The 463,380-nt window shown below is 39.4% G+C and overlaps 2 protein-coding genes and 5 long non-coding RNA genes across 9 annotated transcripts; 2 read left to right on the top strand and 5 right to left on the bottom strand.

Moving 5' to 3' along the window:
* Nucleotides 1-4,987: 4,987 nt before the first annotated feature.
* Nucleotides 4,988-22,383, bottom strand: LOC101169720 (sodium channel regulatory subunit beta-4). 2 transcript variants are annotated; one of them, XM_023961411.2, is made up of 6 exons: nucleotides 21,527-22,383; nucleotides 14,400-14,563; nucleotides 12,925-13,144; nucleotides 12,633-12,762; nucleotides 12,504-12,531; nucleotides 4,988-12,314 (listed from the first exon to the last, which is right to left on the bottom strand). In XM_023961411.2, the coding sequence occupies exons 1-6, from the start codon at nucleotides 21,615-21,617 to the stop codon at nucleotides 12,312-12,314; spliced, it is 636 nt and encodes a 211-aa protein (XP_023817179.1). In that variant the 5' UTR covers nucleotides 21,618-22,383; the 3' UTR covers nucleotides 4,988-12,311. The 2 variants fall into 2 exon arrangements, with proteins under 2 accessions (XP_023817179.1, XP_004075874.1); XM_004075826.5 differs by lacking the exon at nucleotides 12,504-12,531 and having other exon boundaries at nucleotides 21,527-22,365.
* Nucleotides 22,384-24,843: 2,460 nt separating this feature from the next.
* Nucleotides 24,844-310,504, top strand: LOC110016248 (uncharacterized). 2 transcript variants are annotated; one of them, XR_013647140.1, is made up of 5 exons: nucleotides 24,844-25,278; nucleotides 25,417-25,529; nucleotides 44,972-45,048; nucleotides 307,632-307,708; nucleotides 310,266-310,504. It is a non-coding gene; the product is annotated as an uncharacterized LOC110016248 (long non-coding RNA). The 2 variants fall into 2 exon arrangements; XR_002291563.3 differs by having other exon boundaries at nucleotides 24,844-25,529.
* Nucleotides 27,138-46,730, bottom strand: scn2b (sodium channel, voltage-gated, type II, beta). Its single transcript, XM_004075776.5, has 6 exons — nucleotides 46,422-46,730; nucleotides 32,287-32,453; nucleotides 31,992-32,208; nucleotides 30,316-30,508; nucleotides 29,783-29,844; nucleotides 27,138-28,774 (listed from the first exon to the last, which is right to left on the bottom strand). The coding sequence occupies exons 1-5, from the start codon at nucleotides 46,501-46,503 to the stop codon at nucleotides 29,841-29,843; spliced, it is 663 nt and encodes a 220-aa protein (XP_004075824.1). The 5' UTR covers nucleotides 46,504-46,730; the 3' UTR covers nucleotides 27,138-28,774; nucleotides 29,783-29,840.
* LOC144981523 (uncharacterized) lies at nucleotides 189,915-202,841 on the bottom strand. Its single transcript, XR_013647141.1, has 3 exons — nucleotides 202,659-202,841; nucleotides 198,986-199,107; nucleotides 189,915-198,160 (listed from the first exon to the last, which is right to left on the bottom strand). It is a non-coding gene; the product is annotated as an uncharacterized LOC144981523 (long non-coding RNA).
* On the bottom strand, nucleotides 207,715-223,736 carry LOC144981522 (uncharacterized). Its single transcript, XR_013647139.1, has 2 exons — nucleotides 222,240-223,736; nucleotides 207,715-221,212 (listed from the first exon to the last, which is right to left on the bottom strand). It is a non-coding gene; the product is annotated as an uncharacterized LOC144981522 (long non-coding RNA).
* On the bottom strand, nucleotides 226,605-242,626 carry LOC144996774 (uncharacterized). The gene is made up of 2 exons (XR_013659597.1): nucleotides 241,130-242,626; nucleotides 226,605-240,102 (listed from the first exon to the last, which is right to left on the bottom strand). It is a non-coding gene; the product is annotated as an uncharacterized LOC144996774 (long non-coding RNA).
* A 74,207-nt stretch (nucleotides 310,505-384,711) lies between the features above and the next one.
* LOC144981716 (uncharacterized) lies at nucleotides 384,712-385,811 on the top strand. Its single transcript, XR_013647255.1, has 2 exons — nucleotides 384,712-385,358; nucleotides 385,458-385,811. It is a non-coding gene; the product is annotated as an uncharacterized LOC144981716 (long non-coding RNA).
* Nucleotides 385,812-463,380: the final 77,569 nt, after the last annotated feature.

Genomic DNA, 463,380 nt, shown 5'->3' with positions numbered 1-463,380 from the left:
GAATAGCAGACAGGAGAATCTTGTTGGATTCCCGGTTTTTGGCGCAATTAAAGACCTGGATAATTGGAAGAGAGAGTTTGGGAAACCCAAGTAATATCATAGTCCCATAGAGTGCCTGTACATGACTTTTGACAGGTGAAAATGTGTTAAATGTCATTAAAAAAATAGTATTTTTGTAAGAAACAGATCTTCCTTTTTCCATTCATCCATGTTTCAAACCTGCTTAATTAGGGGGCAAGTATTAGCAAGAGTCTGTTCATATGATACATATCGCGATGCATCCCAAGACTGTACAATTTTCAATATGCATTTTTAAAGAGTAGAAATTAGAAAAAACTGTACCTGAATATTAATATGTCTTTCATTGTAATAAAATGGTGAAATTAATGTCTTAATTGTCTTTTAACAACAAAAAACAACAAAAACTGCAAAGCTGACTGAATATTTAACACAAGCTGGTGCTCGCGTGAACTTGTAGTTGTTTGGAGGGGTGTAGAGCTGCTTAAAGAGGCTCAGTGTGCAGTGCTGCCAACTAGAGGTCAGGGTTTAAGTAGAAAACAAGTGTCAGACGCTGAAGGACACTCATAAAGAGTTCAATAAATATTGTCTTGACAGCAATTTAAGTCGATACAAGTATCACCGAATGAAGTATCGCGATATATCGCCAATTTTTCCCTACACCCCTACGCTTGATCTCTTTCAGAGTCACAGAATTGCTGGAGCCCATCCCAGATATTGTTTGTTGAGGGTGGATTACACCTGGGGCAGTTCACCAATCTGTTGCAGGCCGAAACAAATAGTTTTGAAATTTATTCAAAACCATTGTAAATTACTTTTTAGTATTTTGTTTAGTTCTATTAAAAACACATTCTTTTAAAATGGTTTATAATTTATTTAAAATAAACCAACTTTTTTCTGAAACTCGTGAATCAAAAAAGCTTGGTGCTATGCTGACACTAATCCACATTATTTACGGGTGAATCTAGTCACCCTGGGTAAATCAGAAAGAAAAGGATCCTAATCAAACGTCATCCTCAAAATGACTGTCAAAATCTGTAATTAGGGCAAAACAAACTTCTAATCGGTTAAATCGGACAAGTACAAGACTGGACCGAAAGCCACATTCCTGCTTGTGTATCAGCATACTGTACTCTGATATGTTCTAATTTCCTGGACCCGCCTGATTCTGATAATCAGCTAGTATAGTGTTAAGAAAAATGCGAAAACCTTTTCTTTTGGTTATTTTTATTATTTGAGTGTTAGTTTGAGCAAATATTTTCATATCAAATCCTGAGTGACAATGCACGGAACATCACATTCTCTTTGAAGCAGGTCTCTGTGTCATGCTCTGGTTAATTTCCTTCCTTTGCTTCAAAAACATTACATGCGAACCTCCAATCTCACCCAGCAAGGAGCAGCAGGCCCACAAGATAACTGCAGAACTGGGTCAGTTACACCCTTGGACATGTCTCAACTGACCCAGTGGAAGAAAGCTGAAGCCTTTCATCAGCTTTCTGCGTCATCCTCTTTCCTTATGTAAGCAAATTGTGCAAAATATGTTGATGTCAGAACTGCACTTTGGTGTAGTTAATTTAGCCATTTCTTTTTAGAAGTTTCTGACTCTGAGTCTTTTTGTACATTAGAAACATTTTGATATGAGCAAACAGAAAAAATTACAGTCCAATTTAAGAAAAGTTTCCTGACTTACAGATATTTGGAAAATATACAGACATCTTGTGTTCACCCATCCATTGCCTAGTATAAGTCAAGTGGGCTTTTTTCTGTTATAATTAGCAGCTAAAATAAAGTTGACAAATACCGGTAGTGATTAATCTAGGATGTTATACTGTACATCTTATGGTTGCTCTCAGAACAGCTCTTCTGTTGTTTTGACTCTCCTATTTGCGTTTAGATCAAGTGTTTTTTGTGACACATGGATCCCAAAGTCCCTTAGCCCAGCATTGATACTTTTGACAGTGAAGACATGTGCCAAGTCTCTAAAGCTACCGCAACAAACCACAACTGATATAAGACAAGAAATGCATCAGTTGAAGTTCACGTTAGAAATGCATCTGATTATGACAGCTTCTGAAGGTCTGACTCCAGCAGTGTCCAAATCTTTCTGAAATCCTGCAAACTCTTAAACAGAATTTCTTTCAAAAATACTCTTCAGGCTGAAACTTTACAAAATTTAGATGCAGCCCTCTGTGTACAATGGTTTTCTCTTTTTTGGTGCAGGGTGTCAACTATCTTTGAACAGTCAAATTCAAAGTTTAACCAACCTCTGTGTGGCTGACCTACCCTGACAAATCAATAAAAGAATTAATAAACTTTGCAATAACATTTCCATTTTATATTTCTACATTGACAAAAACTGACAGGAATCACAGACTTTAACCCTTGTGCTATCTTAGATCTTGCATTGACCTGTTATCCCTATCATGACAAAGGTGGATAAAGGTGGAGAGATTTCATGTAATTCATGGACACCAGTGAAGATCACAAATCATTGAAGAAAAAAGGTTCAGAGCACTGTCTAGTGGGTCTAGATGACCCAACTCCCATTGTTAAAGTGCCTAGGATAGCACAAGGGTTAAGCACCTCAGGGAACACCTCAAGGGACTGTGCTGTCCCCTCTCCTGTTCACCCTGTAGACATCGGACTTCACCTACAACTCCCACAACGGTCACCTGCAGAAGTTCTCAGATGATAGTGCCATTGTGGGCTGTTTGTCGGGGGGGGGAGCCTGAGCACAGGGGGGTTATCTCTGACTTTGTGAGCTGGTGAGAAAAGAAGCACCTGCTGCTTAACACCAGCAAGACAAAGGAGCTGGTCCTGGACTTCAGGAGGTCCTCACCATCACACTCACCGGTGAACATCCAGGGTTCAGACATTGAGATTGTGAACACATTTAAATACCTGTGTGTTCACCTTAACAACAGACTGGACAAACTATGCTCTTTACAGGAAAGGGCCAAAGTCGCCTTCACCTGCTGAGGAAACTGAGGTCCTTTGGCGTGTGCAAACAGCTGCTAAGGACTTTCTACGACCTTGTGGTGGCCTCAGCAGTCCTTTATGGAGTTGTGTGCTGGGCGGGGGCAGTACAGGCAGAGACTTGAAGAGAAACTGGTTGAGAAGGCCGGCTCTGTCCTGGGCTGCACACTGGAGTCCATCGAGGAGGTGGCGGACAGGAGGATGTTGGCTAAGCTAACATCCATCAAGGATAACCCCTCCCACCCCCTGCACCAAACTGTAGAGGCGCTGACCAGCTCCTTCAGCACAAGACTGTTGCACCCACAGTGAAAGAAGGAGCGCTACCGCAGGTCATTCCTCCCCACAGCCATCAGACTGTACAACACGGGGCTGAAGTGACACACTATGGACCAACAAATGTTTTTCATACAATCATTTATTTACTTATTGTTGCATTTGCTGTTTTCAGTTTTATTTTGTTTTGTTCTTACAACAAATGTTTTTGTGTGTACTTTTACATATCTATTTATTTTGTCTAACTTTAGTTTTACCTTGTCGTGTAGGTTGCAGATGTTACTCGGTTCGTTTCTAATGTTTGTACCTTTAAACCTGAAAAATAATGGTCACTTTACTTTACTGGTTACTTTACTTTTTTGAATGTCACTTTTGCTGTTTTTGGATGTCTGTTTTTTGCTGCCACAGACAAAACAAATTTCCCCATCGTCCCCACCTTCCTGTTTGAAGAAACAGCGAATTATGAATTCCACTTTGACATCACATAAATCTTTAACTTCCTTCAAATTTTTTGTCTAATTTACGTGCCTTCTCAGTACATCTCAAGATGTTGCATTGCTTATGTTAAGTTACGTTGAGAGAGGATCCACTTGAATTGCTTAAACAAAAAAAGGACACTGTTGTGAATGTTAACTGTTTTTTTTCCATTTTTGGTGTATTGGTTGCTTATTCCACCTTTATTAAAGTCCCTCTCCAATGAAAATATTGGTTTTAACATGTTCTTGTTCCATTTTCGACTAACTCCCTGCTCTGCTTCATTCTGATACATCCACTTGCAGACAACTAGATCCCTTTAGATCTTTGTTTTCGTCTTCTGAGATGACATCTGGCTCAAAACGGTACGGCTGGATACTCCAACAGGAGCAGAGCATATAAACAGAGAGCTTTCAGCAACGGGGAGGGGAAAAGGGACGGGGTTGCTCTGCACCAACAGTCCTGGCCTCAACTTAGATGTGAATATTTAAAGAAGTACTGCTGCTCTGCAGAAAAGAAATCACAATTTAAAGACCACTGGGAACGCGTTTACAATAGATCCAAAGATGATCAAAGTTGGACTTTAAATGCTTTGACACATTTTACTGTAAGTCTTTCTTTTCCCCCTTAAGCTTAAAAGGATGAAGGTAAAGATTTCTGATGACTATTTGTGCTTTTTTGTGTGCTGATGTGGACTAAAATCTTACAGCAACTAGCCTAGTTACCATATTTTTCTTTTATCAAAAGGTTTTACAACTTAAAAGCGTATATAAAGGCACAAGACAGTGACATTTTGACAAAGTTTCGAATTTTTAGAAATGCGATGCAAAGCCCAATTCTTAAATGCAAAAAGACATTGTTACATGTGTCTTAAGGAAAAAAACCTTGAGAGATTGTAATGCTTCAATCATATTAATAAATCGTATAAATCATTTAAATCAAATGAATCTGCAAGAAAAAAAAATCCTTAACCCTTGTGCAATCTTAGATGACCCCACCCTAACATTGATGTGTTATCCCTACCATGACAAAGGTGGATAAAGGTGGAGAGATTTCATGTAATCCATGGACACCAGTGAAGATCACAAATCATTGAAGAAAAAAGGTTCAGCGCACTGTCTAGTGGGTCTAGATGACCCAACTCCCAATGTTACAGTGCCTAGGATAGCACAAGGGTTAATGTACACTAACAGAAACAGACACACCTGTTTACTTCAATGTGAATAAAGACACAAAGAGACAGCTGCAAATTTAATTTGCATTTTTATTGTTATAATGCAATTATAATGGGTTAAACGTTCGAGGTGCATAGTCATGACAGGAGCATGAGCAACATGGTCACAGACAGCCTAATATTTACAGTAAAAGGCCGATCCTGGGAAACAGGGGTTGCAGGTCTGCATTATATGTGGTTTTCTGACTACACTGGTTAAAGCAATACATATAAGAAACTGCTGCAAAGTTTCCATCTACTCTTAGATCGTCTAGTTTATGCGTGGCGTTTCCATTAGTAAAGTCTATGTAGCTACAAGAATATGCTGCCTTTATGTGCAGTTGTTTAAAATTTTGCTGAGACAGCCTGATGGAGTGAGAATATGTAGAGATTAGTGTGAACCTGTGCTTAGAAATTTACTTAACGTACATTGGTCTTTCATGAAGAGAAGCCGAAGGCAGTGTCATAAATATCTGACTTCTGTTACTTTATAAATACATAATAACCCACATTATGCGCCAGACGTTGTCGGTAAATAGAACTGCCACAAGAGTTTGTGCCAAGATAAGAGCATATATCTACCTGTACATTTTTTTAAAGAACTAATGAATATTTTAAAATCAGTTGCAACTCTACTTTTTTCAGATCTAGATTAGTCAAGTAGTGTTTGTTTTTTTAATAATAACAAAAAATGTTAAAAATGTCCACTGCAATACTTTTGATTTTTATAGAAACATGTAGGAGAAAAACACATTACATTTTTAGACTCTGAACTAACTAAAAACATATCTTTTAAATGTTTAAGCCTAATTCAATACTTATCAAAACAGCTGGCAGTTTTCCATTCTTTTTGTGATTGGCCAATCAAACAAGGGACAAATTGTTGCAGTTCTTTAGTGGAATGTACAAGATGGAGAGCAGACATCATACTCTTGGCTTGGCAGTATGAGTTGTTCACCTGCTGGAAGTGCATGTGTGGTCCAGATAAAGATCAGGCAAAATGTTCTACCGAACTGGAATTACTGAAGTGGTTCACGCTAACAGAACATGTTTTAGAGTCTTGTAATCGATGCGACGACAGCAGACATGAGACTCTTAGAGTGGCAGTATGAGTTTCAGCTGCACTGGCAGTAAGAAGAACACAAACTCTGAAGAATTAGTGTTCGGTCACAGCCATTGACTGGATATGAGTACTGGGTTGCAATACGGATGGCACCATGTTGGAGCTAGACATCTTCAGTAAGCAGTGATTCGTCTAAGATGATCTGTATCATCGTTTCTGTAGCAACCGCTCTTGCCAATCAGAAGTGAGCTTGTTGGAAGTCCACACCCCTACCACTAAAAAACAGGCCACACAAAATCTTTCAAACATATCAAATGTTCAATGTGGCGGCCAGGAGCCACCACCTACCTACTTTTATTGAGGCATCTGATTAGCCATTAAATAACTTGAATTACTTGCACTACAGAAAAAAATAGTTATTCTGACCAATATATTGACTGAGAAAATAGCTGTTTATTTGTCAGTACAGGTCTATGGGATTTTGGAACCAGCAGGTACTTCCTGTTTGGAATGCCAGGGGGGAGGGGGTCACTCAGTCCAGTTCTCATATACAGTCAATGGTCAGAACACTTGGTTCTTAGTCATCAGAGTGAGCAATGCTACAGTAATACTGAAACTGTCTACACATTTATTAAATTTTCATAAAAATCATTAAATGTATTTTCTGGCTGGGTTTTCTGTAAACATTATGCAAACCTTTTATCAGTGTTGAAGATTTCGATTTTAACTACATATTCTAATTTGTAAAAATAAAGCAAAGAGCTTTCCATTGTTAATATTTTAGGTGGAAAGAGGCTTAAAATTGACTTTTATCAAAAGCACTTTTACTTAATCTGAAACTCTCACTGTCGTGATCTAAACACAGTAGATGCAAATGTTTGTAGCATGACATAAGGGGAAACCGCTCAGCATGTCAGGCATTTAACTACCACTAGGTGGCCATCATCCTGTTTTTGAGTGTGCTGCATTTCAGCATTGCAGAGGACTCTGAACATTACACTGTTCTGTACTGCAGCAATGTCTGCAAGCAGCTGGCTGACCCAACCTTTTTTCTGTTAGATAAGGAAAGAAGATGGATCAAAAGAAACAAAACAATAAAAATATTGCTATAAAAGCTCACAGTTAACACTGCTTTTAGTGCTTTTAACCATCCCATATCTTCAGACAGCTTTGATACATTGGTATTTTCTTTCTGTTTATCACTAAAATGAAATATTTACTCCAATCAGCTTGTTTCATTCCACAGGAGTCATGTTCTGAGCAGATCTGAGTGCCAGTGTTTAATTCTTTCCTGGAAAAACAAGCTTTTATGAACAAGTGCGCATTTCCTGATTTACTTGTACAAAAATTAAAAAACTCAATGTGGGCATAAAACTTAGTTTAAATTGGTGCAAGCTATTCATCAAAATCCTTGCATTAGTCCATCAACTGCATTTGGTATGCTAATGGCACAGCTGAAAGGTGAGGAAAATGCTTAATCAGATCTTCACTCTGTCTGTTAGTCTACGTTCACACTGCAGGGCTTAATGCTCAATTCCGATTTTTTAAAAAATCCGATTTTTTTGCAAGGCCGTTCACATTTCCAATCAAATGTGAACTTTTGTGATCTCCTGTGTGACCGTAAAATGACCCAGAAGTGATCCGCATGCACAGAAGAGTACTCAACGGTGAACGACGTCACTTGTTGTTTGCAGAAGTAGCCAACCTTAACAATGGATGTCAACAACAGTGTTGTCAACAGTGGAGCTCTTTTTGCATTATTACATTTATTTTCACGAAGGAGTCAGCACAATTACAATCTTCTCATTTTAAGAAGGCATTGGAGCCAGGATCCTTTGTACCCACTGTTGTGGAATGGGGTTGTGTATGTGCTGGAGCCGCTCACTGCCCCTCCTCTCTAAGGGCCACGCATTCATGTTGCGTGTTACGGAGGAAGGAGAACGATAATAAAAGAAGGCTCCCCCCAGCAGAACTGCTATGGACTCTTTATTAACCCGCTCTGGAGAATCTGAGGGTCCAAACGGGGAAGTGAACCCCGAAGGAGGATCCGCCTTTGGTACCCCGTGCTTCTGACCACGGTCGGAAAGGGGAAAAAAAAGTAATCACGGGAAAGGTTCAACACCACGCTCGGCCATTTCACTGGAAATTTTTTCAAAAACCGCCCGGTTGCGATAAGAGCCCTGGAGTTTGGCCTGTCACCCCAAATATGAATCAAATCGGTGACCTGCTTCCCTTCCACTGACTGGTCTCAGCAGCATCGTCCGCCATGGTTGATGTTTATGATCTCGTTCCCGCCTACTTGCGTTTCAATGGCTCACGGGTCGGATACATGTGGCCTGGCCGTTCAGACGGAGGTCGCATTTCAAAGGTCGGATACGTATGGGATTCAGGACCACATACCCAAGTGGCCTGGGTCACATTTGAAAAGATCGGATGTGTGTCGTTCAGACTGTTATGAAAAGATCAGATACAGGTCGCATACGGGCAAAGAAATCGGAATTGGGTTGTTTCAGCCTGCAGTGGGAACGTAGCCTTATAAACTGTTCAGAGATACTAAGGTGAAGCTCCAACTTTCACTTTTTGCAGTATATCAAGTAAATTCTATTAGTAAATGTTAGATTTATTGATCATAAGAATAATAAAACTGCAAGAAAGTCTATTTCTAAACAATGACACTACAAACTTCTTTTTGTTGTGGCCTGATTTTTACAGTTTGTTGTTTCTTCAGTATTTTAATAGTGTCTGCTCATTGAAATAAAATTGTTTAATTGTTTGGAAATTAGGTATGCCATAATTGTTACAACAAATAGTAAGATAAGTGAATCATTGCATCCCTATCGTATACATCTGCACATTTACATTGAAAATGTTGAACATGTACTGTATGTTGTGCTAAATGTAATGTATTTGATATTGTTTTATTACATTACACCAGACTTAGTATGAGTCAACTGAAAGTGATTTCTTCATTGTTATTTGCTCATAAGCAAATTTAAAAAAGAAATTTTCTGAATTTTTAGCTTTCCGTTGTCGTTTTGTCAAACACACCAAAAATCGAGGTTTTAACCAAATTGTGGGGAAAGTGAATCGTTTTATTTCTAGCAGAAACTCTCTTAAATTAGTTATCATTAAATCTCTAACGTTCCATGACAGCCATAATGCACGATGCTGATGTAGTAAGGAGATAAGCAAAATACAAAGCATTTTCATTTTTGTCAGATGGAGCACAGGAAAGTATTTTTTTTCTGTGTTTGACCATGTCAGCAATTAAAGGTTGCAAAGTCAGTAACTTTGGAACCTGTTAATAATGTATGAGCACTGTTGAGCCATTAAATAAATATAGCCTGGAAGCAATTTCATAAAAAGTAATCACTCAAAAAAGTCTTGAAGGCTAAAAGGCTAGAAGCTAATACTTTTGAAGAAAACTTATGTATTCCAGGAGAATTTGTGCAAAGTTTTAATGGAATAAGAATGCTGTCAAATGGTCCTGGGTGTACCCCTCTTTTTTCAGACAGTAGCTGAGTCGATCTCTTTCAACCCTGTGAGCTGAACTCCCGTTCGGGACTAAGCGCTCTTTGAAGATGAATGCTTTAATGGAATATATAGTATCCAATGCAAGTCTGAATGATATGGATACATTATCCAGCTGTCAATACAGTGGTCTGCTATGCATTTGTATTTCTGTACAAGCAACTTCCTCCAGCGAGAGTCAGAGCCTGTCAGTGCAGACTTAAAGTATAGTACACACAAAGACAGACCATTGCACAATCTGACATCTGCATTATTGCTCCTTTTGAAAACAGAAAGGGCACTGTAATCTTGTTTCAGAGAGACATAAGCTGGTAAAAACTAAATATAAAAAAGGAAACTCAACTAATATAGTCCTTCTGAATTCAATTTAGATTTGACGAAGTGCTTTATTGTTTCTAGAATTGCAACTACCTCTGGCATTAAAGTGTCTGTTTTGTGTGTGCACTATTGTTTCTTTTTGTTTATGCTGTAAAACCCTTTGAGGGATCTATATTCATTGAAGTTTGAGGGTTCTTTTCCTCATTTGCATCTTTATGCAGGGTATTCTTTGTAAACATTTCCTGTTTTACATAACTCATTGTGCATTTTTGCACATATTTTTACAGTCAACAACCTTTGTACAGAACAACTAGCCTTAGACTCTGATAAAGTGCTTTACTGTTTCTATTGAAAGGCCAGTTTGTCTGGTAACTGGTGTCTTCGTTGTCATATTCCAAGTGGAGTAACATTACCTCGTGAGGGTTTTGTACAACACTTCAAACATGAAAGACTCGTCTCATCTTTTTTGAAAACAAACACACCCGGCAGACTGCAATGTCAACTTGTTCTTCTTTCTCTTTCGGCTTTTCCCATCAGGGGTCGCCACAGCAAAACAACCTCTCTTTCGAGAATGAGTTGCATGGTTAACTTGGCAATGTTTTACGCCGGATGCCCTTCCTGACGCAACCCTCTCAATTTATCTGGGCTTGGGACTGACACAAAAGTAGAGAAGGGAATATGGAACAGCCCGGATTCAAACCCTGGTTTCACGGACGGAAGGCGCCGAAAACCAGCACGAGCTAAACTGGCTCCACGCAACGTCAACTTGTTGGTTAATGAAAAAAAAGTTATATGATGTATAATCCCTGACTGTTTTACATTCTTCAGTGGTTTTCTGCACTTCTCTAGAGTTTTCGATGAGGGACAAACAACTATTGATTCAAATTTTCTAAATAAATAGGAAACTTTTTGATTAGGCTTACACTTAGTTATGGAGTGTGGAATTGGAAGAATTTCTGTAAAAATTTATGCCAGTTTTGTAAGTGCAATAAATGTATGAATCTTTCAGGTTTATAGACATCCTTGATGGTAAAAGAAGTTTTTAAAAAGTTGATGCAATATTTCCACAGTTTTAGCAGGCGAAAAGTCAAAAATAGAACCATCAAGACATGGCGTGTTATGGTTTAACATATGCTCCTATGAAGTTATGCAAAAAGCACACATGCTAAGACTGAATTGGTTATTAAACAGAAGCAGCATTAGGGTCATTCCTCTTTGTATGGAGTGGGGTATACTGGGGATTGTCTTTGATGAAGGTTAAGGTTATCTTTTTATAATATTGTTTTTTCTGTGTTTTTATCCTCCCACCAACTGGGGGAGCAAAAGCAGAGCAGGCACCAGTGTTCATCTAAAGCAAACATATTAAAACAAGTGCAGAACTCGATCCATCTGTCAAACAAGAAAAGCCCAGTTGTAAACCTTGACATGCCAGTCATTCGACTGTTTAAACTCAGTGACAGGAGCAGCACAGAACATTTATAATCATGAAGTCTCAGTTTTTTTAGATAGTAAGCTCATTAATAATTAGCTAAAACCACAATACGGTTACATTGGGGGAAAAAATGTGCCTCAAAGAAATGTTAACCACTAAGCTCTCACATAATAAATCAAGAATATAGTTTACAATGAGGATTTTGACTTGTTTAGCCCAATTTCAATTTTCATTTCAAATTTTGTAAAATAAAGTGGATAAAAGTTATCATTTACTGCATGACAAGCAATAATATTCCGTGTCTATTTTTTTGTTTTATACAAAGTATTTGTACAACTTTTTGATATGTCATCAGTGTTAGAAAATGCAAGGAAAAAAATTTCAGCCATAAAGTGCTCCAGCAGATTTCCTTTGGTTAAAGTTTGGCAAATATTTGTTGAATAATTAGAAGATACTAGGGAATTAACTATATTTTAATTGTCAGCTTAAGCCGCAAATTAAACTTTAGCTTGGAATTAAAAATATTTATTATCTTTATATGTATGAAGCTATGTGATACTCCATCTAATCTGTAACTGAAATGCAAAAGAAAGTCACTACAGATTGTATGAAATAAAGTGAATGTTCTGGTTTCCGTAAGATGTGGCCAATATATCAAAAAGACGTTCCAACTGTAAACAAATGGGCTTTCTTCTTGGTGAAAGATTGATCCAGATCCTGTTACATTTCACATTTCCCAAATTTCAAGCATGATTTCAAACTGAGACGTAAAAGTTGCATCAGTTAGCCACTAGTAAAATAAAACAGTCCTCTGATAAGCACGTTTTCTCTGAGCATGTATGTTTGTCTAACATATATGTACATATATATGTTTTTTTATATATGTACAAACATACATACAGCAGATATAGTTTGCATTTGCTTATGCCTTTGGTGTCCCCTTGTTGTCGGCTTTGGCTCCTGAAAGTCCATTTTCTGTGTTGTCGTTCCCTGAGGAGGTCACCAGGCACTCTTTACTGCAGAGGAAAGCATTATCAGAGTCAAATGTGTTAGTTACTAAGTATTTAGATTTCACTGGGTGAAATTAAAGAATGATGCAAAATCATTGGCAGGGTCAGACAAAAAGCTATAAATTAATGGCACATTAATAAAAAATTCCCAAAAACTAAGCTTTACAATGCTCTAATAGTGTAAGGTGTTCATACATGTTTTGATTGCTGTCCTTTTTCGTGCCTTTAATTAAAAAAAAACAAAAAATAAACAAACAAACAAAATAAAAACTTTTTTCTTATAAAACATGTTTTATTCAAGAACACTGATACTGACATACTCACTTTTTCTCATCATCCTTCAGCAGGAAGTGAACCACCAAGGCTTTTATAACCATGATGATAACAACTAAGCCGATGACTCCACCCAGCACCGAGACGATAAGGACTGTCAAAGTATTGTCCACCTCTTTCACTGAAAGAAGAGACAAAGGGAGAGATGCTGTGATTTAGGAAGACATGATAACAATGTACAGGAGAAGTACAACTGATAATGACCAGATCATTTAGCTGTCTTGTACAAACGTAAAAGCACAGTAGTAAAGTTGACATAAATAATAGTAAATTTGTTGCGTACTTTGGTCAACGACTCTAAGGGTTAAGACAGCACTGTGGTTGCGATTTTTCTCTTTTGGGTTCCTGGCAAAGCAGATGTACTGTCCTTCATCCTCAAAGGTGATGTTCCACAACAAGATGGAGATGTTGCTTGTCGTTGAGGAACCAACAAACGTCACACGATCATGTGAAATTGAATAGGTGGGCTCTATTTTTTCTGCAGGAATGTTTCCCTCACATAACTGCAGACAAGTAGCCATTGAGACACAAAAGAAGAATTATCCAACATATTTCCAGGTAAACTACAAGTTTTTTCGGAGTATACATCACAGCAGCCAAAAGACTGCATATTAAAGAAGAAGAAAAATTATATATATGTTGCACTTTTGGGAGAATTATATTAAACAAAATACAGAAACAAGAAAAGACGAATCATTCGAATTATTTAGATAACCATGTCAAATACAATGTGTAAATAACATGCTAATAAGTCAACTAAACAGTTAATTTGACCTAAAATCACTAAATCCATTGAATTCTTTATCCTCAGTAGCTGTGTTTCTATTGATTGTGAAATTCTGCAAATTGGATTTACGACAATAAATTTGCCTGATTTACAATTTCGAAACAAACTCACATTTATTGAAAAAAGATTTACGCTTGGAGGAAATGGTTTTTGAGGCGCATATATATTGACATATTTTGCAAAACTGCAATTGAAACACTTTTTTTAATTAAATGAGTCACGTGACCAACAATCAGATGGCAATGTGCTTCTTGGTAGGAACTGGCTACCTTAGGCACTGCAAAGCGGGCGCTAAAAGAGGGCCCATAGCACAGCTCATCAAACATTGAGTGTGTCATGTGGAATTGTTGGATCCATAGCTCAACTGTAAAATCATCAACCGCGATTTCCCAAAATGGCTTCATCCGTAGCTGCTCTCACATGTAAGGAGCTTGCCGCTCCAGGGCCTGAATAAGACGCAGATGTCTCCTTTGATAGATGATGATGAGCATGAGTGCCGTCGCAGAAATTTTAATGTATCTGCTATAAATCAAAGTATTGTTCACATCTGTCGCCATGTCTTGGTTTGTGTTTATTAGCAGTTATGATTTAATGTAAACAGTGTAATTGCGAATTTCTGACATTTCTGGAATTTTAATAAAATGTTGCGCATGAGCGTAAGGGAAACGCAGCTTGTATTTCCTTTGAACAACTCTGTCAAGCCTGGTATAAGCAGTGGTGTCAGTAAATACTGGTACACACACTTGCAGTGTCCTCTAGCGGTTGTTGCCATTTAAAAAAAAAAAAATTGAAACCGCATATAAGTCACACTCCTGGCCAAATTATGCAATAAAACGTATACTCCGAAAAATACGGTACTTGTACATTTCCATTAACATTTGACAACATTACATTACAAGGATGACCAATAAAGGAAATACATGTCAATATAAAGTTGGGCTGCTGATGTGTTGATGCATGGTTGTTCATACCGCCTGCTCACTTCCGTTGTTACGAAACGTCCACTTGAAGAAAAGGTTTTTGATGCCAATGCAAGAGTGATAATTACAGGGCAGCAGAACTGTAGAGCCATTGACTGCTTCAATTAAAGACACTTTGCCTGTTGTAACCTCCAGTCCACCAACACTCCACACACCTGATGGAGGGAGAAAGAAAAAGGTCATAAAAAATAGGCAATAAGCAAATACTGTTTTGCACCGCAATGCATAAGACGGTTGTATTCAACTGATCCATGAATACATTTTAAGATGTACTGGATGTTTAATCAAAAGGCAGTTGGTAAAAAAACAAAAAGAATCTTTTAGTTGCGGGTGAAGTGTTCTCAATGATAATGTCATCAAGAAATGTTGCATTAGAGCTTGTAGAAAGAAGCAACAATTTTCTCAACACTCCATCTTTACAAAACATTATTCAAACACCTAGTCTGTTTGTCTCTAATATTTTTCAAGCCTTAAACATGTTTTCTCAGTGGTTTTGACACATTTATTAAGCAGTGACACACATGGATCTGTGCTGGTTTCTTCTTTGCAATGCATAAATACAGTATAAACAACCATAAAGGTTAATTTAAGAATTCAGGAAATGTAGTAACATTTTGTGGCCTAATTAAAAATAAAAACAAGCCAACTAGGGTTTTTTTTTGTGTTTTTGATCCGCAGGGATCCTGTGATAATGAGCAGGTATTCAAAGCGGAGTTGCTTTTGCTCAATGGGACCAATCTTTGAAAGATTTTGAAGCTTCATTCAAATTTGCCATCTGTTTTTAAATTAAAATTAAGTTAAAAACCTATATTTTGAAAATTTGAAAATTCCGTTTTAAAACGTATCCATGCAGAAAACAATGAAAAAAAAAATTCTTTAAAGAAAACTTGAACTTTAGGGGAAATATAGCTCAGGAGTGTTTTCATTTTTTGTCCCTGGGCCACACAGATGCTGAGTAAAGTTTTAACTTAATCTTCTCAGGGGTGCTATCTTCCTGAATTCTTGGGAGAAAAGAAAACAGTGGTCGCATTGCAGTGATTACACAAACCATATCAGATATTATAAAGTTCAGTCTCCTTAGAGTCTCCTTAGAGGCACTTATATGCAGAGAGTGAAATTGCTGAGTCACATCCTGAGTCAGGTCAAAATGTATCAAGTAGCAAATACCAGTGAGTTCTTGACTGTTAAGCAGTAGAAGAAACTAAGAGTCCCTATTAAAAAAAGATATGCAACAAAGATATTTGCCAACATTTGTGATAGCGACCAGACATTTAGGCAACATGTTCTTTATCAACACTGTACAAAACCACTCATATGTACAGCTGTACCATCAGTGGACATTTTATAGTGGTCTAACCTAGATTCATTTAAACATCAGTGAAATTATTATAGTTAACAATTTTCCAGACAGAAATTTGTTTAGTTGAACATTTTCTGCATTTGTCGTTTCACTCACAAACGCTGTGGCTGAGTGGCAGAGCACCTACTAAGACAATAGCCACTAAGAGAGACATTAACAATCACTGAGACCAACCATTACTGTAAAGTGCTGACTGTTCTGAACTTTTTTATTTATTTATCTTGGTGATATTAGAACTTTTTCAACATTTTAAAGAGCTGTGCAGTCTGCACTTCTAAAACTGGTTTGGTTCAAGGATTTATCAATAGTTATTTTTAAGAAAACAACTAGGGGCCTTATCACAGGACGCCGGTTAAGCCTTAGTCACATGCATCCCCGTACGGGTGCTGCAGGTTTTTGGGTTTGAAGGATTGCAGGTTTTCCTGTGGAAGAGTGTAAAAGAGGAGTGGCTTCATCTTAAGGGGACCACAGGTGTGTCTCGCAGTTCTCTTGAGTCTCGTATGGCCACCTCCAGGACGTCATTGTTGCGCTTGTGGTAAGAGTATTGTTAAGTATTTGGAAGGATAATGAAATAAGTTTAATAAGTTACACAGACTTATGATGTATGGGTGATGCTGTCGCACTCTAGTTGTTAGTAAGGTAAGTATTGGCCCCTCATGGACTGCGCGTGAAAGCCGCACACACAGGGTGTGCATTTGATATGTAAGTGGCCATACACATGCCCGTAGGATGCCCACGCAAACTATACTATGATTGTCTGATTTCTAAAAGTCAGGCTGCACGTTAGCAGGGCACACTTAACATTTTAACAGCACTAATGGGTTCCTTGGGCACTTGGCAGGATTTGGTGGGTTGAAACACTTTGCTTTAATGCATTGTTGTCTATATATACACACCAATCTAGTTGTCACAAGAACAGGGAGTTAGATCCAAATGCTGTAGGTTTATTAGCTCAGCTAAAAGTACAAAAAGCTGGAGTCAATAGCAGAAATAAATTCATCAGAGGAGAGACAGGGTGGTCAAAATCCAGGAGAAAGTCGGGGCAGGCAGCAGGCAAACAGACAAGTGCAGGATCAGGTACAGGGCCAGGTACAGGGCCAGGTACAGGGCCAGGTACAGGGCCAGGGTCATGGTCAGGAGATAGAAGATTGGGTCCAAATATAACACTCAGTAAAGAAGCCAGAGTAGCACAAACAATACTTCACATTGAGTTTGGCTTAGTGCAGTGCTTAAGTACACTGTGGATGATTGAGTGAATGAGAGTCAGGTGTGTGGCATCCAGGAAGTGCACGCTGGGGTTGCTGGGAGGTGTACTGCATTTAGTACTCTGGAGAAGGTTCCTGCTGATGCCCAGAGGGGGAGACAGAGTTCTGACTTCAGACACTTGTGAGAATCGATGCACACTAGTTTTTTGCAGATTCAGACACACCGACAAAACAGAAAATGCACATAGAGGGCACTAAGTAGTGACTGGAGAGGGAATTTGGACACAATCATAGGTCCCAATTGATTTAGTCTTCCCTTAGTCAATACTTGTTAAAAATGGTATGTTGCAAATTGTGGGTGACCTAATATTCTTGATTTTGGTAATCAACACTGTGTAAAATATGGCTGAATGAAAAAAGGAAGAAAAACAATGAAGTATATTGAAGATCTATGTTGTAGGACTTCCTGTCTTATTCTTTTATCTGCTTTTGTTTACACACGTGCCCACTGATTTCCAAAACTGAAGTAGTCACTTCTGGATTATTTCAGACAAGTGGGACTTCGTAGGATATCTGATTTTTACAAGAGTAGCCATGATTAGCAACTGCCACACAATTATTGTAGTGAGATAACATCTGGTGGGGGAAAGTAAGTTGGACTTAGAAGATCTTGTAAGCTCCTTTCTCGTGGGCAGCTGTCACTACACACTTTTTTTCAGGCTCAACAACTCATAGAACACTTATCCAACAGAAACTGCAGCTGTGACCAGTCTAGTGGGGGAAAATGCGCTTTTAATTCTCCTTTTTTCCAATTCCACACTAATCACAGAGTAGAAAAGACTCATTTTAGCTCACAGAAGTAGGACATTTATATTGTGAGTCTTTTGTTGTGACAGACTGGATGAACAGAGATTTACTAGCTTGATTTAATAAACACAAAAAAGCAATGCATGCTTTTATGAAAGTGCTAGTAAAAGAATGCCAAGCTTGTAGTCCACCTTGATCTCGTGACAGCCATTTCTAACCCTACCACAGAGGATGATGATGTGCATGAAAGAAAACATTTGTTTTGGATTAAAAAAAAAATCTGTCCATCTGACTCCTAAGTGTAAGTTACCCCCAAATGATTCAGATTTACAATGCTTGGAAGCTGAAATTATTATTTTTTTAAAGTTGTGATGGTTTTTGCCAAAAGGAGTGAGTGAGTTTCATCAGCAATTACGCATTTGAGGACAAAATAAAAATAAGAATGCGACAAAATCAAGTTATTCAATCCACTTTTAGCTCATGGTGTTCACACTAGACAAGCAGGGACGGACTTCTTCTTCATTTGCTACTTTTTAATTTGCTACACCTACAGTTACCTACAGTTAGAAGAGGTTTGGAGCAAAATGTTGAAGCAGCGCAAATCTCGTGAATCTGTCCTCAAGCAATTTCTTTCATAGCTCTATTCTAATATATGAAACACTTGTCAGAGAGTTCCAGCCAGGCAAAAACCGCAATTATTAATTTCTCCGCATGATCAATTTTCAAATGGTTGGTGCTTCCGTGAATTAAAAGGGATGCCATCCATATGTCTCTACCAAATCTGAGTCCCTGATTTGTCAATGTTCGACCTGGTTTAACTTTCAACGCACTTTCAATGGCTGCGTGTTTTGAACGTAGAGCCCACCAACAATCTTAAAATGTACATGGCTACGCATGAACATGAGAATTTTGAATGCGGAAGCCCAAAACAGTCATTTACATGCGTTTGCCTAGAATTTTCATTGTAAGTGGTTACTCGAGGGTGGTGTGAACGTACATACTGCATCACTGCATCACTTTCTTGTGGTGTCGTCTGCACATGGAGACTTCAAAGAATATACTTCAGACGGAAGCTGCATGTGTGAGTAACATTTGAGATACATTCAAAGTTTTCACTTATCCATCAAAATGATGAGATTCAGGTCTTACAATTATGTCAATGGCCATGGGTGCATGAAATTATGCTTCTAATAATGCACACTGCAAACATCTATGAAAGTATGAATTGTTAGAACCTCACTTAAATCCAGCCTGGTGATGTGATAGGATCCCCACCCCAAACAAATCCAATGGTATAATTTCCACTCAACTAAGTTGTAGTATTTTTCTTCTTTGGTATATCTTACCTCTCTGGTATGTGCTACTTCTGGGCAACACTGCCCTCTAGTGAACAGCTGTTGTAACTGTATGGTGTTTCCTGACAGTTTGGTAAGGGTTAAGGTTGAATAAAATAATTCATTTTGCGCCAATTTCAAAGCAAGACTGCAGAACTATCCTATAGTGTAACAGCAATTTTGTAACCTTTTAGCAACAAGCACTTTTTTCCCCTTACTGGTTTCTTTTTCTGCCACAGATCCTGTATTTGCACATCAAAAATAATGAAGACTTGGGCTTTAAAAAAGACTTTATTCAATATTCAACTAAATAGGATGCTGCATGATCAATTTAATCTATTATTTTTTGACTACTTAGAAAAGTAATTGGTCTAAAAAGAGGACACTTATGAATGGTTAACTCTGCATCTCAGTCATTTAGTGTTAATCTCATTGTTTACATATGCCAGTCCCTCTTAATTTCTATTAATAGATTTCATAATCATCTCACTTTACTCCTCTGCTCACTAGTATCACTTTTCATTGTACCGCCTCTGTCTGCACACCCCTTCATGCTTTACATTTTGTCTTGACAACTGTATGGTACACGGTGGTCTTCGTATGTGTGTGGTGATCCATTGAGTGCGAACTCTTGTCTGTGCACACAGCACACATGTGCTCTCTTGTGAAAGTGTGTACACGACTAATAGGTCGGCATGTACGATATTTTTAGCTTCACTATCAAGTGTCTCCTCGTCCCAGTTGGGAAGCATCAATATCTGAATTACTCATGGTGGGAAAAGCAAGTATCTGTGTGTGCTTGTGTGTGCGTGTGGGTGTGTGTCCTTGGTTAAATCTGAAGGTTAGTTTTTATTTATTTTATTATAAGTAGGCCAGAGAATGGAGGGTTAATGTGAACCCATAGAGAACTAACTGAGGACACTGTTACCTCTACAAGAGACAGTGATAAAGAGAGGAAGTATAAGAAGGATTGGTGGTCAAAATTAGGTAGAATAAAGAAAAGGAACCGGGAAGTAAGACGAGAATATGGTTTAGTGTGTGGAAAAAGATTACCCAGGCAGTAAAAATAAAAGCTTAAGAGAAAGGAAGGGACTACAAAATGATTTAACCAGCTGCTAAGCCTTTCAATAAGCAGAATTATTGGTGTTGGATGATGAGACTAATTCAAATTTACACTTCACAAAAACATAATTGAATGTATCATCCTGTAAACATGATTTTTAGTTAAATTGAGCTGCTACTTAGAATTTAGTTTTTTTAAGTGAAATAATTTTTGAAACTTTATTTTTTGACAAATTAGGGACTTTTTTTGTACAGTAAGTGCAAGCTTTTAGCATATACAAATACAAAATTATGCTAGTAATTTATTTATATATGGCATTCTTGTTCCTTTTTTTCTTAAACTCTTTAGAATTGTTTATATCTTATTTTTTGCTGACTAAAATCCTCTTAAATGAAAACTATTAATTACTTTTGCCTCCAATAACATGATATTTGGATTTAAGTGTTAACTTCATAACAATCACTCAACAAATAAAAGAAAACCTGTCCCATAAATTAAAATAATCAAAATAAAGATGTCAGAAACAAGCATGTTAGCATGCATTTTCTTGGTTCTTTTCTTACTTATATGAAGGTGCACAAAAAATAATCACCAATTATTTGTCACATTGATCCTTAAATAACATCAGAGCTGAAGCATCTCCTGCAAAACTGAGGATTAACTGAAAAGTTTTAATGCTAATCCTGCTCATGTCAAAAAGCTTTAAGTATTCAATTGTAAATATTCTATTTGGACAATTTTAAGATATTTGTTCAAAATCACTTTTTTTTCCGTTTTTTGTCTTTTTTTGTTACCTCTTTTGCATAAACTCACTGATGTTGAATTTCCATCCAAATACTTAGAGGTTTTAAAACTGGCAATAACTTGTAGGACACTTTTGTTCATTGAAGCCAAATCCTTCTTTGCTTTTACGTTTTCTAAAATAACAAAGATACATTTCCTTTGGTTTATTTGTTTGTTAGTTTTTCTGGAGGAAAAAAAAACACCTTTATAAAATCTGCAGGGTGCACTAGCAGAAAGCAGGTGGCCAGCATGTCAAAAAAAATCAGATTAGTCAAAAGTTGTGTGTTTCATATCTTCAGGAGAGCAACAAGTACACAAATCACCTCTGAAAGCCACATAAATTGGAGTCTAAGGTGATAGAAAAGTGGAAGCAGAAGAATAAAAAAGAAAGAAATCTGCAGAGGATCTAAATTCAAACAGATACATGGAATTCATACACATACATAGAAGTTTAGAACGGACGTTATTTCTATGAAGTTACATGGCTTCCCTGAGTACCAGAAACACCATGTTCCAGAAAAGACCGGAGTGGCATGACAGTCAAAGATCTAGAGGGGATAACTCACCCAGGAGAAGTGCAACTGCCAGTCCTGCGTGGAACAGATCCCCTGATCTGTGGGGCGCAGAGACACTTGAACCGCTGTCCGTGGACGCCATGACACCACCTGTCAGTCAGTCAGTCAGTCAGTCTTTGCGGTCTGTCTGTCCCTCTGTCGGCACAGTGTGAAGTCCTTGAGCCGGTCCTGTCAGTGACAGCTTGTGCGTGTGGAAGAAGGTGGGACAGTGCGCGCAGCGGCGGCGCAGCAGCAGCAGCAGGCGGTCAGGTGCCGTTCTCAGTCCCTCCCTCCTCTCATGCGCTCTGTCCCAGCAATGAGCGGAAAGCAGAGATGCGCTTTCCTCTGTCCGGCTGTTTCCCAGCAGCCTAAAGACAGACAGGACAATGCAGCAGCTGATCAGGAGCCTGTCTCGTTGCCTCTCCTGCCCTCTGTCGCTGCTCTGGCAATCACCGATGATTGGAAAAAAACGGAAAGAAAGAATAAAACAGAGGAACAGAGAAAAGCGCCAAAGTGGTGTCAAAACAGCTCCAACCGGCGGAAAAAAGGCTGCCCAACAAACCCCTTAGAGGGGAGACACGGAGAGGAGGGAGGAGAACACACAGGAGGGATGCTGGAGCAGAGCCAGCTGCAGGCAGCAAAGCAAAGCAGAGAGCGTGCGTCTCCTCCGCCGGCACATGGGGAGGAATGAGCAAGGCACTGCAGAGGTGGAGGTGAGGAGAGGCAGGGGATGGGATGATGGAGAGCGAGGGCTGATACCAGTTCATGGTCTGACTTCCTCAGTCAGCCACAGAGCAGCATATTTATTCAAGCCTGGACACATTTGGTTACAATCAGACATCCCCTGTCTCATTGAGAAGGGTCTGTTCCCCATCTGATCCTGTTCTCCTTCTTTATAGTTGCACATTTTGACTTTGAAAACACACTATACATTAAATATATTATGTTTTATTGTCTCCACAAGCTCAAACACTGTCTTAGACATTTCCCTTTTAATTGTTACTCATTGATTGATTGATTCATTCATTCATTCATTCATTCTGAATGAATGAATGAATAATTGTTACTTTTTTTAAATGTTTTGATTGAATGTAGAGCTGGGGGATTAATTTCATACAAATACAAATAAACTGCTGCCATGTTGGCAAAAATGTGAAACAAAAATCAAATGTATTTATTTTCTTCAATGTAAAAAAAAGGCAGGCATGAAATAAATTATATTCTGGGGTTTGCTTCTGAAGATGTGCAATTCTTATTTTTAAAAAGTTACATGTAATGTTTCTATCTTTGAAATGTATTTACTTTTTTTAGTAGGTATTCGTTTTTTGTCTGTTATGACATTAACAAACAATTTTAGACATTAAAACAGGATTTTTTTTACATGTACTTACGTTCAAATATAAAAAAACATTACATAAAATAAATAACAAACATCAGTTTTTATAGAGTTAGTATAGTTAGTTATAGTAAAAGTGGATCCTGTAAATTTGCAAACAAAAATATGCTATATCAAATAATGCTAAAAAAAAACCTTAATGCATTTCGCAGCTTTAACTGAGAGCATTTACTTTCCCAGTAAACTACTTTCTAAAATGCTCAGATTCAATAATGTAAGTTCTGATTTGGATGTGAAAAACTAAAATGTATTACTTTATTTTGAAAGGAAAGCCTTTTTGTAGTTATTCCCTGTTTTTTCTTTCTTAGTAGATAAACAAACGAGTACGTTGTCCTCATGCACTAAAGCATTCAAACAGTGTCTCCACGATGCTAAAATGGAATGACTAGTTTGTGTACCTCCTTGTTCACTTGTAAACAACAGACACTAGTCTGGCCTTCACACTTTCTTACCTCACATCATTCTCAGCTCAGCCTTCAGCACTGAAAGATCATGAGCTCAATGTGCAGCCTGGCTTCCTTGCAGCATTCATGACTTCCTCACTGGTCCGTTAATGTTAGCAGTGTCCTTGTCAACATGGAGGTCACAGCTGAGGTCCACTCCTGAGCTCTGACTGCAGTGCGAATGAAGCACCAACTTTTTCCTCTGCCTCGTGCTACTTACGGTATATGCCTCTTTTCTCATTAATGGAGGATCGTTTTGCATCTCACAAAACACTTCACATCACTTTTTGGTTTTCCATTTTATTTAGCCACATGTTTTAAAGACCCATCTGAGGAAAATTGTGTTTTTAACATTTTACTTTTTTGAGTATTTCTTTATTCAAATCGTTGTGAATCAGGAGCTGATGAAAAATTGCTGTTAGAGAAAGAGCCTATTTGTTACATAGAAATAGACTTTGTGGGCCACAGCTCCCTGCTCCGCTCCATCCACTCCATCCACATGCAGACGACTAGATCCATTTACGTCTTTGTTTTCCTCGTCTGAGCTGACATGTGGCTAAAAACGGTGTGGCTGGATAGCTCCAATGTTGCTCGCCATTTTGTTGCAACGGGTATATTAGCTTGGGGGTGTGATGTGCCGCAAACACGCAGGAGAGAGTAGAAACAAAGATCTCTCAGTTATGGGTGAAGGGAGGATGGATAGGGTTACTCTATGCCAACGGTCCCACCAACAACTCAGAGATGCATTTCTAATGAACGTCTGTTGCTCTGCAGAAACTATGGCCTGGAAAACAACACAGGTTTTTAGATTTAGGCTAAAAATGACGTAATGATAGATAAAAGACCAGTGGGAAAGCTTTTACAACAGATCAAAAGATGATTGGAGTGAGACGTTCACACTGCAACAGGAGGTTAAACATACAACAGTTTTTGTGATCCATCAATACTGGACAGGTTACAAAACTGGTTTCCAAAATGTCTGAAGAAAGCTGCCAGAACTCTTCAAATTTTAATTTTTTAAAAGAAAAATGTTTTAAACTTTAAACTTCTTCTTTTTTTGAGTACATTCCAGCGCATTCATACCAAGGCCACTTTGTCCAAAAGCAAATATTGAAGAACTACAAGCAGAACAAGAATCGCTTCTAAAGGATCTTTTATAAAAACAAAGGATTATTCTATTTTATTCTGTTCTATTCTATTCTATTCTGCTAAGTCCTTTTCAAATTTGTATGTGTTTCTGGTGATGTTCCTTAAGGCAGCTGGCTGCACAAATGTACTAGATGGAGGTCAAATAAAGCCTATTGTGCTGACGCTCAGCATGTAGACAGAAAAAAGGCAACACATGCACACAGGGATACGAGCACACGTGCTTGCACACCTGTCTCTGGACAGGGTGACCTTGGATTCTTTTTATAGAGGGCAGGGAGGAGGACAATGTTGCATTGATAGGAGGGTGGGGGTTAAAAAGATCAGGAGAAAAGATGAGGGTTAGGGGGTAGGGGCATTCAGGTAAACAGAATACAAGGTGGGTTTAGTGACAAAAGGTGGACTGGGGTACACAGAGAGATGGCGGAGGGGGAGTATCATAAGAGCGAGGCAAGATGACAGGAGGCAAGAAGAGGGAGGTGAGAGGAGGCACAGAGAGGGAGGGAGCGGAGGATCTGTTTCTGGGACGGCCAAGGCAGGGAAATGCTGCAATGAAGCCATACAGTTGAGCTGGGCTGACTCCAGTTACTTTCCTCAAAGATCACCAGATCCTGGATTCCCTTTGCATGCCTCCTTCTTCCATTTACCACTGATTAGCCTCCATATCACCCCACTCCTCGACCTGGTCTCTTCCCTCCCTCTTCTTCTCTGACTATTTCTCTTTGCAGCGGTGAGTTAGCGGATTTCAAAACGTACCCGGTTGGACGAGGACAAGCGGGGTGGGCCAGCTTTTACTTCTCTGTTTCATCTGCCATTCAATTCTTCAAAGCCTCTCCGACTGGCTGTCTCTGTTTTCTCCATGCACTTTTTTCCTCCTCGTTTTCTTTTGACATCACATTCAACTTTGTTGTTTTCAGGTCTTTCCATCTTTTCCTCTCCTTTCCTGCTGTTGTCGCTGGTTGTGGACATTCTGTGTTGGTGTCTGTCCATCAATCTTTCCATTCTGGTGGAGGACAGTGCTCATCTAAAGGTGAGTCTCATCTAAAGTTACGGGCGGGCCTGCAGAACTCATAGACACATAGATCAGTCCCTAAATATTGCCGTTTCTTGTCAATAGAGTGTCATAACAGTAGAAATTCATGTTGATAGTCTATTAAACTTTTTGATCTACTTGCATTTTACTCAAGTAATTGTGGACAACCTTTGTAGTAATTCCTTCCATTTGCAGACTAATGTTTGTAAAAATAGGGTGCAAAAAGGGTTAAATGACAAAAACTACTAAGGAAAAAGGACAAGTGTCATAGTGCCTTGTCTGTGCGCTTGTGTGTGTTTGGATCCGAGCAGCTCTATAACTAGGACATGTAAAAACACCTATTCTATGTGATGTCTTTCTTACTGTTTTTGATTTACCGTTTTTGTTTTCGCTGACTATCACATCTTATGTTTCTTATCAAGTCTCTTAATTTTCAGAGTCTATGGCATGAAATACATTTTTTTAAATATTGGTCACTAATACTTGCAGTTTTTCTGTCAATTTTAGTTTTTTTTTTTTTAAACTACAAAGTCATTGACTTACCTTTACCTTTTTCACAGAATTGCCATTGTTTTGTAAGTGTACTGAATCTATTGGTTTTCTTATCACTTTTTTCTAAAATTCATGCATCAATGGTTTTATTTTTCAATGTAAGACATCAGATTTTTGTGCAACAGTACAAAATAACGCTTGGTATCTTAAAATTATATCTTTTTTTTTTCAGAAGTCATATTAAAATAGTTTTACAAACATATACATTGAATGGTGTGTGTAGCCCAGTAATATTACAGCACCGTCATGTTCAACTGTTGCATGTTTCAACCCTCTGCCTGTCATGCATCTGTGAATAGGACATCAGCACTTTCTAATGCCAGTACATTGCATTTCTGAGTAGTTTACTCAATTTTTTTTTTTTTATTGGATTTGTAATTTTATAAGCACCAAATTATTAAGCTTCAAGACGAAATAAGCAGCTTTAATGCGGAAAGTTTACAATTGCACCGATTTTTCCACATTGCATCCACATGCCCCTGAGCAGAATTTTTTGTGTTATGCTCGAGAGGCAAGAAAAATGTAAGAAACTCCATTCATTACACAGATCGGATTTTGCTGCCTTTCAGCTGCCATCACGCACACACTCTTTTAAATATATTTTGACATTTTGTAACAGAAAATTCGCAAACATTTACATTTTTGATCTGCACTTATTTTTATTTTTTTGCTGATTTAGTGTCTTCTTTTGCCCATTACACAAAAGTGAACTGAGTCAGCTTCAACAATTTTCACTGGTGATTTTTATTCGCTGACTGTTTGAAATCCTTCTAATGTGCTACCGCTTAACAGTGCCTATTTAAGATTAATATTTAACATTATTCCAGTGAGGAATAATCTACTGTTTTGTAAAATTTGGAAAAGTTATGTTAATAAAAGAATAGACGTGGCATTTTTAGGATGACCTGTTATATGACTTTCATTAGGAAAGGTAAAACATAAATCAAATGCTAAAAGCTGTTTCAATATTAAGTATTTTATTCGTATTTTAAAACATTTATTAGTCTTTAAAAGAAAAATAACGTTAAAGAAATAACGAATAGGCACCAACAATTTTTTTACACATTTATCTTACAGATCTTTATTTAAAATGCATAAAGTGACAATAACTGGTTGATCAGAGGAAGCACAGTGTGAGCACTAGTTGGTGCTAGCTAACATTCAGAGTGATGCAACAGCAACTATTCAAAGCACATTGTTGGCCTGTGGCACAGTCATATATCTCCTTAACATTTTAGCTATCATTCCGTCAACAAAAAACAAGCCTTCCTTTAAATAAAAAAAAAAAAAAAACAGCATTCTAAATAAGCTGCCCTCATCATGCTGCAAGGTTCTGCAATTTTGCAACACAAACATGCATGATACGGAAGAAAAAGCAGTGTCTTAACAGTGTAGAAACAGATTTTTCCAATAAACCAGGGTTGATATTTATTGTTCCATTCAACATGCTTGAAAATTAAAGCCATGTTTGTAATTATTCACAAGCTGATTGTTTTTTTGTTTTGTTTTTTACCACAGTGGAGTTTTATTGATCCAAAGAGGGCACTGTGCAATAATAAACATTGAAAAGAGATTATGAAAGGGTACTTTGAGTATTTCAGGGAAATACACATTACTTGTAAAGTTAGAAAACAAAAGTATAAATTTATTAGTAATACAAAACATAATAACTCAACAAAGTCACATACAAACTTTTGTACATAGTTTTATGACTATGAAGGTTGCTTCTTAGAGCATTTTTTTCATAAAGACATACAATTAACAAGTCAGCAGGTTGGAACCAGCTTGCAATGTGTCTGCACATTTTGGGTTAGTTACAGAAACTGAACATTTAGATACATTTTTTGAGGATCATGTTAAGTAAATGTTTGTCATAAAAAAATAAGTCTCCAATAAAATTGGTCTTTTCCTCTGTTTTACAGCCTAAATAGTCAAAGTGAGTGAGATTAGCTGCACAAGTGCTTTTACCACGTAATCAAACTGAATCTGGCTTTCACGGTGGGTTGTGTACGGCAGTTGTTCTGATAAATGTTTAAGAAATGTTTGAGAATCTTGTCCAGCAAAGCAGACAATATTGGCTTTTGTAAACGTTATTTAGCTTATTTGGTGAATTTGACTAATTATGACAATGGAATCCACTTAAAAAGACAAAAGGACAAGGCTCAAAGGCAGTGTGCACTGATTTCACAATGGGTACATCTTCATCCGAGTAAACTCCACTTAATTTTTTTTTTCTACTGAAATAAATAATAATAATATCTAGTTGTTGATATAGATTTGTTTTATCAAGTACCAAACTAATTGTAAAATGGTTATAGCAAAAATAACAATTATATTCCACATTTTTTTTAAATTTACTGTGAATGAAGTGTTCAGGTCATACCACACAACCGTAACCAGTCATAAAATATGCTATGGATATACCTATATCTTTTATTAGCCATATATAATATTGCTGATACTACTGTGTAGTTCCAAACAAAGAAACACCTGTTAATCCCTTACATTTTGTAGGGAAAAAACACCCCTAACACAGACAAAAAAATGTATATAGATGATTCAGCATTCAGACCGATAATTCCTGCAAGGATTCCATAGACACACTTGCATGCAAAGTGTTTAAATATATCTGTGGACACTGATCTGAGAGCAGTGGTTACTACATGTCATTGAAGATGTGGTATTGGTTTCTGAAAGAGAAAACAGAATGCAAGACAGTAAGTATCAAATAAATTTCTGCAGGGCTTTAAACAAACAAACAAACAAACAAACAAACCCTGCTCCTTAAGCCTTAGTCACAACTGCTCTTACGGGTGGATACAGGCTGTCGGTGGATGAAAAATCGACAAACCTGTACGGGGCACACAGGTGGCCTGCATGAAGTATCAAGGTTGTAAAGCGCTCTTTGAGTTCGTAGAGCAAGAATTTTTATTGATATTTTTTTCTACGGGGATGGTGCAGGTGAAAGGTCATATATAACACGCAAGGTAAAGTAAGGGTGAAGTAGGTGAGACGCAGGCGAGTCGTCTGGATCTTTTAATTTTTTTCAACCCCCTCAAATCCTGTGCACTGTGCAAGGAATCAGTTATTGCTGTTTACGTAATAGGTGCATGCTCCTTGCGTGCATCCTGACTGTTAGAAATTAGACAATTAGAGTGCGGTTTGAGTGGATATCCTACGGGCACTTGCGTATCGTTCACATCCTGTGGATGCGAGTACTCGTGCGCATCTTACTAATGACTAGTATGGCGTTAGGGGGACCGTATGGCAGCATCATCTGTATATCATAAGTGCGTTTAATTTAAATTATCCTTATGAATATTTCACAATACATTTACCGCACGCACGACAATCATATCTTCCATTTTCATGACGTCCCTTGGGGTAGTCGTATGAGCCTCAAGGGAACTGCAAAATACACCTGTATGATGCTGCCGGTCCTCTCTATGACCCTCTATGACTATGATCTCTACGTGCCCAGAAAACTTAAAAACCTAATCTAGTTACAAACTTGCATTTAAATCTATTCAACTAATCAGCTATTTCAAGTTATATTAGCCAAACATAAATGGTACTAAGAAAAATACAAAATTCACTGTTACCAACATAAAAACAGTAAAAACACTAAAGATTAGTCTTATTTTCAAGTATGCAACTGCATCAAAACTTAAAAGAGATTGTACAAAAATGTTATATACCACAAGAGTTGTTGAAAGTGTGAGTGACCGAGACACCAGCCAGTCAGTGGTGCTGTGGTTATCTTTGGAAAAAAAAAGAATTAAGAATCAATAAAATGAAATAATTATTATGCTAAAATATTCAGTTCATGGTAAGAACAAGAAATATTATATATACAATGGGTTTTGAGCCATAAGTTCTCTTCCCCCACCACTAGATAAACACAGCTAAAGAGACAACAATGCAGTTTTCTAAAGCTTGCAGCTCCTTTTTTAACTGTAGCTACAACTACTGCCTGTAGATATATAGATTGACAAAATGTGAGTGTTGTCAATCTATGAGAGTGGTTCTGTAAAGCTGAATTAAATGGTGTATTTAACCCCTTTTGTCATCTTAATCATTGCAGGATTTGACATTAACAATCATAGAAGTTCCCAAAATCTATTTAAATCTATTTGGAAATTAAATGTAAGGACTTGATTAAGGGTATTGATCAATTTTCACAATTGCTGCTTGTGCCTTCCATGTTTCTTACACTAGTCAGATTTCTTACTTGGTTCCCTCCTCCGCCACGGCTTCAGCTTCCAGCTTTCCCTCCTCCTCCATTTTTTCTTCTGAAGTTAGTTCTTGTTTGCGGTGTCGGCGAAGACATTTGATCACCACCATGGAAAGAATCAGCAGAGCCAACGCTCCACCCACCGATGCCCCAATGGCAACTGCGATAGTTGAATCTCGTGGAGGAGGAACTAAGAGAAGGAAAGGGTTAACTATTTTGTAGACAAAGAATGGAGACAAGTGCAATGCTGGCTAAAAGCTCAGCTGGCCAGATTAAACAGAGTGGAAATAAGTAAAGTGTTGCTGACTGGGCTTGTGCTACGTGTGTGTGCATGTGTATGTGTGTGTGTGCGTGTGTGCGAGTAAGAGAGGTCGGACGAAAGCAAGAGACATTAAAAGAAACCAAGTTCAACTTCATGCTTATCATGAATAAGTGAAAAGCTAAGTCATCACAAGTAAATCATATATTTAGCAAGAACACATCAACATCGCTAACAAAGATGTATATGTAGTTCAACTTCATGCATATATTTGAAACAATTCTGTGATTAGATATGATTTTGCTTAAGTGTGCAATCATCTTTTGATTTATTTTCTAAGTGTTCACAGTGGTTTTATTCAATAGGGGTGTAACGATTAATCAATTAATCTATTTCTGTTCCCATGATCTAATCAAATGATCTGTCTGAGGCAGAATCAAATTGACTTGACTAATACCATTAAAAATTTTAAATATGAGATAAATCGATAATTGACTCAAAATTGGAAAACACCATTTGGATTGAGACATGAAAGGTTTATTTTACTATAACTTAAAAACGATCAAGTGCATCACAATGGACAACACACACATGTAATAGCAGACAAAGCCATAATTACAGTACAATGGAAACACTTTGGATTTTGGATCCAGTGTGGTAGAATGTTCTAATAAAGTTCTGTTTGGATTATTTCTATGTAAAAAAACAACAGTGGGCTGAACTTTAGGAAACTAAAATGTGACTGAATTTGTCATTAATTCTTGTTTACTTCTTTGTTTGTACACATATTTAATTTACACTTGATTATCTTGCAAGAAATGATTGGTTGATCAGTAAACCTAGACTCCCTTGTTGTTAATTTTGTTGCTTTTATAGTTGAAACCATTTACAAAGCACAGCTGAATCAATTTAATCAATTAGTCAAGACAAAATTGGCTTTAATATGAACATTAAAAAAATGAGTATACTCAATATTTACTCTGATCGTTAACCAAATTGAATCCTAAATGTTTAAATCTAAAAATATTTTAAGACATTTTCAACTTAGAAGTTTTCCTCTCCAATGTCACCGTTTATTTAAGGGGATTACGCAGGAAACCCATTGATGTAATCTGATACCTAAAGTGTTGGCTCTGGCTCTTTTGGAATTAGAATAATAACTGTGATTACAAAGCTTAATATTAGTGCTTTTATCTTTTTGGGTAGCACTTTAAGACAACATAGAGAACTGACACTTTGTAAATTAACTGATTAAATATCAATTCAGTATATTTGACAGTTATACCCAGTCCTAGTTACCGTTTTCTTGGATTCTTTATGCATAATCGCAAAACTCTAAAAAATCATAGAAACTTTTCTTGTAAATTAAAGCGTTTTGTCAAATCCCATTCTGTGAAAAAATGTAGTGACTTACGTTCATTGACCACATTGACATGAATTGTCCCCTTTCCGTGGATGCGATCTGGAGGGTTTAACACGTGGCAGAAGTAAAACCCTGTATCCTCTGGTTGAATGTTTGATAGGGTGATTGACAAATCATTCTTGTCCAAGTTCCCAGTAAACTCAACTCTGTCGTCAAACTGGTCCGTTGTCAACGGAATCATTCCTTTCTTTCTATCGTAGGTCATGAACTATAGAAACACAGAAAGTGTTTAGAACCGACTTTAAAGACTTTGTAGATGAGATTTTAGAGTTGGAAAACACATTACCATCACTTCAGTCTCACTCTCATTGTCGGCTACTTTGTAGGTCCAGTTCATGTGAAACTTGTTGAGGTCCATCTTATAGCAGGACGTGAATGTGCATGGGATCCGGACATTTGTTCCATTGCGTGCAGTGATGTAGCTTGGTACAAGAACATCCATGCTTGAACAACCTGTAAAAGAAAAGCAATACCTTTGTTAATGCTATATATGTAAAAAGTAAGCTTGTTAATAGGAACCAGAACATAGAAAAAGTAGAGTATTTTTACATGTTTTGAAGAATTAGGTACCCCGATCAGGAAAAGCTACCACTGAGTAACAAGAAAATGGTCATAGAGGAAGACATTTCATTAAAGTTTTTATTCTTTTGTAATACAATTGTCCCTCACTACAATGGGTTCACTTTTTCGTGGCCTCACAGTTTTGTGGGTTTGCATGTGTGTTTTTCAGTTTATTTCGTGTCCTGATTGATTGTAGATCATTGTCACTCAATATCCTCCATGCTGGGTCCCCTGTAGAGTGCAGAATACATTCAACTTGAGAAGAAGAGACATTATTTGGTTTTATTCAATAGTACTAGACTTATTTTTCCACAAAGGTTTGAACTTGGAGAGTTTAAACGAGAGAAAAGTGTAAAAATGTTAATGTTTGTCTCAGAAAAGAGCATTATGTGTGTAGATTTCAGCCTTGAAACATCTATAATAATTGTGAAAGTATAAAGATGACTACTTTGTGGATTTAGCCTATTGCAGGTTTTTTTTTAATTTACATTTTTTATGTAACTTCCACCATTAATGAGGAACAACTATGCACTAATGAATTCTTGTTACATCAAAATCTCTAGAAGGTTCCTTTTCATTGCTTTATAGCTCAGGGTTAACATTGGTCAACTGTCATGGAAACCGGGGTATACACATGCAAACCAAAATGAGTCCAGTCTTTGCTTTAATAAGAGCCCCTTATTGATCACCATCTAATTAAACTTACATTTATAATTTGTATAATTGTAAGTAAAAAGTAAAGTAAATATCTGCTCAGTGTGTATGTGTATATGTCAAGGTTTGTAGCCAGTAGCACTGGAAGGAGTTTCCACCGGGACAACTTGGTTACAGATTTTAAGCTTTATATAATTAGGAAATCAGATAAAAAACAAATAGAGAAATATTTAGTTTACGTAAGACTCAATGCAATAGGTAAACAAAAGGTGTCAAATAATTGCATAGGCTTCTGCACAGGGTACATGATAATACAGTGATGCTACAATAACCCATAAATGCAAGACGTACAATAGGAGGTACAGATACCAAGGTTCTGTATGTCCATGCTTTGTAAATAGTTATTATTATATTGTTATAGCTGAAGCATCTGATAGTTTAGGGGCATTATTAATTTAGTGGTATTAGGTATGGTAGGGTCAATAAGGTATGCCAGAAACCTCCTGTTTAACTCATTCTATGTATACTTACCTTCCTGTCAAGTTTTCGTCAGGGGACATGAAGTAGTCAGACAAAGTTTAGCACGAAAGTGATGTATGCAAAAGTTCATGTGTTTTACCAGTTTAAGATGTAAGATGAGTTTTATATGACAGTGTTCTTGAAAACATTTGCTTTGATTTTCTGGAAGTGTAAAGAAACAAACATTTTTTTATTGTTATTCATTACACAATACGCAAAACAAGTAATTAGCTTAAAAATTACAATCAAATCCAGAGTTTTAATATTTATACCTATACAAATATTTATTTAAAGTTTACAAAAGAGGCAAACAAATGTACCTGTTTTGTGCAGGTTTCACTGACAGAAAACTTACTCCCCCTTCAACATCTCAATCGTACAATATATCAACACTGTCACATTTTGGAGCCTGGCACAAGCAGGAGATATTTGATCAAGAATGTTCTTTACACATATTGTATATCCTTTACCGTTTTGTATGGCCTAAATTGATCAAACCACAAAAAAACTCAAACAATCTGTTAACACACAATTTAATCTAAAGAAACTGTGGAATGTTCTTGTCGCTCTAAATATAGAATGCACCAGTATGACACCCTTGTTCTCATACCCTTGAATATGTCTTACTCCATCTGGGATACCATGAAAAACTGATATAAAAAAGCAAAAGCACAATGTATCTTTGCCCTTCAAACTATACCACCTAGAGGTTTATATGATGATTAGAACATCAGCAGTTTTCTATGAGATTGAGTAATGCATCTTTAATGCATCCAATAAAGAGTTACCAAATGCTGCAGTCCTTCAAATGACCACTGGAGGCTGGTTTCAAAAGAGAACATTTTAATTGACTCCTAATTTAATAAGTTCAATGTTATGCAAGTAATAAATATACCGTATATGCAGGAGACTTACAAACATTTTTAATAGGATTATTTTAATTTAAAACAAACCAATTTCATATAGGCAAATTCAGTAAATATGGGTATTATTCATTTCCCCATTCAGAACCTAACAAGATGCGTCTGGGATGATTGGCATAGTGGCAGAGTATGGTTGTCTATGCTTCAACCTAAATTAATATTTACAATTCCACTGCAGTTTACCAGCCACAATCAGTCAACCCCAAATTTATTAAAACCCAAGACAAATTCTGGACTTATTACTTTTTTGTTCAAATGCACACACAAGCTGACTTTTATTACCTTTCGGAGACACCTGTGCAATTTTAAATCAAAAAGAAACTTGCTGCTTATATCCAATTAAGTTTAAGCCAAAATATGCCAGGAGTATACAAAACAGAGTTGACTATAAATACTATTTCCTCATTGATTTACGTTATTTAATATTCTTGTAGACAATCTTGTGATGTGGCCCAAAGCGGTTACAGCAGCCCTTATCCTCTACTTTTTCTCATTAACTTCAAGTCAACGTTCCTTTTTTGGGGTTTTCAACAACACCATGGGGAACCTGTGAGATCATTTTCAATAACCTCATCCATCAATCTTCGGAATCAGTTGATTTATCTTTGTATTAAATGGAGAAAACAGCTATCGGACAATATTTCCATGTCAATATTTTTTCCCCCGTGCAAAAGTTAGCACTCCATGGCGTTGGCTTTCTCAGACAGAATCTGTGCGTTTTTTCTCGGCATGTGCAAGTTTGTGTGTGCACTGGGACTCTGCACCAATCTTTTCTCTGCAGTCGAGCGTTTCTGGCTACGTTCCCACTGCTGCTGCGCCACTCCACAGGCCTACCTCTCTGCACTGCATACACACATTCACACACGTCACAGAACTTACTAATCTCCACCCACTCTGTATAATTTACACACATGCATACATTCACAATACAGTGATTCCAGAGTGCAGCTGGGGTGTGTGGACGCAGCTCTCACATACACGAGCACCTTCCCACAAGGTGAGCAGTGTCAGCAGTGAGTTCACCCTGCTAACTGTGATATGTCAATGTCATTCCAGCAAATGCACCGATCTGCACAGCAATACATGCAGACCAAGATGTCCACCCCATACTGACACACGGATGCAGCAGACATATTGCCTCTATTACCCCTGGTCAAGCACACACAGATGTGCAGCATGACTGTTTGTCACAGACTCGTGCTGCTGCTGACTCAGCAGTCCTGTGGCTAGTGAAAAAGTGAGGCAGATGCAGAGACTTGCTAACAGATGAAATACTGCAGTGAAGCACCCCTTATGCGACACCTCCCTCTCTTTGCCCCTCCCTCATTCCCTTCCCCATCTCTGTCCACCTCCTTTGCCTCCAATCATGCCTCTATCCTGGCACTTCTTGTCTCCAAGCCACTACCACCTCATCCATTACTAGTTTGGCTTTGGAGTGTCCTTCTTTGTGCTGTGAATCTTGTTTTGTATTTAGCCCTACAAGTTCATTTGTGGATGCAGTAAAAGCAGGTATGCTACAGTCTTTACTTTGTGCAACAATGGAAATAACTTTATATTCTTGTTAAAAGGGAAAAAAAGCTTTTGCCTGACTTCAGCACATAGTGTGTTATCGTACCAGTTCTACAAATGTGCTGCTCTGTCTGCACATGGGAGACACAGAAGGTGTCCTTTGGTGTCATTGCAAGGCTGCATCTGCCTGTTTCACTTTAGGTAGTTGCCAGTCTAAAGTATACATGGTTCCCATACAGCTAAGCATTACATATAACTAACCATTACAATATAAAAAAAGCAAAATATTTTTGCATTGTTATATATTTGAAGAGGTACAAACAGAGACAGAGCAGTTTTTAAGTATGAAGCAAAAGAAAAATAAATAGGAAGCCTTGTCATCTAAAGGGAGTTAAACTACAAATCAGCAAGTTTCAAGCAACTGCTTTCAATGAAAAGTCTATGTAAACGCACGAATATGCGCATTTCGGGCTTTCATGTTCACGCGTCGCCATGCAAGTTTTTAACTCCATGTTTGAGCTCTACAGTATGTACAAAATGTGGGTCAATTGAGCGTGCATTATAAGTTAAACCAGTTGAACTTTGACCAATCAGGGACTCAGATTTGGTAATGGCTTATGGTTAGCGTCTTTTTCAAAACACGGATGTGCCAAACCTTTGAAAATTGATCATGAAAGAGACATTAATAATTGCGGTTTTTGCCCCGGCTGTAATTACATGACACCAAGTCTTTCCTATATCGGAATAGAGCTGTGAAAGAAAAGAAGCTGTAGCAAGATTCACGAGATTTGCAACACTTCAACACTTTCCACCAAGCCTCTTCCAGCTGTGAGTACAAGCGGTAGTATCGGGTAGGCGGCAGTCCATTGTGAACACTATATGCCAAAAGTGCATTCAGGAATGCCCGTTTAGCGTGTTCTTGAACGTGCCACACATGCCTAATGTGTACATAGCATATGACACAAGCTAATGTCCCTCCTTCACTAAAAGGAAATGGGGCTCCCTGTGTGTGTCACCTGTTTCGCTTAAACAGTTTTTTTTGTTTTTTTGCCCAGGACAGAACTATCTTCCATCAGAAGCTGTGAGATAGTAATATATATATAAACTCTACAATCGTTGTTAAAGCGTCTATGAGGTTTGATCCAGTAGGCTTCACTGATGGAGAAGTTATTTCTTTTTGTGTTTTTTTGACAAAAATATAAAATAAATGGCAGACTTGTTAGCAATAGCAGTAAAATTGTCAATGGAATTCATGTACCTTTATTTTTTACATGCATATATATGTTTTTTTTAATAGTTAATAATAATCAATTCTATACAGAATCTTGGCTTTTTAAGGGTGTCAGTAAAGCCTTGGTCACAACTGCTCTCACAAATGGATATGGGCTGTTTGTGGATGAACAATGGGCAAACCTTGGCCTAAACTTTAAAACTTTATTGATTGAACAAGACAAATTACCTATTGAGACTGTAGTCTACTAGGTACCCATTAGGGGTGTGCCAAATTTTCGATATGTTGATATATCCCGATATTTAGTCCTGCGATTGATTCTCGATGCGTCTTCATCGAGTATGGACCTTTTATTTACGTTTGAAGACCCTGTAAAACGTTACATTAATCATTCTTTGGTAAGACGATTTTTCGGAGGGTAAGTAGGGGCTGTCGCGGATGGACGAAGAATACATATTCAAAAAAAATGGCAGAGGGGAAAAACAAGGAGAATAGTGAGAGCAGCAAGTTAAAAGACGCGCCGGCAGCTTTGAAGCTGCATCGCCCGGAGTTGTGTGAAAAAGCCGTGGTTGTTGCTGGCCTGAAGCCGACACAGCCCGCCGTGGATACCTTTTTCCAGGCGAAGCTACCACAGTCTTCTGCGAGAGCAGAGGCAGTAACAAATGGGATTGCTGTTTAAATGTACAAGGGGCTCCGTCCCTGCAGCAAGGTGGAGAACGAGGCATTTCTGGTTTCATTGAATGCATTAGAGCCACGCTTTGACATTCCCTCTCGGAAATACTGAAGAAATTATCCCTGCACTGTACGCCCAGACCAGAGCTATAGTTGAGATGGAAACGGCAGAAAGAGTGGCATCCCTTCCCCTTAGACCCCCCTTCTCCTCAAAGCAGCGGTAGATGAGTGGCATCTTGACGCTAAAAAGCCTGTGGTTCTCAAGAAAATCATGAACATATAAACATACATCACATGCAGCTTTTCCCCAAACGTTTTGTTCACAAAGATTTTTATTTTTAGATGCACTTTAAGTTCAAGTATTTTATCCCTGGTAATTTATTTTGAAAGCAGTTTATGTCTTAAATAACTTAAAAGAAAGTTCCTAGCTACCAGATTTTTGTTTTTCTGGGAGATTTTTATTTTTGTTTACACCACATTTGCACTAAATGGTGTCACTTTTTTTTTTTTAACAAAAACACTATTATTTGTTCACAGGATTAATATCTGATTTACAGCTATTTTCTTAAATAATGCAATAACAATGGCTTTGTTTTTCAAAAGTTATTATCAATGTGCCTGGCAGCTACTTGACTTATTTATTTTTTGTCCTGTTTACAGCAATTTTGTACCAAATAAGGGCACTGCTGTTAATTTTCACTATTGTTTAAACCGAATTTTTACAGATATTTCCAAATGAAAATTCTCATCATTTGTCAAAGACAGAGTATTACTGATTTCAGCTATGTTACACAAGAGTCTGTCATTCATTACACCAAATAGGACACAAGTTGTTTATTATTGTTGTGTTTAAAAACTTAAAAATAAATGGGGAAATATCTTCCAAAAAGCAGTTTTTCAAGATCTTCTTTCTTAAAGTTTGATATATCGTGAATTGTTAGAGACGATATATATCGATTATCACATTATAGCCATATCGTGATAATATCGTTATCGTGAGCATTGTATCGCAAAACGTATCGTATCGTATTGTGAGGTACCCAGTGATTCCCAGCCCTAGAGCCCATAGTACAAAAATTGTCCTGCACAGTTTTTCTACGGACATGCTGCAGGTTGCAGGTCGCTGCAAAAGCTTGAACAACACGTAAGGATAAGTAAGAGTGAAGTGGGTAAGACACTGGCATGTCGTACAATTTTTTTAATTTTTCAATCCCCCAAACCCTACGCACAAAACAAATAGCCTGTTAGTGCTGTTTACATGATAAGTGTACAGTCTTTGTGTGTAGCCTGACTGTTCAAAACTAGGAAATTAGGCAATCATAGTGTAATTTAGGCAGGCACTTCGTGTGCTCGGTATTTTCACGCTGTTAGTAAGGAGCTAGTGAGCGCACCTCACCAAAAACTACAGTGATGTCTAAAGGGTACCGTACGCCAGCATCACCCATATGTCAAAGTGCATGCAACTTCCATTAACCTTACGAATACGTCACCATGCACTTAACGCGCACAAGAAATCATAAGTTTTTTTTTTAAGGTGGCTGCACAATCCTCAAGGCATACTGCAAGACACACCTACACTCTCTTTAACCCTTGTGCTATCTTAGATGTCCCCACCCTTACTTTGACGTGTTATTCCTAACATGACAAAGGTGGATAAAGGTGGAAAGATTTCATGTAATCCATGGACACCAGTGAAGATCACAAATCATTGAAGAAAAAAGGTTCAGAGCACTGTCTAGTGGGTCTAGATGACCCAACTCCCAATGTTAAAGTGCCTAGGATAGCACAAGGGTTAAGATGCAGTCATACCTGTCTACGACCCTCTACATACCCGGACAACCCAAAAACATGCAGCACCCGTAAGGCAAACCCTTGTACGAGTGCATGTGACTAGGTCATAAGTCAAGTTTTGATCTTACAACTTCTTTCTTTGGGTAGTTTTATGCCCATTTTTGTGGGTCATGTTTAACTCTTGCTTTTAACATTTGTCTTGCTCTAAAAATCATGCTGCATCCTACAAACTGCAGCAGCTGCAGGCCAATATGCTAACTGGTAAAATATGACTGCTGGGGGGATCCCTGGGGAGCTGTAGAAAACCTGTGGTACAGAAAAACTCTCCTCTGATTATGATATGAGAAAAACGGAACAGGATTCACATCAGAGCCTTGTTAAAAATGTAGTGTGAGCGTAGAGCATTTGTCATATACTGCGGCGTTAGAGCTACAGCTAGAGACTGCTAAAGAAAACTGCAGACAGGGACAAACTGTTCAGTGAGCTGACCTTATTTCACTACAACTGCTAAGAATAACAGTAGTAATGTTTTGTCCTTTTACTAACTCTACTGTTCTGCATTTAGAAAGAAAATTGCTTCCTCTTAGGTCATACAGTCTGATTGAAGAGTTTCATGTTTAAAAATGTAATTGAAAATTTTCCCTCTAGTTCATGTTGCTTTGCAGCAAATGTAAGGCAAGATCATTGCAGAAAAAAGATTCCACAAAAAGTTACTTTTATACTGGACTTGTCTTTTCACTGACACCGTCCTAATATATGATTTTAAAGTTTTGGCAGAGAATTTTGGTCATTTTTCCAGATATTTTTACTCGTGTTTAACCAACGTGTTGTTAGGACTTTCTCTTCTTTATGTTTAAAATTGAAAATGTGCAGCTTGACCTCTTTAAAAAATAGAACATCATTAAACCACTACAAATTTGATGCTGTTGTCAGAAGTCAGAGCTGTCTTCCCCTCTTGTCACTGGTGGGAGCCGAGTTCTAGACACACTACATCCCCAGCAACCCCAGCGTGCAATTTCTGAGTGCTGCACACCTGTCTCTTATTCAGTAACAGCATACTTAGGCACTGCACTGAACCTCACTCAGTGCAAAGTATTGTCTGTGCCACTCTGCCTGCATTACTGGGTGTTATATCCTGACCTGACTTGACCCCATTTTGTCTCTGCTTTGTCTCTGTTTGCCTGCCCTGAATCTCACCTGGATCTTGACTACGGTATTTTCATAACCATAGGGCATACTGGATTAAAGGGTGCAGTTTCAGTTATGGGTGCTTTTTTCTGTTTTTAACACATACAAAAGGCGCACCGGGTTTTAAGGCGCGGGCACGTTGAAACATACCCGTAAAACGTGCATGCTAGTTTGTGTTTAAAAAAAAGGCAGCGGGAGGAAAACTGAGTTGGTTGTGATCTATTTTGTATTTTTTCAGTCATCAATCAGCATCGAAAAAAATCCATCAAAGGCCTCATCTTCTGTATCTTCTAATGAACAGCTGAGCTAATTTTTTTATCAAACACGCCAGGTCCCCTTTCTTCTTTGTCAGAGTCTGTCTCGTTGCTGTGCGACTCCTCATGAATGATGCTGGCTATTGCGAAAGCTAGAAGAACTGTGCAACTAATCCATTCACAAATTGTGGCGTAACTCGCCCGGCGATGCCTCCCAGTCTTAGTAAAGGAGCGGAAGATTGACAGCCTTTCATTGTAATCCACTGGAAGATTCTGCGCCACCATACTCCTTGCCCGGATGGAAAGATGGCACTGTTTCATAAAACGAAAGCACCAAGACCCTAAAATTGTTCAATTTTCATTTCCTCTGCAAGCGCCACTGCCTTCAGTCGAATGGTGACTTTAGAGACGCTTCTCCCAGCTGTTCACTGATCGTTAGTCCATCGCTCGAGTCGGTCTCTACAACTCGGGCCACCTCGCCTCGTTTCCGCGGACACTCAGCTGCTTCTTCTTAACTCCGATTCCTATGTTCCCTCGCATAGCTGATAGCTTAAACTGTGCTTCATAAGCATGTCTCTTTGCAGAAGGAATTTTCAGGGTTGCCAAAACGATGTTGTTCTGCATAATGAACATACCTGCACCTTTGTACTATTCAGGGGTGTGTCTTCTTTCACGCCCACACTTCCGTCCTTACCGTTCTCATGCTGTTTTGTCCTATGTCCTCTTTACTGAAGTCACACAACAACATATTAGGCGCACCACATCATAGGGTGCATTGTACATTTTGGAGAAAATTTAAGACTTTAAGTGCAACCTGTGGTCGTGAAAATACGGTACTCCTGTGTCTTCTCTGATGTTCTCATGCTTATTATTGACCTCTGCCTGCCTGACCCGGATTTAGCTTTGTGGACTTTTAGCTGTGCTAGTAAAATCTGCTGTGATTTGAACCAGCCATCTGCCCGTTTTGTGACAGCTGTGATGGTATTTGGTTGGTCTGTTGAGACATTCATTGAGACTAATGAGCAAACGGGGGTGTTATAATATATTGTACACTTTTGTAATATTACTTTAAGTAAAGTCCCAGAGTCTCAAAATGCTAGATCCACTTGTAATGATGATAGCAGTTCACAGCAGCACTTTAGGGAGGAGTCATGCTCTGAGAGGCTTCAGTGAGGACATGATGTACCAAAGACGGAAGTGTTTGACTAGCGTTAAAAAAAAATCCAACAAAAGAGAAATGCAAAGCTTGTTTGGATAGGCTTTTCGGATAGAAATTTAAAACAAATTCAATTTAGTTGAATGCACATGGAGATCAGCAGAGGTCTTTTGGTCTTTGGTGATACGTGCATGATATACGTAGTTCATAAATGTTTCTTGCGTTTGTTATTCGTAGATATGCGCAGATGTCTGTTGAGGGATTCGGCTGATGGGTCTTCATATTAAATGTAGTTTATTTGCAATTATTAAGTATATCTTATGCAATTCTGCATAATTTTTGCAAGATGCATTTGCAAATTTTTAGCTTTCCACAGCTGTTCATGTCTAACAGACTTTTCATGCAAGTACCGCAGATGTTTACCTTTAATAGCGTATATTCGGTGCACATATTTTGCTTAAATTACGTAACTGATCCTCGAATCACTAATAAATTTCATATAAATTGCGCAATAATCACATGCGGATTTATGTGTTCTTTGCATGGTTTATTCATACGTGTTTTGTGGTTTCAACGTGGGTCATTCTTAATACATCTGAAAATTTATAATAAGGACAACTTCTCTCACTTTTTCTCACGTATTTTCACGTATGACTAATTTTCATCCCTGAAATATGGGCAAAACATACGTAGTGGCTGTGTGAGATGACCTTTAGACACAGGGTTTTGCTAAAGGTAGGAGATTGCAGGTTTGATTCATGTCTTGCCCGCCCATATGTCAAAGTGTAAATGGGCAAGACACTGAACCTTAGCTCTGGTGGAAGGTTGACGCCAGTGTTCGGAAGCGGAGTCGCCATCAGTGTGTGAATGTGTGTGTAAATGGGAGAATGGGACTGTGACTGTAAAGAGCTTTGGGCCTTTGAGGAAGGTTGAAAAGCACCATACAAGTATACACCATTTACCATTACTGAGACTAAAGGCTATTACCAAGACTACAGGAATACTAGTATTAGTGGTACATGATCGCCTGCCTAGTTTGCTCAGCTTGGATTAAAAATGTTGGTGGTTACTCTGGGTTCCACTTCAGTGTGAATAGGCACACGGGGAGAATTTTTTACCCTTTAGGGCGAAATCACAATGAACCACTCTGAAAGCAGCAAAGCTGGATTTCAAATACACATTCATCTTGGAGGTCCACCTAAAAGAAACCCATTAGCGGAGCAGGGTTTTGCACTCCTTGACCAACTCCGGATATCTTGTGATGGTCACTGATCTTCATTTGTCCTAAAAAAACAAAATCATTCAGAATGACTCCAACAGCAAATGCTGGAATGGCCAAATATCACAGTGGCCAGAGGATACACTGTCCACTCAAAGACTAGGCTACTGGGTTCAAATCCACAGTTAAGTAGCACCAAATGGTGGGGTTTAAACTGTAGTAGTGTAGTGTAGTGATTTGTTTGAAATACTGTACACACATTGATTTATTGTGATTTATGACAATATTTATTTTCCCATTCTGAATAATAAAGCTTTTATGTGTTTACTGTTAACATGACTTTAAAACCCATTCAGAATATAAATGGTTTATGTTTTAGACTGAACCTAAACATAGTTAAAGACCCACTCCAATGAAAATCGTCTTTTTGGTGTTTTTAACATGTTCTTGTGGCGTTTTATTCATGTTGAAGGACATGTATAAAGAAAATTAAGCTTAAGTTGCATTTCTGAGTATTTCTTTATTCAAATCGTTGTGAATCAGGAGCAGATAAAAAAAAAGTGATGTAGGTGTTACAATGGCGACACTCCACTCTGCTCTATTCTGATGCATCCACTTGTAGACGACTCATGTGCATCTTTAGTTTCCTAATCTGAGCTGGTACAGCTGGATAGCTCCAATATTTCTTACAACATTTCTTATTTGTTACACTGGTAATGTTATGATGGGGTTTTGAGGGTCTGTAAGCAAGCGGGAGAGCATGTAAACAGATGTTTTGATTTTGGTAAAGAAAGGGCATAATTAAAAGACCACTGGGAACTATTTTACAATAGATCAAAGTGATTGAAACATTTTTTTTACTTTATTTAATAGCTTATTTTAAATTGAGGTTCCTAATTTACATTTCTAAATTGTGTTTAAAAACTGCCCGGCTAAATCACTGAATCTCATGCATTTTCACCTCAACCTAACTTGCACTCCTTGCATAAAGTTTAAACATCCCTGCACTTATACTGGGGGAAAGCTCCCGTGTCATGAGTAAGCAAATTCCCAGTTTTGGTCTGCATTTCTTTTGCAGAAAAGCTCGACAACCAGCAAAGCCTTTGTTCACACCATGGACCCGGAGCATTGAAAATTTTTAAATTATAATTTGCGGATGTGTATTTATCAAGCTAAGGACTACAGCCAAAATAGAACAAAAACTATGCAACAAAAGGAATCAATTATGATCAAAATTTTAGTTTAACTAATCCCATTAACTGTTTCCTCCTTATTTTTTATTTTTTTGTAACAGATCGGTGTTTTAACTGGCTGCAGCTGTGAAGGATGGAGGGAGGCTGACGGCATCATCACCAGAGGCATCAACCTCTGGTAAAACATAAATAAATAAATAATTAAATCACAGTACTACACTGTCTTTTCTAAACTATGCAATATCCAGGACACAGTTTTATACTATTTTCAAATATAAGTATTTCTTCCTTTTTTCATTTGATGTTTTATACACTACAAGCCCTGTTTCACTTAACAAGATTTAACGTCTGCACCCAAGAATACTTCAGTCTCTGTTATTCCCTATTAAATACCCATGATGCCACTGCATCACTGGCTCTTTATCTAATTGTGCTGCTGCCCTCTAGTGGTGCTTTGTAAAAACTGAAACTCTGCAGAGTTCTGCACAAATGGAAAGTAAAAAAAAAAAAAAGCTTTCAAAGGTAGAGCCCACAGGATCACTGCAGAAGCAGGTGTGAATTTAAACCGAGTACTTTGTTCTGCAATTCATTTCCATTACTTAGATTCTTTTTTCTGTTCAAGATTTTTTTCAGGTTTTGCTCATTTGCCTTACTGTCCACCAGGCTTTTGTTCAAATCTTCCACAGCTGTTTCTCTCTCAGGTAGTTTACATTTACCGTCTTCAGTCAATCTTCTGTTCTAATACTCTTTTGAGTCCCTCAGTTTTTTTTTTTTTTTTCATCTAGCAACAATATCTTGCCATGCGAGTTAAAGCCCATTTGATCATCATAACCAATAAAAAAACACAAACAAAACAACAACAATAATGCATATAATTCCTTAGTACAGATAGAATAAGAGCACACTAATAGTTCTTTTCACAGTGTCTCATCTGAGGAAACAAGAAGCTCCAAACACTGAAGGGACTGTTAGCATCTCAGAGCAGACAGGAAGTCCAGTCGACAGTAATGCCCTCAGTCCAGACACACACTTTTGGGATGCAGATGCTGCAACTCACTTACAGGCTTTAAGTAGCAGGAAGCTGGCTTATTTATATGTCTGGCTAACAACTAACCCATAATTCTCATTGAGGGATTGCTGATTCAAATGTTAGTGTAGGGGACTTTATGTTATTATTTCAGCTCGGGAAATCGTTGCCTGTCTAATAATTTTATTTTGTGCGTCATGATCCACTTTGTGGATTGTGTACAACAGGATCCTGTAAATTTAGGGCTTAAACCAGAAGGTGGGATTTATTCCTTTTGTGATTTTCAGAATAGAAAAGCGCTATTTGATTGATTAGCGGTGATAATTGGCATTAAAATGAACCGGAAATAAGCCTTGACGGACCATCAGAGAGAGAGGGGGGAGGGGGGGGTGACCCGCTTGTGGTGGTTAGGTTTGGACCCCCCCCAAACACACACACACACACATGAATGCGACACAAACACTCGGATGAAGCAGAAAATGAGACATGATCCCCGCATCCGCTGAGCCTGGACTGTGTCTTACCAGAGAGCAGCATCAGCATCAGCAGCAGCAGCGCGCTCAGCAGCTGAACGCCAGTCCGCCCCTCCCGCCCGACTGAAGACATCTCTCTGCCTACAAATGAACAACAACAACTGCTGTCTCTCTCTGGAAGAGGTGTGGGGTAATGAATGTAAAAAAGAGCAGCAAGTCTGCTCTTTGACGCTAAAAAAAAAAATACTATTGTTTCAGAGGAAGGACATGGCTGGCAGTGTCTGTAGCCGTGTGACGGTTGGTTTTATGGTTTCCGGCTCCTTGGCGATTGGAAGAATAAGATGGAGGGTGGCTCCCCTTCTGGAAGATACAAAAAAAAAAAAAAAGAATTGTAATAATGATGGTACAAAACTGATTTTTTACAGATGAATTACCTAAAAAAACAACACATTTTTAACGCAGACAGAAGCAAAAACTGACAGGGACACCTTATGTTTGATCATTTGTAATTTTTTAAAACATTTTTCATACATTATTCTTCCAGTATATCATTAAATATCAAATTATCTTAGATAATCATGTGTTTATTGCGGTGTATGTTTCTCATTTCAATGAGAATACTGTTCTTAGAAAAAAACAGGTTGTCGTGCAGACAAACAAGAAATTAAACAGAACCTTTTGCCTCTGATAATTTTTTTCCCCAAACTTTATTGAAACCAACAATCCAATACACCACAGTGTACAGACAGCGACAGGAAAGGAACAAACCAGGGGGTCATTATTACATTTTACACAAAGACATTGAAACTGACCCACAGATTGAATGTTTTAATGGCTTACTTATTGTCTGTTTCTTTTTGTGTTCATGTATTGTTTGAACTCATTGATAAAGATAGAAAATGAGGGGTAACTTTGGATTTATGAATGTGCCATTTGCATGAAAACAATAAGAGATTAATGATGTATAATTGTTCTTTTTTATGAGATGGACAGTGGGTGAGGCCAAACATGACATGTTCTAAGTACAGGCGGAAGTCTGAGTCTATGTGGGCGTAAATGAAATGACAAACTTTACAACAGAGCTTTTGCCTCTCATAATCCAGTACTGATGGCTAGAAGACAGTAGACGGAAATAAATACAAGCCAAACATTTGAGCTAACCCCGTCGTCTTATCCAGAGAGAAGTCCATCAACTAAATCAAAATGATTTCTAATGAACTTTGCAGAAACTGTCGTAGAAATCAACACTTTCACAACAGATCAAAAGATGATTGGAGAGGCACTTTGAGAAATTCTGCAACCAGACTTTCAAGAAACCTGTGGAAATAGCAATAAATTTTGACTGAAGTTGAATAAAGTGAACAACTGTTGTTTTTTCCTCCAGTTCCAGTCCAGCCTCTCCTCCTCTGGGCTGCACTTTGCTGTCATGACGACACTCTGAAATAATCTGTGCAGACATTATTGATTTTTGGAAGACTGTCTCATAAACTTCAGATAAAGTTTTTGCTGGCATCAACAGAAATGAGCTGGAAGTTATTTTGATTTTGCAGCCCTGACTCTGGCTTCTACACAGTTGATTGTGTGTTTGTGGGCAAACCTAAAACAAGATTTTATTTTATTTAAAAAAAAAAAAAAAAAAACTACTACCTTTATTTTGCTAATAACAAAAGTAAACTAACTCTTAAAGCTGTTTAATCAGATATGTTTTATCTAATCAGGATCAGATCTGTGTAGTGTTTTCATAATCCACCTAATGAAATTTCTTGGAGTCTGGACAAAAACATGGTTTAATTTCAATTTTTTGATTTTTATTTGGTAGATATACATTAAACTGAACATTTAATTTGTTTTTATTTCAAAACTGTGAGTTTTTTTATCATTTAACCACCAATTGCACCAATGGGTTTGATGTCCTTCAGGTAAAAAAGCAATCATAGAGAAATGCTTCATTCGTGTGCTGTTCGAATGATCGGAAAAATGACTGTCCGACTTGAAAAACACACATGAACATCAGCAAAACACCACCACATGAATGCAGAATGCCTTTCTGCACCCAAATATGTATTTGTAGTCAGTTTGTAGAGCACCATCTATGGGGGGACACCATCATTACAGAGAAAATAAACATTAATAAGCATAATGAACGTGATTTATATTAGATAAACCCAATTTATTGGGCCGCATATCAGCCCCAGGCCATAGTTTGCCCACCCCTGCCTAAATCCAAGATCCAGAATCCTTCATGGAAGGAGTTTCCATGGTGGACCTGCTGTACCAAAGCTAAACATCATTAAGTAAAGGGTTGGATGCAGTGCTGGAAACAATGGTGTCTCTGGACTCCTAGCAGCAGAGACACACTTTGGAGAGGCTAATTCCACTTTTTAATTTGGTAATCTGACAGATGATTCTGTGTTAGCCAAGATACCTTTAGTTGAGTAAGGAGTTTAGTGGAAGGTGTGGGCTTTTCTTAGTAGCGGGGTTTGAATTGAAAAATAAAAAGACAACAACAACAAAAAACACCTGGAAGGGGTTTCTAAATCATTTAGAATTCAAGAGAACCACAGTAAGTACACACACAAGTAAACGTTTGAGCATTGGCAAACGTTTAGAAGCAGACAGTCAACCAAACAGAACACAACAAACAATACATGGTATTGAAGTTACCATATTAAAGTACGGTACCCTAAATGGCATCTCCAGGCAAGTCATCTTTTTGTCTTTCCATTCAACAATGACAAAAAGAAAAAGTCATTCATGATCCAGCATGAATGGGAGGAAGAATTCCAGTGGGAAATATATTGCTGACAAAAAACGTGACTTAATTATATTTGGCAAAGAATATGTTGACCATCTTCAAATGTTTTCCTGACTAATAAGGTAGAACTTTTGTAACATCTGTTTGAAAAGTAACACTAAAATCAGTCAAACATTCAGAATCTTAAACGTACGATTTGTGTTTATCTGTGTCCTTTGTTTTTTTTAGATAGACAATGTGTGGATAATCACTTTTTTTATTGTGTGGTAACTGTTAGTGCAAGATCACCAATAAAGAGCCTAAAAACAAAGGCCAACTTAAAGTATGTTGTAAAACCTCGACTGTTCCTGTTGGAAAGCTTTATAAAATGGCGGATTTGAAAAAGTTTGGCAAAAACAAAAAGAACTGAATTTTTGAGGCTGCTTTTTTATAGATCCCTTTCAACACTGTGACTTTTATAGCTGACAAAAAGGTAAGTGATGATTGCTGATCTTTAGGTCTTTTTCCATTTTTTTCATTTACATTTGATTTTTTCAGTGAATTGAACAGATAATTCTAGTGTATTTACAATGCACAAAGAGCTTGTTTGGCTCAGCGATTCATTGCCAATTCCAAATAAAAACTATAAATTTAATTTTTTTTCTGCACTCTGACCTCTCAATACTTTAAGTCGTGCCTCGTTCTTTCAAATGAAGAGTTATTGTGGGGCTTATACAGTAGTTTAAACTCAGAAGATTTGACAAGCGGCCAGGCTTGTGGGTATCTTGTCGGCTGCAGTGGATGTTGGGCGTGCGGCGCTGGGGTGGTTGATCGGCCGTAACGGATTACTGCATGGCGACGGTGGTGGGGGCATCCAGAAGATTGTGAGCATGTGTGCGTGAGTGCATGGGTGGGGCAGACCTTGGGGCTGGCTCACCGGGTTCCTCTGGGGCTCTCCATCCCCATCGCAGAGTGGGTAGGGCATTGGGGGGGTATGGCAGGAGGGGTTGGATAATATGGTGGGTGAGGAGGTTTGTAGAGGGTAGAGTAGTGGGGGGGGGGGTTGGAGCTGTGGTTGCGCGGTGATCTCTGGGTTGCTGGGGTCGGGTGTCGGGGCTGGCTTTTGGAGACGGGGCTTCGGCTGGGTGGTGGGCGGCTCAGGGGTTCTCGGGGCCCTGGCTTCGTCTTTGGCCTGCGTCTCGTTGTCCGGCGCCCGGTGGCCCCCATGGCTGCCGCCTGGTATGGCCAAACACGCCTGTCCTGTGGCCTGGGGGCCCAGACGCCGGGTTCGCCTATGCCTCTCAGCCCCGGGGAGGCTCCTGTAGGGGGGTCCCCTCTACGCCTGGCTGGGTGGGTGGGCAGGTGGGTGGGCTGCTTGGGTCCCGTCGCCTGGGGCGTTCCTGGCCTGGGGGTCCTGGTTCCCCTTATTAACACACAGTTCAGTTCGGCAGCATGCATGTATCTCCACCCCCACGTGCACGTTCACACTGCCACACTGCTCCCTGTCTGCTTCATACCTCCTCCTAACCCAAAGTGTATTGATGGACAGATATCTTCCGCTCATCTTCCTGTCAGAATTTCACCTTTGATGTAATATTTGTCTTTCCAGCAGATCTGGTTTATTGTTACAGCTTAAAATAATAACTTATTAAAATCAGCGCTTGTATCCCCCACATTTTCCCCCTCTCTTCCTTTTATTCTCTTCCACACCCCCTCCTCACATTTTTCCCCTCTCCCTCCCCACACAAACTAAATGTAACAAATAAATAAAACGGGATTTATCCAAATGTACACTCTGGTTTCTCGAAGTTCCATAACCTCTTTTTGTGATAGTAAAACCTGTCCAACACAAAAGGCCTTCAGCTCTAATCTGTTTGCTCAGTTGATGGACAGAACAATTTAAAAAAAAAGAAAATTTGACAGTAAAAGCTTTTGTATGTTCATCCAAAACTCATGACGTTTAGGGCCAAAAATCATCAGAAGAGGCCATAATTTTTTAGATTTTGTATAGATATAAGATCTTAAGGACCCGAAGAAAACTAAAGCAACAAAGATGCAATAAAAATCTACATATGGATGTTGTGACTCAGGAAAAACGGGGTCATTACGCTGTTTGTGAGCCTTTTTGGTGTGAAAATACAACAGTTTGCTACTTTTTGTTTGTTTGAGACAGATCTTAGAGAAATATACCACTAGAAAAAATGTACATACAAAAGTATTTTGACTGCTTTTAGGCAGAGAAAGCCACACATATCTGCTCTTAAACTGATGCTTCAATGAAAAGTCAGCAATGTCAGAAAACCTGCTGTTTTTAGGTTTTATTTCAAATAAAAAAATGAAACTGTTAAACTTTTGCAGACAATTTAATATGTCCAGCGTTTTTATTCAAAGCTTATAAGGTAAAATGGCTTGACTTTTATAAGGATGTGACTGTGCAGGGCTACATGCGTGGAGAACAACTATTGCTTTTTCACGTGTGTCCAGAAGAGGGCGCTGTGACCACATGGTCTAGGCAGCAGTTCAGTGCAAAACGACTTCAGGATTCTTCAGCTTTTCTCAGACAATTGTCATTACTAAAGGCAAAGATAAAACGCTTTTAAGGTGGAAAGAAAGCAGTGACTGAGTTGATTAATTTCATGAAGAAGCTAAAAAGACACCTTATTCTATTAAAATAATATTACAGGAGAAATGGCTCCCACTTTTTGTTTCTAAGTTTGTTTTCACCAAATAGTCTCTGATATGTATGAAATGTTTTTTGCATGTTTGGGGGTACTGGGATTTTTATACAAATTTTGTGAGCTCATTGTGTGTTTAACTATATTTCTGTGTGCAACTGCACACATATGTTGGCCTGTTAAGCTACGTTCACACCGCCTTCAGAAATGCGCATTTAAACAGCCAAATCCAATGAAAAGTAAATGCGTGTTTCAGGCTTCCGCATTCAAAATTCTCTCTTTCACGCATAGCTTAGCAGGATTTTACGTCAGTTTTCGAGCTCTACATACAATACGTGTGGCCGTTAAATGTGCACTGCCAGCCAAGCCAGGTGGAACTCTGACCAATCAGGGTCTCTGATTTGTGATGATAGTATGTATGGATGGCATCACTTTTAATTCAATGAAGTTTAAACCATTTGAAATTTGATCATGGAAGAGTAATTAATGATTGCAGTTTGTTCTCAACCGGATTTATATAACACCAAGTCTTTCATTTATCGGAATAGAGCAGAGAAAGAAAAAGCCTGGAGCAAAATTCAGGAGATTTCCACCACTTTGACATTTTACACCAAGCCTTTTCTACGTGTAGATGGCAGATATGCGCTATAGTAAACAGTAGAAAAAAAAGAAAAAAGAAGAACCCCTCTCCCTGCTTGTCCATAATGTGCTACATGCACTTTCAAGAACCCGTGCTTAGCGCATTCTTGAACATATTTCAAATGCCTGGTGTGAAGGTAACTTAAGAAGCACAATGACCATACTATTGTCCTTCTTTTTTCAGTAGTCAGAGACTTAATGTTGTACCGTGTCTTTACACAATTTAAGGCATTCAGGAGAAAAGCTTATAGAAAAAAAAACATTGAAAGGAAAAGAAGGACGTACCGTTGGGAGTCAGAAAAAAATATAAAACACAAAAGAAAGAAGCCATTACAGCATTCAAAAATCTACAGCAAAAAGGAGAAATGAAGACAAATAAGATCTGAGGTTTGGGGGTATAAGAAAGGACACAGAAATGATAAAAAATAAAGATGTTCAATAGGATAACAAGAAAACGTGTCACTCATCTGTCAAGGTGACAAGAAGTGCAGCTGCCAGTTTCTTTCCCTGAATCCGGCATCACTGATTTATTGACTTTGTGTCCTCCTGAGTTCAAATTAAGGTTAACTCCAGTCTGTGATGTGTTTCCAGGGGATTTTTAAGGAGAGTAACACATCTCTCAAAAGATGTTTGTCTTTAGTGGTGTAGGCTGACCCGTTTATTGTTCCTCTTTCTGAAGGTGACCAGCAACAACGCCAGTAAATAAAGGAAAAAAAAGATGAACTATAGAATAAATGTTGGGTGTAAATACTATGGTCTATTTATATCTGTTAAACTGTAAGCTGTAGAAGACAGAAATAGTGAAAAGGAACGTGAGAAGGATGTAGGAGGAAGATGATCTCCTGGTCCACGTGGGTGTGATGGTGGTAAATCGAGGAGTCTATAGATACAGCCTACATGATATTGCACCATAACCATTGCAGTTAGCCACATTTGCATTGAAGTGCCAAAATATTTGAAAAAAATGTGTCACGTCCTGCTACCATAATATCTGTTCTGACCTGAACAGCTTGCAGAGCAAAGGAATGAGCTCAGTGTTATTTACTGAGTGGAGCTCGGTGTTTTATGGATGCATCAACCCAAAGGTCAGCCAACGTCCTTCTACATTTCAGGCAGTGTGGATGCATGCGAGAAAAAGGTGTCCCACATAAAGCAGCTGGCCTTCCAAAGTGGCTGCGTCTGTGAAGATGGTACTGCCATACACAACTGTCATGTGGTCTTAACAAGCACCTCAAGCAGCATCTGCTGCCGGGAGGATGTTGAAAGTACATCCAGTTAATCAGACTTTAGCTTTAGCTTTAGCCTTTCACATCAAGAGCCAGAAAAGAATCGAAGCTTGGAGCCAAAAAAAACAAAAAAAAGACAAAGCACCGGAAAATAACTTTACAGTGCCATCAGGACGATATTTAATAAGCAAAGTATTTGCTTAACTTTTTCTAGGGATGATGCGGGAAATATTTGAGAGCGTGACTGTAGAAAAGATGTATTAAAGTCCCACTCCAATCATCCTTAGATCCCTTTTTAAAGTGTTCCCAGTGGTCCTTTAACCATGATTATGTAGTTTTTAGCCAAAATAATAACAATTTTTTTTTTAAATTGTCGTTTTCTAAGATATAGTTTCTGCAGAGCAGCAGAAGTTCATTTCAATATGGAGACATCTTGACTTATGATTGAAAGATTTAAAAGTGAAACAGAAGTTTGTGCTGTAGTCTTTGGCGGTTAGATTCTGGGCGGGAGACATCTTGCATGCCTGGTATGACCTCGGGCCGTGTGAGAAGAGACTCCAGAGCCTGGACGCTGATGGTGGTTAAGCCCTAGGCCGCTCCCTATCAAAGAGCCAGGAGGAGAACGGGGCGGAGGTGGGCCGGTGAAGTGTCTGGAATGCAGATAAACCAACTTCTATGAATTCAAAGGCAGGAATTTGATTGTGACTGGCTGTGAAGAAAGTAAGCACTTTAGCTATTGGCTAAGAGTGAAGACTAACTGATGAGTGGCATGTGGAGTGAAGAATCAGCAACCCAGCATACCCAAAGGTAGGATGAACCTTTCTTATTGAAATTACATACAACTCTAAGTTGTCTGTGAAACTATTTGCACAGAGTAAGCCTGCTCCCGTTTCCCATCATCCTTCTGTTTGCATGGTCTCCCGCTTACAGACCCTCACAACCCCAACATGACGCTACCGGTGCAACAAAAATGGCTAGCAATATCAGAGCTATCCATCAGTTTTGATCCAGATGCCAGCTCAGATGAGGAAGACAAAGACCTACATGGATCTATTATTCTGCTAGTGGATGTATCCGAAGCTTCTACGTCACATCTACGATCTTTTTTTTCAACAACATTTTATTTTGCCTGCTCCTGATTCACAAGGTTTTGAAAAATAAATACTTAAATGCAATTTTAATAATCATGAGAAAACTGCCACAAGAACACGTTAAAAACCCCATAAACACAATTTTTTGTGGACTGGGTCTTTAATATGTTGGTAATGGTAAAAAAGGCACTTAGAGAATACAAAATGAAAATGTATCAAAAACGTAAAAAGAGCTTAACCTTTACAATAGAAGAATATTTTTCCTGATTTTTCTTGATTATGCCCATCTCCACTTTACCACATAGAGAGTTCTGACTATAGCTGTGTTTACATTCACGAAAGTAATTGGAAAGAACGCCTTATTGGAAGAAAAATGTGTCACGTAAACATGCCTTTCGGAATACTCTGCTCCGATCAGACTCGTTCGGATCAAAATTTCTTTCCAAGCAAGATAGGTGGGTTCTGCTGATTGTTGATCCGATTGTTGTGCATGTTAACAGTTCATTCTGATTGTGTGTCACTTCTGCTCTGGTTTAAAGTCATGCATAGACGGTGTTTCACTCCAGAGGAGGTTTTGGAGCTCAAACAGGACCGACTGGCTCCTCTGCGGACGCCCTCACCTCGCTGGCTCTTCCCCTCTCCCTTCTCTTACACCCCTCGCAAGGGGGGTGCCGGGGAGGAGCGCTGCGTGCCCCGTGACGTCTGGACCCTGTGGTCCGGGCACGGGTGCCGGTGGATTGTGTTTCTGAGCAGAGCAGCCGGACTTATAACCTTGTGTTTGAGGGGAGGGGAGGATGCTTTGTTACATGTGCGTTTTGTTGTTTTGTTATGTGTGGGAGACTTTGGACTGCGATCCTTCCCGGCGCTCTGGGTTAGCAAGCTGCTAGAACAGAGCTCGGACTTCCAGCTCACACAGCGGCTTTGGGGCGGTGTGTGAGCTTTTCAAAGCAGAAATGCCGCTCAGTCCTTAGGAAACAAATCCAGGTGATTGATCGGTTTCTAAAGGCTGTTTTGAAAAAGCTCACACACATAACAAATATGCATTATTCCCACATATTAACGTGCAACAAAGATGCAGATTGCCGCATTTCCTGCATGGATTTTTTGTTCATCCAAGGCTAATGTTGTTAGCGCGTGTTAGCGTTCTCGTAACCCTTCTTCCAACTCTGCTCCGCAACAAAAAAAGCACTGACCCCACAGAATAAAAATGAAATTATGAACAAACAGACGCTTCATAATAACTATAACAATAAGAAAAGCATGTTTAGAAGATCATCTCGTATATTATGGAGCAGCCACATATCTATGTATGTGGCAGCTCAACTTGTGTACAGCGGGACTCATTTCCTCTTCCGGTATTTTAAAGAGAAGTGCGCATGTGCAAGTGATTTATTCTGACCCAAAGTTTGGCCCATGTAGACGTTTGTTATAATCAGAAAAGGTTTTTCTGGGCCCATGTACACGGTTGAATTCTAATCCGATCTTTGACCCGATCAAGATATTTTGCACATATAACTGCGGCTTATGTCTCAAATTCATAGATTGACTCAACTTAAAGCTCTGCAGCTTATTCAGTTCAGAAGAAAACTGTACATTTGTCGCTCTGTTCAAAAGCAGAAATGTAGCCTTAATCCTTACCACTTAGGGAATTTAGAAAGCCTAATTAAACACCAAGGTAGTCTAATGCCTATTTAAAGATACAAGACAAATATGCAATAAGAACATCAAACAAGACATTGATGACTATGTAAAAAAAGGGGGCAGATGGGTTTTGTTTTATTTTGAAAAGTTGATATATGACACAATCAACACAAAGCTATAATGTACACTCTCATAAATGCATCTACATTAATAGAAGCACTGAACACACAAGTCCGATGAAAATGTCTGACTTTGAGAAGAAGACTACAAATGAACTCTCTGACAAACTATTATCAAACAGACCTCAACAGGAGTTGAACAGCAGGAGTCTTTTTATCTCCTCACTCGCCATTGTCGTCCTTTTTTTTTTTTTTTTTTTAACACTTCTCCGGGGTATTTTCCCAAAAACCTTCAGAGAGAACAGATTTCAGAGGCTAACATCCATGGCTTTGTTTGGAGATTAGTCAAGTAGAATAAATGAGGCGGGTTTATGAAGGAGTGTGAGTTTTCTGTAGCTCTTTGTTAACAGCTGATGCAGAGCTAATGTGGTAGCGTCAAGCAGAGATGCAATTTGGTTCCTGAGCTGTAGTTCAGCTATGCTTTAGGGTGAAACAGTCCAGAGCAAATCACGATAATGAAGCTGCATCATCAGCATTTTCATCTTCCAAACCAAAATAGCTAACTTCAATACAAACAATGCCTCTTAATGCTGCTTTGAAGGTCAGTCCCTCTGTTATTCAACTTTGACATGGCTCTTGACTCTGACTTACCTCAACAACTTCACCTAATGGAGTGCAAATTCTTTCCTGGAAGGGCTTATTGATGACCCAAGACATAAATGTGCTTGCTAGAGTCTCTGTTGAAGTCTTCCTGGATTTAAAAACAGACAAAAGACATTTAAGGTGCAATTTTAAAAGTGAATAACTATTTTTCTTCTGAAAGACCACAAACAAGTAGAACGTCTAAAACAATTGTCTTGTAAAACACCTGAATGCCTTTTTTTTTCTTTTGTGAAACTCTAAAACCCCAATTCAAATCCATCCTTGGCTCTGTTCCTCATGCATAGACCTTCATTCCACCCAGTACCACCTATAGGTTATTTTTGCATCTTATGAACTTTATTATTTTTATTTTCCTTTTCACCAAGCTTTACAAAATCATTATTAGATAAATTGTTTTTTCACCTTTACAAGGTGAAACATTTAAAGCAGGTTTAAATGTTCTTCTTATATCTAGCGTTAAAAAATATTGAACATTTTATTGAAAAATCTTTTACCCAACCTGTCAAAGTTTGTTGCTATGTGAACAATGAGCTCAAACAGTTTTTTCCCCTAAACCAGTGTGAAGATCCTCGTGATCTTTCATGAGACCTCTAAAACATCTTTCTCAGGAGAAGAACAACAGGCCTTTTGCTGCCTGTTAACATATCATAAGCATCAGGGATCATTCTTTTTGCTATTAACCCCTTTGATGTGCTGATGCACATTTGCGTCTAACCACTTTAAAAAGAATTAGCTTAATTAAGGATCTACTTGAAAACATAGACATGTGAGACATTTTTTTATTTTTATTTTTCAGAGCTGGAAGTAAATTCAGTCGTTAAACTTAGTTGTTAATCTTGTTCATTATATGTGATATGACCTTCAGCGTCTGTTTTTTCTGGAAATTGTATGAAATTGATATTTAATATATTTTATTTTGTTTGTTTTTTCTACTTGATTCAAAGAGTTTGCAGGGTTTGAAGGTTTGTCTAGCTTATTACAAGGTTGTCTACCAATTCTTTTGCTTTGTTGTGGTGAAGTGGTAGGGTGGACGACCTCTGATCCGAAGATTGCAGGTTCGGATTCCTGTTTTCCCGCCATTTGTCGAAGTGTCTTTGGCCTCTGGTGGAAGGATGGCGCCAGTGTTCAGCAGCAGAGCTGCCATCAGTGTGTGAATGTGTTTGGGGATGGGGGAATGGGACTGTGATTGTAAAGTTTTTTTGGCCTTTGAGGAAGGTTGAAAAATGCTATACAAGTCTATGCCATTTTACTTTGGTGCTTGAAGAGATGAAACATAAGAAAATGTGAACTTTTTGAATAATTAAAACATGATATGACTGTGATGGACAGGCACTCAAAGGCCAAAAGCAGGGATATTTGGTCAAAATAATTGAAGATGCTGGCAGGGAAAGCATACATGGAGCGCCACACTAAAATGGATGGAATAAATGTGCAGAATATGACTAGACTAGACTAGAAACCCCAAGGTCAAAATGGGAAACACCTCCGAAGGTGGTAGAATGAGAGAGCAAAGATCCTGTGGGACTTTCAGATCCAGACTGATAGGATGGTAATGGCGAACCACCCAGACATTGTAGTGGTGGATGAAGAACAGAGGAAAGCCGTTGTGGTGGATGAAACATCAGGAAAAAGGAACATGAGAAACTGGAGAAATACCAGGGACTCAGAGAAGAACTGGAGAAAACATGGAAAGTGAAGGTGACAGTGGTGCCTGTGGTAATTGGAGCACTCGGGGCAGTAACCCTAAGTAACAGTAACAGCTAAGATACTGTCCCGTGAGACCCGAGCTTGGGTGAGAAACTGCCTGTGGACGGTGAGGGGGCGTTAGATGTAAACACTGGCACACGGTAAGAAACATGGCTTTTTTACTAAAAAGATGATTTTAACTGTTTTAATAACAGTAAAACTTTTGAAATACTTTTTCACAAGTGATTGAGATTGTCTTTAATCCAAAATTATGTTGTTTTCCTAGTAAAGGATTTAATATGGCATTTCTCATTGTTTTGTGTTAAATTCTAACTCCGACCGACCTCTGCATGTAACCCTTGTGCTATCCTAGGCACTTTACCATTGGGAGTTGGGTCATCTAGACCCACTAGACAGTTCTCTGAACCTTTTTTCTTCATTGATTTGTGATCTTCTAGTGTCCACGGATTACATGAAATCTTTCCACCTTTATCCACCTTTGTCATGAGAGGGAGAACACATCAATGCAAGGGTGGGGTTATCTAAGACAGCACAAAGGTTAAGAAGCTGAAACATCCTGGAAAAACGATTAAGTTGGCTCAACTTAAAATAATTTGTAACTTGGCTGCCTTAAAATTTTGATTTAAGTTAGCAAAATATTTGTAATAATTTAAGCTCAATGATAGTTTTTTCCAACTTAAAAGTACAAGTTCACATAACTTTTTGATTTGTTGTGGGTACCTAATTTTGTAGTAAAAAAACCCCAAAACATATACATCGCAAATTAAGTAATCACAACTCAATTTTAAATCTGGCTAACACATTTTTTTTAAAGTAGTTTGAATTTAGTTTAAATTGACATTACTTAACAAATTAGTTAGACTTAATCAGAAAGTAAGTTGAGAATACTTGACTTCCTTTTGTTCAGTTAACTTAAAAAAAACCTTTCCCAAAACAAAGCAATGAGTGATATAAACTTGATCTTTTAAGTTTGGGAAACAAATTGATAGGTTGAAGTTACTTGAAATAATTTGTTAGCTTTAATCAAAATTTTAAGGCAGCCAGTTTACAAATGATTTTGAGTTGAGTCAACCTGAAATGTTTTACAGTGTATATTTGCCATCATCATTTTGGCCACATTAAGAAAGTACAGTTCCAGAAGAAAAACTAAAATAAATAAATATAAACCAGTTACTACAACTAATGTAAATATAGAATTCAAGTGAATCTGTCCATACACCTTATGAATCCTGCTGTCATTACGATTACACTGTTCCAAAGGAAATGTTTAAAACCAGTTGGAGGGAAAACAATGTGTCACTTTCATTGAAACCTTCACACACACAAAAACACCAAAACAATAAACAATGTAAATTATTTGACCAAGAAATAATTTTCAACTGACTTTTTATGCTACAATTGCAGTTTTATTCCTTTTTTAAATATTTATTTTGTTGCAAGTACTGCTCCACACAGTCCGGTCACTTCTTGTGACATAGTTTCCTATTCATGACTTCTCTTTTCTCTTTGCTGCAAGACAGGAACATACGATTTGTGAATCTCTGGCGTATGATCTGTTAAACAGAGCTCCGCAGGCTTGTTAGCGTTCCTATTTTGTTTCATAACAACACCGATAACAGAGGGTTGATGGCAAGTGAGAAGGGACATGCTGCAACTCTCCAAGGAATGATGCTAGGCGAGTGTGCTCTACTTAGTGTTCTGCCAGAGCAACTCTGACAGCATGTTAATGCTAGTCAGGCAACGGGTGCCAATACTTTACCCCAAATTAAGGTTTTCTACTGGAGCAGATGCCATATGTTCTTCCCTGCAACAGCCACATGTCTTCTTTCCTTTTTAGGTTTGCCTTCAAATCTCAAGAGTAAATGAAGGAAAAAAAAAAGAAACTCAATTGATTTTCCCCATCCTCCTGCTGCTAACGCATTTCTGTGGTCAGCAGCCAGCACAGTCCTGAAAACAACAATCTCAACAAAAAGAGATAAATAATAAAATCGCTCTCGGTGAAACTCACAGCTTTTACATCACAGCTTTTCCTGACTTTTTTTCAATAAATGGATTTTTAAATGAAGAATGATTATTGGCTGGAGATTTAAATACATATAAACTGTTTTTAAATCTCCAGAAAATCTCCCAAAAAAACAGAACTTACCTTAGAACCACTCACTGATTTTGCATAATAATGCGCTCATAAAAAACAAAACAATATATATAGATATATACACAGATACTGACCGACTAGCTCACACAAGCAAATATTGAGCCAAAAAAATTCTTTGACCTGCAGCAGTCTAAAACGTTACAGTTTTTGTGGTACAACTGGGTCTGGTTCTTTATTTGGAGACTTTTTAATTTTGCATGTCATGTGCAATTATGGGGATTAAACTAGGGATGTCCCGATCACAATTTTTCTTAAACATTTAGAGAGAAAAAATACAGATCCAGGTTGGTCCCTATTTTTATTTTATTCAGCTTCCTTTATCATTTAACACTTAAACAGTACACTTTTTTGAAGTAATCAAATAAAAATAGGGCAACAATCAACTAGAAAAAATTGGTCAACTATTGACTAGGAAAAAAAAGTGAACTATGTAAGGGCAGCGACCTCGACTGCAGCGGCAAAGGAAAGTGATATATGCTGATCGTCATAACGGGTTGAATCAAGCATCAGTTCAGAGAGAAAGTTCACCTCTTACCGTTTGTTTTTGTCCAGACGACGAAGCTAAAGGGTGTTTTGAAGAAGCCAGCACAGTGATGTAGAACATTTAATCTATTTGACCGGAACTTCTTTTTTAGGCGTACATCATCACTATGAATTATCACTGTAAACCACACCCAGCAGCCAATCAGAATGAAGTATTCACCCGGACCATGGTATAACATTTGAGAAAGTTCAGTGAGTGTAGCTTTAGGAACTTCTGAGCTACTGAACAATTTTTATTAATTATGATCCATGTTTATATAAAACCTACTTAAAAAATAGAAGTCATTTTCTCCAAAAATCTAAGTTAAAGGGGCAACAGTAAGGTCATAATTAGTGGAGAACGTTTTTAGTATCTTCAGAACTACTGGTTAATATATACATATATATAATTGACTTTTCACAGACTATACTATGAACAAAGAATACACTACACAATGAAACCAGGATATTCAAAGATACTTTACTGACATGTCCATATTTTCCTGTCACCACAGCAGATCAGCTTTCTCCATCTAACCTGTCTGTTTTCTGCACACTCTTCTCTAACACCAGCTTCCTTTATGTCTTCGTTCACTCCTTAGTCTTACTCCATTAGACCGTTTGCCTGATTTTCGTTTTAATAAATATTAACATTACAGTAAGCACAAACAGAGGCCTGTGTGACCTACTTCATGGTCTTTAGGGGCCAATATCCTAAACAAATACTTGCAAAACTTTATGACATGTGAAGCTCTTTGGGTCAGAGCAAAGAAATTATTATTTTTTCTGTCAGCAAACTCAAATAGAGGGCAAATATTTTTCTCAATATGAGTTTGAGATGGGCATCGACCACAGGGAATTGAAGAAATATAAAAGCAATAGAATGTTATCCTATTTTTGAGCAGAATGTAAAATGCAGCAACGCTGAGTTTTCTGAGCATTAAAGATGGATACGTTTTGTGCTTTTGTTCGTATTGTGTCTTTAAGTCCATCTACCCATCCCTCTATCTTGAGTCATGACAAAGCTTTGCTGCTATTATATCGGAAAGTCTGTCAAATTGAGTTATATGATGGGAAGATCTTTTATTATAAATGTATGTTTCCAGCACCCTTTTATTGTGGACCTCGTATGTATCTGACACAATCCTCGTCTGAGTCAAACAGAATTTGCATTTTTGTTCTGCATGACAAAATGTTTACTGGCACCTCATAATACATGGAAAGATGAGCCTATTTACTTAATTTGTCCATCAGACTCAGATCGGATTAATCTCTGCCCCTCTGATAGACTTGCTTCCTCTGTCAGTCTTGCTCCCTTTGTGTCACATTCAGAAAGCCTCAAACCCTTTTTGTACATTTTCCTCTTTGTTATTTTTTATTGTTGGTGCTTTGCATTTTGTAGTAAGTTATCAAAGAATTTAGCCAGAGAAAGACGGTAAATGCAAGTTTGAAATGTCATCCCTTAATCTCCTTCCTGATATTTGCATCATGACTCAAAGAGAGGGGAACAGGAACGTTGCGTGTCTCTTCAGCTTGTAGTCTGTCTGGTTATGTGCTGGCACATAGGTGGCAGATCATTTCAGGCACACATGCCGAGAAATGCAGAGAAATGACACCATAAGTATAATCTGAACAGAAATCCGTGGCTCCAATAGCACAAACTTTTTAGGACACAATGAAAAAACACAATACCACCAGTTTCAACAAATGACTTTTATTTCCATAATAAGACCATTAACTTGCTGCACACTGAGCTTTCCAACCAACTTGTTCCTGGGAGGCTTAATAATGTCCCTCTAACTGCTGAAGTGTCTTAACCCTAATGTCAGGCTTTTCTTTTTTTTTTTTTTTTTTTTGCAAATGCATTATTGTTACTTTCTGTTTTTCCTACTTAACTTAGAAATGTATTTCACACTCATGTACATTCGTAGAGATGGACAAAAAAAAAAAATAAACACCTGTGATAAATATTGTCTATATATATCTGCATAAATCCGCAGGATAAATCCATCATAGGTTACCTCAAATTTAGTTTTAACCTTACATATGCAAGTCAAGCTCTTAGACCCCTTTACAAGCTTTCATATATATAGTTCAATTGAATGGTCCCAAAAACATTTTAAGTCCCACTTAAATCATCTTTGGATCTTTTTAAAATTTTTTCCCAGTGATCTTTTAATTCTGATTGTGCTGTTTTTAGCTAAAATGGAAAAATGTGTGTATGCAGAGTAGCAGGAGTTCATCAAAAATGCACCTCTGAGTTGTGGAAAGGACTGTTGGCCCAGAGTGAGCCTGCTTTATTTCCCGTCATCCCTTTGTTTACACCCTAGCTGACAGCCCTTCACAACCCCAAGCTAACATTAGCAGTGCAGCAAAAATAGTGAGCAATATTGTTGTCCAGCCGTACAGTTTTGAGCCAGATTCCAGCTCAGACAAGGAAAATGAAGACACACATGGATCCATTTGTCTACAAGTGGATGCATTGGAATGGAGCGGAGCAGGGAGCTTATGGCCTGCCAACTGTAGCTTTAACGTCACAGCTATTTCTTTTGAATAATGAAATTCTCAGTAATGCAATTTTAAGCTTAATTTTCTTTATGACCTCTATATTCCAGAAAATGACACAATAACATGTTAAACACATAAATTTCACTGGAGTGATAAGCAGCTGTTTTGGAGGAGGTTAGCCATATTTTAAAAGAACAATTGGAAATTAAAGCTACAAGTAGCATTTAGCGGGCCCGAGCACGTGCCACCGCCTGGCACGAGCGACCGCCCCGTGAGCAACGCCCTGCTCGAGCCATTCTCGTTGTTTTTTCTTGTCCATTCTGGAGCTCCAAGATAATGTTAACATGACAGCAGCCTGTGGGGGGGGGGGGGGGGGGGGGGGGGGAGACTGTAATCTGTTTCCTTAAAGGACAAAGACTTATGCATAAAGCATGAAAAAAATTCTTAAATCTAAGCCTCGTTTAGACCTGCTCAATTTCTCATCAAGTAGAAGAAGGTTTTTATCAGATTAAGAAACAAGCAATGATGATAATTGCTATCACTGTTCCTAAGAATGAGAACAATAGAACTCATTCAATTTCCACTACAATGTCTAGATGAGTGTCAGCTATGTCTGATAACTTGGCCAATTAGCTGGACCGGGATCTTGCAAAGTGCAGAGGGTTTACGTCCAGTGTGATGAGTCTGTGGACGGCAACAGTACAGCATAGCCTTTGGTTTCCACAAGAGAAGAACTCCTGACACATCTGCCCTAACAGACAACTACAAGAGGAGTTGAAATGTATAATACGGTGAAGGAGTTTTTGTGCAGAAAAAGGTACCATTAGAAAAGCCAGTAGCAGTGACTGCAGACAGGTTTCATCACTCACTGTAAGCTGTAAAGCTGACCCAGACTTTCCAAAATGTCTGCATTACTGCTGCGTCATTCACCAGTAGGCGTTATGTGCAGAAGTGATTGGCTCTGGACATATAATGACTCCTATTGTGAAAATCATAAAAAAAACCTCAGCTGCAAAGCAAAACAGAACAGGATTTTTAAGGTGCTATTGGTGGAGATATCTGCTGAATATGGTGAATATGAATATGGTGAATCTGAACTTGTATTCTTGACTGACATTACTGGAAAACTAAACCACTTGATCTGCGAGCTGCAAGACATTGGCAAAACTATATTTTTTTATTGACCAGCCTGCCTGAGCCAGTGTTTTTCTTGTGGGGATCTTTTCTGCCAGGGCTTGCCGGCTTGGTCAGTGGATGTTGCTGCAGTTGTCTCCCTTGCTGGGACAGCTGGAGTTAAACACAGCAGCCTCACGGCTGTGAAGTGGACCCCGTTGCTGTCCCAGTCTGGATGGGCACTGTGGTGATGTTCCAATGTTCAGGCTGGCTCCTGGTATGAAGAGATTCCCAATTACCATTTCCTAACTGCAGAGCCAAGGATGTGTTTACATGTTTAGGTCAAAAATGTGATGAACAGCTTCATGTTGTCTATTGATGTAAGTTTAAACCTAAACATGTTTCCCTGTTACTAATCCAGTTGATGTGGTTCTCCACCTGTGTCTAGGTGATAGAAAAGCATTTCTTTATATTTAGAGCTCTAAGCAAACAAACAGTTGTCTATATAAAAGAGCTTTTACAATTGTGCACTTTTAGCAGGTCTCTGAATACATGTGACCAATGTATAATGGATTTTCACAGACTTTGTTTAAAACTGAAGGTGACAGAGACTTTGGAGAAGTGGCTACATTATTCTGGACTTCTTTGTTTCATCCACAGAAGAGTAAAATATGTGATTGATTTTGAAAAGCTGCTGAAAAATGTATCTTTTTAAAATTGCAATTTCTAATTTGGGTTTTACATTTTGTGTTCCATTTTTTGTGATTTTATTAGAAAGATTTGTTATTTATTTGGTGTTTAAAGGTGGTACATATTGTATATACACAATCTTCTTAGAGACATTTGCTATATGTTGTGTTTGTTGTCATTGTAGTTTAATTTCTTTGGATGTATAGAAAGGAAATGTAGTTGCAGCATTGATTAAAAAAGCATAAAAGAGACATTTACTGTCTGATGTTACATCTGTAGGAGTGTACTGAGGCTGGGTTTTGTTTTGGAGCACATTCATATGTTTTGTTTGTAAAAAAAAAAAAAAAGATAAAATATAAAGTTAATTGTATTTTGGATGAATAAAAAAGCAATGATTAGTGCTAAGTATGTATAAAAGACAAACAAAACAAAGGAAATTGCTGTATTTTAGTGTTGAACTAGGCTTTCTAACTGTTCTACTTTCTGTCTGCCACTCCTGGCTAATTTACATGTGAGCACACAGCCGGGGGTTGGGGGGGGGGGGGGGGGGGGGGCTAACTCCACTCCTGCAGCAGGGGAGACTGAAGAGAGGCTTGAGGATGTAAGATTGAATAAATAAAATCCTAGAGTTGACCAGTTCATTTTATAAATGTAAATATTTTTTATTTTGGTGCTGATAAACTAAACAGAAGTTATGATAAAAATATTTGCTTGAGTCAAAATGTCCAAAAATTTGCTTTCAGCACAATAGGGTGATTAAGGTGGTTAAATGTTTCTCGTACGTATAGTGCTGCTTTTCAAACATGGAGCTTTGTAGGACGCATCTAATTCTGAAATCTCAGCTTCCTGAGACAAACGGCTGATTTCCTATGAAGCTTGATTATATGATCATGCTTCATGATCATTTATGAACATATATAGCTCGTCCAAAATTGTCATATCCATGGGTTCAGAATGTCAGTTTCATCAAATCTATTTAATTTCAGTGAGATCAGACAAGGAATGTGAACGTGAGAGCAACATTTGTGCATGGCGAGATACCCAACTTCGCCGCTCTGTCACGACCACACCCCCGCGTTGAAAGATTTGTTTTTCATCAGAGTAAACTTCAATGGTTTTTCAACAGGTGGACGTCATTTTGAGGTGTGTTTGCTCATCCTACTTGGAGCAGTGATGCTCCAAGTAAAACATGTCATTTCCTGTTGCCAACAGGTGGCGCTACACCTGTTTCGGATTTTTCCACTGCAGATGTGTTCAAAGTCAGACTACAATCATGCACAACAAATTTGGATCAGATTAGATTATTTATGGCTGAGTAATGGCCATTTTTCTTTTCATGGCGTGATTTCGAAACGACCTCAAATTTTGACGCGCCGCCACGGTCACAAACAACCGTAAAAACTTAAAAGCTTCGCAATTTAAGATCGGACATGTGTTTAGTTTACAAAACCAAAGTTTGGAGTCATTGTTCAAAAATCTCTAGGAGGAGTTCGTTCTAGAACGAGGCCTGCAAATGACCAAAATACAGCAAAAATGACATATTGACACCAATATAGCAGACTTCCTGTGCGACTGACAGCTTGGTACCAAGAGACTTTTTTGTAGGTTTCCATCTGATGAACATGTCCTGTAAAAATCAAGCTTGTATGTTAAAGAACATGGCGGGGCTCTCAAAAACAAACATGGTAGGTGGCGCTATTGAGCCGTTTTTTGTTCACCCATGCAAGTGCTGTGTATCTAAGTTGGAGATATGTAAGAGGCCTCTCATTCTGAAATCTCAGCCTCGTGATACAAACGGCTGATTTTTTATGAATTTTTAATTATCTGACTGCAACGCAATCAACCACTTCCTGTTTGGCACTGGCTTGCGCAGGCACCGTCAGGTGTACACCCATGAAACTTTAGACGATGAGAGAAGACCCTTATGAGTATCTCCTGTTGTAATTTTATGAATGTCGGACAAAGCACAGAGAAAAGATAGGTCAGAATGTGACATAAAATGTATTTGTCAATATCTAGGTGGCGCTATGGAGCTCGTCCAAGATTGTCATATCCATTGGTTCAGAATGGAAGCCTCATCACCTCTATTGAATTTCAGTGAGATTGGACAAGGAATGTGCACGTGAGAGCAACTTTTGTGTGCATGGCGAGACGCCCAACTTCGCCGCTCTGTCACGACCACACCCCCGCATTGAAAGTTATGGCTTTTTATCAGAGTAAACATCAATGGCTTTTCAACAGGTGGACATCATTTTGAGGTGTGTCGGCTCATCCTACTTGGAGCAGTGATGCTCCAAGTAAAACATGTCATTTCCTTTTACCAGCAGGTGGCGCTACACCTGTTCTGGATTTTTCCACTTCTGATGTGGTCAGGGTCAGACTACAATCATGCATATCAATTTTGGATCAGATTGGATTATGCATGGCTGAGTAATGGCCATTTTTCTTTTCATGGCGTGTTTTCAAAATGACCTCCATTTTCGACGCGCCGCCACGGTCACAAACATCCGTAAAAACTTAAAAGCTTCGCAATTTAACATCGGACATGTGTTTAGTTTACAAAACCAAAGTTTGGAGTCATTATTCACAAATCTCTAGGAGGAGTTCGTTCTAGAGCGAGGCCTGCAAATGTCCAAAATGGAGCAAAAATGACATATTGACCTCAATATATCAGACTTCCTGTGCGACTGACAGGTGGGTCCTTTCAGACTTTTTTGTAGGTCTCCATCTGAAGAACATGCCCTGTAAAAATCAAGCTTGTACGTTAAAGCGTATGCGGGGCGTCGGGACAAAAGTCACTGTAGGTGGCGCTATCAAGCCGTTTTTCTGCGCCCATGCCAATCTCCTATAAAATACGAAATTTTTCGCGACTCCTGATGTGTGTGCCAAATTTGGTGAGTTTTGGGGTATGTTAAAGGCCTCAAAAAGGCGACTCTTCCGGTAGAATAATAATAATAATAATAATTAAAGCTACAAGTAGCATTTAGCGGGCCCGAGCACGTGCGACCGCCTGGCACGAGTGACCGCCCCGTGAGCAACGCCCTGCTCGAGCCATTCTCGTCGTTCTTTCTTGTCCATTCTGGAGCTCCAAGCTAATGTTAATATGAAAGCAGCCTGTGGGGGGTGTGGGAGGGGGGGACTGTAATCTGTTGCCTTAAGGGACAAAGACTTTTGCATATAGCATGAACGAGTGAGTGAATGAACAACGTCCTGCTCGAGCCGTTTTGTGTCGTTCTTCCTTCTGCATTCTGGTGCTGCAAGCTACATTTAACATGACAGCAGCCTGTCGGCGGAAGGTGGGGGTGGGGGGGGGCTGTAATCTGTTTCCTTGAAGGACTGATATTTTTGCATATATTGTGAAAAAAAATTCAAACAAAGCTTTCTTTAGTCCTGCTCATTTTCTCATCCAGAAGGCCTTTTCAGATTAAAAAGTTGTCAATCAAGCAATGATGATAATCACTAACACTGTACCTAAAGATGTGAAAAATAGAAGTGATCTAATTTCCACTACAATGTCTCAACATGTGTCAGCTATGTTTGATAACTTGGCCGATCAGGTGGACCGGGATCTTGCAAAGCGCATGTTGTTTTGCATCCAGTTTGAAGATTCTCTAGACAGCAGCAGTGCAGCGCAGCTGTGTGTTTGTTTTTTTTTTTTGTTTTTCTTTACATCAAGAGAAGAACTCTTGACAGAACTGCCCTTACAAACAAATATAGGAGGAGTTGAAATGTATAACACGGTAAAGGAGTTTTTGTGCAGAAAAAGGTACCATTAGAAAAGCTGGTAGCAGTGACTGCAGACGGGGCTCCTGCTATGATCAATAGACAAACAGGTTTCATCACTCACTGTAAAGCTGACCCAGACTTTCCAAAATGTCTGCATTACTGCTGCTTCATTCACCAGTAGGCCTCAAGTGTAAAAGTGATTGGCTCTGGACACTAAGTTGGAGATATGTAGGAGGCATCTCATTCTGAAATCTCGTGATACAAATGGCTGATTTTTTACGAATTTTTAATTATCTGACTGTAACGCAATGAACCACTTCCTGTTTGGCGGTGGCTTGCGCAGGCACCGTCAAATTTACACCCATGAAACTTTAAACGATGAGAGAAGACCCTTGTGAGTATCTCCTGTTTTAATTTTATGAACATCTGACAAAGCACAGATAAAAGACAGGGCAGAATGTGCCCTATGCAATAACTAGGTGGCGCTATAGAGTTCGTCCAAAGTTGTCATATCCATGGGTACAAAATGGAAGCTTCATCATATCCATTTAATTTCAGTGAGATTGGACAAGGAATGTGCACGTGAGAGCAACATTTATGCATGGCGAGACGCCCAACTTTGCCGCTCTGTCACGACCACAGCCCCGCTTTGAAAGATATGGCTTTTTATCAGAGTAAACTTCAATGGCTTTTCAACAGGTGGATGTCATTTTGAGGTGTGTTTGCTCATCCTACTTGGAGCAGTGATGCTCCAAGTAAAACATGTCATTTCCTGTTGCCAGCAGGTGGGGCTACACTTTTTCCGGATTCTTTCACTGCCAATGTGTTCAGAGCCAGACTACAATCATGCACATCAATTTTGGATCAGATTAGATTATGCATGGTTGAGTAATGGCTATTTGTCTTTTCATGGCGTGTTTTCGAAACAACCTCCAATTTTGACGCGCAGCCACGGTCACAAACAACCGTAAAAACTTAAAAGCTTCGCAATTTAAAATCGGACATGTGTTTAGTTTACAAAACCAAAGTTTGGAGTCATTATTCACAAATCTCTAGGAGGAGTTCGTTCTAAAAGGAGGCCTGCAAATGACCAAAATACAGAAAAAATGACATATTGACACCAATATAGCAGACTTCCTGTGCAACTGACAGCTTGGTACCAAGAGACTTTTTTGTAGGTTTTCATCTGATAAAAATGTCCTGTAAATATACAAGCTTGTATGTTAAAGAACATGGCGGGGCTCGCGAAAACAAACACTGTAGGTGGCGCTATTGAGCCGTTTTTATGCACCCATGCGAGTGCTGTATATCTAAAATGGAGATATGTAAGAGGCATCTTATTCTGAAATCTCAGCCTCGTGATACAAACGGCTGATTTTTTTTGAATTTTTAATTATCTGACTGCAACACAATCAACCACTTCCTGTTTGGCGGTGGCTTGCGCAATCATTGTCAGGTGTAAACCCATGTAACTTTAAAAGATGAGAGAAAACCCTTGTGAGTATCTCCTGTTGTAATTTTATGAACATCGGACAAAGCACAGAGAAAAGACAGGGCAGAATGTGCCCCATGCAATAACTAGGTGGCGCTATAGAGCTCGTCCAAACTTGTCATATCCATGGGTTCAGAATGGAAGCCTCATCATATCCTTTGATTTTCAGTGAGATCGGATAAGGAATGTGCACGTGAGAGCAACTTTTGTGCATGGCGAGACGCCCAACTTTGCCGCTCTGTCACGACCACACCCCCGCTTTGAAAGTTATGGTTTTTTATCAGAGTAAACTTCAATGGTTTTTCAACAGGTGGATGTCATTTTGAGGTGTGTTTGCTCATCCTACTTGGAGCAGTGATGCTCCAAGTAAAACATGTCATTTCCTTTTGCCAACAGGTGGCGCTACACTTATTCCATATTTTTCCACTGCAGATTTGTTCAGAGTCAGACTACAATCATGCACATAAATTTTGGATCAGATTAGATTTTGCATGGCTGAGTAATGGCCATTTTTCTTTTCATGGCGTGTTTTAGAAACGACCTCCAATTTTGACGCGCAGCCACGGTCACAAACAACCGTAAAAACTTAAAAGCTTCACAATTTAACATCGGACATGTGTTTAGTTTACAAAACCAAAGTTTGGAGTCATTATTCACAAATCTCTAGGAGGAGTTCGTTCTAGAAGGAGGCCTGCAAATGACCAAAATACAGCAAAAATGACATATTGACATCAATATAGCAGACTTCCTGTGCAACTGACAGCTTGGTACCAAGAGACTTTTTTGTAGGTTTTCATCTGATGAACATGTCCTGTAAATATCAAGCTTGTATCTTAAAGAACATGGCGGGGCTCGCGAAAACAAACATTGTAGGTGGCGCTATTGAGCCGTTTTTGTGCACCCGTGCGAGTGCTGTATATTTAAGTTGGAGATATGTATGGGGGAATCTCATTCTGAAATCTCAGCCTCGTCAGAAAAACGGCTGATTTTTTATGAATTTTTAATTATCTGACTGCAACGCAATCAACCACTTCCTGTTTGGCGGTGGCTTGCGCAGGCACCGTCAGGTGTACACCCATGAAACTTTACATAATGAGAGAAAACCCTTGTGAGTATCTCCTGTTGTAATTTTATGAACATCGGACAAAGCACAGAGAAAAGACAGGTCAGAATGTGACATAAAATGTATTTGTAGAAATCTAGGTGGCGCTATAGAGCTCGTCCAAGATTGTCATATCCATTGGTTCAGAATGGAAGCTTCATCACCTCCATCGAATTTCAGTGAGATTGGACAAGGAATGTGCACGTGAGAGCAACTTTTGTGTACACGGCGAGACGCCCAACTTCGCCGCTCTGTCACGACCACACCCCCGCGTTGAAAGTTATGGCTTTTTATCAGAGTAAACTTCAATGGCTTTTCAACAGATGGACATCATTTTGAGGTGTGTCGGCTCATCCTACTTGGAGCAGTGATGCTCCAAGTAAAACATGTCATTTCATGTTGCCAGCAGGTGGCGCTACACCTGTTCTGGATTTTTCCACCTCTGATGTGTTCAGAGTCGAACTACAATCATGCATATCAATTTTGGATCAGATTGGATTTTGCATGGCTGAGTAATGGCCATTTTTCTTTTCATGGCGTGTTTTCAAAATGACCTCCATTTTCGACGCGCCGCCACGGTCACAAACATCCGTAAAAACTTAAAAGCTTCGCAATTTAACATCGGACATGTGTCTAGTTTACAAAACCAAAGTTTGGAGTCATTACTCCAAAATCTCTAGGAGGAGTTCGTTCTAGAGCGAGGCCTGCAAATGTCCAAAATGAAGCAAAAATGACATATTGACCTCAATATATCAGACTTCCTGTGCGAGTGACAGGTGGGTCCTTTCAGACTTTTTTGTAGATCTCCATCTGAAGAACATGCCCTGTAAAAATCAAGCTTGTACGTTAAAGCGTATGCGGGGCGTCGGGACAAAAGTCACTGTAGGTGGCGCTATCGAGCCGTTTTTGTGCGCCCATGCCAATCTCCTATAAAATACGAAATTTTTCGCGACTCCTGATGTGTGTGCCAAATTTGGTGAGTTTTGGGGTATGTTAAAGGCCTCAAAAAGGCGACTCTTCCGGTAGAATAATAATAATAATAATAATTAAAGCTACAAGTAGCATTTAGCGGGCCCGAGCACGTGCGACCGCCTGGCACGAGCGACCGCCCCGTGAGCAACGCCCTGCTCGAGCCATTCTCGTCGTTTTTTCTTGTCCATTCTGGAGCTCCAAGCTATTGTTAATACGACAGCAGCCTGGGGGGGGGGGGGGGGGGGGGGCTGTAATCTGTTGCCTTAAGGGACAAAGACTTTTGCATATAGCATGAAAAAAATTCAAGCAATGATGATAATTGCTATCACTGTCCCTAAGGATGAGAACAATAGAAATCATTCAATTTCCACTACAATGTCTAGATGAGTGTCAGCTATGTCTGATAACTTGGCCAATTAGCTGGACCGGGATCTTGCAAAGTGCAGGTGGTTAACGTCCAGTGTGATGAGTCTGTGGACGGCAACAGTACAGCATAGCTTTTGGTTTCCACAAGAGAAGAACTCCTGACACATCTGCCCTAACAGACAACTACAAGAGGAGTTGAAATGTATAACACGGTGAAGGAGTTTTTGTGCAGAAAAAGGTACAATTAGAAAAGCTGGTAGCAGTGACTGCAGATGGGACTCCTGCTATGATCAATAGACAAACAGGTTTCATCACTCACTGTAAAGCTGACCCAGACTTTCCAAAATGTCTGCATTACTGCTGCGTCATTCACCAGCAGGCCTTATGTGCAGAAGTGATTGGCTCTGGACATATAATGACTCTTATTCTGAAAATCGTAAACAACCTCAGCTGCAAAGCAAAACAGCACAGGATTTTTAAGGTGCTATTGGAGGAGATGTCTGTTGAATATGGTGAATATGAACATTGTGAATCTGAACTTGCATTCTTGACTGACATTACTGGAAAACTAAACCACTTGATCTGCGAGCTGCAAGACAATGGCAAAACTATTTTTTTTTGACCAGCCTGCCTGAGCCAGTGTTTTTCTTGTGGGGATCTTTTCTGCCAGGGCTTGTCAGCTTGGTCAGTGGATGTTGCTGCAGTTGTCTACCTTGCTGGGACAGCTGGAGTTAAACACAGCAGCTCACGGCTCTGAAGTGGACCCCGTTGCTGTCCCAGTCTGGATGGGCACTGTGGCGATGTTCCAATGGCCAGGCTGGCTCCTGGTATAAAGAGATTCCCAAATACCATTTCCTAACCGCAGAGCCAAGGATGTGTTTACATGTTTAGGTCAAAAATGTGATGGACAGCTTCATGTTGTCTAAACATGCCACCCTGTTATTAATCCAGTTGATATGGTTCTCCATCTGTGTCTAGGTGATAGAAAAGCATTTTTTTTTATATTTAGAGCTCTAAGCAAACAAACAGTTGTCTATATAAAAGAGCTTTTACAATTGTGCACTTTTAGCAGGTCTCTGAGTTCATGTGACCAATGTATGGTGGATTTTCACAGACCTTGTTTAAAACTGAAGGTGAGAGAGACTTAGAGAAATGGCTTCATTGTTCTGGAGTTCTTTGTTTCATCCACAGAAGAGTAGAATTGGTGATTGATTTTGAAAAGCTGCTGAAAAAAGTATCTTTTTCAAATTGCAATTTCTAACTTGGGTTTTACATTTTGTGTTCCATTTTTTGTGCTTTAATTGGGAAGCATTTGTTATTTGTTTGGTGTTTTTAAGGTTCTGCAAATATACACATCATTTTTTAGAGACATTTGTTATCAGTTGTGTTTGTTGATTTGTAGTTTAATTTCATTGGATGTATAGATGTCGTGTGGGGGGGAGGCTCGAGAGCAGGTAGGACCCAGGCGCAGAGACGGGAGGCAAACGGGTTCAGGGCAAGTGGGTTTATTTAACTAACAAAAAGCGCTGCAGAGCAGGATGACAAAACTAAAAACAAAAACTTACTGTGGCATGGCAAGGGACATGGACGCCAGACAAGAAGACGTGATCAACATGAGCAGAAGTTAATGGACCAGCACAGGAGGAAGGCAGAGACAAGACTTATATACAGACAGGGCAGACAAGACACAGGTGAACACGATTAGGGCAGATGGGGACCAAAGGAAGTAAAACTCAAGAAACATGACAAGACAGGAAACCTTTCAAAATAAAACAGGAAACAGAACCAAACAAGACAGAACAAGAACTAAAGCGAAAAAAAAGACAACAAACTGAAACCATGACAATAGAAAGGAAAAGAAGTTCAAACATTGATTATAAAAAAGGATATAAGAGATAAAAAAAAAAGAAAAAGGAAAAGAAAAAAGATAAAATATTGATTTAATTGCATTTTGAATGAATAAAAAACAATGATTAATAGAATCAGAATCAGAATCAGGAATCAGAAAAAGTTTTATTGCCAGGTTCAGTAGAGCGCACTTTACAAAACGAGGAATTTGACTTGGTGTATAGTGCAATTAAGAATAAGTTAAAAATTAAGTTAACAACAACAACACACTATATACAGTAGAGTAAGGTGAATTAAAGTGGGAGCACAGATGGGCTGGGATGGTGGGGCCTGTAAGTGGCACCGACAGTCCTTTGGTGGGCGGGGGGTGGAGGGGGGGTCACCTGGGGGAGTTGGGGTTCTGTTCAGCAGGCTGGCTGCAGTGGGGAAGAAGCTGTTCTTGTGGCGCGAGGTCCTGGTCCTGATGGACCGGAGCCTCTTGCCAGAAGGGAGGGGCCGAAAGAGATTATGTCCTGGATGAGAGGGGTTGGCTACAATCCTGGCTGCCCGCCTCCAGGTCCTGGAGATGTGCAGCTCCTGGAGAGACGGGAGGTGGCAGCCGATCACCTTCTCTGCTGAGTGGATGACGCGTTGCAGCTTGGCCTTGTCTCTGGCCGTGGCCGCAGCGAACCAGACTGTGATGGAGGACGTGAGGGTGGATTCGATGATGGCGGTGTAAAAGTCTACCAGCATCTTTTCAGGGAGGTGAAACTTCTTCAGCTGCCTCAGGAAGTACATCCTCTGCTGGACCTTCTTAGTGATGGAGCTGATGTTCTGCTCCCACTTGAGGTCCTGGCTGATGATGGTTCCCAGGAAGCAGAAGGACTCCACAGAGGTCACCGGGGAGTCACAGAGGATGACAGGGGGGAGGGGGGCTGGGGCCTTCCTCAAGTCCACTGTCATCTCCACTGTCTTCAGAGCATTAAGCTCCAGGTTGTTAGCGCTGCACTATGACACCAGCCTGGCTATTTAACTCCTGTAGGCCGACTCATCTCCGTCAGAGATGAGGCCGATGAGTGTGGTGTCGTCAGCAAACTTCAGGAGTTTGACAGACAGGTGACCAGCTGTGCAGCTGTTTGTGTACAGGGAGAGTAACAGGGGTGAAAGGACACAGCCCTGGGGGGATCCGGTGCTTGTGGTCCGAGTATCTGAGACGAGCTTCCCCAGCCTCACATACTGCTGTCTGTCCGTCAGGAAGTCTGTGATCCACCTGCAGGTGGAGTCAGGCACATTCATCTTGGAGAGTTTTTAATACTAAAGATTTATGAAAGACATACCGAAAAAATATGTCTTTCAGTGTTTAACTGGCTGTCTTTGGATTATGCATGCCTGAGTAATGGCCATTCTTACTTCTCATCTCTCTGTTCACTGCTTGCTAATTTACATAGCAGGGGTCCCAGCAGGAGGGGGCGGGGTTGTAACACGACTCCTTCAGCAGAGCCAGGCTGAGAGAGGCTTTGACATGTAAGATGTTAGATGTTAGAATGCCAGATGTTAGAATGACCAGTTCATTTTATATCTATGAAAATATTCAGGTAGCTATGGGACATGTTTAGCTATAGGTCTGTGAAAATTGGTGTCGATTGTTGAAACATAAGTTACCATAAAAAAATGTTTGTTTGGAGTCTAGACAGATTTAACACAGGTTTTTGGATGAAAAAGGATTTTTTATAAATCATCTGTTACACTTTTAAGTCTGAAAAAAATATGGAAGGCAGCAAACACAGATCCCTACCGTTTTTAATTTTTTTGTGCTGATATTTGAAAGATAAGTTTTGCAAAAAAATAGGTGTTTGCAGTTTTGCCTAAAAAGACGTTTTCGGACCTTTTTGGATGAAATGTTGAATAAAAGTTCACCTGTAACTTCAATAATTCTGAATTTTTTTAGGAAGCAGTAGCACATAAATGCCTATGAAAGTTAAATTCTTGGTGCTGATAACCTAAACATAATTTATGCTAAAAATCTTTGTTCAGTCCAAAATTTCATTAAAAAAATCAAGTGATGAAGTTTCTCGTAGACCCTATAGTGTTACATATCAAAGCTGGAGGTTATTAAAGGCATCTAATTCTGAAATCTCAGCTTCCTGAGACAAACGGCTGATTTATAATAAATTTCTATTATTTGGGTGCACATAATCGACCACTTCCTGTTACGCAGGCACCGTCAGGTGTACACCCATGAAACTTTACATGATGAGAGAAGACCCTTCTGAGTATCTCCAGTTTTAATTTCATGCACATCGGACAAAGCAAAGAGAAAATACAGGGCAGAATGTGCCCCATGCAATAACTAGGTGGCGCTATAGAGCTCGTCCAAGATTTTCATATCCATGGGTTCAGAATAGAAGCTTCATCATATCCATTGAATTTCAGTGAGATTGGACAAGGAATGTGCACGTGAGAGCAACTTTTGTGTGCATAGCGAGATGCCCAACTTTGCCGCTCTGTCACGACCACACCCCCGCATTGAAAGTTATGGTTTTTTGTCAGAGTAAACTTCAATGGCTTTTCAACAGGTGGACGTCATTTTCAGGTGTGTCGGCTCATCCTACTCGGAGTAGTGATGCTCCAAGTAAAACATGTCATTTCCTCTTGCCAGCAGGTGGCGCTACACTTTTTCCAGATTTTTTCACTGCAGATGTGTTCAGAGTCAGACTACAATCATGCATATCAATTTTGGATCAGATTGGATTTTGCATGGCTGAGTAATGGCCATTTTTCTTTTCATGGCGTGTTTTCGAAACGACCTCCAATTTTGACGCGCCGCCATGGTCACAAACATCCATAAAAACTTAAAAGCTTCGCAATTTAACATCGGACATGTGTCTAGTTTACACAACCAAAGTTTGAAGTCATTACTCCAAAATCTCTAGGAGGAGTTCGTTCTAGAGCGAGGCCTGCAAATGTCCAAAATGAAGCAAAAATGACATATTGACCTCAATATATCAGACTTCCTGTGCGAGTGACAGGTGGGTCCTTTCAGACTTTTTTGTAAGTCTCCATCTGAAGAACATGCCCTGTAAAAATCAAGCTTGTACGTTAAAGCGTATGCGGGGCGTCGGGACAAAAGTCACTGTAGGTGGCGCTATCGAGCCGTTTTTGTGCGCCCATGCCAATCTCCTATAAAATACGAAATTTTTCGCGACTCCTGATGTGTGTGCCAAATTTGGTGAGTTTTGGGGTATGTTAAAGGCCTCAAAAAGGCGACTCTTCCGGTAGAATAATAATAATAATAATAATTAAAGCCGCAAGCGGCGTTGTATGGCCCGCAGACGCAACCCGCCTTCCACGCCCAACTCTACGCACCACCGCCTCCATGCCCAAATCTACGCACCACCGCCTCCCTCACCGCCCTCACTGCCCACTTTTGATAAAGGCTAATCAAAACGGCATTTGCTAATTATGCTAACTATGCTAGCTATGCTGATTTGGCTAAAAGTGCTAGCATAGCGATCAGCATCATTAACTGACTCAGAAAAACACATTACCAAAAATGCTAATTATGCTAACTATGCTAGTTATGCTAACACAGCTAAAAGTGCTAGCATAGCGATCAGCATCATCAACTGACTCAGAAAAACACATAACCTAAAATGCTAATTATGCTAACTATGCTAGCTATGCTAATGTGGCTAAAAGTGCTAGCATAGCGATCAGCATCATCAACTGACTCAGAAAAACACATTCCTCCATTGGTGAGAGCTATATGCCATAAGTTGATAAAATAAAACCAGTTTTCCAAAATGGCGGCTTTTCTGTTGATTTTATCTCCATAGCAACCATTTTATGTTTTGGTCCCCTCGGGAGGACGAACAGATTGACGTCCGTTTCGGACAAATCGGTAAAAGTAAACTTTTTGTCGTCCTTAGCAACAGTGGTTTTATGCTAACCACGCCCACATTCCTTATATGTCCATATCCAGTGTTTTTCAATGTATTCAGTTTCAGGCATTAATCCATGCATTAAATTTTCACTGTATTGTATTGAAATGCATGGGAGTTATAACAGTGCGCCACTTTGCTAGCTTGCCACGCGCACGCCGTTCAAAATCTACAACTTCTAATTCCAACATTTTTTCCACAGTAGCTTGCCATTGATGCCCAAAAAGTTTTGAGACGATCGAAGAAAATTCCAACGACAAGTTTACGTTTGAATCTGGTGGTTAAGGTGTTTTTTATAGAAAATTCAAGATGGCCGCCTTTTCCCGAGGTCAAAGGTCGACGAAACTCCAAAGGTGATTGTAGACTTACGCTAGGGACATGCGAGTCAAATTTCGTGAAAATCGCTCGAAAAAAAACTCAATTTTCCATATCGTGTAAAAACGCGAAAAACTCAAAATGGCAGATTTTGGCACAAAATGGCCGCCAAACCGTAGGTCGTGTGGCCATCACGTAATGATTTCAAAACTTTCTTTGGATATACCCGACAAAGTTTTCTGGGTTTCGTTAGCCGATTCTTAAAAATAAAATCCGAAAAAAATTTTTTTTGCCGAGTCAGCACTTTTTTTTGCGACGGTTTTTTGTTTACCACGGCCACATTCCTTTATCGATTTTGTCGTATGTGACATCGTTTTGTTCAGTGTGGGCCAGGGTATCGCATATTTCAGTTTCCGGCTATTCCGATAAAATATGTGCGAGCTAGCTAAAATGGCGACGGTTGCGAATTCGCCACGCGCACGCGTTTCAAATTCTACAACTTCTAATTCCAACATTTTGTCCACAGTAGCTTGCCATTGATGCCTGAGAAGTTTCAAAAAGATCGATAAAAATCCCTAGGACGAGTTTTCGTTTGTATACGTTACTAAAGGTGCTTTTTTATGAAAATTCAAGATGGCCGCCCCTTCCCAAGGTCAAAGGTCAACGAAACTTCTTTGGTTATTGTAGAATCAGGGTCTTGGCATGTGTGTGCAATTTCGTGACAATCGCATAAACAAAAGTGTCGTTTTCCCATATTGTCAAAAAACACGAAAATCGCCATTTCTCTGAGTTCGCCACAAAATGGCCGCCAAGCTGTAGGTCGTGTGGCCATCCCATAATGATTTCAAATCTTCTTTGGGATATCTCCAACACGCGTGTTTTGGTTTCGTAACTGTGTTCCAAAATATTTTTTTTTGGCCCCATAAGCGATTTTCGGCCCATTCATTTTTTTTACGGGAACGCTCGCCGTGATGTCATCGTCGTGGGGGGGTTGACGTTTTCTTTGCCGAAAATTCATTTTCAATTTATCCCAGATGTGTGCCAATTTTGGTGAGTTTTCGGGTATGTGGCGGGGGTCAAATTTTGCCTCAAAGTGGAAGAAAGAAAGAAGAAGAATAATTAAAGCCGCAAGCGGCGTTGTATGGCCCGCAGACGCATCCCGCCTTCCACGCCCAATTCTACGCAACACCGCGGCCCTCACCGCCCTCACCGCCCACAAATTAAAAGCTAGTCAAGGCTGGATTTGCTAATAATGCTAACTATGCTAACTATGCTAATGTGACTAAAAGTCCTAGCATAGCGATTAGCATAATCAACTCTCTCAGAAAAACACATTACCTAAAATGCTAATTTATGCTAACTATGCTAGCTATCCTAACATTGCTAAAATTACTAACATTGCGATCAGCATCATCAACTGACTCAGAAAAACACATTTCCTAAAATGCTAGTTATGCTAACTATGCTAGCTATGCTAATGTGGCTAAAAGTGCTAGCATTACAATCAGCATCATCAACTGACTCAGAAAAACACATTACCTAAAATGCTAATTATGCTAACTATGCTAGTTATGCTAACATAGCTAAAAGTGCTAGCATAGCGATCAGCATCATCAACTGACTCAGAAAAACACATTACCTAAAATGCTAATTTATGCTAACTATGCTAGCTATCCTAACATTGCTAAAATTACTAACATTGCGATCAGCATCATCAACTGACTCAGAAAAACACATTTCCTAAAATGCTAGTTATGCTAACTATGCTATCTATGCTAATGTGGCTAAAAGTGCTAGCATAGCGATCAGCATCATCAACTGACTCAGAAAAACATTACCTAAAATGCTAATTATGCTAACTATGCTAGTTATGCTAACATAGCTAAAAGTGCTAGCATAGCGATCAGCATCATCAACTGACTCAGAAAAACACATTCCTCCATTGGTGAGAGTTATATGTCATAAGTTGCTAAAAAACCCACTTTTTCCAAAATGGCGGCTTTTCTGTTGATTTTATCTCCATAGCAACCATTTTATGTTTTGGTCCCCTCGGGAGGACGAACAGATTGACGTCAGTTTCGGACAAATCGGTAAAAGTAAACTTTTTGTCGTCCTTAGCAACAGTGGTTTTATGCTAACCACGCCCACATTCCTTATATGTCCATATCCAGTGTTTTTCAATGTAATCTGTTTCAGGTATGAATGCATGCATTCAATTTTCACTCTATTGTATTGAAATGCATGGGAGTTATAACACTGCGCCACTTTGCTGGCTTGCCACACGCATGCCGTTCAAAATCTACAACTTCTAATTCCAACATTTTTTCCACAGTAGCTTGCCATTGATGCCCAAAAGGTTTCGAGACAATCGATGAAAATTCCAACGACAAGTTTACGTTTGAATCCAGTGGTAAAGGTGTTTTTTATAGAAAATTCAAGATGGCCGCCTTTTCCCGAGGTCAAAGGTCGACGAAACTCCAGAGGTGATTGTAGACTAACGCTAGGGACATGCGCGTCAAATTTCGTGAAAATGGCTCGAAAAAAAGTTCATTTTTCCATATTGTGTAAAAACGCGAAAAACTCAAAATGGCAGATTTTGGCACAAAATGGCCGCCAAACCGTAGGTCGTGTCGCCATCACGTAATGATTTCAAAACTTTCTTTGGATATACCCGACAAAGTTATCTGGGTTTCGTTAGCCGATTCTTAAAAATAAAATCCGAAAAAAGTTTTTTTTGCCGAGTCAGCACTTTTTTTTGCGATCGTTTTTTGTTTACCACGGCCACATTCCTTTCTCGATTTTGTTGTATGTGACATCGTTTTGTTCAGTGTGGGCCAGGGTATCGCATATTTCAGTTTCAGGCTATTCCGATAAAATATGTGCGAGCTAGCTAAAATGGCGACGGTTGCGAATTCGCCACGCGCACGCCTTTCAAACTCTACAACTTCTAATTCCAACATTTTGTCCACAGTAGCTTGCCATTGATGCCCGAGAAGTTTCAAAAAGATCGCTAAAAATCCCTAGGACGAGTTTTCGTTTATATACGTTACTAAAGGTGCTTTTTTAAGAAAATTCAAGATGGCCGCCCCTTCCCAAGGTCAAAGGTCAACGAAACTTCTTTGGTTATAGTAGAATCAGGGTCTTGGAATATGTGTGCAATTTCGTGAAAATCGCTTAAATAAAAGTGTCGTTTTCCCATATTGTCAAAAAACACGAAAATCGCCATTTCTCTGAGTTCGCCACAAAATGGCCGCCAAGCCGTAGGTCGTGTGGCCATCCCATAATGATTTAAAAACTTCTTTGGGATATTTCCAACACGCGTGTTTTGGTTTCATAGCTCTATTTCGAAATATTTTTTTTTGGCCCCATAAAGAGATTTCGGCCCATTCATTTTTTTTACGGGAACGCTCGCTGTGATGTCATCGATTTCGGGGGGGTGACGTTCTCTTTGCCGAAAATTCATTTTCAATTTATCCCAGGTGTGTGCCAATTTTGGTGAGTTTTCGGGTATGTGGCGGGGGTCAAATTTGAGCTCAACGGATCCGTTAGAAACGGGAATAATAATAATAATTAAAGCCGCAAGCGGCGTTGTATGGCCCGCAGACGCAACCCGCCTTCCACGCCCAACTCTACGCACCACCGCCCTCACCGCCCTCACTGCCCACTTTTGATAATGGCTAGTCAAAACGGCATATGCTAATTATGCTAACTATGCTAGCTATGCTAATTTGGCTAAAAGTTTTAGCATTGCGATCAGCATCATCAACTGACTCAGAAAAACACATTACTTAAAATGCTAATTATGCTAACTATGCTAGCTATGCTAATGTGGCTAAAAGTGCTAGCATTGTGATCAGCACCATCAACTGACTCAGAAAAACACATTACCTAAAATGCTAATTATGCTAACTATGCTAGCTATGCTAATGTGGCTAAAAGTGCTAGCATAGCGATCAGCATCATTAACTGACTCAGAAAAACACATTACCTGAAATGCTAATTATGCTAACTATGCTAGCTATGCTAACATAGCTAAAAGTGCTAGCATAGCGATCAGCATCATCAACTGACTCAGAAAAACACATTCCTCCATTGATGAGAGCTATATGTCATATGTTGGTAAAAAAAAAAAACCTTTTCCAAAATGGCGGCTTTTTTGTTAATTTTATCTCCATAGCAACCATTTTATGTTTTGGTCCCCTCGAGAGGACGAACAGATTGACGTCAGTTTTGGACAAATCCGTAAAAGTAAATTTTTTTTTGTCCTTAGCAACAGTGGTTTTATGCTAACCACGCCCACATTCCTTATATGTCCATATCCAGTGTTTTTCAATGTATTCTGTTTCAGGCATTAATGCATGCATTAAATTTTCACTGTTTAGTATTGAAATGCATGGGAGTTATAACAGTGCGCCACTTTGCTAGCTTGCTACGCGTACGCCGTTCAAAATCTACAACTTCTAATTCCAACATTTTTTCCACAGTAGCTTGCCATTGATGCCCAAAAAGTTTCGAGACGATCGCTGAAAATTCCAACGACAAGTTTACGTTTGAATCTGGTGGTAAAGGTGTTTTTTATAGATAATTCAAGATGGCCGCCTTTTCCCGAGGTCAAAGGTCGACGAAACTCCAGAGGTGATTGTAGAGTTACGCTAGGGACATGCGCGTCAAATTTCGTGAAAATCGCTCGAAAAAAAGTTCATTTTTCCATATTGTGTAAAAACGCGAAAAACTCAAAATGGCATATTTTGGCACAAAATGGCCGCCAAACCGTAGGTCGTGACGCCATCACGTAATGATTTCAAAACTTTCTTTGGATATACCCGACAAAGTTATCTGGGTTTCGTTAGCCGATTCTTAAAAATAAAATCCGAAAAAAAAACTTTTTGCCGAGTCAGCACTTTTTTTTGCGATCGTTTTTTGTTTACCACGGCCGCATTCCTTTATGGATTTTGTCGTATGTGACATCATTTTGTTCAGTGTGGGCCAGGGTATCGCATATTTCAGTTTCAGGCTATTCCGATTAAATATGTGCGAGCTAGCTAAAATGGCGACGGTTGCGAATTCGCCACCCGCACGTGTTTCAAATTCTACAACTTCTTATTCCAACATTTTGTCCACAGTAGCTTGCCATTGATGCCCGAGAAGTTTCAAAAAGATTGATAAAAATCCCTAGGACGAGTTTTCGTTTGTATCCGTTACTAAAGGTGCTTTTTTATGAAAATTCAAGATGGCCGCCCCTTGCCAAGGTCAAAGGTCAACAAAACTTCTTTGGTAGTTGTAGAATCGTGTTTGTGGCATGTGTGTGCAATTTCGTGAAAATCGCTTGAACAAAAGTGTCGTTTTCCCATATTGTCAAAAAACACGAAAATCGCCATTTCTCTGAGTTCGCCACAAAATGGCCGCCAAGCCGTAGGTCGTTTGGCCATCCCATAATGATTTCAGAACTTCTTTGGGATATCTCCAACACGCGTGTTTTGGTTTCGTTGCTCTAATTTGAAATATTTTTTTTTGGCCCCATAAGCGATTTTCGGCCCATTCATTTTTTTTACGGGAACGCTCGCTGTGATGTCATCGACTTCGGGGGGGTGACGTTCTCTTTGCCGAAAATTCATTTTCAATTTATCCCAGATGTGTGCCAATTTTGGTGAGTTTTCGGGTATGTGGCGGGGGTCAAAATTAAGCTCAAAGACGCCGTTAGTGTGCAAGAAGAATAATAATAATAATAATAATAATAATGAAACGAAGCAGAAACAATATAGAAGTTTTTGCAGTCAGGTGGCCTATGTATTTCAATGCGGCCTGTCTTTTACTATAGGCTGGGCATGTCTTTTTGGCTTTAAACCCGTTCTTTGAGGGCTTTTTGGGGCTTTTTTGGTTTTTTGTCGTCATTTTTGCGACTACAATTTTGACGTTTGTGCGTTGGTGTTGTGCGTGTGTGTGTGTATTTTTGTTGTGTTACACAATTGTCGTGTCGTTTTGTGCTTTGGGCGACTTTTGACCCCATTTTTTGGCGTTTTGACGCGTTTTTTTGACGTTTTGGACTTTTTGAGTGTTCGACCCTCGTACCAGTTACAATATGGTCCTTGCACTCTGTGAGTGCTGCGGGCCATAATAATGAAACGAAGCAGAAACAATATAGAAGTTTTTGCAGTCAGGTGGCCTATGTATTTCAATGCGGCCTGTCTTTTACTATAGGCTGGGCATGTCTTTTTGGCTTTAAACCCGTCTTTTGAGGGCTTTTTGGGGCTTTTTTGTGTTTTTGTCGTCATTTTTGCGACTACAATTTTGTCGTTTGTGCGGGGGTGTTGTGCGTGTGTGTGTTTATTTTTGTTCCGTTACACAATTGTCGTGTCGTTGTGTGCTTTGGGCGACTTTTGACCCCATTTTTTGGCGTTTTGACGCGTTTTTTCGACGTTTTGGACTTTTTGGGTGTTCGACCCTCGTACCAGTTACAATATGGTCCTTGCAGTCTATGACTGCTGCGGGCCATAATTAAAGCCGCAAGCGGCGTTGTATGGCCCGCAGACGCAACCCGCCTTCCACGCCCAACTCTACGCACCACCGCCCTCACCGCCCTCACCGCACACTTTTGATGAAGGCTAGTCAAAACTGCATATGCTAATTATGCTAACTATGCTAGCTATGCTAGCTATGCTAATGTGGCTAAAAGTGCTAGCATAGCGATCAGCATCATCAACTGACTCAGAAAAACACATTACCTAAAATGCTAATTATGCTAACTATGCTAGCTATGCTAATGTGGCTAAAAGTGCTAGCATTGCGATCAGCATCTTTAACTGACTCAGAAAAACACATTATCTAAAATGCTAATAATGCTAACTATGCTAGCTATGCTAATGTGGCTAAAAGTGCTAGCATAGCGATCAGCATCATCAACTGACTCAGAAAAACACATTACCTAAAATGCTAATTATGCTAACTATGCTAGCTATGCTAATGTGGCTAAAAGTGCTAGCATAGCGATCAGCAACATTAACTGACTCAAAAAAACACATCACCTAAAATGCTAATTATGCTATCTATGCTAGCTATGCTAATGTGGCTAAAAGTGCTAGCATAGCGATCAGCATCATTAACTGACTCAGAAAAACACATTATCTAAAATGCTAATTATGCTAACTATGCTAATGTGGCTGAAAGTGCTAGCATTGTGAACAGCATCATCAATTGACTCAGAAAATACATTACCTAAAATGCTAATTATGCTAACTATGCTAGCTATGCTAATGTGGCTAAAAGTGCTAGCATAGCAATCATTATCATCAATTGACTCAGAAAAACACATTAGCTAAAATGCTAATTATGCTAACTATGCTAGTTATGCTAACATAGCTAAAAGTGCTAGCATAGCGATCTGCATCATCAACTGACTCAGAAAAACACATTCCTCCATTGGTGAGAGCTATGTGTCATAAGTTGATAAAAAAACCACTTTTTCCAAAATGGCGGCTTTTCTGTTGATTTTATCTCCATAGCAACCATTTTATGTTTTGGTCCCCTCGGAGGAATGAACAGATTGACGTCAGTTTCGGACAAATCGGTAAAAGTAAACTTTTTGTTGTCCTTAGCAACAGTGGTTTTATGCTAACCACGCCCACATTCCTTATATGTCCATATCCAGTGTTTTTCAATGTATTCAGTTTCAGGCATTAATGCATGCATTCAATTTTCACTGTATTGTATTGAAATGCATGGGAGTTATAACAGTGCGCCACTTTGCTAGCTTGCCATGCGCACGCCGTTCAAAATCTACAACTTCTAATTCCAACATTTTTTACACAGTAGCTTGCCATTGATGCCCAAAAAGTTTTGAGACGATCGAAGAAAATTCCAACGACAAGTTTACGTTTGAATCTGGTGGTTAAGGTGTTTTTTATAGAAAATTCAAGATGGCCGCCTTTTCCCGAGGTCAAAGGTCGACGAAACTCCAGAGGTGATTGTAGACTTACGCTAAGGACATGTGCGTCAAATTTCGTGAAAATCGCTCGAAAAAAAGTTCATTTTTCCATATCGTGTAAAAACGCGAAAAACGCAAAATGGCATATTTTGGCACAAAATGGCCGCCAAACCGTAGGTCGTGTCGCCATCACGTAATGATTCCAAAACTTTCTTTGGATATACCCGACAAAGTTATCTGGGTTTCGTTAGCCGATTCTTAAAAATAAAATCCGAAAAAAATTTTTTTTGCCGAGTCAGCACTTTTTTTTGCGACGGTTTTTTGTTTACCACGGCCACATTCCTTTATCGATTTTGTCGTATGTGACATCGTTTTGTTCAGTGTGGGCCAGGGTATCGCATATTTCAGTTTCAGGCTATTCCGATAAAATATGTGCGAGCTAGCTAAAATGGCGACGGTTGCGAATTCGCCACGCGCACGCGTTTCAAATTCTACAACTTCTAATTCCAACATTTTGTCCACAGTAGCTTGCCATTGATGCCCGAGAAGTTTCAAAAAGATCGATAAAAATCCCTAGGACGAGTTTTCGTTTGTATACGTTACTAAAGGTGCTTTTTTAAGAAAATTCAACATGGCCGCCCCTTCCCAAGGTCAAAGGTCAACGAAACTTCTTTGGTTATTGTAGAATCAGGGTCTTGGCATGTGTGTGCAATTTCGTGACAATCGCTTAAACAAAAGTGTCATTTTCCCATATTGTCAAAAAACACGAAAATCGCCATTTCTCTGAGTTCGCCACAAAATGGCCGCCAAGCCGCAGGTCGTGTGGCCATCCCATAATAATTTCATAACTTCTTTGGGATATCTCCAACACGCCTGTTTTGGTTTCGTAACTGTATTTTGAAATATTTTTTTTTGGCCCCATAAGCGATTTTCGGCCCATTCATTTTTTTGACGGGATTGCTCGCCGTGATGTCATCATCGTGGGGGGGGTGACGTTTTCTTTGCCGAAAATTCATTTTCAATTTATCCTAGGTGTGTGCCAATTTTGGTGAGTTTTCGGGTATGTGGTGGGGGTCAAATTTTGGCTCAAAGTGGAAGAAAGAAAGAAGAAGAATAATTAAAGCCGCAAGCGGCGTTGTATGGCCCGCAGACGCAACCCGCCTTCCACGCCCAACTCTACGCACCACCGCCCTCACCGCCCTCACCGCACACTTTTGATGAAGGCTAGTCAAAACTGCATATGCTAATTATGCTAACTATGCTAGCTATGCTAGCTATGCTAATGTGGCTAAAAGTGCTAGCATAGCGATCAGCATCATCAACTGACTCAGAAAAACACATTACCTAAAATGCTAATTATGCTAACTATGCTAGCTATGCTAATGTGGCTAAAAGTGCTAGCATAGCGATCAGCATCATTAACTGACTCAAAAAAACACATCACCTAAAATGCTAATTATGCTATCTATGCTAGCTATGCTAATGTGGCTAAAAGTGCTAGCATAGCGATCAGCATCATTAACTGACTCAGAAAAACACATTATCTAAAATGCTAATTATGCTAACTATGCTAGCTATGCTAATGTGGCTGAAAGTGCTAGCATTGTGATCAGCATCATCAATTGACTCAGAAAATACATTACCTAAAATGCTAATTATGCTAACTATGCTAGCTATGCTAATGTGGCTAAAAGTGCTAGTATAGCAATCATTATCATCAATTGACTCAGAAAAACACATTAGCTAAAATGCTAATTATGCTAACTATGCTAGTTATGCTAACATAGCTAAAAGTGCTAGCATAGCGATCTGCATCATCAACTGACTCAGAAAAACACATTCCTCCATTGGTGAGAGCTATATGTCATAAGTTGATAAAAAACCCACTTTTTCCAAAATGGCGGCTTTTCTGTTGATTTTATCTCCATAGCAACCATTTTATGTTTTGGTCCCCTCGGGATGATGAACAGATTGACGTCAGTTTCGGACAAATCGGTAAAAGTAAACTTTTTGCTGTCCTTAGCAACAGTGGTTTTATGCTAACCACGCCCACATTCCTTATATGTCCATATCCAGTGTTTTTCAATGTATTCAGTTTCAGGCATTAATGCATGCATTCAATTTTCACTGTATTGTATTGAAATGCATGGGAGTTATAACAGTGCGCCACTTTGCTAGCTTGCCACGCGCACGCCGTTCAAAATCTACAACTTCTAATTCCAACATTTTTTACACAGTAGCTTGCCATTGATGCCCAAAAAGTTTTGAGACGATCGAAGAAAATTCCAACGACAAGTTTACGTTTGAATCTGGTGGTTAAGGTGTTTTTTATAGAAAATTCAAGATGGCCGCCTTTTCCCGAGGTCAAAGGTCGACGAAACTCCAGAGGTGATTGTAGACTTACGCTAAGGACATGTGCGTCAAATTTCGTGAAAATCGCTCGAAAAAAAGTTCATTTTTCCATATCGTGTAAAAACGCGAAAAACGCAAAATGGCATATTTTGGCACAAAATGGCCGCCAAACCGTAGGTCGTGTCGCCATCACGTAATGATTCCAAAACTTTCTTTGGATATACCCGACAAAGTTATCTGGGTTTCGTTAGCCGATTCTTAAAAATAAAATCCGAAAAAAAATTTTTTTGCCGAGTCAGCACTTTTTTTTGCGACGGTTTTTTGTTTACCACGGCCACATTCCTTTATCGATTTTGTCGTATGTGACATCGTTTTGTTCAGTGTGGGCCAGGGTATCGCATATTTCAGTTTCAGGCTATTCCGATAAAATATGTGCGAGCTAGCTAAAATGGCGACGGTTGCGAATTCGCCACGCGCACGCGTTTCAAATTCTACAACTTCTAATTCCAACATTTTGTCCACAGTAGCTTGCCATTGATGCCCGAGAAGTTTCAAAAAGATCGATAAAAATCCCTAGGACGAGTTTTCGTTTGTATACGTTACTAAAGGTGCTTTTTTAAGAAAATTCAACATGGCCGCCCCTTCCCAAGGTCAAAGGTCAACGAAACTTCTTTGGTTATTGTAGAATCAGGGTCTTGGCATGTGTGTGCAATTTCGTGACAATCGCTTAAACAAAAGTGTCATTTTCCCATATTGTCAAAAAACACGAAAATCGCCATTTCTCTGAGTTCGCCACAAAATGGCCGCCAAGCCGCAGGTCGTGTGGCCATCCCATAATAATTTCATAACTTCTTTGGGATATCTCCAACACGCCTGTTTTGGTTTCGTAACTGTATTTTGAAATATTTTTTTTTGGCCCCATAAGCGATTTTCGGCCCATTCATTTTTTTGACGGGATTGCTCGCCGTGATGTCATCATCGTGGGGGGGGTGACGTTTTCTTTGCCGAAAATTCATTTTCAATTTATCCTAGGTGTGTGCCAATTTTGGTGAGTTTTCGGGTATGTGGTGGGGGTCAAATTTTGGCTCAAAGTGGAAGAAAGAAAGAAGAAGAATAATTAAAGCCGCAAGCGGCGTTGTATGGCCCGCAGACGCAACCCGCCTTCCACGCCCAACTCTACGCACTACCGCGGCCCTCTCCGCCCTCACCGCCCACAAATTAAAAGCTAATCAAGGCTGGATTTGCTCATAATGCTAACTATGCTAACTATGCTAATGTGACTAAAAGTCCTAGCATAGCGATCAGCATAATCAACTCTCTCAGAAAACACATTTCCTAAAATGCTAATTATGATAACTATGCTAGCTATGCTAATGTGCCTAAATGAGCTAGCATTGCGATTAGCATCATCAACTGACTCAAAAAAACACATTTCCTAAAATGCTAATTATGCTAACTATGCTAGCTATGCTAATGTGGCTAAAAGTGCTAGCATAGCGATCAGCATCATCAACTGACTCAGAAAAACACATTACCTAAAATGCTAATTATGCTAACTATGCTAGCTATGCTAACATAGCTAAAAATGCTAGCATAGCGATCAGCATCATCAACTGACTCAAAAAAACACATTTCCTAAAATGCTAATTATGCTAACTATGCTAGCTATGCTAATGTGGCTAAAATTGCTAGCATAGCGATCAGCATCATCAACTGACTGAGAAAAACACATTCCTCCATTGGTGAGAGTTATATGTCATAAGTTGATAAAAAACCCACTTTTTCCAAAATGGCGGCTTTTCTGTTGATTTTATCTCCATAGCAACCATTTTATGTTTTGGTCCCCTCGGGAGGACGAACAGATTGACGTCAGTTTCGGACAAATCGGTAAAAGTAAACTTTTTGTCGTCCTTAGCAACAGTGGTTTTATGCTAACCACGCCCACATTCCTTATATGTCCATATCCAGTGTTTTTCAATGTATTCAGTTTCAGGCATGAATTCATGCATTCAATTTTCCCTGTTTTGTATTGAAATGCATGGGAGTTATAACAGTGCGCCACTTTGCTAGCTTGCCACGCGCACGCCGTTCAAAATCTACAACTTCTAATTCCAACATTTTTTACACAGTAGCTTGCCATTGATGCCCAAAAAGTTTTGAGACGATCGATGAAAATTCCAACGACAAGTTTAAGTTTGAATCTGGTGGTTAAGGTGTTTTTTATATAAAATTCAAGATGGCCGCCTTTTCCCGAGGTCAAAGGTCGACGAAACTCCAAAGGTGATTGTAGACTTACGCTAGGGACATGCGCGTCAAATTTCGTGAAAATCGCTCGAAAAAAAGTTCATTTTTCCATATCGTGTAAAAACGCGAAAAACTCAAAATGGCAGATTTTGGCACAAAATGGCCGCCAAACCGTAGGTCGTGTGGCCATCACGTAATGATTTCAAAACTTTCTTTGGATATACCCGACAAAGTTATCTGGGTTTCGTTAGCCGATTCTTAAAAATAAAATCCGAAAAAAATTTTTTTTGCCGAGTCAGCACTTTTTTTTGCGACGGTTTTTTGTTTACCACGGCCACATTCCTTTATTGATTTTGTCGTATGTGACATCGTTTTGTTCAGTGTGGGCCAGGGTATCGCATATTTCAGTTTCAGGCTATTCCGATAAAATATGTGCGAGCTAGCTAAAATGGCGACGGTTGCGAATTCGCCACGCGCACGCGTTTCAAATTCTACAACTTCTAATTCCAACATTTTGTCCACAGTAGCTTGCCATTGATGCCTGAGAAGTTTCAAAAAGATCGATAAAAATCCCTAGGACGAGTTTTCGTTTGTATACGTTACTAAAGGTGCTTTTTTATGAAAATTCAAGATGGCCGCCCCTTGCCAAGGTCAAAGGTCAACGAAACTTCTTTGGTAGTTGTAGAATCGTGCTAGTGGCATGTGTGTGCAATTTCGTGAAAATCGCTCAAACAAAAGTATCGTTTTCCCATATTGTCAAAAAACACGAAAATCGCCATTTCTCTGTGTTTGCCACAAAATGGCCGCCAAGCCGTAGGTCGTGTGGCCATCCCATAATGATTTCATAACTTCTTTGGGATATCTCCAACACACGTGTTTTGGTTTCGTAACTGTATTTCGAAATATTTTTTTTTGGCCCCATAAGCGATTTTAGGCCCATTCATTTTTTTGACGGGAACGCTCGCCGTGATGTCATCATCGTGGGGGGGGTGATGTTCTCTTTGCCGAAAATTCATTTTCAATTTATCCTAGGTGTGTGCCAATTTTGGTGAGTTTTCGGGTATGTGGCGGGGGTCAAATTTGCGATCTACGGATCCGTTAGAAACGGGAAGAATAATTAAAGCCGCAAGCGGCGTTGTATGGCCCGCAGACGCAACCCGCCTTCCACGCCCAATTCTACGCACCACCGCCCTCACCGCCCACTTTTGATAATGGCTAGTCAAAACTGCATATGCTAATTATGCTAACTATGCTAGCAATGCTAATGTGGCTAAAAGTGCTAGCATAGCGATCAGCATCATCAACTGACTCAGAAAAACACATTACCTAAAATGCTAATTATGCTAACTATGCTAGTAATGCTAACATAGCTAAAATTGCTAGCATAGCGATCTGCATCATCAACTGACTCAGAAAAACACATTCCTCCATTGGTGAGAGCTACATGTCATAAGTTGATAAAAAAACCACTTTTTCCAAAATGGCGGCTTTTCTGTTGATTTTATCTCCATAGCAACCATTTTATGTTTTGGTACCCTCGGGAGGACGAACAGATTGACGTCAGTTTCGGACAAATCGGTAAAAGTAAACTTTTTGTTGTCCTTAGCAACAGTGGTTTTATGCTAACCACGCCCACATTCCTTATATGTCCATATCCAGTGTTTTTCAATGTATTCAGTTTCAGGCATTAATGCATGCATTCAATTTTCATTGTATTGTATTGAAATACATGGGAGTTATAATACTGCGCCACTTTGCTAGCTCGCCACACGCACGCCGTTCAAAATCTACAACTTCTAATTCCAACATTTTTTCCACAGTAGCTTGCCATTGATGTCAAAAAAGTTTCGAGACAATCGATGAAATTTCCAACGACAAGTTTACGTTTGAATCTGGTGGTAAAGGTGTTTTTTATAGAAAATTCAAGATGGCCGGCTTTTCCCGAGGTCAAAGGTCAACGAAACTCCAGAGGTGATTGTAGACTTACGCTAGGGACATGCGCGTCAAATTTCGTGAAAATCGCTCGAAAAAAAGTTCCTTTTTCCATATTGTGTAATAACTCGAAAAACTCAAAATGGCAGATTTTGGCACAAAATGGCCGCCAAACCGTAGGTCGTGTCGCCATCACGTAATGATTTCAAAACTTTCTTTGGATATACCCGACAAAGTTATCTGGGTTTCGCTAGCCAATTCAGAAAAAAAAAATCCGAATTTTTTTTTTTTAGCCGAGTCAGCACTTTTTTTTGCGATCGTTTTTTGTTTACCACGGCCGCATTCCTTTATCGATTTTGTCGTATTTTACATCGTTTTGTTCAGTGTGGGCCAGGGAATCGCATATTTCAGTTTCAGGCTATTCCGATAAAATATGTGCGAGCTAGCTAAAATGGCGACGGTTGCGACTTTGCCACGCGCACGCGTTTCAAATTCTACAACTTCTAATTCCAACATTTTGTCCACAGTAGCTTGCCATTGATGCCCGAGAAGTTTCAAAAAGATCAATAAAAATCCCTAGGACGAGTTTTCGTTTGTATCCGTTACTAAAGGTGCTTTTTTTGAAAATTCAAGATGGCCGCCCCTTCCCAAGGTCAAAGGTCAACAAAACTTCTTTGGCAGTTGTAGAATCGTGTTAGTGGCACGTGTATGCAATTTCGTGAAAATCGCTTGAACAAAAGTGTCGTTTTCCCATATTGTGAAAAAACACGAAAATCGCCATTTCTCTGAGTTCGCCACAAAATGGCCGCCAAGCCGTAGGTCGTGTGGCCATCCCATAATGATTTCAAAACTTCTTTAGGATATCTCAAACACCCGTGTTTTAGTTTCGTAACTGTATCTTGAAAAAAAAAAAATCGGCTCCATTTGAGATTTCGGCCCCATTCATTTTTTTTACGGTTTTGCCGACTGTGAGGTCATCGGGTTTGGGGGGGGGGCGTTCACTTCGCCGAAAATTCATTTTGAATTTATCCTAGGTGTGTGCCAATTTTGGTGAGTTTTCGAGTATGTGGCGGGGGTCAAATTTGAGCTCAAAGACGCAGTAAGAAAGAAGAAACGTAATTAAAGCCGCAAGCGGCGTTGTATGGCCCGCAGACGCAACCCGCCTTCCACGCCCAACTCTACGCACTACCGCGGCCCTCTCCGCCCTCACCGCCCACAAATTAAAAGCTAATCAAGGCTGGATTTGCTCATAATGCTAACTATGCTAACTATGCTAATGTGACTAAAAGTCCTAGCATAGCGATCAGCATAATCAACTCTCGCAGAAAAACACATTTCCTAAAATGCTAATTATGCTAACCATGCTAGCTATGCTAATGTGCCTAAATGAGCTAGCATTGCGATTAGCATCATAAACTGACTCAAAAAAACACATTTCCTAAAATGCTAATTATGCTAACTATGCTAGCTATGCTAATGTGGCTAAAAGTGCTAGCATAGCGATCAGCATCATCAACTGCCTCAGAAAAACACATTACCTAAAATGCTAATAATGCTAACTATGCTAACTATGCTAATGTGGCTAAAAGTGCTAGCATAGCAATCAGCATCTTCAACTGACTCAGAAAAACACATTACCTAAAATGCTAATTATGCTAACTATGCTAGCTATGCTAACATAGCTAAAAGTGCTAGCATAGCGATCAGCATCATCAACTGACTCAAAAAAACACATTTCCTAAAATGCTAATTATGCTAACTATGCTAGCTATGCTAATGTGGCTAAAATTGCTAGCATAGCGATCAGCATCATCAACTGACTCAGAAAAACACATTCCTCCATTGCTGAGAGTTATATGTCATAAGTTGATAAAAAACCTACTTTTTCCAAAATGGCGGCTTTTCTGTTGATTTTATCTCCATAGCAACCATTTTATGTTTTGGTCCCCTCGGGAGGACGAACAGATTGACGTCAGTTTCGGACAAATCGGTAAAAGTAAAATTTTTGTTGTCCTTAGCAACAGGGGTTTTATGCTAACCACGCCCACATTCCTTATATGTCTATATCCAGTGTTTTTCAATGTATTCAGTTTCAGGCATTAATGCATGCATTCAATTTTCACTGTATTGTATTGAAATGCATGGGAGTTATAACAGTGCGCCACTTTGCTAGCTCGCCACGCGCACGCCGTTCAAAATCTACAACTTCTAATTCCAACATTTTTTCCACAGTAGCTTGCCATTGATGCCCAAAAAGTTTCGAGACAATCGATGAAAATTCCAACGACAAGTTTACGTTTGAATCTGGTGGTAAAGGTGTTTTTTATAGAAAATTCAAGATGGCCGCCTTTTCCCGAGGTCAAAGGTCAATGAAACTCCAGAGGTGATTGTAGACTTACGCTACGGACATGCGCGTCAAATTTCGTGAAAATCGCTCGAAAAAAAGTTCATTTTTCCATATTGTGTAAAAACGCGAAAAACTCAAAACGGCAGATTTTGGCACAAAATGGCCGCCAAACCGTAGGTCGGGTCGCCATCACGTAATGATTTCAAAACTTTATTTGGATGTACCCGACAGAGTTATCTGGGTTTCGTTAGCCGATTCTTAAAAATAAAATCCGAAAAAATTTTTTTTTGCCGAGTCAGCACTTTTTTTTGCGACCGTTTTTTGTTTAACACGGCCACATTCCTTTATCGATTTTGTCGTATGTGACGTCGTTTTGTTCAGTGTGGGCCAGGGTATCGCATATTTCAGTGTCAGGCTATTCCGATATAATATGAGCGAGCTAGCTAAAATGGCGACGGTTGCGAATTCGCCACACGCACGCGTTTCAAATTCTACAACTTCTAATTCCAACATTTTGTCCACAGTAGCTTGCCATTGATGCCCGAGAAGTTTCAAAAAGATCGATAAAAATCCCTAGGACGAGTTTTCGTTTGTATACGTTACTAAAGGTGCTTTTTTAAGAAAATTCAAGATGGCCGCCCCTTCCCAAGGTCAAAGGTCAACGAAACTTCTTTGGTTATTGTAGAATCAGGGTCTTGGCATATGTGCGCAATTTCGTGAAAATCGCTTAAACAAAAGTGTCGTTTTCCCATATTGTGAAAAAACACGAAAATCGCCATTTCTCTGAGTTCGCCACAAAATGGCCGCCAAGCCGTAGGTCGTGTGGCCATCCCATAATGATTTCAAAACTTCTTTGGGATATCTCCAACACGCGTGTTTTGGTTTCATAGCTCTAATTCGAAATATTTTTTTTTGGCCCCATAAAGAGATTTCGGCCCATTCATTTTTTTTACGGGAACGCTCGCTGTGATGTCATCGATTTCGGGGGGGTGACGTTCTCTTTGCCGAAAATTCATTTTCAATTTATCCCAGGTGTGTGCCAATTTTGGTGAGTTTTCGGGTATGTGGCGGGGGTCAAAATTAAGCTCAAAGACGCCGTTAGAGGACAAGAAGAATAATAATAATAATAATAATAATAATGAAACGAAGCAGAAACAATATAGAAGTTTTTGCAGTCAGGTGGCCTATGTATTTCAATGCGGCCTGTCTTTTACTATAGGCTGGGCATGTGTTTTTGGCTTTAAACCCGTCTTTTGAGGGCTTTTTGGGGCTTTTTTGGGTTTTTGTCGTCATTTTTGCGACTACAATTTTGACGTTTGTGCGTTGGTGTTGTGCGTGTGTGTGTGTATTTTTGTTGCGTTACACAATTGTCGTGTCGTTGTGTGCTTTGGGCGACTTTTGACCCCATTTTTTGGCGTTTTGACGCGTTTTTTTGACGTTTTGGACTTTTTGAGTGTTCGACCCTCGTACCAGTTACAATATGGTCCTTGCAGTCTATGACTGCTGCGGGCCATAATTAAAGCCGCAAGCGGCGTTGTATGGCCCGCAGACGCAACCCGCCTTCCACGCCCCAGTATACGCACCATCGCCTCTCTCACCGCCCTCACTGCCTACTTTTGATAAAGGCTAGTAAAATCGGCATTTGCTAATTATGCTAACTATGCTAGCTATGCTGATTTGGCTAAAAGTGCTAGCATTGCGATCAGCATAATCAACTGATTCAGGAAAACACATTACCTAAAATGCTAATCATGCTAACTATGTTAGCTACGCTAATGTGGCTAGAAGTGCTAGCATAGTGATCAGCATCATTAACTGACTCAGAAAAACACATTACCTAAAATGCTAATTATGCTAACTATTCTAGCTATGCTAATGTAGCTAAAAGTGCTAGCATAGCGATCAGCATCATCAACTGACTCAGAAAAACACATTCCTCCATTGGTGAGAGCTATATGCCATAAGTTGATAAAAAAAAACCACTTTTCTAAAATGGCGGCTTTTTTGTTTATTTTATCTCCATAGCAACCATTTTATGTTTTGGTCCCCTTGAGAAGACGAACAGATTGACGTCCGTTTCGGACAAATCGGTAAAAGTAAAGTTTTTGTCGTCCTTAGCAACAGTGGTTTATGCTAACCACGCCCACTTTCCTTATATGTCCATATCCAGTGTTTTTCAATGTATTCAGTTTCAGGCATGAATGCATGCATTCAATTTTCACTGTATTGTATTGGAAGACATGGGAGTTATAACAGTGCGCCACTTTGCTAGCTTGCCACACGCACGCCGTTCAAAATCTACAACTTCTAATTCCAACATTTTTTCCACAGTAGCTTGCCATTGATGCCCAAAAAGTTTCGAGACGATCGATAAAAATTCCAACGACAAGTTTACGTTTGAATCCAATCGCAAAGGTGTTTTTTATAGAAAATTCAAGATGGCCGCCTTTTCCCGAGGTCAAAGGTCGACGAAACTCCAGAGGTAATTGTAGACTTATGCTACGGACATGCGAGTCAAATTTCATGAAAATCGCTCAAAAAAAAGTTCCTTTTTCCATATTGTGTAAAAACGCCAAAAACTCAAAATGGCCGATTTTGGCACAAAATGGCCGCCAAACCGTAGGTCGTGTCGCCATCACGTAATGATTTCAAAACTTTGTTTGGATATACCCGACAAAGTTATCTGGGTTTCGCTAGCCGATTCATAAAAAAAAAATCCGAATTTTTTTTTTTTAGCCGAGTCAGCACTTTTTTTTGCGATCGTTTTTTGTTTACCACGGCCACATTTCTTTATCGATTTTGTCGTATCTGACATCGTTTTGTTCAGTGTGGGCCAGGGAATCGTATATTTCATTTTCACGACATTCCGATAAAATATGTGCAAGCTAGCTAAAATGGCGACGGTTGCGAATTCGCCACGCGCACGCGTTTCAAAATCTACAACTTCTAATTCCAACATTTTGTCCACAATTGATTGCCATTGATGCCCAAGAAGTTTCAAAAAGATCGATGAAAATTCCTAGGACGAGTTTTCGTTTGAATACCTTACTAAAGGTGCTTTTTTTTGAAAATTCAAGATGGCCGCCCCTTCCCAAGGTCAAAGGTCAACGAAACTTCTTTGGTTATTGTAGAATCGTGCTAGTGGCATGTGTGTCCGATTTCGTGAAAATCGCTTGAACAAAAGTGTTGTTTTCCCATATTGTCAAAAAACACAAAAATCGCCATTTCTCTGAGTTCGCCACAAAATGGCCGCCAAGCCGTAGGTCGTGTGGCCATCCCATAATGATTTCATAACTTCTTTGGGATATCTCCAACACGCATGTTTTGGTTTCGTAACTGTATTTCAAAATATTTTTTTTTGGCCCCATAAACAGATTTTGGCCCATTCATTTTTTTTACGGGATCGCTCGCTGTGATGTCATCGATTTCGGGGGGGTGACGTTCTCTTTGCCGAAAATTCATTTTCAATTTATCCTAGGTGTGTGCCAATTTTGGTGAGTTTTCGGGTATGTGGCGGGGGTCAAATTTGAGCTCAACGGATCCGTTAGAAAGAAGAAAAATAATTAAAGCCGCAAGCGGCGTTGTATGGCCCGCAGACGCAACCCGCCTTCCACGCCCAACTCTACGCACCACCGCCCTCACCGCCCTCACCGCACACTTTTGATGAAGGCTAGTCAAAACTGCATATGCTAATTATGCTAACTATGCTAGCTATGCTAGCTATGCTAATGTGGCTAAAAGTGCTAGCATAGCGATCAGCATCATCAACTGACTCAGAAAAACACATTACCTAAAATGCTAATTATGCTAACTATGCTAGCTATGCTAATGTGGCTAAAAGTGCTAGCATAGCGATCAGCATCATTAACTGACTCAAAAAAACACATCACCTAAAATGCTAATTATGCTATCTATGCTAGCTATGCTAATGTGGCTAAAAGTGCTAGCATAGCGATCAGCATCATTAACTGACTCAGAAAAACACATTATCTAAAATGCTAATTATGCTAACTATGCTAGCTATGCTAATGTGGCTGAAAGTGCTAGCATTGTGATCAGCATCATCAATTGACTCAGAAAATACATTACCTAAAATGCTAATTATGCTAACTATGCTAGCTATGCTAATGTGGCTAAAAGTGCTAGTATAGCAATCATTATCATCAATTGACTCAGAAAAACACATTAGCTAAAATGCTAATTATGCTAACTATGCTAGTTATGCTAACATAGCTAAAAGTGCTAGCATAGCGATCTGCATCATCAACTGACTCAGAAAAACACATTCCTCCATTGGTGAGAGCTATATGTCATAAGTTGATAAAAAACCCACTTTTTCCAAAATGGCGGCTTTTCTGTTGATTTTATCTCCATAGCAACCATTTTATGTTTTGGTCCCCTCGGGATGATGAACAGATTGACGTCAGTTTCGGACAAATCGGTAAAAGTAAACTTTTTGCTGTCCTTAGCAACAGTGGTTTTATGCTAACCACGCCCACATTCCTTATATGTCCATATCCAGTGTTTTTCAATGTATTCAGTTTCAGGCATTAATGCATGCATTCAATTTTCACTGTATTGTATTGAAATGCATGGGAGTTATAACAGTGCGCCACTTTGCTAGCTTGCCACGCGCACGCCGTTCAAAATCTACAACTTCTAATTCCAACATTTTTTACACAGTAGCTTGCCATTGATGCCCAAAAAGTTTTGAGACGATCGAAGAAAATTCCAACGACAAGTTTACGTTTGAATCTGGTGGTTAAGGTGTTTTTTATAGAAAATTCAAGATGGCCGCCTTTTCCCGAGGTCAAAGGTCGACGAAACTCCAGAGGTGATTGTAGACTTACGCTAAGGACATGTGCGTCAAATTTCGTGAAAATCGCTCGAAAAAAAGTTCATTTTTCCATATCGTGTAAAAACGCGAAAAACGCAAAATGGCATATTTTGGCACAAAATGGCCGCCAAACCGTAGGTCGTGTCGCCATCACGTAATGATTCCAAAACTTTCTTTGGATATACCCGACAAAGTTATCTGGGTTTCGTTAGCCGATTCTTAAAAATAAAATCCGAAAAAAAATTTTTTTGCCGAGTCAGCACTTTTTTTTGCGACGGTTTTTTGTTTACCACGGCCACATTCCTTTATCGATTTTGTCGTATGTGACATCGTTTTGTTCAGTGTGGGCCAGGGTATCGCATATTTCAGTTTCAGGCTATTCCGATAAAATATGTGCGAGCTAGCTAAAATGGCGACGGTTGCGAATTCGCCACGCGCACGCGTTTCAAATTCTACAACTTCTAATTCCAACATTTTGTCCACAGTAGCTTGCCATTGATGCCCGAGAAGTTTCAAAAAGATCGATAAAAATCCCTAGGACGAGTTTTCGTTTGTATACGTTACTAAAGGTGCTTTTTTAAGAAAATTCAACATGGCCGCCCCTTCCCAAGGTCAAAGGTCAACGAAACTTCTTTGGTTATTGTAGAATCAGGGTCTTGGCATGTGTGTGCAATTTCGTGACAATCGCTTAAACAAAAGTGTCATTTTCCCATATTGTCAAAAAACACGAAAATCGCCATTTCTCTGAGTTCGCCACAAAATGGCCGCCAAGCCGCAGGTCGTGTGGCCATCCCATAATAATTTCATAACTTCTTTGGGATATCTCCAACACGCCTGTTTTGGTTTCGTAACTGTATTTTGAAATATTTTTTTTTGGCCCCATAAGCGATTTTCGGCCCATTCATTTTTTTGACGGGATTGCTCGCCGTGATGTCATCATCGTGGGGGGGGTGACGTTTTCTTTGCCGAAAATTCATTTTCAATTTATCCTAGGTGTGTGCCAATTTTGGTGAGTTTTCGGGTATGTGGTGGGGGTCAAATTTTGGCTCAAAGTGGAAGAAAGAAAGAAGAAGAATAATTAAAGCCGCAAGCGGCGTTGTATGGCCCGCAGACGCAACCCGCCTTCCACGCCCAACTCTACGCACCACCGCCCTCACCGCCCTCACCGCACACTTTTGATGAAGGCTAGTCAAAACTGCATATGCTAATTATGCTAACTATGCTAGCTATGCTAGCTATGCTAATGTGGCTAAAAGTGCTAGCATAGCGATCAGCATCATCAACTGACTCAGAAAAACACATTACCTAAAATGCTAATTATGCTAACTATGCTAGCTATGCTAATGTGGCTAAAAGTGCTAGCATTGCGATCAGCATCTTTAACTGACTCAGAAAAAAACATTATATAAAATGCTAATAATGCTAACTATGCTAGCTATGCTAATGTGGCTAAAAGTGCTAGCATAGCGATCAGCATCATCAACTGACTCAGAAAAACACATTACCTAAAATGCTAATTATGCTAACTATGCTAGCTATGCTAATGTGGCTAAAAGTGCTAGCATAGCGATCAGCATCTTTAACTGACTCAGAAAAAAACATTATATAAAATGCTAATAATGCTAACTATGCTAGCTATGCTAATGTGGCTAAAAGTGCTAGCATAGCGATCAGCATCATCAACTGACTCAGAAAAACACATTACCTAAAATGCTAATTATGCTAACTATGCTAGCTATGCTAATGTGGCTAAAAGTGCTAGCATAGCGATCAGCAACATTAACTGACTCAAAAAAACACATCACCTAAAATGCTAATTATGCTATCTATGCTAGCTATGCTAATGTGGCTAAAAGTGCTAGCATAGCGATCAGCATCATTAACTGACTCAGAAAAACACATTATCTAAAATGCTAATTATGCTAACTATGCTAGCTATGCTAATGTGGCTGAAAGTGCTAACATTGTGATCAGCATCATCAATTGACTCAGAAAATACATTACCTAAAATGCTTATTATGCTAACTATGCTAGCTATGCTAATGTGGCTAAAAGTGCTAGCATAGCAATCATTATCATCAATTGACTCAGAAAAACACATTAGCTAAAATGCTAATTATGCTAACTATGTTAGTTATGCTAACATAGCTAAAAGTGCTAGCATAGCGATCTGCATCATCAACTGACTCAGAAAAACACATTCCTCCATTGGTGAGAGCTATGTGTCATAAGTTGATAAAAAACCCACTTTTTCCAAAATGGCGGCTTTTCTGTTGATTTTATCTCCATAGCAACCATTTTATGTTTTGGTCCCCTCGGGATGATGAACAGATTGACGTCAGTTTCGGACAAATCGGTAAAAGTAAACTTTTTGTCGTCCTTAGCAACAGTGGTTTTATGCTAACCACGCCCACATTCCTTATATGTCCATATCCAGTGTTTTTCAATGTATTCAGTTTCAGGCATTAATGCATGCATTCAATTTTCACTGTATTGTATTGAAATGCATGGGAGTTATAACAGTGCGCCACTTTGCTAGCTTGCCACGCGCACGCCGTTCAAAATCTACAACTTCTAATTCCAACATTTTTTACACAGTAGCTTGCCATTGATGCCCAAAAAGTTTTGAGACGATCGAAGAAAATTCCAACGACAAGTTTACGTTTGAATCTGGTGGTTAAGGTGTTTTTTATAGAAAATTCAAGATGGCCGCCTTTTCCCGAGGTCAAAGGTCGACGAAACTCCAGAGGTGATTGTAGACTTACGCTAGGGACATGTGCGTCAAATTTCGTGAAAATCGCTCGAAAAAAAGTTCATTTTTCCATATCGTGTAAAAACGCGAAAAACGCAAAATGGCATATTTTGGCACAAAATGGCCGCCAAACCGTAGGTCGTGTCGCCATCACGTAATGATTCCAAAACTTTCTTTGGATATACCCGACAAAGTTATCTGGGTTTCGTTAGCCGATTCTTAAAAATAAAATCCGAAAAAAATTTTTTTTGCCGAGTCAGCACTTTTTTTTGCGACGGTTTTTTGTTTACCACGGCCACATTCCTTTATCGATTTTGTCGTATGTGACATCGTTTTGTTCAGTGTGGGCCAGGGTATCGCATATTTCAGTTTCAGGCTATTCCGATAAAATATGTGCGAGCTAGCTAAAATGGCGACGGTTGCGAATTCGCCACGCGCACGCGTTTCAAATTCTACAACTTCTAATTCCAACATTTTGTCCACAGTAGCTTGCCATTGATGCCCGAGAAGTTTCAAAAAGATCGATAAAAATCCCTAGGACGAGTTTTCGTTTGTATACGTTACTAAAGGTGCTTTTTTAAGAAAATTCAACATGGCCGCCCCTTCCCAAGGTCAAAGGTCAACGAAACTTCTTTGGTTATTGTAGAATCAGGGTCTTGGCATGTGTATGCAATTTCGTGACAATCGCTTAAACAAAAGTGTCATTTTCCCATATTGTCAAAAAACACGAAAATCGCCATTTCTCTGAGTTCGCCACATAATGGCCGCCAAGCCGCAGGTCGTGTGGCCATCCCATAATAATTTCATAACTTCTTTGGGATATCTCCAACACGCCTGTTTTGGTTTCGTAACTGTATTTTGAAATATTTTTTTTTGGCCCCATAAGCGATTTTCGGCCCATTCATTTTTTTGACGGGATTGCTCGCCGTGATGTCATCATCGTGGGGGGGGTGACGTTTTCTTTGCCGAAAATTCATTTTCAATTTATCCTAGGTGTGTGCCAATTTTGGTGAGTTTTCGGGTATGTGGTGGGGGTCAAATTTTGGCTCAAAGTGGAAGAAAGAAAGAAGAAGAATAATAATGAAACGAAGCAGAAACAATATAGAAGTTTTTGCAGTCAGGTGGCCTATGTATTTCAATGCGGCCTGTCTTTTACTATAGGCTGGGCATGTCTTTTTGGCTTTAAACCCGTCTTTTGAGGGCTTTTTGGGGCTTTTTTGTGTTTTTGTCGTCATTTTTGCGACTACAATTTTGTCGTTTGTGCGGGGGTGTTGTGCGTGTGTGTGTTTATTTTTGTTCCGTTACACAATTGTCGTGTCGTTGTGTGCTTTGGGCGACTTTTGACTCCATTTTTTGGCGTTTTGACGCGTTTTTTTGACGTTTTGGACTTTTTGAGTGTTCGACCCTCGTACCAGTTACAATATGGTCCTTGCAGTCTATGACTGCTGCGGGCCATAATTAAAGCCGCAAGCGGCGTTGTATGGCCCGCAGACGCAACCCGCCTTCCACGCCCAACTCTACGCACCACCGCCCTCACCGCCCTCACCGCACACTTTTGATGAAGGCTAGTCAAAACTGCATATGCTAATTATGCTAACTATGCTAGCTATGCTAGCTATGCTAATGTGGCTAAAAGTGCTAGCATAGCGATCAGCATCATCAACTGACTCAGAAAAACACATTACCTAAAATGCTAATTATGCTAACTATGCTAGCTATGCTAATGTGGCTAAAAGTGCTAGCATTGCGATCAGCATCTTTAACTGACTCAGAAAAAAACATTATATAAAATGCTAATAATGCTAACTATGCTAGCTATGCTAATGTGGCTAAAAGTGCTAGCATAGCGATCAGCATCATCAACTGACTCAGAAAAACACATTACCTAAAATGCTAATTATGCTAACTATGCTAGCTATGCTAATGTGGCTAAAAGTGCTAGCATAGCGATCAGCATCTTTAACTGACTCAGAAAAAAACATTATATAAAATGCTAATAATGCTAACTATGCTAGCTATGCTAATGTGGCTAAAAGTGCTAGCATAGCGATCAGCATCATCAACTGACTCAGAAAAACACATTACCTAAAATGCTAATTATGCTAACTATGCTAGCTATGCTAATGTGGCTAAAAGTGCTAGCATAGCGATCAGCAACATTAACTGACTCAAAAAAACACATCACCTAAAATGCTAATTATGCTATCTATGCTAGCTATGCTAATGTGGCTAAAAGTGCTAGCATAGCGATCAGCATCATTAACTGACTCAGAAAAACACATTATCTAAAATGCTAATTATGCTAACTATGCTAGCTATGCTAATGTGGCTGAAAGTGCTAACATTGTGATCAGCATCATCAATTGACTCAGAAAATACATTACCTAAAATGCTTATTATGCTAACTATGCTAGCTATGCTAATGTGGCTAAAAGTGCTAGCATAGCAATCATTATCATCAATTGACTCAGAAAAACACATTAGCTAAAATGCTAATTATGCTAACTATGTTAGTTATGCTAACATAGCTAAAAGTGCTAGCATAGCGATCTGCATCATCAACTGACTCAGAAAAACACATTCCTCCATTGGTGAGAGCTATGTGTCATAAGTTGATAAAAAACCCACTTTTTCCAAAATGGCGGCTTTTCTGTTGATTTTATCTCCATAGCAACCATTTTATGTTTTGGTCCCCTCGGGATGATGAACAGATTGACGTCAGTTTCGGACAAATCGGTAAAAGTAAACTTTTTGTCGTCCTTAGCAACAGTGGTTTTATGCTAACCACGCCCACATTCCTTATATGTCCATATCCAGTGTTTTTCAATGTATTCAGTTTCAGGCATTAATGCATGCATTCAATTTTCACTGTATTGTATTGAAATGCATGGGAGTTATAACAGTGCGCCACTTTGCTAGCTTGCCACGCGCACGCCGTTCAAAATCTACAACTTCTAATTCCAACATTTTTTACACAGTAGCTTGCCATTGATGCCCAAAAAGTTTTGAGACGATCGAAGAAAATTCCAACGACAAGTTTACGTTTGAATCTGGTGGTTAAGGTGTTTTTTATAGAAAATTCAAGATGGCCGCCTTTTCCCGAGGTCAAAGGTCGACGAAACTCCAGAGGTGATTGTAGACTTACGCTAGGGACATGTGCGTCAAATTTCGTGAAAATCGCTCGAAAAAAAGTTCATTTTTCCATATCGTGTAAAAACGCGAAAAACGCAAAATGGCATATTTTGGCACAAAATGGCCGCCAAACCGTAGGTCGTGTCGCCATCACGTAATGATTCCAAAACTTTCTTTGGATATACCCGACAAAGTTATCTGGGTTTCGTTAGCCGATTCTTAAAAATAAAATCCGAAAAAAAATTTTTTTGCCGAGTCAGCACTTTTTTTTGCGACGGTTTTTTGTTTACCACGGCCACATTCCTTTATCGATTTTGTCGTATGTGACATCGTTTTGTTCAGTGTGGGCCAGGGTATCGCATATTTCAGTTTCAGGCTATTCCGATAAAATATGTGCGAGCTAGCTAAAATGGCGACGGTTGCGAATTCGCCACGCGCACGCGTTTCAAATTCTACAACTTCTAATTCCAACATTTTGTCCACAGTAGCTTGCCATTGATGCCCGAGAAGTTTCAAAAAGATCGATAAAAATCCCTAGGACGAGTTTTCGTTTGTATACGTTACTAAAGGTGCTTTTTTAAGAAAATTCAACATGGCCGCCCCTTCCCAAGGTCAAAGGTCAACGAAACTTCTTTGGTTATTGTAGAATCAGGGTCTTGGCATGTGTATGCAATTTCGTGACAATCGCTTAAACAAAAGTGTCATTTTCCCATATTGTCAAAAAACACGAAAATCGCCATTTCTCTGAGTTCGCCACATAATGGCCGCCAAGCCGCAGGTCGTGTGGCCATCCCATAATAATTTCATAACTTCTTTGGGATATCTCCAACACGCCTGTTTTGGTTTCGTAACTGTATTTTGAAATATTTTTTTTTGGCCCCATAAGCGATTTTCGGCCCATTCATTTTTTTGACGGGATTGCTCGCCGTGATGTCATCATCGTGGGGGGGGTGACGTTTTCTTTGCCGAAAATTCATTTTCAATTTATCCTAGGTGTGTGCCAATTTTGGTGAGTTTTCGGGTATGTGGTGGGGGTCAAATTTTGGCTCAAAGTGGAAGAAAGAAAGAAGAAGAATAATTAAAGCCGCAAGCGGCGTTGTATGGCCCGCAGACGCAACCCGCCTTCCACGCCCAACTCTACGCACCACCGCCCTCACCGCCCTCACCGCACACTTTTGATGAAGGCTAGTCAAAACTGCATATGCTAATTATGCTAACTATGCTAGCTATGCTAGCTATGCTAATGTGGCTAAAAGTGCTAGCATAGCGATCAGCATCATCAACTGACTCAGAAAAACACATTACCTAAAATGCTAATTATGCTAACTATGCTAGCTATGCTAATGTGGCTAAAAGTGCTAGCATTGCGATCAGCATCTTTAACTGACTCAGAAAAACACATTATCTAAAATGCTAATAATGCTAACTATGCTAGCTATGCTAATGTGGCTAAAAGTGCTAGCATAGCGATCAGCATCATCAACTGACTCAGAAAAACACATTACCTAAAATGCTAATTATGCTAACTATGCTAGCTATGCTAATGTGGCTAAAAGTGCTAGCATAGCGATCAGCAACATTAACTGACTCAAAAAAACACATCACCTAAAATGCTAATTATGCTATCTATGCTAGCTATGCTAATGTGGCTAAAAGTGCTAGCATAGCGATCAGCATCATTAACTGACTCAGAAAAACACATTATCTAATATGCTAATTATGCTAACTATGCTAGCTATGCTAATGTGGCTGAAAGTGCTAGCATTGTGAACAGCATCATCAATTGACTCAGAAAATACATTACCTAAAATGCTAATTATGCTAACTATGCTAGCTATGCTAATGTGGCTAAAAGTGCTAGCATAGCAATCATTATCATCAATTGACTCAGAAAAACACATTAGCTAAAATGCTAATTATGCTAACTATGCTAGTTATGCTAACATAGCTAAAAGTGCTAGCATAGCGATCTGCATCATCAACTGACTCAGAAAAACACATTCCTCCATTGGTGAGAGCTATGTGTCATAAGTTGATAAAAAAACCACTTTTTCCAAAATGGCGGCTTTTCTGTTGATTTTATCTCCATAGCAACCATTTTATGTTTTGGTCCCCTCGGAGGAATGAACAGATTGACGTCAGTTTCGGACAAATCGGTAAAAGTAAACTTTTTGTTGTCCTTAGCAACAGTGGTTTTATGCTAACCACGCCCACATTCCTTATATGTCCATATCCAGTGTTTTTCAATGTATTCAGTTTCAGGCATTAATGCATGCATTCAATTTTCACTGTATTGTATTGAAATGCATGGGAGTTATAACAGTGCGCCACTTTGCTAGCTTGCCATGCGCACGCCGTTCAAAATCTACAACTTCTAATTCCAACATTTTTTACACAGTAGCTTGCCATTGATGCCCAAAAAGTTTTGAGACGATCGAAGAAAATTCCAACGACAAGTTTACGTTTGAATCTGGTGGTTAAGGTGTTTTTTATAGAAAATTCAAGATGGCCGCCTTTTCCCGAGGTCAAAGGTCGACGAAACTCCAGAGGTGATTGTAGACTTACGCTAAGGACATGTGCGTCAAATTTCGTGAAAATCGCTCGAAAAAAAGTTCATTTTTCCATATCGTGTAAAAACGCGAAAAACGCAAAATGGCATATTTTGGCACAAAATGGCCGCCAAACCGTAGGTCGTGTCGCCATCACGTAATGATTCCAAAACTTTCTTTGGATATACCCGACAAAGTTATCTGGGTTTCGTTAGCCGATTCTTAAAAATAAAATCCGAAAAAATTTTTTTTTGCCGAGTCAGCACTTTTTTTTGCGACGGTTTTTTGTTTACCACGGCCACATTCCTTTATCGATTTTGTCGTATGTGACATCGTTTTGTTCAGTGTGGGCCAGGGTATCGCATATTTCAGTTTCAGGCTATTCCGATAAAATATGTGCGAGCTAGCTAAAATGGCGACGGTTGCGAATTCGCCACGCGCACGCGTTTCAAATTCTACAACTTCTAATTCCAACATTTTGTCCACAGTAGCTTGCCATTGATGCCCGAGAAGTTTCAAAAAGATCGATAAAAATCCCTAGGACGAGTTTTCGTTTGTATACGTTACTAAAGGTGCTTTTTTAAGAAAATTCAACATGGCCGCCCCTTCCCAAGGTCAAAGGTCAACGAAACTTCTTTGGTTATTGTAGAATCAGGGTCTTGGCATGTGTGTGCAATTTCGTGACAATCGCTTAAACAAAAGTGTCATTTTCCCATATTGTCAAAAAACACGAAAATCGCCATTTCTCTGAGTTCGCCACAAAATGGCCGCCAAGCCGCAGGTCGTGTGGCCATCCCATAATAATTTCATAACTTCTTTGGGATATCTCCAACACGCCTGTTTTGGTTTCGTAACTGTATTTTGAAATATTTTTTTTTGGCCCCATAAGCGATTTTCGGCCCATTCATTTTTTTGACGGGATTGCTCGCCGTGATGTCATCATCGTGGGGGGGGTGACGTTTTCTTTGCCGAAAATTCATTTTCAATTTATCCTAGGTGTGTGCCAATTTTGGTGAGTTTTCGGGTATGTGGTGGGGGTCAAATTTTGGCTCAAAGTGGAAGAAAGAAAGAAGAAGAATAATAATGAAACGAAGCAGAAACAATATAGAAGTTTTTGCAGTCAGGTGGCCTATGTATTTCAATGCGGCCTGTCTTTTACTATAGGCTGGGCATGTCTTTTTGGCTTTAAACCCGTCTTTTGAGGGCTTTTTGGGGCTTTTTTGTGTTTTTGTCGTCATTTTTGCGACTACAATTTTGTCGTTTGTGCGGGGGTGTTGTGCGTGTGTGTGTTTATTTTTGTTCCGTTACACAATTGTCGTGTCGTTGTGTGCTTTGGGCGACTTTTGACTCCATTTTTTGGCGTTTTGACGCGTTTTTTCGACGTTTTGGACTTTTTGAGTGTTCGACCCTCGTACCAGTTACAATATGGTCCTTGCAGTCTATGACTGCTGCGGGCCATAATTAAAGCTACAAGTAGCATTTAGCGGGCCCGAGCACGTGCGACCGCATGGCACGAGCGACCGCCCCGTGAGCAACGCCCTGCTCGAGCCATTCTCGTCGTTTTTTCTTGTCCATTCTGGAGCTCCAAGCTAATGTTAATACGACAGCAGCCTGGGGGGGGGGGGGGGGGGGGGGGCTGTAATCTGTTGCCTTAAGGGACAAAGACTTTTGCATATAGCATGAAAAAAATTCAAGCAATGATGATAATTGCTATCACTGTCCCTAAGGATGAGAACAATAGAACTCATTCAATTTCCACTACAATGTCTAGATGAGTGTCAGCTATGTCTGATAACTTGGCCAATTAGCTGGACCGGGATCTTGCAAAGTGCAGGTGGTTAACGTCCAGTGTGTTGAGTCTGTGGACGGCAACAGTACAGCATAGCTTTTGGTTTCCACAAGAGAAGAACTCCTGACACATCTGCCCTAACAGACAACTACAAGAGGAGTTGAAATGTATAACACGGTGAAGGAGTTTTTGTGCAGAAAAAGGTACAATTAGAAAAGCTGGTAGCAGTGACTGCAGATGGGACTCCTGCTATGATCAATAGACAAACAGGTTTCATCACTCACTGTAAAGCTGACCCAGACTTTCCAAAATGTCTGCATTACTGCTGCGTCATTCACCAGCAGGCCTTATGTGCAGAAGTGATTGGCTCTGGACATATAATGACTCTTATTCTGAAAATCGTAAACAACCTCAGCTGCAAAGCAAAACAGCACAGGATTTTTAAGGTGCTATTGGAGGAGATGTCTGTTGAATATGGTGAATATGAACATTGTGAATCTGAACTTGCATTCTTGACTGACATTACTGGAAAACTAAACCACTTGATCTGCGAGCTGCAAGACAATGGCAAAACTATTTTTTTTTGACCAGCCTGCCTGAGCCAGTGTTTTTCTTGTGGGGATCTTTTCTGCCAGGGCTTGTCAGCTTGGTCAGTGGATGTTGCTGCAGTTGTTTCCCTTGCTGGGACAGCTGGAGTTAAACACAGCAGCTCACGGCTCTGAAGTGGACCCCGTTGCTGTCCCAGTCTGGATGGGCACTGTGGCGATGTTCCAATGGCCAGGCTGGCTCCTGGTATAAAGAGATTCCCAAATACCATTTCCTAACCGCAGAGCCAAGGATGTGTTTACATGTTTAGGTCAAAAATGTGATGGACAGCTTCATGTTGTCTTTTGATGTAAGTTTAAACCTAAACATGCCACCCTGTTATTAATCCAGTTGATATGGTTCTCCATCTGTGTCTAGGTGATAGAAAAGCATTTTTTTTTATATTTAGAGCTCTAAGCAAACAAACAGTTGTCTATATAAAAGAGCTTTTACAATTGTGCACTTTTAGCAGGTCTCTGAGTTCATGTGACCAATGTATGGTGGATTTTCACAGACCTTGTTTAAAACTGAAGGTGAGAGAGACTTAGAGAAATGGCTTCATTGTTCTGGAGTTCTTTGTTTCATCCACAGAAGAGTAGAATTGGTGATTGATTTTGAAAAGCTGCTGAAAAAAGTATCTTTTTAAAATTGCAATTTCTAACTTGGGTTTTACATTTTGTGTTCCATTTTTTGTGCTTTAATTGGGAAGCATTTGTTATTTGTTTGGTGTTTTTAAGGTTCTGCAAATATACACATCATTTTTTAGAGACATTTGTTATCAGTTGTGTTTGTTGATTTGTAGTTTAATTTCATTGGATGTATAGATGTCGTGTGGGGGGGAGGCTCGAGAGCAGGTAGGACCCAGGCGCAGAGACGGGAGGCAAACGGGTTCAGGGCAAGTGGGTTTATTTAACTAACAAAAAGCGCTGCAGAGCAGGATGACAAAACTAAAAACAAAAACTTACTGTGGCATGGCAAGGGACATGGACGCCAGACAAGAAGACGTGATCAACATGAGCAGAAGTTAATGGACCAGCACAGGAGGAAGGGAGAGACAAGACTTATATACAGACAGGGCAGACAAGACACAGGTGAACACGATTAGGACAGATGGGGACCAAAGGAAGTAAAACTCAAGAAACATGACAAGACAGGAAACCTTTCAAAATAAAACAGGAAACAGAACCAAACAAGACAGAACAAGAACTAAAGCGAAAAACAAGACAACAAACTGAAACCATGACAATAGAAAGGAAAAGAAGTTCAAACATTGATTATAAAAAAGGATATAAGAGATAAAAAAAAAGAAAAAGGAAAAGAAAAAAGATAAAATATTGATTTAATTGCATTTTGAATGAATAAAAAACAATGATTAATAGAATCAGAATCAGAATCAGAAATCAGAAAAAGTTTTATTGCCAGGTTCAGTAGAGCGCACTTTACAAAACGAGGAATTTGACTTGGTGTATAGTGCAATTAAGAATAAGTTAAAAATTAAGTTAACAACAACACACTATATACAGTAGAGTAAGGTGAATTAAAGTGGGAGCACAGATGGGCTGGGATGGTGGGGCCTGTAAGTGGCACCGACAGTCCTTTGGTGGGCGGGGGGGGGAGGGGGGGGTCACCTGGGGGAGTTGGGGTATTGTTCAGCAGGCTGACTGCAGTGGGGAAGAAGCTGTTCTTGTGGCGCGAGGTCCTGGTCCTGATGGACCGGAGCCTCTTGCCAGAAGGGAGGGGCCGAAAGAGATTATGTCCTGGATGAGAGGGGTTGGCTACAATCCTGGCTGCCCGCCTCCAGGTCCTGGAGATGTGCAGCTCCTGGAGAGACGGGAGGTGGCAGCCGATCACCTTCTCTGCTGAGTGGATGACGCGTTGCAGCTTGGCCTTGTCTCTGGCCGTGGCCGCAGCGAACCAGACTGTGATGGAGGACGTGAGGGTGGATTCGATGATGGCATCGTAGAAGTCTACCAGCATCTTTTCAGGGAGGTGAAACTTCTTCAGCTGCCTCAGGAAGTACATCCTCTGCTGGACCTTCTTAGTGATGGAGCTGATGTTCTGCTCCCACTTGAGGTCCTGGCTGATGATGGTTCCCAGGAAGCAGAAGGACTCCACAGAGGTCACCGGGGAGTCACAGAGGATGACAGGGGGGAGGGGGGCTGGGGCCTTCCTGAAGTCCACTGTCATCTCCACTGTCTTCAGAGCATTAAGCTCCAGGTTGTTAGCGCTGCACTATGACACCAGCCTGGCTATTTCACTCCTGTAGGCCAACTCATCTCCGTCAGAGATGAGGCCGATGAGTGTGGTGTCGTCAGCAAACTTCAGGAGTTTGACAGACAGGTGACCAGCTGTGCAGCTGTTTGTGTACAGGGAGAGTAACAGGGGTGAAAGGACACAGCCCTGGGGGGATCCGGTGCTTGTGGTCCGAGTATCTGAGACGAGCTTCCCCAGCCTCACATACTGCTGTCTGTCCGTCAGGAAGTCTGTGATCCACCTGCAGGTGGAGTCAGGCACATTCATCTTGGAGAGTTTTTAATACTAAAGATGTATGAAAGACATACCGAAAAATATGTCTTTCAGTGTTTAACTGGCTGTCTTTGGATTATGCATGCCTGAGTAATGGCCATTCTTACTCCTCATCTCTCTGTTCACTGCTTGCTAATTTACATAGCAGGGGTCCCAGCAGGAGGGGGCGGGGTTGTAACACGACTCCTTCAGCAGAGCCAGGCTGAGAGAGGCTTTGACATGTAAGATGTTAGATGTTAGAATGCTAGATGTTAGAATGACCAGTTCATTTTATATCTATGAAAATATTCAGGGAGCTATGGGACATGTTCAGCTATAGGTGTGTGAAAATTGGTGTCGATTGTTGAAACATAAGTTACCATAAAAAAATGTTTGTTTGGAGTCTAGACAGATTTAACACAGGTTTTTGGATGAAAAAGGATTTTTTATAAATCATCTGTTACACTTTTAAGTCTGAAAAAAATATGGAAGGCAGCAAACACAGATCTCTACCGTTTTTAATTTTTTTGTGCTGATATTTGAAAGATAAGTTATGCAAAAAAATAGGTGTTTGCAGTTTTGCCTAAAAAGACGTTTTCGGACCTTTTTGGATCAAATGTTGTCTAAAAGTTCACCTGTAACTTCAATCATTCTGAATTTTTTTAGGAAAACTAAACCACTTCAACTGTGATCTGCAAGGCAATGGTAAAACTATATTTTTTATGGAACAGCCTGCAGTGTTTCTTGTGGGGATCTTTTCTGCCAGGGCTTGCCGGCTTGGTCGGTGGTTGTTGCTGTTACCAATCCAGTTGATATGGTTCTCCATCTGTGTCTAAGTGATATAATCAGAATCAGAATCGTTTATTGTCATTGTACATGGGGATACAATGAAATTGCAGCAGCCTTGGAGTGAAGGAGTTACATAAAATAAAAATAAAAATAGAATAGAAAAAGAAATACTGTATTTACAACTCTTAACAAAAAATGAACAATATGGACAGAAACTGTTAAATATTAAATATTTGTGAATAAAATAGAAAGGAATTACATGAGTTGCTGTGAGCACAGCTTAATAAATATCAAGTTATTGCACAGTGACCCGGTTAGACAGTCAGGATATTGCACGCATTGTAGTAAAATTAGAGTGAGGTGTGGTTGGTGGACGTATGTGCATTCCGTATGATAATTGCCTATGGAAAAAAGCTGTTTCTTAGTCTGTTTGTCCTGGTTCTGATGGACCTGTACCTCCTTCCAGAGGGCAGCAGTTCAAACAGAGGGAAAGCAGAATGGGTGGAGTTAGTGGTGATGCTAGTCACTCTGCTGATGCAGCGAGACTGGTAAATGTCCTTCAGTGAGGGGAGGGGGCAGCCGATGATCCTCTGCGCTGTCTTTACCACTCTCTGGAGACTCTGCCGTTCTGCTTCAGTGCAGTGGGAAAACCACACTGTGATGCCATAGGACAGAATGCTCTCAATGGTTGAGCGGTAGAACGTTACCAGCAGCTCCTGGCTGACGTCGTTCCTCCTAAGTTTTCTCAGGAAGTGCAGGCGTTGCTGGGCCTTCCTGATGACAGTCATGGTGTTGTTAGACCATGTGAGGTCAGCAGAGATGGTGGTGCCCAGGAGGGTGAAGCTGTGGACCCTCTCCACACAGTTTCCATCGATGTAGAGTGGGGGTGGATCTGTTCTGTTCTGCAAACTGGTGGGGGACGAAGATTGGAGGGAGGGAGTCTTTGATGTGTCCCAGGAGCAGCCGCTCCAGACACTTTGTGATTACAGCAGTGAGTGCAACTGGGCGGAAGTCCGTGAGGAAGGCTGTGGATGAGGACTTTTTGGGTATCGGGATGATAGTGGATGACTTCAGGCAAGCAGGGATGAAAGCCTGAGCTAGCGACAGGTTGAAGATTTTTGTGAAGACCTGGGAGAGTTGATCGGCGCAGGCCCGCAGAACCTTTCCGGGAACTCCATCAGGTCCCGCCGCTTTCCTGGGGTTTACCCTGCTGAACATCCGTGCCATCCGTGCCACGTCCATAAAGGCATTGTTTTTATATTTAGAGCTCTAAGCAACCAAACAGTTGTCTATATAAAAGAGCTTTTACAATTGTGCACTTTTAGCAGGCTGAAAAAATTATCTTTTTAAAATTGCCATTTCAAATTTGGGTTTTAAATTTTGTGTTCCATTTTTCTGTGCTTGTATTGGAAGGATTTGTTATTATTTTGTTTAAAAGTGCTACATATTGTATATACACATAATTTATTTAGAGAAATTTGCTATAGGTTGTGTTTTTTGGTTTTGTAGTTTAATTTCATTGGATTTATATTAAGGAAAAGAAGTTGCAGCATTGATTAAAAAAGGATAAAAGAGACATTTACTGTCTAAGTCTTATGTTACATCTGTAGAACTGTACTGAGAGTTGGGTTTTGTTTTGGAGCACATTCATATGTTTTGTTTGTAAAAAAAAAAAGATAAAATATTAAGTTAATTGCATTTTACATGACTAGAAAAGCAATGATTATTCATAAAAATCTATGAAAGACATACAAAACAAATGAAAAAGCAGTCTGCCCTCCCTCTTGTGTCTAAACTATTGTCACCTCACTTCTGGGTTAGTTAGCATATAAACAGGCAGCTGGTGTGTGTGTGTGGGGGGGGGGGGGGGGGTGAAATTTGACTCCAGCAACAGGAAAGATTGAGGAGCAGGCTGCAGCATGAGGAAAAGACTGAACCATGTAAGAGGAAATGACATCCTACAGTTGACCAGTTCATTTTATATCTGTAAAGAATATTCAAGAAGCATTTAGACATGTTCAGCTATATGCGTGTTAAACTTGGTGTGGATATTTGAAGCATAAGTAATTTTAAAACACACTTGTTTGGAGTCCAGACGGAAAAAGCACAGGTTTTGGGATGAATCAGGATTTTTTTAAAATCATCTGTTTCACCTGGACTTCTGAAAAAAATATGGAAGGCAGCAAACACAGATCCCTACATTTAAAAAAATAAATGGTGTTGATATATGATGATTAAGTTATGAAAAAAAATAGGTGTTTGTAGTTTTGCCTAAAAAGACGTTTTCGGACCTTTTTGGATGAAATGTTCTCTAAAAGTTCACCTGTAACTTCAATCATTCTGAATTTTTTTAGGAAGCAGTAGCACATAAATGGCTATGAAAGTTGAATTCTTGGTGCTGATAACCTAAACAGAATTTATGCTAAAAATCTTTGTTCAGTCCAAAATTTCATTAAAAAAATCAAGTGATGAAGTTTCTCGTAGACCCTATAGTGTTACATATCAAAGCTGGAGGTTATTAAAGGCATCTAATTCTGAAATCTCAGCTTCCTGAGACAAACGGCTGATTTATAATAAATTTCTATTATTTGGGTGCACATAATCGACCACTTCCTGTTACGCAGGCACCGTCAGGTGTACACCCATGAAACTTTACATGATGAGAGAGGACCCTTCTGAGTATCTCCAGTTTTAATTTCATGCACATCGGACAAAGCAAAGAGAAAATACAGGGCAGAATGTGCCCAATGCAATAACTAGGTGGCGCTATAGAGCTCGTCCAAGATTGTCATATCCATGGGTTCAGAATAGAAGCTTCATCATATCCATTGAATTTCAGTGAGATTGGACAAGGAATGTGCACGTGAGAGCAACTTTTGTGTGCATAGCGAGATGCCCAACTTTGCCGCTCTGTCACGACCACACCCCCGCATTGAAAGTTATGGTTTTTTGTCAGAGTAAACTTCAATGGCTTTTCAACAGGTGGACGTCATTTTCAGGTGTGTCGGCTCATCCTACTCGGAGTAGTGATGCTCCAAGTAAAACATGTCATTTCCTCTTGCCAGCAGGTGGCGCTACACTTTTTCCAGGTTTTTTCACTGCAGATGTGTTCAGAGTCAGACTACAATCATGCACATCAATTTTGGATCAGATTGGATTATGCATGGCTGAGTAATGGCCATTTTTCTTTTCATGGCGTGTTTTCGAAACGACCTCCAATTTTGACGCGCCGCCATGGTCACAAACATCCATAAAAACTTAAAAGCTTTGCAATTTAACATCGGACATGTGTATAGTTTACAAAACCAAAGTTTGGAGTCATTACTCTCAAATCTCTAGGAGGAGTTCGTTCTAGAGCGAGGCCTGCGAATGACCAAAATACAGCAAAAATGACATATTGTCATCAAAATATCAGACTTCCTGTGCGACTGACAGCTTGGTCCCAAGAGACTTTTTTGTAGGTTTCTATCCGATGAACATGCCCTGTTAAAATCAGGTTTGTACTATAAAGCATATGGAGGTGCTCGCGAAAACAAATTTTGCAGGTGGCGCTATCGAGCCATTTTTGTTTACCTATGCCGTTCTCCTATAAAATATGAAATTTTTCGCGACTCCTGATGTGTATACAAAATTTGGTGAGTTTTGGGGTATGTTAAAGGCCTCAAAAAGGCGACGGAAAAGTCGGAAGAATAATAATAATAATAATTAAAGCTACAAGTAGCATTTAGCGGGCCCGAGCACGTGCCACCGCCTGGCACGAGCGACCGCCCCGTGAGCAACGCCCTGCTCGAGCCATTCTCGTCGTTTTTTCTTGTCCATTCTGGAGCTCCAAGCTAATGTTAATATGACAGCAGCCTGTGTGTGTGTGGGGGGGGGGGGGACTGTAATCTGTTTCCTTAAAGGACAAAGACTTTTGCATATAGCATGAAAAAAATTCTTAAATCTAAGCCTCGTTTAGACCTGCTCATTTTCTCATCAAGTAGAAGAAGGTTTTTATCAGATTAAGAAACAAGCAATGATGATAATTGCTATCACTGTCCCTAAGGATGAGAACAATAGAACTCATTCAATTTTCACTACAATGTCTAGATGAGTGTCAGCTATGTCTGATAACTTGGCCAATTAGCTGGACCGGGATCTTACAAAGTGCAGGTGGTTTAACGTCCAGTGTGATGAGTCTGTGGACGGCAACAGTTCAGCATAGCTTTTGGTTTCCACAAGAGAAGAATTCCTGACACATCTGCCCTAACAGACAACTACAAGAGGAGTTGAAATGTATAACACGGTGAAGGAGTTTTTGTGCAGAAAAAGGTACCATTAGAAAAGCTGGTAGCCATACCTGCAGACGGGGCTCCTGCTATGATTGACCGACAAACAGGTTTCATCACTCACTGTAAAGCTGACCAAGACTTTCCAAAATGTCTGCATTACTGCTGCTTCTTTCACCAGTAGGCCTTATGTGCAGAAGTGATTGGCTCTGGACATATAATGACTCCTATTGTGAAAATCATAAAAAACCTCAGCTGCAAAGCAAAACAGAACAGGATTTTTAAGGTGCTATTGGTGGAGATATCTGCTGAATATGGTGAATCTGAACTTGTATTCTTGACTGACATTACTGGAAAACTAAACCACTTGATCTGCGAGCTGCAAGACATTGGTAAAACTATATTTTTTTATTGACCAGCCTGCCTGAGCCAGTGTTTTTCTTGTGGGGATCTTTTCTGCCAGGGCTTGCCAGCTTGGTCAGTGGATGTTGCTGCAGTTGTCTCCCTTGCTGGGACAGCTGGAGTTAAACACAGCAGCCTCACGGCTGTGAAGTGGACCCCGTTGCTGTCCCAGTCTGGATGGGCACTGTGGTGATGTTCCAATGTTCAGGCTGGCTCCTGGTATGAAGAGATTCCCAAGTACCATTTCCTAACCGCAGAGCCAAGGATGTGTTTACATGTTTAGGTCAAAAATGTGATGAACAGCTTCATGTTGTCTATTGATGTAAGTTTAAACCTAAACATGTTTCCCTGTTACTAATCCAGTTGATATGGTTCTCCATCTGTGTCTAGGTGATAGAAAAGCATTTTTTTATATTTAGAGCTCCAAGCAAACAAACAGTTGTCTATATAAAAGAGCTTTTACAATTGTGGACTTTTAGCAGGTCTCTGAATACATGTGACCAATGTATGGTGGATTTTCACAGACTTTGTGTAAAACTGAAGGTGACAGAGACTTTGGAGAAGTGGCTACATTGCTCTGGACTTCTTTGTTTCATCCACAGAAGAGTAAAATATGTGATTGATTTTGAAAAGCTGCTGAAAAATGTATCTTTTTAAAATTGCAATTTCTAATTTGGGTTTTACATTTTGTGTTCCATTTTTTGTGATTGTATTAGAAAGATTTGTTATTTATTTGGTGTTTAAAGGTGGTACATAATGTATATACACAATCTTCTTAGAGACATTTGCTATATGTTGTGTTTGTTGTCGTTGTAGTTTAATTTCTTTGGATGTATTGAAAGGAAATGAAAAGAAGTTGCAGCATTGATTAAAAAAGCATAAAAGAGACATTTACTGTCTGATGTTACATCTGTAGGAGTGTACTGAGGCTGGGTTTTGTTTTGGAGCACATTCATATATTTTGTTTTTTAAAAAAAAAAAAAAGATAAAATATAAAGTTAATTGTATTTTGGATGAATAAAAAAGCAATGATTAGTGCTAAGGATGTATAAAAGACAAACAAAACAAAGGAAATTGCTGTATTTTAGTGTTGAACTAGGCTTTCTAACTGTTCTACTTTCTGTCTGCCACTCCTGGCTAATTTACATGTGAGCACACAGCCGGGGGGGGGGGGGGGGGGGCTAACTCCACTCCTGCAGCAGGGGAGTCTGATGAAAAGCTTGAGGATGTAAGATTGAATAAATAAAATCCTAGAGTTGACCAGTTCATTTTATAAATGTAAATATTTTTTATTTTGGTGCTGATAAACTAAACAGATGTTATGATAAAAATATTTGCTTGAGTCAAAATGTCCAAAAATTTGCTTTCAGCACAATAGGGTGATTAAGGTGGTTAAATGTTTCTCGTACGTATAGTGCTGCTTTTCAAACGTGGAGCTTTGTAAGACGCATCTAATTCTGAAATCTCAGCTTCCTGAGACAAACGGCTGATTTCCTATGAAGCTTGATTATATGATCATGCTTCATGATCATTTATGAACATATATAGCTCGTCCAAAATTGTCATATCCATGGGTTCAGAATGGAAGTTTCATCAAATCTATTTAATTTCAGTGAGATCAGACAAAGAATGTGAACGTGAGAGCAACATTTGTGCATGGCGAGATACCCAACTTCGCCGCTCTGTCACGACCACACCCCCGCGTTGAAAGATTTGTTTTTCATCAGAGTAAACTTCAATGGTTTTTCAACAGGTGGACGTCATTTTGAGGTGTGTTTGCTCATCCTACTTGGAGCAGTGATGCTCCAAGTAAAACATGTCATTTCCTGTTGCCAACAGGTGGCGCTACACCTGTTTCGGATTTTTCCACTGCAGATGTGTTCAAAGTCAGACTACAATCATGCACAACAAATTTGGATCAGATTAGATTATTTATGGCTGAGTAATGGCCATTTTTCTTTTCATGGCGTGATTTCGAAACGACCTCAAATTTTGACGCGCCGCCACGGTCACAAACAACCGTAAAAACTTAAAAGCTTCGCAATTTAAGATCGGACATGTGTTTAGTTTACAAAACCAAAGTTTGGAGTCATTGTTCAAAAATCTCTAGGAGGAGTTCGTTCTAGAACGAGGCCTGCAAAGGACCAAAATAGAGCAAAACTGACATATTGACATCAATATAGCAGACTTCCTGTGCGACTGACAGCTTGGTCCCAAGAGACTTTTTTGTAGGTTTCCATCTGATGAACATGTCCTGTAAATATCAAGCTTGTATGTTAAAGAACATGGCGGGGCTCTCAAAAACAAACATGGTAGGTGGCGCTATTGAGCCGTTTTTTGTTCACCCATGCAAGTGCTGTGTATCTAAGTTGGAGATATGTAAGAGGCCTCTCATTCTGAAATCTCAGCCTCGTGATACAAACGGCTGATTTTTTATGAATTTTTAATTATCTGACTGCAACGCAATCAACCACTTCCTGTTTGGTGGTGGCTTGCGCAGGCACCGTCAGGTGTACACCCATGAAACTTTAGACGATGAGAGAAGACCCTTATGAGTATCTCCTGTTGTAATTTTATGAATGTCGGACAAAGCACAGAGAAAAGATAGGTCAGAATGTGACATAAAATGTATTTGTCAATATCTAGGTGGCGCTATGGAGCTCGTCCAAGATTGTCATATACATGGGTTCAGAATGGAAGCCTCATCACCTCTATTGAATTTCAGTGAGATTGGACAAGGAATGTGCACGTGAGAGCAACTTTTGTGTGCATGGCGAGACGCCCAACTTCGCCGCTCTGTCACGACCACACCCCCGCATTGAAAGTTATGGCTTTTTATCAGAGTAAACATCAATGGCTTTTCAACAGGTGGACATCATTTTGAGGTGTGTCGGCTCATCCTACTTGGAGCAGTGATGCTCCAAGTAAAACATGTCATTTCCTTTTACCAGCAGGTGGCGCTACACCTATTCCAGATTCTTCCACTGCAGATGTGTTCAAAGTCAGACTACAATCATGCATATCAACTTTGGATAATATTGGATTTTGCATGGCTGAGTAATGGCCATTTTTCTTTTCATGGCGTGTTTTCAAAATGACCTCCATTTTCGACGCGCCGCCACGGTCACAAACAACCGTAAAAACGTAAAAGCTTCGCAATTTAACATCGGACATGTGGTTAGTTTACAAAACCAAAGTTTGGAGTCATTATTCACAAATCTCTAGGAGGAGTTCGCTCTAGAGTGAGGCCTGCAAATGTCCAAAATGAAGCAAAAATGACATATTGACCTCAATATATCAGACTTCCTGTGCGAGTGACAGGTGGGTCCTATCAGACTTTTTTGTAGGTCTCCATCTGAAGAACATGCCCTGTAAAAATCAAGCTTGTACGTTAAAGCGTATGCGGGGCGTCGGGACAAAAGTCACTGTAGGTGGCGCTATCAAGCCATTTTTCTGCGCCCATGCCAATCTCCTATAAAATACGAAATTTTTCGCGACTCCTGATGTGTGTGCCAAATTTGGTGAGTTTTGGGGTATGTTAAAGGCCTCAAAAAGGCGACTCTTCCGGTAGAATAATAATAATAATAATAATTAAAGCTACAAGTAGCATTTAGCGGGCCCGAGCACGTGCGACCGCATGGCACGAGCGACCGCCCCGTGAGCAACGCCCTGCTCGAGCCATTCTCGTCGTTTTTTCTTGTCCATTCTGGAGCTCCAAGCTAATGTTAATACGACAGCAGCCTGGGGGGGGGGGGGGGGGGGGGGGGGCTGTAATCTGTTGCCTTAAGGGACAAAGACTTTTGCATATAGCATGAAAAAAATTCAAGCAATGATGATAATTGCTATCACTGTCCCTAAGGATGAGAACAATAGAACTCATTCAATTTCCACTACAATGTCTAGATGAGTGTCAGCTATGTCTGATAACTTGGCCAATTAGCTGGACCGGGATCTTGCAAAGTGCAGGTGGTTAACGTCCAGTGTGATGAGTCTGTGGACGGCAACAGTACAGCATAGCTTTTGGTTTCCACAAGAGAAGAACTCCTGACACATCTGCCCTAACAGACAACTACAAGAGGAGTTGAAATGTATAACACGGTGAAGGAGTTTTTGTGCAGAAAAAGGTACAATTAGAAAAGCTGGTAGCAGTGACTGCAGATGGGACTCCTGCTATGATCAATAGACAAACAGGTTTCATCACTCACTGTAAAGCTGACCCAGACTTTCCAAAATGTCTGCATTACTGCTGCGTCATTCACCAGCAGGCCTTATGTGCAGAAGTGATTGGCTCTGGACATATAATGACTCTTATTCTGAAAATCGTAAACAACCTCAGCTGCAAAGCAAAACAGCACAGGATTTTTAAGGTGCTATTGGAGGAGATGTCTGTTGAATATGGTGAATATGAACATTGTGAATCTGAACTTGCATTCTTGACTGACATTACTGGAAAACTAAACCACTTGATCTGCGAGCTGCAAGACAATGGCAAAACTATTTTTTTTTGACCAGCCTGCCTGAGCCAGTGTTTTTCTTGTGGGGATCTTTTCTGCCAGGGCTTGTCAGCTTGGTCAGTGGATGTTGCTGCAGTTGTTTCCCTTGCTGGGACAGCTGGAGTTAAACACAGCAGCTCACGGCTCTGAAGTGGACCCCGTTGCTGTCCCAGTCTGGATGGGCACTGTGGCGATGTTCCAATGGCCAGGCTGGCTCCTGGTATAAAGAGATTCCCAAATACCATTTCCTAACCGCAGAGCCAAGGATGTGTTTACATGTTTAGGTCAAAAATGTGATGGACAGCTTCATGTTGTCTTTTGATGTAAGTTTAAACCTAAACATGCCACCCTGTTATTAATCCAGTTGATATGGTTCTCCATCTGTGTCTAGGTGATAGAAAAGCATTTTTTTTTATATTTAGAGCTCTAAGCAAACAAACAGTTGTCTATATAAAAGAGCTTTTACAATTGTGCACTTTTAGCAGGTCTCTGAGTTCATGTGACCAATGTATGGTGGATTTTCACAGACCTTGTTTAAAACTGAAGGTGAGAGAGACTTAGAGAAATGGCTTCATTGTTCTGGAGTTCTTTGTTTCATCCACAGAAGAGTAGAATTGGTGATTGATTTTGAAAAGCTGCTGAAAAAAGTATCTTTTTCAAATTGCAATTTCTAACTTGGGTTTTACATTTTGTGTTCCATTTTTTGTGCTTTAATTGGGAAGCATTTGTTATTTGTTTGGTGTTTTTAAGGTTCTGCAAATATACACATCATTTTTTAGAGACATTTGTTATCAGTTGTGTTTGTTGATTTGTAGTTTAATTTCATTGGATGTATAGATGTCGTGTGGGGGGGAGGCTCGAGATCAGGTAGGACCCAGGCGCAGAGACGGGAGGCAAACGGGTTCAGGGCAAGTGGGTTTATTTAACTAACAAAAAGCGCTGCAGAGCAGGATGACAAAACTAAAAACAAAAACTTACTGTGGCATGGCAAGGGACATGGACGCCAGACAAGAAGACGTGATCAACATGAGCAGAAGTTAATGGACCAGCACAGGAGGAAGGGAGAGACAAGACTTATATACAGACAGGGCAGACAAGACACAGGTGAACACGATTAGGGCAGATGGGGACCAAAGGAAGTAAAACTCAAGAAACATGACAAGACAGGAAACCTTTCAAAATAAAACAGGAAACAGAACCAAACAAGACAAAACAAGAACTAAAGCGAAAAACAAGACAACAAACTGAAACCATGACAATAGAAAGGAAAAGAAGTTCAAACATTGATTATAAAAAAGGATATAAGAGATAAAAAAAAAGAAAAAGGAAAAGAAAAAAGATAAAATATTGATTTAATTGCATTTTGAATGAATAAAAAACAATGATTAATAGAATCAGAATCAGAAATCAGAAAAAGTTTTATTGCCAGGTTCAGTAGAGCGCACTTTACCAAACGAGGAATTTGACTTGGTGTATAGTGCAATTAAGAATAAGTTAAAAATTAAGTTAACAACAACAACACACTATATACAGTAGAGTAAGGTGACTTAAAGTGGGAGCACAGATGGGCTGGGATGGTGGGGCCTGTAAGTGGCACCGACAGTCCTTTGGTGGGCGGGGGGGGAGGGGGGGTCACCTGGGGGAGTTGGGGTACTGTTCAGCAGGCTGACTGCAGTGGGGAAGAAGCTGTTCTTGTGGCGCGAGGTCCTGGTCCTGATGGACCGGAGCCTCTTGCCAGAAGGGAGGGGCCGAAAGAGATTATGTCCTGGATGAGAGGGGTTGGCTACAATCCTGGCTGCCCGCCTCCAGGTCCTGGAGATGTGCAGCTCCTGGAGAGACGGGAGGTGGCAGCCGATCACCTTCTCTGCTGAGTGGATGACGCGTTGCAGCTTGGCCTTGTCTCTGGCCGTGGCCGCAGCGAACCAGACTGTGATGGAGGACGTGAGGGTGGATTCGATGATGGCATCGTAGAAGTCTACCAGCATCTTTTCAGGGAGGTGAAACTTCTTCAGCTGCCTCAGGAAGTACATCCTCTGCTGGACCTTCTTAGTGATGGAGCTGATGTTCTGCTCCCACTTGAGGTCCTGGCTGATGATGGTTCCCAGGAAGCAGAAGGACTCCACAGAGGTCACCGGGGAGTCACAGAGGATGACAGGGGGGAGGGGGGCTGGGGCCTTCCTGAAGTCCACTGTCATCTCCACTGTCTTCAGAGCATTAAGCTCCAGGTTGTTAGCGCTGCACTATGACACCAGCCTGGCTATTTCACTCCTGTAGGCCAACTCATCTCCGTCAGAGATGAGGCCGATGAGTGTGGTGTCGTCAGCAAACTTCAGGAGTTTGACAGACAGGTGACCAGCTGTGCAGCTGTTTGTGTACAGGGAGAGTAACAGGGGTGAAAGGACACAGCCCTGGGGGGATCCGGTGCTTGTGGTCCGAGTATCTGAGACGAGCTTCCCCAGCCTCACATACTGCTGTCTGTCCGTCAGGAAGTCTGTGATCCACCTGCAGGTGGAGTCAGGCACATTCATCTTGGAGAGTTTTTAATACTAAAGATGTATGAAAGACATACCGAAAAATATGTCTTTCAGTGTTTAACTGGCTGTCTTTGGATTATGCATGCCTGAGTAATGGCCATTCTTACTCCTCATCTCTCTGTTCACTGCTTGCTAATTTACATAGCAGGGGTCCCAGCAGGAGGGGGCGGGGTTGTAACACGACTCCTTCAGCAGAGCCAGGCTGAGAGAGGCTTTGACATGTAAGATGTTAGATGTTAGAATGCTAGATGTTAGAATGACCAGTTCATTGTATATCTATGAAAATATTCAGGGAGCTATGGGACATGTTCAGCTATAGGTGTGTGAAAATTGGTGTCGATTGTTGAAACATAAGTTACCATAAAAAAATGTTTGTTTGGAGTCTAGACAGATTTAACACAGGTTTTTGGATGAAAAAGGATTTTTTATAAATCATCTGTTACACTTTTAAGTCTGAAAAAAATATGGAAGGCAGCAAACACAGATCTCTACCGTTTTTAATTTTTTTGTGCTGATATTTGAAAGATAAGTTATGCAAAAAAATAGGTGTTTGCAGTTTTGCCTAAAAAGACGTTTTCGGACCTTTTTGGATCAAATGTTGTCTAAAAGTTCACCTGTAACTTCAATCATTCTGAATTTTTTTAGGAAAACTAAACCACTTCAACTGTGATCTGCAAGGCAATGGTAAAACTATATTTTTTATGGAACAGCCTGCAGTGTTTCTTGTGGGGATCTTTTCTGCCAGGGCTTGCCGGCTTGGTCGGTGGTTGTTGCTGTTACCAATCCAGTTGATATGGTTCTCCATCTGTGTCTAAGTGATATAATCAGAATCAGAATCGTTTATTGTCATTGTACATGGGGATACAATGAAATTGCAGCAGCCTTGGAGTGAAGGAGTTACATAAAATAAAAATAAAAATAGAATAGAAAAAGAAATACTGTATTTACAACTCTTAACAAAAAATGAACAATATGGACAGAAACTGTTAAATATTAAATATTTGTGAATAAAATAGAAAGGAATTACATGAGTTGCTGTGAGCACAGCTTAATAAATATCAAGTTATTGCACAGTGACCCGGTTAGACAGTCAGGATATTGCACGCATTGTAGTAAAATTAGAGTGAGGTGTGGTTGGTGGACGTATGTGCATTCCGTATGATAATTGCCTATGGAAAAAAGCTGTTTCTTAGTCTGTTTGTCCTGGTTCTGATGGACCTGTACCTCCTTCCAGAGGGCAGCAGTTCAAACAGAGGGAAAGCAGAATGGGTGGAGTTAGTGGTGATGCTAGTCACTCTGCTGATGCAGCGAGACTGGTAAATGTCCTTCAGTGAGGGGAGGGGGCAGCCGATGATCCTCTGCGCTGTCTTTACCACTCTCTGGAGACTCTGCCGTTCTGCTTCAGTGCAGTGGGAAAACCACACTGTGATGCCATAGGACAGAATGCTCTCAATGGTTGAGCGGTAGAACGTTACCAGCAGCTCCTGGCTGACGTCGTTCCTCCTAAGTTTTCTCAGGAAGTGCAGGCGTTGCTGGGCCTTCCTGATGACAGTCATGGTGTTGTTAGACCATGTGAGGTCAGCAGAGATGGTGGTGCCCAGGAGGGTGAAGCTGTGGACCCTCTCCACACAGTTTCCATCGATGTAGAGTGGGGGTGGATCTGTTCTGTTCTGCAAACTGGTGGGGGACGAAGATTGGAGGGAGGGAGTCTTTGATGTGTCCCAGGAGCAGCCGCTCCAGACACTTTGTGATGACAGCAGTGAGTGCAACTGGGCGGAAGTCCGTGAGGAAGGCTGTGGATGAGGACTTTTTGGGTATCGGGATGATAGTGGATGACTTCAGGCAAGCAGGGATGAAAGCCTGAGCTAGCGACAGGTTGAAGATTTTTGTGAAGACCTGGGAGAGTTGATCGGCGCAGGCCCGCAGAACCTTTCCGGGAACTCCATCAGGTCCCGCCGCTTTCCTGGGGTTTACCCTGCTGAACATCCGTGCCATCCGTGCCACGTCCATAAAGGCATTGTTTTTATATTTAGAGCTCTAAGCAACCAAACAGTTGTCTATATAAAAGAGCTTTTACAATTGTGCACTTTTAGCAGGCTGAAAAAATTATCTTTTTAAAATTGCCATTTCAAATTTGGGTTTTAAATTTTGTGTTCCATTTTTCTGTGCTTGTATTGGAAGGATTTGTTATTATTTTGTTTAAAAGTGCTACATATTGTATATACACATAATTTATTTAGAGAAATTTGCTATAGGTTGTGTTTTTTGGTTTTGTAGTTTAATTTCATTGGATTTATATTAAGGAAAAGAAGTTGCAGCATTGATTAAAAAAGGATAAAAGAGACATTTACTGTCTAAGTCTTATGTTACATCTGTAGAACTGTACTGAGAGTTGGGTTTTGTTTTGGAGCACATTCATATGTTTTGTTTGTAAAAAAAAAAAGATAAAATATTAAGTTAATTGCATTTTACATGACTAGAAAAGCAATGATTATTCATAAAAATCTATGAAAGACATACAAAACAAATGAAAAAGCAGTCTGCCCTCCCTCTTGTGTCTAAACTATTGTCACCTCACTTCTGGGTTAGTTAGCATATAAACAGGCAGCTGGTGTGTGTGTGTGGGGGGGGGGGGGGGTGAAATTTGACTCCAGCAACAGGAAAGATTGAGGAGCAGGCTGCAGCATGAGAAAAAGACTGAACCATGTAAGAGGAAATGACATCCTACAGTTGACCAGTTCATTTTATATCTGTAAAGAATATTCAAGAAGCATTTAGACATGTTCAACTATATGCGTGTTAAACTTGGTGTGGATATTTGAAGCATAAGTAATTTTAAAACACACTTGTTTGGAGTCCAGACGGAAAAAGCACAGGTTTTGGGATGAATCAGGATTTTTTTAAAATCATCTGTTTCACCTGGACTTCTGAAAAAAATATGGAAGGCAGCAAACACAGATCCCTACATTTAAAAAAATAAATGGTGTTGATATATGATGATTAAGTTATGAAAAAAAATAGGTGTTTGTAGTTTTGCCTAAAAAGACGTTTTCGGACCTTTTTGGATGAAATGTTCTCTAAACGTTCACCTGTAACTTCAATCATTCTGAATTTTTTTAGGAAGCAGTAGCACATAAATGCCTATGAAAGTTGAATTCTTGGTGCTGATAACCTAAACAGAATTTATGCTAAAAATCTTTGTTCAGTCCAAAATTTCATTAAAAAAATCAAGTGATGAAGTTTCTCGTAGACCCTATAGTGTTACATATCAAAGCTGGAGGTTATTAAAGGCATCTAATTCTGAAATCTCAGCTTCCTGAGACAAACGGCTGATTTATAATAAATTTCTATTATTTGGGTGCACATAATCGACCACTTCCTGTTACGCAGGCACCGTCAGGTGTACACCCATGAAACTTTACATGATGAGAGAGGACCCTTCTGAGTATCTCCAGTTTTAATTTCATGCACATCGGACAAAGCAAAGAGAAAATACAGGGCAGAATGTGCCCAATGCAATAACTAGGTGGCGCTATAGAGCTCGTCCAAGATTGTCATATCCATGGGTTCAGAATAGAAGCTTCATCATATCCATTGAATTTCAGTGAGATTGGACAAGGAATGTGCACGTGAGAGCAACTTTTGTGTGCATAGCGAGATGCCCAACTTTGCCGCTCTGTCACGACCACACCCCCGCATTGAAAGTTATGGTTTTTTGTCAGAGTAAACTTCAATGGCTTTTCAACAGGTGGACGTCATTTTCAGGTGTGTCGGCTCATCCTACTCGGAGTAGTGATGCTCCAAGTAAAACATGTCATTTCCTCTTGCCAGCAGGTGGCGCTACACTTTTTCCAGGTTTTTTCACTGCAGATGTGTTCAGAGTCAGACTACAATCATGCACATCAATTTTGGATCAGATTGGATTATGCATGGCTGAGTAATGGCCATTTTTCTTTTCATGGCGTGTTTTTGAAACGACCTCCAATTTTGACGCGCCGCCATGGTCACAAACATCCATAAAAACTTAAAAGCTTTGCAATTTAACATCGGACATGTGTATAGTTTACAAAACCAAAGTTTGGAGTCATTACTCTCAAATCTCTAGGAGGAGTTCGTTCTAGAGCGAGGCCTGCGAATGACCAAAATACAGCAAAAATGACATATTGTCATCAAAATATCAGACTTCCTGTGCGACTGACAGCTTGGTCCCAAGAGACTTTTTTGTAGGTTTCTATCCGATGAACATGCCCTGTTAAAATCAGGTTTGTACTATAAAGCATATGGAGGTGCTCGCGAAAACAAATTTTGCAGGTGGCGCTATCGAGCCATTTTTGTTTACCTATGCCGTTCTCCTATAAAATATGAAATTTTTCGCGACTCCTGATGTGTATACAAAATTTGGTGAGTTTTGGGGTATGTTAAAGGCCTCAAAAAGGCGACGGAAAAGTCGGAAGAATAATAATAATAATAATAATAATTAAAGCTACAAGTAGCATTTAGCGGGCCCGAGCACGTGCGACCGCATGGCACGAGCGACCGCCCCGTGAGCAACGCCCTGCTCGAGCCATTCTCGTCGTTTTTTCTTGTCCATTCTGGAGCTCCAAGCTATTGTTAATACGACAGCAGCCTGGGGGGGGGGGGCTGTAATCTGTTGCCTTAAGGGACAAAGACTTTTGCATATAGCATGAAAAAAATTCAAGCAATGATGATAATTGCTATCACTGTCCCTAAAGATGAGAACAATAGAACTCATTCAATTTCCACTACAATGTCTAGATGAGTGTCAGCTATGTCTGATAACTTGGCCAATTAGCTGGACCGGGATCTTGCAAAGTGCAGGTGGTTAACGTCCAGTGTGATGAGTCTGTGGACGGCAACAGTACAGCATAGCTTTTGGTTTCCACAAGAGAAGAACTCCTGACACATCTGCCCTAACAGACAATTACAAGAGGAGTTGAAATGTATAACACGGTGAAGGAGTTTTTGTGCAGAAAAAGGTACAATTAGAAAAGCTGGTAGCAGTGACTGCAGATGGGACTCCTGCTATGATCAATAGACAAACAGGTTTCATCACTCACTGTAAAGCTGACCCAGACTTTCCAAAATGTCTGCATTACTGCTGCGTCATTCACCAGCAGGCCTTATGTGCAGAAGTGATTGGCTCTGGACATATAATGACTCTTATTCTGAAAATCGTAAACAACCTCAGCTGCAAAGCTAAACAGCACAGGATTTTTAAGGTGCTATTGGAGGAGATGTCTGTTGAATATGGTGAATATGAACATTGTGAATCTGAACTTGCATTCTTGACTGACATTACTGGAAAACTAAACCACTTGATCTGCGAGCTGCAAGACAATGGCAAAACTATTTTTTTTTGACCAGCCTGCCTGAGCCAGTGTTTTTCTTGTGGGGATCTTTTCTGCCAGGGCTTGTCAGCTTGGTCAGTGGATGTTGCTGCAGTTGTCTACCTTGCTGGGACAGCTGGAGTTAAACACAGCAGCTCACGGCTCTGAAGTGGACCCCGTTGCTGTCCCAGTCTGGATGGGCACTGTGGCGATGTTCCAATGGCCAGGCTGGCTCCTGGTATAAAGAGATTCCCAAATACCATTTCCTAACCGCAGAGCCAAGGATGTGTTTACATGTTTAGGTCAAAAATGTGATGGACAGCTTCATGTTGTCTAAACATGCCACCCTGTTATTAATCCAGTTGATATGGTTCTCCATCTGTGTCTAGGTGATAGAAAAGCATTTTTTTTATATTTAGAGCTCTAAGCAAACAAACAGTTGTCTATATAAAAGAGCTTTTACAATTGTGCACTTTTAGCAGGTCTCTGAGTTCATGTGACCAATGTATGGTGGATTTTCACAGACCTTGTTTAAAACTGAAGGTGAGAGAGACTTAGAGAAATGGCTTCATTGTTCTGGAGTTCTTTGTTTCATCCACAGAAGAGTAGAATTGGTGATTGATTTTGAAAAGCTGCTGAAAAAAGTATCTTTTTCAAATTGCAATTTCTAACTTGGGTTTTACATTTTGTGTTCCATTTTTTGTGCTTTAATTGGGAAGCATTTGTTATTTGTTTGGTGTTTTTAAGGTTCTGCAAATATACACATCATTTTTTAGAGACATTTGTTATCAGTTGTGTTTGTTGATTTGTAGTTTAATTTCATTGGATGTATAGATGTCGTGTGGGGGGGAGGCTCGAGAGCAGGTAGGACCCAGGCGCAGAGACGGGAGGCAAACGGGTTCAGGGCAAGTGGGTTTATTTAACTAACAAAAAGCGCTGCAGAGCAGGATGACAAAACTAAAAACAAAAACTTACTGTGGCATGGCAAGGGACATGGACGCCAGACAAGAAGACGTGATCAACATGAGCAGAAGTTAATGGACCAGCACAGGAGGAAGGCAGAGACAAGACTTATATACAGACAGGGCAGACAAGACACAGGTGAACACGATTAGGGCAGATGGGGACCAAAGGAAGTAAAACTCAAGAAACATGACAAGACAGGAAACCTTTCAAAATAAAACAGGAAACAGAACCAAACAAGACAGAACAAGAACTAAAGCGAAAAAAAAGACAACAAACTGAAACCATGACAATAGAAAGGAAAAGATGTTCAAACATTGATTATAAAAAAGGATATAAGAGATAAAAAAAAAAGAAAAAGGAAAAGAATAAAGATAAAATATTGATTTAATTGCATTTTGAATGAATAAAAAACAATGATTAATAGAATCAGAATCAGAATCAGGAATCAGAAAAAGTTTTATTGCCAGGTTCAGTAGAGCACACTTTACAAAACGAGGAATTTGACTTGGTGTATAGTGCAATTAAGAATAAGTTAAAAATTAAGTTAACAACAACAACACACTATATACAGTAGAGTAAGGTGAATTAAAGTGGGAGCACAGATGGGCTGGGATGGTGGGGCCTGTAAGTGGCACCGACAGTCCTTTGGTGGGCGGGGGGGGAGGGGGGGTCACCTGGGGGAGTTGGGGTTCTGTTCAGCAGGCTGGCTGCAGTGGGGAAGAAGCTGTTCTTGTGGCGCGAGGTCCTGGTCCTGATGGACCGGAGCCTCTTGCCAGAAGGGAGGGGCCGAAAGAGATTATGTCCTGGATGAGAGGGGTTGGCTACAATCCTGGCTGCCCGCCTCCAGGTCCTGGAGATGTGCAGCTCCTGGAGAGACGGGAGGTGGCAGCCGATCACCTTCTCTGCTGAGTGGATGACGCGTTGCAGCTTGGCCTTGTCTCTGGCCGTGGCCGCAGCGAACCAGACTGTGATGGAGGACGTGAGGGTGGATTCGATGATGGCGGTGTAAAAGTCTACCAGCATCTTTTCAGGGAGGTGAAACTTCTTCAGCTGCCTCAGGAAGTACATCCTCTGCTGGACCTTCTTAGTGATGGAGCTGATGTTCTGCTCCCACTTGAGGTCCTGGCTGATGATGGTTCCCAGGAAGCAGAAGGACTCCACAGAGGTCACCGGGGAGTCACAGAGGATGACAGGGGGGAGGGGGGCTGGGGCCTTCCTGAAGTCCACTGTCATCTCCACTGTCTTCAGAGCATTAAGCTCCAGGTTGTTAGCGCTGCACTATGACACCAGCCTGGCTATTTCACTCCTGTAGGCCGACTCATCTCCGTCAGAGATGAGGCCGATGAGTGTGGTGTCGTCAGCAAACTTCAGGAGTTTGACAGACAGGTGACCAGCTGTGCAGCTGTTTGTGTACAGGGAGAGTAACAGGGGTGAAAGGACACAGCCCTGGGGGGATCCGGTGCTTGTGGTCCGAGTATCTGAGACGAGCTTCCCCAGCCTCACATACTGCTGTCTGTCCGTCAGGAAGTCTGTGATCCACCTGCAGGTGGAGTCAGGCACATTCATCTTGGAGAGTTTTTAATACTAAAGATGTATGAAAGACATACCGAAAAAATATGTCTTTCAGTGTTTAACTGGCTGTCTTTGGATTATGCATGCCTGAGTAATGACCATTCTTACTCCTCATCTCTCTGTTCACTGCTTGCTAATTTACATAGCAGGGGTCCCAGCAGGAGGGGGCGGGGTTGTAACACGACTCCTTCAGCAGAGCCAGGCTGAGAGAGGCTTTGACATGTAAGATGTTAGATGTTAGAATGCCAGATGTTAGAATGACCAGTTCATTTTATATCTATGAAAATATTCAGGGAGCTATGGGACATGTTCAGCTTTAGGTCTGTGAAAATTGGTGTCGATTGTTGAAACATAAGTTACCATAAAAAAATGTTTGTTTGGAGTCTAGACAGATTTAACACAGGTTTTTGGATGAAAAGGATTTTTTATAAATCATCTGTTACACTTCTAAGTCTGAAAAAAATATGGAAGGCAGCAAACACAGATCCCTACCGTTTTTAATTTTTTTGTGCTGATATTTGAAAGATAAGTTATGCAAAAAAATAGGTGTTTGCAGTTTTGCCTAAAAAGACGTTTTCGGACCTTTTTGGATGTAATGCTCTCTAAGATGTCACCTGTAACTTCAATCATTCTGAATTTTTTTAGGAAGCAGTAGCACATAAATGCCTATGAAAGTTGAATTCTTGGTGCTGATAACCTAAACAGAATTTATGCTAAAAATCTTTGTTCAGTCCAAAATTTCATTAAAAAAATCAAGTGATGAAGTTTCTCGTAGACCCTATAGTGTTACATATCAAAGCTGGAGGTTATTAAAGGCATCTAATTCTGAAATCTCAGCTTCCTGAGACAAACGGCTGATTTATAATAAATTTCTATTATTTGGGTGCACATAATCGACCACTTCCTGTTACGCAGGCACCGTCAGGTGTACACCCATGAAACTTTACATGATGAGAGAGGACCCTTCTGAGTATCTCCAGTTTTAATTTCATGCACATCGGACAAAGCAAAGAGAAAATACAGGGCAGAATGTGCCCAATGCAATAACTAGGTGGCGCTATAGAGCTCGTCCAAGATTGTCATATCCATGGGTTCAGAATAGAAGCTTCATCATATCCATTGAATTTCAGTGAGATTGGACAAGGAATGTGCACGTGAGAGCAACTTTTGTGTGCATAGCGAGATGCCCAACTTTGCCGCTCTGTCACGACCACACCCCCGCATTGAAAGTTATGGTTTTTTGTCAGAGTAAACTTCAATGGCTTTTCAACAGGTGGACGTCATTTTCAGGTGTGTCGGCTCATCCTACTCGGAGCAGTGATGCTCCAAGTAAAACATGTCATTTCCTCTTGCCAGCAGGTGGCGCTACACTTTTTCCAGATTTTTTCACTGCAGATGTGTTCAGAGTCAGACTAAAATCATGCATATCAATTTTGGATCAGATTGGATTATGCATGGCTGAGTAATGGCCATTTTTCTTTTCATGGCGTGTTTTCGAAACGACCTCCAATTTTGACGCGCCGCCATGGTCACAAACATCCATAAAAACTTAAAAGCTTTGCAATTTAACATCGGACATGTGTTTAGTTTACAAAACCAAAGTTTGGAGTCATTATTCATAAATCTCTAGGAGGAGTTCGTTCTAGAAGGAGGCCTACAAATGTCCAAAATAGAGCAAAAATGACATATTGACACCAATATAGCAGACTTCCTGTGCGACTGACAGCTTGGTACCAAGAGACTTTTTTGTAGGTTTCCATCTGATGAACATGTCCTGTAAAAATCAAGCTTGTATGTTAAAGCATATGCGGGGGCTCGGGACAAATGTCACTGTAGGTGGCGCTGTCGAGCCGTTTTTGTGCGCCCATGCCAATCTCCTGTAAAATACGAAATTTTTCGCGACTCCTGATGTGTGTGCCAAATTTGGTGAGTTTTGGGGTATGTTAAAGGCCTCAAAAAGGCGACTCTTCCGTCGGAAGAAAAAGAATAATAATAATAATAATAATAATAATAACTCTAACAGATACAATAGGGTCCTTGCACTCCGTGCTCGGGCCCTAATAAACCTAACAGATACAATAGGGTCCTTGCACTCCGTGCTCGGGCCCTAATAATAATAATAAACATTCGAATTACAATAGGGTCCTTGCACTCCGTGCTCGGGCCCTAATAATAAACCTAACAGATACAATAGGGTCCTTGCACTCCGTGCTCGGGCCCTAATAATAATAAACATTCGAATTACAATAGGGTCCTTGCACTCCGTGCTCGGGCCCTAATAAACCTAACAGATACAATAGGGTCCTTGCACTCCGTGCTCGGGCCCTAATTAAAGCTACAAGTAGCATTTAGCGGGCCCGAGCACGTGCCACCGCCTGGCACGAGCGACCGCCCCGTGAGCAACGCCCTGTTCGAGCCATTCTCGTCGTTTTTTCTTGTCCATTCTGGAGCTCCAAGCTAATGTTAATATGACAGCAGCCTGTGGGGGGGGGGGGGGGGGGGGGGGAAGAGACTATAATCTGTTGCCTTAAAGGACAAAGACTTTTGCATATAGCATGAAAAAAATTCTTAAATCTAAGCCTCGTTTAGACCTGCTCATTTTCTCATCAAGTAGAAGAAGGTTTTTATCAGATTAAGAAACAAGCAATGATGATAATTGCTATCACTGTCCCTAAGGATGAGAACAATAGAACTCATTCAATTTTCACTACAATGTCTAGATGAGTGTCAGCTATGTCTGATAACTTGGCCAATTAGCTGGACCGGGATCTTACAACGTGCAGGTGGTTTAACGTCCAGTGTGATGAGTCTGTGGACGGCAACAGTACAGCATAGCTTTTGGTTTCCACAAGAGAAGAATTCCTGACACATCTGCCCTAACAGACAACTACAAGAGGAGTTGAAATGTATAACACGGTGAAGGAGTTTTTGTGCAGAAAAAGGTACCATTAGAAAAGCTGGTAGCCATACCTGCAGACGGGGCTCCTGCTATGATTGACCGACAAACAGGTTTCATCACTCACTGTAAAGCTGACCAAGACTTTCCAAAATGTCTGCATTACTGCTGCTTCTTTCACCAGTAGGCCTTATGTGCAGAAGTGATTGGCTCTGGACACATAATGACTCCTATTGTGAAAATCATAAAAAACCTCAGCTGCAAAGCAAAACAGAACAGGATTTTTAAGGTGCTATTGGTGGAGATATCTGCTGAATATGGTGAATATGAATATGGTGAATCTGAACTTGTATTCTTGACTGACATTACTGGAAAACTAAACCACTTGATCTGCGAGCTTCAAGACATTGGCAAAACTATATTTTTTTATTGACCAGCCTGCCTGAGCCAGTGTTTTTCTTGTGGGGATCTTTTCTGCCAGGGCTTGCCAGCTTGGTCAGTGGATGTTGCTGCAGTTGTCTCCCTTGCTGGGACAGCTGGAGTTAAACACAGCAGCCTCACGGCTGTGAAGTGGACCCCGTTGCTGTCCCAGTCTGGATGGGCACTGTGGTGATGTTCCAATGTTCAGGCTGGCTCCTGGTATGAAGAGATTCCCAAGTACCTTTTCCTAACCGCAGAGCCAAGGATGTGTTTACATGTTTAGGTCAAAAATGTGATGAACAGCTTCATGTTGTCTATTGATGTAAGTTTAAACCTAAACATGTTTCCCTGTTATTAATCCAGTTGATATGGTTCTCCATCTGTGTCTAGGTGATAGAAAAGCATTTTTTTATATTTAGAGCTCCAAGCAAACAAACAGTTGTCTATATAAGAGCTTTTACAATTGTGGACTTTTAGCAGGTCTCTGAATACATGTGACCAATGTATGGTGGATTTTCACAGACTTTGTGTAAAACTGAAGGTGACAGAGACTTTGGAGAAGTGGCTACATTGCTCTGGACTTCTTTGTTTCATCCACAGAAGAGTAAAATATGTGATTGATTTTGAAAAGCTGCTGAAAAATGTATCTTTTTAAAATTGCAATTTCTAATTTGGGTTTTACATTTTGTGTTCCATTTTTTGTGATTGTATTAGAAAGATTTGTTATTTATTTGGTGTTTAAAGGTGGTACATAATGTATATACACAATCGTCTTAGAGACATTTGCTATATGTTGTGTTTGTTGTCGTTGTAGTTTAATTTCTTTGGATGTATTGAAAGGAAATGAAAAGAAGTTGCAGCATTGATTAAAAAAGCATAAAAGAGACATTTACTGTCTGATGTTACATCTGTAGGAGTGTACTGAGGCTGGGTTTTGTTTTGGAGCACATTCATATATTTTGTTTGTAAAAAAAAAAAAGATAAAATATAAAGTTAATTGTATTTTGGATGAATAAAAAAGCAATGATTAGTGCTAAGGATGTATAAAAGACAAACAAAACAAAGGAAATTGCTGTATTTTAGTGTTGAACTAGGCTTTCTAACTGTTCTACTTTCTGTCTGCCACTCCTGGCTAATTTACATGTGAGCACACAGCCGGGGGGTGGGGTGGGGGGCTAACTCCACTCCTGCAGCAGGGGAGATTGATGAAAAGCTTGAGGATGTAAGATTGAATAAATAAAATCCTAGAGTTGACCAGTTCATTTTATAAATGTAAATATTTTTTATTTTGGTACTGATAAACTAAACAGAAGTTATGATAAAAATATTTGCTTGAGTCAAAATGTCCAAAAATTTGCTTTCAGCACAATAGGGTGATTAAGGTGGTTAAATGTTTCTCGTATGTATAGTGCTGCTTTTCAAACGTGGAGCTTTGTAAGACGCATCTAATTCTGAAATCTCAGCTTCCTGAGACAAACGGCTGATTTCCTATGAAGCTTGATTATATGATCATGCTTCATGATCATTTATGAACATATATAGCTCGTCCAAAATTGTCATATCCATGGGTTCAGAATAGAAGTTTCATCAAATCTATTTAATTTCAGTGAGATCAGACAAGGAATGTGAACGTGAGAGCAACATTTGTGCATGGCGAGATACCCAACTTCGCCGCTCTGTCACGACCACACCCCCGCGTTGAAAGATTTGTTTTTCATCAGAGTAAACTTCAATGGTTTTTCAACAGGTGGACGTCATTTTGAGGTGTGTTTGCTCATCCTACTTGGAGCAGTGATGCTCCAAGTAAAACATGTCATTTCCTGTTGCCAACAGGTGGCGCTACACCTGTTTCGGATTTTTCCACTGCAGATGTGTTCAAAGTCAGACTACAATCATGCACAACAAATTTGGATCAGATTAGATTATTTATGGCTGAGTAATGGCCATTTTTCTTTTCATGGCGTGATTTCGAAACGACCTCAAATTTTGACGCGCCGCCACGGTCACAAACAACCGTAAAAACTTAAAAGCTTCGCAATTTAAGATCGGACATGTGTTTAGTTTACAAAACCAAAGTTTGGAGTCATTGTTCAAAAATCTCTAGGAGGAGTTCGTTCTAGAACGAGGCCTGGAAATGACCAAAATAGAGCAAAACTGACATATTGACATCAATATAGCAGACTTCCTGTGCGACTGACAGCTTGGTCCCAAGAGACTTTTTTGTAGGTTTCCATCTGATGAACATGTCCTGTAAATATCAAGCTTGTATGTTAAAGAACATGGCGGGGCTCTCAAAAACAAACATGGTAGGTGGCGCTATTGAGCCGTTTTTTGTTCACCCATGCAAGTGCTGTGTATCTAAGTTGGAGATATGTAAGAGGCCTCTCATTCTGAAATCTCAGCCTGGTGATACAAACGGCTGATTTTTTATGAATTTTTAATTATCTGACTGCAACGCAATCAACCACTTCCTGTTTGGTGGTGGCTTGCGCAGGCACCGTCAGGTGTACACCCATGAAACTTTAGACGATGAGAGAAGACCCTTATGAGTATCTCCTGTTGTAATTTTATGAATGTCGGACAAAGCACAGAGAAAAGATAGGTCAGAATGTGACATAAAATGTATTTGTCAATATCTAGGTGGCGCTATGGAGCTCGTCCAAGATTGTCATATCCATGGGTTCAGAATGGAAGCCTCATCACCTCTATTGAATTTCAGTGAGATTGGACAAGGAATGTGCACGTGAGAGCAACTTTTGTGTGCATGGCGAGACGCCCAACTTCGCCGCTCTGTCACGACCACACCCCCGCATTGAAAGTTATGGCTTTTTATCAGAGTAAACATCAATGGCTTTTCAACAGGTGGACATCATTTTTAGGTGTGTCGGCTCATCCTACTTGGAGCAGTGATGCTCCAAGTAAAACATGTCATTTCCTTTTACCAGCAGGTGGCGCTACACCTATTCCAGATTCTTCCACTGCAGATGTGTTCAAAGTCAGACTACAATCATGCATATCAACTTTGGATCATATTGGATTTTGCATGGCTGAGTAATGGCCATTTTTCTTTTCATGGCGTGTTTTCAAAATGACCTCCATTTTCGACGCGCCGCCACGGTCACAAACATCCGTAAAAACTTAAAAGCTTCGCAATTTAACATCGGACATGTGTTTAGTTTACAAAACCAAAGTTTGGAGTCATTATTCACAAATCTCTAGGAGGAGTTCGCTCTAGAGTGAGGCCTGCAAATGTCCAAAATGAAGCAAAAATGACATATTGACCTCAATATATCAGACTTCCTGTGCGAGTGACAGGTGGGTCCTTTCAGACTTTTTTGTAGGTCTCCATCTGAAGAACATGCCCTGCAAAAATCAAGCTTGTACGTTAAAGCGTATGCGGGGCGTCGGGACAAAAGTCACTGTAGGTGGCGCTATCGAGCCGTTTTTCTGCGCCCATGCCAATCTCCTATAAAATACGAAATTTTTCGCGACTCCTGATGTGTGTGCCAAATTTGGTGAGTTTTGGGGTATGTCAAAGGCCTCAAAAAGGCGACTCTTCCGGTAGAATAATAATAATAATAATAATTAAAGCTACAAGTAGCATTTAGCGGGCCCGAGCACGTGCGACCGCATGGCACGAGCGACCGCCCCGTGAGCAACGCCCTGCTCGAGCCATTCTCGTCGTTTTTTCTTGTCCATTCTGGAGCTCCAAGCTATTGTTAATACGACAGCAGCCTGGGGGGGGGGGGGGCTGTAATCTGTTGCCTTAAGGGACAAAGACTTTTGCATATAGCATGAAAAAAATTCAAGCAATGATGATAATTGCTATCACTGTCCCTAAAGATGAGAACAATAGAACTCATTCAATTTCCACTACAATGTCTAGATGAGTGTCAGCTATGTCTGATAACTTGGCCAATTAGCTGGACCGGGATCTTGCAAAGTGCAGGTGGTTAACGTCCAGTGTGATGAGTCTGTGGACGGCAACAGTACAGCATAGCTTTTGGTTTCCACAAGAGAAGAACTCCTGACACATCTGCCCTAACAGACAATTACAAGAGGAGTTGAAATGTATAACACGGTGAAGGAGTTTTTGTGCAGAAAAAGGTACAATTAGAAAAGCTGGTAGCAGTGACTGCAGATGGGACTCCTGCTATGATCAATAGACAAACAGGTTTCATCACTCACTGTAAAGCTGACCCAGACTTTCCAAAATGTCTGCATTACTGCTGCGTCATTCACCAGCAGGCCTTATGTGCAGAAGTGATTGGCTCTGGACATATAATGACTCTTATTCTGAAAATCGTAAACAACCTCAGCTGCAAAGCTAAACAGCACAGGATTTTTAAGGTGCTATTGGAGGAGATGTCTGTTGAATATGGTGAATATGAACATTGTGAATCTGAACTTGCATTCTTGACTGACATTACTGGAAAACTAAACCACTTGATCTGCGAGCTGCAAGACAATGGCAAAACTATTTTTTTTTGACCAGCCTGCCTGAGCCAGTGTTTTTCTTGTGGGGATCTTTTCTGCCAGGGCTTGTCAGCTTGGTCAGTGGATGTTGCTGCAGTTGTCTACCTTGCTGGGACAGCTGGAGTTAAACACAGCAGCTCACGGCTCTGAAGTGGACCCCGTTGCTGTCCCAGTCTGGATGGGCACTGTGGCGATGTTCCAATGGCCAGGCTGGCTCCTGGTATAAAGAGATTCCCAAATACCATTTCCTAACCGCAGAGCCAAGGATGTGTTTACATGTTTAGGTCAAAAATGTGATGGACAGCTTCATGTTGTCTAAACATGCCACCCTGTTATTAATCCAGTTGATATGGTTCTCCATCTGTGTCTAGGTGATAGAAAAGCATTTTTTTTATATTTAGAGCTCTAAGCAAACAAACAGTTGTCTATATAAAAGAGCTTTTACAATTGTGCACTTTTAGCAGGTCTCTGAGTTCATGTGACCAATGTATGGTGGATTTTCACAGACCTTGTTTAAAACTGAAGGTGAGAGAGACTTAGAGAAATGGCTTCATTGTTCTGGAGTTCTTTGTTTCATCCACAGAAGAGTAGAATTGGTGATTGATTTTGAAAAGCTGCTGAAAAAAGTATCTTTTTCAAATTGCAATTTCTAACTTGGGTTTTACATTTTGTGTTCCATTTTTTGTGCTTTAATTGGGAAGCATTTGTTATTTGTTTGGTGTTTTTAAGGTTCTGCAAATATACACATCATTTTTTAGAGACATTTGTTATCAGTTGTGTTTGTTGATTTGTAGTTTAATTTCATTGGATGTATAGATGTCGTGTGGGGGGGAGGCTCGAGAGCAGGTAGGACCCAGGCGCAGAGACGGGAGGCAAACGGGTTCAGGGCAAGTGGGTTTATTTAACTAACAAAAAGCGCTGCAGAGCAGGATGACAAAACTAAAAACAAAAACTTACTGTGGCATGGCAAGGGACATGGACGCCAGACAAGAAGACGTGATCAACATGAGCAGAAGTTAATGGACCAGCACAGGAGGAAGGCAGAGACAAGACTTATATACAGACAGGGCAGACAAGACACAGGTGAACACGATTAGGGCAGATGGGGACCAAAGGAAGTAAAACTCAAGAAACATGACAAGACAGGAAACCTTTCAAAATAAAACAGGAAACAGAACCAAACAAGACAGAACAAGAACTAAAGCGAAAAAAAAGACAACAAACTGAAACCATGACAATAGAAAGGAAAAGATGTTCAAACATTGATTATAAAAAAGGATATAAGAGATAAAAAAAAAAGAAAAAGGAAAAGAATAAAGATAAAATATTGATTTAATTGCATTTTGAATGAATAAAAAACAATGATTAATAGAATCAGAATCAGAATCAGGAATCAGAAAAAGTTTTATTGCCAGGTTCAGTAGAGCACACTTTACAAAACGAGGAATTTGACTTGGTGTATAGTGCAATTAAGAATAAGTTAAAAATTAAGTTAACAACAACAACACACTATATACAGTAGAGTAAGGTGAATTAAAGTGGGAGCACAGATGGGCTGGGATGGTGGGGCCTGTAAGTGGCACCGACAGTCCTTTGGTGGGCGGGGGGGAGGGGGGGTCACCTGGGGGAGTTGGGGTTCTGTTCAGCAGGCTGGCTGCAGTGGGGAAGAAGCTGTTCTTGTGGCGCGAGGTCCTGGTCCTGATGGACCGGAGCCTCTTGCCAGAAGGGAGGGGCCGAAAGAGATTATGTCCTGGATGAGAGGGGTTGGCTACAATCCTGGCTGCCCGCCTCCAGGTCCTGGAGATGTGCAGCTCCTGGAGAGACGGGAGGTGGCAGCCGATCACCTTCTCTGCTGAGTGGATGACGCGTTGCAGCTTGGCCTTGTCTCTGGCCGTGGCCGCAGCGAACCAGACTGTGATGGAGGACGTGAGGGTGGATTCGATGATGGCGGTGTAAAAGTCTACCAGCATCTTTTCAGGGAGGTGAAACTTCTTCAGCTGCCTCAGGAAGTACATCCTCTGCTGGACCTTCTTAGTGATGGAGCTGATGTTCTGCTCCCACTTGAGGTCCTGGCTGATGATGGTTCCCAGGAAGCAGAAGGACTCCACAGAGGTCACCGGGGAGTCACAGAGGATGACAGGGGGGAGGGGGGCTGGGGCCTTCCTGAAGTCCACTGTCATCTCCACTGTCTTCAGAGCATTAAGCTCCAGGTTGTTAGCGCTGCACTATGACACCAGCCTGGCTATTTCACTCCTGTAGGCCGACTCATCTCCGTCAGAGATGAGGCCGATGAGTGTGGTGTCGTCAGCAAACTTCAGGAGTTTGACAGACAGGTGACCAGCTGTGCAGCTGTTTGTGTACAGGGAGAGTAACAGGGGTGAAAGGACACAGCCCTGGGGGGATCCGGTGCTTGTGGTCCGAGTATCTGAGACGAGCTTCCCCAGCCTCACATACTGCTGTCTGTCCGTCAGGAAGTCTGTGATCCACCTGCAGGTGGAGTCAGGCACATTCATCTTGGAGAGTTTTTAATACTAAAGATGTATGAAAGACATACCGAAAAAATATGTCTTTCAGTGTTTAACTGGCTGTCTTTGGATTATGCATGCCTGAGTAATGACCATTCTTACTCCTCATCTCTCTGTTCACTGCTTGCTAATTTACATAGCAGGGGTCCCAGCAGGAGGGGGCGGGGTTGTAACACGACTCCTTCAGCAGAGCCAGGCTGAGAGAGGCTTTGACATGTAAGATGTTAGATGTTAGAATGCCAGATGTTAGAATGACCAGTTCATTTTATATCTATGAAAATATTCAGGGAGCTATGGGACATGTTCAGCTTTAGGTCTGTGAAAATTGGTGTCGATTGTTGAAACATAAGTTACCATAAAAAAATGTTTGTTTGGAGTCTAGACAGATTTAACACAGGTTTTTGGATGAAAAGGATTTTTTATAAATCATCTGTTACACTTCTAAGTCTGAAAAAAATATGGAAGGCAGCAAACACAGATCCCTACCGTTTTTAATTTTTTTGTGCTGATATTTGAAAGATAAGTTATGCAAAAAAATAGGTGTTTGCAGTTTTGCCTAAAAAGACGTTTTCGGACCTTTTTGGATGTAATGCTCTCTAAGATGTCACCTGTAACTTCAATCATTCTGAATTTTTTTAGGAAGCAGTAGCACATAAATGCCTATGAAAGTTGAATTCTTGGTGCTGATAACCTAAACAGAATTTATGCTAAAAATCTTTGTTCAGTCCAAAATTTCATTAAAAAAATCAAGTGATGAAGTTTCTCGTAGACCCTATAGTGTTACATATCAAAGCTGGAGGTTATTAAAGGCATCTAATTCTGAAATCTCAGCTTCCTGAGACAAACGGCTGATTTATAATAAATTTCTATTATTTGGGTGCACATAATCGACCACTTCCTGTTACGCAGGCACCGTCAGGTGTACACCCATGAAACTTTACATGATGAGAGAGGACCCTTCTGAGTATCTCCAGTTTTAATTTCATGCACATCGGACAAAGCAAAGAGAAAATACAGGGCAGAATGTGCCCAATGCAATAACTAGGTGGCGCTATAGAGCTCGTCCAAGATTGTCATATCCATGGGTTCAGAATAGAAGCTTCATCATATCCATTGAATTTCAGTGAGATTGGACAAGGAATGTGCACGTGAGAGCAACTTTTGTGTGCATAGCGAGATGCCCAACTTTGCCGCTCTGTCACGACCACACCCCCGCATTGAAAGTTATGGTTTTTTGTCAGAGTAAACTTCAATGGCTTTTCAACAGGTGGACGTCATTTTCAGGTGTGTCGGCTCATCCTACTCGGAGCAGTGATGCTCCAAGTAAAACATGTCATTTCCTCTTGCCAGCAGGTGGCGCTACACTTTTTCCAGATTTTTTCACTGCAGATGTGTTCAGAGTCAGACTAAAATCATGCATATCAATTTTGGATCAGATTGGATTATGCATGGCTGAGTAATGGCCATTTTTCTTTTCATGGCGTGTTTTCGAAACGACCTCCAATTTTGACGCGCCGCCATGGTCACAAACATCCATAAAAACTTAAAAGCTTTGCAATTTAACATCGGACATGTGTTTAGTTTACAAAACCAAAGTTTGGAGTCATTATTCATAAATCTCTAGGAGGAGTTCGTTCTAGAAGGAGGCCTACAAATGTCCAAAATAGAGCAAAAATGACATATTGACACCAATATAGCAGACTTCCTGTGCGACTGACAGCTTGGTACCAAGAGACTTTTTTGTAGGTTTCCATCTGATGAACATGTCCTGTAAAAATCAAGCTTGTATGTTAAAGCATATGCGGGGGCTCGGGACAAATGTCACTGTAGGTGGCGCTGTCGAGCCGTTTTTGTGCGCCCATGCCAATCTCCTGTAAAATACGAAATTTTTCGCGACTCCTGATGTGTGTGCCAAATTTGGTGAGTTTTGGGGTATGTTAAAGGCCTCAAAAAGGCGACTCTTCCGTCGGAAGAAAAAGAATAATAATAATAATAATAATAATAATAACTCTAACAGATACAATAGGGTCCTTGCACTCCGTGCTCGGGCCCTAATTAAAGCTACAAGTAGCATTTAGCGGGCCCGAGCACGTGCGACCGCATGGCACGAGCGACCGCCCCGTGAGCAACGCCCTGCTCGAGCCATTCTCGTCGTTTTTTCTTGTCCATTCTGGAGCTCCAAGATAATGTTAATACGACAGCAGCCTTGGGGGGGGGGGGGGGGGGGGGGGGGCTGTAATCTGTTGCCTTAAGGGACAAAGACTTTTGCATATAGCATGAAAAAAATTCAAGCAATGATGATAATTGCTATCACTGTCCCTAAGGATGAGAACAATAGAACTCATTCAATTTCCACTACAATGTCTAGATGAGTGTCAGCTATGTCTGATAACTTGGCCAATTAGCTGGACCGGGATCTTGCAAAGTGCAGGTGGTTAACGTCCAGTGTGATGAGTCTGTGGACGGCAACAGTACAGCATAGCTTTTGGTTTCCACAAGAGAAGAACTCCTGACACATCTGCCCTAACAGACAACTACAAGAGGAGTTGAAATGTATAACACGGTGAAGGAGTTTTTGTGCAGAAAAAGGTACCATTAGAAAAGCTGGTAGCCATACCTGCAGACGGGGCTCCTGCTATGATTGACCGACAAACAGGTTTCATCACTCACTGTAAAGCTGACCAAGACTTTCCAAAATGTCTGCATTACTGCTGCGTCATTCACCAGCAGGCCTTATGTGCAGAAGTGATTGGGTCTGGACATATAATGACTCTTATTCTGAAAATCGTAAACAACCTCAACTGCAAAGCAAAACAGCACAGGATTTTTAAGGTGCTATTGGAGGAGATGTCTGTTGAATATGGTGAATATGAACATTGTGAATCTGAACTTGCATTCTTGACTGACATTACTGGAAAACTAAACCACTTGATCTGCGAGCTGCAAGACAATGGCAAAACTATTTTTTTTTTGACCAGCCTGCCTGAGCCAGTGTTTTTCTTGTGGGGATCTTTTCTGCCAGGGCTTGTCAGCTTGGTCAGTGGATGTTGCTGCAGTTGTCTCCCTTGCTGGGACAGCTGGAGTTAAACACAGCAGCTCACGGCTCTGAAGTGGACCCCGTTGCTGTCCCAGTCTGGATGGGCACTGTGGCGATGTTCCAATGGCCAGGCTGGCTCCTGGTATAAAGAGATTCCCAAATACCATTTCCTAACCGCAGAGCCAAGGATGTGTTTACATGTTTAGGTCAAAAATGTGATGGACAGCTTCATGTTGTCTATTGATGTAAGTTTAAACCTAAACATGCCACCCTGTTATTAATCCAGTTGATATGGTTCTCCATCTGTGTCTAGGTGATAGAAAAGCATTTTTTTTTTATATTTAGAGCTCTAAGCAAACAAACAGTTGTCTATATAAAAGAGCTTTTACAATTGTGCACTTTTAGCAGGTCTCTGATTTCATGTGACCAATGTATGGTGGATTTTCACAGACCTTGTTTAAAACTGAAGGTGAGAGAGACTTAGAGAAATGGCTTCATTGTTCTGGAGTTCTTTGTTTCATCCACAGAAGAGTAGAATTGGTGATTGATTTTGAAAAGCTGCTGAAAAAAGTATCTTTTTCAAATTGCAATTTCTAACTTGGGTTTTACATTTTGTGTTCCATTTTTTGTGCTTTAATTGGGAAGCATTTGTTATTTGTTTGGTGTTTTTAAGGTTCTGCAAATATACACATCATTTTTTAGAGACATTTGTTATCAGTTGTGTTTGTTGATTTGTAGTTTAATTTCATTGGATGTATAGATGTCGTGTGGGGGGGAGGCTCGAGAGCAGGTAGGACCCAGGCGCAGAAACGGGAGGCAAACGGGTTCAGGGCAAGTGGGTTTATTTAACTAACAAAAAGCGCTGCAGAGCAGGATGACAAAACTAAAAACAAAAACTTACTGTGGCATGGCAAGGGACATGGACGCCAGACAAGAAGACGTGATCAACATGAGCAGAAGTTAATGGACCAGCACAGGAGGAAGGCAGAGACAAGACTTATATACAGACAGGGCAGACAAGACACAGGTGAACACGATTAGGGCAGATGGGGACCAAAGGAAGTAAAACTCAAGAAACATGACAAGACAGGAAACCTTTCAAAATAAAACAGGAAACAGAACCAAACAAGACAGAACAAGAACTAAAGCGAAAAAAAAGACAACAAACTGAAACCATGACAATAGAAAGGAAAAGAAGTTCAAACATTGATTATAAAAAAGGATATAAGAGATAAAAAAAAAAGAAAAAGGAAAAGAAAAAAGATAAAATATTGATTTAATTGCATTTTGAATGAATAAAATACAATGATTAATAGAATCAGAATCAGAAATCAGAAAAAGTTTTATTGCCAGGTTCAGTAGAGCGCACTTTACAAAACGAGGAATTTGACTTGGTGTATAGTGCAATTAAGAATAAGTTAAAAATTAAGTTAACAACAACAACACACTATATACAGTAGAGTAAGGTGAATTAAAGTGGGAGCACAGATGGGCTGGGATGGTGGGGCCTGTAAGTGGCACCGACAGTCCTTTGGTGGGCGGGGGGGGAGGGGGGGTCACCTGGGGGAGTTGGGGTACTGTTCAGCAGGCTGACTGCAGTGGGGAAGAAGCTGTTCTTGTGGCGCGAGGTCCTGATGGACCGGAGCCTCTTGCCAGAAGGGAGGGGCCGAAAGAGATTATGTCCTGGATGAGATGGGTCCGCTACAATCCTGGCTGCCCGCCTCCAGCTCCTGGAGAGACGGGAGGTGGCAGCCGATCACCTTCTCTCCTGAGTGGATGACGCGTTGCAGCTTGGCCTTGTCTCTGGCCGTGGCCGCAGCGAACCAGACTGTGATGGAGGACGTGAGGGTGGATTCGATGATGGCATCGTAGAAGTCTACCAGCATCTTTTCAGGGAGGTGAAACTTCTTCAGCTGCCTCAGGAAGTACATCCTCTGCTGGACCTTCTTAGTGATGGAGCTGATGTTCTGCTCCCACTTGAGGTCCTGGCTGATGATGGTTCCCAGGAAGCAGAAGGACTCCACAGAGGTCACCGGGGAGTCACAGAGGATGACAGGGGGGAGGGGGGCTGGGGCCTTCCTGAAGTCCACTGTCATCTCCACTGTCTTCAGAGCATTAAGCTCCAGGTTGTTAGCGCTGCACTATGACACCAGCCTGGCTATTTCACTCCTGTAGGCCGACTCATCTCCGTCAGAGATGAGGCCGATGAGTGTGGTGTCGTCAGCAAACTTCAGGAGTATGACAGACAGGTGACCAGCTGTGCAGCTGTTTGTGTACAGGGAGAGTAACAGGGGTGAAAGGACACAGCCCTGGGGGGATCCGGTGCTTGTGGTCCGAGTATCTGAGACGAGCTTCCCCAGCCTCACATACTGCTGTCTGTCCGTCAGGAAGTCTGTGATCCACCTGCAGGTGGAGTCAGGCACATTCATCTTGGAGAGTTTTTAATACTAAAGATGTATGAAAGACATACCGAAAAAATATGTCTTTCAGTGTTTAACTGGCTGTCTTTGGATTATGCATGCCTGAGTAATGACCATTCTTACTCCTCATCTCTCTGTTCACTGCTTGCTAATTTACATAGCAGGGGTCCCAGCAGGAGGGGGCGGGGTTGTAACACGACTCCTTCAGCAGAGCCAGGCTGAGAGAGGCTTTGACATGTAAGATGTTAGATGTTAGAATGCCAGATGTTAGAATGACCAGTTCATTTTATATCTATGAAAATATTCAGGGAGCTATGGGACATGTTCAGCTTTAGGTCTGTGAAAATTGGTGTCGATTGTTGAAACATAAGTTACCATAAAAAAATGTTTGTTTGGAGTCTAGACAGATTTAACACAGGTTTTTGGATGAAAAGGATTTTTTATAAATCATCTGTTACACTTTTAAGTCTGAAAAAAATATGGAAGGCAGCAAACACAGATCCCTACCGTTTTTAATTTTTTTGTGCTGATATTTGAAAGATAAGTTATGCAAAAAAATAGGTGTTTGCAGTTTTGCCTAAAAAGACGTTTTCGGACCTTTTTGGATGTAATGCTCTCTAAGATGTCACCTGTAACTTCAATCATTCTGAATTTTTTTAGGAAGCAGTAGCACATAAATGCCTATGAAAGTTGAATTCTTGGTGCTGATAACCTAAACAGAATTTATGCTAAAAATCTTTGTTCAGTCCAAAATTGCATAGGAAAAACACCGGTATGAAGTTTCTCGTAGACCCTATAGTGCTATCTATCAAAGTTGGAGATTTGTAAGAGGCATCTAACTCTGAAATCTCAGCTTCCTGAGACAAACGGCTGATTTGCTATGAAGCTTTGTTTTATGAGTAAGTGCAATTGACCACTTCCTGTTTGGGGGGGCCTTATGAAGGCACCGTCAGATGTACACCCATGAAATTTTAGATGATGAGAGAGGACCTTTCTGAGTATCTCCAGTTTTAATTTCATGCACGTCGGACGAAGCGCAGAGAAAAGATAGGGAAGAATGCGACAAAAACTGTTTTTTTCAATAACTAGGTGGCGCTATGGAGCTCGTCCAGAATTGTCATATCCATGGGTTCAGAAAGGAAACCTCATCATATCCATTGAATTTCAGTGAGATTGGACAACGAATGTGCACGTGAGAGCAACTTTTGTGTGCATGGCGAGACGCCCAACTTCGCCGCTCTGTCACGACCACACCCCCGCATTGAAAGTTATGGCTTTTTATCAGAGTAAACTTCAATGGCTTTTCAACAGGTGGACATCATTTTGAGGTGTGTCGGCTCATCCTAATTGGAGCAGTGATGCTCCAAGTAAAACATGTCATTTCCTTTTGCCAGCAGGTGGCGCTACACCTGTTCTGGATTTTTCCACTTCTGATGTGGTCAGATTCAGACTACAATCATGCATATCAATTTTGGATCAGATTGGATTATGCATGGCTGAGTAATGGCCATTTTCCTTTTCATGGCGTGTTTTCGAAACGACCTCCAAGTTCTCCGCGCCGCCACGGTCACAAACAACCGTAAAAACTTAAAAGCTTCGCAATTTAACATCGGACATGTGTCTAGTTTACAAAACCAAAGTTTGGAGTCATTACTCCAAAATCTCTAGGAGGAGTTCGTTCTAGAGCGAGGCCTGCAAATGTCCAAAATGAAGCAAAAATGACATATTGACCTCAATATATCAGACTTCCTGTGCGAGTGACAGGTGGGTCCTTTCAGACTTTTTTGTAGGTCTCCATCTGAAGAACATGCCCTGTAAAAATCAAGCTTGTACGTTGAAGCCTATGCGGGGCGTCGGGACAAAAGTCACTGTAGGTGGCGCTATCGAGCCGTTTTTGTGCGCCCATGCCAATCTCCTATAAAATACGAAATTTTTCGCGACTCTTGATGTGTGTGCCAAATTTGGTGAGTTTTGGGGTATGTTAAAGGCCTCAAAAAGGCGACTCTTCCGGTAGAATAATAATAATAATAATAATTAAAGCTACAAGTAGCATTTAGCGGGCCCGAGCACGTGCGACCGCATGGCACGAGCGACCGCCCCGTGAGCAACGCCCTGCTCGAGCCATTCTCGTCGTTTTTTCTTGTCCATTCTGGAGCTCCAAGCTATTGTTAATACGACAGCAGCCTGGGGGGGGGGGGGGGGGGGGGGGGGGGGGGGGGCTGTAATCAGTTGCCTTAAGGGACAAAGACTTTTGCATATAGCATGAAAAAAATTCAAGCAATGATGATAATTGCTATCACTGTCCCTAAGGATGAGAACAATAGAACTCATTCAATTTCCACTACAATGTCTAGATGAGTGTCAGCTATGTCTGATAACTTGGCCAATTAGCTGGACCGGGATCTTGCAAAGTGCAGGTGGTTAACGTCCAGTGTGATGAGTCTGTGGACGGCAACAGTACAGCATAGCTTTTGGTTTCCACAAGAGAAGAACTCCTGACACATCTGCCCTAACAGACAACTACAAGAGGAGTTGAAATGTATAACACGGTGAAGGAGTTTTTGTGCAGAAAAAGGTACAATTAGAAAAGCTGGTAGCAGTGACTGCAGATGGGACTCCTGCTATGATCAATAGACAAACAGGTTTCATCACTCACTGTAAAGCTGACCCAGACTTTCCAAAATGTCTGCATTACTGCTGCGTCATTCACCAGCAGGCCTTATGTGCAGAAGTGATTGGCTCTGGACATATAATGACTCTTATTCTGAAAATCGTAAACAACCTCAGCTGCAAAGCAAAACAGCACAGGATTTTTAAGGTGCTATTGGAGGAGATGTCTGTTGAATATGGTGAATATGAACATTGTGAATCTGAACTTGCATTCTTGACTGACATTACTGGAAAACTAAACCACTTGATCTGCGAGCCTCAAGACAATGGCAAAACTATTTTTTTTTGACCAGCCTGCCTGAGCCAGTGTTTTTCTTGTGGGGATCTTTTCTGCCAGGGCTTGTCAGCTTGGTCAGTGGATGTTGCTGCAGTTGTCTACCTTGCTGGGACAGCTGGAGTTAAACACAGCAGCTCACGGCTGTGAAGTGGACCCCGTTGCTGTCCCAGTCTGGATGGGCACTGTGGCGATGTTCCAATGGCCAGGCTGGCTCCTGGTATAAAGAGATTCCCAAATACCATTTCCTAACCGCAGAGCCAAGGATGTGTTTACATGTTTAGGTCAAAAATGTGATGAACAGCTTCATGTTGTCTAAACATGCCACCCTGTTATTAATCCAGTTGATATGGTTCTCCATCTGTGTCTAGGTGATAGAAAAGCATTTTTTTTTATATTTACAGCTCTAAGCAAACAAACAGTTGTCTATATAAAAGAGCTTTTACAATTGTGCACTTTTAGCAGGTCTCTGAGTTCATGTGACCAATGTATGGTGGATTTTCACAGACCTTGTTTAAAACTGAAGGTGAGAGAGACTTAGAGAAATGGCTTCATTGTTCTGGAGTTCTTTGTTTCATCCACAGAAGAGTAGAATTGGTGATTGATTTTGAAAAGCTGCTGAAAAAAGTATCTTTTTCAAATTGCAATTTCTAACTTGGGTTTTACATTTTGTGTTCCATTTTTTGTGCTTTAATTGGGAAGCATTTGTTATTTGTTTGGTGTTTTTAAGGTTCTGCAAATATACACATCATTTTTTAGAGACATTTGTTATCAGTTGTGTTTGTTGATTTGTAGTTTAATTTCATTGGATGTATAGATGTCGTGTGGGGGGGAGGCTCGACAGCAGGTAGGACCCAGGCGCAGAGACGGGAGGCAAACGGGTTCAGGGCAAGTGGGTTTATTTAACTAACAAAAAGCGCTGCAGAGCAGGATGACAAAACTAAAAACAAAAACTTACTGTGGCATGGCAAGGGACATGGACGCCAGACAAGAAGACGTGATCAACATGAGCAGAAGTTAATGGACCAGCACAGGAGGAAGGCAGAGACAAGACTTATATACAGACAGGGCAGACAAGACACAGGTGAACACGATTAGGGCAGATGGGGACCAAAGGAAGTAAAACTCAAGAAACATGACAAGACAGGAAACCTTTCAAAATAAAACAGGAAACAGAACCAAACAAGACAGAACAAGAACTAAAGCGAAAAAAAAGACAACAAACTGAAACCATGACAATAGAAAGGAAAAGAAGTTCAAACATTGATTATAAAAAAGGATATAAGAGATAAAAAAAAAAGAAAAAGGAAAAGAAAAAAGATAAAATATTGATTTAATTGCATTTTGAATGAATAAAAAACAATGATTAATAGAATCAGAATCAGGAATCAGAAAAAGTTTTATTGCCAGGTTCAGTAGAGCGCACTTTACAAAACGAGGAATTTGACTTGGTGTATAGTGCAATTAAGAATAAGTTAAAAATTAAGTTAACAACAACAACACACTATATACAGTAGAGTAAGGTGAATTAAAGTGGGAGCACAGATGGGCTGGGATGGTGGGGCCTGTAAGTGGCACCGACAGTCCTTTGGTGGGCGGGGGGGGGGGGGGGTCACCTGGGGGAGTTGGGGTTCTGTTCAGCAGGCTGGCTGCAGTGGGGAAGAAGCTGTTCTTGTGGCGCGAGGTCCTGGTCCTTATGGACCGGAGCCTCTTGCCAGAAGGGAGGGGCCGAAAGAGATTATGTCCTGGATGAGAGGGGTTGGCTACAATCCTGGCTGTCCGCCTCCAGGTCCTGGAGATGTGCAGCTCCTGGAGAGACGGGAGGTGGCAGCCGATCACCTTCTCTGCTGAGTGGATGACGCGTTGCAGCTTGGCCTTGTCTCTGGCCGTGGCCGCAGCGAACCAGACTGTGATGGAGGACGTGAGGGTGGATTCGATGATGGCGGTGTAAAAGTCTACCAGCATCTTTTCAGGGAGGTGAAACTTCTTCAGCTGCCTCAGGAAGTACATCCTCTGCTGGACCTTCTTAGTGATGGAGCTGATGTTCTGCTCCCACTTGAGGTCCTGGCTGATGATGGTTCCCAGGAAGCAGAAGGACTCCACAGAGGTCACCGGGGAGTCACAGAGGATGACAGGGGGGAGGGGGGCTGGGGCCTTCCTGAAGTCCACTGTCATCTCCACTGTCTTCAGAGCATTAAGCTCCAGGTTGTTAGCGCTGCACTATGACACCAGCCTGGCTATTTCACTCCTGTAGGCCGACTCATCTCCGTCAGAGATGAGGCCGATGAGTGTGGTGTCGTCAGCAAACTTCAGGAGTTTGACAGACAGGTGACCAGCTGTGCAGCTGTTTGTGTACAGGGAGAGTAACAGGGGTGAAAGGACACAGCCCTGGGGGGATCCGGTGCTTGTGGTCCGAGTATCTGAGACGAGCTTCCCCAGCCTCACATACTGCTGTCTGTCCGTCAGGAAGTCTGTGATCCACCTGCAGGTGGAGTCAGGCACATTCATCTTGGAGAGTTTTTAATACTAAAGATGTATGAAAGACATACCGAAAAAATATGTCTTTCAGTGTTTAACTGGCTGTCTTTGGATTATGCATGCCTGAGTAATGACCATTCTTACTCCTCATCTCTCTGTTCAATGCTTGCTAATTTACATAGCAGGGGTCCCAGCAGGAGGGGGCGGGGTTGTAACACGACTCCTTCAGCAGAGCCAGGCTGAGAGAGGCTTTGACATGTAAGATGTTAGATGTTAGAATGCCAGATGTTAGAATGACCAGTTCATTTTATATCTATGAAAATATTCAGGGAGCTATGGGACATGTTCAGCTTTAGGTCTGTGAAAATTGGTGTCGATTGTTGAAACATAAGTTACCATAAAAAAATGTTTGTTTGGAGTCTAGACAGATTTAACACAGGTTTTTGGATGAAAAGGATTTTTTATAAATCATCTGTTACACTTTTAAGTCTGAAAAAAATATGGAAGGCAGCAAACACAGATCCCTACCGTTTTTAATTTTTTTGTGCTGATATTTGAAAGATAAGTTATGCAAAAAAATAGGTGTTTGCAGTTTTGCCTAAAAAGACGTTTTCGGACCTTTTTGGATGTAATGCTCTCTAAGATGTCACCTGTAACTTCAATCATTCTGAATTTTTTTAGGAAGCAGTAGCACATAAATGCCTATGAAAGTTGAATTCTTGGTGCTGATAACCTAAACAGAATTTATGCTAAAAATCTTTGTTCAGTCCAAAATTTCATTAAAAAAATCAAGTGATGAAGTTTCTCGTAGACCCTATAGTGTTACATATCAAAGCTGGAGGTTATTAAAGGCATCTAATTCTGAAATCTCAGCTTCCTGAGACAAACGGCTGATTTATAATAAATTTCTATTATTTGGGTGCACATAATCGACCACTTCCTGTTACGCAGGCACCGTCAGGTGTACACCCATGAAACTTTACATGATAAGAGAGGACCCTTCTGAGTATCTCCAGTTTTAATTTCATGCACATCGGACAAAGCAAAGAGAAAATACAGGGCAGAATGTGCCCAATGCAATAACTAGGTGGCGCTATAGAGCTCGTCCAAGATTGTCATATCCATGGGTTCAGAATGGAAGCCTCATTACCTCCATTGAATTTCAGTGAGATTGGACAAGGAATGTGCACGTGAGAGCAACTTTTGTGTGCACGGCGAGACGCCCAACTTCGCCGCTCTGTCACGACCACACCCCTGCGTTGAAAGTTATGGCTTTTTATCAGAGTAAACTTCAATGGCTTTTCAACAGGTGGACGTCATTTTGAGGTGTGTCGGCTCATCCTACTTGGAGCAGTGATGCTCCAAGTCAAACATGTCATTTCCTGCTGCCAGCAGGTGGCGCTACACTTGTTCCAGATTCTTCCACTGCAGATGTGTTCAAAGTCAGACTACAATCATGCATATCAACTTTGGATCAGATTGGATTTTGCATGGCTGAGTAATGGCCATTTTTCTTTTCATGGCGTGTTTTCAAAATGACCTCCAAGTTCGACGCGCCGCCACGGTCACAAACATCCGTAATACCTTTAAAGCTTCGCAATTTAACATCGGACATGTGTTTAGTTTACAAAACCAAAGTTTGGAGTCATTATTCATAAATCTCTAGGAGGAGTTCGTTCTAGAACGAGGCCTACAAATGTCCAAAATAGAGCAAAAATGACATATTGACACCAATATAGCAGACTTCCTGTGCGACTGACAGCTTGGTCCCAAGAGACTTTTTTGTAGGTTTCCATCTGATGAACATGTCCTGAAAAAATCAAGCTTGTATGTCAAAGCATATGCGGGGGCTCGGGACAAATGTCACTGTAGGTGGCGCTGTCGAGCTGTTTTTGTGCGCCCATGCCAATCTCCTGTAAAATACGAAATTTTTCGCGACTCCTGATGTGTGTGCCAAATTTGGTGAGTTTTGGGGTATGTTAAAGGCCTCAAAAAGGCGACTCTTCCGTCGGAAGAAAAAGAATAATAATAATAACTCTTACAGATACAATAGGGTCCTTGCACTCCGTGCTCGGGCCCTAATAATAATAAACATTCGAATTACAATAGGGTCCTTGCACTCCGTGCTCGGGCCCTAATAATAATAAACATTCGAATTACAATAGGGTCCTTGCACTCCGTGCTCGGGCCCTAATTAAAGCTACAAGTAGCATTTAGCGGGCCCGAGCACGTGCCACCGCCTGGCACGAGCGACCGCCCCGTGAGCAACGCCCTGCTCGAGCCATTCTCGTTGTTTTTTCTTGTCCATTCTGGAGCTCCAAGATAATGTTAATATGACAGCAGCCTGTGGGGGGGGGGGGGGGGGGGGGGGACTGTAATCTGTTTCCTTAAGGGACAAAGACTTTTGCATATAGCATGAAAAAAATTCAAGCAATGATGATAATTGCTATCACTGTCCCTAAGGATGAGAACAATAGAACTCATTCAATTTCCACTACAATGTCTAGATGAGTGTCAGCTATGTCTGATAACTTGGCCAATTAGCTGGACCGGGATCTTGCAAAGTGCAGGTGGTTAACGTCCAGTGTGATGAGTCTGTGGACGGCAACAGTACAGCATAGCTTTTGGTTTCCACAAGAGAAGAACTCCTGACACATCTGCCCTAACAGACAACTACAAGAGGAGTTGAAATGTATAACACAGTGAAGGAGTTTTTGTGCAGAAAAAGGTACAATTAGAAAAGCTGGTAGCAGTGACTGCAGATGGGACTCCTGCTATGATCAATAGACAAACAGGTTTCATCACTCACTGTAAAGCTGACCCAGACTTTCCAAAATGTCTGCATTACTGCTGCGTCATTCACCAGCAGGCCATATGTGCAGAAGTGATTGGCTCTTGACATATAATGACTCTTATTCTGAAAATCGTAAACAACCTCAGCTGCAAAGCAAAACAGCACAGGATTTTTAAGGTGCTATTGGAGGAGATGTCTGTTGAATATGGTGAATATGAACATTGTGAATCTGAACTTGCATTCTTGACTGACATTACTGGAAAACTAAACCACTTGATCTGCGAGCTGCAAGACAATGGCAAAACTATTTTTTTTTTTGACCAGCCTGCCTGAGCCAGTGTTTTTCTTGTGGGGATCTTTTCTGCCAGGGCTTGTCAGCTTGGTCAGTGGATGTTGCTGCAGTTGTCTCCCTTGCTGGGACAGCTGGAGTTAAACACAGCAGCTCACGGCTCTGAAGTGGACCCCGTTGCTGTCCCAGTCTGGATGGGCACTGTGGCGATGTTCCAATGGCCAGGCTGGCTCCTGGTATAAAGAGATTCCCAAATACCATTTCCTAACCGCAGAGCCAAGGATGTGTTTACATGTTTAGGTCAAAAATGTGATGGACAGCTTCATGTTGTCTAAACATGCCACCCTGTTATTAATCCAGTTGATATGGTTCTCCATCTGTGTCTAGGTGATAGAAAAGCATTTTTTTTTATATTTAGAGCTCTAAGCAAACAAACAGTTGTCTATATAAAAGAGCTTTTACAATTGTGCACTTTTAGCAGGTCTCTGAGTTCATGTGACCAATGTATGGTGGATTTTCACAGACCTTGTTTAAAACTGAAGGTGAGAGAGACTTAGAGAAATGGCTTCATTGTTCTGGAGTTCTTTGTTTCATCCACAGAAGAGTAGAATTGGTGATTGATTTTGAAAAGCTGCTGAAAAAAGTATCTTTTTCAAATTGCAATTTCTAACTTGGGTTTTACATTTTGTGTTCCATTTTTTGTGCTTTAATTGGGAAGCATTTGTTATTTGTTTGGTGTTTTTAAGGTTCTGCAAATATACACATCATTTTTTAGAGACATTTGTTATCAGTTGTGTTTGTTGATTTGTAGTTTAATTTCATTGGATGTATAGATGTCGTGTGGGGGGGAGGCTCGAGAGCAGGTAGGACCCAGGCGCAGAGACGGGAGGCAAACGGGTTCAGGGCAAGTGGGTTTATTTAACTAACAAAAAGCGCTGCAGAGCAGGATGACAAAACTAAAAACAAAAACTTACTGTGGCTTGGCAAGGGACATGGACGCCAGACAAGAAGACGTGATCAACATGAGCAGAAGTTAATGGACCAGCACAGGAGGAAGGCAGAGACAAGACTTATATACAGACAGGGCAGACAAGACACAGGTGAACACGATTAGGGCAGATGGGGACCAAAGGAAGTAAAACTCAAGAAACATGACAAGACAGGAAACCTTTCAAAATAAAACAGAACCAAACAAGACAGAACAAGAACTAAAGCGAAAAAAAAGACAACAAACTGAAACCATGACAATAGAAAGGAAAAGAAGTTCAAACATTGATTATAAAAAAGGATATAAGAGATAAAAAAAAAAGAAAAAGGAAAAGAAAAAAGATAAAATATTGATTTAATTGCATTTTGAATGAATAAAAAACAATGATTAATAGAATCAGAATCAGAAATCAGAAAAAGTTTTATTGCCAGGTTAAGTAGAGCGCACTTTACAAAAAGAGGAATTTGACTTGGTGTATAGTGCAATTAAAAATAAGTTAAAAATTAAGTTAACAACAACAACACACTATATACAGTAGAGTAAGGTGAATTAAAGTGGGAGCACAGATGGGCTGGGATGGTGGGGCCTGTAAGTGGCACCGACAGTCCTTTGGTGGGCGGGGGGGGAGGGGGGGTCACCTGGGGGAGTTGGGGTACTGTTCAGCAGGCTGACTGCAGTGGGGAAGAAGCTGTTCTTGTGGCGCGAGGTCCTGATGGACCGGAGCCTCTTGCCAGAAGGGAGGGGCCGAAAGAGATTATGTCCTGGATGAGAGGGGTTGGCTACAATCCTGGCTGCCCGCCTCCAGGTCCTGGAGATGGGGAGCTCCTGGAGAGACGGGAGGTGGCAGCCGATCACCTTCTCTGCTGAGTGGATGACGCGTTGCAGCTTGGCCTTGTCTCTGGCCGTGGCCGCAGCGAACCAGACTGTGATGGAGGACGTGAGGGTGGATTCGATGATGGCGGTGTAAAAGTCTACCAGCATCTTTTCAGGGAGGTGAAACTTCTTCAGCTGCCTCAGGAAGTACATCCTCTGCTGGACCTTCTTAGTGATGGAGCTGATGTTCTGCTCCCACTTGAGGTCCTGGCTGATGATGGTTCCCAGGAAGCAGAAGGACTCCACAGAGGTCACCGGGGAGTCACAGAGGATGACAGGGGGGAGGGGGGCTGGGGCCTTCCTGAAGTCCACTGTCATCTCCACTGTCTTCAGAGCATTAAGCTCCAGGTTGTTAGCGCTGCACTATGACACCAGCCTAGCTATTTCACTCCTGTAGGCCGACTCATCTCCGTCAGAGATGAGGCCGATGAGTGTGGTGTCGTCAGCAAACTTCAGGAGTTTGACAGACAGGTGACCAGCTGTGCAGCTGTTTGTGTACAGGGAGAGTAACAGGGGTGAAAGGACACAGCCCTGGGGGGATCGGGTGCTTGTGGTCCGAGTATCTGAGACGAGCTTCCCCAGCCTCACATACTGCTGTCTGTCCGTCAGGAAGTCTGTGATCCACCTGCAGGTGGAGTCAGGCACATTCATCTTGGAGAGTTTTTAATACTAAAGATGTATGAAAGACATACCGAAAAAATATGTCTTTCAGTGTTTAACTGGCTGTCTTTGGATTATGCATGCCTGAGTAATGGCCATTCTTACTCCTCATCTCTCTGTTCACTGCTTGCTAATTTACATAGCAGGGGTCCCAGCAGGAGGGGGCGGGGTTGTAACACGACTCCTTCAGCAGAGCCAGGCTGAGAGAGGCTTTGACATGTAAGATGTTAGATGTTAGAATGCCAGATGTTAGAATGACCAGTTCATTTTATATCTATGAAAATATTCATGGACCTATGGGACATGTTCAGCTATAGGTCTGTGAAAATTGGTGTCGATTGTTGAAACATAAATTACCATAAAAAAATGTTTGTTTGGAGTCTAGACAGATTTAACACAGGTTTTTGGATGAAAAAGGATTTTTTATAAATCATCTGTTACACTTTTAAGTCTGAAAAAAATATGGAAGGCAGCAAACACAGATCCCTACCGTTTTTAATTTTTTTGTGCTGATATTTGAAAGATAAGTTATGCAAAAAAATAGGTGTTTGCAGTTTTGCCTAAAAAGACGTTTTCGGACCTTTTTGGATCAAATGTTGTCTAAAAGTTCACCTGTAACTTCAATCATTCTGAATTTTTTTTGGAAAACTAAACCACTTCAACTGTGATCTGCAAGGCAATGGTAAAACTATATTTTTTATGGAACAGCCTGCAGTGTTTCTTGTGGGGATCTTTTCTGCCAGGGCTTGCCGGCTTGGTCGGTGGTTGTTGCTGTTACCAATCCAGTTGATATGGTTCTCCATCTGTGTCTAAGTGATAAAATCAGAATCAGAATCGTTTATTGTCATTGTACATGGGGATACAATGAAATTGCAGCAGCCTTGGAGTGAAGGAGTTACATAAAATAAAAATAAAAATAGAATAGAAAAAGAAATACTGTATTTACAACTCTTAACAAAAAATGAACAATATGGACAGAAACTGTAAAATATTAAATATTTGTGAATAAAATAGAATGGAATTACATGAGTTGCTGTGAGCACAGCTTAATAAATATCAAGTTATTGCACAGTGACCCGGTTAGACAGTCAGGATATTGCACGCATTGTAGTAAAATTAGAGTGAGGTGTGGTTGGTGGACGTATGTGCATTCCGTATGATAATTGCCTGTGGAAAAAAGCTGTTTCTTAGTCTGTTTGTCCTGGTTCAGATGGACCTGTACCTCCTTCCAGAGGGCAGCAGTTCAAACAGAGGGAAAGCAGAATGGGTGGAGTTAGTGGTGATGCTAGTCACTCTGCTGAGGCAGCGAGACTGGTAAATGTCCTTCAGTGAGGGGAGGGGGCAGCCGATGATCCTCTGCGCTGTCTTTACCATTCTCTGGAGACTCTGCCGTTCTGCTTCAGTGCAGTGGGAAAACCACACTGTGATGCCATAGGACAGAATGCTCTCAATGGTTGAGCGGTAGAACGTTACCAGCAGCTCCTGGCTGACGTCGTTCCTCCTAAGTTTTCTCAGGAAGTGCAGGCGTTGCTGGGCCTTCCTGATGACAGTCATGGTGTTGTTAGACCATGTGAGGTCAGCAGAGATGGTGGTGCCCAGGAGGGTGAAGCTGTGGACCCTCTCCACACAGTTTCCATCGATGTAGAGTGGGGGTGGATCTGTTCTGTTTTTTCTGAAGTCCAGGATGATCTCCTTGGTCTTGGTGGTGTTCAGGATGAGGTTATTAGCCTGACACCACCTTGAGAGTTTCAGGACTTCGTCTCTGTAGGCCGTCTCGTCGTCCCCAGAGATCAGCCCCACCACAGTAGTGTCGTCTGCAAACTTCACCACGGTGTTGCTGGTGTGGGCTGGTCTGCAGTCTGCTGTGTACAGTGTGTACAGCAGAGGACTCAGCACACATCCCTGTGTGGAGCCTGTGCTCAGCGTCCGGGTGGAGGAGAGGTGGGGGTCAAGTTTGACTGTCTGTGGTCTGTTTGTCAGGAAGTCCTTGATCCACGAGCAGGTGAGTGGGTGGAGTCCTAGTTCAGACAGTTTGTTGACCAGAATGTCAGGAATGATTGTGTTAAAGGCTGAGCTATAGTCCACAAAGAGCATCCTGGCGTAGGTGTCTCTGTGTTCCAGGTGGCTCAGCGCAGTGTGGAGGGTGATGGAAATGGCATCATCCGTTGATCTGTTTGCTTTGTAAGCAAACTGGTGGGGGACGAAGATTGGAGGGAGGGAGTCTTTGATGTGTCCCAGGAGCAGCCGCTCCAGACACTTTGTGATGACAGCAGTGAGTGCAACTGGGCGGAAGTCCGTGAGGAAGGCTGTGGATGAGGACTTTTTGGGTATCGGGATGATAGTGGATGACTTCAGGCAAGCAGGGATGAAAGCCTGAGCTAGCGACAGGTTGAAGATTTTTGTGAAGACCTGGGAGAGTTGATCGGCGCAGGCCCGCAGAACCTTTCCGGGAACTCCATCAGGTCCCGCCGCTTTCCTGGGGTTTACCCTGCTGAACATCCGTGCCATCCGTGCCACGTCCATAAAGGCATTGTTTTTATATTTAGAGCTCTAAGCAACCAAACAGTTGTCTATATAAAAGAGCTTTTACAATTGTGCACTTTTAGCAGGCTGAAAAAATTATCTTTTTAAAATTGCCATTTCAAATTTGGGTTTTAAATTTTGTGTTCCATTTTTCTGTGCTTGTATTGGAAGGATTTGTTATTATTTTGTTTAAAAGTGCTACATATTGTATATACACATAATTTATTTAGAGAAATTTGCTATACGTTGTGTTTTTTGGTTTTGTAGTTTAATTTCATTGGATTTATATTAAGGAAAAGAAGTTGCAGCATTGATTAAAAAAGGATAAAAGAGACATTTACTGTCTAAGTCTTATGTTACATCTGTAGAACTGTACTGAGAGTTGGGTTTTGTTTTGGAGCACATTCATATGTTTTGTTTGTAAAAAAAAAAAGATAAAATATTAAGTTAATTGCATTTTACATGACAAGAAAAGCAATGATTATTCATAAAAATCTATGAAAGACATACAAAACAAATGAAAAAGCAGTCTGCCCTTCCTCTTGTGTCTAAACTATTGTCACCTCACTTCTGGGTTAGTTAGCATATAAACAGGCAGCTGGTGTGTGTGTGTGTGTGGGGGGGGGGGGGGGGGTGAAATTTGACTCCAGCAATAGAGCAGGCTGAGGAACAAGCTGCAGCATGAGGAAAAGACTGAAGCATGTAAGAGGAAATGACATCCTACAGTTGACCAGTTCATTTTATATCTGTAAAGAATATTCAATAAGCATTTAGACATGTTCAGCTATATGCGTGTGAAACTTGGTGTGGATATTTGAAGCATAAGTAATTTTAAAACACACTTGTTTGGAGTCCAGACGGAAAAAGCACAGGTTTTGGGATGAATCAGGATTTTTTTAAAATCATCTGTTTCACCTGGACTTCTGAAAAAAATATGGAAGGCAGCAAACACAGATCCCTACATTTAAAAAAATAAATGGTGTTGATATATGATGATTAAGTTATGAAAAAAAATAGGTGTTTGTAGTTTTGCCTAAAAAGACGTTTTCGGACCTTTTTGGATGAAATGTTGAATAAAAGTTCACCTGTAACTTCAATCATTCTGAATTTTTTTAGGAAGCAGTAGCACATAAATGCCTATGAAAGTTGAATTCTTGGTGCTGATAACCTAAACAGAATTTATGCTAAAAATCTTTGTTCAGTCCAAAATTTCATTAAAAAAATCAAGTGATGAAGTTTCTCGTAGACCCTATAGTGTTACATATCAAAGCTGGAGGTTATTAAAGGCATCTAATTCTGAAATCTCAGCTTCCTGAGACAAACGGCTGATTTATAATAAATTTCTATTATTTGGGTGCACATAATCGACCACTTCCTGTTACGCAGGCACCGTCAGGTGTACACCCATGAAACTTTACATGATGAGAGAGGACCCTTCTGAGTATCTCCAGTTTTAATTTCATGCACATCGGACAAAGCAAAGAGAAAATACAGGGCAGAATGTGCCCAATGCAATAACTAGGTGGCGCTATAGAGCTCGTCCAAGATTGTCATATCCATGGGTTCAGAATAGAAGCTTCATCATATCCATTGAATTTCAGTGAGATTGGACAAGGAATGTGCACGTGAGAGCAACTTTTGTGTGCATAGCGAGATGCCCAACTTTGCCGCTCTGTCACGACCACACCCCCGCATTGAAAGTTATGGTTTTTTGTCAGAGTAAACTTCAATGGCTTTTCAACAGGTGGATGTCATTTTCAGGTGTGTCGGCTCATCCTACTCGGAGTAGTGATGCTCCAAGTAAAACATGTCATTTCCTCTTGCCAGCAGGTGGCGCTACACTTTTTCCAGATTTTTTCACTGCAGATGTGTTCAGAGTCAGACTACAATCATGCACATCAATTTTGGATCAGATTGGATTATGCATGGCTGAGTAATGGCCATTTTTCTTTTCATGGCGTGATTTCGAAACGACCTCCAATTTTGACGCGCCGCCATGGTCACAAACATCCATAAAAACTTAAAAGCTTTGCAATTTAACATCGGACATGTGTCTAGTTTACAAAACCAAAGTTTGGAGTCATTACTCTCAAATCTCTAGGAGGAGTTCGTTCTAGAGCGAGGCCTGCGAATGACCAAAATACAGCAAAAATGACATATTGTCATCAAAATATCAGACTTCCTGTGCGACTGACAGCTTGGTCCCAAGAGACTTTTTTGTAGGTTTCTATCCGATGAACATGCCCTGTTAAAATCAGGTTTGTACTATAAAGCATATGGAGGTGCTCGCGAAAACAAATTTTGCAGGTGGCGCTATCGAGCCATTTTTGTTTACCTATGCCGTTCTCCTATAAAATATGAAATTTTTCGCGACTCCTGATGTGTATACAAAATTTGGTGAGTTTTGGGGTATGTTAAAGGCCTCAAAAAGGCGACTCTTCCGTCGGAAGAAAAAGAATAATAATAATTAAAGCTACAAGTAGCATTTAGCGGGCCCGAGCACGTGCGACCGCCTGGCACGAGTGACCGCCCCGTGAGCAACGCCCTGCTCGAGCCATTCTCGTCGTTCTTTCTTGTCCATTCTGGAGCTCCAAGCTAATGTTAATATGAAAGCAGCCTGTGGGGGGTGTGGGAGGGGGGGACTGTAATCTGTTGCCTTAAGGGACAAAGACTTTTGCATATAGCATGAACGAGTGAGTGAATGAACAACGTCCTGCTCGAGCCGTTTTGTGTCGTTCTTCCTTCTGCATTCTGGTGCTGCAAGCTACATTTAACATGACAGCAGCCTGTCGGCGGAAGGTGGGGGTGGGGGGGGGCTGTAATCTGTTTCCTTGAAGGACTGATATTTTTGCATATATTGTGAAAAAAAATTCAAACAAAGCTTTCTTTAGTCCTGCTCATTTTCTCATCCAGAAGGCCTTTTCAGATTAAAAAGTTGTCAATCAAGCAATGATGATAATCACTAACACTGTACCTAAAGATGTGAAAAATAGAAGTGATCTAATTTCCACTACAATGTCTCAACATGTGTCAGCTATGTTTGATAACTTGGCCGATCAGGTGGACCGGGATCTTGCAAAGCGCATGTTGTTTTGCATCCAGTTTGAAGATTCTCTAGACAGCAGCAGTGCAGCGCAGCTGTGTGTTTGTTTTTTTTTTTTGTTTTTCTTTACATCAAGAGAAGAACTCTTGACAGAACTGCCCTTACAAACAAATATAGGAGGAGTTGAAATGTATAACACGGTAAAGGAGTTTTTGTGCAGAAAAAGGTACCATTAGAAAAGCTGGTAGCAGTGACTGCAGACGGGGCTCCTGCTATGATCAATAGACAAACAGGTTTCATCACTCACTGTAAAGCTGACCCAGACTTTCCAAAATGTCTGCATTACTGCTGCTTCATTCACCAGTAGGCCTCAAGTGTAAAAGTGATTGGCTCTGGACACTAAGTTGGAGATATGTAGGAGGCATCTCATTCTGAAATCTCGTGATACAAATGGCTGATTTTTTACGAATTTTTAATTATCTGACTGTAACGCAATGAACCACTTCCTGTTTGGCGGTGGCTTGCGCAGGCACCGTCAAATTTACACCCATGAAACTTTAAACGATGAGAGAAGACCCTTGTGAGTATCTCCTGTTTTAATTTTATGAACATCTGACAAAGCACAGATAAAAGACAGGGCAGAATGTGCCCTATGCAATAACTAGGTGGCGCTATAGAGTTCGTCCAAAGTTGTCATATCCATGGGTACAAAATGGAAGCTTCATCATATCCATTTAATTTCAGTGAGATTGGACAAGGAATGTGCACGTGAGAGCAACATTTATGCATGGCGAGACGCCCAACTTTGCCGCTCTGTCACGACCACAGCCCCGCTTTGAAAGATATGGCTTTTTATCAGAGTAAACTTCAATGGCTTTTCAACAGGTGGATGTCATTTTGAGGTGTGTTTGCTCATCCTACTTGGAGCAGTGATGCTCCAAGTAAAACATGTCATTTCCTGTTGCCAGCAGGTGGGGCTACACTTTTTCCGGATTCTTTCACTGCCAATGTGTTCAGAGCCAGACTACAATCATGCACATCAATTTTGGATCAGATTAGATTATGCATGGTTGAGTAATGGCTATTTGTCTTTTCATGGCGTGTTTTCGAAACAACCTCCAATTTTGACGCGCAGCCACGGTCACAAACAACCGTAAAAACTTAAAAGCTTCGCAATTTAAAATCGGACATGTGTTTAGTTTACAAAACCAAAGTTTGGAGTCATTATTCACAAATCTCTAGGAGGAGTTCGTTCTAAAAGGAGGCCTGCAAATGACCAAAATACAGAAAAAATGACATATTGACACCAATATAGCAGACTTCCTGTGCAACTGACAGCTTGGTACCAAGAGACTTTTTTGTAGGTTTTCATCTGATAAAAATGTCCTGTAAATATACAAGCTTGTATGTTAAAGAACATGGCGGGGCTCGCGAAAACAAACACTGTAGGTGGCGCTATTGAGCCGTTTTTATGCACCCATGCGAGTGCTGTATATCTAAAATGGAGATATGTAAGAGGCATCTTATTCTGAAATCTCAGCCTCGTGATACAAACGGCTGATTTTTTTTGAATTTTTAATTATCTGACTGCAACACAATCAACCACTTCCTGTTTGGCGGTGGCTTGCGCAATCATTGTCAGGTGTAAACCCATGTAACTTTAAAAGATGAGAGAAAACCCTTGTGAGTATCTCCTGTTGTAATTTTATGAACATCGGACAAAGCACAGAGAAAAGACAGGGCAGAATGTGCCCCATGCAATAACTAGGTGGCGCTATAGAGCTCGTCCAAACTTGTCATATCCATGGGTTCAGAATGGAAGCCTCATCATATCCTTTGATTTTCAGTGAGATCGGATAAGGAATGTGCACGTGAGAGCAACTTTTGTGCATGGCGAGACGCCCAACTTTGCCGCTCTGTCACGACCACACCCCCGCTTTGAAAGTTATGGTTTTTTATCAGAGTAAACTTCAATGGTTTTTCAACAGGTGGATGTCATTTTGAGGTGTGTTTGCTCATCCTACTTGGAGCAGTGATGCTCCAAGTAAAACATGTCATTTCCTTTTGCCAACAGGTGGCGCTACACTTATTCCATATTTTTCCACTGCAGATTTGTTCAGAGTCAGACTACAATCATGCACATAAATTTTGGATCAGATTAGATTTTGCATGGCTGAGTAATGGCCATTTTTCTTTTCATGGCGTGTTTTAGAAACGACCTCCAATTTTGACGCGCAGCCACGGTCACAAACAACCGTAAAAACTTAAAAGCTTCACAATTTAACATCGGACATGTGTTTAGTTTACAAAACCAAAGTTTGGAGTCATTATTCACAAATCTCTAGGAGGAGTTCGTTCTAGAAGGAGGCCTGCAAATGACCAAAATACAGCAAAAATGACATATTGACATCAATATAGCAGACTTCCTGTGCAACTGACAGCTTGGTACCAAGAGACTTTTTTGTAGGTTTTCATCTGATGAACATGTCCTGTAAATATCAAGCTTGTATCTTAAAGAACATGGCGGGGCTCGCGAAAACAAACATTGTAGGTGGCGCTATTGAGCCGTTTTTGTGCACCCGTGCGAGTGCTGTATATTTAAGTTGGAGATATGTATGGGGGAATCTCATTCTGAAATCTCAGCCTCGTCAGAAAAACGGCTGATTTTTTATGAATTTTTAATTATCTGACTGCAACGCAATCAACCACTTCCTGTTTGGCGGTGGCTTGCGCAGGCACCGTCAGGTGTACACCCATGAAACTTTACATAATGAGAGAAAACCCTTGTGAGTATCTCCTGTTGTAATTTTATGAACATCGGACAAAGCACAGAGAAAAGACAGGTCAGAATGTGACATAAAATGTATTTGTAGAAATCTAGGTGGCGCTATAGAGCTCGTCCAAGATTGTCATATCCATTGGTTCAGAATGGAAGCTTCATCACCTCCATCGAATTTCAGTGAGATTGGACAAGGAATGTGCACGTGAGAGCAACTTTTGTGTACACGGCGAGACGCCCAACTTCGCCGCTCTGTCACGACCACACCCCCGCGTTGAAAGTTATGGCTTTTTATCAGAGTAAACTTCAATGGCTTTTCAACAGATGGACATCATTTTGAGGTGTGTCGGCTCATCCTACTTGGAGCAGTGATGCTCCAAGTAAAACATGTCATTTCATGTTGCCAGCAGGTGGCGCTACACCTGTTCTGGATTTTTCCACCTCTGATGTGTTCAGAGTCGAACTACAATCATGCATATCAATTTTGGATCAGATTGGATTTTGCATGGCTGAGTAATGGCCATTTTTCTTTTCATGGCGTGTTTTCAAAATGACCTCCATTTTCGACGCGCCGCCACGGTCACAAACATCCGTAAAAACTTAAAAGCTTCGCAATTTAACATCGGACATGTGTCTAGTTTACAAAACCAAAGTTTGGAGTCATTACTCCAAAATCTCTAGGAGGAGTTCGTTCTAGAGCGAGGCCTGCAAATGTCCAAAATGAAGCAAAAATGACATATTGACCTCAATATATCAGACTTCCTGTGCGAGTGACAGGTGGGTCCTTTCAGACTTTTTTGTAGATCTCCATCTGAAGAACATGCCCTGTAAAAATCAAGCTTGTACGTTAAAGCGTATGCGGGGCGTCGGGACAAAAGTCACTGTAGGTGGCGCTATCGAGCCGTTTTTGTGCGCCCATGCCAATCTCCTATAAAATACGAAATTTTTCGCGACTCCTGATGTGTGTGCCAAATTTGGTGAGTTTTGGGGTATGTTAAAGGCCTCAAAAAGGCGACTCTTCCGGTAGAATAATAATAATAATAATAATTAAAGCTACAAGTAGCATTTAGCGGGCCCGAGCACGTGCGACCGCATGGCACGAGCGACCGCCCCGTGAGCAACGCCCTGCTCGAGCCATTCTCGTCGTTTTTTCTTGTCCATTCTGGAGCTCCAAGCTATTGTTAACACGACAGCAGCCTGGGGGGGGGGGGGGGGGGGGGGCTGTAATCTGTTGCCTTAAGGGACAAAGACTTTTGCATATAGCATGAAAAAAATTCAAGCAATGATGATAATTGCTATCACTGTCCCTAAGGATGGGAACAATAGAACTCATTCAATTTCCACTACAATGTCTAGATGAGTGTCAGCTATGTCTGATAACTTGGCCAATTAGCTGGACCGGGATCTTGCAAAGTGCAGGTGGTTAACGTCCAGTGTGATGAGTCTGTGGACGGCAACAGTACAGGATAGCTTTTGGTTTCCACAAGAGAAGAACTCCTGACACATCTGCCCTAACAGACAACTACAAGAGGAGTTGAAATGTATAACACGGTGAAGGAGTTTTTGTGCAGAAAAAGGTACAATTAGAAAAGCTGGTAGCAGTGACTGCAGATGGGACTCCTGCTATGATCAATAGACAAACAGGTTTCATCACTCACTGTAAAGCTGACCCAGACTTTCCAAAATGTCTGCATTACTGCTGCGTCATTCACCAGCAGGCCTTATGTGCAGAAGTGATTGGCTCTGGACATATAATGACTCTTATTCTGAAAATCGTAAACAACCTCAGCTGCAAAGCAAAACAGCACAGGATTTTTAAGGTGCTATTGGAGGAGATGTCTGTTGAATATGGTGAATATGAACATTGTGAATCTGAACTTGCATTCTTGACTGACATTACTGGAAAACTAAACCACTTGATCTGCGAGCTGCAAGACAATTGCAAAACTATTTTTTTTGACCAGCCTGCCTGAGCCAGTGTTTTTCTTGTGGGGATCTTTTCTGCCAGGGCTTGTCAGCTTGGTCAGTGGATGTTGCTGCAGTTGTCTACCTTGCTGGGACAGCTGGAGTTAAACACAGCAGCTCACGGCTCTGAAGTGGACCCCGTTGCTGTCCCAGTCTGGATGGGCACTGTGGCGATGTTCCAATGGCCAGGCTGGCTCCTGGTATAAAGAGATTCCCAAATACCATTTCCTAACCGCAGAGCCAAGGATGTGTTTACATGTTTAGGTCAAAAATGTGATGGACAGCTTCATGTTGTCTAAACATGCCACCCTGTTATTAATCCAGTTGATATGGTTCTCCACCTGTGTCTAGGTGATAGAAAAGCATTTTTTTATATTTAGAGCTCTAAGCAAACAAACAGTTGTCTATATAAAAGAGCTTTTACAATTGTGCACTTTTAGCAGGTCTCTGAGTTCATGTGACCAATGTATGGTGGATTTTCACAGACCTTGTTTAAAACTGAAGGTGAGAGAGACTTAGAGAAATGGCTTCATTGTTCTGGAGTTCTTTGTTTCATCCACAGAAGAGTAGAATTGGTGATTGATTTTGAAAAGCTGCTGAAAAAAGTATCTTTTTCAAATTGCAATTTCTAACTTGGGTTTTACATTTTGTGTTCCATTTTTTGTGCTTTAATTGGGAAGCATTTGTTATTTGTTTGGTGTTTTTAAGGTTCTGCAAATATACACATTATTTTTTAGAGACATTTGTTATCAGTTGTGTTTGTTGATTTGTAGTTTAATTTCATTGGATGTATAGATGTCGTGTGGGGGGGAGGCTCGAGAGCAGGTAGGACCCAGGCGCAGAGACGGGAGGCAAACGGGTTCAGGGCAAGTGGGTTTATTTAACTAACAAAAAGCACTGCAGAGCAGGATGACAAAACTAAAAACAAAAACTTACTGTGGCATGGCAAGGGACATGGACGCCAGACAAGAAGACGTGATCAACATGAGCAGAAGTTAATGGACCAGCACAGGAGGAAGGCAGAGACAAGACTTATATACAGACAGGGCAGACAAGACACAGGTGAACACGATTAGGGCAGATGGGGACCAAAGGAAGTAAAACTCAAGAAACGTGACAAGACAGGAAACCTTTCAAAATAAAACAGGAAACAGAACCAAACAAGACAGAACAAGAACTAAAGCGAAAAACAAGACAACAAACTGAAACCATGACAATAGAAAGGAAAAGAAGTTCAAACATTGATTATAAAAAAGGATATAAGAGATAAAAAAAAAAGAAAAAGGAAAAGAAAAAAGATAAACTATTGATTTAATTGCATTTTGAATGAATAAAAAACAATGATTAATAGAATCAGAATCAGAATCAGGAATCAGAAAAAGTTTTATTGCCAGGTTCAGTAGAGCGCACTTTACAAAACAAGGAATTTGACTTGGTGTATAGTGCAATTAAGAATAAGTTAAAAATTAAGTTAACAACAACAACACACTATATACAGTAGAGTAAGGTGAATTAAAGTGGGAGCACAGATGGGCTGGGATGGTGGGGCCTGTAAGTGGCACCGACAGTCCTTTGGTGGGCGGGGGGGGGAGGGGGGGTCACCTGGGGGAGTTGGGGTTCTGTTCAGCAGGCTGGCTGCAGTGGGGAAGAAGCTGTTCTTGTGGCGCGAGGTCCTGGTCCTGATGGACCGGAGCCTCTTGCCAGAAGGGAGGGGCCGAAAGAGATTATGTCCTGGATGAGAGGGGTTGGCTACAATCCTGGCTGCCCGCCTCCAGGTCCTGGAGATGTGCAGCTCCTGGAGAGACGGGAGGTGGCAGCCGATCACCTTCTCTGCTGAGTGGATGACGCGTTGCAGCTTGGCCTTGTCTTTGGCCGTGGCCGCAGCGAACCAGACTGTGATGGAGGACGTGAGGGTGGATTCGATGATGGCGGTGTAAAAGTCTACCAGCATCTTTTCAGGGAGGTGAAACTTCTTCAGCTGCCTCAGGAAGTACATCCTCTGCTGGACCTTCTTAGTGATGGAGCTGATGTTCTGCTCCCACTTGAGGTCCTGGCTGATGATGGTTCCCAGGAAGCAGAAGGACTCCACAGAGGTCACCGGGGAGTCACAGAGGATGACAGGGGGGAGGGGGGCTGGGGCCTTCCTGAAGTCCACTGTCATCTCCACTGTCTTCAGAGCATTAAGCTCCAGGTTGTTAGCGCTGCACTATGACACCAGCCTGGCTATTTCACTCCTGTAGGCCGACTCATCTCTGTCAGAGATGAGGCCGATGAGTGTGGTGTCGTCAGCAAACTTCAGGAGTTTGACAGACAGGTGACCAGCTGTGCAGCTGTTTGTGTACAGGGAGAGTAACAGGGGTGAAAGGACACAGCCCTGGGGGGATCCGGTGCTTGTGGTCCGAGTATCTGAGACGAGCTTCCCCAGCCTCACATACTGCTGTCTGTCCGTCAGGAAGTCTGTGATCCACCTGCAGGTGGAGTCAGGCACATTCATCTTGGAGAGTTTTTAATACTAAAGATGTATACCGAAAAAGACATACCGAAAAAATATGTCTTTCAGTGTTTAACTGGCTGTCTTTGGATTATGCATGCCTGAATAATGGTCATTCTTACTCCTCATCTCTCTGTTCACTGCTTGCTAATTTACATAGCAGGGGTCCCAGCAGGAGGGGGCGGGGTTGTAACACGACTCCTTCAGCAGAGCCAGGCTGAGAGAGGCTTTGACATGTAAGATGTTAGATGTTAGAATGCCAGATGTTAGAATGACCAGTTCATTTTATATCTATGAAAATATTCAGGTAGCTATGGGACATGTTTAGCTATAGGTCTGTGAAAATTGGTGTCGATTGTTGAAACATAAGTTACCATAAAAAAATGTTTGTTTGGAGTCTAGACAGATTTAACACAGGTTTTTGGATGAAAAAGGATTTTTTATAAATCATCTGTTACACTTTTAAGTCTGAAAAAAATATGGAAGGCAGCAAACACAGATCCCTACCGTTTTTAATTTTTTTGTGCTGATATTTGAAAGATAAGTTATGCAAAAAAATAGGTGTTTGCAGTTTTGCCTAAAAAGACGTTTTCGGACCTTTTTGGGTGAAATGATGTCTAAAAGTTCACCTGTAACTTCAATAATTCTGAATTTTTTTAGGAAGCAGTAGCACATAAATGCCTATGAAAGTTGAATTCTTGGTGCTGATAACCTAAACAGAATTTATGCTAAAAATCTTTGTTCAGTCCAAAATTTCATTAAAAAAATCAAGTGATGAAGTTTCTCGTAGACCCTATAGTGTTACATATCAAAGCTGGAGGTTATTAAAGGCATCTAATTCTGAAATCTCAGCTTCCTGAGACAAACGGCTGATTTATAATAAATTTCTATTATTTGGGTGCACATAATCGACCACTTCCTGTTACGCAGGCACCGTCAGGTGTACACCCATGAAACTTTACATGATGAGAGAGGACCCTTCTGAGTATCTCCAGTTTTAATTTCATGCACATCGGACAAAGCAAAGAGAAAATACAGGGCAGAATGTGCCCAATGCAATAACTAGGTGGCGCTATAGAGCTCGTCCAAGATTGTCATATCCATGGGTTCAGAATGGAAGCCTCATCACCTCTATTGAATTTCAGTGAGATTGGACAAGGAATGTGCACGTGAGAGCAACTTTTGTGTGCATGGCGAGACGCCCAACTTTGCCGCTCTGTCACGACCACACCCCCGCATTGAAAGTTATGGCTTTTTATCAGAGTAAACTTCAATGGCTTTTCAACAGGTTGACATCATTTTGAGGTGTGTCGGCTCATCCTACTTGGAGCAGTGATGCTCCAAGTCAAACATGTCATTTCCTTTTGCCAGCAGGTGGCGCTACACCTGTTCTGGATTTTTCCACTTCTGATGTGGTCAAAGTCAGACTACAATCATGCATATCAATTTTGGATCAGATTGGATTTTGCATGGCTGAGTAATGGCCATTTTTCTTTTCATGGCGTGTTTTCAAAATGACCTCCATTTTCGACGCGCCGCCACGGTCACAAACATCCGTAAAAACTTAAAAGCTTCGCAATTTAACATCGGACATGTGTGTAGTTTACAAAACCAAAGTTTGGAGTCATTACTCCAAAATCTCTAGGAGGAGTTCGTTCTAGAGCGAGGCCTGCAAATGTCCAAAATGAAGCAAAAATGACATATTGACCTCAATATATCAGACTTCCTGTGCGAGTGACAGGTGGGTCCTTTCAGACTTTTTTGTAGGTCTCCATCTGAAGAACATGCCCTGTAAAAATCAAGCTTGTACGTTAAAGCGTATGCGGGGCGTCGGGACAAAAGTCACTGTAGGTGGCGCTATCGAGCCGTTTTTGTGCGCCCATGCCAATCTCCTATAAAATACGAAATTTTTCGCGACTCCTGATGTGTGTGCCAAATTTGGTGAGTTTTGGGGTATGTTAAAGGCCTCAAAAAGGCGACTCTTCCGGTAGAATAATAATAATAATAATAATAATAATTAAAGCTACAAGTAGCATTTAGCGGGCCCGAGCACGTGCCACCGCCTGGCACGAGCGACCGCCCCGTGAGCAACGCCCTGTTCGAGCCATTCTCGTCGTTTTTTCTTGTCCATTCTGGAGCTCCAAGCTAATGTTAATATGACAGCAGCCTGTGGGGGGGGGGGGGAAGAGACTATAATCTGTTGCCTTAAAGGACAAAGACTTTTGCATATAGCATGAAAAAAATTCTTAAATCTAAGCCTCGTTTAGACCTGCTCATTTTCTCATCAAGTAGAAGAAGGTTTTTATCAGATTAAGAAACAAGCAATGATGATAATTGCTATCACTGTCCCTAAGGATGAGAACAATAGAACTCATTCAATTTTCACTACAATGTCTAGATGAGTGTCAGCTATGTCTGATAACTTGGCCAATTAGCTGGACCGGGATCTTACAACGTGCAGGTGGTTTAACGTCCAGTGTGATGAGTCTGTGGACGGCAACAGTACAGCATAGCTTTTGGTTTCCACAAGAGAAGAATTCCTGACACATCTGCCCTAACAGACAACTACAAGAGGAGTTGAAATGTATAACACGGTGAAGGAGTTTTTGTGCAGAAAAAGGTACCATTAGAAAAGCTGGTAGCCATACCTGCAGACGGGGCTCCTGCTATGATTGACCGACAAACAGGTTTCATCACTCACTGTAAAGCTGACCAAGACTTTCCAAAATGTCTGCATTACTGCTGCTTCTTTCACCAGTAGGCCTTATGTGCAGAAGTGATTGGCTCTGGACACATAATGACTCCTATTGTGAAAATCATAAAAAACCTCAGCTGCAAAGCAAAACAGAACAGGATTTTTAAGGTGCTATTGGTGGAGATATCTGCTGAATATGGTGAATATGAATATGGTGAATCTGAACTTGTATTCTTGACTGACATTACTGGAAAACTAAACCACTTGATCTGCGAGCTTCAAGACATTGGCAAAACTATATTTTTTTATTGACCAGCCTGCCTGAGCCAGTGTTTTTCTTGTGGGGATCTTTTCTGCCAGGGCTTGCCAGCTTGGTCAGTGGATGTTGCTGCAGTTGTCTCCCTTGCTGGGACAGCTGGAGTTAAACACAGCAGCCTCACGGCTGTGAAGTGGACCCCGTTGCTGTCCCAGTCTGGATGGGCACTGTGGTGATGTTCCAATGTTCAGGCTGGCTCCTGGTATGAAGAGATTCCCAAGTACCTTTTCCTAACCGCAGAGCCAAGGATGTGTTTACATGTTTAGGTCAAAAATGTGATGAACAGCTTCATGTTGTCTATTGATGTAAGTTTAAACCTAAACATGTTTCCCTGTTATTAATCCAGTTGATATGGTTCTCCATCTGTGTCTAGGTGATAGAAAAGCATTTTTTTATATTTAGAGCTCCAAGCAAACAAACAGTTGTCTATATAAGAGCTTTTACAATTGTGGACTTTTAGCAGGTCTCTGAATACATGTGACCAATGTATGGTGGATTTTCACAGACTTTGTGTAAAACTGAAGGTGACAGAGACTTTGGAGAAGTGGCTACATTGCTCTGGACTTCTTTGTTTCATCCACAGAAGAGTAAAATATGTGATTGATTTTGAAAAGCTGCTGAAAAATGTATCTTTTTAAAATTGCAATTTCTAATTTGGGTTTTACATTTTGTGTTCCATTTTTTGTGATTGTATTAGAAAGATTTGTTATTTATTTGGTGTTTAAAGGTGGTACATAATGTATATACACAATCGTCTTAGAGACATTTGCTATATGTTGTGTTTGTTGTCGTTGTAGTTTAATTTCTTTGGATGTATTGAAAGGAAATGAAAAGAAGTTGCAGCATTGATTAAAAAAGCATAAAAGAGACATTTACTGTCTGATGTTACATCTGTAGGAGTGTACTGAGGCTGGGTTTTGTTTTGGAGCACATTCATATATTTTGTTTGTAAAAAAAAAAAGATAAAATATAAAGTTAATTGTATTTTGGATGAATAAAAAAGCAATGATTAGTGCTAAGGATGTATAAAAGACAAACAAAACAAAGGAAATTGCTGTATTTTAGTGTTGAACTAGGCTTTCTAACTGTTCTACTTTCTGTCTGCCACTCCTGGCTAATTTACATGTGAGCACACAGCCGGGGGGTGGGGTGGGGGGCTAACTCCACTCCTGCAGCAGGGGAGATTGATGAAAAGCTTGAGGATGTAAGATTGAATAAATAAAATCCTAGAGTTGACCAGTTCATTTTATAAATGTAAATATTTTTTATTTTGGTACTGATAAACTAAACAGAAGTTATGATAAAAATATTTGCTTGAGTCAAAATGTCCAAAAATTTGCTTTCAGCACAATAGGGTGATTAAGGTGGTTAAATGTTTCTCGTATGTATAGTGCTGCTTTTCAAACGTGGAGCTTTGTAAGACGCATCTAATTCTGAAATCTCAGCTTCCTGAGACAAACGGCTGATTTCCTATGAAGCTTGATTATATGATCATGCTTCATGATCATTTATGAACATATATAGCTCGTCCAAAATTGTCATATCCATGGGTTCAGAATAGAAGTTTCATCAAATCTATTTAATTTCAGTGAGATCAGACAAGGAATGTGAACGTGAGAGCAACATTTGTGCATGGCGAGATACCCAACTTCGCCGCTCTGTCACGACCACACCCCCGCGTTGAAAGATTTGTTTTTCATCAGAGTAAACTTCAATGGTTTTTCAACAGGTGGACGTCATTTTGAGGTGTGTTTGCTCATCCTACTTGGAGCAGTGATGCTCCAAGTAAAACATGTCATTTCCTGTTGCCAACAGGTGGCGCTACACCTGTTTCGGATTTTTCCACTGCAGATGTGTTCAAAGTCAGACTACAATCATGCACAACAAATTTGGATCAGATTAGATTATTTATGGCTGAGTAATGGCCATTTTTCTTTTCATGGCGTGATTTCGAAACGACCTCAAATTTTGACGCGCCGCCACGGTCACAAACAACCGTAAAAACTTAAAAGCTTCGCAATTTAAGATCGGACATGTGTTTAGTTTACAAAACCAAAGTTTGGAGTCATTGTTCAAAAATCTCTAGGAGGAGTTCGTTCTAGAACGAGGCCTGGAAATGACCAAAATAGAGCAAAACTGACATATTGACATCAATATAGCAGACTTCCTGTGCGACTGACAGCTTGGTCCCAAGAGACTTTTTTGTAGGTTTCCATCTGATGAACATGTCCTGTAAATATCAAGCTTGTATGTTAAAGAACATGGCGGGGCTCTCAAAAACAAACATGGTAGGTGGCGCTATTGAGCCGTTTTTTGTTCACCCATGCAAGTGCTGTGTATCTAAGTTGGAGATATGTAAGAGGCCTCTCATTCTGACATCTCAGCCTGGTGATACAAACGGCTGATTTTTTATGAATTTTTAATTATCTGACTGCAACGCAATCAACCACTTCCTGTTTGGTGGTGGCTTGCGCAGGCACCGTCAGGTGTACACCCATGAAACTTTAGACGATGAGAGAAGACCCTTATGAGTATCTCCTGTTGTAATTTTATGAATGTCGGACAAAGCACAGAGAAAAGATAGGTCAGAATGTGACATAAAATGTATTTGTCAATATCTAGGTGGCGCTATGGAGCTCGTCCAAGATTGTCATATCCATGGGTTCAGAATGGAAGCCTCATCACCTCTATTGAATTTCAGTGAGATTGGACAAGGAATGTGCACGTGAGAGCAACTTTTGTGTGCATGGCGAGACGCCCAACTTCGCCGCTCTGTCACGACCACACCCCCGCATTGAAAGTTATGGCTTTTTATCAGAGTAAACATCAATGGCTTTTCAACAGGTGGACATCATTTTTAGGTGTGTCGGCTCATCCTACTTGGAGCAGTGATGCTCCAAGTAAAACATGTCATTTCCTTTTACCAGCAGGTGGCGCTACACCTATTCCAGATTCTTCCACTGCAGATGTGTTCAAAGTCAGACTACAATCATGCATATCAACTTTGGATCATATTGGATTTTGCATGGCTGAGTAATGGCCATTTTTCTTTTCATGGCGTGTTTTCAAAATGACCTCCATTTTCGACGCGCCGCCACGGTCACAAACATCCGTAAAAACTTAAAAGCTTCGCAATTTAACATCGGACATGTGTTTAGTTTACAAAACCAAAGTTTGGAGTCATTATTCACAAATCTCTAGGAGGAGTTCGCTCTAGAGTGAGGCCTGCAAATGTCCAAAATGAAGCAAAAATGACATATTGACCTCAATATATCAGACTTCCTGTGCGAGTGACAGGTGGGTCCTTTCAGACTTTTTTGTAGGTCTCCATCTGAAGAACATGCCCTGCAAAAATCAAGCTTGTACGTTAAAGCGTATGCGGGGCGTCGGGACAAAAGTCACTGTAGGTGGCGCTATCGAGCCGTTTTTCTGCGCCCATGCCAATCTCCTATAAAATACGAAATTTTTCGCGACTCCTGATGTGTGTGCCAAATTTGGTGAGTTTTGGGGTATGTTAAAGGCCTCAAAAAGGCGACTCTTCCGGTAGAATAATAATAATAATAATAATTAAAGCTACAAGTAGCATTTAGCGGGCCCGAGCACGTGCGACCGCCTGGCACGAGCGACCGCCCCGTGAGCAACGCCCTGCTCGAGCCATTCTCGTCGTTTTTTCTTGTCCATTCTGGAGCTCCAAGCTATTGTTAATACGACAGCAGCCTGGGGGGGGGGGGGGGGGGGGGGGGGGGCTGTAATCTGTTGCCTTAAGGGACAAAGACTTTTGCATATAGCATGAAAAAAATTCAAGCAATGATGATAATTGCTATCACTGTCCCTAAGGATGAGAACAATAGAACTCATTCAATTTCCACTACAATGTCTAGATGAGTGTCAGCTATGTCTGATAACTTGGCCAATTAGCTGGACCGGGATCTTGCAAAGTGCAGGTGGTTAACGTCCAGTGTGATGAGTCTGTGGACGGCAACAGTACAGCATAGCTTTTGGTTTCCACAAGAGAAGAACTCCTGACACATCTGCCCTAACAGACAACTACAAGAGGAGTTGAAATGTATAACACGGTGAAGGAGTTTTTGTGCAGAAAAAGGTACAATTAGAAAAGCTGGTAGCAGTGACTGCAGATGGGACTCCTGCTATGATCAATAGACAAACAGGTTTCATCACTCACCGTAAAGCTGACCCAGACTTTCCAAAATGTCTGCATTACTGCTGCGTCATTCACCAGCAGGCCTTATGTGCAGAAGTGATTGGCTCTGGACATATAATGACTCTTATTCTGAAAATCGTAAACAACCTCAGCTGCAAAGCAAAACAGCACAGGATTTTTAAGGTGCTATTGGAGGAGATGTCTGTTGAATATGGTGAATATGAACATTGTGAATCTGAACTTGCATTCTTGACTGACATTACTGGAAAACTAAACCACTTGATCTGCGAGCTGCAAGACAATGGCAAAACTATTTTTTTTGACCAGCCTGCCTGAGCCAGTGTTTTTCTTGTGGGGATCTTTTCTGCCAGGGCTTGTCAGCTTGGTCAGTGGATGTTGCTGCAGTTGTCTACCTTGCTGGGACAGCTGGAGTTAAACACAGCAGCTCACGGCTCTGAAGTGGACCCCGTTGCTGTCCCAGTCTGGATGGGCACTGTGGCGATGTTCCAATGGCCAGGCTGGCTCCTGGTATAAAGAGATTCCCAAATACCATTTCCTAACCACAGAGCCAAGGATGTGTTTACATGTTTAGGTCAAAAATGTGATGGACAGCTTCATGTTGTCTAAACATGCCACCCTGTTATTAATCCAGTTGATATGGTTCTCCATCTGTGTCTAGGTGATAGAAAAGCATTTTTTTTTATATTTAGAGCTCTAAGCAAACAAACAGTTGTCTATATAAAAGAGCTTTTACAATTGTGCACTTTTAGCAGGTCTCTGAGTTCATGTGACCAATGTATGGTGGATTTTCACAGACCTTGTTTAAAACTGAAGGTGAGAGAGACTTAGAGAAATGGCTTCATTGTTCTGGAGTTCTTTGTTTCATCCACAGAAGTGTAGAATTGGTGATTGATTTTGAAAAGCTGCTGAAAAAAGTATCTTTTTCAAATTGCAATTTCTAACTTGGGTTTTACATTTTGTGTTCCATTTTTTGTGCTTTAATTGGGAAGCATTTGTTATTTGTTTGGTGTTTTTAAGGTTCTGCAAATATACACATCATTTTTTAGAGACATTTGTTATCAGTTGTGTTTGTTGATTTGTAGTTTAATTTCATTGGATGTATAGATGTCGTGTGGGGGGGAGGCTCGAGAGCAGGTAGGACCCAGGCGCAGAGACGGGAGGCAAACGGGTTCAGGGCAAGTGGGTTTATTTAACTAACAAAAAGCGCTGCAGAGCAGGATGACAAAACTAAAAACAAAAACTTACTGTGGCATGGCAAGGGACATGGACGCCAGACAAGAAGACGTGATCAACATGAGCAGAAGTTAATGGACCAGCACAGGAGGAAGGCAGAGACAAGACTTATATACAGACAGGGCAGACAAGACACAGGTGAACACGATTAGGGCAGATGGGGACCAAAGGAAGTAAAACTCAAGAAACATGACAAGACAGGAAACCTTTCAAAATAAAACAGGAAACAGAACCAAACAAGACAGAACAAGAACTAAAGCGAAAAAAAAGACAACAAACTGAAACCATGACAATAGAAAGGAAAAGAAGTTCAAACATTGATTATAAAAAAGGATATAAGAGATAAAAAAAAAAGAAAAAGGAAAAGAAAAAAGATAAAATATTGATTTAATTGCATTTTGAATGAATAAAAAACAATGATTAATAGAATCAGAATCAGAATCAGGAATCAGAAAAAGTTTTATTGCCAGGTTCAGTAGAGCGCACTTTACAAAACGAGGAATTTGACTTGGTGTATAGTGCAATTAAGAATAAGTTAAAAATTAAGTTAACAACAACAACACACTATATACAGTAGAGTAAGGTGAATTAAAGTGGGAGCACAGATGGGCTGGGATGGTGGGGCCTGTAAGTGGCACCGACAGTCCTTTGGTGGGCGGGGGGGGGAGGGGGGGTCACCTGGGGGAGTTGGGGTTCTGTTCAGCAGGCTGGCTGCAGTGGGGAAGAAGCTGTTCTTGTGGCGCGAGGTCCTGGTCCTGATGGACCGGAGCCTCTTGCCAGAAGGGAGGGGCCGAAAGAGATTATGTCCTGGATGAGAGGGGTTGGCTACAATCCTGGCTGCCCGCCTCCAGGTCCTGGAGATGTGCAGCTCCTGGAGAGACGGGAGGTGGCAGCCGATCACCTTCTCTGCTGAGTGGATGACGCGTTGCAGCTTGGCCTTGTCTCTGGCCGTGGCCGCAGCGAACCAGACTGTGATGGAGGACGTGAGGGTGGATTCGATGATGGCGGTGTAAAAGTCTACCAGCATCTTTTCAGGGAGGTGAAACTTCTTCAGCTGCCTCAGGAAGTACATCCTCTGCTGGACCTTCTTAGTGATGGAGCTGATGTTCTGCTCCCACTTGAGGTCCTGGCTGATGATGGTTCCCAGGAAGCAGAAGGACTCCACAGAGGTCACCGGGGAGTCACAGAGGATGACAGGGGGGAGGGGGGCTGGGGCCTTCCTGAAGTCCACTGTCATCTCCACTGTCTTCAGAGCATTAAGCTCCAGGTTGTTAGCGCTGCACTATGACACCAGCCTGGCTATTTAACTCCTGTAGGCCGACTCATCTCCGTCAGAGATGAGGCCGATGAGTGTGGTGTCGTCAGCAAACTTCAGGAGTTTGACAGACAGGTGACCAGCTGTGCAGCTGTTTGTGTACAGGGAGAGTAACAGGGGTGAAAGGACACAGCCCTGGGGGGATCCGGTGCTTGTGGTCCGAGTATCTGAGACGAGCTTCCCCAGCCTCACATACTGCTGTCTGTCCGTCAGGAAGTCTGTGATCCACCTGCAGGTGGAGTCAGGCACATTCATCTTGGAGAGTTTTTAATACTAAAGATTTATGAAAGACATACCGAAAAAATATGTCTTTCAGTGTTTAACTGGCTGTCTTTGGATTATGCATGCCTGAGTAATGGCCATTCTTACTTCTCATCTCTCTGTTCACTGCTTGCTAATTTACATAGCAGGGGTCCCAGCAGGAGGGGGCGGGGTTGTAACACGACTCCTTCAGCAGAGCCAGGCTGAGAGAGGCTTTGACATGTAAGATGTTAGATGTTAGAATGCCAGATGTTAGAATGACCAGTTCATTTTATATCTATGAAAATATTCAGGTAGCTATGGGACATGTTTAGCTATAGGTCTGTGAAAATTGGTGTCGATTGTTGAAACATAAGTTACCATAAAAAAATGTTTGTTTGGAGTCTAGACAGATTTAACACAGGTTTTTGGATGAAAAAGGATTTTTTATAAATCATCTGTTACACTTTTAAGTCTGAAAAAAATATGGAAGGCAGCAAACACAGATCCCTACCGTTTTTAATTTTTTTGTGCTGATATTTGAAAGATAAGTTATGCAAAAAAATAGGTGTTTGCAGTTTTGCCTAAAAAGACGTTTTCGGACCTTTTTGGATGAAATGTTGAATAAAAGTTCACCTGTAACTTCAATAATTCTGAATTTTTTTAGGAAGCAGTAGCACATAAATGCCTATGAAAGTTGAATTCTTGGTGCTGATAACCTAAACATAATTTATGCTAAAAATCTTTGTTCAGTCCAAAATTTCATTAAAAAAATCAAGTGATGAAGTTTCTCGTAGACCCTATAGTGTTACATATCAAAGCTGGAGGTTATTAAAGGCATCTAATTCTGAAATCTCAGCTTCCTGAGACAAACGGCTGATTTATAATAAATTTCTATTATTTGGGTGCACATAATCGACCACTTCCTGTTACGCAGGCACCGTCAGGTGTACACCCATGAAACTTTACATGATGAGAGAAGACCCTTCTGAGTATCTCCAGTTTTAATTTCATGCACATCGGACAAAGCAAAGAGAAAATACAGGGCAGAATGTGCCCCATGCAATAACTAGGTGGCGCTATGGAGCTCGTCCAAGATTGTCATATCCATGGGTTCAGAATAGAAGCTTCATCATATCCATTGAATTTCAGTGAGATTGGACAAGGAATGTGCACGTGAGAGCAACTTTTGTGTGCATAGCGAGATGCCCAACTTTGCCGCTCTGTCACGACCACACCCCCGCATTGAAAGTTATGGTTTTTTGTCAGAGTAAACTTCAATGGCTTTTCAACAGGTGGACGTCATTTTCAGGTGTGTCGGCTCATCCTACTCGGAGTAGTGATGCTCCAAGTAAAACATGTCATTTCCTCTTGCCAGCAGGTGGCGCTACACTTTTTCCAGATTCTTTCACTGCAGATGTGTTCAGAGTAAGACTACAATCATGCATATCAATTTTGGATCAGATTGGATTTTGCATGGCTGAGTAATGGCCATTTTTCTTTTCATGGCGTGTTTTCGAAACGACCTCCAATTTTGACGCGCCGCCATGGTCACAAACATCCATAAAAACTTAAAAGCTTCGCAATTTAACATCGGACATGTGTCTAGTTTACACAACCAAAGTTTGAAGTCATTACTCCAAAATCTCTAGGAGGAGTTCGTTCTAGAGCGAGGCCTGCAAATGTCCAAAATGAAGCAAAAATGACATATTGACCTCAATATATCAGACTTCCTGTGCGAGTGACAGGTGGGTCCTTTCAGACTTTTTTGTAAGTCTCCATCTGAAGAACATGCCCTGTAAAAATCAAGCTTGTACGTTAAAGCGTATGCGGGGCGTCGGGACAAAAGTCACTGTAGGTGGCGCTATCGAGCCGTTTTTGTGCGCCCATGCCAATCTCCTATAAAATACGAAATTTTTCGCGACTCCTGATGTGTGTGCCAAATTTGGTGAGTTTTGGGGTATGTTAAAGGCCTCAAAAAGGCGACTCTTCCGGTAGAATAATAATAATAATAATTAAAGCTACAAGTAGCATTTAGCGGGCCCGAGCACGTGCGACCGCCTGGCACGAGCGACCGCCCCGTGAGCAACGCCTTGTTCGAGCCATTCTCTTTGTTCTTTCTTGTTCTTTTCTGGAGCTCCAAGCTAATGTTAACATGACAGCAGCCTGTGGGGGGGGGGAACTGTATTCTGTTGCTTGTTGTTTTCAGTTTGAGAAACAATCAATGATGATAATTGCCATCACTGTCCCTAAGGATGAGAACAATTGAACTCTTCTAATTTCTACTACAATATTTAGACAAGTGTCAGCTATGTCTGATAACTTGGTTAATTAGCTGGACTGGGATCTTACAAAGTGCAGGTGGTTTGATGTCCAATGTGATGAGTCTGTGGACAGCAGCAGTACAAACTTTTGGAGTCCACAAGAGAAGAACTCTTGACACAACTGCCCTAACAGACAACTACAAGAGGAGTTGAAATGTATAACATGAAGGAATTTTTGTGCAGAAAAAGGTACCTTTAGAAAAGCTGGTAGCAGTGACTGCAGACAGGGCTCCTGCTATGATCAATAGAAAAACGGGTTTCATCACTCACTGTAAAGCTGACCCAGACTTCCCAAAATGTCTTCATTACTGCTGCGTCATTCACCAGTAGGCCCTATGTGCAGAAGTGTTTGGCTCTAGACACATGATGACTCCTATTGTGAAATCAACTTCTGCTGCAAAGCAAAACGGCACAGGATTTTCAAGGTGCTATTGGAGGAGCAGTCTGCTGAATATGGTTAATATGAATATGGTAAATCTGAACTCGCAGTTTGACTGATATTACTGGAAAACTAAATCACTTGAACTGTGATCTGCAAGGCAATGGCAAAACTATATTTTTCATGGAACAGCCTGCAGTGTTCCTTGTGGGGATCTTTTCTGTCAGGGCTTGGTCGGTGGTTGTTGCTGCAGTTGTCACACTTGCTGGGGCAGCTGGAGTTTAACTTTGCAGCCTCACGGCTGTGAAGTGGACCACGTTGATGTTCCAGTCAGGGTGGTTACTGTGGGGATGTTCCTATGACGAGATTTATAGAAATTTCTCTATGATTAAAAATAGACGAGAGTTATTTCATGAAGACACATATATGCACTAACATTAAAAAAGTGTTTATGTGACCTCAGAACATGGACATTGTAGGGAATCGAACCCCATCCCAGTAACTGAGAGTACCATTACCAATGTCTTGCTTTTTTTGAGGTCACATGGCAAGGAAAGCAAAACCTGCATCATATATAACTAGGCCATAGGAATGCAATAGATACATAAATTTCAATTACTTTCTAAAGTACTTTTTAAGTACTTCGAATATGTTTGTACATCAGATGGTTTGAAATTTAGAAATATGCAAAAAAAAGCATTTTGATTCTTTACTCAATTGCTAATTACAGAAAAAAAATGTAAATTTGTAATGCCTAATATGTATTCATGATGCAGGAAAAGAAACCACATTTCCATAAAGTCAGAGGATTGTGACTTAACAGAGATAAAAATGTCGCAGATGCGTCATTTCTCCCCGCCTCCTTCGCCACAACAACTGACACCAGCATGTATTTAGTTCAACATTTGACATTAAGTCAGAGGATTGTGACTTAACAGAGATAAAAATGTCACAGATGCGTCATTTCTCCCCGCCTCCTTCGCCACAATAACTGACACCAGCATGTATTTAGTTCAACATTTGACGTTTTACATTAAGTCAGATGTTTGTGACTTAACAGAGATAAAAATGTCGCAGATGCGTCATTTCTCCCCGCCTCCTTCGCCACAATAACTGACACCAGCATGTATTTAGTTCAACATTTGACGTTTTACATTAAGTCAGATGTTTGTGACTTAACAGAGATAAAAATGTCGCAGATGCGTCATTTCTCCCCGCCTCCTTCGCCACAATAACTGACACCAGCATGTATTTAGTTCAACATTTGACGTTTTACATTAAGTCAGATGTTTGTGACTTAACAGAGATAAAAATGTCGCAGATGCGTCATTTCTCCCCGCCTCCTTCGCCACAATAACTGACACCAGCATGTATTTAGTTCAACATTTGACGTTTTACATTAAGTCAGATGTTTGTGACTTAACAGAGATAAAAATGTCGCAGATGCGTCATTTCTCCCCGCCTCCTTCGCCACAATAACTGACACCAGCATGTATTTAGTTCAACATTTGACGTTTTACATTAAGTCAGATGTTTGTGACTTAACAGAGATAAAAATGTCGCAGATGCGTCATTTCTCCCCGCCTCCTTCGCCACAATAACTGACACAAGCATGTATTTAGTTCAACATTTGACGTTTTATATTAAGTCAGACGTTTGTGACTTAAAAGAGATAAAGATGTCCCTTTCTCCTTCGCCACAATCATCAACAGTCACTTACATGTTTAAAACGACAAAGAATCCCATCATGATCACTAAAGTATGTTTGTACAACTGTACATTCGACTTTATATTTTGTTGTTTTTAAGTACACATGATCGATTATCGTATTTTTTAACGTTGTGTTTTCAGAAACCAGTTGAATAAAACCTTTATGTGCCATGAAATCAGTTATTGTCTTTGAGTTTACTAGATTGTCATTGAAATCACCCATTATAGCAATGGTATCACCCAGGGGCTCCAACAGATCGACTAATTTCTTAAGGTTTTCTCTAAATAATGAAATGGCATATGATGGTGGACGATACAGAACTGCCACGACTATGTTCGATTTAATAAATCTGTGCACTAAACATTCAATATCTACACTTTGTACCTCTACATGTTCAAACAGGATATTTTCAACGGTGTACATTCCAACACCACCATGTTTTAAGCCTTTAATGACATTCAGTCTAGGATCTACTCCACTATAAGACAGTGAGCGTGGCATACTATAAAAATTGTAGCCACTGATGTTCAATGCATCAGTAAAAGGGGCATTTGGAAGCCATGTTTCAGTTACAGCTATGCAGTTAGCATGTAACTGTTTTGTGCACAAAGCTAAGTCCTTTACATGCCACTCTAAATTTTGCACATTCATAAGGAAAATGCTAAAGTCACATGAACTAGAAGTGAGATTTTCTTTATTTATTAGATATTGAGGCATGTTTGCCACATATTCAGAAACTGTTTTGTTACAATAAATGGCCTGTTCCTTAAAATCTTGAATAATTAAACCAGACAAACTTGTTACGCGGCTTAATGCAACATAAGCCTGCCCAGGAGCAAAGGTTTTTTTCAAAGACACAACAACATTATCAATGGTAAGACCCTGAACTTTATGAACAGTACAAGCCCAAGCAAGTTTTAGAGGAAACTGACGTCTCAGACCACCTCTTCCTGTGAGTCGTTCCTCTTCTGGAACAATGGCTACAGAACCTGAGACAAGCCCTGGATGATTTTCATACTGTTTCTTCCGTTGTCTTCCAATGTCTTTATTATCAAAATTCACAAAAACAATTTGTGGAAAGTCAGAGTTTCTATAGACAATATCAGTCACAATTCCACATGCACCATTGACAAGACCATCTGCCACATCAACATTTTTACAAAGCATGACACGTGCATTTTTCCCCAAAAGAAGTCTTCCTGCTAAACAAGTATTGTTAGCGTTTGAATGATTACCACTTAGTAACACTTGTCTACCTGTTTCCTTACAATTTACATAATCTTGAGCTTTAATAGTTACATAATCTGGACAGGATGAATGTAGATGGGTTAAATTATGTTGATTTACTTGACCATTAGTTGGGAAAATATGTAAAGCAGCGCTGCCTTCTCCCGTTTCACGTGACTTCAATTGTTGGATATCACTTTTTAACATTTCAGTACCTTTGCATCGTGTCCTAACTCTGCCGAGTAATTTGGCAAATTCCTGATCTTTTTGGCGTACAATGGTTTCCAGGCAAACAATTTTAAACACACCACACCAAAGATCCATACCCACATTTTCTACATACAATGGTTTTCCTCTCACTGGAGGTAATTGAAAGAAATCCCCAACTGCAATAATACAAACATTTCCAAACAATGCAGAGTTACCAGTTTGCTTTATTTGCCTCAGACGCCCATGAATATATGCTAATAAATTATGATCTACCATGGATATTTCATCAATTATCAAAATCTGTAAACTGCTGTAAATGGCACGTAAAGAATTTAATTTTTCCTCACCCAGTGGTGTGTAAGGTAAGCGGACATCTTTACCAATACAGAAAGTGTTGTGTATAGTACTTGCTTGTACATTAAACGCAGCAATTCCTGTGGGAGCTGTCAACAAAACACAGATGTCATCTACATGACGACAAAGAGGAGACAATAGTCTATTTGATTCATATTGTATTGCTTTAATTAGGTGAGTTTTACCAGTCCCTGCACCTCCTGTTATGAACAGGTGGAATGGTTCTGGCTTTTTTCCCAAAACCTTTTCCACACACCATTTTCTCACTTGGTAAAAAATATCCATCTGAATTTCATTTAAAGAGCGAATTAAAGCCAAGCCATCACTACGAGGCATTTTTGTTTTATTCAGTTGAAAGAAATGGCTATGTTGAGCTGAAACTCTTAAATCAGGAATATCAAATTCCTGTTCATCATCTACACTTTTTTGGTTCTGCAACAACTCTTGACACTCAAGTCTTTCCAATTCTTGCTCAGGGCATAATTCACACCAGCCATCTTCAACTACACCAGCATTATCTATCCCTTGCTGAGCATTAACCAATTTATCACCATCAATTTCAAATTTACTTCTGTTTAATGTTACCACGGACTTTACCAACTGCAGACCTGAATTACCAAGTCTTATCGTGCCCTTATGAAAAAAGTCTTGATACGTTTCAAAACCTTGAGGTTTCAGCTGGCTATCGCTGTAGTATGGCAAAAACAACTGCAGATTGCTTTGATAAAACAGTTCAGGCTGTTTTGTTTCAGAGAACTTAACGTAACGTACAACAGCAGGTTGTGTGCGGGTTCTTTTCACAACATATCCAGTGTTGTTGTTCAACTTTATTCGCTTAGCAGCACTTTCATTTTTTGACAACACACGAAATTCGGAAGCAAATACTGCTAAACACATTGAAGGAAAATCATCACTCTTAGGTCTGTTCTTATATCTATCCACAATGCTTGTCATCCACATATCATCTGTACTAACAGAATGCTTTGATGCTTTTTCTTTTAGTACTTTTAACGGTAAACTCATTTTAACAGTATTTTCACCAACAGGAAGAAACACAACTTTCCGAGAGCACTCTTTCAAATGTGCATTTGTCAGTCTATAAACACTTTCTTGAGCAGATACATCTCTGTTGTGCAAATATGTACTGCCTAATGTTTTTAGACTCTCTTTGGCAGAAGCATTTCCATCCCTGCTTGCTTCCTTTTGTGCACACTGCAATAATAAACCCATTTCCTTCTCTGATTTAGAGATGTAAGAAATGATGTACACAACACATGCGTATGCGTCGACAACAAACTGTATATCCATATTAGCATTCCAGCATTTTAACAGTGGCTTGCTATATTGATTAATCCAAACTTCTTTAAGTTGACGTTTCAGCACAACATGGGTTTTCCGAGCACAACAGTTATATGCAGTTTCAAATGTGCTTTGGTGTAACCCAACAGATTCAAACAAATCCTCAACATTGTCACAAGTTGGCCCATCAGTTGAGAGAGCAGCTTTAATGTGTGCAATCAATGCAGAAGCCTCTTTTTTCTTCAATTGCTGTGTCTGTGCATTTTCTTTACAGTTGCAAGACTCTTTCTGTGATAACACACATTGACAAGACTGTGTCTCTTCAGCACTTGTGCTACGTGATATGAATGTACGCGCAGAAGGTGGTCTAGGAAAATTAAAACGACACACAGTTCCTTTTTTTTTACATGTTTTCGCATGTGTTTCAGAGTGTTTTTGCACAGATGTTACAATTTCCAGTAAGTCAATATTTGATGGTAACTCACAAGTCACATAACGATCAATAAATGCAATCACTTCAGCATCTGTATTTCTGTCAATTACAGGTGCATCCTCTATCCAAAACAGGCAATGAAGATGTGGTGAGCCTCGTTGCTGAAACTCCACCCTATAAAAATAATCCTTAATTTTTCCTATAGGACATGCAGGCGACATAAGAACCTCTTTCAGAAAACAATGCCAACGAAAATCAAACATCCGAGCAGCAGTGACAGGATTCCGACGCAAAAGCTCACATCTGTCTGCCCATTCCAACTGCTCCACAGTTTCAGTTCTACCTTCGTGCTTCAGAATGCAGGAAAGTAAATTCTTCCACCGCATATCAGCTGAAGAAAATGAACAGAACCATGTGGGGATTCCAAGCTGCCTCACACAAGCCATGAGGTCTTTCTGGGCCGCCTGCCAAAAAGCTGGCGTACCTCTAATTGGTTTTAAAAATCGGTACCCATCATCAAATTCCAACATCCTTTTAATGGAATCATCACTATTCAACAACTCTCCAGTAACTACTCGTTTATTTTTAAAATTATACTTACCTTTTCTTACTGCAATCGAAACATTTGAAACGACCTTTTCTAATTCTGTCATATATTGGGCAAAAAAAATATATTCCACATTTTGTGCAAAACGACAATCAGCATTAAGAATCCTGTTGTTAAAATATCGTGATAGAGTTAAAGGATGTTGTCTTCCATCATGATATGTTGGTCCACCCTTGGGAAACAACACAGGAAAACACTTAGCCTCATTTGTAATATCGGACAACAACTTCACCGGACTATTGCCTTCAGCGGGAGCTACATTCAAAATGTGATCAAAATATTGATCCAAAGCCTCTTGACCAATGTCTACTGGCATTAGACAAGTGTCCTGGAACATGCAATGCTGCTGTCTATCATGCAGAAGTTCATCTCCTAAAACATTTGAAACGTCAACATCTGCAGTGCATTCAACATTTTTTTCTACAACATCAGATTTTTCTTTACAAAAACCATTAATCCAATCATTATTAAATTTCACGTTGTTATAATAAGAATTATGGCTTTGTAAAAACTGTAAAGCCTGCTTAACACGTTCCGTATCAACATACTGATATTCATAATGTCCTTTATAAGTAAGCTTCCGTTTTAATTTCACAGGCACAAGAGAACCCTCAATAGACATGCGTGGTAACAAAAAACTGGTTTGTTCAGTATTTGCAGGAACACAAGTAATAGGTCCATGCACACCATTCTGCCCACCTTTGGGCAATGCTAACAGTTTCATAAATGGAATATGTAACGCTATTAGATGTTGTTCTAATTGATTTAAACATGCCAATTCTGCTGGTATAGGTTCAAGTTCTAAGTTATTTTTAACACTTTCAGCTGGTACTTGACCTTTTTTTATTTTAGCATGACACGTGTAACAAATCCACAACTTGCTTCTTGGTGTTTTCATCCATTCACAATTTTTTGAGCAGTTAGCATTACAGGTATGCAAATAATCAGAAGTGATACATTGATCAGCAATAAGTTCAAGTCCTGCATTACTGTAGGACTCTTTTCTACAATGTAATACTTGATGTTCAAATAACAACCTATGACATACACAACAAACAAACCCGGGTCCATCCTTAACTTTATCCAAAAATTGTTTCATCACAACATCAAACTCTTCTAACCGTTCTTTATTCAATTGTCGCTTCAATTTATTCCCATCCAACACACTTTTCCTAAAGTGAGGATCTTGATGATATTTTCTAGAACTCAGTGCTTTAACATTTTCTCTATGAGTAACATTACTGTGATATTTTCTAGAACTCAGTGCTTTAACATTTTCTCTATGAGTAACATTACTGTGATATTTTCTAGAACTCAGTGCTTTAACATTTTCTCTATGAGTAACATTACTGTGATATTTTCTAGAACTCAGTGCTTTAACATTTTCTCTATGAGTAACATTACTGTGATATTTTCTAGAACTCAGTGCTTTAACATTTTCTCTATGAGTAACATTACTGTGATATTTTCTAGAACTCAGTGCTTTAACATTTTCTCTATGAGTAACATTACTGTGATATTTTCTAGAACTCAGTGCTTTAACATTTTCTCTATGAGTAACATTACTGTGATATTTTCTGGAACTCAGGGCTTTAACATTTTCTCTGTGAGTAACATTACTCTGATATTTTCTTTTACTCATTTCCTTAACATTACATTTGTGTAACAAATCCAATTTATACTTGTTTTTACTTCCATTTTTTTTTTTATCTCTGTGTAAAGGATCAGTTCTGTATTTTGCAGCACTACGTTCTTTAACACACGTTCTATAGATAGCATTTTTCTTATACTTATTTTTACTCAATTCCAATGCTCTGGATCTATGCAAAGAATCAGATTCATTTTTCCTTTTACTCATATCTTTTTTCTTTTGTTTATGCTGTTCAATTATTTGATAATGCATTTTGTGGTAAAAGGATCTCTTTTTTTTTAGATACTTAGAAAAAGAAGATTCACCAACTGAATCACAACTAACATTATGTGGTTGAAAAGAACGGCATCTTAGCAGTGGTGTGTCAGAACAAATACTATTGCTTTTACACCAATTGGCACATCCAGCTTCACCACTACAATGAACACAGACAACAACCTCATAATATTTCTTATCACATTCTCGCAAATAAATTCCTTGATTTCCAAATATTCTATTTACAGGCTTATACTTTCTCCATATGCTACCATTGTGTACAAAAATTTCTACTCCCAAAACATTTGAAGTAGCTTGAATGTCAATCTCAGATACAAAACTGCCAACATATTTCATACGTGACTTCTGAATGTACTCAGACACTGTTCCATAGCCTTTCTCCAGCAACTTCATATGAATGTCACTGTTCTTTAGCATAAACTTAACAACAGCCAGTCGAACTCTTCTATGACAATTTTCAGATCCACTAATGACTCGAGAAATAGCACGAAAAAAACTATTGCCATCATTTAATGTGACCTCTGTCTTACAAATAGAACCAAGCGTTACATTATTAGTTGGAATGTCTTCATACTGCTTCACAAAATCTAAATCAATATGTTTTGACAACAAAACTGCACTCTCAAACGACAATGGATAAAAACTGAAAGCATTTTCAACTAAATTGTTACTTTGATAGATTTCACTGTTTTGGTGATCATTGTTAACCAATGCACTAAACAAAACTTCATTACAATCACCAACTTCAGACCTGCCATGTTTAACACTCTTGCAATCTCCTTCTGACAGCATTTCTGAGTCTCTTTTGCGTTGCCTCATATTATGACCCAAATTATTTTTTTCCATAGATTTACACAACCCAAAACAACGCTGCTGCTGAAAAATTTCAACGCAAGTTACAACTTCATAATGACACTCATTTATATTTTGCAAATATATGCCTTGTTTAGATATGGCCTTACGTTGACAGGCATATTTCAACCAACGTTCATTGTGAAATGTATACACACTCACACCCAAGTAGTCAGCTGTAGCTTGAATTTCAACCTCTGTAGCCCAACTACCAGAAAATCTCATTCTAGAAACATTGAGATATTCATCCACAGACATATTTTCAGATCTCAAAAGAGAACTATAATTTCCAACATTCTTTTGTAAATGTGTGACAACTGCACGTCTTAACTTTATGTGATTTTTCTCTGTACCACTAATAACTTTGGACACAGCCCTAAAAAAACAATTGCCATCGGCTACTATATGATCAGTTTGACATGGAATTCCCAACATATCAACCTCTAGAGGGTTAGAACAAGCAGTGTTTTCACAATGCACATTCAGTTGTTTACACAATGCTTGTGTAACATCAAAATCAACAGGGTAAAACTCAAGTTTCTTTGATGAAACATCACCAAGAAACTCAACATCCAAACTAGCTTCATTAGCATCATACCATTTTGTCTTCTTTGATTCACGTTGCACAGTAGAAAGCTTACGCTTTCTGTTACTTTCATGCAACAGTAAGGGACTAGTTTGAACATCTAAACTGCACCCGAAACCAAACTGTGACCCAGTATTTAATCCAGTTTTACAATCCTTCTCAAGCACACTTTGTTTATTTTTCTCACTATGATCATTGTCAGTAACAGCAACGGATGCAATTTCAAAAGCCATTTCTTTCCCTGCAAGTGAAATACTCAAGCAACAAATATAATTGTATAAATCATTAAGACTAGGAAGGTACATGATAATACTTCTTCCATTTACATCTGCCATTCCAGTACCACTGCGTGCATGTGAATCCACCACAGCATAATGGCCGTTTTCTGAAATAACAGCACAAGTACTACTGCCTATGGTCAAAAAACATGTTTTATACTTGACAAGCATGTGCTCCAGTCCCTTTTTAAGAGTTATCACTTCACCACTGTCAACAAATTTACCATTACTCACATTAACAATCCCAGAAACGTATTCACCATACTCAAACTTAAATAATTTACCATCAATTTCAGAATCCATGGGCAAATCAGGTACTGACAAAAACTTCAAATTTCCAGGGATGATTTTGTTTTCACACACCGAGGAGTAAAGCTGATCACCAAGAAACACAACATGGTCCAAGTCTGTTGCCTCCCACTCAAAAACACTACGATCCGTGTGTTTAGCCATACTCACCAGGGCTATTGCCATGCACTGCACACCTCTGTTTTGAAGCTGCCGATCTCCTTGATGAAAAGATCCCCTTACACAACGTTCTGTGTCAAATCTGTTACAATTGTTTTCATTTAAAATCACTGAAGATGATTTTTTTTTTAAATTAATGCATTTTTTTCCAATTTTCAATGAATTTTTGCGTTCCATTAACACTTTACATTGTTCGCCAACCACAACTTTGTCATTTAACTCCTGAACATGTTCTTTTATAAAACCAGTCTGTCTTTTGCCCAAAACTGACTGATTCACACGTGCATCCTCTGCTCCCAAACCAAATGTATTATTACACCCATCCCAAGAAGCTTCTTTCACAAACATTGAACTGATGCCAAACCATTCTGCATTCAAAGACTTTTTCAAGTTCCAAATGTGCAACATCAAGTCATTAAAGCAACTGTTGAAAACAGCCACAGATGTTCCAATATTAGAAAACATTCCAGATGAATCTCGTGCACCACAATCGACCACAACAAAATACTCTTTGTGATGAATGACAGCACAAACGAAACCCTGCAAATCCAACAAACACAGATCTTCCTCCATCAGTCGCTCCTGCATCATTTCATACAGTGAAAAATCTTCACTCTTTGAATCACCAGAATACACAGGCTCATTGATAGCAACATCCCAAATTCTTCCAAACACACTGAGCTTTTCAGAAACCTTGAATAACTTTTCGGAATTGTTCACACATCCATCACTTCCATTAAATGAACAAACCAACTGCACACCTTCATTTCTAATATTGTCAACATCAGCGTCCCTCCATGTACACACTGGAGCAACAACATGGTTGATTGCAGCCACAACACAACATGTAAGAGATGTTGTACTATCACTTGAATGTGTTAATCTTACTTTCATTCCAGAAATCAAAGGCTTCTGTATTTGCTCCTGACACACACAACCAGAAGTTTTACCTTCTTCTTGAACCTTACACACTTTGGTGCGACGCATATTAAATCCCTTCTTTCGTGGCATCTATAAAAAAAATATATAAAAATGAAACCACCAGTAAAATAAGATCATCATTTCTATTATGTATACCTAAAGCAATACATTTATGCCACACAGACCAATAATCAAAAACAAACAATATTTTCAGACTATTGGAAAATAGTTCTACACAAATAAAAGTAAAAATAATAATAAATGTGTCCTAAAATACAGTGTTCCCCAACCCCCGGGCCGCGGACCGGTACCGGTCTGTGGGTCATTTGGTACCGGGCCGCACAGAAATAATAACTTACTTCCGTTTTTTTTATATCTGAATCTGAAAGAAGTTTTATTTAGAAAAGTTGCCCGATTCTGTGCGACTGTCACACCCGTCTGTCAACAGTAACGCAGACCAAGGTGCTCCTCTCGGCCACGTGATAAGTTACTGCTAAAATAAAACCCAGAAGCTAGCAAAATGAGCCTAGGGGAAAAGGCCCGGCCAGGAGACAGGAGGAGCCTTCCACTTCCAGAAAAGAAAGCTACACTTAACAGACAGTACTTTTTTGCACCATGAGTATGAGAAGGGGGGAGGATGATGAGACCCATGCAATGTTCCATTCATGGGTGTCAAAATTAAAGCTCGGGATGTGTGTTGTCACGTATCTGTTACTCCTTCTGCGTGGCGTTGCTACAGTAATCCTCCACCAACATCTCAAAGACCGATCCATTAACTTAAAAAATGTGCAATAAAGTTTATTGAAAAAAGAAACCTTATCCGTGAAAACCTTGAATTACGTCATACCGGGCCGTGGCGCTAACTAGGTTGGGGAGCACTGCTATAGATTATTAAACACTGCAAATTTAACTTACCTTTACCAAACTCTTAACTGGCTTACAAAACAAAAGGCTCTCTGGAAAAACCAGCAAACAGCTCCTCTCTGTTGTCCAGAAATGGTCAGCCACTGGTGTGGAAGATCCCTCAGAGCAAAACTCTGGAGTTACAAATAAAATGTAAAAGGAATAAAAAAAATTAACATTTATTTAAAACAAATACATAAACTTTAATAGACATAAAATGGTAAATGCTCTCTGGGAGGCTAATCCATAGAGGAGGTCCATTAAAACTGAATGAGGCCTTTCAGTGTGTTTTAACTTTTGGGATAACCAAAAGGCCTGTATCAGAGGACCTCAGGGTCCAGAGGGGATCATACTTTAAAATATCAGATAAATATGAAGGCCCAAGACCATACAAACATTTATAAACTAATAAAAACTTTAACATCAATCCTAAAGCGAACAGGAGGCCAAGCAGCCATTTTAAAATCTGTGTTCCTGCAAATATATTCATACTGGCTGCCACACACTTATAGATTATTTGAAGAAATTTATACACAAATTTAACATGTGTCCTATATTAGATTATTAAACACTGAAAATTGAACATAAAACCTAAAAAGTACTAAATACGTTGGAACTGATCTTCAGTGGAAATACCCACGGGTCGGCAGGCGTTTATAAACCGCGGTCAGGTGAGCCGACATCTGTGGAAGTGCGGTCTCGCTAGCCGTCACTGACTTTTTGCATGCGGGTTTACATCATAGTTTACATCATAGTTTACGGTGCACACCGCCAGCGAGCTGAAAAGACGGTATAAAGCGCTAATATCACCCATGTCAGTTACTCATCAAATAACATGTACTGTGCTCAGAAATCAATGAGAGATATTGCAGCTCTAGATTGTCTTTTGATGTACAGATTTATTCCTTTATTGCATGTCTGACCATTCTATAATCAACTACCAAGAAGAATGTGTTTGTTTGAAATTATGCAATCAGACAGATTCTAAAGGTGAGTTTGAACACTAACAAGTGTTTTGTGTGTTGTTGAGCACGGCATGGAATGAAACAGAAATAAAGATTCTCCACGTAAAATGACATCTGATCCAGTCATGTCAATTCATTCTAAAGTGGCTTCTGTCCAAGATTACACAAAACTTTCAGTGGATTATTGTTGTTAATGATGTTCACTAATATAACAGCAAGTTTGAAGAAGATTTACTGTATAAAATTAGAGATATTGCCATTATAGTCTCACTGAGGCTGTCTCATTCAGTCAGCATAACATGGAAACCACCCAAAATGCCAATTTATTAAAAGATTACACAAACATTTCAATGGATTATTGTTAGTTATGCCTTTTCATTCATAGTATTACGTATAACCATCCAAAATAAAATTTGGTACAAAGGTGACGCCAAACATTTAACATATTATTGTTGGAAGTGTTGTTCACTAACTACACGGCAAGTTTAAACAAATTTGACTGAAGAATATAAGAAAGTCAAGTTATAGACCACTTCACAGTCATAGTGTAATATTTAAACCTTACAAAATACCCTTTTTTCAAAGGTGACGCTAAACGTTCACTGGATTATTGTTAGTAATGGTGTCCATGATCATCACAGCAAGTTTGAAGAAGAATGACTGTAGAAAAGTAAAGATATTGACATAATAGACCAATTCAGGCCTCCTTATTCATAGTATAAAATGTTTATAAACCGGTTAAAGTGGCATTTTGGGTGGATCAAATGTTCTTTAACTATGAAGGCAGGATGCCTAGGAGAATTAAACTTTAATATCTGTAATTTTCTCCTGTCAATATTCTTCAAAATTGCTGAGATTATCATGAACATTATTACCAACAATAATCCAGTGACTTTTTTGTGTAATCTTTTAATAAATTGGCATTTTGGGTGGTTTCCATGTTATATGCTGACTGAAGGAGACAGCCTGAATGAGACTATAATATCAATATCTCTAATTTTATACAGTAAATCTTCTTCAGGCTTGCTGTTATATTAGTGAACATCATTAACAACAATAATCCACTGAAAGTTTTGTGTAATCTTGGACAGAAGCCACTTTAGAATGAATTGACATGACTGGACCAGATGTGTCATTTTACGTGGAGAATCTTTATTTCTGTTTCATTCCATGCCGTGCTCAACAACACACAAAACACTCTTGTTAGTGTTCAAACTCACTTTTACATTCTGTCTGATTGCATATATTTCAAACACACACATTCTTGGTAGTTGATTATAGAATGGTCAGACATGCAATAAAGGAATAAATCTGTACATCAAAAGACAATCTAGAGCTGCAATATCTCTCATTGATTTCTGAGCACAGTACATGTTATTTGATGAGTAACTGACATGGGTGATATTAACACTTTATACCGTCTTTTCAGCTCGCTGGCGGTGTGCACCGTAAACTATGATGTAAACTATGATGTAAACTATGATGTCAACGCGCATGCAAAAAGTCAGTGACGGCTAGCGAGACCGCACTTCCACAGATGTCGACCGCGGTGTTTAAAAAGTATTATGTGAACTGCTATATATTTGATCAATTAGAAAGGAGTTTCACTACTTAATGTGGTTTAAAAACTGTAAAAACTACGTTCGAATTCCAAGAACTATAAAGATGGCGGAATGACTACAAAAACCGATCTCTGAAACGGATAGAAAGTTGTTGTTTGTCGATCAGTATCGATTCTACGTGTCATTTTGTACATTTGTGTCCGTTAAAAAGAAAATTCGTCGGTTGGTTTGCTTTAAAAAGTATTTTAAAAATTACGTTCGAATCAAATTGCCATGACCACTTCCGGTTCAACGAAGGAAAAGTTCAAATCATTTACGTTCGTCCTATCGATTTTAAACTTGTACGGTTTTTATTCAAAAAAATTGTTTATCAGAGGGTGAGTAGTGTTGTCTTAAGGCCTGTTCACACCGGGACGAATTTCGCCGGCGATTTTCGCCGACGTTTAACGCCTCGTGACTAAACAAAGGCCACCAACGAGAGTGTGCACACCGACGCGAAAAAACGCCAGGCGTTAAAGCGTCAAAAAAAAAAAACGCCTCGGGTTCGTTTTTTTTTTCGACGCGTCGCGTCGAAATCTACTCGACCAATGAGAACGGCGCTTTTGCTCACGTGTCTGGAGCTTCTGAAGTTACAGTAAAACACAACTTGGGGGCGCTCAAACACAAAACTGCCTTGCTGAGCACACATACCAGCGAAGAAGATAGACGCCAAGTAGCGTCTACACAGCCGCGAAGCAATAATGACGGACATTCTAAAACATCCCCGAACCAAGCACCAGTTGGAGCTACTGGTGCTTGAAATATTCATGTTTTCTTTGTTTGATTCTGACAAGCGTGTAAATACTTGCTCTCTTCTTCTGAGGGAAAAGCGAGTTTAAGAAGCGTAAAGTTGCGCAGCGCCACCTTGTGTACAGGAGTATTTCTGTTTTACATTAAGCGCCATCTAATGTCAGGGAATGAAATTGCATGTTCACTCCACTCATCGTCAGCGAAAATCGCCTGGGTGTGAACACAAAAAACGTGGCGAAAAACGCTGGCGAATAACGCCTGGCGAATATTCGTCCCGGTGTGTACGGGCCTTTAGTGTGAAAAAGGTCGTTGATTTACAGTAACGGTCCTTTTAAAGTCGCGGGAAAATTCATAATGGTCGTGACTAACCTCGAGTAAAGTTGAAGACCTCCTCCTTCTTCTCACTGGGGGTCCGGTGGTCTTCCTTGCTGGTCAGGAGCGTCGAAGATCGAAGTGTAGTAGAAATGAGGAAAGCCCTTAAAAGAGCTGTTTTTGCTCTAGTTCGGCAACCTTGAGTGAAATTCTCCGTGGGGTGTGGTTCTCCAGTCGTCCAGCAGGGGTCGAGTAGAGGGAAGATTGATATGAAAATCCCCTGGGGTGATTGGCTTGACCAGCTGCTTGACTCAAGGTTTCCCTTTTCTCGTTCGTATTTGATGAAGTAGGTTGATTACATGTTATTTTTTCATGAAATAATAGAAGTTCTACTTAGTTTAGTTCCTTATGTATGTGTAGAACATTTTATAGTAATTATTGTATTGATCATTAATCCGTTGTTGAACATTCTAGCTATTGAGTTTGTTCTCATTTGCATGAGCTCTCCCATGGACCAATCAGACAGCTCCGTTTTTAGTTTGACTCCCAAGGGTTGAAATCTAATAAAATTACATTCCAATCCCAAAGTGGTGGTGTGCTGTCTTCTTTGTGTTATGTCTGTGTGTTTTGTGGGTGATTCTGTTAGATAATTCTCACAAGAAACGTGTGCTATTCCGGGGTCGTGACGTCATACTTCCCATGATGCTTTGCTGGTGGGGGAAATTTCAAAAGAACTCTCTTTTTAATCCCTTGGAGAGTTTGTTTCCAATAAGCAATAATTTTACAGTACTGTTGAGATGTGCTTTGTATGATGTGAAGGGTAGAGTTCCAAAATATTTTTTAACTTAAAAACCATAACTTTGGGTGGTGTTGCCAACAAAGGTGTTCCAAGATACAGGCTGGTTCAACTTAACGTCAGTTCATTCTGAATAGAGTCAGTCTCCTGCAAAACAGTTGATCATCAAGTGATCCTCAGAAGACTCAGACTTTGTCAGAATTCCTGTTCTCTCCTGTAACTCCTGGAAAGCCTTCAAAGATCGGCATCATGCAGTTCCCTGAATTTCATAACAATTTGGACACCCCGTGCTTTCTACTTTTCTATCTCAGGTGTTTACATAAAGCGCTTGACACGAAACAAAAGTGGCGCATTACCGCCACCACCTAGTCTGGAGGGGAACTACTACTATTTAACACGGAGAATGACACCTATTTGTCAAAGTACAAACATAATACATATGAACATTTTACAAAGACTATTTATGAATCTGCTATGTTTTGACCATGGAAAACGTGGCCGATTTTCTAAATAATAAAATTACAAACACTTTGGTGGCGATTTAATGTATTTGTTCAGAAATAAACCCTCAAGTCATTAGTCTATGGCAATATTTTTTTTTTTTGCCGCTGAACGATTTACAGGGTCTTGCGAGGAGGCTTTTTTTCAGTAGTTTTCTCTTCCGTCTTACTGAAAATAGCTTTGAATATGAATCTGACCCTGTTCCTGTTGGCAATAATTCAACCATTTCTTGTGAGATCAAACCGAAAACGAGCAGATATGCAGCATCACAGGACAGCAAGGAGGAGAAGTTGACGTCTCAGAAGATTTCCTCTGGATGGCCTGGCCAGACATGAACAACCTGTGAGTCAAACTTAAAGTTTTTTTTTTTTTTAGTTTAACTTTTTTAGTTAAAGCATTTGTCACTAATTGTTCTTAAGGTTACACAATCTGCTGGGTAAGAGTTTAACATTCTTTTTCAACATTGAGTTGTATAGTCTAACTACATGAAACACTTGACACCTGAGTTCAAAGTTTAGTATTTTTTATTCAGAGTCAAACCATATCACTTGTTTGAAAACAAAAATACTTTCATTTATTAAATACTTTCATTTTTCACCCAGTAAAAAAAAAACACAAGATTTTTCAGCATTTAAAAATACTTCATAAACTAAAATGTAAGACATCAAAAATAAATAGAAACATTCAAAAAATGAGATTTAATTTCCTCAATGAAATACATTAATGTTCCATTTTACAGAGTCTTCCACGTCTCTACTGCTTTGCCAACAGAATAGGGTGATTAAGGTGGTTAAATGTTTCTCGTAGACCCTATAGTGCTGCTTATCAAACGTGGAGCTTTGTTAGATGCATCTAACTCTGAAATCTCAGCTTCCTGAGACAAACAGCTGAAAGGTTTTTTATCAGAGTAAACTTATACCCTTGTGAGGATCTCCTGTTGTAATTTTGTGAACATCGGACAAAGCACAGAGAAAATACAGGGCAGAATGTGCCCCATGCAATAACTAGGTGGCGCTATAGAGCTCGTCCAAAGTTGTCATATCCATGGGTTAAGAATGGAAGCTTCATCATATCCATTGATTTTCAGTGAGATCGGACAAGGAATGTGCACGTGAGAGCAACATTTGGGCATGGCGAGACGCCCAACTTTGCCGCTCTGTCACGACCACACCCCCGCTTTGAAAGTTATGGTTTTTTATCAGAGTAAACTTCAATGGTTTTTCAACAGGTGGACGTCATTTTGAGGTGTGTTTGCTCATCCTACTTGGAGCAGTGATGCTCCAAGTAAAACATGTCATTTCCTGTTGCCAACAGGTGGCGCTACACCTTTTCCGGATTCTTCCACCTCTGATGTGTTCAGAGTCAGACTACAATCATGCACATAAACTTTGGATCAGATTGGATTATGCATGGCTGAGTAATGGCCATTTTTCTTTTCATGGCGTGTTTTCGAAATGACCTCCATTTTCGACGCGCGCCACGGTTACAAACAACCGTAAAAACTTAAAAGCTTCGCAATTTAACATCGGACATGTGTTTAGTTTACAAAACCAAAGTTTGGAGTAATTATTCACAAATCTCTAGGAGGAGTTCGTTCTAGAAGGAGGCCTGCGAATGACCAAAATACACCAAAAATGACATATTGACACCAATATAGCAGACTTCCTGTGCAACTGACAGCTTGGTCCCAAGAGACTTTTTTGTAGGTTTGCATCTGATGAACATGTCCTGTAAATATCAAGCTTGTATGTTAAAGAACATGGCGGGGCTCGCGAAAACAAACATTGTAGGTGGCGCTATCGAGCCGTTTTTGTGCACTTATGCAAGTGCTGTCTATATAAGTTGGAGATATGTAAGAGGCATCTCATTCTGAAATCTCAGCCTCGTGATACAAACGGCTGATTTTTTATGAATTTTTAATTATCTGACTGCAACGCAATCAACCACTTCCTGTTTGGCGGTGGCTTGCGCAGGCACCATCAGGTGTACACCCATGAAACTTTAAACGATGAGAGAAAACCCTTGTGAGTATCTCCTGTTGTAATTTTATGAACATCGGAAAAAGCACAGAGAAAAGATAGGTCAGAATGCGACAAAAACTGTGTTTTTCAATAACTAGGTGGCGCTATAGAGCTCGTCCAAGATTGTCATATCCATTGGTTCAAAATGGAAGCCTCATCACCTCCATCGAATTTCAGTGAGATTAGACAAGGAATGTGCACGTGAGAGCAACTCTTCTGTGCACGGCGAGACGCCCAACTTAGCCGCTCTGTCACGACCACACCCCTGCGTTGAAAGTTATGGTTTTTTATGAGAGTAAACTTCAATGGCTTTTCAACAGGTGGACGTCATTTTCAAGTGTGTCGGCTCATCCTACTTGGAGCAGTGATGCTCCAAGTCAAACATGTCATTTCCTTTTGCCAGCAGGTGGCGCTACACTTTTTCCAGATTCTTTCACTGCAGATGTGTTCAGAGTCAGACTACAATCATGCATATCAATTTTGGATCAGATTGGATTATGCATGGCTGAGTAATGGCCATTTGTCTTTTCATGGCGTGTTTTCGAAATGACCTTGAAATCCGACGCGCCGCCACGGTCACAAACATCCGTAAAAACTTAAAAGCTTCGCAATTTAACATCGGACATGTGTTTAGTTTACAAAACCAAAGTTTGGAGTAATTATTCACAAATCTCTAGGAGGAGTTCGTTCTAGAAGGAGGCCTACAAATGTCCAAAATAGAGCAAAAATGACATATTGACACCAATATAGCAGACTTCCTGTGCGACTGACAGCTTGGTACCAAGAGACTTTTTTGTAGGTTTCCATCTGATGAACATGTCCTGAAAAAATCAAGCTTGTATGTTAAAGCATATGCGGGGGCTCGGGACAAATGTCACTGTAGGTGGCGCTGTCGAGCCATTTTTGTGCGCCCATGCCAATCTCCTGTAAAATACGAAATTTTTCGCGACTCCTGAGGTGTGTGCCAAATTTGGTGAGTTTTGGGGTATGTTAAAGGCCTCAAAAAGGCGATTCTTCCGTCGGAAGAAAAAGAATAATAATAATAATAATTAAAGCTACAAGTAGCATTTAGCGGGCCCGAGCACGTGCGACCGCCTGGCATGGGCGACCGCCCCAAGAACAACGCCCTGCTCGAACCGTTTGGCTTCAGTCTTCCTTCTGGTTTCTGGAGCTGCAAGCTACATTTAACATGATTGACACAACTGCCCTAACAGACAACTACAAGAGGAGTTTTAATGTATAACACGGTGAAGGAGTTTTTGTGCAGAAAAAGGTACCATTAGAAAAGTTGGTAGCCATACCTGCAGACGGGGCTCCTGCTATGATCAATAGACAAACAGGTTTCATCACTCACTGTAAAGCTGACCCAGACTTTCCAAAATGTCTGCATTACTGCTGCTTCATTCACCAGCAGGCCTTATGTGCAGAAGTGATTGGCTCTGGACACATAATGACTCCTATTGTGAAAATCATAAAAAACCTCAGCTGCAAAGCAAAACAGCACAGGATTTTCAAGGTGCTATTAGAGATGTCTGCTGAATATGGTGAGTATGAATAAGAATATGGTAAATTTGAACTTGCAGTTTTGACTGACATTACTGGAAAACTAAATCACTTTTACTGTGATCTGCAAGGCAATGGCAAAACTATATATTTTTTTGGAACAGACTGCAGTGTTTCTTGTGCGGATTTTTTCTGCCAGGGCTTGTCGGCTTGGTCTGTGGTTGTTGCCCTTTCTGGGGAAGCTGGAGTTTAACTTTGCAGCCTCACGGCTGTGAAGTGGACCCCGTTGATGTTCTAGTCTGGGTGGGTGCGGTGGGGATTCTCCTATGGCGAGATTTATAGAAATTTCTCTGATTAAAAAAGTTAATTCATGAAGACATATATTCACTGACATTAAAAAAATGTTTATGTGACCTCAGAACACGGACATTGTAGGGAATCGAACCCCATCCCAGTAACTGGGAGTACCATTACCAATGTCTTTTGCTTTTTTGAAGTCACATGGCAAGGAAAGCAAAACCTGCATCATGAATAACTAGGCCATAGGAATGCAATAGATACATAAATTTCAATTACTTTCTGAAGTACTTTTTGAGTACTTGTAATATGTTTGTAAATCAGATGGTTTGAAATTTAGAAATATGCAAAAAAAGGATTTTGATTCTTTACTCAATTGCTAACTACAGAAAAAAATGTAAATTTGTAATGCCTTATATGTATTCATGATGCAGGAAAAGAAACCATATTTCCATAAAGTCAGAGGATTGTGACTTAACAGAGATAAAGATGTCACCATCTCTCCCCGTCTCCTTCGCCACAAAAACTGACACCAGCATGTATTTAGTTAAACATTTGACGTTTTAATTTAAGTCAGACGTTGTGACTCAACAGAGATAAAGATGTCACCATCTCTCCCCGTCTCCTTCGCCACAACAACTGACACCAGCATGTATTTGGTTAAACATTTGACGTTTTATATCAAGTCAGACGTTTGTGACTTAAAAGAGATAAAGATGTCGCCATCTCTCCCCTTCTCCTTCGCCACAACAACTGACACCAGCATGTATTGAGTTCAACATTTGACGTTTTATATTAAGTCAGACGTTTGTGACTTAAAAGAGATAAAGATGTCGCCATCTCTCCCCGTCTCCTTCGCCACAACAACTGACACCAGCATGTATTTGGTTAAACATTTGACGTTTTAATTTAAGTCAGACGTTGTGACTTAACAGAGATAAAGATGTCACCATCTCTCCCCGTCTCCTTCGCCACAACAACTGACACCAGCATGTATTTGGTTAAACATTTGACGTTTTATATTAAGTCAGACGTTTGTGACTTAAAAGAGATAAAGATGTCGCCATCTCTCCCTTTCTCCTTCGCCACAACAACTGACACCAGCATGTATTGAGTTCAACATTTGACGTTTTATATTAAGTCAGACATTTGTGACTTAAAAGAGATAAAGATGTCGCCATCTCTCCCTTTCTCCTTTGCCACAATCATCAACAGTCACTTACATGTGTAAAACGACAAAGAACCCCATCATGATCACTAAAGTATGTTTGTACAACTGTACATTCGACTTTATAGTTTGTTGTTTTTAAGTACACATGATCGATTATCGTATTTTTTAACGTTGTGTTTTCAGAAACCAGTTGAATGAAACCTTTATGTGCCATGAAATCAGTTATTGTCTTAGAGTTTACTAAGTTTTCATTAAAATCACCCATTATAGCAATGGTATCACCCAGGGGCTCCAAAAGATCAACTAATTTCTTAAGGTTCTCTCTAAATAATGAAATGGCATATGATGGTGGACGATACAGAACTGCCACGACTATGTTTGATGTAATAAATCTGTGCACTAAACATTCAATATCTACATTTTGTATCTCTACATGTTCAAACAGGATATTTTCAACGGTGTACATTCCAACACCACCATGTTTTAAGCCTTTAATCACATTCAGTCTAGGATCTACTCCACTATAAGACAGTGAGCGTGGCATACTATAAAAATTATACCCACTGATGTTCAATGCATCAGTTAAAGGTGCATTTGGAAGCCATGTTTCAGTTACAGCTATGCAGTTAACATGTAACTGTTTTGTGCACAAAGCTAAGTCCTTTACATGCCACTGTAAATTTTGCACATTCATGAGGAAAATGCTGAATTCACATGAACTAGAAGTGAGATTTTCTTTATTTATCAGATATTGAGGCATGTTTGCCACATATTCAGAAACTGTTTTGTTACAGTAAATGGCCTGTTCCTTAAAATCTTGAATAATTAAACCAGACAAACTTGTTACGCGGCTTAATGCAACATAAGCCTGCCCAGGAGCAAAAGTTTTTTTCAAAGACACAACAACATTATCAATGGTAAGACCCTGAACTTTATGAACAGTACAAGCCCAAGCAAGTTTTAGAGGAAACTGACGTCTCAGACCACCTCTTCCTGTGACTCGTTCCTCTTCTGGAACAATGGCTACAGAACCTGAGACAAGCCCTGGATGATTTTCATACTGTTTCTTCCGTTGTCTTCCAATGTCTTTATTATCAAAATTCACAAAAACAATTTGTGGAAAGTCAGAGTTTCTATAGACAATATCAGTCACAATTCCACATGCACCATTGACAAGACCATCTGCCACATCAACATTTTTACAGAGCATGACACGTGCATTCTTCCCCAAAAGAAGTCTTTCTGCTAGACAAGTATTGTTAGCATTTGAATGATTACCACTTAGTAACACTTGTCTACCTGTTTCCTTACAATTTACATAATCTTGAGCTTTAATAGTTACATACTCTGGACAGGATGAGTGTAGATGGGTTAAATTATGTTGATTTACTTGACCATTAGTTGGGAAAATATGTAAAGCAGAGCTGCCTTCTCCCGTTTCACGTGACTTCAATTGTTGGATATCACTTTTTAACATTTCAGTACCTTTGCATCGTGTCCTAACTCTGCCGAGTAATTTGGCAAATTCCTGATCTTTTTGGCGTACAATGGTTTCTAGGCAAACAATTTCAAACACACCACACCAAAGATCCATACCCACATTTTCTACATACAATGGTTTTCCTCTCACTGGAGGTAATTGAAAGAAATCCCCAACTGCAATAATACAAACATTTCCAAACAATGCAGAGTTACCAGTTTGCTTTATTTGCCTCAGACGCCCATGAATATATGCTAATAAATTATGATCTACCATGGATATTTCATCAATTATCAAAATCTGTAAACTGCTGTAAATGGCACGTAAAGAATTTAATTTTTCCTCACCCAGTGGTGTGTAAGGTAAGCGGACATCTTTACCAATACAAAAAGTGTTGTGTATAGTACTTGCTTGTACATTAAACGCAGCAATTCCTGTGGGAGCCGTCAACAAAACACAGATGTCATCTACATGACGACAAAGAGGAGACAATAGTCTATTTGATTCATATTTTATTGCTTTAATTAGGTGAGTTTTACCAGTCCCTGCACCTCCTGTTATGAACAGGTGGAATGGTTCTGGCTTTTTTCCCAAAACCTTTTCCACACACCATTTTCTCACTTGGTAAAAAATATCCATCTGAATTTCATTTAAAGAGCGAATTAAAGCCAAGCCATCACTACGAGGCATTTTTGTGTTATTCAGTTGAAAGAAATGGCTATGTTGAGCAGAAACTCTTAAATCAGGAATATCAAATTCCTGTTCATCATCGACACTTTTTTGGTTCTGCAACAACTCTTGACACTCAAGTCTTTCCAATTCTTGCTCAGGGCATAATTCACACCAGGCATCTTCAACTACACCAGCATTATCTATCCCTTGCTGAGCATTAACCAATTTATCACCATCAATTTCAAATTTACTTCTGTTTAATGTTACCACGGACTTTACCAACTGCAGACCTGAATTACCAAGTCTTATCGTGCCCTTATGAAAAAAGTCTTGATACGTTTCAAAACCTTGAGGTTTCAGCTGGCTATCGCTGTAGTATGGCAAAAACAACTGCAGATTGCTTTGATAAAACAATTCAGGCTGTTTTGTTTCAGAGAACTTAACGTAACGTACAACAGCAGGTTGTGTGCGGGTTCTTTTTACAACATATCCAGTGTTGTTGTTCAACTTTATTCGCTTAGCAGCACTTTCATTTTTTGACAACACACGAAATTCGGAAGCAAATACTGCTAAACACATTGAAGGAAAATCATCACTCTTAGGTCTGTTCTTATATCTATCCACAATGCTTGTCATCCACATATCATCTGTGCTAACAGAATGCTTTGATGCTTTTTCTTTAAGTACTTTTAACGGTAAACTCATTTTAACAGTATTTTCACCAACAGGAAGAAACACAACTTTCCGAGAGCACTCTTTCAAATGTGCATTTGTCAGTCTATAAACACTTTCTTGAGCAGATACATCTCTGTTGTGCAAATATGTACTGCCTAATGTTTTTAGACTCTCTTTGGCAGAAGCATTTCCATCCCTGCATGCTTCCTTTTGTGCACACTGCAATAATAAACCCATTTCCTTCTCTGATTTAGAGATGTAAGAAATGATGTACACAACACATGCGTATGCGTCGACAACAAACTGTATATCCATATTAGCATTCCAGCATTTTAACAGTGGCTTGCTATATTGATTAATCCAAACTTCTTTAAGTTGACGTTTCAGCACAACATGGGTTTTCCGAGCACAACAGTTATATGCAGTTTCAAATGTGCTTTGGTTTAACCCAACAGATTCAAACAAATCCTCAACATTGTCATAAGTTGGCCCATCAGTTGAGAGAGCAGCTTTAATGTGTGCAATCAATGCAGAAGCCTCTTTTTTCTTCAATTGCGGTGTCTGTGCATTTTCTTTACAGTTGCAAGACTCTTTCTGTGATAACACACATTGACAAGACTGTGTCTCTTCAGCACTTGTGCTACGTGATATGAATGTACGCGCAGAAGGTGGTCTAGGAAAATTAAAACGACACACAGTTCCTTTTTTTTTACATGTTTTCGCATGTGTTTCAGAGTGTTTTTGCACAGATGTTACAATTTCCAGTAAGTCAATATTTGATGGTAACTCACAAGTCACATAACGATCAATAAATGCAATCACTTCAGCATCTGTATTTCTGTCAATTACAGGTGCATCCTCTATCCAAAACAGGCAATGAAGATGTGGTGAGCCTCGTTGCTGAAACTCCACCCTATAAAAATAATCCTTAATTTTTCCTATAGGACATGCAGGCGACATAAGAACCTCTTTCAGAAAACAATGCCAACGAAAATCAAACATCCGAGCAGCAGTGACAGGATTACGACGCAAAAGCTCACATCTGTCTGCCCATTCCAACTGCTCCACAGTTTCAGTTCTACCTTCGTGCTTCAGAATGCAGGAAAGTAAATTCTTCCAACGCATATCAGCTGAAGAAAATGAACAGAACCATGTGGGGATTCCAAGCTGCCTCACACAAGCCATGAGGTCTTTCTGGGCCGCCTGCCAAAAAGCTGGCGTACCTCTAATTGGTTTTAAAAATCGGTACCCATCATCAAATTCCAACATCCTTTTAATAGAATCATCACTTTTCAACAACTCTCCAGTAACTACTCGTTTATTTTTAAAATTATACTTACCTTTTCTTACTGCAATCGAAACATTTGAAACGACCTTTTCTAATTCTGTCATATATTGGGCAAAAAAAATATATTCCACATTTTGTGCAAAACGACAATCAGCATTAAGAATCCTGTTGTTAAAATATCGTGATAGAGTTAAAGGATGTTGTCTTCCATCATGATATGTTGGTCCACCCTTAGGAAACAACACAGGAAAACACTTAGCCTCATTTGTAATATCGGACAACAACTTCACCGGACTATTGCCTTCAGCGGGAGCTACATTCAAAATGTGATCAAAATATTGATCCAAAGCCTCTTGACCAATGTCTACTGGCATTAGACAAGTGTCCTGGAACATGCAATGCTGCTGTCTATCATGCAGAAGTTCATCTCCTAAAACATTTGAATCGTCAACATTTGCAGTGCATTCAACATCTTTTTCTACCACATCAGATGTTTCTTTACAAAAACCATTAATCCAATCATTATTAAATTTCACGTTGTTATAATAATAATTATGGGTTTGTAAAAACTGTAAAGCCTGCTTAACACGTTCCGTATCAACATACTGATATTCATAATGTCCTTTATAAGTAAGCTTCCGTTTTAATTTCACAGGCACAAGAGAACCCTCAATAGACATGCGTGGTAACAAATAAGTTGTTTGTTCAGTATTTGCAGGAACACAAGTAATAGGTCCATGCACGCCATTCTGTCCACCTTTGGGCAATGCTAACAGTTTCATAAATGGAATATGTAACGCTATTAGATGTTGTTCTAATTGATTTAAACATGCCAATTCCGCTGGTATAGGTTCAAGTTCTAAGTTATTTTTAACACTTTCAGCTGGTACTTTACCTTTCTTGATTTTAGCATGACACGTGTAACAAATCCACAATTTGCTTCTTGATGTTTTCATCCATTCACAATTTTTTGAGCAGTTTGCATTGCAGATATGCAAATAACCAGAAGTGATACATTGATCAGCGATAAGTCCAAGTCCTGCATTACTGTACAACTCTTTTTTACAATGTAATACTTGATGTTCAAATAACAACCTATGACATACACAACAAACAAACCCAGGTCCATCTTTAACTTTATCCAAAAATTGTTTCATAACAACATCAAACTCTTCCAACTGTTTTTTATTCAATTGTCGCTTCAATTTCATCCCATCCAACACACTTTTCCTAAAGTGAGGATCTTGACGATATTTTCTAGAACTCAGTGCTTTAACATTTTCTCTATGAGTAACATTACTCTGATATTTTCTAGAACTCAGTGCTTTAACATTTTCTCTATGAGTAACATTACTCTGATATTTTCTAGAACTCAGTGCTTTAACATTTTCTCTATGAGTAACATTACTCTGATATTTTCTAGAACTCAGTGCTTTAACATTTTCTCTATGAGTAACATTACTCTGATATTTTCTAGAACTCAGTGCTTTAACATTTTCTCTATGAGTAACATTACTCTGATATTTTCTAGAACTCAGTGCTTTAACATTTTCTCTATGAGTAACATTAATCTGATATTTTCTTTTACTCATTTCCTTAACATTATGTTTGTGTAACAAATCAAATTTATACTTGCTTTTACTCCCATTTTTAACACGATGTCTGTGTAAATCATCAGTTCTGTATTTTGCAGAACTACGTTCTTTAACCCACATTTTATGCATAGCATTTTCCCTATATTTATTTTTACTCAATTCTAATGCTCTGGATCTACGCAAAGAATCAGATGCATATTTCCTTTTACTCATATCTTTTTTCTTCTGTTTATGCAGTTCACTTGTTTGATATTGCATTTTGTGGTAAAAAGATCTCCTTTTTTTTAGATACTTTGAAAAGGAAGATTCACCAACTGAATCACAACTAACATTATGTGGTTGAAAAGAACGACATCTTAACAGTGGTTTCTCAGAACAAATACTATTGCTTTTACACCAATTGGCACACCCAATTTTACCACTACAATGAACACAAACAACAACCTCGTAATATTTCTCACCACATTCTCGCAAATAAATTGCTTGATTTCCAAGTATTTTATTTACAGGGTTATACTTTCTCCATATGCTACCATTGTGTACAAAAATTTCTACTCCCAAAACATTTGAAGTAGCTTGAATGTCAATCTCACATACAAAACTGCCAACATATTTCATACGTGACTTTTGAATGTACTCAGACACTGTGGCATATCCTTTCTCCAGCAACTTCATATGAATGTCACTGTTCTTTAGCATAAACTTAACAACAGCCAGTCGAACTCTTCTATGACAATTTTCAGATCCACTAATGACTCGAGAAATAGCACGAAAAAAACTATTGCCATCATTTAATGTGACCTCTGTCTTACAAATAGAACCAAGCGTTACATTATTAGTTGGAATGTCTTCATACTGCTTCACAAAATCTAAATCAATATGTTTTGACAACAAAACTGCACTCTCAAACGACAATGGATAAAAACTGAAAGCATTTTCAACTAAATTGTTACTTTGATAAATTTCACTGTTTTGGTGATCATTGTTAACCAATGCACTAAACAAAACTTCATTACAATCACCAACTTCAGACCTGCCATGTTTAACACTCTTGCAATCTCCTTCTGACAGCATTTCTGAGTCTCTTTTGCGTTGCCTCATATTATGACCCAAATTATTTTTTTCCATAGATTTACACAACCCAAAACAACGCTGCTGCTGAAACATTTCAACGCAAGTTACAACTTCATAATGACACTCATTTATATTTTGCAAATATATGCCTTGTTTAGATATGGCCTTACGTTGACAGGCATATTTCAACCAACGTTCATTGTGAAATGTATACACACTCACACCCAAGTAGTCAGCTGTAGCTTGAATTTCAACCTCTGTAGCCCAACTACCAGAAAATCTCATTCTAGAAACATTGAGATATTCATCCACAGACATATTTTCAGATCTCAAAAGAGAACTATAATTTCCAACATTCTTTTGTAAATGTGTGACAACTGCACGTCTTAACTTTATGTGATTTTTCTCTGTACCACTAATAACTTTGGACACAGCCCTAAAAAAACAATTGCCATCGGCTACTATATGATCAGTTTGACATGGAATTCCCAACATATCAACCTCTAGAGGGTTAGAACAAGCAGTGTTTTCACAATGCACATTCAGTTGTTTACACAATGCTTGTGTAACATCAAAATCAACAGGGTAAAACTCAAGTTTCTTTGATGAAACATCAAGAAACTCAACATCCAAACTAGCTTCATTAGCATCATACCATTTTGTCTTCTTTGATTCACGTTGCACAGTAGAAAGCTTACGCTTTCTGTTACTTTCATGCAACGGTAAGGGACCAGTTTGAACATCTAAACTGCACCCGAAACCAAACTGTGACCCAGTATTTAATCCAGTTTTACAATCCTTCTCAAGCACACTTTGTTTATTTTTCTCACTATGATCATTGTCAGTAACAGCAACGGATGCAATTTCAAAAGCCATTTCTTTCCCTGCAAGTGAAATACTCAGGCAACAAATATAATTGTATAAATCATTAAGACTAGGAAGGTACATGATAATACTTCTTCCATTTACATCTGCCATTCCAGTACCACTGCGTGCATGTGAATCCACCACAGCATAATGGCCGTTTTCTGAAATAACAGCACAAGTACTACTGCCTATGGTCAAAAAACATGTTTTATACTTGACAAGCATGTGCTCCAGTCCCTTTTTAAGAGTTATCACTTCACCACTGTCAACAAATTTACCATTACTCACATTAACAATCCCAGAAACGTATTCACCATACTCAAACTTAAATAATTTACCATCAATTTCAGAATCCATGGGCAAATCAGGTACTGACAAAAACTTCAAATTTCCAGGGATGATTTTGTTTTCACACACCGAGGAGTAAAGCTGATCACCAAGAAACACAACATGGTCCAAGTCTGTTGCCTCCCACTCAAAAACACTACGATGCGTGTGTTTAGCCATACTCACCAGGGCTATTGCCATGCACTGCACACCTCTGTTTTGAAGCTGCCGATCTCCTTGATGAAAAGATCCCCTTACACAACGTTCTGTGTCAAATCTGTTACAATTGTTTTCATTTAAAATCACTGAAGATGATTTTTTTTTTAAATTACTGCCCTTTTTTCCAATTTTCAATGTATTTTTGCATTCCATTAACACTTTACATTTATCGCCAACCACAATTTTGTCATTTAACTCCTGAACATGTTCTTTTATAAAACCAGTCTGTCTTTTGCCCAAAACTGACTGATTCACACGTGCATCCTCTGCTCCCAAACCAAATGTATTATTACACCCGTCCCAAGAAGCTTCTTTCACAAACATTGAACTAATGCCAAACCATTCTGCATTCAAAGACTTTTTCAAGTTCCAAATGTGCAACATCAAGTCATTAAAGCAACTGTTGAAGACAGCCACAGATGTTCCAATATTAGAAAACATTCCAGATGAATCTCGTGCACCACAATCAACCACAACAAAATACTCTTTGTGATGAATGACAGCACAAACGAAACCCTGCAAATCCAACAAACACAGATCTTCCTCCATCAGTCGCTCCTGCATCATTTCATACAACAGTGAAAAATCTTCACTCTTTGAATCACCAGAATACACAGGCTCATTGATAGCAACATCCCAAATTCTTCCAAACACACTGAGCTTTTCAGAAACCTTGAATAACTTTTCGGAATTGTTCACACATCCATCACTTCCATTAAATGAACAAACCAACTGCACACCTTCATTTCTAATATTATCAACATCAGCGTCCCTCCATGTACACACTGGAGCAACAACATGGTTGATTGCAGCCACAACACAACATGTAAGCGATGTTGTACTATCACTTGAATTTGTCAATCTTACTTTCATTCCAGAAATCAAAGGCCTCTGTATTTGCTCCAGACAAACACAACCAGAAGTTTTACCTTCTTCCTGAACCTTACACACTTTGGTGCGACGCATATTAAATCCCTTCTTTCGTGGCATCTAAAAAAAAAATAAAAAAATGAAACCACCATTAAAATAAAATTCTCATTTCTATTATGTATACATAAAGCAATACATTTATACCACACAGACAAATAATCAAAAACATAAAATTAAATATTCAGACTATTGGAAAATAGTTATACACAAATAAATGTAACATGTGTCCTATAATACAGTGGTCCCCAACCCCCGGGCCGCAAATAATAAATAACTTACTTTACTTCCGGTTTATTTATATCTGAATCTGAAAGATGTTTTATTTTGAAAAGATGCCCGATTCTCTGTGTGACTGTCACACCCGTCTATGTCACCAGTAATGTATGGAAGCGATTCAGTAGCATTAATAAAAAGCAAAGTTAAAACCAGAAATGCTTTTTCATTTTCAAAAAGAAGCTGCATTTTGTTGACTCAAAAATAAAATGAAAAAACAATCCCCCAAAATGCTTTCTTTTCCTTCCTCAAAGCTTATTCTGTCACTTAATTAAAATGAAAATGGTATTTGACATTTCATTTTCAAGTCGTTCTCTGGTAAATGTGTAGCATAATTCATTTAGAAATGTTTAATTTGACCTTTAAAATGGATTAATAGAAATGCTTTTCTGATTTTCAAAATGAAGCTGCATTTTTTGACTCAAAATTAAAAAGAAAAAGCAATACTTCAAAATGCTTTATTTCCTTCCTCAACACAGCTTATTCTGTCACTTAATCAAAATGATAAAGAAAATGGTGTTTGACATTTCATTTTAAAAAAGGTCCACGGTAAATGTCTAGCAAAATTCATTTAGAAATGTCTAATTTGACAATTAAAATGGATTAACAGAAATGCTTTTTAATTTTGAAAATGTAGCTCAAAATTCAAATATAAAAGCAATATTTCAAAATGCTTTTTCATTTTATACTTCAATCCGCCTATTCTGTGTCATAATTAAAACGAAAATGCAAAGAGGGGATTGCATTTTAACATCCACCCTGCAAAACTTGGAGCAATATTCATTTCTTAAACACATTAGCAGAGGGGGGGTGGGGCGATGACGTCACTGCTTTCTCCGTGTGTACGGCCGCTGTCGCTGAGAGACCTGGTGTGTCTGTGTTCGCATTAAGATCACCTAAAACTGGGTCCTGTTCACAAACCGCTGGACCTGGCCTGCTCAAACCTGGATTCCTGGATCTTAATGCGAGAAATGCAGCAGAATGTTCCTTTAGCTCCCTCTTGAATCAGAAGCTGTGAATCCCAACCCAACTTCTTCAGCGTCGTCTGACCGCACGGATTTACAAACATATGATCAAGCAGAGCAGGCCTTTAATAATAATCATAACAGTAATAAAAGCACATTATGAAGATAGTCTCCTGCAGCTTCACGCTGAGTGAGTGTTTTTGGTCCAACCAGCAACCGTTTAGCATGGAGAAATCTGTCTGTTGATGGAGCTCCAGCTGTCAAACAGCAAATTTAGCTGCAAATAAATTTGTAAATATGTGAGAATTACATCAGTTTTTATTTTGTTCTGGACACCACTGGAAACACAAATTCATATGATGGTTTCTCGGATCATCGTAGCAGCATTTCCGCCTTCAGCGATCGGAGCTTCGCGCTCCGCTATGAAAAGGCAGCTGGCGGTCCGAAGATAAAAAGCTTGTCTGCGTGCGTCAGGAGGAGGACCGCAGAAGACGGACATGCTGCTAGTTAGTCCTGAGAAGCTGTGCAAACTCATCAGAAGTTCACAACCATCACAAAACCCTCTTCTCTGCCACTAACAGTCTGCTCCTGGTGCGTGTGTCTTTCAGCAGGCGGACACACGGAGAAAGCAGTGACGTCATCGCCCCGCCTCCCCTCTGCTAATGCTTTTAAGAAATGAATATTGCTCCAAGTTTTGCAGGGTGGATGTTAAAATGCAAATGCAATCCCCTCTTTGCATTTTCATTTTAATTATGACACAGAATAAGCGGTTTGAAGTATAAAATGAAAAAGCATTTTGAAATATTGCTATTATATTTGAATTATATTTGAATTTTGAGCTATTTGATGCAGCTACATTTTGAAAATTAAAAAGCATTTCTGTTAAACCATTTTTATTGTCAAATTAGACATTTCTAAATGAATTATGCTACACATTTACCATGCACCTTTTTTTAAATGAAATGTCAAATACCATTTTCTTTATCATTTTAATTAAGTGACAAAAAAGCTGTGTTGCAGTATAAAATGATAAAGCATTTTGAAGTATTGCTTTTTCTTTTTAATTTTGAGTCAAAAAATGCAGCTTCACTTTGAAAATAAAAAGCATTTCTATTAATCCATTTTAAATGTCAAATTAGACATTTCTAAATGAATTATGCTACACATTTACCATGGAACGTCTTGAAAATGAAATGTCAAATACCATTTTCATTTTAATTTTAATTAAGTGACAGAATAATCAGTGTTGAAGAAGGAAATGAAAAAGCATTTTGGTGGATGGCTTTTTCATTTTATTTTTGAGTCAAAAAATGCAGCTTCATCTTGAAAATTAAAAGGCATTTCTGGTTTTGACTTTGCTTTTTATTAATGCTACAGAATCGCTTCCATAGTAACACAGACCAAGGTGCTCCTCTCAGTCACGTGATAAGTTATCGCTAAAATAAAACCCAGGAGCTAGCAAAATGAGTAAAAAACAAACGTCTTTGGAAAGTTTTTTTTGCATAGGTGAAAAGGCCCAGCCAGGAGACAGAAGAGGAGCCTTCTACTTCCAGAAAAAAATAGCTACATTTTTCTTTTTTGCACCATGAGTGGCAGAAGGGGGGAGGATGATGAGAGCCATGCAATGTTCTATCCATGGGTGTCTAAATTAAAGCTGGGATGTGTGATGTCACACATCTGTTCCTCCTTCTGCGTGGCGTTGCTACAGTAATCCTCCACCAACATCTCAAAGACCTGTCCGTTAACTTAAAAAATGTGCAATCAAGTTTATTGAAACAAGGTTGGGGATCACTGCTATAATAGATTATTAAACACTGCAAATTTAACTTACCTTTACCAAACTCTTTAATGGCTTACAAAACACAACGTTCTCTGGAAAAAACAGCAAACAGCTCCTCTCTCTGTTGTCCAGACAAAGGTTTAGTCACTGGTGTGGAAGATCCCTCAGAGGAAAACTCTGGAGTTACAAATAAAAATGTAAAAGGAAAAACATTTAATTCAAACAAAAATAAATACATAAACAAACTTTAATAGACATGAAATGGTAGATGCTCTCTGGGAGGCTAATCCATAGAGGAGGTCCATTAAAACTGAATGAGGCCTTGCCGTGTGTTTTAACTTTTGGGATAACCAAAAGGCCTGTATCAGAGGACCTCAGGGTCCACAGGGGATCATACATTAAAATCATATCAGACAAATATGAAGGCCCAAGACCATAAAAACATTTATAAACTAATAATAACGTTATCAATCCTAAAGCGAACAGGAGGCCAAGCAGCCATTTTAAAATCTGTGTGTGTTCCTGCAAATATATTCATACTGGCTGCCACACTTATAGATTATATGAAAACATTTATACACAAATAAATTTAACATGTGTCCTATGAAATTATTAAACACTGAAAATTTAACTTAAAACCTAAAAAGTACAAAATAGGTTGGAACTGATCTTCAGTGGAAATACTCACGGGTCGGCACGCGTTCAAAATGTATTATATGTGAACTGCTATGTATTTGATCAATTAGAAAGGAGTTTCACTGGTTAATGTGGTTTAAAAACCGTAAAAACTACATTCGAATATTTAATTGAGAACTACAAAGATGGTGGATAGACTACAAAAAAAAAACGATCTCTGAAACTGATAGAAACTTGTTGTTTGTCGACCAGTATCGATTCTACATGTCATTTTGTACATTTGTGTCCGTTTAAAAAGAAAATTCGTCGGTTGGTTTGCTTTGAAAAGTCTTTTTAAAATTACGTTCGAAACAAAATGCCCGCCATCACTTCCGGTTCAACGAAGTAAAAGGTCAAATTATTTGCGTTCGTCTAATCAATTTTAAGCAACTTTTACGGTTTTTTATTCAATAAAATTGATAATCAGAAGGTGAGTAGTCGTTGTGGCGATGTAAAAAAGTGTCGATGGTCGATTAAAGTAATGGTTCGTTTACAAGTCGCGGGAAAATTCATAATGGTCGTGACAAACCTCGAGTCAAATTGAAGGCGTCCTCGGCGCAGTGCGTCTGGCAAGGTCGAGTTCTTCTCACTGGGGGTCCTGTAGTCTTCCTTGCTGGTCAGGAGCGTCGAAGATCGAAGTGCAGAGGAAATGAGAAAGTTCTGAAAAGAACTGATTTGCTCAAATTCGGCAAGCTTCAGCGAAATTCTCTGTGGGGTGTGATTCTCCAGTCGTCCAGCAGGGGTCGAGCAGAGGGAGTACTCAGACGAAAATGCCCTGCCTTCAATGGCTTGACCAGCTGCTTGACTTGTGGTTTTTCCCATCATGCATTTTATCGTTCGTATTTGATGAAGTAGATTGATTACATGTCATTGCTTTCATGAAATAATAGAAGTTCTACTTCGTTTAGTTCCGTATGTATGTGTAGAACATTTTATAGTAATTATTTTATTGATCATTAGTCCGTTAGGGAACATTGTAGCTGTTGGGTTTGTGCCCCATTGGCATGAGTTCTCCCATGGACCAATCAGACAGCTCCGTTTTTAGTTTGATCCCAAGGGTTAAAATCTAATAAAATTACATTCCAATCCCAAAGTGGTGGTGTGTTGTCTTCTTTGTGTTATGTCTGTGTTCAAAAAAATGTTTTGTGGGTGATTCTGTTAGATACATCTCACAAGAAACGTTTGCTATTCAGGGGTTGTGACGTCATACTTCCCATGATGCTTTGCTGGTGGGGGAAGCCTGCTGCATGTGAACTTTGTCAAAGAACAACAAAATCTTTTACAGCATAAATACTTAACGGTCACCTGCTACCTAGAGGCCGAATTGTAATCCCTTTGACTCTCTCTGGTGGACTTTTCTTAGAAGTTCAATCGGCTGCTTTATTTAAGTTGAGAAATCTTCATATCTATAAATATAAAGAAGTCTAAAAAATTTTTCAAAACACAACTGCCCTTACAGACAATTAAAAGAGGAGTTGAAATGTATAACACGGTGAAGGAGTTTTTGTGCAGAAAAAGTACCATTAGTAAAGCTGGTAGCAGTGACTGCAGACGGGGCTCCTGCTATGATCAATAGACAAACAGGTTTCATCACTCACTGTAAAGCTGACCCAGACTTTCCAAAATGTCTGCATTACTGCTGCTTCATTCACCAGCAGGCCTTATGTGCACAAGTGATTGGCTCTGGACACATGATGACTCCTATTGTGAAAATCAACACCTCAGCGGCAAAGCAAAACAGCACAGGATTTTCAAGGTGCTATTGGAGGAGATGTCTGCTGAATATGGTGAATTTGAATTTGGTGAATCTGAACTTGCATTTTTGACTGAAATTACTGAAAAACTAAATCACTTGAACTTCGAGCTGCAAGGCAATGGCAAAACTATATTTTATTTATGGAACAGCCTGCAGTGTTTCTTGAGGGGATCTTTTCTGCCAGGAAACTTCAGGAGTTTGACAGAAAGGTGACCAGCTGTGCAGCTGTTTGTGTACAGGGAGAGTAACAGGGGTGAAAGGACACAGCCCTGGGGGGATCGGGTGCTTGTGGTCCGAGTATCTGAGACGAGCTTCCCCAGCCTCACATACTGCTGTCTGTCCGTCAGGAAGTCTGTGATCCACCTGCAGGTGGAGTCAGGCACATTCATCTTGGAGAGTTTTTAATACCAAAGATGTATGAAAGACATACCGAAAAAATATGTCTTTCAGTGTTTAACTGGCTGTCTTTGGATTATGCATGCCTGAGTAATGGCCATTCTTACTACTCATCTCTCTGTTCACTGCTTGCTAATTTACATAGCAGGGGTCCCAGCAGGAGGGGGCGGGGTTGTAACACGACTCCTTCAGCAGAGCCAGGCTGAGAGAGGCTTTGACATGTAAGATGTTAGATGTTAGAATGCCAGATGTTAGAATGACCAGTTCATTTTATATCTATGAAAATATTCAGGGAGCTATGGGACATGTTCAGCTTTAGGTCTGTGAAAATTGGTGTCGATTGTTGAAACATAAGTTACCATAAAAAAAATGTTTGTTTGGAGTCTAGACAGATTTAACACAGGTTTTTGGATGAAAAGGATTTTTTATAAATCATCTGTTACACTTTTAAGTCTGAAAAAAATATGGAAGGCAGCAAACACAGATCCCTACCGTTTTTAATTTTTTTGTGCTGATATTTGAAAGATAAGTTATGCAAAAAAATAGGTGTTTGCAGTTTTGCCTAAAAAGACGTTTTCGGACCTTTTTGGATGTAATGCTCTCTAAGATGTCACCTGTAACTTCAATCATTCTGAATTTTTTTAGGAAGCAGTAGCACATAAATGCCTATGAAAGTTGAATTCTTGGTGCTGATAACCTAAACAGAATTTATGCTAAAAATCTTTGTTCAGTCCAAAATTTCATTAAAAAAATCAAGTGATGAAGTTTCTCGTAGACCCTATAGTGTTACATATCAAAGCTGGAGGTTATTAAAGGCATCTAATTCTGAAATCTCAGCTTCCTGAGACAAACGGCTGATTTATAATAAATTTCTATTATTTGGGTGCACATAATCGACCACTTCCTGTTACGCAGGCACCGTCAGGTGTACACCCATGAAACTTTACATGATGAGAGAGGACCCTTCTGAGTATCTCCAGTTTTAATTTCATGCACATCGGACAAAGCAAAGAGAAAATACAGGGCAGAATGTGCCCAATGCAATAACTAGGTGGCGCTATAGAGCTCGTCCAAGATTGTCATATCCATGGGTTCAGAATAGAAGCTTCATCATATCCATTGAATTTCAGTGAGATTGGACAAGGAATGTGCACGTGAGAGCAACTTTTGTGTGCATAGCGAGATGCCCAACTTTGCCGCTCTGTCACGACCACACCCCCGCATTGAAAGTTATGGTTTTTTGTCAGAGTAAACTTCAATGGCTTTTCAACAGGTGGACGTCATTTTCAGGTGTGTCGGCTCATCCTACTCGGAGCAGTGATGCTCCAAGTAAAACATGTCATTTCCTCTTGCCAGCAGGTGGCGCTACACTTTTTCCAGATTTTTTCACTGCAGATGTGTTCAGAGTCAGACTACAATCATGCACATCAATTTTGGATCAGATTGGATTATGCATGGCTGAGTAATGGCCATTTTTCTTTTCATGGCGTGTTTTCGAAACGACCTCCAATTTTGACGCGCCGCCATGGTCACAAACATCCATAAAAACTTAAAAGCTTTGCAATTTAACATCGGACATGTGTCTAGTTTACAAAACCAAAGTTTGGAGTCATTACTCTCAAATCTCTAGGAGGAGTTCGTTCTAGAGCGAGGCCTGCAAATGACCAAAATACAGCAAAAATGACATATTGTCATCAAAATATCAGACTTCCTGTGCGACTGACAGCTTGGTCCCAAGAGACTTTTTTGTAGGTTTCTATCCGATGAACATGCCCTGTTAAAATCAGGTTTGTACTATAAAGCATATGGAGGTGCTCGCGAAAACAAATTTTGCAGGTGGCGCTATCGAGCCATTTTTGTTTACCTATGCCGTTCTCCTATAAAATATGAAATTTTTCGCGACTCCTGATGTGTATACAAAATTTGGTGAGTTTTGGGGTATGTTAAAGGCCTCAAAAAGGCGACGGAAAAGTCGGAAGAATAATAATAATAATAATTAAAGCTACAAGTAGCATTTAGCGGGCCCGAGCACGTGCGACCGCCTGGCATGGGCGACCGCCCCAAGAACAACGCCCTGCTCGAACCGTTTGGCTTCAGTCTTCCTTCTGGTTTCTGGAGCTGCAAGCTACATTTAACATGATTGACACAACTGCCCTAACAGACAACTACAAGAGGAGTTTTAATGTATAACACGGTGAAGGAGTTTTTGTGCAGAAAAAGGTACCATTAGAAAAGTTGGTAGCCATACCTGCAGACGGGGCTCCTGCTATGATCAATAGACAAACAGGTTTCATCACTCACTGTAAAGCTGACCCAGACTTTCCAAAATGTCTGCATTACTGCTGCTTCATTCACCAGCAGGCCTTATGTGCAGAAGTGATTGGCTCTGGACACATAATGACTCCTATTGTGAAAATCATAAAAAACCTCAGCTGCAAAGCAAAACAGCACAGGATTTTCAAGGTGCTATTAGAGATGTCTGCTGAATATGGTGAGTATGAATAAGAATATGGTAAATTTGAACTTGCAGTTTTGACTGACATTACTGGAAAACTAAATCACTTTTACTGTGATCTGCAAGGCAATGGCAAAACTATATATTTTTTTGGAACAGACTGCAGTGTTTCTTGTGCGGATTTTTTCTGCCAGGGCTTGTCGGCTTGGTCTGTGGTTGTTGCCCTTTCTGGGGAAGCTGGAGTTTAACTTTGCAGCCTCACGGCTGTGAAGTGGACCCCGTTGATGTTCTAGTCTGGGTGGGTGCGGTGGGGATTCTCCTATGGCGAGATTTATAGAAATTTCTCTGATTAAAAAAGTTAATTCATGAAGACATATATTCACTGACATTAAAAAAATGTTTATGTGACCTCAGAACACGGACATTGTAGGGAATCGAACCCCATCCCAGTAACTGGGAGTACCATTACCAATGTCTTTTGCTTTTTTGAAGTCACATGGCAAGGAAAGCAAAACCTGCATCATGAATAACTAGGCCATAGGAATGCAATAGATACATAAATTTCAATTACTTTCTGAAGTACTTTTTGAGTACTTGTAATATGTTTGTAAATCAGATGGTTTGAAATTTAGAAATATGCAAAAAAAGGATTTTGATTCTTTACTCAATTGCTAACTACAGAAAAAAATGTAAATTTGTAATGCCTTATATGTATTCATGATGCAGGAAAAGAAACCATATTTCCATAAAGTCAGAGGATTGTGACTTAACAGAGATAAAGATGTCACCATCTCTCCCCGTCTCCTTCGCCACAAAAACTGACACCAGCATGTATTTAGTTAAACATTTGACGTTTTAATTTAAGTCAGACGTTGTGACTCAACAGAGATAAAGATGTCACCATCTCTCCCCGTCTCCTTCGCCACAACAACTGACACCAGCATGTATTTGGTTAAACATTTGACGTTTTATATCAAGTCAGACGTTTGTGACTTAAAAGAGATAAAGATGTCGCCATCTCTCCCCTTCTCCTTCGCCACAACAACTGACACCAGCATGTATTGAGTTCAACATTTGACGTTTTATATTAAGTCAGACGTTTGTGACTTAAAAGAGATAAAGATGTCGCCATCTCTCCCCGTCTCCTTCGCCACAACAACTGACACCAGCATGTATTTGGTTAAACATTTGACGTTTTAATTTAAGTCAGACGTTGTGACTTAACAGAGATAAAGATGTCACCATCTCTCCCCGTCTCCTTCGCCACAACAACTGACACCAGCATGTATTTGGTTAAACATTTGACGTTTTATATTAAGTCAGACGTTTGTGACTTAAAAGAGATAAAGATGTCGCCATCTCTCCCTTTCTCCTTCGCCACAACAACTGACACCAGCATGTATTGAGTTCAACATTTGACGTTTTATATTAAGTCAGACATTTGTGACTTAAAAGAGATAAAGATGTCGCCATCTCTCCCTTTCTCCTTTGCCACAATCATCAACAGTCACTTACATGTGTAAAACGACAAAGAACCCCATCATGATCACTAAAGTATGTTTGTACAACTGTACATTCGACTTTATAGTTTGTTGTTTTTAAGTACACATGATCGATTATCGTATTTTTTAACGTTGTGTTTTCAGAAACCAGTTGAATGAAACCTTTATGTGCCATGAAATCAGTTATTGTCTTAGAGTTTACTAAGTTTTCATTAAAATCACCCATTATAGCAATGGTATCACCCAGGGGCTCCAAAAGATCAACTAATTTCTTAAGGTTCTCTCTAAATAATGAAATGGCATATGATGGTGGACGATACAGAACTGCCACGACTATGTTTGATGTAATAAATCTGTGCACTAAACATTCAATATCTACATTTTGTATCTCTACATGTTCAAACAGGATATTTTCAACGGTGTACATTCCAACACCACCATGTTTTAAGCCTTTAATCACATTCAGTCTAGGATCTACTCCACTATAAGACAGTGAGCGTGGCATACTATAAAAATTATACCCACTGATGTTCAATGCATCAGTTAAAGGTGCATTTGGAAGCCATGTTTCAGTTACAGCTATGCAGTTAACATGTAACTGTTTTGTGCACAAAGCTAAGTCCTTTACATGCCACTGTAAATTTTGCACATTCATGAGGAAAATGCTGAATTCACATGAACTAGAAGTGAGATTTTCTTTATTTATCAGATATTGAGGCATGTTTGCCACATATTCAGAAACTGTTTTGTTACAGTAAATGGCCTGTTCCTTAAAATCTTGAATAATTAAACCAGACAAACTTGTTACGCGGCTTAATGCAACATAAGCCTGCCCAGGAGCAAAAGTTTTTTTCAAAGACACAACAACATTATCAATGGTAAGACCCTGAACTTTATGAACAGTACAAGCCCAAGCAAGTTTTAGAGGAAACTGACGTCTCAGACCACCTCTTCCTGTGACTCGTTCCTCTTCTGGAACAATGGCTACAGAACCTGAGACAAGCCCTGGATGATTTTCATACTGTTTCTTCCGTTGTCTTCCAATGTCTTTATTATCAAAATTCACAAAAACAATTTGTGGAAAGTCAGAGTTTCTATAGACAATATCAGTCACAATTCCACATGCACCATTGACAAGACCATCTGCCACATCAACATTTTTACAGAGCATGACACGTGCATTCTTCCCCAAAAGAAGTCTTTCTGCTAGACAAGTATTGTTAGCATTTGAATGATTACCACTTAGTAACACTTGTCTACCTGTTTCCTTACAATTTACATAATCTTGAGCTTTAATAGTTACATACTCTGGACAGGATGAGTGTAGATGGGTTAAATTATGTTGATTTACTTGACCATTAGTTGGGAAAATATGTAAAGCAGAGCTGCCTTCTCCCGTTTCACGTGACTTCAATTGTTGGATATCACTTTTTAACATTTCAGTACCTTTGCATCGTGTCCTAACTCTGCCGAGTAATTTGGCAAATTCCTGATCTTTTTGGCGTACAATGGTTTCTAGGCAAACAATTTCAAACACACCACACCAAAGATCCATACCCACATTTTCTACATACAATGGTTTTCCTCTCACTGGAGGTAATTGAAAGAAATCCCCAACTGCAATAATACAAACATTTCCAAACAATGCAGAGTTACCAGTTTGCTTTATTTGCCTCAGACGCCCATGAATATATGCTAATAAATTATGATCTACCATGGATATTTCATCAATTATCAAAATCTGTAAACTGCTGTAAATGGCACGTAAAGAATTTAATTTTTCCTCACCCAGTGGTGTGTAAGGTAAGCGGACATCTTTACCAATACAAAAAGTGTTGTGTATAGTACTTGCTTGTACATTAAACGCAGCAATTCCTGTGGGAGCCGTCAACAAAACACAGATGTCATCTACATGACGACAAAGAGGAGACAATAGTCTATTTGATTCATATTTTATTGCTTTAATTAGGTGAGTTTTACCAGTCCCTGCACCTCCTGTTATGAACAGGTGGAATGGTTCTGGCTTTTTTCCCAAAACCTTTTCCACACACCATTTTCTCACTTGGTAAAAAATATCCATCTGAATTTCATTTAAAGAGCGAATTAAAGCCAAGCCATCACTACGAGGCATTTTTGTGTTATTCAGTTGAAAGAAATGGCTATGTTGAGCAGAAACTCTTAAATCAGGAATATCAAATTCCTGTTCATCATCGACACTTTTTTGGTTCTGCAACAACTCTTGACACTCAAGTCTTTCCAATTCTTGCTCAGGGCATAATTCACACCAGGCATCTTCAACTACACCAGCATTATCTATCCCTTGCTGAGCATTAACCAATTTATCACCATCAATTTCAAATTTACTTCTGTTTAATGTTACCACGGACTTTACCAACTGCAGACCTGAATTACCAAGTCTTATCGTGCCCTTATGAAAAAAGTCTTGATACGTTTCAAAACCTTGAGGTTTCAGCTGGCTATCGCTGTAGTATGGCAAAAACAACTGCAGATTGCTTTGATAAAACAATTCAGGCTGTTTTGTTTCAGAGAACTTAACGTAACGTACAACAGCAGGTTGTGTGCGGGTTCTTTTTACAACATATCCAGTGTTGTTGTTCAACTTTATTCGCTTAGCAGCACTTTCATTTTTTGACAACACACGAAATTCGGAAGCAAATACTGCTAAACACATTGAAGGAAAATCATCACTCTTAGGTCTGTTCTTATATCTATCCACAATGCTTGTCATCCACATATCATCTGTGCTAACAGAATGCTTTGATGCTTTTTCTTTAAGTACTTTTAACGGTAAACTCATTTTAACAGTATTTTCACCAACAGGAAGAAACACAACTTTCCGAGAGCACTCTTTCAAATGTGCATTTGTCAGTCTATAAACACTTTCTTGAGCAGATACATCTCTGTTGTGCAAATATGTACTGCCTAATGTTTTTAGACTCTCTTTGGCAGAAGCATTTCCATCCCTGCATGCTTCCTTTTGTGCACACTGCAATAATAAACCCATTTCCTTCTCTGATTTAGAGATGTAAGAAATGATGTACACAACACATGCGTATGCGTCGACAACAAACTGTATATCCATATTAGCATTCCAGCATTTTAACAGTGGCTTGCTATATTGATTAATCCAAACTTCTTTAAGTTGACGTTTCAGCACAACATGGGTTTTCCGAGCACAACAGTTATATGCAGTTTCAAATGTGCTTTGGTTTAACCCAACAGATTCAAACAAATCCTCAACATTGTCATAAGTTGGCCCATCAGTTGAGAGAGCAGCTTTAATGTGTGCAATCAATGCAGAAGCCTCTTTTTTCTTCAATTGCGGTGTCTGTGCATTTTCTTTACAGTTGCAAGACTCTTTCTGTGATAACACACATTGACAAGACTGTGTCTCTTCAGCACTTGTGCTACGTGATATGAATGTACGCGCAGAAGGTGGTCTAGGAAAATTAAAACGACACACAGTTCCTTTTTTTTTACATGTTTTCGCATGTGTTTCAGAGTGTTTTTGCACAGATGTTACAATTTCCAGTAAGTCAATATTTGATGGTAACTCACAAGTCACATAACGATCAATAAATGCAATCACTTCAGCATCTGTATTTCTGTCAATTACAGGTGCATCCTCTATCCAAAACAGGCAATGAAGATGTGGTGAGCCTCGTTGCTGAAACTCCACCCTATAAAAATAATCCTTAATTTTTCCTATAGGACATGCAGGCGACATAAGAACCTCTTTCAGAAAACAATGCCAACGAAAATCAAACATCCGAGCAGCAGTGACAGGATTACGACGCAAAAGCTCACATCTGTCTGCCCATTCCAACTGCTCCACAGTTTCAGTTCTACCTTCGTGCTTCAGAATGCAGGAAAGTAAATTCTTCCAACGCATATCAGCTGAAGAAAATGAACAGAACCATGTGGGGATTCCAAGCTGCCTCACACAAGCCATGAGGTCTTTCTGGGCCGCCTGCCAAAAAGCTGGCGTACCTCTAATTGGTTTTAAAAATCGGTACCCATCATCAAATTCCAACATCCTTTTAATAGAATCATCACTTTTCAACAACTCTCCAGTAACTACTCGTTTATTTTTAAAATTATACTTACCTTTTCTTACTGCAATCGAAACATTTGAAACGACCTTTTCTAATTCTGTCATATATTGGGCAAAAAAAATATATTCCACATTTTGTGCAAAACGACAATCAGCATTAAGAATCCTGTTGTTAAAATATCGTGATAGAGTTAAAGGATGTTGTCTTCCATCATGATATGTTGGTCCACCCTTAGGAAACAACACAGGAAAACACTTAGCCTCATTTGTAATATCGGACAACAACTTCACCGGACTATTGCCTTCAGCGGGAGCTACATTCAAAATGTGATCAAAATATTGATCCAAAGCCTCTTGACCAATGTCTACTGGCATTAGACAAGTGTCCTGGAACATGCAATGCTGCTGTCTATCATGCAGAAGTTCATCTCCTAAAACATTTGAATCGTCAACATTTGCAGTGCATTCAACATCTTTTTCTACCACATCAGATGTTTCTTTACAAAAACCATTAATCCAATCATTATTAAATTTCACGTTGTTATAATAATAATTATGGGTTTGTAAAAACTGTAAAGCCTGCTTAACACGTTCCGTATCAACATACTGATATTCATAATGTCCTTTATAAGTAAGCTTCCGTTTTAATTTCACAGGCACAAGAGAACCCTCAATAGACATGCGTGGTAACAAATAAGTTGTTTGTTCAGTATTTGCAGGAACACAAGTAATAGGTCCATGCACGCCATTCTGTCCACCTTTGGGCAATGCTAACAGTTTCATAAATGGAATATGTAACGCTATTAGATGTTGTTCTAATTGATTTAAACATGCCAATTCCGCTGGTATAGGTTCAAGTTCTAAGTTATTTTTAACACTTTCAGCTGGTACTTTACCTTTCTTGATTTTAGCATGACACGTGTAACAAATCCACAATTTGCTTCTTGATGTTTTCATCCATTCACAATTTTTTGAGCAGTTTGCATTGCAGATATGCAAATAACCAGAAGTGATACATTGATCAGCGATAAGTCCAAGTCCTGCATTACTGTACAACTCTTTTTTACAATGTAATACTTGATGTTCAAATAACAACCTATGACATACACAACAAACAAACCCAGGTCCATCTTTAACTTTATCCAAAAATTGTTTCATAACAACATCAAACTCTTCCAACTGTTTTTTATTCAATTGTCGCTTCAATTTCATCCCATCCAACACACTTTTCCTAAAGTGAGGATCTTGACGATATTTTCTAGAACTCAGTGCTTTAACATTTTCTCTATGAGTAACATTACTCTGATATTTTCTAGAACTCAGTGCTTTAACATTTTCTCTATGAGTAACATTACTCTGATATTTTCTAGAACTCAGTGCTTTAACATTTTCTCTATGAGTAACATTACTCTGATATTTTCTAGAACTCAGTGCTTTAACATTTTCTCTATGAGTAACATTACTCTGATATTTTCTAGAACTCAGTGCTTTAACATTTTCTCTATGAGTAACATTACTCTGATATTTTCTAGAACTCAGTGCTTTAACATTTTCTCTATGAGTAACATTAATCTGATATTTTCTTTTACTCATTTCCTTAACATTATGTTTGTGTAACAAATCAAATTTATACTTGCTTTTACTCCCATTTTTAACACGATGTCTGTGTAAATCATCAGTTCTGTATTTTGCAGAACTACGTTCTTTAACCCACATTTTATGCATAGCATTTTCCCTATATTTATTTTTACTCAATTCTAATGCTCTGGATCTACGCAAAGAATCAGATGCATATTTCCTTTTACTCATATCTTTTTTCTTCTGTTTATGCAGTTCACTTGTTTGATATTGCATTTTGTGGTAAAAAGATCTCCTTTTTTTTAGATACTTTGAAAAGGAAGATTCACCAACTGAATCACAACTAACATTATGTGGTTGAAAAGAACGACATCTTAACAGTGGTTTCTCAGAACAAATACTATTGCTTTTACACCAATTGGCACACCCAATTTTACCACTACAATGAACACAAACAACAACCTCGTAATATTTCTCACCACATTCTCGCAAATAAATTGCTTGATTTCCAAGTATTTTATTTACAGGGTTATACTTTCTCCATATGCTACCATTGTGTACAAAAATTTCTACTCCCAAAACATTTGAAGTAGCTTGAATGTCAATCTCACATACAAAACTGCCAACATATTTCATACGTGACTTTTGAATGTACTCAGACACTGTGGCATATCCTTTCTCCAGCAACTTCATATGAATGTCACTGTTCTTTAGCATAAACTTAACAACAGCCAGTCGAACTCTTCTATGACAATTTTCAGATCCACTAATGACTCGAGAAATAGCACGAAAAAAACTATTGCCATCATTTAATGTGACCTCTGTCTTACAAATAGAACCAAGCGTTACATTATTAGTTGGAATGTCTTCATACTGCTTCACAAAATCTAAATCAATATGTTTTGACAACAAAACTGCACTCTCAAACGACAATGGATAAAAACTGAAAGCATTTTCAACTAAATTGTTACTTTGATAAATTTCACTGTTTTGGTGATCATTGTTAACCAATGCACTAAACAAAACTTCATTACAATCACCAACTTCAGACCTGCCATGTTTAACACTCTTGCAATCTCCTTCTGACAGCATTTCTGAGTCTCTTTTGCGTTGCCTCATATTATGACCCAAATTATTTTTTTCCATAGATTTACACAACCCAAAACAACGCTGCTGCTGAAACATTTCAACGCAAGTTACAACTTCATAATGACACTCATTTATATTTTGCAAATATATGCCTTGTTTAGATATGGCCTTACGTTGACAGGCATATTTCAACCAACGTTCATTGTGAAATGTATACACACTCACACCCAAGTAGTCAGCTGTAGCTTGAATTTCAACCTCTGTAGCCCAACTACCAGAAAATCTCATTCTAGAAACATTGAGATATTCATCCACAGACATATTTTCAGATCTCAAAAGAGAACTATAATTTCCAACATTCTTTTGTAAATGTGTGACAACTGCACGTCTTAACTTTATGTGATTTTTCTCTGTACCACTAATAACTTTGGACACAGCCCTAAAAAAACAATTGCCATCGGCTACTATATGATCAGTTTGACATGGAATTCCCAACATATCAACCTCTAGAGGGTTAGAACAAGCAGTGTTTTCACAATGCACATTCAGTTGTTTACACAATGCTTGTGTAACATCAAAATCAACAGGGTAAAACTCAAGTTTCTTTGATGAAACATCAAGAAACTCAACATCCAAACTAGCTTCATTAGCATCATACCATTTTGTCTTCTTTGATTCACGTTGCACAGTAGAAAGCTTACGCTTTCTGTTACTTTCATGCAACGGTAAGGGACCAGTTTGAACATCTAAACTGCACCCGAAACCAAACTGTGACCCAGTATTTAATCCAGTTTTACAATCCTTCTCAAGCACACTTTGTTTATTTTTCTCACTATGATCATTGTCAGTAACAGCAACGGATGCAATTTCAAAAGCCATTTCTTTCCCTGCAAGTGAAATACTCAGGCAACAAATATAATTGTATAAATCATTAAGACTAGGAAGGTACATGATAATACTTCTTCCATTTACATCTGCCATTCCAGTACCACTGCGTGCATGTGAATCCACCACAGCATAATGGCCGTTTTCTGAAATAACAGCACAAGTACTACTGCCTATGGTCAAAAAACATGTTTTATACTTGACAAGCATGTGCTCCAGTCCCTTTTTAAGAGTTATCACTTCACCACTGTCAACAAATTTACCATTACTCACATTAACAATCCCAGAAACGTATTCACCATACTCAAACTTAAATAATTTACCATCAATTTCAGAATCCATGGGCAAATCAGGTACTGACAAAAACTTCAAATTTCCAGGGATGATTTTGTTTTCACACACCGAGGAGTAAAGCTGATCACCAAGAAACACAACATGGTCCAAGTCTGTTGCCTCCCACTCAAAAACACTACGATGCGTGTGTTTAGCCATACTCACCAGGGCTATTGCCATGCACTGCACACCTCTGTTTTGAAGCTGCCGATCTCCTTGATGAAAAGATCCCCTTACACAACGTTCTGTGTCAAATCTGTTACAATTGTTTTCATTTAAAATCACTGAAGATGATTTTTTTTTTAAATTACTGCCCTTTTTTCCAATTTTCAATGTATTTTTGCATTCCATTAACACTTTACATTTATCGCCAACCACAATTTTGTCATTTAACTCCTGAACATGTTCTTTTATAAAACCAGTCTGTCTTTTGCCCAAAACTGACTGATTCACACGTGCATCCTCTGCTCCCAAACCAAATGTATTATTACACCCGTCCCAAGAAGCTTCTTTCACAAACATTGAACTAATGCCAAACCATTCTGCATTCAAAGACTTTTTCAAGTTCCAAATGTGCAACATCAAGTCATTAAAGCAACTGTTGAAGACAGCCACAGATGTTCCAATATTAGAAAACATTCCAGATGAATCTCGTGCACCACAATCAACCACAACAAAATACTCTTTGTGATGAATGACAGCACAAACGAAACCCTGCAAATCCAACAAACACAGATCTTCCTCCATCAGTCGCTCCTGCATCATTTCATACAACAGTGAAAAATCTTCACTCTTTGAATCACCAGAATACACAGGCTCATTGATAGCAACATCCCAAATTCTTCCAAACACACTGAGCTTTTCAGAAACCTTGAATAACTTTTCGGAATTGTTCACACATCCATCACTTCCATTAAATGAACAAACCAACTGCACACCTTCATTTCTAATATTATCAACATCAGCGTCCCTCCATGTACACACTGGAGCAACAACATGGTTGATTGCAGCCACAACACAACATGTAAGCGATGTTGTACTATCACTTGAATTTGTCAATCTTACTTTCATTCCAGAAATCAAAGGCCTCTGTATTTGCTCCAGACAAACACAACCAGAAGTTTTACCTTTTTCCTGAACCTTACACACTTTGGTGCGACGCATATTAAATCCCTTCTTTCGTGGCATCTAAAAAAAAAATAAAAAAATGAAACCACCATTAAAATAAAATTCTCATTTCTATTATGTATACATAAAGCAATACATTTATACCACACAGACAAATAATCAAAAACATAAAATTAAATATTCAGACTATTGGAAAATAGTTATACACAAATAAATGTAACATGTGTCCTATAATACAGTGGTCCCCAACCCCCGGGCCGCAAATAATAAATAACTTACTTTACTTCCGGTTTATTTATATCTGAATCTGAAAGATGTTTTATTTTGAAAAGATGCCCGATTCTCTGTGTGACTGTCACACCCGTCTATGTCACCAGTAATGTATGGAAGCGATTCAGTAGCATTAATAAAAAGCAAAGTTAAAACCAGAAATGCTTTTTCATTTTCAAAAAGAAGCTGCATTTTGTTGACTCAAAAATAAAATGAAAAAACAATCCCCCAAAATGCTTTCTTTTCCTTCCTCAAAGCTTATTCTGTCACTTAATTAAAATGAAAATGGTATTTGACATTTCATTTTCAAGTCGTTCTCTGGTAAATGTGTAGCATAATTCATTTAGAAATGTTTAATTTGACCTTTAAAATGGATTAATAGAAATGCTTTTCTGATTTTCAAAATGAAGCTGCATTTTTTGACTCAAAATTAAAAAGAAAAAGCAATACTTCAAAATGCTTTATTTCCTTCCTCAACACAGCTTATTCTGTCACTTAATCAAAATGATAAAGAAAATGGTGTTTGACATTTCATTTTAAAAAAGGTCCACGGTAAATGTCTAGCAAAATTCATTTAGAAATGTCTAATTTGACAATTAAAATGGATTAACAGAAATGCTTTTTAATTTTGAAAATGTAGCTCAAAATTCAAATATAAAAGCAATATTTCAAAATGCTTTTTCATTTTATACTTCAATCCGCCTATTCTGTGTCATAATTAAAACGAAAATGCAAAGAGGGGATTGCATTTTAACATCCACCCTGCAAAACTTGGAGCAATATTCATTTCTTAAACACATTAGCAGAGGGGGGGTGGGGCGATGACGTCACTGCTTTCTCCGTGTGTACGGCCGCTGTCGCTGAGAGACCTGGTGTGTCTGTGTTCGCATTAAGATCACCTAAAACTGGGTCCTGTTCACAAACCGCTGGACCTGGCCTGCTCAAACCTGGATTCCTGGATCTTAATGCGAGAAATGCAGCAGAATGTTCCTTTAGCTCCCTCTTGAATCAGAAGCTGTGAATCCCAACCCAACTTCTTCAGCGTCGTCTGACCGCACGGATTTACAAACATATGATCAAGCAGAGCAGGCCTTTAATAATAATCATAACAGTAATAAAAGCACATTATGAAGATAGTCTCCTGCAGCTTCACGCTGAGTGAGTGTTTTTGGTCCAACCAGCAACCGTTTAGCATGGAGAAATCTGTCTGTTGATGGAGCTCCAGCTGTCAAACAGCAAATTTAGCTGCAAATAAATTTGTAAATATGTGAGAATTACATCAGTTTTTATTTTGTTCTGGACACCACTGGAAACACAAATTCATATGATGGTTTCTCGGATCATCGTAGCAGCATTTCCGCCTTCAGCGATCGGAGCTTCGCGCTCCGCTATGAAAAGGCAGCTGGCGGTCCGAAGATAAAAAGCTTGTCTGCGTGCGTCAGGAGGAGGACCGCAGAAGACGGACATGCTGCTAGTTAGTCCTGAGAAGCTGTGCAAACTCATCAGAAGTTCACAACCATCACAAAACCCTCTTCTCTGCCACTAACAGTCTGCTCCTGGTGCGTGTGTCTTTCAGCAGGCGGACACACGGAGAAAGCAGTGACGTCATCGCCCCGCCTCCCCTCTGCTAATGCTTTTAAGAAATGAATATTGCTCCAAGTTTTGCAGGGTGGATGTTAAAATGCAAATGCAATCCCCTCTTTGCATTTTCATTTTAATTATGACACAGAATAAGCGGTTTGAAGTATAAAATGAAAAAGCATTTTGAAATATTGCTATTATATTTGAATTATATTTGAATTTTGAGCTATTTGATGCAGCTACATTTTGAAAATTAAAAAGCATTTCTGTTAAACCATTTTTATTGTCAAATTAGACATTTCTAAATGAATTATGCTACACATTTACCATGCACCTTTTTTTAAATGAAATGTCAAATACCATTTTCTTTATCATTTTAATTAAGTGACAAAAAAGCTGTGTTGCAGTATAAAATGATAAAGCATTTTGAAGTATTGCTTTTTCTTTTTAATTTTGAGTCAAAAAATGCAGCTTCACTTTGAAAATAAAAAGCATTTCTATTAATCCATTTTAAATGTCAAATTAGACATTTCTAAATGAATTATGCTACACATTTACCATGGAACGTCTTGAAAATGAAATGTCAAATACCATTTTCATTTTAATTTTAATTAAGTGACAGAATAATCAGTGTTGAAGAAGGAAATGAAAAAGCATTTTGGTGGATGGCTTTTTCATTTTATTTTTGAGTCAAAAAATGCAGCTTCATCTTGAAAATTAAAAGGCATTTCTGGTTTTGACTTTGCTTTTTATTAATGCTACAGAATCGCTTCCATAGTAACACAGACCAAGGTGCTCCTCTCAGTCACGTGATAAGTTATCGCTAAAATAAAACCCAGGAGCTAGCAAAATGAGTAAAAAACAAACGTCTTTGGAAAGTTTTTTTTGCATAGGTGAAAAGGCCCAGCCAGGAGACAGAAGAGGAGCCTTCTACTTCCAGAAAAAAATAGCTACATTTTTCTTTTTTGCACCATGAGTGGCAGAAGGGGGGAGGATGATGAGAGCCATGCAATGTTCTATCCATGGGTGTCTAAATTAAAGCTGGGATGTGTGATGTCACACATCTGTTCCTCCTTCTGCGTGGCGTTGCTACAGTAATCCTCCACCAACATCTCAAAGACCTGTCCGTTAACTTAAAAAATGTGCAATCAAGTTTATTGAAACAAGGTTGGGGATCACTGCTATAATAGATTATTAAACACTGCAAATTTAACTTACCTTTACCAAACTCTTTAATGGCTTACAAAACACAACGTTCTCTGGAAAAAACAGCAAACAGCTCCTCTCTCTGTTGTCCAGACAAAGGTTTAGTCACTGGTGTGGAAGATCCCTCAGAGGAAAACTCTGGAGTTACAAATAAAAATGTAAAAGGAAAAACATTTAATTCAAACAAAAATAAATACATAAACAAACTTTAATAGACATGAAATGGTAGATGCTCTCTGGGAGGCTAATCCATAGAGGAGGTCCATTAAAACTGAATGAGGCCTTGCCGTGTGTTTTAACTTTTGGGATAACCAAAAGGCCTGTATCAGAGGACCTCAGGGTCCACAGGGGATCATACATTAAAATCATATCAGACAAATATGAAGGCCCAAGACCATAAAAACATTTATAAACTAATAATAACGTTATCAATCCTAAAGCGAACAGGAGGCCAAGCAGCCATTTTAAAATCTGTGTGTGTTCCTGCAAATATATTCATACTGGCTGCCACACTTATAGATTATATGAAAACATTTATACACAAATAAATTTAACATGTGTCCTATGAAATTATTAAACACTGAAAATTTAACTTAAAACCTAAAAAGTACAAAATAGGTTGGAACTGATCTTCAGTGGAAATACTCACGGGTCGGCACGCGTTCAAAATGTATTATATGTGAACTGCTATGTATTTGATCAATTAGAAAGGAGTTTCACTGGTTAATGTGGTTTAAAAACCGTAAAAACTACATTCGAATATTTAATTGAGAACTACAAAGATGGTGGATAGACTACAAAAAAAAAACGATCTCTGAAACTGATAGAAACTTGTTGTTTGTCGACCAGTATCGATTCTACATGTCATTTTGTACATTTGTGTCCGTTTAAAAAGAAAATTCGTCGGTTGGTTTGCTTTGAAAAGTCTTTTTAAAATTACGTTCGAAACAAAATGCCCGCCATCACTTCCGGTTCAACGAAGTAAAAGGTCAAATTATTTGCGTTCGTCTAATCAATTTTAAGCAACTTTTACGGTTTTTTATTCAATAAAATTGATAATCAGAAGGTGAGTAGTCGTTGTGGCGATGTAAAAAAGTGTCGATGGTCGATTAAAGTAATGGTTCGTTTACAAGTCGCGGGAAAATTCATAATGGTCGTGACAAACCTCGAGTCAAATTGAAGGCGTCCTCGGCGCAGTGCGTCTGGCAAGGTCGAGTTCTTCTCACTGGGGGTCCTGTAGTCTTCCTTGCTGGTCAGGAGCGTCGAAGATCGAAGTGCAGAGGAAATGAGAAAGTTCTGAAAAGAACTGATTTGCTCAAATTCGGCAAGCTTCAGCGAAATTCTCTGTGGGGTGTGATTCTCCAGTCGTCCAGCAGGGGTCGAGCAGAGGGAGTACTCAGACGAAAATGCCCTGCCTTCAATGGCTTGACCAGCTGCTTGACTTGTGGTTTTTCCCATCATGCATTTTATCGTTCGTATTTGATGAAGTAGATTGATTACATGTCATTGCTTTCATGAAATAATAGAAGTTCTACTTCGTTTAGTTCCGTATGTATGTGTAGAACATTTTATAGTAATTATTTTATTGATCATTAGTCCGTTAGGGAACATTGTAGCTGTTGGGTTTGTGCCCCATTGGCATGAGTTCTCCCATGGACCAATCAGACAGCTCCGTTTTTAGTTTGATCCCAAGGGTTAAAATCTAATAAAATTACATTCCAATCCCAAAGTGGTGGTGTGTTGTCTTCTTTGTGTTATGTCTGTGTTCAAAAAAATGTTTTGTGGGTGATTCTGTTAGATACATCTCACAAGAAACGTTTGCTATTCAGGGGTTGTGACGTCATACTTCCCATGATGCTTTGCTGGTGGGGGAAGCCTGCTGCATGTGAACTTTGTCAAAGAACAACAAAATCTTTTACAGCATAAATACTTAACGGTCACCTGCTACCTAGAGGCCGAATTGTAATCCCTTTGACTCTCTCTGGTGGACTTTTCTTAGAAGTTCAATCGGCTGCTTTATTTAAGTTGAGAAATCTTCATATCTATAAATATAAAGAAGTCTAAAAAATTTTTCAAAACACAACTGCCCTTACAGACAATTAAAAGAGGAGTTGAAATGTATAACACGGTGAAGGAGTTTTTGTGCAGAAAAAGTACCATTAGTAAAGCTGGTAGCAGTGACTGCAGACGGGGCTCCTGCTATGATCAATAGACAAACAGGTTTCATCACTCACTGTAAAGCTGACCCAGACTTTCCAAAATGTCTGCATTACTGCTGCTTCATTCACCAGCAGGCCTTATGTGCACAAGTGATTGGCTCTGGACACATGATGACTCCTATTGTGAAAATCAACACCTCAGCGGCAAAGCAAAACAGCACAGGATTTTCAAGGTGCTATTGGAGGAGATGTCTGCTGAATATGGTGAATTTGAATTTGGTGAATCTGAACTTGCATTTTTGACTGAAATTACTGAAAAACTAAATCACTTGAACTTCGAGCTGCAAGGCAATGGCAAAACTATATTTTATTTATGGAACAGCCTGCAGTGTTTCTTGAGGGGATCTTTTCTGCCAGGAAACTTCAGGAGTTTGACAGAAAGGTGACCAGCTGTGCAGCTGTTTGTGTACAGGGAGAGTAACAGGGGTGAAAGGACACAGCCCTGGGGGGATCGGGTGCTTGTGGTCCGAGTATCTGAGACGAGCTTCCCCAGCCTCACATACTGCTGTCTGTCCGTCAGGAAGTCTGTGATCCACCTGCAGGTGGAGTCAGGCACATTCATCTTGGAGAGTTTTTAATACCAAAGATGTATGAAAGACATACCGAAAAAATATGTCTTTCAGTGTTTAACTGGCTGTCTTTGGATTATGCATGCCTGAGTAATGGCCATTCTTACTACTCATCTCTCTGTTCACTGCTTGCTAATTTACATAGCAGGGGTCCCAGCAGGAGGGGGCGGGGTTGTAACACGACTCCTTCAGCAGAGCCAGGCTGAGAGAGGCTTTGACATGTAAGATGTTAGATGTTAGAATGCCAGATGTTAGAATGACCAGTTCATTTTATATCTATGAAAATATTCAGGGAGCTATGGGACATGTTCAGCTTTAGGTCTGTGAAAATTGGTGTCGATTGTTGAAACATAAGTTACCATAAAAAAAATGTTTGTTTGGAGTCTAGACAGATTTAACACAGGTTTTTGGATGAAAAGGATTTTTTATAAATCATCTGTTACACTTTTAAGTCTGAAAAAAATATGGAAGGCAGCAAACACAGATCCCTACCGTTTTTAATTTTTTTGTGCTGATATTTGAAAGATAAGTTATGCAAAAAAATAGGTGTTTGCAGTTTTGCCTAAAAAGACGTTTTCGGACCTTTTTGGATGTAATGCTCTCTAAGATGTCACCTGTAACTTCAATCATTCTGAATTTTTTTAGGAAGCAGTAGCACATAAATGCCTATGAAAGTTGAATTCTTGGTGCTGATAACCTAAACAGAATTTATGCTAAAAATCTTTGTTCAGTCCAAAATTTCATTAAAAAAATCAAGTGATGAAGTTTCTCGTAGACCCTATAGTGTTACATATCAAAGCTGGAGGTTATTAAAGGCATCTAATTCTGAAATCTCAGCTTCCTGAGACAAACGGCTGATTTATAATAAATTTCTATTATTTGGGTGCACATAATCGACCACTTCCTGTTACGCAGGCACCGTCAGGTGTACACCCATGAAACTTTACATGATGAGAGAGGACCCTTCTGAGTATCTCCAGTTTTAATTTCATGCACATCGGACAAAGCAAAGAGAAAATACAGGGCAGAATGTGCCCAATGCAATAACTAGGTGGCGCTATAGAGCTCGTCCAAGATTGTCATATCCATGGGTTCAGAATAGAAGCTTCATCATATCCATTGAATTTCAGTGAGATTGGACAAGGAATGTGCACGTGAGAGCAACTTTTGTGTGCATAGCGAGATGCCCAACTTTGCCGCTCTGTCACGACCACACCCCCGCATTGAAAGTTATGGTTTTTTGTCAGAGTAAACTTCAATGGCTTTTCAACAGGTGGACGTCATTTTCAGGTGTGTCGGCTCATCCTACTCGGAGCAGTGATGCTCCAAGTAAAACATGTCATTTCCTCTTGCCAGCAGGTGGCGCTACACTTTTTCCAGATTTTTTCACTGCAGATGTGTTCAGAGTCAGACTACAATCATGCACATCAATTTTGGATCAGATTGGATTATGCATGGCTGAGTAATGGCCATTTTTCTTTTCATGGCGTGTTTTCGAAACGACCTCCAATTTTGACGCGCCGCCATGGTCACAAACATCCATAAAAACTTAAAAGCTTTGCAATTTAACATCGGACATGTGTCTAGTTTACAAAACCAAAGTTTGGAGTCATTACTCTCAAATCTCTAGGAGGAGTTCGTTCTAGAGCGAGGCCTGCAAATGACCAAAATACAGCAAAAATGACATATTGTCATCAAAATATCAGACTTCCTGTGCGACTGACAGCTTGGTCCCAAGAGACTTTTTTGTAGGTTTCTATCCGATGAACATGCCCTGTTAAAATCAGGTTTGTACTATAAAGCATATGGAGGTGCTCGCGAAAACAAATTTTGCAGGTGGCGCTATCGAGCCATTTTTGTTTACCTATGCCGTTCTCCTATAAAATATGAAATTTTTCGCGACTCCTGATGTGTATACAAAATTTGGTGAGTTTTGGGGTATGTTAAAGGCCTCAAAAAGGCGACGGAAAAGTCGGAAGAATAATAATAATAATAATAATAATAATAATTAAAGCTACAAGTAGCATTTAGCGGGCCCGAGCACGTGCGACCGCCTGGCACGAGCGACCGCCCCGTGAGCAACGCCCTGCTCGAGCCATTCTCGTCGTTTTTTCTTGTCCATTCTGGAGCTCCAAGCTATTGTTAATACGACAGCAGCCTGGGGGGGGGGGGGGGGGGGGGGGGGGCTGTAATCTGTTGCCTTAAGGGACAAAGACTTTTGCATATAGCATGAAAAAAATTCAAGCAATGATGATAATTGCTATCACTGTCCCTAAGGATGAGAACAATAGAACTCATTCAATTTCCACTACAATGTCTAGATGAGTGTCAGCTATGTCTGATAACTTGGCCAATTAGCTGGACCGGGATCTTGCAAAGTGCAGGTGGTTAACGTCCAGTGTGATGAGTCTGTGGACGGCAACAGTACAGCATAGCTTTTGGTTTCCACAAGAGAAGAACTCCTGACACATCTGCCCTAACAGACAACTACAAGAGGAGTTGAAATGTATAACACGGTGAAGGAGTTTTTGTGCAGAAAAAGGTACAATTAGAAAAGCTGGTAGCAGTGACTGCAGATGGGACTCCTGCTATGATCAATAGACAAACAGGTTTCATCACTCACTGTAAAGCTGACCCAGACTTTCCAAAATGTCTGCATTACTGCTGCGTCATTCACCAGCAGGCCTTATGTGCAGAAGTGATTGGCTCTGGACATATAATGACTCTTATTCTGAAAATCGTAAACAACCTCAGCTGCAAAGCAAAACAGCACAGGATTTTTAAGGTGCTATTGGAGGAGATGTCTGTTGAATATGGTGAATATGAACATTGTGAATCTGAACTTGCATTCTTGACTGACATTACTGGAAAACTAAACCACTTGATCTGCGAGCTGCAAGACAATGGCAAAACTATTTTTTTTTGACCAGCCTGCCTGAGCCAGTGTTTTTCTTGTGGGGATCTTTTCTGCCAGGGCTTGTCAGCTTGGTCAGTGGATGTTGCTGCAGTTGTCTACCTTACTGGGACAGCTGGAGTTAAACACAGCAGCTCACGGCTCTGAAGTGGACCCCGTTGCTGTCCCAGTCTGGATGGGCACTGTGGCGATGTTCCAATGGCCAGGCTGGCTCCTGGTATAAAGAGATTCCCAAATACCATTTCCTAACCGCAGAGCCAAGGATGTGTTTACATGTTTAGGTCAAAAATGTGATGGACAGCTTCATGTTGTCTAAACATGCCACCCTGTTATTAATCCAGTTGATATGGTTCTCCATCTGTGTCTAGGTGATAGAAAAGCATTTTTTTTTTATATTTAGAGCTCTAAGCAAACAAACAGTTGTCTATATAAAAGAGCTTTTACAATTGTGCACTTTTAGCAGGTCTCTGAGTTCATGTGACCAATGTATGGTGGATTTTCACAGACCTTGTTTAAAACTGAAGGTGAGAGAGACTTAGAGAAATGGTTTCATTGTTCTGGAGTTCTTTGTTTCATCCACAGAAGTGTAGAATTGGTGATTGATTTTGAAAAGCTGCTGAAAAAAGTATCTTTTTCAAATTGCAATTTCTAACTTGGGTTTTACATTTTGTGTTCCATTTTTTGTGCTTTAATTGGGAAGCATTTGTTATTTGTTTGGTGTTTTTAAGGTTCTGCAAATATACACATCATTTTTTAGAGACATTTGTTATCAGTTGTGTTTGTTGATTTGTAGTTTAATTTCATTGGATGTATAGATGTCGTGTGGGGGGGAGGCTCGAGAGCAGGTAGGACCCAGGCGCAGAGACGGGAGGCAAACGGGTTCAGGGCAAGTGGGTTTATTTAACTAACAAAAAGCGCTGCAGAGCAGGATGACAAAACTAAAAACAAAAACTTACTGTGGCATGGCAAGGGACATGGATGCCAGACAAGAAGACGTGATCAACATGAGCAGAAGTTAATGGACCAGCACAGGAGGAAGGCAGAGACAAGACTTATATACAGACAGGGCAGACAAGACACAGGTGAACACGATTAGGGCAGATGGGGACCAAAGGAAGTAAAACTCAAGAAACATGACAAGACAGGAAACCTTTCAAAATAAAACAGGAAACAGAACCAAACAAGACAGAACAAGAACTAAAGCGAAAAAAAAGACAACAAACTGAAACCATGACAATAGAAAGGAAAAGAAGTTCAAACATTGATTATAAAAAAGGATATAAGAGATAAAAAAAAAAGAAAAAGGAAAAGAAAAAAGATAAAATATTGATTTAATTGCATTTTGAATGAATAAAAAACAATGATTAATAGAATCAGAATCAGGAATCAGAAAAAGTTTTATTGCCAGGTTCAGTAGAGCGCACTTTACAAAACGAGGAATTTGACTTGGTGTATAGTGCAATTAAGAATAAGTTAAAAATTAAGTTAACAACAACAACACACTATATACAGTAGAGTAAGGTGAATTAAAGTGGGAGCACAGATGGGCTGGGATGGTGGGGCCTGTAAGTGGCACCGACAGTCCTTTGGTGGGCGGGGGGTGGAGGGGGGGTCACCTGGGGGAGTTGGGGTTCTGTTCAGCAGGCTGGCTGCAGTGGGGAAGAAGCTGTTCTTGTGGCGCGAGGTCCTGGTCCTGATGGACCGGAGCCTCTTGCCAGAAGGGAGGGGCCGAAAGAGATTATGTCCTGGATGAGAGGGGTTGGCTACAATCCTGGCTGCCCGCCTCCAGGTCCTGGAGATGTGCAGCTCCTGGAGAGACGGGAGGTGGCAGCCGATCACCTTCTCTGCTGAGTGGATGACGCGTTGCAGCTTGGCCTTGTCTCTGGCCGTGGCCGCAGCGAACCAGACTGTGATGGAGGACGTGAGGGTGGATTCGATGATGGCGGTGTAAAAGTCTACCAGCATCTTTTCAGGGAGGTGAAACTTCTTCAGCTGCCTCAGGAAGTACATCCTCTGCTGGACCTTCTTAGTGATGGAGCTGATGTTCTGCTCCCACTTGAGGTCTTGGCTGATGATGGTTCCCAGGAAGCAGAAGGACTCCACAGAGGTCACCGGGGAGTCACAGAGGATGACAGGGGGGAGGGGGGCTGGGGCCTTCCTGAAGTCCACTGTCATCTCCACTGTCTTCAGAGCATTAAGCTCCAGGTTGTTAGCGCTGCACTATGACACCAGCCTGGCTATTTAACTCCTGTAGGCCGACTCATCTCCGTCAGAGATGAGGCCGATGAGTGTGGTGTCGTCAGCAAACTTCAGGAGTTTGACAGACAGGTGACCAGCTGTGCAGCTGTTTGTGTACAGGGAGAGTAACAGGGGTGAAAGGACACAGCCCTGGGGGGATCCGGTGCTTGTGGTCCGAGTATCTGAGACGAGCTTCCCCAGCCTCACATACTGCTGTCTGTCCGTCAGGAAGTCTGTGATCCACCTGCAGGTGGAGTCAGGCACATTCATCTTGGAGAGTTTTTAATACTAAAGATGTATGAAAGACATACCGAAAAAATATGTCTTTCAGTGTTTAACTGGCTGTCTTTGGATTATGCATGCCTGAGTAATGGCCATTCTTACTTCTCATCTCTCTGTTCACTGCTTGCTAATTTACATAGCAGGGGTCCCAGCAGGAGGGGGCGGGGTTGTAACACGACTCCTTCAGCAGAGCCAGGCTGAGAGAGGCTTTGACATGTAAGATGTTAGATGTTAGAATGCCAGATGTTAGAATGACCAGTTCATTTTATATCTATGAAAATATTCAGGTAGCTATGGGACATGTTTAGCTATAGGTCTGTGAAAATTGGTGTCGATTGTTGAAACATAAGTTACCATAAAAAAATGTTTGTTTGGAGTCTAGACAGATTTAACACAGGTTTTTGGATGAAAAAGGATTTTTTATAAATCATCTGTTACACTTTTAAGTCTGAAAAAAATATGGAAGGCAGCAAACACAGATCCCTACCGTTTTTAATTTTTTTGTGCTGATATTTGAAAGATAAGTTATGCAAAAAAATAGGTGTTTGCAGTTTTGCCTAAAAAGACGTTTTCGGACCTTTTTGGATGAAATGTTGAATAAAAGTTCACCGGTAACTTCAATAATTCTGAATTTTTTTAGGAAGCAGTAGCACATAAATGCCTATGAAAGTTGAATTCCTGGTGCTGATAACCTAAACAGAATTTATGCTAAAAATCTTTGTTCAGTCCAAAATTTCATTAAAAAAATCAAGTGATGAAGTTTCTCGTAGACCCTATAGTGTTACATATCAAAGCTGGAGGTTATTAAAGGCATCTAATTCTGAAATCTCAGCTTCCTGAGACAAACGGCTGATTTATAATAAATTTCTATTATTTGGGTGCACATAATCGACCACTTCCTGTTACGCAGGCACCGTCAGGTGTACACCCATGAAACTTTACATGATGAGAGAAGACCCTTCTGAGTATCTCCAGTTTTAATTTCATGCACATCGGACAAAGCAAAGAGAAAATACAGGGCAGAATGTGCCCCATGCAATAACTAGGTGGCGCTATAGAGCTCGTCCAAGATTGTCATATCCATGGGTTCAGAATAGAAGCTTCATCATATCCATTGAATTTCAGTGAGATTGGACAAGGAATGTGCACGTGAGAGCAACTTTTGTGTGCATAGCGAGATGCCCAACTTTGCCGCTCTGTCACGACCACACCCCCGCATTGAAAGTTATGGTTTTTTGTCAGAGTAAACTTCAATGGCTTTTCAACAGGTGGACGTCATTTTCAGGTGTGTCGGCTCATCCTACTCGGAGTAGTGATGCTCCAAGTAAAACATGTCATTTCCTCTTGCCAGCAGGTGGCGCTACACTTTTTCCAGATTTTTTCACTGCAGATGTGTTCAGAGTCAGACTACAATCATGCATATCAATTTTGGATCAGATTGGATTTTGCATGGCTGAGTAATGGCCATTTTTCTTTTCATGGCGTGTTTTCGAAACGACCTCCAATTTTGACGCGCCGCCATGGTCACAAACATCCATAAAAACTTAAAAGCTTCGCAATTTAACATCGGACATGTGTCTAGTTTACACAACCAAAGTTTGAAGTCATTACTCCAAAATCTCTAGGAGGAGTTCGTTCTAGAGCGAGGCCTGCAAATGTCCAAAATGAAGCAAAAATGACATATTGACCTCAATATATCAAACTTCCTGTGCGAGTGACAGGTGGGTCCTTTCAGACTTTTTTGTAAGTCTCCATCTGAAGAACATGCCCTGTAAAAATCAAGCTTGTACGTTAAAGCGTATGCGGGGCGTCGGGACAAAAGTCACTGTAGGTGGCGCTATCGAGCCGTTTTTGTGCGCCCATGCCAATCTCCTATAAAATACGAAATTTTTCGCGACTCCTGATGTGTGTGCCAAATTTGGTGAGTTTTGGGGTATGTTAAAGGCCTCAAAAAGGCGACTCTTCCGGTAGAATAATAATAATAATAATAATAATAATAAACATTCGAATTACAATAGGGTCCTTGCACTCCGTGCTCGGGCCCTAATAATAAACCTAACAGATACAATAGGGTCCTTGCACTCCGTGCTCGGGCCCTAATAATAATAATAATAAACCTAACAGATACAATAGGGTCCTTGCACTCCGTGCTCGGGCCCTAATAATAATAATAATAACTCTTACAGATACAATAGGGTCCTTGCACTCCGTGCTCGGGCCCTAATAATAATAATAAACATTCGAATTACAATAGGGTCCTTGCACTCCGTGCTCGGGCCCTAATTATCTATAAAAATTAAATCAAAGGTTTACATTTTGACATTGTCATGATATTTGATTTTTTTTTCTTTTATATTCCTACATCTGCATACGGTTCATAGTAGTTCTATAATCAACCTTGAATATGTGGCTACTTTTCCTTATTAAGGTTTTGCGGTAGGGGGCATAAGGTTTGTGTATAAAATTAAAAAATAAATTTATGTATTTAATTTTAATGAGATTTGTTCTAATGCTAATGATGAAGTATAGTATTTGATTAGTAAAAGTTTTCTCTTACTTGACTATTGTCATTTCTTTTAAAATACAATAATGTAATTAAAGCTACAAGTAGCATTTAGCGGGCCCGAGCACGTGCGACCGCCTGGCACGAGCGACCGCCCCGTGAGCAACGCCCTGCTCGAGCCATTCTCGTCGTTTTTTCTTGTCCATTCTGGAGCTCCAAGCTATTGTTAATACGACAGCAGCCTGGGGGGGGGGGGGGGGGGGGCTGTAATCTGTTGCCTTAAGGGACAAAGACTTTTGCATATAGCATGAAAAAAATTCAAGCAATGATGATAATTGCTATCACTGTCCCTAAGGATGAGAACAATAGAACTCATTCAATTTCCACTACAATGTCTAGATGAGTGTCAGCTATGTCTGATAACTTGGCCAATTAGCTGGACCGGGATCTTGCAAAGTGCAGGTGGTTAACGTCCAGTGTGATGAGTCTGTGGACGGCAACAGTACAGCATAGCTTTTGGTTTCCACAAGAGAAGAACTCCTGACACATCTGCCCTAACAGACAACTACAAGAGGAGTTGAAATGTATAACACGGTGAAGGAGTTTTTGTGCAGAAAAAGGTACAATTAGAAAAGCTGGTAGCAGTGACTGCAGATGGGACTCCTGCTATGATCAATAGACAAACAGGTTTCATCACTCACTGTAAAGCTGACCCAGACTTTCCAAAATGTCTGCATTACTGCTGCGTCATTCACCAGCAGGCCTTATGTGCAGAAGTGATTGGCTCTGGACATATAATGACTCTTATTCTGAAAATCGTAAACAACCTCAGCTGCAAAGCAAAACAGCACAGGATTTTTAAGGTGCTATTGGAGGAGATGTCTGTTGAATATGGTGAATATGAACATTGTGAATCTGAACTTGCATTCTTGACTGACATTACTGGAAAACTAAACCACTTGATCTGCGAGCTGCAAGACAATGGCAAAACTATTTTTTTTTGACCAGCCTGCCTGAGCCAGTGTTTTTCTTGTGGGGATCTTTTCTGCCAGGGCTTGTCAGCTTGGTCAGTGGATGTTGCTGCAGTTGTCTACCTTACTGGGACAGCTGGAGTTAAACACAGCAGCTCACGGCTCTGAAGTGGACCCCGTTGCTGTCCCAGTCTGGATGGGCACTGTGGCGATGTTCCAATGGCCAGGCTGGCTCCTGGTATAAAGAGATTCCCAAATACCATTTCCTAACCGCAGAGCCAAGGATGTGTTTACATGTTTAGGTCAAAAATGTGATGGACAGCTTCATGTTGTCTAAACATGCCACCCTGTTATTAATCCAGTTGATATGGTTCTCCATCTGTGTCTAGGTGATAGAAAAGCATTTTTTTTTTTATATTTAGAGCTCTAAGCAAACAAACAGTTGTCTATATAAAAGAGCTTTTACAATTGTGCACTTTTAGCAGGTCTCTGAGTTCATGTGACCAATGTATGGTGGATTTTCACAGACCTTGTTTAAAACTGAAGGTGAGAGAGACTTAGAGAAATGGCTTCATTGTTCTGGAGTTCTTTGTTTCATCCACAGAAGTGTAGAATTGGTGATTGATTTTGAAAAGCTGCTGAAAAAAGTATCTTTTTCAAATTGCAATTTCTAACTTGGGTTTTACATTTTGTGTTCCATTTTTTGTGCTTTAATTGGGAAGCATTTGTTATTTGTTTGGTGTTTTTAAGGTTCTGCAAATATACACATCATTTTTTAGAGACATTTGTTATCAGTTGTGTTTGTTGATTTGTAGTTTAATTTCATTGGATGTATAGATGTCGTGTGGGGGGGAGGCTCGAGAGCAGGTAGGACCCAGGCGCAGAGACGGGAGGCAAACGGGTTCAGGGCAAGTGGGTTTATTTAACTAACAAAAAGCGCTGCAGAGCAGGATGACAAAACTAAAAACAAAAACTTACTGTGGCATGGCAAGGGACATGGATGCCAGACAAGAAGACGTGATCAACATGAGCAGAAGTTAATGGACCAGCACAGGAGGAAGGCAGAGACAAGACTTATATACAGACAGGGCAGACAAGACACAGGTGAACACGATTAGGGCAGATGGGGACCAAAGGAAGTAAAACTCAAGAAACATGACAAGACAGGAAACCTTTCAAAATAAAACAGGAAACAGAACCAAACAAGACAGAACAAGAACTAAAGCGAAAAAAAAGACAACAAACTGAAACCATGACAATAGAAAGGAAAAGAAGTTCAAACATTGATTATAAAAAAGGATATAAGAGATAAAAAAAAAAGAAAAAGGAAAAGAAAAAAGATAAAATATTGATTTAATTGCATTTTGAATGAATAAAAAACAATGATTAATAGAATCAGAATCAGGAATCAGAAAAAGTTTTATTGCCAGGTTCAGTAGAGCGCACTTTACAAAACGAGGAATTTGACTTGGTGTATAGTGCAATTAAGAATAAGTTAAAAATTAAGTTAACAACAACAACACACTATATACAGTAGAGTAAGGTGAATTAAAGTGGGAGCACAGATGGGCTGGGATGGTGGGGCCTGTAAGTGGCACCGACAGTCCTTTGGTGGGCGGGGGGTGGAGGGGGGGTCACCTGGGGGAGTTGGGGTTCTGTTCAGCAGGCTGGCTGCAGTGGGGAAGAAGCTGTTCTTGTGGCGCGAGGTCCTGGTCCTGATGGACCGGAGCCTCTTGCCAGAAGGGAGGGGCCGAAAGAGATTATGTCCTGGATGAGAGGGGTTGGCTACAATCCTGGCTGCCCGCCTCCAGGTCCTGGAGATGTGCAGCTCCTGGAGAGACGGGAGGTGGCAGCCGATCACCTTCTCTGCTGAGTGGATGACGCGTTGCAGCTTGGCCTTGTCTCTGGCCGTGGCCGCAGCGAACCAGACTGTGATGGAGGACGTGAGGGTGGATTCGATGATGGCGGTGTAAAAGTCTACCAGCATCTTTTCAGGGAGGTGAAACTTCTTCAGCTGCCTCAGGAAGTACATCCTCTGCTGGACCTTCTTAGTGATGGAGCTGATGTTCTGCTCCCACTTGAGGTCTTGGCTGATGATGGTTCCCAGGAAGCAGAAGGACTCCACAGAGGTCACCGGGGAGTCACAGAGGATGACAGGGGGGAGGGGGGCTGGGGCCTTCCTGAAGTCCACTGTCATCTCCACTGTCTTCAGAGCATTAAGCTCCAGGTTGTTAGCGCTGCACTATGACACCAGCCTGGCTATTTAACTCCTGTAGGCCGACTCATCTCCGTCAGAGATGAGGCCGATGAGTGTGGTGTCGTCAGCAAACTTCAGGAGTTTGACAGACAGGTGACCAGCTGTGCAGCTGTTTGTGTACAGGGAGAGTAACAGGGGTGAAAGGACACAGCCCTGGGGGGATCCGGTGCTTGTGGTCCGAGTATCTGAGACGAGCTTCCCCAGCCTCACATACTGCTGTCTGTCCGTCAGGAAGTCTGTGATCCACCTGCAGGTGGAGTCAGGCACATTCATCTTGGAGAGTTTTTAATACTAAAGATGTATGAAAGACATACCGAAAAAATATGTCTTTCAGTGTTTAACTGGCTGTCTTTGGATTATGCATGCCTGAGTAATGGCCATTCTTACTTCTCATCTCTCTGTTCACTGCTTGCTAATTTACATAGCAGGGGTCCCAGCAGGAGGGGGCGGGGTTGTAACACGACTCCTTCAGCAGAGCCAGGCTGAGAGAGGCTTTGACATGTAAGATGTTAGATGTTAGAATGCCAGATGTTAGAATGACCAGTTCATTTTATATCTATGAAAATATTCAGGTAGCTATGGGACATGTTTAGCTATAGGTCTGTGAAAATTGGTGTCGATTGTTGAAACATAAGTTACCATAAAAAAATGTTTGTTTGGAGTCTAGACAGATTTAACACAGGTTTTTGGATGAAAAAGGATTTTTTATAAATCATCTGTTACACTTTTAAGTCTGAAAAAAATATGGAAGGCAGCAAACACAGATCCCTACCGTTTTTAATTTTTTTGTGCTGATATTTGAAAGATAAGTTATGCAAAAAAATAGGTGTTTGCAGTTTTGCCTAAAAAGACGTTTTCGGACCTTTTTGGATGAAATGTTGAATAAAAGTTCACCGGTAACTTCAATAATTCTGAATTTTTTTAGGAAGCAGTAGCACATAAATGCCTATGAAAGTTGAATTCCTGGTGCTGATAACCTAAACATAATTTATGCTAAAAATCTTTGTTCAGTCCAAAATTTCATTAAAAAAATCAAGTGATGAAGTTTCTCGTAGACCCTATAGTGTTACATATCAAAGCTGGAGGTTATTAAAGGCATCTAATTCTGAAATCTCAGCTTCCTGAGACAAACGGCTGATTTATAATAAATTTCTATTATTTGGGTGCACATAATCGACCACTTCCTGTTACGCAGGCACCGTCAGGTGTACACCCATGAAACTTTACATGATGAGAGAAGACCCTTCTGAGTATCTCCAGTTTTAATTTCATGCACATCGGACAAAGCAAAGAGAAAATACAGGGCAGAATGTGCCCCATGCAATAACTAGGTGGCGCTATAGAGCTCGTCCAAGATTGTCATATCCATGGGTTCAGAATAGAAGCTTCATCATATCCATTGAATTTCAGTGAGATTGGACAAGGAATGTGCACGTGAGAGCAACTTTTGTGTGCATAGCGAGATGCCCAACTTTGCCGCTCTGTCACGACCACACCCCCGCATTGAAAGTTATGGTTTTTTGTCAGAGTAAACTTCAATGGCTTTTCAACAGGTGGACGTCATTTTCAGGTGTGTCGGCTCATCCTACTCGGAGTAGTGATGCTCCAAGTAAAACATGTCATTTCCTCTTGCCAGCAGGTGGCGCTACACTTTTTCCAGATTTTTTCACTGCAGATGTGTTCAGAGTCAGACTACAATCATGCATATCAATTTTGGATCAGATTGGATTTTGCATGGCTGAGTAATGGCCATTTTTCTTTTCATGGCGTGTTTTCGAAACGACCTCCAATTTTGACGCGCCGCCATGGTCACAAACATCCATAAAAACTTAAAAGCTTCGCAATTTAACATCGGACATGTGTCTAGTTTACACAACCAAAGTTTGAAGTCATTACTCCAAAATCTCTAGGAGGAGTTCGTTCTAGAGCGAGGCCTGCAAATGTCCAAAATGAAGCAAAAATGACATATTGACCTCAATATATCAAACTTCCTGTGCGAGTGACAGGTGGGTCCTTTCAGACTTTTTTGTAAGTCTCCATCTGAAGAACATGCCCTGTAAAAATCAAGCTTGTACGTTAAAGCGTATGCGGGGCGTCGGGACAAAAGTCACTGTAGGTGGCGCTATCGAGCCGTTTTTGTGCGCCCATGCCAATCTCCTATAAAATACGAAATTTTTCGCGACTCCTGATGTGTGTGCCAAATTTGGTGAGTTTTGGGGTATGTTAAAGGCCTCAAAAAGGCGACTCTTCCGGTAGAATAATAATAATAATAATAATAATAATTAAAGCTACAAGTAGCATTTAGCGGGCCCGAGCACGTGCCACCGCCTGGCACGAGCGACCGCCCCGTGAGCAACGCCCTGCTCGAGCCATTCTCGTCGTTTTCTCTTGTCCATTCTGGAGCTCCAAGCTAATGTTAATATGACAGCAGCCTGTGGGGGGGGGGGGGGGGGACTATAATCTGTTGCCTTAAAGGACAAAGACTTTTGCATATAGCATGAAAAAAATTCTTAAATCTAAGCCTCGTTTAGACCTGCTCATTTTCTCATCAAGTAGAAGAAGGTTTTTATCAGATTAAGAAACAAGCAATGATGATAATTGCTATCACTGTCCCTAAGGATGAGAACAATAGAACTCATTCAATTTTCACAACAATGTCTAGATGAGTGTCAGCTATGTCTGATAACTTGGCCAATTAGCTGGACCGGGATCTTACAAAGTGCAGGTGGTTTAACGTCCAGTGTGATGAGTCTGTGGACGGCAACAGTACAGCATAGCTTTTGGTTTCCACAAGAGAAGAATTCCTGACACATCTGCCCTAACAGACAACTACAAGAGGAGTTGAAATGTATAACACGGTGAAGGAGTTTTTGTGCAGAAAAAGGTACCATTAGAAAAGCTGGTAGCAGTGACTGCAGAAGGGACTCCTGCTATGATCAATAGACAAACAGGTTTCATCACTCACTGTAAAGCTGACCCAGACTTTCCAAAATGTCTGCATTACTGCTGCTTCTTTCACCAGTAGGCCTTATGTGCAGAAGTGATTGGCTCTGGACATATAATGACTTCTATTGTGAAAATCATAAAAAACCTCAGCTGCAAAGCAAAACAGAACAGGATTTTTAAGGAGCTATTGGTGGAGATATCTGCTGAATATGGTGAATCTGAACTTGTATTCTTGACTGACATTACTGGAAAACTAAACCACTTGATCTGCGAGCTGCAAGACATTGGTAAAACTATATTTTTTTATTGACCAGCCTGCCTGAGCCAGTGTTTTTCTTGTGGGGATCTTTTCTGCCAGGGCTTTCCAGCTTGGTCAGTGGATGTTGCTGCAGTTGTCTCCCTTGCTGGGACAGCTGGAGTTAAACACAGCAGCCTCACGGCTGTGAAGTGGACCCCGTTGCTGTCCCAGTCTGGATGGGCACTGTGGTGATGTTCCAATGTTCAGGCTGGCTCCTGGTATGAAGAGATTCCCAAGTACCATTTCCTAACCGCAGAGCCAAGGATGTGTTTACATGTTTAGGTCAAAAATGTGATGAACAGCTTCATGTTGTCTATTGATGTAAGTTTAAACCTAAACATGTTTCCCTGTTACTAATCCAGTTGATATGGTTCTCCATCTGTGTCTAGGTGATAGAAAAGCATTTTTTTTTATATTTAGAGCTCCAAGCAAACAAACAGTTGTCTATATAAGAGCTTTTACAATTGTGGACTTTTAGCAGGTCTCTGAATACATGTGACCAATGTATGGTGGATTTTCACAGACTTTGTGTAAAACTGAAGGTGACAGAGACTTTGGAGAAGTGGCTACATTGCTCTGGACTTCTTTGTTTCATCCACAGAAGAGTAAAATATGTGATTGATTTTGAAAAGCTGCTGAAAAATGTATCTTTTTAAAATTGCAATTTCTAATTTGGGTTTTACATTTTGTGTTCCATTTTTTGTGATTGTATTAGAAAGATTTGTTATTTATTTGGTGTTTAAAGGTGGTACATAATGTATATACACAATCTTCTTAGAGACATTTGCTATATGTTGTGTTTGTTGTCGTTGTAGTTTAATTTCTTTGGATGTATTGAAAGGAAATGAAAAGAAGTTGCAGCATTGATTAAAAAAGCATAAAAGAGACATTTACTGTCTGATGTTACATCTGTAGGAGTGTACTGAGACTGGGTTTTGTTTTGGAGCACATTCATATATTTTGTTTGTAAAAAAAAAAAAAAGATAAAATATAAAGTTAATTGTATTTTGGATGAATAAAAAAGCAATGATTAGTGCTAAGGATGTATAAAAGACAAACAAAACAAAGTAAATTGCTGTATTTTAGTGTTGAACTAGGCTTTCTAACTGTTCTACTTTCTGTCTGCCACTCCTGGCTAATTTACATGTGAGCACACAGCCGTGTTTGCTTGAGTCAAAATGTCCAAAAATTTGCTTTCAGCACAATAGGGTGATTAAGGTGGTTAAATGTTTCTCCTACGTATAGTGCTGCTTTTCAAACGTGGAGCTTTGTAAGACGCATCTATTTCTGAAATCTCAGCTTCCTGAGACAAACGGCTGATTTCCTATGAAGCTTGATTATATGATCATGCTTCATGATCATTTATGAACATATATAGCTCGTCCAAAATTGTCATATCCATGGGTTCAGAATGGAAGTTTCATCAAATCTATTTAATTTCAGTGAGATCAGACAAGGAATGTGAACGTGAGAGCAACATTTGTGCATGGCGAGATACCCAACTTCGCCGCTCTGTCACGACCACACCCCCGCGTTGAAAGATTTGTTTTTCATCAGAGTAAACTTCAATGGTTTTTCAACAGGTGGACGTCATTTTGAGGTGTGTCGGCTCATCCTACTTGGAGCAGTGATGCTCCAAGTAAAACATGTCATTTCCTGTTGTCAGCAGGTGGCGCTACACCTTTTCCGTATTCTTCCACTCCAGATGTGTTCAGAGTCAGACTACAATCATGCATACCAATTTGGGATCAAATTGGATTATGCATGGCTGAGTAATGGCCATTTTTCTTTTCATGGCGTGATTTCGAAACGCCTTCGAATTTTGACGTGCCGCCACGGTCACAAACAACCATAAAAACTTAAAAGCTTCGCAATTTAACATCAAACATGTGTCTAGTTTACAAAACCAAAGTTTGGAGTCATTGTTCACAAATCTCTAGGAGGAGTTCGTTCTAGAACGAGGCCTGCAAATGACCAAAACACAGCAAAAATGACACATTGACATCAATATAGCAGACTTCTTGTGCAACTGACAGCTTGGTCCCAAGAGACTTTTTTGTAGGTTTCCATCTGATGAACATGTCCTGTAAATATCAAGCTTGTATGTTAAAGAACATGGCGGGGCTCTCAAAAACTAACATGGTAGGTGGCGCTATTGAGCCGTTTTTTGTTCACCCATGCAAGTGCTGTGTATCTAAGTTGGAGATATGTAAGAGGCCTCTCATTCTGAAATCTCAGCCTCGTGATACAAACGGCTGATTTTTTATGAATTTTTAATTATCTGACTGCAACGCAATCAACCACTTCCTGTTTGGTGGTGGCTTGCGCAGGCACCGTCAGGTGTACACCCATGAAACTTTAGACGATGAGAGAAGACCCTTATGAGTATCTCCTGTTGTAATTTTATGAATGTCGGACAAAGCACAGAGAAAAGATAGGTCAGAATGTGACATAAAATGTATTTGTCAATATCTAGGTGGCGCTATGGAGCTCGTCCAAGATTGTCATATCCATTGGTTCAGAATGGAAGTTTCATCAAATCTATTTAATTTCAGTGAGATTGGACAAGGAATGTGCACGTGAGAGCAACTTTTGTGTGCATGGCGAGACGCCCAACTTCGCCGCTCTGTCACGACCACACCCCCGCATTGAAAGTTATGGCTTTTTATCAGAGTAAACATCAATGGCTTTTCAACAGGTGGACATCATTTTGAGGTGTGTCGGCTCATCCTACTTGGAGCAGTGATGCTCCAAGTAAAACATGTCATTTCCTTTTACCAGCAGGTGGCGCTACACCTATTCCAGATTCTTCCACTGCAGATGTGTTCAAAGTCAGACTACAATCATGCATATCAACTTTGGATCATATTGGATTTTGCATGGCTGAGTAATGGCCATTTTTCTTTTCATGGCGTGTTTTCAAAATGACCTCCATTTTCGACGCGCCGCCACGGTCACAAACATCCGTAAAAACTTAAAAGCTTCGCAATTTAAGATCGGACATGTGTTTAGTTCACAAAACCAAAGTTTGGAGTCAATATTCACAAATCTCTAGGAGGAGTTCGCTCTAGAGTGAGGCCTGCAAATGTCCAAAATGAAGCAAAAATGACATATTGACCTCAATATATCAGACTTCCTGTGCGAGTGACAGGTGGGCCCTTTCAGACTTTTTTGTAGGTCTCCATCTGAAGAACATGCCCTGTAAAAATCAAGCTTGTACGTTAAAGCGTATGCGGGGCGTCGGGACAAAAGTCACTGTAGGTGGCGCTATCGAGCCGTTTTTCTGCGCCCATGCCTATCTCCTATAAAATACGAAATTTTTCGCGACTCCTGATGTGTGTGCCAAATTTGGTGAGTTTTGGGGTATGTTAAAGGCCTCAAAAAGGCGACTCTTCCGGTAGAATAATAATAATAATAATAATTAAAGCTACAAGTAGCATTTAGCGGGCCCGAGCACGTGCCACCGCCTGGCACGAGCGACCGCCCCGTGAGCAACGCCCTGCTCGAGCCATTCTCGTCGTTTTTTCTTGTCCATTCTGGAGCTCCAAGCTAATGTTAATATGACAGCAGCCTGTGGGGGGGGGGGGGGGGGGGACTATAATCTGTTGCCTTAAAGGACAAAGACTTTTGCATATAGCATGAAAAAAATTCTTAAATCTAAGCCTCGTTTAGACCTGCTCATTTTTTCATCAAGTAGAAGAAGGTTTTTATCAGATTAAGAAACAAGCAATGATGATAATTGCTATCACTGTCCCTAAGGATGAGAACAATAGAACTCATTCAATTTTCACTACAATGTCTAGATGAGTGTCAGCTATGTCTGATAACTTGGCCAATTAGCTGGACCGGGATCTTGAAAAGTGCAGGTGGTTTAACGTCCAGTGTGATGAGTCTGTGGACGGCAACAGTTCAGCATAGCTTTTGGTTTCCACAAGAGAAGAATTCCTGACACATCTGCCCTAACAGACAACTACAAGAGGAGTTGAAATGTATAACACGGTGAAGGAGTTTTTGTGCAGAAAAAGGTACCATTAGAAAAGCTGGTAGCCATACCTGCAGACGGGGCTCCTGCTATGATTGACCGACAAACAGGTTTCATCACTCACTGTAAAGCTGACGCAGACTTTCCAAAATGTCTGCATTACTGCTGCTTCTTTCACCAGTAGGCCTTATGTGCAGAAGTGATTGGCTCTGGACATATAATGACTCCTATTGTGAAAATCATAAAAAACCTCAGCTGCAAAGCAAAACAGCACAGGATTTTTAAGGTGCTATTGGTGGAGATATCTGCTGAATATGGTGAATCTGAACTTGTATTCTTGACTGACATTACTGGAAAACTAAACCACTTGATCTGCGAGCTGCAAGACATTGGCAAAACTATATTTTTTTATTGACCAGCCTGCCTGAGCCAGTGTTTTTCTTGTGGGGATCTTTTCTGCCAGGGCTTGCCAGCTTGGTCAGTGGATGTTGCTGCAGTTGTCTCCCTTGCAGGGACAGCTGGAGTTAAACACAGCAGCCTCACGGCTGTGAAGTGGACCCCGTTGCTGTCCCAGTCTGGATGGGCACTGTGGTGATGTTCCAATGTTCAGGCTGGCTCCTGGTATGAAGAGATTCCCAAGTACCATTTCCTAACCGCAGAGCCAAGGATGTGTTTACATGTTTAGGTCAAAAATGTGATGAACAGCTTCATGTTGTCTATTGATGTAAGTTTAAACCTAAACATGTTTCCCTGTTACTAATCCAGTTGATATGGTTCTCCATCTGTGTCTAGGTGATAGAAAAGCATTTTTTTATATTTAGAGCTCCAAGCAAACAAACAGTTGTCTATATAAGAGCTTTTACAATTGTGGACTTTTAGCAGGTCTCTGAATACATGTGACCAATGTATGGTGGATTTTCCCAGACTTTGTGTAAAACTGAAGGTGACAGAGACTTTGGAGAAGTGGCTACATTGCTCTGGACTTCTTTGTTTCATCCACAGAAGAGTAAAATATGTGATTGATTTTGAAAAGCTGCTGAAAAATGTATCTTTTTAAAATTGCAATTTCTAATTTGGGTTTTTCATTTTGTGTTCCATTTTTTGTGATTGTATTAGAAAGATTTGTTATTTATTTGGTGTTTAAAGGTGGTACATAATGTATATACACAATCTTCTTAGAGACATTTGCTATATGTTGTGTTTGTTGTCGTTGTAGTTTAATTTCTTTGGATGTATTGAAAGGAAATGAAAAGAAGTTGCAGCATTGATTAAAAAAAGCATAAAAGAGACATTTACTGTCTGATGTTACATCTGTAGGAGTGTACTGAGACTGGGTTTTGTTTTGGAGCACATTCATATATTTTGTTTGTAAAAAAAATAAAATAAATAAAATATAAAGTTAATTGTATTTTGGATGAATAAAAAAGCAATGATTAGTGCTAAGGATGTATAAAAGACAAACAAAACAAAGGAAATTGCTGTATTTTAGTGTTGAACTAGGCTTTCTAACTGTTCTACTTTCTGTCTGCCACTCCTGGCTAATTTACATGTGAGCACACAGCCGGGGGGGGGGGGCTAACTCCACTCCTGCAGCAGGGGAGACTGATGAAAAGCTTGAGGATGTAAGATTGAATAAATAAAATCCTAGAGTTGACCAGTTCATTTTATAAATGTAAATATTTTTTATTTTGGTGCTGATAAACTAAACAGATGTGATGATAAAAATATTTGCTTGAGTCAAAATGTCCAAAAATTTGCTTTCAGCACAATAGGGTGATTAAGGTGGTTAAATGTGTCTCGTACGTATAGTGCTGCTTTTCAAACGTGGAGCTTTGTAAGACGCATCTAATTCTGAAATCTCAGCTTCCTGAGACAAACGGCTGATTTCCTATGAAGCTTGATTATATGATCATGCTTCATGATCATTTATGAACATATATAGCTCGTCCAAAATTGAAATATCCATGGGTTCAGAATGGAAGTTTCATCAAATCTATTTAATTTCAGTGAGATCAGACAAGGAATGTGAACGTGAGAGCAACATTTGTGCATGGCGAGATACCCAACTTCGCCGCTCTGTCACGACCACACCCCCGCGTTGAAAGATTTGTTTTTCATCAGAGTAAACTTCAATGGTTTTTCAACAGGTGGACGTCATTTTGAGGTGTGTTTGCTCATCCTACTTGGAGCAGTGATGCTCCAAGTAAAACATGTCATTTCCTGTTGCCAACAGGTGGCGCTACACCTGTTTCGGATTTTTCCACTGCAGATGTGTTCAAAGTCAGACTACAATCATGCACAACAAATTTGGATCAGATTAGATTATTTATGGCTGAGTAATGGCCATTTTTCTTTTCATGGCGTGATTTCGAAACGACCTCAAATTTTGACGCGCCGCCACGGTCACAAACAACCGTAAAAACTTAAAAGCTTCGCAATTTAACATCGGACATGTGTTTAGTTTACAAAACCAAAGTTTGGAGTCATTGTTCAAAAATCTCTAGGAGGAGTTCGTTCTAGAACGAAGCCTGCAAATGACCAAAATACAGCAAAACTGACATATTGACATCAATATAGCAGACTTCCTGTGCGACTGACAGCTTGGTCCCAAGAGACTTTTTTGTAGGTTTCCATCTGATGAACATGTCCTGTAAATATCAAGCTTGTATGTTAAAGAACATGGCGGGGCTCTCAAAAACAAACATGGTAGGTGGCGCTATTGAGCCGTTTTTTGTTCACCCATGCAAGTGCTGTGTATCTAAGTTGGAGATATGTAAGAGGCCTCTCATTCTGAAATCTCAGCCTCGTGATACAAACGGCTGATTTTTTATGAATTTTTAATTATCTGACTGCAACGCAATCAACCACTTCCTGTTTGGTGGTGGCTTGCGCAGGCACCGTCAGGTGTACACCCATGAAACTTTAGACGATGAGAGAAGACCCTTATGAGTATCTCCTGTTGTAATTTTATGAATGTTGGACAAAGCACAGAGAAAAGATAGGTCAGAATGTGACATAAAATGTATTTGTCAATATCTAGGTGGCGCTATGAAGCTCGTCCAAGATTGTCATATCCATTGGTTCAGAATGGAAGCCTCATCACCTCTATTGAATTTCAGTGAGATTGGACAAGGAATGTGCACGTGAGAGCAACTTTTGTGTGCATGGCGAGACGCCCAACTTCGCCGCTCTGTCACGACCACACCCCCGCATTGAAAGTTATGGCTTTTTATCAGAGTAAACTTCAATGGCTTTTCAACAGGTGGACATCATTTTCAGGTGTGTCGGCTCATCCTACTTGGAGCAGTGATGCTCCAAGTAAAACATGTCATTTCCTTTTACCAGCAGGTGGCGCTACACCTATTCCAGATTCTTCCACTGCAGATGTGTTCAAAGTCAGACTACAATCATGCATATCAACTTTGGATAATATTGGATTTTGCATGGCTGAGTAATGGCCATTTTTCTTTTCATGGCGTGTTTTCAAAATGACCTCCATTTTCGACGCGCCGCCACGGTCACAAACAACCGTAAAAACGTAAAAGCTTCGCAATTTAACATCGGACATGTGTTTAGTTTACAAAACCAAAGTTTGGAGTCATTATTCACAAATCTCTAGGAGGAGTTCGCTCTAGAGTGAGGCCTGCAAATGTCCAAAATGAAGCAAAAATGACATATTGACCTCAATATATCAGACTTCCTGTGCGAGTGACAGGTGGGTCCTTTCAGACTTTTTTGTAGGTCTCCATCTGAAGAACATGCCCTGTAAAAATCAAGCTTGTACGTTAAAGCGTATGCGGGGCGTCGGGACAAAAGTCACTGTAGGTGGCGCTATCAAGCCGTTTTTCTGCGCCCATGCCAATCTCCTATAAAATATGAAATTTTTCGCGACTCCTGATGTGTGTGCCAAATTTGGTGAGTTTTGGGGTATGTTAAAGGCCTCAAAAAGGCGACTCTTCCGGTAGAATAATAATAATAATAATAATAATAATAATAATAATAAACATTCGAATTACAATAGGGTCCTTGCACTCCGTGCTCGGGCCCTAATAATAATAATAATAATTAAAGCTACAAGTAGCATTTAGCGGGCCCGAGCACGTGCGACCGCCTGGCACGAGCGACCGCCCCGTGAGCAACGCCCTGCTCGAGCCATTCTCGTCGTTTTTTCTTGTCCATTCTGGAGCTCCAAGCTATTGTTAATACGACAGCAGCCTGGGGGGGGGGGGGGGGGGGGGGGGGCTGTAATCTGTTGCCTTAAGGGACAAAGACTTTTGCATATAGCATGAAAAAAATTCAAGCAATGATGATAATTGCTATCACTGTCCCTAAGGATGAGAACAATAGAACTCATTCAATTTCCACTACAATGTCTAGATGAGTGTCAGCTATGTCTGATAACTTGGCCAATTAGCTGGACCGGGATCTTGCAAAGTGCAGGTGGTTAACGTCCAGTGTGATGAGTCTGTGGACGGCAACAGTACAGCATAGCTTTTGGTTTCCACAAGAGAAGAACTCCTGACACATCTGCCCTAACAGACAACTACAAGAGGAGTTGAAATGTATAACACGGTGAAGGAGTTTTTGTGCAGAAAAAGGTACAATTAGAAAAGCTGGTAGCAGTGACTGCAGATGGGACTCCTGCTATGATCAATAGACAAACAGGTTTCATCACTCACTGTAAAGCTGACCCAGACTTTCCAAAATGTCTGCATTACTGCTGCGTCATTCACCAGCAGGCCTTATGTGCAGAAGTGATTGGCTCTGGACATATAATGACTCTTATTCTGAAAATCGTAAACAACCTCAGCTGCAAAGCAAAACAGCACAGGATTTTTAAGGTGCTATTGGAGGAGATGTCTGTTGAATATGGTGAATATGAACATTGTGAATCTGAACTTGCATTCTTGACTGACATTACTGGAAAACTAAACCACTTGATCTGCGAGCTGCAAGACAATGGCAAAACTATTTTTTTTTGACCAGCCTGCCTGAGCCAGTGTTTTTCTTGTGGGGATCTTTTCTGCCAGGGCTTGTCAGCTTGGTCAGTGGATGTTGCTGCAGTTGTCTACCTTACTGGGACAGCTGGAGTTAAACACAGCAGCTCACGGCTCTGAAGTGGACCCCGTTGCTGTCCCAGTCTGGATGGGCACTGTGGCGATGTTCCAATGGCCAGGCTGGCTCCTGGTATAAAGAGATTCCCAAATACCATTTCCTAACCGCAGAGCCAAGGATGTGTTTACATGTTTAGGTCAAAAATGTGATGGACAGCTTCATGTTGTCTAAACATGCCACCCTGTTATTAATCCAGTTGATATGGTTCTCCATCTGTGTCTAGGTGATAGAAAAGCATTTTTTTTTTATATTTAGAGCTCTAAGCAAACAAACAGTTGTCTATATAAAAGAGCTTTTACAATTGTGCACTTTTAGCAGGTCTCTGAGTTCATGTGACCAATGTATGGTGGATTTTCACAGACCTTGTTTAAAACTGAAGGTGAGAGAGACTTAGAGAAATGGTTTCATTGTTCTGGAGTTCTTTGTTTCATCCACAGAAGTGTAGAATTGGTGATTGATTTTGAAAAGCTGCTGAAAAAAGTATCTTTTTCAAATTGCAATTTCTAACTTGGGTTTTACATTTTGTGTTCCATTTTTTGTGCTTTAATTGGGAAGCATTTGTTATTTGTTTGGTGTTTTTAAGGTTCTGCAAATATACACATCATTTTTTAGAGACATTTGTTATCAGTTGTGTTTGTTGATTTGTAGTTTAATTTCATTGGATGTATAGATGTCGTGTGGGGGGGAGGCTCGAGAGCAGGTAGGACCCAGGCGCAGAGACGGGAGGCAAACGGGTTCAGGGCAAGTGGGTTTATTTAACTAACAAAAAGCGCTGCAGAGCAGGATGACAAAACTAAAAACAAAAACTTACTGTGGCATGGCAAGGGACATGGATGCCAGACAAGAAGACGTGATCAACATGAGCAGAAGTTAATGGACCAGCACAGGAGGAAGGCAGAGACAAGACTTATATACAGACAGGGCAGACAAGACACAGGTGAACACGATTAGGGCAGATGGGGACCAAAGGAAGTAAAACTCAAGAAACATGACAAGACAGGAAACCTTTCAAAATAAAACAGGAAACAGAACCAAACAAGACAGAACAAGAACTAAAGCGAAAAAAAAGACAACAAACTGAAACCATGACAATAGAAAGGAAAAGAAGTTCAAACATTGATTATAAAAAAGGATATAAGAGATAAAAAAAAAAGAAAAAGGAAAAGAAAAAAGATAAAATATTGATTTAATTGCATTTTGAATGAATAAAAAACAATGATTAATAGAATCAGAATCAGGAATCAGAAAAAGTTTTATTGCCAGGTTCAGTAGAGCGCACTTTACAAAACGAGGAATTTGACTTGGTGTATAGTGCAATTAAGAATAAGTTAAAAATTAAGTTAACAACAACAACACACTATATACAGTAGAGTAAGGTGAATTAAAGTGGGAGCACAGATGGGCTGGGATGGTGGGGCCTGTAAGTGGCACCGACAGTCCTTTGGTGGGCGGGGGGTGGAGGGGGGGTCACCTGGGGGAGTTGGGGTTCTGTTCAGCAGGCTGGCTGCAGTGGGGAAGAAGCTGTTCTTGTGGCGCGAGGTCCTGGTCCTGATGGACCGGAGCCTCTTGCCAGAAGGGAGGGGCCGAAAGAGATTATGTCCTGGATGAGAGGGGTTGGCTACAATCCTGGCTGCCCGCCTCCAGGTCCTGGAGATGTGCAGCTCCTGGAGAGACGGGAGGTGGCAGCCGATCACCTTCTCTGCTGAGTGGATGACGCGTTGCAGCTTGGCCTTGTCTCTGGCCGTGGCCGCAGCGAACCAGACTGTGATGGAGGACGTGAGGGTGGATTCGATGATGGCGGTGTAAAAGTCTACCAGCATCTTTTCAGGGAGGTGAAACTTCTTCAGCTGCCTCAGGAAGTACATCCTCTGCTGGACCTTCTTAGTGATGGAGCTGATGTTCTGCTCCCACTTGAGGTCTTGGCTGATGATGGTTCCCAGGAAGCAGAAGGACTCCACAGAGGTCACCGGGGAGTCACAGAGGATGACAGGGGGGAGGGGGGCTGGGGCCTTCCTGAAGTCCACTGTCATCTCCACTGTCTTCAGAGCATTAAGCTCCAGGTTGTTAGCGCTGCACTATGACACCAGCCTGGCTATTTAACTCCTGTAGGCCGACTCATCTCCGTCAGAGATGAGGCCGATGAGTGTGGTGTCGTCAGCAAACTTCAGGAGTTTGACAGACAGGTGACCAGCTGTGCAGCTGTTTGTGTACAGGGAGAGTAACAGGGGTGAAAGGACACAGCCCTGGGGGGATCCGGTGCTTGTGGTCCGAGTATCTGAGACGAGCTTCCCCAGCCTCACATACTGCTGTCTGTCCGTCAGGAAGTCTGTGATCCACCTGCAGGTGGAGTCAGGCACATTCATCTTGGAGAGTTTTTAATACTAAAGATGTATGAAAGACATACCGAAAAAATATGTCTTTCAGTGTTTAACTGGCTGTCTTTGGATTATGCATGCCTGAGTAATGGCCATTCTTACTTCTCATCTCTCTGTTCACTGCTTGCTAATTTACATAGCAGGGGTCCCAGCAGGAGGGGGCGGGGTTGTAACACGACTCCTTCAGCAGAGCCAGGCTGAGAGAGGCTTTGACATGTAAGATGTTAGATGTTAGAATGCCAGATGTTAGAATGACCAGTTCATTTTATATCTATGAAAATATTCAGGTAGCTATGGGACATGTTTAGCTATAGGTCTGTGAAAATTGGTGTCGATTGTTGAAACATAAGTTACCATAAAAAAATGTTTGTTTGGAGTCTAGACAGATTTAACACAGGTTTTTGGATGAAAAAGGATTTTTTATAAATCATCTGTTACACTTTTAAGTCTGAAAAAAATATGGAAGGCAGCAAACACAGATCCCTACCGTTTTTAATTTTTTTGTGCTGATATTTGAAAGATAAGTTATGCAAAAAAATAGGTGTTTGCAGTTTTGCCTAAAAAGACGTTTTCGGACCTTTTTGGATGAAATGTTGAATAAAAGTTCACCGGTAACTTCAATAATTCTGAATTTTTTTAGGAAGCAGTAGCACATAAATGCCTATGAAAGTTGAATTCCTGGTGCTGATAACCTAAACAGAATTTATGCTAAAAATCTTTGTTCAGTCCAAAATTTCATTAAAAAAATCAAGTGATGAAGTTTCTCGTAGACCCTATAGTGTTACATATCAAAGCTGGAGGTTATTAAAGGCATCTAATTCTGAAATCTCAGCTTCCTGAGACAAACGGCTGATTTATAATAAATTTCTATTATTTGGGTGCACATAATCGACCACTTCCTGTTACGCAGGCACCGTCAGGTGTACACCCATGAAACTTTACATGATGAGAGAAGACCCTTCTGAGTATCTCCAGTTTTAATTTCATGCACATCGGACAAAGCAAAGAGAAAATACAGGGCAGAATGTGCCCCATGCAATAACTAGGTGGCGCTATAGAGCTCGTCCAAGATTGTCATATCCATGGGTTCAGAATAGAAGCTTCATCATATCCATTGAATTTCAGTGAGATTGGACAAGGAATGTGCACGTGAGAGCAACTTTTGTGTGCATAGCGAGATGCCCAACTTTGCCGCTCTGTCACGACCACACCCCCGCATTGAAAGTTATGGTTTTTTGTCAGAGTAAACTTCAATGGCTTTTCAACAGGTGGACGTCATTTTCAGGTGTGTCGGCTCATCCTACTCGGAGTAGTGATGCTCCAAGTAAAACATGTCATTTCCTCTTGCCAGCAGGTGGCGCTACACTTTTTCCAGATTTTTTCACTGCAGATGTGTTCAGAGTCAGACTACAATCATGCATATCAATTTTGGATCAGATTGGATTTTGCATGGCTGAGTAATGGCCATTTTTCTTTTCATGGCGTGTTTTCGAAACGACCTCCAATTTTGACGCGCCGCCATGGTCACAAACATCCATAAAAACTTAAAAGCTTCGCAATTTAACATCGGACATGTGTCTAGTTTACACAACCAAAGTTTGAAGTCATTACTCCAAAATCTCTAGGAGGAGTTCGTTCTAGAGCGAGGCCTGCAAATGTCCAAAATGAAGCAAAAATGACATATTGACCTCAATATATCAAACTTCCTGTGCGAGTGACAGGTGGGTCCTTTCAGACTTTTTTGTAAGTCTCCATCTGAAGAACATGCCCTGTAAAAATCAAGCTTGTACGTTAAAGCGTATGCGGGGCGTCGGGACAAAAGTCACTGTAGGTGGCGCTATCGAGCCGTTTTTGTGCGCCCATGCCAATCTCCTATAAAATACGAAATTTTTCGCGACTCCTGATGTGTGTGCCAAATTTGGTGAGTTTTGGGGTATGTTAAAGGCCTCAAAAAGGCGACTCTTCCGGTAGAATAATAATAATAATAATAATAATAATAAACATTCGAATTACAATAGGGTCCTTGCACTCCGTGCTCGGGCCCTAATAAACATTCGAATTACAATAGGGTCCTTGCACTCCGTGCTCGGGCCCTAATAAACATTCGAATTACAATAGGGTCCTTGCACTCCGTGCTCGGGCCCTAATTAAAGCTACAAGTAGCATTTAGCGGGCCCGAGCACGTGCGACCGCATGGCACGAGCGACCGCCCCGTGAGCAACGCCCTGCTCGAGCCATTCTCGTCGTTTTTTCTTGTCCATTCTGGAGCTCCAAGCTATTGTTAATACGACAGCAGCCGGGGGGGGGGGGGGGGGCTGTAATCTGTTGCCTTAAGGGACAAAGACTTTTGCATATAGCATGAAAAAAATTCAAGCAATGATGATAATTGCTATCACTGTCCCTAAGGATGAGAACAATAGAACTCATTCAATTTCCACTACAATGTCTAGATGAGTGTCAGCTATGTCTGATAACTTGGCCAATTAGCTGGACCGGGATCTTGCAAAGTGCAGGTGGTTAACGTCCAGTGTGATGAGTCTGTGGACGGCAACAGTACAGCATAGCTTTTGGTTTCCACAAGAGAAGAACTCCTGACACATCTGCCCTTACAGACAACTACAAGAGGAGTTGAAATGTATAACACGGTGAAGGAGTTTTTGTGCAGAAAAAGGTACAATTAGAAAAGCTGGTAGCAGTGACTGCAGATGGGACTCCTGCTATGATCAATAGACAAACAGGTTTCATCACTCACTGTAAAGCTGACCCAGACTTTCCAAAATGTCTGCATTACTGCTGCGTCATTCACCAGCAGGCCTTATGTGCAGAAGTGATTGGCTCTGGACATATAATGACTCTTATTCTGAAAATCGTAAACAACCTCAGCTGCAAAGCAAAACAGCACAGGATTTTTAAGGTGCTATTGGAGGAGATGTCTGTTGAATATGGTGAATATGAACATTGTGAATCTGAACTTGCATTCTTGACTGACATTACTGGAAAACTAAACCACTTGATCTGCGAGCTGCAAGACAATGGCAAAACTATTTTTTTTTGACCAGCCTGCCTGAGCCAGTGTTTTTCTTGTGGGGATCTTTTCTGCCAGGGCTTGTCAGCTTGGTCAGTGGATGTTGCTGCAGTTGTCTCCCTTGCTGGGACAGCTGGAGTTAAACACAGCAGCTCACGGCTCTGAAGTGGACCCCGTTGCTGTCCCAGTCTGGATGGGCACTGTGGCGATGTTCCAATGGCCAGGCTGGCTCCTGGTATAAAGAGATTCCCAAATACCATTTCCTAACCGCAGAGCCAAGGATGTGTTTACATGTTTAGGTCAAAAATGTGATGAACAGCTTCATGTTGTCTATTGATGTAAGTTTAAACCTAAACATGTTTCCCTGTTACTAATCCAGTTAATATGGTTCTCCATCTGTGTCTAGGTGATAGAAAAGCATTTTTCTTTATATTTAGAGCTCTAAGCAAACAAACAGTTGTCTATATAAAAGAGCTTTTACAATTGTGCACTTTTAGCAGGTCTCTGAGTTCATGTGACCAATGTATGGTGGATTTTCACAGACCTTGTTTAAAACTGAAGGTGAGAGAGACTTAGAGAAATGGCTTCATTGTTCTGGAGTTCTTTGTTTCATCCACAGAAGAGTAGAATTGGTGATTGATTTTGAAAAGCTGCTGAAAAAAGTATCTTTTCAAATTGCAATTTCTAACTTGGGTTTTACATTTTGTGTTCCATTTTTTGTGCTTTAATTGGGAAGCATTTGTTATTTGTTTGGTGTTTTTAAGGTTCTGCAAATATACACATCATTTTTTAGAGACATTTGTTATCAGTTGTGTTTGTTGATTTGTAGTTTAATTTCATTGGATGTATAGATGTCGTGTGGGGGGGAGGCTCGAGAGCAGGTAGGACCCAGGCGCAGAGACGGGAGGCAAACGGGTTCAGGGCAAGTGGGTTTATTTAACTAACAAAAAGCGCTGCAGAGCAGGATGACAAAACTAAAAACAAAAACTTACTGTGGCATGGCAAGGGACATGGACGCCAGACAAGAAGACGTGATCAACATGAGCAGAAGTTAATGGACCAGCACAGGAGGAAGGCAGAGACAAGACTTATATACAGACAGGGCAGACAAGACACAGGTGAACACGATTAGGGCAGATGGGGACCAAAGGAAGTAAAACTCAAGAAACATGACAAGACAGGAAACCTTTCAAAATAAAACAGGAAACAGAACCAAACAAGACAGAACAAGAACTAAAGCGGAAAAAAAAGACAACAAACTGAAACCATGACAATAGAAAGGAAAAGAAGTTCAAACATTGATTATAAAAAAGGATATAAGAGATAAAAAAAAAGAAAAAGGAAAAGAAAAAAAATAAAATATTGATTTAATTGCATTTTGAATGAATAAAAAACAATGATTAATAGAATCAGAATCTGAATCAGGAATCAGAAAAAGTTTTATTGCCAGGTTCAGTAGAGCGCACTTTACAAAACGAGGAATTTGACTTGGTGTATAGTGCAATTAAGAATAAGTTAAAAATTAAGTTAACAACAACAACACACTATATACAGTAGAGTAAGGTGAATTAAAGTGGGAGCACAGATGGGCTGGGATGGTGGGGCCTGTAAGTGGCACCGACAGTCCTTTGGTGGGCGGGGGGGGGAGGGGGGGTCACCTGGGGGAGTTGGGGTTCTGTTCAGCAGGCTGGCTGCAGTGGGGAAGAAGCTGTTCTTGTGGCGCGAGGTCCTGGTCCTGATGGACCGGAGCCTCTTGCCAGAAGGGAGGGGCCGAAAGAGATTATGTCCTGGATGAGAGGGGTTGGCTACAATCCTGGCTGCCCGCCTCCAGGTCCTGGAGATGTGCAGCTCCTGGAGAGACGGGAGGTGGCAGCCGATCACCTTCTCTGCTGAGTGGATGACGCGTTGCAGCTTGGCCTTGTCTCTGGCCGTGGCCGCAGCGAACCAGACTGTGATGGAGGACGTGAGGGTGGATTCGATGATGGCGGTGTAAAAGTCTACCAGCATCTTTTCAGGGAGGTGAAACTTCTTCAGCTGCCTCAGGAAGTACATCCTCTGCTGGACCTTCTTAGTGATGGAGCTGATGTTCTGCTCCCACTTGAGGTCCTGGCTGATGATGGTTCCCAGGAAGCAGAAGGACTCCACAGAGGTCACCGGGGAGTCACAGAGGATGACAGGGGGGAGGGGGGCTGGGGCCTTCCTGAAGTCCACTGTCATCTCCACTGTCTTCAGAGCATTAAGCTCCAGGTTGTTAGCGCTGCACTATGACACCAGCCTGGCTATTTCACTCCTGTAGGCCGACTCATCTCCGTCAGAGATGAGGCCGATGAGTGTGGTGTCGTCAGCAAACTTCAGGAGTTTGACAGACAGGTGACCAGCTGTGCAGCTGTTTGTGTACAGGGAGAGTAACAGGGGTGAAAGGACACAGCCCTGGGGGGATCGGGTGCTTGTGGTCCGAGTATCTGAGACGAGCTTCCCCAGCCTCACATACTGCTGTCTGTCCGTCAGGAAGTCTGTGATCCACCTGCAGGTGGAGTCAGGCACATTCATCTTGGAGAGTTTTTAATACTAAAGATGTATGAAAGACATACCGAAAAAATATGTCTTTCAGTGTTTAACTGGCTGTCTTTGGATTATGCATGCCTGAATAATGGCCATTCTTACTCCTCATCTCTCTGTTCACTGCTTGCTAATTTACATAGCAGGGGTCCCAGCAGGAGGGGGCGGGGTTGTAACACGACTCCTTCAGCAGAGCCAGGCTGAGAGAGGCTTTGACATGTAAGATGTTAGATGTTAGAATGCCAGATGTTAGAATGACCAGTTCATTTTATATCTATGAAAATATTCAGGTAGCTATGGGACATGTTTAGCTATAGGTCTGTGAAAATTGGTGTCGATTGTTGAAACATAAGTTACCATAAAAAAATGTTTGTTTGGAGTCTAGACAGATTTAACACAGGTTTTTGGATGAAAAAGGATTTTTTATAAATCATCTGTTACACTTTTAAGTCTGAAAAAAATATGGAAGGCAGCAAACACAGATCCCTACCGTTTTTAATTTTTTTGTGCTGATATTTGAAAGATAAGTTATGCAAAAAAATAGGTGTTTGCAGTTTTGCCTAAAAAGACGTTTTCGGACCTTTTTGGATGAAATGATGTCTAAAAGTTCACCTGTAACTTCAATCATTCTGAATTTTTTTAGGAAGCAGTAGCACATAAATGCCTATGAAAGTTGAATTCTTGGTGCTGATAACCTAAACAGAATTTATGCTAAAAATCTTTGTTCAGTCCAAAATTTCATTAAAAAAATCAAGTGATGAAGTTTCTCGTAGACCCATACAATAACTAGGTGGCGCTATAGAGCTCGTCCAAGATTGTCATATCCATGGGTTCAGAATAGAAGCTTCATCATATCCATTGAATTTCAGTGAGATTGGACAAGGAATGTGCACGTGAGAGCAACTTTTGTGTGCATAGCGAGATGCCCAACTTTGCCGCTCTGTCACGACCACACCCCCGCATTGAAAGTTATGGTTTTTTGTCAGAGTAAACTTCAATGGCTTTTCAACAGGTGGACGTCATTTTCAGGTGTGTCGGCTCATCCTACTCGGAGCAGTGATGCTCCAAGTAAAACATGTCATTTCCTCTTGCCAGCAGGTGGCGCTACACTTTTTCCAGATTTTTTCACTGCAGATGTGTTCAGAGTCAGACTAAAATCATGCATATCAATTTTGGATCAGATTGGATTATGCATGGCTGAGTAATGGCCATTTTTCTTTTCATGGCGTGTTTTCGAAACGACCTCCAATTTTGACGCGCCGCCATGGTCACAAACATCCATAAAAACTTAAAAGCTTTGCAATTTAACATCGGACATGTGTTTAGTTTACAAAACCAAAGTTTGGAGTCATTATTCATAAATCTCTAGGAGGAGTTCGTTCTAGAAGGAGGCCTACAAATGTCCAAAATAGAGCAAAAATGACATATTGACACCAATATAGCAGACTTCCTGTGCGACTGACAGCTTGGTACCAAGAGACTTTTTTGTAGGTTTCCATCTGATGAACATGTCCTGTAAAAATCAAGCTTGTATGTTAAAGCATATGCGGGGGCTCGGGACAAATGTCACTGTAGGTGGCGCTGTCGAGCCGTTTTTGTGCGCCCATGCCAATCTCCTGTAAAATACGAAATTTTTCGCGACTCCTGATGTGTGTGCCAAATTTGGTGAGTTTTGGGGTATGTTAAAGGCCTCAAAAAGGCGACTCTTCCGTCGGAAGAAAAAGAATAATAATAATTAAAGCTACAAGTAGCATTTAGCGGGCCCGAGCACGTGCGACCGCATGGCACGAGCGACCGCCCCGTGAGCAACGCCCTGCTCGAGCCATTCTCGTCGTTTTTTCTTGTCCATTCTGGAGCTCCAAGCTATTGTTAATACGACAGCAGCCTGGGGGGGGGGGGGGGGGGGGGGCTGTAATCTGTTGCCTTAAGGGACAAAGACTTTTGCATATAGCATGAAAAAAATTCAAGCAATGATGATAATTGCTATCACTGTCCCTAAGGATGAGAACAATAGAACTCATTCAATTTCCACTACAATGTCTAGATGAGTGTCAGCTATGTCTGATAACTTGGCCAATTAGCTGGACCGGGATCTTGCAAAGTGCAGGTGGTTAACGTCCAGTGTGATGAGTCTGTGGACGGCAACAGTACAGCATAGCTTTTGGTTTCCACAAGAGAAGAACTCCTGACACATCTGCCCTAACAGACAACTACAAGAGGAGTTGAAATGTATAACACGGTGAAGGAGTTTTTGTGCAGAAAAAGGTACAATTAGAAAAGCTGGTAGCAGTGACTGCAGATGGGACTCCTGCTATGATCAATAGACAAACAGGTTTCATCACTCACTGTAAAGCTGACCCAGACTTTCCAAAATGTCTGCATTACTGCTGCGTCATTCACCAGCAGGCCTTATGTGCAGAAGTGATTGGCTCTGGACATATAATGACTCTTATTCTGAAAATCGTAAACAACCTCAGCTGCAAAGCAAAACAGCACAGGATTTTTAAGGTGCTATTGGAGGAGATGTCTGTTGAATATGGTGAATATGAACATTGTGAATCTGAACTTGCATTCTTGACTGACATTACTGGAAAACTAAACCACTTGATCTGCGAGCCTCAAGACAATGGCAAAACTATTTTTTTTTGACCAGCCTGCCTGAGCCAGTGTTTTTCTTGTGGGGATCTTTTCTGCCAGGGCTTGTCAGCTTGGTCAGTGGATGTTGCTGCAGTTGTCTACCTTGCTGGGACAGCTGGAGTTAAACACAGCAGCTCACGGCTGTGAAGTGGACCCCGTTGCTGTCCCAGTCTGGATGGGCACTGTGGCGATGTTCCAATGGCCAGGCTGGCTCCTGGTATAAAGAGATTCCCAAATACCATTTCCTAACCGCAGAGCCAAGGATGTGTTTACATGTTTAGGTCAAAAATGTGATGAACAGCTTCATGTTGTCTAAACATGCCACCCTGTTATTAATCCAGTTGATATGGTTCTCCATCTGTGTCTAGGTGATAGAAAAGCATTTTTTTTTATATTTACAGCTCTAAGCAAACAAACAGTTGTCTATATAAAAGAGCTTTTACAATTGTGCACTTTTAGCAGGTCTCTGAGTTCATGTGACCAATGTATGGTGGATTTTCACAGACCTTGTTTAAAACTGAAGGTGAGAGAGACTTAGAGAAATGGCTTCATTGTTCTGGAGTTCTTTGTTTCATCCACAGAAGAGTAGAATTGGTGATTGATTTTGAAAAGCTGCTGAAAAAAGTATATTTTTCAAATTGCAATTTCTAACTTGGGTTTTACATTTTGTGTTCCATTTTTTGTGCTTTAATTGGGAAGCATTTGTTATTTGTTTGGTGTTTTTAAGGTTCTGCAAATATACACATCATTTTTTAGAGACATTTGTTATCAGTTGTGTTTGTTGATTTGTAGTTTAATTTCATTGGATGTATAGATGTCGTGTGGGGGGGAGGCTCGACAGCAGGTAGGACCCAGGCGCAGAGACGGGAGGCAAACGGGTTCAGGGCAAGTGGGTTTATTTAACTAACAAAAAGCGCTGCAGAGCAGGATGACAAAACTAAAAACAAAAACTTACTGTGGCATGGCAAGGGACATGGACGCCAGACAAGAAGACGTGATCAACATGAGCAGAAGTTAATGGACCAGCACAGGAGGAAGGCAGAGACAAGACTTATATACAGACAGGGCAGACAAGACACAGGTGAACACGATTAGGGCAGATGGGGACCAAAGGAAGTAAAACTCAAGAAACATGACAAGACAGGAAACCTTTCAAAATAAAACAGGAAACAGAACCAAACAAGACAGAACAAGAACTAAAGCGAAAAAAAAGACAACAAACTGAAACCATGACAATAGAAAGGAAAAGAAGTTCAAACATTGATTATAAAAAAGGATATAAGAGATAAAAAAAAAAGAAAAAGGAAAAGAAAAAAGATAAAATATTGATTTAATTGCATTTTGAATGAATAAAAAACAATGATTAATAGAATCAGAATCAGGAATCAGAAAAAGTTTTATTGCCAGGTTCAGTAGAGCGCACTTTACAAAACGAGGAATTTGACTTGGTGTATAGTGCAATTAAGAATAAGTTAAAAATTAAGTTAACAACAACAACACACTATATACAGTAGAGTAAGGTGAATTAAAGTGGGAGCACAGATGGGCTGGGATGGTGGGGCCTGTAAGTGGCACCGACAGTCCTTTGGTGGGCGGGGGGGGGGGGGGGGGGTCACCTGGGGGAGTTGGGGTTCTGTTCAGCAGGCTGGCTGCAGTGGGGAAGAAGCTGTTCTTGTGGCGCGAGGTCCTGGTCCTGATGGACCGGAGCCTCTTGCCAGAAGGGAGGGGCCGAAAGAGATTATGTCCTGGATGAGAGGGGTTGGCTACAATCCTGGCTGCCCGCCTCCAGGTCCTGGAGATGTGCAGCTCCTGGAGAGACGGGAGGTGGCAGCCGATCACCTTCTCTGCTGAGTGGATGACGCGTTGCAGCTTGGCCTTGTCTCTGGCCGTGGCCGCAGCGAACCAGACTGTGATGGAGGACGTGAGGGTGGATTCGATGATGGCGGTGTAAAAGTCTACCAGCATCTTTTCAGGGAGGTGAAACTTCTTCAGCTGCCTCAGGAAGTACATCCTCTGCTGGACCTTCTTAGTGATGGAGCTGATGTTCTGCTCCCACTTGAGGTCCTGGCTGATGATGGTTCCCAGGAAGCAGAAGGACTCCACAGAGGTCACCGGGGAGTCACAGAGGATGACAGGGGGGAGGGGGGCTGGGGCCTTCCTGAAGTCCACTGTCATCTCCACTGTCTTCAGAGCATTAAGCTCCAGGTTGTTAGCGCTGCACTATGACACCAGCCTGGCTATTTCACTCCTGTAGGCCGACTCATCTCCGTCAGAGATGAGGCCGATGAGTGTGGTGTCGTCAGCAAACTTCAGGAGTTTGACAGACAGGTGACCAGCTGTGCAGCTGTTTGTGTACAGGGAGAGTAACAGGGGTGAAAGGACACAGCCCTGGGGGGATCGGGTGCTTGTGGTCCGAGTATCTGAGACGAGCTTCCCCAGCCTCACATACTGCTGTCTGTCCGTCAGGAAGTCTGTGATCCACCTGCAGGTGGAGTCAGGCACATTCATCTTGGAGAGTTTTTAATACTAAAGATGTATGAAAGACATACCGAAAAAATATGTCTTTCAGTGTTTAACTGGCTGTCTTTGGATTATGCATGCCTGAATAATGGCCATTCTTACTCCTCATCTCTCTGTTCACTGCTTGCTAATTTACATAGCAGGGGTCCCAGCAGGAGGGGGCGGGGTTGTAACACGACTCCTTCAGCAGAGCCAGGCTGAGAGAGGCTTTGACATGTAAGATGTTAGATGTTAGAATGCCAGATGTTAGAATGACCAGTTCATTTTATATCTATGAAAATATTCAGGTAGCTATGGGACATGTTTAGCTATAGGTCTGTGAAAATTGGTGTCGATTGTTGAAACATAAGTTACCATAAAAAAATGTTTGTTTGGAGTCTAGACAGATTTAACACAGGTTTTTGGATGAAAAAGGATTTTTTATAAATCATCTGTTACACTTTTAAGTCTGAAAAAAATATGGAAGGCAGCAAACACAGATCCCTACCGTTTTTAATTTTTTTGTGCTGATATTTGAAAGATAAGTTATGCAAAAAAATAGGTGTTTGCAGTTTTGCCTAAAAAGACGTTTTCGGACCTTTTTGGATGAAATGATGTCTAAAAGTTCACCTGTAACTTCAATCATTCTGAATTTTTTTAGGAAGCAGTAGCACATAAATGCCTATGAAAGTTGAATTCTTGGTGCTGATAACCTAAACAGAATTTATGCTAAAAATCTTTGTTCAGTCCAAAATTTCATTAAAAAAATCAAGTGATGAAGTTTCTCGTAGACCCATACAATAACTAGGTGGCGCTATAGAGCTCGTCCAAGATTGTCATATCCATGGGTTCAGAATAGAAGCTTCATCATATCCATTGAATTTCAGTGAGATTGGACAAGGAATGTGCACGTGAGAGCAACTTTTGTGTGCATAGCGAGATGCCCAACTTTGCCGCTCTGTCACGACCACACCCCCGCATTGAAAGTTATGGTTTTTTGTCAGAGTAAACTTCAATGGCTTTTCAACAGGTGGACGTCATTTTCAGGTGTGTCGGCTCATCCTACTCGGAGCAGTGATGCTCCAAGTAAAACATGTCATTTCCTCTTGCCAGCAGGTGGCGCTACACTTTTTCCAGATTTTTTCACTGCAGATGTGTTCAGAGTCAGACTAAAATCATGCATATCAATTTTGGATCAGATTGGATTATGCATGGCTGAGTAATGGCCATTTTTCTTTTCATGGCGTGTTTTCGAAACGACCTCCAATTTTGACGCGCCGCCATGGTCACAAACATCCATAAAAACTTAAAAGCTTTGCAATTTAACATCGGACATGTGTTTAGTTTACAAAACCAAAGTTTGGAGTCATTATTCATAAATCTCTAGGAGGAGTTCGTTCTAGAAGGAGGCCTACAAATGTCCAAAATAGAGCAAAAATGACATATTGACACCAATATAGCAGACTTCCTGTGCGACTGACAGCTTGGTACCAAGAGACTTTTTTGTAGGTTTCCATCTGATGAACATGTCCTGTAAAAATCAAGCTTGTATGTTAAAGCATATGCGGGGGCTCGGGACAAATGTCACTGTAGGTGGCGCTGTCGAGCCGTTTTTGTGCGCCCATGCCAATCTCCTGTAAAATACGAAATTTTTCGCGACTCCTGATGTGTGTGCCAAATTTGGTGAGTTTTGGGGTATGTTAAAGGCCTCAAAAAGGCGACTCTTCCGTCGGAAGAAAAAGAATAATAATAATTAAAGCTACAAGTAGCATTTAGCGGGCCCGAGCACGTGCGACCGCATGGCACGAGCGACCGCCCCGTGAGCAACGCCCTGCTCGAGCCATTCTCGTCGTTTTTTCTTGTCCATTCTGGAGCTCCAAGCTATTGTTAATACGACAGCAGCCTGGGGGGGGGGGGGGGGGGGGGGGCTGTAATCTGTTGCCTTAAGGGACAAAGACTTTTGCATATAGCATGAAAAAAATTCAAGCAATGATGATAATTGCTATCACTGTCCCTAAGGATGAGAACAATAGAACTCATTCAATTTCCACTACAATGTCTAGATGAGTGTCAGCTATGTCTGATAACTTGGCCAATTAGCTGGACCGGGATCTTGCAAAGTGCAGGTGGTTAACGTCCAGTGTGATGAGTCTGTGGACGGCAACAGTACAGCATAGCTTTTGGTTTCCACAAGAGAAGAACTCCTGACACATCTGCCCTAACAGACAACTACAAGAGGAGTTGAAATGTATAACACGGTGAAGGAGTTTTTGTGCAGAAAAAGGTACAATTAGAAAAGCTGGTAGCAGTGACTGCAGATGGGACTCCTGCTATGATCAATAGACAAACAGGTTTCATCACTCACTGTAAAGCTGACCCAGACTTTCCAAAATGTCTGCATTACTGCTGCGTCATTCACCAGCAGGCCTTATGTGCAGAAGTGATTGGCTCTGGACATATAATGACTCTTATTCTGAAAATCGTAAACAACCTCAGCTGCAAAGCAAAACAGCACAGGATTTTTAAGGTGCTATTGGAGGAGATGTCTGTTGAATATGGTGAATATGAACATTGTGAATCTGAACTTGCATTCTTGACTGACATTACTGGAAAACTAAACCACTTGATCTGCGAGCCTCAAGACAATGGCAAAACTATTTTTTTTTGACCAGCCTGCCTGAGCCAGTGTTTTTCTTGTGGGGATCTTTTCTGCCAGGGCTTGTCAGCTTGGTCAGTGGATGTTGCTGCAGTTGTCTACCTTGCTGGGACAGCTGGAGTTAAACACAGCAGCTCACGGCTGTGAAGTGGACCCCGTTGCTGTCCCAGTCTGGATGGGCACTGTGGCGATGTTCCAATGGCCAGGCTGGCTCCTGGTATAAAGAGATTCCCAAATACCATTTCCTAACCGCAGAGCCAAGGATGTGTTTACATGTTTAGGTCAAAAATGTGATGAACAGCTTCATGTTGTCTAAACATGCCACCCTGTTATTAATCCAGTTGATATGGTTCTCCATCTGTGTCTAGGTGATAGAAAAGCATTTTTTTTTATATTTACAGCTCTAAGCAAACAAACAGTTGTCTATATAAAAGAGCTTTTACAATTGTGCACTTTTAGCAGGTCTCTGAGTTCATGTGACCAATGTATGGTGGATTTTCACAGACCTTGTTTAAAACTGAAGGTGAGAGAGACTTAGAGAAATGGCTTCATTGTTCTGGAGTTCTTTGTTTCATCCACAGAAGAGTAGAATTGGTGATTGATTTTGAAAAGCTGCTGAAAAAAGTATATTTTTCAAATTGCAATTTCTAACTTGGGTTTTACATTTTGTGTTCCATTTTTTGTGCTTTAATTGGGAAGCATTTGTTATTTGTTTGGTGTTTTTAAGGTTCTGCAAATATACACATCATTTTTTAGAGACATTTGTTATCAGTTGTGTTTGTTGATTTGTAGTTTAATTTCATTGGATGTATAGATGTCGTGTGGGGGGGAGGCTCGACAGCAGGTAGGACCCAGGCGCAGAGACGGGAGGCAAACGGGTTCAGGGCAAGTGGGTTTATTTAACTAACAAAAAGCGCTGCAGAGCAGGATGACAAAACTAAAAACAAAAACTTACTGTGGCATGGCAAGGGACATGGACGCCAGACAAGAAGACGTGATCAACATGAGCAGAAGTTAATGGACCAGCACAGGAGGAAGGCAGAGACAAGACTTATATACAGACAGGGCAGACAAGACACAGGTGAACACGATTAGGGCAGATGGGGACCAAAGGAAGTAAAACTCAAGAAACATGACAAGACAGGAAACCTTTCAAAATAAAACAGGAAACAGAACCAAACAAGACAGAACAAGAACTAAAGCGAAAAAAAAGACAACAAACTGAAACCATGACAATAGAAAGGAAAAGAAGTTCAAACATTGATTATAAAAAAGGATATAAGAGATAAAAAAAAAAGAAAAAGGAAAAGAAAAAAGATAAAATATTGATTTAATTGCATTTTGAATGAATAAAAAACAATGATTAATAGAATCAGAATCAGGAATCAGAAAAAGTTTTATTGCCAGGTTCAGTAGAGCGCACTTTACAAAACGAGGAATTTGACTTGGTGTATAGTGCAATTAAGAATAAGTTAAAAATTAAGTTAACAACAACAACACACTATATACAGTAGAGTAAGGTGAATTAAAGTGGGAGCACAGATGGGCTGGGATGGTGGGGCCTGTAAGTGGCACCGACAGTCCTTTGGTGGGCGGGGGGGGGGGGGGGGGGTCACCTGGGGGAGTTGGGGTTCTGTTCAGCAGGCTGGCTGCAGTGGGGAAGAAGCTGTTCTTGTGGCGCGAGGTCCTGGTCCTTATGGACCGGAGCCTCTTGCCAGAAGGGAGGGGCCGAAAGAGATTATGTCCTGGATGAGAGGGGTTGGCTACAATCCTGGCTGTCCGCCTCCAGGTCCTGGAGATGTGCAGCTCCTGGAGAGACGGGAGGTGGCAGCCGATCACCTTCTCTGCTGAGTGGATGACGCGTTGCAGCTTGGCCTTGTCTCTGGCCGTGGCCGCAGCGAACCAGACTGTGATGGAGGACGTGAGGGTGGATTCGATGATGGCGGTGTAAAAGTCTACCAGCATCTTTTCAGGGAGGTGAAACTTCTTCAGCTGCCTCAGGAAGTACATCCTCTGCTGGACCTTCTTAGTGATGGAGCTGATGTTCTGCTCCCACTTGAGGTCCTGGCTGATGATGGTTCCCAGGAAGCAGAAGGACTCCACAGAGGTCACCGGGGAGTCACAGAGGATGACAGGGGGGAGGGGGGCTGGGGCCTTCCTGAAGTCCACTGTCATCTCCACTGTCTTCAGAGCATTAAGCTCCAGGTTGTTAGCGCTGCACTATGACACCAGCCTGGCTATTTCACTCCTGTAGGCCGACTCATCTCCGTCAGAGATGAGGCCGATGAGTGTGGTGTCGTCAGCAAACTTCAGGAGTTTGACAGACAGGTGACCAGCTGTGCAGCTGTTTGTGTACAGGGAGAGTAACAGGGGTGAAAGGACACAGCCCTGGGGGGATCCGGTGCTTGTGGTCCGAGTATCTGAGACGAGCTTCCCCAGCCTCACATACTGCTGTCTGTCCGTCAGGAAGTCTGTGATCCACCTGCAGGTGGAGTCAGGCACATTCATCTTGGAGAGTTTTTAATACTAAAGATGTATGAAAGACATACCGAAAAAATATGTCTTTCAGTGTTTAACTGGCTGTCTTTGGATTATGCATGCCTGAGTAATGACCATTCTTACTCCTCATCTCTCTGTTCAATGCTTGCTAATTTACATAGCAGGGGTCCCAGCAGGAGGGGGCGGGGTTGTAACACGACTCCTTCAGCAGAGCCAGGCTGAGAGAGGCTTTGACATGTAAGATGTTAGATGTTAGAATGCCAGATGTTAGAATGACCAGTTCATTTTATATCTATGAAAATATTCAGGGAGCTATGGGACATGTTCAGCTTTAGGTCTGTGAAAATTGGTGTCGATTGTTGAAACATAAGTTACCATAAAAAAATGTTTGTTTGGAGTCTAGACAGATTTAACACAGGTTTTTGGATGAAAAGGATTTTTTATAAATCATCTGTTACACTTTTAAGTCTGAAAAAAATATGGAAGGCAGCAAACACAGATCCCTACCGTTTTTAATTTTTTTGTGCTGATATTTGAAAGATAAGTTATGCAAAAAAATAGGTGTTTGCAGTTTTGCCTAAAAAGACGTTTTCGGACCTTTTTGGATGTAATGCTCTCTAAGATGTCACCTGTAACTTCAATCATTCTGAATTTTTTTAGGAAGCAGTAGCACATAAATGCCTATGAAAGTTGAATTCTTGGTGCTGATAACCTAAACAGAATTTATGCTAAAAATCTTTGTTCAGTCCAAAATTTCATTAAAAAAATCAAGTGATGAAGTTTCTCGTAGACCCTATAGTGTTACATATCAAAGCTGGAGGTTATTAAAGGCATCTAATTCTGAAATCTCAGCTTCCTGAGACAAACGGCTGATTTATAATAAATTTCTATTATTTGGGTGCACATAATCGACCACTTCCTGTTACGCAGGCACCGTCAGGTGTACACCCATGAAACTTTACATGATAAGAGAGGACCCTTCTGAGTATCTCCAGTTTTAATTTCATGCACATCGGACAAAGCAAAGAGAAAATACAGGGCAGAATGTGCCCAATGCAATAACTAGGTGGCGCTATAGAGCTCGTCCAAGATTGTCATATCCATGGGTTCAGAATGGAAGCCTCATTACCTCCATTGAATTTCAGTGAGATTGGACAAGGAATGTGCACGTGAGAGCAACTTTTGTGTGCACGGCGAGACGCCCAACTTCGCCGCTCTGTCACGACCACACCCCTGCGTTGAAAGTTATGGCTTTTTATCAGAGTAAACTTCAATGGCTTTTCAACAGGTGGACGTCATTTTGAGGTGTGTCGGCTCATCCTACTTGGAGCAGTGATGCTCCAAGTCAAACATGTCATTTCCTGCTGCCAGCAGGTGGCGCTACACTTGTTCCAGATTCTTCCACTGCAGATGTGTTCAAAGTCAGACTACAATCATGCATATCAACTTTGGATCAGATTGGATTTTGCATGGCTGAGTAATGGCCATTTTTCTTTTCATGGCGTGTTTTCAAAATGACCTCCAAGTTCGACGCGCCGCCACGGTCACAAACATCCGTAATACCTTTAAAGCTTCGCAATTTAACATCGGACATGTGTTTAGTTTACAAAACCAAAGTTTGGAGTCATTATTCATAAATCTCTAGGAGGAGTTCGTTCTAGAACGAGGCCTACAAATGTCCAAAATAGAGCAAAAATGACATATTGACACCAATATAGCAGACTTCCTGTGCGACTGACAGCTTGGTCCCAAGAGACTTTTTTGTAGGTTTCCATCTGATGAACATGTCCTGAAAAAATCAAGCTTGTATGTCAAAGCATATGCGGGGGCTCGGGACAAATGTCACTGTAGGTGGCGCTGTCGAGCTGTTTTTGTGCGCCCATGCCAATCTCCTGTAAAATACGAAAGTTTTCGCGACTCCTGATGTGTGTGCCAAATTTGGTGAGTTTTGGGGTATGTTAAAGGCCTCAAAAAGGCGACTCTTCCGTCGGAAGAAAAAGAATAATAATAATTAAAGCTACAAGTAGCATTTAGCGGGCCCGAGCACGTGCGACCGCATGGCACGAGCGACCGCCCCGTGAGCAACGCCCTGCTCGAGCCATTCTCGTCTGGAGCTCCAAGCTATTGTTAATACGACAGCAGCCGGGGGGGGGGGGGGGGGGGGGGGGCTGTAATCTGTTGCCTTAAGGGACAAAGACTTTTGCATATAGCATGAAAAAAATTCAAGCAATGATGATAATTGCTATCACTGTCCCTAAGGATGAGAACAATAGAACTCATTCAATTTCCACTACAATGTCTAGATGAGTGTCAGCTATGTCTGATAACTTGGCCAATTAGCTGGACCGGGATCTTGCAAAGTGCAGGTGGTTAACGTCCAGTGTAATGAGTCTGTGGACGGCAACAGTACAGCATAGCTTTTGGTTTCCACAAGAGAAGAACTCCTGACACATCTGCCCTAACAGACAACTACAAGAGGAGTTGAAATGTATAACACGGTGAAGGAGTTTTTGTGCAGAAAAAGGTACAATTAGAAAAGCTGGTAGCAGTGACTGCAGATGGGACTCCTGCTATGATCAATAGACAAACAGGTTTCATCACTCACTGTAAAGCTGACCCAGACTTTCCAAAATGTCTGCATTACTGCTGCGTCATTCACCAGCAGGCCTTATGTGCAGAAGTGATTGGCTCTGGACATATAATGACTCTTATTCTGAAAATCGTAAACAACCTCAGCTGCAAAGCAAAACAGCACAGGATTTTTAAGGTGCTATTGGAGGAGATGTCTGTTGAATATGGTGAATATGAACATTGTGAATCTGAACTTGCATTCTTGACTGACATTACTGGAAAACTAAACCACTTGATCTGCGAGCCTCAAGACAATGGCAAAACTATTTTTTTTTGACCAGCCTGCCTGAGCCAGTGTTTTTCTTGTGGGGATCTTTTCTGCCAGGGCTTGTCAGCTTGGTCAGTGGATGTTGCTGCAGTTGTCTCCCTTGCTGGGACAGCTGGAGTTAAACACAGCAGCTCACGGCTCTGAAGTGGACCCCCTTGCTGTCCCAGTCTGGATGGGCACTGTGGCGATGTTCCAATGGCCAGGCTGGCTCCTGGTATAAAGAGATTCCCAAATACCATTTCTTAACCGCAGAGCCAAGGATGTGTTTACATGTTTAGGTCAAAAATGTGATGGACAGCTTCATGTTGTCTAAACATGCCACCCTGTTATTAATCCAGTTGATATGGTTCTCCATCTGTGTCTAGGTGATAGAAAAGCATTTTTTTTTATATTTACAGCTCTAAGCAAACAAACAGTTGTCTATATAAAAGAGCTTTTACAATTGTGCACTTTTAGCAGGTCTCTGAGTTCATGTGACCAATGTATGGTGGATTTTCACAGACCTTGTTTAAAACTGAAGGTGAGAGAGACTTAGAGAAATGGCTTCATTGTTCTGGAGTACTTTGTTTCATCCACAGAAGAGTAGAATTGGTGATTGATTTTGAAAAGCTGCTGAAAAAAGTATCTTTTCAAATTGCAATTTCTAACTTGGGTTTTACATTTTGTGTTCCATTTTTTGTGCTTTATTTGGGAAGCATTTGTTATTTGTTTGGTGTTTTTAAGGTTCTGCAAATATACACATCATTTTTTAGAGACATTTGTTATCAGTTGTGTTTGTTGATTTGTAGTTTAATTTCATTGGATGTATAGATGTCGTGTGGGGGGGAGGCTCGAGAGCAGGTAGGACCCAGGCGCAGAGACGGGAGGCAAACGGGTTCAGGGCAAGTGGGTTTATTTAACTAACAAAAAGCGCTGCAGAGCAGGATGACAAAACTAAAAACAAAAACTTACTGTGGCATGGCAAGGGACATGGACGCCAGACAAGAAGACGTGATCAACATGAGCAGAAGTTAATGGACCAGCACAGGAGGAAGGCAGAGACAAGACTTATATACAGACAGGGCAGACAAGACACAGGTGAACACGATTAGGGCAGATGGGGACCAAAGGAAGTAAAACTCAAAAACATGACAAGACAGGAAACCTTTCAAAATAAAACAGGAAACAGAACCAAACAAGACAGAACAAGAACTAAAGCGAAAAAAAAGACAACAAACTGAAACCATGACAATAGAAAGGAAAAGAAGTTCAAACATTGATTATAAAAAAGGATATAAGAGATAAAAAAAAGAAAAAGGAAAAGAAAAAAGATAAAATATTGATTTAATTGCATTTTGAATGAATAAAAAACAATGATTAATAGAATCAGAAATCAGAAAAAGTTTTATTGCCAGGTTCAGTAGAGCGCACTTTACAAAACGAGGAATTTGACTTGGTGTATAGTGCAATTAAGAATAAGTTAAAAATTAAGTTAACAACAACAACACACTATATACAGTAGAGTAAGGTGAATTAAAGTGGGAGCACAGATGGGCTGGGATGGTGGGGCCTGTAAGTGGCACCGACAGTCCTTTGGTGGGCGGGGGGGGGGGAGGGGGGTCACCTGGGGGAGTTGGGGTTCTGTTCAGCAGGCTGGCTGCAGTGGGGAAGAAGCTGTTCTTGTGGCGCGAGGTCCTGGTCCTGATGGACCGGAGCCTCTTGCCAGAAGGGAGGGGCCGAAAGAGATTATGTCCTGGATGAGAGGGGTTGGCTACAATCCTGGCTGCCCGCCTCCAGGTCCTGGAGATGTGCAGCTCCTGGAGAGACGGGAGGTGGCAGCCGATCACCTTCTCTGCTGAGTGGATGACGCGTTGCAGCTTGGCCTTGTCTCTGGCCGTGGCCGCAGCGAACCAGACTGTGATGGAGGACGTGAGGGTGGATTCGATGATGGCGGTGTAAAAGTCTACCAGCATCTTTTCAGGGAGGTGAAACTTCTTCAGCTGCCTCAGGAAGTACATCCTCTGCTGGACCTTCTTAGTGATGGAGCTGATGTTCTGCTCCCACTTGAGGTCCTGGCTGATGATGGTTCCCAGGAAGCAGAAGGACTCCACAGAGGTCACCGGGGAGTCACAGAGGATGACAGGGGGGAGGGGGGCTGGGGCCTTCCTGAAGTCCACTGTCATCTCCACTGTCTTCAGAGCATTAAGCTCCAGGTTGTTAGCGCTGCACTATGACACCAGCCTGGCTATTTCACTCCTGTAGGCCGACTCATCTCCGTCAGAGATGAGGCCGATGAGTGTGGTGTCGTCAGCAAACTTCAGGAGTTTGACAGACAGGTGACCAGCTGTGCAGCTGTTTGTGTACAGGGAGAGTAACAGGGGTGAAAGGACACAGCCCTGGGGGGATCCGGTGCTTGTGGTCCGAGTATCTGAGACGAGCTTCCCCAGCCTCACATACTGCTGTCTGTCCGTCAGGAAGTCTGTGATCCACCTGCAGGTGGAGTCAGGCACATTCATCTTGGAGAGTTTTTAATACTAAGTCTAGACAGATTTAACACAGGTTTTTGGATGAAAAAGGATTTTTTATAAATCATCTGTTACACTTTTAAGTCTGAAAAAAATATGGAAGGCAGCAAACACAGATCCCTACCGTTTTTAATTTTTTTGTGCTGATATTTGAAAGATAAGTTATGCAAAAAAATAGGTGTTTGCAGTTTTGCCTAAAAAGACGTTTTCGGACCTTTTTGGATCAAATGTTGTCTAAAAGTTCACCTGTAACTTCAATCATTCTGAATTTTTTTAGGAAAACTAAACCACTTCAACTGTGATCTGCAAGGCAATGGTAAAACTATATTTTTTATGGAACAGCCTGCAGTGTTTCTTGTGGGGATCTTTTCTGCCAGGGCTTGCCGGCTTGGTCGGTGGTTGTTGCTGTTACCAATCCAGTTGATATGGTTCTCCATCTGTGTCTAAGTGATATAATCAGAATCAGAATCGTTTATTGTCATTGTACATGGGGATACAATGAAATTGCAGCAGCCTTGGAGTGAAGGAGTTACATAAAATAAAAATAAAAATAGAATAGAAAAAGAAATACTGTATTTACAACTCTTAACAAAAAATGAACAATATGGACAGAAACTGTTAAATATTAAATATTTGTGAATAAAATAGAATGGAATTACATGAGTTGCTGTGAGCACAGCTTAATAAATATCAAGTTATTGCACAGTGACCCGGTTAGACAGTCAGGATATTGCACGCATTGTAGTAAAATTAGAGTGAGGTGTGGTTGGTGGACGTATGTGCATTCCGTATGATAATTGCCTGTGGAAAAAAGCTGTTTCTTAGTCTGTTTGTCCTGGTTCTGATGGACCTGTACCTCCTTCCAGAGGGCAGCAGTTCAAACAGAGGGAAAGCAGAATGGGTGGAGTTAGTGGTGATGCTAGTCACTCTGCTGAGGCAGCGAGACTGGTAAATGTCCTTCAGTGAGGGGAGGGGGCAGCCGATGATCCTCTGCGCTGTCTTTACCACTCTCTGGAGGCTCTGCCGTTCTGCTTCAGTGCAGTGGGAAAACCACACTTTGATGCCATAGGACAGAATGCTCTCAATGGTTGAGCGGTAGAACGTTACCAGCAGCTCCTGGCTGACGTCGTTCCTCCTAAGTTTTCTCAGGAAGTGCAGGCGTTGCTGGGCCTTCCTGATGACAGTCATGGTGTTGTTAGACCATGTGAGGTCAGCAGAGATGGTGGTGCCCAGGAGGGTGAAGCTGTGGACCCTCTCCACACAGTTTCCATCGATGTAGAGTGGGGGTGGATCTGTTCTGTTTTTTCTGAAGTCCAGGATGATCTCCTTGGTCTTGGTGGTGTTCAGGATGAGGTTATTAGCCTGACACCACCTTGAGAGTTTCAGGACTTCGTCTCTGTAGGCCGTCTCGTCGTCCCCAGAGATCAGCCCCACCACAGTAGTGTCGTCTGCAAACTTCACCACGGTGTTGCTGGTGTGGGCTGGTCTGCAGTCTGCTGTGTACAGTGTATACAGCAGAGGACTCAGCACACATCCCTGTGTGGAGCCTGTGCTCAGCGTCCGGGTGGAGGAGAGGTGGGGGTCAAGTTTGACTGTCTGTGGTCTGTTTGTCAGGAAGTCCTTGATCCACGAGCAGGTGAGTGGGTGGAGTCCTAGTTCAGACAGTTTGTTGACCAGAATGTCAGGAATGATTGTGTTAAAGGCTGAGCTATAGTCCACAAAGAGCATCCTGGCGTAGGTGTCTCTGTGTTCCAGGTGGCTCAGCGCAGTGTGGAGGGTGATGGAAATGGCATCATCCGTTGATCTGTTTGCTTTGTAAGCAAACTGGTGGGGGACGAAGATTGGAGGGAGGGAGTCTTTGATGTGTCCCAGGAGCAGCCGCTCCAGACACTTTGTGATGACAGCAGTGAGTGCAACTGGGCGGAAGTCCGTGAGGAAGGCTGTGGATGAGGACTTTTTGGGTATCGGGATGATAGTGGATGACTTCAGGCAAGCAGGGATGAAAGCCTGAGCTAGCGACAGGTTGAAGATTTTTGTGAAGACCTGGGAGAGTTGATCGGCGCAGGCCCGCAGAACCTTTCCGGGAACTCCATCAGGTCCCGCCGCTTTCCTGGGGTTTACCCTGCTGAACATCCGTGCCATCCGTGCCACGTCCATAAAGGCATTGTTTTTATATTTAGAGCTCTAAGCAACCAAACAGTTGTCTATATAAAAGAGCTTTTACAATTGTGCACTTTTAGCAGGCTGAAAAAATTATCTTTTTAAAATTGCCATTTCAAATTTGGGTTTTAAATTTTGTGTTCCATTTTTCTGTGCTTGTATTGGAAGGATTTGTTATTATTTTGTTTAAAAGTGCTACATATTGTATATACACATAATTTATTTAGAGAAATTTGCTATACGTTGTGTTTTTTGGTTTTGTAGTTTAATTTCATTGGATTTATATTAAGGAAAAGAAGTTGCAGCATTGATTAAAAAAGGATAAAAGAGACATTTACTGTCTAAGTCTTATGTTACATCTGTAGAACTGTACTGAGAGTTGGGTTTTGTTTTGGAGCACATTCATATGTTTTGTTTGTAAAAAAAAAGATAAAATATTAGGTTAATTGCATTTTACATGACTAGAAAAGCAATGATTATTCATAAAAATCTATGAAAGACATACAAAACAAATGAAAAAGCAGTCTGCCCTCCCTCTTGTGTCTAAACTCTTGTCACCTCACTTCTGGGTTAGTTAGCATATGAACTGGCAGCTGGTGTGTGTGTGTGGGGGGGGGGGTGAAATTTGACTCCAGCAACAGGGATGATTGAGGAGCAGGCTGCAGCATGAGGAAAAGACTTAAGCATGTAAGAGGAAATGACATCCTACAGTTGACCAGTTCATTTTATATCTGTAAAGAATATTCAAGAAGCATTTAGACATGTTCAGCTATATGCGTGTGAAACTTGGTGTGGATATTTGAAGCATAAGTAATTTTAAAACACACTTGTTTGGAGTCCAGACGGAAAAAGCACAGGTTTTGGGATGAATCAGGATTTTTTTAAAATCATCTGTTTCACCTGGACTTCTGAAAAAAATATGGAAGGCAGCAAACACAGATCCCTACATTTGAAAAAATAAATGGTGTTGATATATGATGATTAAGTTATGAAAAAAAATAGGTGTTTGTAGTTTTGCCTAAAAAGACGTTTTCGGACCTTTTTGGATGTAATGCTCTCTAAGATTTCACCTGTAACTTCAATCATTCTGAATTTTTTTAGGAAGCAGTAGCACATAAATGCCTATGAAAGTTGAATTCCTGGTGCTGATAACCTAAACAGAATTTATGCTAAAAATCTTTGTTCAGTCCAAAATTTCATTAAAAAAATCAAGTGATGAAGTTTCTCGTAGACCCTATAGTGTTACATATCAAAGCTGGAGGTTATTAAAGGCATCTAATTCTGAAATCTCAGCTTCCTGAGACAAACGGCTGATTTATAATAAATTTCTATTATTTGGGTGCACATAATCGACCACTTCCTGTTACGCAGGCACCGTCAGGTGTACACCCATGAAACTTTACATGATGAGAGAGGACCCTTCTGAGTATCTCCAGTTTTAATTTCATGCACATCGGACAAAGCAAAGAGAAAATACAGGGCAGAATGTGCCCAATGCAATAACTAGGTGGCGCTATAGAGCTCGTCCAAGATTGTCATATCCATGGGTTCAGAATAGAAGCTTCATCATATCCATTGAATTTCAGTGAGATTGGACAAGGAATGTGCACGTGAGAGCAACTTTTGTGTGCATAGCGAGATGCCCAACTTTGCCGCTCTGTCACGACCACACCCCCGCATTGAAAGTTATGGTTTTTTGTCAGAGTAAACTTCAATGGCTTTTCAACAGGTGGACGTCATTTTCAGGTGTGTCGGCTCATCTTACTCGGAGCAGTGATGCTCCAAGTCAAACATGTCATTTCCTCTTGCCAGCAGGTGGCGCTACACTTTTTCCAGATTCTTTCACTGCAGATGTGTTCAGAGTCAGACTACAATCATGCATATCAATTTTTGATCAGATTGGATTATGCATGGCTGAGTTATGGCCATTTTTCTTTTCATGGCGTGTTTTCGAAACAACGTCGAATTTCTACGCGCCGCCACGGTCACAAACTTCTGTAAAAACTTAAAAGCTTTGCAATTTAACATCGGACATGTGTCTAGTTTACAAAACCAAAGTTTGGAGTCATTATTCACAAATCTCTAGGAGGAGTTCGTTCTAGAAGGAGGCCTGCAAATGTCCAAAATAGAGCAAAAATGACATATTGACATCAATATAGCAGACTTCCTGTGCGACTGACAGCTTGGTACCTACAGACTTTTTTGTAGGTTTCCATCTGATGAACATGCCCTGAAAAAATCAAGCTTGTACGTTAAAGCGTATGCGGGGCGTCGGGACAAAAGTCACTGTAGGTGGCGCTGTCGAGCCATTTTTGCGCACCCATGCCAATTTCTCATAAAATACGAAATTTTTCGCGACCCCTGATGTGTGTGCCAAATTTGGTGAGTTTTGGGGTATGTTAAAGGCCTCAAAAATGCGATTCTTCCGGCAGAAGAAAAATAATAATAATAATAATAAACCTAACAGATACAATAGGGTCCTTGCACTCCGTGCTCGGGCCCTAATAACTCTTACAGATACAATAGGGTCCTTGCACTCCGTGCTCGGGCCCTAATAATAATAATAATAATAACTCTAACAGATACAATAGGGTCCTTGCACTCCGTGCTCGGGCCCTAATAATCCGAGTAAATACAATAGGGTCCTTGCACTACGTGCTCGGGCCCTAATAATAATAAACATTCGAATTACAATAGGGTCCTTGCACTCCGTGCTCGGGCCCTAATAAACATTCGAATTACAATAGGGTCCTTGCACTCCGTGCTCGGGCCCTAATAATAATAAACATTCGAATTACAATAGGGTCCTTGCACTCCGTGCTCGGGCCCTAATAATAATAAACATTCGAATTACAATAGGGTCCTTGCACTCCGTGCTCGGGCCCTAATAATAATAAACATTCGAATTACAATAGGGTCCTTGCACTCCGTGCTCGGGCCCTAAAAAGTGTGGATACAAGATTCCTGAATTCACTTTTAATATAAACACAAGCTTTTTTTATCTCTTCAAGATAGTGGCTAATTTCTCTTGACTATAACATAGTTAGGGGTCAATTTTAAATACTCCAATTTGAAATTCTGCCCCAGCAGGAAGCAGCGACAGGAGCCCGCTTCTACATTGAAAGAAAAATACCTGATATCAGCAAAAAAAGAAGAGTGCAAAAGATCTCAAGATGTGCTTTCAACTGGATTTATGGGATGCATTGTAACACAATATAACAATTAGTTATTTCTAGTGCAGTGTTTTAAAATTTGCTGTACAAATTGTTTGAATTTAGACAACAACTTTCTCTCATGCTTAAATTATGTATGTATGAAACCACAGGGTTTCCAAGGAACTTCAGCCATAGAAGTAATCTATGTGTACCATTATAAAATAAAGAAGCATTCGCTTTTCTGAATAAAATTAATAGAAAAGTGTCCCTTTATCTTTCATGTGAAGAGATAGACAAAAAATAATTTTAGACAACAAATGACTGAGACAAGCCTGAAAAAAAAAAACAAAAAAAACGAATATTTGACTGCAAACCTGCATCTGGATTTTGTTCCCCTCCTTATTACCAAATTGCTCCTGTGTTCCTTGCTTCATTAACATTAATTTCTTCTCAGTTTTCATTTACAAGAAGCTGGTCAATGTTGAATTTCATCTGATCAGACCTCTAGGTGATGATTTGAAAACTTTTGAACACTGTTCCTTGTCCGCTACTCCTCGCCAGATAAGAAACGGCATACTAACTGCTCAACTGAGAGTTTTTAGAATTTGTTGTTTGAATACCAATCTGAAAGGTTTGCTCTGTTGTGTCAAAAACTATCGAATAGTCATTTGATGCTTAAAGTTATTCATTTTGGTTAAATTAGGTATAAGCAGAGTTACCTTTAAATGCAGTTGTTTGCTCTAAACAGTTTGCCAGAACGATAAAGTTTGGATAAAGTTTCTTCTTTTACTACTGAGCTTTTTAGTTAAACACTAATTTCTTTTCATCTAATTTTATGTTTTCTATTCTCTAAATCAATCAGTTCCAGTTTGGGAGGGCATTTCAGCTAAATGCTTCTTTTGTATTTATTGACCTTTATCTATTACTATTATTACCTAGCTATTTTAATGACTGCAAACTAGATTAAAACTGTAAAACATCTTTTTCAGCCTTTTCATGGTTATAAAAGTACAATTCACAATTTAGAATTCACTATTTTCTCCAAATCTGACATCATTCAGAAAAGGTCAGTGAAAGACTCTTAGCCGATCGTTGGCCTTGCTAGTCAGTTTCATGCTTTTTAGCCAAATGTGTTTTTCTTTTTTTCTTTGCTATTCCTCGGACGCAATCCAGTGCGAATTAGCATGTATATATTTATGACTGTTTATTTTTGTTGTTTCCTACTCTGCCAGGGCAAACGCAGACTGTAAACCTTATCAAACATTCTCTCTGATCAAAGCCCATGAATTATGAATAGAGGAACAAACAAATGTATGAGTGGCACTTTGCGAATGTTTGTGCAAATGTGTGTCTGCGCGTGAGAATTAGTGCATAAAGGGAGAACAGGGAAGAATACAGTGGAAAAAGATGATGCTAATCAGGATTAATGAATTATGATAATAAGAACAAACAATTGTTTGGTAGAAGATGAGAAAGCCTGCAGTCTCTCAGCTAAATGCTTGAGATAGGCAAAAGGGTAAAGACAAGAAGTGCTTTTTATCTGCCCTTAGATTGCTTTAAGCACATTGTGTGATCTTGTTGTACTTTATATGTGATTGTTTTGTATATGTATTTTCATTTGACTTTCTTAAATGTGTGATCATGTAATGCTAGAGATGACAATTATTAATAAACATAACAAACTTTTCTTTGGAAATGTACACAGAATAAACATTATTTGATTTTTTTTTGCCCTTTATCCACAACATTGCAACACAAAAACCTAAAAATAATTAATTGCTTGATTGGGATATGCATAAGTAGGTAAAGGAAGAGGCTAAAGTTTATTTTATTTTTTTTTGTTTTGATTAAAAACACTTCCTGCCAGAACACAGGGTTGCACAACTGTATACAATTAAAAAGCCAAAAAAAACAAAACAAATAGGATTTTGTGCTGTAGGTTCAAACCTCAATTTAGCAACTACTAATGGACATTAGGAGGTACTTGGATTTGTGTGGTCTAAATATTTTCATTAAAGTTTCATTAAAAATGGCTCAAACCTATGTTTGCTTAGGAAAATGTCCTTTTTCTCATTAGCTGCTGGGTGGACCCAACAAAGAGTTCACTCTCTTTGTCTCACCAGAGTTTGTGACATTGTGGAGGATCCCAAATGGATGTCTAAAAAGGAGAAACCATCAGCACACACGTAGGCTTTATGAGACTATTGTTCTGTCTTTGAAATGCTAAAGGTCTTTACCATAAATCTTTATAAATTTAACACGAAATGAATAGAAAAAAGTTGAACAAGGCGTGGAGAGCCAGGACTCAGCAGGGAAGCTGAAGTTGTGAAAACGTGCTGCTCAACAGATGATTGTCAACAGGCAGTGATGGCAAGCATGAGTTTAAAGGTGGAAAATTTTGAAACTTCAAAAGTTTATAAGATATTTGTGGATTACAGAAGTATGACTTATTTCTGAAAACAGTCAATTCCATATATTTGGTTTTTATTGAAACAGTTATACACATTTTGTGCAAAGACTAATAATGAAGCAAAAGTTTGTTTTAAAGAAGCCAGCGCAGTGATAAAGAACATTCAAGTTATGTGACGGGAACGTCTTTTTTAGATGTGCATTAACACTGTGGATTATCACTTTTTAATCCAGCCAATCAGAAACTAGTATTCACCTGGGCCATGGTATAAATACACACTGTATATATAAAGAAATAAAGGTTAAAATTAGCAATAAGATGTCTATGGGATTTTGGCTTTCTTGAGCCAGTGGGTACTTCCTTTTTGGAACGCGAGGGGGGAGGGGTCACTCTGTCCTTTTATGTTTACAGTCAATGCTGTTTACACAATTCCAATAGGTTCTGACGCAAAGAACAACCGCTTTGCTCTAATTTACAACACTTTCAGCTGGTTTACATTGATTGCGTTAACACTTCACAACTCTAAAGTGTTGAAAATCAGCACAAAGCTGTCTTTCTCACCTTTGGAATCCATTGGAATTATGCTAATTGCATAAATGGTTGAAGAGTTTTGGTTATTCACAGAATGTCAAACAAAGCTCTGCTGTTAAAGGTTTTAACTGTGATCCACGTAAATATTTAAGTGTGAAAATAGATTTTTAGAAAAAACAGCAACTTCAAGTTTGATTGCTTTTGTAACTCACTGGTAATAAACATGGTCTTGTTGGAAAATTGAACACTTGTTGCTTGAGTTTATTCTTTGAAATATTGGTAGACTCTAAAAGTTTTGCTACTTAGTTTGGACCCCTGGGGAAAAGAAGACAAGGATCCAGCTTTGTTTGCCCATTAGACTCACAGGCACACAGATGCACTAAGACTTTGTTCTGTGCACATCATGAGGTATGCTGCAGTCTGCAAAAAATGGCTGATGTTCCCTTTTAGAGACTTTGGTGTTGTCAGATATTTCAAAAATGTGTTTACGCACTGTCAAGGTTAGCTCTTTGTGTATTGTGAGAAGTATCAATGAATCCCGGCCAAAACTTGTTTTCTTCTTTGAATTGAGTGTAGTGTAGCTCATCACTGCCAGGAAAAAAAGGGAGTTTTATTTGGCACAGACAATCAAATACAATGCAATGCATGATTTAAGCATAACTATGCTAAACTGCTGCAAATACAAGGAATTGAAATAAGTAAACAATGTTGAATCCCTGCAGATGTGGATTCTATTTGTGTTTGAATGGGAAACTATGTCATCTCTTTCCACCAATAACAGCACATGAATTGGTATACCCAATAGTCTTTGGTGAACTGCAGAATGCTGAGGCATGCAACGATTCCCTGCTGGCTCTCTATGCCTGCACACAGAGATCCTGGTTCATTTAGTTTAATGACAAATGCTGGTTAAATGAAAGCCCTTTTACTTTGTCATTACCACAGGAATGTAAAAGTTATTATTTCTCATTTTGAAATCTGTTTGGTGTGCTCCTGTTGTTTTATGCAACATGAAAACACTGTTGATCCCGCTGTTATGGGCTGTGCAGAATTTCAAAAGAAAAAGCCTGAAAATGGCTGTTGGAAACCCAGGTTTCTCAGAGGGGCTGTTTGGATCTGTTATCGCAATCCTGATGCAATATTTCCAGTGGCAAAAGAACAAACTCACTTTTGATGTTACAATCCTCTTGAACTCAGGCACTACCATATGTGGCCTCTCTTAAAGCGAAGTTGTTCCTCAAGCTTTATTTATTTGTAGTTCACCCAAAAGTCGTAATTTTACAAGACATGAATCCAAATCATTGAAAACATGCAATACGGGGCAGTTCTTTGAAACCTTTCCTGTCATTGACATATTTTACTTTCTATAATTTAATAATTATATTAATATAATTTATAGTGATATTATTATGCAACCCATTAAAGTTGAACTAGTTTAACTACATGGAATTTTATTGAACTTAGTAAATCCAATGTGTCAGGAGAACAGCAAAAACTGACCTGCTTGAAAGTCAAACTCACTCACAGTGGCTAAATCTTCAGAATTGAAGCAAAAGTAAAACTGCTTTTTTTATTTTTATTTTGACTGTGAGCGTTGTTTTCTGTGCGTGACTCATGGAACCACTTTGCTTAGCACAGGCGTGATGTTTTAGTCTTCCTCTCAAAGCCGGTAACACGAGAACAGTAGAGCAAGCAACTTTTGAAAGCACTGGAGCCAAGAGGAGTGGGACTCAGGGAGATGAGAGGGGGAAACTAAGTTGGGGAAAGTGCTTTAGATGGAGAGACAGAGGCTACTCTGGGAGAAATACATTTTCAAGGCAGGAAAAAAAGGAGTCAAAAAGATGTGGTCTGTTTTGTGCCGCTGCAATGTGTGTATTAACCCCGGAGTAACCGCAGAAAACACCAAGCTTAACGATCACAAGAGGAAATGTATACGTGCTGCAAGTTTGCATGGAGCTATGCCATACCAATATATGTTTAATGTATCTGCTCCCACAGGCACACATCAACAAAAATGTAAAATGTCAGGGAAACAAGGTGTCCTTCTCATCCAATGGACTACAATTCCCTGTGGGCAAATCCTTGAATAATGTTTTTTTTTATTTTTCGTCAACATGAATCAAAAGCAAAGATTTATATTTACATTTCAGGGAACTCTAGAAAGCACAGAAAGCCAGCCCAGTTTTATGGACTTTAAACACATAAAAGTTTGTCTTTGGTCCAAGTCGTAACTGCACTTACGGGTGGATACAGGCTGTCTGCCCGTATGGGGCATGCAGAGGGCTTGCAGAAAATATCATAATCTTAGACCGCAGGGTGAGCCCATAGAGTGAAAATGTTTAAGCACATTTTTTCTACAGGCGACATGTCATAGCGAACACTTCAACAACATGTGAGGGTATAAGTGAGGGTGAAATAGGTGAGACACAGGAAAGACAGACACATTTTTCCTTTTATTCAACGATCCCCAAAGGGGCGGCTGTGGAAGGAGAGGTAGAGAGGTTTACCTCTAATGGGAACATGGCAGGTTGGTTCCCACCCATGAGTCAAATGTCCTTGGACAAGGCAATTATCCATATATCATTTATTTATTTATTTATGTTTATTTAACTTAAAATCAAAAACGAAAAAAGGAATGACAAACCTTTACTTTTGCTTTCTCAATTTTAGGTTGTCATATCCATAGGTCTCTGAGTATCCTTTCACTTGTGCAAAACAACAATAAAGTATATTTCCCCTTTCCCCACAAATAACTGATAGCGTGAGCAGTGCAGCTTTCACAATAAGACTCCACACAAATGATTTCCCGGTGACCCTTCTGTTTCAGATAAACACTTAAAAAATTGATTCAAATGTTCATCATCCGTTTGCTCCCTTTTCGATTTAATACTTAAATGGGAAAATCAAAAAACAATTTGTTTTTTTTCATTTCTGATTTTAATTTGAAAAAATAATAAACGAATGATACACGGATTGACACTGAACCCCACATTGCTCCTGGTGGTATAGTTTGGTGCCAGTGTTACGCGGCAGCAGGGTTGCCATCAGCGTGTAAATGTGAGTGTGCATGGGTGAATTGGACGTGACTGTAAAGTACTTTGAGCCATCAAAGAAGGTTTGTGTGGGTATCCTACAGGTGTCCTGCAGGCACTTATGCATCACTTGCACGCCCCGTGAGTGCGGACATAAGAATGTGGCATAAGGGCTCCATAGCATCACCCTTACGTCATAAGTGCACCCAACTTACATTATCTCTATGAATACCTCACGGTACACTTGCCACATCCACGATAATGGCAAGTTTCATTTTCACAACGTCCCTTAAGGTGGCCACATTAAGATGCAGCCACTCCTCTCTAAGACACTTCACGGGCCTGGACAACCAAAAACCGCAGCACTTGTATAGCTCAACCTCCTGTACCTCTGGATGTGGCTAACCCTGGGCTCACACTGCATCCAGTCCGGCTTTGGTGCAGCCACTAGAGCGGTGTAGCTACAGCACATTGGCTATGGATGGCTGCAGTCCTGCTGCTGCTCAGGCTCTGTCCTTGTTGTTGTTATCCTCATAAAAAGGATCTGCAGTATCACAAAGGATGGGGTGGCTCTGGACCTCTGTCATCAGCCTCTCATCATTCATGATGTTAAATGACCGATATGAAGCTCTACCACACACTTTGTTAGACCGCGTTAGCAGAAACGACGTAATGTTTACACCAAGGAGAAAATATAGCGAGTACAGCGGAAATTACCAGATGCACTTAACACGTACTTGCATGCTGCGACTCGATCCAGCGTTTGGCCAGAACTTTAAGCTAACAAAACGGATTCGGACTGGACTGGATGCCATGTAAGTGCCTCTTTCACTTTTCAAGTACTAACGTAAATAACCCGGCAGCCGCATCGTAGCTGGAGTGGATACAGTGTGAGCCCGGGGTAAGCCTTTTTTTTAAGACAATATGCGCAATAGAACATTAATTTATGGGCAATAAATTAGAGTGGTTACACTAAATTGAGGCAAAAATATCAAACTGCAGGTGTTGGTTTATATCAAGATATAATCAAGGTTCTTCTTCTTAAAGTGAAGAGATAAAAAAATAAGTAAAAGTAAGCAGGAAAGCAAATGTCACCCTGAGTCATGAAAGGTCTACTCAACTTTGAGACTTGCTTCAATAAACTCCACAAAGTTGCCCAAATATCATGCTTTAATTATGCTATCAACATATGCCTCCAACATCAAAGTGAGCTTTTTCATTAAAAAAAAAACAAACATGCATGGCCTTTTCCCTTTCTCTCATTTCGGCATTCTAAAAGAGTCTAATCAAACACCCTTTTATAGAAAATGTGACCTCTAAAAACTTAGAGCAAACCTGAAAACTTTGACTGTGGACACCTGAGGCCATGAGTTTTGCATTTGGACGATAAGAAATTAAATACACCTCAAAACCAGTTTGGTAGCAAAACGTTTAAAGTAGAAATATTTAGCCTTTCAAAAGTCTCTGTTTTTTAATCACTGCTGTTGGGCAATTCAGCATATAAATAAAGAAAAATTCACATTTTGGTAGTTTTCAGGATAAAGTCTTCAGACGTTTTACCCAAAATTTAGTCTTTTTGCTATCTTTTTTGTGTCTGGCATAAATTGTCCAAGCCACCTGAGTTTAACTAAATACATATACTATTATCCAAAGTTGTTTTTTTTTTTTTTGAATTGGTGATAAAGCAATTACAGGGGCCATATACCAAAATGGTTGTCTGATCTTGAACCAACAAAGTATTCCCCGTTTAAGATTGAGTATCTTGAATAAAATATACACTACCAAAAACAATCTATAAACTTAACTTAATATTAAAAATCAGGAAGATGTTTTCTTCCTTTTTATCCCATTAATCATTTTGCCACCTTTTAAATTTAGCTCGCCATCTCCTGGAGGGTTGAGAAACGAGGTGAGAAACAACTGCTTAATAGAACTGAGAGAACTTGCATCTTTTAAATTGTGACAGAAGAATCAGCTTAGTTTTTTTTTTTAATTACTTTATTGGAAAAAAAAAAAATTATTCTGGCATAGGTGCCACTGAAAAAAATCCAGAGGGGTTCAATAAGACTTTGGGGTGGAGGTATCGGGTTTTAAATGTGGAGGTAATTTATTTTTAATGCTGCTTGAAAAAGTCTAATAACGGCACTTTATCAGTTTTCCAATTCCTCAAGGTCAGATTTTGTATACAGCCCCCCTTAAAAACATTCACATGTAGAACAAATGTTTTCGTTTTCTTTTGTCCATATCAATGCCACCTTTGCTGTATGTAAGAGGCCTTCTGTCGAAACAGAAACCATGACTCCAAGAACCCCTTTAGGTTTTTAGTCTCATGTTGATGCTGAGTGAGAGGGTCTGCCCCGCACATGTCCTGTAGGGGTCCCTGTTGCTCTGCGACAGAGATCAGAGGCATGATTTCAAATGTATGCAGGTTACTGACAGTCTGCCTCTTGGTTTTTTGGCTAAAGGTGACGCTGCACAAATGTCGACAAGTAAAAACTCTGAATGCCCTAAAAATGTTTACCTTTGTGATTTCATAACTTCCCCATTTCTGAAAAGGAGTAATGAGCAAAGTAGTGACGTAAGTAACTCACAACCACCTGATTCTGAAGCTCAATCAGGCATCTCCTCTGAAAGGATATGGTGAAAGGTGAACAACAACAACTGGCACTTCTCCATTGCAATAAAACAATAGCTAGACCACTTATGACGTAGCAGCTGACAAAGATACCAACAATAAGTCAAGCTTATGTTAAAGATAAAAATCCTTTGGAACCTGCTTTGAGTGTTCCCTGTTGTCAAACTGCAGTTAGTATGGAGTTTGCAGCTAGCATGCAGCAGCAATCAACAAAGCAAACAAGCCCTGCAGGTTGTTTGATCATCATTTGCTGTTATTTCCATCTCTCCGATCTTCTGATAGGTCAATGTACCTTTTCAAAATGGATGCTAACAAGTTTCGCATGACATTTTACCGTTGTGCTATCTTAGATGACCCCACCCTTACATTGACGTGTTATTCCTACCATGATAAAGGTGGATAAAGGTGGAAAGATTTCATGTTATCCATGTACACCAGTGAAGATCACAAATCATTGAAGATTACAGAGCACTGTCTAGTGGGTCTAGATGACCCAACTCCCAATGTTAAAGTGCCTAGGATAGCACAAGGGTTACAAAAAAAAAGTCTAAAAAAAACGGGATGATCGTAGAAGTAATCTTAAGGGCTTGATAACTTAGTTACATTATTGGTGAAATATGGTGAGTATTTCTGGTATCAAATAATGTCAAAATTCACATTTAGTAACAATTTATTCTGCCTGGATGTTTTTATGATGAATACTGTGTTTCCTTGTTTATCATGGTGGTTACATTCTAAAAATAACCCACGATTGGTGAAATTGCGAAGTAGAAAAATGAGTCCAATATTGTAGAATAAAAACAAAGATTTTCTTGTAATAAAATATTTGTCCAAATGTGGCAACCCACACACATACTGTACACGGCACAGAGGAGATTGACTGACATGTCAACAATGTCAACAGCCAATAAGAACCCACAACACATTACAATTTTGAAGAAAAAAAAAAATGCATGCTACACTGCATTGAAAGAAATGTGCAGAACAGCTAAATTAGAACGGCGACACAGTTAGTGCCGAATGTACATCAGCATTATTTCTTTTAACACTTGGTGATTTTAATGTTTTATTTTACTAACACCCCAAAATCGTACAAAGATTTGTTCACTTTTGTCCAGTGTTTTCAGGCTTCCCCGACCTGCAAAAGGACAGATTAAACCTTGTCTACAGATTGTAGTTTGATTTCGGAAAGTCACGGAAACCAGTTTCTTTACTAAAAAGAAAGAAATTAAATGACAAGGTTTGTTTGCCTGGGAGGAATTCCCTCCGTTTCTGCAGCTGATGACAGCCAGCGGGGAGAGCGAGAAGACAAAGCTGAGCAACAGTTCCAGAAAAATTGAATTTCTTGCTTGTTCTTCAGAACACTTGGTGTAAGGCTCCTCGGGTCTGAGAAAGTTGTTGATTTTGTTAAAAGCTCCTCTCAGGTCAAGGAGGCATGGCAGTTATATTGAAGTGGGGCCTGTGTTGTTGAATTTCTGATGGTTTGTGTTTCTCTCAACACACTTTTTTTTGACTGAAGCTAATTCTAAAGAGACAAATATGGTTTACTTTTAAATTAAGAGTACAAGTGCACTGTCGACCTCCATGTTGATTGTGTTATTATAAATGCTGATGTGGAACCATTACTTCAAACACTAAACCATAATGAGCTTAAATGGGGATCTTTTCTTATCGAATTTACCACTTTGCACAAAAACGACCTTTTCTTTCTTTCAGTTTTTTCCTTGATTTTTAGTTTCGATTGTTAGTTTATTTTTATTTTTACTGACTTCTCAGGCGATTTAAAAAAAGATTTTTACATTCTCAGTTTCTTGCTAGTTGAGTCTGATCCTGTTGCTTCAGGGGAGAAGGAACTGGGATTGTTCTTAACAAGTCTTAATGAGTTAATTAAGTTGTAATTAATGAAGTTCTTTTGATTCCTCAAGAAGCAGGCTCCCTTGATTTTTATTTTTCAAAGGAACATCTATTGTTTTTGTTTCTTTGATCACCAAACTGCATATTAGAAATGACCAAATTAATTAAATTTGTTTGATTAGAGCCACTGAGTTTCATGGGGAAACAAAAAAAAGTTGATGCAGCAATAATACGAACAATCGTGTGCATGTGCAGTTTTTTTCAGCTTTGAAGTTGGACGTCAGAGCTGCGACCTCACTAAGCTTAATACCAAACTCAGCATTACTGAAAAGTAGAGAGTAATGATAATAACTTTTTTCCAGAGGCTTTTTTACTGGATGAATGTAGTATGAGAGAAATAAAATAAAAAAAAGAAAGTAAATATGCAGATTTGGCTGCAAAATAGGCAGTGAACAAAGGATTCTGTTATCTTTTGCTAAATGTTTGATAAAAGGGTATACAGCTTTCAAAATGAACTCAACTGTTTTATGATTGCTGGTTAAATGAGTCTAAATTGCGTTTTTTTTTTAAGTAACAGGAGATGTTGGGTTCAAACAAAGTGGGATTAGAAGTAAGCAAGTACATTTTCAGAATACTGAATTCTTTAAATTCTTTAAATTGACTGGTGACCTTCGAACCTTCTCGACTTGCTCTTGGAAATCTCGTACTCTTCCTTTGTACTATCTCTGTATCTCAAACACACTTGGTCTAAAATAGTGGTAGGCTTTTCTACCTTCTTCAAAGGCCCAAAGTGCTTTACAGTCACAGTCCCATTCAGACACATTCACACACTGATGACGGCTTCGCTGCTGAACACCGGCACCAACCTATAGCCACCAGAGGCAAGGTGGGGTTCAGTGTCTTGCCCAGGGGTCGACCGCCCTACTTCTAGCACCCGGCAAACTGTAAAAAAGTTAACATTACATGAATAAAAGCAACATATTATGTTGCAGATAATGGAGACTGTTCACCACATTTTCTCATATAGTTTGTTCTGTACCCAAAGTAATGTGAAATGGGGAAAATAAATGTGCCATTTGATGTAAATTAGCTAATAAATGAGCAAAAACATTTGCAATATCTTAAAAGGTTTTCTATCCTCAATGTTAGACCAATATTCCAACTTTTGTTTAAAATGTAAAAATATTATTTTCATATTTTCTCTGCCTTTGTTTCCTGTGTTTCTTGCTACATTTCTGAATAATAATTCCATAAGCACAAATAAAACAAAATATAGTATTCCCCTTGCCACATTCAAAACTTTTGTGTAGTTTAATTTGTAACCTTTCTTTTTAAAATTAAAGTGAGATCCAGCCCATCTTCTAATAAACTAAAAGTAATCTGCAAAAGTGACAGCAGATCAGTGGGCTGAACGTAACAGCTAGAGTGTTGACCGTTTGCTAATACGAGCATACATCATCACTTAACATTAAGAATCAACCTTTGTGGTTTTGTCACATCACTTCCAAATATTACTTGCTGACAAAAAGCAACAGGACAATAAATTGGTTGATCAAATAGCTTTTCTTTGGAGCAGATATAAAGCGGATGACTACTTGAACTAATTAAATATGTTAATTGTAGTGCCCTTGTGAACTGTTCATGCAAATTCAGAAAGACCGTTTTATTTCTTTGTAAACATGCTATAACACCACTATTATGTTTGTACTTTTTTGTCTATTTTCCCCTAAAATTATTACAAAAATAAACACTATTTGATTCCACTGAGGGAACAGTCCTAATTGTTTTATATGGGTAACTTTTTCCTATGCTTTATTTTCACAACTTTCCTTAATGTATTTATCCTGTCCTAAACCAACTGCAGCAGTTAAATATACAAACATTATATTAATATTAAAAATAAGTATTCATTCATTCATCCTCTTCCGTTTATTCCCTTTCAGAGTCATGGGGCTGTCGGAGCCTTTCCTTGTGGGCGAAGGCAGGGGGCACCCTGGACAGGTTGCCAGTCTGTCACAGGGTAGAGTGTCCACAATCACACACCCACGCACTCTCACATTCACACCTAGGGACAATGTAGATTAACCAAATTAATCTAAGCATGCTTTTGGACGGTGGGGGGAAGCCGGACTGCTCGGTGGGGCAGTGGTTAGCGTTATTGCCTCACCGCAAGAAGGCCCCCAGTTCAAGTCCTGAACCAGAACATCAATGGGGGACCTTTCTGTGTGGTGTTTGCATGTTCTCCCCGTGCATGTGTGGCTTTTCTCCAGCTTCCTCCCACCATCCAAAAACATGCTTCAGTTATTTGGTTAATCTAAATAAAAATAAGTAGAATCTCAAAATGAAATAAATAAGATTCCCAACATCAGCCTTTTCAACACAAGACCACAACTAATATATCAGCTGAGAGACTATACATTAAAGAGGTACAAATATAAAACATTGAATGCTTTTTTCCCCCCAAGATAAACTCCCTACACATTGATTTAAGGTTCAGAGATGAGCAAATGATACAATAATGCTAACAGTTTTTAATACTCATCAAGTTTTATGAATTATCTCAAAAGTCTGTATGTTTAAGATCTGATCAGAGGTATAAGCTAACATTGAATATATTTGGGAAAATTTAAAAAATCAAGTAAACAAAAAGGACGAAGAAGATGAAGAAGAGAAGACAAATTCAAGGCACTATGACAGAGATATATAAATGGCAAGGCATGGAGTGTTGAGGGTGGATGCCCAGTCTGGTAAAAACATGAATGCCTCTGTGGTGACATGTGCAACATCATCTTAAAAGAGGAAGACCATGAGACACTGACAGGAGGAGACACATGCAGACATCAAATGAAAAAGTAAACTACTGTTAAGTTTCTCTCCTGTTTTTTTCCCCCCTCCACTTTCTTGCATGTAGTTTGTCTGTCCTTCTGATGATAGGCTTTTTATTTTATTTTATCTTTTATCTCAATATTTATAGTTTCTTCCGAAAGTGGTGGAGAACACAATGCTCATTTTCTAAGGCAAACATTTAGTAACATTTAAATGCAGCAGCTAACAGGTAAGTTTGCAGAATCCACTGGGAATTATGATGGCAGAGCTGGGGCCACTGAAAAGGTGCATCATCTTTATCTGAAAGCACTGAGATGAATGCTGAAGGCTATATTGCAAAGCTGAATTTTATAGTATTTCACTTTTGAATTATCCAACTGCAAAGACTGTTTCAACAGCTCCTGTAAATAAATAAATAAGTAAACAGAGATAAAAATGCTGTTGAGCCTGAAGTAGTGTAAAAATCCATACTCTTCTCCGATTTCTGAGAAAATGTTGCAGTCCATGCACCTCAAAACTTTGCGATACCCTTTTTCTTGTGATGACCTTACCAAGTACCTTAGACATCTAATAAAATGAGAAGGTTTGACGGCTCAGAAAAAATCTGTTGTAATTAAAGGTTTAAAGACCCATTCCAATGAAAATGGTGTTTTTGGTCTTTTATGTTCTTGTGGCATTGTTCTCATGATGGAGGATATTTAAAGAAAATTTAGCTTAAAATTGCATTTCTGAGTATTTCTGTATTCAAATTGTTGTGAATCATGAGCAGACGAAGAAATGCTGTTTTTAAAAGGAGCTTATTTGTTACATAGTGAACACACTGGGCGGGCTATAAGCTCTCCGCTCCACTCCATTTTGATGCATCCACTTGTAGACGACTAGATCCATGTATGTCTTTGTTGTCCGAGCTGGTATCTGGCTCAAAACAGTACGTATGGATAGCTCCAATATTGCTCCAACTTTGTTGTACCGGTAATGTAAGGTTGGGGGTGTGAGGGGCTGTAATAAAGTGGGAGAGCGTGTAAGCAGAGAGCTCTCGGTAATGGGGAGGGGAAGGGGGTGCAGGATTGATCCATGCCAACGGTTGAATTTCCAATGAACTACTGACGCTCTGCAAAAGCTTTGTCCCAGAAAACAACACCGTTTTTTTTTAATTGTGGCTTAAAACAGCATCATCATAATTAAAAGACCACTGGGAATGCTTTTGCAACAATTTAAAAGATGATTTTGTTTAAAAATGAGTATTTGTGACATGATGTTGATGTAAAAACCTTCTCTTCATATACAGGTAAGCTCCCTCCATTGGTTTTGATGCTTCAGTCAAGCCCGCAGTAAACCTACAGGAACAAGAAACAGAAATAAACAGTTTCACCCAACTAGGCTATCAACACAGCCATGTGGAACTAGTTTGTAAAATATGCCAGCGCTAAGCAAAATGATGCACTCAATCTAATTGCAAGTTACGGTTAAAATTCTTTTCTGTGACTGCAGTGAAGCAAAATCCAATTTCATACAAATACACTTGCAGACACAGAATTATTGTTTATCTTCAACAATTTTGGATTTTGTCAGTGATATACTTGTGGATAACAGTACTATCATTAGCCTTATAGTTGCCACGGACACGCAGTGATAATTCAGCTTTTGACAAGAATGGAACAAAAAATGTTGTTTATGGCTTTTTTACATGCTTTAATATATTATGAAGAGGAAGAAAATGTTGTTGTTTCTCTTTCGGCTTTTCCCATCAGGGGCCGCCACAGCAAACAAGTCGCATGGTAAACTTGGCAATGTTTTACGCCGGATGCCCTTCCTGACGCAACCCTCTCAAAGCAACCGGGCTTGGAACCGGCACAGAAGCAGAGAAGGGAACAGGGAGCAGCCCGGAGTCGAACCCTGGTTTCACGGACGGAAGGCGCCGCAAACCAGCACGAGCTAAACCGGCTCCCATGAAGAGGAAGAAAATGAATATTAAAATATTTTTAAAGTACGTAAGAGTATTATTTTGTGCACAAATATAAAGAACTAAAGAAAACAAGTTTAAATGAAAATAAAAATATATCAACAATGAATATTTAGTCAATTCTACAGAATGTAGGCAATGCTGAGGCTACAATAAAGAGCTACAGGTGCTGCTCAACGCCAACAGTAAGAGACAGAAGAGGGTCTTCACTCTAGAAAATATAGTCAAATACTAAAGGAATCTAAAGGAAAAATAGGAGGAATTGATGCAACTTTTGAAGCCATAAATACTTGGTTATTCCAAATATAACAACATTTAAAAACTGAGACATAAAAACACTGACAAAGTAATTAAAGAGTCTTTGATGTTAGTGAAAAAAACATATCTGAAATACTTTAAGTAAAACCCCTATGATCAGATCAAGGCTGACCACTCAATATGCTTTTTTTTTCTTTGAAAAACCTAAAACACACTAAGCTTTGAAATCTGAAATTCCTGTAAACACTAAATGCTACAGAGTTATATCTTTTTTTTAATATCTTATTGCAAGATTCTTTATTTTATGTGTAATATCTTGCAGGGTGAGGGGATTTCTAGAAAATGTTGAGAGGACTTTGCTTGCCAAACTGCATCTGTAGCCACAATGTAGCCAAAGAACGGCACAATATTGGTAGTCTAATGTTCCACTTGTTTAATCGTAATTATTCCTGTTGAAATTCTATATTATTATTAAGTAGTAGTAAAATAACGATGACTCATTTGAAGCCGGTAAGTAACAGAACATATGCTGTTTTTTTCAGCTGGGAAACAGAAAAGTGTGAGACACGCAGGTAAAACATTATATCACACACACAAACTGAAGATGAAGGGCAGTAGAAATAAACGCAGGTGGAAATTCTTGCATGAGGATCATGAATGGATGGCATTCATTAATTTTTTTCCGTCCTTTCATCCCATATTTCCTCCAACATCACCAGAGAAGCAAATGCCAGGTGGTAATTGTTGCTGCTTCTTTTCCCAAGTCCGGGCGCTCTAAAAAGCACAGGAGCATGTCGATTTGGGAGGTCTATTGACGAGGTTGAAATGAGTCCCATTTAATGTTATGATTGTGGTTGTAACAGCTTTTGTGCAGATGTACACAAACAGACATCAACAGCAGATACACACCCACCAAATAAATGTAACATTTAAAAAAATGACCAGACAAACAGGTTTTTTACAACAGGCTGTATTGATTTTTCTTTAATTTTCTCTACATTTTTTTCTTTATATTAGCATAGCATTACAATCTAACCATCACATTTTTGAACAATGTGGAGAGCAAATATTTAGATAAATAAGAAGTTACCAGAAGTATTGTCCAAACCAAGACCAGCTGCTGATAAGGTCAATGATAGGATGGTGCTGCAAACTGATAAGCAAGTGAAGGGATTTGTGAAGCCAATTATTCATAAAATCTTGGAGACAAATCTTTTCTCTGACCCCAAAAAAATCTCTGGATCAGCTGCAGGCCTGGCTGGTTATTAGCATGGCTGGTTTGGTGAGGGACCAAAGCAAGCTGAAGAAAGCATCCCACTGATGACATTGAGGCCACTTAAGCCATTTGCATCTTTGTGTTCAAGCTAAGCTCCTAAAATGGATTTCACCCATATTCTGACCTTCATGCTAAGTGCATTGAAAAGGCTCCATCCACGATGACAAGCTCACTTTACAGTTTTATTCTTTCATTTATCCGTATTATGAAGGTCTCTCCGATGGCAAGCGCAGTAACTACAGAAATGGGCAGAGAAATGAGCTTTCACACAGCTGCTTTGACCTGCACCTGGATAAACCCTGGTCCACTTCAGAGCTATGCTATTGGTTCACTTATGAGTGCAGTTCATGATTGCTGAAAAACTTTTCATGAACCAAAGAGCTAAAGTAAACCAAAGCAAGTAAATGGTGTTGGTGCTAAAGGAAAAAATAAATAAATAACCTTCCTCAGCACAAATCTGAAGAAGTGTAAAGCACCAAAAAGTTTGAAAATGCCTGGTGGGTAAACAGTGTAGTAAGGAGATCCAGCAGCTTATTTATAAAGGTAGTCAGAGGTGTAAGAGGACATGTCTTCCTTGTGCTTCTTTTTATTTCCTGGTCAATACTTTTTTTACTACTACCAACTGAGCAGCTGTCAGACATTTGGCTCAACTTTAAAGAGATTTTCTTCGCTTTCTCACATGGCCTGAACCAGAGACCAACAACCAAAGCAAACAGAACCAAATGAAGGTGTAAAATCTATCAGCTAGGAACCGGATAATGATAAATCATGTAATAAAATGGTAACGATGTATCGGGGTGGGATTATACAAGTTTGCTTCCTTCCACTCCCTTTCAAGCAATATTTATTAATATGTCTAATTATCCTAAGTTTGATTAGTTATTGTATGAATGTATAACTGATGATTGTATTGTTTTTGTTTATTATTTCTATTTGATTTCTTGAAATAAACCATTTCAAATCATCCTTCTCTCCCCATTCAAACAGGACACTCCTTGTGTGTTAAAGCAGCCTAATGCTTTCACACCTGACTGTGTGGTCAACAATAGTGTTCTTCTTAGATCTGATTTGCTTTGTCATTAAAGCACACACAGAACTCTGGGCTAAACAAACCAGCCAAACACTGTATGCCCAAAAGTGAAGGTCTGCTTACGGCTGGATAGCTTCAATGTTGCTGACCTTTCTTGTTGCACTGCTAATGTTAATTTGGAGTGTGAGGGGCTGTAAGCTAGCGGAAGAGAGTGTAAACGGATGGATGTCGGGAAGTAGGGGTAGGCTAATTCCCCACCAACAGTCCCACCCACAAGTCAGAGGTGAATTTCCAATGAAGAACTGCCGCTCTGCAGAAACTCTCTTTTAGAAAACGACACAAAATTGTACATTTTGGCCAAAAACAGCATCATCACAAGACCACTGGGAACGCTTTCTCATAATTGATCAAAAGATAGTTGATGTGGTTTGTGTCATGACGTCGTGGACGCGGCAGACCCAGAAGCTGTAACCCGGAAGTAACTCTCGGACAGGACTAGCTTGAAGGTGGTTTATTTTCTTAAGAGGAGAACAAACAGTTTCAAGGTGCGTGGAGTAATCCTCGGGTGAAGGTCTGACGTCACCGGAGATGTGGACGACGAGAACTGGTGGAGTATTTCCCACGAGCGAGGTGATCCGTGGATCCAGCGACGTGGACGGCGAAACCAATTTGAGGAACGCGTGGGCGCCGAGGACGGCGAAACCAACTTGAGGAAGGACGTGAGCGCCGAGGACGGCGAGACCAGGGTGAAGCGAAGCTCTGGACGAAGGAACCAGCGTGACCAATGGTAAGTGGACCGGAGTGAGTATAACAAACTGGCGCTGGATACTGAAGAGAAGAACCCTTATGAAGGCAGGCAGGAGATGAGGAGATGCAGGACAGCTGGTTCCAATCAGCAGAGCAGGAGCAGGTGAGCTAGGAGAGGGAGGTGGCTGACACAGGCACCGTGACAGTTTGGTTGCTAAAGTCCCACTCCGATTAAGATTGTTAAATGTATTTTCAAGAAACAAATTGTGGTTGTTCTCACATAGGTTTCACCAATCCAAAAAAGCAATTATTTGTGGTTCCATGAACGGTTTTTCTTTCTTTCTTTTTTCCTTTTCACCCAACCAATCACTTTCTGACTGTCTCTTTAACACAGGCAAACATCTTTCTATTTGACCCTGTGCAACATCAGCATAACAATGTTTGGTGATTACTTGCGGCGGGACCAAGATGTAACTCACTCTGGAATATCATGCACCGCAGCCTGATTAACAATCTGTCAGAGACATGTTGTGCAATGGTTGCTTTCCTCAAGCGGCTTTGGCTGCTGCCTCAGAGGACAGCAAAGGGATAATGACAGGAGCCCAAGCAATGAGAAGTGCTTGTGTGGATGTGTGCATGTGTGTGTGGATGTGTGGAGAGCTTTGCACATCCTTGCTGCTTCTGCTGCTAAGCCTAAATGTGGAGGTACAACTGATGGCGAGTGAGGCTTGATGTGCTTTAGACCCACCTCTGTTTAGAAGTATAGTTTCAAAACCCTTGCCCGTGCAAAATGTAACCAGCATATTCCAAGAAATATTCCCTCACAAATCTTTTCAAGGGTTCTTGGCTCTAAAAAAAAAAAAGCCAATAAAACTCAAATCCATTTTGTGGAATTGCTTTTGTAGGCTTTTTCACATGCTTTAACATGCAAAATGGACAGACTGACATAAATAACAGGAGCAAAGGAGGACAGAGAATAAACAGACAAAAGAAGCAATTACATTCGGGCAAAGTAGGAACAGGAAAAGGGCATGAAATAGAAACTGCCTTTAAACACTCATCCACAGCTGAGAGCTAAATATATATTTAAGCTACAACATACGCAAAGGATTGAAAAAACATGCGGGCACATTATTTATCCCTTGTTTTTTGGTGTTTTGGTCATCAACATGTTTTAGCGCTTCTGGGCAACTGTTGACTTCTGAGCAACTAAACTGCTGGATTTGGACATTTGGATCAAATCTTTTCCAAGTTTTATTTCTTGGTAGCACTTCATGCCCTGTTCTCTAAGTGTTTTAGATGCTTTGGCGTTGTTGATTTTTAATTGATAGGTAACAAGAAATGCCCAGAAATACCCAGTTTAGTATTATTTGTATATTAATTGCCAAGTTAGAGACACTATAAATAGTTCTGTTACTTCCCACCCCAGGGGGAGGGAGAAAATAGCCAACATAAAGAAAAAATTATTAAAACCGTATACTGACAGTACAGCTGTTTATGAGAGGGACAGGTGCAGGAGTGATTACACTCGGATTAAAGACGATGTTTAGTAAAGGGAACAAACTTAAATACACAGCCACTACTCAGCATATTCTAACAAACTGAAGACATCCCCCAAAGTACAACAAAAAGAGAAATAACACAACTACCCACACAACCTAAAGTGGAACTTAAACCAGGGAGACACTGCTAAGACAAAACCATAAATGAAAAGAAGAACACAACAAAGAAGGAAAACTTGGGCTTTTTTCCACAGGCTCCTAAAGCCAAGTCCAACAGCAGGGGCAAACTGAGAAAATGGATCCCTCTCAGGGAATTCAGCTGCCCTTGGAGCAGGGGCTGCTGAAGCTTTCATGCTTCCTGTGCAGCCTGGTGATTGGAGGAAGGAAGGAGGAAGCAATCCTAACTCACACACACACACACACACACACACACACACACAGATACACACTAAAGGCCTGGGGCCAAAACATATTCAAATGTCTTTTTCTTGTTTTTGTTTCCTTTTTTACTTAATCAATGGAATAATTCCCAATGCAATTAAAAAGTTAAAACATTTGAAAAAAGTACATAGATAACACTAAATCTATATTTATTATACCAGAAATATCAGTACCCAATGTGCTAAAACTAACAACTGCCCTTTTTCCTATTGTTTCATGCAGATGACAGTTCTTTATCGTCAAGCAAAAACAAAGGGTGAAGCTGCAGTTCTATCTATCAATGGTCGGATTAAAATTCAACCGTGCACATGGGATCAGAAAAACTTTTTCCGATTAGAACAAACGTTCACACGAGTCTCACTTTCGGTGAGAATAAATCATTTGGGCTTGCGCAGTAGTGTTGAAAATACCGGAAAAGGAAATGAGTCCCACAGTAAGCAAACCTTGGTCTCTATACATTTATGCAGCAGCTCGATAATATACGAGACAATCTTCCAAACGTGCTTTTATTAATTGTGAATATTATGAAGCACCTGTTCGCTCATTTTATTTTTAATCCGTGTGGTCAGTGCTTTTTTTGTGGAAGAACGGAGCTCCCAGGAGAGGCTAACACACACGCCAACAACATTAGCCTTGTTTGATGAACACAAAATCCATGCGGGAAATGCCGCAATCTGCATCATGGCTGCACGTAAATATGTGGAAATAACATCAGCCTTTATTTTGTCAGGACAAGACTGGAAACACAAATCCACGTGATTGTTTGAACAGTTAGGACTGAGCGGCATTCTGCTTTGAAAAGTTTGCACACCGCCCCAAAGCCGCTGTGTGAGCTGGAAGTCTGAGCTCTTCTCTGACACGGTTCTCCTGCGTCCGGCAGCCGCTAACCCAGAGCGGCGGGACAGATCGCAGTCCGAATTCTCCCACACATAACAAAACAACAAAACGCACACGGAAACAAAGCATCCTCCCTCCCCTCAAACACAAAGTTATTAATCCAGCTGCTCTGCTCAGACACAGTTCGCTTGGTCCACCGGCCAAACAGCAGATTCATGACTAAATGTCTAGGAGTAAATGAATTACAATGCAGTAACTTTTAGTACAAATTACCACAAGCTGCTCAGATTCAGATGTTGACCTAGAGTTTTTACACACAGTGACCGTTACTGGTTCTACAAAGCTATCAGATCTTTTTATACAGCCCCATTTGCATGTTTCCAGGTAAATAGATCAAGGAGTGATTGGTTCCCAGCTCGTTTTGATGTAAAGCAGAATTATTTTTTTGCCCCATGCTAATGATTTGGTTAAAGAAGTAAAAGGAGCCAACCCTAGTATATGAATTTACAACTTCTTTTTAAAATATTTTATTCTGATGTTTTTATTTTGGTGGCAGAGAAAGAAGATAATGCAGATAATTCATTATAGAAAGAGATATGAATAGAAAAGCAAGTAATTTTTTATCATAAACAACCTCGTCTGAGTCTAAGGAATTAATTTGAATTTTTTGAGCTACACAAACAAGACATTTCTTTTACAATCATCTGGAGGAGCACAGGTATCTATATAGAAACTGTAAATTTCTTTATATAGATGTCGAAGCAGAAGGCTTCTGCTTAAGCTATTTATCTTTGTGTCACTTGGGGCACAAAAAAAAATACCAGCCTAAAAAGTTTCTTTTGCATTTGATTTATTTTAGCATGAACATTTTCATCAAATGTTACATATATTTTCTAAAAACAAGAAATGTTACTTAACCACACAAGTTCAATAAATTAATAAATGTTGGTATCAAAGTTGAGCAATGCCTATCAAATGTTATCATGCATTGATATAAGCTTCAAGAGATGCATATTTATTTTTGAAAGACACCCAGCACAGCGTAGCAAAGCCTTTACCATCCCTGCCTGTAGCAACATTACTGAAAGCATGACTCAGTCACCCGGGCCAACCTTTGCTTTTAAAGAAAAAAAAATCTAGAGTAAGACACAGAAAGGGTAAAGGATGTCTGCCACCAGGACAGAGGCAGGAAGCTTAGATCAGAGAAAGATGACTGATAGCTGAAGGCTCTGAATCTCTTTTCTCTTGGTAAAAAAAACAAATCCTGTAGTCTGAGGAAAAATATGCTTTTCTGAGGTAAATATGGGACTACAGCATACTAAAAGCATTTTGAGTAATGGTAATTCAGAGTTTACTGTGTAAGGAGAAAAACATTTAAATGTTCTTTACTTCAATTTTTAACATTACGAGTTAGTCCAAAACAGGATTTATCATTTCTAGCAGCTGTAGTTAGCCTAGGATAGAAACTTTTCAAAGGAGTTTAGTGACAGCTTACATTTTCAGGAGTGACAGTGGATGGAATAAGCCAGACTTATGGAAAAATACGCACATTAAATAAAGCTGTTCAAGCCTCAAAAGTACATTTTAAAATGCCAGACATTTTGTTTGATTAATATAGTCATAAAGTCAGATTTTGTAGTCTGTGTACAGGCATGTGCACTGACACACACACACACACACTACCAAAACACAATCTAAATAGCTTTTCTAAAAGTATTACAAATTAAAACAATATCAGATGTAATAGTATTGGTTATCATGGGTTTTGTGATGTGACAAAATAATGGTTAAACAAGAAACATAGATCAAAGATGAACTCATAAAAACATACTTAGCATGATCACATAATAACAAATATGATAAAAGTTAAAATCTGAGAATAATTTGAGTTGAGGTTGAGATTTGGTCCTGTACCAGAGGCCTGGTACAGACACAAAGCTCCTCACCATACATAGAGGGTTCCATCCCAAATCCAGCATCCTGAGACTTTATGCTAGCCACATTGAAGGAGGCCGAGGACTAGTGAGCGTGGAAGCCACTATCCAGGATGAAACATCCAAGATTCACGAGTACATGAAGCTCAAGGCCCCAACTGACAGTGTACTCAGTGAATGTCTCAGGCAATGGAGAGCAGAGGATACAGTGCTGGAGGACAGATCCTCATGGAAGGACAAACCCCTGCATGGGATGTACCACCGGACCATAACTGAAGTGGCTGATATCAAGAAGTCCTACCAATGGCTAGAAAGGGCTGGCCTACAGGACAGCACTGAAGCGCTCATCCTGGCAGCTCAGGATCAAGCCCTGAGCACCAGAGTGATAGAAGCTCAGATCTACCACACCAGACAAGACCCAAGGTGTAGGCTGTGCAAAGAGGCACCTGAAACAATCCAGCACATAACTGCAGGGTGCAAGATGCTGGCAGGGAAAGCATACATGGAGCGCCACAATCAAGTGGGCCCGGGGGTGTCCGTGTCCCTGTGGTATAGGTTCTGGTCCTCGCCCCTGAGCCCTGGGCCTCGCCAAATTTCCAACTGTGGGCGAGCCTGGTCGGGTCATGTTTACAACACTTCTTATGGACCCCCTCTTCCCCTGGGTGTCCTCCTCCTGGGCGAGGATGGCTGGCCCCTGCCTTGCTCTCCACTGGACCAACCCTGGGTCGGGTGGGTGGCTGCCTGGAGCGTGGGGCGGGTGTCCCTTGGGGGTCCGGGCTCATAACTTGGGTTGGGGTGGGGGGAATGACCAGAACTCCGGGGTGGTGGTGGGGTGCTCGTCTGGGGCTGTGGGCGCTCTTCTGGGGCGGGGCCCCGCGTTGGACCCTCCCGGTGCGGCGGGGGGGGCTGCTCTCCTGGTTGGGATGGAGCTTGTACTCTCTGTCCCCCCATGCCTCCCTGCTCCCTAGCTTTGGGGACTCCTGTGGCGGTCTTGCTGGCCCTGGCCCAGGTGGCGGTTGTTCTCTATCTGCTACCGTGCGGGTGTTTGGGGGTTCTGGCTGCTGCTGCCGCGGGGGTCTTGGTGTGGGGATGGCTGGGCCACCGCCTTTATAGACATGTATTACATCTGAACCTCACTGTAATGATGATTATAACCATCCAGTAAGTTGTTGCTTTACGCTGCTTCATGGTTAACCCCCCCTTCTATTATCACCCTCCTACCCCCCCTCTCTAACGTCCCCCTTTCTTCTTCCCTCCTTTCCTTTTCCATCCGTTCCGACACAAAAGATTTTCAAATATGATTAAAATGAATAAAGTTTGGCCTTGATTACAAAAAGGGTTTATTCAGACATAAAATAGATCAAAAGTGGGGACTTTAAAGCTTTAAATCAAAAAGTGAGACATCCATCAGTCTTGCTGGAGATGACCCAGATACTGAAAGGCGAGAGAGGGATACACCCTGGACAGCTCACAGGACCTTTGTAGGGCAAAAACTGTAATTATCACTGACTTTTTTGCTAAAATATAGTATCTGCAAACATTGATCATTTTGTCATCTTAGGTTTTTCTTTAAATATGTGACACATAAAAAAATAAATAAAATAACTTTTTTTCTTTTTTACATAACATTTGTAGGACTTGCATGGACACAAGTGTGTAGTCTGGGGAAAATGGGTTCAAAATGGGCCATCAGCCCATGGCCTTCGGAAGTCAGAACAAAAAATGAGTTTTGTCTAAAATTGTGATAGGAAGAATTAGAATAGCACTCAGGTGTATCCACACATGTTACTAAGTGTTCATTATTTTTTGTGTCTATGTGTTTTCAAGGATAACTGGGTAATAAGAACAAAATCAGACTCTGTCCTCTGGAGACTATCCTTGAATTTCAGTGTTGTGATCATGATAAGCTCTTCTTTCAGGCATCTTTGCCACACGTTGTGAAGGATAAATGCAAATTAAAAAAGTTAAAAAGTAGCAACTCCTACGTGTTTGCCTGAAACTGGTAAAAGGCCCGCCAGGACATCAGGTAAAAGAACAGGTACTCCACTTTTTTGTTGGGAAATGCCATGTTTTCTGCTAGCAGTGGATCCGTGTGAGGACCCAGGAATAGATTGACATGACATTTGTGAAAGGACTTTTAAGAAGAAGGACAACACACAGGGCCTTTTTCTGCTAATAAAGACACAGACCTAGAAAAGACAAGCATGAAAATACATAAATACAAATTTAAATAAAAACTCAGACTGAAAAATGTAAAAAGTGGCAACTGAATAAAATGTATTAAGGAGGAACTCCAAACTTTGTTTCTTGTGCTCCACCCCAGTGTGCCTTCCCTTTTTCAGCATGTCTTGAGCGCAAACATCTCAGTCCAAAATGTATAACAAAGGGTTTTTAAGGTAGAAGATTGATAACATATGTATCAATTTGCTATTCATTTTTAAAGCTACGGCCAGAACCAAGTTTATTTCCCTGAACAAGCTGAATACCGAACTTTCACAATGAATCTCCCGTCTTTATGTTGTTGCTTTTTTTGTTTTTGTTATAATTAGTCTACATTTATTAAATATTATTCAGATATTCAGAAAGATGTTCAAATTCTGATTAAAAATAGTAAATCTTGTTTTTAAGAGTAATTAAATGTTTTTTTTTACATGGAATGGCTTTCTGTACAGCAAGTACATCAATCTGTGTGCAAGTTTTTGCATAAAAAGGTTTTTAATTGAAAAATTAAACTTTAGTTGAAGTTTTTTCCTCTGGCAAACAGAAAAAATAGAAATAGGGACAGAGTAACAGCCTCAGGCGTTCTGTAATGACCTGCTTATATCTGCTTTAAAAATGTAATTTTGGTCTATTTGCTATTGTTTGGATGAAACACTTTTAATACCAAACCAGACAAAAGTATGGATTTTAGGGACCATGCCACATAAAATCCTTAATTCTTAGTATTTAGTGAGCTAGAACAGATTTTCTGTTGTACACTGTGCTCACAAATCTGTCAAATGTTTTTGTGACTTTGGTAAACTACAAAGCCACACTGATAAGATTATTGGAGCATTACAGGTGCCGTAGATTGGAGCTTTGTGGAGTAATAGGTATGTTTCCAACATAAGAGTTTCTGTGAATACAGTTTGATTTATTAGTCACGTTGCACTCTCTGTGAATTCGGTTATTGCGGATAAAGGAGGCGCACAATATTAACAACACAGTTGAGTAGAAAATATACTGGTTCACTCCTATTTGGACACTTCAACCAAATGATTGAGTCAGGTGTGCTATATGCTTCAACCAGCATCTGTCTCCTTCCAAAAGCATTCTTCCAGCTGCAGGAATCCTCAGCCTTTCAATAGTGTCCCAGCTAATTTGCACCACAGTGTCAGCTGTTTCCAATCAGCCAATATCCATCAGCTGGTGACAGTTTGAAGAGCAATTTGCTGACAACAAACACAAAGGACAAAGACACACATGCACACAAAAGCCCATGACACAAGAGTCATAATAGTTTTCCAATACATTGAAAGTATTTTTTTTCTTTTGCTAATTTTTCTTTTTATAAAATAAAGCGTTACCCATATATTTACTGGTCTTTGAACGTGCACTATTCCATTTATGTTATTTTTGGTGAGATAGACCAAAACTCTGTGCAACATTTCTATTGTGTCCCCCAATTGTTAAGCAAGATTTTGGGAAATACCAAATGGGTCTAAAGGCATATTGGCGGAAACTTTAAGAACAATATGTATGAATTATTATATCAGTTTGATTTCAGAACTACTTTAAATTGTGTGCTACACCTGTGCATTCAAAACAGATACATCTTCAAAACAAAGAATTAGTGTTTTGTTACTAGTTTCTTTTACTTGATGAAGCTCAGACATCCTTAAACAACATAACAAACAAAAAAAGCTTTATTTCATTCACTGTTTATTTCCTCTCTTAACTGCTCACATTTTTTTCCCTTCTATATCTTCTTAGGTTGTTCCACAACAACCTGCCAATGCAATCCCTAAAGTTATTATGTTCATTACTGATGGAAAATCAACACATATACTATCTGCTATTGACAGTTTAGTAGTTTTGGGGCCTTTGGCTTTTAATGATCAATTGATTAGTTTCCTTATAAGAAACTGTGATCAGGGGACATTTTGGGAAAATGAGGGAAACAAATAAAGTTGTATTTGTTGTTTGTGCAGCTGATAATGACAGTTTAATGAGTGTGATAATTAAAATTTGTTTGATGGCAAATTTGTTTGCGACTGCAAAGGTGCATCTTCATTTTACCCAACAAAGCTTTCGTTTTTCTTTGAAGTATTGCAGGATTTTTATCTTTTTTTTTTCATTACTTCTTTAAAGTACTGAATTTTCGGCTTCTAGTTTACTTTTCTGAACATACAATCAATCTGTTCAAGTTTGTTGCTTTGTTATTCTATACCTTATTCACTCTCCCACTTTTGTCCAAATACTGCAAAATGAAACCTGTGAATTCACAATTTTTTTCCTGTGTTTTTTACTCTCCCATCCTTTGTCTTCACTTGACTTCTTTTACCACCACACTCCAGCCCATCTTTTTGCATTTGCAAACTTTAACAAATTGGTCTTTAATGTGTCTTGGAACTTTCATCTTTCTTTCAATTTACTGGCATTCTTCGTGATCCAGAATTTTTATGTGGAAGAAAACCTCATCTTTGGAGGTCTTTTGTTCCTCTCTTTTCCATTGTTTCATTTTTCTTTGCCCTATTTCCTAACACTTCAAATCCACATCATAAATCCAGTTGAATACAACTTCCTCCATTCTATGCTCTACTTTCCCCTTCAGTTTTTTTTATTCTGCTCTATTTTTGACTTCCACCAGGCTTTTGTCATTCTAACCTCGTTTCATTTTTATCCACCATTCATCCTTCTTTTTGTCATTCTTTTTGTCACTTAATGGGATATCACTGAAAATTTGTTTTTGTGCCTGCCATCCAGATTCACTGATTCATTTCCTTTCTGCTTCTTTCCACAAATCTTCTGAACGCCACCACGACCTGAAAGCAAAAAGGAGATTGTGAGATGTGCCCCAATGCTCGAGTAAGCTCAGGAAAATGACAAAAGTTATCAGTCTTACAATTCAATTTCAACCACCCATTACGCTATAGTGATGGGATCATCGTAGACAGGGACCCTTTATGTGCTGAGTATATTAACCTTAAGGATGCATTGCATACCCTTCAATTTTGGCAATGGTACATCCCTGTCGACATGAGGGTTACACCATAAACGGGTATTCACTAAGGTCAAAACTTAAGAATAGCGGTCTTGAAAACAACACTTCTTGTTATGATCATTTTTGTGTTAAGAATAAAGCTCATTCGGATTCAAGTGAATGATGTTAATCTGACAAGCAACTTTTAAAAAAGAGTTTTTTTTAAATGAAAATGGAAAACATTTGTGAAGCTTACACATGGGCCTGTTAGGTCTGCACTAGAGATTACTGTTTTGGTATTTGTACCATTTAACCTCAACACTGGAGTGGACCAAACAAAAAAAAACTCTGGTTTGTCTGAAATTAAAACTCACTTGTAAATGACACTTGGTGCATTTCAGCAGCAGTGTGAATGCAAAAAGATAACCCGACGAACCCACCCCCCACCCCCCCCCCCCCAAAAAAAAAAAAAAAAAAAAAAACAGAAGGAAAGCACATGGAGTAACACACATCCCGGCACTGAATCAAAAACAGTTTGCAAATGTGGCATACTGAAAAAAACTGTTCCTCCTGCTGTGCTTGCTTTAGCAAATGCCAAAGCACAAATACTGAGGGGTTTACCTGTGTGACATATGTAGGCTTTTTTCTTTCATGTTCAAAAGCATACCAAATTAAATGAAAGTGCAAAAACTTTTTTATTCATTTACCATTTTGGTACAACTATTATTGTGTCACTACTTGAATTGGTAAGCCAATGGGCCAATGATAGGTTTCAGACTGACCAAAATTAAGACTGGGACAGGGAGGACATTTTAACTGGACTCTTTTAACTCAAACCTAACAGTATCCTGAAAATGAAGAAAAAAAAAAAAAAGCGTTATATAAAATATGTTTTTCCAAATAAAAACAAAGCACTTTTTGGTAGGTTACACCAAAAAGGGGGGGTGCTTGGACATCACTGCAAGCAAGCAGCAGATGTCCTCCTGGCACCCTACCCGCCAATTTTAACCGCACCCCCCTTAGTACACACACCCCTCCCCCTTCAATATATACATTCAAACATAAACACACACACATGCACACAAACACCCTCTCAAACACCCATACAAGCACACACATTTTACAAGGAAGGTGGGACCTGGGTCCATCTGTCCCCTACCCCTTCCCTGGTGGGGGGTGCGGGCCCCTTGGCGATGGCGGCCGTGTCCCTTGGGTGCCGGCTCCCTGGGCCCGGCGGTGCTCTCTCCGCACGGTGGGGGGGTTCATATTACTCCTGAGCCGGGGGTGTTCGTGTCCCTGGGGGGTGGGTCCTGGTCCTTGCCCCTGGGCGCTGGGCCCCGCCAAACTTCCAACATGGCCGAGCCTGGTCGGGCCATATTTATAACATCCCTTGTGGGCCGCCCTTTTTTCCCCGGGGTTCCCCCCTCCTGGGCGGGGGCGGCGGGCCCCTGCCTTGCTCCTACCTGGACCAACTGTGGGCCGGGTGGGTGGCTGCCTGGAGTGCGGAGCGGATCTCCCTTGGGGGGTCCTGGCTCGTACCTGGGGTCGGGGCGGGGGGATGCCCGGAACTCCTGGGTGGTGGTGGGGTGCTCGTCTGGGGCTGTGGGCGTCCCTCTCCGGTGGGGCCCTGCGTTGGGCTCTTCCGGCGCGGCGGGGGGCTGCTTTCCTGGCTGGGCTGGGGCGGCGCTCTCTTTCCCTCTGCGCCTCCCTGCTCTCTGGCTCTGGGGGCCTCGCGGCGGTCCTGCTGGCCCTGGCCTGGGTGGCGGTCTTGGTCGCCCGGGGGGCGGTTGTTCCCTGCCTGTTCCCGTGTGGCGTTGGGGGAATTCCGGCTGCCGCTGCTGCTGCGGCGGGGGTATGGGTGTGGGGGTGGCTGGGCGCTCCTCCTCCTTCTTTTCACATTCCACCATCCATTTTAGAAGAACATAAACACTCACCTGAGCACAGGTGTTAGCTCACCTTTGCACTAATAGTTTGCATGATTGAATGAATGAAAGATTTCACACTAGTTGGTTTAAAGGCATAGGTATGCGTTCGTGAACACTATCTGTTTTGTGTGCATGTTGACATGTGGACATTTTTGCGGCTAGCAGGTGTGTTGATAATATTTGAGTGTGTGTGAACAGGCCCCGCCCTTTTTGTACTACATTTGAACCGTACCGTAACGATAAACAACCAGTAAACCTGTCTGCTCTATGCTGCTTCATGGTCTTACCCCCCTTCCCCTCCTATTATCACCCTCCTACCCCCCCCCTCTCTCTAACGTCCCTCTCTCTTCTTCCCCTCTTTCCTTTTCCGTCCGGTCCAACACCAAAGATTTTCAAACATGATTGAAATTAATAAAGTTTGGCCTCAATTACAAAAGGGGTTTATTCAGACATACCTTTGGTTTGTCTGAAGATGAATAACCCCTCTTGTTAAAATAAAATATGTCCAACACAAGAGGCCCTCAGCTCTCATCTGTTTGCCTAGCTGTTGGACAGGACAAGTTAAAAAAAAAAAAAAAAAAAAAAAAAAAAAAAGCACTTTTTGGTTATAATTTACTGTTTTGTGAAATCGTGAATGAATGTTTTCTGAAGATAATCAATCAATAAAAGGGACTTGATTTTTTTACTTGAAAATTATCTCTGATCAGAACCAGATTATAAAGACAATGTGAAACTATAAAAGGAATTAACTCAGTAGGGGTGGGATTATATAAAATCACTTCCTCCCACTCCCTTTCAAGCAATAAGTGAAGCTCAGCATTTCTTAAGTTTAGGATCAATACATTTAATTAAGCACATTGGATTAATTTAAGTATTTTTTTGTATCTGTGCATTTCATAATTTCTGTAAGGAGTTTGATAAATCTGTTTGAATTCTGTATTGCTGTGACTGCATTGCTTGAAATCAATCAATGAACAAATGTGAACTTTGATGAAAATCACAATTTCCCTAAGTAGTGAAACTATGATTCACTACTTAGACATGACTCAAAGTCTAAAAATAAATTAACAATAAACATCATGATTAAGCTGTGCACAGTTTTTTTTTAAATTGGGATGTTTGATCAAACACCATGTTTGGTGAAAATTAGTGGTCAATAGGTATTTTGAGTATTTTGAAGAACTGTAGAAACTATCCTGGATAGTTCACCCAAATGAGATTTTGCCTAACCTTACAGGTTTGCACATCACTTTTACAAGACATCGAAATGAGACGATTCTAAGCCAGCTCTAACTCAAAATGTCTTTCACAGCAATAGTCACAAATAATGAGCAAACTGCAGGGGTTAGTTTACAAGTGATCATTGGAGGTAAAAAGACTAAAACATTGGCTGTAATTGTGAAATAAAGACTATTACCTTCTATCGTTCATCAGCAGCAGCTCTGTTAACTTTGATTGATTTTTTATTAGCTGTTGAAATGAAAATGATGCAAATCCATATGGGAGTTGATCATTTTTTGTTCTGCAGTTGAAGCTTTTCTATTATGAATGATAGTATAATTTTATAATGCAAGATTTTTATCATTTATTTTGCTACATCTATAGCCTGTAAAAAAAAAACACCTTTAAAATACAAACATGATTAAATAGAATTCACTTTCATTGCTTATGGACTCAATTTAAAATCATTTTGATATGGTAAAAACTATCTGTAATGTATTTTTCTTCATGTGACTGCACTGAGTAAACAAAGGTTATTTAAAAAATGAGCCTCACAAGAGTGCTACTTGCAGAAGTCATGCGGTGCAGCCCATTACTAAATCTGTTGGTAAACTTTCCCTGCCCTCCCTCTGTTCTCCTCTTCCCAGCTTCATATCCTCATTGTCTTTATGGGGACAGTGATCGATACGCTGCTCTAGTAGACTGTAACAAGGTTAGGAACTCTGGCCTCTAGATGCATGTGTGTTTGTGTGTGTGGGTGCATGATAAAGTCAACTATTGATTGGAGGGGTGTGCCCTTATTTGTGTGCAGGATGTACACATACTCCACAGGAAGGAATTTATCTGAAGTCAACTTGACTGTGAAGAATGCACGCTGAAGACTCCTTATGTTGTTTTGACCGTGTGTATACTGGCTTGTCACTGTGTGTGTGTGGAGAGTATTTGTAGTTGTCAAAATAATGATTCCCCCACTCAGTTTCTTGCTGCTCTCGCAGTGAACTGAATCAATAACTGTGACGAATCCTGAGTCCATTTGTGCCTCGCTGTGAGCTCACACAAACACACAGATGTGTGTGTAACTGCAGAGCATGTGCTCTCCATGTATGAACCAGTCATATTGACTCCTGTCCAACTAGAACTCTGGTGAAGGGTTTCCTCAGGTTTCAGCATGTGATTTTCACCTCAACAACTCAAGGATCTGTTTGAATTCTCTATGTCAGGCCAAAGTTAATCCTTTCCCCCTCGGATTTACACCACTGCACTTAGAATTCCGCTCTCAATTAATGTTTTTTGCCAAAAAAAAATATAATAAAAATTATATATATATATATATATATATATATATATATATATATATATATATATATATATATATATATATATATATATATATATATATATATATATATATTTATCAATATTAGTAAAGTAAAAGTTGAAAATAAATGGTCCTGAATGAAAATTACGTTTTACTTTCTTGTGACAACCTTTCATTAATACACCCCGGTGGCTGTTGAGCCACTGAGCCCTTGCCTGCCCACATATTGCCTCTGGAGGTCACAGGTTGGCGCCAGTGTTTGGCAGCAGAGCTGCCGCCATCAGTGTGTGAATGTGTGTCTGAATGGGTGAATGGGACTGTGACTTTAAAGTGTTTTTAGGCCTTTGGGGAAGGTAGAAAAGTGCTATATTAGTATATGCCATTTATCATTTTTAAAGATGCACTCTGATGAAAATTGTGTTTTTATCTTGTGCCATTTTTCTGATGGAGGACATATGTTAAGAAAATTAAGCTTAAAATTGCATTTCTGACAGTTTTTTCATTCAAATTGTAGGGAATCAGTAGCAGACGAAAAAAAAACGCTATTTGAATTTGTTTTTATTTTTTATGTTGGAAATATACTAGGCAGGGCTCAAGCTTCCTGTTTCTCTCTATTCTGATGCATCCACTTGCAGACAACAACTAGATCTATGTACGTCTTTGTTTTCTTCGTCTGAGCTGATATTTTATGCTCAAAACTGTAGGATAGCCATATTGTTTGCCATTTTCATGGCACCGGTAATGTTATGTTGGTGTGCGGGGCTGTAAGCTAGAAGGAGAGCCTGTAAATAGAGAGCTCAGTTTTGGGTGACGTGAAGTGAAAGCGGCTTGCTCTGCGTCAACCTTCTTAGCCACAACTCAGAGGGACATTTCTAATGAACTCCTGGCACTCTGCAGAAACTATGTCCGTTTTCTTTCTTTGCTAAAGTAATTTGCTAAAATTGTCTTTATGCACAATCCTTAAAACAAAAACAAAAATCTACTGGGAACCTTTTTACAGTAAATCAAAAGATGATAGAAGTGGGTCTTTAATTTTTTTTTCCCTGTTTCTTCCTTTCTAACGACATCTCATATCTTTATATACCTGCTCCTCAGCATATTTATGACTAACATAACCTAACACTGCAAGGTATTTCAGAAGCATTTGCTTCCATCTTTAACATCACTGTTTTACTTACTTCTTTTTTATCAAGGAGGATCATGGTTTGTGTCTTGGCATTCTGAGATCTGTTGCATTTGGCCCTTGGTCTTCTAGTAACTAAAGTATGACTTTTTTTAAGTTTTACAGTTACATGATTTGTGTTTACAGTGAGCAAAAATGTAAACAACATTCTTTTAGCTCCTATTTGTCATGAGATTAAACATTTTCTATAGTGCATCCATAATATATGCCTGCCCATACCATAACCCTATCACCACCATGGGCCACTCAACAACCTGATCAACTCTATGCAAAGGAGAAGTGTTGCAATACATGAGACAAATGGTGGTCATACCAGATACTGATCTTTTTTCTGAGCCCCCCATCCACCCCCAAATAAAACAAAACAGCACATTGAGTGGCCTTTTGTTGTGGCCAGTCTAAGGCAGGCCTCAGCAATAATCATACTGTCTCTTCAGCATCTTAACATGGCACACCTGTGAGGTAACATGGATGATCGCAGCAAACAAGACAGATTTGTGAACAATATGTAACCCTTGTGCTATACTAGGCACTTTACCGTTGGGAGTTGGGTCATCTAGACCCACTTGACAGTGAACTGAACCTTTTTTCTTCAATGATTTGTGATCTTCACTGGTGTCCATGGATTACAGAAAATCTTTCCACCTTTATCCACCTTTGTCATGGTAGGGAGAACACATCAATGCAAGGGTGGGGTCATCTAAGATAGCACAAGGGTCAAAAGAAATTATTTTGTGTTTGTAAAATAGGTTGCAGATCTCCAACTTCCTCTCATGACAAATGGGAGAAAAGAACACCAAATGTGTTGTGTTCATTATTTTTTGTTGTGTAGTTTCTTTATTTATGTTTTGCTCACATATATCTGTTATAGATTGCTAAGGTATAGATCACCATTATGTTTGAGAACAAATTATGAGAGATAGTAAAATCATAAAAAATCTATAACTGGAGGAACTCAGTGGTTTAAAGCATTTGAAGTAGTTGTTTAGCTTGTATTGTAAGTTGGACTTTAGAAGAACACTCATGTCTAACACCATTCATCTTAGGATGTTGCCAACCACTAGTTACCATGGTGATACTATTGCCATAATGTCAGATAATTATGTTTGAAATAAAATTAAGGAGAAAAAAGATGATGGCAAAAAAGGCAACAACAATTGCTTTCTGATGATAATGTTTTCCTAATGACAAGAGGAATTTCTATTTATTTGTCTACTCGCTCATCCTCGAACCTCCTCCAGGGATTCCACCATGAAGAGGTACAGAACATTACCTCTCATGGTTGGCAGTTCTTCAGTACTGCATTTAAGGGCACTACAGCAGGGGAGATGTTTAGTGACACAGCAAGACAAAAAAGCAACATGTCATAAAACAATCTGCACCGCTAAGCTGCACTCCTGCACACTCACACAGACTCATGCATGCTCTCCACCCCTCTGGCATTAAAAGGGTAGAATGACCATTACCCTTTATTGTTTTCTCAAAATAATTATTTTCCCCTTAATTTCAGTAGTAAGATGGGGTGGAAACCAGAAGCATTCCAAACAGGAAGTACGCGCTGGCTCCAAGGAGTCAAAATCTATTCTATTGAGACACAGCTATTACTCAGCTTTGTTACCGTTTTTAACATGTTCTCCTTAATCCTCATTTTTCACATATTTTTCTGTAGTGCAAGTTATTAAACTCATAAACTGACCAGTCAGATGGCTTAATAAGAGTATGTGGTGCCTGCTGGCCACCACATCCAATGTTCGAACCGTTTGACATATTTCATGTCGTCCGCTTTCAAATTTTAGGGATGAACTTCCAACAAGCTCACTCCTGATTGGCAAGGGCGGTTGCCATAGAAATGTTAACTCAAACCAACTCAGATCAGTTACTGCTAACTGACTTCACCTGCCTCCAACATGGTGCTGTCCTTATCGCGAGAAACGGCAATTGAATTGACTTCATTTTTTTAGGAGCTGAAAGAAAGCAATTGTGGATGGAAGGGGCCACACTCACTCAGACCATATATGGTCAAGGTCACATTGCTTTCACACTTAAATAAAATTAAGAAAATGGAAATACGAACTGTACAATCCATCAGTTTTTCTATCTGTGTGTAATCAGACTCACAGTACAGTTTCAACATCAAATCCTTTGGCTAAAAACTAAAAATAAAAATAAACACTTTTTTCTTTCATTTCTCTAACCTAGGTCTCCTTTTATAGAACTTCCAATGTTCTTCTCTGGCAGACAAGAGACTGAATGACACAAAAGAAATAATGAAAAACCTTTGAGTGTAGAATGGTTTTTCAATCTTCCTTAAATGAGTGCAGGCTTTTCAGTGTCCTTATGTAATTCCATTAGTTCTCTGATAAAGACTATAGAGTGAATATGAGGAGTGTGTGTGTGTGTGTGTGTGTGTGTATCTGGAGAAGTGACTTTGACAGAATTTTATGAGCCGGCATTCATATCAGAGAACAAAAGAGCCAACACGCAGCAGCAGAAAAGTCACTGCAGAGGCATATAAGGCTGGAAAAGACAGAAAAGTTTCTTACAGCTCAGGCAAATTATCATAGGGAGCTGCATGATACTTAGATGCTAGTGTTTCATGAATTTGGATGGAACTGTGGATTTGATCACAACAGGAAGTGTCATGTTTGCCTACAATTCCATCTGCAAGGTTCTATGTTTTGCAAGCACGATCCCTCAATTTTTCTCGGTTTTCCGTCTGCCTTTGACACGTGGATCCCAAACACGAAATTCTAATTTATATTTACGCAAGAATGCTTGACTTCAGTCAAGAACATAAGGACAGCATGGCTCCCTTCAAATGGACACTGGAATAAATTGCTCCCCCACAGTTTGAGTGAGTGAATTCCATTTCAGTATGATGTTTCTCCAAAGTTACTACCACATGTTTCTCAGCACACCCTTTTGTGTTTAACTGCAAAATTTAAAGTACAACTTCGCAAGGAAGAAAAAAAAAAGTGGAAAGAATATTAATTTTCACATTTGGATTTACAGGAAATGTGCTTTACTGACTCACTTCATGATGCAAGTCAGACACCTACGCGGATTCATTCATCTTGGGCCAGAGGAGCAGCAAAAGATCAAATAATAGTTGAGATGAAAGAAATTGAAAATCATTACGGAAGCTTTTTGATGAAGAAAAACCAACTACATTTACGTGGGCAACCACATGATAAACTAGGAGGCCCTTTGCCCACATTTTCATGCTTTGCAATATTTGTTGAGTAAAATTACCTTTTTATCATTCAACGCATGACTCTTTTACATTTTATGCACCAAACAGTATTTTCAAGTAAGCAGGGGGTTTTCAAGTTCTTACACAGGAGTGTAAGAAATTCTAGGACACCAAGGAAAATTAAGTGTTACATGATAGAAACACCTCCCCACCACCAAATCACTGTTGTGGATTGATTACTCTTTTGTTGCAGTCAGGACAATACGAAAAACACTTTACTTGTACAAAAGCAAATTAAAAATACCATTAAGCTCTGAGGAAAAACATTCCTTAATCTGAGAAAAAAGCTGAAGGTAAACACCAAACATCTCAAAACAACATTCCGTAAAAGGACTCGGGCACAAAAGTTAGAAAAAAATCCAAGAACAGTGGGTAAAAAGTTGGGAAATGTCTTGTGATGCTTGAGTTTTCTTTTCTTGGACTGTTCTGGTCATTTCTCCTTTTTGACACCCCAAAAAACAGTAGTCGTCACTGCTGGTTGTGAAAAATACCTCATCTATTTAACTAATTCTGCCGGGCTGTTGTCATCTGAAAGCACATTTACTACGAAGAGTGTGTGTCATTTTGTGTCATTTGCAACAGCTCCAGTATTAAGGTTAAATGTCATAATCCGACCTCACAAGCATTGTAAAAAAGTATGTAAAGTTTAAATCATTTTGAGTTTAGATCAACATGACTGGAAAAGAATATATCTTTAGGTTGGATATCACAAATTATTTCACTCAAATATGATCTGTGTTAGAAAAAGAGCAACGCAGCAGTAATGTTGTGGTAAAATCTCTTTTAGATACTCCAGACCTGCTACAACATTGGGTTGTCCACTGCTTATTCATGTCTGCTATAATAAAAATCAAGTCCCTAATATTTAAAGTGAGAATGGGCTCTGCACTTATCTCTGTCAGTCCAAGCAGGGTTTTTTCCTTCTTGACCTACATCTTCTTTCAGGAAGACCATTTCATGGTATTCCTTTAGCAAAGAAGCAGTTCCAGTCTGTCAGTCTATCATTTTAATTTGTAAAGCACTTTTCATTTAAACTTAGTAACACTAAGTGATTTCAAAAGAGCCCTGTATCCTCCCCCTCTACACACACCCATGTGCACACATACACAATGATAAGAAAGCTCATATCTGTGCATCTACATAACATTTGTACAATAGGATTAAGGATAACATAAGATTAAAAGTAAACTGGACACAGGAAAACACTGTAGCTGATCTAAGTGTGGAATTGATGGCTTATTTGTGCTCAAATGTGATTCTATGGAGCAACTGATCAAATTCTACATAAGCATGCTATCCTTCTTACCCTTCATTCAATCTCCTGAAGACTCATCTCCGTCAATATGTATACCAACACCACTCACGCTTAAACACAATCAATCTTACACATGTGCTGTCTGTTCTAAAGGTTTTATTTTTCTGATGAACACCTGCCAAACCAATAAATTAGATGTTTTTGTCTTCTGTTTAAATCAGAGCACTATTTTGCAGGTAATAGAGCAGGTAACCCTTTGAAAAAGATTCTGCATTGTCCAATGAGCAGATCTGATTAGTGTGTGAATCATGTTTTACTAAGGTTCGACATCCTTTCATCCATCCATCCATCTTCCTCCGCTTATCCAGGACCGGGTCGTGGGGCAAGCAGTCTAAGCGGAAATGCCCAGACTTCCCTCGCCCCAGCCACTTCTTCCAGCGCCTCTGGGGGGACCCCAAGGTGTTCCCAGGCCAGCCGAGAGACAATGTCTCTCCAGCGTGTCCTGGGTCTTCCCCGGGGCCTCCGCTCAGTGGGACATGCCCGTAACACCTCTCCAGGGAGGCGTCCAGGGGGCATCCGGACTAGATGCCCGAGCCACCTCAACTGGCTCCTTTTGATGTGGAGGAGAAGCGGTTCTACTCTGAGTTCTCTGCAGGTGACCGAGCTTCTCCCCCTATCTCTAAGGGAGCGCCCAGCCACCCTGCGGAGGAAGCTCATTTCGGTCATGACCCATAGCTCATGACCATAGTGTAAGTATTGGAACGAAGATCGACCGGTAAATTGAGAGAATTGCTTTTTGCCTCAGCTTTCTCTTTACCACAACGGGCCGATACAGCGACCGAATAACTGTAGATGCCCGTTGATCCAAATGATGTTGAGGTGGGTGGAGTAAACTTGTTCAATGAGCTACTGCATTCTCAATTTTGGCTGTTGGAATCTTGTCAGTGACACTGGAGACTATCGGTCCAGTCTGTGAACAGTACAACTAATAGATATTCACAAAGTACTGCACAACAGAAACAGCCAATAATAAATATATATTGTTAAATGGGTTGACACATGGTTTATAATGTCATTCGAGCATCATTGCTGAAAAAATGACAAAGCATGACTTTTTACTCAAAACAGGGATACACACATTTGTATCCCTGTTTTGAGTTTTTGTAATTACACAAACACAGCTGTGAAAACACATGACTTAAACTTGCTGTAAGCATGATGAGGTGAAAATAAAGTGTAAAACCTTAGTCACAACTGCTCTTCCAGCAAGACTGAAGGTAACAAAATAAAAATAACAAAAAATGCAAACTTTTGTCGGGTATGCAGGTGACACTTCTACAACACACAATGGTAAGGGTAAAGTAGGTGAGACCCAGGCCTTTTGTATGGAATATTCATTATTTACTGTCCCAAATTCTAAGGACTGCACAGGGAGCTCATTAGTGCTGTTCATGTGAGAAGTACTTGCTCCTTACCCTTTCCTTAGACGCAGCAGGGCCATTAGAAATGAGGAAAGTGTGGCATTCATGTGCCATGAGTAAGGAGTCAGTACCTTCTTTCTCTTTCGGCTTTTCCCATCAGGGGTCGCCACAGCGAATCATCCTTTTCCACCTCACCCTATCATGAACATCTTCTACCCTAACGTTAGCCAACTTCATGTCCTCTGTTAAGACATCCATGTATCTCCTCTTTGGCCGTCCTCTTGCCCTCCTGCCAGGCAGCTCCATCTCCAACATCCTTCTACCAATATATCCACTATCCCTCCTCTGAACATGTCCAAACCATCTCAGTCTGGCTTCTCTGACTTTGTCGCTAACACAGGCAACATGAGCCGTCCCTCTGATGTACTCGTTCCTTATCCTGTCTAACCTGGTCACTCCTAAGGAGAACCTCAACATCTTCATCTCCGCTACCTCCATCTCAGCCTCTTGTCTCTGTCTCACTGCTACCGTCTCTAACCCATAGAGCAGAGCTGGTCTCACCACTGTCTTGTACACCTTTCCTTTGAGTCTTGCTGGCACTCTTCTGTCACACAGCACTCCTGACACTTTCCTCCAACCGCTCCAACCTGCCTGCACTCGCCTCTTCACCTCTTTTCCACAATCCCCATCACACTGAACTGTTGACCCCAAGTACTTAAACTCCTGCACCTTCTTCACCTCAGTCCCCTGTAACCTAACGCTTCTACCTTGATCCCTCTCGTTCAGACACATGTATTCTGTCTTACTACGACTGACCTTCATGCCTCTTCTTTCCAGAGCAAACCTCCACCTCTCTAGCTGTTCCTCCACCTGCTCTCTACTCTCACTGCAAATTACAATGTCATCCGCAAACATCATTGTCCAGGGAGATTCCTGTCTTACCTCGTCTGTCAGCCTGTCCATCAGCATAGCAAACAAAAAAGGACTCAAAGCTGATCCTTGGTGTAGTCCCACCTCCACCTTGAACTCCTCTGTCTGACCTACAGCACATCTCACCACCGTCATACTTCTCTCATACATGTCCTGAACTACTCTGACATACTTCTCTGCCACTCCAGACGACCTCATACAGTACCACAGCTCCTCCCTCGGCACCCTGTCATACGCCTTCTCTAAATCTACGAACACACAATGCAGCTCCTTCTGACCTTCTCTGTACTTTTCCATCAACATTCTCAAAGCAAAAATGGCATCAGTGGTGCTCTTACGGGGCATGAAACCATACTGCTGCTCACAAATCTCCACCTTCTTCCTAAGCCTGGCTTCCACTACTCTTTCCCACAGCTTCATTGTGTGGCTCATCAACTTTATTCCTCTATAGTTGCTGCAGTTCTGCGTGTCACCCTTGTTCTTAAAGATCGGGACCAGAACGCTTCTCCTCCATTCCTCAGGCATCTTCTCACTCTCTAGAATCCTATTGAACAACCTTGTTAGAAATTCCACTGCTGTCTCTCCTAGGCACTTCCATACCTCCACAGGTAGGTCATCAGGACCAACGGCCTTTCCGCTCTTCATCCTTTTCAGAGCCTTCCTAACCTCATCCTTTCCAATCTCTGCTACTTCCTGCTCCACAACAACCACATCTTCCTCCCTTCTTTCCCTGTCATTTTCCTCGTTCATCAGCTCCTCAAAATACTCCTTCCATCTTTTCTGTACACTCTCCTGGGTTGTTAACACCTTTCCATCTCTGTCCTTAATCACCCTTATCTGTTGCACGTCCTTCCCATCTCCGTCTTTCTGTCTGGCTAGCCTGAACAAGTCCTTCTCTCCTTCCTTTGTGTCTAACCTGTCATATAGCTCATCGTAAGCTTTCTGTTTGGCCTTTGCCACCTCTCTCTTCACTCTACGCTGCGCTTCCTTGTACTCCTGTCTACCTTCCTCAGTCCTTTCTACATCCCACTTCCTTTTAGCCAACCTCTTCCTCTGGACGCATTCCTGTACTTCCTCATTCCACCACCAAGTCTCTTTACCGTCTTTCCTCTTTCCAGATGACACACCTAGCACCTTCCTACCTGTTTCCCTGATAATCTCTGCTGTAGTTTCCCAGTCATCTGGAAGCTCATCCTGACCACCCAGAGCCTGTCTCAACTTCTGCCTAAATTCCTCACAAGTTTCTTCATTCTGTAGCTTCCACCACTTGGTCTTCTTTTCTGTTTTCCCTCTCTTCTTCTTCCTGACCTCCAGAGTCATCTTACACACCACCATGCGGTGCTGTCTGGCTACACTCTCTCCTACCACCACTTTGCAGTCATTAACCTCTCTCAAATGACCTCGTCTACATAGGATGTAGTCCACCTGAGTACTCCTACCTCCACTTCTGTATGTCACTCTATGTTCCTCTCTCTTCTGGAAGTAAGTGTTGACTACAGCCATTTCCATCCTCTTCGCAAAGTCCACCACCATCTGTCCCTCCAGATTCCTTTCCTTCACACCAAACCTGCCCATCACCTCCTCATCACCTCTGTTGCCCTCACCAACATGCCCATTAAAGTCTGCTCCAATAACAACTCTCTCTCCTCTGGGAAAACTCTCTATGACCTCATCCAACTCACTCCAGAATCTCTCCTTCACTTCTAATTCACAGCCAACCTGTGGCGCATACCCACTGACTACATTCACCATCACCCCTTCAATTTCTAACTTTAGGCTCATCATCCTGTCTGAGACTCTTTTCACCTCTAGAACACTGTTTACAAACTCCCCCTTCAGAATCACTCCTACCCCGTTTCTCTTCCTATCAACACCATGATAGAACAGTTTGTATCCTCCTCCAATACTACGTGCCTTGCTGCCCTTCCACCTTGTCTCCTGCACACACAGTACATCTACCTTCCTTCTCTCCATCATGTCTGCCAGCTCTCTGCCTTTCCCTGTCATTGTGCCAACGTTAAGAGTCCCTATTCTCAAACCTATGTTCCTGCCTTTTCCCTTCTCTCTCTGGCCACGGACCCTTCTGCCTCCCCTCTTTCTTCCACCAACAGTAGTCAAATTTCCACCGACACCCTGTAGGTTAACAGCATTGGTGGCGGTCGTTGTTAACCCGGGCCTCGACCGATCCGGTATGTCTAAATCTTTCTCGTGGATGATTCGCATGGTTATTTTGGCAATTTTTACGCCGGATGCCCTTCCTGACGCAACCCTCTCTATTTATCCGGGCTTGGGACCGGCACAGAAGTTACTGGCTTGCAACCCCTGTGGCTAGATTCGTAAGGAGTCAGTACCTGCACCTTAATAACAACAGGAGTGTTTTGTTAGAGCATCGCAAGACAGCATCGCTGTAAGTCAAAAGTGCATGCAACTTAGATTAGCCTTACGAATAATTCGCGATAAACTTAATACACGCACGACAGTGGTACGTTCATTTTCCTGACGTTCTTTGAGGTGGCCATACGAGCCTCCAGGGACAAGACACACCTGAACTCCCTTTAGGGTGCAGCCAATCCTCTGTGTGACCCTCCACGGGCCCAGACAACGTTAAAATCCCAAGCACCCATATGAGGGTGGGTTGACCCATCTTTAACCTGTGCAAAGGGCTAAGGCTTAGATTGGAAACAAATCCTGTCAATATGATCAAAACTTGCTTGATATAAGATATGCTTGATAAAAACATTCACACACCTAAAAAAGTTTGAAGGCAAACTTAAAAGTAGTTTTCCAGAGTTACTTTCTGTGGATCATTTTTTTGTGAATTTTGCACAGGAAACACACATATTTGAACTGACATTGTGTGCACAATGCAAAAAGGACGTATTTGACTTTTTAGTGTGGTGTGCAAACGAAATGTTAAAAGCAGTCAGATGCTTGTTCTGCAGAGGTAACTGGTGACAGCTGTGACATATGGGAAGTAAGATTCAATTAAAATGTTTGCCTAAAGTTTACAGTTTTTATTTAAGATATGATATGATGTTATTTCTGCAAATACATCCAGGCTGCTGTATAAGGTTTCTTAAAAACAACAAAAAATAAATAAATTAATAAATAAAATGGCAAATCACTGTCATACTGCAGTTATGGTTAATAACCTCATATAATGGGTGATTTGTTTGGGGATTTTATGTTTTGCAATTATTTTGTCAGAGTAGGTGTCACATTTCATTAGTAGATGCTATCTCCTGTGGAATGAAACTCTTCAATTATACTCCACTTCAAGCTGACACACTTTATTATACACTTCTAATTACTTCAGTCCATTTTCATCTTTTTGTTAACTCATAAATTTCTGTTTCTTTGGAAAAATTAAAGCAACTTTAAGCAGTGTCATGCACATGAGTGTGCCACCAATTAATGCAAGGCTGTTTTAAACTGATAGAACAGAAAATATGTTTAATTGAATTAATGTTGAGCTAACTAGATGAACAACCCAGTTGCCGTCAAATGTGCATGTATTCGGATAAAACAGAATATGTTTTACTGATGATAATGCATATGGGGGAAAATAACGTTTCACAACTTTATGAATTTTTTTAATGTCTTACTAAAGTCAGAAGTGGGTTATTTGCAAAGACTCTTAAAGAATCTTTTCAAATGAATCTGACTAAGACTCAACAAGATGTCTTTTTCTGGGATCACTTCTTGATTGAGTTAAATAAAAGTGGTCTCCGTGAGAAAACAAAGTAGAACAGCAAGTTTTCTTTCTAATACCTCTAAATGTAGTGTTTTTTAAAACTAAAATCGTGTTTGTCAAGGAAGCTGGTTTTGTGATAAAAAAACAAATCTTTTCCTCAAGTTGCAAAGATAACTAGTCTTTGTTTCATAGTCTGTGTATGATTCAATTTGTCCTTTTAAAATGAAATACACTTCTCAGTCCAAACTGGAATTTTCATTTTGAAGTACCGTCCAGCTCTCAGCTAGCTTTGATGCCCCCCTTCCCATTTAAAACATTTTAAATTGAAAGTAACTTCCTCATAAACTAACAGAATTGCTTGAAAACCCTTAAGACATAAATTGTTTAATCAGCCTGATTATTGCCATAGATATTTCCATATCTGTAAAGGTATTCCCTTTTTACATATTATTAGGCGAAGTGACCAATTTAGTTTAAATTTTCAAAGCAGAGGGTTTAAAATGCCTATATACTCTGAAAGGTACCCACATTTATAGTAATTGGTATTGTAGTAATATCAAATGTGTAGCTCTAAATCAGCTTTAAAAAAATTTAATTGTAAAATAAATTCTTCAGAAGTATTTAGCCTTCTTAATGCTTCATTCCTTCGTCTTTCTTTTAAGTCCCATGTATACGACCCGTTTGTCACAGCTATCCACGTTATTTTAATGCTTCAATAGACAAGATTTAGACACTTTAAAATGCCACATCGTGCATACTTTAGTCTCATTTCAGCATTTGTTTTTATGTTTGTTTGTGTACAACAATATTTCTTAAAAAATCCTTTCGTAATGTCTGTTTTTCCAGTAACTGGTGGTGTAGAGCTCAAAATACAAGAGAAAAGGCTCGTGACAGAAACATAAACTTCTATTAAATAAACCTCAGCATGCCAAAACCATGAACTAAGAGAGCAACAAAATGTTAAAAAAAAAAAAAAAAGGCAGATGACCTGAAAACCAGACACTTAAAGACACTGAGGATGATTCCTTAAATTAAGACAGCTGTGGTTAATTAGCAACTGGAACCAGGTGGGACTATGACAAGGAAAAAAATAAATAAAAACAAGCCTGAACACAGTACATTGCAAGAAACAAGAAGTTATAACTAACTAATCTCACATAGTCAACTGCCCCTCACCTTTATGTCCAGACATCCTTGTTTTTTTAGTCAGAACTAGTTAGAATTTTGGATCCTTTAAGCCCAGATTTAGATGACTTTCAGTGAAACTTTCAGTATTGCTTTTATTTAGCTTCTTTTCACCAAGATGGCCCAAAACATCTGTCAAAATTTTAACCAATAAAACTAACTGTTCCAACCTCAATGAAATGTGTGGCAAAACAAAAGGTTTTACTAATAAAGAATAACAAATAAATGTATGTAAGTCTTTTAGTGTGACTTTTCATAAACGTTTCTGTTTGCATTGGCATGCAATAGTTTGTCTGTTCATTCTTTCTATAATTTGCGGAAAATTACATTCAGCATCAGTGAAATCAAAACTGAGCATCTACCAACACCCCCAAATCATGGCTGACCTCATTTGCTTGTTAAAATAATTAGACTTGTCATTTTCCCACTTCTGTGACTTTAATACTGATTGTTTTATTTTGCTTGAATAGCACATTGTGCTGAAATAAATAAACAACCCTGGGAGCAACTCGAGCAGTGCGTTTACCTGGTTATTCCTCCCCTTGGGTGGTTCAGTCTAATCAACTCACCTGTTCACCGTCCTACTTAAGTTCCAGGTTTTCGGTCCAATCCCTCTTCTTCCATTTCCGCGAGCTCTGCGTTCATCACCCCACCCTCCTCCCTGGCTTCCACCTGAGAGCTCAGTTAGGGGTAAATCAATACCCAAAGTTTTCTATGGAGATCTTTGTTTCATGTATCTGAATGGAGCCTTATGCCAAACTAAAAGAAATATGGAAATAAATCTTCTTTACTGCATGAGTTGTCTGACTGAAATAAATATTTGCTCCCATGTTAGACCTGTGGGCGGTTCAAATGTGCAGCGTTACATAAGGGCCAGATGAGTTCTCCTCTAAAGTTGGTGCATTTGACTGCTTTGGACAGTTGAAACAATAGGGCTTGATGGACGGATAATGAAGATGCTGCAAAGGTATAATTTGTTATTTGAAAATGACTTTCATTGTATGTGGTGATTGTTCAGTTCCATTGCATTGAGATGAAAGGATGTTTGAATACTAAAATCTAATGACTGGATTGTCCCTCTGCTTTAATTAGTGTGTGGTATCAAAGTGAGTTGTAATTACAAAAACGAATGGCTTTGACAATTGTCAGTTGATCCACCTTGTCAAAGACGAGAATAATAAAAGCCAGTAAGTGTTAATTTTACTTTATTTTTTAAAAAAAAAGCAGGAAGCAAATGCTTCATGACGGTAATGGAAAGACATGTAATGAGGATAAATTTAAGAGCTTTAAAAGCACACCAACAATATGTCTATTCTCATTTCCTTTCTTCTTTATATTTCCTCTCAGTTATACTTAAAGAGTAAAAAACACAAACCACAATAAGTTCTTTTGGTTGCCATATGACCCACATTAAAGCAATATTTAAATTCTTCCTTAAGATGAATGCCTTAGCCAAAGTTAGAAATGAAAACTGAATGAAATCATGGATCACTCTATTAGTTTTAATATGACAGAAAACTATTATCATGATAAACTAACTCTAACACTTTAAAAAACAATTTGTAATAAATGCAAACAGATGTGCAGAGAGACAGCTGTTTTAAATAGATGGAATGATGATTAATTTGGAGAAAATGTTCATATTTTTAGATTTGTCTTTAAAAAAAATGTTTTTCATTAGTAAGAATGTTGACAATTTCATTTTTATTCGAGGACTTGATTTTAATACATTAACACTTCGCCCACAAGTGGCGGGGATAGGCTCCGGCAACGGGTATAGAGGATGAATGAATGAGCCAAAACAATACAATAACCACCCAAAGTGTGGTCGGGATATTCACTGTGATCTTTAAACATTTTTCAGATGCCTTCCCATTCGTAACATTTTGTATTTATGTCAAATTTTGCATTAATAGAAGATTCAAATAAAGTTTATCTTTTGCACCTTTTTTTTTACAAAAATGATTGTCACAGGAGCAAACTGCTGTGACATATTTCACAAAGAGACATGTTATTTATGCAGCAAAACACTTTTAAATATACACGATCTGCACATACCTTGTGTTTGAATGTGTGTGTGTGTTTAATCCTTCATAAAGGGGAACATGCCAATACACACAAAGTTACTATGTTTTGGCTGAGTATTTTGTTGTTGGGTAAAGCACCAAGTACTTTTTTCTTCCTTTCTGAAATGTATAAACACTCTATAGCAGGGCTGACCAACCCTGGTCATCATGAACCACAACCCTTCCTGTTTTCCAGTCCTCCCTAATAAACTTGCTGCTAATTATCTGACTCAAGGAATTCCACATCCTGATTGACTGAACAGGTTGTCAGCATCAAGTAGTCCCAGGAGAACTGGAAAACAGGCAGGGTGGTGGCTCTTAAGGACCAGGGTTGGACGGCCCTGCTCTATAAACATGCAGTACCTTACCATAAATGCCTGCCATGACACTAATAGGTGTACGGTCACAGAGGAACTGCAAATTCCATCAACATTCTCCAAAATATGTAACATAGTTATGTAATTGTCTTATAGTTGTCATAGAAACAGCCTAGAAACATCACTTAATGATGTAAAAAAATGACAGCAAGAGAGAAGAATGTAGGCCAACACACATATCATTTAAGTCCAATTAAAATATTTAAGTACAGTTTTACCATTTTTCATTACAGGCAGAAAATAGGTTCATTTTAACAGATATTTGTTAAGAATTTTAAACATACTGCACAACGAGGCATATTGATCTTAATTCGTGGTTGCAGATCTTTGTCATTGATTTTCTTTCTCAACCTTTGACAGCCGCTTAGTTAAACCACCAGAAAATCCATTTTTGCCTTTGGATAAAATTTGAAAGTATAAAAGGTTAGTATTTAGTTTTAGCTTTACATACAAATTTAATTAATAGTACTTAACGTTGTTGTTGTTTTTTTTTTTTAATGAAAGTTAAAGATGCAAACATTTTAGATTAATGACATAATCTACAGATTGTCTTTGCATATAGGCAGTACTATTTTAGATGTATTGCACAACAAACTACTTCCCAGAGATGCAAAAGCGTTGGCAACATTTAGGAAAGTGAAATAAAAGACAAAAAAAGAATAATAAAAGTGTGATATATACAACTTTAAGAATGCAGCATTTTAAGCCAAGGCCACAGAAAAGGGCAACTTTTAAGTTTAGACCAAAAAATAAAAAGAAATTCAGGAACAACTGAGTCTTACGGAAAGTTGGCTTCATCTGAGTACAGTATAGTAGCTGAAAACAGCTTCACCCTGTTTGGTTTTGACTCTAGTTTTCCCAGATAATTGCTGGATAGCCAAAAAAGTAACAAAACATGACACTTTCTACAAAACAAGCAGCAGAAAAAGACTGATCATCTTGTACAGAAAATGTTGAATCTACCAAATTTACGGGTATTTATTTGATTTTCAGCAGAAAATCTTGTGGTGATATCATATATTTACAATAAAGTAAAAATATTTTAGAAAAAAAAATATTTTAGGTAATATTGTCAAAACACCAACCAGCATGTAAATGTTTTTCTCCATCTGATTTTAAAGCAACTAGCAATTTAGTTTAGATTAAGAAAGAAAGGTTTTGGTTGAATAAAAACACTAAATAGAATGAACAGGAGAAAAAGTGAGAGATGATGTGTTTGAACTGTCACTTTTAAGAAAATGAGACTATACCACCCTACAATCAAGGCATAGATGATGCTCATTTTAGATGCATAATAAAAATAACTCTTCATGAAAATAAAGATTGAAAACTCTGGTATTTACTTTTACAGAATATTTTAAACCTGGCACCATGACATATAACAAAATTAACAAGGAACCTTTAAGTAACAAGCTATATTAAACATTTCATATTCCTGCAGGCATTAATAATGAAGATGTGATTTGAAAAATTGTGGTCTTTGCCTCCGTGGAGCTTCATTTTGTCAGCTATGTCTCTCTTTCCTCTTCTTACTCTTTTTTTTTCATATCTTTCCTCCCTCACTCTGGGCAGTAATCCAGGCAGATAGTATGTGTTGCCGTCCATGACTGTAATTGACCCTGACAGGACATTCATCATTACTCGCAGCCTTTATTACTGCATTACTGCTAAATATTTTCCAGTCATGTTAAAATAAAAAAAAGTATCCTCTCTTTCATTTCTATGGTCCATTATGTATATATATAAATATATATATATTATATATATATACATACATATGCACCATCAGGGGCAACTAACTGGCGATGAATACTGGTCCTGGAGCTCCTTATGAAGGCAGGCGGGTGATGAGGTAAGTGGTCGCAGCTGATTTAAAAAGGATTCTACACATACATGACTACCAAATTCAAGTGCCTGATTGGTCAAAGTTCAATTGGTTTAACTTTGATCAGGCATTCAATGGTTGAGCGTTTTGTACACAGAACCCTAAAAGTGACTTAAAAACTTGCATACTGACACATGAACGTGAAACTAGGAAGCCCGAAATACACATTTATGCATGTTTACATCAACTATTGTAAGTGGTACATTAAACCCATGTTGCTGAGCTTAAGTGTAAGGGCGATGTAGGTGAGACACATGGAACGGCGCATGAATTTTTACATTTTTTTCAACTAGCCCAAACATTGCACACTGCATAAGGAGCCTGTGAGAGCTGTACAAGTAATAAGTGTCTGCCCTTTGTGCCCTTCTTGTGTGCAGCCTGACTATTATAATGAGGAAATTAGACAATTGTAATTTAGTTTGTGTGGGCATCCAACAGGAGTCCTACGCAAACTACTGTATCTAGTGTATTCAATTTCTTGAAATTTGTGCACCTTACTAACAAATAGACTGGCATACGACAACATCTGTATGACAGCATCATCTATACATTAACAATATCCTTACAAATACTTCACGATACACTTACCACACACAGAAAAAGGTTATGATCCGTTTTCATTACAATCCTTAAGGTGGCCTGCAGGACACACCTGCGCTCCCTTTAAGATGCAGCCACTCCTGTCTACAATCCTTCATGGACTCGGACAACCCAAACACCTGGAACAAGCCCCTGTTCATGTGCATTTGATGAAAGCTGGAGCAAGTGACTTAAAGAGGCTTAAAAAAACTGACCAAGAAATCTGATACTGTTCTGGCTTCTCCTCTGGAGCCTGAAGAACTGATTGTTCAAAGAAGAGAAATACATAACATGAAAATCATTTTGGAAAATCATGAGCATCTTCTTCATAACAAAGCATGTCAGCAATAGTGACGTCAGTCAGAGGCTTCTTCAGGTTTAACACCAACCGCTACAGCAGAGTACTCCTCCCCACAGCAATAATCCCCTGCGACCCTCCGAAGATTCTTCAAAAATGACTTTCTACAACTTTTAGTTGGCCCTTAGGGATTTAACAGCCCTAAAATTCCTGTTTGAAAAAAAAGGGGGGGGCATTAGCAAACAGTAAAGAACACATCATTTAATAAAAATTATTTACATTTAGATGTAAACAGAGAGCCCAGTTCTGCAGGTAAACGAGAAATAAATAACTGGCACAAGCAGTTTGACTTCATTATGCAAATTTTTGAACTGAGCACTTTTCCGGAGAGCCCATCAGTAGGAATTAAATCCATCACATACAAGTCCAGTAACGCTTCATCTGAGCTCCTTTTGCTGTGGATCATTGGCTATATTCACTCGTCAGGGCTGTTTGTCTCCCCTATTCATCCCCTGCACTTATTATTCATTTTTGGATGCCGGTGCCTCAACGCCTAATTAATTTGTACAATATATTCTGCTGCCAATTTCAAATATGAGCTAGCTGGACCGAAAAAATACTCACACACTAAATGGAAAGAGATTTGGGGCACATGTTTTAAACACATGGACAAATCACAGCCACTCTACAAATGAGCATGAAAGTCATTTGCATGTCACTTTGCTGCTACGAGGCAAGTAATCAACCCAAAACTGTTGCACATGCTCACTGACAGGGTCCCCCAAATATTAATGTTCAAATGTACCACTGATGTGTGTAAGCATTTGATGAATTAATAAAACCAGGAGTGTCCAGGGTCACTCTTCAGCCCTCCTCTGCTACATTAAATTATAAAATGTAGTACTTTCCCACAGCAACTTCTATCACTCCCTAGCTGAGCAGTCAAATGAGGTGGGTGACATTTTTCTGCTTTTATGAGAATAGATTGAGATGGGTCTTATTTTCACCGTTTAAGATCTTCAGTGGTACTGATGGGGATTCATTTAGATCATCAGCTCTTATCTAAAAAGCTTCCAAGTTTCTGTCCGTAGTGTCTCACTGCGTTTAACAGGTAATTTCTTTTATTTTTCATTTCATATGTCAGTGTGTGCTTCTATGCAGGCTGTTGGTCATCTAGCCGCTCTATGATTTGCCCTCATGCGTGGTGTCCTTTTCCCTCTTTGTCCCTGTCATCGCTCTTTCTGCTTTGTCTTATTTGTAAAAGAAAAAGAAGGGGACAGGCAATAAAGGGGGGGGGGGGTCAGGGAAAGAAGAAAGGGCAAAGAAAGGCAGATAAGAATAGAACAATAATGAAGTAGATTTAATGAAGTCCCCATTTTTCACACTAACCTAAACACATTCACACACACACACACACACACACACACACAACGCAGTCTTCTCAATCAGACTTTTTTATAATCTAGTCTCATTGTTCTTTGTATTCTGTGCTCTCTTATGCTTTTTGAGCCAATGAAATTAACCTTGAGAAACAAAGAGTTGCTGCTTAAGTCCATCTTCGACATAAACGTGCCTCTACATGTTAAACATTTTCAAGGGTTTTTCTTAAACAGGCTACAAGGACCAGAGAGTCCTATTTAATAAACTTTTCTTCTGTTCTACTTTTTGGCGTTGACTACATACTCTGTTTAAGATTACGGTTGCAAAAAAATGTTTCTGACCTCAAAAAGGTTAAGAAATTTCTATTGATTTTGATACTTGATTTTTCTTTTACTTTTACTTTATAAATTGATCAACCCTAGGCTTATTTTGTATTTTATAGTCTTGCTGTTTTTGTTGTTGTTGCAAGAAACACATGACCTATTATGAACAAATATAAAACAAAAAAATACTTCAAAGTAAAATAGGATTCAGTTATACTATAACTGACATTCGAACACCTTTGAACCTTGCTGAATCATGATGATTGATGAGTGGTTTGTTGTTGCCATGCTAAAATGACTTGAAACGTCCTTTTGCTTACTGCTTTCACTGAAAATTAGACTTTTTTTTGTCAAAGTAGTCAAATATCTGCACTGTACAAATTCAGCTGCAGATCCAGAAGTTACATGTGGTGTCACACTGTGACAGTTGCGGTAATTAATGCATGGAACCACTAAAAAGAGAGACCTGGAGCAACCCAGGAAGAAACCTCTGCCACTGCAGAAATTTGAGGCTTCAGTTGGCATTGTCCTCATGAGTGCAGGAAAGCTTAAAAAGTATGGTAGACCACTGTCCTCTCCAGAAGCAACACAAACCCCTTCCCGCAAGAGAAAAACCACTGAGGTACCCTCCAGTGTGAGAAAGGCTGGCATTGAGCATTTCCCAACATGGGAAACCCGACAGAGATGCAAGCACTGCACAGGCCACTTTACCCATGTGTACTGTCCAAAAGGCAGAGTACATCTTGCTACATTTGCTTGTATAAGGGCCAAAACCTTTTTCAAGTCTACAACCATGCAAAATAAATAGGCTGAGAACTGCAAAATGTGAAAAAGAAACTGAAATGGTATTGTTTCCAGACTTCCACCCAGCCAGTTCCATTGATGGATTTTTCATTGCTGCATTGTAGTAGCGATTTATATTTTTCAAATTACAAATTTATTGTATTTGTTTCGGTCTTACCATGTCTTTGTTAGTTGAGGAAAAAATGTACCTTTGAGCTGTGTGACCTGATGTATCAAATATGATACAAATTGAAACTCATAAATGAAAAATCATATTTGAATAATTTTTTGTTTGTTGAGAGGGACAAATAAAGGCTTCAAGTTCAAAGAAGTGGAATTTTCTGCCAATTCTTTAATTTGTCAGGCTTTACCGGGCTAATTTCCACAACACTTTACCATCAATTGAAGCACAATAATTTCTAAAGGTATGAACTTAAGGATGGCTCACAAGCTTGTTTTTAATCAAAAGAGCAATCTCTTATTAAAAGTCTGGGCAAAGTAACTCCGGTAAAGTATCACCATATGCAAATCCTTTGAAAAGAGAAAAGCTTAACTGAATGATTATAATTTGTAATAATCTGAAAACAAATTTACCTGTAAGAAAAGAACAGATTTAGTCCAAGATTTTTATGAAACTTTGCTAAGTTCATTAAATACAGTTTGACCCTTAAGCTTTGTCAAAAAATGTGTTATTATATTAATATTTTCTCATGCCAAAGAGCAAAGACTACTGTCAGGCATTTTCAATATAATGCTGTGCTTCTAACGGAATGAATAATATTCTGCTATATTTTTGTATTTATGTTTTTTCAGAATTTTTTTAATAATGTAAAATATGCTAGATCCACTGTCAATGTCCTGATCAGCAGCATGGACAGTAACTTATCTCTAAAAGCTTTAGTGAAATCAAGGATGCTTGAAGATGCAGTATTTGGGTCAAACACGTAGAGAGGATTCAAACTATTTTGTAACATGTGCAGACTTTAGTATAGGACCATTTAGCAATTTTCTTTAAAAAAAACAGACATAGAAAGAAAGTCCTTTATTTTAGGGAAGTGGTTTAGAATCTAATCAATCAAAGGACACTTCCATGATTGCTTCTTCAACAGCAACAACAAAGACAACCATTGGTTATATTTGCTTCTGTCTTGAAAACAAGTGACAACAAGTAGAACAAATGTGCGGAATAATGCAGTTGGATAAGAGCTTAAAGTAAAATACAATGATTTACTTCACACTACACAATGGGTGAGGGAATCTGCAGCCTTAGTCCCATTTTCATCTTACGTTTTTCCATCCAACAATTACGGAATGTCTTTTTTTTTTAATTCATCTCTCTTTGTATCCACTGTCAGCTCCACACATCTCTCATTGTTTTTTTCAATATTATTTATCCAAATAAAAAAAAGTTAATTTTCTGCCTGCAGCTCAAGAAAAAAACAAATATCCTTCATTGTATAACCCTACCAATTATTCAGGTAATGGTATTTAATGAATGCTCATAAACTTATCAATTACTTGCTGCCAATAAATTAAAACAAAATTTGTAATTTTCAATCCCGCTTTATAAAAAAAGATGCATTAAAGTTTAACAAGCATCAACTTGACCTTTCCTTTTAATCTGAATTTAATCTAACATCTGAGTAGGATATGATTCATCACTCAAGCCATAAAACCAATTGCCACATCATGTTGAGTGAAGTAGGATGATTTAACAAACATTAACAAACATTATATAGTGGAGATATAGTGACCCATGCTTGTACAAAGACATTGTCTTCACATTGGCGTGTGGTGGCAGCTGATTAAAACACAAGTAAATCCGATCTTAATGAGTTTAAATTGCAGATAATTGCAGAGCTGTTGATGCATCACATCTAATTGGCTTACATTGCTGAGATAATGAGAAAACTTTGATTACTTTATGCTAAATGTGTTAGCTAGGTAGCAGGTGTTATTCTGAGAAGGTGTCACAAGCAATCCCATATTTTACATCTCAATCTCAGTCAAGCTGCAGAGACAGGAGTCAAATATTTCTGCTTTAGTGTACCTCATTAAGCCAGAGATGCTGATTTTGCTCCTCTTTTTGTAAACTCCAGTATTTGAACCATAATATGATTGTTCTTTTGCTAGTCTTTTTCACTGATATGGAAAGATTTGAAAGCATGAGAAGGTTTTGTCAGAAAACATTAACCTTAACTGTACAGGTTTCACTATCTTTGTAGTTTTACTGGGTGTAATCATGGGATTTAACTATCAAGACGCTGTCTTCTACTGCCTTTTGATCACCTTTCATCCTCAGTATTGTCTCTGAAAAAGTCGAAATCAATTACCCTCAAACCTTATCAAAATGCGCAACTAAGATCCTCGGCATGAGTGACATTGAAAGTTTGTCAAAATCCAGCTTGCCTAACTTTTGATGCCTAAAACAGCCATTGCCCTCAAGTCTTTTGACTTAACATTCACTTGATCTGTTCTTATCCATCAATAGTACATGTTTAAAGAACCAATCCGATGAAAATTGTTATTTTTGTGAATCCGGCACACGTTTTAGAAACAAATTTCTAATGAGCTCCTGCTGCTTTGCAAAAGTACCTTTAAAAAAAGGACACAGGCTGACACTCAGCAGCAAAAAAGGTGGTTTTTGATATAAGTTGCGGGTCAAATATTTTACTTATTTTCTGTGTTGAATTTAAAAAAAATATCACAATTGCTTACTAATGCTCCTGTAATTTTACCTTAACCCTTTTGGGAACCTTTCAATCTGTTAACTCCACTTCTAAGATAAAATAAGGCAACTTTGTTGAATTTTAAATCTAAAAGCTGTTGTGTACAGCTTTTCAGGATCAAGGATTTAGCATATGTATGACAGTATTTACAAATGTGAGAATGTACAGCCCACTTAGAAACATAAACAGAAGCAAAGTGTCACTTTTTGTGATGATGGAGCCCATTCAGGAAAAGTCATAAAATTTCAAGTAGGAAAAAAATAGGTTAAAAGTTTATTTTTTGTTAACTAAACATGGGAGTGGGTCACAGGTTTTCCTGCGAGACAACACATGAGTTAAGGCTAAAGTTAATTTTGTTCACATAATTATTATTTTGTCATTGTTGAAAAGTTGATTCTTTTGGTTACAAATCTCCTGTAACGCCTGAATTTTGTCAGAAGATGTAAAGTTCATTGAATCCTCTGAGAAGGAATTTATTATACTCCCCTTTTCTGTCAGTGCCTGATAGAAACAGACAAGAGAAGAAAAGAAACCTCTCATCACCCAGTGGTGCCACATTTAACTTGAGGTATCAAGTTCCAACACAGTCACGCTCCTACCACTGACGCATTCGGCCTACCCCCCTCCTGTCCTGCCAGCACTTATATTCAGAGCTGTTAACCTGTGATGTTTCTGCACATGAATTTACAAGTACAACCAGAACCCCCTTCATCAACATTAATAGGATTTGAGGTGATACTGTATCCCGGGTGAAATGATCTAGCTGCCGATAAGACTGATTATCAGGCTTCTGTGGAACCTCTGGGAGGAAAACGCAGGTCCTGTTATCGATGCTTATATCAAAGTCATGCCATGCACCTTTGATAAAAGCTGTCTGAACTCTGATTCTCAGATTGATTGCATACATTATTTTATACCCTTCAAACAGCAAATTATGAAGATAACAGATTCAATCATGATCCTGAAAAAATATGCAGCAAAAAACTCCACAATGTGGTAAATTTGTTTTTCTCATCTTGTTTTATACAGAAAACTTTGCTGCAGAAATGTAATAAGAAATAAAACTGAAGGGACTAGTTACATGCACAAGTGAAATATACGTGTAGAAATACGTGATGTAGAGTCGGAAAAATGTTGAAGGAGAGCTGTGGTATCGCTAACTCAGGATAGCTTTTTTCCACTCTCCTTTCACCATTCTCTCCTTGTCAACTTGCTTGGTTCCTCCTTTGTTGGATAATTGGATTTCACAGGTGAGCTAAGGTTCTGCTCCCTTTGAACTTTCTGGAAAGGTCAAAGGTGGTGGGGCAATACCGTGTCAAAGCTAATCTGTCCCTGGACTGTTCAGGGTAAGTACGAAAAAATGGCACAGTGTGTTTTTATCTATAGACAAGTGTGTGCGACAAAAAGAGGTTTGTGCGTGTCAGGCAAGGGTCATCGTCTCTGAGCAGTCCCAGTGTAGTTGGAAAGAAGGAAAAGGGACAGACAGACAAAGATACTCCGCTTAAGTCATTTATTTGGAGGTGACCCTGAAAAAAGTCTGAACGAAGCACTGAAGGGGAAAAGTACAATACCTCAACTTCACACAACACACTCTTGGATAACAGGCAACACTCTTCCAAAGTGTACATAGCCTCCATGGAGATCTGCTGTGATACAGTGATTTGACAAGGCAGGTGTGGTCATTTTGTGCAACGTGCACCACTGTTTCCCCACTTTCTTTGATATTCTTTTGTGCTGAAGAGTGGCCATAGCAGATATTGTGTTGCACAAAGTGGAGTCGCTTGTGTCGAGTGAACGACATCTATTTTGGCCATTGCAGTATGTTGCAATGCAAGAATTGATGTGGAGGCATAGAGTCTGACATTGGTTAATCTGTTAACAGGACAAACACAGACCAGATTTGAACTGCAGCCTGAGTGAATATCAGCAAGAAACATCAGCTGTGTAGCATAGCAGCTTAAACCTTGAAGCTAACGCGTGTACATTTTGTCATGTGCCCTTTTCCTTTTGAGGATTTAGGGCACCCAACTTTTCAAAAGAAGTGCTACAAAAGACCATAAAAAATGAAAGATTAGAAATGTTCTGGATTTTTTTTCTCCTTTTGTCTCTCATAGTTAAGGTATACCTATGACAGTGACGTGCAGTTAGGAGAGGCAGGTGAGGCACACATTATGGGAAGAAAAGAGAAACAATAAATTCAATTATTATATTTAATCAGTAATTTGTGCTTTGCAGTCATTTTCCATTTAAATGTACCATTTTTGGGTGTTTTTTCTTTTCAAAATCGCTGAATTTCCGCATTTGCCGTTCAGATACTAAAAAGTGACGTGCGATGAGGCACCAGCCCGCTGAGCCTCACCTTGGATTGCGCAATACCTATGCAGTCAGACGGTACTGCTGTCTCTCTGTATGTCGGTTCAATCACTTGTACTATATGAGCTGGGTTTACATAATTTAGCAGATGTATGTGATGTACAGTGTTTGTTTTTATAAATAACTGTATGTGAGGGACGTGTTTCTTGTGCTGAGCGCTAAACGCCAGCAAAAAAGCCGCTGGGTGAGGCCAGACATTCTCGTGCCTCATGTTAGGGGGCGCCGGTAAACCCTGAGATTATGACGCTAAAAAACAATAGAATAAGTGATAGCAAGCGGCAAGTCATTTTCTTCAGAAGTAGCGGCATATGGACTTTATTTACAAGTAAAGGTAAGATGATAATAACGTTTGGGCTTTTTTCTATGCTGCAGTTTGTATATGAAAAAAAACACGTTGAAATGATATTTTAAACAAAACACTTTAACTGTTGTCAATCAAATGGGGAATGAGTTACTCAGTATGGTTCATATGTTTGTTAATCTGACTGATGACGTCAGTGCCTCACCAGCCATTAACCTCACCGCACGTCACTGACCTATAATGAAAATTACAGACCTTGTGAGATCTGAGCATATTGCAGTATTAGAGTTGATGAGTCATAAGACTGTTCAGCACTTTTTTCTCTATTAACTGCAGTTTCCCTCGGTCTTGCTGTTAGGGATTCACAAGTAAACATTTGTCACCACAACTCATACTCACAGTTCATACATATATACTAAATATATTGTAAACATACAATAACTAAAAAAAAAAAGGTAACATTTTAAAAAGTCCTCACAAAAGTCCTTGAGAAAGCTTCATCTGCACAACAAAGATTGAGTTTGGTGTGTGTTTGTTCACATTTACGTATTTCATTAAAATTAAGTTGACTATTTTTGAGAGCCAATAATATTTATCATAGTAATGAGTGTTCAGATGGGGTGATAGAGTTACTATGGATGCAGAAATATATGAAACCAAGGATGTGTCCAAATTCATTCACAACACACCACACAGTGCACTATATAGTGTGTTTGGCATTTTGCAGTGCTGTCCAAATCTACAATTCCAAAACGGAGTGCTCTAGAAATTTTCCAGAAGTCTCAGCGAAAATGAATAATAATTAGTAATTCAGTTTTATGAACCATCCAAGTTTTCATGATCAAAACACAGTGGATTCATAAACAGTCTTAGTAAACTACACATACAGTATGTACTAGGTTTTTACTTCATGAATTCGGTGTCGTCATAGTGAGCATGGTGTCCAAATTACTTTTAAACTCCACGGCACTAGGTAATCCCGCACCATTTGGTTTTTTAGTAGTTAGGGATTAGGGAGGGAATTGGGACATATAGCCCTCGTGTTGACAAAGCAGTTGTACTTATCTAGTTTCCTAGTGATAAAATATACCATTTACACTTCATCTGACTATGCAATAGTTTTATTGTGTGAATTGTAGAAAGAAATAAAAGACATTAAACAGAAAAACAGAAGCCATTTCATTCTAATTCTCATCTGACAGCACGGATCACTGAGCTACTCACTTGCAAGACACAAACAAATGTGTTCCGCCCAACAAGGAGACAAAGATGTTTTCTTTTTGTTGTGAACATTGAAGCAGGATGGGAATAAAATAAAATCTCAGTTACTGAATCAGCCTCTTTCTGAATGATTGCTCACGGTCACATTCGCTCAGTGATGCAGAAGTTTTTTCACACAGCACAAAAGTACAGTTTTAGTCTGTGCTGAAAGGGCTCACGCGTGTTACACTTATCATACAAGGATTATAACTCAAGCATGCATATTGTAAAACACTGGAGACCACGTGAAGGTTAATGCAGGATGAAGGTGAGAGGGCAATAGTTCAAACCATGTAGTACTGCTGCACTACATCTTAAAGATGCAGAACAATTTTTTTTCCATCTTTATCAGTTTAATTAATAAAACTGTTTGGATAAAAAAAAAAGAGGCTTTTTATGGAAAATCAGTCATCACAATAGAAATGCTCACAAATGGGGTGGATTTAAAATGGCTTAAGACACGAAGTGAGACACATACACAACTTACTAAAGTATTACAACTTACTTACAATTTTGTCAACAAGTCTTCCCATGTAGAATGGATAACATACAAAATTCAGCTCTATGGCAAAAACAAAACACATTTGATATGTCGGCCATCATTTGATTTTTTTTAGAGCTAAATTGCTTCTTTGCTCTGTTTGGATTTCAGGAAAATCGCAAAGTGGAATCTTTTATTGTCTTGACTTGATGTCTTTTTTTTTTGTTGCTAAAGTTTCAAACTCTAGATATCTGTATTGACCAAATAAATTGGTTAATTAAAAATAAAGATACTGAATTGTTAAATCCTTTATTTCTGATGGTAAAATATTTCAAAATGTATTCGTGTCCTGTGATGCAAAACTAAAGCTTTTTTGTTTTTCACAGAAAGATCAAGTCATTTATTGTGTAACCTAATACTGTAATTCTCCAGCTCTGCTCATGATGAGCACATTTTATCACCAAGGCTTTTTTTCCTGTTTTTTTATTCCAAGTAAAGCACACTTTTTTTGTAAATCTTAAAAAAGTGTGAATAAAACAATGAAAAACAAGAAGAAAAAAAACTTGTTTTGAGATTGTGAAATACATCTATGGAAGACTTTGCAATATATTTACTCTGGTAAAAGGACAATGGGTTTAAACATTTTCTTTAAATAAGCAAAAATATATCTGCTCGTGGATTAAGAAAAATGGCCTTACCAAAAATCATTTTTGCAAGAAAAAAATGTTAGTAGTCACTGAGACATCTTTTCATAAACTAAGATAATTTTGCTACTGAAAAACTTTCTTGATAAGATTATTTTTCTTGCTGAAACAAGGATCTTTTTACTTTCTTAAGATTCTATTTTATGAGTGTCATCTCAAAGTGCCAAACTACACTGCATCAACCACATGCATATTTATCATAGATTTTTCTAAATAGTACTCAGGGAAATATTTCAACAGTAAACCTCCACTAACTCCTAACTTTTGTGTAAGATATCTTCAAATATTTTTTAAAAGAACAAAGAGATGCTACACTAAAGTTGAAAGGCATCAAAATTTGACAACAGCTTATTTGTTGCATTCAAGTTTGATACTTTTTAAGTTTAAAATTTGGTACATCGTGGATGTTCAGTGGAAAAAAAAAGAAACATTTTGTGTATATTTAAATAGACCGCATAGCTTCACAAGATTCTTCTTTTAAAATAATCATGACTTCTATAATTATTATGGTATCCGTCTACGCTTTCTTAGGATATAATTTGACTTCCCAACAGCACACGTACGACTATAACCTTGTTTGTCTGGTAGAGCTTGCCAAAATTGGCCACCCTAACATCCATCTTATTAATTAGCTTCTGTGTCACAGTTTTCATCATCATCAGTCAAGCATGTTTAATTGTATTCATCCATTAATGGTATCAAATTAATACATGTGCAGTACATTAGCAGCCCTGGAACTGATTCCCAAGTGAATAGAGTGACAGTTTCTCCCTGACTTTATAAATGCTTCCTTACATTCTATTTACATATTTATATACACAAAAAATATAAGAATATTTGGGCTTCTACGTTCTAAACTCTCGCATTCACGCGTCGCTAAGCACGTTTCCAAAACCGCCTCTACGTACTAAACGTGCGTCCATTAAACCTGCGTCGAAAGTTAAACCAGGTCGACCAATCAGGGATTCGGCTTTGGTTGTGACATATGGATTTCAATTTACACAAGTACCAACTGAAAACTGATCATGGAGGAGCAATTATCAATTGAGGTTTGTGCCTGACCAGAACTATATGACAACAAGTCTTTCATATATCAAAATAAAGCTGTGAAAGAAGCAAAATTCGCGAGATTTGCACTGCTTTGACATTTCGCCTCTTCCAACTGTAGGTGACATACATCCGCTAGTATCGGTGACAGTCCAAAGGAAACACCATAAGTTAAATGTGTCACATGACTGGTGTCAACATAGAATTACAACTGCTTAAGTAACTGTTAGACTTCATTCCATCAAACTCACTAAAATGTGTCTCTCCTGTCAAAAACACATCCGAGCCTTTCAAAAATAAATTAATGCTCACTAAAGTTCCTAATGACATTCAGTTTTTGTCTTACATTGTTTGTCTTGAGAGTTCTTTTCATATTTGTCCAGTAACAATAAGCTGTGTTTACCCCCAAGCTTTTTACAGCAGAGCTGACAAATCCACCAACAGGTACACATGCATACATCTATTTGTATACTGTCCCATATGTACACAGACAAAGATCCCTTTTCCCCCAGAGCAGTGGGAGAGGTAATCTGAAGCTGAATATTAGCTTTCCAGAGCTTTCTCACAATAATCCCTGTCCTCTCCGTCACTCCAGGTCCCTCTTTGAAGCTTGAAGGGGAAATCAAATGCAAGTGAGTGCGTTTACTTTGTCTTTGAGATAAAGAGTAGGAGAGGAAGAAAGAGAATGATAAGTGTATGTCTATGATTTGAGGGCATTGTGGATATGCATTATCTGTCAGTCTACTTGATCCACCAAGACAACGAGAGTTCACATAGCTTTGATCTAAATGTTACTTTTTATTGACTGCAGGTCTGCTCTTTTAACATCCTTTGCATTATTTATTTCATGTACTTTGTATTGTTGTTTTAAGACCTGAAGAAAGGCATTATCACACAAGAAATTAAGGGAACAGGAATGCAAAACTGACCCAAACATGGATCAGACACGCTAAATACTAATGAGAAAATCAATATGTTTTGTTACTCGAACACGTCTTTTAGGTTGTTCCTGTGAGGCAACCTTAAAATCCACCCAAAACCTTATCTTAATGTAATTTAAAAACGGTTTAACCCCTTCATATTTTCATTGGTTTACATCGATGTGATCGAAGAAAGCTGGAATGAAAATTAAACAGGAAATTGACATTCCTTTAAACTCTATCTAAAGCATAGAGTCTTATGGCATCTGTCATTAAGACCCTACCATTCATTCACCTTTCAATCCCGTATTGTCCCTTTCGGGGTCACAGGGCTGCCGTAGCCCATCTCGGCCACATGCGGGCGATGGCAGGGGAAATACTGGACAGGTCGTTGCCAAAAATAGCATAATTATAATTAAAATACCACTGGGAACTCTCTTAAAATAGATCAAATGATCATCAGATTCTTTTTTCTTTTCTTTTCAGGACCTATTTAGGACTTATATACCCAAAAATTAAGTCATGCAGGTACTACAGCTAATCTTTTGCCAATACATTAAGTGGCACTTTAAATTTTCCCATTTGATGTTTGAGATATGTTCAATTTATTTGCTGTCACCATGTGTCTGCTAAATTAATTAGTTATAATTGCTCCTCAAGGGTATGGGATAGAGTATTCATTAGTCATTTCTAGTGAGAGACATCATCAATTAGCAAAGAAGAGCAATATATCCACTGCAAGCAGGCTCAACACCAGCTTGACCGCATGTGATGCTTAAATGATTGGAAAACACACGTAGCCCTTGTTTATAATGAATGGCTTTCTATAGAGGAACTCCTTTGCCATTATTTGTAGACTGTATGTACTCTGTTGTACGTGTAATGAAAGGAATTGTTCCCTTTTTTACATTTGTATCCAAGTGACAATAACTGAACTTAAGAAAATGTTATTCAACTACAAGCTAAAAACAGCATCCACATTTTTATTTGATTACAGAACAAAATGATAACGGCATAAGAAAGATGTATTAAGCAACAATTTGATTATGTTAAACAATGAATCAGGGAAAGCAACAATTAAAGTTATCCAGCAAATTCTAGAATTTTATAGGAACGGGACACATTTTCAATAAATAAAACAAGACAGAAAAAAACAGGGGCGTTATGTTTACAAAAAAAAATTACGTAGTATTAATGGATTGAAATTTAAAGTAGTTTTAAAGATTTTCAGCTCCCCATTCATGTCCAGGCTGGACAGGGGAGCTTCATTTTTATAGATAAATGTTTATTTAGTTCAGAAATGCAGACATTTAAGAGGTTTTTAAGGTGTGTTATAGAGTGACTAAGGTGTTTACATGCTAGAATATTTATAAAAATATGGACACAATAGAGAAAAAAAAGTATTTCTCAGTGTCCAATTCTGCAAGTTGTCCCACTTTAAGCCTTACTGACAACTCCCCTAACGGGTGGATAAGGCTGTCTGCAGGTGGAAAATGGGTAAATCTGTAAGGGGGAAAGTTGTGGAAAAGGATTTGCGTTAAAATCTGTTTCTAAATCACAATTCTGTAAAAAGAAAATGCCAAAAAGTAAGTTGTTTCATTTTTATCATTTCAACACAAACACATCTGTTGCTGTAGAGTAAGTTGCTGCTTTGAGGTGTTAACACAGATGATCCTGTACTCTTGGCTTTAATATTTTGAAAAGTGTTACTGTTGTACAGGCAGTGCAAAACCCCACCAGATTGAGCTGAAACAGATGGGGAAAATTCACATATTTTTGTTTGGGAAAAAGGAACTTGAAGGGATTTTCTTTATCAAATTTTCAGCTTTTTCCCCCCATCCTTTTTCCTTCATTATCTGCAAACTTTCCATCATTTCCTCTCACTGTGTCATCATATATCTTCAGGTGTCTGAGTTTGATGAGACATGACTTTGGTGTCTGCAGGTGTCGCTGACGGAAACAGGGTGATGACTCTCCTTAATGGACAACTAGCAGCAACTTTCAACCAGACGCTCATTTACATTCAGATTTTGAACTTGTTTGCCCCGATGTGCATGTGTGAGTCATTGCAGGGTTTTTTTTGTATCTTTGTATATTGCTGCAGCTCTTGTACACACATTATTTAGTTATCTTAAATGACCTGACTGAATAATTTTGACTTAGGGTGTGGTTTTTGTCATGAACTGTCTTTAGGTATACGATCGGGAAATTACTTATAGGTTGGACAATGAGGGCATTTACCATGAACATGGAGGTACACAGGCCCATGTCACTAGGTGTCAGATTGCAAATTGGTTTCTTTCCAGTGGGCTGACAGAATTGACAAGCTCTTTTATAAGAGGCATAAATAAGGCAGCTTTAGCACCCCATCTCATTTCCTCCCATTTTACAACTTAAAGCTGCAAAGCATTTTTTGGATTGGTAAACCCGGTAAAGCTTTGCTATAGGAGCCTATTTATCATTGACACCTAGATTTGAAAATAATCTGATTACACCTCTGTTCTCTCAGCTAAAAGATGAAGTGTTTTGTTTTCAGATTTCGAATCCCATGTTAAGTGCTCTATTCCTATAGCATATGTGCTTTGCATTTCATACTGGCTTCAACCAAGTAAAGGCATCACTAGATATCTTCTTGGTTTAAAGACCTACTTCAATGAAAAGTGTTTTTTAATGTGTTTTTAACGTGTTCTTGTGGTATTTTTCTGACGATGAAGGTCACATATAAAGAAAATCAAGCACAAAATTGCATTTCTTTGTATTTTTTTTATTAAATTGCTGTCAATCAGGGGCAGACAAAAAATGCTGTTTTAAAAAGATTGTATTTGTGTCATAGAAAGTACACTGGACAGGCCACAAACTCCCTGCTCTGCTCCATTCTGACTCATCCACTCATAGACAAATAGATCTACTGTATGTACGTCTTTGTTTACCTTATCAGAGCTGACCTTACCTTAAAACTCCATGGCTGGATAGCTCCAATATCCCTCACCATTTTTGTTGCACCGCTAAGGTTAGGTTGGGGTTGTGAGGGGCTGTAAGCTAGTAGGAGAGGGTGTAAACTGAGGGCTTCATTACAGGTGACAGGAAGGATGGACTGGGGTTGCTCCGACCAATTGTTCCATTCACAACTCAAAGGCAAATTTCAAATGAACTCCTACCGTTCTCCAGAAACTAAGTCCTATCAAACAACACAGTTCTCTTGATTTTGGCATAAAAAACCATAATCATAAGTAAAAGACCACTGGGAAATCTTAAAATAGCTCCAAAGATAATTGTAGTGGGTCTTTGAAGACATTATTAATTTAAATGCATTTGATATAAACCTGTTCAAGATGTTCACATTTTAATTGGTGTTTTAGTCCACATTTGACGGGAAAGATACATTTTATTAGTTTTTTCGGGGGAGGCTTTATGTCCTAATATTATTCAGTTTATTTATCCTGAAATACACTAAACATTTATTAACTTTAGTGCTTAAAAGTCAAGATCAGTAACTATCAGTTGTAGGTTTTCCTCTGTGACTCTACTTTGGATAGTTTAGTTGTGATCCTTTATCTTCAATCATGAAGGTGCATAATTAGTTGTTATTGTTAAAGTCATTATAAGTATTGAATTGTATAGATTTGCTTGTTGATTTGTTCCTTTTTTTTTGCTTGTTGCATTTTTTAATTTTTACTGTGTAGATGGGATTTCTGTGAATGTTTCTGCATTCAACATATGTTGTATACCGTAACTGCTTTCTCCTTCATCGTAGACACCAGCCTCAAATGCTGGCTGCTGTGGTTTTGTCACAACTGTTTTTAATAAAGTGGAAGGATTTTTTTTTTAACCTGTTTTTGCAACTTAACTATTTTAAATTGGATGGTTTATTGACTGGGATTTTTGTTGTTTCTTGTTGGTTGTGATTAGTTTTTATCTTCTCTCAAGCAACGTACGTGTATTTACAGTTAGAAATTGTAAGTTTTAGAAGATGTTTGTAACAATAAACATATTTAGGGTTATGCATCTCCACTTAACAAGCTGTCATGGTTGTGGTGGTTAGCCTTATGGGTTAATAACATGCTAATCCTGGGTCAAATACCAGAAAGACTATCTGTTTATATCACAAAATTCCCCACAGTGGAACTAATGAGGACATTTGTTATTTTGTTGATTTCCCCAGGACATTGCAAAAACTGTCTTTATGGTGAGGCTTTTCAAATGCTCTGTTCAGAAGATGAGACTATCCACACTACGGTCAATTTACCCTAACCACACGGTGCATTCTTAATAATGCATGCAATAATGGTCCAGCTCAATCTGTAAATGTCGAACTATGCAAAGTTATAAATATATTTAAAAAAAACAAAATGCAATTATAACAATATTGCATTTCAAAGGTAACACTTAGTATTGCCTTCTGTTTAACATGTTTTAAATATATAGTATGTCTAAAGACAACTTGTGATAGGTTGGAGAGCACAAGTGTTTTTTTTGGTCAGGTAAAAAGATGATTTACACTATGCAATTTTAAAAACTTTGTCTTCTTCCGTTGATCTCTTAGACTTGAAATAATGCAAGTTCATATTTCTACAGCATACAGAGCTATTATCTATCTATGGACTATGGATGGTTTTTATTCTTTTTCAGTCTGTGGCCCAAATGCAAAATTCTTCAAAAACCTCTTTTTTTTATCTTCAACTTGCACTTTTTTTTATTTCCAAAAAAAAAAAAGAATAACCCAACTCAATTTAGTTTTAATTACATAACCCTAACTCTGACCTGAGGAGATATTCATCTTCATTAGTAGAAGAATAAAATGACATGTTTTTCATATTTTTCATGTCTGAAACACTTAATCAGCATTCCAGACTTTTTCGTGATTTTAAAAGAATATTTTTGGGCTGATTTAGTAGCAGAGTCTGATTGAGCACACATACCAGTGTGTGCCGTTGTGTGCATCTGTGTGTATGTGTGTGCTCATCCCTCTGTCCATCAGTAATGAACAGCCAGTTAATGAAGGAACCCCTGTTCTTTCTGTTTCAGCAGCTAGGGAATAATTACCTTGTGTCTGAAGCCATTCTCCATTTGTGCCAAACGTTGTGGCTTCATTTATCTGCCATCCCTCAAAAAAAAATCTAATTCTTTGTCTTCCCTTTGCTTCCTCCTCTGGGTATTATCTTACAATCCTTTAGTAACAACTCCACACACAGACTAGCTGTCCATCTATTTTCTCTATACGAGGAATTCTTTGAATTTTCAAAGGGGGATGTGATTCCACAGAAGGTCAAACATTATGTATTTTCAAAAAAGCCTTTTTAAAATAAATGTATGTATTTTTTATGCTTGTGTGAATGTGCTTGTGTGTGTATGCTCTTACATACAATGTCTGATAACATCAACATAAGATATATTAATCTCACGGCTTAGCACTTTTGCTTTAATTCCACAAGGTTTATATAAAGCTTATTTTTTGATAAAAAAAAATAATAATCTAATTTCTACAAAACTCTTAGGATATTGTTTATGTGGTCATGGCTGGGTAGGGATTTAACATTAAGATGACTTTAGAATAAAAAACATTCATGTTATCTTATGTTTCTTAATACAATGTTTCATCCAATTTAGAGTTTGATATTTGTATAAATCTGCTTTTGTGTATGTCAGGGGATTGGTGTGTACTATGTACTATTAACCCTTGTGTTATCATAGGCACTTTAACATCGGGAGTAGGGTCATCTAGGCCCCGGGTTTTTCAACCTTTTTTGAGCCACGGCACGCTTTAAACTTGACAAAAATCCCACTGCACACCAGCATCCCAAAAAACAAAAAAAAACAAAGGAAAAGCTCATAGTCTGTATTGATCTACAGTCCCTCCACAATCTCACATGCATTTTTGTGATAATTGTGGTAGAAAAAGCTGGAAGCTGCAGTTGTTTTTTTTTCTAAAAAATGTATTAAAAGTTAAGTTAAAAGATTCAAAAACTGTTTGATGTGTGTTCGTTGTTGTTTTAAGACGTTAAGAGGAGAGACTCATTGTGCGCTAAGACACTGTCACTTTAACCAAATGCATCATGGGAGATGTAGTGTAAAAATCCGCAGACAGACAAGCGTCTATGAGCTTCATTATTTTGTTCATTTGTTCCAGGGCCGGCCCTGATCTTCTGGGGGCCCTAAGCGAAATTTAATTTGTGGGCCCTCTAACCGATTGGCAGCACCAAAAAAACGCAACTGTTGTTATAATATAAATGAGATCTCTCTCTTACTACATTTTGTGAATGTATTAGTGTCACTGCCGAAGAAGTGAAAACAGTATTTTGCCTGCATGTTGGATGCACATTAAGTGGTGCCAAAATGACAAATATATATATATATATATATATATATATATATATATATATATATATATATATATATATATATATATATATATATATATATATATATATATATATATAACTTCAACAAATGCAAACAGTGAAAAGTCAAATAGTCTAATCAAATCTACATAACAGTTGCTGTGATGCTAGAAGAATAATGTTGGAAAGAAGTGGCTTCACTTTAGTGTGTGTGTGTGCGCGACTTTCTTTTAAGTAATAATGAAACAATAAGTCTGATATAGGTTCCATTTTGGGTGGATTTGAACTGACCAGCAGCAGCATCAACATTTTCCCTTTCAACAACACAACATGGTGACAGGAGTTTCTTCTGCAGCTAAAAGACAAGAATTATTATACAATAATTAATGATGAAGTTAATAAAATAACTATAGAAGATTAGATCTAATAGTTTACTGGCTCATTTAAACTCTGTGTGCAGGTTTTTCACAATTTCATGATCTTTTAATATATTTATGAGAGATTTATTGTTAGATTGTATATTTGCTCAAGATGATATTTATTTATCTAATTATGAACAACTTGGGATTCCATACTCTTCAACTACTGTTTATGAAAAAAGGGGTTATGCAAACACTGTTTTTTAAATGACTTTACATGCTATTAAATTACCTGAAATCACATCTTCGGTGATGTCAGGAACATCTTGGGATTTGGATGCTGCACCTCCTCCAATAATTTTTGATACTTTTTGAGAGCAGAAGAAACTGTAGGCTGAGGAAGATCTGTGCAAAACATCATCATTATGTAAAACCAAAACTGCAAAATACAAATAATAAATAAATGCACCCATTTATAAATAATAAATGTGAACACTAATTTGAGTATAAGTGGAAATATAAGCATTTATACACTTCTTTATCTATTATTTTGTATGTTCATAATTTCAAAATTAGTACATTTATTTTGTTTGTCATTTATAAATGAGAACCTTTATTTCCTATTTGCATTTGGCAGTTTTGATTCTCCATATTTTATGCCAACACATGATTTTACACACTGTTGAAAAATTCAGACTACCTAACTTGTTATAACAGATAAACAGCAGTTTTTTTAATGACATAACCAGAAAAATGCAGAACGCACTAAATATGTGTTAGCAAAACAATTAAACAACATGATTACGTGAGTTTAAACACTTATCAGCCGCCATCATACCATTATCATTATTTACTTTTCTCTGCTCTCCGCCGGTTTAGAAGGTCCTGTCAGACGTCATCTTGGAAATTTGGGTATCAGAATTATTTTACTTTTCCATTGGAAATTACGACAAACGGGGTCGTTTATGTGCATACTTCACCTTTATTTACATAAATTGCGCAGCCACACATAAACACTGGATAATGTAAAAAAATACGGCCCCAACATCCTCCAAACTTTCCTTGTGATTGATGTTGAACTTTCTTCATCTTTTTTTATTTTATTTTATTTTTTTCGCCACTTCGGGGCCCTAGTGGTGACGGGGGCCCTACGCGGCTGCGTAATTCTCGTATAGGGAGGGCCGGCCATGACTTGTTCCATGGTCTGACACCGGATTCTGTGGAAAGCTACACCGCTAAAGATGAGCTTTAGCTGGTATTTTTGTTAGAACTGAGAGACGTATAAGCAGAATCGAAACAAGGAAGTGAATACTTTAACCACTCCTGATTGGTCAGACTGATGACATGTGATTAAGCCTTCAAAAATGATTGGTGGAGACAGTTAAAGGGGTGGGACTTTTCCTAAAACAGCGGAAGCTACGGCTAAATCGCGGTACCGTCATTCCTATCAAAATGTCTTTAATAGAATCAAAGAAACACAAAGAAAAAAGTATTTTATGATCTTCCATATTCGTAACTTCTTAGTGTTTTATCAGGGTTTGTTTGGATGAACAAAGAGCTGACATCCTGGAGATGGAAAATGTTTTTAGATCAGTTAATGAGGGGAATTTCCCACGGCACACTTGACCATCTCCCACGGCACACTAGTGTGCCGCGGCACACTGGTAGAAAAACACTGATCTAGACCCACTAGACAGTGCTCTGAACCTTTTTTCTTCAATGATTTGTGACCTTCACTGGTGTCCATGGATTACATGAAATCTTTCCACCTTTATCCACCTTTGTCATGGTAGGAAGAACACGTCAATGTAAGGGTGGGGTCATCTAAGATAGCACAAGGGTTACACCTGTAATGATTTTGTAGTTAGTTTTAAAGGGCCTATATTATACAAAATCAACTTTTTGAACTTTTAAGTGTATCATAATATTGATTCCTCACAAATAACAACCCCAAAGCGGTATTGTGATCCATTTATGCAATTTTGAGCATTTCTCCAAAAACCTGCACTCTGAGCTCTAGCCCCTCCCTATACACAAAACGAGCGGGTTCTCACTAGCTGATTTAGATCCGTAAGAACAGCCCCTTCCAGTAAGAGACTGCGCTGCCAGCACCGCCCCCCCAGGCCAACACAAACACTTTCTCCATGGAGCTAGTGGTGATCGGCTGAGTCAAGACTGTAAGGTTCCACAATATGCACATCTATCTTTGTAAAAGTTTGGATGTGGTTTGCTTTTGTGGGAGACACACTGCCTAGGTTACTGTCATGAAATGGGCAGCACCCACAAGGAGCAAAAGCCGGTGCTTCAGCGATCAAAACGTCTTATTTCCAGGTAGGAAAAGGGCTGAGACTAAATGTTTTGTATGAGTACAAATCCACACAAATCCAGTAAGACTATTTTGTCTCTATATTCTTGTACTTGTTAGATAGACTGACAATAGAAAGTCATTCTATGTTTTAGGTATGAAAATCAACTACAAGAAAAAAATAATCTTTCAATGCACTCAGAACCACATTTTGCAGTCTGGCCAGTGAGTGATGGCGAACTAATTGGCTGCTGTCAGAAGAAGGGTGCTGATTGGTTGATTAGTTCAGACAGATTTCAGAAGTCTTAGGTTGTCACTTGTGTTTGTGTTTGTGTCAGTAAAAAAACAAACAAAAACAAACATGGACTGTTGTGTGCTATTTTGAAGAACTTAACAGTTTTTTTTAATGGCAAAACTTTTGTGCAAGTGTGCAAAACATTTTCACAGCTATAAACCTTATTATTTTACCCATTCTCAAGTGTTTTTGCATAAATAAATCATTCTTTTACACATAGTAAATTTGATATTGCAAAAACTCCAATTAACTTTGCAATTGCAACTTTTTTTACTCAAATTTTATTTGCAGATGCAAATAAATACGCATAATTTGACAACAGCAAAATACTTTTGAAAGGAATATAATTCCATATAATTTGCCTCAATTTGACTTTGATTCTCGGGTTTGTTTGCTGAGTAACTGCAGTAAGCTGTCCTTTTCCCCCAACAGTTATTGAACTTTCTGGTGCTTCCCTTTCATTTCCATGTATTCCATTTTCATTTGGTTAATTATTTTTTCCTGCGTCACCAAAAAACCCTTCCCCGCACTCTATGGGTCAGTTGGAAAAATGAAAAATTTAATTTGTGCCTTTTTTAATCAAAACTCATGTAAGGTTTTTGCACTTCATTTCACTTTTTGTACTGAATCCATCTTTTCATCTGAGTATGTTTTCTCCCAGCACTGCAGTACTGATGCCATTCACCAGACAGAACAAAAGGACAAATACGTCTCCGGTTAAAGTTCCTCGTCATAATTCTCCTCTCATTTTCCTACTTAGTTCAAGCTCATCTGCTGCGTCCTTCATAGTAGTCTCTGTGACCTGGAAGTCATCTGTGGTGTGCCATGTTGAAAAATAGCTCCTTTCTCTAAATGTATCTTTAAAGACAAGTACAAGGAGAAAAGGGAGACGGGAGGGTTGACTAAACTTGACAGAAAACAGACAGGTCTTTTCCTGAGTGGCACATAATGATGACTCAATAATTACTGTTTACAGTGACTGCTCTAAAATAATAATGTTAATTATTTGATGGATGTGAATTCTTTGAACTTTTTCTCCATTTCCTTCACATTCAGTCTAAATGGAAGATACAAGATTGAAAAAAAAGAGATGTGGCATTGGAAGCTTGATTTCATAACCTTGCAAATAAATTACAAAGTAAAACCCCAAAAGTTTAGGGAAACTTGCACATTTTTAAACCATTGTTTCATTATTACCACCAATTGTTGAGAGTTTAGTAACAGATAAACATGATAAGACAGAGTACCGAGCGACGTGCAGTCCAAACCCTCATCCAAATATCAAAATAAATGTCTAGAAAAAAAGTCAGTTTAGAAAACTAAATGCTTAAAATATACTAAATCCTGCCCTTCTATTTATGGAAAGTCCTGTGTAAGTTTCTTGACACAAACAGAAATTAATTGGTTTGTGTGATTCACAAACCAAGCAAACAACTGAGGCTAATTCCCCCATGTCTGGACGGTATCTTAAATATGTTTGATCCTGTAAACAGTAAGGAGGGCTTGGTGAATCAGACATTTTTATGTTTTGGTAATTGGGCACAGGGGCTGCTCGGTGCTGCAGTGGTTAGCACCCTCACCTCACTGTGAGAAGGCTGCGGCTCATATCCAGGCTGGGACCTTTTCTGTGTGGAGTTTGTATGTGCAGGTTTTCTCCAGGAACTTCAATTTGTCCAAAAACATGCTCCATAGATAAATTAGTATCTCCAAAATTGCCTCTAGGTGTGTGAGTGTGTGGCCTGGCAACCTGTTCAGGATGTACCCCACCATCGCCCGAGAATAACTGGGTTGGCCCCAGCAACCCATGACCCCAAAAGGGCTTTCTGCAGGTTCTGAAAATTGATGGATGGTAATTGAGTGCAGTTTGTTTTGCAGCTATCATTCTTGGCAACTTACTTTAATTTTAATTTTTGATTTGTGTCTTGAAGCAAATGTTTACTTTTTTGTAAGCTCTTTCCAGTTAACTTGTTTTTTCTTTTTCATTTTTCTCACTTGACAATTTGACTTCTAAGTGTTTCTTTTGGCAGCAGGACTAAATTTTGTCTTCACTTGTGTGCTATCTACAAATTAATTGCGTCAAAGAAAGGTTAGACTGTAGTCTGAATTCTTTTAGAGTGTATGAGATAGTGGAGCTCCTTTTCAAGGGTAAATCATGCATACACCCAGATCTACCAAAGTCATCTCAGGCTGATATGTAGCCAGTCCTAAGGTAGTATCTCATCAGCCAAAGCACAGATAATAAAAGATTGCCTTTGCAATCTTCCAATCAGAATTATAAATATTATAAGGATAAGAGTGCAGTGGATCTAAATAAGGAACCACAGCTGTTTCTTGAATCTCCTTTTTAAGGTTTCTGAGCTTCCCAGTTGTTCACATTGTACTTTCACTTGACACCGCTGCAATAATATTTCACATGTTTTAATTTTAATTACTTCCTACCACATTTCCACTAAATTAATTTTTTTGAAAAGCAATTAAACATCATGCAGTGAAAAGAAGTATTTTTTATGTCTTGCTAAACAGGTTCACTTGAGCTTTTATATGAACAGGAAGTGTTTAATTGGTAGTTGATCATTGAGTGTAAGGAAAGTACATTAAAAGTTTATTAGACTAAAAGCTGCATAAGCGGCATGGCTATTGAACTGCTAAGCTCCAGAATATCTGCAGGCACAGTATCAAGCTTTTTCTTTCTTTTTACTACACAATATCCCTGCATTATGGAAATGTTCAGTAATATCGTTCATTTTTAAAGAAATATATACTATTTGTTACCAGGTTTTGTACTTAATTGCAAAATGCTATGATTCCTCCACCATGACAAAGGGGCCTGAAAGACTCCACCAATAGCTGAGACCGAGTGTGAATCTATAGAGAAGGTCCAGAAGAGCAATGATTACCAACATAATTTCATAAAACATCAAATTTAGAAAAATATTGTCTAAAAAGACATTTCCTCATTCTTGCATCCAGCGACCTGTTCAGGGTGTACCCTGCCTTTGCCCAACAGTTGCTGGGTTAGGTCCAGCGACCCAGTGACTCTGAAAGGGATAAAGCATGTTCTGATGGATGAAAGGATAAATAAATGCACATTTTTCTTTATAAATCTAAAGGAAATAAATTGGGGGAAAAAACAACAACAACAAAAGAGCCTTTCTGTTTTTGTGCACACATGTTGTTTTACTCATGATTCTGCGAAACATCTAAAATGTTTAAATAAAATATGCTTAATAGCCAAATTACAAAAACTGCTAATGATTTATGTTGTTTTTCCCATTCATTCTTTGTTAGTCAAGAAATCCTTTAAAATTCATGATTTTTACAGATTAAAAAAAACAAGAAATAAAAAAAAAATGTTTTTATTGGCAATAATTGCATTTTTTTCACCTCAACATTTTCTTAAATTGTATTCATTTTTTTCTTATTTAAATTATAGAGATTTTTATTTGTGATGTCTGCCAAATGAAAACTAGCATTTGTGTCTGCCACACCTCTATTCTCAGTCCTGGCAAAGGTCATTTTAACAGCTTTTGTTTTTAGAAGTCCTGAGCAGGCTTTCATGTCTTCAGTCTCTTTAGCTTTCCTGCTGGCTGCTGGCACTGTTATGACCCAATAACCCGTCTGGCGGTGTGATTGTTAAAGGTATAAACCGGAAAATCTGAGTGTGAAGATTTTATGTGGAGGAGAGTGCTCTGCAGCTTTCCAAGAAGGCATGCATTTTTCAGCAATAACATTGGTGCACACATCAATTCAGTTTGCACCTTTTTTTTTTCATAACTGCTTAGAGGTGCACGGAATGGCAAGTGAGGTGACCCAAAATAGCAAAGCTCATGTTAAAACAGTAATGGGCCAAGTTGTTCATGTAGGAACCCTTCGAAGGACTGTTTATGAATGATCAATGCTCAAAGGTTGGGATCTCATATCTCTACTCATATCAAACAGACATTTGTTTTTTTTTTTCTCGTTACAAACGGAGAGGCCCATGTCCAAATTCTTAAATGTTTCTTCTTTATTTACTCTAACTACCACATTTAGTTGTATTGCAATCTTTTGTGGATCGCACATTAAACTTTTTTTTTGGATATATTCCACACACTTCTTCTGTCAATGTTCATTCATATTTCTGTTTTAGATGTAAACCATTTTTTTTAATCTTAAACACTAAATCAACCATCTGTAAATGCCATGTCATTCCATTTTCTATTGATTTGTATTTTCCATCTCAGGATAACAAAAGGGAACACCCTGAACCTCAGAGAAAATAAATATCTGTTTGTCCAGCAACAGTGGGTGGATCGCTTTGAGCTGCACTATATAAACTCTTGGGATTCCTTATATTAAAGATTGCTAAACCTCCAAAGTGGAGGGCTATACGATCCATTACAGGAGCTGCAAGGTAATCCACAAGTTTGCAATGGATCTAGAGAGTAGATTCATAAGCTTTACTGCTGGGATTCCGGTCAAGGACTGATAAACTGACCTGTCCAGATAATATGTCAGGCAAAGGTGCAGCAATTACAGAGATTGGAAGAGTTTAAAGTGAAGAGCTTTTTGCTGTAGCAGTTCACTTGAAAATACCCAAAACATTGACATTTGCTGTTAATTTTGGGCCACACAAACAGTAAATGCATATTGCTGCTTCATAGCCACATACATATATGCTGTATACACTGGACCAATAACCTCTGACGTCACTTATAGAATTCTGAATTATGAAATAGATAACAGTGGCATTGCTTTTTTTAACCAGGGGCATGGCCACAATTCTGACGTTGCAGAAAACTGCAATGGGGCGGGACAAAACTGAGAATTTTGTTGAAACCACCCATGTGTCAACTAACTTTCCAATAGAAAAAGTTCTACTAAAACCAAAACTGTAGTTTTAAAAGTTTACCACTTCCCTTATGAATAGCAAATACAGCAAAAGAAAAACAAACTTAAAAATAAAACATTCTTGACACCTACCTTGACTTCTCATAAGTTTTTGGGTCGTAAAATCTGACAACCTGCCTTGAATATGCTGTAGTGAATGCATTCAAAATGCATCACACTTAATGTTAAAACACAAGCTACTTTTGTCAGGTAAACACAAGAAATCTTAAGTGTTCTGGCTATATTCCCACACATTCATTTAGATCTTTTGTTGTTTTTTTCAGCATTGGGCCGGCCATGGTGCAGAAGTAGAGCAGTCGATCTCTGATCGGAAGATCGCAGGTTCAGTTCCCCCTCTGTGTGTGGATGTGTTGAAGTGTCCTTGAGCAAAACACTGAGCCCCACATTGCTCCTAGTGGTTATAGGCTGGCGCTAGTGTTAGGCAGAAGAGCTGCCATCAGTGTGTGAAGGTGTGTGTGTGTGTGCATGGGTGAATGGGATTATGACTGTACAGCGCTTTGGGCCTTCAAAGAGGGTTGTTAAGTGCTACATAAGTATGCATTAGTTACCATTTTTGTTCAGAGAAAGAAATTTGTGAAGGAAAAGCAAGTACTGATTGCAGTTTGGCCGCTTTTGTCACTTAGCAGTAAAACAAACAGTGTTATGCATCCTTTTGCAAAGGGCCTTGAAAGTGATTTCCAACAATTATGTGTTCTTAAACCTACAGTCTTCTTCTTCCACTTTCGGCTTCTCCCATCAGGGGTCGCCACAGCGAACGAGTCGCATGGTAAATTTGGCAATGTTTTACGCCGGATGCCCTTCCTGACGCAACCTTCTCAAACCGGGCTTGGAACCGGGTTCTTAAACCTACAGTATAGGAGATTATTGTCAGGAAACATCTAATATGGTTCCCAAAAGTGTGAACCTTTGTACACTGAACCAAAAAATGAGATAATAAAATACTCTTACGAGTGAAAAAAGCTCAAGAGCCACATGGAACTTTACAATCTTCCGTTAAATCTGTGTTGAGTTCATAAAACTATACAACTATAAAAAGACTGCTTAGTAAAATCTCAGCCTCTGACACTGTCTGTTGGACAGATATAAAGTTGACACTCTTGCTTGGCCGTACTACACAAAAGCACGAATAAAGTTGAGCTGACCTTGAACTCTACAATGAAATATTGAAAATCATGTATAAGGTTACCTGACTGGCAACATAATAACCTTGTATATGTCATATAGATCTTCCACAGAATAGTTGGAAATAACCAATGTGTAGCAATAACTTGGCTAAAGTCCATGCTATTATACTGTGCCACCGTTAGATTTTCGAGCATTGTTAGGAATTCCTGCTGACATAAAAAAATCATCAACGGTAACCTCTATTTAGACAGATACACAGATTGTTTGCTTTAAAAAATTTTCTTTACTAGCTGCCTCAAGAAAAGTTGTCCATGTTGGATTTTTGTGTTTATGCAACATTCGGAAGAACCCCTAAAATTATGCTTTCTTACATTGGTGTTGCTTTAGAGTGCTGTATGACATATTTGTCCTTGAAATGGATTTGATGCCATCAGTGTGTAACAAAACATACTGATGGTGCAGGCTGCTTTCTGTTACTTGTGTTTATATCAAATGTAAAACAGGAACATGTAGACTGACTGTGAAAGAATGCATTATTGGACAACAAAGTTCTAACATAAGTTTGTTTATTGGTGTTTATTGGCAATATACTATCAAATATGCAAACTACAAAAACCTTAACACTTAAAATGATCACAACTGAATTGAATATAGAGAATTAATGAAAGTTGCATAACCAGAGACCAGTATATGAACAACATGTTGTGGTAATTGTGTCATTTGTGTCTGGCTTGAATCAGATTTCGCTTGTAAAAAAAAAAGTGTGGTCCATTACAACTAAAATGTAATCACCGTCTTAAGACACTGTGTCAATCAGTAAGTTGGTCTAATGTCCATGTCAGAAAAATAATAATTTCTTAACTTTAGCTCCTTATACTTGACTAGGCAGGCGAAGTCTAGTTTAATGGATGTCCTTTACAATAGCTTATGTTGCTTTTTTGTCTGTTGTCCCAATATTATACACCACTGCACTATGTATCAGCAGCTGGGTTGGTTCCTTAATTTAAAATGCATTCATCTCAACTTTCCTTCCTACCTGAAACAATATTTTGTTCACAACCTCTGTCATACTAATCACATTTATGTTCATGTCCCCAGATTTGATAGAAATTTGGGAAAAAACAGCTTTTTACGTTTAAGCTCCCAAAGAATGGAATCATTTTCTCACTTCTGTTCATTCTTTTATACTCATCCATCCATTTTCCTAACAGACTATATCTCTTTCGGGATCATGGGGTTGCTGGAGCTTGTCCTGGTTACAGTGGGGCAAAGGCAGGGTATGCCCTGGAGAGGTCGCAAGTTTGTCCCAGGGCTTCTTTTACATCTGACTTTATTTAGGAGAGCTCCTTTCAAACATTTACAATTTACCTGTTTTTGTTTCCATGACCCTAAATGAATTCAATGTTTCATTTTTCCGTTTTTCATTCTCTATTATTTCTTAGTAAACATAAATTATGTTCTGTGTTTTAATTTAATTTGTTTTGTCAAACTGCATTGGGATGAGGGGTAAAAAGTGAGAGCTGTTATGTGTGCATGCGTTTGTGTGAGTATGTTGGTTGTACCTGTAATAAAATTTGTATTTTTTTTCCTTTCTGTCTGTTTTTTTCTTTTTTTTTTTGTTATTTAACTCTACTTTATCATATTTCCCTTGTTAGAAATCTAACAGGAGGAACCCCTTGAAAATCAGATGTGATATCTCTAGTGACTAATCCTCCCATGGCTTATTAAAATGTTTACATTAAATAAATCAGAATAAATAAATATTCCGGACATTGATAAGGGTGTTTGGCATCCTGTCTCCCCTCCATCAAACAACTGGGCATTAGAGAGATGCTGTAAGTGCCAAGATTTAAAATAAAGTATTCGTAAACCGATAATCAGCTGACAGAACAGTGCCTAAGGTCCTTAACTGGTGGTTCACTTGGATGAAAAAAGTTGCATCTCTGCTTTGTGAAGCATGGTGCCTTTGTTAAAGCATGACTGAATTCAGAAACAAGTGCAGATGTGCTCAGCGTCTTCACATCTGTGATGTCAGCATTTTATCTGTCGTTTTGTAAGCGAGGGTGTTTTTTTGACAGTTTTGTCAAAGAGAAATCCAAGAGCGAGGAGAAAGAATCCATAAGCACAGACAGACACTGAGTAAAGGGAGGGACTCAAAACAGGCAGACAGATATCTGAGACGCTGACAGAATCTGAAGTGCCAGGGACTTTTTGAGTAGTTTTGGCCGTTTAAAAGTGCTTTCCTCCTTTATGCATTTGTATAAAATCAGAATATTTTTGCAATTGACTCAATTTTATTAGTTATCATTTTCCCCCTTTTAAATTAAAATAATGAACAGAAGTGTGTCATATAAATGGTAAATGGCAGCTACTTATAGCACTCTTACAGTCTTGTTTAAGGCTCAAAGCACTTTCAAGTCCTATTTCAATAAGGATATATCTTAGGAATGTGATCCAAAAATGTGCATGAAAGAGTTCATAGTCTTTTGGCAGTTAGGGTCTGGACAGATGACGTCTTTATCCTGCTGGGATAAGCTTGGATCATAGCTTAGACGCTAATGGTGGTTGACGCCAGTCCATGGCATAGCATTGGTCCAGGAAGGCCATCAAAACTGTCTAGAATGTAGAGAAATAAACGCCCATGAATTTTAAAGGAGGAATATGATTGGAATTGGCTAAGAAAAGAAGGCAGGGAATTTAGCTATTGGTTTAGAGTGGAGGTTGTTTTGATGAGTGGCGTGTAGAGTGGTGCAATACCTGGAAGTAAGGTAGATCTTCATTATTAAAATTGCACCAAAGCTTCACTCACCCATGCACAAGGAAGGGTGAAACTATGGACAGACAAGGTGGAAACCAAACCTTGTGACCTTCCAATCAAAGGTCAGCCACACTACTTCTTCACCTAAGCCACATCTAAAACAAATGCAATACTTTTTTTTTTCTCTTATTCATATGAAAAAGTCTGAAATATAAATAGAAACAACTTACATAAACTGCAAAGATAAATTGTTAGAAAAAAAAAACCTGCTTTCAAATAAATTGAGATTAAAAAATGTGTCAAAGTAGCTTAGAAAACACAATTTGGAAATCCTTTGGAAAGTGCTCTGAGTGGCCAGAAAAGTACTCTATGACTGCAGCCCATTTACAATTTTATCCTTTTACAGTTATAGCAGAACTCTGGGTTGCTTTTTTGAAAACTGATAGATGGCTCTGCCCTTACACACACCACTTTGCCTCAGTGACTGCATACACACTCAATCTTGCACATACATTCATATTAAAGAGACATGGTTCAGCCAGAGGACAGTCAAGCTGTTGGATTAAACTGGGAGAAAGATGGAGAGTATTTTGGAGGAGCCAAAATGAAAAGAAAGAATACTGTGCTCAGTCTAAACTCTTTTTGACAACAAGAAAAAAACCCAGTCATAACTATTAGTGCTTAGATCACCACAAAGTTCTAGCTTCACTGTTAAAAAAACACTAAAGAAAACAGAAAATGGCAATTAGCACCAAGGTGAAGCTAATCAAATTATATTTTTTTATTACCAAGTTCAGCTGTCACTAAAGCAACTTTCAAATTCATATCAAAATTATGCAACAAATTGACGAAAACAACAGCAGAGACCTAAGACCATGCAAAAATAAGAAAAAGGCTTGACATGCAGTTACCAAGTCACCCAGACTCAATGGGTCCACAGAGAGATAAATATGATTTACAGAAAAGATTCATTTGAGAGAATTTACTGTCTAGACATTCCAGCAGGTTTTTGATAAATATTTCCACCCAACATCTTTTCAGAGAAAAAAAACACAAGATATGCCTGCCCAAAAGCGTGACCAATTTGTTTTATTTGTTAGAAAATACCTTTTGACACCTCATTTTGCAAGGTTGATCCACTTTGCTCTATCAGAAAAAAAAAAATATATATATATATATGCTTCATTCACGCATGAAGCATAGTGCTGGAGGACAGATCCTCATGGGAGGACAAACCCCTGCATGGGATGTACCACCGGACCATAACTGAAGTGGCTGATATCAAGAAGTCCTACCAATGGCTAGAAAGGGCTGGCCTACAGGACAGCACTGAAGCACTCATCCTGGCAGCCCAGGAACAAGCCCTGAGCACCAGAGCAATAGAGGCTCAGATCTACCACACCAGACAAGACCCAAGGTGTAGGCTGTGCAAAGAAGCGCCTGAAACAATCCAGCACATAACTGCAGGGTGTAAGATGCTGGCAGGGAAAGCATACATGGAGCACCACAATCAAGTGGCTGGAATAATATACAGGAACATGTGTGCAGAATATGGACTGGAAACCCCAAGGTCAAAATGGGAAACACCTCCGAAGGTTGTAGAGAATGAGAGGGCAAAGATTCTGTGGGACTTCCAGATCCAGACTGATAGGATGGTAATGGCGAACCAACCAGACATTGTAGTGGTGGATAAAGAACAGAGGAAAGCCGTTGTGGTGGATGTGGCAGTGCCAAGCGATGGGAACATCAGGAAGAAGGAACATGAGAAACTGGAGAAATACCAGGGACTCAGAGAAGAACTGGAGAAAGCCTGGAAAGTGAAGGTGACAGTGGTGCCTGTGGTAATTGGAGCACTCGGGGCAGTAACCCCCAAGCTGGAGGAGTGTCTACAACAGATCCCTGTAAAGACTTCAGACCTCTCAGTCCAGAAAAGCGCAGTGCTAGGAACAGCTAAGATACTGCGTAGGACCCTCAAGCTCCCAGGCCTCTGGTAGAGGACCCGAGCTTGGAGGAGAAACCACCCGCGGAGGGTGAGAGGGGTGTTTTTTTTTATATATATATATATATATATATATATATATATATATATATATATATATATATATATATATAAAAACACCCCTCTCACATATATATATATATATATATATGTTTGTGTGTGAATTAATGACTGTATGACCGGATCGGTAGATGAATGCTTGTGTTGATTAAGAGATATATATGCATGGACTATCAGCAACATTGCTGCATTAAAAAGATATTTAGCTATAGTATTTATCAAGGCAAAGATGATACTTCAGACAATGTTATTCGGGCTGAAGTGAGTGTAAAATAATCCTGTTTCAACTCTTAATAGAAAATAAACACAAATATAATTTATTTTCTATTTTATTCTATTAAGTGTTTTTAAGAAAACGTTACTTTTCCATAGTAAACAAATGGAACTGAGAGGCGCGCACAGTGGAAAAAAAGGCGGGTGTTGGCTAAGAGTCACACTCACAGCGTTGCTGCAACCTGCTTCTCGAATCTACAGATACAACAGCACCTGCTGAAAAGTCTTGCCTTTTCAACTCCCACCCTCCCCAACAATCTTGATAAAGCCTAGTACTTAGAGAGTGTCACTTTCCATCTCCTCTGCTTCCTTCTTACTGAATCTTCCCGACTTTTGCGGCTCTCACTCTTACCTAACCTCAGTTAGAGAGGAGTTCAACAGAGTGACAGTGAAGGAGATGTCTGTTTTTACCACTCGCTTCCGAGAAGCCCTTCTCTATCCTCTTTTGTGTTTTGATTTTTACACAGCGACAAGTTCCTGCTGAATAAAACATCAAGCTAGCTATAAGGAGGAAGACATGAATGGAGAAAAAAACAGGAAACAGCAAATGTATATATATATATATATATACATATTTTATTTTTATTTTTTTCAGATATCACTACGTGCCCTGCGACAGACTTGCACCCTGTTCAGGGTGTACCCAACATTAACTGGGATAGGCCCCAGCAACCCTTTGACTCCAAATGGGATTGTGTGGGTTCAGAAAATGGATGTCTTTTAACCTAATTTCACAAAGCAAATTAAATTCAAAATCTACCGATCACATCAATTGTATTCATTGCTGAATAGCTAATTTGACCGCAAATAAAAAAATGAAGAAATGTCATTTTGGGGGTTTGGCAACATTTAAGTTGACCTTTATTGGATAAGAAGTAAGATGTGAGGAATGTTGATCGAAATGATTCACTGATACTTATTACTGGTTTGATAAAAAGCATCAAGCTCCTTCTATGCATGGGTGATTAGTGTAAAGTAAGTAAGTATGCTGTTGGCAAAATCAAAATCAAAATGTTTTTGCAATTGACTGAGCTGAAAACACTCATAAAAGTTCACATCAAGGTAAGAAAGTGTATGGTTCAATAGTTGTAAAGAAAAATGCTAACAGACACATTGTTAGCAAATTAAAAGTTCATGACACAACACTTAGAAAAAGAAAGAATGATTATTAGGTGTTTAGAAAACCTGCCAAAACAAAGTCTTCTCTCATGAATAAATGTGTCAGCACAGTTCATGTTTGCCAAGTTAACTCTAAATTAATCGTAAGACTGCTGCAACAGTCTCCATTAGACATACACGACCAAAGTAAATGTGTTTGAGGTGAATGCCTCTGTTTATCATCAGGTGAGATTTGATCTGACTACTTTGCACAGCTTTCCACCAATCACACATTAGTTTATGAGTTGTAGGCACAGCTTCCATTTCTCCAAAGGTTGTGAGGTAATTTAAGTTGCAGGCTTCTACAGCCCCATATCAAAAGCTGACAGCTGTTGACACACCACAGGATTTTTTTTTTTTTTGTCAGATTTTACCAACAAATTTTACTTGGGCAAAATCTGCACCAATCTGAGGCAGTTGTCATGGCTCTTTGGCAAAAGAAAAGAACCTGTCAAGTGTGTGGAGTGGACAGACCTGTCCTCAGATAGCATCTGTCCTCAGATGGTGTGTGTGTGTATATATATATATATATATATATGTGTGTATATATATATATATATATATATATATATATATATATATATATATATATATATATATATATATATATATTGCTTCTTGTACCTTTTGAGTTTTACTTGCATGTCTAGGTTCCACTATTTTTGATGGATGTGAAGTTCAAAGTGCTGATATATAATCAGCCAGGGAACTTAGTTATTAATTATTATAACAAAGCTGGTTAAAAATGTTTAAATTCAAGAAGTAAAAGGGTAAATGTAAAACAATAAGTTTAAAATCAGATGCTGCAAAAAGCTACAGGAATGTTGGGTTTCATGCTGCAGAAAGTTAGACCCGTTTGCAAAGACCCCTTAGGTTCCTGTCACAGAGCAACAGCAGAAATGTTTCTGGACAAGTTATTTAACTGACATATATAATTATTTTTGTATGTGTTCACAGATATATAATCTTAAACTAGAAACAGAATGCAAATGTAGTGAGACAAAAAAAGTCAACTGAGTCATTTAGAGAGTAATCAACTCTCTAAATGAGGCATGTCCAAAGCCCGGCCCATGGGCCAAATGCGGCCTGCATTTAAATTACCAAAGACCTGCAGGCTCCTGTATTGAAAAAAATATGGGCCCCAGGGCTCTCTAAAATCTGTGATTTCTTGATTGAGATTGGCTAAGTTTGCATGATATAAACTTTGAAGTTTACAGTGATCATTTAATACGTAACACTTCATGCGAACCCAGATTTAATATTGGTGAAATCCTTTTTTTTTCTAGACTAGGCTGACTTTTTTTTCATTTTATTTCTTCAGATAAAAAATTCACAGTCATTTTGGTCTAATGTTTTTAAACGTATTTCTCTTCTTTATACAGATATGAAAACTATCCGATTTTCGCAAAAAAAAATCATTTGCATTTGGTTTTATTGAAAGGGTTCAAAGAATGAAAGCCGGTTGGTTGGCTCTCACACATTTTCACCTGACCAAATCTAGTGCTATTTACCAAAAGTTTGGACAGCCCTGTTCTAAATCAATGGTACAAAAAGTTGAATTTGATATTTCTGTCATGGCAAGCTAGGCGAGGCAGACCCAGATGCTGGAACCCGGAAGGAAAACAGAGGTGAAGTATAAGGTGAGTAATAAAGTTTATTTTTGATCCTGCGTGGCTTGGAGTCGTGGCGAAGCGGGAGGCTGGATAACGGCTCGTGACGTGACTGGAGGTTCGATCGTGGCTCGTGGCGTGACTGGAGTTCAGCAGATACTTGAATTCAGGAGGACTGAAGACTCAGGTGACCATTTGTGGTAATGATGTCCTGAGAAAGAGGCAGAGAACGAGATTAGGACAAAAGCAAGGATACATGGACTAAGTAAACTTAGCGACCAACTATTCATCATCAGGGGCAACGAACTGGTAATGAATACTGGAACTGGATGTCCTTTTGAAGGGTGACAATTTCACCATGACAATTTCTTGAGTATTTCCTCAAATTTTGCTCATCTAGTTAGTTATAAAACATTTCTACAGTTGTTGCAAATATTATTTTAGATTTTTTTGAGTAAATGTAAAGAAGCTCATGTGAATTACATAGAATATAGGACAGCAATAAAGAAAAAACAAAAAAAGAAAAAAATGGGACATTAGAATCTTGTCGTCTTTTTTGCAAACTATAATTGATCATTAAAAAAAAACAATGACAAACAGTTGTTTTAATATATTATGTACAGGTTTTCATCTGAGGAACCAATGCCATTGCCATAGTGCCTATAGAAAGGTCGTATCTATCTTAGGTGATGAGTTTATGAAAGTATGAAACAAAACTATGATCATTTTTACCATCTTATAAGATGGAACTTCATGAAGTGGAACTGTTCCTCCAATTTATTTTTTTTCTTCTTAAACCCTTGGGCAAGAACAGATACTCATGCAAAAGGTACATGGACATGTCTCATGGGCTAAAATCCAGTAACTTGCTGAGGAGCCTCTGCAAGAGGTTACTGTTGGGAAAATTAGTGAGGCAAAGTGCGTGTGTTGATTATCCTTTCAGAGATATAGGGATACAAATAGCAGTAGTTAATCTTCTTTAAGAAACACAAATTCATTGCGACAGCTGGGCAGCTTCAACCCTGCAGACGGTCGCAGAGTGAAATAAATAGGCTGATTGTAAAAGAAAAAAGGAACAAAGAACCTCTGTGGATGTCAAAAATAAAGAAAATGTATAGAGTCCACTTTTAAAAAGTTTGCTATAGTTTGAGCACAATTAAGAAGTTTTAAAGTAGTAAAGGTAGTTATGAACTTTGTATCAAATTATAACTTGGCCAAAGCGGAGTACAGGGGTGGCTCAAGGTAAAACTTCTTTTATTATTAGTCACAAAATATTAAGGTAATAAAACCATTGCACAAAGCACCTTCACACACATAAATACATACAAACACAGTATTTCAAACCCACAAAGTATTTATGTAAAGTGGGACATTAACTTCATAATTATCAAGAGAACTTCCATATACATTTATGAAGGGATTTTGATTATTTCTTTAAAATCTGCAGTGAGATTGTCGACAAATTACCCCACAATAAATGTCAGGGGTAAATAAACCAAAGACTATGAGGCTGGCTATAACCAAAACAGGTAGAGCACTGCAGCTGATGAGCATTCTCGAAACTTTGTGTTGAGTTTTTTCTCGTCATGACGAGATTAAAGTCGATATGACGACTTTAATCTCGTCATGTTGGCCAGAATTTTTTTTCCTCCCCGTGGCCCTAAAACTCCGTCGTACTTAATGCAGAGGGGTTGTTGTGACTCCAAAATTCCTTGAAGAACTAAGGAAATGCGCACACACAAACACCAAACTTTACAGTACTGAAGAAACTTATTTATTTCAGCATTTGAGCTTGCTTGGAATGACACACTCATGATGCAAGGTCACATGCTGCAGTGTGTCAACAAATTATAGTTTTTTTGGAAAACATCAAAAGCAAAATATGGACTAAAGGTCACAAAACAAAACAGATTCTTTTGAAATGCTTTAACTAATTTGTAATGAAAATGCTTTTGGTTATTGATGTTGCAAATGATGGTGTGATGTCCTGGCTTTAAAGCATGTGTCAAGCATGTCAGCCAACCCTATGAAGCATCTAATTGGGGCTTGTTTTGTTGCAGTAAAATCATCAAGGCCTCATTCACACACACAGCTTCAAAAGGGGGTTTGTTTTTGACAGAATATGGTATTGGAAACTGGTTTGAAACTTGCAATATATAACTCCAATATAAACCTTTTTGCATTTTAACATGAAAGTTTTTAAATTTGAGGGAGGTTTTTTTTTATTACTTAAAAAGTTTTGAAATAACACACTGACATTTTTCTTTATACAGTTACAGTACAGATACCTGATCACTTTATGTTCTATGTTCATACACACCTGTAAACTGTTTGTTTGTTTACTGTTATGATGGTCTTTGTTTTTATAATGACTCTCTTGAGAACACTAATTTTTTAAATCCTTCTATTCTTAAAATTTCATGCAATAAGCAGATGCAACAATTCAAGAGAGCTTTCCAGTGCCTCCTTAATCTGTGTAGGGGTTGACCTGTACAGGTGCTGTGAGTGTTTGGGTTTTCTGCGCCCGCCGAGGGTTGTAGACAGGAGTAACCACAGGAGTGGAGGGCAAGTGTGTCTTGCAGTTCCCTTGAGGCTCGTGTGGCCACCCTAGGGGATGTCATAACATTGGAAGGTACGATTGTCATACATGCGGTTATTGCATCGTGAGGTGTAAATTTAATGTAAATTCTACACACGTAAGATATTTGGAGGATGCTGTTGTAAATAAAAACAAAGAAAGGAGCAGATTGTGAAAAAAAGACAAAAAGAAGAGAACTGCTGACGTTAAAAAAAATTATATATATATATATATATATATATATATATATATATATATATATATATATATATATATATATATATATAGATTGCATAGCACACACCAACACATATTTTACAAACACAAATGTTATGAGGCTCCAACTTTAGCAATACCCAGCTAGAAGTTTAAACTCCTAAACTGTGTGCAAGTTTTAATGAAAAAAGTAATATAGAAACATTAAAATTATTTTCTTTTTTCTTATAGCAGGAACTGGTGATAATCATTCTTAAAGCACATAAAGGAAAACGTATCTTGTGCTGAATGTTTGGCTGAGAAAGACCCACAAATCATTATAGTCATTCAGCTCTAATGATGCTGTCTCCTAAAATATGTTTACTGCAGCAGCTTTCTATTGTATTTCAGTGTTTGCTTAGTTTGTATTGCTTCTTTATACGTTTCTTCTTATTTCTACTCAACCACAAATCGATTTTCAAACCCTCCCTGTAATTTTCTATAATTTTACATTCAATTCAATTCTTCGCTCTCTTAATTACGACGGAGTTTTAGGGCCACGGTGAGGAAAAAAAATTCTGCCCAACGTGGCGAGATTAAAGTCGTCATGTCGACTTTAATCTCGTCATGACGAGAAAAAACTCGACACAAAGTTTCGAGAAAAAACTCGTCTCGTCGAGATTAAAGTCGAAATAAAGTTTCGAGATTAAAGTCGCAATGTTGCGCGCGAGCGAAAAAAACTCATAAATTTACGAGATTATTGTGGAAGTGAGCAGCACGCAGAGCAGCAGGTGAACGCCGTGCAGAAGCAGAGCAGACCGACTAAACGTAGTTGAACAGGTGAGCTGAATGTTAATTGATAACGTTCCAAATGTCTGGAGGCTCATTTGATTGATTTACAAGTTATTAAAGTTTTATTTATTGATGGTTGGTTTGCAGGATCACTGCAGCCCGATGAAGCCGTCATCGGGTGTCCCTGCAGCTGTCTGCTTGAATCCTTTCTTCCTCCACCAAAGACAAGATCTCTACGTTTGTGTGATGCTTCCGTCTGAGGAGGAGAAGCACTTTTTGCCTTTTTCAACGTTGTAATGCTAATATAACAGACTATTTTCATTCATCTTTGTTTTTTAATGATCAAACGGGTCGCTTCATCTGCAGGAGGGGGCGTATGTAACACTGTTTACTTCCGCATTGGTGATCAGATGACAGATTCATGACGTAATGTGACAGATGAACTTCAGGTTATGTGAATGAAAAGGAGAATAAAGGCTGCAGCGATCCTCTACACCCAAACGTGTCTCTGAGCTCCTTATTTTACATATGAAAGTCCGCTTTACCGACACCGAACCCCGGAAAGACGGCTACACGGAAAATAATCTGATTTTGAGTCGCCAAAAGACTCAGAATCTCTGTTTTAAACCTATAATCCGGAAATAAAGCGTCACAAAAGGCTCCACATATTTCATCTTCAAGCGATGCTCCGATAAACAGACAACTTCGGGGTTTTCTCCTTGTTAATCTATGACTTTTTTCCCGTAAATTTACGAGTTTTTATCTCCTAATAAAATTTCTTTTTTTTGGTGGCCATAAAACTCTGTCGTAAACTCTTAAATACAAAGCCACTAGCTCACTAACATTAGCCATAACACTGAATATTCCTGAAAGACTCAGCTTCACTGCTCACGCGCAACATTGCGACTTTAATCTCGAAACTTTATTTCGACTTTTATCTCGACAGGACGAGTTTTTTCTCGAAACTTTGTGTTGAGTTTTTTCTCGTCATGACGAGATTAAAGTCGATATGACGACTTTAATCTCGTCATGTTGGCCAGAATTTTTTTTCCTCCCCGTGGCCCTAAAACTCCGTCGTACTTAATGCAGAGGGGTTGTTGTGACTCCAAAATTCCTTGAAGAACTAAGGAAATGCGCACACACAAACACCAAACTTTACAGTACTGAAGAAACTTATTTATTTCAGCATTTGAGCTTGCTTGGAATGACACACTCATGATGCAAGGTCACATGCTGCAGTGTGTCAACAAATTATAGTTTTTTTGGAAAACATCAAAAGCAAAATATGGACTAAAGGTCACAAAACAAAACAGATTCTTTTGAAATGCTTTAACTAATTTGTAATGAAAATGCTTTTGGTTATTGATGTTGCAAATGATGGTGTGATGTCCTGGCTTTAAAGCATGTGTCAAGCATGTCAGCCAACCCTATGAAGCATCTAATTGGGGCTTGTTTTGTTGCAGTAAAATCATCAAGGCCTCATTCACACACACAGCTTCAAAAGGGGGTTTGTTTTTGACAGAATATGGTATTGGAAACTGGTTTGAAACTTGCAATATATAACTCCAATATAAACCTTTTTGCATTTTAACATGAAAGTTTTTAAATTTGAGGGAGGTTTTTTTTTATTACTTAAAAAGTTTTGAAATAACACACTGACATTTTTCTTTATACAGTTACAGTACAGATACCTGATCACTTTATGTTCTATGTTCATACACACCTGTAAACTGTTTGTTTGTTTACTGTTATGATGGTCTTTGTTTTTATAATGACTCTCTTGAGAACACTAATTTTTTAAATCCTTCTATTCTTAAAATTTAAGCTAACACATAACATGTTTTGCACACATTGGAGCTTTGCAGCTTGATTCTCAGAAGGAAGAAATGAGCCATCTTGACCAGCAATGGGACAGGAACCACTAAACGCAAAAACAACACACCAGAATATCATGATGGCAAAAGTAGACAGGAAATTATCTGCTGTTTTTTAGGGCACACTTTATTTATTTGTTGTTCAAAAGAAGAGTTAGAGTGTGTTATAGTCCAGAGTGCCTCCCGAATGGAAGCATTCTGGTTGTTCTTAATAATGTTGAATGATTTTGAGAGCTATAAAGCACTCTGTCAAACTGTCCGTCTTTTTTTTTTTTTACAAGTTCCAAACTAGTTTGGGTGTTATAAATACGCCATAGCGGTATCGGTTTTATGTGTCACTAAAACGAGTGGGAATTACAGATATTGTGAATTTGCTAACACAGCTAAAGCTACTAACATAGCTTACATGTAGCATGTTATAAACAAAATTTAGACATAGTGAGAACGCAACTAATACAGTCTGAAGGACCTATCTGACTCTGTTGTCTTGCTTAATGCCTTAATAAGTTCAAAAACAGACCATTTAATGACGGTGAACCCTTTAATCCGGTGCACTATAGTGCAGAAAATACAGTACGCTTATTTTTCTTTGTAAAATGGTAGTAGACTTTTAGTAGAAGAGGAAGGTTGCAACTACTTTCTTTTATACAGAATGACACTGAACAAGTTAGTTCTGAGTCTTTCATGTGCTGAATAAATACAGTTCCCTAAGACGTAATAAATAAGAATATCCTTCCACAAAGCAAAAAAAAGCAAATATTCAAGATTTTAAGCAAAACCTATAGGAGCAGTTCAGGACTGGCATTCTCATTTACTTCTCCTCTCCTCTATTCTTGATAATTTATTTATCATTTATTTCTTCATGCGTCTGTTTGATGCGGTCCTATTCATGTGTTGTTCCTCTTTCCCACTTCTCTCCGGGGGAGCGGAAGTTATTCCAGATTCCAGTTTCTGCCTTTTCCCCGCTCCCCCAGCCTTCCTTCAGTTCCATCTGGATGGATCCCATCTGATACATTATTCAAACATGTAGTTGTAGAGCGAGATAAGGGAATTCTTCTCTAAGAGTTCTGGTACATCCTCTTTCTGTCCTGGTAGAGGATCCCTCCATGTGGACATTCCTGATGTTTATCTTTTTCTTTTTCCTGGAATCCTGTCTTTTTAACAGGTTTTTCTTTACTAAGAAGGAAAGTTTTATTTTATTTTAACAATCAGCTATTTTTTTACGAGTGATTTTATGTTTTGTACAATTAGTGAAGCCCTATATTAGAACTGTGTTGTAATATTGGGCTATATAAATAAAACGGAATTGAATTAAACTGAATTGAGAACAGCAGTACTGGAGTCTGGACATAAACACAAAGAAGCTCGACATACTTTGGGTCTCAATCATTACAAATCAGGAACTTACTCACTGAACCAAGTATGTGAAGAGTATTAGACCATTTATTGGCAGCAAAGCGCTAACAGCAGATGAAAAAATAAATAAATAAACAAATACATAACTAAGAGTTTCACAGGCATAAAGGGTTACCGTGACAGACATGGCAAAACGTTGTTTTATTGTTGCTTAAATCATATTTTCCACTCTTGGTATCTTTTAATGTTTAAGATTGTGTAAAAATAATGCAGCAAAAAATAATTAAATGGAGCTTCTTATGAATGTTGTCTATGAGGGTGCTTTTTATTTTACATTTTATTGAAAAGCTCCAGAAACCACAACTGTATACCTTATGCAACTCTCAGTTTACTTCGATACAAAAGGTTGCAAGAACTATGACACAAGTTAAATTGTTAAAGTCCTCAATTTTTTTCTTGGCTGTTATGGTAAATAAAATAAAACTCCGATATTAATTTATAAAAAAAAATACAAATATTTTTGGGTTGTGAATAATTAGGTTGATCTTTATATGAAAAGGTATTTTGCTTCCAAGCATGACTTGAAATTTTCATACTGCGAAATTTTTTTTTTTTTTTTTCTTAGTGCGGTATCTTAAAGCAATACTGTATATTTGAACCATGTAAGTTTAGTTTTAACAGAGCCAAATAGTATTGCACATTTTTATATAAATGTTTAATTTCCATTCATCAGCCAGCAGAGACCATACAGATTTAATCCATTTTTCCATAGTTTCCTCTAAAATACATTGTTCCTATCCAGAGGGTTTACACAAAAATAAATGATGTAATTGATTTGTTATTAATAAAATGATCCCCTGGTATGATCATTAGTTGTGAACCTTTGTTGTAAATATTTTAAGAAACCACATTAGCTTCAGAGAATTCTAATCTCAGTCGGTTAAATAAAAACCCAATTACTTATTTAGATCAGCAAAGCAGACTGTACAGCAAAACGTGTTGAGAAAGAGCAACTCTTGCATAGAAGAGATGAGCAAATTTCAGTGAACAGAGTGTCATACCACACGATTCAGGTAGAGAATTCTGTTGAAATCAAGCACATCACACATAAACAACAGACAGCAAATTAAACCACGGATCACTGGATAAAAAAAATGTTGGAGGAAAAATAAGGGTTTGTTTTTTAAAAAAAACAACAAGTTGTTTATTGTGAGTATACCTGTCATTTGGAGTAACTATTGTGATAGGACCAGCTCCAAAAATCACTTTACAAACTGTTGTCAAACTTTTGCTTTCTCCAAGATTAAAGAGTAACTGAGCATGACCACAGTTTTAATAGTTCAATGTAATAATAATAATAAAAAAAAAAACATAGTGGTTAAAAGAAAAAAAATGTACCTTGATTTTATTGTCTATCCATCCATTCAACCATCCATCTTCTTCCATTCATCCAGAACCGGGTCACAGGGGCAGCAGTCTAGGCAAAGATCCCCAGACTTCCTTCTCCCGGCCACTTCCTCCAGCTCCTCTGGGGGGACCCCGAGGCGTTCCCAGACAAGCTGAGAGACATAGTCTCTCCAGCATGTCCTGTGTCTTCCCCAGGTCCTCTACCCATTGGGACACGCCCTAAGGCGTCCAGGAGGCATCCGCACTATATGCCCAAATCACCTCACTGGTTCCTCTCGATGCGGAGGTGTAGTGATTCTACTCCGAGCTGTCTCCGGGTGACCGAGCTTCCCATATCTCCAAGGGAGCGCTCAGACATCGAAAGACATTGTTCTTTCGGTTATGACCCAGAGCTCCTGACCATAGGTCACCAGGTCATGAAGATTGACCGGAAAATTAAAAGCTTTGCTTTCTGGTTTAGCTCTCTCTCGATCTTTCCTCACCCATGAACAATGTCCTACGATATTTAAACTTTATTTTTTCGATTGGCGTTAACACTTTTTCAGTAAAGAAACAAGTTTTCCCCCAAAGTTAGTCCATGACATGGCACCTCTGTGATCCATTCAACCTTGTCCTTGAAAGCTCAAATAAAATATTTGTGTCTGCCTGCGTACTGTATAATTTTCATGTGGTATTATTTTTCTGAATATTGATGTCACATTTTATTCAGATATTTTCTTTTTTTGAAAAAGAAAGTATTACTGCACTGTTCTTCCAGATAACTAACCATTACAAAATAATAATGTAAAGAGTTTTTTTTTTTTTTTTTAATATATATATAATGTTTAACTTCAGAGCTGTCAAAATTTTAGTTTTGTTTTATTCCAAAGTTTTGGCACTGGGGTAATGGTGTTGAGACACTCACTGATAAGTAATTCAAATGTTTTTAATATTTTTTTCTTGCTCTGAAATGATGGATTCCAAATTAGTTGGAAATGGGTATTAAATATGTCCCAAATAGATGGGCTGCAACAATTACTTTCCTGAGATCACTTATCATCATTTCTTCATGACATGTCAGCCCACAGTTAGAGGAGGCAAAATAGGAAACAGTGACATTATTTGCCTTGCCACAAGGAAATAATAGGTAATAGTTATTTAAACACGTATATTAACAAATAGATTACATTCTTACAATTTGAAAAAATTGCAGTCTGAATTAAAAAGGAAATATTTTATCAAATACATCTGTTTTCCTATTGGATGGGCCTAATTTGAAGCAAAACCTTCACTAATGGGGGCAGTCTCTACAAAAATATTTTATTTTTTTCAGTAGTTTAATTTTTTTGGGGGGGTCTCTTTAATATGGGAACAGTTTAAAAATAGATCAAAAGATGATCGGAGTGGGACTTAGAGGTTTCATAAATTTGGATAACATTAGCTGGAGGTTGATCAGTACACCAAACGTGTTTATGAATCGTGTTATCTCCGAAGGAAAATGCCTTTTTAAATAACAGCACAGGGTTGACAAAACCCCTGATTATCCCAAGAGCTTACAGTTTTCTTTTTCGATTTTTTTTTTTATCTCTCTCTTTTGTCAATTCCCCCTGGCCACATGTCTGCTTGACAGACAAAGAAGGGACATGAATGCACATTTTTTTCACTCTTGATTCCTCCAGATACCACCGCCACAAAGGATGGAATATGCAAGACTCAAGCTGAAAAGCTTTTCTCCTGAAACTAGACTTTATCACACAGTAACAGGTTCAACACAGGTATATATGTTCCGCTAGAAGCTTTCGGAAAAAGCATCACATTTGGAACTGTAAGTATTAAAGGCAGTTAATGAAGGCTTTATTACATTGGTAACAGGAAATTACAGTTTATGCTCTCTTGGGAGTACATTTTGTTAATTACAACTGCTTTCAGACCAACAGACCTGATAAACCAACGCTATTTATGAAGTGTCAGTAAGACACAGAAATTAAATTGACATTAGGAGTTTTGGGTTTGGCGACTGTGCTCATTTTATGGATCCGTTTACAAATATAAAGCCCATGAATAAGCATCTAATCTCTCTGCAGTACAGACTCAAATAAAATATAGATTTTTTTTTCATGTAAAACATACTTTTTAATGCAGCAAGTAAAAAGAAAATTAAACCAAACCACATAGTTTACAAATTAGCACCATAAATCAACTGGTAAATGTAAAATCATTCATTATGTCGTCCAGTACTAAAAAATTACAGTGTTTTTTTTTCCCCTACTCTTTTTGTTCATTTTTCCTTCTCTTATCCACTCTCTTCTGATAAAAAAGTGAGTCTGTAAACAAGCAAACTTTTGTCTGCAGCAACGGCTTATCTCTCCTGAGATGAATAGAAATGAAAGAAGTTGTTTTCTTTTCCCTTTTTCCTTCCTTCCCTTCCTTGAGGAGATGACAACTGGGCACTGTACCACCCGCTAATCAGTACTGCCAAGATTAACCAAACTAAAAAAATAAATAAATAAAAACATTTAGAAAAAGCAGCGATTTCACTTCTTATTTTCCAGGACTTGGCATCAACTCCTCCCTTTGTTGGATCCCATTTTCCCTGTCCGTAAAGAAACGAAGAGGAGTGTTGAACAAAGGCATAAGCATCCTTTTGTTGGGATTAGGTGGAAAGAGAATAGCTCTTCTTCTGAGGCATAAGACACTTTTCCCCATATAATTGAAAAACAAGGCTTGGTGCCTCTGTGAGATCCTTTGAGTTTATTCTTCTTTCTTTCCTCTAAATGTGTTTACTTTTGAGGCACCCCCCTCCCCATTTAAGCCAAAGATACATCTTCAAATATTTTGATAATGGTGTTTATGTTATCTTGTATAAATTTATACCAAAGGACAAGAAAAAGTGGCGTAGAACAATGAGCTCTGACCTGTGAAAGGGCTTGAAAATGGATCTTATGCTTGTGATAGCATATACAAACGTTATAACTGCTATTGTAGCAGCACAGGAAATATCCTTATATGGTCTGAGGGGATCTCAAATACCTTACATTTGTTTGTTTTTTTATCCTAAAAGGTTGAATTGAACAGAAAAAGAATATAAACCTGGTGCTCTTTAATACTCTTTTTTTTCCCAAGTAAGAACTAAACAATTTCAATTGCATCACTGATGTCAAGATACCAACTGTTCCCATACTGAAGAGTGCAAAAAAAAAAAAACGTATTCACAATGTTGTTTGCACTTTTTGGCCTAACCTCATTTATCAGCTACTGGGTGCTTGCACAATTAATGTGGCAAGCTCCTTCTCAGAACCACTAGGATACATTTTTGCTGGGCTTATTGTTTACATGATGTGGCTGACCGTTCAAGGTATGGGATAACAATTTAAGATTGTGTTTGGATTGCACTGGCTTGTTCACATTGCAGCTCATATGTATATATATTGAAATTGTTTGTGCCATTGTAACAGACTTGCTACTGTCTCTCACAGTTGAAGTGTACCGATGAATATTACAGACTCGCTAATCTTTTTAAGTGGAATGACGTGCAGGTTTGGTGACTGACATATGCTTTTTTTTGCTCCACTGCATGATGTAAGATATTACTCCTTCCAACACAACAGCATTTGCACAAATATATTTTGCCAACAAGACAGTGTTGTAATACAAAGTAGAAGATGTCAGCAGGGAATATGCAAGACACGAAGCATTGGTGCCAGAAACGTATCAGTTTAATTAAAGGCTTTATATGTCACCATTCCATAATGTATAAACATAAAATTATTATAAATAAAGCTTAGCCTCAAATACAAAAGGGGTTTATACAAATATACACTCTGTTGGTCTGAAGATTCATAACCCCCCATTGTAACAGTAAAATCTGTCCAACACAAGAGGCCCTTATCTCTGATCTGCTGGCTCAGCTGTTAGACAGGACCAGTTCAAAAAGAAGGAGGAAATAGGAACAATAGACTGAATATCCTGATAAACATTCCAAAGTAGTTACATATTGCTATTCAGAAAATTATTTTTGTGATGATTTCTAAACAGAGAGCAACAAAATACAGTACAGTCATGTATAGGCACAAAACAGTAATATCCCATACATCCAACCCCTCTGCCGAAGTAAACTAATACCTTTCTCTGAGGTAAAGACCCAGAGGGAAAATATGTTTGTTTTGTGTGTTTTAACAAGTGTTGATGAACTTATTTATGCTTCTGTGCATGCTTTTACTTATGTGCAGAATGGAATGGCTCCAGAGGCATATTGAGGTCTCGACCCTGTCACTGCGTAGGTGTAGGGAAAAAAAGGGAAAGCAGAGAGTTTATGACCAAAAAAGAATCACCAAAAAAAAAATCACAGCAAGACTTGCTGTAAATGCTTTTGGACATTTTACAGCCAGATAAAAAAAAAGGGCTGTAGGCACAACACAATGTGACACAAACAAAACACTCCCAACAGGAGATACTTTTGAGCTTCCTTTGCTTGATTTCAAATTTACATCAAAAGAATAGCACACGACTAGAAAACATGAATTAATTAAGAAGAGTGAACCCAACATATTAAGCATAGACCTGCAGTCTTTAAAGGGAGGGTGGCCTCATTCTGTCCTGTGCTTGCACAAGTGGAAAAAATGCACACACGTGTTTTACACTGTATGTTTGTAGATAATGTATGTGTTTGTGTTTGAAAGTGGATGTGTATAAGTTGTTATTCTGTGGCAGGAGTTAGCATTTTAGCAGGATCTTTATTCTTGTTTTGATTTTGACAAAAAAAAAAAAATCAGGACAAATTTAGAGGTGTAATAAAATGAAATCTGTAATAACAATAAAGAGATGTGTTTTCTAAATACAAATTACCCTGCACGATTGTCCTTGCATTCTATTAAGGTTCCTTAACAGAGGTTCTGAGGTTCCTTCTTTTTTTCCAGAATCCGTTTCTTTTCTTCTTCTTTGTTTTTTTTTTTAAGAGTTTTTCCTTACCAAGTATAACGCAGGAATGCCCAGTTTAACATGGTCTGTTTAGTTTAGCCATTACCTTTTGAATTGTATTGCTCCATGTTTATTATATTATACTGTTGTTTTCTATAGTTTCTGCAGAGCAGCAGCAGTTCCTTAGAAATTCATGTCTGAGTTGTGGGCAGGACTTTTTGTGTGGACCAAGACTTCCCTCGTTTCCCATGATCCCTTTGTTTACACTTTATACTAGCGTGCGACTAATATGGCAAGCAACATTGGAGCCATCTAGCCGTACAGTTTTTTAGCCTGATGTGAACGAGAAAAACAAAGATGTACATGGATCTAGTTGTCCACAAGTGGATGTATCTGAATGAAGTGAAGCAGGAAGCTTGTGGTCTGACGGTTTTAGCTGATGTGTCACAGCTACAGGATTTTTTTAATCTGCTTTTTTTTTCATCTGATTCTGATTTACCACAATTTGAATAAATACTCAGAGGAAATTCTATTCTGATTTTTTATTTTTTTATATTCCCTCCATGAGAAAAATTCTATAAGAACATATTAACAAGACAAGAAACATGATATTTCGTTTAAGTGGGTCTTTAACAAAGGCTACATAATTAGAAGTTTAAAAAAGTAAAAAGTCGTGTTTTTTTTAAATTTGATTTAAGTTGTTGTTTCTGGGCTATAAAGTCTGTGAAGTGCTCATTTTAATTTCACCTTTTGAGTTATTCTGTCACTATACATGCTGTATATACTGTCCCCAAACAAATGCATATGTATGAAGTAACTGAGCGTAAACTCGCAAACGCAGACACATAGTAGCAGTTTTCCTCCCTTGCCGAACCCTGCAAGCTTGTTGAGCTGTGTGATCTGAATGTGTTATGACACTCTCTGCAGGCATGAAAAATTAAACAGGGACTCCCACAGGAGGAAGCATACATACTTAAGTTGTGATTTTCACTGCTTCATATACACCAAGACGTGAAGAGCTGCTGCTGCTGCTGCTTAAGACCCACACACTTAGACATTTACACCATGTCGTACAAATGATAACGAGAAGTTCGCATTGTTTCTTTCATAAAAAAACGGCTCTTTCTTTAGTCATGTTGTTTCAGACATTCCCCGAATTTGCCTTAAGCTCAGATTTTTATTCATTTTACTCTGAGGAACTCATTGTCTTAAAGTAATTCATGAGTTTAGTGTCGCTCTAAACGTTGCCAACTAAAACTGGGCTTTTCCAGATCAATTGCAGCAATTATAGGCAAGCCACAAATGTTGAAAACACGGCATGGAAAAGCTGATCTGCTACCACTCTCAGAGGGACCTATGGACATCAAAACAACCATTTCAGGGTAGATTGTGTAGTCCACCTGGAGCAGCAAATGCAAAAGCTTGGGATTCAAACATGTAGGTCTGTGCTTCATAAAAACCTAAATCAACACTTTGATGGAGGCTAGTCTATGGGAGGTAACCATACACCTCAAAGAGCGCAGTCAGGACCAGCTGACTTCTAACATACAGGAAATGTCCCTTGAAAAGTTTACTGCAAGTCAAGTAATTAAATATTAAGACTATGTAGACATTTTTCAATAACTGCTTGTAGTAGATTTTATTTTAATTTAATTCACCAAGACAAATCAAATTCAAATGCTTTGCTTCTTCATTTAGGTTTTATTTGATGTACTAAATAATAAGTTAAGGACATGGTAAAAGTCAAAATGCAAATTTCCTGACATAATGCTATTTAATTAATAATGTTTCAACCTCAGAACTCTGGGGAACACTTTTGGAAAAAGTTGAAATGTGTCACCACTCCAACAGATGCACAATGGTATTTCTTACCTTTGTTAGAGTTGTACACTTTACTTACAAACCCTTAAGGACAGAAACAATTAACTCCTTCTAAATGTTTGCAGACATTTAGAAGGAACTTTTGATAGAAAAATTAATAAAGGACATCACTTTATAGGGTCATAGTAACCTTAAGAGGTGATCTCATCAGCACAAAAAACAAAGCAATCTATCACAAACTATTTTTATATTCACACCAGAAATCAATTTATGAGATTAATGCTGGTATCAAATGTAAAGTATTGAGCTTGGTAAAAAGGTTTTTTTTTTCCAATTAAAAAAGTTTTTTCTTTACTTTAAAAATATTGGAAGCTTTAGTTTATTTTTTCCTCAACTATCAAGTTGTCGTACAGTGTGCGTTGTAGAACAAACCCCAGCAACACTTCTCCTTTCAGAGAAGAAAAAAGGAAAACCACTTGTAAAACAAAAACCGTGATTTTGCTTTAAAAAAAGGTCAATTTCCAGCAAACACTCCAAAGGAGAGTGAAATGACGGGTTAGAAAAGAGGTGCATGCATGGAAAGAGGGCAAACACCTATTCATTCATTTTCTATACTCAATCCATTCAGGTTTGCAGAAGAGTTAGAGCCAATCCCAGCTGTCTGGTAAGAGGCTGGGTACTCACTGAAACGGTCATTATTCTACTACAGCAGTCAGCAAACAGTAAAGCAAAAGCACAAATTCTAAATTCAATAATCTGTGACTCAGTCAATTTTAATTCAACAAAATAAAAGAGATTTGCAAATCTATCTATATATACTGATGCACAAAAAAGTCAGTAATCTGTCAATATGTCCATTAACTTTAATTTAATATGTATATATTACATTTGTGTTGGTGTGGTTGCATTGTTATCGTTACAGAAGGTGAAAATGTTGAGACTCTAAATAGTTGTGGTGTACAGAAAGAAATAAACTCTTAAATTGTGCAATAATGGGGAAAAAAAATCCATCATCTAGTTCTCAACTATACTTTTGCTAAACTACTCAATAAATGAACCACAGATGTACACAGAAATTAGACTTATAGTTCCCCAGTCTGAAACCAACTCTGTCGTCCAAGATGACAAAGTCATCTCTCACAGATCAGGCCCAATAGATTCATTCAAGAGTGGATAGTATGGAGTGGTCAACCAGTAGTCGTGACCTTAACTGACCTTAAGTGAGAGGGATTTATAACCCCTGTGGAACAGCATTGTTAAAAACTTTGTAGAACAGTACCATCACACATTCCCACTACTAGATCGCTCAAGCAGTAAAATGTTTGGCATAAAAACATGAAGCCAACAACAGAACAGAATCAATGACATCCAAGAAACAGATGTAGAAGACTTTTCCAAACAACATGAATCAACATTTGGTGCATTGTACGTTTGCAAAGATCACTACTAGAGGTTTGTACCATGAACACATATACTGTAAGGTAAAAAAATGTGCAGGCACAAAACACTTTTAAAAAATTGTTTGTTTTCAGGGCTACATGGTGGAGTACTGTTCAGCACTCTTGCATCACACGTTTGCCCTGTGCATGGGTGGGTTTTTTCCGCTTCCTCCAACAGTCCAAAAATATCCCTCATAGATTTATTGATGACTCTAAATGATCCCTTAGGTGTGAATCTGGCTGTGTACCAAAGACAAACCGTTGAGGGTGTACCCTGCCGTCTCCCAACAGTAGCTAAGATAGGCTCCAGCAACCCGATGACCCCAAAAAGCAAAAAGCAGGTTTGGAAAACAGATGGATGGTGCGCTTTTTGGTGGCACATTCAATACTTAAGGGCCTCTTCTTAAAAAACTAAACCTGAACTTCAGCATAGAACACGGCATACAAAGATGAGAAAATTATACAAATATTCAAATTTTATAAACTGGGTGGCACATGTTCTCTTGCAGTCTTCATTTTATGAATCCCAAATGATGGCCATTTGTTCCCCTTCCCCACTCCATTGTCATAAATCCATAGAAGCTTCATAAAACTGAATAAATGGATATGCAAACGTTCATATGCCACTTTGGTCAGCCAATCAGAAAACTAGAAAAAAAAGTTGCAATTTCTCTTTAAATAAATGGACAATTGACAATGTTTTGGATACGGTTTGAATATTTACAGTTAGTTTAAACAACTTTTGTTTTTTTTTTCAAAAAGATTATTTTATAAATTAAAACACCTCATCTACTTCAAAATTTCCAGCAATCTACATTACTTTCATTTTGAGACTGAATCTGCATTGACTGGTGCTGCTACTGTGGCATTATGACATGAAGCAGTCTACTCCTTTTATCTACACAACTTACTGTCTTCCAGGAAAAGCAGTTTTCAAAATGTTTTGCAGATGGCAATACTCCGAGTTGTCCATAACAACCGGCAGGAAGGAACTGAAGTCCTACATGTTTATTGAACACTTTCTCAGAAATAACCCTTCAGTCACAGAAATTGTAAAGTAAATAGTTCCTATCCTGCAGTTGTAGAGACATCGACCTGCATTTTCTTGGGCTTTTCATAAAACATTGCAGGTAAATTATGTGAAGCTCTATGAATCCATTAATAGCACATCTTTATTGTTTTATTTTTTTATTAATACTTAGGGGCAAAAAAAGTATAGTACAACAAGTTGATAACACTCCAGAAATACAAGTAAAAACTGGGGGGAAAACAAAAACTATGAATAAGGCAAGGAGATCACTTTGTTTCTGTCATGGCTACAGAACAATATAGACCCAGACTCTGAAACCCGAAAGAAGACTCAGGTGAGAACGGGCTTGGCAGGTAAGTAGATTTAATAATCAGGAAAGATTGGGACGGATTCATGGCGTCCTCAACACGAGAGGCTGACTCCTGAGCCGTCACTGGTGGATACATCCGCATGGCTCAGAGAACGGCGACGTTGGTGGAGGTTCGGAAGGCAGGAGGAAACGGCAGAGGCTCGTGGTGTGACCGGGTGGAGCAGACAGAATGAGATTTCCAGGCTGAGGCTGATTCAGCCGACCAATCGTGGCTATGGATTCCTGGAGACAGGTAGAGACAGGTATTAGGCGCAGGCTTGGAACAAAGAAGCAAAAAACTAGAACAAAGCGTTATGACCAAGTATGCACCATCAGGGGCAACGGACTTGCGAAAAATACTGATCCTGGAGCTCCTTATGAAGGCACGCGGTGAGATGAGGTAAGTGGTCGCAGCTGGGCTGAATCAGGAACCAAGCGGAGAGGAGAGGGGGAGGAGACTGACAGAGGCACCATATCAGTTCCTAATTCAATTGAACCTTCATATTGTTTATTTAAAGCAGAGATAAAGTAAAAAGATATCATTTTAAAAAGCTGAATTGGTGAAGAACATAGACTTTTTCTTGCTCTAGAAGAAAAGCTCCTAGTCAACACAATGATGTGGTGGCAGGATTGTCATCCCTAAGTACAAAAGCTTCTAGACTGAATCCTGGCCGAAGCCTTTCTTGAAAGTGAATTAATTTTCTCCTAGTTCCTTTAATTATTCTGGCAATTCTCAAAATTCTAAAATATATGCTACTTGAATAGATGGGTTTTTGATGGAGCGGCAAACTGTGGCATCAACTATGTGAGATAAAATGACAAAATAACAAAAATGGTTGAACACTTAAATAATAGGATTGGCTGATTTCATTGCACAATAATTCCTATGGCATCAGTGACAGTTTTTTTTTAGATGTATATTTGAAACATCAAACAATACCTTTCTCAGTGCATGGAAAAAAAAGATTGTAAACCTACTACACCTCACATTATGTTGCATGTTCTAATGCATTTGGTCCTTTTTTGGGGAATAAAGTTCATGAGAGTAGCCCTCTCTTCTGCTTTGTGGTGTTGGCAGCACTAACAGGTTGTCTGCCCTTCATCCCTGCGGATCAGAGGTGCTGCTTTCTCATTATCAACCCAAATTCAATTATGTAAAAATAGGTCCTAGCTCCTATGAAGTTGAATAGAATTGATCTTGAGAAGGAGCAGAGACCCATGAAATCTGCAGGGTCTGTAACCCACAGACCAAATAATAAGAAATACGAAGCACATAGATAAGGTTAGGACAAGCTCTGCTGTGTAAGTGCATGCATGTGCTTAAACTTAAAACTAGACCCCCCCACCCCCCACTATACTTATGCATAGAAAATCTAATGTTTACACTATCAAGTTTTAAACTGGAAAACAGAAAAACACATTTAAATGCTCTGTAACTACATTACATGTTGTGAAGGAAATTGTTTTATTATTATCATTGTGTAAATGTATTTGTTTAAATGTATGTTTATATGTTAACTCAGATTGACCTTTTTACCTCTTCTAAAAACAGTTGTGTGTTTGTTCATCTGCTTCTCATCCCCCACCCAGGATGAGGGGTTTACGACACACTGTCCTCTGCTGATAATACTGTTTGAAGTTAGAATCCAACCAAAAAGGGTCATTATACGACACCCCTTAATGAACTTTTTCTCTTTGTCTTGAAAATGTTACCTCCTTCTTGTGTTCTTAATAAAAGCAGCACGAGGAGAGGCAGACCTTTGAGAAGAGAAGCGTGGTAGACGTTTTCTGTCACTCTTGCTCCTCTCCCTCGTGCATGAGAAACTTGATTCTTGTTGTGGTTTGTTGTTTATAATTGTGTTTTTCTTTAATGTCTAGATGCATTTATCTGACACATGTATAAACAAAATCAGATTTATTTATTTTTTGCTAAAAATGGCAATATTAAAATTAAAATACCACTGGTAACTCTTTTATAATAGTTCAAAAAATTATTGGAGTGGGACTTTACAGACATGCATTTGATATTTGACAATTTGGGAAAGTGCACTACAGTTACTGTACCAGCTCATCTTTGCCTTGAAGCTTCTTGCTGTGCATCTTCGATGATAGATGAGATTAACAACAAAAGCCCGGTCTGCCAACCTCACTGAGCTCATGGCCCTCCTTTTGGTGGATGGTACAGTCAGTGCATTTAAACAGTCCCAGCTTTGCACTCTCATACTTTGGCACATACCTCTGATGTCATTTCTTACCTCAGCTTTCCTTTGTAACTCCAGAGACGGCTTGTCCACTTTAAGTCCCATCTGGTCAATTTTGGACACAGCTTCAGAAACGTTAACAGTTAGACTTGTAAAATCAGGAAATTCCTCTGCAAACAGTATTAATGGCTTCTTTCAAATAAATACACAGCTCAACGGTGCATTTCTTTTTTTGTCATCAGATGTAATTGAGTAAAACTGTAGAACTGAATTGTATCTACCACTTGGACACTGTTCAGTTCTTGCATTTTCTGTAGGAAATATTTTTCCCCAACTTAAGTGAGGCTATGGTCACCATCTTAGAGAGGCAACCTAATTAAGGGTACAAATTGTGAAAATTTGTTCAAAATGGCTTTTTCTTATGTTGATTTTTTATAACTTTCTCTTTTTCTGCAGTACCAGTGTATGTGAAGGTTTGACATTTGTTTTCCTAATGTTGGTATACGTTGTTCTTTTTCATAGCTGGAAGAGTTTCTTTGCAGAACATTTTCCTCAAACTATTTGCACATTTTTTTCAGAGCATCTGACTTTGTGTGTGGCATCAAATGAAAGCTTGCATCCTTTCGGTTCAGATAGTGTTGGTCACCTCTGAGGTTGCTTGTTTTTTAAGTTTAGGATTGCACGTTTATTTAGTGTAAAATTTTAAGAAAAACAACACAATTGAGAAGGAAAGTCTCTACAGGTTGTAATTCTTAGTTTAATTATCTGATATGGGCCAATTAAAAATGATAGCAGTTGCCCCAGGCTATAGTTTAGACACTAATTCGGAGAATTAGGATGCAAGAAACATGTTTTGCCAAAGTGATTTAATCCAAACTGATCTAAATGCAGGACAATATTTCACCCTTTCTCAGATTTTAATAATCACCAGCTGTTATATGTCACCACTCAGTGACGACTGTTATGAGCAAGAAAAGAAATAGAAAAGTTTCAGTTTTTTTTTTTTTCACAAGAGCCATTAAGAAAATGAATTAACACATGTTAAAGGAGTAGAAGTTATTTATTCTAAATAAACATGTTGCTCAGGTTTATGACAGTAATGGTTAAAACCACATTATAGTGGTGGATCATTAGTTCACAATATTTTAATCAATGAAAGCCCTTCCAAGGAAATAACACTTTTCAGCAGTACCAATTAAATGGCACTAAAAGCATTGTGGGGAAGTGCCAAACGTAGTGTTGAGGTCTATTTACTAATATGGTTTACCTTGAAGACTAAAAATCAATACCAATCATGGACCTATTGATTTTCTTTTGTTTCGGGATGTTTAAATGCCACTGTATATTGTGCTGAGTGCAATACAGCAACAGTCCCCGTGTTATATTTGAAAATATTACTCTTAGATTTGTGACTTTTTTCTGCAATGGTAAGACAAAAACAACACCTATAAAAATGTTTTTCTAAATAACAGATTTACTATGACCTAATAAATAAAAATAGAGAAAAAAACCGTAAAAAAACAAAAGTTACCATCAATGTTATCACCGCTACCCCTAGCAAGATTATTCATTTCAAGACAATAAAATAAATCCTCTTTGCATTAGCTCAGAATACAGACCATTATTAGGGTTATAAGAAATCTATCTGTAAAACTATCAACACCAATTCTACTGACAACTATAAAATAATCTGAGCAAGGGATATAGTCCCACTCAAATCACCTTTTTTTATCTGTTTTAAAAGTGCTTCCAGTGGTCATACAATAATCATTATGCCGTTTTTAGGCAACATCTAAAATCCTGTGTTGTTTTCTAGGGCGTAGTCTCTACAAAGCGGCAGTAGTAAATCATAAATTCACCTCTAAGTGATGGGTGGGATTGTTGGCACAGAGTAAGCCACTAGTAGTAACTTGTACGTCAAGACCTAAAAGGTTTTTCCAATGACATTTTTGCATCTGCTCCCGATTACCGTAATATAGATTTAAATCAACATAAGCAAAGAAATAAAAAATGCCACAAGAACAGGTTAAAGAGTCACTCCTAGTGGAAGATATAGATCTGGAGTGGAAAAACGTGGACTTTAGCCCACCCACGGCAGTAGCTGTATCAAAAGTAAAAGGTTTTCAAACATCTTGTTGTCTTTTGCTCGGGCTCAGTGACATGTAGGATTTTCTTGTCCTTGTTTAAAGGACAAAAAAAAACAACATTTTTTTTAGTCCTTTAAACAGTATGAAAATTAAGTAACATTTTAAAATGAACTACTATTAGACAAACACTCAGCTGTGTGACCTGTGTAGGTGAAAGTGATACAATATTCATTTTTTAAGTAAACAAATTATTGTCAACATTAATTTGTTAAAATTCAGCAATAAAACACTGGGGGCTATTTATTATGGCACAATGTGCTGCAGACATAATCCGCATGAATCAAGTTCAATCCAGATGGTAATATTTCAAACAGAAATCCTACAACCGTTATCCCCAGAATCCTAAGATTAATGATATTTAATGTTATTATACTGTTGTTGTAAGGATTTTGCGGTTTAGTTTGATAGAGGACACAACATGACAAGAAACACAAAAAAACCCCAGTCAATCCAGGTTCATGTTCATAATCCACAGCTGTCTTCATTTCTATAAATTGTTTTCAGTGAGTAGAGAGGGGTGGTTTTCTGTTCTACATTGTCAGCTCATGTTTAATGTTTCTCCGTCTTTATATCTCCTGCTTAAGTTTATTTATTAAATGTTTAGGTTTCTGCCACCAAGCCCAGTTTTCTGCGATTTGGCTCTTACACCCCCCAGTTCCTGCAGTTGTACACAATGTGTCTCTGGTTCAAGATTGAGATTCACAGCTAAATTAGACTTGTGTTGTGATTAGAAAGATTTTAATACAAAGCTATTGTGAAAATGAATGATACAGAGTTTAAAGAAGGAGCATCTAATCAGAAAATATTTTGTTAAATGGATAAATTTAGGTTTAGACTTGTAGTGAGGAAGCAAAGCCCAAAAGACAGATGTGGCAGCTCAGAACCTCTGAATTACAAGAAAATTGGTTCAATAGAATACCGGGGGGGATTATATCACATTTTTTTCTTTAATCTCTAACAGAAATTTGTGAATGTTAATACGAATAAATGAATAAATAAACCAGGGCACAAGGGCACGTTTTAATATAATATAAGGCAAAAAGGGCAAGTGTGCCTGCTCCTGATCCAACACAATTTCAGTACAGAAATACCCAGAAAAACAGTTTTAATCTTACATTCTTTTATACATGTCCTTCGTTGTGAGACATATACTACAAGAACATGTTAATAACACCAAAAACACTATTTTCATTGGAGTGGGTCTTTATATATCATATTTATATGTCTCTTACTTCCTGTCTTTCTCACTGTAAATGGCTGATCATGGACCAGATGATCTGTTAACTTCCTGCTGTTACTACAAATAGTTGTTACATATTGACTGTTGAGCTAATAGTGATGAGAAGCTATCCTTATTTAACCACCACTGCAGTTACAAAGTGTAAGAAGTATGTGTGCTCCCTACAGTGACCCAGTTAAAGTGCCTTTGCTTTCGACCTGTTCATTTAATACTGATAAAACTTGTCATTTTCAAGACAACCTGTTGTTTCTTCCTAAACCCATCCAGATGAGATTTAGAGAACCATCTCAAAGAAAGAAAGAAAAAAACATGAACAAAGCTGAATTGAATCTGACTTTCCCACACAAATTTCCTTTTTAAAGGAAACAAACAAACAACAACAGGGGGACAGCAAAGACTACTTCACCAGTCAGGATGCGCTCTGCGTGTCTCTCTTGTTGATCTCTAATGACCTTTTTCCCTGTCAAGCTTGTTCTTTTTTGGTCTGTGTTTGTCTTGGAATACTTTTGTCTTTCATTCAGATTTTTTGATTGTTTTTGACTTAATCCTTGTAGCTGTCAGAAAGCTTCTTCTAGCTATCGACCACAGCTGGTCTTACAACAGATGCAATGTTCAGCAATGCCAATGTGAATGACTGTGCAATGTTCTGAACTATCATTGTACTGCATTCCACTGGTGGACTATTATTGAATGCACTTTGTTCCTGAGAATTAGCTTTACATTAGTAAGGTCATTAAAGTCCTTTGTTGTTGGAGCATTTGGCTGTTCATCATGTGAGATAGTCTCATGTATTCTCTCCCAGCGCATGCAGGAATCCCACACATGGTATTTGAAGATAATTAGGCATAACTAATCATCCCACAGATGGTCAGTAATGATTTGACAAAGGCTGTGGCGCTGCAAGTATTTGTGTTACTGGAATCCTACAGAGGCTTAGGATAAAAGGTTCTCTAAAGACTTATTTCAGGTTCTACTTTTATAGATCTAAAAAGGTAGTCAATTTCATTTGGCTGAAAAACAGAGAGTAATCCCAATTAATGGTATCTTATCTCAGGTTGAATTTTAGGTTACTTTACATGTCTTTAAACTAAACATAAAACATAAGTTCTTTCAATTGACCAAGATATCTCAACTTCTTTTTTTCATACTGCATGCATTTTTAATATTAGGAATAGATCCTTAATTTCTGCCATGTCTTATAGCAACCTACTGAAACAAACAAAACTGACCCTTCTTCAGATTATTATACGACAAATTTTAGGTCTTCTTTGTCATCTTAACCATTACAGAAAATTCACCTTTTTCAATTATTAATTAGTCGTACTGAATTACCAACTGCACTTGCTTCCTATTACTGTATTAAATGCCCTATATTATGCTATTCTTAAGTCTATCAGAATAAACTATACTTATATATATGATAATTAATTACTTTTTGCACACTTAATGACACATTTCTAATGAAATATGACTTATTTTCGAAGCTTATTTTCTATTCAGAAGTAAGACAACTCAATCTCTGAGGCACTCTCGTGGGTGCCGCCCATTTCATGACGTCAACCTATAGCCGCCCTCGGCAGGGTTTCTGCGTTTTCCCATGAAAACCAACAAATCCAAACATTCGCAAATATGGATGTGCATATTGTGAATATAAAAGGAAAGTGTTTTGCTGATCACCGCTAACTCCGGAAAAGTAGGCGTGTTTGTGTTAGCCTGGGGGCGGTGCTGGCAGCCCAGTCTCTTCCTGGAAGGGGCTGTTCAAAGTCAAGTCAAAGAGTTTAAAAGAAAATAATCCCAAAGAAACAACCATAGGAAGGGATTACAAAGTAGAAATAATGAATAGAACAAATAAATACTCAAATAAAAAGGTTTCACGGCTATCAATGTTCAATTCAATTCAGTTTTATTTATGCAGCCTTATATCACAACTGTCTGTCTCCACAGACTTCACTAATTGTACAAAACATAAACTCAGTTACAAAATACAACAACTGATTGCTAAACTAAATTGAACAGATTAAACACAATTGGGCATCCCTGTCTTTAGACCCCCCCTCGACAAGGAAAAACTAAATTCAAAGGGGAAAAATGTATGATTTTTAAGATCAAACATTCAATTTGCAATTTGATTCAAAGGACTTCATACAAAAAAAAAAAATAACACGAGGCCATCTTTTATTATCACTGTTATAATAAATCCTCAGCTAATTTTAGCATAGCCTGCATTTGTTATCTGAGTAGACTATTACAAGTGGAAACCATTTTAACTTACAGAATGAGAAAGCCACTGTTGAGCATGCAGTGAAGTGAGACAGCCACAGGCAGACGGTCCTAGGCACACATCCGTCACCCCTTCTGCCTTGTTCAGACATTCTCTCTATGATGATTACTCAATAAGGACTGTCTCCTGCTGCACACACATCCATTGTGCTTGCAGGGAGACAGAGAAGAAGCACATTTTTCTCAATGTCTTCATTATAGCGTCTATATCTGCCATGTGCTGCTTTATTTTTAATAATGATTAATATGGCAGTCCTCTTAGCCGTTTTGGGACAAAGTGCCTGCATCAACAGAAAAAAGTATGCAAGAATATATAGCCAGTTTATACCCTTCCTGTCAGCTCTGTTTCACTTTAATGATTAATGTTCTTTTTTGGAGGCTGATATGATTTGATCCTGTTTTAATAGCTGTTCAATCGTATAAAAAGCCAAAGAGTTATTTTTAAACCTTCTGAAAACTTACTTTGCAAGGAGGGCACTCTAAAGATCAGTCCCAGGGGACGTACAGTTCTGTGCAACTTTGTCTCCTAATGTAGCAAAGTAATTGCAAAATTTGGAGTTTGATATGACAACTAAAATGATCCCTTGGGGTGGAACATAAAACCCTCACAATGCAAATGATAAACAAAGAACTAGGGGTGAAAATGTTTTTTTTCCTTAAATGCTGGTAGTCATTATCCTGTATACATACTTTCATCCCAATTAGTTATATCAATGTTTATTTCACTATTTAAAAAATATAAAGGGATGATTAGATTATCTTTTAACTTATTTTTTTCATCTTGTTAGACAAAATGCCTTTATGTGTTACAGTTGTAGGAAAAATCTACTCATTGGTACAACTGCTGGTCGTCTAATTCTCCTTAGCGTTATCTTGCTAACCGAATTGTAACTTGTCTCTACACTCAATATACCAAAGAAATTCAAACTAAAATAATAGGAATGGACTCCAGACGTGTTTTGACATTTTTATAGAGTAAAAATTCTGTAGGACATTTAAAAAACAACAACATGAAAATAAATGCATACAATTTAATTTAAAATCACTACGTCAGTTCCAAGTTTAGAAAAATTCATGTAAACCCGAGTTCTTTTTCAATTTTGGGAGGTTTCTGAAGTGCATTGAAGGACTTCGTATCAGAAAATTAACGTTTACATATATATTTTTTATTTTAAATAATTCCACCTATTGCTGAGTGTCAGTAGACAAAGGCTGAATGAAAGCTGAGACAGTCTCCAGCAAACCCAAATGCACACGTAGTTCCCCCTGGAATGTTTCTAGGACTATACTGCGAAAAATGGATCTTCAAAGAGGAAAAAGACCCTTGCTTCATGAAAAGATTACTTATATTCTGTCTCGCAAGGTAAATAATCTTATCAAGAATGTTTTTTTTAAAGCAAAATATTCATAGTTTTAGAAAACACGTCTTCGTGAATTGAATATTTCGTCTTTAAATAAGAATTCTTGGGCCACTTTTCTTTTTCTGAGATATCTTTTTGGCGACATTGGTACCACAGCTCTATGACACTGCAGGTTTTTTTGTTTGTTTGTTTTTTAGAAATTTAAAGCAAAATTTTCAAATATAAAGCATTTCTTGCTCAATGTAGTGGGCTTGTTTTGGATTGTAGTAGAACTAGCAAGTTTTTTCCTTGGTGCTCTTTTTACTTTGTTATTGTCTAAGCAATTCTGTTCCCAAATGACCATGCCAAATCAATTGCATTCACAACATGTATATCAATTCAATTTGAAGGCAAGTCAAATCAAAAGTGTACATATTTCTGCTCCCCCTACTCTTTTCTAATTCCAGGATTAACCACTGGTTAATTCCAGGACCACATATTAAGCCTATTTTTGAACACTGGATGGGAAGGTGGAGCTTGTTCTCTGCTGTTTCAAGTAGCATTATTTATAGGGAGCTTTCAGCTTTCACAGTGTTTTTCTGGAACTGCAGTCTACAAAGACCCACTCTGATGAAAATTGTGTTTTAAGTGGTTTAACATGTTCGTGTGCTATTTTTTTCTAATGATGGAGGACATATAGAAAGAAAATTAAGATTAAAACTGCATTTCTGAGTATTTCTTTATTCAAATTATTGTGATTCAGGAGCAGAAAAAAAATGCTGGTTGCGTACTTGTTTGGACCTCCTCATTTCTTTACTCAGGAAGACTTAATGCATAGTAATGGCACGTGGTATGTCACGTGGTATGTCACGTGACGGCTGATTAATGTGCAGCTCTGCAGAAACTATGTCCAAGAAACAACACCACTTGTTTACATTTTGGTTAAAAAATTACATATTCATAAATAAAAGACCACTGGGAACGCTTTTAACAAGATCAAAATATGATTAGAGTGGAGAGGACTTTAAAGCAGTTTTATCATTATGTGGCCTATATTTATTTGAATTAAGTCCTGTAAAAGGAGATTTCAACAAAAACCTTATTTTTGTCTATTTAAGAAAAAAATAGCATTTCCATTTAAATGTGAGATTCATGTGCCTTGAATATCTCCAAAGTCTTTATGGAAAAAATCTGAACCATTGTTCATCAAACTACAATATTGCTTCTCCTTTAATGAAAAACCAGTATATGTTCTTAAGTTGTCAGTGGACTTCTAAGAAAATAGCTTGTACGGCACAACTGTCTTCCAGGTGGCAAAACTAAAAATATTTAACAGTCCAAAAATTAACTTTCCACATTCCTATTTGGCTTTAGGAACATATTGCAAGTTTATTTTTTATAGTTTTATAGTTTACAGCCTTAGACATTGCCTTTTTTTTTCATCATCAGCCATGTTGTGTAAATGAAAGCACTTATTCAGCATGGCATATGTTGACTGCAGCTATAGTGACTTGTAAAATTCTTGCTTTAGGGGACCAATTTAAATCAGCACAGATATTTCTGTAAAGAATACAAGTCATAAGCTCAGTTTATTAGAAACATGATTTAGTTTGCGAAGGGAAAAGTTTACCCACAGTCTTACATTTTAGGACACACTTTTTTTCAATAAGCAGCATCTACTGACGCATAATCTCTTTTTCATACAGACAAAATAATTAAAAAGTGCTCAGTTTGATGGTTTTCTGCATCTCTTTATCCTTTCATTTGTCCAAATCGCTTTCAGTGTACAGACTAACACAATTAGCCTGAGTCCAGAGGGTTGTGGGCTAAGCAGCTGGAAAGATGGAGATACAGAGTAAAAACTGGGAGGCAGATTTTTATTTTTTTTCACAGTTCTAGTTCCTTAGAATAAAGGATAATTCAATTTTCATGCCATATCTTTGAAATTATATCAACACACTTTAATATGAATGTGTAATGCCTGTATGCTAATTTGTGGTTAACTTTTCTTCAAACAATAGATTTTACAGAATGGGACATCACTGTTCCAAAACATGGACTAGACGCTCTGGAGGATTAAGGATTATGGACGAATGTTATGTTACCTGATCCAAACTAAGAAAGTCCAGTGAGCAGCGTAACCCGTTTATTGTTGGCAGCATCAGTGAGTGAACCCATACGTCCAATAGCTGCAAAATACCATTCAAAGACCATGACCACATACAAAGGTCAGAAGCATAACTTAAGCCTCAAAATCTGCTTGTCACAATTACTTTAAAAAAATAAAACAATGTACTGAAGGATGAAGCATTCACTGCAAAGCACAGAAAGGTCACATCAGGAATGCTTAAGGATTCAAAGACTGTTTTGATTTTGTTTCATCTAAGTCATTGGCAGAGCGAGATTTTATTTTTATTTTTTGGGGGGGAGAAGACTTTGGAAGGGTTGCAACTGAGAACGTCAGAGTGTAAGGCCATTAAAAACGAGAGTATCAAAAATACAAATATCAAAAAGTTTAAATATTGTTATTAATATAAAAAAGTATTACTAATGCTTGCAAAACCTTGTACTGATGATTTCTTAATCTTTGTCAATGGTGATACCAGTACTACTAATAATAATGGATTAGATTTATCTGCGCTTTTCCAGACGTTCAAAGCACTTACAATGTGTCCATCATGCATTCATTCCTCATGTATACTTGGTGATGATTATATTGACTCAAAAATTGTGTGTGGGTGTGTGTGTGTGTGTGGGGGGGGGGGCTTATAAATCCAAATAGTGGGACTTATTAGTCAACTTTACAATTTACTTAGTCACAGAATAAACACACATTTAAGGAGAGAAAAAATCACCAATGTTGCTTTTATTGAAAATATAAAACTATTCAAATATTGAATGCTGTGAAAGTCACATTAAAAAGCCAATGTTGAGCCAGAATTTTGAATAAAAAGGCAAAGTGTTTCTTTAGTACCTGTTTATTTACACCAGTCATATGAATTTCTCAATGCTGTTGCACAAAGGGGCTGGATAATGAATAGATAAGCTGCAAAATCAAAAAGTCAAAAGGCTTTTATTTTCCTCCATTTTCCTCAAAGGTCATCAAAGTAAAGGAGATGTTTTTTTCATCTAAATGTAAATAAAGATAACAGATTACTTCATAGAACTACAGGTGAATGTATTGACTAAACTAAATAGAGACAGATAACAGTGGTTGTTGTATGACTATGTCGTAGAGAAATTCATACTGGAAAAAGGAATACATAGGAAACTGAACAGAGTTCAGTAAACAGATTTTGTTGAGTCCTCCCATCTAGGGCTGGGTTAATAAAATCCAATAATTGATCTAAATTAATCCAAGCTTAATGGATCAATTATCGATTCATAAAAAGAAGAGATTCATCTTTTATGCCTCTTCTTTTCCAGTGATCTAATGCACAACAGCAGTATGCTGGCTTGATGCTAGCATGTACTGGAATTCCCTCGGATGGCTAATGCTAACGTTCGTTTGACCTAAACATGCATTGATGACTAAATTAGCAGCTTTATATAACATTTTTCATATACTCGCATGAAAGAATTTCCAGAATTCTTTTCAGGAAAGCTTTTTTTTTTTTAAGTGGGCTTTTAAAGGCACAAAATATTAACAAAATCAATTTATAAAACACGTGGCTCACGATTTCTTTACTCAACCCATATCTATACATCTATATTAAAGAAAACAAAACTTATGGCATATGAACATATGTGGATTGGGATCATAGACTGTAAAAACTGTGGGCGAATAGAGGTGTGACGTCACCCATAAAAAATGCCATACCACGGCTTTCACTAAATGAGGCAAAATCCCTCACCATTGCTACCTGATACGAGCGATGCCATGTTAAAACCAGTTGACAGTCATTGAGTCACTCTGAGTCTCATATCTATGGCAATGGCGACAGTAGTTCCCATAGATAGGATGTCTCAGAGCAACTCGAGCTGATCAATGTCAACTGATTTCAACATGGCGGCGCCCGTATCAGAAAGCAATGGTACTTCCTATTTGGGAACACGAGAAGGGACGGGTTGAGCTGTCCATTGTTGTTACAGTCAATGGTTAGGGCCGACTTTGAGCACAAACCTGTTAAGGCCCGTACACACCGGGACGAATATTCGCCAGGCGTTATTCACCAGCGTTTTTCGCCACGTTTTTTGTGTTCACACCCAGGCGATTTTCGCTGACGATGAGCTGAGTGAACATGCAATTTCATTCCCTGACATTAGATGGCGCTTAATGTAAACAGAAATACTCCTGTACACAAGGTGGCGCTGCGCAACTTTACGCTTCTTAAACTCGCTTTTCCCTCAGAAGAAGAGAGCAAGTATTTACGCGCTTGTCAGAATCATACAAAGAAAACATGAATATTTCGAACATGAATGGTTCGGGGATATTTTAGAATGTCCGTCATTATTTCTTCGCGGCTGTGTAGATGCAACTCGGCGTCTATCTTCTTCGCTGGTATGTGTGCTCAGCAAGGCAGTTTTGTGTTTGAGCGCCCCCAAGTTGTGTTTTACTGTAACTTCAGAAGCTCCAGACACGTGTGCAAAAGCGCCATTCTCATTGGTCTAATAGATTTCGACGCTTTGACGCGTGGCGTTTTTTCGCGTCGGCGTGCACACTCTCATTGGTGCCCTTTGTTTAGTCACGAGGCGTTAAACGTCGGCGAAAATCGCGCGCGAAATTCGTCCCGGTGTGTACGGGCCTTTAAGGTTAAGAAAGTCCAGGTTGCTTTCCAGGAACTCTGGGTTGCTGATTCGTCACTCAACACAGCATTAATATTTACACATTAATTCTAAACCAATAGTTTAATTTCCCACCTTTTTTTCTAAGCCAATCTCAATCACATTGTGTTCTTCAAAAATAATGGATACATTCCAAAAAGTTTCGCTAGCCTCCTCCATCCCATTCTCCACTGGTAGTGATGCTTTGGCATGGTGTGATCCTTGATCACCATTAGCACCCAGGCTCTGAGGCATCTTCATCTGTGGTCTTAGCTTATCCCAAGCATTAATAAGACATCATCAGCCCAGAGCATAACTGTCAAAATAATATGGACTTATTTATTTTCGCACATCTTTCTGTATCGCAAATAAGTCCATATTAATTTTTCTAAGATCGCTTTTTATTGAAATTCCTATTTGTGCTTTGTATTGTGGTATTATGGTGGTATGTCATCCTAATCATATATGACTTTGAACCATCATTCATTTTCTATTAAATAAACAGTCAAATCCAATGCAGTCTTCAGTGTTTCTTTCACATCTCCCCCTGTTTAAGAGCTAAAGTAATGCAACACCCTCTTCTTTTTGGATTAGTTGATTTCTTTGTGTGCACTGCTGAAGTTCCTTGTATTTAATTATCTTTTATTTAGCTTACTTTTAAAGGCATGACTTTTTATGACCTGCTTTTACCCCCTGACACCTAAATTTATTTCCAGCTTTAAAATAGAAGAAAAGGAAAAATCAGACGTGCTTTTGCATATACCGTATTTTCCGGACTATAAGTCGCCCTTTTTTTCATAGTTTGGCAAGGGGTGCGACTTATACTCCGCAGCGACTTATATTAGAAATAAATTGAATTAAATACATTGTTAACCCTCCTGTTATGTTCATTTGTGAGGAACAGAGATGATGTTCCTGGGTCAATTTGTTGTATGAGGTATGTTAAGTGTTAAGAGTATGTTAAGTGACTCAGAGAATCAGCAAACCTTTTTTTACAGTAAGATCTTGAAGGCTAACAACATAATATTCTATTTTCCAATGATTTCATAGATTCAGAAATGCAATAAAAATGACTACATTCTACAAATACAGGATGAAAACAGAGTATTAGTTGGCCAATGATGCTTCATGAAAGGAATAAATAAATAAGTATGAGAAAGAATTACTGTGAAACTATGAGATAAACAGTCTGCTATGATTGTGTCATATGAGGTTGTGGAACTTATTAGTTCTTGGTCTCAGATTTTGTCAAATAAATTTCCCGTCAAAATGTGACTTATAGTCCAGTGCGACTTATCTGTGTTTTTTTCTACTTTATAATGCATTTTTGGGCTGGTGCAACTTATACTCCGGAGCGACTTATAGTCCGGAAAATACGGTATGTCAAGGGGTCAAAGTGGGTTGAAAAATATCATTTTACTCTAACCTGCATTGGTAAGCCTGTAAAGTACATACCTGGATGGTTCACCACTAAAATATTATATTTAAAAAGATAATCCCCCCCCCCATCAAATCCTGAACTGATGAAGGACAGGTGCTATGATTCCCATAGATCCCAATTTAAGTTAATGCTGGTGGACTTGTTATCCTTTTGAGCTTTTCTTACCTCATTCAGGCATAATTTTAAGGATATTCAGTGTTCTCTGTAAATTTTATTCAAATCATTTGAAGCTTCAATAGATTTTTTATACTAGTATAGACGTTCTGGTATGTGTATCTTAGATTTTGTCTTGTCATTTTAATGCCAATAAAAATCATCCAAAATATATAAAATATCACAAACTGTACTGTTTAGGGGAGTGATATATAAAATAAGAACATTATCAATTGATAAATTTACTCACTGTAACAAAATATTCTGTGCTGTTTTTTTAATCATAGACATCAGTTAGACACAGTGAGTGGGAAAAGTAAATTTTTTAGAGGGGCAGTGGAAGCTAATTGCATTACAGGAAAGCAGAGGCAGAATGAAGCAGAGTTTTGGGGAAAGGATGGTGAGATAATGTGCAAAATGGACAGAAGGAGAAGAGAGGGATAGAAAGCCAAAGCAAGGATTAGTCATGCAGCAAACCAGAGACATTGAATGGGTAATGAAGGAGACAGACCAGTAATGGATGGGAATAGGATAGTGGGGCTTAGCAGGGAGTCGTGCAGAGCATTGATTACCTGTATCTATCATTAGCAATAGTTCCTACACAGATCTACAGAGAGGGTAATGTGGGGTATTAGAGAAAGCAAACAGAGCGACTATAGTAAGATTAGATTGAAGATTTAACTGCTCAGATAGAAGGAAAAACTATAAAAAACTATAACTTTACACATTCAACATTAGTGGATGCTTTGCCGGTAACTGCGTTAGTGCATATCGTTTGTTTATGTCAACACATTTTGATGCCACACAATGTTCTGTCTCCTCAGTTAGTTTTATAGGATGTTAGGACAGTTTACTGCTTATAATTTTTATTTAACTGTGGCGATCAAATAAAGTGTCATACTCTGCGACACACTGTAGCTGTAAAGGAACAGATGGACTGATCTGCTAGACTGGCTTTGTGAGCTGGAAAACGGACTGCTGCATGACACTATTCAAACAAGTAAATCATTTCAGTGAAGTCACTTGCATGGTACAACATGCTAAGTATGACCAAAGCAAGCCCCTTGTCTGTTTTCTATTCTTTTAATTTTTTTGTCTTTAGTTTTTTGGGAGTGTATTTGCTTGTTTTAAATCACTGAAGGCCTTGTCATACAGCCACTACGTACATTTTGCACAGATGAAAAAAATATTCATACATGAATTTACATGGAAAAAGAAAAGTTGTCTTTTCGTGAAATTTTTACAGATGTATCACGAATAAACCATGTTAAAACCACGGAAAAGCATGAACCGTGGGTTTTAGTGATTTGTCCATCAATTACATAATCTGAACCTGATCTGTGCGCCATATATGCAATATAAAAGTTAAACATTGGTGGTAGATGCATGAATAGTCTGTTAGACCAGTGTTTTTCAACCTTTTTTGAGCCACGGCACATTTTAACCTTGACAAAAATCCTGCGGCACAACAGCATCCAAAAAAAAAGGAGAAACTCAGTCTGTATTGATCTACAGCCCCTCCACAATCTCACATGCATTTTTGTGATAATTGTGGCAGAAAAAGATGGAAGCTGCAGCTGTTTTTTTTTTCTAAAAGATGTAATAAAAGTTAAGTTAAAAGATTTAAAACTGGTTGATGTGTGTTCGTTGTGGTTTCAAGATGTTAAGAGGAGAGACTCATTGTGCGCCAAGACGCTCACGCTGTCACTTTAACCCAATGCATCATGGGAGATTTAGTTCAATAATCCGCCGAACCTAGAAAGACTAGTGTATCTGAGCTTCATTATTTTGTTCACTCATTCCACGGTCTGACATCGGATTCTATTGATAGCTACACCACTAAAGATGAGCTTTACCTTGTATTTTTGTTAGAACTGAGAGAATTTATCAGTAGAATTCATAACAAGGAAGTGAAGACTTTAACCCCTTCTGATTGGTCAGACTGATGACATGTGATTAAGATTCCAAGAATGATTGGCGGAGACAGTTAAAGGGGCGGGACTTTTCAGAAAACGGCTTTAGTTTCAGCTAAAGAACATCTTTGATAAGAATGACGGTACCGTCACTCTTATCAAAATGTTTTTAATAGAATCAAATAAACACAAAGAAAAAAGTATTTTATGATCTTTCATATTCCTAATTTCTCAGTGTTTTATCAGGGCCTGTGTGGATGAACAAAGAGCTGATATCCTGGAGATGGAGAATGTTGTTAAATCAGTTGATGAGGGCAATTTATTTCCCACGGCGCACTTGACTGTCTCCCACGGCACACTAGTGTGCCCCGGCACACTGGTTGAAAAACACTGTGTGTTAGACAAACATGGACATACTGTATGTGGAACTGTCTTGGAAAGCAACATGTTTGCATATGCATCTCGCTAAAATCACGTACAATTGCATAAACTTTATGTAATAATTGCCCATAAACTCAGTAAAATACATATAAACTGCGTAATTCTCAACCGACCAAAAGTATTGAACAACTCAAACCCAAATTCACGTAAAGACCCGTCGGCCGAAACTCTCGACTGACATCTGCCCACATCAGTGAATGACAAACCCAAGAAAAACTTATGAATTACTTATGTTGCACATGTATCACCGAAGACCAAAACTTTATATGTGGAAAATGTGCAAAATGTATGTAGTGGCTAGATGACATGGCCTTCACTGTAAGTTTCAAAATTCTATTCATATCTGTACCAAGAGTTTTTGGTGGAGGACCCAAAATGCAAGAGACTGGGTTTGATGGCAAAAACATAAATAGACATGTCAATAGCAACTTAACTTAAAAATAAGAACACTTTGAATCAAACGACAATCAAAAAAGGGTGATAACAGATGACATGAAAACCACAAACTTAATAAGACTAAGGATAATGAACAGAAAAAGCTTGAAAACGTGGATCATAAAAACAGAGCATGACTGAAACTAAGCATGACTAAAGAAAACCCCACAAAAAAAGGCACCCATCTGTACAACAAAACATTTTTTAAATTTCATCCAGACCTTCTTTGTGCCAAACAGACCACCTGCTCTGTTTATGTAATCACTCCAATTGCAGGAGGCATTTAATTAAATTACAAAATCTCATGTATCTCATTCTCTTTAAAAACCTGTTTAATTTCTCTTCCTGACAATCAAAACATCTAAAAGTTTTACCCACTGATAAATTTTACATTTCAGTTCTGCCACTATGGTACTAAATGAAACGAGATACGCAAGACCGAGTAAATGTGTTGAGGCTCCATTCATTACAGCTACAGTTTTCCTATTTTCAAGGTGCCAAGATTTCTTCTGAATGTTTAAAAGTTGCATTACAAAAGTTATCCTGCCTTTCAGTAAACTTTAGAAGTTTTTCTTTAAATACTAGACTTTTAAGGATTGTCCTTGTACTGCACATGCTGTTATTTGTTAGAGAATGGGGGAAAATATAAAAGCTTCTTTTTGTTTTTCCACATTGCATATACAATACTCGTCCATTTAGTAGGGTGTTTAATTTTCTTAAGCTTGACTACTCCAAAGGTCAGTGTTATGAGACTGAATCAACAAAAAAATGGAATGTAATATCTGAACATTTGTAATTGAACCTAATCAGATACATAGCCATTGTCACAGGAACTTGTACAAGCAAGGCAATCCCCATTGACTCCATCGAAGACCAATCACTAACGCAAATACAAGCAACAACCACTTAACTTCATTAAAGGTCCAATTTTTGCCCAAACAGTATTACATTTAAAATTTACTTTTTGCATGTAATCATTTATTTCACCATTTGAATCAGAGAGGTGCATCTTAAAAATCCTATTGTGGATAAATTCAACTTTTCAAGAATGCTAATAAATTTCTATTAAAAATGGATATGATTGGTGGATAGTCATCCAATGGAGCTCAGTCCGATTGGAAACAAACTGAGACTATGTCAAAAGATGGGTCAGAGAGTGATTCCTGGTCTGTTTGGATGCATTCAGACTGAAAGATTGTTCAGGGTGACACAAACTGTGACACTTTAAGCAAACTAAATGTGTTCAGTCTAAATATAGCTTATCCTATTCCTAGCACTGGACTTTCTCCAGTCTCTAATTTTTTTTCTTTCTTGCTATAGTATTTTTCTGCCAGTCCAGAAATGGACTAGTTTTGAGAATACATATATAAACATATTGGAGCACTCGGGCAGTGACCCCCCAAGCTAGAGGAGTGGCTACAGCAGATCCCTGGAAAGACCACAGACATCTCAGTCAGGAATATATATTCAAAAACGCCCCTCTCACCCTTCCGCGGGTGGTTCAGGTCCTCTACCAGAGGCCTGGGAGCTTGAGGGTCCTGTGCAGTATCTTAGCTGTTCCTAGCACTGAGCTTTTCTGGACTGAGATGTCTGAGGTCTTTCCAGGTATCTGTTGTAGCCACTCCTCCAGCTTGGGGGTCACTGCCCCGAGTGCTCCAATTACCACAGGCACCACTATCATCTTCACTTTCCAGGCTTTCTTCAGTTCTTCTGCGAGTCCGTGGTATTTCTCCAGTTTTTCATGTTCCTTCTTCTTGATGTTTCTATCTCTTGATACCGCCACATCCATCACAACGGCTTTCCTCTGTTCTTTATCTACTACTACAATGACTGGTTGGTTCGCCATTACCATCCTGTCAGTCTGTATCTGGAAGTCAATTTGGCACAACAGGTATGTTATGATATATTTTGCCTCAATGTTGTCTCCAAAAGCTAATTAAAATAGGTGCATTTTTACAGTGATGAGTAGATTTTTTGCTTTGACTCTCAAAACCACTTTAGGCAAGCTTTAGTGGCCCAGCAGGGGTCCTCCACTTTGCTGAAAGATGAGGCCAGTGAGCTGCCTGTTGCCCAGTAACTGAAAAACTCCATTTAGATTTGATCCTAGGCGTTTGTGTTTGCGTGATGGTTCATGCGAGTTTAGTGAGTCATAAGTGCCGGGACAAAATTAAACCAGACAGACAGGACTAATGAAGAATTCAAAGAGACCTGTGCTAATGGAGGGCAACAGTACGCACACATTGAAGCACTCTGAGAAACACACACAAACCCTCAGAGCCACATACAGTCCCACAACTTGAGACTGACATGGAAAGGGGGGTTAAATTATTTCTCAAAGAAGCTTTTTGCAAGAATGTCTTGGAGAATTTAATGAACCAACTAAACAGCAAGCTAGTGTGCATAGAGAAAGCCTCCAAGCTCTCATCTGCATGGCACCCTCTGCAGAAGCCTGTTTAAAACCATCCAATAATGTTAGCCTCTTGGTGTCATGATTGGTTTTGGGGCGGGGTAGAACAATGAAGTTGATGGTATTTTACAAGGACTCTGAATTCAGGGTTCATGAGCTGCACTTTGCAAAATACAAATGACCAGGGAATCAAAGGCAAACACTGATACCTCATGATGGTTTGTGCTTCAGGCCAAATTTAAGCAAATAATATTTCTTTGCTAACTGGGCTCAGACATTTAAGAATAGCCTGAAGCAACCGCAGTATTAAGGCTTTTTAAATAAATATTTGCAAAAAGAGAATATTTAAAGAAGTGGCGTGTCCAACAAGGCCAAAAAAAAAAAAAATTCACATAAACCCAAACATTCAGATTTAAGCTATATTTGCCATTTGCTACAGTTTTTATATACTATAAGGACTGCCACTGCCTACCTCCCTTTTATGTATTATGGATGAATTGAGAAAGTTAAAAGGATAGGATGGTATTTTCTGTCCTTTAACCAACTGAACGGAAGGCATCAGTGCTAAAAAGTTCTGATCGCATGTGACAACTCTGTCCTTATTCTTCTCATTTCAATTATCCATTGCTGTGTAGCCTTAGTATCACCACCAATGTATAACTTTTTATATTGCATATATATATGTAATTGATGGACAAATCACTAAAACCCACGGTTCATGCTCTATGTTGGTTGATTCTTACTTCTTCCTTGATTTTACCATGGTTTATTTGTGATACATCTGTAAAAATTTCACGTTAAGACCACAACCTTTCTTTTTCCACGTATATTCATGTATGACTAAAGCTGCGTTCACACCAGATGCGATTCACGCATCAAGTGCATCCAGTCTTAATGATAAGTCAATGTTAAGACACGATCAGAGCTCCTGGAACACAATTGGAGAATCTGACATGGTGGTCTGGCATGACCGCCACGTCATGATGCAACGGTCTCAGAGTTTAAATGCCTGAACTCTGGCGAAGAAGACGCGTTACGTCAACCTATGATGGACTCAGCTTTGGCCCTTTGACGTGATGATGTGATCAGCGAGTTGAAAGATGAGCATGGTTGCTTGTTTGCAAGGTAAATGCCAAGACCAGCAACTCTTACTACAATGTTTTTTTAAAGTTCATTGTACCATGAATGAACTTTACAGGTAGGTATCCTCTACTGGGCTGCCCGGCACAGTCATTACCCCTTTAGTCTCACAGCGAGTTGTTATTGCAACAAATTTTACATTTAAATGAATGTACACTGATATTGGTATTTTTTCTTTATAAGAAACTATTTATCATCTCGAATGACATCACAAGACTTTAAAGCACAGTTTGGATGCCTAATATTACGGTAGTTAACTGTTCAGTATAATCCTCTAATTATTTTTATTAAAAGAATCTTCTAACTGAAGTACTTAAATCTTTTACTAAAAGAAAAGCTATTTGGAAAAACACCAATATCACACTGTCTTATTCCATTTCTAAACATATTTTACTTTTCATGTGAAAATGAATAGACTTAATCATCTGTGTGTAAAAAAAAATGACCCCCTCTGTGCTTTTTTAAACAGATGGCAGCCAGTTTAAATGCATACTTGGTGTCGCGACTGCCTTTCTGTGACATTCCAAAAACTATGAAAACAGGTAAGTAGTCTGGAAGACAGTATTTGATACACCCACTTTTCACAGTCCTGGAACACATTTATTAATGTAATTTTTACCTTATTCGACTTGTGTTTTTATAATTAAGATCAGAAGTCTCTCCAAATAATTTTACTTTATGGTCAAAATCAATCATAAGTTACACCATACAGTAGGGTGAAGTCTAACTTGGAGAAAACTTTTCATTTTAGGTTTGTGGTGTTTTATTTATTTATTTGTTATAGTTGAGCTGAACTTTGCTTGTCCGGCAGTTTCTGACTTCTGTAGAACTGTTGCCCCACACAGCTATATCAGTTTTAATTTGCAAAGTCTACAACACAAATGCTCCGTGTAGTTTGGAAGGTCTTAAGCTGCACTGGGAACAGCTGCGTTGAGGTTATGTCTTCGATGCAAACCAGCACTCAGCGATCAAGGGCTTGTAAAATGGTCCTGATGTGTCCTGAGTTTGAACTGACTGTGGAACAAAGTTTGTGGAGGAAGTCAGATACTTGCACATAAGTCAGATCCTTGCTCATTTACAGCCAGAGGGATCAGCAGCTCTACCATGGTGTTCTTAATAAACTGTGCTTATTCTGAATGTGCTTTAAGCAGGCACTTTGGCTAAGCTTAGCTCAGCAATCTGTAAACTAATGTAGCTACTGATGGCTAATGCTCTTTTTCCAGGATAAGCCAACAAGTCCTCACTTGCAACTGTAAAATGAATGTTGCAATGACCTAAATCTTCAATCCTGTTGCCTCCTGCTGCATGTTTATGAAGTGTAGAAACATTCCAGTATATGTGATACTTGTTTCTAAGAACAAATTATGCTAAAGGCACTTTTTATTTATCTGTAGTTAGAAGTAATTGCAAGCAGCCCTGAAACATATCTTAGCAGATTGCAGGAAAAGCCAAGATTTGATTAAACCTTTGCCACCTGTTTAATCAGAGGATGAATGTTGACAAAAAGAAGTGAAAGAGTTTGGTGAAGCGGAAAGATTAAATAAAGCACCACAGATGTTACTTCACTTGGACACTAAAAGATCAAGAGTGTCATAAACAGGGGTTACAGTGACACCATTTATATGTGAATAGTAAAGTCACACATGAGATGTGTGAGTATTGCAGATTGGGTTATTTACTGGTTTAAAGCTAAACATACAGAGAGTGCCAAGGAATAAGTGGAATCAAGTCCATTTTAGTATTTTTGCATGATTTTACTTAATGTATTTCAATGGGATTGGGTTCATCCTTTTGTTCTTTTACTCTGCTCCAGTAAAATTTGTGTTTTTGATATTTTTACCATTTTTTGTTGTATTTTTACCATGATGGAGAACAATTAAATAATTTAAGATTAAAACAACTGCTTTTCTGAGTATTTCTTTATTCAAATAATGATTAAAAGATGTGAGAATTTACAACAGATCAAAAAATGATTAGATTGAGACTTTTAATTTGCTGTTTGACCTATTTTTTTCTGTTTATTCCACTTTTTCATTCTTGGTTTTTTACTTTGTCACATTTGGTGGCCAGAAGAGGGACCTGCTAAGAATGAAACATCATGTTTATCTCTCTTATCTCCCTGTGGTTATGAATAGGGGTTACATAAAGAAAAGGTCAGGTTATTAGCTTGAGGGGACATATAGTATAAAATGATTGACTATCAACTTGTCAAGTAAATACTAGCATACATAGATGTTTATTTAACAGGGAAATATTAACCTTTGTACAAACCTTTAAACAACATTTGATTCACGATCAACTTTCTTTATATTCCTTTTTCCATTTACAACACAACATGCCTCATAGGCAGTCACATTCAGATACCAATAAAAACAAACACAAGACGAAAACATTTTCAAAAAAATGTCGAATGAGGAAAAAAATGTAAAATTCTGATGTGCTCTGTTCTATTTTACATAAAAATAACATGACATACACAAACACTGAATGTAGTGTTTATTAAAGATTAAAATGCAAATAAAAAACATCAAACTAAGTGTAAGAGTAAATAAAAAAGATACAGACAATAATTAAATAAAAAACTGTAAAATAATTTTCATCCAGATGATGAAAAAAAAGTTTAAACATGCAAAATGGTCCTCTTGATTGATACTGGGAAAAGAAGGCAGCAGATGCGGAAATGTGTCCAAAATTACAGAAACTGCTGATCCACAGTGTGGGTAATTCCTGCAAAAATCAACCCCCTCGGAATTGAATAGTCCTGCCTTTGAAGTCAGGGTAAATGTGAGACAGTGCGCTGTGGGGATCTCACCAGAGTGTTGAGTTACTGCATCATAAAAAAGCTGCTGGCATGTCACCTTTGTACTACAGACCCAAGATGTGTCAGTGGCAGAGTGGCCATTGCAACCATGGCCTTAGACAGAGGAAACCCTGGGACAACAGCAACAACTTTTGGCCCAGGAGCTCTGGGCTTGGCATAAGATACTTAGAAAAGACAAATGGAGGCTGATGAGGTATCCAACCAGTTCACTTACAGAAACAATCTAGAAAAATCAGGGAAGGCTGCCACGGCAACATTCACCTCTGTCAACAGGGTAAGGTGTCGGTGCGGACCAACAAAGATGGGTCTCCAACTCCAAGTAGCAGAGACATGTTTTTATTATCACTTTTTCTAATAGCTCGAATTTGAATGTTTCCTTGTGATTGAAAACAATGTGAATACAGTTGGGGGATAGATACACCATTGCATTGGTGGCCGCCACATTTCTGTGTTACAATTCTACTTAATATGTTACTCTTCTTTCTTTTACACTTCACTTTGTTTATTTTGATTGTATTAGTCTTTCCTATTCTGCTAATTCCAGACACTAATTTTTTTTAACTTTAATGAAATTAAAGACTGACATGACAATGAAGCTTCATTGAATCCTCAGATCCTTAAATCCTTCTAAGGTTTTATTACCTAAATGCAATAAACCTAAAACTGTAACAGGCAGACCTGCTGTATCAATGCCAAAATTCTTGCAGTGATTGATGGTATAATAAACATACAATGTTTATTATCCATTAGTTATAAATGCATAAAGTCTTTATTGCTGAATGATATCACCAGCATGAATCACTCTATTATGCATATTTTGTATTTATGTACCATCTCATTGCTCAGTAATGTGATTAATGTTATCACTTTAAGCTAAATTAACCTTGATACTTTGCCTGCTGTTGATCAAATAACCAGTTCTTAAAAATAATGAAAAAAATATATTTACATTTTTTATACCAAGGAAGTTTCCGAAATACGCCTCCAAACAGGAAATTGGTGCACTATTTTATAGTTTCAATTTATATTTTAAACACTTCAAATCTAGCTGGTTTTCTATTTGGAGTAGGTTTCTACACCCATGAAGATTGAAATTTTTCCAAGATGGCAACTTTACCAAAATATGTAAGTTTTTTTTTAAATAAATAAACCATAAAATTGGTATAAAAAAATTAAAGAAGTTTCAGTGTCTTGGAGCCATGCCTGACGATACAAACTTAGGCAGACCCATGCTTTATATAAAGCCACAATCCCTTTCCTAAAAATAGAACTCTAAAGAGAAAAGATAATCAAATGTCCAGAAACTTGTTTTCCAATCTACTCGGTACAACCTTGGTAAACCTGTTAGTTGTATGTCTTTCCTGAGTTATATCTGACAGGGTTGGCACCTGGGTCGTTTGCTGCTGCAAACTTTGACATGTTGTGAGCTGTTCTTCAGCAAACCGCGTTTGTAACAAGATGTTCTTTGAGTCAGTGTTGCCTCTCTGCCACGTTGAACCCCTTTGAACATACCCCTCTGATCTACCATGTATTTCTTGCCATGAAAACTGTCACTCAGTGGATGTCTTCCTTTTTCCAGACTATTCTGCGTAAATCCTATAGATGTCTATGCATAGAAATCCCAGCAGATCAGTAGTTTCTGAAATACTCAGTGTGACTATACCACATTCAAAGTGAATAGAATCTCTTCCCTTCTCCTTTTTCGATCCTCACTTTGTACTTCAGTAAACTATTCTCACCGTGTCTGTGTGCCTGTTCGAGCATTTGCATCAACACAGTTGAACTGGTGAACTAAAGTGTAGCCAAATCGGACCAGTAAGTGTACATGCAGTACTTTTGTTTGTACATTACAGTTAAACGTTTTAGGATTGCAGTTAAAAGTAGGAAAAGTTTGACTTTTTTTTTTTTGGCTCTCATTCTATTATGCATCTTAATTTATCAACTTTTTTGCTCTCAGTCTTCACTCATCACCATAGGAATGGAAAGGCAGCAATCAGATTTGAATGGTTTTAGCGAGCACAGACAAACATGCAAAGACGTAGATCAAGTTTTTACTGCTTCTGAATGCAGATATGCTCGTTTCTTTGCGTTGCCTGATCTTGCTGTGCCTTTAAAGGTCTCTGTGTTATCGAGCCTTTCACAAAGGGAAGTGGTAATAAAAAGAAAGGAACAAAAGAAAAGAAGCAGTGGTCCAGAAAGTGCATACTGCTGATTTATTGATTAAAAAAAACAACTCTAAGAATTAGAACACAGTAAGAAACATGTTTATGTCAAATATAATATTTGACACTGCAAATATTGTTTTAAAGGTAAGAATAAAAAAAAATAGTTATGTATCTATATGTGTCCTCCTTAAGTGAAACTGTATTTAAATAGTAGAATGAACAATGTTTTTAAAAGTTTTAAAAGAACATCTTTTAGGCCCGTGTTTTTATTTTTTCATAATATGTTGGCCTACTGTGCCTGACAAGCTCCTGCTGTAGAGACATTAATTGGGACCACACAAAACAAACTCAATTTACTTTACATCAGCTTCCTTTCAGCTTTTGGGACAGGAGCTTAATTCCTTTTCCCTTTTGGTAATTCTAAACCTGAAGCACATTTTCAAAAATGCCCACAGGTGGATTACACCTGTTAATAGTTGGTAGCATATAGTTTTTGTCTTACATACATTATTGATCTTACATAGAATCCTAATCAGTGTAATCTATTACAGTGGGTGCCAATTGTAAACAGGAAGTGCAAAATACAAGACACTAAAGAAGAAGCATTCAGTGGATTTCTCTGCATTTTATCTGCCTTAATGGAAAAGTAAACGGGTCTCCAGCTATTTAGCTATTGATTGTTCATTAGTTTAGAAACTGATGTGTATGTGAAGATGCCAGTCAGTAATCTTTAATGTATACATCATGCATAGATTTATCTGTTCATTAGACATACAGCCTAAAGAAACATTACAAAAAAAGCCACTGTGTTGCAACTCTTTTTCTCATTTCTACTGGTAAGTGAATAGATTTTTTAGGCCTGTAATACCTTCACATTTCAACAAGAGTAATTAGGAGGATTGCAATAATAGCAAAATAATAATATCACATTTATCTAAACGTTTCAATATATTTCCATTGGTACATGTGTCTTCATGAAAAAGAAAACAATATTACGGTACAAATAAATCCACATATAGATTTTGGCCTTTCTGAAAGGATTGCTTAGCTGCAGTTATCCACACTAATGGCATGAATACCGTTCACAGCCAATTCAGCTGCAGTTTATTCATATATTTATTTCAATTTATCAAATTGGATGAGAGCGGGAAATGTTTTAGAGCGTAAAACAAAATGTCACGGATCAGAGACACTTTAAATAAAATATGTTTTACTTCTGTCAAATGGACCATTATGTTGGTATGACTTCTTTTAGATTGGTGCTCATCCTGCATATAAATAACTTGAAAAATATAAGATTATTTCAACAACAATTCAAAACTCAATAAAATATATGCTATAAAATACTGAAGAACTCATTAGATAATGTCTATCCTTTGAATCCTCTTGAAGAAATATAATGCAACTTGTTGGCCACATTGTACAAAAAAAGATCGTAAACAAGTTTTTTTTATGTAAAATAATTTTGCAACAAAATGAAGGCATCTATTTTTTAGCCTTTTAGATTTGTACGTGAAATATTCCCACATTTGTGATGAACTTGTTTTTTGGGTTGAAGTCACAACTTTCCATCCCCAAATATGATGCAAAAGAGGAAATACATGTCACATACTAAAGGATTTTTCCACTAAAGACCACTGGCAGCAGATTGCTGATGGAAGCAATTCTCTTTAGACTCTTGGTCAGACATTACACCAACAAAAAATATATATATTCAGTCTGCCTTTAAGGATCTATTTGATAAAATGCTTCATTTCCTATAAACGATCAGTGTGGAGGAAAGTGAGTTTTACTTTTTTAATCTGTCATTCTGATTTTATCAAGCTTAATTTTGTGCATTTAGGGAGAGTTGCCTCATAGAAACAGAGGATAATAGAACTACAAATATGATTTTGTACAGTTGGGTCAGACAACTGTAGTGAACATGTCCATCTTCCATTTCAAGCTTCACTTTAACTCTGCAGAATCCAATGAATGACAGAGATCATCTGTCCAGTGTTTATGTCTGCTAATGGGATGCATGACATAATTGAGTATCTAGATACTCCACATGTCATTGTTAAGATAAAACAAAAACAAGAGATGTGCTTAATGAAAAAAATAACTCTGCTATGTCATTGCATAGTCATACAGAGACCGGGCAGGCCTCAGTAAGGTTCCCCAGACCCCTTACTCTCAGAGCACCCTCCACAGGTTACCACGGGGGATGCGGCCAAATGCTTCCTTTTCCACGACCACAAACCACATTAGGACTGACTGAGGGAACTCCCACAAACCCTTGAGCCCCCTATAGCGGGATCAGAGCTGGTCCACTATTCCAAGACTAGGACAGAAACTGCACTGCTGCTCATTGATCTGATGTTCGACTATTGGCCGAAATTGTTCAAAAATCTGTCAAGTAAGGATTTTTTTTACTGACATGGCTCCAGTCATTTCAAATCATTGGGTTGTCTATTTGTGTTTTTGCCAACACTTTTATATTAGATCAAATGAGTGGTCAGTCCAACACAATTATGCACTTTATCTACAGGATATAGCCATATATTCCAGCATTTGACTCTTGTCAAATGATGACAATTATGCATGCTACTTCCTGTTCCCATAGGGGGCAGTAGTGTCCTGCCACAACCTGCATAGCATAATGCTTTAGATCAGGGTCCCCAACCTTTTTAACGCCGTACAAAGTTTCACGGACCAGTTTTTAAAATGTGGCGCACGATTATTGTAGCAACGCTACGACGAAGGGGGAACGGAACCATGACAATACTAACTGTGCTTTTATTTTGACAGGCATGAAATAGTACATCGCACAGGTGTCATCCTCCTCTCCCCTGCCCACACTCATGGTGCAAAATAGAAGTACTGTCTATTGAATATAGCTTTTTTTGGGGGGGAGTTAAAGGATCCTCTTCTGTCTCCTGGCTGGGTGTTTTCCCCTTGGCAAAGAAACTTTCCAAAGATGTCTGTTTTTTACTCATTTTGCTAGTTCCTGGGTTTTATTTTAGTGGTAACCTATCACAGGGCCGAGAAGAGCGCCCTGGCCTGGGTCAAGAGTGACAGACGGATGTAACAGAGAGTCATGAAATTTTTCAAAATAAAAAATCTTTTGGGGATCAAAATAAATAAAACGGAAGTAATGTAATTTATTTATTATTTTTCTGTGCGGCCCGGTACCAAATGACCCACGGACCGGTCCACGACCCGGGGGTTTATGTCAATCTTCTTACTATTGAGGTGTGTCTGTGAGCAACAATGAAAACTAGAACATTAGTCCGTCCTAAATAGGTCTCATGCATGTAAAAGTTGAACAACAGCAGATACCTAGTGTGTGTCCAAAGAAATGTCTTGTGCTGTTGTATAATATTCTTCAACCAATAACTCTATGAACCACAAGCTGTCTGGTATCAGGTTTTCATTGATTGGATAAAAAAAAAATTAAGATTTGGAAAAAAACAAAACGAAAAAAAAACTATAATATAAACTTTCTATCTCCCCTTATGCTGTTAATGTAAATTAACTTTATCTTTACCTTGTGTTTTATAAAAAAAAAAAAAAAAATCTTTCTTTTCCCCCTTTGTCCTTTCTTTGTTAGAGCCTTTGCCAGGCTCTGTCCTTCACGCTTTTTCTTTTTTTTTCCCATCATGCAGATATTCAAGTGTTAAGCAAAAACCTTGAAGACTGCAGTGGCTGAAATTGATGTGACATGCTTCATGTTCTTCAGCACTGTAATACTGCTCTTACTGTCTCCACCTTGCTCTTTTTATCCTTTCAGGCTCTTTTTTTTCTCCTTGCGCTCTTTCAAGAAGTTGAGCAGTTCCAAAGCCTTAAAAATAATTCCATTCAGTGAATTAGTTAGATGATTTATTTGCAAGTGTATTTGCCTCGCACTACCCAATGATTCTGTGCTGGTGTTCATCTCTGTTTCCTCTAGTCACTTTAAACCCACTTGTTCTTTGGTTTCAGCCTCAGCCCAGGCTGTCAGTATTCAGATCTACAACTACAATGGTTTCTAGAAACAAAGAGAAAGAGAGCCAAGAGAGAGACAAAAAAGTGAAACCAAAGCAAAAAGGAAACAAAAGTAAGAATTTTCTGAAACAATAAAAAAGTTGAACATGACATTTAAAAAACACTCTCAATGTAGCAATCTTCAGAAAACATCCATGGCTATATATGGATTGCAGATTACATTAAAAGATTTGGAAAAAGCAATGGGAACTCATTTGTGAATGTAAAGCAAGACTGCACAATAAAGGCTGTTGTCTAAGGCATCCAAGCATGTTGCAGAAACCCATCAATACATAGACAAAGCATTACAGTCTACTGGTTTTCAGCATGATCAAATAAGCACTGGTCAAATAATCTGGGAGATATGTGATGACTCATCTCAAAGTAACACCATCAGCTATATTACACTCAAAATGTCTGAGTTTTTAAATGAATGGAAAACCTACAAAGGTTGACATCCAGTTGTTCATGAAGAGGGCAGAAATAAGTGCCTGCCTAGTTTCATTTTTGAGTGATTATTAGAGAATATGTTTCACTTATTGAGGGGTATTTGATCAGAATCTCAGACATGTTTGGTGTTTAGCAACATAAGTAGAATATAGAGGTTTGGCAAACCTCTATTCACATATCTTGAATTTTTTACTGGATGTTTATGGATGAATATTTGTTTAAAGAGAAACAAGAAAGATGTTCAAAGAAACATTTGTGTTACCTTTGTTCATCTCCTGACCGTTTTATGCAGGTAAGGAATTCTGAACCAAAAAGGTCAGTCTGACACCATCCAGGATGGACATAGAGTATTATTAATATATTTCATAATGAATATAATTCAAAGTCTAAATCTACATTTGACTAAATGAGAATAATTACTCTGTATACCACTTTTTAGGTGTCTTGTTTTAATTATTGTTTTATGCAATTACTGTATTAGTGCGTATTTCCAGCCTCAGTGTCTTTAGTTTGGCTTTGATAACCTTTTAAAAGCCTTTCCAAGCTTTAAATAGCTATTGCTATCAAAGGCCAGGAATACTCAGATTAAATATGGATGCGCATTTAGGCATCAAGAACCTTGTGACATAGCTGTTCAAAAGCTCTTTAATCACAACTGAGTGGTGTTAAAGATTTTAAACTTATTTATAATATAGGACAATTGTGTGACCAAGATATCAAAGTTTCATTTTTATTTTTTTTATCCATTGTAGTTTCAGAGATCTCAGCTTAACTGTTTTAACACTATTCACAGCATCATTCACATCATTTCTTTAACTTTCAGAAGACAAGCCTTTTAACATCAAACGCATAGTTTGACATTGTCATTTAACAGCAGGTGAAACTTGTAAAGCTTCCATCAGGATCTCTTTAGAAGAAAAAGGCACTTGACTAGTGGTTTTAAGGAATAATGGATAATAGTTTGGTCTCATTCATTTTGATTCTTATAAAGTAGTCTATACAAACTACCTGCTGATAACCCCGGAACTGGTCACAGAATCTTCTACTATTTGTGTCAGTGAATGACACCTGGCTGATTTTGGCTCATCTGCCTTCATTATCCTGGAAATCATCACACCATCTTTTTTCTTTGTCATGTCATCTGTCCTCTCTGCCCCTGCTTCCCTGTGAAGCTGCCTGGGGTATCATGCAGGTGTCAACAACAGACAGGAAGAGTGTATAGGTCTGATCCCACCTTCGGGGGTCTGCACATAGTTGTCTTATTTTTAGTATTAAAAATAGACAAATATCCTTGCCTTTCCAGTTAGGACTAAGCAATAAATAGTGCATGGATAGGACCATCCAGAAAAAGATGAAAAACGTTCCATTTGAGGTAAGACCAAAACTATTTCAGATGATCTGCCTAAACAAACACAATGCACTTGAGCTGAAAGTTCCAGCCGGCTCTTTGGCAAATGCTGCACGTGGTCTCAGACATCTGGGAGAAAATAAGCATGTCATTAGGATTGTCTGGAACAAGTCATTCATCACACCCTTCAGAACATCGGTAATGAGACCCAAGAAGAGAGCGGGGATATTTGTCAGACCAAATGGTATCTCAAAGTGTAAGATCCAAGCTGTTTTCTCTCTGTCTTCCTCTTGGTATGAACAACGCAGCACGTGAGTAGGCTGTAGCTCTTTGCAAACAGGCAAAAAACAAAATATATTAATCCTGCTTAGCTTTGTCAAACTGTGCATGATGTGTCATGGTACAACAGGGAACAATACTGAGAGAACAGTCTGTGCTGTCTGTCTTTGGTCTGTTAAAAAGGCAGTTTGTAAATGATTCTTAAGGGATGAACAGTAAAGCGAAATCCCGCAGAGTGAACATTCTGCAGGTCATTGTTGTTTTAGTGGTGTATGAAAAGATTAAATGTTCATTGAAAAGTTTTAGTTGGCAAACTGTTACCACAAAAAAAGACTGTAAAAGTCCATAAACATGATGGACTGATGCCAAAATAAATCGGGGTGATAACCAAATTTTAGATTGGTTTAAAAACTTTATTGGATTTTTGTTATTGTAACCTAATTGTCTAAAATGCTCAGCTACATCATAAACATCCTTCTTGTTATGAAAGCATTTTTAAATGCTTTAAAACTGTAATATTTTTAAAATGTCACAATTATTATGTATGTTTGTATGTGTAGCAGTGCATTTTACATTCCTAGGGCAATATGTATTGGCGAAATACTGGCCAACCAGAGACTTCAGATCTGAAATGTTGTAGTACAATGTAGTGCCATTTTTGTCTTTTTGGTTAAGTTTAAAACCAAAGTGTGTAGGATTCGTGTCGAGGTTAGGAATTGTCAGAATCTTATTCTGTCTAGTACATTAAATCCAGAGGCCGATGAGAAAAAAACTCAAGTCTAGGAGAAGATTTTTGTAGGTTGAAGGTTTTGTAGAAAGCAGCTGCTTTAACCTGTGTAGATGACTATCAGAATTGATACTCCTAGAGAGGCAACTAGGTTCTGCACAGAAATTTTATCAGGACTAAGACATGTAGCAACCCAAAGAGGTGTCATGAACTGTTGGAGTAGGACCTAAAATGCAGAAGATCAGGTGTTTGTGTGTGTGTGGGGGGGGGAGGGGGGGGGGGCAGAAAAGTAAAGTTCTAATAAATAAATCTAAATGTTAAAAAAACTCAAATAAAGGAAAATAAAGAGGAACCCAACAGATGGCTTGACCTGGATGAAAAATCTGACACTCAAATGTAACTTAAATTAGAAAGATGTGAAAAATTAAGAATTTAAACTTATAGTGACTGTGACAAAGGGAAACTGAAGGTAAAAAGACCTAACAAAAACAAAAAAAGACCATACTTGAAAATAGAAAGAAAACATACCTGAAAATAAGCCAAACTAAGGGCACAAGCCAAACAGTACCCCTCCCTGAAAGAGTAGATTCCAGATACCTTAACACACCACATCATTAGATGGGAAGGGACCTGGAGGAGGGCCAGAACAAAAACAAATCCAGAAAAAATTTCCAGGTCCTTGCAGCCATACAGGGGAGGGGGGTATCATGAATATCAAAGGAGAAAGAGGAACACTCCAAAGCAGGGCATGTATGATCATGAGAAACCTAGAAAAGTTTTGGAAATTAATTTAAAAAATGCCTTTTCTGGGTCTGGTTTGTGAAAAAGGAATTTTTTTAAAGAATTGGAAAAATCCTGAGTTTTAAAATATTTGGATGCAAAAAACATTTAAAAATAAAATGGTTACACTATGAAATTTTATTATGAAATCCTACAAAATGCGGGGAAATGTGGCTTTAACAACAAGTTGCTTTTCAAAGACTTTCAACCGAGGCGAATGCAAGACCCTGACTAGAAAACTACAAAATGCAGACTTTGCTCCAAGTCCTTAAACATAAGCAGCATGGGAAAAGTTGGGCTGGTGAGCCACATTAAAGAGAAGAATCAACAACGGCTGCCGAACGCTGCAGGGGCCAGTCAGTCAGAGAATTTTTAAAAACAGTTAGTGATAGAGTTACTATGGAAGCTTATTGCATGACACTTAAAAAAATAAACAGGTGATCTTCCTTTTAATTTTTCTGTGTATTTGAATAAAAATTACACGGGTGAATTTCGTTCAAATCTTTTCCGTGATTTTGTTCTAATATTTTTATGAACTACAGAAGCAAATAAACCTCATCTGCTCATGAAAACTATAAAATGAACTGCAATTAAAAGTTGGAAAACCAAAATGTGTCCGTGTCATACAGTAGACATGATCCGTTTTGCTTATCTCCTCGTCTCGGCATCGCAAGCAATTCAACCCAATTCAATTTTAGCCCAATATTACAACAATAATTGTCTCAATGGGTTAATGCCAGTAATTGTATAAAAACGTGAAATCATACAAAACATGAAGTCATCATATTCAGTAGGTAATGCCTAAACAAAACTAAACAGACCACGGACTACACTGGGTATCCCTGCCCTAAGACCCTCCTTCTGTTTGTTCTTCCTACTGACTTTATCCACTAACATTACAGAGAAAAATGTTGAGCAAGTATGAAATGTTTAATAATAGGAACAGTTTATTTTGTTTGTGAGTCAATCCTATAAACAATATTGGGCAAAAAGCAGCGAAGTCTGCGGGTGACCTGCTGGACGCTCACTTTGTGGGTGTGGTCAACTTTGTCAACATTGCTATAATTGTTTATTATTTTTGCTCCAATTTCTTTTCTAAATTCTCTATATTTTTTTTGGAGATAAGGACATGTCTACAACTTGCATTACTCAAAAACGCTGGTTCACTCTAAGATAAAGTGTAATGATATTAGGGATTTCTTTGGAGTTTTTCTTACAGTAAGAATGATGAGTTCTTGTGATGTTTTTTGAGATTATTTAGGGTAAGTTACTGAGAAACTATCCATCCATCCATCCATCGATAGATAATCATGTGCATGCATTTAACAGGTGTTTTAAGCTTAAACATGACAATATTGACTAAAGATGTTCATACCTGCTAACTAAATATTTTTTTCTAAAGAAAGGGTTAAGAATTGATTTAAAAACCACAAGCAAGCCTAAAAATATAGCTTTATTTTAGTCTCTGAAGAGAGCTAAATTAAAGCCAGAACCAACCATGGAAACAAGAACCCTGCTGATACTCCTACTAGGATGGGAGGAAATTGACAAATAAAAGTAAAGAGTGCAGCTGGAGAAAAGTAAAGGTGAAATATATGACAGGGGTGTGCTAAAACAGCTTTCCTCGCCTCAAATCAAAAGTAGAGGGGTTTTCCTTTCTAGCTGTGAGACATAACATATAAGCAAGCCTCCACACTCAGAGAGTAATACACCTGGCTGTCAACAAACCAAACACACTTGTATACAAGTGTACACGTGTTTGGCATGCACACAACTGTGCTTTTGGAGCACAGGGGAAAAACCATCAAGTCAGAGTTAAGATAAATGATGTTCACAAATATTTTTCAGTTGCAGGCTCCATGTGGACAGACCAGATAGTGTGTGGATACACTACTGGACATGAGAATGTCTGTCTCTTCTACTTGACCAGTGTTGTTATATACACATGTTCAAAAAAAGATATCTTTCCATTCTGTAAGGAAATAAACAGCATATTGGGTGATGCTAATATTCCCCTATACCAGGTTTTGCTGCTAAATAATCCTATTGCTGAAAGGAGCACATTTTGTATCATTTACAGCAAACCAAGCATGAACATAAACTAGTCTCAAACGTTGCCAATTCACAATTTTCTGATGGTTATTGGGGTAGTGTATAAACAGATTCAATGAACCGAACTGTAAATGAGTTCCTTCAGGATTTTGCAATGTTGGAATCGCACCATTTCTGACAAATGTAACAATTTCTTGCACCATTTCAACACGGCAACTTCAGCGAAGAAATTTAGTTTGGTTTTTTTGGGTGATATATGAGCTCATTCATATATACAGGACAAGTTCTTTTTACAAACTTTGTCAACTTGAAAGAAGACCTAAAGATCTATTGATGAAGATGTGTAACTAAAAAAACTAAATGTACAATATATACAATTTAGTTACGGCAGGGGATTGAGGAAGCACCCATGCGCAGAGAGGAGGAGGCAGGAGGTTCCAGGATCACAGGTGTTTAATAACTAAAAATTCCAAAACCAAACAAAATACCACAACAGCAGGCAGGTAACTCAAAACTCGAAAAACACTTAGCTCACAGGAACTCTGAAACATCAACCTAACATCAGACTATGGATCAGCACAGGAGGAAGGGAAGACAGGACTTAAATACATACAAGACTTACGAGATACAAGTGGAAACAATAAGGACAGATGGGGACCAAGAGTAAAACTCGTAACAACAACATAACAGGAAACCTTTCAAATTAAAACAAGAAAACTGAACTAAAAACATGACAGAAACAAAAGACAACCAGAACACAAAATTAAAGAAATTAAAACAGTGACACAATTGTAAGGTATTAAAACGATTTAGAACAGATATTTGTAACTGAAACAGCTGTTTGCTAATAATGTCTGTATTGAATGATAATTTTAGTCTTTTGGCACTTCAGGTTAAAAAAAATAAAGTAAATCATAAAAATTATTAATAACAATAAAAAAGAAAGAGTTGAGTGACCAATAGCCACATTTAGCTAAACACTAAATAAACTGATATAATTGCTTTTCTAAAAAATATTTAAAAACCCTCCTTTTTTAAAGTTACATTTTTATTATTTTATACAGGAATAAATCCTTTTTTTTTTTTTCTAGTTAAAAAAGACATTTTAAGCATGACTTTTGTTTAAAATGTATTAAGTACGCTGCTATTGAGTTGTTCAAGTTTTAGATCTGCTCTTACACAAACACTTTATTTCTTCTTATTATTATTTTAATGAATGACTATTAAATAAGTTAAAAAATAACTTTCCGTAAGTCTGTTCATGTCTTATAGGGTTACACAAAATTCCCCTTCAACAAACTGGTAAAAAAACAAAAAATAAAAAACACATTAAAATATGTAATACAGCCTTTCGTTGAAAATGACTAATGAGAAATATTGCAACTTTTAAGAAGAATAGTTACAACTTCAGGCCTTTGTACTGCAACAATCATAAACGTCCAGATGATCTTAGATGGACTGGTAAATGTGGACATAGTAAAAAGGTTTTCAACTGAACACTGATGACAGGATCAAATCAATCCAGGAGGGAGTGGTGGATCTGGTAAATTTGAATGCTTTTATTACAGACCGGCACAATTCCTGTATATTCTGGATTACTGAGAACCAAACAACAGTGCTGTGATTGAACTGATTATATAGGATGTGGTTCACTTGATATTTGAGGACAATTGGTAGATGATAAATCTAGGGGGTGAAATGGTGATGATCCAGAAGTCCATACAGGTCTGATGGGTCAAATTTAAAATATTGGGGCAAAAACATGATCAAAGTCTCAAAAGCTCTTTGTCCAGGGAGAGAAATGTATATATATATATATATATATAAATCAGATCGGACCAGATGGGACCAGTGAAATGAAGAGGGTATGACAATCCAGTGTAAAAAAACTACAGCACCTCTAACTACACAATTAAAAAAAAAAATAAATTACAGTTATTCTATTAAAGTTTTATCATCGTTCAAATAAAATGTGACCTCCGTGCTCTAAAACTGATGGTAAGTTTTCTGAAAGCCCAACACCAACACTAAGTAAGTTCAACCAGAAACAAGGATGCATCTGGTTTCACATATAACAGCAAAATGGCAGAAGGCAGCCAGAGCACACAAAATGCATTTGACACTTCAAAGATTGACTCTGATGTATACTAATGTTTGCTTGTTGTTGTTGTTCAAGAGAGGAAACTGAAGATGATCATTGTGTCAAGAACAGACATGAGGAATTCCCTACAAAAACATAACACGATAAAAGTGTGAGCTCACCGAACCCTTTTCATAGTGAACACAATGTAGCATTTTACTCTCCATTGTAAGGCCAGTTTGCCATAAGGGAAGTTGCCTTTCTCAATGCTAGCTTAGACATTTAGTAAACTTACACTGTATTTAAAAATGTTCAGTGTGTGTCAGTGCTCCAGGCTGTAATTAGCTGCTGTACTCTATACCACATAACATGGATAAAATCAATAAACTAACTGATTGCGATCAGTAGAAGTCTGGCAAACTACCTTAAAGCTGTTCACAGCACAGTGAGAACAATTGCCATCAGACATGAGGGGCTTTCCAAAGTTTTTCTTTATTTCAATTTTTTAAATGATAGAGGTAAAGTACTGCAAAGAATTACAGAGTTTTGACACAAAAAACAACATGCCAGAAGAAAAATTCTGAGGAATTAATTTAAACTTTTGGTTAGCTTCTACTCCCCACACTATTAGAGTAGTGAATAAAAGTTGAATAAGACAGAGGCCACATGTAGGTGAAGATGTTTTCTTTTTTTTAACCTGTTTTAATTTCTGATGCACCCTACAATCACTGGCCACTTTATTAGGTCCACCTTGCTTACACTGGGTTGGACCCCCTTTTGCCTTCAGAACTGTCTTAATCCTTTGTGGCATTGATTCAACAAGGTACTGCAAACATTCCTCAGAGTATTTTGTTCCATATTGACATGATAGCATCACGCAGTTACTGCAGATTTGTTAAATGCACATCCATGATAACAATCTCCCATTCCACCACATCCCAAAGCTGCTCTGTTGGGTTGAGATCTGGTGATTGTGGAGACAATTTGAGTCCAGTGAACTCATTGTCACGTTCAAGAAACCAGTCTGAGATGATTCCAGGTTTATGACCTGGCACATTATTCTCCTGGAAGTCGCCATCAGAAGATGGGGACACTGTGGTCACAAAGGGATGGACACGGTCAGCAACAATATTCAGGTAGGTTGTGGTGTAATAGTCAATTGGTACTGAGCATTGTTGAGTGTGCCAAAAATAGCCCCCACACCATGACACCACCACCACCAGCCTAAACTGTTGATATAAGGCAGGACAGTTCCATGCTTTCATGTTGTTGACAGTAGTGGCACCCAGTGTGCTTCTCTGCAGACCTTGGTTGCAACCAGTGGGTATTTGAGTGACTGTTGCCTTTCTATCAGATGGAACCAGTCTGGCTATTCTTCTCTGACCTCTAGCATCAACAAGGCATTTCTTTCTACAGAACTGTTGCTCTCTGGATATTTTCTCTTCTTCTGAACATTTTCTGTAAACTCTAGAGATAGTTGTGGGTGAAAATCCCAGTAGATCTGCAGTTTCTGAAATACTCAGACCAGCATGTCCAGCACCAACAATGCCACCTTTAAAGTCACTTCAATCACATTTATTCCCTATTCTGATGCCCAGTTTGAAGTTAGCAGATCGGATTGACCATGTCTACATGCCTAAATGCATGGAATTGCTGCCATTGGCTGATTAGAAATTTGCGTTATAACGAGTTAGACAGGTGTGCCTAATAAAATGGCCAGTGAGTGTAGATTCTGCCTTCTGCAAACACACAGACAAGCTGCTTTAAACACATGTCAGCAGAAACTCTGTGGAGTCAAACAAATAAAATTTATAGTGCTTTCAGATCACTGCTGAGCTCTGCACTGAACACAGCAGTGAGTCCTGGCACCCCTATGGTCATAACTGAAGAGCCATTAGTAACCAGCAGATATTTTCACAAATGCATTTCACTCAGGCAATTTAGTGCCAGCTGATGGTGTTGGATGTCATGTCTGAACATTGGTTTTCGTTGAGTTTGATGCTCAAATCTGGCAAAGACTGTGTAAAAGACACACAAATGGTCTGTCTTAGGGATTGCTGCATCAGTGTACACCTGGTCTGCTGCCAGTGTATTTGCTTTGTTGGAAGTAATTACTTTTTAAACAATTAATGAAGCACATTTGGACACAAATTTCATGGGCTAATGATTGCACTTAAGTTTAGGACCTCGCAGAAGACTCTTTATTTCCTTTTTTTCCCTGTTATTATAGGTTTAGAATAAAGTAGTAGAGGATCCCGAAATGATATTACAGTTGCTGACTGTAAGGTAAGCACTCTTTATGAATAGGGTACCTAAGATAAAGATCTAGAGGTAAGCTTTATTTTGTTTATCTTATATGGCTGTGGGTCAGTTAAAAAAAGGCCACCTTGAGTTTGACTGCTTTAAGTTTTGATCACACCATGCATTTAGCATTGGGTTTATTTAATAATCTGATGTAATATAGCAGTATTATTTCTCCTCTTGCATTTTTTCTGTTTGACAAGTTTCTGTGCCCTCACATTAGTAATAGAAACGTCAGTTTGTTGCATACATCAACACGTCCATAAGATTCAGGTTAGTTAATGTTCTTACATGTAAGTTATGTAAGGGTTAATGGCCGACGAAGTGTGCATTATCACTTTTTAAAGCACGCCGTGAAAGCCTGAACCGTCCGTCGCGAAGTGCATTAAAAAGTGATAATTCACACTTCGAAGGCCATTAACCCGTGATACAATGGTCACTTACAAAATAAATAAATATTAACCAGTTTTTAGTCCTTAATTCTTTTTCTTTTGCGATTTGGATTGCTTTTTTCACGAAAAACCAACTATTTTTTACGTGGTGCTTTTCATGGTAATGTGACATGGTGCCGCACCACCGCTGCAGTTAAGATTTGGCGATATAAAGCGATATATATATATACTGATCGTCCCAATGGGTTAAATAAAGCATCAGTTCAGAGAGAAAGTTCACCTCTTACCGCTTGTTTTTCCTGTCCAACAGCTAGGCAGGCAGATGAGAGCTGAGGGCCTCTTGTGTTGGACATATTTTACTTTAACAAGAGGGGTTATTAATCTTCAGATAAACCAAAGGCATGACTGAATAAACCACTTTTGTAATTGAGGCCAAACTTTATTAATTTCAACCATGTTTGAAAACCTTTGGTGTTGGACCGGACGGAAAAGGAAAGAAGGGAAGAAGAGAAAGGGATGTTAGAGAGGGGGGGGTGATAGTGAGAGGGGGGGGGTAAGACCATGAAGCAGCATAGAGCAGACAGGTTTACTGGTTGTTTATCATTACGGTACGGTTCAAATGTAGTACAAAAAGGGCGGGGCCTGTCCACACCAAGGTTATAATAGTTTCGGATTTTTTTTTAGTTTTAGTTTTTATTTCGTCTTGAATTTTTGTTTTTAAATTTATTTAGTTTTAATTAGTTTTTAGAGGCAGCTTTACTAGTTTTTATTAGTTTTTATTTTTTGAAATTGCTTCGTTTTAGTTTAGTTTTTATTAGTTTAAGTGTTAGTTTTAGTTTTTTCATTTTTTTTTTTTGTAAATTAGGATATTTGTCAGGTGCATGATTCAAAATCACCAGAATAAGTATTGCATGATAAAAAAATCAATCAAAGATACATTTTGAAACACTTATTATTCAGAGGACACAAGTAAAACCATCCTTAAATTAAAATACAACAGCCGATAACAGCATTACGTTACCTGCTCTTGCTTCTTTTTCGGGGGAGGGCGGGCGGCAGGCTAGCTTGTAGGTAGTGTTGATTTGCGTTTTTGTGTGCGCTTTTTAAATGTACTTTTCGTAGGGTTTTTTCCGTTTGAGGAGCGTTCCACAAATTTTGTCTCCTGCTTCGACTACAAGGCACTTACTTTAGTTTTCTACGCTGTTATATTCAAAAAAGTCCCAAATAGGACTCTCCCGCTTTCTCCCAACTTTTAATGCAGCCATCACGCTCATGTAAATGTCTATGACCACGCTAGCCGGCAGTGTCTGACAGACATCATGTGACGTCACAGACAACGGGATGCCGAAGGGGTCAAATACACAGTAAAACTAGCAGCGTGAAGTAAATAGATTTTATTTCAACCCAAAAGACTTATGTATTAACAAAGACGAAAACGAAGTATTTTTTGGGGTTAATATTATTAGTTTCAGTTCGTTTTATACACACAACAAACAATTTAGTTAGTTTTCGTTTTTTATAAAACTCTCGTTTTTATTTTTATTTCAGTTAACGAAAATGTTTTTTCAGTTCTAGTTTTAGTTTTTTCGTTCGTTTTCGTTAACTATAATAACCTTGGTCCACACACACTCAAATGTTATCAACACACCTGCTAGCTGCAAAAAATGTCCACATGTCACTTTCAAGGGGCCCGCACGCCCCACCAGGGAAGGGGTAGGGGACAGATGGACCCAGGTCCCACCTTCCTTGCAAAATGTGTGTGCGTGTATGTGTGTTTGAGAGGGTGTGTGTGTGCATGTGTGTGTGTTTACGTTGGAATGTATATATTGAAGGGGGAGGGGTGTGTGTACTAAGGGGGGTGCAGTTAAAATTGGCGAGTAGGGGACTAAGGGGACATCTCCTGATTACTCATAGTGATGTCCCAGAGCCAGGGAAGGGCCGATCCCAGCCCCAGGTGCAGATGGGCAGCCCATCCAGCGCCGCTGCCCCCCCCCCCGAGCAGGGCCCCCCGCCAACCCCCCCAGCACAGGCAAAGGGACCACTCCCCCAAGCCAAGCCAGACCACCACCCCACCCTCCCCCACCACGCACCCCCACACCCAAGCCCAGAGGACCACGCAGCGCCCCAGCCCGCCCCACCCAGGCACCGGACCCGACCCCCCGACCAACGGAGCCCCCACCGCCCCCGCCAGGCACCGGAGGCCCCGACCCCCACCCCAAACCACGGCAGAAGGGCAAGGAGTAGCGACGACCAAGCCCCCCACCCCCTAAGTCATGGAGTCAACCACAGGAGACCAGAGACACCGAATTCTTTCAAAGTTACTTGAGCTTTGGGCTGACATTTTTTCCAAGCTGATGTGATCAAACAGCAGATTTCTGTGTTGACTTATGTTTATATTTTTCTTGTTTTTCCAATTTATTAAAATAGTTTTTTTGGCAATACAAAGAGTTATGAAAATGATAGATGCTCATCCTTCTTCTATATCGATGGCACTCATGTCACCAAGCACACAAAGTGACTGTGAGGCCGTGATTGAAACCTTAAGCCAGACTGATAAATCGGCACATACCTGCTGCCAGAGAGCCTGGACAGGAGTGCAGAACCACAGTGCGTGCATGTAGCTGTCGGGTAGATTACTATCACAGTGCTCGCAAATGTCTGAGTTACTGAGACCCATCTTGAACATCCTCTGTCCAGTTTAGTAAATTCTGTGAAGAGTTTTGAGATGGATTAGCTGCAGATTTGGACTATTTGTCAGTTTAAAGGTGTTTAGACAGAGTTCTGACCAGAAGCTTTCATCTGTGCTGATGCTCAAATCTGCATCCCATTTTGTTGTTGAAAGGGCAATATTGTTATCTAAATTACATAAAAGTTTGTATATTTTGGAGAGAGTTCTATTCATTGAAAAATTAATCAGAGTGGTAACTACATCTGGTAGCTTTAAATCGTCGTCTTTATATTTATACTTTTTAGTAATACTTGATTTAAGTTGTTGATATCCCAAGAAGTTATTTATTCCATGTTTGTCTTGAAGTTCCTGGGGAGTTATGAATCTTCTATCAATAATTACGTGCTCTAGTTGTTTTATGCCCCCTGCTTGCCAAGCTGGGAAGTGAATCATTTTTTTGTTTATAAGGATGTCCGGGTTGTTCCAGATGGGTGTCATTTTGCACGGTTGAATTGATGATTTTGAAATTTTGAGAAATTCCCACCAGGCTGTTAAAGTGGCATTTATATTAATACTTTTGAAACAATCCTGTTTTTTAACTATTTGGCTAATAAATGGTAGCTCTGACAGGTTGATCTTTCCACATAACGCCTGTTCCAAGTCTAACCATGAGTTGGTTTCTGGATTATTTTTTAACCATTTTAAGATATATTGTAATCTATTTGCAAGAAAGTATTTGTGGAAATTAGGTTATTCTAATCCTCCACAGCTTTTTGCAGATTTTAAAGTTTTTAGACTAATTCTTGCAGGTTTGTCGTTCCATAGAAAGCTTGATATGGATGAGTCTAATGTTTTGAACCATTTTAATGGCGGTTTTGTGGGAATCATTGAGAAGAGATAATTAACCTTGGGTAAGATTTTCATTTTAACCGTGGCTACCTTGCCCATAAGGGACAGAGGCATGTTGGTCCAGCATGTTAGATCGTCCTGTATGCTTTTCAGTAATGGGGTGTGGTTTAGCTGCACCAGTTCTGATAGTTTGGGGGAAAAGTAGATACCCAGATATTTGATATTTCCTGTTTTAACTGGAATTGTGAGTCTTTGTTCCATATTTCTGTTGAGTGGTAATAAAACAGACTTATTCCAATTAATGGAATAGTCTGATATGGAGGAGAATTCATTTATGATCATTGCTGTTTCATTTACAGAATGTAAATTCCTTAAAAACAGTAATATGTCATCCGCATAAAGACTAATTTTATGATGGCTGTGTTTGGTTTTTATTCCTATAATGCTCTCACGTCAAATCATTCATGTACTGTTTTAGAATACTTGCAGACCGCCATGTACGCTGGTTTGCTGCTGTGCTGAGTCTGTCAAGTTCAGGGTCCAAAACAAGGTTGACGTCTCCTCCTATAATGATTGTGGAGTCAGAGTGAACTGAAAGTGATGTGAAGAATCTGTGAAAGAAGGAAGAGTCGTCAAGATTCGGGCCGTAAACACTCGCTATACAAAAGTCCTTATTCTGAATGTATATATTAATGATTACAAATCTGCCTTCTGGGTCAGTAACTGTATCCTTATGAGTAAAATTAAGATTTTTATTAATTACAACAGCAACTCCTCGTTGTTTGGAGTTGTAACTGGCAGAGTATATAACTGGAAATTGTAAGCAGCACATAAGGTGGTTCAAAGAATTCAATAAATGGGTCTCCTGCAGTAGAGTTATATCTGCTTTTAGACCATCCAGGTGATTTAACACTTTCAATCTCTTTGGCCCAGAGCCAAGTCCACGCACATTCCAGCTAACGATGTTAAGACTGTTCATAACTGCTCTGACTGAAAAGGTGTAAAGCTAAGTAGTGCTTGTGTACCAGTCCGTGTGCCCGCATTGAGAAGCGCTGTGCATATGTGCGCGTGAACGTTTTCTGGCTATGTGAGCTGCGTGTCGCGTGCGTCCTATGAGGGCCTGTGTGAGGTGTTTGCAGTATGTCGGCGTGTGTGTGCGGGATCGCATGTGCACGCCCCTGTGTGCGCTTGTGTGCGTGCGCGCCCGTTCCGTGCATAAATAAATACTTACCGAAGATGAGTTGCTTCCAGGTGATTTACATATGATGAGGGGGGAGGGGGGGGGGAGTAAAGGAAAGAAAAAAGAGATAGAATGGAAAATGAAAACAACAACAAAACAACAATAGAAACATGAGTGGGACTGAGGTGAAGAAGAAAAAAAAGACTGTTTTCCTGAGATCGAGGTGTGGATTATTGATGATCCGGTTTTCCATTCATTGAAGTTAGTTTAGCGGGTTTCTTCTGGGCAGCGCAGATGTTCTCAGCGCGGATCTGAAAGCCTTCAGCACAGCCAGGGGGTGATCTCCGGGTTCCGGAACAGCCGGCCGTCCACGTAAAGTTTGTCAACGGCCACAATCGCTCTCGAACCAGCAGCAAGATGCTTCCTCCTCAGCGGGAACAGGATCTTCCTTCTACGGAGGATTTCTGCCGGGAACTGGTCATTCACGCTGTAATGCGTTCCTTTTAGCTCTCGGCCTCGGCCCTTCACCAGCTCCTTCTGTTTGAAATGTTCGAATTTAGCCACAATAGGACGCGGGCGCTGGTGGTCGGACCTTCTTCCTCCGAGGCGGTGAACCCTATGGAAAGAGATCTTCTGCACCTCCTCCTTGGGGAGCTTCAGGTGGACCTCCAAAAAGGACCTCACAGTGGCCTCGGGGTCTTCTCCTGCCTCCTCTGGAACCCCCGCGATCACTGGATTGTCCCTCATGCTCCTCGACTGGAGATCCAGGAGGGTTTCCTTTATGGATCGGTTCTCCTCGGAGAGACGGGCGGTGTCATTGCCCAGGATCTTGACGGTCTCTCTGAGGGCCTGGTTCTCCGCTGCGAGCTCCCGCACCTGCTGCTGGCTGAATTCCAGAGACTCCCGCAGACCTTGAAATTCTCTATGGAGGATCTCCAGCAAATTGAGGCGGCAATCAAAGCTGGAGAGCTTTTTATCAATCGAATCCAAGATATCGCTCACGCCGCTGCCTGGAGAGGACGCAGCCCCGGGAGAGTCTTCAGGCCGTTCACGCTTGGCGGAGGGGGTGGTGGTGTTGGTTCTGGGCTTCACCATGACGCAGGTATTATAACACTCGTCAATGAATTCCTCCAGGTCCTCCAGGCTGACAGAAGCTTAATACTCTTAACAGGTTATGTTAGTTTGCAGGAAATTTTTTAATATGGCGGAAAAATGAAACAAGATCGAAAATGTTTGTTCAAATGCTTACGCGCCGCCAAGTCGACTCACCACACTCGTCTCGCTGGGTCTCGCGATACTACAGCATCACGTTCCTCCTCCTCTCAGTGGTCTCACGTTCCTCCTCCTCTCAGTGGTCCAACAACTAAAGGTTGTTTTAAAGAAGCCGGCGCAGTGATACAGAAGATTTGAGATAAGTGACCGGAACTTATTTTTGGGGCGTGCGGTTTTCACCGTGCATTATCACTTTTTAATGCACACCCAGCAGCCAATCAGAATCGAGTATTCACCCGGATCATGGTATAATTGAGGAGGAAAAACGCTGGTAAAAAAGTTCTGTTAAGTAAATGCCTTGTCACACAGCCACTACGTACATTTTGCACCTATTGCATGATGAAAATTGGTTCATACATGAATAGACGGGGAAAAGTGAGCAATTTTGTGGTCTTTACTTAACATTTTCACAGATGTATCACAAATGAATCATGTTAAAACCCAAAAGAAGAACAAATAAACCACACAAAGAACACGTAAATCAATGTAGACCATGAATCTAGTATGATTATTGTGTGGTTATATCCAATATATTAGTGATTTGTGAAGCAGTTACGTGTTTGGATGTGATGTGTGTGCCGTATGTGCAATATAAAATGTAGACATTGATGGTGCATGCGTGAAAAGTCTGTTAGACATACGTGGACATACATTGATTGGTCATGGAAAGCCACAAATTTGCGTATGCATTGCGCAAAAATCATGCACAAATGCAAAAGACAAATGTAATAATTTCAAATAAACTATGAGAATTACTTAAACTGCTAGTTTCTCAACCGACTAAACATTTTGAACAGCTCAAAACCGAATTCACGTATAGACCCGTCACCCGAAACACAATGCACATCTGCACACATCCACAAATGACGAACGCAAGAATCACTTATGAATTAGGTATATCACACATGTGTCACGAAAAATCCAAATTTAACATGTGGAAAATGCCCATAATGCACATATTAGCTGTGTGACACAGCCTTTAGAATATGATAGTCAACTGCATACAGGGCGAACAGGTCCACAGAAGATGCCATCACCACCACTCTCCATACTGCTTTGTCCCATCTGGAGCAACCGAGGAGCTACGTGAGGCTGCTGTTTGTGGATTTCAGTTCCACCTTTAACACCATCCTTCCTCACAGACTTGTTTCCAAACTAGAGGTCCTCGGACTCCCCACCTCCACATGCCTCTGGATTTTGGACTTCTTGACAGCCCGCCCCCAGAGGGTTAGAGTAGGGTCCCACATGTTGACAGCTCTCACCCTCACCACTGGCTCCCCACAGGGCTGTGTGCTAAGCCCCCTGCTCTACACCCTCTACACACAAGACTGCACCTCCACCCACTCTAGCAATACCATCATTAAGTTTGCTGATGACACCACAGTAATGGGGCTTATCTCTGAAAATGATGAGTCTGCTTACCGGGACGAGGTGGAGCGAAAAAACAATCTCACCCTCAACACAACAAAGACCAAGGAACTGGTGGTGGACTACAGGAGGAACAAAACAGACATTCAGCCACTGTTTATTGGTGGAGATGTGTGCAGAGGGTGGCTGCTTTCAAGCTCCTGGGCGTCACCATTGAGCAGGACCTGACCTGGAGCGCCAACACCACTGCTCTGGTGAAGAAGGCCCAACAGAGACTGTACTTTCTCAGTCTTTTAAAGAAAAACAAACTGAGTGAGAAACTGTTAGTGTCCTTCTACCGCTGCTCAGAAGACGAGGGGCGGATGTGTCCCAAGGAAAGGGCCTCATGGATATAAATCTCCATGGCGTCCTTCTCGGGACCGGAGAGATTGAATAACCTGCCCTTGGGTAGAGGAGCCCCATCCAACAGGTTGATAGAGCAATCGTACGGTCTGTGGGGAGGCAGAGAATTGGCTTTGGTCTTACTAAAGACCATACGAAGATCGTGATAACATTCCGGCACGTTGGATAAATCAATGTTCTCGGGCTCGATTATGGTGGGCGTATTGATGGCAGGGATAGCTGACTGAAGACAGTTAGCGAGACAATAATCACTCCAATTGGTGAGGCTGAGACGCCCCCAATCGAACTGAGGGTTGTGATGCTGAAGCCAGGAGAACCCCAGCACGACGGGATTTTGGGGGGCGTGAGTAACAAAAAACCGTATGTACCCCCTATGATTGCCTGAGGTGATTAGCAGAACGGGTTCAGTACAGTGCGTAATCACTGATAGGTGTTGACCACCCAAGCCAGCAGCCTTGACAGGGGCTTGAAGTTTTTCAGTGGGTATAGACAAACGGGCTACAATGCTGTGGTCTATGAGGCTCTGTTCGGCTCCTGAGTCGATTAAGGCCTGAAGGTCTATAAATTTAGAAGCATGGGACAGCTTGACAGGTACGTAGAGAAAGGTTTTATTCGTAGAAGAAACATCACCCACCCGCGGCCTGTCGTCTAGCGGGGGGCTCTGGAGTTTAACCTCGCCCTGCACTGATTAATCTGATGGTCGGTCTTGCCACAATAGAAGCAAGCACCCTCTTCAAGACGTCGCCGTCGTTCTTCCGGGGTGAGTTTGGAGTGACCGATCTGCATCGGTTCATCCGCTGGACTGGGAGAACCTTCAGGAGGAGGGAAGCCAAATGAGGAATGCAGCACAGCATTTGCAAGGGTCTTACAGGACTTCGGCGAGGTGGAGAGGGTCTTTCACGTTGTCGTTCACGTAGACGGGTATCGGATCGAAGGGCGGCTGTGACGAGCTCTTCGAAGTTGTGGGTCTCTGGTTGAGTACTTAAGTGGTCCTTGATGTTCTCGTTGAGGGATTGGTAGAAAACCCCTTTTAGAGTGGGGTCAGACCACCCTGCTTCCACCGCCAGGATCCTGAAGTCAATGACATGGTCTGTTACATGATGGTTGCGTTGTTTGAGAGCCAAGAGCTTACATGTGGCCTCCTCCTGTTTCTTTGGTAAATCAAACACCAGCTGGAATTCTCCAATGAAGTGTTCATAGGTAATATGGGAGATGGGGTTGGCCGCCAGGAACGCCTGGGCCCATTGTAAAGCCTTATTGCGGAGAGAATTAATGATGAGTGTTATTCTACTAAGGTCAGAATGGTAGTACCTTGGGGCTTGTTGGAATATGAGTCTGCATTGAAGCAGAAAACCGCCTCAGGCTTCCACATCGCCGTAAAAAGGCTCAGGCTGAAGGCGGAAGTTTTCCGGAGACGACTCGGAAGCGGAAGTGACGAGGCTGCTGGGAGCCGGAAGTGTAGCCGCGGCGGCAGGAGTAGCCATCCGCTCGGTAACGTCCCTTAGCGATTGCGTGAGCCCGTCTAACCGTCGAAACAGTTCCTGCTGGGCGGTAGAAATCTGTGACAGAGCGTCAGCTTGTCGGCCCAGGGCGATGCCCTGTTGACTCACGGCGAAACGGAGCCCCTCCGGGTCAGCTGGGTCCGGGGTGAGGCCAGATCGTTCTGTCATGATTCCCGGTACGTGGCGGACCCAGGTGCTGAAACCCAGAAACAAGGCCGGCGAGTAACAGGTAAGAAGAGTTTTTAATTGGATCCCTCTCCGAGAGTTTTCTGCTTGAGATGGCGATGGTTCAGAGATGGCTGGTGTCGCTCGTGATGAGATCTTCCTGTAGCAGGAGAACAACGTTAGGGCAGGAACGAGAACAGGATAACGGCAGAGCAAACCTAGACGTGAGACCAGGGTAGTCACCGTAGAGGACAACGATCTGGCGTTGAATGATGGGGTTGAGTCTCCTTTTAAACAGCAGGGCTGATGAGGTTGAGTGGCAACAGCTGGAGGTGGTTCGGAGTGGAACTGAGATGGAGGGGGAGGAGACTGACCAGACCATGACATGTACAATGACAATAAAGATCTTTCTATTTCTAACTGCTGTGAGCTGATGCTCGATGAAATTATGTCTATGTGCATATTTCTTTTTGCAATAAAAGACTCCTAATTAATGTTGTCTTTTTTTATTGTTGCTATTGCTATAAGTTTGAAAGTTACTTTTATTGTATACACAGTGATTATAGAGATGATACATTTTTATATTCATTGTTAAAGTGGAAGTTCTCTGGTGATTTAAGTACTTTTCTTTATTTAGCTGGATGTGCTTTTTGTTTTGGACTGGGGTGAAGATGTGATTTTGTGTTTCACAAACACATTTAGAACAGACACACACCACCTTATATGAACTTTGGGTGCTCACTTTGTCTCCTGCCAAAAAGCACTCTTTGTAAAAATCGTTTCTCTTTTGAGGCAGAAGACAGGAATAGGCAGAGATTTGTTCAAACAGTCCACAGTAGGGTGTTGCTTTATCCAACCTTTTCAGCCATTTCTTTATGGTGGGGGATTTAGTTGAAGACTGCAAGGAGAGAAATACAGCAAGAGCGAATCCAAGACATTAACTAAGGGAGATGACGAAAAATACAGCAACTGTTTTATGTGACAAGGAAAAAAAAAAAAAAAAAGAAAGAACGTCATGGAGATTTAAGGCAAAAGTGTCAAGTTATTAGAAACACTGGTGAAAGTTACAGATTCAGTGAGAATAAAGGACAAGAGAGAGAGTGGAAAATGCTGACCAAACAGTAAAAGGAAAAAGAGAAAGATGACAAAGATGAGATGTGAAGCATAAAATAAGAGCTGTCAAAGTGGAACAAGTAAAACTGGAATGCGATGAAATAGCTTTTTAGGGACGGGGGTGTGATGCGGCTATAGGCTCAAAAGCCAGTAACATTTATAGTCCCACTCCAATCATCATCCTTTGTAAAAGCATTTCCATTGGGCTTTTAATTATGATTGTAGTTTTTAGCCAAATTAAAAAACACAAAACACATCTTTTTGTAGGACATATTTTCTGCAGAGCGGCAATAGCTCATTAGAAATTTGCATCTGAGTTGTGGGTGGGACTAATAAGTCTGGCCCTCATTTTCCATCATCCACTTGTTTACATTCTCTCCTGCTAGCTTACAGCCCCTTACAAACCTAACATTACTGGAGCACCAAAAATGGCGAGCAATATCAGAGCTTCCCATACAGTTTTTGGCCAAATGTCAGCTCAGACGAGGAAAACGAAGACGAACATGGATATATCTGTCAGCAAGTGCATGCGTCGGAGTGGAGCGGAGGAGGGAGCATGTGGCCTCTTATTGTTGCACATACATCACAGCTACAGGCTTTTTTAAATGCCGCTTTTTCGTTTGTTGGCTCCCTAATCACAACAAATTAAATAAAGAAATACTCAGAAACGCTACTTCTAAGCTTAGTTTTCTTTGTAAATGTTCTCCATTATGAGAAAAATGCCACAAGGACATATACTTCAAACACCAAAAACACAATTTTCATTGTAGTGGGTCTTTAAAGGAGCAGCAGACCCTCTCCTTTGCAGCTCTGTGCTGAACTGCCTTCTTCCTGTTTTTGGGGAGTCATCTACCAAATTGGATCAATAAGTAATTAACACTGTGGCTGTGCTGGCAAGTCCTCTTCCCCCTATTCGCTGCTACCACGTCTAATACAACACCCCGCATTTAAACTATCTTGCTCACTCTACATGCACTTCGTCCCCTGAAAGTAGGAGAACAGCGATTCACCCAAACAGAAATTACTGCCCACTTTTATTTAGCTCTGCTGTGCTACTGTGTAGTGACGCAGACAGTGCTTGTATTGATTCCCTGCTATAAAGGAAAAGGCTCTCAGTACTGTAGGTATACCAGCATAGTTCCCTCTCACTTTCCCCATTCAGGAGAACCTTTTGATTCTGTCTTGTGAACACACACCGTAAAACCAGCCTCTGCACTGTCACCTTTATCGTTTTTCTGTTGTCCTCGCTTGTCGTCTGATTTGAGTGGCATTTGACGACTGCTTGTGAAGGTGGAGTTATGTCAGGATAAATAAAAGCCAGTTGTGCCTGACTTACCAAACACATCGAGCCAAGGCAGAGAGATGTCACAATGTGAGCCACAAATGGAGCAGTAAAAGCAATTTGAAAAATACCAAGTAAGTTGTAATAGACTTTTCTCCATAACATGGAATATGTCTCAGGGAAAGTTTTAGCTTTTTCTTTTTTGCCATGAGTGTGTCTGACATTACAAAGGTTCTAAAAAATTCAGTATGCATGAAAGATTAAAACAACCATTTCACCTCTATGTTGTGAAACAAGATTCCAACTCAAACCCTACAATTTGAGATTGTATTCATCTCTTTTAAACAAGGTTGCACTTCCCTTTGCTGAACGTTCACACATATATAAAAAGTGACAGGAATACAGGGGGTAAGTCCTGGAAAGTCAAACCGGCAAAGCTTTTTTAGACTACGGTCACATATTTCTATTTTTCTATTTTATTTTATTTTACCAGGAAGTTCCATTGAGACTGCATCTCTTTTTCAAGGAAGACCTGGGCCAAAAGGCATCAATACAAAATAAAATACAGTTAAAACAACTGAAATATAAAAATACATTACAAAATACAATAAATGCAATTAAAATTGAAATGAACAGTAGGACAATGACTAATATGTTAATTAAAAGTGGTACAGAAAGGTCAAGGGTGACATGTGCATGTTTCTTTTAAAAGCTCAGAAAGTTTTGCTTTAAAACAATTCAATGGAATAAGGTCACTTAAATGCAGAGAGTTTTGAATATTATTCCAGGAAAGCGGAGCAGCAATGGAAAAGGCTGTTTTTCCTAGTTCACTGAGGAATCTAGGGACATAAAGAAGCAATTTGAGTGAGGAACGAGAGTTATATATGTTGTTAACAGGAGAAAGAAGACGGCACAGATATTGAGGTAGTTTGCCGAGAATGGCCTTATAGGTGAATATTAGCCAGTGTTTCTGTCGCCTGACTTTGAGTGAAGACCAAGAGAGCAGAGAGTACAGTTCACAATGGTGGGTTCTGTATGCAGAGTTTGTGATAAAACGCGGTGATAAACTGTGTCCAGACTATGGAGAGTTGACGAGGCAGCATTCATATACAGAATGTCCCCATAATCCAAAATTGGGAGGAAAGTGCTCTGAACAAGTCTTTTCCTAACACCTGGGCTTAGACAAGATTTATTTCTGTAGTAAAAACCCAGAAGTGCTTTTAGCTTTTTTAGCAAGTGGTCAGTGTGAGAGGTAAAAGATAGTTTGTCATCAATCCACACACCCAGATATTTATATGAGGACACTTTTTCAATTTCCACCCCTTCCAAAGTATGAATATCAAATATACCAAATGCCACCCGCGGGCGACCTAATTGGAGGCTTTTCAGCAAGTGCAGGTGGCTGCACCGCAGCATTTGAAATTGTAAGGCAGCAGTCGCGTTTTTACATGCCACTCAGCGGCCGCAGAAGTTTCAAGAGAAAGTTCAAATTTTATGGCGACCGGACATTAGCAGACAGTGGCCCCCAAGCACATTTGGAGCTTGTGCAGTTGCACGGCAGCAGCGCGATAATTGACTGATAAGACGGTCTCCAAAATCGTCTGATTTCACCCTGGTACCCTTCAGCCACCCCCCTGCCCTTGTGCTGCCATCCCACTGCCACCGCCCGATTGTTAGAAATCGTAGGGTAGCAGCACAGGCACACGACGAGGGTTGTATCCATGGGCCAGGGGCCCCGCAATGACAATATAGGGATCCCGGCCACCATAGGTCCTGTATAAAAATGAGGAGACTGCATTGATTTAAACACAACTCATCATGGAGTTAGCCCCACAGCGACTCAGAGATCTACATCTTGACATTTTGTGGTTGATGCTGAGAAGAATACGAAAAAGACAGAATGTTGTGCTTTCTACACTATTTATTGAATTGAGCAACAGGCACACGAAGGGAAAAGAAAAAGCTGTTGGGTGAGACTGTGCAGTACCATTATATCCCCCTTGCAACCAGGTGGCTGACAGCCAGTGGCACTTGATATGGACTACTGGCGTCTGGAGTCTTCGTCCAATTAGAGCTGCTGCCGGCCAGCAACCTGGCTGCCACTGACTTGTGACCGCCAAATTCATAATGACGTCATCCCTGCCGGACTGATTGACACCTGACGGCCCCTGTCTACATTCATAACCACGGCAACAATTTTTCAAAATAATTGGGCAGCAGCAGCTAATCTTGAAGATTCTAGCGTTGCCTTATTTGCAAATATTGTGAAAAGTACCTAAGGGGGAGGCTACATTTAAGTTCATGTAAGTGAGGGTTGATTTACACAAGATGCCACACGAAATCACTTACAACTAGATTAGAAAGCAGATTATCAGAAAACAGATCAAATGTTGAAGCTAGAAAGAAAAAAGAGCAACAAGGGACATAATGACAAAGACAGAGGAGTCAGAACGAAGGGGAGTAACAACAGCCCAGGGCCAAGTAGGGGATTGATATGCAAGGATTTAGTGCAGAGCCCCATCATCAATCCTGCTGGCTAATCAGATGTATATTTGAATTATTGATAAGGGGCCTCATCAATAATTGCAGTGCTTTTCTTTTGGACCACAGACCGTACATAAGGAGAGAATCAGAGCTAGGCTTTAGCAAAGACAAAAACAGGCATAACGCTGATATTTTTGAGGAGAGAAGAGATGCATAGAAGAGCTTTACTTATCTGAAATAAAAATGGACCTTCTGCGAATTACTCCTTTTTATCATGTCTTGTGTCAGACATTATGCCCCTATTTCACATTGTGTGACACAATACTAACTCCCTGTTGACAAAGAACCACACACACTTTTAAAATGTCTTGCCAAAACACTATTTTGGAAAACTCTTTGCCAAGAGATAGTTACATTAATTCTGTATCAGCAGTTCAGCGATGACAGGGCTCTTTTTTTAATCTTTAGAGTTTTTTTTAATGACTTTAAACAGCCTTTTTAACTTGAGAAAACTTTGGTTTTACTTAACCTGATAACACTGGAGATGCTGCCCATAACACCTAAATAACACACACTTTTTGACATACTTTAAATTCTGATCATTTATCCAATCAACCTAAATAAGCTGATTCTGTCATGGAGAAAAGCATCTTTTCAGGATCCGCTGGATTGATTGCATCATTGCAAATAAGAGTTATGATAGTTGAAAGACTGAAAAAACAGTTTGAAATAATTGATATATAGCTTTATTTTTGTATGTCTTTAACAATATTTTAGAAAGTTCTTTTCTTTGTAAAATCTGTTCAAGTAATCTTTTAAGATAAGTCCTAACAACAACAGACACCAGTTACAACGTTCAATATTATCATTCGTTTGTTCACAACTAATCTAAGATGGAGCACACTAACCAAAGTGAACATTAAACCGATAAATCATTAAAGTACTATAAATTATTAGACGGAAGAAAAGGACAACAGGCTGCAGGACACAGACATTGAAAACAAAAATACACAAAATTACAGCAAAATCCATATTCCATAAACAGTATCATAATTCTTACAGGTTGCTGCTGTCATATTTAAAACTTGTCATACTCGGTGCGTCATCAAAACCCTACGGCCAGTCCATAAATCTTTGGCAAGTAGTTCTCATAAAAGTTCATTAGGTTCTATCACAAAACATAATCCATGATACTTAAACATTCTCTAGTAAAATAAAATCTTTCTTACCACAAACCTTTTCTCATATAAGCCAACTGGATCATCCCAGCAACCATCCAGTCACTTCATAAAAACTGGCATTGCCCAAACACTCAGCCGAGTTGCCATTTATGAGTCTAGTGAGTACAGCAACATCAACAACTTCCTGTGGTGACTCCCACAACATCCCTTTCCTCCAATGATGTTACTGTGAAGCCAAAAAAAAAAGTCATGACAGCTTTAAGCATTCTATATTGGTTTGAATGTTTACCTTCCAATTTTGCGAGTTTTTACGAGTTTACCCCAAAATCTTTAAGACCAAAGTAGTGCTAGTTTGCTCAGTGCACTTATGGCTCACATCCATATGCTCCTCTTTGGTTTAAAATATTTTAAAAAATATTGTTTATTTTTATGCTGTTTGTTCAAATAGCATGAAGAAAAGTAAATACTGTCCAGTGTACCTGAGCAAAAGAGGTCGGCACTTTGTAAGCAAAAGGTTCACTAACTTATTCATCCACTCTTTGTCATTGTCAATGTGAAAGCAATAGACAGTCATTGCAATTCATTACACATTTGTTGAGAAATGAAGAACACTTTATCTTTCAGCCTTGTCTTATCAGGTACTTGTATCCTCAAACATATTCTACTCCCTTTTTAATCAGTGGTTTCCCGTTTAATTCTCCTGCTAAGCACTTGTCATAAAGTAGGACTTATAACTCAATATTTTTTACTGTTCACATCCTAATGGTCTTTAAAAGGAGCTTTCTCAATTACCTTGCTTTAGCTTTGAGTTTTTAATGCCATGTACATGGTTGTTTTGATTAGATCATCAGTGAAAACAAAAGTTTTAAGCCGAAAGTTGTAATTTTGTCATCAATGTGTCCGGGGTTGCTAACTTGTCTTAGGTTAAATCCACATTTTTCCCTTTAATTTTGTTACTTGGCACCTTTTAGTGGCAGGTTGGACATTAAACTCTTTTTATCAACAAAAATTCTGATGCATTTCCACTTTTATGTTATCACTTACCACTAAGAATTGCATTTGTCGTCTGTTTAGCAGATCTGCTCACAAGTTCTTTTGTACAAATCCAAGTCAAGTCTCAGGTCTTTGGTAAAAGTCCAAGTTAAGTCCCAAGTCTTAAAACTTATAGTTAAAATGACATTTATTTGTACACAAATTTTCAGTAATTTACTTTAAATAAATTCTGGGGACTCAATAAAATGTATTTGGTGTTTCTGCAATTCAATCCATCATTACTGTCTAGTGTGTATGTTGTCTAATGGGGCGGGGCCTGTCCACAGACACTTAAATGTAACAAACATTCCTGTTGGCCTCAAAAATCTTTCAATACAAACATGTCAACATGTACTGTACACAATACAACTACAGTTCACACACACACATACTTATGAAAACAAACCAACATGTGTCAAGCATTTCATTGTCACTCATACTATTTGTGCAATCAGGGCCAGCAGGCCACAGGGGGCCCAACAGCCCTTAACAGGGAAGAGATTGTCCAAAATTGGTACGTTTGTAGGGCACCACACAGTCACCCTTGGCTACAGACGTAGTGGGAGCACAAACTTCAGCCTCATATATTCCCTTACTTGAGCAGGTGAAGGTCCATGAAGGACTTTGTGTATAGTACATCCAAATTTAAAGAGTCTACATTATCCAAAATCTTTTAAACTTTTGATAAGGTTAATTCCTAACAAAAAAAACAAAAAAAAAAACAACCCCAAAGCTGTATTTTGATCCAGTCACGCATTTCTGAGCATTCTACTAAAAATCTGCACTCTGAGCGCTGGCCCCTCCCAATCGACGAAAACAAGTGGATTCTCAAATTGTGATGTCACAAAGTGAAAAACAGCCCCTTCCAGGAAGGATTTCGCTGCCAGCTCCCCCCCAACTAACACACACACCTACTTTTTCCGCGGACCTAGTGGTGATGGGCAAAATATGCACATCCATCTTTTCAAAAGTTCAAATGTCATTTGTTTTCACGGGCAAAACAGAAACACGCTGCCAAGGCCAGCTCTAGGTTGATGTCAGAAAATGGGCAGCACCCACGGAGCGTGGGCCAGTAGTTTACTCTGAAAAACTTAATAATAGCATCATACAGACCCTTTAAAGTATTTATAATTGTCAAAATTTAAAAATAATTGTGAGTTTCCCAGATAAAACAGTGGTGATATGAAATTGATTTCTTTGCAAATATTTTCAATGCCCTTTTGTTCAAAGATAAAATGCAGATTCACTCACTTCATATGGTTAACAACTCTGTTAATTTTAGATGAAGCTTTCAAAATATTGGTTAAAATGTTGTTTCCATTTGAAATCCTGAAAGCTCTTCTCATCTGAAAAAAAGGAAAACTGCACCTTTCATGAAGTAGGCTGTCTTGTATTTTTTTCTTTTTCATGAAATGCCTGTACTTTTTTTCCGTCGTCATGGAGCTGCATTAATTACCTAACCATCATTGTGGCCATTGATGTTGACTCTAATACAAAGGAATAAAAAAAAACAGGTTGATTAGTTTACTCTTTTGTATTAACTTTTTTTATAAAGTTGTCTTTTTCCAGATGAACTTTCTGACTCTGACACTTTGAAATTCTGGGGGTTTTCTTTAGTCATATACTCAGTGACACTCGTTTCTCCCTTGCCCTCTTCCTTCTCTTTTTCCTTCCAGATGGAACTTGAAATGAATCTAAATTAATGAATATCATTACAGCCTTTTTAAATAGATGTGGTGTATTACTAACCCCTCTTGGCTTTATCTTTCTACACACATGGATCCCAGACACCAAACCTTTATGGGAGATACAAATAGAAGAGGGGTGGGTTATCTTTTTTTCCTTTCTATTTTTTCAAGTGGAATGAAATGCTGATTCTTTACATCAGCAAGGGAGCTAGGCATGCAATAATTAGTTTTTTGCCTAAGAAGTCTAATTCCTGTTGAAATGTTTTTCCCGCTGATATCAGTGTCCTACAGCCTGTTCGTTTTTAGACAAGATGGGCTGACCAGTGGTGAACTTTTGTCTTTTGTCATAAATTAGCTTGATATATGTGCAGGTCTTTTTCTGTCAGACAGAGCTGCAAACAATAGTCATCATGGAAAATGTTTTTGTTGTTCTTGCTTACAAACCAAAAGGGATTTTTATTCTTTCTTTTTTTTTAGTCCATAACTAAGTACATGAATCAGAATAATGTGTTTTATTCGATAAAATAGGGTTTTCATTTAAAGAGAGATTTAGTCATCAAAAATAAAATAAATGGAACTTAATTCATATGTGTTATAATTCACTTTGAATTATCATAATCCAGTCCATTTAAGTTTGACTTGGAGAGTACTATTATCATGGCACTGTATTTATGAAAGTAGCACAGTAAATGACCTACCAGGATGCATTAAAACGTTTTCAATTCACTCTGTATGTAGGTAGAGTAAAGCAGTATGACTCTATTACCGTTTATTCAATTCTTTTCAAAATTGTTTTATAAAATACACTTTCTGTGAGGTCAAATACATAAAGCTCAACTATCACATGACTTATGACTATATTTCTTTATTATCATTGAAGAGACTTTTAGCTTTAGTAAAGTGACAGGTGTGACGGCATCTCACATGGTGAACACTGAACATTAACCCTTGTGCTATCCTAGGCACTTTAACATTGGGAGTTGGGTCATCTAGACCCACTAGACAGTGCCCTGAACCTTTTTCTTCAATGATTTGTGATCGTCTATGGTGTCCATGGATTACATGAAATCTTTCCACCTTTATCCACCTTTGTCATGGTAGGGAGAACACGTCAATGTAAGGGTGGGGTCATCTAAGATAGCACAAGGGTTAAAACGTTAACACATGTTTGGAGATGGGTTGAGGCTGTGGTAGAATATATTTGGAACAAGTATTTTTTATGCCTCTCTTTGTGATTTAATTCATGTTTGCAATGCCTCTCTGTGAAGCACTGTACTCAATATCCAGTTGTGTGGCAAGTGTTGATTTCTCAAACAAATTCTGTTTTATAAGTTGCAGCAGAAGAAAATATCATGTATAAGTCGCACTTTTGGGGGAAGCATGCAACACTTCTGAACAACTCCCCCAAAACCCAGAGTAATGCTGCGTTCACACTGAACACAGGTAGTGGACAAATTTGTGTTCACTACCTCCTTTTTGACACTCGTCAAATTGCATGCTCTATGCTTGTCGAAATATGTGTGAACAAACTTAACACTCTGGTGAGAAGCCATTGTTAAAAGTTTCTAACCTCATCATAACATAAAATCATTGACTTTACATCTCATTGACAGTACATGGAAGATTCTGATGACGTCTACGCAATCAGGTTCATTTATTTTGAAGACCTCTACAATAGCAGTGGTAATCACATCTCCATGTCAGGGTTCACAACATCAATCTTTTTTTTTTTCCGATGAGGTTCACCTTCTATACTGCAGGAGTTGCATCTGACTGACGGCTGTTTCAGCTGAGGTCTGTCTCTCTGTGACCCAGTTTGATGACTTGCTGTCACACATTAGTTCTAGGAAAGAAAAAATAATCTCTGGATGCAAATGAAAAATATCATAAAGTTCAGGAGGAGAACGATCAGATTAATTAATTTCAACCATGTTTGAAAATCTTTGGTGTTGGACCGGACGGAAAAGGAAAGAAGGGAAGAAGAGAGAGGGATGTTAGAAGGGGGGGGGGGGGGGGGGGTAGGAGGGTGATAATAGGGGGGGAGGGGGGATAAGACCATGAAGCAGCATAAAGCAACAAGTTTACTTGTTGTTGTTTATCAACACACCTGCTAGCTGCAAAAATGTCCACATGTCAACACAAAACAGATAGTGTTCACACACGCATACTTATGCCTTAAAACCAACTAGTGTGAAATATTTCATTCATTCAATCACGCAAACTATTAGTGCAAAGGTGAGTGTTTATGTTCTTCTAAAATGGATGGAGGACTGTTTCTCCTCCATATTTGTTCTGGAGGACATTTCTTCTTCTTCTGCGTTGCTGTCAGTAGCATACACTGATACATACACATACAGTGCCCTCTGGCGGTTGTTAGTGGAACACGTTTGTGAAGGGCAACTTGTTGTTAGTGGAATATATATAAAACTTCGACTTATACTCTGAAACATACAGTAATTACTGTATATTTCAGGAAATTAAACATTGCTTAATTTTTTTATTTTATTCTGAATTTACCACATTAGATCAGTACTGACTTTCAGTGTTTTCATTGTTTAATCAAATGGGTGATTTTACCGCAGAAGAATACTTTAAGAATAATCTAATAATAGGAAATCTTTAAAAACCCATATGCTCAAAGATTTTTGGACTTGTCTTTCCAATCAATATTTATTTATTTATATTCTTGCAGAATTTGAAAGTATCTTCTTTTCCTTCCTGCCCTCGATCAATGGCCCCTGCCTGTGCTTCAACTGCCTTGTAATTACACCACTGTCTCCGACATCTGAATGTTTAAAAGATCAGACGCCGTCTCAGTCCTCTCAAAAGGAGCAGATCTAAGAGTGAGCCGTTGCAGCAAAAGGTCACTTGCTGATTTTGGGTGCCACACAATAGTTTCTCTCTTTTTCTTTCTATTTTCCTGTTCTCTCTCTCACTTTCATCCATAAGGACGGAGCCGGTAAAATGTCACGGGCACTCAGAAGTAATTATTGAGCAGAGGACAGCAGGTGGAACAGGGTGGAAATGAGAAAAGCATGCAAGCAAGTAAACAAGGAGATAAAATAAAGACCAAAAATTTACTCCAGTTCATCCACAAAAGTTGTTTAGAAGTTTGATTTGATCAGCGTTTACATTTTTTTTTTTTTTTTATCACAAGGACATATTCTTTGACACTGGTGTATAAATTAAATGTGTGGGAGGAAATAAAAATATTATAGAATCATTTAAGTGGCTCCATTTGTTAAATATATCTGTGACATACCTCTAAAGTCTTTCTTTTTGGAAAATCAAACAATGTTTAGATCAAAAATCAAAATATGACTTTTTTAGGCTTTAACAAGCCACATTAGTTTCTGATTAAATCAACCGTTTCATCCGCATGTTTTTTTAAACAAACATTTAAGAAAAGAGACAGGAATTTTTAAAAAAGGGCATTTCCATAATTCAGAGATTATATGTTTGCAAAAGGAAAGACCTACATTTCCACTGAATGACATACAAGCCATTTGAAAAGATGCATTAAAAAAACATATTTAAGTATTTATTAAGAAGATTTTAAAGAAAAAAAAAGTACTTTTGAAATAAAAATTGTAATTTGCAGTTTTGCAGTAACATCCTATAGATCTCTCAAATGCTATCATTGGCAAATGCAAAGATTTTGTTCTATGCATGCTTTGGCAGTTTCCTGAAGGATTCTGATGACCCCAGAGAGAAAAGTCATCATGGCCAGAAATGATTTTTTAACAATTGGACTCTCACTTTATCCATGTGCAAGACAACGTGAAAGTGTAAATAAAAACATTCAGAAAATGTAGGTTTTATTTTTTTTTCTAGTGTTGATCCCTAAAAATGTGAGAAAATGTTACGCCAAAAATTATTTCCCTTCTCTTTTAGGAACAGGTGTATTTGGCTGAATGATTATCCATATTTTTCAATACTTTATGAATTTGATGGATATTGAAAATACCTTACAGTTACAATGTAAAACAACTTTCCGAGTAAGTAAAGAATTGTTAAAATGCATAGTTAGTAAATGCTTTTTGTCACTGAAAATGTTAGGGGTATAGGGACAACTAGATATGCGAGGATCTGCATCGAGGCTTCGAGGTGTGTGTCGTGTATTGAGTGAGCTGCATGTAACATTTCCACGTATGTCCACTTTACGTAATTCATGCACAAATTTTTGGCAAGATTAAACTTTTATGCTGATTTATGTGACAAATTGATTTACCACAACTTTTCACACAGTTTCCATGTAAATTCACGTATGACCAATCGTCATATGTGCAAACCAGTGATGTGAATATTCTGAGAGTGTATATACATTTTCAGTCAAATCAACACGTTTTCCACAGTTTGTGAGGTTAAAATGACTGAATTTGAGTGTTGCGCGATCACAGACTCCTGGTG

The sequence above is a fragment of the Oryzias latipes genome, chromosome 13 (genome assembly GCF_053564925.1).
Source record: "Oryzias latipes strain Hd-rR chromosome 13, Olatipes_Hd-rR_3.1".
In the NCBI taxonomy this organism is placed as follows: domain Eukaryota; kingdom Metazoa; phylum Chordata; class Actinopteri; order Beloniformes; family Adrianichthyidae; genus Oryzias; species Oryzias latipes.
Note: the sequence above shows the minus strand (reverse complement) of the source record. Positions and strands in the feature narration are given on the sequence as shown.

Bases quoted from the DNA above. Each gene is read 5' to 3' on its own strand.
- LOC101169720 (XM_004075826.5), bottom strand. From the start codon at position 21,617: ATGGCGTCCACGGACAGCGGTTCAAGTGTCTCTGCGCCCCACAGATCA. The intron at 14,564-21,526 runs GTGAGTTATCCC...TCCCTCCATCAG, and splicing joins GGCAGTTGCACTTCTCCTGG to GTGTGTGGAGTGTTGGTGGA. The intron at 12,763-12,924 runs GTACGCAACAAA...CTCTTCTTTCAG, and splicing joins CCTTAGAGTCGTTGACCAAA to TGAAAGAGGTGGACAATACT.
- scn2b (XM_004075776.5), bottom strand. From the start codon at position 46,503: ATGTCTTCAGTCGGGCGGGAGGGGCGGACTGGCGTTCAGCTGCTGAGC. The intron at 32,454-46,421 runs GTAAGACACAGT...TTTCTTTTACAG, and splicing joins GATGCTGATGCTGCTCTCTG to GTTGTTCAAGCATGGATGTT. The intron at 30,509-31,991 runs GTAAGTCACTAC...TCCTTCTCTTAG, and splicing joins TGTCAATGTGGTCAATGAAC to TTCCTCCTCCACGAGATTCA.